Source organism: Erythrolamprus reginae, chromosome 3 (assembly GCF_031021105.1).
Source record: "Erythrolamprus reginae isolate rEryReg1 chromosome 3, rEryReg1.hap1, whole genome shotgun sequence".
Classification (NCBI taxonomy): domain Eukaryota; kingdom Metazoa; phylum Chordata; class Lepidosauria; order Squamata; family Dipsadidae; genus Erythrolamprus; species Erythrolamprus reginae.
The window spans coordinates 166,598,356-167,175,071 of NC_091952.1; the positions used below are offsets into that span (position 1 = coordinate 166,598,356).

At 40.8% G+C, this 576,716-nt stretch overlaps 1 protein-coding gene across 1 annotated transcript; it reads left to right on the top strand.

Annotated features, from left to right (window-relative positions):
- The first annotated feature begins 199,088 nt into the window (after positions 1-199,088).
- Positions 199,089-204,970, top strand: LOC139165851 (uncharacterized). Its single transcript, XM_070749089.1, has 2 exons — positions 199,089-199,531; positions 202,997-204,970. Exons 1-2 carry the CDS (start codon positions 199,159-199,161, stop codon positions 203,617-203,619), a joined length of 996 nt encoding a protein of 331 aa, XP_070605190.1. The 5' UTR covers positions 199,089-199,158; the 3' UTR covers positions 203,620-204,970.
- Positions 204,971-576,716: the final 371,746 nt, after the last annotated feature.

Below are 576,716 nucleotides of genomic sequence, written 5' to 3' on the forward strand. Positions count from 1 at the left end.
CTTAAAAATGTCCAGAATGTTATGGACTCATGTTATGAGTTGGGCAGCCATACAAAATGAATAACTAGATAAATACTGTGATTTTCAAATATTAAATGTATTTACTGTTTTATTTTATATAACTTTGTTTTATTTATTTATTTATTTATTTATTTATTTATTTACTTACTGACTGACTGACTGACTGACTGACTGACTGACTGACTGACTGACTGACTGACTGACTTACTTACTTACTTACTTACTTACTTACTTACTTACTTACTTACTTACTTACTTACTTATTTGTATGCCGCCCCTCTCCGGAGACTCGGGGCGGCTAACAGTGACAATAAAACAGTGTACAATAGTAATTTGGTATTAGAAATGATAAAAGTTATAAAAGTTCCATAGCTGGAACAACGAAATGAAAATAATTAATTGACAGAAGTTGACAGAAAACCCTCAGTGCAGTGGTTAGAGTGCAGTACTGCAAACTACTGTACTTCTGCTGATCACCAGCTTTGGCAGACAGAATTTCAGTAGACTCAAGGTTGACTCAGCCTTCCATCCTTCCAGGGTTGGTAAAATGAGACCCCAGATTGTTGGGGGCAATATACTTACTTTCTGTAAACTGCTTAGAGAGGGCTGTGAAGAACTGTGAAGCGGTATATAAGTCTAAATGCTAAAAGTTTGCATTAAATTATTTATTGGCCAAGAGTTATTTACCCCAACACGAGGATAGAGCAGAAATGTGAGAAACTAGCCTTATTTATTTTTATTGCCATTTAGACATTTATTTATCTATTTTATTTGATCATCTATTCCATTATAATCTATTTTTTCCTTGGGTGCCAAAATAGCATGGGTGCGCACTATCGCACATATTGAGTGCCCAAAATCATAATTCAATGCCTGGGGAGGGCGAAAACAGCTTTCCCGCCACCCAGAGGCCTTCTCAAAGCTGGAAACAGCCTGTTTCCCAACTTCTGGTGGGTTCAGTAGGCTCATGTTTCACCCTCCCCAGGTTCCAAAGGCTTCCCTGGAGCCTGAAGAGGGTAAAAACACCATCCCCCGGAGGCTCCCTGGAAGCAAAAACACCCTTCCAGAACCTCATGCATGTTGGAGCTGAGCTAGGGCAATGACTTGCATGTCAGCAGATATGCCTCCATGTGCCACCAGTGGCACCCATGCCATAAGTTTGCCATCACTGATCTATTCCATTAAATCGGTATGGGTGAGAAGTCCCATATTGTTTTAAATAAGTTCATTGTTTATTTACTTGAAAGGGGGGAATATATTATATCATTGCAACAGCCAGATTTGTAGGCAATTATCAACAAATAATAATTTAAAACTCTTTAAATTGTTAATTCATTTTAAACCAACTTTTTTTATCCAATCTTCAACAAAAAATGGTTTGCTGGAATTCAGAATAGATAATGAGATACATATTAGGAAAGGTGAAAGCATACAATTAAAGCATCCCTCTCTTAACATATTTCTGGTATCGCAGAAATTCTGAGTCCAACATCTGTGGGAGACAAAAGAGCATCATACAAAAGAGAGATTATGTTTAGTTTCCATGAGAATATTTAAGAGAAAGATTCCCAAGATTTTCCATCAATATTCCTCAGTTTTGCCTGATAAAATTTTAATTTTATTCATTTGTTGGTTACTTTGGGAGAGAAAAAGTAAAAGGAATATCTGTAGGCTATCAAAATTCAATGAATCTGCAATGAAGGATAGAAAAATAACAATTGTCTAGTTATACATAGGAAGTAAAGAAGGCTACAGAGAATATTCACATTGAATACCACTGTTTTTAAACACAGAAGTGTTTCCCTATCTACTATGTATGTGATCTATAACCTTATCTATAATGGGTTTATAGTCATTATGGACCCTCTGTGGCATACATACCTGACTTCATAAATCAGTTTGAAACAATAGCAATAATTACAATCATAAAATATAAAGCAATACCATAAAATATCTATTATACAGCAGGGAGCACTTACATTAAGTAAAAAGTTCCTAACTCCCCCCCCCATCCCCAGAATGAAATATAATTCTTTTCTTCCTTCTTCTTTCTTTGATCCTTGCAGATTTGTTCTTTTGGTGACAAAATGCTTAGGAATAGTATGAAATATGAAGTTGAGGCAGCTAGGGAAATTGCATCCATATTACATGACTGAAGAAGCAAGATCATTAGGAACGAAATGAATATAAGACTCTGCTTGCACTCTCCAAAAAGGATGCTGGACCTCTCCAACAAAGATAAATGTGACTTTATTGAAGGGAAGTTGGCTTGCTGTCATAATAGTGCCTGGAGAAGGGATGCTATTAGATTATTTGCAGGCTATTTGGTAAGTGAAGCAGCTAGCTATAAGTGCTGGTGGAGGCCATAGAAAGAGGTGGGAGAAAGGCAGTGGAAGAGCTTTCCTTCAAAATGTTAGAGCAGCGACAACAACATTAACGGGTTTTAGTATACCCATAGGTTTGCTATCCCCTTTAGTATAACTATAGATTGTATTGTTGTGTTGTTATTTTCTATCTTTTTATATATTTTTTTCAACATTTTTATACATATATTTCAGTATTATTTCATTTATTTAATATTATTTTTTAACTGCAGTGAGCTGCCCAAATACATATTTTTGACAGGGGCAACAGTATAAATTGAAATATTAAACACATAAATAAATAAATAAATAAATAAATAAATAAATAAATAAATAAATAAATAAATAAATAAATAAATAAATAAATAAATAAATAAATAAATAAATAAATAAATAAATAAATAAATAAATAAATAAATAAATAAATAAATAAATAAATAAATAAATAAATAAATAAATAAATAAATAAATAAATAAATAAATAGCAACAAGGGGTCTATAATATAATGTTGGCTGAGCCGAGATGGAAAAGAATTTTGTCACCTATGCAGAAAACAGAGATTCATGACATTCAAATTAGCATTCATTAAGTAATTTTAGCAAACGGGTGTGCAACATTTACTCAGTAAGACTAATAAGTATGAAATATAAGAAAATACTTAGGAAGGAATAAAGTAAGAGATGGAGGTGCAGTCTAGAAACACAAAATATAAATAAAGTAAAAACATTAGTTTTACTCTTATGCTAGTGGATTCCTATCCATAAAATCCACATTTTCTACATTGTTGTAGAAAATCTTCAACATGGGAGATTTTGTATTGGGTGTACCTGCATACTGATGTGGGGTATGTATGTATGTGATAATTGACTGTGTTTTATTCCAGTTTCTGAGGATAAATGAACATTATTTTTTGAAAGTCGATTTCTTATTTTTCAAAATATTGTAGTCTCAGAATTATTTTGGAATTATATATGCTTCCAGAGGAAAGAGTACCAATGTTGGAAATTTCAGTGGCTATTATATCTCCTGACATCAGGAGAAAAATACTTTACCGGGGGCATAGTTTTCTACTGCCTATTCCCCCAAAATTTTTATTTTATATATCATGGTGCAGATATGGGCCCAGTGGGTTAAATTATTTAGATATGGGTCCAGTGGTTAGTCATGTTCACTGAATGCCTGTGTAGATATATTTTGCAAACACATCTTATAGATGTTTTTTTTTTCCTGAAAAGGACCAGGCTTAATTTTTTTTATTTTTTTTATTTTAGTAACCATTCTCTGGATTGTATGGCACTGCATTAAAAGGTGTTTCTCCACAAAATTATGAAGTTCTGGCCTTGTAGAGAAATTAGATCGTTATAATGAGATTCTAATGCAAGCAGTGGAAGTTTCTAATTCTCCCTCTTGCAGGATATTAGCTCAGGCACATGCCAAGTGTTTGAGAATGTAAATGTTCAAGTAGTCTAGTTCCAAGAAATTAGTCACTGGGGGGAATCATTGAAACAACCTCATGAGCCTGAAACATTGATACTGCCACCAATTAGGCTTCCTCCCCCTAGGAGCTCTGTAAATTTAAGGGAATTGCATTAACAATTCCAAAGTGTTTGTCAATTTTGCGAAATGCTCAGAGAGGACTAGACCTCATTGTGTTTGGATTGCAATATACAAAGGCCTCTGAGGATTGAACATTGTGGAAAATAGTTGGGAGCCCCAAATGTGGTGCTTTGTACCAGGCCCAGACACTTTGTTGAGTTGCTTTGCAGCAGCTCAGTACTCTTCAGACTTGTCCAATAGCAGGAAGAAATTATGGGTTTTGTTTTCTTTTTGTATGTTTCAGTAAAGAACTACCGTGTTTCCCCGAAAGTAAGACAGCGTCTTACTTTCTTTTTACCCCCAAAAGCCCCCCTACATCTTACTTTCGGGGTATGTCTGATATTGGAGGCGACCGGGGAGGCGACTGGCGGCGAACGGGAGAAGCCGGCGCTGCTGCTGCTTCGGAGCCGCTCGCGGACAAAGAGCAAACAAGAAACTTTCCCCGGATCTTTTTTCCCAGTGACGCGATCTGGAGGAGGAGAGATCCTGCAGCCGCCGGGTAGGGGGGGAGGTGGGAAAAAAAGCGCCGCAGCAATAGCGCTTGGGGGAGACGCTTTGAAGCAGGGGGTTGGTGTCAGTCAGTCATGGCAGCGGGAGAAGCTCGGACCGAGGAGAAGCCCCCGGTTCCCGTGCCCCATTTGGCCATGCCAAACTGTAAAAATAATACCGTAATAATAATGGAGCGGGGAGCAAAATCCCGGCCGGAGCGTTGCAGCAGCTTCCTTTCGTTCAGCGATGGTCTCGGCCGCAGCTTTGGCGCCTCTGCAAAGATCCTGCACCTGCCGGGGGGGGAGGTGGGGAAAAAAGTGCCGCAGCGATAGCGCTTGGGGGGAGATGCTTCGAAGCGGGGGGTTGGTGTCAGTCTGGGGAGGCGACCGGCGGCGAACGGGAGAAGCCGGCACTGCTGCTGCTTCAGAGCCGCTCGCGGGCAAAGAGCAAAGAGCATCGCTGGGAAAAAAGATCCGGGGAAAGTTTCTTGTTCGCTCTTTGCCCGCGAGCGGCTCTGAAGCAGCAGCAGTGCCGGCTTCTCCCATTTGCCGCCGGTCGCCTCCCCAGACTGACACCAAGCCCCCGCTTCAAAGCATGTGTGGGGGGAGACCTGCTCCCAGATCGGCAAGCCGGACCCATCGCCTTCTTCCAAGCTCTCCAGCGGCGGGAACGGCGGCAAAGCGGCAGGGTCCAGGCCTCTAGCCGGTGCCTCGCCTCCGGCTTTGCTGGGGTCAAGCGCCATGCCCGGCAGCAGGAACTGGACCCCGCTAGAGGGCTGGACCCCGCCGCTTTGCCACCGCTCCCGCCGCCGGCTTTGCTGGGGTCGAGCACCACGCCCGGTGGAAGGAACTGCGGGGGGTAACGGCGTACACCCCTGCTAACGAGCACAGGTAGCTCATGCCGGCCAGCGGCGGCAGCGGGGAAAATGGTCTGGCCCGGCTTGTAAGGGGAGACGGGTGCCACCAAGCCATCAGAGCCCCGCCTTGGAGCCCTCGTGGCTTTGGCTCAGCTCGGTGGAGAGTCCGCTAGAAGAAGCCAAGCGGGACGCGTCGTCGGATGTGCCCTTGCCGCAGCTATCTGCCACTTCTTTCTGCTCCGCCTTGCCTCTCCTACTCCTGCCGCCACCTTTGCTCTCCCCGCCAGGCAAGAGGCCGGGCGAGCAGGCCGAGGCGCTGGAACTGGGGCTGCCTGTCCTTGGCGTGAACGGCGGGCAGGTGGCGCTCGGCACCCAGAATCCTGTCTTCTCGCCACTGCCCGAGCTCCCTCCAAACCCTGCCGCCGCCGCGCTTCCTCCGCCGGCCGAGGAGTCCTTCTTATCTGCGCCGGGTTTGAAGTAAGGCTTGAAGCTGGCCTTGTCCTCGGCGCCGATGTCACTGAGCTTCAAGGGTCCGCCTTTGGACGTCTCTTTGTCGGCGCTGCTGGAGAGCTTGGAAGAAGGCGACGGGTCCGGCTTGCCGATCTGGGAGCAGGTCTGCGCGAGGAGAGCCAGCGGGCTCTTCTTGGCGTCCAGCTGCACGGGGCCGTAAGGGGAGAGGAGAGGAAAGAGAAAGCTGGCACCAGGCTGCGTAAGGGAGACTCTCCTGGGCGCGAAGCTCCCTCGCCAATGCCGTGAACTGCTCCGACGCCTCCGACACGTTGGGCTTGCGCAGGAAGCGCAGTCGGAGCTACCACTCGTGCCGCAGCCAGAGCTGCGCCGCTTCGGCCAGGGCCGCCGCCTCACCCGCTGGGTGGCCCAAGCTCTGGGTGCAGCGCACCACCGCCAGCTGGCACCAGGCTGCGTAAGGGAGACTCTCCTGGGCGTGCAGCTCCCTCGCTTTTAGTACCGTGTTTCCCCAAAAGTAAGACATATGTCTTACTTTCGGGGTATGGCTTATATTAGCAGACCCCCCCTGAAACCCCCGATGCGTCTTACAATCGGGGGTGTCTTACTATCGGGGAAACACGGTATCCTGAAATGGAAGGACAGCTAAAACATCAAGAATATAAAGTGTTGTGGTTCAGCTTGAGCCAGATCAAAGACCAGCTGCGTCTCTGCTGGCTCCATGCCCGGGGGAGGCTGAGAGCGGAGAGGAGAGTTCTTTGCAGTCAGACAGTACAGACAGCAGTCACGAAAGTGAAGGTGATGCAAGGCCTGGGAGCCCTGGGGAAGGGCTATCTCAAGCAAGTAGCTGTGATTCCCTGGAGTCTCTGGATGATGACGCACAAGCTATCATTAATATGCAGCAGAGACGCATAGCTCAATGGAGAAATCAACTGCGTAGATATTATCAGTGTTGAATGAGGAACACCAGGGGGTTGGGTGTGGTCCTCATTAGCAGGGAAGGGTTTATAAGGCATGAGAACCATTCCGGCAGCGTGGAGTGTTATCAAAGGGGAGTTGGTGTTATCTGCATTTTCTCTCAGCATTTTTGTTCCTGGCTCGTGGCCCAGCAGCCTTGAAGATTGATGGGAGGTGTGTGTCTGTTGGCTCAACAGCCTCGTCTGGCATTAAGGATCCTGTGTTTCTGTATGAACAATTGCCTTCGTGTATCTATTTGGAGTTCCAGTGCTTTCCTGACTTGTAAGGACATTTTCTGTTGGCTTCTTTTCTCTTTACCATTATAAAACTGTGTTTGGTTTCAACCGGTGTGTCTGACTTATCTTTTTGGGTTGGTCATAGCTTCCGGAATGACCCAGACAGAACATAAAGTAAGCATAAACTGTTGTGGTCCAATAGGCTCCAAGTACAAATACATACATACAGTGGACCTCTACTTACGAACTTAATTCATTCCATGACCAGGTTCTTAAGTAGAAATGTTTTATAAGAAGAAGCAATTTTTACAACAGGAATCAATGTAAAAACATGTGATTGGGGAAACCACAGGGAGGGTGGAGGCCCTGTTTCCTCCCAGGAAATTCCTAGAGAGGACCCACGGAGGCTTCTCCCTGCCTTTTCCGGTTACAGTTTCGGAGGCTCACATTTGTAAGTGGAAAATGGTTCTTTAAAAGAGCGCAAAAAATCTTGAACACCCAGTTCTTATCTAGAAAAGTTTGTAATATAGGTGTTTTTAGGTAGAGGTAACACTGTACATACATACTGTTCTGCCTGGCCCCAGGCCACGCAGACACGAAGTAATTAATCAAACAAACACACGTGCAAGCCTGTAAAAATAAAGCAAAGAGGTGTTCTTTATATGCAGAAGGCTGAAAGTCATGGAGTTTCAGAGCAATGTTAGCTTAAGAGCCCAGCAGGTCGGAGTTAATTCACTCAAGTCAGTACAGAAGCCTTTCTGGCTTACATTAGCCAAAACTCATGGCTTAAATGTCAGAATGTCAAAAGATATCCACAGCAAACAAGAAACCACAATTCATCAAAGTCGCTCCAAGAACTGAACTGATAAACTCCCACATTGTCATCTGAAAAACTCCCCTTTTTCAAGGCTGTGGCAGTATCATTAATTCTTAACACTTATGACCTGGAATCTGTTTCTCTTTTTGCGCAGCTGTTCTTGGCGTCTCATCATTCTCCTAACCAGTGTTCCCTCTAATTTTTTTTGGGGGTGGGCGGAAAAGTATAGTGTCTGAGCGGCAGTCCCTTCGGGACTGGGCAGCACAGAAATAATAAATAAATATATAAATAAGTAAATAAGTAAGTAAATAAATAAATAAATAAACAAACAAATAAATAAATAAAAAACCCACCCTGTTTTGCCTCAGAGAATTTCAAAATAAAATAGTGTACTGTGTGTCTATAACAGTGAGCTCATAATAGGGCAACTCTATCAATATCAAAATGCCACTTAAATAGTTGAGCTAGTTTCAAACTAGATTTTGATTTTCTTTCTCTCTTCCTTACTCCCATTCTTTTTCTTACTCTTTTCCTTCCTCTCTTTTTTCTATCTGTTTCTCTCTCTTCCTCTCTTCCTCTCTCTCTCCTTCCCTCTCACTCTTTCCCTCTCGGCTTCTGGGCAGGTTTGGAAAACTCTGAGTTGATGATGATTTTTAAGTGAGCGATTGCTCACTGCTCAGCTTAGAGGGAACTATGCTCCTAACCCAAGCATTGAGAATAGGTTTATTCATGATGTCCTCCCTTTCTGATTCAGAGGAAACCCTGTCTGGAGATCTGACTGAGTCCATTTCCCTCTCTGTGTCTATAACCCCTTCCCCACTCCTGTCTCCTTCTGGTTCACTGTCTGATTCCTCCTCCAGCCAGCTGGGTCTTCTGTGATTAGACAGTTCCCACTCTTCTGAGTCAAAATCAGCAGCCATAGGAGCTGGTCTGAAGCTAACCACAACACATGCATACAGTAATGGGCAGCCAAATTTTTTACTGCCATACTGTGGGTGTGGCTTATTTTGGGGTGTGTGGCTTAATTGTCATGTGACTGGGTAGGAGTGGCTTGACAGCCATGTAACCGGGTGGGAGTGGCTTGAACGATCATCATCGTTCAAGTGAACTGTTAAGTCCTTGATTTACAACCTTAGCAGTGTCGCCCACTGAGGTGACAATTTGCTTCACATTTCCTGCACTCTCCTTCCTGGGTTGCCCCCCAGCCTCAGGCTGGGTAGCTAGGTGAACGGGTGCTGCCAGAAGCATAAATGCTGCCAGTGCCACTTCCAGCCACACCTTCTACTTGCACCTCAGGCGGGAGGTGGATGAGTGAGGCTGGAGGGAAGCCAGGCAGAAGAGAGGGAAGCTCATCCGAGGCCAGGAAGGAGGAAAGAAGAAAAAATCAAGGAGTGCAGATGCAGCAGCAGAAGCAGAGAAAAAAAGGAGAGCCGAGCCGAGACCAGTAATCCAGGAAATGACAGCAGCTGATCAGCTAGAGCTGCACACACATCTTCATTTACATCCTGTCCTTCCTGCTGCCTACCCCTGCATATTATTATTATTATTATTATTATTATTATTATTATTATTATTATTATTATCATCATCATTATTATTTATTACATTTGTATGCCGCCACTCTCCGAAAACGTAGAGTGGCTCACAACAGCATACATACATACATACATACATACATACATACATACATACATACATACATACATGTGTCTTCAAGGCAGATTCAGTTCCCAATAACTTTCTAGACTAGTTCTAGCAGTTTTCATGCCAAGGTTTTCAAAGTGGTTTGCCCTTGCTAGTCCAAGAAGCTGGCTTTATATCTAAGGCAGGCCTTGTTTTAAAATCAAACTGGCCAAATCAAAGCAACTGATCATGATTTTGGTATCCTCTAGTAAAATGCTGAATAGAATTGCAGGTTGTATTTTGTTTATTTAAAATATTAAATAAATTAAATAAATTAAATAAATAAATAAATAAATTAAATAAACCTTAAAACCCATTCTAACTCTGGTTTTATATGTTTGAAGCAAGTTATATCAGTACAAACAGCAAAGAAAAGCAAATCCTTTGCTTCTAGTTGCTTTTGCTTAAATCTGCTCCCTTGGCAATGTCTCATATTCTGTCATATCACTATGAGAGGAAATTAGCATGTCTTCAATATGACTTTCTGTCACTGAAAATTATATATACCTTTCCAAATCACAGCCAAGATATTCAGAGATACAAGCTCTTATCAGTGCCTCTGATGGACGTAAGGTCAAAATGCTATTTTTGAAAGGGTAATAGAGTAATCATGTCTAGGACTTAATTTTACAGTCATATTTTTTTTAAAAAAATTAAGAGTTCCACGATAGGCAAAACCAATAAATTATTCTCACTGCTCTAAAAATAGTCCCCAGAGAGGGGCGTCATATAAATCTAATAAATTATTATTATTATTATTATTATTATTATTATTATTATTATTATTATTATTATTATTATTATTTGTACCCATTGGATTTATTTATCATGATGAAAGGAATTTTAATTTTTTAAAAAATGTGTGGAAAAAGGATATAGAAGATTGCTATCATTTTTCATTGCATGTCTAATTACAATTTAAAAACAATCCAAAGGAAAATAATGACTATTATTTTCTAAGAGAGCTTTCATCTTTCTTTACTTCAGCAGCTCAATCTCTTTCTCCACTCACCTGCAGGTCAGTCATTCAAAGCATCATTCATACAAAGTTAACTTGAAAAGTTTGGAAGGTGCGATGAAAAATGTCCTTTGACAAAGATGAAAATAGCAACAACCATGGTATACGGATGCAGTTTGTTAGGCACATGTTATTGGTCCGCTGAGAGCCAGTTCTGTGACATGATAATATATGATTCCAAGGATAATGGGTAGAAAGTGTTTTTCACAAAGGTTAAAAAATTGCCATTGCTTATGATTGCCTGAATTATTTCAGAACAAAGTCAGTCCAGGATATTTACAGGAAATATGTTCCATCAACACTATTCAGTATTTCCATCTCTCTTGGGTTTTGAGTCTGAATGAAAATACGATTCTGTCTTATATTAAACAAAAGTTACAATAGTGTTTATCAGACATAATATAAATTGTCAATATATGACAAGAAAAAGGGCCGTGAACCCTTCAACTTGCATATATAGGCCCATTGACCTAATATATATTTATTCAATATGTGTGCATTTTATACTGTAATACCAAAGTTTTGTCCTCCCCACCACCATTTAAAGACCTAATTTATTTCTGAATGTTGTTTCTCCTTTCACTGAAAGCCATTTTCCACTTTTAAAAATGTCTCTTGACTTTTTCACATTTAAAAAGAGTTTTGTTTTGTATTTTAAATTGCTATTGGTATACACTGGTGGTTTGGTTTCAAAATTTCTTCATTTGGGAAATCTGTGCTCCATCTGTGTGAGTATTATGTGTGAACTGGACCAATTTGTATTTGGGCAGATTCATATTTTTCAGTATTGACCAAAGGCCATGACCTCAGATTTGCTTTCTGATAGCTCCTCTTTTTTAATACCACATCAGAGACATGGTGCTGTAAATAACAGCATATGTTGAATTTGAGTGATCTAGATTAACATTTTGATCAATGTAGGAAAACAAACATGAGATTTAAATAATTTGAAGAATTAGATCTAGAATACGTGTATCCCTTTTTAGAGGTTGGCTACATTAAAAAATTGAGTGATGTCCTTTCTTGATCAATCTCCAGGGAACTATATTTCCAACAAGGTCAATTCTTCACTGCACCAGAGAATTTTCCCGCATTTTATCTCTGCCAATTATCATTCAGTTTTATAAAACAGAATGCACTTTAGAATTTATGTTAAGAAAAAAAATGTGAAAATCTTATTTTTTTTATCTTGAAGATGATCAAGAACTCTGTATCAGTATTTTATTTCATATTAAACAATCATCTTTGCAGTCACCTATGGCTGCAATCTAACTGACCCTTATTCTTCCTGAATTTCCTCATCAAAATCTTACAGAAAGGTATTACAATAAAATGACACCATTGGGTTTTTATGCTACTGTCATTGCTAAGAAGGAATCCTGTCTTTTACAATATTTTAGAGAACATAACTTTCTCTCAGAGACATTTTATGTCCACCCATGATGAGAAAACTCTATGTTAATGACTGAGATCTAACTTACAGTAAATGAATTCATGCCTATAGGGCCAGGTAAATTACACCCTAGATACTGAAGAAACTGACAATACTAATAAAAATAATCTCTGTGAACTTCTGGAAAACTGTCAAGATCCCCAAAAACAGGATGAAAAGAAACATCCCTATCTTGGAAAAAAGGAATATGGGGAACTCAGGAAGTTACAACCTTGCCAACCTAATATCTATCTGCTCAAAATACTTTGACCTACTTCTGAAGTAAGCCCTGGGTTGAACTTTAGACCCTCTGAGGTCACTTCCAATTTTTCAATTTTATGAAAAAAGTATGAAAAAATTTAAAGGATATTTTGTGCACAATTATATTTCAAGCAAAGCCAATTGGAATTACTAATTTTCCCATAAGTAATATAAATCCTACAAGTTCACCTGTCTCTATGTAAATTAGGATAATTAACTCTTAGCATTGTGACACAGGTGAGTAAACACATACTTTGAAATTTGGAAGAATTTGCCAATCTAAGAAATATCTTAAATACATCTTAGGCTGAAAGGAATAAATTGGCAGGTTGATGTATGCAGGCCACATATGTACATGTACAAATTACTAGGAATTAAAGATAGTGCTATTACACAGGTTCAGCAAAAGTCATAATAAAAATAATGCAGGGTGCTATAATTATAAATTGAAATCAACAACCACAATCAACAACTGTTCTTTCTTTCTTCAGACATGAAATTCTGAATAGATGTAGCACATTACTAACAAGTAAACAAAAGGTGCAATCTAAATCTCATCATTTTAATGAATAAATGATCCTTACCCTGGCTTCTTGAAGTATTATGCAAAAAGTTTGGAAGCTTCATGCCAAATATTCAAGGCTACTACAGGAGCCAGATAATTACAGTTTTGATACTCAATGCATTATGTGATCCCTTAACCCAACTCCATGACCAGCATCATTCTCCAGGTTTCGCCCAGGTCTTTTTGAATAACAAGGATATTAATTCTTAAATGTAAAATAATCCCCCTCTTTTTAAGCCTTTTGCAATAAAACTACTTTAGCTGAAAGCATTAATTTTTAAACTTCATTTATATGTAGAAAAAGTGTGTGTGTGTGTGTATGTGCGTAAGAGAGAGGGGGGGAGGGAGAGAGAGAAACAAAGGGAGGAGGAGAGAAAGAGAGACCTAAAATCGTTATCACTTTTCAACAGGAATTATCAAATAATCTTTATTGAAGCTTTGGAAAGGAATTTAGGTGACAACTTGCAGTGCTGGAAGTCTAGAGAATAAGATTTGACTTCCTAAAGTGGCACTGGAAGCAAATAGATTTTTAAAATGAAACACACACTCAGACACAAAGGTTAAGAGTCCATAGAGAGGGGTGGCATATAAGTCAAATAAATAAATGAATGAATGGATAGATAGATAGATAGATAGATAGATAGATAGATAGATAGATAGATAGATAGATAGATAAATACTGTTTGCCAACTTATAAAGCAAATTCAATCACTCTCCTTCCCTTAAACAAGCACTAGCTCGACTTTATTCTGGACAATGTTCATTTCAATGAATATGATTCTAATTACATGAAAAATGACCAAATTTATTCCTTTACCGATCCAATGAGCCTGTACTGAAGTTGTATTGAACACCTAAAAGGTGTTTAGTAGATGTGGATGTCACCTAAGTAGATGGCAATAGCCAGCATTAAAGAAGAAGGCTGAAAACATACTTTCTCCATAGTGATGCCAAGTCAAGTGAGAAGGCCACTCTTTCAAAAAGAAGTTTCTTACTTTGGCAAAGTCATGTTGGCTGCTTTCTATAGCCCAAATCTCTATATCAAAGTGAAGCTTAGTTGCATTGTACAAGAATACTAGCTATTAGTTGAGCATTCAGTTTACATTTCCCAGCCAAGTTTTTCAAACATAATTTACAATGAGAATTCTGCATTTAATTACTCTACTCTTCTGATGCCCATTTTGTGATAAGAGCAGCCACTTGACATTCTAATCTTCATATATGACTTCCCCTACTCTATTTAATATTATGTAGTACTTATTTTCTACTTGTATACACAGAAAGCTAGTTTAATGTATACAGTGTTCCCTCGATTTTCGCGGGTTCGAACTTCGCGAAAAGTCTATACCACGGTTTTTCAAAAATATTAATTAAAAAATACTTCACGGGTTTTTTCCCTATACCACTGTTTTTCCCATCCGATGACGTCATATGTTATTGCCAAACTTTCGTCTGCCTTTAATAAATATTTTTTTAATATAAACTTTAATAAATAAACATGGTGAGTAATAATCTCAATAGTTGCTAAGGGAATGGAAAATTGCAATTTAGGGGTTTAAAGTGTTAAGGGAAGGCTTGTGATACTGTTCATAGCCAAAAATAGTGTATTTACTTCTGCATCTCTACTTCGCGGAAATTCGACTTTTGCGGGCGGTCTCGGAACGCATCCCCCGCGAAAAGCGAGGGAACACTGTATATGCATTGCTCAATTTCTATACCACACATGTCCTAATTTAGAGTTTAAAAGTGGCTTACAGGTACTTTCCCTTCACCACCAGCCAATTCTGCTTCTGCCACCACCATCTCTTCCTTCTGCCACTGCGTCCGACTCTGCAGTCACCCCTGCCACCAACTTCTGCCCCCTGCCACCATGGCCAACTCTACAGACGCCATCGCCACTGCTTTCCCACAGCCCTCCTGCTGTTTGTGCCTGGCCGAGGGTGGCCCAGACTTCAGCAGCACCTCACCTGTCTCCTCCCCAGACTCCTGCAGCTCTTTGATGGGTGAGCCACTTCATCAACCAAACTGCTCGGCCAGGAAATGCGCTGCTTGGAGAGGTGGCCAACGTAGCGGCCTGGCTGTCAAGGAGCTGCAGGAGTCCAGGGAAGAGACCGGTGAGGCGCTGCTGAAGCCCAGGCTGCTCTCGGACAGGCACAAGCATCAGGAGGGCTGCGGGAAAGTGGAGCCGAGGTCCAGAAAGGGGCAGCCGCTGTGGGTGCCATGGGCCATGACTAGGATGCTTCTAAGGGTGGGGTGGCTGGAGCAGGCAGGGCAGCAAGTGCGTCTCCTGGCTGAGCAGCTCAGAGAAGTGACTGAGGAAGCTGCCCACTGCCAACCGAGCCCGCCTGCACGTCTCACCCTGGAGGATTTCTTCCTGCAGGCTGGTGGCTCCCAGACAAGACTGACCACCACCGCACCTCACAGGACCCAGCTGCCCTATGCCCACCAGATGAGAGCTACACTCTCTGGGCCCATCTAGCAGTGGGCACTGTCGCTGCTGGCTGGGGCAGTGAGATTCGGCTTCTGCACATGCACAGAGCCAATTCTTGTGTGCACGGTGGGTGGCCATGGAGATGCGCACGCAACTCCATTTCCGCTAATGGAATGACGTTCCATGCCTTCCCGCCTGGAGCCCACCCCTTCATGTAGGTATGTTCCTACAACCTGCCTAGCTTTTAAAAAACACTACCTTTAAAATATATATTCTAATTGCTCAGTTCCTGTCATTCTCAGCTACCATACAGTACTTGGAGAACAATATGGAAACTATTATTCAGTGCAACTTAAGATTGAAGAGATGTCATTTTATTCAAGCTCAGTCCAATAATAAGTATAGTCAAATTTGCCAGCAACCATTGTCTCTCAAAATCATAAAACATAATTTTTCCCCCTCTCTTTGTCTTCTTTTTTCTTCTTCATTTGGTTGGCTTAAGTATAATGCAAATGATTTTCTTTACGAAAGAAAAAAGTGGATAGGTAAATATTTTAAAGTTGGCGGATACTTTCCTTCACTCTAAAAATGGTGCAGTCCAGCAAAGTGGGGAGGGGGAAACAAAACTGAAAGTCAAGGTTTGTAATTGCTCAGAATTGATATCTGACTATATCTTTATTCAATGGTGTTCTTATGAGATGCATTAAAGAATAATCAAGATTCTACGAGCATTGTCATTATTGAGCTGTTGTCTCCTGTTCCAGACATTCCACACAGATGCTTCAAATACTTACTTCTTTTTGGAGGTGCACTATGCTGATACACTAAAATCCGTACAGCAGAATAAACTGCTATGACATAATCTGGTAAGCACTTTGGCAACTTCCAGGTTTCAACCTGGATGATTGTTTCATGGGTAAAATTACATTAAGCAACAACAGAAATGGAAGCAAAAACTGTACATAATTGATATAAACACCTATAAGAAAAGGTTTACTGCATTGTTAGGATTTCTCATTATTGTTGGTTATTATACAGTGATGTGTTAAATGGTTCACATTTGTAATTTGAAATTTGACAGCTTTCTGAAGTGTACAGGGATGAAGCTCTAAGTTGTCAAATAAAACTTAATTCTAAGGTATAAATTACATAATTGAAATATGTTATGATTGGACTGAAAAAAACCCACCTCTTCCTTTTAAACCTCCCTCTAATGAAGGAAACACATACTGTTTTCTATTTCATCATGAGTTTGGTGCTAAAACAGTTGTCTTTATTATCAGATTTTCAATTCTATAATCATAAATAGATCAGTTGGCAGATTGGATATGTACTGAGCTGATTCTTCTGTAAAAGGTCTACAAACTGCTGTATGATTAAGGCTCCTTTAAAGAACTCAGTCTTGGTCAGTCTGAACTGATCAATATCACCAGACCCAAAGTGTGGAAAAGAAGGCAGTTAGTTAACCTGCAGTTTTTGTGATCCCTGAAATTTCCAATACAGTCCTCCAGGCACACAAACTATCTAATACCTCCGGAACCGCCTTCTACCGCACGAATCCCAGTGGCCGATAAGGTCCCACAGAGTTGGCTTTCTTCGGGTCCCGTCGACCAAACAATGTCATTTGGCGGGCCCCAGGGGAAGAGCCTTCTCTGTGGTGGCCCCGGCCCTTTGGAATCAACTGCCCCCAGAGATTAGAACAGCCCCCACCCTCCTTGTCTTTCACAAATTACTCAAGACCTACCTTTATTGCCAGGCATGGGGGAATTGAGACATCCTCCCCCAGGCTTCTATATTTTATGTTTGGTATGTATGTGTTGTATGGTTTTAATTGCTGGGGTTTTAGATATGTTTTATTTTTTAATATTAGATTTGTTTCACTGTTATATTGTTTCTATTATTTATTAGATTTGTGAACCGCCCTGAGTCTTCGGAGAGGGGCGGCATACAAATCTAAATAATAATAATAATAATAATAATAATAATAATAATAATAATAATAATAATAATAATTCTCCATCCAAACAAACTGTTCTTCACTGAACTAAAATATAATAACAAAGTGGCCTTTTGCCACTCTTATTTCCCTAATTGGACTAATTTACTTTGCATATTGGTTGGACCAAGAATGCTGGTAGGCTGCCTTTGTCTTGTTGGTTGTCACATTGTACAGCCCTGAGCCTGAATCAATGTTCCTGTCATGAATCAGTTCTGATAAGAGCAGTATTTTTTTTTATGTTTCATTCTGGCACCTTGGTTTAATATTTCTTGTTCTGTCTTCCCTTCAAATAATCAGAATGAATGAAACAGCACAGTAAAAAAGCTCTGGTGGAGGAAAACAGATAACAGGTTGCTCTCAAACAGAACAATTACAAATGTAGTCTTGTAAGGAAGAATATATTTTAAGAGTTGGTTGGAATTTTCTCATTTGAACTGACAGGAACTAATATCCTGGTGCATTTCAAAGATCTCTGAAGCATAGCATGGACTTAAGGCTCGTCTTTATGGCTAAGATTAAATGGAGTCCACTAATACTTCAGCTTTGACAAAAATATGTTAATACCAACTGAACTAGCCCCATTAGTGATACATATTCTCCGGTGAAGTGGGGAGGTGTTGCCCTTACTTTCCTATTGCAGGTGAAATTAAGAAAAGAGAATAGTCATTTTACCCATCTTCGTTGCCTCCCCTCACATGAGTGTTACAGATGTCCTGGAACTAAATAAAAAATGCATTGCTTTACCTGGAAAAATATATATTTGCTTTAACAATTCAGAAAAACATGCTGTATGTACACTTTCAAACTTTCTAAAGTACTTTTTTTGAAAGATGTAGATGTAGAGTACATAAGATGTAGATGTAGAGTACATAACTCAAGTGCATAATAACCCATGTGAACATTCATTAGTAAATCAACTCATTACTCATTCAGCTATTTAAATTCATTCAAAAAGTCATGGTGGCCGATATAACACATTCTCCAATTTTTCCCTATATTATATCTCTGTAAGGTAGTTTGAAAGATTTCATGGCTGATAGTATACTAGAATCTTGGTTTCTTCATTTGCAGACCAACCGTAACCAATTGTAACCCAATCTTATCAAATACATCACACTCTCCTGACAATACATAATTAATATGCAGAAATCCTAGATGTAGATGTAGATTTTTGTAGGTACCTCATATGTTTCAAGGTGGAAACTTGAGTTACCTGCTTATTTGATATAATTTTGTCTGGAGACTTAGATATGCTACATGAAAATCAAATAGAAGAAAGGAGGAAAATAGCTTCTCACTTTAATGACTATAGTAGCATCATTTGTGAGATTTACTGTTGTAGAATGAAAAAAGTGATAGGTTGTAATGTTAATTTTCACTATTATAGTGGTCTCCCAAAATTATCAAGGTTAGCATTCCACAGAGATTTAAAGGATGGATTCTCAGGATGGAAACTCAGACATTATTGCTTTTCCATGACAATTTACAAGACCAAACACATTATTTTTCTCCATGTAGACTAAATTGACAACAATGAAAAACTGATAGATTTGATATAAAAATATGTATGAGTAGGGAACGAATAGACACAATTTCAAACATAATTCTGTTCTTCTCTTTCGGCCCAAAATCTACTTGCCCAAATAGAGAGGTGGAAAACTCATCAACTCTGCAGCTACTATTGACTGAAAGCTTCTGCACATTCATCCACAATGTCATATCAAAAGTCTATCAATCATAGCCAGTGACATGAAACAGTTGTAAAGAAATAAATAAGAAGTCCGGTACAATCCCCCAAGATTGTCCCTTAGGAAATATTTACTGCTGGCTTTAGAGTACAGTAAAATAAAGTCAGTGATAGATCACTGGATAAAATATTAACATCCCATGAATTACGATGGACCATTTTTGTCACTTTGCCATGATTCTGTGACAGCCATTCGCATTAATGAGTTGTTGCAGATATTTTTTGTGTGACAGCAAGTTTTGTGTAAACATGAAATGCAACAGTCAGTCCATGAGCTAGGTTTCCAAAGACCAGTTACTCTCTTGGAGCCCTAGCAAAAAGGCAATGGTAAACTCTTTTAAAAAGAGTTGCCAAGAAAATTGTATGGACTTATCCAGATACAGTGGTACCTCGACATACAAGTTTAATTCATTCCAGACCTGAGCTCGTAAGTTGATCAACTCGCATCTCGAACGAATGCCTTTAGACTTTGTTTTTTGCGCCGAGATAACCGGAAGCAAGGAGATTCTTGCGCCACCTAGCGGAAGCTCGGTTCGTATCCCGAATTTGAGCTCAAATGTCGAACAGAAATTTCGCTCGCATCACGGCTCGTAACTTGGAATACTCGCATGTGGAGCAGCTCGTATCTAGAGGTACCACTGTATTTGCAAGGATATGAGACCAGTTTAAAGGTAGAATATAACATAAAACATAATGTAACAAAATAATTGCATGCCATTAAGTGTGAATTAAGTGCACAACAAGATAGCATATGTCTATGTATGTGTAGTCCAGGGTGTCAAACTCAAGGCCTGGGAGCTGCATGTAGCCTGTAGGGTACTTAGATCTGCCCCACAGGACTGCCCTGGAAAGTGAAGGACTGCCCTGCGATGCTTCTGTCAGCGAAAATCAGCCCCTGAGTTACATTTTCACTTGCAGAGGGTTGCAGAAAGCTGTGGCAGCTGAAACGGAGCTCGAGAGCCTCTTTTTGTTGGCAGAGTTCTTGGGCCACCACAGGCACCCCTGATATCAAGCTGGCCCCACCCACCTTGGTCCCACGCACCCTGGCCACTCAACGTCAAACACAACCCGGATTCAGCCCTCAATGATATCACGTTTGACATCCCTGGCGTAGACCATCTCTCCAACAACAACAATAACAAAAGGTGCTGCAACTTCATGACAACTCCCATGACTCTCATCAGAGCGTTATGTAAACATTTTCTGGAATCCCAAAGAGGAACACTTTAAATATACAAGAACATTAACATCAGACAACTTTCTATTTTCTTGCTATCCCTCTTAAAGAAATACATAGATTCAGAGGCAACTGGAAAGCCATTGTATAAGAGTTTCTATGCTTCCTATTTCCCTTTTCTTCCACTTCAGTATATCATGGAAGAGAGAGGAAATATTTGTTTCTGATCTTAATGAATCACATTTCTTTATGGCATTCCCAGCAGAGCTATGTTTTTGGTTTTATTTTACTATTATTATAAATAAGAATAATTTTCATTCTGTTTTGTCCTGAGACCATATTGTAAATCAAGAACTGAAATGAATACAACTAATGTTCTACTTTAGTGGGAAGAATCAGAAGCAAACGCATGTAGTCTAACTTGGACATTTCTTTTATGTCTCACAGAACCATAAAAGATACTTTGCCAGAGAATTTTCCCTCCTCTCATTCCAATTCTAGTCAATGTGTTCTTCAAATAGATGCATATGTACATCTTTGTGGATGAGAGGTAATGACCCTAATTGGAACTGGAATGTATGTGGCTAAGTGAAGAAGTCATTAGGCAAAACATCACATGACCATATTATTTAGTGACAGCAGTTCCAGTTGAGGCAATTAGGTGAGAAAATCAAACAATCCTCTCCTATTGCCTCTGCTTCAGCTCCCATCTGCCTATGTCCCATCCCTGCCTTTTTAGTCACCCTACATTCTACCATTGTCTGCCTCTGCTACACCCTTCCATTTAAAGCAGAGGCGGAGTAACGACACGGACACAGAGAGCTGGATTTAAAATGGGTCATTTTTATTAATTAAATTTGCATAATTTATTCATTAAATTAGCATAAATTTAACTAAACCCTAACAAGGGTCAAACAATTACTTCCGAGGCGGAAAATGACATCAGAAAACCTCCGGGGCAACTTATGGGCATAGCTCCATGCTGATCCAGGTGAAGGGCCCCACCCTCACCTGGATCCCAGCCATGCACCTGCATGTGGGAGGTCTTGCCATCTAACCCCTAAAAGGGGATAGAGATGGACGGGACCCAAAGACGGGTTCCCCCCAATTGGTCAGATCGAGCTAAAGGCACCATGACCTTTGGAGAGAACCTGTCAATCATCCCCAAAGATGCCCAACGGAGAACACGCAGTTGCTAAACACCACCCAGTTTTCTGCCCCTAACCTGCCTACCCAAATGACCAAAGGTAAGCCAATTAGCCTAAACAGGGAGCGAAGCACCCCCTATCCACCTATCCATCACCACAGTGTGGAATAGGTGAAAAAACGGTTGCAGATAATACCGAGACCGCCAAAAATTCCTATTCGGTCCCCCTAAGGGCGACCCACAGTGGCACACTGGAAGATAGGGAGGGCGGGTGGGTGTTCGCTGCTCGTCATCGTCGGTGCGAAAAGGAGGCCCCAAGCCTGCACAGTCCCTTTTATAGGGCTGGCAGGCTCCACCCCTGACAACGTCATCGACCTCGGCCGATGATCCAAAATGGCTGGTATCTCGCGAAATCTCACGAGATCCTGGCATTCAAAATGGCGGCTGCACCGAGGGCCTTGTCTCCCTGGCCCTGCAGCAAATCCGGGCCAGGGGGTAAGTCACCGACCGTGCATTCTAGATGACTTTGCTTGTCTTTTCCTTCCATTGCTGATCAGGCAGATCCAGCTGAGGCATTCTGTGGGCCCTCATACATCATCATATATGAACCATATATATGCCTTGTTTTAACTTTCCTTTTTGAATAATGCTACTGTAAATTCTATATAAGAATATTGAAGCTTTTAGGAAATAACACTATGAGTTGATTCAACATCCATAACTCCTTAACATTTGCAATGACATATTTGTAACTATATTTTTTAATGAGATTTAGGTTCTTAAATTTTAGAGTCACATGATTTACATCACCAGATGAATATGCATGAATTGCTCAGGGCTTCACTGTGTTTTTATTATATACTTTTGGATTTGGGAACTTGTTCTCTGCCAGGCTAATATAAAGCATTATTGCAAACTAGTAGTAGATGCAGGTTTTGCCAATCCAGAGGCCATCAAAATGATAAACTTTGATCAGCTTAAAAGACCATGTCATCTGATGTATTTATGGAAATAATGTGCACTCAGTTTCCTATTTTCCTTGAACTGTGCTGATAGGTTTAGTATTTACAATTTCTGATGAAATATAGAACTATTTTGCAAATAAATCTGTATCTGCAGTTGAGGCCTAAATGTCGGGTTACCAAATATCTAAATAGGCAAAGGAGAGTTCAGACAATAGGAAAAGATATGAATGTTGAAAATGGGAAGGTTAAAATGTATTAAATTTATGGTTATGTAGAAGATGTGACCTGGTCAATACTCTTTGTAAAAATATGTATGATGAAAGAAAAATATGTTATGAAACTTGTTCTTTTTAAAAAATGCATATTTAAAATTGTGATATGAATTTTATTTAGTGGGAAAAAATTAAATCAGCAGGGCCATGAAGGCCTCTTAACTTTTTTTGTCAATTTACTTACATTATACATTCATTAAATACTTTATAAATAATGACAGGGTTTTGAATAAGTCTCCCACTCCTATGTTGGTACTTCAGTTCAAATGGGTTTATAATGGGTCTAAAGAGGCCTGGTCAATCCATTACTATGTTAGAATGCCTAGAGGATAGCTGATCTGAAAGGCAAACAAATCACTCCATTAATCTTAGCCACTATTAATTACTATTATTCCATTATTGATTTTCTTAAGAGGCTGGATCTGAAAGGTCTGCATTATAGAGTGAAGCCTAGAGAACTTGGGATAGGATATAATTATAAATATTGTATTTAATCAAAGAAGTGTTCTTAACTTTTCAAGATATGGAAGACCTCCTGTGTCTTTTCTGTCAATCAAATTCTACATTCTGTGGGTTTCGCTGTCTCAGCTGTGCCTAACACATAAAAGTTGAGCATGGCTGTGGGAAGAAGCTCTGCAACCTCAAAGCTGACATGTCCCTCAACCCCTTTTCATATTGTGATGCTGCTTCACATGAATAATACATTGGGAGAGGGAATTTTGGGAGTAGCTGGAGCAATAACATGCTTGTTTAAATGAATCATAAGAAAAGGTACATTTGATTTCTCAAAGACCTATACATAAATATTCCAGCTGTCCAGCAAGAAACTTACAGAAACCCATAAGCAAGGCATACAGGCAATATTTCTCAAAGTTATATTAGTGTTTGGCTCTGTGTGTGATCCTATTCATCTAACTGTTATGACTGATAGGCCATCAGGAACATTTTTCTCCATGATTTTGTCCAATGCTTCAAAAATGTTGGTTGAAACTCAGTCCTTCTCAATGCTGGCCAATTAGAATAAAATATAATTTTTTTGTTGGCCAGGTATGATTAGACCCACAAGGAATTTGTCTTCGGTACATAAGCCCTCAATGTATATACCGGCAACATGTGATCAATCATAAACATAATCATTAAATATTAGCATCATAAATCATAAGATACAATACTCAGTGGTAGTCATAAGGTATTAAATAAAGGCAATCAACATAAATCATAAGATAAAAACAACAAAGGTAATAGTCATAAGATGCTAAAAGTAGGTTCTCTGTGGCTTTTTAAAATTGTGTGACCTGACCAACGGATGAAATGTTTTCCAATATCAGAGTTATATAACTGGTAAACATTTGGAGGCCAGAAGATCAACCACATGTTCAATCATTTTATAGTAGCATATGAATTCCAGTGACTATATCTTTTCCAATTTTATAAGATCCATTATATGTTTCTTCTAGGAAGTGTGAACTTTCATTCTTTATGCCTTAATTCTTGAAGCCAAAATGTTGCTGCTCAAGTGACAGAAAATTATCACCTTGCAATTTCAGATTAGTAAATTAAAAATTAGTCAGGGCATATGGTTATATGGACCCAAAAGAGCTACAAAGACACATACCAGAATTGAACAAAGTAGGAGAAACTTAGAAAGACTAACTTTGAGACTAAAAAGCCACATGCTTTTAAGAAGAGAATGGACAAAATTTTGTCTCAAATGGTATAGGGTTTTCTGCCTGAGAACAGGGTTGAACTAGAAGAACTCAAAGATCCCTTCTAATTCTGTTATTATTATAATCCAATATATCATTGTCATCTAATATGGTCATCTAATGCCATCATCATTGTTATCATCATCTAATTTTCTCCTATTAATTTGGGGTAAATCTCTTCCCCATAATATGTTTTTCATAGAGATACTGTTTTGTTATGAATAACATTATGATCAGTATTTTCCAATTGTCTAGTTTAATCTAGAGCTCTGACTTACATTTCACCATAAAAAATAAGACTGCAATTTAAATGTACCCCTCCTCCAATCTGTACATATATTGTACTTATAAAAATAATCTCCATCAAAGGCATCTCACTGTGATCAGAACATCATTGACCTGTGTGACTGCTCAGTTTGTTGGATTAACTGTAGAAAGGCAAAAACCATTTACATATCTAAATGATCAAATAATTCTAAAGAACAAATAAGTTTCTACTACTTCACCAAGTTGAACTTCTTGCTCTATAAATGCAAAAGCCAAGATATTTCTGCCATGATTTGAATGTATATCTTTGTACATGACAAAAGATGCTTCCTCTCATGCACCCACTTACTTTGATAATAAATTGGCATTATTCTCAGGAATTGCGTTTATACACAATCTTAGTGATTACTGTATGCCAGTGATGGCAAACCTATGGCATGGGTGCCACAGGTCGCATGCAGAGCCATTTCTGCTGGAATGCAAACCATTGCCCTAGCTCAGCTCCAACGTGCTGGCCAGCTGGTTTTTGGCTCACACAGAGGTTCTTGGAGGGTGTTTTTGATTTCCAGAGAACCTCTGGGGGGGATGGGGGAGGGTGTTTTACCCTCCCCCAGTCCAGGCAAGCCTTTGGAGCCTGGGGAGGGAGAAATACGAGCCTACCAGAAATTGAGAAACAGGCTGTTTCTACCCTCCAAGGGGGTGGGGGGAGGTATTTTTTTGTCCTCCCCAGGCATTGAATTATGGGTGTGGGCACTTGCACATGTGTGATAGGATGTATGCACACTTTTTCAGCACTCGAGGTTCATCATCACTGCTCTATGCAGTGGTTATTAATGCTGGTGAGTCAATATAGGAAGCATCAGAGAGGACCACATCAACCCACTATAGAGTGACTTTGAGCTTCAGCCATATTTTCCTGGGTTATTGTAGAGAAAAATGGAAGGAAAAAAAAGTGTCCTTTATATACTGTACAAACTTGAATTTGTACACTGTGAATTCAAGCAAATAGATCAACAGAGATTTAAACTGGAACATAACTGTAAACAGCTTAGTTTTTGCTGTATTTGTATATGAATGCTTTCCTCTTCTAAAGCAAAATGTAAAACTGGCTAGTAATACAGACTAGAGGAGGAAGAGCCAGATCCAGAGGTTTTAGCACTAACTTTATTGTACAAATTTTTATTTTTATTTTCCAAATCTGAAAGTTTATCTCTGCCTTTTCCATATCCAGTCTAGGAAACTAGGAAAGACCCTTTGAAGTTGTTTGACACAACCCCATTTTTTCTGCAGTCTCAGTTGCCTCTTATCCAACTACAACCAGTCTGTGGCTCTTCCTCCTGTCTTCCAAGTCCATTTGAATCTACTTTTGCAATGACAGTGGGAAGGAAAAGGTCACAAGGAGCCAGGAAATGAAGAAATCTGGCCAATCAATCTTGAGAAAGTGGGAAGAAGAAGAAGGAAACTCAAAATAACTTCCACCTTGACTTTGGGATAAAATAGAGCAGACAGAATTTTTTGAGAAGATGTTCAAGATTCTATTATTCAGCTCTACAACAGCCAAGAGCATTTGGGAATCTCTGCTTTGCTCAGAAAGAGAAAATCATGTTGGGAGAAAAAAATAAATTGTCTACTATGTAGTAGCAAATGCTGTGTTATGAGAAGCAAAGTCTTTGTTTTCATCCATTTGCTAGCTTTGTTGTTAAAGAAAAGAAAATGCAATGTTTGTATGCTTGCCATTAGTAAATTTACTGAGCACAATGGATTATTCAATTAATAATGGACCTGGTTTAGGCATTTTAGTGAGATAATTAAAGCGCCATGACACATAATCAATTCATTGATTGATCATCTCAACTATTTTCCCCCTGATGGCAATAATTTAATTTACATCCTTTCACAAATTCTTCAAAGCAACTTTCTCATTTGTATAATATAGATAGGATCTTTTCCTAAGAATTCCTCCATCACCCTAAGCAGACATTTCTTATACATAGGAAGGCTGAATTGCTTTCTCAAATGTATTGATCTAAGGACAAATAAATTATTAAACCATGTCAAAATAGGTAGAATTGGTAGTGATTAACTTGTCTCTAATTGCATTCATGTAATTGATATGCATGTCTTTCCCCCCTATTCTTAATGGCATTTTGTTTTACTTGTTTGTTTTTGTTATCAAAATAGTCTTTGGTTTGGGGAGGAGCAGAGAAAGAATTTAACTTTATCCTCTACTACAAAAAATGAGCATCGGCAATTTGATCTTGAGAATCCTAATGACTACGATATGGTTGGATACGGAAGTGGGGATCTCATTCTTGGAGTTGTGCCCTGTTGAGTTTCTAATGCAGCATCAACTGAAGTTCAGAATAAGGGCAGAATATGGGTATTATTATCAGCAGAATCTTGTGGCTTTCAGTGGCATTGTATCATGGATCACTGGATCACCCTCAATGTGAAATTTAGGCTCCAGGAATTATTTGGGATTGCTCTACTGTATCAATGGCCCTGTTGTATAGCAGCATCCCTGCTGGAGTTGCTTGATAGTTGGCTGGATTGACAATAACATTTCCTAGGAATGATCTTGGGAGAGTTTGATATGTCTTCCCAAGATGCAACATTGGAGAAAGCTCCTGGCTAACATGGTCCTGACCCAGGTCTCTAAGGACCTGACCTGTGGCTATAGTCATCTGTTGGAACATCCCCTCTCCTGGAGCAATCATGAAGTGGTCTGGATATAGTTAACATATGTTATCTATAGTTAACATATAGTTAACATTCTGTTCCAGCCAGTAGTATGAATGATTGATGGTTGTATGTTGGTTTAATATTGGGTTTTAACTCTGTATCATTTTATTGTTGAATGCTATGCTAGGGTTTTGTCAATAAAGAGTATGATTTTTACTCTGAAATAAGGGACTTTTGAGTTGGTGGGTTCACTCTGAGGATCGTGCACAGAACAGAGTGCATACACATATGCTCACTGAAATGGTGATATATGTACATCAGTTTCCGCAGCATGGTTGCAAACAACCCATGCTGCGGTAGTGGAGCTTGGAGGTTGGAGACCCCTGTGCTAGGCACCTATTGGATAAAGTCACTTGTGGAGCACACACTGTGATTAGTCAGGAAGTGATTAAGTCTTAAGTGATTGTGAGCAAGACACAATTGGTGCACAATATAATTTCCACCCATTTCTTTAGCAAGAACTGAGAATTTAGGAAGATCCTAAACTGATACCAGTTCTTTGTTGTTGTTAGCAACCCAGAGATGCATGTCCATTGGGTGGCCTAATACAAAAACTAGTATATAAATAACACATTTATTAGATAGTTTTCCACTTAGGTTTGGGATTTTGGGTTTGACATAAAATGATCAGCTATATGACTATTTTAAATTTATTTATAACTATATAAAATTTTGACATCCATTCCTATTGAAAATCATTTCACATCAGAACTATGAAACCCATGATGGACACTAGATGGCGGCAAAGATTTGGTAAATAATTTTTTCTGTTTCTTTACTACCATCTAGCGCAGAGATGGCTAACCTTTTCCTGACCAGTGCCCAAAACACATGCACTTTCCTGAAACCTCAAAATGCAACACATGGCCCCTGTGCATGCGCACATGCCCCATGCATGCCCGCTTCTGGCACATGCACATGTATCCCCTCGCATGTGCCCCATCCCCATGCATGCATGGCAGAGACCCAAAGATCAGTTGCCCCGCGGGAGCTGCGAGCTGAACTGGGACAACGGTTCACATGCCATCAGAGAGGGCACTGCGTGCCACCATTGGCATGCGTGCCATGGGTTCATCATCATGGATCTAGTGTTTGAATTTTGGCAGCTGAGATATGGCATGCCTAGTTATTTTTGCAAGCAGGTTTCCTTATCATAAATTAATTAAATTAATTCAGAAGATCAACTTCTATAAAACAGGGAGAAAAGCAAGTAATTAAAAAAGTTTTCTTTGCTTACTTTTGTCTAATATATGCATTTGGTTCAATATACTAAAATTTGAGTGTTTCCTCTCCAAATATGAAAATTTGAAGAATGGCTGCCTTTGAATTCAATCTGAAACATCAATCTAAATGTTAGAAATTAGGGAAGCTCATATTTAAGTGCAAAATCTACTGTTACTAGACAAAACTGAGAGCATATAACATTAAATCAGCAAGAGAGTAAATAAGGCCAACATAAGTGAATAAATAAAACTTTTAAAGAATTACTGTCAAATCATTCTGCTAAAAATGTCAAAAGTCAGTAGTTTGGATTCAGCTATGCATAAGTTTTGCATACATATTTCAAGCACAATTTTTCTACTTTTCCTTTGTTTTTTAATTAATGTAGATCATATTGGTGACATTGGGTCTATTACATGGGAAATAGGAATAGCTTAATGAGTTGCTCAATATGAATTGGTTTGATGTTTGGTTATCTATCTATTGCTGAAATGTTGGTAGTGCCACATTCAAATTACCTAAGGTACTTGCGTTCAAAAAATGGATTTTAAAACCATGTGATTTGGATGTAGCATATAAGCTGATTCCAGTTGTTTACATAAAGTGTTACATCAGTGGGCTAAGTGCTACTGATGTAACACTTTAGATCCATAATGGTGAACCTATGGCATGACTGCTCGAAGTGGCACACAGAGCCATGTCACCTGGCATACACGGCTCTGCTGTTCCTCTTCTGAGTTTCTGGCATGCATGCAGATGTGATGATCAGCTGGCCTTCATGCATGCAGCAGTGCTGGAAACTGGAAAAGTTGGCTTTCTCAGGGTCCCGTCAACTAAACAATGTTGGTTGGCCAGGTGAGAGCCTTCTCTATGGCGGTTCCAGCTCTTTGGAACCAACTACCCCACGAGGTCTGTACTGCCCCTACCCTACTGGCCTTCCCAAAAGCCTTGAAGACCTGGCCCTGCCGACAGTCATAGGGGCCAAGAGAATTAACAGATTACTTCCAGCCAATACCTCTTTTGACTGGTATGTGTGAATGTATGATTGCATTGTCAGGATCAGGGTTTTTTATTATTAATCATTAGGGGTGTTTATTGTTTATAACGGAGATTATATTAATGGGGTTTTTCATGTTTTAACATTTGACTTTGACTTTTTTTTACTGTATTGTTTCATTGTGGTGAGTCCTGCAGGAGAGGGCGGCATATAAGTCAAATTAAATAGATGGATGGATGAATGGATGGGTGGATTGGGGGGTGGGTTTGGGGGGTATGTAGGTAGGTAGGTAGGTAGACAGACAGACAGACAGACAGAGAGATAGAGATAGAGATAGAGATAGAGATAGAGATAGAGATAGAGATAGAGATAGAGATAGATAGATAGATAGATAGATAGATAGATAGATAGATAGATAGATAGATAGATAGATAGATAACAGTTACTCTTCCATTTTCCTCTGTGAGCATGCATGCCAGCCAGCTGATCATTGCCAGTAACAAGGAGTCTAGCTGGCCATTACACATGTGCTCACCAGAACATGGAAGTTCCTTTTCAGGCATGCTCATGCACAGTAGGCAGCTCCTATTCTGGGTTGAGGCCCAGATGAGCATGCACATGTACCGAAAAGGTTCCCCATCACTGCTTTAGACAATGGTATCTTCTTACAGTCATCTAACCACAATCCAGCATTCCTTCAAATCTGCTACAGAAGGTTTCTCTGCTGTCCAGGCCATTTAAGATCTGGAGGGAAATTTTTCTTGCAACTCATTAATTCTGTTAATGATAAGAATTAGACAAGAAAAAAAAGCTTACAAGTAATATATGGAACACTTTCAGAACAATGAAAGATTTTTTATGTAGATAATGTTGCCCTAAGATTGAGGAATTAATCAAAGAAAAAGTTCAATATTTTAAATGCATTCAGAAAACTGGTGTGCCTAATGTTCTATTGTTAAGAAATAAATGTGAATATTTGATCCAGGATGAAACAATGTTAATTCTTGGGATGATTTGGGATAGTTAAGAAGCCAAGGTAAATTTTCTATGTATTGATTACAATAAAACCTTTTGGAAGAGGCTTTTGAAATTTTAATCTTGTCTTTTATTATTATTGTTGTTCTATCCTGCTAGCTATCATACCGTTAATATAGTATGTAGATGACAGATGTATATAGTATATAGATGTCAAATAGAATTAGTAGCTTAGTAGTTTAAAATTCTTTGAGGCTGTTTTGCAAGGCATGGGAAACTAATATTGTTACTGTGTTTCCCCCAAAATAAGATCCTTTCTTATATTTTTTTGAACCCTGAAATAAGTGCTTGGCCTTATTGCCATACAATTGGCTTATTATCAGGAGATGCCTTATTTTGGGGGAAACGGGGTATAATATATTAATCAGTGTTCAACAAGTGGGGTGGAGTCGATTTTGTATGTGTTAGATTTTAATAAACTTTTTCAATGTTTTGTTTGTTTTGTTTTTTCTTTGTTTTTTTTTAAAAAAATTGTGTTTTGTACTTTAACTTTGTTTGAATAAAATATAAACAGATTAAAAACATCAATGCAGACAAAACATTTTGGACTTCAAATTAATATATTTCACCAGTCAGAACTGACTCAAGAATATATGGTATATCTGGGCCACATTAACTAAAGACACCACTACCTGCTAATGTATAGAACTATACTGCTAAAAAAAAATAAAGGGAACACTCAAATAACACATCCTAGATCTGAATGAATGAAATATCCTCATTGAATACTGTTCTGTACAAAGTTGAATGTGCACAACAGCATGTGAAATTGATTGTCAATCAGTGTTGCTTCCTAAGTGGACAGTTTGATTTCACAGAAGTTTGGTTTACTTGGAGTTATATTGTGTTGTTTAAGTGTTCCCTTAATTTTTTCGAGCAGTGTATATTTTAGAAGGAGAGTATAACTGGCATCTAACATATTAATAAAATTTGAAGAGACCTTGGAGGTCTTCTAGTCCAACCCCCTCCCCTGCTCAAGCAAGAAATCCTATAATAATAATAATAATAATAATAATAATAATAATAATAATAATAATAATAATAATTATTATTATTATTATTATTATTATTATTATTATTATTATTATTAGATTTGTATGCCGCCCTTCTCCGAAGACTCAGGGCAGCTCACAACAGCGATAAAAAAAATATTATAATGGCATATAATACCATTTCAGAAAAGAAGCCTCCTAACGTTTACTGCCCTATGCCATTTTTATTCAGTTTTAACCTAAAGGCAGCTATGCCTCTTATTCTATAATGAGTTTAGATCGCTGTTTATCTTCTTTTCCATTGCAAAATACAGGTGTTTCCCATCTGGCCCTTAATGCTCAATAAAAGCAATTCTGAACAGCTAGGGTCCCAAGGTCCTATAGGTAAGGAAGCTGCCTCAAATTATTTTTGCATAATATTGGAATAGTCAGGAGTGTAACAGTTTGGATCACTCTTCATTTGCATATATTATGAAGTCATGAATATAAAATCTTTGGAGAAAAGCAGTTTGCGATTATTTTTCTTCATCAACATTTTATTAATGAGATGGTTTATTTATTGTTTCTAAATGTTGCATAAATATTAGCGCAGCTAAAAAAAACAATCTATCCCCCATCAAGGAAAGGGGATGTTGGGAACTACAATATTTTTTAGACAATAAGACATACTGGACTATAAGACACACCTAAATTTGCAGCAGGAAAATGTTGGTTTTGGCCTCTACGCGTTGCATTTTTGCCATCCCCGGCTCCTGAAAGCACTTTGCAGTGCTCTGCATGGCCCAATTTTGCAAAATATGAGACTGTTTTTGCAAAAAATGCCCCTGTTTTTGGCCTGCAGAGTGCTTCTGGCGGCCTAGGAGGGCAAAACCATGATGTGTAAAGGACTTGGGAGCCCAAAAACAGGCTTGTTTTTTTTAGTGAAAACAGGCCATGCAGAGCTCTGTAGAGTGCTTCTGGTGGCCAGAGAGGGTGAAAATACAATAGATGATGGGTTTAGGAGGCTAAAACATCCATATTCGGTCTATAAAATGTACCTATTTTTTCACCCACTTTTAGCAGAGAAAAGGTGCATCTTATACTCTGAAAAATACAGTAAATCCACTGGCAATTTATTCATCTTTATTTTTATTTATTCAGCAAAAAATGTTTGTGAATAATTATAAATTGGAGAGGAAAAGAACAACTGAAAGTCCTTTCCCAATCTGATTATTTCATTAGTCTTTCTGCTTCCAATTGGTAATGAAAAATTGCATTTTAATTATATTTTTTCCTGGCTGATGATTTATGCTACTCACTACAATCCATGTGAAACAGTGAAGGTACAAGAGAGTGTAGGTAGCTGTAAATGAATAAGTAATATATATATACATATAGCTGCTGGGAACATTAACATCAGTTGAATGCAATCACCAAGAATACACACTCAGGTAAGTAATTTTGTAGTTTCCTTGTCGTTCCAAATATAATTAACATGAAATGGGCATTCTGGATGTTGAGTTCCTCTTGTGGTTTAATGCATTTTTCATTTACTCAAAGAGCTCAGTTGATTCAATCTCTTTTCCTTCAAGAAAACTGCATTAATATATCAAATTAAATGTTTCTTTTAGAAAATAGAGAATCAGAGATCAGATGTTTTTATATACAGCTTTAAAATGAGAGCCATTTGGTGTAGGGAGGCCATCTTAGGCACAAAACAATCTGGGGTGGGCTTGGGCCAATCATTCTCTCTTAGCCCTAAAAAGAGGGCAATGGCAAATCACTTCTGAAAATCATTGTCAAGCAACAACAACAACAACAACCCTGCAGGGACTTGTTCAGGCACTCTAGTTAATTGGAAGGGGAAAATGATTTAGAATAATATTTCAAGAGAAATGAGGAACCAATGTCTTTGGGAATTTCTCAGAGGAAATTAAAAGAAAATATATATATGATCAACCAAGCTTCTGCTGCTAAATGCAATTTATGTTTTTATTTTGATTGGCTATATTTATAAAATTGGTTAATGTAAAATGTATTATCTACTAGAGGTCATCCATCAGACACCATCAAATAAGGAGTGATATTGTATCATAAATCCACATCATTTCTATGTCTGGCATGGATAAAATGTGTGACTATTGTGTAATAGAGGCCACAGTTAACTCAGAAGTTTATTACAGAACTCATGCCAGGCCTGGCAGGTACAGACTTAAGCAATAATATACACACAGGCTTATATATAACAAGCTGCCTGAGGCAGCACCCAATCCCGCAGAGAGAAACTTCCCGCTTACATTGTAACTACGGCTGGCGGCCAATCAGCACCCTGGATAGGGACGCCTATCGCCTGGCTCTAATCTGCGGCTGTAACTGAGCAGATACAACACTCCTATCCCTTTCGTTAGCACATACGTAATCTTTCAAATATTCCGGTCTCTTACAAAGACGTCCCGATCTCCGTGGCTCTATTTCTTGTTCCTCCCTGGTCTCCGGACTCGCCTCTCTGCTTCCCTCGCTTTCAAACGGCGAGGCTTCTTCCGAGCTGTCAGTTCCCCCATTACTTCCGCCACGGTTTAGGGTTTCCTCCCTAACGATTCCGGGGTGGCCTTGCCCTCTTTCCTCGCCAGTATCCATTCCCTTGTCTACCCGAATTTGGTCCAAATGTCTCCTCCACACTCGGCCATCCCTTAACATGACCTCAAATGACCTGGGACCCAGCTCCCTGCTTATTTCTCCTTCAGCCCAATTCTGCTCTCCAGAATATGAGCGCGCAAACACCCGGTCACCTACTTTCACCTTCCTGGCCGGGGTTTCTGGCCAGGGCACCGACTGTGAATACCACGGATGAAGCCTATCTAAAACTATTCGAAGTTTGCGACCCATTAATAGTTCTGCAGGGGTCTTGCCAGTGGCCACACAGGGTGTCGTGTGCTGTGCTAATAACAAATCTGCCAACCTTTTCTGCCATGAACCCCCAGACATCTTCTTTAAAGACTCCTTGACTGACCTAACTGCCCGTTCCGCCTGGCCATTACTGGCCGGGTGCCAAGGCGAGGTCAGCACATGGCGAATGCCCACCGATGCCAAGAACGACTCGAACAGTACAGATGTGAATTGCGGGCCGTTGTCCGAAACCAGGAGGTCTGGGAACCCCTGTGTGGCAAATACTGTCATCAGTGCCTCTATAATCGTTTGTGACTGTGTGGATTTAAGGTGCACCACCTCCACCCACTTAGAGTGTGCGTCCACCATTACCAGGAAAGACTGCCCCATGAAGGGGCCGGCCAAATCTATATGTATCCGAGCCCAGGGGCCCGCAGGCGGCTCCCAGGCCAATGGCTCCCCCCAGGGAGGGAAAGGCCGGTGCTCTTGGCATGTCCTACAATCTGCCACTCTTTGTTCTATCCCCTTATCCAGCCCCGGCCACCACACATAATCCCTCGCCAGGCTTTTCATGCGCACAATGCCTGGATGGCCATCATGCAAGAGAGCTAATACCTGGCTGCGCTGCCTACTCGGAATTACCACCCTGCACCCTCTCAGCAGAATTCCTCTTTCCACGGAGAACTCGGTTCGACACCTGAAGAAGGGCACATACTCCTCGGCAGGGGCTGAGACAGGCCACCCCCTTAACACCCATTGCCTCACTTGGGACAAGATGAAATCCCGCCCAGTTTCCCAGGCTACTTCGGCTGCAGATAAAATATGACCTCCTTCTGACAGCGCAAAGACAGAACATGCAGGTGCGGGGTCCACTAATACTTCGGCCAGGGGGCATCTGCTAAGGGCATCTGCATGAGATATATGGCGCCCAGGTTTGTATGATAAAGTGTAACTATAGTTAGCAAGGAAAACTATCCATCGTGACATCCTGGGGGAGATAACTACAGGGCTTTGACGGGACCCAGACAATAATCCCAATAACGGCTGGTGGTCTGTTACCAGTTCGAAGTGATGGCCATACAGGTACTCGTGGAATCTTCGGACTCCAGCAATCAGGGCCAGCGCCTCCTTGTCGATGTGGCCGTAATTACGTTCCGCTTTAGCCAGCGTGCGGGAGAAGAAAGCCAGGGGAGCTTCTGTACCATTTGGCAGTCTGTGGCTTAAGACTGCGCCCACCCCATATTGAGAAGCGTCGCAGGTGAGTACCAGGGGCAGTCCAGGTGAGTATTGAGCCAGGATGTTATTAGAAGTGAGTAACTCCTTAACCCCCAAGAACGCGGCTTCCTCCCTCTTTCCCCAATGCCAAGGGGACCGTTTGTCCAGAAGCCTGTGCAGAGGCTCAGCCACCGAAGCTTTATGCGGGATGAAGACCGCATAAAAATTTAGTAAACCCAGGAACGCCTGGAGCTCCCCCTTGGATTGTGGCCTGGGGGCATCCCTGATGGCACGAACCTTTTCAGGGGTGGGGTGTATTCCCTGCCCATCCACCGTGAAACCTAGGAACTCGACCCTGGGCACCCCAAACACGCATTTCTTAGCTTTCAGTTTAAGCCCAGCTTCCTTAAATTTAGCCAAAACCCTCCTTACTCATGCCATTAATTCGTCTGTGGAACTCCCCGACACCAGAACATCGTCGAAATACGGCACAGTTCCTTCCAGTCCATATAACAGGCGCTCCATCAAACCTTGGAAGATTCCTGGGGCGATGGAAACCCCGAATTGCAGTCTGTGGCACTTAAATACCCCCCTATGGGTGATGATCGCCTGGGCCTCGGCTGTCAGGGGGTCTACGGGGAGCTGCTGGTAAGCTTGGGATAGATCGAGCTTGGCAAACACCCGACCCTCCCCCAGAGTATGTAGCAGCTGTTGCACCACTGGCAAGGGGTATGAATGGTGGGCCAATGCACGATTCACAGAGCACTTATAATCCCCACACAATCTGATTCCCCCATCCCCCTTGAAAGCAATCACCACAGGGGTCTCCCATGCATCCTGATCAACCGGCTCTAAAACCCCCTGGGCAATTAATCTGTCTAACTCTGCATCTACCTTAGGACGGAGGGGAATAGGGACACGGCGGGCCTTTAAACGAACTGCTGGAACCTTAGGATCTAAATTGAACGAGATGGGGGTGCCAGTATACCGACCCAAATTGCTGTCAAAAACGGCAGGGAACTCCCGTGCCAGCTGTTCAAATCCCGACTCCCCCACAATAGCATTAACCCCCTCCACGGAGAGTCCCAGAGAAGAGAACCAGTCCAGTCCGAGCAGGCTGGCAAAGGGTCCATCCACCACTACGAGAGGCAGTCTACCAGCGAAAGTCTTGAAGCGGACTGCAAAACGGCCTTCTCCAATGATAGGAATTGCAGCTCCTTGGTAATCCCTCAGGCTCAAAGCGCAGGGCAGCAGGCGACTCTTCCTCCATGCAGGGAAACAGCGCTTGAGGGTGGCCCACGAAATTAAAGAATGAGCAGATCCGGTGTCTACTTGCATGTTACAACGAGAACCCCCCAATTGAACCACCACAGAAATTTTCTCAGCCGAGCCGGCGGTCCTCCTGACATAAGACGAAACCGGACGAGAGCAGCTGTACACCGCGTTGCAGTCATCTCTTCTAGGGGGGGGGAAATCGTCTTTGACCCCGAGAATTGAAGCCAGAAAACTCACGCTGCTCCCGGAACGGGGCAGCCGGGGATCTACGAGACCGGCAAACTCTGGCGATGTGACCTTTGGCACCACACCGCCAACATGCCACATCTCGGGACGGGCAATTTGAACGATAATGACCCCCCCCCACAGCCACGGCACAGCGACAAAGGAGGACGAGGACGTCCCGTAGGTGCTTCCCTAGCCCGATTAGTAGCCAATCTGCAGACCTCTTCATCTTCTTCGCCCCCTAAATCGCCCACCTCCTCCGGGGCCAGCTTGGGTTTATCCGAGACAGTGGCTGCCTTTTGCGTGGCATTAACTGAGCTGTCCATAGAAGCCAAAGATTGTGTAGATAACTCGAAAGCACGAGCCTCCGCCACCGCAGCTTGAAAGGTTAAATCCCGGATTGCCAGGAGACGCCGCTTGAGGCGACCGTCTCTGACTCCGAAAACTAGTCTATCCAAAAGGTAGTCATTAAGGTCCCCAAACTCACAATATAATGCCGCTCTACGGAGAGCAGCCAGAAAGTCATTAATAGACTCCCCTTCGGCTTGATTTCGCTGATAAAAAGTGTAGCGACGAGCACACCTCGAAGGGGCAGGGGCATAATGATCTTGCAATGTTTTCAAGAAATCCTCCCAAGTCACATCATGGATGGAAACTGGGGCAAACAGGGCACGAGCTGTTTCAAACATATCGGGTCCACAAAACCCCAAAAAATAGGACCTCTTTCTATCCCCAGAAATGTCCTGGTATCCATTTGAGATCAGGAAACAATCAAAACGGGCGACATAGGAGTCCCACGTCTCCCCTTGAGGATCAAAGGGGGGGAATGTTAAATGCACAGACATCCTGACTTACTGTCTCCACTGTCAATCTTCAGCATAGGCTCGCTACTTCGTCGCCAATGTAATAGAGGCCACAGTTAACTCAGAAGTTTATTACAGAACTCATGCCAGGCCTGGCAGGTACAGACTTAAGCAATAATATACACACAGGCTTATATATAACAAGCTGCCTGAGGCAGCACCCAATCCCGCAGAGAGAAACTTCCCGCTTACATTGTAACTACGGCTGGCGGCCAATCAGCACCCTGGATAGGGACGCCTATCGCCCGGCTCTAATCTGCGGCTGTAACTGAGCAGATACAACATATTGCAAGAAACCTTTGAGTATAATCTGGCTTATACATGATTCATGATGTGTTTTTACCAATTAACAATAATAATTGTCAATGTGTACTAGCAGTAATGGGCAGCCAAAATTTTTGGCTTATTTAGTAGATGTGGCTTGATGGTCATGTCACTGGGTAGGAGTGGCTTGCTGTCAATATGACCAGGTGGGAGTGGCTTGAACGATCATCATCGTTCAAGTGAACTGTTAAGTCCTCGACTTACAACCTCACTAGTGTCGCTCTCTGGGGTGACAATTTGCTTTGCATTTCCTGCACTCTCCTTTCTGGGTTGACCACCCACCTAAGCCTGGGTAGCTAGGCAAACAGGTGCCGATCAGCTGCTGAGAAAAGAGGAGGGAAGAAAAGGGCCTCCTACAACTCCTGCTGGTGCTGGTCTCTCTGCCGCTTTCCGAGGAGGAAGATGAGAGGGGGGATTTAAAAATATTTGAAAGCCAAGGGAGAGTTACAAGGTTATTATTGCCACACAACACCTCAGCTGTGGGCGGAGTGAGGGCTTTGTGAGGGGAAAAAGACCGCAGCCCAGACAGCTTTGGCATGGCGCGGTGCAGCTCCGCTTTCCTTTTTCCCCCTGCTGCTGCTGCTGTGTGCTCCTCGCTTTTTTCCTCTTTCCTCCTTCCTGGCCTCAGGAAGTGGCTGCATGAGGCTGGAGGGGAGCTGGGGAGGAGAGAGGGAAGCTTGTCCAAGCCAAGGAAGGAAGAAAGAGGAAAAAAGTGAGGAGCGTAGATGCAGCAGCAGCAGCAACAGCAGGGGAAAAAAGGAGAGCTGAGCTGAGACTAATAATCCAGGAAATAACTGCCACCAGTCAGCTGGAGCTGCACACCCAGCTTCATTTCCATGTTCCACCCCATCCTGCCTACTGCCTCTGTACTAGTAACCCTCAATGTTTATTATGTAAGGTTATATTAGTTAAAAAAAGGTACTCCCTGGAATGCTGTATTATGCTTTGAATAGACAGAGACTAACTTACTATAATTTTGCTAAGGTATATATTATGGTATTATACTTGTATTAACAATTAATAGTATTAATAATTTTTTTTTAAAAAAAATTCCCTTCTGAGAATGTACAGAAGCCAAGTTCTGGTACTGTGCATGTAGTTGCCTTTTTTTTTCAGCTTTGGCTTTTTCTTCCCTGGATTTTTTGTTACTGTGCATGCTGGCAGGCCAAAACTTCCAAGCATTCTGGCTTTGGCTTGACACATGTGGGCACGTGCGAAGTGCATGTGCGCCCATGAGGCAGACCCAAACAGTGCAGGAGGTAGCAAACCAACAGCAAGGTAAGTTGGAACCCATCCCTGCTGAACAATGATCCAATCAGCTAGTAAATAGAAAGTGAAAGTAGTGAACATTTAGAAATCGTGAGACACGGAAACACATGAATAAATTATTTTTTCCGTCAAAAACTTATTTTGGAGAAATAATATTTTTTTCTCAGAATGCAAATTAACAGACACACATATTCATGAAAAAAAAAAATCCCTCAAGGTGTTCTGTCTGGGTCACTCTGGAAGCTATGACCAACCCCAAAAGATAAGCCAGACACACCGGTTCAATCCAAACACAGTTTTATAATGGTAAATAGAAAAGAAGCCAACAGAAAATGTCCTTACAGATCAGGAAAACACTGGAACTCCAAATGGATACACGAAGGCAATTGTTCATACAGAAACACAGGATCCTTAATGCCAGATGAGGCTGTTGCGCTAACAGACACACACCTCCCACCAGTCTTCAAGGCTGCTGGGCCACAAAAACGCTAAGTGGAACAAAAACACTGAGAGAAAATGCAGATAACACCAACTCCCCTTTGATAACACTCCATGCTGCCGGAATGGTTCTCATACCTTATAAACCCTTCCCCTGGTGTCCCTCATTCAATGCTGATAATATCTACACAGTTGATTTCTCCTTTGAGCTATGTGTCTCTGCCGCATACTAATGATAGCTTGTGCGTCATCATCCAGGGACTCCAGGGAATCACAGCTGCTTGCTTGAGATAGCCCTTACCCAGGGCTCCCAGGCCTTCATCCTCTTCACTTTTGTGACTGCTGTCTGCACTGTCTGACTGCAAAGAACTCTCCTCTCTGCTCTCAGCCTCCCCCGGGCATGGAGCTAGCAGAGATGCAGCTGGTCTTTGATCTGGCTCAGGCTGAACCACAACACAAGGGAAGGATCAGCATCCATTCTGTAATAAAGTCCCTCCAAAAAATTCTGCAGGAACAGATTTGGGTAATCAACTGAAATCAATTACAGTAATCCCTTGCTACTTTACGGTTCATCTTTCATGGATTCGCTATTTCACGGGTTTTCAAAGGGGGCTTAAATCCATTAAAAATTTAAATCCATTAAAAATTCATAAAATTCTTCTGCAGTACTACTGTACTCTATTAAAGAAACTGGTAGGATATCACATGTAGTTCCAGCTGATAAACATTATATAATTACTGTTTAATGCAAAGGGTGGGTTTTAAAAGTCAAAATACTCGATAAATACATAAAAAAGTATCTTTCCTCTACTTCACTGAAATTTGTTTTTCACAGGTGGTCTTGGAATGCATCCCCAGCGAAAAACGAGGGATCACTGTATACATTGTTATATGTTTCTCCATTCTTCGTATATTACATGTCATCTATATTGCAAAATATTTACTGTGACCCCACACTATGTCTGAGAGTCAATTATTAATACTATTAATTGTTAATTTTACTGCATGGAATTTGCCAGATGTTGACTACCACTGGTCTGTAACTACTGCAGACTATTAAGTATTATAGCTGTACAAAATCATTTGGAGGGTTGCCTGGCTTCTGGCAACAGCCCCTGCTGAATGCACTGTAGGGACTTGTTTCCTGAAGATTTGGCCCTACCAATTAAAGGGCTGCCTGAGGCCATTTGTACAGCAGACAGATTGACTGCTGACTCTATTTTTCCTTTCTTAAAAATAAAAGTATTAAAGATATCATTGCAATTGTAAAAGAAGAAAGAAAGAAATTAAAAGAAAGATTACAGAGTAAAAAAGTGTAAACGGGAAGAGAAAAGGAACCAGTTTGGTCTAGTGGTTAAGGCAGCAGGCTCAAAACTGGGAGATCATGTGTTCTGGTCCTAACTTATGCAAGAAAGTTGGCTCGATGCCTTGGGAAAATCACTTAGCTCAGTTGTTGTATAGGGTTGTTATTTGAAAAATAGGAGGAAGAAGAAGAATTAGGTATTTTCACCATCTTATGTTTAAAAATAATAACGGCGGGATAATAAATAAATACATTCCCACACAAACATACATGCAGTGGTGGGTTGCTACCAGTACGTTAAGGGACAGCGCACTGGTAGCAGCCACCAGATTGCGAAATTTGCATGTGGCTGCTACAGTGCTGGTCCTATGGGCACTGCCATCTTTTTTCTGTATTTTTGCTCTGTGTGCAAGCGCAGGAGCAGAATCTCGTGAGGGGATGCCCAGGCATATGAGATTTCAGCATTATTTTGCTTCTGCGCGTGCGGGGAAGCAAAAAATTGCCAAATTCTCTCACGCATGCGCAGCCCTCGTGAGATTTTGCTTCCCGTGCATGCATAGAAGCAAAAACATACTGGGACACACGTGCACAGTGTGTGTGTGCATGCAACACAACCAAAGGTGCACACACAGGACACCGGTAGTGGCAGTAATGGCAATCCGCCCCTGCATATATGCATTCATTCATTCATTCATTCATTCATTCATTCATTCATACATACATACATACATACATACATACATACATACATACATACATGCATACTTGACAGAGGGAACAAGGAAATAATAAAACAATAGAAATAGAAAGAAGCGACTCCTAACATTCATCCCAACAAGTATAAACAATTGTAGCAACATTTACTTCCTCTTAATTTACAACCAATGATCTTTTAATCTTATGATCCTTCTCATAAATAATCCATAAAGCATTATCGTATCAATCTTGGTATCAGCAAAACTCCATTAAGTGTTGCCAGAAATAACAACGTATATATCTTAATCTTGATCTAATACATCAATTTTATATTCCTTTCCTTTACTTCTAACAACTTTAAAAATTAATCCATTCAAGTAAGGCCATAGAACTTGATTTCTTTTCATCAACTACTAGATAACAAGGCAAATTATAGACAAACCAGGAACTAAGCGATGAAGGAATAATTATAGATTAATGGCCATATTTACAGCTACAAACTAGTTTTTAAAAAGACACGGAGGAATTTGGTATTGATAGGGAGCAGAAGTCGATAGACAGAATCTTCTGCGCATGCACAGAAGCAAAATCATGCTGTGCATGCAACACACTGGTAGCAGCAGGTAAGAGCAATCTGCCCCAATTGTGCAGAAATGGTAAAACTGACTTTAGAGTTGCAAGAACATGGTGTAGGAAAAACTGTATGACTGGTTGAAAATTAAGAAAAATACGGTAAGTAGAAACATATTATCAGTATATGTAGATGTAAGTGTGGGTATCATGCACAATGTAAATGAGGACAAATGTATGTAAATAACCAAATATATGTTGATGTCTTAGAATTATAGAATATGAATATTTATGTTTTTTAAAAGTTTAAATTCAATAAACATATTTTTTTTAAAGTACTTGATTTATTTTCATATTTTTCCCCTTGACACAAGAATTATCTCAGCTTTAATAAACTGTTGGCCTTCTCAGATAAACCAGACAGGAAATATGACTAGATGGCTAAATCTACTTTATTGTAAGGCTGCAGTAACAGAATCTTGAAAGTCTGAAAGTACAAACTTCTTCCTGCCCTTTTAACTGCTAAATCCATTAGATTAGGTCCTTTCTAATTTTCTTTAGAATGATTGTGGGTCCCTGTCTCTTTGTTCTGATGGTTTGCTAGGCAGCATCTTCTTTTCCTTTTCTCAAGGGCATTCATGCATTTCATTACATCACTCTGCCCTTCAGTTTCATACTCCTTCCCAAATTTCCAAGGGTAATAGAAACACATAAGGAATATGTGTCATGCTTTCAATTGTAATACAGAGAGTTATTATTTTATTATTTTTTCACCACCTTCCTATGCCATTTAACCAGATTGTCATGGATTGCAAAAAGGAATTGTTCCTCAAATACATTGTGGGATCTAACACAGCATCAGAATATCTGGAAATATCTCATTATCATTGTTTTTTTTATCTGGGCATTAGACCATATGATTTGCTTAAATTGTACCTTGGTAAAATATGCCAACAGGATTGGATCTTTTTAATGAAATCTATATACTACACATCTGACCAATCAACATTTTTTCTCATCTTATTGAAATTGCCCTCTATTGCTGGATCAAGAAAGAAATTCTGAATTAGAAAAAAATAAAAAGGTAGGATTTTGTGTAATCATCCTTGAAGGCTACTATATCATATTTTGCTGGCATGGCAAAATGGTATTGATTGAGTAGCATAATCATGACTCTCACAATCTTTTTCCTCTTTCCTGTGTAAAAGTGAGAAAAAAGAGAATAAAAATATTTTGCTTATGTTTTCAAATTCTTCCACTAAACGTTTTTTTTAAAAAAAAAATACAGATTTTGGATTAAACTGGTCATATTAGTTGCAGAAAACCAAAATCTTGGATTCACACTAAATGTTCTTGCCACTGAAAAGGGCCATGAAAATATCTATAATTCCCTCACAACCTGGACACAAATGGTTTCAACTTCTACCATCAAAAGGACACTATAGGGAACTGCACACCAGAACAACTAAACACAAAGACAGTTTTTTCTCCGAATGACATCATGCTTTTAACAACTTTCATTTTCATTTATTTAGATTTGTATGCCGCCCCTCTCCGCAGACTCGGGGCGGCATACAAACTAATTCCCACAACACTGTAAAATAATTTACTGTATTACTATTATTCTTCTCTCCCGTATTACTATCTATCTCTTCCAACTTCTCACTTATTACTACAACCATGTTGCTTGTATCTTTCAATTTACATTTTTTTAATTTATCTCCTAGCATGATTTGATAGCTTATAAGTAACTTTGGCTATCACTATGTATTGTTTCTTTTTAGTCTTGATGAATGTTTTTTTATTCTACTTATGTACACTGAGAGCATATACACCAAAGACAAATTCTTTGTATGTCCAATCACTTGACCAATAAAAATTCTGTTCTGTTTTGTTCTATTCTCAATTGGAAAATGTGCATGGAGTCATTATAAATATTATAAAAATGGAATGAGTGTTATAGTATCATGGAATATTCTACTCTCAGTGATCTTATTAACAGAATTTGAACATTGAAATGCCAACAAACACAGTTCTTAACAGCTGGAAGTACTCAATATGAGATATTTCTGTCACTTGGATTTTAGATAGTTCAAATGGATGGTAGCTTGTTTCTGTCATTCTCCCTTCACCACTCTCCGCAGAGGTTTCACTTCATGTAAGCTTGACAATTGACTTGAAACTCAAACAGATGAAGTCAATTTGGTATGTGTAGCCTATTAGTATAATTATCATTGCCACTATTTGTTTTCTCCCAGTGAGTGAGCATTACTTATTTAAGACTTGTCATACAAAACAACTCAAAATCTGATATCAGCTATACTTCAGTGTTTCATGAATGATTTCCATCCAAAATGCACACACGTTGCTGAATTAACAAATATAGATTATATGCTTTGCTCAGAAGATAAATAAGCATGAAAGGCCACAAGGATGGGGGCAGGGAAAGCGGTTACAATACTGTGGCAATTGTTAATGCACAAAGGCATTTTATACATTGTTACCTATGGTATTTGGCCCATTTGATAAAAAAGAAGTTTCTTCTATAAGTAGTCATATCTAAAATGATGTGGTGGGATTTCAATCATGTATAGATTTAATTCACAGTAATCCCGGCGATTTACATAGTGGGATGCTTTTATTTAGTTAGGCATGTATTTAGGTTGAAATGGGAATGTGTGTGTGTGTGTGTGTATGAGTGAGTGTGTGTGTAATTGATTTTGCAGAAGAGGTGGAGTAACGACACGGACACAAGAGCTGGATTTAAAACTGGGTCATTTTTATTAATTAAATTTGCATAATTTATTCAAATAAATTAGCAAAAATTAGCATAATTAACTATAACTCTAACAAGGACCCGCAGGGTCAAACAATTGCTTCTGGGGTGGAAAATGACATCAGAAAAACTTCCGGGGCAACTTATGGGCATAGCTCCATGCTGATGCAGGTGAGGGGCCACACCCTCACCTGAGTCACTGCCATGCACTTGCATGTGGGAAGTCCTGCCTTCTAACCCCTACAAGGGGAAGGAAATGGGTGGGACCCAAAGACAGGTTCCCCCCAATTGATCAGGTCGCTTAAACCATGAGCCTTTGGAGAGAACCTGTCAATCATCCCCAAAGATGCCCAACGGAGAACACGCAGTTGCTAAACCACCACCCAGGTTTCCGCCCCTAACTTGCCTACCCAAATGACCAAAGGTAAGCCAATTAGCCTAACAGGGGTGAAGCACCCCCTAAACGCCTATCTGTTGCCGCAGTGTGGAATAGGCGAAAAAACAGTCGCCGAAAATGCCGAGACCGCCAAAAATTCCTATTCAGCCCCCAAAGGGCGACCCTCATTAGCACACTGAAAGATAGGGACGGTGGGTGGGTGTTTGCTTTGGAAGTTGTCCAGGGTGAAAAGGAAGCCCTGGAGCCTGCTCAGCCCTTTTATAGGGCTGGCAGGCTCCACCCTGGACAATGTCATCGGGTAGGCTGAAGCCACCCGAAATTGGCTGAGATCTCGCAAAATCTCACGAGATCTTGGCCTACAAATATGGCGGCGGTGCCGAGGGCCGTGTCTCCCTGGCCCTGCTGCAAAATGGGCTGGGGATAAAGTCACCGGCCAGGTATTCTCTCAAAATCACCCTGGTATTCCAAAATATGGGAGGAAGCAATTTTGCTTTCCTTTTGCCTCTTGACCCCATGCAGGGACCATTACAAGGCAGATAAATTGTTTTATTATCAACAAACTATAATTTACATGGTTACATATTTTTGCTGATAAGTGAAAAGGAAGGGAGCCTGTTATAGATCTATTTTGACTATTCCAAAGAGGGGCTAAGGCAAGAGACAGAACAGTTTGGAAGTAGATCATGGAAATAGAAGAGACTGAGGATAGCGACTCAATCAGGATACATTCCAGAATGTATCCATTGATGAAATTGGGGGATGAGCCATTGCTGTTAACATCAGGTTATGCTGTATCCATTAGGTTAGGGTAGGTTTAGTCCACCAAAATTCTGTCTATATCACCTAAGCAAATACAGAACTGAACTTTGGCTGAATTATGTTATGTTATTCTTGGGCTAGACCTAGGCCTAAAATTGCAGCTCACTTTATCAGGTGCATAGATTAATATAGGATTTATACTGGAATAAGATGAGCAGATTAATTGAAAGATAGAATAAAAATAATTTGTTTGTTTGTTTGTTTGTATATGCTGCCCAATGCAAAAGTACTCAGGGCAGCTAATAATAGTCATAAATACTAAAATAGTAAAAATACAACAATAATGAACAACAATGCAATGGTAACACACACACACACACACACATTTTAGGGTGTTATATAAACACCCTAAAATGTGTGTGTTTGTGTGTATTACCATATGTTTCAGAGTATAAAATTCACCTTAGTTTTTGGGGAGGCAAATAGGGAAAATAATCTGCCTACCGAATATTCATCTAGCTAGCATCCTTAGTCTGGTCAGCTTCAGCACATTATTTTATCCCTGGTTAGGGCTTAAAAAAACCTTATTCGGAGAGAGTAACAATGAAAGAGCTTGCAAGCCAGCAAGAGCTGGGAGCATCGTTATCACCTCGTTAGGGCTGGAAAGAAACATTGGGAGTAAATAGTGCAATAAAAAAAAAAGCCTACAAAGACTTAGGGTTTGCAAAAGGGCTTGTGGGACTTAGGGCTTGTGACTCTCTTCGCAGAGAGACACAATGAAAGAGCCTGCAAAGTAAGAGCTGGGAAGATCCTTAGTAGCTAGTTAGGGCTGAAAGAAAAAGCTTCATTCAGAGTAGAAGACACACCCAAATTTTCAGCCTCTTTTAAGGAGGAAAAAGGTGTGTCTTATAATCTGAAAAATACGGTAACACCTGTAATTGTTTTTTTTTTTTTAAAAACACTGTATTTGTCAAGACCTTCTGAATTGGCCTGTAACCTTTTGATTTGCTGAATGTGACTTCAATAACCTATTAGTGGTAAAATCCATTTTTTCCAAAATAGTCATTTTTGAGAGTATTTGGGAGGCTGAATACTGATAATGTTTTTCCTTGTTTTGATTTCTAAGGTCAAATTTGGTCCACTAATTATTTTGTGGAAAATTTGTTTCATTTGTAAATGTCTATGAAGATTCTTAGAAATCCAGGTCATGGTTGTCCCAAAGGTGCTTTTTTCCAATAGGCAACTGGACTTCCGGGTTTTTCTTTTTTTCTTTCCAGAACATTTTCTTTGTTTCATTTGTCTTATATAGAATCTAGAGGAGCATCACTGACAGAAGATGAAATATGTCACATTAGATGAATAACATAATGAAGATGCCTCTGTTGTGTATGTGTGTTTTTGGGGACCTGGGATAGTGCTATTGGTGTACAGTATGAGGGAAAAGTAGACATCTGCATTGTTGAAGGATCTGGTTCTGATGTTAGCATGTCAATATTCTATTATTTCTTGTTGCTTCTGAGATAGTGCTGAAGGTTAGGTGATTGAGTGTAAGAACTTGCTACCTGAGACATTGTCATTTTCCAAGATACACTGTAGTTTATTGATAATGAATTTAAGTAGTTTGATTAGTGAACTGGGTGATAACTTGTGGTGTTCTGTAGTCTGCCTTATATCACATCAACTCTGGAGACTCGTCTAAATATTCATGGATTTCTTCAATAAATTGTTTGGCATATAAATCTAGCACACAAAAAATAGTTTTTGGGGAGATCAATGCTGCTCTAAAGACTGGGATTTTGTTTCTCACCTTTTCAGCACATAACATTGCACCAAAAATAAATAATAACTGTAATTTTCCTACACATGCTTTTTAGATAAAGAGAGAAGTGGATATATAAAACAGTATTTAATGCACTTGAACTTTCATGCAAAATCCGGTCAAATGTAGCTCGACTCTCCTGAATGCCAACTTTCAGTGTATCTGCTAAAATTTAGATTACAGAAGGAAGTTGAACACATTGAGAGTTCACAGTTGGTGATAGGTAAGTTGTTGAATAGATATGCTAAATTTTGTCCAGTTATGATTTTGAATAAAAAAAGGAAATAGAGACCAGCATTTTAAAAATTATTTTGCACTGTTAATATTAATATTTATTCCCCAAAATAATAACAGTTCAAAACAATACATCTCATAATTCAAATATAGTTTACATCTAACCTGGACATAAACTATTCTGTCACAATTTATAGAAGAAGACTTATATAAATTGTCAAAAGATGGCTTAAAATATTGACTCTCTCTCTCCTTCCCTCCCTCATAGCCCCCCCTTCACACACACGTACTATACTAAAGCAGAAAAAAAGGAAGATATATAAATGTGTACAAAAAGGGGTTTTGTAGCTAATTTTAGATGCTTAGAACCAAGAGACACTTGCAAATGAATACTGTTCACATTTCCCTTTAAAGCAAAGCAGCAGTCATAAATATTGTTTTTTGTTTTAAAGTTTACCTGGGATTATTTGACTGAGCAAATGACAAACAGTAGGCAGGAGAAAAAAAGGAACAATCTGTTCCTCCAAGGTAAATAAAATCAATTATACCTTGTCCTGCTCAGTTTGGTAAGCCGTTTTAAGTAGGCCATGTTTTTCCATGCAGCTATTGCATGAACAATTGACTTTGAGTAAAGCATACTGATTTCCAATATGTTTTTACTTTGATTAATTAAATAGAGTCATTATCAAGTCTGAGACAAGGGTAGGAAAGTTCATGGAAGTCTTGCCTAGAATAAGATGACCAGATTTTAACATTGCTAAAGAGGGACACCATTGATGGGGTGGGGGTGGGGAGATGGGTACAGGGGAGGGGAGGCGGCTTGATTAAAAATTTGATGTACTGTATTTTTCAGTGTATAACACGCTCCTAGATTTTAAAGGAGGAAAACAAGGAAAAAGTATTCTAAACCAAATGGTGTAGTATTAAATAGTAGTAGTAGAATAGAACAGAACTGGACAGAACAGAACAGAATAGAATAGAATAGAATAGAATAGAATAGAATAGAATAGAATTCTTTATTGGCCAAGTGTGATTGGACACACAAGGAGTTTGTCTTGGTGCATATGCTATCAGTGTACATAATATCGCCGGCTGACTTACCGGCCCCACGGCGCTGTTGCGGAAGGGCCGGGCAGACTCGGACCCTTCCGATGGCGGCCGCCATCTTGTTTTCGGCCGAAATCTCGCGAGGCGAGATTTCGGCCGAGAATGCCCTGCCCACGTGGCCGGGCATGACGTCGGGTCCGGGCGGGGCCTGCTGGCCCTATTTAAGGGACAGCAGGCCGGGAAGAAAGCCTTTTCGCCCGGACCTGGTGATCAGAGCAGACACTTGCTGGTGCTGCTCGGTCGCCATTTTGGTTCCCCCTCGTGTCGCGGCCGCCATTTTGTGGCCTACCGAGGAGGCGAAAAGTGCTGTTCGCTTCGGAGGATCTTTGCACTGTGGAGCTGCTTTCTGCAATCCCCCTCGGGCCCGAGGGGGACTGGTAACCTCCTCCCGGCTGGGAGGAGGGCGCGGTGGGGGCGTTGGTCTGGGGCCCTGGTCTTGGGAGGTTTGGGAGGCCTGGTTGCGGGCACTCTAAGGCCTACCTGTAGTGAGGCTTGCTGCTAGCGCCCGAGCATAATAACAACATAAAGGGGCCCGGGGGTCTAGCGGGGTTTTTTCCCCTTTACAGCACCAGGCCCTAGGTAGGGCCCAGCGGGTGGGTCCTTTGCCTCACTCAGGCAGTGGGTTCGGTCCTAGTTCGTTTGGGGGTTGCTCCCTGCACACTTGGGAAAAGTGGGATGGCTCCAAAAAAGAGGCCTGCCACTGCCCCTATGGCTCCGCCGGCTGCGCGCCCCAGGAGGGCCCTTAGGCCTTCTGCCCGGGCTCGGGCCAGTAGGGAGGGGACTGCGGGGGTGGTCCCTGAGCAAGGGGGGGTGGTCTCGTTGCCTCCTGCCCCTCAACCTGATCTTTCTCCTGCCATGTCTTGGGCCAGGGTGTTGGAGAGGCTCGACGAGCTCGAGCAGTGGAGGAGCGGTGCGGTCCCCGGAGCGGCCATCGATCAAGTTCCCGCGGCGTTGGGGAGAGATCCGGCGGCGGCCCAGGCTGGGCAGATGACTCCGTTTGGACGACAGGCCCCGGCAGGGCCGATGGCAGCTTTCCCGGGCCCTGCAACATTGGGCCCCCCGTGGATGTCATCGACCCCGTACGGGGCAGGTGAGGCTGCACCACACACTACACCACTGTCCTTTCTTCCTCCCCCCGCCCCGGGTTTTCCCCCGGCGGGGGTCGGGAGTGGGTCCAGTTTTTTGGGGTCCTCCGCGGGCACCTGCGGGCAGGTATGGGCACAGCCGGTTCCTCCTCCGGTGCCGCCGGCGGCCGGCACGGCTCCGCTGCCCGGGACGGGTCCTGCGGGGATACCTGCGGTGCCAGGTGCAGGGGGGTGGGTTCCCCCGGCCCCTGCTGTCATGCCCCCGCTCCCCGTGTTGCCCTACCCCCACGGTGCGGGAGTTTTTGGCGTAGCGGCCAACTCGGTATGGGACCCGTTCGCTTGTATTAAAGCGGGGGCTATACCATGCGGGCTGCCGTCCACCCCTCTAGGATGCCACCTTCACCCGTCGGTCAAGGAGGCTATTTGGCGGGGTGAATACGTGGATCTTTTTTCGCTTTTGAACCGTGAGGTTCCCAAGCAGGAGAAAGAGATTGTCCCGGGGGAGAAAGCGAAGAAGACCAAGGTAACGAAATGCTTCAGCTCCTGGCTGTATGCTTTTCTTACTTATGGGTCGGTGGTGATCCAACGGCAGCCGGCTATGGCCTCTGCCATGTTTAAGTATATAGACTTGATTGCTAGGGCCCACTTCGAATATAAGGGCACCATATGGCGCCATTATGATAAGGGTTTCTGTATGAGGATGGCGGTTGAGCCTAACTTGCCATGGGATATGGTGGTCCCGGACCTGTGGTTCCGGGCCACGCATATGTCTGGAAAGGAAGGGTGTGAGCGTACGGATAGTGGGCACTTCATGGAGGAGGAGCCTGGCGCGGCTTCACCGGCCAAGGTGACTCCGGGTGTGGCTGGCAAGGGGGCCTCGCCCGCTTGTCATGAGTTTGCTGCAAAAGGGGCGTGTTTTCGTCCCTTTTGTAAGTACAAGCATGCCTGCGGGAATTGTGGGGGGTCCCATGCAGCTTCAGTCTGTCCCCGCCCCAAGAAAGGGGCGGAGAAGAAGGGCGGGGGTCCAGGAAAACCTCCCCCACCAGCTGGGGGAAAAGGGGCCCAGCCCAATTAATGTATCTGTGCTTGAGGGTTGGTTGTTCGACTACCACCCTCGCCCGAGAGCCGAGTTGCTCTTGAGGGGCTTCTCCGAGGGATTTCGGATCCCTTATGTGGGCGTTAGGAAGGCTTTCATGTCCGACAACCTCAGGTCGGTTGTCGGACATGAGGACATTGTGCGGGCTAAGATTCGAAAGGAGGTGGCTGAGGGTAGGGTCCTTGGGCCTTTCCCGGAGCCGCCCTTTTCGAATCTTAGAGTGTCCCCCCTGGGGGTGGTCCCCAAAAAGGCGAGTGGTGAATTTAGGTTGATTCACCATTTGTCTTTTCCAAAAGGGGAGTCAGTGAATGACTTCATTCCTGACGAGCTTTGTTCTGTCCGGTACGCATCCTTTGATGCGGCCGTGGCCATGGTTAGGGAGTGTGGGGTCGGAGCCCTTATGGGAAAATGCGATATTAAGTCGGCATTTCGGCTCCTCCCCATTCACCCAGGCGACTTCGAGCTGCTGGGCTTCCATTTCGAAGGTGGGTTTTATGTGGACAGGGCATTGCCTATGGGCTGCTCTGTTTCCTGCTCCCTTTTTGAGAGCTTTAGTACCTTCCTGGAGTGGGTGCTCAGGAGGCGTAGTGGCCTGGGTTCCGTCGTTCATTACCTTGATGATTTCTTGATGGCCGGGCCTGCGCAATCGGAGCAATGCTTTGCTTTGATGCGGGACTTCGAAGCCCTTTGTGCTCAATTGGGGGTGCCATTAGCCCCCGAGAAGACCGAAGGCCCTGCCACCAGGATTACCTTCCTTGGTATTGAATTGGATTCAGTGGAGCAATTTTCCAGATTGCCCCTGGATAAGCTGATTAAAATCAGGTCCAAGCTTGAGGCGGTCTTGGGCTGCAGGAAGGTTACTCTTCGGCAGCTCCAGGAGTTGGCCGGGATTCTTAATTTTGCCTGTCGGGTAGTGGTGCCCGGTAGGGCCTTCTCTCGACGGTTGTATGATGCGATGAAAGGGCTAAGTTTGCCCCACCATCGTACCCGCTTATGTGCAGGGGTCAGGGCTGACCTCTGCGTGTGGCGGGAGTTTTTGGAACGCTTTAACGGGTTGTCTTTCTGGCGGCAGGAGCTTCTTTTGGAAGCGGAGCTGCAGCTGTGTTCTGACGTCGCAGGGACTTGCGGTTTTGGGGTAGTTTTAGGTGACCAGTGGTGCTGGTCGGCATGGCCTCCGGAATGGAGTGCCTGTTCATTGGTTAAGGACTTGACCTTTTTGGAGCTTTTCCCCTTAATAGTGGCCTTAGAGCTCTGGGGAGAGCAGTTCAGGGATAAGACTGTGCATTTTTGGTGTGACAATCTAGCGGTTGTCCATGTTGTGAACGCCCTGTCCTCTAAGAGTGACAGGGTGATGCGGCTTGTCCGCCATTTTGTGCACAGGTCCTTGTCTTTGAACGCCTTGTTTTTGGCTAGGCACGTCCCTGGTTTAGATAACGGGGTGGCTGACGCCTTGTCCCGTGGTCAGTTGTCCAGGTTTCAGACCCTGGCCCCGTGGGCCCGAGAGTCGCCAGAGGTGTTTCCAGCCCACCTGTGGAGCCTGGGCGGGCTCTAGAGAGCTGGAGAGACGAGGCCTCCAGGGCGATCGCCTTATCGGTAGCTCCTAGCACCCTGCGAGCTTATCAGCGTGCAGGTAAGGAGTTTGGGGATTTCAGGCTGGGTAGGGGTTACCCCCATTGCTGGCCTGCCCCGGTTGAGCACCTAGCTGAATTTTGTGTCCTGCTGAAGGGGCGTGGCCTTTCAGTTAGGACTATCAGGTCTAGGTTAGCCAGCCTCGCCTTTCTGTCCAAGGCGGGGGGGTTTGGTGATTTTTCGGGTGATTTTCGCATCCGGAGGATGCTGGAAGGCTGGGTGAGGGAGCGACAGGGGTTCCCCTCCGACACTCGTCAGGCCCTGACGGTTCAGCAGCTGTCTCTGATTAATCAGACGTTTGGCAGTCTGTGTGCCTCTCTTTACGAGGCTCGGCTGTTCAGGGCAGCGACTTGTGTTATGTTTTTTGGGGCCCTCAGGGTCAGCGAGGCAATGGCCTCCTCGCAGTCTGACTTGTCGCTCCGCGCTTTCCAGCTCGCTGATACCTTTTTCTACACCAGGATGGCACCCCCCTGACCCGGTATCAATTCTGGGCGATAGTGTCTAAGGCAATGTCTCAGGTAGGCATGGATCCCGCCGGCTATGGAACGCATTCGTTCCGTATCGGCGCCGCCACTAGCGCGGCACTTTCTGGTTTCCCGGCCCAACGGATTCAGGAGATCGGCCGCTGGCGGTCAGCGGCATATTTGGGTTATGTTAGGCCCGCTGAGGATTCTGGGCAGGGTTTAGGCTAGGTAACCTCTCTGTGTGTGTCCTCTTCCAGGTTCCCAGTCCAGGCAGAAACCGACGGCGCTGCTGTGTGGCCACAGCATGGTCTTCTGGGCCGGCCGCTCCGCAGCCAGAAGCGCCGTCGGGACTCAGCTGTCGTTGGGACGGTGGGTCAATGTTGTTTGGATGGGCCGGAGGGGTATGCGGTGGGAGGGGCTCCTACCGACGTTGCTGGGTACTCAGCATCTCAGGGCAGTACCCGGCGCTGCTGGGCGGGCGGCTACCCAGGGTCGCGCCCAGATGGGACTGGGTGGTCGGCAGCCCATAGCCGCACCCAGATGGCTGGTCTTGCACCTCGGTGGCAATGACCTATGCCTGCTTGGCGGTCTACCGTTGATCGTCCAGGCGCGCGAAGACCTGCGGCGGCTTCGCACGGTATGGCCCACCACGCAAGTGGTGTGGTGAGAGATCCTTCCAAGGATCATGTGGAGGGACGCCATTTCCCTTAGGGCCATCCACCGGGTTAGACGCAGGGTGAATAAGGCCGTGGGAAAAACTGTCAAAGAATTAGGTGGGGTTGTAGTGGCCCATCCCCTCATCACTGTAGATCGGCCGTGGCTTTACCGGGCCGATGGCGTTCACCTGTCAGAACAGGGGAACGCCATTTTCTTACAGGACCTGCAGAGGTCTCTGCGTGAGCTGGCGCAGATAGAGGGGGGAGTCGGGGGGCCAAGATAGAGATCTGACCCCCGCTCCGTGGCAGGTTAGGGGCGGAAATCTGGGTGGTTTCAGCAACTGCGCGTTCTCCCTTGGGCATCTTTGGGGATGATTGACAGGTTCTCTCCAAGCCCATGGTGGGTGCTACCTGCGCACTTGGGGGGAACCTGTCTTTGGGTCCCGCTATTGAAGTCCCAGGGTAGGGGTGAGCCGGCGGGACCCCCCTCATGCGAGTGTATGGCAGGGTCTCAGGTGAGGGAGAGGTCCCTCACCTGGACCAGCATCGACTACGCCCATAGTTGCCCAGGAATGTTGACCTTTTACGTCATTTCCGCCCCGGAAGTGTTTGTTTGACCCTGCAGGTCCACTGTTTCCGGGTCATAGTTGAATATGTTGATTTATGCAAATTTATGCTAATTCATGCTAATTTAATTAATAAATTATGCAAATTTATTATAATAAAAATGACCCAAGTTTAAATCCAGCTCTGGTGTCCGAGTCGTTACTCCGTCTCTTCTGCAATATCGCCGGCTGACTTACCGGCCCCACGGCGCTGTTGCGGAAGGGCCGGGCAGACTCGGACCCTTCCGATGGCGGCCGCCATCTTGTTTTCGGCCGAAATCTCGCGAGGCGAGATTTCGGCCGAGAATGCCCTGCCCACGTGGCCGGGCATGACGTCGGGTCCGGGCGGGGCCTGCTGGCCCTATTTAAGGGACAGCAGGCCGGGAAGAAAGCCTTTTCGCTCGGACCTGGTGATCAGAGCAGACACCCACCCGCCCTTCCCTATTTTGCAGTGTGCCTAGTGGGTCGCCTTCGGGGGCCGAATGGGAATTTTTTGCAGCCTCGCCCATTAGGCCAGGCTGTTTTTTCGCCCATTCCACACTGGGGAGATGGATGTGCGGTTAGGGGGTGTTTGCATTTAATTAGGTTAATTGGCTTACCTCTGGTCATTGGGTAGGCAGGTTAGGGGCGGAAATCTGGGTGGTTTCAGCAACTGCGCGTTCTCCCTTGGGCATCTTTGGGGATGATTGACAGGTTCTCTCCAAGCCCATGGTGGGTGCTACCTGCGCACTTGGGGGGAACCTGTCTTTGGGTCCCGCTATTGAAGTCCCAGGGTAGGGGTGAGCCGGCGGGACCCCCCTCATGCGAGTGTATGGCAGGGTCTCAGGTGAGGGAGAGGTCCCTCACCTGGACCAGCATCGACTACGCCCATAGTTGCCCAGGAATGTTGACCTTTTACGTCATTTCCGCCCCGGAAGTGTTTGTTTGACCCTGCAGGTCCACTGTTTCCGGGTCATAGTTGAATATGTTGATTTATGCAAATTTATGCTAATTCATGCTAATTTAATTAATAAATTATGCAAATTTATTATAATAAAAATGACCCAAGTTTAAATCCAGCTCTGGTGTCCGAGTCGTTACTCCGTCTCTTCTGCAAAAGAAAAAGATACATTTGTCAAGAATCATGTGGTACAACACTTAATGATTGTCATAGGGGTCAAATAAGCAATGAAGAAACAATCAATATTAATAAAAATGTTAGGATACAAGCAACAAGTTACAGTCATACAGTCCTAAGTGGAAGGAAATGGGTTAGCGGAATGATGAGAAAAAACTAGTAGAAATAGAAGTGCAGACTTAGTAAAAAGTTTGACAGTGTTGAGGGAATTATTTGTTTGGTAAAGTGATGGCGTTTGGGGGAAAATGTTTATGTGTCTAGTTGTCTTAGTAAGCAATGCTCTGTAGCAACATTTTGAGAGTAGGAGTTGAAAAAGTTTATGTCCAGGATGTGGGGTTCAGTAAATATTTTCACAGCCCTCTTCAGTTATGCTAAAAAAAATCAAGTGGCAAACATGATGATATGATTTGAGTGGAGTTTAAATTGCACCATCATGGCCACCACCTTGACATATTCTACAAACAACCTTACATTCTGTCCCTATTATAAGTGCGCTATAGGTAGAAATATTTCTCAACTTATGACTGTAATTGAATACAGCATTATAAGTGATGGAGATTATTTAGTGAGTCAACAGATGATGTGCCCAATTTTATAACTTTTTTGAGCTGGACATTAAGTGAATACTGTGGTTATTAAATAAAAAAAACTGTGGCTATTAAGAGAATATTTAAATAAACTCATTTCCTTCAATGATTCTCTTTTTGCTGGAAACCTGAAATAAACACTGAAAACCAGGAAAAAAACAGCAACAACAAAAACAAAACCCCCCCAAACCCTGAAAATTGTGGTCACGTGGCTATAGGATGCTGCAAATGGCCATAATGGCCAAATACCAAAATGCAGCTGTGGGTTTTGTGTGTGTGCGGGGAGAGACGGGGATGCTGGAACTTTGGAACTGGAACATAAATACCCCCTCTCCATTATAACTTTGAATTGTTGCTAAGCGATTGGTTATTACCAATAAATGCAATTAATTTCTGTGTACATGGGTATTCTACATCCACCCAAAATTTTTTTATCTGTTTCTCAGTGACATGTCAGGAATTGTTGACCAATGTTCACTGAATTTGGACATTGTATCTTTTCAATGAAGAATAGGCTAGATTGTAGCTAAGAGGGCCATTGGCTCCTCCCAGCCAGAAAATGTATAGGAGACTTTTCTGTTTAATTTAATTTAATTTAATTTTATGTCACCCAATTCTATAGGACTGTTTCAGTTAAAGCAATAAATTTTGGTATTCCATGTCCCTGGTTGTAGTCATCTGTATGGCTCTTTGTTGTCTTTTCTTGTTATTTGATTTGCCCTTTGGGTCATACTGTCCATTACCATCTGACTATTTCCGATGGATCTAAGTTTGTTGTATTTTTAGACCTGTCAGACAGTTTTCCATTAGTAGGGAAAATCCAAAATAAGTACCATTATACACAGTAAAGCCATGCTATGTTTTAACTTAGATTAGCAATTGGAGTGAAATTTTATTGGGGCTTTGGAATCCCATTCTGCATTTTCTGTTTGGGAGGGAGAAAGGATAGAATTGTAATTACAATCTGTTCAAAGGAAGCAAGTCAACAGTGAGGTCAAATGATTAATTTTCGCTTCCTGAGGACATCCTGAGGCAAACAACAGGCAGAATTCTAATCATCCTCTGTTATCTTGCTGAAAAATTAGAAATAACCCAAACCTTGACGTGCCAACATAATCTGCTGTTTTTTAGAAGAATATATTGAAGCAATGCTCACTGAGCTCTGAATGTGCTGTACCAAAAGGCTGGGCATTTTTCAAAGCAATTGTAAGAAATACTTCTCCTTGATGTATTGATCATCTTCCAGATCCAAAGAGTCAGGTAGGTATTGGCCAATCAACCAAAAATTTTGGTAGTAGATAAGGAGGAGAAAATAGAGCTAATGACAGATGTAGGGTGCCACATGACACCAATGTCAGGAAGGAGTATGAGAAGATGAGAAGTTCTGGGGCCTGAAGGAAGGGCTGAAGATGATGTGGAAGATTAAAGGCCAAAATAGTACCAATTGTGGATGGACCAGAAGAGGACAATATTAGGAATAGCTAAGATAGTGTGCAGAACTCAAATTTCCAGTCTTCTGACAGAAGAACCAAGATTGAGGAACACACATATCACTCATATGGAATTTTATATATCCCTCCCTCACACTATCACCAAAAATATACAAAAACACACACACACACACACACCAATGAAAATAAAGCATAAAGAGAAGGAACGGTACAGGAAAATAACTAATTTCTAAATCTTGTACATTCAATCAATGCAATTCATCACTTGATCAAACTTAGAACTATCCTTATATATTGCAATATTGTTTCATTGAATTTCTCTTTAGTAAAATCCAACTTTCTCTCTGTTAGTCAACGCTGATCACAATCTATTTACTTGGTCAACAGTAATGTATGTCCTGATTAGGTTTTCACACTCAAAAGTCCATTTTTATTGTTACCTATTAGAAGTTGAGATACTTTTTTTGGACTGTGACAACTCTATTTTGCGGTGTCTCATGATATGGAAATGGGTGAGAATGAGGAAAAAAAGCTATGGGAAAGTAATGGGAAAGTGGACAGGTAATAGAAAAAAAGGTAAGAATTAATACTTAAGAAATGGCACCGGACCAGAATATCTCTGGGACCGCCTTCTGCCGCATGAATCCCAGCGACCAGTTAGGTCCCACAGAGTTGGCCTTCTCCGGGTCTCGTCAACTAAACAATGTCGTTTGGAGGGACCCAGGGTAAGAGCCTTCTCTGTGGCAGCCCCAACCCTTTGGAACCAACTCCCCCCAGATATCAGAGTTGCCCCCACCCTCCTAGCCTTTCGTAAGCTCCTTAAAACCCACCTCTGTCGTCAGACATGGGGGAATTGACATTTTCCCTCCCCCTAGGCTTATAAAATTTATGTATGGTATGCTAGTATGTATGATTGGTTTCTAAATTGGGGTTTTTTAAATTAACTTAAATATTAGATTTGTTTACATTGTATTATTATTGCTGTGAGCCGCCCCGAGTCTGCGGAGAGGGGCGGCATACAAATCTGATAAATAAATAAATAAATAAATAAATAAATAAATAAATAAATAAATAAATAAAGATAGATAGATAGATAGATAGATAGATAGATAGATAGATAGATAAATAAATAAATAAATAAATAATAAATTCTCAATGAAATAAATAAAACCAGAAAGTATACAAGATTTAACAGAGCAGATCGATACCATAACTATCCTACTCTTTTTTCCATTTTAAAACTGAAAATACATTTACTTCTCTTAGTGGGTGAGAATGCAGAATGAGATCAAACATCCCCCCCCCCATTTAATGAAAGGATAGCTTTTGTAAGTTAAACAAATTAACTTGATATGTTGTTGAAATTTAACCTCATATAAAATTCAACTAAATCTTAAATACACAGCATCTTGAATATTTCACATATCAAAAACTTTATTTTAACTGATACTTAAAAACTGTTTTCAGGTCATTTGCTACTGGAAGTTAGTAATACACCCTAGTTTTTAAATTTGGATGTCAAATTTTTAGGTTTATGAAAAGAGGGCACTCTGAAAATTTTAGCACATATTTGGATGGGACTGTACATGGTCTGTAGATTGAAACTTACCCATTCATTTAATATAGGCATTATACTTTTACAAGGATGACGACAAAATGGAAGGCAATCAGGGAAGAACAGTAAAGAAAATCAAAAGAAGCTGAAGAAAATGTGACAGAAAACATATTGGATTATATTTTTCTATATCATGAACAAAGAAGGATTCCTAGTGGTTTGGACTGGTTTGCCAGAAGTGACAAGTTGATGATGTCACAATGATGTCACAGAACTGGCTCAGTTGGTGCTGGTCCATGGGCACTGCCATCTTTTTTGATTTTTTTTCTTCTGAGCATGGGCAGAATGTGCACGTGCTCACAAATGTGCATTGTGCATTCATTACTATCTTGTCTTCAGCTCTTTTTGGATTTTTTTTTAAAAAAATCACTGTACATGGCCACGTGGTGTGGGAAGAAGCGAATTGGCAATGAAGTAAGTTAGAACTCACTCCAGATCATGAAGGTTGTCACATTTTTACATCACATGACAATGCCATGACAATGTGAGTTTGACACCCATGTGTTAAGGACATATAGAATAATGGATTTAACTTATTGTGGATTTCAGTTGAACATTAAGGGGAAAAAAATCTTGGGTTTTTGAGAAATTCTACTATTGCCCTGGGATATGGTAGTCTCCCTTTCATTGGTATTAAAATCAAAAGCTGGGCAGTTAGCTGTTAAGGATGCTTTAATTTGAGTTTTTGCATGGAATAATATCTTGCATTTAATAGCCCAAATTTTATGATTCTACATGATTTGTAGAATATAATTTCACTTTGAAATATAATGTGAAGCATTTGTTGGAATCTTATTGTTTATAGGTAATTTGAAAATTAGACCACTGGTTTCTGCCCCATATTTAAAATGATTCCTATTTATCTCAGTTTGTTTTATTGGAAAATGATAAGAGCAAACCAATGTCTCATACCGAGCTTTGGAACATGGTACTAATTCAGTTCGAATACTTTACCTAATTCTAGTATTATTTATTTTATTTATTTATTTAATTGGATTTGTATGCTGCCCCTCTCCGAGGACTCTGTAATGCTCTAACTCATTATATAATAGTCTTCTTCAATTTATATGTGAACTTGAATTCCCAGAATTCTCCAGCAAGCTTATTCAATGCTGAGAATTCTGTTTGAAAGTGGTATAAGACATATATTTCTATATGAATATACAACATATTATCATGATCAAGGTTCCAGGTTCCTTATAATATTGAAATGAGACTTTTCTCCTTTCCCCTTTATTCCAATGGTTGCAGGTGGTGTCAGTTCTAAAATTACACCAAATGACAGCAAGGTTACTATGTGAAAGTAGCTTATATTTCTTCCTGTCCAATTGTTGATTGATATTCCTGAAGGCAATCTGCATCCTACCCAAAAGAAGAAATCAACAAAAATAAAATCTTCCTTTTCTTTGTGAGTAGGCAAGAGAATGTTAGTAAGTTACAGGAGGCAAGAAAAAAAATAGCAGGATACCTGAGATTCTCAGATTTGTAATTTTTGGCTATGTGGCCTTGACAATTACACAAATTTGCCAATCGTTGTGGCAAGAAATAGGAAATCTTTTCTATTAAAAAAGGGAATATATCAGAAAAGAAGAAAGGCAACAAGTATAATATAAGAGGGAAGTTGAAGGAAAAAAAGAGAAAAAAGATACAATGAAGTTATTTCAGATATTCTTCAGTCATTATAAGTTCAAGTATATTTTAACTCTCTCTTGAAAGTTACAACATGTTATATAATATATTGATTATAGATACAGTGGTACCTCTTCTTACGAACTTAATTCATTCCGTGACCAGGTTCTTAAGTAGAAAATTTGTAAGAAGAAGCAATTTTCCCCATAGGAATTAATATAAAAGCAAATAATGTGTGCAATTGGGGGAACCACAGGGAGGGTAGAGGCCCTGTTTCTTCCCAGGAGATTCCTAAAGAGGCTCCACGGAAGCTTCTCTCCACCTTTTCTGGCCCTATTTCCTCCCAGGAGATTCCATGGAGGCTTCTCCCTGCCTTTTCTGGTTACAGTTTCAGAGGCTCGGGTTTGTAAGAGGAAAATGGTTCTTGAGAAGAGGCAAAGAAATCTTGAACACCCAGTTCTTACATAGAAAAGTTCATAAGTAGAGGTATTTGTAGGTAGAGGTACCACTGTACAGTGATACCTTGTCTTACAAACACCTCGTCATAGAAACTTTTCGAGATACAAACCCGGGGTTTAAGATTTTTTTGCCTCTTCTTCCAAACTATTTTCACCTTACAAACCCAAGCCACCACCACTGGGATGCCCCGCCTCCGGACTTCTGTTGCCAGTGAAGGGCCCATTTTTGCACTGCTGGGATTTCCCTGAGGCTCACCTCTATGGGAAACACCACCTCCGGACTTCCGTATTTTTGCGATGCTGCAGGGGAATCCCAGAAGCGTAAAAATGGGTGCTTTGCTGGCAACAGAAGTCCAGAGGTGGGGTTTCCCAGCAAGGGGAGCCTCAGCAAAATTGCAGCATCACAAAAACACGGAAATCCAGAGGTGGGGCTTTGAGGACTTCCGTGTTTTTGTGATGCTGCAATTTTGCTGAGGCTCCCCTTGCTGGGAAATCCCACCTCCAGACTTTTGCCAGCGAAGCACCCATTTTTGCACTGCTGGGATTTCCCTGCAGCATCACAAAAACACGAAAGTCTGGAGGTGGGGTTTCCCACGGAGGGGAGACTCAGGGGAATCCCAGCAGTGCAAAAATGGGTGCTTCGGCTGGCAAAAGGGGTGAGTTTTGGGCTTGCATGCATTAATCACTTTTCCATTGATTCCTATGGGAAACATTGCTTCGTCTTACAAACTGTTCACCTTACAAACCTCGTCGCAGAACCAATTAAGTTCGTAAGACGAGGTATCACTGTATTTTATCATCTCCCCATGCAGTTGTCAAAGCCATAAATCACAAGTTGTTTTTTTTTTTCATTTTTATGTGAAAGGCCCATAAGAATCTTCCAATTACAAGTAATTGGTCTTCGGAGAGGGGCGGCATATAAATCTAATAAATTATTTATTATTATTATTATTATTATTATTATTATTATTATTATTATTATTATTACTATTATTATTAGACAATGTTTTTTTCTTTAATCAAAGAAGTAAGTTTATCCATTACAGCAAATTCTGTCAACTTCACCAATCATTTTTCCACCTTTGTTCATATAGTAAACTTGCTATATATATAGTTAGTTAGTTAGTTTAGTTTAGTTTATCTATTAGTCCTAAAAGGAAAAGGTTTTTCCTCAATGAAAACTGATCTTTAAAATCTTCTGAATTATAGTATGTATTAGAATCCAAAATTTTTAGGCTACTTTTACGTATGAAAATGCTAGTCTTGACAGCAGCCTTAATGATGCATGCATCTGAGAAGAAAATATGCTTTATATCTTCACTTGAAATATTTAGAATATATACAAAATTTAACAAATCATTAATCAATTACAAGCTATCTGATCCACAGGATTGTCACATCTCAAAATAGAACCAGCTTTCATTTTTGCCTGTTTCTCAGAATCACCATTAGGCATCACTAGTCATTTTAATATCTGCAGCCTCATAGACAGTGCAACTACATAATTGCCTGGTTACTTAATTTGCTGCCCAGCAAAAACAATCCAATAGGATGACATCTCTGGTCATACATCGTTACACTACATGGGATCTTCCCAAGGTGTTGCAGTTCCTGATGGATTCATCCCACAAACTGCTTTGGGAGGCTACTTTGTGCATAAGCAAAGTATAGGCATAAGCATAAGCGTGCATAAGCACACCAGCACATCCTAATGTTCCCTCTTATCAGTACCCATCTTATGTATATAAACTATATTATATCTATGCATATTACCAATATGTACTTGACAAATGAATGAATGAATAAACAAACAAACGAACAAACAAACAAAAAACTTTACTTGTAAGGTGGAGTTTTGGTGGCCATTACATCATCCAGGTATGTGTCCAAGTTGGCAGCATTATTTATGAGGTCTGATTTGTGTATTTTCCATTTGGACAAGGTGATCCTTAGATTGGATCTCACCTTCCTGAACTTTTGTCCACATCCTGTTTTCCCTGCAGAGAAACGCTGGCATACGCTAGACATGTGGCGTCTGCTGCATATCTATATCAAACAGACAGCTGGGTTCCACAAGTCGGAATCACTATTTTTATCATTTCAGACTGCTTCAATGGGCCATAAGGTGACGCTGTGCATGGTTGGTTGCTGGATAAGTTCTAGTATATGAACTTCAGTCGCACCAGTTGCCATCTCACATCACTGGCCACTCTATGAGGAGTGCCATCATTTCGGCAGCTTGGGCTACCCAGCTATCCCTTGAGGAAGTTGTCACGTGGCTACTTGGTCGTCACCTTCTTCATTTGTGTGGCCCAATAAAATTAATGTCTTTGCTTTGGTCAAAGCTTCCTTTGGCAGGAGAGTGTTGCAACAGGTCATTAAGGACTAGGGCCTCAGCAAGAGTCTAGCAACCATTGTCACCTTCCCATTTGGACAGCCAGCTTTGGTATGTCCCATTCCTGGATGTTATATTCACCATGAGGTAGAAGGGGTATTGGTCTTACCTGATACACCTGTTCTAGGAATGGTGGATATAATATCCAGCTTCGCCCTATTTTGTCAACGGAGACTATTGGCTTTGATTCTACTGGAGGAAAGTATTTAGTTGACTATGGCACAACAGAGTCTGTAGCTTCACTTTTTTGTTTCAAGCTGATTAGCATAGCAACAAGGGAGGCACCTAAACAGCTTTGACACACTCAGTCCAGTCAGGGAGCAGGCGGATTTAACCCTTTCCTGGATTCTATATTCATCATTCCAAGAAGAGGTTTATCAGGTAAGACCAATGCCTTCATTCATTCATTCATTCACTCACTCATTCATTCGTTCGTTCGTTCGTTCATTCATTCATTCATTCATTCATTCATTCATTTAGACTTCTATGCCGCCCAATCCCAAAGGACTTAATTTTTCTGCTCTCATTACTATTCTATCCCACAATTTTATATATAATTCAAGAGAGGCAAACATGTCTAATATGTCCAGCCACCTTTGTACTTTCCTGCAATTTCATGGAATGAGTAAATGTTTAAAAAAATAGTTCATCAATCTGAATTCAGAATTTTATAGTTGGGGGGTTTTTTTTCATTAATGTGGACAAATCAATGTGCATTCATGATTTGATTTGGTTTTTTTTTAGGAAAGACAGAGAAATAATAATTTTATTTGTGCATATATTTTATGGTGACGATATGCAGGTTGCAATGAATGAAAAGGAGGGAGAAATGAAAAGGTGTTCAGAAACTGCCTTCCAGAATGAAATACCATATGTTATATTCTTGTTCAATGTACTTTCAGATGAGTTATAATTATAATCCCCTGAAAAACAGGGTTCGTCATGAAAATGCTGACAGCTAACATAATGAAATGACACTTACAATGAAATAATGAAAATGCTGCTGCAGAAACATGTAAAAATAAGACAAGTGAATGAAAATCCATCATTTCTGTATTTTGCAGTAAAATTGAACCAAGCCAAGAATATGGCCACCTGAAACTAATAAATTAGATATTGTTCAGTTCCCGTGTCAAGTAGAAAATAGAAGCAGCATCTTTAAATATGTATCTTTCTCTCTGAAATAAAATCAGAGTCATAAAGTTAGAAAGGGTCACTCAGACCAATACTCTGCTCAATGCAAGAATTCTGATTAAAGCATCTTTGACAAATGCCTCTCTGCTTTGCTCAGCAGGGGAATTCTGGGAGTTGAAGTCCATATACCTTAAAGTTGTCAAGATTGAGAAGCATTGCTATAATCTATGGGCAGTGAAAGAGAGAACTAAGGGCTTTTCTGTTGAGAAATTTCAATGTGAATTATTCTTGCTCTTTATTTGCTAATTGATTTCCTTCTTGTAGTCAGGTCTTCTTGGATGTGTGTATATATATGTGTGTGTTTGTATGTCCCAGACATATTATTATTTATGTGCCAAGCACCTCCCAGACATGCAGACACATGCAGGCACATGTATGTGCACAGTTTATGTTGCCAGATTTTATGCAGCAATGATTAGAATTCAGATGATGACGTATTTATTTATTTATTTATTTAATTTTTATGCCGCCCTTCTCCTTAGACTCAGGGCGGCTTACAACATGTTAGCAATAGCACTTTTTAACAGAGCTAGGCTATTGCCCCCACAATCCGGGTCCTCATTTTACCCACCTCGGAAGGATGGAAGGCTGAGTCAACCTTGAACCAGTGATGAGATCTGAACCGCTGACCTTCAGATCTACGGTCAGCTTCAGTGGCCTTCAGTACAGCACTCCACCTGCTGCGCCACCCCGGCTCTTGGGATGCTTTAAACCAGCTTAAAACAGTTATCACAATTGGGCAACATGGCATCATGTATAAGCATTATTTTCCCCTAAAATCAAGAATTATAACATATCTTATATGTTTTCCCCAGTAGTTTTATTTCACTCATTTCCTTATAAACTTTTCTTTATCTGTTGCAAGACAGGAATAGCTGATATTGTTTTCCTTCATCCATGCTGCCCCGAGTCCATTCCATTCCAATCAATCAATCAATCAATCAATCAATCAATCAATAAATAAATAAATAAATAAATAAATAAATAAATAAATAAATAAATAAATAAATAAATAAATAAATAAATAAATAAATATTATGAAACAGAAAAGAAAATTGTCAGCAAGAGAGGTATTTCTTAGGAGGGCTACGCTTGGCAGAGATCTAAATATATTCCATAATGCTGGAGGGTTGCAGCCTGAATAACTTTGATATGTGTGCTTTACAAATCAATAAATACCAGTCAACATAACTCCCAGGGATTTACTGTTTTTGGTGGTATTTAATTTTTTTTTTAAAAAAAACCCTTACTTACAAAAAAATGATTCATCAAGATAGCAATAGTCTAGAAACCTGAAATCAGTGATATCAATAATTGTGATTAAAGTCTATAGACTTTATAATACATGTTCCAACTTTAAAGATTCTCACGACTTAAGATTTCTTCATGTCCCCAGTTTCATTGATTAATTCCCCACTGTTTGCAGACTTCAGAAATATATAGTTTACTTCTTGCTGAGTTAATATGTAGAGTTGCATGGAGATGCTGAACAGAGCTTAATGAACATCTAAATAGCCATAAAGAGATGAACTGAGAGCATGCGTATATTGTATATGCATCCCTGGCATTTGCAGGGAGTCAAAATTGGCTGACATAATCCAAGATTCGGGCATGTGTGTAATGCTTGTCTATGACTGTAATAAAGATTTGATCAGTGGGGGGGGGAAATCCACCCTCTTTTCTCCTATAACGAATACTAGGAATTACTTTAAGGAAAATTATATTTGTATCAATTGTCAGTCTTACATTAAAATTATACTACAAAACTTTATCCCTTATCTTCTTCTGGACAAAGTATACCATAAAATCCCTGGAAAAGGGGGGACATGATCTAAACATTTAAATATGTTAAAGGGTTAAATAAGGTTCAGGAGGGAAGTGTTTTTAATAGGAAAGTGAACACAAGAACAAGGGACACAATCTGAAGTTAGTTGGGGGAAAGATCAAAAGCAACATGAGAAAACATTATTTCACTGAAAGAGTAGTAGATCCTTGGAACAAACTTCCAGCAGACGTGGTTGGTAAATCCACAGTAACTGAATTTAAACATGCCTGGGATAAACATATATCCATTGTAAGATAAAATACAGGAAATGGTATAAGGGCAGACTAGATGGACCATGAGTCTTCTATGTTTCGGCCGTCAGTCTTCTATGTTTCTATTCTTTTTTTCTTTTCAGAAATTTTGAATTTATTCAATAACATTAACATTTCCTTCCTCAATAGCCTCTTTTTCCCAATCCAAGGTTTTTTTCCCCAGAACTTTAATAATCTTTTCTCCAATTTCCTCCGAGATTGCTTTAAATCTCAAACAAAATGTTTTGACCTAGGCATTCCCAAACCACAAAGCAGACTCCTTGTGCTGAGAACCCCCCCCTCCTTTTTTATTAAGTTACTATGAATTTCTCTCATTCACATCCAACAAAGAGAGCATTTCAAGAGAGCATTTATTTCACAGACCTTATCTGGCTTGGAAAGTTACCAGGCTGATATCTTCAAAACTTGGCAAGATGTCTCTGAGAGTCATGAACTAATTAAGTGAACTAATTGTCTCCTGCCAACTCCCTCCCCTTTTGCTCCTCTTTTATTCCCTATGGGAGGGTCCAGTCATCATCCACCTATGGCCTTACTCCCAAGTCCACCTTTGTTCCTCAGCTGTTCCCTTTGTCTGGCAACTCTGCCCATGTGCACACTGGGAACTCGCTCCAGCTGTTCATCTGCCTCACTGATGTGTGATTCCAAAGGCAATTGATAACTGTCAGATTGCCCTGGCCCCATCTCTGCCTCCAATGCAGAGCACTCATCACCAGACTCTAGGATTGGTCCATGTTCCTCCCCAACCTCCTCATTGTCAAAATCTGCTGATGGCTCCACTGGCTACTGGAGGGCCACAACACAACATTTCTTTCTCTCAATTTCTACACAGCCAGATTATCTAGTTATCTTTCCAATTCCTATGATTTTTGTATTAGTCTCTAAAATTTCCATTTTGTCATTAATTTGTTTTACCTCTTCAAGACATTTGTTTTACAGAGCTTTTTACCTTTTAACTTCTTTCATATTTACAAGTCTTTTGTTCATTATTTTTCAAAAGCTATCAATATAGCCTCAAGTGATTTAAACTTATTGCCCAGTAACTCAAATTATTTCTAAAGCAAATCTGGTGTATTTCCTCTCTATGCTGTTCTATAAATTGTCTTTTTCCATGGTTGCCACTTTTCTAATGGCTGCCATTATGATATTATAAACCAAAAATGAAAGTGTCTCAGGCAAGAGAAAAAGAAGGAGAAGCTTCTTTCCATTTCAAATCCATTTAAAATATCCTTAATCTTCCTATACTTTTAATACTTTCTTCTCTAATGGCACTCTGTACTTGTAATCAGTGTCACAACCCAAATCTCCAATCAGTATGGCAATTTGCCTCATGTGTGTGTGTGTGTGTGTGTGTGTTTAACCCACCAACTCCCTACACTTTTTAATAATAAACAAAAAAGATTCCCACAAGATATTTGGTTTGTTCATCTTGCTTAATTCAATTATTTTTAAAAAATTCTTACAAAAAACCCCTTTTCAAAATAACTGCCCCTTCATTCATTTTAAACTTTTTTGTATCAACTGCTAAGTGAACATAAAAAATTGCTAAGCTTCTTAAGGTTTTAGTCTTTAAGTCCTGGACAAACAATAACTCACCAAATAAAATATTATGCTGCCATTCAGAAAATCTCTCTTTAACTGCAGTAGAATAGAGTAGAGTAGAATGGAATGGAGTGGAGTGGAGTGGAGTGGAGTGGAATGGAGTGGAGTGGAGTGGAGTGGAATGGAATAGAATTCTTTATTGGCCAACTGTGATTGGACAAACAAGGAATTTGTCTTGGTACATATGTTCTCAGTGTACATATAAAAAAAAATAAGTTCATCAAGAGTCGTAAAGTACAACACTTAATGATAGTCCAGGTACAAATAAGCAATCAAATCATATTAGGAACCAGTCAATATAAAATGTAAGGATACAAGCAACAAAGATAGTCATATAGTCATTTGTAGGAAGAGATGGGTGATGGGAATGATGAGAACATTAAATGTAGTGCAGACTTAGTAAATAGCTTAACAGTGTTGAAAGAACTATTTGTTTAGCAGAATGATGGCTTTCAGGGAAAAACTGTTCATGTTTCTAGTTGTTCAATTGTGCAGTGCTCTATGGTGTCATTTTGAGGGTAGGAGTTGAAGCAGTTTGTGTCCAAGATCTGAGGTGTCTGTAAATACTTTCACAGACCTCTTTTTGACTTGTGGAAGGCATTCGGTAGCAATTATTTTTTATGCAGTTCTAATTATCCTCTGAAGCCTGTGTCTCTCTAGTTGGGTTGTAGAACCAAACCAGATAGTTATAGAGGTGTAGATGACAAACTCAATTATTCCTCTGTAGAAATGTATCAGCAGCTCCTTGGACAGTTTGAGCATTCTGAGTTTGTGCAGAATGAACATTCTTTGTTGTGCTTTTTTGATGTCCAAAAATGGTTAAGAAATGACCCTCGTGTGAACTTTATATCCATGTAGGCTTTTTTATGATTGTGATATGGATTGAAATATCTCTAGTACCTGCTGCTCAGCTAATGAGATGATTACAAAATATTCAGTTCCTACAGTCTACTCATGAGGAGCAAATGTTCAGAGTGCAAGTGGGCAATCTCACAATCTATCCTTTTTCTGGAGCAACTCCACAGCCAGAATTCAATGTGTAGCTTCCGATCTTCACTGCAATGCCATTCCTGTTTCTTTAGGGAAATCACATTTGTCATGAATTCTCACTGGCAGCCAACTGTTCTTGTAAATATTCATTAATGCCATTAGTATATAGCCTATTAATATGAGTATATGTATGTGTATAGTATCCCTCCAAGATGTCAAGGTCCCTTCAAAAACAATGGATGACCACCATTATCATTAGTATGTACTTTGAAAAATTCCATCAGTGGCATATTAATCAAATAGCCGTGTTGACTTCTAATTGTATTCCCTTGCGCTTTGGCTTGAAACTCTGGCTTCTAAAAGAGAAATCCTTGAGATGGGGAAGTGTAAGCAATCTCAGAGAAAATGATGCTGATGAGCTGAATGCTTTTACAGTGCAAACATCCACCTGCCAAACAAAACTTGAAGCAGAATTGGACATTTATGATTAATGGATGTAGCCCTGAATCCTTTCAATAATTCTGGGCCTTCAGGGTGATGTGGTCATTTGAGATTTATTTATTCTCGCTGTTATGACAGCAAAGTACAAACTAGAATTATAACTAAAATGCCAATGCTTTAGAAACGCATCTCATAAATAGATATTAAATCATCTCCCCATCATCTTTCTAAAAATCAAACATTAAAATGTAATTCTAAAAATCTGTGTTAATAGCATGATTGTAGAACCATTAGAATGGAATGGAATGGGATGGTATTGAATGGAATGGAATGTGGAACAGAATAGGATAGGATAGGATAGGATAGGATAGGATAGGATAGGATAGGACAGGACAGGACAGGAGAGGACAGAATAGAATAGAATCAAATAACAGAGTTGTAAGGGACCTTGGAGGTGTTCTGGCCCAGGCAAGAAGGTAAGAAACCCTATACAACTTCAGAAAAATGGTTATCTAATCTCTTCTTCAAAACTTCCAGTGTTGGAGCATTTACACATTTTGAAGCAAGTTGTTCTGCTGATTAATTGTTCTAAGTATGAGGAAATTTAATATAATATATAGTTTTATATTTAATATAATATATAGTTTGTATTAGTTACTGTCTTTTAATTGTAATTTTAATGAACTTATTTTTTAATTTTGAGTTAATCTTTTGGTTGACATTGTTGAATCCTATGTAAATAGTTGGTTCCATGAGAAACGCTGTCTGAGCTGGAAACAGGAAGTCGCGCCTGATTGGCTCAGACGCTGGCTGCTCTCTTTTGGCGGGAGCCGCAAATGTATAAAAGAGCGGCTTCTCTCCAGGTTCAGCCAGACGTGTTCCCACTGATTGTCACTTCCCTTTTAAGAGCTGAATAAAGGAACTGTCTTTACTTAAGCCTGTCTCTGGACATTTCACTGGCGACGACGGACGGAAGAACCACGCGTGCAAGATGAACAACCTTCAAATCGGCCGGGCTCCTGAGTTCTTCGATCTGGAGAAATCCTCCTGGGACGCCTACATGGCCAAGTTCAAGATCTTCCTCGAAGCTGCCGGAATAAGGGACGCCGATGCCGAACGAAAGCGGGCAATCTTCCTGAATTACTGCGGCCCAGAAATATTCGATCTCACCCAGACTCTCACCGATCCACTTCCAGCCAAATCCGTCGCTTGGGACGTCCTGCAAACCAAGTTCGCGAGCCATTTCAAGCCTACGAAACCAGCCGTCGTTTTCCGGCACCAGTTTTCAAGAATGGCCCAGCTCGAATCCGAATCCATTAATCAATTCGCTACGCGTCTTCGAACGGTGCTTTCAAAATGTAAGTTTGATAGCCCGGAAGCTCGCCTCACTGACACCCTAATCTTCGGCATGAGAAATGCCATGGTCCGAAACAAGCTCCTCACCGAAGACGAGCCGTCTCTCCAGGCAGTAATCAAGCTGGCACAAACCGCAGAGGTCGCCGACGCTGCTGCCAAGGAGCTGAAGGAGCACGACAAGCGGGAAGTCATCGCCAAGATCGACTCCACGTTTTCCCGCGCAGAAGCCCCAGACGACCTCAGCCCACCAGCCCTCAACGAGGACAGCTGTTTTCTGCTGCAACAGGACCAGCCGAGACAACCCAGATACCCTCGCCCCGTCGCCCCCTGCGCCGGCTGCCGAGGAAACCATCCGCGCCAACGCTGCCCTTTCCGGGACGCCATTTGCCGCCGCTGCAACCGACGCGGCCATATCGCTGAAGCCTGCAGAGCACCCTTGCCTGAGGAATCTTTCTTCACTCCTCGTCCTCCTCGTTTCCAGACCCAAACACCTCAACCGCGCGAAAACCTGTTTCCCCGGTTTTCCGGCCGCAAGAACTACTCAACCGCTAACCACGACTACTCAAGAGGTAACAATCAATTTTCCGTAAATAGCACGGCAACAAAAAATGGGGGCAAGATTGTAATCTCACTGCTCCTAAACAACAAGCCATGCTCTATGGAACTTGATACGGGGTCTAAATACACCATTATGCCGTGGGAAAAGCTTATAATGTACATGCCTAACCTCTCAAAGTCTGACCTTTTACAAACCTCATTGGTAATTAGAGATTTTCAAGGGGGAATAATACCTGTTCTAGGCCAAGTGAATGTACCTATTATGTTTAAGACTGTTAAATGTACCCTTCCTATGATTGTTGTTGCAGGGGCTAGACACTCTCTTCTGGGTTTGGCTTGGATGGAACCATTGGGAATTGAAATTTCTGGTATCTGTACTGTTAACTCTGATAGCATGCCTAACTTCTTACAGGAATTCCCAGAAGTGTTTAGCCCCACCTTGGGATCATATAAAGGGCCCCCTATCTCCTTTTCTATTGACCCCAAGGTCCCTCCTGTCCAGCTCAAACCACGCAGGGTACCCCTCCCGCTCCTTCCCAAGCTTGACCTACAGCTAGATAAGCTCATAAGCCAGGGCATTTTAGTTCCTGTAGAGCAGGGGCCATGGGAAACACCCATAGTCACGCCTCTTAAACTGGATGGCTCTTTGAGGGTTTGCGCTGACTATAAGTCAACGCTCAACAAAGCCCTCCAACATCACCCTTACCCCATTCCAGTGGTACAACAGCTCCTTCACTCCCTGGGGGAAGGGAAAGTGTTCGCAAAAATCGATTTAGCCCAAGCTTACCAGCAACTCCCTGTCGATGAACCGACAGCACTCGCACAGACAATTGTCACCCACAGGGGTGCGTTTAAATGTACCAGATTACAATTTGGAGTAAGCATAGGTCCCGGGATTTTTCAAAGCACAATGGAACATTTGTTGTCAGGAATTAAAGGGACCATTCTCTATTTTGATGACATTTTAATTTCAGGAGAAAACCAAAATCAACTCAACAAAAGAATAAGAGAAGTATTACATAGACTACAAGATAAAGGGTTAAGGATCAAACCTGACAAATGTGTGTGGGGAACCAGCAGTGTAGAATTCTTAGGATATAGAATCGATGGGGAAGGCATCCACCCCACTACTGAAAAATTAAAAGCCATCAGGGAAGCCCCAGAGCCACAGAATAAAACAGAATTGCAGGCATTCTTAGGCCTTCTAAACTTTTACTCTGTCTTTTTAAAACAGAAGGCAACAGCAGCAGAGCCTCTACACCAGCTACTTCAGAAAGGAACCCTTAGGACATGGGGGAGAACTGAGCACGAAGCCTTTTTGCAAATAAAGCAGTTGTTAACTTCCGCAAGTGTAGTAGTCCAGTATAGCACTTTACTACCCATCAGGCTTACGTGCGATGCGTCCCCATATGGCGTGGGAGGGGTCTTGGCACATGTGTTGCCAAATAATACAGAGGCCCCAATTGCTTTCTTTTCCAGAACAATGACCAATACTGAGAGAAATTACAGCCAACTAGATAAGGAGGCTCTAGCATTAGTGGCTGGGGTGAAGAAGTTCCATAATTATCTCTTTGGCAGGAGTTTTGAATTGGTTACCAACCACAAGCCTTTACTAGGCCTCTTAGCCCCCAACAAACCAACTCCCCCATTTATGTCTCCAAGATTAATTAGGTGGGCCTTGTTTCTCTCAGGATACCAGTACGGGCTCATTCACAAAGGGGGTAAAACCATCAACCACGCAGATGGTCTTAGTAGGTGCCCAATGGCAGAGTTAGTAGAGGACCCTGCCCCATCTGCTGATGTTTTAATGATAGAACTCGAAGATAACCCACTAACAACAGCAAGGGAGGTGGCTGCGCACACGCAGCAAGACCCAATTTTGAAAAAGGTGGTAAACTGTGTACTCAAGGGGTGGCAGAATGACTCTGTAGAAACTAACTTAAGTGATTTTAAAACCAAAAGATTGGAATTGTCATATGTTAAAGGTTGCCTGTTGTGGGGTGATAGAGTAATCATTCCTGAAAGTCTAAAGACCAAACTACTCACAATGTTACATGTGGGCCACCCTGGTATTGTCAAGATGAAGGGTCCAGCTAGGGGGCACTTATGGTGGCCATGTCTGGATACTGATATTGAAAAGTGGGTAGCCAAGTGTGATCCATGCCAAGAGTCTCGGCCAAACCCCCCCAAAACAACTCCAGCAGAGTGGGAACAACCTGCAGGGCCTTGGTCCAGGGTCCATATTGATTTTGCAGGGCCAGTGGGGTCACAATATTTCTTAATAGTGGTAGATGCATTTTCCAAGTGGGTGGAAATCATTGCAATGAATAATATAACCACTAGTGCCACAATTAAGGTTCTGCGCCATTTGTTTGCCACCCATGGCTGTCCTGACATCTTAGTGTCAGACAACGGACTCCAATTGACAGCCAGGCAATTTGAATTATTTTTAGATAACTTGGGGGTCAGACATGCTCTCATCTCGCCTTACTCGCCCTGGGCTAACGGGTTGGCAGAATGATACGTCCGGGTTGCAAAAGAAGCATTGTGCAGGTCAGGCCCTGGAGATGTACAACAGCATCTGGACCAATTTTTATTAACACAACATATTACACCAAATTCCCACACACACATAAGCCCTGCTGAAATACTAATGGGAAGGAAACTTAGATCCCCACTGGATAGATTATACCCAAGGTATTGTACTCCTAATCCTATGTATGTAAATCCTGAAAGACAATTGTACTTGGGTCAAAGTGTTTTTGCAAAGAATTTTGATGGGGGTTTGAATTGGATGAAGGGAACAATTGTACAACAAACTGCTCCTAAAACATATATTGTAAAATTGGAAGATGGTCGAATGTGGAAGCGGCACATTGACCATGTACGAAAGCGCATTGAAACCTCCCCTGAGCAAACCGCTAAAACAGACTCTCCCACTCTAATAGACTGTAACGCGCAACCCGCCTTAATGGACATTCAAATGGACTTATCGAGCCAGGAAGGGTCCTCCAGTGACACCGAGCCATCATCGTCCTCAGAGGTCGGTGTTGTGCCTGCCCAATCGACTCAGTGGGCCGGAGTCCAAACTAGGCCTCAGCCGCACTGGGGAAGTACAGGCGAACCGACCTCCACCGTTGGAAGCGAGGACTCAAATGAACTGCGCAGGTCGGAGCGAGCCCTGCATAGACCGAGCAGATTGGAGGATTTCGTCACGTGGCTTACTTGATTGATGTATTCTGACTAAGGAGGGAGGGGTGTTGAATCCTATGTAAATAGTTGGTTCCATGAGAAACGCTGTCTGAGCTGGAAACAGGAAGTCGCGCCTGATTGGCTCAGACGCTGGCTGCTCTTTTTTGGCGGGAGCCGCAAATGTATAAAAGAGCGGCTTCTCTCCAGGTTCAGCCAGACGTGTTCCCGCTGATTGTCACTTCCCTTTTAAAAGCTGAATAAAGGAACCGTCTTTACTTAAGCCTGTCTCTGGACATTTCAGACATGTTTTTCAATTTTCCCTAAATAATAATTAATCTTTCTTGCATGCATTTTCTACAATTATTTTGCTAATTGTCTCTCCCATAATTAACCCTTTTGAAACTTAAATATTTCATTTACTACAGGAAATGTTTCATTTTGCATTGATTAATATTAATTTTGAATACAAGGGGAGAGAATTGCGGTCTTTACAAGAGTAATTTAGTAGAATAATAATTGCTAGGTAGTAGGATGTATCTTACATAGCAATAAAGGCCCTGAATCTCTGCTTTAAGAAGGTAATGTGAAGTGATCAATCACACCATATTACTGAATAGATGTTGGCCTTTCTGTTTGAGCTTCTTTGGACATGCTAATTGATTCCTTAATTTTAAACATGGCAGAAACCCCCCCTGAAAAACAGGAAGTATGAACCCTGCTGTTCTGTTCGAAAAAACTTCCTAATGTTATGTTCGGGTCACATACGACCCGGACCGAAAACTCTTCATTTGAAGTGCTTATGTTTGGTCAATTTGAAAACTTTTTTCACTTGGAAAGTAGTCTGAACATTTCTGCACACAATGATATGAAAATTGAAATGAAAAAAGTAAATCTTATTGGTTTATTTTGCGGATATATTGCATGCCCCCCCCGTTTTTGTGAATTTCTTTCAATTTATGGATAGTTTTGCTTGCAAAATCCATTCTATTTTACTAAAGTTGGCGTGGGATTGGTAGCTTGAACATTTCTGAACATAATGATATGAAAATTGAACTGGAAAAATTGATGCATATTGGTTTATTTTGTTGATGAAATGCATGCCCCCCCCCGTTTTTTTGAAATAGTCTTCACTTTATGGATAGTTTTGCTAGCAAAATACATTCTATTTTACTAAAGTTGGTGTGGGATTTGTAGCTTGAACATTTCTGAACATAATGATATGAAAATTGAACTGGAAAAATTGATGCATATTGGTTTATTTTGCACATAAATTGGCCCTCATGCTTATACTCAAATAGGCTTATACTCGAGTAGGCTTATACTCGAGTATAAAACAATATGGTCTTATATTCAAAAATAAACCAATAAGAATCATTTTTTTTTCAGTTCATTTCTATTTTTCTTATGTTCAGGACTGTTCAATTTAGTATATCAAACCTTTTGGGGGAAAATTCCTTAGGGATTTGTAGCCTTAAAAAATAGAAATTGACACAAAATTCAGAAAGGATGGGGGGAGGGGCTTTTTGATCAAAATAAAAATATAAGTCTCAATTTTTCCAGTTCAATTTTCATATCATTATGTTCATAAATGTTCAAACTAGTTTTCCAGTTGAAAAAGTTTTCAAAAAGATCAAATTCAAGTACCTAAAAAAATCATTTTGGTCCGGGTCTATGTGACCCGAACAGAGTAAACGTGACTTTTTTTTTGCCCAGAAAAAACATTTTCTCCCCACCCCCACAAATATTTTTTTGATGATCAGAATTGTTAAATTGAGTAAATGAATGCCTAAGATTTTAAAGAATATTTCGGATTTGGAGCATAAAAAAATAAAAAGTGAAAATGGATGCAAGCAGCCGAGGGGGGGGGAGGTCTTATTTCTGATGTTAAAAAACCAATAAGAATCATTTTTTTCAGTTCCTTTATATTTTTCTTATATTCAGAAATGTTCAAGCTACCAATCCCACACCAACTTTAGTAAAATAGAATGCATTTTGCAAGCAAAACTATCCATAAATTGAAAAAAATTCACAAAAACGGGGGGGGCATGCATTATATCCGCAAAATAAACCAATAAGATTTACTTTTTTCATTTCAATTTTCAAATCATTGTGTGCAGAAATGTTCAGACTACTTTCCAAGTGAAAAAAGTTTTCAAATTGACCAAACATAAGCACTTCAAATGAAGAGTTTTCGGTCCAGGTCATATGTGACCCAAACATAACATTAGGAAGTTTTTTTGCCCAGCAAAAACTAAGCCCCCCAGCCCCCCCAAAAAAATCTCATAGAGAGAACCCCTGAAATGATGAAAAGTCATGAAATTTCAAGTTTCAGATATGCAGGGAAAATGTTTTACAGGGGACTCAAACTTGGTTTTGGGTCACATACGACCCGAACAGAACAGCAGGGTTAATCACTTTTCCTGTTCTTCACTTACCAAGATACCTAGAGTATTTTGAGCAGCTTCCTCATGGAAGATGTTTGGGAATATTCTCTGCAGCATTCACGTTCTTCATTTCTGCATAGTGGTGGTGAAGATGATTAATACCTATGCCATAACAAAGGAGTACTTTGGTTCATTGGCCAACAAATCAGAAGCTTCCCATTTCTGAACCCATCCCAAAGGTTAACTGGTCAGCATCACTTTCTATGCACATTCTTACCTATCCTAAATTTGGATTTATTTAAATCTTTGTTTGGATTTATATGGAAGAATAATTGGGTTAGTTTTTCTTTATAGTTAATCATGATTTTTACAGTGTTTTTCATTCGTAATCCAATCGTTTTATTTGAGATTTGCGCAGGAACTATTCAAAAGGAGATTACATGCATCCACAACATATCTGCTTATTTTCTTTAGTCTGGCTATATCATATTTCATAAAACATAGCCACACATTCAAGGGGGCTGAATAAGAACTCCAAGTATCTGTCTGTGACTTGTATGTGTATGTCAAAAATGTCAAGAGGGTAGTAGCAGTTATTGTGCAGTTAAAGCCTGGACTATTATACATATGAGGCATATCAAAAGAAATCTTGATCACATAGTTGTGGCTGCTATCTTGATTGTTTTCATCCCTTTACCCTGGTAACAGCATTGGACTACTCTGAATGGCAATAGATAATTCAATTCCTTCCCAACGGACATAATATTTTCAGGTAGGATTGCTTTTTGCAAGACATAGACAGGAAAATAAGCTCTACCTGCAAGATGACCAGAACAATTCCCAATTTTAAAATTAGAGGTTTAGTTTAGTTTAGTTTAGTTTTTAGTTTAGTTTAGTTTGTTAGAAATATTGCAAACTCTTATCTTTATTGTCATGGTTTATTTTTGGTTCCCTCCCCAAAATCAGTAGCTAATTACATATGAAATGATGATCATTTTCCAACATGAAAAAATAAAAATAGAAGAATACAGTGATTAAGATGTCACACTAAGGCTGGACTTATGCCCATGTTGTATAATTTTGTTCTACTAAGCTTCAATTTTATATCGCCTTATTTAAGAAGAAACAGACATTCCAAAGGAATCTTGACTTACAGAATTGAACCAAAATTTACAGCAAAAATTTCCACCAATTTTACACACACACACACACACACACACACACACACACACACCACTAACAGCAGCAGCAGCAGCAGAAGCAGCAGCAACAAGAACAACAACTCCCAGGAACTCATATATCACATCTAGGAAAATATTAGAGTGTGCCGAAACCAACAGGACCTAATAATCCCAATATAATACTCATGTTTTGTCCGGGTTTTGTTCTATTTTATTCTATCAAAACCAGTTTTGGTTCAGAAATTGCAATGGCTTAGAAATTATTTGTTTGTTTGTTTGTTTGTTTGTTTGTTTGTTTGTTTGTTTGTTTGCCTGCCTGCCTGCCTGCCTGCCTGCCTGCCTGTTTGTTTGTTTGTTTGTTTGTTTGTTTGTTTGTTTGTTTGTTTATTAGATTTGTATGCCGCCCCACTCCGTAGACTTGGAGATAATGTAATGTTAAGTAATGGAATTATGTTTTGCCATTTAATTTTTGGCAACACATGCAACTGTTGGGCAAAAGTATATTTATAATTTTCAGTTCAAATTAAGCCACAGAGAGAATAAATGGCTGTGAATCTGAAAAAGCAAATAGTGTAAGCAAATATTGATATTTATATTCTGTAGACTGCATCATTATTAGATCAAAGCATCAATTACTTGGAAAGTATTTTTAAAAGCTGAAGTGTCCATTACCAAAAACTGTAAATATTTGAGAAATGCAATATAAAAGGAACAGATTTACACAGTTTTGGCTAGTACAGCAGTGTGCCTTGTTAAATGCAGTGAAATTGTTTGATTCATGGATAACATCGATCCATGTGATTGCTAAGAGCTGATACCACCTTGAAAACACATAATCAATAATTCAATATTAGGAGACATATATTAAATATAAATATGGAGGGACCTTTATATCTAGAAATGTGTATTCCAATACTTAGAAAGCTGGACATATTATATTATAAATGCAGTATTGCTTTAACCCAAATCTCCCTTTCCTGGAAATTGTATAGATTTGTGGAGATATAATGTTCACACTGTGTGTGTGTGTGTGTGTGTGAAAGAGAAAAAGGGAGAGATAGAAAGAGAAAGAAGGAGAAAAAGAAAGAGAGAATATATATCACTTATCTCTATGAATGATATTTTTGCTACTTATGTTAATAACACCATTATAAGTAATGGACTTTCCCCACATGAAAGCAGATTATACTGGATTCTCAATATTATAAATATATTTAAATGTAACAAAGTCATGATATTGCTGGTGCAGAAAGAAGGAGACTATTATTAATTATTAATAATTATTTACAACTCATTAATAAATGTGGCTGATGCAGAAATCATCAATGTGTTCTTTAAAACAGTAATTAAGAAGACTATCAGAAAACCTAGTTCTAGACTTGAAATTTGGGGCTTAGATAGCTTAGAACTATTTCGCCTTCGATTTGATCTAAATGTAGTTCATAAAATCATCTCTACAATGTCCTATCTGTCAATGTATACTTCAGCTTCAACCACAACAATACATGGGCACATAGTACATTCAAACGTAATGTAAACCACACCAAATGTGACTGCAGAAAATAAGACTTCAGCACAGAGTAATCAATGCCTGAAATGCATTACCTGACTCTGTGGTTTCTTCCCCAAACCCCAAAATTTTAACTTTAGATGGTCTACAGTCATTATCGCCCCATTTCTAAGAGGTGTATAAGGGGAGTGCCTAAGCAAACCATTGTGCCTACCATCCCTTTCTTACTGTGCTATTGTTCTAATTTACCTGTATCTACTTTGCTTATATGTGTTTGTATCAATACCTGCTATCTTGTACAAACAAACAAATAATACAATAAAGACAATGGTAGTTACGCAGTATGGTCATGATGATTGATAAAATACAACTAATTCTAACAGCTTTGTAAGAATCAAATTCAAGACCTTTCAAACCAATGGGAAATCTAGGCTTTTCAGACTTTGGCCCCAATTCAAAAGAATCCTAGTGTCTACTGAATAACAAAATAACTGTTTCAATCACATAATGAGATACATACAGAGTATACTACCTACAATTGTGGCAAAGCAGATGAGACTTCCAGTTTATAATCATTATAATAATTTAAACTGTTTCAATTTATGCCACACTATGTTCCAAAAGAACAAGGCAGTTTATAGTACAATAACCCTTCTTCAATCTTGTCACATTTCTTTGCTAAGCTTTTCTCCAGGGATTCCTTCCAGCCTTAGACAGTTGAAACATACCAACAAAAACACTGAAAGCAAATTGATAGTCAATCTTAATGTCCAATGTCTTTCAAACTAATCCATTCCAGCTGCTATTTGCAAATGACCATCTTACAAAAGCATCCCCTAAAAACTAAGAGAGCGAAGGGGGGGGGGAGGCAAAACACATCAACAACCACACTGGCAAAGTTGAACATGGCAATATCTAATTAACGGTAATGTTACATTTGTGTAATTGCTTCTTCCGGCATCAACCAGTAAAGCAAAGCAGATGTGAAAAAAGTAAGTCAGTTATTTAACAAGTCATCCAATTGCCTACATCTCTTCTTAATGTGTATAATTGGAAGTTGTGTCAGCCAAATTTAGTTTTGTGAAAAATAATTCATTTTATAAATATATCTTGATCACCCTCATATCTCGAGATATTATGTCATCCTCTTTATGTCATTCTAATACAGTATTGCTATTTTTAAAAAGTATTTTTCTTTCATATATCTTCCCTTTTCACTGCAACCTTTTAATACATAAAAAGTTTTATTCACATAGCTTTAGAGATTGTAATAAGTTATAGGGAGTAATAGTCCAAATGCTAAAACCAACCCATAATTAATATCAAAATATATATTTAAGTTCTCATTTACTTTTGCTGTATAGCATTTTATTATTATTATATTATTATTATTATTATTATTATTATTATTATTATTATTATTATTATTATTATTATTATTATTATTTTATTAGACTTGTATGCCGCCCTTCTCCGAGGGTGACATACAAGTATATATAACAAAGAAAAGAAATTGCAAAATTAAAAGAGAGTGCCCAAAATAAAATATAATTAGTAATAAACCAAAAATAATTGGGGGGGGGGGAAGGAAGCATCTTTTCTGGCTAAGAGCAAGTGTAGAAAAGTAAAATGTTCAAAAACAAATGTGTATGCAACAGAACTCAGAAATTAAATATTGACCATGTGAAATTGTATTGATCAGACTTCTCACCATGTCAATAATAGATTAGTTTGAATATAGAAAGTCTTCCATCCAGAATATGGAAAGTTTTTTTCCTGCTGCTCCCCAGTGCCATAAATCTAATTGCTTTATGTTTGAATATGTTCAAAATTTTCAGAATACAATTTAACATCTCATTCACATTTCTGACTTGTATTTGTTTTGTCAACACCCTGTTTTTCTTTAAGGAAGCAACTATTTGTTTAGCCCATGACTGTCTTATAACTCTACCGAATTTCCATATAACCATGTTATTCAGATCTCAATCTGGAATACCTCCTCGAATAGAAGATTGTAGAATTGTCATATTTATTTTTCTAAATGATAGGAGCTCATCTTGATTAAAAAGCACTCATGTCATCATGTCACCCATCTCTTCCAATTCATGACTATATGCCCCATCAGCTAGGAGAGGCATGATATGGGTCCCATTTATTTAAAAAAATGCCACCCGTCAGAACACAGAATGAAAACATTTTCTGTTGTAGTGCCTGCCCAGCAAAATTTCATCCTCCCAGAAAGTATATTGACCCAGATCCTGTTAGTATTTCATAAGACCCTAAAGACATTTTTATGTTCTCTTGCCTGGGGAAGCAGAATGTCTGCTGGAGCCTGTGAAATAGTTTTATTGAAATATTTGTATTGTATTGGTATTGATGCTTGATGCTTTGTTGTTATTGTTATCTTGGCTAAAATATCCAATACTCTATTTATTATTTTATGTTTCTTTGCTTTCCTCCTTTAATGTTCTTAGCTGATTACAGTAATTTGCCTGACATTATGATTTATTTAAAATATTCTATTGCATTATATACTAAATTTCATTGTGTTTGATCTTGGACTATGAATAAAATTTGATTAATTGATTATGTTCCATCAAGTCAATGTAGATTCTTAGCAATCACATAGATTTTTCTCTATGATGATATGTTCCTAATTTGTTCTTTTAAGTCATCCAATCATGCACACATCAACATCATCACTATAACTGAATCCATCTTTGCTGTTGGTTGTTTGCTTCTTCTGTTTCCTTCTACCCTTCCCAGCATTTACCAGACAGCAAAGTTGTGTCTCAAATATAATTTCTTTCATTATTTATTCTTCAAGTGAGAATTCAGGGTTATTCAATTATCCATTTTTTTCTTGACTGCTCTTGGTATTGTAATGGATCTTCTGAGAATAACATGACTAACCAAGGGGGGGGGGGGAGATTAACACCAAAATCTAAACCAAAATCTGGAACACCAAAATCTGAAAGCACCAATATTATTACTATCTTGTTTTATCCTTCCTGTCAATAGCTACTTCAGCTTCAACCACAACAATACACGAACACACAACAGATACAAACTCAAAGTGAACTGCTCTAAACTTGATTGTAGAAAATATGACTTTGGCAACAGAGTGGTTAAAGCCTGGAACTCACTATTGGATTCTGCAATTTCCTCACTAAATTCCCCAAACTAGATTGTCCACTATTGATCTCACCCAATTCCTAAGAGGTCAATAAGGACCGTGCATATTTGCACCAACTTGCCTACCATCCCTGTCCTAAAGTTTCCTCTTATCAGTACCCATCTTATGGAAATAAACTATGTTGTATATATGTATATTACCAATACGTACTTGACAAAATATAAATAAATAAGTGAGTAAATAAGTAAGTAAGTAAGTAAGTAAGTAAGTAAGTAAGTAAGTAAGTAAGTAAGTAAGTAAGTAAGTAAGTGTTCTGTCGGGCTCTCTGGTACACTCCTCCCCAAAATTCACAGGTACAAATTTCAGACACACACACGTTTGAAAATTCAAAACAATGTTCCTTATAATGAAAATTCACTTAAACCAAGCCCTCTTTTGGTATAGCAAAGAGCGCTGGTCTCCAAACAAACTGGTAATTTGTACAAGTCCCTTATCAGTTCTGTGATACTTAGCTTGCAGCTGTGAGGCAATTCGCAGTCCTTCTTCTTTCACAAAGTGAAACACACTTTGCTCTGGTTTAGTTTCAAAGCGGGGAAAAATCAGCACACAAAAAGTCAAAGTCAGTAAAGCAGTCACGAAACACAACGATCAGATAATCCTCTAAAATGGCCAAACACACAGGCTGCTATTTATAGCAGCCTCACTAATTACCACAGCCCCACCCAACCACAGGTGGCCTCATTTTCTTTGATAATAATCTCTCAGTTGTTGCTGCCTATGCATCGCTCTCTGCATGCATGGCTGTATCATTAACTCTTGTTCTGAATCCAAGGAGGAGCTAGATAATTGATCTCCTTCTGAGCTGTCTGCCACACTCTCCTCCTCCCTGTCACTCATGTCTTCTTGGTCAGAGGAGCCTTCATCAGCAGATTCCACCGGGGGCAAAACAGGCCTGCAGCATGTGGATGTCTCCCCCACATCCATAGTCCTTGGGGCAGGAGCTGGGCCAAAGCTAACCACAAAAGTAAGTAAGTAAGTAAGTAAGTAAGTAAGTAAGTAAGTAAGTAAGTAAGTAAGTAAGTAATATCTTTCAAAATTTCATTACTGCTCTACCAAGAGTTAACCAGCAGTGTATTTATTGATTGTTTGTCCCTTTACTCTTGACCTTAAAAGATAGGTGTTACGTTCCATTTCAATGCCTTATCATTTCTAAGATTGGTTGGTGTACCCATTGCCATTAATTTGATCTTCTTTATATTTAATTTTAATCCTATTTTTCTCTGGACTCCTTAACTTTTATTACTGCATCTTGCAGGTCCATTTGAGATGGACAGCCCTATGGACTGAATAAACAAATAAAATAATATGTAGATCCTTACATATTTATTTATTTATTCAACTTCTATGCCATCCAATCCCGATGGACTCAGGATATTTTGTGCTTTTCTGGTCAAGTACTAAACCTTTTTTTAAAATTCACAATTAACACTGACCGGTGCTCTGGTCAATTTAAACTGAGGAAGAAAATTGAGTTTTGCCTGGTGTGTGTTTCTGCTTCTGTCCTAAGCAATATATTATAGGTTTTCTGCTGTTTTTTGTTAATAAGAGACTCAATGTGGCCATACTTTTTACAGCTTTCATTATTGGCGGGTGGTAGTGCCATTTTGCTATTCCAATAGTTTCACCTGCTCCATCAGTTACTTCTTAGTGCTGACAACTATAAAATTCTCTGCCAGCACTGTTCTTTTGTCTTTTACATCAATTTGAAGTATATGGGAGCTGCAATAACATGGCAAGAGTTCTGTTTATTTCCCCTTATAGCTCAGCCATAGGTCCAAAGTAAAGTAGAGTAGGGGTGGGTTCTAACTTACCTCATTGCTGGTTCGCTTCCTCCTGCGCCGTGTGGCCATGCCTTGTGCAGAAGCAAAAAATCATTTAAAAATCCTGCAAAACTCAGCTTCTGCATGTGTGCAGAAGGAAACAAAAAGAAAAATATTAAAAAATTCAAAAGAACAAATTTTAAAACATGGTGGCCTCCACAGACCTGTACTGGTGACGTCATTGTGACGTCACCATCTGGTTGCTACCGGTTCAAGTGTACCAGTCCAAACCGGAAGGAACCCACCTCTGAAGTAGAGGTTGTGGAATAAAGTGTGAGTGTGATTACCCAATGTGCTGGGTCACTTTTAAGTTGGCTGACTTCATGCGGCACTCATCCACCCTTTGTTTTACAGTCTGTCAGCCAGGTTAATTTTGGACATATGATTAATGGTCTTCCAGAAGATTGTACAACTATGTTGAGAAATAAGGCAGATCATAGATCTCTACCACTGATAACTGCCCCAGTGACGTATCAGTTAGGCAAGTGACTATGGTCTATTGCCCAGGAATTATAGTAGCCTAAACATGTCCTGTCACACATTAAAGACAACGATTTACATTTACTTTCTCCTGCCAACAGGCTTGCAGAATAGTAAGGGCAAGACTGCCATTAACCAATCCCACATTAAAATGATAAAGAGAGCCTTATCACTGAGACTGAATGGAGCTGAGCTGAGTGGGCAGTACAAATTATGTTGGCTAGTATTAGTTTTTAAAACCCTTTACTACCGGTTCATGCACACACTTGCATGTGTGATGCTTCAAGCATCCCGAGCAGGTGGGTAGAACCGCCACTGCTACTGGTTCTTAGAGCCCGGCTGAACTGGGAGCAACCCACTGCTAATGCTGGTGTACTTCTTCTTCAAAGAATAGCGTCGGCGGACTTACCCACCAGCAGCGTTTGCGGGAGGGCCGGGAAGACACCGGACCCCTGGCGGCCACCATCTTGGTGCTCGGGTGAAGTCTCGCGAGGCGAGACTTCGCCCGAGAGTCAGGCCAGCAAGGCCTGACTGCTGATAGGTCCTGGCGGGGCTTGCCGGCCCTATTTAAGGGCGTGCAGGCCCGGGCTCAGCCTTCTCGCCCGGACCATTGCCCTGAGCAGACACTCGGCTGAGTTCTGCTCGCGTCGGCCATTTTGGAGCGGCCTCCTGGTGCAGCCGCCATTTTGTGGCCTGGTTTTGAGTACGGCGAGAAGGCCTTGTCGATCCTTGTCTTTCGGCAGAGCGGCGGAGAGCGTTGGAGCGCGGCGGCGCTGGTGGTCGCTTGGTTGCCCTCAGGCTCGAGGGGGAGTGGTGAACGTGGGCTGTCCCTGCTGGGGGGGCTTTGTAGGGCCATGACCAGGGGGGAGGGGGCATTCGGCCTCTGGTGCCAGCTGTAGCTGTTGGGGCCCCGTATTAGGGGGGTTCTTCTGCCTCTGGGGGGCGTTGCTCGCCCAGTTTGACCACTTGGGCCTCTCCCTGATAGGGCTTTGGGCCTTAGTGCTGGGGATTGGGGTTGGATTGTTTAACTTTCTCATTCCTGAATTTAGCAGTGGGTAAGGATGGCCCCAAAGAAGAGGCAAGCCAGGGCCCCTCCAGCCCAACCAGCGGTGCGGCTTAGGAGGGCTCTAAGGCCTTCGGCCCGGGCTCGGGCCAGAATGGAAGGGCCCCCTGGGGTGGTCTCACCAGAGGGGGTGGTGGGGTTTATGCCCACAGCCCCTCACCCCGATGTTTCTCCCTCTCTTTCTTGGGCCAGGGTCCTGGAGAGGTTGGACGAATTGGAGTGTTGGTGGTCCGGATCGGGCCCGGGCAGGCTCCCCCTGGCTGCATCGGCGGCCTGGGGAAGGGATCTGGAAGAGGAGGTAGCCCAGGCCGGGCAGATGGCCCAGGCCGGGCAGATGGCCCAGACTGGGCAGATGGCCCAGTCGGGGCAGATGGCCCAGTCAGGGCAGATGGCGGCAGTACAGGGCCCCTGCCGGATGGGCCCCCCATGGATGTCTTCAACCCCGTATGGGGCAGGTGAGGCTGCACCACACTTGTCCGCCACATCGCTCCTCCCCTTGCAGGGTCCGGGGTTTAACCCGCCTGGTTTGGGGAGTGGCGCTAGTTTTCTGGGGTCCCCTTCAGGCACATGCGGTCAGGTTTGGTCCCCGCCGGCCCTGCCGGCAGTGGCGCCGGGGGTGGTTTTCCCACCGGGGGCCGGGGTTGGGGGTTGGACCCCTCCAGCGCCCGCTATTATGCCCCCACCCCATTTGGTGTATCCACCAGGGCTAGGGGTGCTGGGAATGGGGGCCTCCACCGTGTGGGACCCGTTCGCCAGCATCAAGGCTGGGGCCATCCCATGTGGGTTACCTGCCACTCCTTTAGGGTACCACCTCCACCCGTCGGTGAAGGAGGCGATTTGGAGGGGGGAGTATGTGGACCTCTTCTCCCTATTGAACAGGGAGGTCCCCAAGCAGGAAAAGGGCGTAGTGCCCAGGGAGAAGCCTAAAAAGACTAAAGTCACCAAGTGTTTCAGCTCATGGCTGTACGCTTTTCTGACTTACGCATCAGTTGTAATTCAAAGGCAGCCGGCTAGGGCCGCTTCCATGCTCAAATACATTGACCTAATTGCTAGGGCTCATTTTGAGTATAAAGGTACTATCTGGCGTCATTACGACAAAGGCTTTAGGATGCGGATAACTCACGACCCCTCCCTCCCCTGGGATATGGTGCTGCCGGATCTATGGTTCCAGGCCACGTATATGTCCGGCAAGGAACGGTGCGACAGGACCGATAGCGGTCATTTTATGGAGGAGGAGCCCGCGGCTTCCACACCAGCCAAGGCGCCTATGGGGGGAGCGGGGAAGGGAGCCTCCCCTGCACGTCATGAGTTTGCTGCAAAGGGGGCGTGTTTTCATCCCGTTTGCAAATATAAACATGTATGCGGGAATTGTGGGGGGACCCATGCCTCTTCAGTGTGCCCCCGCCCCAAGAAGGGGGCGGAAAAGAAGGGTGGGGGTCCAGGGAAACCTCCCCCACCTGCTGGGGGAAAAGGGGCCCAGCCCAATTAATCTAAAAGCACTGGAGGGTTGGTTGATTGACTACTACCCTCGCTCGAGAGCGGCCGCTCTCTTGCTAGGTTCCTCCAAGGGATTCAGGATCCCTTACTTGGGGGTTAGGCAGGCCTTCATGTCCGACAACCTTAGATCGGTTGTGGGACATGAAGACATTGTCCGAGAAAAGATTAGGAGGGAGGTGGCCGAGGGCAGGGTCCTCGGGCCTTTCCCAGAGCCGCCCTTCCTGAACCTTAGGGTATCCCCATTGGGGGTGGTCCCCAAAAAGACGAGCGGTGAATTTAGGTTGATTCACCACTTGTCTTTTCCTAAAGGGGAGTCAGTGAATGATTTCATTCCTGACGAGCTTTGTTCAGTCCGGTACACATCCTTTGATGCGGCCGTGGCCATGGTGAGGAAGTGTGGGGTTTGAGCCCTTATGGGTAAATGCGACATTAAGTCAGCATTCCAGCTCCTCCCCATACACCCAGACGACTTCAAGCTGTTGGGCTTCCATTTCGAAGGTGGTTTTTATGTGGACAGGGCTTTACCCATGGGTTGCTCTGTCTCATGCTCTCTTTTCAAGAGCTTTAGCACCTTTTTGGAGTGGGTGCTCAGGAGGCGCAGTGGTCTGGGTTCGGTCGTTCACTACCTTGATGATTTCTTGGTGGCGGGGCCTGCATGTTCGGAGCAATGTTTTGCTCTAATGCGGGACTTTGAAGCCCTTTGCACTCAGTTGGGGGTGCCTTTAGCCTCTGAGAAGACCGAAGGCCCCGCCACCAAGATTACCTTCCTCGGTATTGAATTGGACTCGGAGGAGCAATCTTCTAGATTGCCCCTGGATAAATTGACTAAAATCAGGGATAAGCTCGATACGGTTCTGGGCTGCAGGAAGGTCACTCTGCGGCAGCTCCAGGAACTAGCTGGGATACTTAATTTTGCCTGCCGGGTTGTGGTGCCAGGCAGGGCCTTTTCTAGGAGGTTGTATACTGCAATGAAGGGGCTTCGTTTGCCCCATCATCGTACCCGCTTATGTGCAGGGGTCAGGGCTGACCTCTGCGTGTGGCGGGAGTTCTTAGACCAATTTAATGGGTTGTCTTTTTGGAGGCACGAGCTTCTTTTGGAAGCTGAGTTGCAGCTCTGCTCCGATGCTGCGGGGACTTGTGGTTTTGGGGTAGTGTTAGGTGACCAGTGGTGCTGGTCGGTTTGGCCTCCGGAATGGAGTGCCTCTTCATTGGTTAAGGATTTGACTTTTTTGGAACTCTTCCCCTTGATAGTGGCCTTAGAGCTTTGGGGTGAGCAGTTTAGGGACAAGACTGTGCATTTTTGGTGTGACAACCTAGCGGTTGTCCATGTTGTGAACGCCCTGTCCTCTAAAAGTGACAGGGTCATGCGGCTTGTCCGCCATTTCGTGCACAGGTCCTTGTCCCTAAACACATTGTTTTTGGCTAGGCATGTCCCCGGGTTAGATAATGGGGTCGCTGATGCCTTGTCCTGTGGTCAGTTGTCCAGGTTTCGGACCCTGGCCCCATGGGCCCGAGAGTCGGCAGAGGCATTCCCAGACCACCTTTGGAGCCTGGGCGGGCTCCCGAGCGGTGGAGAGATGAGGCCTCCAGGGCTATCGCCCTCTCGGTAGCACCGGGCACCCTGCGGGCTTACCAGCGTGCAGGTAAGGAGTTTGGGGATTTCAGACAGGATAGGGGTTACCCCCGTAGTTGCCCTGCCCCAGTTGAGCACTTGGCAGAATTTTGTGTCCAGCTTAGGCAGCGTGGCCTTTCAGTTAGGACTATTAGGTCCAGGTTAGCCGGCCTCACCTTTCTGTCCAAGGCGGGGGGGTTTAGAGATTTTTCTGGTGACTTCCGCATTCAGAAGATGCTGGAAGGCTGGGCAAGGGAGCGACTGGGAGCCCCTTGTGACACTCGTCAGGCCCTGACGGTTCAGCAGCTGTCCCTGATAAATCAGGCTTTAGACAGTCTGTGTGCCTCCTTGTACGAGGCCCGTCTTTTTAGGGCAGCGACTTGTATCATGTTTTTTGGGTCCCTCAGGGTCAGTGAGGCCATGGCCTCCTCTCAAGCTGACACGTCTCTCCGTGCCTTCCAGTATGCTGATCTAGCCTTCAGGCAGGGGGGGGGGTATCCCTTGTTGTAAGGCATTCTAAGACAGATCAGCTGCACAGAGGGGTTTGCATTGAGCTAAGTGCGGCCACCGACCAGTCTGTGTGTCCGGTGGCCGCCTTACAGCATTACTGTAGTTTATGTGGGTCGGGGCAAGGTTACCTTTTTAAGCATCTGGACGGTACCCCTCTGACACGTTATCAATTTTGGGTGTTAGTGTCCAGGGCAATGGCTCAGGTAGGCATGGATCCCGCCGGCTATGGAACGCACTCGTTCCGTATCGGCGCTGCCACTAGTGCGGCACTTTCGGGTTTCCCAGCCCAGCGGATTCGGGAGATCGGCCGCTGGTGGTCAGCGGCATATTTGGGTTATGTTAGGCCCGCTGAGGATTCTAGGCAGGGCTTAGGCTAGATAACCTCTCTGTGTGTCCTCTTCCAGGTCCCCATGCCAACACGAAACCGACGGCGCTGCTCTGTGGCCACAGCATGATATTTTGGGCCGGCCGCTCAGCAGCCAGAAGCGCCATCGGGACCCAGTTGTCATTGGGACGGTGGGTCAAGGTCGTTTGGATGGGCCGAAGAGGTATGTGGTGGGAGGGACTCCTGCCGGCTTTGCTGAGGGGGCAGCATCCCACGGCTGCACCCAGCGGTACTGGGCGGGCGGCTTCCCAGGGTCGTGCCCAGGTTGGACTGGGAGGGCGGCATTCCATTGCTGCGCCCAGATGGCTGGTCTTGCACCTTGGTGGCAATGACCTGTGCCTGCTTGGGGGTCTACCATTGATCATCCAGGCGAGCGAAGACCTGCGGCGGCTTCACTCTGTGTGGCCCAACACGCAAGTGGTGTGGTCAGAGATCCTCCCGAGGATCGTGTGGAGGGACGCCATTTCCCTTAGGGCCATTCACCGGGTCAGGCGTAGAGTAAATAAGGCCCTGGGCAGAATAGTCAAGGAATTAGGTGGGGTTGTAGTGGCCTATCCCCTCATCACCGTAGATCGGCCGTGGCTTTACCGGGCCAACGGCATTCACCTGTCAGAACAGGGGAACACCATTTTCTTACAGGACCTGCAGCGGTCTCTGCGTGAGCTGGCGCAGTTAGAGGGGGGAATCGGGGGGCCAAGATAGAGATCTGACCCCCGCTCCGTGGCAGGTTAGGGGCGGAAAATTGGGTGGTGGTTTAGCAACTGCGTGTTCTCCCTTGGGCATCTTTGGGGATGATTGACAGGTTCTCTCCAAGCTTGTGGTGGAAGCGACCTGAGCAGTTGGGGGGAACCTGTCTTTGGGTCCCGCACCTTTAAGTCCCCTGTTAGGGGTTAGCCGGCTGGACCCCCCTCATGCAAGTGCATGGCATGGTCTCAGGTGAGGGAGAGGTCCCTCACCTGGACTAGCATCGAGCTATGCCCATAAGTTGCCCAGGAAGTTTATCTGACGTCATTTTTCACCCCGGAAGTATTTGTTTGACCCTAAAGGTCCATTGTTTGGGTCATAGTTTGGTATGTTAATTTATGCTAATTTAATTAAATAAATTATGCTAATTTATTATTAATAAAAATGACCCAGTTTAAATCCAGCTCTTGTGTCCGTGTCGTTACTCCGTCTCTCCTGCAAAAGACACTAAATTAGTTCTGAGGAATATTCACAGCTCTTGATTTAACTTTGCTTAACTGCCAATCTTCCTTTCGATGGAGGTCTTTAATCAAATATGCAGCCAAAAAGAAAAGGGAAAAAAAAAATCCCAGTCAGTTACCTCCTTCAAAAATCACACAGTCTTGAATTGGCATGTTAACCGTAAGTTTGCTTTGCTTCAATCATTTGGTCTCTATATGAGCTAAGAAGAAAAAACATACTTGTTAACTGATAAGGACTGTGCTCTTCCATCATGTAAAAAGGCAACCCAGCTGTTAATCTCTAACAATCCATAACTGTTTCCATTAAAAAGGTTTATAGTACTCACAATTGTCCTGGCCCTAGTTTTATTCCAACAACAGCAACCTCAAAAATCTTTGGTGCAAAATTGCTATTTAGCCTTGATTAGCTACAACCTTTTCCTCTCTCACAAAATCACCTAGGATCACAATAGTGCTGTATTATATTTCACACTGCTTCAGCATAGATCCAGGCTACTTTATTGTTGTTTTCTTAGAGTCTTTACATTCACATGCACCCCCATCCCAAAGGTTGAGGTGGAGGTCAATCAATAGTTCTCTGATCACAAAGATTATTTTGAACTGAAGACAGACTTATTGATTGCTGAATCCAATACTTCATTTCTGTCCCTTCCCTATCAAGACACTTCCCATAAGCATATGATGAAAATAATTTCTAAGATACCTTTTTTTGCAACATTTGGTGCCAGATGGCTTCAGAGGCATCACTATCATATGTGCTGAAAAGCTTGAGTTTTACAGATATTTAAAAATTGGGATAGCTGTCTGTCCTGAGTCAAAACCAGTTCTGAAATGCTTTCATTCAGACTAAGTCCCAAATCAGATTATAGATCCTCTCCACATGTAGCATTGATTCTACAGAAATGGGGGAGCTATGGGACACAGGAAAACCACTATAATTTGTTTAACCTTTTCTCTGGTCATTTTAAAAAAAGATGCATCAGATCAATGCTGTCTGCAGGTGACTCCAAAATTGGCAGAAGTGTTGGAGATAAACTTTTAAAATGTTTTGATTGAAATTCCAAGTCAGGGACAGTTATTTTCTAGAATTACAAGGAACCAACATAAAAAACCCCCACAAGTTTATAAAATACAGGCATTCGCAGACGATTTGGTCTTCTTTTTAGAAGACCCAATTAATTCAACGAGACATTTATTAAAAGAATTGGAATTATATGGAAGGGTAGCTGGTCTTAAAATAAATAGGAATAAAACCAAGATACTAACTAAAAACTGCAACCAAGACCAAACCATGACATTAATGGAGAAAACTGGATTTCAAATAGAAAAAAAATTAAGTATTTAGGACTTTGGCTCTCATCTAGATATTCATCTTTAAGAGAATTAAATTATATCAAACTTTTATATAGAACCAAAGAAGACTTAGAAAAATGGTCCAAATTAAATCTATCTTTAATGGGAAGGATTAACACTATAAAATGTAATATACTTCTGAAATGGTTCTCCTCTTTCAAATGGCACCAATCCAATTGGATTAATTTTTTTTCTCAAACGTAAACAGAATAATCGCTAAATTTATTTGGAATAACAAAAAACCAAGAATAAGTATAAAAGCACTGCAGGATTCCAGACTGAAAGGAGGATTTGGTCTTCCGAATTTAGAATTATATTATCAGGCAACAATATTATTGTGGATTAAAGAATGGATTAAATTGGACAATAATAGAATCTTAGCAATAGGGGGACATAATATTAGTGAGGGATGGCACGCACACCTGTGGGAAAAAGAGCACATCAAACATTCACAATTTAGACAACACCAGATATGGATTATTTTACTTGAACATTGGAGAAAAGTAAGGAAAAAACATTATAGAGAAGTGCCTAGATGTTTATCTACAAGCCCAAATACATCCGAATATAATTAATAAAAACCAAATTAAAACATACAAAGAACTCTTAGACTCCAAGGGATCCTTAAAATCTAGAGAAAAACTCAAAAGTGAAGGCCTGGAGTTAGATTGGTTACCATATTTTCAGGTACAAAGTAGATATAAAAAAGACCTAATTTAATTTGGAATATGTAAAAAACCTAGTGGCAAAGATAAAATCTTAACAGGACCAGATAAAAAATGTATTACCAAAATGTACACTTATTTACAAAATTATGAAAATGCAGAGGAAGTAATTAATCATAATAGCATGGATAACAAATTTTAGTTATTCTATCGAGTTAAACAATTGGGGAAAAATATGGAAAATTAATTATAAGATGACATTGTCGGTATCGTATAAAGAAAATTTACATAAGATTTTTTTATCGGTGGCTCTGGCACGTTTAGCCAAAATTCATCCAAACATAAGTAATAAGTGCTGGAAATGCAAATCTGCCATAGGTACATATTACCATATTTGGTGGTTATGTCCAGAAGCAAAAAAAATTTGGTCTAGGATTCAAAATTGGTTGAAAGAAATGTTAAACTATCAATTGGAAATGAAACCTGAAATATACCTTTTGGGAATAATTAGAGTACAGCAAAATGCAAATTGTGCTAAATTAAGTAAATTAACAAATGAATTACAGAATAAACAAAATAAAGACTACTACACAGTTTGGGGGAAATTATATAGTTGGGTAGAAAAGAAAAAAGAATTGAACTAACGTCTAAGAAAAAGAATGAATCGATGGAAACAGAATTGTAACATTAAGCTAATTCATTTTGTGGTTCTTTTATATTTGAAAGTTTGTCTGTATGTCTTGTTTTGTTTGTTCATTATTTTTAAAAAACCACCTTTTCCTTAGTCAAGATTGATTCCTCCTCATTGTAGCCTAACAATTTTCTTGGCAGTCTTATGAAAATGCTTGCCATTGTATTCCTCTGGGATTTATTTATTTATTTATTTCAAATTTCTACTCCAGCTCCAAATCCTGGAATTACCAGATGGTTTTCCACGAAAGTACTAAGACCAACTCTGCATAGCTTCGGAGATGATAACCAGGCTTTGCTAACTGCTGAAGCTTTACAGAACTTGGCAACATCTGTTGGTTCTTTCTGTTACTATGTATTTATAGAACTGATAAGTATAATAGTTATTGCAGAGGCACTGAATTGTATCGAAGCATGGAGAAAAAGTAGAAATCTATGCCTGCAATGTATGATTGCCTACCAACATGAGACAAAAGAGGATGAATTCTTTAAATAGTGGATGGAGATTCGTTTGCACAAGCTGATTTACTATTTGGATTGGATTGGATTGGATTGGATTGGATTGGGTTGGGTTGGGTTGAATAATCTAGTTTTTGTGTTTTTTGAAACTCTAGATGGGCAATCTTTGCCCCATTTGCTAAATATGTTCCTAATAAACTTTATTGATGAAAACATACTTCATAAAGGTAATGATAGCTTAAACAAAGAGTCTGCATGGTTCCAAGGACAAGGGGAGTGCTCTGGCTTAAGATGACCTTACACAATCTGAAAAAAAATTAACCATTGCTGAAATGCATTCTTTAAATTAATATGTATTGTGTGTGTATGCATGGGTGTATGTTTTACTTTAAAACTGGTAAATATAGATTTTAATAGCTACTGATGGGACCAATGAAATAATAATTTCATTCTAAAAATGCTGTTCTATGTTACTTTCACTTTAATATAGATTTATTTCAACAGGATAGCTACTGGGGTCAAGTGGGTGAGACATTATTTCAACAGGATAGCTCCTGGGGTCAAGTGGGTGAGACATTTAATTTAATTAAAGTATAAGATTCTTTTTGTGGGTAGGGTTTTTTTTCCCTAAAATATATACAGAATAATTTGTGACTTAATGTCCATAACTGCCAGGATACTTTAGGAAATTAGTGAATCTCTCTTCCTTTTTATGGAGCACTGATATTTATGCTTGCTTTATTAAGTGCAAAACTAAGTCTGATGAGAATGAAATATATTAACCCATCATTATCCTTCTTAACTGCGAGTTAATGTGCATGCCACTTATTTTGTTTTATTTTAAATCTGATATTCCATCTGTGGGGGAAATCAAATTAATTAAGAAGTACTGTATATAGCAGAAAACAGCATAATAAGAATAGCAAGATGCAGAAAATGGAGCTGAAAAATTGAACTATTCAACCAGGAAACCATTAAAACAAATGACCCATTTGAAAGCAAAAATAAACACTAGAAATCAAATAGCAATAAAGGACAAGAATATCAGGAAAACTTGGCTAAACAAGAGTTTCCCAAAATGGGAATCCATTTTGAGGATTTGGAGGATTTTTCTAGCAATGTTATATCCTTCTTGCATTTATGTCAGAGGCAGAAAATGAGATGTCATGTTATTATTATTATTATTATTATTATTATTATTATTATTATTATTATTATTATTATTATTATTAATTGCATTTGTATGCCGCCCCTCTCCGCAGACTCGGGGCGGCTAACAACAGTGGTAAAACAACATGAACAATCAAATTAATAAAAACAACTAAAAAACCCTTATTATAAAAAAAACCCAAACATACAGACAAACATACCATGCATAACTTGTAGTAGCCTAGGGGGAAAGGATAACTTAACTCCCCCATGCCTGGCGACAAAGGTGGGTCTTAAGTAATTTGCGAAAGACAAGGAGGGTGGGGGCCGTTCTAATCTCTGGGGGGAGTTGGTTCCAGAGGGCTGGGGCCGCCACAGAGAAGGCTCTTCCCCTGGGGCCTGCCAAATGACATTGTTTGGTCGATGGGACCCGGAGAAGGCCAACTCTGTGTGACCTTATCGGCCGCTGTGATTCGTGCGGTAGAAGGCGGTTCCGGATGTATTCTGGCCCAATGCCATGTAGGGATTTAAAGGTCATTACCAACACTTTGAATTGTGACCGGAAACCGATCGGCAGCCAGTGCAGGTCGCGGACTGTTGCAGAAACGTGGGCGAATCTAGGAAGCCCCACGATGGCTCTCACAGTCGCATTCTGCACGATCTGAAGTTTCTGAACACTTTTCAAAGGTAGCCCAATGTAGAGAGCATTGCAGTAATCGAACCTTGAGGTGATGAGGGCATGAGTGAGTGTGAGCAGTGACTCCCTGTCCAAATAGGGCCGCAACTGGTGCACCAGGCGAACCTGGGCAAACGCCCCCCTCGCCACAGCCAAAAGAATACGTTCCAATGTCAGCTGTGGATCGAGGAGGACGCCCAAGTTGCGGACCCTCTCTGAGGGGGTTAATAGTTCCCCCCCCCAGGGTAATGGACGGACAGATGGAATTGTCCTTGGGAGGCAAAACCCACAGCCACTCCGTCTTGTCTGGGTTGAGTTATGTTATCATCATTGATGTGCTCCAAAATACCCAATTTGCGCTCATCAAGTTTCCTTTAGTATTTTACTAAATCTTTAAATACAGCAAAGTCAACCACCATCTTGTGCCACATATTTACTTGCAGGAATATCTTCTGCCTGAGAAACAACCCAATGAAAGATTGGAAAACATTCTGGAAACTTAATTCATCTACTGATAAAAAAGTGCTTTTGATTGGCGAGGTTCACTGGGTAGCCATTTTCTTTACAATCAACTTTCTTTTTTCCCCCTGAAAGAAATGCATATACTTTGCATTTCTTGCATACCTTGAATAGGGACAATATCAATGTTCCTATGACAGGAAGGGGGAAAAAAGGTGAGTGTTGGTGATAGCAGATTCAATTCTCAGGGGAATGGAATCAGCAGTCTGTAGACCAGACAATCAATCTAGGGACGTATGTTGTTTCCCTGGAGCAAAAATCAAAAATGTAGCTTAAAGTTACAATTGCCAAACATCTTAGGGACATATTTATGTGAGCGAAATTTGAACAAATAGATACAATGGTCAGATATGGGAGATTCCATTCTATACCATATAATTGATGTTTCTGCATTTTCGGAGCAGCAGAGGTAGAAGACTTGGATCACTGATTATTTGACTGTTGTTCATTTAAGAGGATGTGAGACAAATACCTTGGTTCATATATTAAATGAATGACCCACTGGGAATCCCATATTAGAGCAACACACCTTATGTGTGGCCAGAATTTGCAAACAACGGCTCAATACTTGAGTAAAATGGTTCAGTTGAGATCACCATTGTAGGGGTGATAGCTGAATTTATAATTTTATCTTATTTTACTTATCTATATATTAAATTATTATATTTTATTCCTAGTCATTTTAAACTGTTTTTATAGGATGTTATTAATAATTTGTGTTTAGAACTCTGTATTTTGATATGGCCTACTGGCTAATCAATAAATTAACCTAACTAAAAGATGTGGCTGATAGCCTTACTAAAATAATCAAACCCACAGATCCCTTTCTTTTCTTTCATGTGGGGAATAATGATACTACAATGAACCTGAACACAACATCAAGAGACTATAAACAGCCTGGCCAGAAAGTTAAGGAGTTATGAGCACAGGTGGTATTTTCATCTGTACTTCCAACAAAAGGTTAACATCCAACAAGAGAACAAAGGATTTTAGAAATAAACCACTGGCTTAAGGTATGGTGCCACCAAGAGAACTTTGGATTCCTAGACCATGGTCTACATTACATACATGAAGTATTTCTGGCAAGGTGTGGGCTGCACCTCACAAGAACTGGGAAGAATGTATTCTGAAAATGACTGACTCATCTGAAGAGTTGTAAACCTAATCCCAAGCATAAACCCCAAGACAACCAATCAAAAAAGGAGGTAGGGAGTGATGAGAAAGAAGAAAAATACATTGCTCAAAAAAATAAAGGGAACACTCAAATAACACATCCTAGATCTGAACAAATGAAATATTATCATTGAATACTTTGTTCTGTACAAAGTTGAATGTGCTGACAACAAAATGAAATTGATTGTCAATCAGTGTTGCTTCCTAAGTGGACAGTTTAATTTAATAGAAATTTGATTTACTTGGAGTTATATTCTGTTGTTTAAGTGTTCCCCTTACTTTTTTTGAGCAGTATATAAAGATATAAAGCCAGAAATGTAGGAAGCATATACAGGATCGGCCATAAAGGACTTAGATGCCCATTAATGCTGAAAGTTTGGGAAACAAATAGGGTGAACATGAAGTTTATTTCTGGTCTAGGTTATAAATGTAGGCACATTTTGTTACTGGGAATCCTAGCATAAACAGCTACCCATTCTGCGTCAAGTGTGGTGCCATCAGAATAGAACAATCTATTGGAAGTTGTATTTCACCCATACAGTTTTGGGTTCCCAAAAATCACCCTGACTGTTCATTGGTGATAACAAACAAAATATACCAATGAAGTGACCTCAAAAATGAAATGAAAGCAAAAAAATGGCCAACATTTCAAAAATTTCAATATCTACAGATTCTTGCAAGATCTCTGCCATTTTGTTTTGTATTATTTTATTTTATTTTTATTTTCCAGTGTCTGGAAATTTGTGTAATTGCACAAAGATGCTAACTACCTGAAGAGATTGCTGAACCTTATACAAATCTACATACAGAGAAATAAAATATGTGGGATAAAGTGAAAACCTCAAAATATGTTCCCAACAGACATAATCTACAGGTAATTGCCATGAAGTTACAGAAGGAAATACAGGAAATAATTAAGATCTGCATTCTAGGTGAGAAATAAGTTGTTCACTTGAAATAGTTTGAAAAGGTTCTTCGGGTAATTATGTGTTTCCAAGGTGATATCCATGCAAACAAGAATCCATTGTGATTATCTATCAATGCTTCCAGAGATAAGCTTGGGCGTTGCCTAGGTGGCAAACCACCATCATTATTTTCATGGTTGTCCCATCCATGAGAATGAGCCTTGTGGGGAACCAGAAGAACCAAGCCAGATATAGTAGCGTGCCCTGCAAAAGATAGTGATGCTGACTACTATTTTTGCTGCAGCAACAATTTTATCAATTTGGTATATTTTTATCAAATCAAGCTCCTGATGCATGGACTCACCTTTCTGAGGTAACTTACATACAGTGGTACGTCTACATAAGAATTTGATTTATTCCATGACCAGGTTCTTAAGTAGAAAAGTTTGTAAGTAGAAGCAATTTTTCCCATAGGAATCAATGTAAAAGCAAATAATGCATGCAGACCTATTAGGAAAGAAATAAAAGCTTGGAATTTGGGTGGGAGGTGGAGGAAGAAGAAGAGGAGGTGTTGTGGTTACCTCTGGCCCAGCTCCTGCCCCAAGGACTGTGGAGGTGGAGGTGGAGGAAACATCAAAATGTCACAGGCCTGTTTTGCTGCCGACAGAGTCAGCCAGTGAATTATCCTCTGAAGAAGGAAGTGTTGGTGAGATGGAAGAGGGGGGCTTGGCAGACAGCCCAGGAAGAAGCCAATCTTCATTATCTTCCTTAGATTTTGATGAGGAGACAATGATAGACCCACGCATGCATAGAGTTATGCATACGAGAGAACAGCTTCAAAAGTATTACAGGCGATAAGGGAGTTCACCTGTGGTTGGGTGGGGTTCAAGTAATTAGGGCTGCTGTTAAATGGGCAGCATGCCGGCCTCGCAGTGTGGAAGATTATCTGATCGTACTTGTTGGACCTTGACTTGCCATTTCAGGATTTGTTCTTAGGACTCTGTTTGGATTTCATGACTCTGTTTGGATTCCAGGACTTTGGCCATAAAACATTATGAGTTTTACAACGTCTGAAGAATTGTGGCTGTGACGCATTTCACAGTTACGAGTTAATTGACTGGAGTTTTTCTTGTCTTTATTATCTTACTGCATTCAAGTGTGCGTTGTTTTACAAGAAATCCCTTTGAATGTAAAAAGGGAGTTTTGCTTCTATTATGTTTCAGATAAAGATATTCTTATTACATATTCCTGTGTGTGTGTGTGTCTGTTTTGGCTATTTTTGCCTTTAATTGAAGGCTTGTGTCATAAGCCGGCAGAACAAAGAGGAGGACAGTCGCTGCCCAGAACGAAGGGAGCATTTCTTTTCTCTGGGTGCTGGCAGAGGTTTATTCCTTCTCCAAGCGCCCAGAGAAAGGAAAATGCTTTGTTCACTCTGAACTGCCAAAGACTCCGAAGCGCCACTGAAAGGCTCCTCTGGCAGCCCAGAAAGTCAGAAATGGTAGGGATTAAAGGGGGGATGGCAATAAACTGGCCGGGCCCTAGTGCTGCTCTCAAATTTCCTGGGAAATTTTTCTGGGCTCTGGTTCTTAATTAGAAAATGGTTCTTAAGAAGGGGCAAAAAAATCTTGAGCACCCGGTTCTTATCTAGAAAAGCTGTTAAGTAGAGACGTTCTTAAGTAGAGATACCACTGTATTTGGGTTATTCAGTTATTGTAGTCTGCTAGATTTTTAAAATGTCAACTAATGCACTGACCTAGCAACATGAATCTTTGGTCGTCAGATGAGGTAGCTCAATTACATCTTGGTATTCAAAAGCTAACTAGTGCTCCTTGCTCCTGTTCTCTTGTCTCTAGTAGTAGCCTTAACTAGACAATTTGCAGAAACTTCAGAAGAAGGCCACAGGGTTCCTTGTGGAGTCATCCATCTCCTGTCAGCCTATTCCAGCTTCTGGCAATTTGAAGAACATCTTGAAAATGAAGTGCCATGAAAATGAGCTAAGTTGGGTAAAGGGCACACAAATCAGAGAAGCAAAAATGAAATACTAAATCTTCCAGACGGGAATCTCTTTTAGATAAGAAATGTGGGGCCAATGTACCAACATGGGGAGAAGAATTGTCCCAATAGATTTCTTTCTTACTTACTTAGGTGTTATGAAGCTGGTCTAGAGTTGAATAGATTTTTTTTTAAATAGTCAAGCAATATAGCTTAACAGTTTGCATCCATTTCCACCACCAGCAAAGCATGAATGTAGCAAGAAACAGAAAGGAATTCTTTTTCACTTAAAATCTATCTCTTTTATTTCTCAAGTACGATAGCTTGTTTAGTAGACCTATTATCTATTATCAGTTAATCCTGAATATACCACTGTGACATTAATGTATTAATATATCATTGAATGAGACCATTTGAAAGGGGGAAATCTTTTCTATGGAAAATAATATTTATGTTCATACAAGCTTTTTTGTGCCTGCTGTTCAACCTGCTTTTACATATTTGTCAGAAATATTTGCTATATTGTTATGCAGCGGTAAAGCTATGGAAAAGTTCCATCTTTCAGCTCAGCATTTGGCAAACTCTAAAACAGGCATTTTGGGACCCCTGCACATACAAACTAATATATTTGCCATTGACAAAGAGAAAATTCCAATTTCTATAGTCAGTGTTTTCTGAAGAAACCATATTTGCATCGATGTTAGAAAAGGTGAATCACAGTAAATATCCATTAATTAATGCAAAGAATAGCTGAACATTATAGCATAAAAGTATAAGGGCAAAACTTGGTTTTGAATATAGACATTTGAAAGAAAAAGAAAAAGTGAAAGTTGCAGCACATGTTACAGCAAAGATTATTTCAGTCCAGTGTTTGGTATCCCATTCTATTCAATTTCTTTCTTGTTTTGTCCATCCCCCCCTACATTTACCGAGTGTTAAATAGCCACTGAATGTGTTCAGTTTTTATTTGTCTTTTGCCCCCAAAGTTGTTCCATTTATTTATTGACATTTAAATGATCTCCATAATTCACCCAAGTTGAGGAATGTCTCTTATTTGTAATGTTGTTAAGACTTCATAAACTACAGAACTTCAGACTGAACATTAGAAAGAAAAAATATTTATAGTGTTGTGCAGATATAATTTATTTCAAGGTATGTTCTTTTTCATGATTACTGAAAAACATCCTGAACTGTCATTGACAGAGTTTCACCTAGCTTTGATGATCTACATCAGTATTTCTCATCTGGCAACTTGGCAACTTTAAGATGTGTGTATTTCAAGCTGGTTGGGGAATTCTGGTCTACATCACCAATTCCAATGTCCCTGCACTACAACTTCCTGATTATTTCTTAGCACCTTTCATCTTCTTTTTATTTGTATTTGCTTATTATTTATATATCAAATTTAGAAACTGTCCATCTCTCTCAGAGGGATTCAAGATGACATACAAATAAAAATGAAATGAAATTCTTCCATATTACACTCATAGCCTACAGTGCCATTATATCTAATATAGCAACAATCTCATGGAGACTGAGAAACAAAACTATCAGCTATGATAATTGATGAGACAGTAGTGGGTTTTAGATTGCAACTTGATCACAATTTTACTTAATTGATGGTTATAGCTGCATAGAAACTCTTGACAAACTCTTGACAAAGGGGAAAGAGCATTTTGGTGTACTAGTCACATTTATCCTGGAATTCCTTTCTTTAATGTAGTTGTTCCTTATTAGATATTTTCAGATGATATAAGAATAGTTTCACTGAAGCACTGGTCAGGAGTGAGGGTTCAAAAGTTTATATGGTACCCCCAACCACTGTTCACTGTAAGCTGCGTGTGTGCGCATGAGTGTGCTCCCCATGCACCCTTTTCCAAGGACGCGCGCTCCCCATCCCCCTGCCAGCCTGGGGGGGGGCAGGGAGGTGCCAGCAGTAGACATCGGTGGAAGGAAAGGGAGCCGCGACTTCTCCCGCGGCGGTGGCTGCAGCGATGGTAGCGGCTGCGGCTTCTCCTCCTCCACTTCTGCGCTCCCAGCCAGGGGTCTGTGAGAGGGTTTTCTCCATGCGCTTCGGGAATGCCCGCCCCACCCCTCTCGCAGCCCCTTCACTGGGAGCGCTTTCATCCCGAGCTTTCAGCAAGGGTGCTGCAGTAGAGGCAGGGCAGGCATTCCCTAAGCACTCGGAGAAAGCGCTCTCGCAGCCCCCTCGCTAACAGAGAGAGAGCAACAGACAGAGCAAGATGGAAAGAGAGAGGGAGAAAGAAAGTAAGTGAGAAAGGGAGAGAGAGAGAAAAAGGGGGGGAGAGAGAGATAGCAAGAGAAAGAATAAGAGAAAGAAAGCAAGAGAGATAGATAGAAAGAAAGAAAGAATGAGAGAGAAAGAAAGCAATATATATATAGAGAGAGAAAGAAAACAAGAGAGAGAGAGAACAAGAGAGAGCAACAGACAGAGCAAGATGGAAAGAGAGGAGAAAGTGTGAAAAAGAGAGAGAGAGCAAGAGGGGGGGGAAGAGAGAAATGACTCTTGATTTAAAGCATATGGTAAAAAGCACCCAAATAACAGAGAAAAAAAAAACCCAGCGGTGTGTGTGTGTGTGTGTGTGTGTGTGTGTGAACTCTTGAACCATTTCCAATAGCCCTCACCTGTTATTGGAAATGGTTCAAGAGTTCACACACACACACACACACACACAAGGGGAGAGGAGACAGGGATGGAAAAAGAGGAGAAGATAGTAATAATAGTAATAGATTTTGGTTTTGTTTTATTATTAATTTCTTTTAATAAAAAAGAAGGGAATTTTTTTCTTATTTGTTTATTTGTTTATCTATCTATCTATCTATCTATCTATCTATCTATCTATCTATCTATCTATCTATCATCTATCTATCTATTTATTTATATTTCTATGCCACCCAGTCCCAAAGGGACTGCCGCTCAGACACTATACTTTTCCGCCCACACCTAAAAAAATTTAGAGGGAACATTGCCCCCAACTGTATCATTAAAGTCTAACCCCTAACCTTTACCCAGCACATTTTTACATGCATTGTGCCCACAATATAAAAAGGTGTGACTTCAACTGCTTGGTCATTGATAAAATCTTGACCAAAACCTCACTTGTAGACAATTATAGTTATTAGGTGGACTGTTATTAAACTTTTACCCATGAGCCTTGACTTTCTTTTTATTTACTCAAGTGTCTCTTTGTTTAACAACAGAAAGTGCTCAAGGTAATTAACTGAAAACAAACAAGGAATGACAACATAAATACAAAACAGTTAAAAACATACTTAAAATTTCAGAAATCCTGGCTTCACCTAAATTTGATTACACATGAAATGTAATCACATGAAATGTCTACCTAAAAAATGTTTGACCAGTAAAAGATAAATAACAGGGAATACTTTTCATTAATTTGATTTATGGTGCACTGGAATTTATTTTGCTGGAACATACAAATTTATTCCTCTAGGGGGAAAAAAGAGATCTCTTTACCTGTCTAATTTAGTAATGTCAAGCTAGATGCATAACATTGTAAAATATACATTATATTGATTCATAGTTAAGAATGGATTGCCTATGTAACTGAATATATGACAATTTCATATGCATTCTTGTTTTTTTCTCATAATACTCTGTGATTTTTAAAAAAGGCATTACACTCCAAACTTTGGTTTTAAATATTTATTCTTTATTTACAAAAATATTTTTATAGAAAGATTCACATGTATAGATTTCATTTAAAAATAAACTGTGAATTCAGTTTGATACATTTTTGAGCCAAGACTTTCATTTCATTAGAGACAGACTAATTTGCAGAATATATGTACTCTTCTCTGTACATAACTAGCAGATCAAATATGTTTATTCACAAAACTCAGATAGTATCCCTTTATCCATGTTAGATGTTAATGCACACAATAATCCCTGTATTCTGTCAAACATGTACCTGTTTCTCCCCATAATTTTAATTTGGATATCCATATGAATTCCATTATGCTTGTCTCACATATTGTCCATATTTGACTGTTGTGTATTCCTTACTCCACACTGAAGCTATCTGATGATCTTATAAACCGTAAACTAGTTCTGCAAAATTATTTACAGATTAAATCCACAGCTGATCTCTATGTTATTGTGTTAGCACATTTCCCCTAGCACAGCACATGATAATTTGAAAACAACATTGTTTAAATTATATTTCTTATTATGCACCATTAACATATGTCCAGGTAAAATGACTAACCAATACCAGATGTGTATAAATTACAGCAGTTTGTTCAGATGAATATTTTCTTGATAAAATAAGGCATCAAAGGTGTCTTCCACCTGCTGTGATTGTTATGGAGAACTGATTTGTTAGTGAGAAAGTTGACTTCAAACATTTTCTAGAAGAATCCAAAAGAACAGCAGGGCCAAATCCTTCAACAGAAATCAAGAAAAATGTGTAGCAACAGTACTTACACTTTACAACTCTCTCCGTGTGAGTTATAATGTCAGCATATTACCCTCATTTTACTGATTACAGATAAATAGAATGCTGTGTCAATCTTTAGCTGGTCAGGATCGAACTCCAAGTTGAGGACAGAGTTAGTTTGCAATATTGCATTATAATTACTTCACTACCAGTGTTGATCATTTTAGAGGCAAAAATATGAATCATATTGGGGAATGTAATTGTTCTAATAATAACACGTGCATTTCAAGGCTGCTGCTATTTGGAGAATTCTACAAAATGTATGAGCAAAATGTATAACCCAAAGTTAAAATATTAACAACCCCCATCAAATTCAGCTTCATACAGTATATTAAAGTACTTGGCTATTGAAATCTATCAAAGTAAAATGTCTATTGTTCCTTGTAATTTAGGTTTTCATTCATCTCTGAAGGGCTTCAGATTGCTTGGAATGGAAGACTGTTAAAACGACATATTATTAAAAAAACCATTCTTCATCCAGAAAAAGAAAAAACAATAAAGCAATTGTTTACAAAGCTTTTTAAAAGATCTTTTTAAAACATTCTTTAAAAGAAAAGAAACAAACTAATAACAATGATCTCGCTTAAATTTACTTTTCCTGAAATATGAAAAGATTACTGTTAACTATAGACAGTGATGAATGTTATGGGAATCCATTTTCCTTATTTTTCTCAGGTCTCAGATAATTCCACCTAGCCAGTGAATGGCGGTATAAGGTCCCTGTCTCAACAACAAGTTATGGCAATAGGCACCTGAGCATCTTTACTTTCTAAAGCATGGAATGACATCTGTGAGCATAACAATTCCAAAGGGAAAATAAAGTTACAGAGGAAGTTACAATGCTGTGTGTAGTCCAGCAGAAAGAAACACCTATGCAGCATTTTTTTGAAATGGCATTATTTTTATTAGGCTGTTTGGTATTTGTGATGCAGTTTTCTAGGCAGCTAGCAAAACTGCAATCAATAAGAAAACATTATTTTTAAAGGAAATGCTCTCAATTCAGCACAATTAAATTTTTGCTGATTAATAACTTTATGGAAATAAGATTGGCTAATTTAGATATGACTACCAAAACTGAGCGATTTTCTAAGTCCTGCCTAGACTTTGTTCCTTATCCTTAATTGAATAAATTATTGAAAATACATTGCTTTTTCAAATGTTCAAATAGTGACAGAATAGAATAGGATAGGATAGGATAGGATAGGATAGAAACGCGATTGGATACATGCAACTGGATTCTGCACTTCTAGTGGAGAAGTTCCTAGAATACAAACAACAACAAAGTAATATAATCATAGGATGCCAATATGAGAAGGTAGTTGGAAAGATGAGAAGGATAATAGTGATACAGTCATGTTACATGGGTAAATAATGATAGAAAAGTACATAAAAAGTACATACACCAAACCTGCTAAGTTCAAATATACCATCCACAACAAAAGACATTCTAAGAAATTCTAAAGCATACTGAAAATGAAATAAGAGAAAGAATGAGGGAGGAATAAAGTTTTATCTAGTTTACTTTGGCCAATCTTAAAAAAAAAAGTTTGAGTTGGATCTGGTTAATACTTGGAAAGGAAACTTGTCAGGAAATTCCAAGACATTAAGCTACAGTATTTCTGTTTGTCTAATCTATCTATCTATCTGTCTGTCTGTCTGTCTGTCTGTCTGTCTGTCTGTCTGTCTGTCTGTCTGTCCGTCCATTCATCCATCTGTCTTTCCATCCGTCCAATCCATCCATCCATCCATCCATCCATCCATCCATACATACATACATCCATACATACATACATACATACATACATTGGCTGATATGTTTTTCTTTTAATTGTTTTTAAATGTAGCATTAATTTGATTTATATTATTGTTCTGTTTTTTATACATGCTGTGAGCAGCCCCGAGTCCTCGGAGAGGGGTGGCAGACAAATCCAATAAAATAAATAAAATAAAATAAATACATACATACATCCCAGAAGATAATGACCAATTACTGTACTTTCATACTTTTGCTGTGAAAGCCACTTACAATTACTAGTTTAGTCTAACTCACAATGGCTTTACTTTATGTTAGGAAAATAAACTTTTACAGAAGTTGGAGAACAGATTTCATCATCAGAATATCAGAAATAGCTTAATTTGAAATTGGGGGACTTTCCATTTCTTGCTACTTATTTTTAGGCATCTGTATCACTTACAAAGACCTCTGTGGTTTCTGACCCATGAAGTCAGGCACAGCCACTAGTCATCTATATCAGCCACCCAAGGACTTCATAACTTTTCTTACTTTTCTTCCTGTCTGGTGTTCAAAGAAGACACAGTTACATGGCTGGTTGATTATGTTCAGCATGAGAGTTACAAATTGGGTCACAACTATTCACCCCAATCTAAGCACAAGATTTACATCATGTTAAGATGGTGATGCATTTCAACAACCTTATTTGACCAAAACTTATCTATCTCAAGAACATGAGATGAGAAGGCATTTTGCAAAGTAAACTAAGATTCTCTATGCAAATGATAAAAATGAGGGATGTTTTTCTTTACATTAGGACTAACTGAATCATTACAGTTTATAGCTGGACAGGAATTGTTTTAGGAAGTAATGTGATTTTGTTTACCGTAAATTGCCTACAGATGCAACCATTGGCAATGAAAGTATTGTATTTGCATTAACAAGTCATAATATACCTCTGTTATGAAGGAGGCAATTTCCTGGGACTATCAGTGAAAACCCAGTGGAATCTGTGGAAAGCAATAGACAAAGGATAGGCAAAAATGCATCCTCTCACATTTGTCACAGTGTCCATTTGTAAAAAGGAAAAATGATTTTGTACAGCCAGAAGAGTGCTGAACTTGATATTCTTTTTCCAACAGCTTGTTTAGAAAGATGCCTCCAGCTCAGCCTGGGAATTCAGCACAGTGTAGAACTCAGTGGCAAGTTGGCTGAACACAGAAATGTTCAATAGGGAGTCCTGAATATGAGCAACAATCGTGTTATGAACTCCTTATAAATATTGTCATTGGGGCTGGAGTACAAGGCAATCAAATTTAATGGTGCACAAATTGCATGCATGCATGAATGAATATCACCAAAGGTCTTGTCCTGTCCCTCCTCCTTTTTCTCCTTAAACCATTTTGGAATATTCCAGGGTGAAGGAGGGAAAGAGAATGTGTCATTCAGAGATGAGCAGAAGAAAAGCCCACTGAAGGAGTGACAGAGTGCCAATAATCTGCACCAGCTTTCAGGGTAGTCCCTTAATAAAAAACGTATCTTTGACATATTAAAGAAATGGAAGAGAAGCAGGGAAAGAAAAAGAATAATGACTATCCTAGCCAGGGGAGGGAAAGTAGTGATACAGCTGCCTCTTAAAGATCAGATATAGGATTAGACTCTCTTACAGAAGGTTGCAGTTTATCAAGACTGCAGCAAACAGGAATTTACAGATCCTTATGGAATTTGATCTATTGCTGCATGGGTAAGAACATAACTAACCATCTGCTTTTCCAACATTCTTATTCAAAAATAATTGAGACCACTGAACAATTAAAAATTAATTTTACATACTTTAACGCTGTCTCTGCTTTCTGCCACTGTTCTCCATTTGAAACAAGTTACAGCCACAACAACAACAACAACAACAAAAAGTCCTACCAGTCCTTCCCTCATTGAGTTCCCCCACTGGAACTCAAGACTCACCCCAGATAGGTGTATGTATGTTGGTTTATTTATTTATTTTACTATTTATGAATTGGATTTATATGCCATCCCTCTCCGAGGACTTGGGGCGTTTAGTGCACCCTTGCCTGATCTGAATCGAGAGCAATTTTAGGAATGTGGAAAGATATTGAGATTTAAGGAAAAAACATATTACAAAGGGATGAAGTTCAATTCACACAATGCCCTGTTACCTTTAATTCAGTGGAGGCTTCTGAAAAACCTCTATCTTCTTTGTGGATTATATAAATAGGCTGGGAGTAAGTATGTTTTGTCCACTAAGAAAAGCTGGCCTTGCATGAATCAAAGAGGTTCTCTGGAACAAAAAAATGGCTTTTAAGGAAGAGTGAAACTAGGCAACTGAGTGATTTCTGCAAGCTTCCATTTGACTGACAATCTAGAGATAAAGAAATTATGTCAAAATGAATGTTAGTAATCACTTGCCTAGCTGGTTACCACCTTCCTAGAACACCACAGAGAGATTGAGGATGAACATTTTTCTTAACTTCCATTATTTCAGCGAAAGCCTGGTAGAGTTTTAAATGCTAAAATAAAAAAGCTTCAAACAGATACTACAGCATTAAATGGCTCCATATTTATATTTAAATATGACGAGTAGAAATGGAAGTGCAATTTTTTTTAAATAACTGCATATTCCTGATGAAAAAGGATGGAATAAATGTAAAAATAAATAAAAATTCACTGACAATCTAGAGATAAAGAAATCATGTCAAAATGAATGTTAGTAATCACTTGCCTAGCTGGTTACCACCTCCCTGGAACACCACAGAGAGATTGAGGATGAACATTTTTCTTAACGTCCATTCTTTCAGGGAAAGCCTGGTAGAGTTTTAAATGCTAAAATAAAAAAGCTTCAAACAGATACTACAGCATTAAATTAATTCATTTAATGAATTAAAGGGGAGGGATAAAATGGCAGGAGCGAGCACCGAGTGGACTGTATTAAAAAAGGCCATCTTAAAAGCCACAGGACTGTATGTAAGGCAAATAACTAAAAGTAAAAGGAAGAAGAAACCGCTATGGTTTAGCAATGATTTAAGAGCTATAGTCAATGATAAAAAGGCTGCCTATAGGAGGTATAAAGAGTCTGGAAGTATAGCTGTTAGAGAGGTGTATAAAATGAGACAGAAGGAGGCGAAACAGATAACATATGCTGCTAAAGCCTCAAAAGAGGAAGAAATTGCAAAATCTGTAAAGAAGGGGGATAAAACCTTCTTCAGATATATTAGTGATAGGAAGAAGAAAAACTGCAGCATCACGAAGCTTAGTACCGGGAATAATACATGCATTGATGGGAATAAGGATAGCTACTTCTTTTCAATAGCTACTTCTGTTCAGTTTTCTCAAAAGACACCTTGCAAAAAATACTATAGAGGGATATAGCATTGCTTCCAGCTGTACGGATTCAGCTCCAGTTATCTTAGAAGCCGATGTCTTAGAAGAACTTCAACTTAAAGATAAATAAGGCAATGGGTCCAGATGGCATCCACCCCAGAGTTCTTAAAGAACTCAGATCTGTCATTGCTACCCCCCCCCCGACTGATTTGTTTAACCAATTCCTGTTAACAGGAGATGTTCCTGAGGATTGGAGAATGGCCAGTGTTGTGCCTATCCACAAGAAGGGCAGTAGAGAAGAAGTTGGTAACTACATGCCAGTTAGCTTGACATCAGTTATAGTTAAAATGATGGAGACTCTACTCAAAAAGAGGATAAATCAGCACCTAAAAAACAATAACTTATTGGACCCAAATCATTTTACTGAAGGCAAATCATGTTAGACTAATCTCATTGATTTCTTTGACTATGTCACAAAGGTGTTGGATCAAGGTGGTGCCATGGATATTGCCTATCTGGACTTCAGCAAAGCCTTTGATACGGTTGCACATAAAGAGCTGATAGATAAATTAGTGAAGATTGGACTTAATCCCTGGATAGTTCAGTGGATTTCAAGCTGGCTGAAGCATAGACATCAGAGAGTTATTGTTAATGGCGAGTATTCTGAGCAGAGACAGGTTACAAGCGGTGTGCCACAAGGGTCTGTTCTGGGTCCGATTCTTTTTAATATGTTTGTGAGTGACATAGGGGAAGGTTTGGTAGGGAAGGTTTGCCTATTTGCCGATGACTCTAAAGTGTGCAATAGGGTTGATATTCCTGGAGGGGTCTGTAGTATGGTAAATGATTTAGCTTTACTAGATAAATGGTCAAAGCAATGGAAACTGCAGTTTAATGTTTCCAAATGTAAAATAATGCACTTGGGGAAAAGGAATCCTCAATCTGAGTAGTGCATTGGCAGTTCAGTGTTAGCAAAAACTTCAGAAGAGAAGGATTTAGGGGTAGTGATTTCTGACAGTCTCAAAATGGGTGAGCAGTGTGGTCGGCAGTAGGAAAAAGCAAGTAGGATGCTTGGCTGCATAGCTAGAGGTATAACTAGCAGGAAGAGGGAGATTGTGATCCCCTTATATAGAGTGCTGGTGAGACCACATTTGGAGTACTGTGTTCAGTTCTGGAGACCTCACCTACAAAAAGATATTGACAAAATTGAATGGGTCCAAAGACGGGCTACAAGAATGGTGGAAGGTCTTAAGCATAAAACGTATCAGGAAAGACTTAATGAACTCAATCTGTATAGTCTGGAGGACAGAAGGAAAAGGGGGGACATGATTGAAACATTTAAATATGTTAAAGAGTTAAATAAGGTTCAGGAGGGAAGTGTTTTTAATAGGAAAGTGAACACAAGAACAAGGGGACACAATCTGAAGTTAGTTGGGGGAAAGATCAAAAGCAACATTAAAAAATATTATTTTACTGAAAGAGTAGTAGATCCTTGGAACAAACTTCCAGCAGACGTGGTTGGTAAATCCACAGTAACTGAATTTAAACATGCCTGGGATAAACATATATCAAGTGTAAGATAAAATACAGGAAATAGTATAAGAGCAGACTAGATGGACCATGAGGTCTTTTTCTGCCATCAGTCTTCTATGTTTCTATTTTTCCATGTTTCTAAAATAAAAGTGATGTAGACCAAAAATAAGCCAGTTGCCAATGAAAGTTGATTGGATTTAATTAAAGATGGGTAAATTTATCTTTTCCATCTCTATGTTATTTCTCCCATATCAGCCTTAGCTTTATATATGACTTGAGTTGTTATATTTCTCTAAATTGGTATTTGGAGAGTATTTGTTTTCCAGTGTCCACATTTAAAAGGTTTTGAGTATATCTTTTGAGTTAAAAACCTCATAAGAAACCTTAGGAAGACTCTTTTCCCCCTCCCTCTCCCTCCCCCCCTCTCTCTCCTTCCCTGCCTCCCCCCCTTCCTGCAAAGAACTTTGATCATTTGGCATTCTTAGAGCTCCACTGTTGATTAGCTTAGTCTGGATAAGGATAGCTAACAGCACTTCCAATGAGTTCTCAACTCAAGCTCAGTGCACAAGGGGATCCCAACAGTGAGGATTTCTCTCTTTCTTTCTCCTTTGAAGGCCCTCCCTGCACCCATTTTGGGCATAGCAAGCCTCTCTACTGCCCAGTGGAGCCAAAAGGGGTGTGGGAGGACCCTGGAAGCAACAGTGGGTTCTAACTTACTTCATTGATGGTTTGCTTTCTCCCATTTATATTTTATAAAAATATATATTTTTATATTTTATAAAAATATATATTTTTATATTTTATAAAAATATATATTTTTATATTTTATAAAAATATATATTTTTGTATTTTATGAAAATATATATTTTTGTATTTTATGAAAATATATATTTTTGTATTTTATGAAAATATATATTTTTGTATTTTATAAAAATATATATTTTTATAAAATATAAATATATATATATTTATATTTTATAAATATATATATTTTTATATTTTATAAAATATATATTTTTATATTTTATAAAAATATATTTTTTATATTTTATAAAAATATATATTTTTATATTATATATATATATGTATATATATATTATAAAAATATAATTTTTTTTATTTTATAAATATATATATATATATATTTGTTTGTTTTTGTAGATTTTATATTTTATAAAATATTTTTTTTTATATTTTATAAATATATATTTTTTATATTTTATTATATATATATATATATATATATATATATATATATATATATATATTATAAAAATATATATAGAAACATAGAAACATAGAAACATATTATAAAAATATAAATATATATATTTTAAAAATTAATAAAAAGATGGCACTGCCCACAGACTGGCACCGACCAATCTGTTTCTATGATGTCATCATGATGTCACCAGAGGGTCGCTACTGGCTCGGCTGAACTGGTCCAAACCAGGAGGAACCCACTCCTGTTTCAAACAATAGCAATAAACTTGAAACTTTAGCTCACTGTGTTTAAACATGCTTCAAACTAACTTGGCAACGACCTCCATGAAAACACTGCAATTCTCTTCACATGCATTAGTGTGAGAAATAAGATGTAGGTAGATCCTGAGATTTCTGTTTCTCTTCACTGTCCATTAGCTGGCATTCACGAGGACTTTGCACCTAGAAAAGAAGGGCAAAATAATAGGATGATGGCTCCCTAAGCTGACTTACTTCGGCAGAGCTTAACTAATTAAAAAAAAAGTTAGATTAAAAGTGGAGGAATGTTAGAGCCACCTACTGTGGCTTTAGGGGATGTTAAAGAATAATGATGAGTGCTCACTTTCCTCCACATTAAGTAAAGCTACTCAGTAATGGCTTTAAAAATGTTTTAGCAGTGGTGCATTGACAAAATTCTGCATGTTACAACAGAGCAAGTAAGCTCAGACAAGACCTGCAGGGGAGAGTAAGCTGCTGAAAACATTAGATATCTCACTCCCCACTGTTATGTGTGCACACATTCACATACAAACTATGGATGGGGAAGATCAACTCTACAATATTAGGATACCCTTCAGTAATAGAGACAAGGGAGGAAAATAAGGAATGGCCATTTGGCAACTATTAAATATTTTTATTTGGCAATATCCCCCCCCTTTCTGATACCCACTCCCCTTTGTTTGACATCCCTGTGTTTCTGTCTTAGCAGCGGGCTATAAAGGAAAGAACAGATGGCTCTAATTGGAAATCTGAACAGATCCCTTGCAGAGTGTTTTCAAAATTTTGCCATAGGCCACATAAAATTAGCCCTAAATCCTTCTATGACCATAGGCTGCTCTTCCCTATTCCAAAAGACAGCAAGTACCTAACTAACACTAACACTCTATAATCCATAGGGAAAAGAAGAATGGCACATCACACAAAACAGTCTGATCTGAAGCTCCTTTTATTCCTTGTTATTCCTGATCTCTCTGGGTGCTTGGTCTGGCAAGCCAAGAATCTGTTCTAAACTTTCCATTACAGTATTTCCGTATATATCGTACCTCAGGCCCACATATTTGGCTTCAGATCAATAGCATCATTCTACCCAAAGTTCCTATCTTTTGTCTTTGAGGTAGCTCATGCATCGAAGTCTGCCAACTCGTTATTGTCCTGCACTGCACTTTAAAAGTTCATGGTGTGTACTTAATGGAATGCATGTACTCATATGTCATTTCATCTTTTAAGTTAGCAATAGCGAGTTGCATTTTTAGATAACCGTATGGCACCTTTTGAATTTTCATAATATAATGCATATATTCATATATGACAGTTTGGTGCACTGCCTTGATTACTGGACTAGAATAGACTGTGCAAATTGTTTGGGGCCAAGAGCCATGTTTGTCATTTGAAAGCAATGCTATGGCTGCGTGTCAAAAAAACAAACAAAACAAAACAGGACAAAATTAGGCTTGGACAAAACTAAATATAGCTTAATTTCAATTTAATTAAAAACAAGCTAATATCATTATTCCCCATGTAATTTCATAGTTTGGTCTTTCCATCCTGCTACAATTAGAATTCCACTTAAAGTTTGGTAGTTTCTGTGTACTTTGGGAGGTTGGCATATTGTGCACCCGTACATGAGAAGGAAGGAAGTATGAATTGAAATATCTAGTCAGCATTGTAAATATATATAGCACTGGGCTAGTTATTATGCCTTAATCTAGTCTATTTTACAAGGTTATTATAAAATTAACATGATTGTCTGGAAAACCATTTATTAATCATTTATTTATAATTATTTATAATTAACCCCTATTAACCCCGAGAAGAAAAAAATTGGATATAACTAGAATAATCACAGAAAAAATTGGATATAACTACAATAATAACAGAAAAATTGGATATAACTACAATAATAACAGAAAAAAATGGATATAACTAGAATAATCATAGAATTGTCAGAAAGAATCATAAAATGTTAAAAGGAATCAAAAGGTAGTAAAAATAATCAAACTAACTAGAACTGCCAGCCCAGCCTCTTGTCATAAATCTCCAGAAATGGAGAACCTTCAACTTCCATACACAGTTAGTTATATTGATCTTATTATCAGAATTTTTTCTTTATATTTCAATGTAACCTAGATACCTACAGCTGATTCCTTTAATTATTTCTGGTCTTAATTTATGGGGTAATGGAACACAGTTACTTATCATTTTCCATATAGCACCATTTTATGAATATGAATAGCATATCTTCTCTTAGACTTCTTTTATCCAAATTGAATATTCCTTCATCCTACAATTGAGGCCAGAGGTGGGTTCCTCCCAGTTTGGATCAATTCACCCAAACTGGTAGTGATCCGCTAGTGATATCACAATGATATCAGAGAACCAGTTTGGTTGGTGCCGATTCATGGGAACCACCATCTTTTTAATATTTTATTTTATTTTATTTTTTGGGGTGCAATTTTTTAATTTTTTTTCTTCTGAGCATGCATAGAAACTGAGTTTCCAGCACTGTACATGCATCATCTTGTTTTTGCCTTTTTAAAAACATTTTTTTTCACACTTTGCATGCATATATGCATGAAGTGCACGCACACCCATGTGTCACACCTATGTGGTACAGGAGGAAACAAACCAGCAACAAGTAAGTTAGAACCAGTGAAGCGCTACCAAACTTTTTACTACCACACTGTGGGCGTGGCTTATGCAGGAGTCTCTGAGTCTTCATAGAGGGGCGGCATACAAATCTTATTATTATTATTATTATTATTATTATTATTATTATTATTATTATTATTATTATTATTATTATTATTATTTCAATGCAACACAGCAAACAAGACCACTATGCTGGATTTCGTATTTCATCACCAGTCGGGCGCTTCCCAAGCACCTAGGACTGCGTGATGTAGCGGCAAATTATGTTTGCCGATCCCAGTAAAGCAGCCTTTTGCAATTGACAGGTGGAGATTTTGTCAATTCCGCTGATTTTCAAATGTCTGCTGAGATCCTTTGGCACTGGGCTTAGCGTGCCAAGTACCACTGGGACCACTTTCACTGGCTTATGCTAGAGTCGTTGCAGCTTGATTTTTAGATCTTCATATTTCACTATTTTCTCTAGCTAAAAAATAATAAAAATAAAAATAAAAATAAAAATAATAAAAATAAAAATAAAAATAATAAAAATAAAAATAAAAATAGAAATAAAAATAGAAATAAAAATAAAAATAAAAATAAAAATAAAAATAAAAATAAAAATAAAAATAAAAATAAAAATAAAAATAAAAATAAAAATAAAAATAAAAATAAAAATATTATTATTATTATTATTATTATTATTATTATTATTATTATTATTATTATTATTATTCCCTGCATTTTAATTGGGTGCTCTGGGATGGAACTCTATTTTTGCTACCCCACTGCATTACACACGCACCCCAGCCAGGCAGCAGCCCATCCCCTGGTTAGAACCCACCCCTGATTAGGCCCTGTAACATCTTTGTAACATTCCTCTGAAACTGTTCTGTCAATATTTTTTTTTTGAAAGTGGGATATCCAGAATTGTGTCCCATACACAATTGAACTTGAACTTACAATAATTCATTTAGTGACTGTTCAAAGTTACATCACTTTTAAAAATGATGTTTTCACACTTATGACCATTGCAGCATCTCCATGGTCACATGATTTGCATTCAGCTGTTCGACAACTGGTTCAAAGTTCATAGTTACAATGGTTTCAGTGTCCCAGGATCATATTTTTCTGCCTTCTGATAAAAAAAGTCAATGGGGAAACCAAATTCACTTAACAACTGTGTTACTAATTTTACAACTGCAGTGATTCTTTTAACAAACGTGCCAAAAGAAAAAGGTCTTAAAATGCGGCAAACCCCATTTTAACAAATTTAAGAAATTTCTCACTTAGAAACATAAATTCTGGGCTTAACTGTGGTCTTAAGTCAAGGACTGCCTGGTCTCAACTCTAAAAAGAAGCTAGGAATATATAGAGTTTTATATGTCTTTAATAAAGTGCTTCTTTAGATGCAATCCAGAATTGTGTTGATTCTTCTGACAGTTGCCTCACACTGCTGCTTCACATTTAGCTTCTTGTTTATAATCACAACCAGGAGGTTTTCCGATACAGTTTACAAACTTTGAATAACTCTTCTCATATTTTGTTTATTTGTTCGTTCATTTTAGGTTGTCAATCATGTATGAGATAACAGGCATTAGTATGAACATGGACATGAGCACATGAAATGAGTATAAATAAATGGGGACAGTGGGGTAGGGACGATAGGCTTGCTGGTGCACTTATGCACAGCCCCATACATATAGTGTATATGCCCTATATTTCTCTTCCTAAATCATTGTAGCTTACATTCCATCCATCCATCCATCCATTTATCCATTCATTGATCTATTGTATCTGTCTACTGTATCTATCTACTGTATCTATTCAGTTGATATAGCCACTCATCTCACATTTGTGATGTTTGATAGCTTACAATTCAAGCACAAAGAGTAAGGAAACCCCCCCCCCCACAGAGAACAATAATGCTCATACAAACCATTCAAAACAAATAAAGCTTGTGATAAGGTCCTTTGACATAATAATAATAATATTAATAATAATAATAATAATAATAATAATATTAATAATAATAATAATAATAATAATAATAATAATAATAATAATAATAATACTATTATTTATGCTACCATCATTGTTTTTGAAGTCAGACTTTATCTGACCTTGATGGGCCTTCCAAAAAACTTGGCTTTGCCATCTAGCCTGGGGATCAGAGATTGGTGTAGAGCAGATCTGTCAAACTGGCGGTCCTGGGTTGAATACATTATGCATGGCAATGACCACTCCAGCTCCACAAAGGCAAAAAACTCAGGATATGTCACATCTGGCCCGTGAAATGATTGAGTTTGGTACCCATGGTGTAATAGAGCTTAAAAAATGACACTATTGCTCACTAATAATAATAATAATAATAATAATAATAATAATAATAATAAATGACACTGTTGCTCACTAATAATAATAATAATAATAATAATAATAATAATAATAATAATAATAATAATAATAATAATAATAATAATAATAATAATAATAATAATAATAATAGTTTTTTGCCTTTGTGGAGCTGAGTTTTTTGCCTTTGTGGAGCTGGAGTGGCCATTGCCATGCATAATGTATCCAGCCCAGGACCGCCAGTTTGACAGATCTGCTCTACATCAATCTCTAATCACAAGGCTAGATGGCAAAGCCAAGTTTTTGGGAAGGCCCATCAATGTCAGATCAAGTCTGACTTCAAAAACAATGATGGTAGCAGAAAAACTCGTTCTTCTAAGTGCTGCCAAATGATATTCTCTTATGTAGTAGTACATATTAACTTTTTAGCATCTGGGATTATTGTGTCAACACAATTTTTTCATGGACTAGGTGGTCATGGTTATTTCGGTTTTTCTGGCTTGCCCACCGTTCACCTCCAACTGTGAAAGCAGGTTCTTAAAAAGCCACAGATCGGTACCGGTCTATGGCCTGGGGTTTGGAGATCCACAACAAGCCTCTTTTGCTGGATCTGCTTTCAAGCCAGTCTTCAAATCTGTCCAGATTAATTACAATCTTGTTCTGTTTCTCTGGGTTTTGGCCAGGCCTCTCAATTATCTAAGCTTCCCATCAATCCCATTATTCAGATTGTTCATTAAAATGTCAAATAATACTAGCTGCAAGATAGTTTTCTCAAGGACCACTGACGAATGCTCTCTAATTCAATGTAATACCATTAATACTAACTCTTTGAAAACAGCCAGTAAGTCAATTGTGGATCCACCTTATTATAGTGCCATTCAAAGCACATTTTAACAACTTGTCAATGAGAAAAGCATGGGGAAGCTTATCAAATGCTTTGCTGTAATTGAGGTAGATTATATCCACAGCATTCCTTTTGTCTACTAGAATAATTGCTTTATCAAAAGTGGAGATACGACTTATCACACATGACATATTTTTGATACAGCAGTGATGATTCTTGGCAATCACAGCATTATCTTCAAGAGGTTTAGAAACACCCTGCTTTTTATCTACTAATATCTTTCCAGGTATTGATCTAAGGCTTACTGCTCAATAAATAAACAACCCTTGCCCTTTGGAGTACCATTCACCCAAATCACCTACAGCTCTCTCACAATTCAAATATTCTGGAAGTCTCTTAAGTGTCTGTCCACATTTTTCTCATTAAGATATTTTGGGATACCTTTGACTGTAGTTTTTAAAAATTGTGTATTCTAAAATTTATAAACTGTTAAAAGAATTTTTGAGAGTTGGACACCTTTATACCATTTCATTTGGATGTACAAAAAGAGGTGGGAAAGAATTGGGGATTATGTATTAAGATCTGTTAATTTTTTTATAAATAAATAATATTTATAAATATTATAAATATTTATATAATAGAAGGTTAGATTAGAAGTTGGAACTGTTGCCAAAATCTAGAAGAATGGTTTTGCTTTGTGTTCAAAAGGGCCCACTTTGCTTCTAATTATGATCTGTGGCTAATTACTTTCATTCTTATCTTCTGAACTTGTAAGGTACATATTCCCAAATTCTATCAAGTCAGGATATCAACGAAGTATTTATCTAAATAGTAATAGTACCTAGACTTAGATACTACTAGCACCTAGACTTAGATACTACTACTACTTGCTAAGCAGTTTACAGAGTCAGCATATTGTCCCCAACAATCTGGGTCCTCATTTTACCAATCTTGGAAAGATGGAAATTGAGTCAACATTGAGTCACTCAGCATCAAACTCCTGGAGTGAGCTGTGAGTTAGCCTGCCTAACTCAATGAATGTCTAGTTAATTTAGTAAATTTAATTAAGTTAATTTAATAATAAAAAAGAAGGACTAGGGGAGACATGATAACAGTGTTCCAATATCTCAGGGGTTGCCAAAAAGAAGAAGGAGTCAAACTATTCTCCAATGCACCTGAGGGTAGGACAAGAAGCAATGGGTGGAAATTAATCAAGGAGAGAAGCAACTTAGAAATCAGGAGCAAATTTGGGGACTTTGACAGCAACTGCCTCCAGATCAGTCACTTAAGGGCTCGCAGTTTAGAAAGTCCTTTCAAGGGGCCGGTGGTCACCCCTTCTGCTGGAACAAGTAAATTAGATCCAAAGCCTCCCATTTGAGGTCGACTGGTATTCTTTGCCAGTTGGTGGGAAGAAATCATGGGTCTAGGAAATCATGGCAACTGGTCTTTCACTTGAATTCCTCTCCACCCCCAAGGTTTTTCTTCTGCTGTCCCTTGCCTTAAAATGCCACCAAAAGAGTCCTCATGAGGGAAGCCATTCAGTACATGCTGGATATTAGAGCCATCCAGCAAGTGTCTGAGGACCAGCAGGGGCAAGGGTTTTATTCCATATAATTTGTAGTGCCAAAATCCTCAGGAGGGTGGAGAGCGATTCTCGATCTGAAATGCCTCAAAGGGTATATTATATATTTAAAAATTCAAGATGCATACCCTGCAAACTATTCTAGTGGGGGAATCTACTCACATCTATAGAGGCTTATTTCCACATTAAGGAATCCCATCATCAATACCTGTGATTCTGTTATGCAATAGTACATTACCAATACCGGGCTCTACCATTTGGCTTATCCACAGTGCCTGGGTATTTACAAAACTTTTGGCCTTCCTGTTGGCCCATTTACGGTCCATTCCAGTCAGGTTCCAGTGTTACCTGGATGACATCCTCATCCAATCATCCTCACCATCCCAGGCAGAATGGGAAATACAGGTAACACTCAATCAACATGGGTTTCTGGTCAACAGGGATAAAAGCCAATTATCCCCTTCCACCTGGCTGATGCATTTGGGGGCCATTATCTGCTCTCTGAAGTGCAGGGTATACCTGTCCCAGAAGTGGAGAGACAACCTATTGGACATGATCCATCAGGTTCTGGATAAAAACATGGTTTTCCTAAACCTGTTGTCCCCCCACCTGGAAAAAGTGATCTCCACCATCCACATTATACCCTAGGCTCACCTGCATTCCAAAAAACCTCCAATGGTTTCTTCTCCCATTTAAACGGTTGGGCCGCAGTGCCTCTCCAGCCAAGGTCCAGGTCCCAACTGCTGTCCAGGATTCTCTCCGATGGTGGACATCGCTGGCCATAAACAAGGGATCCTGCTTTCTGGAGCCTCACAGAGTAATGGTGACCACTAATGTGAGCACCCTGCATTGGAGCAGCCCACATGTTGTTGGAGATGGCACAGAGAACATGGTTGCCAGCAGAGACTGGACTCAACATCAATCTGTTGGAACTTTGAGCCATGTACCTGACTCTTCAACAGTTCCTACCCCTCCTGTCAGGTCAGCATGCAATGGTCTTAACAGACAATATCACCACAAAAGCACACATAAACAGGGGGGAACTATGTCCCAGCGCTTGATGGCCAAAGCGATGGCCAAATTTCTGGAGTAAGAAATGTGACAGCAGACTGGCTTAGCCACTACAAAATCAACCACATATCTTACAGCAATGGTGGAGCACTTCAGGTTGCCAGTCACCAACCTCTTTGCTACCCCAGGAAATGCAAAATTGCCCAGGTAGCACTCAGGGGGCAGAGGAAACAGACACTATGTATTCCCCCAACATCACCATCAATCCCCAAGGTGATCAGGAAGGTTCTGCAGGAAAGGGCCAAGTGGTTCTCCTGGCCCCTCATTGTCCCAGGAGATCCTGGTTTACAGACCTTATGTCCATCTCCATGTCACCCCCTTGGAGGATCTCTCTGACAGAGTGGTCACTTGCCCAGGGTTCAATTCAGCATCCAGATCTGCACTGGTTACAACTGACTGGATGGCGATTGAGTGGCTCACTCTGATGAACCGTCAGGTTCCCAAAGATATTGTGCAGGTTATGTTGGCTTCCAGAAATGATATATTTGGCCACATGGAGGGCCTTTTGCCACTGGTGTTAGCAGGTGGGGTACTCCTCAGTCAACCTATCCATTATTAATGTTCTCCAGTTCTTGGAGGTCAAGGTCTCGCCAAGGGTCTCTCCCCAAACACACTTCATGTGTGTTCCTGGATGTTCTGTCTGCTCATCCCTTACTTTGCAGGTTCCTTAAAGGGGCGATCAACTTGTGTCCACCCACAATTCATAGATATCCTACTTGGGACCTGCCCAAAGTACTACAGGCTCTGTTGGGGGATCCATTTGAACCATTGACAACCATGTCCCTGAGACATTTGACTTACAAGATGGTGTTTCTCATAGCTGTGACATTGGCCGGCCAAATCTCTGAATTGGCTGTCCTGTCAACAAGGTGGGGGGACTTGTGCATCTTCCACCCAAACACAGTGGTCTTCAAACTAGACCCTACCTTTGTCTCAAAGGTGAATTCCTACTTTCACAGAGCACAGAAAATCATTCTACCCACTTTTTACCCATCACCATCCACAGCCGCTGAAGTGTACTGGCATCTGCTGGATGTGCATAGGGCCCTAGATACTTATGTACAGTGTACCACCTTCTTTTGTAGGACAGAGTCCCTCTTTGTGTCATTTCAACCAGCCTCTCTGGGTCTTCAATGCATCATCTTCAATGGTGGGTCATTGGATTTGTGTTGTTATTGCCATATCTTATGACTGTCTTTCTTTACCATGGCCTTTCACGGTGACAGCCCATTCTACCACAGCACCATGACCATTGCTGCTTGGTCAACACAGGAATCAATTGAGATCTCCTGTGTGGCCATCTGGTCATCCCTGACACCATTTGCCCATCACTCTAAACTGGACATGCTTGCCTCGGAGGAGGCATCCTTTGGGCGATGGGTATTGCACCAGGTGGTTCAGTGCAGTGGCGATTCCAGCAAGGATTAGCCTACCCTCCCAGGGAAAACAGGTTTTGGTGTGTCCCATCCTTGGAGGCTAGCTCCACCCACTATGGAGAATGGGCGTTGGACCTACCTGATACATCCCTTCCCGTAGGATGGAGCTAGCCAAGTCCCTCCCTGACTCAACCTGACTGTGTAGTATCTTGGCTCTTGTGTGGAAAGGCACATTATGACTGGTATGGGAGATACATTTGAGGTCTGACTGTCATCCCTCATCAAAAGAGGGTTGCTTTTATACTTCAGACTCAGTCCTGATTGGCTAAAGGGCAGTATCTTCCTATCCTTGCAGGCTAGCTGCACCCTATGAGAAGGGGCATATCAGGTAGGCCCATAGCCCATTTTTTGGTTTCTGTTGAAAAATGAACATCTTAAACTACCTGAACAGTTTATCATATTTTTCCCAACATATCTCAAACCCCACAATCAAGACAATCTTTGATTGCATTATTATACTTCTCACATAGTCTTTCCAGTGTGACAGATCAGCGTAGATGAAGGTGTTCAATCATATCTGGACAGCAATCCTGTGAATTGCAAGATCTAAAGGTTGAATTTCATTGGTGTTTTAATTGCAGAATACTGTGTGTTGATGCTGGTGTATATGCCTGCCAATTCTGTCATTAACTCCAGGATATCTGAGCTGCATTCAAAGCAACACTGAAAGCTGCAGTTGATGTAAGATCCACTTTAGTGCTAACAGGTTGCTAGTTAAGTAATTATTTCCAGTGGCACAATTTCAATTTTTAACAATAGATCAAATCAGATCTCAAATAATAATTATCTGTCCCTTACCTGAAAGGTGCTGCTTGTTGGAGAAAGAAAAAAAAGACAATGATGAAAGAAGTATCTATCAGGAAAAAAAATGGGGTACCATTCCAACAGATGATTCTGGTGATCTGTCAACAGAAGAAAATTTACCAAATCCAGCTTGACATACTACTTGCTGAGTGCAAGAGTGAACAAGGGTGGTGATGCTATTTGTTCAATCATATCCCACATTTAATTTTACAAAATATATTTTTTTCCCTCAAAAAGTTAAAAGAATTTGAATTTTTCTCAAAGAGGTTAAAGTAAAAAAATTCTCAAATAGATAAAGTTACCTCTTCATGTCTCTAGAAAGTCTTCTAAGCTTCCCTAAGGTATATGACATTCCACTATATGGCAAGGAATAATGGATAAACTTTGACCTAATACAACAGGGAACATTTGATTCTAGAGCATTAAAGCATTATATGTATGCAGTGAAGGGCTACCAAAATTTTTACTACCACACTGTAAGCTTGGCTTATGCAGGATGCCCTGCATTTTCTTTCAACATCTTTCAGTGCAAATTGGGTGCTCTGGGGTGCAGCTCCATTTTTGCTACCCCACTGCGTTGTTGTCCCCCTCCCCCCTTGTATATATGGAACCTGGAGTGACAGAGAAGTACCATCATGGTTAATTTTAGCCTCCACTCAATAATCTTAGGAAGGAGCCTTTTATGATAACATCACATATACCATCCAAGATATTGCCCTGATATATTTGAGGTTGCCTTGCTTCATTTTATGAAAAAGCCTCTGTGCTTCTCCTTGAACAGCACTACTTTCTTAAAGTGGTTTCCCCCAGGTTCCGCAGTGTCAATTTTAAATTTTTTTCAAAGACATATTGCATGCCTAAATATAGCTGTGAAACCTTAGTCTTAGATTTCACACCTGAGTATATAAGTATGTGGGAGCATTGCATGTTTAATTATCAGTCCATATCTTCTTGCTTGCTATTTCTGTGTGATCTTTTCTAAACAAAGTGATGATGATTCAGGTATCTGCCTGGTTCCTTAAATACAAAAAAATGTATTTTTGGTTGTTACTGGATGTTGCAGCAATCACCCAGCATTCTCTCCATGGAATTCTTTCTGCATGCAGACAATGCCTTATGACTATTTCCCAACTTTCCCAGAAGTTCTGGCCAATTGATCCAGGAATCATTAATGGTAATTGATAAACTCATAAGAACTGAAAACATAGCACTTAATCTATGGAAACAACACATCTTAAACACATATGGAAACTGTCAGCATTTTTCCCATATCATTGTGCATCGTGTCATCTAAAATTAGATATAGCCTTCAGTACACAAATACTCTATCACACTTAAGGCATGAAGACTGACAAATGCTAAGAGATGTATGTGCTCTTGTGCTCCATGTAACAGTACTTTGTCCAACAGCAGTATTATTATTATTATTGATGGAAATATTACTTCAAGATGAAAATACAACAAATCCTCAATGTAACAGACTTAGATTTAGTGGACCACATATTATGGGCAGGAATTCAAGTCCCAGCCAAGGAGGAAGAGACAGCATGAGCTGCAATTATTCAAGCTCCAGCACTGAGATTAAAGGAGACCCAGCAACAATTGTGATACATCAGCAAACAGTAGACAGTGTGCTGCAGAGAGGCCATATGGAAGCTCAGGATCAGAGCCTAGGAGCACTGGCATCAGCTTAACCTGTGGTTGCTTGATTCCTCTTTATCCAATCAGTGGAATTATATCAGTTCTTGAATATGTTTGCGTCTCTACTTTCTTTGAGCACAACAAATAGGCTACGGCTAAGGGAAAACACATATAAATGAATTATCAGTTCAGTATTAAAGGTTTTTGAATAAGTAAACGAATTGCCATACTTAATTCTGACAATCTGTGAGAGTGTGAGGCAGCTGGCTAAGTAACAGGAGGAACACTGGGCAATAAACCATCAACATTTGGGAGAGAAATTTGTTAGTGGCTTAGAACATAAATGGCAGCTCATCATAGAATACAAAAAATTCAGAGAGAGTTTGGGGCTGGATATCTGTCACTTTTCCTAGCAAGTGAGTTCAGCTTCCTGGACATGAGTTATATTAAAATGCTTGGAAGCCAAACTGTACAAGCTGGTTCACCCAGGAATGTGAAGTTTTTCCATATAATATATGTATGAGTAGTTCATTGGTACATCATCTTTGTTTCGATGGAATCTGTTCCATGTTATGGTTGGCACATAGCCAGATATTTAGACTTAATTTGACATTCTTATCCACCTATCAAATCTTTCCAAGGCCCTGAGATAGGCAGGTATTGTTTTCTGATGGTGTTAAAGATGGACCCGGATTGTGGGGGCAATATGCTGGCTCTGTTTTAAAAAGTGCTATTGCTAACATGTTGTAAGCCGCCCTGAGTCTAAGGAGAAGGGCGGCATAAAAATTGAAAAAATTGAATAAATAAATAAAATATATAAATAAATAAATAAAGATACTGTTGCAGAATGTAAGCTATTTCAAGTAAAGTTGTCTTTTGTAATTGATTTGTGATTTTTTTCAATTCTGATGGTGTTCAAGAATTGCTCAGTTGTTTTGGGATTGCACCCAAGGTGCCTATGTCTTTTGGTATTATCTTAGTTTCTTTTGGCACAACTGTTCTACCTCTATTTCTGCCTCCAGTTCTCTCTATTCAGTCCACTGTCTCCAGGTATCACTCCAAGCCTTCTGTAGTCAGACGTGGGGTATTGTAATTATTATTATTAATTATTAATTATTAATGATGTTGTTTTTTGCTGCACAGACATTTAGATTGTATTTGACATTTTTATGTACCTAGATAAACATCAAGCACACTGAAGTCAAAAAGAAGATTGAAAATTATTATAATATTTTTATCTCACATTTTATATATAACTGAAACCAAAAAACACTCTAATAAATAACTGAATGCATACTAATAAACACCAGAAAATCAAAAGATGCTGGTCACATATGAATAGCTCTACTCAAAACTTTGGTTTCCAAAAGAAAAGGTATTTTCCTCTCTCTTTAAATTGATGAATAAATTTATCATGAGTAAATATCTGCAAGTATACTTTATGGCACAATGAAGAATTCCTAGTTTGAAGCTCTATACAATCAGTAAAATACTTCTTTATTTTTCACAGTTCCTTGATTATTATGACAAATTGCTATTGTAAATCTATCTATCTATCTATCTATCTATCTATCTATCTATCTATCTATCTATCTATCTATCTATCTATCTATCTATTAGATTTGTATGCCACTCCTCTCCGTAGACTCGGGGCGGCTAACAACAATAATAAAAACAGCATATAACAAATCTAATATTTAAAATAACTAAAAAAACCTTATTAAAAACCAAACAAGCACACACACAAACATGTATAAATTGTATAGGCCTAGGGGGAAAAGATATCTCAGTTCCCCCATGCCTGACGACAGAGGTGGGTTTTAAGGAGCTTATGAAAGGCGAGGAGGGTGGAGGCAATTCTGATCTCTGGGGGAGCTGGTTCCAGAGGGCCAAGGCTGCCACAGAGAAGGCTTTTCCCCTGGGTCCCGCCAATCAACATTGTTTTGTCGACAGGAACCGGAGAAGGCCAACTCTATGGGACCTAACTGGTCGCTGGAATTCGTGCGTTAGAAGGCGGTCCCGGAGATATTCTGGTCCGATGCCATGAAGGGCTTTATAGGTCATAACCAACACTTTGAATTGTGACCGGAAACTGATTGGCAACCAATGCAGACTGCAGAGTGTTGGTGCAACATGGGCATATGTAGGCAAGCCCATGGTTGCTCTCGCAGCTGCATTCTGCACGATCTGTAGTTTCGAAAACACTTTTCAAAGGTAGCCCCATGTAGAGAGCATTACAGTAGTCAAACCTCGAGGTGATGAGGGCATGAGTGTGAGCAGTAACTCCCGGTTCAAATAGGGCTGCAACTGGTGCTCCAGGCGAACCTGGGCAAACGTCCCCCTCTCCACAGCTGAAAAAATGTTTCTCTAATGTGAGCTGTGTACCCAAGTTGTGGACCCTCTCTGAGGGGGTCAATGATTCCCCCTTCAGGGTGATGGATAGACAGATGGAATTGTCCCTGGGAGGCAAAACCTACAGCCACTCCATCTTATCATGGTTGAGTTTGAGTCTGTTGACACCCATCCAGACCCTAACAGCCTCCAGGCACTGGCACATCACTTCCACTGCTTCGTTGACTGGACATGTGGTGGAGATGTACAACTGGGTATCATCCACGTACTGATGATATCTCACCCCATGCCCTTGGATGATCTCACCCAACGGTTTCATGTAGATATTAAATAGCAGGGGGGAGAGGACCAACCCCTGAGGCACTCCTAGAGGTCGACCTCTGACCCCCCACTAACACCGACTGTGACCGACTGGAGAGGTAGGAGGAGAACTACTGAAGGACAGTGCCTCCCATTCCCAACCCCTCCAGACGGCGCAGAAGGATACCATAGTCAATGGTATCGAAAGCCACTGAGAGGTCAAGAAACACCAGGACAGAGGATAAACCCATGTCCCGGGCCCGCCAGAGATCATCCATCAATGCGACAAAAGCAGTTTCCATGCTGTAGCTGGGCCTGAATCCTGATTGCTGAGGACCTAGATAATTGGCTTCTTCCAAGGACCGCTGGAGCTGGAGTGCCACCACATTCTCAACAACCTTCCCCATGAAGGGAAGGTTGGAGACTGGCCGGTAGTTGTTAAGAATTTAGAAAATATTTCAATAACAGATCATCTTTTTTCCACAACAGAGATGATATCATCCATTAGAAAAAATACTAGATAAGTTACCTGTAGTAACACTTGTTTGCCCCTTGAATTTCAGAGAAATGTCACCATTTTGGTGAAAAAGATTGCTTTCAAGTATAAAATGTCATTTTTGTGGACATTTTGAGGGAAGGAAAAGAAATTCAGCTTGTCTTTTATTACACACAGATAATAGAGACTGTAGATAAATGGACTTCAGATAGATAGATAGATAGATAGATAGATAGATAGATAGATAGATAGATAGGTAGGTAGGTAGGTAGGTAGGTAGGTAGGAAGGTAGGTAGACAGACAGACAGACAGACAGACAGACAGACAGACAGACAGACAGACAGACAGACATAGATTGACATATATAGACTGATAGATGTAGATATGAAATATTTCTTCTGTTTTCTCAATGGTTTTGTATGATCATAAAATGAAGGGGGGAAAAGAAACATACCATTTGAAACCTTATTTTATTTCTATAGCTATCTATTATTTAGATATAGGTACAGATATTCCAGTGCCAACTATGGAACTGCTATAGAAATTGGAAATGTGTAAACTGAGTTATGAGCTATTCGTCAAAACACATTTCCTTTGTTTTGCTTATTTTCTTATTCAAATGTAGAATAGGCCAACATAACTGAATTGGACTTAATCCTGGTTAATTTAAATTCCAGTTCTTACAGTGGTTTCTTCTTACTATGATAACTCTGTATTCAGTGGCAATGTCTATGGAGATTCTCAGTCATCCAGTTCAAGGTTGTCCCAAAGGTGCGTTTCCAAGGTCAAGTGGACTATCTATTTTTTCTTTGAAGACATTTTGCTTCTCATCCAAGACACCTCTTCAGTTCTGAAGAAGCTTCTTGGATGAGAAGCGAAACATCTTCAGAGAAAAAAACAGAAAGCTAGTTATTTCTTAAACTGGACCTCTATGGGACATTCAATGGTAATATGTTCCCAGGGTCCATGACCAATTTCTTGGGCTCTCTAGATATAACTGCCATTTTTATTGCCATGTTGGAAGATATTTCTAGCTGCTATTGGTCAATGAAATTTCTTCCCACTGCATGGCATTTCCTACTACATGGCACTAGAGTTCTTAGGTACCTAACTACAATTTCCAAAGGTTTCAAAAGAGACAAGAAATGACACGTTAATAGATTAATCAGTTTGAGAAAGTGTGTATTACATTGAACTACTGCATTGCTTAAGATCTTTATCTGTAGTTTAATTCTATCTCTTCTCTCTTTTTTTCTTTCTCTCCCCCAAAACAGATACAGGAATACATATCATGAATTTGATGCAATGAACCTATGAGGCTTAAGCAGTTATACATTTGTTAATGATTAGAGTTCCTTTTCTCATTGCTTGAAACTAGTACATCAAATTTAAGAACATAAAGTACAAAGTAATGAGAGAAATATCAAAAGCAAACTAACAGCTTGAGTGTAAATGCTTAAATTCATAAGTAACATTAAGGAAACATACCTAACATTTTCACATCTGTACTCAAACATAATTTATATGAAAGTAATCTATGAAAAATTAGTTTGCATGCCATAAAAATGCCCATGTAACACCAACACTCCGCAGTCTGCATTGGTTGCCGATCTATTTCCGGTCACAATTCAAAGTGTTGGTCATTACCTATAAAGCCCTTCATGGGTCCCGTCAACAAAACAATGTTGTTTGGTGGGGCCCAGGGGATGAGCCTTCTCTGTGGCAGCCCTGGCCCTCTAGAACCAACTCCCCCCGGAGATTAGAATTGCCCCCACCCTCCTCGCCTTTCGTAAGCTCCTTAAAACCCACCTCTGCCATCAGGTATGGGGGAACTGAGATATTCTTTCCCCCTAGGCCTTTACAATTTATGCATGGTATGCATGTTTGTATGCATGTTTGGTTTTACAAATAAGGGTTTTTTAGCTGTTTTAGTATTGGATTTACATGCTGTTTTTATTACTGTTGTGAGCCGCCTCGAGTTTGCGGAGAGGGGCAGCATACAAATCCAATAAATAAATAAATAATAAATAAATAAATAAAAACCAAAATAAGGTTCCAGGCAAACAATATTTCAAAATACTTGTTATGGGGTGGGGGTGGGGGATTGGCCAATTTAATTTACCATAATTTTTACAATTTTGTTTTACAAAATAATGTTCTCATAAGCATTTGCAGCAAACTGAGATTATGTCTAATAGGTGACATACACAACCCTGGTACTTTCTTGCAAGTGAGTATCAGATGCAAGAATGAAAACTATGCTATTTGCATTGCATCATGATGCATGTCCATCATTTCTCCTCACCTACCAATGTCTGAACTTCTTGATAAGGTTTTTGCCATTTTGGACACTCCAAAACTATTTTGTATCTTCTATGGGATACTTCTGCTTTTGGGGTCTTCTTGGAAATTCCCTCGCAGCCCCTATTAATGTTGAATACATGGGAGCTTGGATTAAATTGATAAGAGCTCTGCATTACCCATAATCAACCAACTGGTCCAACTTTGCACCCCTATCCACCTTTCACTAACATTTCCATTCTCCCAGTCTGATGTTCTTTATGTTGTTGAAATTAACAGCCATTTCATCACCCTAGCACAGGGGTAGGGAACGTTGGCTCTTCTATGACTTGTGGACTTCAACTCCCAGAATTCCTGAGCCAATCATGCTAGCTCAGGAATTCTGGGAGTTGAAGTCCACAAGTCACAGAAGAGCCAACGTTCCCTACCCCTGCCCTAGCAGAACATCTGAATACCAATGCTGATCAGTTTGCCTCATAATAGGGTTGTGTCTATCTCATAAATCTTTTAATTTTCATGGGAAAAGACAATGGAACTCAGGCTGCATAAAAATATGGTGTTTACATGATGCTCAGAAGATTGAGATGAGAGAAATTTTAAAGAACAAAGCAATTATTTTATATCTCTCTTCTGCTATGTAACTTTGTATGGTAAGATATTGCAAAAGTGTTGTGATAAGATGATTTATTTAAAGAAAGATGCTAATAGACAGGCAACTTGCCATCTTGTGACATATATAACAACTGGACTAACATAAATATTATTTAAAAAGAAAGAAAGGAAAGCATCATTTTACCATCAGTTTATTTAAAAAAAATTACCCCCCCCCCCTTTTTTCTCTCTTATTTAAACTCTATTGAACATTTGAGTTACAGTTAAAGGCCAAAGGTTATTAGAACATGTTACATTTTTTTTAATGATACAGCTTTTCAGAATGTCAGAATAGTAAGGCAGATAAAAAGTTAACCATGGGTATTTTCAAACAAAAATTTGAAGTGTGTTGCTGTCACACTGGTTTTCAAGGATTTGCTACAATCTGCTACAAAATCAAACTGCTATGAAGACATTAAACATCCCTTCTTCCATTTACAAAGTCATTTTCCTTGACACAGAAAATGTTTCTTGATCAAATACCCTGCTGTAGAAATGTAATGTGGATAGAAAGGTGGTGATATCTCCCACTTCTTTATTTGAAAGGCTGCCAAGTGACAAAACTTTGAAAGAATTCTGCATTTGAATAGCTATTCATTCCATGTCTCTTTTGTAGATTAAAAAATTGTAATAGGGAAGACCTTCACACTGTCCATTAGCAACTATCTATTAGTACCTAACAGGTCACCTGACCAGTTTTTCCCACAAAAGGTGCATTCCAGCTCAATTTAAATTATATTAGTTCCTAATTTGCATCTGAATAAATTAATTAGCATGCCTCATTTATACACATGTATAACTCTTCTTTGAGTAATGCATAAATAGCCATTCTTTATACACAGGGAAATTTATAGGACAGACACTACTTTAGTGTTTAGGTGACATGAAGTTGATGTTTTCATCACTTTGTTGTTGTTAGTTATGAAGTCATGTCTGACCCATCATGACTCCAGACAACATTCCTCCAAGCCTTTCTGTTCTCTACCATCCTCTGGAGTCCATTTAAATTCATACCTACTCCTTCAGTGACTCCATCCACCCACCTCATTTTCTATCTCCCCATTCTTCTTTTACCCTCAACCTTTCCCAGCAGTAGTCAGGGTTGATCTCTTCTAGGACTGACCAGTTTGATTGCCTTGCAGGAATCTTCTCCAACACCATAATTCAAACCTCAATTCCTTGGTGCTCAGCCTTTCTTATGGTCCAAATTTCACAACCCTACATTGCAAATGGGAAAACCATAGTCTTGAATATACACACTTTTGTTGGCAAGGTGATGTCTCTGCTTTTTAATATGCTCTCATAATCGAAAACAAGTAAAACAAGCAAAAGAACTCAGATCAGTCATTGCTACCCCCCTGACTGATTTGTTTAACCAATCCCTGTTAACAGGAGATGTTCCTGAGGATTGGAGAATGGCCAGTGTTGTGCCTGTCCACAAGAAGGACAGTAGAGAAGAAGCTGGTAACTAAAGGCCAGTTAGCTTGACATCAGTTATAGTTAAAATGATGGAGACTCTACTCAAAAAGAGGATAAATCAGCACCTAAAAAACAATAACTTATGGGACCCAAATCAGCATGGCTTTACTGAAGGCAAATCATGAAAGACTAATCTCATTGATTTCTTTGACTATGTCACAAAAGTGTTGGATGAAGGTGGTGCCATGGATATTGCCTATCTAGACTTCAGCAAAGCCTTTGGTACGGTTCCACATAAAGAGCTAATAGATAAATTAGTGAAGATTGGACTTAATCCCTGGATAGTTCAGTGGATTTCAAGCTGGCTGAAGCGTAGACATCAGAGAGTTATTGTTAATGGCGAGTATTCTGAGCAGAGACAGGTTACAAGCGGTGTGCCACAAGGGTCTGTTCTGGGTCCGATTCTTTTTTTGTGAGTGACATAGGGGAAGGTTTGGTAGGGAAGGTTTGCCTATTTGCCGATGACTCTAAAGTGTGTAATAGGGTTGATATTCCTGGAGGGGTCTGTAATATGGTAAATAATTTAGCTTTACTAGATAAATGGTCAAAGCAATGGAAACTGTAGTTTAATGTTTCCAAATGTAAAATAATGCACTTGGGGAAAAGGAATCCTCAATCTGAATATTGCATTGGCAGTTCTGTGTTAGCAAAAACTTCAGAAGAGAAGGATTTAGGGGTAGTGATTTCTGACAGTCTCAAAATGGGTGAGCAGTGTGGTCGGCAGTAGGAAAAAGCAAGTAGGATGCTTGGCTGCATAGCTAGAGGTATAACAAGCAAGAAGAGGGAGATTGTGATCCCCTTATATAGAGTGCTGGTGAGACCACATTTGGAATACTGTGTTCAGTTCTGGAGACCTCACCTACAAAAAGATATTGACAAAATTGAATGGGTCCAAAGACGGGCTACAAGAATGGTGGAAGGTCTTAAGCATAAAACGTATCAGGAAAGACTTAATGAACTCAATCTGTATAGTCTGGAGGACAGAAGGAAAAGGGGGGACATGATCGAAACATTTAAATATGTTAAAGGGTTAAATAAGGTTCAGGAGCGAAGTGTTTTTAATAGGAAACTGAACACAAGAACAAGGGGACACAATCTGAAGTTAGTTGGGGGAAAGATCAAAAGCAACATGAGAAAATATTATTTTACTGAAAGAGTAGTAGATCCTTGGAACAAACTTCCAGCAGATGTGGTTGGTAAATCCACAGTAACTGAATTTAAACATGCCTGGGATAAACATATATGCATCCTAAGATAAAATACAGTAAATAGTATAAGGGCATACTAGATGGACCATGAGGTCTTTTTCTGCCATCAGTATTCTATGTTTCTATGTTTCTAAAACTACTAGGTACAGGATATTAGAATTCTCATATCCATAATAATAATAAATATCTATCAGAATGCTAGGTGACATATTTGAACTATCTTGCACTATTAGAGTTCTTGGAACTTAATTTTTAGACATTTCATTATTCTGCTAAGTAACTTTCTATGTGTGAAGTTATGGAGGAGTGAAATTCATTGGCTGTCAGTATTTATTTATACAGGTCTCTTTTTTTGTACACGTGTAGATAGAATGGACCACTCGACCACCTTCCTTATGGTATAAAACTGCAAAATTTTAGGATTTGACAAAGAATGACACTACTATAGAATTTTACAAGTTAGATATCCTCCTTTTGCTGAATATAAAAGGTAGTACACAATATTTGTTAAGCTAGTGCAGACGTTGGATAATAGTAATAGTAATAATAATAGTAATAATAATAATAATAATAATAATAACAATAACAACAACAACAACAACAATAATAATAATATTAATAATATTAAAATATATAGCATATGTGTTATAATATATAATATACAGCATCTAATATAAAACAGTAAATACAAAGACAAATCTAATTAATGAAAAACTACATAAGCTAAAAACCTGATACATTAAATCAATGATTTGCCACACTATTTGTAGAAGGCCTGGTATTTATGGGAATGTGAGAGGGGTGAATTCATGAGGGAGCAGATGCAGACACAAAGCATACTTTTGAGAAGTTCAAGGCCATCATATGTCCACCACTGGAACAGAAGCAGCAGAAAGAGTTGTCATGCTGCCACACTGGCACAACCTGAATGGGCAACATGACAAGTTTGTAGGTGGGGGGCAAGGCATGTGAACTTTCAACTGGTGGGAAGCTCAGGTTCGGGTTCCCCAGTGTAAGTGTCAGGATGGCTCCAGAATTAAATTGGAATTTTAAGCAATGCCTTGAATTGGACTCTGATTTAGATTTGGATGTTACCTGAAACCCTGACATTATTTCTCATACATTAAAAGCAGAATATTTGTTATTATGCTAACACACCTGCATTTTCATTCATTGATTCATTCTCCATTCATTCATTGGTTCATTTATTAGTTCATTCATTCATTCATTCATTTCATGTTTGTGTAGCTGGACTCTGTCTTTGTTACTGTTGTCTGAATAATTCATTATTCCAGAGTTCTATTAAGTTAGTTGCAAAATCAGGGTGATAAATCAGGGAAGTAAGGAAATGAACTGATCTTCAGATTTCAGTAAACCAATCCTCATTTTTTTTAAAGTTCTTATGTCATCATTAAAGCTGTGGGTATAATACAAGAACTTTAATGGTTTCTTCTGAGCATTCTATTAAAATGTATCTAAAGATACATAGATGGGAAGGTCTCATTCTACTTTCCTGTTCTATGATGTACTACTTCAGTAAATAAATTATAAGAAATAATCATAGAAGTTAGGATATCAAATTTGAAAAGCTATACTTGATAGAGCTGAGTGAAAAACTTGGAACTCCAAGACCATAAGATTCCCCAAGACTTTACCATATCCTTGGGATCTGTCTAAATAAAAATATTGACTGCATTTAATTAATTAAATGTTTCTTACTGCTCATACATGGGTCTTGACATCATCTAAATTAGATCATTTGGATTACTTTTGGGAAAGAAAAAAAATGCAAGCATTGTACTTAAAATATATTGAAAGTAATCCTCGGTGGTGGAGACCTTATTGCCCACCAGGTATTGTAAAATTAGAACATCCAGCAGAAGTTCCTAGCATAGCCAAAAGAGACATATGCAGGGAGTTAATAATGTGAAACATCTGGACAGCCCCAGTGTTAAATATATTATTTTATTATATAACTATTTTTTGAAATAGGCACTTACATGAACTAAAATATTATATCAAGTGCAAAACATGTTTTGTGGAAAAGGCCTACTATTCTAATATACTGGCAAATAACACATTTGTAGGACTCATTCATTTTTAGAAATTTCACACACAAAAATAACTTTTGAGATTCCAGACATTGGTTACAGCAATGGTCAGAATCTTAGTTTGATTTCCATTAATGTCCACATTTTCAGTCATTTAAAACAAAGATTTTCAAGCTATATATTATTGGCTTTATGCTGGACTTTCCTCTATCCATGAAGTGGAAGTAGAGGAAAAAAAGAAGAAAAGAAGAGGATCATTTGTTGGTGTTAAGTCTATCTTGAGAAGTTTAATTTCAGTTTCATTAACTTTGCCATCTGTTTTATCTCAGAAGCACAGGACAGTAGCAGCTGGAGATCATACCATTTTAGGCCATGTTGTTAAAGGTATACTTGTTATCTAATAAAATTAACATCATTTAATTAAGGATAGGGTCTTTGACTTTGTGGATTTGAATGGGAATCTGATGACCTTCCTCAACTGCACAGTTCTGTACACAATATAACAGGACCAGAACCGTGACACAATTAGGTTTTCATATGTTTTTGTGTCTTGAGGGAGGAGGAGAATCTGCTGGGTGTTGAAGCTTGGTGTTTCCTCTTTCACTACATCTGATTCTTTGAAAAACAATGTGTAAGTTATCCTAATTTTTATTAAGAACTCCCCTTTACGTCATTTGATGTTGTCCTTCAAGGAAGGAATAGAATTATACTTTCAGTTGATGAGAAGTCCTGAGAAGCAGCTGTAATGGGAATCATAGTTTTTTGGAGAAAAATATCTGGACATACAGCAAAATGTGTTTTTCATTAAATTTAGATTATGTCGATATTGAAATAGCAAGTAGTAGTGCTTTGTCATGATACCATGTTTTCTTAAAAGTGTATTCTACTATGTTCAGTGGAGCTGAAAAGTACATTCTACTATGAATTGTGTATTCTACTGTGAATATAATGAAAAGTGTATTCTGCTATGTTCCATGAAATTTCTACCAGAAAGTTTAAGTGTTTAAGTTTAGTTTAAGTATTTTTCTTCATTTTCTTCTATATAAATTAAATGACATCTTACTTTGTCATCATTATGTTATAATATTATTATACATGGTGCTCCAACAGTGCTTTAACAATGACCATCCAAATGTCCAGAAAAAAGTCTACAAGTAGACTACAGTATGTATGTAATTCTTTTTAAACTTAAGTTTCTCTCAAAATCTGAGGTAATAGAAGGAATACACATCATTAGACTTGGTCTCTGTGAGTTAGTCTAATTCCCTTTCAAAGATATCTACATTGCCATCATTATACCTTATGACACCCATTGTATAATTATTCATTTTCTTATTCTAAACTTTACACAGATTTTTAGTTCAGCTTTGACACCTTCTTGACATCTAGAAAGAGGTTTAGAAAGATTTTCTGTTCCATTTTATCTTTAAAAATATTCATCCATCTTAGAAAAATCTGATGTTAACTTAAAAAGCTAAAAGGTTCAGGGGTTTCATTCTGTAGATTCATGGAGATTACTATGATAGACATTATATTAATTTTAGAGATTCTTGCTGGTTGCTTCAGTTGACCCTTTTTCTTTTCTAAATGTAGTGAACTGTGTATGAACATCTCTCATGAAGTGAAAAATCAAAGAAAACATTTTTTTTTAAAAAAATGACTTAGTGCATGTTGGGCTGCTGCTGTTTTGAAAATCTGAACGAATTCCAAGTGAAGCAGAATAAAGGTAAATCACACCAGTACTACTTTTACTCCCCAATGTCATAAAAGTATTTGGAAGATGTGGTTCTTCTTTAAATCTGCTAATCTTTCAAATCATTTTTCCATGCTGAGCTGCCACAGCTTTTACAATAACTCACCCTCCAAATTAATAATCCTAATAATTACTATAATCTTACAGAGAAACTGAAGAGGCACCAAACTATTTTTCCTCCTTCAAAACCTAAAATCTAGGAAGTTTGAAGGATGGGTTGGTAGGAGTTTTTGCAAAGAAGAAAACAAAATATCCACAAATTCCACAGATCTATAGTGCTAGGGAGGGAGGAAGAACTTTGTTTACTCTGTTTTCAAATATACTTCGATTGAGTCAGAAAGAGAACTTAATCAATGTTGTGATATCAGTATAGTCTGAAGCTGCTGTCGAAATGGTGTAGAGTCCTCATTTATACTTCATTTCAATCAGTTTGATTCTCAGGAGCTAATGTAGTAGAAAACAAATGTAAAATATATATGCTAAGGATTAAAAATTTAAAACTAACTTGAATACTCTCAGGAGCACCAAGCAGAGTAAAATGCTCTCCAGAACATCTTCAACATTTCCCTTGTATGCACTTGGATTTGTACAGGAGGGCTGTTCCAGAGAATTAGTGCCAATGAAAGGCACTATTTCCTTGCTTTAGTTCCTTTTATTTCCCAGTGGTGGACCATTAAGGCAGTTCCATGTAAAAATGCATTGCAGAAATCTAAACAGGAGACATGAAGGCATGAAGTACTGTTGCACCTGGTAGGGTTGAAGCCACTATTTAACCAATGGAACAGCTTGCCTTCAGAAGTTGTGGGAGTTTCTTCGCTTTCAAGAAGAGACTGGATTGCCATCTGTCAGAAATGGTGTAAGGGCTGCTGCTTGAAAAGAGGTTGGACTAGATGACTTATAAGATCCCTTCCAATTTTGCCAGATGCAGAATAAGAATGCAGACACAGAGAGCTGGAAGTAACGGGTCAATTTATTAATTGTCATATCAACATTAACTGAATATTAACAAATAATCAGGACCTGCAGAGACCGATCATAAAAACGGGGTGGAAATTCCTGATTGTAAACCTTTCTGGGCAACTATGGATGTAGCTCCTTGCCAATCAAGGTGACGGGTCAAACCCATCACCATGTTCTAAGCCACACCCACAAAGTGTGTAGGAAGGGCTCACCATCCAATCCCCATCTGAGAATAGAGTTAGGTGAGTCCTAAGGGCATCCCCCCTCCAATTGTCCAGGCAGGTTGCCGCCTGGAGTTCCTGGCGAGGGGCTGCCCATCACCTCCCAAAAGATGCCCTAAAGGAGAACGTGCAGTTGCTACTGCTACCCATTTCCACCCCTTAACTGCCAAACCCCAGTGACCAAAGGTATAAGCCAATTGTAACCAGATTGAAACTAATGTGTGCCACACCCCCTAACCTGTCCATCCTCATTCTCCAGTGTGAAGTAGGTGAAAAAACAGCCGCAATAAAGGTTAAAACCATAAAAAATTCCTACTTGGCTCCTATAAGGTGACCCCTAGAAGCACACTGCAAAATAGAGGAGGGTGGGTGGATGTTCACTCTTGCTGTGACAGCTGGGATGGAAAGGAGGAGCCCCGCTGCGCAGCCCTATTTATAGGGCTGTCAACTGGCCCTGGCCAGTTGCCAAGGCAACAGGGAGCCAGGTCAGAACGAGAGCCTCACCATGCAGCTCCTAGTAACAGGGCATATGGCCACGCCCCCAGCTGAAGAACAGGGGAACTCGTGCATTATCTCGCATGATCTCCCCCCCCCATATTGGTGACAGCACTGGGAGCCATGTTACTGCTGGCTCCAGTGCAATTTTGGCGGGCCATTTAGGAGTAATGCCTGCTTATTCAGAAATAATGCTGACATCAGTGGAAAATCTCAAAGAATAAACAGTAGCACAGTCTGTTATGTCTCAGTTTCAACCTGTTCTGTCCCATCTGAATTCTAACTCTTCAGGCACCATGATAAGACTTCAATAGTATCTTCTCTACAGCCTGCAAGAGTGATGTAAAGTTGAATATTATTAACATACTAATAATACCATGTGCAAGTTATTGAATGAGTGAATTCACTGACTTTGAACAGTTCTCATGTGTAAATAATATAATTTAACTAATGTTTTGAACCCTTTTTAGCCTGTGGAACTTTTTCTCTATCAGGGAGAAGTTTATCATTCTTATCTAACTAGAAATAGTGCAAAATATTCAATTTAGCTTATTATTATAATTTCACTTAGAAAGGTTCTTATTTATATAAATAAAATGATTAATAGTAGACTTCATTGATTTATCTTTCAATGATTTGAGCTCATGTAGAGAAGTGTAGAAAAAGAGAAAAACACCTCTTTTTTCATAAATCTGAGGCTATTCTGAAATGAAAGAATAGATGATTCAGAACATATGAAAAAAAGTAGGTCCTTGTGCAATGCTTCAATAAATAAAGGATTCAATTTCCATACTGATGGATGCAAAGTTGAATGATTTGACAAGGGAATGAAACATGTTAACTGAGGATAAATCCAGCGATGGCTACTAATGATGATGGTCAAGGTTGGCTGCAGTGAAAAAGCCAGTAAAAGATGTTTATAAGATAAGCAAAAGGTTATCAGTTGCTTTTTACTGTTGGACTCTCCATAGGTTGTTAATTGGCCATTGTGGGAACTAGATAGGACTGATCTAGCATTACTTTTTATACTTGTTGCTACAAGATTCCCAGGATAATTTTGATTTTTACTTAAAGGACCATGAAATTAGCTGCCTGAAATTATAACAGCAACAACAATGTTGCCAACAGAAGGGAGATTAACTAAAAACGTTTGTGTAAATGTACTCTTGCATTAGGAAATTTCAGGATGCAGTACTGCAAATACACAATATATTATTACAACAAGTTTTGCTATATGCTTTTCATAATTTTGCTCTCTTGGAACTGGAAGGGGGTGTTGGCAAGCATGTGTTTCTTGGCCTCTTGTTTACATTAACCATAGGAAATATTATTCTGATGCGTGTATGATGCCATTATAATGTGAATAAATACATTACAAAGTCATCTTGCATTAATATTGTATCTCTCATATATTATACAAGTACCTTCTCACTATATTTCATTGGGAGTGTTTGACTATTTACAAACATGTAATTCTGATTTAAATCTAATGTGTTCTAAAACTGTGTTTCTATTAAGAATCTTAAATCTTTTGAATGTATTTTACAGACTACTGATTGAAACTGGTTTGTCTAAGTTTGTGTATTCCTGTCATAATGACTCGAGCTTATTATTTATAGCATGTAAAAGAATAATTGGTGAACTGACCAAGTCAGGAATTTCTTATTTTTGATCTAGCCTCTGCTGTGAAACTTGATAAATGAATCTTGATAAATGAATCTGAATAAACTACATTCTGTCAGCCAGTTGAATGGTGTGGGGAAAGGGAAGACAGTGATACCAACCTTATTCAATAAATAATGGATTCAACTTCCACACTGATGGATACAAAGTTGAATGATTTGACAAGGGAACAAAACATGTTAACTGAGGATAAATCTAGTGACAACTATTAGTGATGATGGTCAAGGTTAGCTGCAATGTAAAAGGCAGTACCAAAAGTTTGTTGAACTAACAGTTGTTTGTTGAATGGATTATAATTGGGCAGAAGTAGAGCAGATCAGAGTATTTATCAATTTAGTCCAATATTATCTACTCTGAATAGATTTTTGACAACCAATGTCTAGACTGAGGCAAAGAAACATCTGTTATTGAAACCCTTTTAGTTGGAGATTGAGTTTGAATACTTTTCCATGAAAGCCAGGCATCCTCCAATTAAACAATAACCCAACATCTGAAAACAATACCTATTTTTCTTTATTCATAATATTTTTTCTCCTATGCTGTCCCACAATACAAAAAGGACCTAATTACAGTACTTTTATTGAGGCCTTCATTATCATGAAGGTTACTGAGAGGTAGTGTTCTCTTGCACAATCATACCCCATAATTTGGGTGGTTATATCAATGTTGCCACTCCTGAGCAGCAGCCATCAGATGCTAGAATAACAACTCATTTCTATTCCTGGTAAGAGTTCAAATCTCACAAGCCAACATTGTGTTACCCTTCTAATAAGGTATGAATCTACATACAGCAGAATACAAAATATCTAATTTTTCATTTGTTGATTCATAGAATTTTTATTAGGTCTTGGCTCCCAGGATTTGTTTATATTGGTGAATAGTTTGGCAGGCAAGTGCTGATTGCTCTTTGGTAAATGCTTGTAAAAACCTTGAAGATAGGCCCAACTTTTTATTCTTTATGATCTGACAGAAAGCAGAGGTTCAAAATCTATAGTTCAGAATCTCCCAAAATGTTAAGGAACTCTTTCAAATGTTGTCCCTACAGTTTATTTCTTCAGTACCAATTAAATGGAAAGTTCTTATATTTTTAAAATACAACATTAAATAAATGTACATTTAACTTCAATTTACACTGGATTAAATTCAAAGTTCTCATATGACCTTATCCACTTTATAAAGTATGTGTTCCATTGATTAATTGTTCTAACTGTCAGGAAATTTCTCCTTAGTTCTAAGTTGCTTCTCTCCTTGATTAGTTTCCAAAGATTGCTCTTTGTCCCACTCTCATGTGTTTCGGAACATACCTTCACTTGCCCTTGTTTGTAGTGGCCCCTGAGATATTGGAACACTGCTATCATGTCTCCCCGGTCCTTCTTTTCATTAAATTAGACATACCCAGTTCCTGCAACTGTTCTTCATATGTTTTAGCCTCCAATCCCCTAATCATCTTTGTTGCTCTTCTCTGCACTCTTTCTAGAATCTCAATGTCTTTTCTACATCATGGCAACCAAACTCAATGCAATATTCCAAGTGTGGTCTTACCAAGGAATTATAAAGTGGTACTAACACTTCACATGATCGTGATTATATCCCTCTGTTAATGCAGCCTAGAATTGTGTTGGCATTTTTGGCAGCTATTCTACACTGCTGACTCATATTTAAATGGTTGTCCATTAGGACTCCAAGATTCCTCTCACATTTGCACAAGGCACCTCTAGGAGACAGCTATACCATAGATGTAAGAAAGGACAATTTGGCTAAAGATTGCCATGGCGAAAACTAGTCCCTTCTGGATTAATTGGGATATTTAACTGGATTTTTTTCCCTGTATGTTTACCATGTTAACTATTCACTATTCCAGTTAACCAAGCTGTATGAAGAGGGTCATTGACTGAAAATATGTCTAAGCGAATCAAAGTATTTTCTTCTAATATAGCAAAACATAGCAAAAATATAACATAATCTAATATTTGGCAGTCTAATAGTTATACTGCTAAATTCGTTGATGAAGTACAATAGTTTTTTTTTTAAAAAAAGTAACACTGAAAAGAGAAATGCACACAGTTCACTTCAAGGACAATGAGACAACAATACTTTCTGCTAAAGATCCCATTGGACCAATAAGGAGGGTAGCTTCAGAACTGAGATGGCTTGGTTCCAGGTCACAAAATAATTAAAATGTTTAAAATAAAATTATCACATCATTTTAATGTTTTTGGATAGCTTTTCCTGTTCCTTACCGGCTAGGTTCCTGCTACTATAATTTCCTTTTGTATTATGTGTTTAAAAATGTTCAATGTTATATCATAGCTGTTCCAATTATCCCTATAAGTGAGAGAATTTTTTTTCTCTTTCCTGTAACTTCAACTAGAGGATTTTCATTAATAAGCAAACTAAAATTGAAGTCTTTATACATTTCATCCCATTCTTCCTCTTTGGTCATAATGGTGGCCTGATTCCACACAAAAACCTAAGAACATTTAACATGTTTCTAATTAATGGATTTGCTCATCCTGGATCAGTTAAAAAGGAAAAAAAAAGAAAAAGAAAACATCAGCTTTACCAATGTTTCCATCCTTGGATTAAAAAAAAGAAAAGAAAAGCCACAGATTTCTTTTCACCTAATTTTTCCAAAAAAAAAAGAAAAAAAAAGTCAAAGTCTTTGAGATTCCATTGTTTCCTCAATAAACTGATAAGAAGGAGAAGGAGGGTTTCCCACAGTTTAGTGAACAAGCTTTAAAGAGCTCACTTTTTAACTTCTTAACAAAAATGCTGTGAAAAGCAAGGAACAATGACTGGAGGAAAGGCGATATTTCTGTCCCACCATATACTAATATTTACCTGAAATAAAGTGAAGCATAGCAGGTAAAACACGCAGCATCACTGCATGGTTAGTATAAGCCAAAAGCCATGTTTCTTTGGGTGTGTATCAGAAAAAGACTGTCAGAGGTTGTTGCCTTTCTGATGAACTAGGGCAGTTTGAGGAGAACCTCATGCATTTTTATTGTTGAGAATTGGCCTGAAGCCAATACTTATAGTGGTAATGAAGTTAAACCAAAAATACATGGCCCTTTGGAGCAGGGGAAAGCAATAGCCATATTCAAGAAAAGTAGGAACATTTCTTATTGTATTAGCACCACAAAAGCATCTTCAGACTTTCTTCCACTTGACTTATAAATTCTCTGGATTTTTTAATAAAGAGTTTTAAAAAGTACCATGATAAAATCAATCTTACTCCTACACTTACTATTTGCTTTCAAATAGTACAAATGCAAATTTGCTTTTGTATTTGGTTATTCTATTGTTTGTTCTCTGTCCAGAGTTGTCTGCTGAGTAAGCAGCCATACCAATTTTCTAAATAAATAAATAAATAAATAAAATTATTTCCAATAATGCACAAAGATTTTCCTGCTATCATATTATAGCACTTCCTATCATCATTTTCAAAGTTCTACAGCTTTAGATGGAAACAATTTAATGTCTGTTTGAATATTTCACATAGTAATAACACTTTATGCCACTTACTGCAAACATCTTATAAATCACATGCTTTTGTTTTAAAAGGATTAATGTGGTTGGGAAATCAAATAAGCATCCAACATATGGAGGAGTATCTACCAGTGTTATAAAGAGATATTGACAAAGAATATGTCTAGACTGTTGTATGGAGGATGTGCTTAACACTTAATTAGAATATTAACCCAGTGACCTAGTAACGGAGATAAACTCCCTTTAATAAGTCATTTTCAAGCATGTTGAACAAATGGTCTGCTGTTAAAAAAAGTAGCATATGTTATATCAAAATGTTTATATCTTATAGATTATTATTTATTGAATTTGTGAATACTGAATGTCACTAAACCAGTGGCTTTTATGTGGGTCATACTTCCTTTCTTTGAAGAAAGGGGCATCAGAGATGCTTGGCAGTGTTACATTTTTAATAACATTTCTTTATATATAATAGTGACTTGAACATTGGCCACAATGCTGTCTCTAAATTAGTCACATCCTAAAAATCTTTCCAATGCTGCAATATCAGTATTTTGGCCATAGGAAGAGGATAGAGACTTTATTTTTGTTACTCAGTTGTCAAATTTAACATAGAAGGTATATAGTTTAAATAAATAATATCCTTTGAAAATTTTAGGTTTTGTTACACAATCACAGTTATGTAATCCACCATTTTCTTCCAAAATGTAAGTATAGAAACATGTTCTAAAGAAGCATTAGTCTTATTTACATCTCCAGCTAAATTCTATTTTTGGCAGTTCTTTTCTACACAAATGGAGCACAATAAATTCTAAATACAGTATTACTTTTTGTTCTATAAGTTGTAATTCTATTTTTTTGACACCTTTAGAAGTTAAGACACCCTCTCATTTTCCAGACAATATAGGAATCCACGATTCTTTCTTCCACTTATTATTATTATTGTTGTTGTTGTTGTTGTTGTTGTTATTATTATTATTATTATTATTATTATTATTATTATTATTATTATTTATTAGATTTGTATGCCGCCCCTCTCCGAAGACTCATTTTTAAATATCTGCATATCAACTCGATCTATTGATAACTAATATCCTTAGGGATTTGGATTTGTTTTAAGGGATTTGACAAGTTGTTCTAGTACCTCAGGTGTATCAGAATTTGAAATGCTGCTGGTCCAAATAATGTTGCCATTGGGTTATATCTGATAAATGATATTTATCTCTTAACAAAGAGTATGTTAAACATCAATCTTCATAACTGTCAGTTGGTCCAAAATCAATATCTCTGTTTCCATCCATTTTTTCTATATCAACATTCTCTCTTTCTCCCCCATATTTGAGTTTTCCATAAAATCAATTTAGCATAGAAAAAAAAAGGATTTAATCATTTTAAATTCTATTTCTTAACTTTCTAACTGGCATCATTTCCCCCCCAAAGATATCAGAGTTCTATTATATTTATATCCTAACACTGCCCATCTGAAAACCAAATCATTCATCATTAGTTGATAATTGCACCCCACACACACACTTTTAAAATATGCTTGTAATTGAAGAAACCATATTTACCATACAAGGAACTCATTTTCTGTAAATTTAACTACTTTTCTATCACATAGGTAGAGATGTATAACTGGGTATGTAATTGGCCTATCCAGAATGGCCAATCATGCATATACTGGACCCCACAAATATAGCATCAGTACACTAATTCCTTTCTATTCATATTCCATGATAGAAACATAGAAACATAGAAGACTGACGGCAGAAAAAGACCTCATGGTCCACCTAGTCTGCCCCTATACTATTTCCTATATTCTATCTTACAATGGATATATGTTTATCCCAGGTATGTTTAAATTCAGTTACTGTGGATTTACCAACCACGTCTGCTGGAAGTTTGTTCCAAGGATCTACTACTCTTTCAGTGAAATAATATTTTCTCACGTTGCTTTTGATCTTTCTTGGTGATTCTTAATGGTAATACATAGACAATATATTATTTCTGTCAGAGCTGCACTTTCAGAAGATAGCCAGCCCAAGCAGCTAACCAACCCAGCCAGCCAGCCAAAGACCAGTAGATACAGAGTTGAAGTCTTCAATGAAACACAGCAGCAGCAGGAAGTCTTGCAAAAATATATTTACTTCTTATTTACACTATTAACTGTATTCTATATTACTATACAGCACTAGTATCTCACTGCAGCTATCTCAATTACAGTAACTCATAGGAACCAACAGATCAATACTTCAATACAGCAACAGGAACTTCAGATCAGAGCACGGAGAACAGAGCACACATCACACAGAGCAGAGATCAGCGAATCAGATAGAACTATACTAAAGCTCTTACATATTTAAATACTTATCACCCAATCAGGTTGCTGCATGCTTAATTAACTCAAAATGACTAAGCATTATCTTCATATTCCTTACTTCTGCATTGAGATATTACCTCAGGATATGCTTATTAATCCTGACAATTTCCACTGTTGATATCAACATTTTCTATTCAAAGTCACATCCTTTATAAAAGTTTTCATAGGAAGCAATGCTTTTGTTTAGATCTTATTTCCTAGAGCAGTGAAATAATAGGATTCCATAGTCATGACCTTCAATTCTCTCTATGCTGCTCATTTAGAAATGGCACCTTTTGCATTATTGCCCAGAAGCATGCCTGAGCTTGGAAAAAAAACACCTTTTACTAATAATTGATCCCACTTGTAAATAGAAATACTTAAATGCTCTGTAAGTAAATTGAATTCATTAGAATGTTATGCTGGAAACATTACAATTCAGGGATAGGATTGGAGTAAGAATTAGGAGTACAGTGTTCCCTCGATTTCCGCGGGGGATGCGTTCCGAGACCGCCCACGAAAGTTGAATTTCTGTGAAGTAGAGATGCAGAAGTAAATACACTATTTTTGGCTATGAAAAGTATCACAAGCCATCCCTTAACACTTTAAACCTCTAAATTGCAATTTCCCATTCCCTTAGCAACCATTTAGATTATTACTCACCATGTTTTTTATTAAAGTTTATTTAAAAAAATATTTATTAAAGATGGACAAAAGTTTGGTGATGACATATGACGTCATCGAGCAGGAAAAACCGTGGTATAGAGGAAAAAACCGCAAAGTATTTTTTAATTAATATTTTTTAAAAACCGTGGTATAGACCTTTCGCGAAGTTCAAACCCTCGAAAATCGGGGGAACACTGTAGTCCACTTTTCTCTTAGTAGAGGTAGAAGAAATGGAGAAAACATGTAAACTTGAACAATTAGAATATGAAGACAGAGAGAGGGAAATCAGAAAGAGTAGCACATGAAATGGCAATGAATAACTAGGTATCATTTGCACATTAGTGATACCTCATCCTATGCTGACTGGTGACTTCACCAAGTTTTTTTTCCCCATATAATTATTCAACAATAGAAAAAGTGGCTGACTTGATGGAAACTTACTTGGGGAAACTTTCTTGGGGAAAAACAGGCTGAATATTAGCAAAATTCAATGAGTGACTATTTGGAGGTCTAACAAATCTGGAAATATCCCATCTATAACTCTGGGCAGGGCCATGCTCCCTTATGTGTAGCTGGCTCTCATTCAGAGACTTGCAGCATATTGAGGGTACAGCCAAAAGAGCTTTTACACAATTGCACTTTGTTACCAAATCTTGATCAGGAAGCTTTTTGTGTAGTCAACAAGCTGATGCCCTCATAACCTCATGGCTGAATGAGTGCCGCTTGTTTTACATTAAGTTGCCTTGTCGTTTATTCAGCTGGTACAGCATACACCTGCCAATGTAATTAACCCCAAGCTTCACCATGCAATATTGTTACCTTGGTAAGTAGACTGACTGCCAATTAGATTCTGGATTCAATTCAAGGTGCTGCTTGTTATCCTTTGTGGCTTGGAATACCTAGGGGATTGCCTTTCTGGATTGAATCTGCCACTCAGTGAAATCAAGAAAAACAGGTTTGCTGAGAGTCTTTTCATTGAAGAAATGACACCCACAGTGACCCTGAGGTGAGTCTTCTCTGTGCTAAAGCCCCCCATTTTTTGGAACAGTTTACTTGTAAATATGCAATCCCTCAAGGCTGCAAACACTTGGGACTTCAGAACTGCATTTAGAGATGTTGTGGTTTAGTCTACCATAAGGGATAGTAATCATGTCATTGTACATTGATTGATTGGCATACGTTTATTAGATATTTTTATCTTAATCTTTTAGCATTTGAGGGAGATATTTTACATTATATTTAGTGTAAAAACCTTGGTAAGCATGCAGGAAAAGAGATGAAGAGACAGATAAATAATCACGGATAGTGGTTATTACACTGGTCTTCCTTAATAATTGTCCAATTTAACAAGTATTACAGTTTAATCAAATATCAAGAAAAGAAAAGACAAAAGATAAAAGGGAGGAGGAGGAGGAGGAGGAGGAGGGGGGGTCCACTGTTACAACATGACGAGGACAGGAATAGAGATAGACTCTTCTACTGATTTGGGTTTCTCCATCTCAAATGAACTATATTTATGTGGACATAAACAAAGATCTGAGAAGAGAAGAGAATGACTAACAGATATATGGGAAGAGTATCTGGCTATTGTGAGTAAGCTACATTTCTCAACATAGGTCAGTTACATTCAAGAGTCTTGATTTGACTTTGTGAATGCCACCTGGAGGTATTCTAGCACTAGTGTATCTCAAAGATGGGAATCTTTGAGATACACTAGTGCTGGAGTACTAGAGAAAGACAAACAATGGAGCCTGGTAATTATAAATGGATCAGCTTATTCACTTATTTATTCTGTTTTACTTGATGTACATTAACTCAGATTGACTCTGAATAGCACACAAGTCATCAAACAATATAAAAACTATGTATCAAAAAAGACATGTAATCAGACATGAAAAAGAATGGTTAGCCTAACAAATTCCAATACAACCAAAACTTCCTGCATGCGCAGGAAGGTAGACGGCGCGCCACCACTGGACGTTTCAGTAGGGGCGTGAATGGCTGCCCTTTACTGGATGGGAGCTATACTAGGACACAGTACATGTTAAAAGGATTTGAATAGCTTAGTAGAGCACAAGCTGAGCATGAACCATCAGACTGATGCAGCTATAAGAGAAAAGAAAATCCATACCTAGGTTGAAGCAACAGAAATTAAGATAAAGAGAAGTCATTGCTTCTGTCTGTTCTGTGTTGAAAAAGCAATGTTACAATATTGTGTCCAATTCTGGGTACTACATTTTAGGAAGGACATTGACAAATGGGAAAATATCCAGAGAAAAGCAACTATGATGATAAAGGATTTAGGAAAAGGGAAAGGATAGGGACAAAAAAAGAGAGAAGATAATAAGCCATTGGAGGCATCGGGTATGTTTACCTTGGAGAAAAGACTACTATGTTCACATTCTCCCTATCATCACAGAGGGATTGAGTAGTACTGGATGGTTGAAAGATGGCTATGGATGGTTGAAGGAAGGGCAGAACCTATGCTTCAAAGGAAGAAGGCCAGAACTGAGGGTCTGGGAGGGTCGCTTAGGGCAGGGGTAGGCAAAGTTGGTTCTCCTATGACATGTGGGCTTCAACTCCCAGAATTCCTAAGCTAGCATGATTGGCTCAGGAATTCTGGGAGTAGGCATGCACAAGCCCATGTGCAAACCAGTAGTAAAGGGTTTTATAATCCACTACTGCCATGGCCATGTGATTTACTTTCGGATACTTGACAGCTGGTTTATATTTATGACTTAGCAAATGTGGCAAGAAGAGTAATAAAATTGGGACAAAATTCACTTAACAAATTTCTCACTTAGGAACAGAAATGTTGGGCTCAATCTTGGCTATAAGTCGAGGACTACCTGTGTTTTCAACGTATCCTCTGATTCTTACCTTCTATTATTATACAATTAGCAAGATTCATTGCCCTGAAAGGTGGTACAGTAATCAGTTGTAGCAATTTATTACATAGTAAAATTCTAATTACATAGAAAAAGAGCTCCAAATTTTACCCTTAATAGTCTCCGACAGTAATATAAGTTTCCACTTAATATTAAAGTTAGGTTGATGCCATCACCAATATAAAGATGCAGCATAAAGTGAAAAAATGATTGATAGCTTAGATCATCAATTAGCTATTGTTTGTTTATGTCAATTTATGTGATCTCACAAAAGTGATCTGGGCAGCTGACAAAGGTTTAAAAATACAATATAAAGTAGAATATAAAAAGGTACATTTCTTGAGCAGCTGAAACACAAAATCGCTGTCAAAATACCATACATCAATAATTTGGACTCAATTATTCTTCTAGCTCCTTGCCTGGGAAAGCAGCCAACTCTTCAAGGCTTTCTGAAAGGTGAGCAGAGATGGGGCCAACCTAATATCAGGCAGCATGGTGTTCCAGAAAGTGGTCCTCCCTTTAGCCTGGAAACTAACTGAGTGACCTTGGTCTATCTTGGGCTAGTTACTTCTTCTCAGCAGTAGAAATCTTTGAAAAGCCGGTTGAAGAACTTTAACCAGTCTGAAGAACTTTTGTATTAGCATCCTTCAGTCTTGAAAGACCATGATATCATTCTCTGGATTCCACAGAGCATGAAGCCTAAGTCGGTTAGTGTGGGGAATAGACTGAAGAACTACATACTCTGTATTTCCCCCCTTTAGGAAAATAAACCAATCTCAAAAGAGGCAAATAAAATCAAATTTTAAAAGGAAAAAAAAGGCTTCATGAAACCTTTACTTAGTACTTATTTACTATTAAACATAATACTTAATATACTTCTAAACATTGATCAAAAAGGTTTGGTAGATTACACAATAAAAGGTACATGGTAAAACATTCACAATAAAAATTAAAGTAGCCATTAAAAACAATACAGGGGATATTGTATTAGTGAAGAGAAGTCTGAGTATCAATATGCCAATCCATAAAAGGCTTAAATTGTATACAGAAACAATTGACAGCCAATGCTGTATCCACAAACTGATGTAATATGCTCTCAATCTCAAGAGTCTGATTCAAGCTGCTGCATTTTGGATCGTGTGCACCCCAAAGAGAATACATATTCTCTTTAAACACGTAGTTTAAAGTGCAGCAATAAGGACATGAATCCTGTTGTCCTAGGTAAGAATATAGCTGGTATACCATCCAATGCTAGGCCTTTTGATCCAGTAAGAGCCACCAGTAAAGAAGGATTTCTAAGTCATAAATCTACAATTCATGGTATAATTGTAGCAATGATCCATGGGTAATGGATCAACAGCAACTGTGACCTGCCAGGGTTCAACTTCAGTCTGTTGTCTCCCATCCAGATACTGATAATTTCCAAGCACCAAGTAAGGTATTGATACCCTTATCACAGCCAGGATTGTGTGTTACCAGCATTTTTATAGTATTACATGCCAGCTGCCAAAAGAGTAATCCAAAAGACTTTCTAGAGATATTGAAAAGCAAGGGAGATAGGACTGATCCTACAAGTCAGGGACCATGAGTCCAATTTCTCCTTCCCAACCAATACAGAGCTAAGGAAGGAATGAAAACACTGCAAAACAAAGCCTCTTAGCCTCAATCTTAACAGGTGATCCAAAATAATATAATTGTTGATCAAAACAACTGAAAGCAAATTAGTATAATATGTGCAATGATACATGCTGACCACAAGATGGGGCTGGTCTGCTACAAGTAATGCACTTGCCTTTAGAATCTACTCAATGGTTCTCAACCTTGCTAATGCCATGGCCTTTTAATACAACTCCTCATGTTGTGGTTACCCACAACCATAAAATTATTTTTGTTTTTACTTCATAACATTTACCCAGTAATTATAATTCATGAAGTATCATTTTACCTCCAATACTATTAGTACTATGTAAAAAACAGTTGTGTTTGCAATATATAAACAAGTTAACAATGAATGTTCGTATGTATTGAAGTAATATAGCTTTAAGAGGTAGTGTTGCAAATTGCCATAAGAGGATGCCAGAAAGTATGATTCTCTATCTCTGCTCTCTCTGTTCTTTCTGCTGATTCAATGTGATTGATGTAGTAAACTCTGGACGTTCTATGATAGTTTGATATATTTGTAAGCTGTAATGTATGTCTGATACAGACTTCTAATATTATTATTGTATTGAGAGATATTGACTGATTTTAATGTGTATGACCAGACTGTTTAACTTGACTGTGCTAAAGTAAACACTAATTGAACTTTAATGTATCTTTTTTGTATGACTGAATCATTACTCATATCTCCTGGATATATGCTAGAATTCCATATTTACTCTGTGCATGTCCTTGATAACTCAAGGGTCGTTCTGCATGCTCCTTAACAAATACTGCTGTTTTCAATACAGTAGCTGCTCTCTACACATGTGTGACTTGTCTGCATAAGTACATTATGTCACCAACTCTATCAGATATGCTTTTATTTTTACAGGGTTGGTGTGATAATATCATCACGCTGGGTACTTGTTTATGGGCATATCTGCATGTGGATGGACCCACCTGGAGACTGATAGAGGAGCGGTGTCTCAGTTTGTAAGACCATTAGAAATATATGTTTTCCTATAGTCTTAGGTGACCCCTGTGGGGTCATGGCTCACAGGTTGAGAAATGCTTCTCTAGATTCCACAAGAGTATATGGTGGGCTTCCTTTAGGACTGGTAACCTGAGACCAGCAACTTGTTAAGGAGTGTGCAGAACCCTTGAGTTATCAAGCACATGCACAGAGGAAAATGAGGGATTCCAGCAAACATCCAGGAGATATGAGTAATTATTCAGTCACACAAGACAGATACATTAAAGTGTATAAAATAGTGTTTACTTAGAAATAGCAGAGTCAGGTTAAACAGTCCAGTAATACACATTCAAATCAGTCAATATTTCTCAATACAACAATAATATTACAAGCCTGTCTTTGTCTTACACATCAGGCATACATTATAACTTACAAATACATCAAATTAACACAGAGCTTACTACAGCAGTCAAAGTGAATCAGCAGAAAGAACAGAGAGGGAGAATCATGCTCTCTGGCTCCCTCTTATGGCAATTTGCAACACTACCTCTTAAAGCTATAGTATTTCAACACATACAGACATTCATTATTACTTGTTTATATATTGCAAACCCAACTGTTTTGTACATAGTACTAACACAACCTAGTCATTATGTGAAGTGTTTGCTAAGTGAAGCCACTAATGTGACATTTCTCTTACTTCAGCTTTCCTTTGCATTAAAGATCTGCAAATCTTTGAATGTGAGAATTCGTCATAAAGTCATCACCATTATAACTGTGAATGCTTACTGAACAAGGCTTTATTTCAACTTAAAGGGCAGATGAAATGTACTGGGGCAGTTTGACATAGGAATAAAGAAAAAGGCTGACGTTACAAAGAATTCTCTACTTGCGAAGAGAAAACAAGCACATGAGATTTATTTATTTATTTATTTATTATTTATTGGATTTGTATGCCGCCCCTCTCCGTGGATTCGGGGCGGAGATCATAAAGTTAGATTTGAGCACAAATAAAGATCCACATTCTAATGCAGCTTCTTGGCTAAATATGTTTACCCATTCCTTAGAGGAAACAGATTCCTCAAGTAAAAGTTCTTTGCTTGCTTTCCTGATTTTTCCAGTTTGCTTGTTCTAAACATTAATCAGAAGCTCAAGAAAACTATGTTCATTCTATCCTATTCCTACCTCTGGGATTCAGATTCTCCCCCATCTCCTTCTCCAGTTCTTTCTCAAGATTTTAAAAATTCAGTTTTTCTTAGCAGATAAGCAGAAGCTATTAATCTATCTTAGCAGATAAGTAGAACAGTGTTTCCCAACCTTGGCAACTTGAAGATATCTGGATTTCAACTCCCAGAATTCCCCAGCCAGCATTTGCTGTCTGGGGAATTCTGGGAGTTGAAGTCCAAATATCTTCATGTTGCCAAGGTTGGGAAACACTGAGGTAGAAGATAGGGTCTGACTCCCCATATATGCAAACAAGGGTAGATGCAAAACATACATTAGGAAAAGAATTGTAGGTGTGTGTGTGTGTGTATCTTAATGCATTTGGTTGTATAAGATGAATGCAAAGATCCATTAACATGTACATATTGGGGAAACAGCCCCAAATTTCATACTACAACCCAAGTTTTTTGTTTGCTTTATTAGTTTGAATTTGATTCTTCTGGAGATGTGAGGGATAATAGAATAATTAATAAATGAATAATAATTAGTGAGCTCATGTGAAATGGATGGAATTCAAATTTAAACAGACTCGCATATTCCTGTGGTCAGCTCCTAGTAATAACAGGCTTAGAAGGCTCAAGGACACCACACTGTTGTCTCAACTATCAGCTAAATAATCAAGTTTTGTTGATAATATCTAAGTAATGGAGTATCAGCATTGCTCACACTGTATATTGCTCTTCACATTGCTCTGGTCTTGAAAAATGGATCTCATTTTTCTGTCTTTTTCCACCATTCCCACTCATTACTTTTGGATTTTTTCTTCTTCAACTTGGGAACCAGAGTCTTCTCATCTCTCTATGCTGTGTCACATGCAAAGTTATGGAATCAATCATATAGACTTCTGCAAAGCCTTCGACTCAGTGGTTCATGATAAACTGCTTCTGAAACTGAAATCCTATGGCATCTCTGGACCCTTACATGACTGGATAACTGTGTTCCTGTCAAACAGACAACAAATGGTCAACCTAGGGAGCACCCTATCTAATCCTATGCCTGTTAACAGCTGTGTACCTCAAGGCAGCGTACTAGGAACAAAACTCTTTGTACTCTATATAAATGACTTTTGTGCTCACATTAGAAGTTAATGTGTTCTCTTCGCCAATAATGTAAAACTCTTCAACACCACCGACAACACTCCTATCTTCCAATAAGACCTTGACTCTATGTCGGAATGGTCAAACATCTGGCAACTCCAAATGTCAACCAACAAATGTTCTGTTCTGCACATTGGCAAAAAGAATCAGAACACCAAATACAAGCTGAATAAACAAGACCTTGCAGATGACCCTCCCTCTGTCAAAGATCTTGGAATACTCATATCAAATGACCTAAGTGTCAAAATCCATGCAACAACCACCAAAAAGGCTTCAAAAGTTGACTTAATCTTACATAGCTTCTTCTCTGGTATCACACTACAAACCAGAGTATACAAAACATTCGGCAGACTAATCCTTGAATACAGCTCATCTATCTGGAATCCACACAGCATATCAGACATAAATATATTAGAAAGTATCCAGAGATACTTTACTAGAAGAGCCATTCACTCAGAACAGAATACCCTACACAACTAGACTTACAATCCTAGGTTTAGAAAGTTTAGAACTATGTTGCCTTCGGCATGACCTAAGCATAGCTGATAAAATCATCTGCTACAATATCCTATCTGTCAATGATTGCTTCAGTTTCAACCACAACAATACATGAGCACCCAACAGATACAAACTCAAAGTGAACCTCCCCAAACCTGACTGTAGAAAATATGACTTTAGCAGCAGAGTGGTTAATGCCTGGAACTCACTATCTGACTCTGTAGTTTTGTCACCAAACCCTCAAAGCTTTACCCTTAGACTGTCCACTGTTGACCTCACCCGATTCCTAAGAGGTCAGTAAGGGGCATGTATAAGTGCATCAGCATGCCTACTGTCCCTGTCCAATTGTTCCCTCTTATCATTAGCCATCTAATGTATATAAACAATATTATATCTATGTACACTACAAATAAGTACTTGACTGACTAAACAAACAAACAACCCAAGAGGGAGATATACAGGTAAGACAGTAAAGCTCCATGCGGAAATGTCTGCACCAAAATCTTTATATAGTTTGTTAAATTAAAGCCACTGCTTATTAGAAATTAGCACATGCAATTCCCTTTCTTCTGCATCAGGATTAAGGCATAAATTTCCACAATCATACTATTAAAGACATAATCATATAAAGTCTGCAAAGTCTGATTTGGTCACTGACTTCACTGTACCCAGGTACTGTCCTTGCTGACAGCCTTCCTGACTTTCAAAACAACCCTTCTTTGTTTTTTATGTCCTAAATAATAAACAGTGTGATTTTCTGACTGCAAATGTCCAATTCCAGTCCATTTCAATTTGCTTATGCCTAGGTTGTCAATGTGTAGTCGAGTCATTTCGTCTTTCACTGTGTTAAGCTTTCCCATTTTTATGCTTCTTGTGTTCCAAGCTCCCAGTGGTAATTCTACAGATTTTCTCTTTCTGCATGGTAACATCAGCAACTAAATGTCCTTAAAGCTTTAATCCAACCATATCATAAAGTTTATTAGTATTGCAAAATATCCCAGTTCTTCCTCAGGACTGTGTTGACTGCTATCTGACTGGAAATATCTATCTAACATTGTGGTGAAGAATCAAAAAACCAGCTACTGTTCTTTTAGAGCAGTGGTTCTCAACCTGGGGGTCGGGACCCCATTGGGGGTCAAATGACCATTTCACAGGGGTCGCCTGAGACCCTGGGAAAAGACAAATTTCCCCTGGTATTAGGAACTAAAGCTTCTATTCTGGCGTCTTGGAACATATTTTTACAATCCGACCAATCAGGCATTTACAGTGGGAGTGTCTCTCTGACCTTCCTGCCAATCAGCTCAAAGCTCTGTTGGGAGAATTGGTGCTAGACTTATGGCTCGGGGTCACCACAACACGACGAACTGCATTAAGGGGTCATGGCCTTAGAAAGGTTGAGAGCCACTGTTTTAGAGGGTTGTTGTTTTTTTTAGAGTTCCTTAACTCTAGGTTTTCCAGGACTGTGGATCTACTTCAGTTGTAGCTCATGGAAATTCCCTGTATTTCATGGGCCTCAGCATGAAAGTAACTTAGCCATTTCCTCAACTATTAGTGTAGAATTAATATAAAATTAGTGTGGCAAAGTAGAGAAATGATGGCTTACTCAAAAGTCCAAAATATTGTTGCAAACTCATTCAGACCTATTTTTTCAGCCACATTGCTGTTTGTATGAACAAACAACCGAGACAATCTTTTCAGAAACATGATATGCCTTAAGAAAGCAACAAAACACAAGAGAGTCTTTTATAAGTGGAAAGACTTTTTAGAAACAACTAAGGTTGAAGGCCATCATAGTTGATCAGCATCAAGAGAAGATTGTACTGCATCAGAGTTATAGTATTGGCAAAATGTTCTAAAACATCACACTGTCATTGTTAAAATGCTTCCAATCTAAAACCTAGCACTAGCTGGTTTCACGTGCCAAGATCCGTTGTATCTGTCAAGCAATCAAAAGTTCCTTAAAGCTATAAATGACTATGCTCTATGCTGTACTTAATGCATATATGTGACAAATCACCCCCAATAAATATGCACATGCCATTACCTTGGAAAAACTATTCAAAATGAGATCATTCAGTTACCAGCAGCAAAACCAAAGACTGTGGCAGTTATAAAGTCAGCAAAACACTAGTTTGATATTCTGAACTGCAGATCTGACCTCAGCCATATTGAATGAATAACTTTAATGGTGCATTTTGTATCCACAATAGAATGTAGTGAAAATGTCCCTGCAATAGTGGCTGTCAAGAGTATTTTTCTGGAATTTAGTGACATCAATGATACAGGAGTTTGTATGATAAATGTGCTTCTTAAAAAGCTGAAAGATACAGGAATTGCAATTGTTGACATAAGAGGTCGGGAATATAGTAACACAAAAGTAAAGAACAAAGCAGTATAGGCATGAATCCTAGAATTAAGCCCACAGATTTTCCCCTCCTTTGGCAATATTACTTATTTAGCTTGATAGGCAGTGATATTGTACCACCTAACGAGATTCCTAAATTTTTAAATGCAATTCAAAGTATGTGTGTGTCTAGTCATCAATGACAAATGTGGAAGCAACACTTGGGAAGATCATTTCTGACACTAAAACCATTGAGTGATGCCCAGTGGGAAAGCTGGGTAGAGATAATAAAGCTTATGAAGTGATGTCATTTCATGGATGGATAATGCCGTAGTTGCGGCTGTGAAAGATAAATGTTTGATAGGAACTTCTCATGGGAGAACAATAGCAGAAGGAAACGGAATCATCAAAAACTATGCATAGGTTAAAATAACTGTAGGGCCTAATATGGTGGCAATCACTGCAATTCATATAAACAAAAAGACTCTAAAAGTGTTGACTTTTATAAATCTGGAAAGTGTAACATCTAGCCAGTACAAATTCATAGCTAAAAATTACCAATCAGATGAGGGAGTTATAAGTGCAAGGGTTCCCAACCCCAGGCCACAGCTGACTACCAGGCCTTGAGCTTTATGGAATTGGACCACAGAAGTGATAGCCAAATGGTCAAGGGCGCATACTCCCACTTGTGTGAGCAGCGGCTGAGCATGCCTGCCATAAAACCAACTCCTCTCCCTCCCAAGATGGACCACAAACTGAAAAGATTGAGGAACTCTGTTTTAAAGTAAGCACAGGAGTTAGCGGAAGAATTTCACAATGAAACTATTTTCATACTATTCATGATTACATGATTCATCACAGAAGACATGTTGATTACGAGGTATAAAGTAATTCCATTAGAGACCTCAGGTTGAATTTTCTAGCCAGGTGCTAAATTGTAGAATACACTGAATTGAAGACAGCTTCATATAGTTTATGAAATCTAGTGGCATATTAGGATAATGTCTATAATATTCCAAAACCAAGAAGAGCTATATCAGAAATGAAGGCGAGAGAATGCTGACACATGATGTATGTGCTTTTGTTTCTACGGATTGAGTTATAAACTGAAACTTTTAAAAGGTATATTTGGATAAGATCAATTCCAAAAACTAGACTGAAATACACTGCTCAAAAAAATAAAGAGAACACTCAAATAACACATCATAGATCTTGTTCTGTCTGGGTCACTCTGGAAGCTATGACCAACCCAAAGAGATAAGCCAGACACACCGGTTGAATCCAAACACAGTTTTATAATGGTAAAGAGAAAAGAAGCCAACAGAAAATGTTCTTAAAGATCAGGAAAACACTGGAACTCCAAATAGATACATGAAGGCAATTGTTCATACAGAAACACAGGATCCTTAATGCCAGACGAGGCTGTGGAGATAACAGACATACACCTCCCATGGGTCTTCAAGACTGCTGGGCCACGAGCCAGGAACAAAAATGCTGAGAGAAAATGCAGATAACAGCAACTCCACTCTGATAATACTCCACGCTGCCGAAAGGGTTCGCATGCCTTATAAACCCTTCCCTGCTAATGAGGACCACACCCAACCCCCAGGTGTTCCTCATTCAGCACTGATAATATCTACACAATTGATTTCTCCTTTGATCTATGCATCTCTGTTGCATACTAATGATAGCTTGTGCTTCGTCATCCAATGACTCCAGGGACTCCAGAGAATCCAAGCTACTTGCTCGAGATAGCCCTTCCCCAGTGCTCTCAGGCCTCTTCCTTGTCACTTTCCTGACTGCTATCTCCCCTGTCTGACTGCCAAGAACTCTCCTCTCCGCTCTCAGCCTCCCCCGGGCATGGAGCCAGCAAAGACGCAGCTGATCTTTGATCTTGCTCAGGCTGAACCACAACAGATCTGAATGAATGAAATATTCTCATTGAATATTTTGTTCTGTACAAAGTTGAATGTGCTGACAACAAATGAAATTGATTGTCAATCAGTGTTGCTTCCTAAGTGGACAGTTTGATTTCACACTAGTTTGATTTACTTGGAATTATATTCTGTTGTTTAAGTGTTCCCTTTATTTTTTGAGCAGTATATTTGCGCTGGAAGCGGAATAACAACAGGGAGACAAGAGCTGGAATTTAAATTGGGTCACTTTATTTAAATTAGCATAAATTTAAATAATGTAAATGTAAACGTTATAAACAAATGTAACCAAAGGACCTGCAGAGGCCAAACTAACTAATGGGGCAGAATTACCTATCAAAACATACATTGGCAACTATGGGGCATAACTCCTTGCTGAACCAGGTGAAGGTAGCCACCATCACCTGGATCCGAGCCACGCCCATAAAGCGTGTGGGAGGTGCTCACCCTCCAATCCCCTTTGGGAAATTGTATAAGGTGAGTCCCATGAGCATCCCCCCTCCAATCCCCGAAGTTGCACCAACCTATAGTTCCTGGGGAAAGGTGGCCCATCATCTTTGAAAAGATGCCCGAAAGGAGAACGCGCAGTTGCTCCTACTGCCCATTTCCACCCCTAACCTGCCAAACCCCAGTGACCACAGGGAAAGCCAAATTGATCAATTGTGTCACTACATCGCGTCCCACCCCCTAACCAGTCCATCCTTAACATCAGTGTGGAATAGGCAAAAAAACAGCAGCACCCATAAGAGAGACCGCAAAAAATTCCTATTCGGCCCTGAGACCCCCCCCCCCATTCAGATAGAGGAGGGAGGCGGGTGTTCGCATTCAGGATGCCAAGGGCAAAAGGCGGAGGTCCTGGCATGCCACCCTTAAATAGGGTGCATCCAGGACCTCCCTGGAGCCCCAGGAGGCAGCGCGCCATGTTGGTGCATTGCTAGAAGCTGACATTCCATTGGCTGACAGAGTCAGAGAGCGTGCATGCGCGGAGCCGCGTCTTTCCGGCTCCAACACAATTTTGGCCGGCATTTCTGTTGCTTGTTGCATAAATTTAATCCCTGCTATAGATGTTGCCAGTGGAGAACCCATCTTCTCCAAGCTAAGGTATATCCATGCTCCACAATTCATGTGGAACAAAATTTCCATAGGTCACATAAGGGAGAAGCTGGTCAGCCTTGTAATTGTCTCAGTAGACTGTGGCCCTTTAAGAAAGCAACTCAATTTTTCTTTAACAAAGGAAAGCATGAAAAGAACGAGTTTGATTATTCAATCAGATAAAAAATGTTCATGTCTTCTATGCAAATCAGAAAAATTACTTTTGCTGTTTAAGTACATGGAAATTACTTTTAGTGTTCTTTGTTCTCCTTTACTGAGGTAGGTAGCAGAGCAGTAACACGAGAGGAGTATCAAAGAAAGAAGATACAACTGAATGATTTCAAAATTTCTGTTCAAATAAAGGACTATGAAAGGGATATCTTTTGAGTTTATTGCTTCAGATAAGAAAATGTACCCCAACATCCAGAGAGAACTACAAAAAAAAAAAAAAGACTGAGAGATACAGTATATACCAACTGTAATTTAGGCAATCAAAATAGTGGAACCACGATTTACTAACAAATTTACCTCCTGTGATATTTCCTTCATTTATTACTATAGTTAATAACTAATTATTACTTATATAATGTTAAATTCTCATGTTTCTCCAGAAAAGAGACCTTAAATTGTGGGACACATTTGGTTTTTGGCAGGCATGCCAGTTTACGTAGACTAAAAGGATAAAAGAGGAGGAGAGTCAGATAAAAGTTAAATTTGATTTAAATGTGATTAATTTAAAAGGTTGATAAAATTAATTTCTATATCTTTCTAGATAATTATGTTTAGGAGCAATATTAAAAAGGCCCCAGATCTTTGGGAGACTCAGTGTAGCCATCCAGCCTAAAGAACTGTCCATTCCATCCAATGTTCACTAAGTGGGGATCTGCTCAATTGAGAGTTATTGTGCATTTTGTCTTAAAGTCAAAACTAAAAGCTCTGAATATCTAAGGATGCTTACACAGTCTTCATATCTAGGTCTCTTAACCCTTTCTGGGGGGAAAAGGGAGGTCGTAATTCCACTACCCAATTCCACTGGATTGGTATTCAATTACAAAAATGCCTTTCTGACTTTTATTCTTAATTAATCCTTGTTCATTTCCTTTTGTGTTTCCTCGTGGATGTGATCTGAAGGATGCAATACCAATTAACCCTGTAACTTAATGAAAATAATATTAACCATGATTTTCTTGATCAGAACACATAAGTTTAAGAACATATTAACTCAAGTTCTTTATTCAAATCTATCAAAAATTCCCATAACAGCTCTTTTTCTGACTTAAACAATCCCCCCACCCGCCCAGTGGCATCTTGAGTCTGCAAACTATATGATGTTTATTCCTTCTATGAAATAGTAAGAGTGGCCCAGTAAATATTTTTTTTTAAAAAAAGTGTTCTCATCTTCTGGAATCTGTCCCATTTATTTATTTATTTATTTATTTATTTATTTATTTATTCATTCATTCATTCATTCATTCATTCATTTATTTATTTATTTCAATACACAATGAGGGTTTTAGTGGGTATATATCTATATACACATAGTAAAATACATGATGAAGGTTATAAAGGAGATACTCATAGTAAAATATATCTAAGAAATAATAGAAAAGAAGGTATAGTAATAGAACATATCGATGAAAGAATAGAAGAAGAGATATAGGAATAGAAGAAAGGTATAGGAGATATAGGAGAGCAATAGGACAGAGGACGGAAGGCACTCTAGTGCACTTGTACTCGCCCCTTACTGACCTCTTAGGAATCTGGATAGGTCAACCGTAGATAATCTAAGGGTAAAGTGTTGGGGGGTTGGGGATGACACTATGGAGTCTGGTAATGAGTTCCACGCTTCGACAACTCGGTTACTGAAGTCATATTTTTTACAGTCAAGTTTGGAGCGGTTAATATTAAGTTTAAATCTGTTGTGTGGTCTTGTGTTGTTGTGGTTGAAGCTGAAGTAGTCACCAACAGGCAGGACGTTGCAGCATATGATCTTGTGGGTAATACTTAGATCTTGTTTAAGGCGTCATAGTTCTAAACTTTCTAGGCCCAGGATTGAAAGTCTAGTCTCGTAGGGTATTTTGTTTCGAGTGGAGGAGTGAAGGGCTCTTCTGGTGAAGTATCTTTGGACATTTTCAAGGGTGTTAATGTCTGAGATGCGATATGGGTTCCAAACAGATGAGCTGTATTCGAGGATGGGTCTGGCAAACGTTTTGTAAACTCTGGTAAGTTGTGTGAGATTGCCAGAGCAGAAGCTACATAGGATTAGGTTGTTTATTATTATTATTATTATTATTATTATTATTATTATTAATTAGTAGGATTATTGTAGTTTCTTGTACTGAAGGCATTTGTAGACCATGGAGGGTGGGGGAGAATGAACTGGAGACATTTGCAGTTTGGTGGTGTACAAAACAGGATAAAGACTAATAAACAAGTTTCTGAAAACTGTGGGAATTAAAGCAAGTTTCAAAGGCAAAAGATAAAAGTGAAGCTGTGCCAAAGGAAATAAGACTCCCATTGCTCTACTATTGCCCCAAGAAAACATGATGCACAGGTGTATATTTAGAAGAAAATGTGGATGTCAGATGGTTGGATCCCTCAGGCTCCTCAGTAACCTGTATTATTATTAAAGGAGAGGCAACAGCTGTTTAGTATAAAACTGCAAGATGAGGGTAGATTAAACTCCAAAGAGCTGCATGGATCTCAAAGGGACAAATGTAGGGAAAGGCATCCTGTGCCTGAGGAAATGGCTTAGATGTGCTATTGAGTATGTTCCAGTAATATATAAAAATAAAGGAAAATGCTGCAGGGGAGAAAAGTGAGTGAGAAAAAAGAATTCATATATTGTCAGGTATCATATATAAGGGAGAACCAATATAGTAGGAAAGTACAAGGCAACTAACCTGTAGACCCTGAATTCTAGTCTCATTTAAGACATGACACTAGTTGGGCCAATCACTTCCTCTCAGCATCGTGCAGAATGCAGCTGTGAGAGCAATCATGGGCTTTTCCAAATATGCCCATATTACACCAACACTCCGCAGTCTGCATTGGTTGCCGATCAGTTTCCGGTCACAATTCAAAGTGTTGGTTATGACCTATAAAGCCCTTCATGGCACCAGATTATCTCCGGGACCGCCTTCTGCTGCATGAAGCCCAGCGACCAGTTAGGTCCCACAGAGTGGGTGTTCCCCGGGTCCTGTCAACTAAACAATGCCGCTTGGTGGGACCCAGGGGAAGAGCCTTCTCTAGGGTGGCCCCGGCCCTCTGGAACCAACTCCCCCCAGAAATTAGAATTGCCCCCACCCTCCTTGCCTTTCGTAAGCTACTTAAAACTTACCTCTGCCGCCAGGCATGGGGGAACTGAGATACTCTTTCCCCCTAGGCCCTTACAATTTTATGCATGGTATGTCTGTATGTCTGTTTGGTTTTTATTATAATGGGTTTTTAATTGTTTTTAGTATTGGATTATTATTATATGCGGTTTTATTATTGCTGTTAGCTGCGCTGAGTCTTCGGAGAGGGGCGGCATACAAATCCAATAAATGAATGAATGAATGAATGAATGAATGAATGAATGAATGAATGAATGAATGAATGAATGAATAAATAAATAAATAAATAAATAAATAAATAAATAAATAAATAAATAAATAAATAAATAAATAAATAAATAAATAAATAAATTTGAGAAGAAGGCAATAACAAGCGAAAATGGACTGGTCTAAATGTTTTCCAGGAGTGATGAGTGACTCAAAGAGTGACTCAAATTGCTATTAAGGACTACAGGTATAATAGTTAATGTATTACACTAAGCTTATTAGGTGTCTCTGACTCAATCATTCTCCACCTGTAGCACTTATATTGTTGGATTGTTATTGTGGTGATAAACTGAAGAAATAAACTGAAGGGTCTTGAGTGCATAGAACTCCAAATGATATTGGGCAGTTGGATAGGTCTTGAAGAAATTAGTAACTTACTTAGATTGTGAATGTCAACACTCATAAACTTAAGCAAGATGACAAGGCTGAGCCACAGAAGAGGGCTGAAGCAAGCTCATGGTGGGACCAGAGCTGTTTGTGGATAAGGATTTCAATGCAAATCTGTGTGTCATTGAGAGATACCATAGCTTTCATTAGTGATGTCAACCGTTCTCTTACTCAAGATGTCTAAAATTAGGCCAAGGATCATATTGAATTAATTGAAAATTCCTCAAAGCAAGTGATTACCGGGTTGTAATCTGAACAGCTGTAGGGTACCAAATTGTCTGATTGAGATAATGCCAACTCTCTTAAAATGCTGGCAACTGTACTACTGGACCCCCCCCCCCCCCCCGAGCTGCCTCCAAAACTCCAAATGCTTAACATACTTAAGGAGGTACATATAAATCTTTAATATTCTGGCTCAATTCAGTAGTTATCTAGTCCAATACAGTAGTACCTCTACTTAACAACTTTTCTAGATAAGAACCGGGTGTTCAATTTTTTTTTTTGCCGCTTCTTAAGAACCATTTTCTACGTAAGAACCCGAGCTCAGAAAAATTTCCCAGGATATTTGAGAGCGGCACAAAGGCCCGGCCAGTTTCCTGCCATCCCCCCTTTAATCCAAGCCATCTCCGGCTTTTCAGGGCTGCCAGAGGAGCCTTTCGGTGGCGCTTAAGGAGGCTTTGGCAGTCCAGAGCGAACAAAGCATTTTCCTTTCTCTGGGCGCTTGGACAGGGAATAAACCTCTGCCAGCACCCAGAGAAAAGAAATGCTCCCTTTGCTCTGGTTAGCGATTGTCCTCCTCCTCTTCTTTTTCTTCCTCCTCCCACCCAAATTCCAATCTTTTACTTCTTTCCTAATGGGTTTGCACGCATTATTTGCTTTTACATTGAATCCTATGGGAAAATTGCTTCTTCTTACAAACTTTTCTACTTAAGAACCTGGTCACAGAACAAATTAAGTTCTTAAGTAGAGGTACCATTGTATTTCTAGACAGAGCTGCAGTGCAGGAATGTTCTGAGAACAACTTTTTGGTGCTCAAAACTAAATTTATACCAAATGTGGATTTTGTCACTAAGCTACCGTCCTTCCCTGAAAAAGGAAAACAGTGTGATGCAAATCCAAGTATTGGATTTCAGTTTTAGAGGTCTATATTCAAAGATCCAATAACTGGGCAAATTTGGATCATCCACAATAGACAAAATTGCACTGGGGATGGTTTAAAATGTCCATGTTAATCTTTCAATAAGATAAATACATAACAACCTTGTTCCCACCTCTGGAATGCACAAATTTCACATTCAGGACACACAATATTACAAAACAAAGTTGCTTTTATTACGAAGTTCTAATTACACGACATGATGCGAAGCTGTTTCTCCTGAAACATATAATCAAATGCACCATAAAAAGTCTGTTCCTAGCAGATTGCCAGCATCAATAAGGGGATGGAGGCAGGGGGAGGGGGATAACAGGACACAGTGAAAGGTATGTAATACAATCTGCAGGTACAAATGTAGGCACTTCAACTTAAAAAAAATACAAAAGATGTTGGAAAGGCTATAGATTTCAGACCAAATCTGATTAAAGAAAGTGCAGAATACCAGAAAACAAAAACAATAAGAATGTTGCATTAACATGAGTGCTTCCTTTGAACAAATGACAAAGAAAAAATAAAATTTCTGGAAGCTGCTGTTTGGTGTCTATGGGTTGATTTTTTTTCTTTACAACTGAATTGATGGGTAATGTTAACGAAATCCAAACAGTTTGGAAAGGAAACAAATACCCGGCCAACGGTTTTAACCATCGGCCGAAATTGCCTTAGGGGCGGGGGCGACGGTGAATCAGCTCTTTCGAGCTGCGAACTTCCGGGTTCTTTGGAAACAGGAAGTTCGGCTTCTGGCAGCGCGGCAATGAGAGCGCGCTGCCGGCTTGCTGAGGCGGGTCCACAGATCGCCCTATTTAAGGGCGATCTGCATTGGAACCGCATTGTTGTCTTTTAAAGGGAACAGCCTGCTTTTGGGTACAGGCTGTTCCAGGACGGCGACCACCAGCAGCGGATCGCTTCTTCTTGGAGGAATGGGGCCTACCGAGGCCTCGTCAGGCTTGCTGGGTCAGGGGCTTGCGGGCCTCTGACTCGTTTCTTTATTTACTTGCTCTTTCCAACAGAGAGTAGGGCAGCCTACTCTCCAGGGGGGTGGGGGTAGATCGCAGCGGGGCCCGGAGGCCTCGCCCGGTAGGCAGTTTTGCTGAGTCTTAGCTAGCAATTTTGTTTTTATTGAGGTTAATTTTGGGTTTAATTTGTTTTGAAAGGTTGGTGCCCGGGGTACAGGGTTTTTAGGGTAGGCCACCCCAGCCTCGAACCCTCCCCCTGATACACCCCCTTTCCCCCCCATTGGGACTTTTTGGCAAGGGAGGGGTAGGGTGTTAAGGGGTAGACAACTCCCCCCTTTTTAATTGAGGGCATAGGGGTTTGGGTACTGTGAGGCCTGGTGGGCCTTGTTCGGGGTTGGTGGGATTAGGTAGTGTGACCTAGTGGTTCACTACGGTCCCAAGGGCCCCCATTAAGTGGCTACACCTAGGTAGGCTTTGGGGCTTCCCTTTGGTGGGTTTGCCCAGGGTTTTTAGGACCTCAGGACCTCCTATCCGGGTGGCTGAGGGGGAGTAGGCCCAATTTTGGGCTTATTATTTGCATTTAGCTGGAGTTGGGTGGCCTGTTTGGTATGGGCCCCAGGAAGCGCGTAGCTACTCAGGCCCCGCAGGGCCCTCGCCCTCGGAGGGCCAGGGTCCCATCTTTACGGGCTAGGGAGGCAGGGGTTATAGTTCCCACCCCCAGGTGCAACCCCCTCCTGCCGCCCAGGCCCCTCAAGGCCCGGAACCTGTTGTCTCAGCTCAATCGTTTTCTGCTCTATTAGATCACCTGGACCGTATGGACGCCCGCTGGGAAGCCGCCTTCGGGGCACACAGAGGATCCAGGCCCTCAGCGGCATTAGGAGCCCCTCCTGTCGCCGGGCATGCGCAAGAAGCTCCTGATCAGAGCGACCCTGTGGCACGGGATGCCAGTTCTGCGGCCGGGGCCCTCGGGGCCCCATTGGATGGCAGGGGTGAGTCTCTCTCCATCGCACCCACACCGGTTGTTCAGGGGTTACCCACCTTAACCCCCCCGGCAGGACCGGCCGGCTTGGGCCCTTCTTTGGGGTCCGGCACGCCCATGGTATGCTCCCAGGTTTGGGGTACAACCGCGCAGCCGGCTTCGGTTCCAGCCGGGGCACCAGTGGTGAACACGGGGTCTTTGCTTGGCACGACTGGGGTAGCAGGGATCCAGGTAGCCCCCCCGGGGGTGGGTGGATCTGTGGCTTTGCCGGGATTGGCCAGCCTTACGGCGGCCGTGTCTTCTGTGGGGTTGACCAATAACAGCGTGGCCACCTCCACCGACCCCATGGCAGCCACCATGGGGGCGGTGCCTGTGGGCCTTCCCTCGACTCCTTTAGGGTACCATTTGCACCCCTCAATTAGAGATAAGATTTGGAGGGGAGAATATATTGACCTCTACACCCTATTAAATAGGGAAGTTCCCAAAAAGGAGAGGGACGAGGAGGCCCGTACCGATCGGGCCAAAAAGGTCTTTCAAGTCTTGGCTTTATGCCTTCCTGACCTATGCCACCGTTATCATACAGAAGGAGCCGGGTAGGGCCACGGCGCTCCTTAAGTACATTGACCTCATTGCCATGGCGCACTTTGAGGTCAAAGGGTATGCCTGGCAGAACTACGACGAGGCTTTCCGGATGAGGCTGGCGTACGAACCTTCTCTGCCCTGGGATTGGGAGGTGCCCGATCTATGGTTTCAGGCGACCCGCAAGAGCGGGTTGGGTCAAAGGACCGATAGTGGTCATTTAATGGAGGAGGAGCCGGCTGCGCCCCGCACAGTTGCGGGGCAGGGTGTTCGAACCACCCAGCTTTGTTTTGAGTACAGCGCCAAGGGCTCTTGCGCTCGCTCCTCCTGTAAGTTCCGAAATGCCTGCGGGAAGTGCGGGGGTTCCCACGCCACGCACATGTGCCCGCGTCCCGGTAAAAACAGGAACAACAGGGACAAGAACAGGCCCGCCGTTCCTGCGACTCAAGGGCCCCAGTCCGGTCAGGCTTGAGCGCTTGACTGAACTCTTGCGAGGATATCGCCCACCCAAGAGGGCAGCTGCTATCCTGTGAGGTTTTAGTGAAGGCTTTAGAATTCTGTATCAGGGTCCCCGTAGGGCCTTTATGTCAAAGAATTTGAGGTCACTTCAAGGTAATGAGGATTTAGTTAGGATCAAGATTAAGAAAGAGGTAGATGAAGGGAGGGTCCTGGGCCCCTTTCCCTCCCCTCCCATCCCGAATTTGAGGGTATCCCCCCTTGGGGTGGTACCCAAGAAAGCCCAAGGTGAATACCGGTTGATTCACCATCTTTCTTTCCCCCGGGGGCAGTCGGTGAACGACTTCATACTGGAAGACCTGTGTTCAGTCCGCTACGCCTCATTCGACGCGGCAGTAGCTATGGTCCGGGCTTGCGGGGTCGGGGCGCTAATGGGCAAGAGCGACATTAAGTCTGCTTTTAGGCTCCTGCCCATACACCCCGACGATTTCGATCTCCTGGGTTTCTGCTTTGAGGGAAGTTTTTACCTTGATCGGACTCTCCCCATGGGGTGTTCGATTCCATGTGCTCTCTTTGAGAGCTTTAGCACTTTCCTCGAGTGGGCACTCAGGAGTCGAACTGGATCCAGGTCGGTCATCCACTATTTGGATGACTTTCTGGTGGCAGGCCTGACGAGCACGCCTCAATGCCAAGCCCTAATGGCGGCATTTGAGGGGCTATGTGCTTATTTAGGGGTGCCCCTAGCGCCAGAGAAAACGGAAGGGCCGTCCTCTAGGATGTCCTTCTTGGGTATAGAGCTAGACTCCTCCACGCAGTCTTGTAGACTGCCGGAGGACAAGCTGTTGAAGATAAGGCTCAAACTGGAGGAGGTATCCAGCCTTAAGAAGGTGACCCTCAAGCAACTCCAGGAGCTTACAGGGCTGCTTAACTTTGCTTGCCGGGTAATTGCTCCCGGTAGGGTGTTTTTACACAGACTGTATTCCGCCATGCAGGGTTTGAGCTCACCCCATCACCATGTGCAGCTCGATGTTGGGGCCAGAGAAGACTTGCGGGTATTGCAGACTTTCCTGGCCCACTTTAATGGGATTTCCTTTTGGCGGCAAGATTTGCTTCTCCAAGCAGACTTGCAATTGCACTCTGACGCCTCGGGTTCCCTTGGCTTCGGGGTGATGCTAGGAGGGAAGTGGTGCCACTCAACATGGCCGACCGAGTGGGCAGTGGCCGGTATGGGTAGGGATCTCACATTCCTAGAATTTTTTCCCTTAGTGGTGGCGGTTGAACTGTGGGGAAGTCAGCTCGCCAATCGTGTGGTTCATTTCTGGTATGACAACTTGGCGGTTGTCCACGTGGTAAATTCTTTGTCTTCAAAGAATGAGAGGGTAATGCACCTGGTCCGTTTTTTCATCAGTAAAGCCTTGGCTCTGAACGCACTGTTCTTGGCATGCCATGTGCCGGGGTTAGAGAACGGTGCGGCTGACGCTTTATCCCGTGGACAGCTTGCCTGGTTCCGGGCATTGGCGCCCTGGGCGCAGCGCACACCAGAACAGATGCCAGGACACTTATGGAGCCTGGCGGGGTTGCAGAAACATGGAGGCAAGAGGCAAATTGGGCCATTGGGCTGTCGATAGCCCCAAGCACCCGGGCTGCGTACCTCCGGTCAGGTAAGGAGTTCATGGAGTTCAGGGTTAGTAAGGGCTATAGGCAGATGTGGCCCATACCAATCGACCAGTTGTTGTAGCACTGCGTGCTGTTACACCAACGTGGTCTGAACGTGAAAACCATTAGGGGCAAGTTGGTAGGCCTGGTGTTCATCGCCAAAGCTCAAGGGTTCCCTGACACGTGTAGTGACTTTCAGGTTAGGAGAATGTTAGAAGGGTGGTCCCGGGAATGGCCGCCACCAGCGGCTGATGCCCGGCAGCCCTTATCCATATTGCAGCTGTCGGCCTTAAGCCACACGTGGATCAGGTTGTGCACTTCACACTATGAGGCCTGCCGTTTCCATGCGACAGCGACTACGCTCTTTTTCGGGGCTTTTCGGGTTAGCGAAGTTTTAGCCAATTCTGTTTGGGACAATAGCATGCGCGCGCTCCAGTGGAGCGACGTGCAGCTACGACCTAGTGGGGTCTCCATATGCCTGCGACAGTCCAAGGCGGACCAGCATGGTCGCGGTGTGGAGATTGCTTTAGCACCAACGACTGATGGTGCCGTTTGCCCGGTGGCGGCTTTAACCGCTTTTTGCGCTTGTCGTGGGGAAACCCCGGGATTTTTATTTTTTTATTATTATTATTATTATTATTATTATTACTTAGATTTGTATGCCGCCCCTCTCCGAAGACTCGGGGCGGCTCACAACACGTGGAAACAAATCATAAATAATCTAAACAGATTTAAAATATTTAACGATTTAAAAAAGACCCCATATACTAACAGACATACACTCAGGCATACCATATATAAATTAAACATGCCCAGGGGAAGTTGTTTCAGTTCCCCCATGCCTGACGGCAAAGGTGGGTTTTAAGGAGTTTTCGGAAGGCAGGAAGAGTAGGAGCAGTCCTAATCTCCGGGGGGAGTTGGTTCCAGAGGGCCGGTGCCACCACAGAGAAGGCTCTTCCCCTGGGGCCCGCCAACCGACATTGTTTAGTTGACGGGACCCGGATGGGGCCCCCTTGTAATGGGGGCCCCTTGACTAAGTACCAATTCTGGGCCGTTACTAGGCGGGCCCTTGAACAAGTGGGCGCGGACCCCTCCAGGTTTGGCACACATTCGTTTCGTATAGGCGCGGCTACCGCAGCCGCCACTGCTGGTTTTGCGGATCGCCACATTATGGCCATTGGCCGTTGGAGGTCTGCAGCCTTTCGTTCATACGTCAGGCCCCCCCGATAGGGACCCGGTTTTGGCCGTTTTAATTTTCTGTTTGTTGTTTCAGCTGTTGCTGGTTCCCAGCCCGCAGTTTGGCTTTTGGGCCACAGTTTCGTTTTTTGGGCCGGCTGTTTTGCTTCAAGGTCTCCTGTCGGATCGCAGCTTTCCCTGGGGTCGAAGACGGACGTTGTATGGATGGGCCGCAGGGGAATGCGCTGGGAGGGGCTTCGCCCCCTGTTTTTTGAACGGTGTCGATCCGAGGGAGCCCCCAAGTTGTTGGTGATCCACCTCGGGGGCAACGATCTCGGTGTTTTGAGCGGCTTGTCGGGGAGCATCCAGGCTCGCGAAGACCTTTGGGCCATCGCAGCCGCATATCCAGGCACATGTATTGTGTGGTCTGAGATCCTTCCCAGACTTGTCTGGCGGGATGCTGTTTCACCCAAAGCCGTTAACAAGGCCAGGTTGAGGGTCAACCAGGCCATTGGGAAGGTGGTTAGGGAGTTAGGGGTGTGTGTAGTGAAGCATCCCCTTATAAAATTTGGAACCCCCTGGCTCTACCGAGCCGACGGCGTTCACCTCTCAGAGAAGGGGAACGCCATTTTCCTGTCGGACCTGCAGTGGTGCTTCCAGGAATTGGTTTAGGAGGCTGGGTGGGGGTCGGGGGGCCAAGATTGAGATCTGACCCCCCCTCCGTGGAAGGTTTGGGGCGGAAATGGGCAATTAGAAACAACTGCGCATGCTCCTTTCGGGCATCATTAAAGGGTGATGGACCGCCTCTCTCCAGGAACTAGAGGTTCGAGCAACGTCGGGGATTGGAGAGAGGATGTCCATGGGAATCACCGGATCCAATGTCCCACGGGGATTGGAGGGTGATCTCCTCCCACACGCAGGGGCGTGGCTAGGATCCAGGTGAAGGTGGTACCTTCACCTGGTTCAGCAAGGAGTTATTGCCCAATGTTGCCAAAGAATGTTATGGTAGGAATTTCCACCCCGTTAGTTTTGGCTCTGCAGGTCCTTAGTTTGTTTTGAATTAAATATTCAAATTTATTTATTCAAATTTATTTAAAGTTATTTAAAGTTATTTAAATATGTTAATTAATAAATGACTCTTAATTAATCCACAATCCATGTCTCAGCGTCTTTACTCCGCCTCCGGGGGCAATTCTAGTACAATCTATCACTGATTTTCTGATTAGCTTAATTTCTAGTTCCTTTGCTTGAGCTTTTGGGTGCAAGGGAAGAGTTACAAGAAAAGGAAGATAAGGCATACTTACATTAAGTATATAAACTCATGTGGATGTTACTCTAGAATCAAAGATAACCATTTAGATCTTCTGCATAAGGGAATCTGGGAATATCACCTTAATTTTACATTTTGTGCTTAGTGTCATCAATATGATGATGAATTCAAATGATCATTGTTTTGTCTTAAAGGAAATATTTGAAAGGAGTTTTTAAAATTAATTTTTAAATTTTAAATTAAACTTTGGAGTGAATGCTCTGCGCATTTTAAGCAATAATGATAGAAAATGTCTACTGGAATGAAATGTACTCTTATTTATGGGTAAGGGGAAAAAAAGTTACCCAAATTCAATAGAGACTAAATTTGCTCAACCACACTCTGTAGGCTTTGACATTCAAATTAAATTGAGATCATGGAGCTTCATTTTTCTCCAATCAAAATTTTGAAAAAGAACGAACATTTCTGAAAAATAAAAATAAAGAACAATAGGTGTATTTTTACAAAAGAGGAAAATTGTGTAAGGAACATAAAAAATAGATTGAATTGATGTATTATAAAGGTCTCATAACTTAGGTGATTATTTGAAAGAAATTGCAATTGAAGCAAAAAATAAATTAGGTTTGCTTCATTCAGTATCATATTTAACTATAATTTATTAGAAATGTGTAACTACATTATAAGAACACTGAAAGATTAAAAATTGTTTGGAAAATGTCATGGGAATATTGCTGGCCATTGTTGAAGACAGAAAATTTGGTGTGGTCTAGTATGACAACAGTAAGATTTAGTAAATAACACATATGCACAAATATATAATTAATAATAATAAATAAAAAGGAAACTGAATAAATATACACACATAGACATGCACATGTCATGGTTCCTAACTTATTTCTTGTATCTTTCTAATTACTGTATATCAAATTGCAGAATGAAGTCTCCTTCATTGAAGGCTATGGCCTATCATCTACTGCATTGATCCTGTGAGGTTAGTATAGATTTAACACTTATTTTGAACTGCAATATTTTTGATGTCTACCATTACCAGTCCATTTTCTGCCTATAGAAGTATAGGTAAACTCTTCCTGGTTTGACTAAGATTTGGTGTGGGTTTTTTGAGAATGGTATCATAAGCTAATAAGGTTTTCAGCTATGCATATGATGTTCCTGAATAAGGTATATTGGATGTAATATACTGTAAGTCTTCCAGCTTATGTGGGCAATGGAGCTGGGCAAGTCTAGAGTTTCTAAAATCCTGACCTTTTGAGTCAAATGTAGGAAAGTAACTTTGCTGGAGAGACGGAGTAACGACACGGACACCAGAGCTGGATTTAAAATTGGGTCATTTTTATTAACATAAATTTGCATAATTTATTCAAATACTTTGCATAAATTAGCATAAACAACTATGACCCGGAAATGGACCTGCACGGTCAAACAAATACTTCCGGGGCGGAAATGACGTTATGCCAGCAAACATTCCTGGGCAACTCATGGGCGTATCTCGATGAAAGGTCCAGGTGAGGGCCAGGCCGTCACCTGTGACCTTTTCTGCCATGCTGTGCATGAGGGGGGTCCCACCGGCTAACCCGAATTGGGGAATTAAAGGTGCAGGACCCAAAGACAGGTTCCCCCCAGCTGCTCAGGCAGAAACTCCCTCCATGAGCTTGCGGAGAACCTGTCAATCATCCCCAAAGATGCCCAAGGGAGAACGCGCGGTTGCTAAACCACCCAATTTTCCGCCCCTAACCTGCCTACCCAAATGACCAAAGGTAAGCCAATTAACCTAATTAATGCAAGCACCCCCTAACCGCACATCCGTCACCCCAGTGTGGAATGGGCGAAAAAACAGCTCAGCTAAGAGGCAGAACTGCAAAAAATTCCCATTCGGCCCCCTAAGGGCGACCCCGAAGCACACTGCAAAATAGTGGAGGGCGGGCGGGTGTCTGCTCAGGAGCTCAGTCCAGGCGAAAAGGGAGAGCCCCGGGCCTGCTCGCCCTTATATAGGGCAAGCAGGCCCCACCCGGACCAATCAGGGCCTGGCCAATCAGGCCCTGATCTCCCGAGCGAAGTCTCGCATCGCGAGACTTCGCCCGGGATCCAAAATGGCGGCCGCCATGAGGGACCGTGTCTCCCGGTCCCTCCAGCAAAGCCTGCCTGCCGGGTAAGTCCGGCGCTGCCCTTTTATTTATTGTGGGTCTTCCTAATTCATGCAATAAATTTAATGTCTGCTTCTTCTAATCTCAAATGCTTACTAGTTATAAGATTATTTTGTGATTATTTTCTTTTTAAGCATGGACCCCAAACTGCAAGGATGGTGTTGGAGGAAGTTATATTTGTGCCTATGATCTAGCACTTAAAATACATCCCAAGGACCACCAAGGCAAAGTAGTATATCTTTTCTGAAGTGAGAATAAAATTTAAATGAAAACCTAGGGAATGAAAATATGTGGACGATACAGGTCATTTAATCTTCCTCACTCGCTTTATGATAAATCAGGGATGTCAAATTGGCAGCCTGCAGGCTGGGTGTGTCACATGCAGGCCACACCCACCCCAGCTCCGCGAAGAGAAAAAAATGTGAAAATATGTCATATGAAGGAAAACACACACACACACACACACACACACACACACATTTAATAGAGTCCTTAGTACAGATACTAATCATAATGAAAGTCTTATTTAAAAGGATTGGTCATCCATACCCTAATACAATTTTCTTAGCTAACCTAATTTGATCTTATTTCACTTTATTCCACCCTGTAAAGAGTGCATTTGGTGGTGAAGTATTGAAGGTGACTGCCCTAGAGAATCCCTTTGACCCCAAAACAATGCAAATCTTTGTTGCTCTTGACCTTTGCTTGTAGTTTAGAGCAGGGGTCTCCAACGTTGGTAACTTTAAGACTTGTAGACTTCAACTTCCAGTGCTTTGCTGGCTGAAGAATTCTGGGAATTGAAGCCCACAAGTCTTGAAGTTGCCAAGGTTGGAGACCCTTGGTTTGGAGTGAGGGTTCCTGAAAGCTTCCTGCCATGCCTCCTTTCAACCAGCTAGCATGGAAATGTTCTGATTCCTCTAGATAATATCCATGATAATAAACAAATTGGCATCACTTCCCCCGGGGACAGTCTGCATCTTCTATAAGTTGTTCCCAAACATGCCTCATTGTCTCTTGAAGGCTGGTAGATGTCATCTTTGAAATGCTCATGGGCTTTCAGTCCAGAGATATGCCTGGCAGGCTACCCATTATCTGTACATGGCTGGCTGCTCAACAGATGAGTTGCCTGCTGTGCATATTTCTGGATTAACTGTACATGCCTAGTTGCCTTAATAGCACCAATCACCCATGCAATAGGATGATTTAGACCTTTTTAAAGTCAAGGACCCAATTTCCTTCCTCTAAAATCGGTGTGATACGCAGTATAAATACAAGTGAATAAATTCTCAATTTTATCATGAAAAGGTGGATCCTGCAGAGAATTATTACAAAGGCAAGCCAGATTGTAATGACATAAACACTTCCATGCTGACTTTCGTTGAGACGAGATATATTTTAAAATTTCTGTTCCATTAATAAAAGATTAGTTTAATATGCCAATTATCTCTATGGTGTAAAATTTCTTCCACCCCCTCCCCACCATTCAGCAATGCTAGAACCTGGGGGACTATTTTAACAGTTTGCTGCTTTTCAATATTTTATAGGCAAGAGAAAACTTGACACAAAGGCAAGGCTGCATTTGCTTGAAAATAAGTCATTCTTTTTTGGGTTTAATTTATCTCTCCATTACATTTGGACAAGATGCACATTAAACTTCTCATTAAAAAAAAAACAAGATGTAGACTAAGCCATCTTCAAAAAGATCATTCATTTGGTCCCATCTTTTTCTATCAAGCATTGCATATTTCATACTGAATGAATGGGCTGTCTTTTTAAAAAAAAACCAGATTAAATACATTATTTTGAATCCATGTAAGCAAAATTCTCAACCTTTTCCAAGGGACTGGGGTTTTTAAAAACATATGTTGCAGCTAACTGACATACAAAATCAATATTTGGTTATTTGTGTTAAATTGTGAGTCATTCAATAGTAACCAGATTCTGGGCATACTATATTTTATAGAGATACTTATGTGAAGAACATGCCATTGCTAACTCCTTCTCCATAGTGCTGATATTGAAAATATTAGCAAAAGGGTAGAAAAAAACCATGAAGTAAGTGTGGCTTGAACATTCATCAGTTTTTAATGTTGGCGGATATGTGTCATTTCAACAATGGCTTAGCAAGATTTCACGTAGCTCTGCCTGAAACTTTCCATCATCTCAGATCAGTTTTTCTCAGCCTTGGCAATTTGAAGATATGTGGACTTCAAACTGCCAAGTTTAAGAAACACTGTCTCGGATGTTGTGAAATATTTGCATACTTTACAAATGTTGAAATAGTTGCTGATAGCACAAACTTCACCATATAAGGGGACATACAAAAAGCAGTTTGCTTAATGGTTCTCTTAAATCCTGAGCCACTGTGACACCAGGACAAGGGGAAATAAATTGAAGAGATTTTGCTAAGATTCTAAAATGCAAAAAAAATAAAAAACCACACTTTTCCAAACCTCATAAAGTATCCTAGATTAGTTCTGGTTGACTTCTCCAAAGACATTTAACATGATTTCAGAGTTAGAATGTCCTGTTATAACTTTTAAACTTTCATTCGATAAGGATTTTCATGAGAATTGGCTCAGGACTTAACCCCATAGCAAAAAAAGAAACAGGAAGAGGAAGCAAGGGAGTTAACTCTTACTTCAAATTGTTTCTAGTATTGCTGATGTTACCTAGTTTGGTAATGAAGCATCTGCAACAAAGCGACCAAGCTCAGAGAACACCAAGGATCCCATAGTTGAGAATGTGCAAGTCAAACTTTGAAAAATTTCTTCTTAGGAGTTTGCTCTAGAACCAAGCACTTTTTGTTTTAGTAATTGTCATTGTTGGCCAATTTTTTAAGAGGCAGCGCTCTAATGCAACATAATAAAATAGAAGGTAACTATACCAGGCAGGGGTGGGCTACAAGCCAGATTGTGCTTGCCGCCGCGGCTTGTAAGTTCTTGCAGGACCAGTGCAATTTTGCTGCTGCACCTGTGGAGGTAGCAGAATCGTGCATAGAGCCGCAGGTAAAACCTCGCCAAAACATGGGCACTCCGTGTGCAATTTTGCTACCTCCACAGGTGCAGCAGCAAAATCACACTGGTCCCGCAAGAACTTACAAGCCGCGGCAGTGAGCGCAATTTAGCGTTCCAGCTCATAGCCCATCCCTGATACCAGGAGAAGAACCTATAGTAAGAATTTGATTCCTCACCTCTCCTTATAACATCGGCTTGCATTTGCATAGCCCAAGTTACTTTCTATCCTTCCTTTACTTCTATTATACAGTAGATATGTAACTCAGAAATAACATGAATATAACATATGAAGGTTAACATGAGAAGGTTCACTCCTCCACTCGAAACAGAATATCCTACGAAAATAGACTAACAATCCTGGGTCTAGAAAGCCTAGAACTACGGCGCCTAAAACATGATTTGAGTATTGCCCACAAGATCATATGCTGCAACGTCCTACCAGTCAATGACTACTTCAGCTTCAACCGCAACAACACAAGAGCACGCAACAGATTCAAACTTAATACGAACCGCTCCAAACTTGACTGAAAAAAATATGATTTCAACAATCGAGTTATCGAAGCATGCAACTCATTGCCAGACTCAATTGTGTCAATCCCTAACCCCCAACATTTCTCCCTTAGACTCTCCACGATTGACCTCTCCAGGTTCCTAAGAGGCCAGTAAGGGGCGTACATAAGTGCACTGGTGTGCCTTTCGTCCCCTGTCCAATTGTCTTTCCTTTCTCTCATTTATCATATATATTTTCTTTCTTTCATATATCCTCTCCTCTAAGTTCACTTTACCCTTATATATATTACTACATGTCTATTTTTCTTCCTATGTATTTGTGTATTGGACAAATGAATAAAATAAAAATAAAATAAATTAAAGGACGGAGATGAAGTGAAGACTGAATGACAGAGTGACTTCAAAAATACTTTATTCTTATATAGTGGAAGAGCAAGACTGAACAACTATCTGTACTAATTGTTAATAATGTAACTGACTTTTCTTTCACTTTGCCAATCTCTCTCTCTCTCACACACACACACACACAAATTTTATTTTCACATATACTATTTGTTAAGTATTGAGACTGTATAATTTACTCCAAGGTCCCCAATTCAAACGGGAAAATGGAGACAGTTGATTGGTTGAGCCATCTGACAGTTCCCTATAAAAGGGAGAGCTGTCAGCCTGGCTAATTACTGAATCTTACTCATTGTTATAATAAAGAGCTGTTGTTCAAAGTTTGTCTCAAGCCTCTTCAGTCCCTGGATATAACACTATTAATGATAAAGATAGATGTTGAATGTTACTAAGATATAAACTTAATTGTAAGATTAACACTACTTCTATATCACTGCAAAAACATAAATTTAATCCAACACAAAGCAATAAAAACTTATTCTTATCTATCTCTCTTCCCCCACCCCTTCAACTTTAATCAAAAAGACTGCCACAAAATGAAGAGGATGCAGCCTTTGGCTTTACTTACTGAAAGGAGCTTAGTTCAGTTAACCATCTTATCTTGTAAAGGTGATAGCTTTTATCTGGAAGTATAAACATCAAAACGAAGCTATAATCCCACCCTAGTCCTTTAGATGATCTCCAGCTGCTTCTGAGATATGAAAGGACTTCTCTGCTTCAAGACAGATATATTGCTGTTAGTTCTACATGAATTAACCAATGGATTTGATTTTATGTTACACAAGGGTCTGAAAATTTATAGAGGGTGAATATAAATAACAATTTAGCAAAGAATGAGCAATCCTTTTAGCTCCAATATCCACATCTGGTGCTGCATTGTAAGTGGGAGATATTGCCCATTATTTTACAAATCCATTGTCATCAGATTTGGGGAGTGAGTTGGAATATACTTCATTCTTCTCCCAAATAACTGCTTTACACTGCCATTAGCAAAGGTGTATCAATGATCACCTGCAAGGCAGATTGCACTGAGGATCTGAATGGTGGAAATGTTTGGATTACTCCCGGGATGCTTCCTAGATTGCAGACTATAATTGCTCTCATTTGATGTAGCCAAGCAATCAGATATAAAACACATTCATTTGCGTGTTTGGATGGAAAAATAAACGTATAATCGCTAATAATACTGAAATAAATTAATAAAGAAGGCAACACAAGCCATTTATTCAGGAAAAAGAAACAATACTAGAAAATTGGTGTGACAAAATGGCTCAGGGAATGAAGTATGAAACAAGTCATCACAGTTTTGAATTTTTCTCCAAATGTATAGAGTATTTAAAGTTCATTGAGCTTAGTCATACATTCCCATAAACATTGTCCATTGGTACAGAGCCCCTAACCCTGTAAAAGCAATGCCTACTTGTGTAATAGACATATTAACTGTGTTGTAGTGATCAAAGTATTGGACTAGGTCCATGATCAAGACCATGTTTGGTTTCAATCTGGAAAGCTTCTGAGTGTCCGCAGGGTTAGGGTTACAGTGCGACGGGATGGATTCAGCTGGTTCGGACAGGTTCAGGTGAACTAGATATTAATTTTAATCTGGTTCACCAAATTGGTTGTTCCAAGGACTGGCTGACCCACTCACCCTGCCCCACCCCTCCCAGGAGTCTCCATGCAGCCCATTTTGGATGCGAGCTAAGTACAGGGCCCATGTGGAGGTTCTGGGAGGGTGAAAAATGGGGCTACTGGAAGTCTGGAAACTGGCCCATTTCTAGCCTCTGGAGGGCCTCTGAATCCTGGGGAGGGCAAAAAAACAAGCCTACTGAAAGTAACGGAAGTCCAGAATTGGGCCTATTTCTGGCCTTCAAAGGGCCTCCGGAGGCAGCTGTTTTTGTCTTCCTGGAGGCTCACACCTCTGGAGTTTGGGGAGGTGAAAATGCCCCCCCCTGCTATGATGCAGGAGGCTGAATAGGCCACACCCACAAGGCCACACCCACAAGGCCACACCCATCCAGCAACTGGCAGTGATCCAGTTGCTAATTTTTATTAGGCACACCACTGCAATAGGCTATTTTTCTTATTCCATTTTGCTGCATAGAATTGCTGTAATTGGAAGAAGGAAAGCTAAGTATATCATTCTGAGAATGATACATCAGGAAATAAAGACATAAAATAATAAATCAAACATAAACTTCCAAAAGCCTGGAACAGAGAGAAAAGTTGTTTATACTCTGGAAAGCTTGCAGAGAAGCTGGGAATTGAATGGGAGAGAGATGTTTAATCTCTTTTCTTGCCCATAAATGTCTGTATTCCAATCATCTTTCAAGCTATGTTCCCATGCAGGGAAGGAGAGAAAGGGAAAACAGATTGTTTAATCTCCTATTATTTATTTTTGCCTAAATTGCCCAATATTTAACATTTTGTGGAGTGAGGAGAAGGAGTCCAGGGATTTTTAATGAGGAAACAGTTAAATCCTGCTTTCCTATCATTTCTCTTCAGACTAAACTCTTCTATCCAAGCATTCCCCCATCCTATTCTCTTAAAATGGCCATGAGGGTATCTGAGTTTTCAAGTAACATTTAATTATGCCCTCAGAGACTGGTATCTGCCATATTCTGTTCCAGCTGAACTTTCTGGACACCCTTCAACAGCATCCCCACGTGGATGGCACAGTGTAGCAGCCCAAGCCTTGCTAGGTAATTTCAGCTGCCACTTACCTAGAGACGTGGTATATATTTAAATTAAAACCAAGATTCGGAAGAATATGAACTCTGAACCAAATATCAGAATTGGTGAGGCATGCTGCGCATGGTGATTTGCGTAAAATGAACAGCCTTTTCTAATTGCAAAGAGAGAGAAAGAGGACAGAAAGTTCCATATTTGCTCAATATAAAAGAAATATGCCTGCAATCAAGACATACCTGCAATAGAAAAGGGCATAAACCAGAAGAATTCTATTAAAACAACTAATAGAAAATAGAATACAGAATAGAATGAGTGAAAAAAAAAATCAGTTGATCCAGATAAGAAAGTCTTTGCTTCAATTATTCAGCAACAAGCAGCTGCTTAATAGCTTCAGGCCAGGGTTTTTATGCTGATTTCTGAAGAATAAAATGAGTGTCCCTAATACATTTTTCAAACCAACACACAAAGTCAGCTGGAGAGAGGTAGTAGCAGTTAGAAACCAATCTGAAGATACATTTTATTTTTCAGTAGACTATGGTCTAACTTGGCTACTATACAAATAGTCATACTGGGCTACTACATAAATACAAGCTTTGAAGACGGTAATTAATTGCCTGAATTCAAATATGGGTAAGACTCCAATGACATCATGCATTATTCAGTATTCACTGTTTCAGTTAGCAATTGTAAAAGTCCAGCCTAACTTTTATTTATTTATTTATTTATTTATTGGATTTGTATGCCGCCCTCTCCAAAGACTCGGGGCAGCTAACAGCAATAATAAGACAGCATATAATAATAATCCAATACTAAAAACAATTAAAAAACCATTATAATAAAAACCAAACAGACATACAGACATGCCATGCATAAAATTGTAATGGCCTAGGGGGAAAGAGTATCTCAGTTCCCCCATGCCTGGCGGCAGAGGTGGGTTTTAAGTAGCTTACGAAAGGCAAGGAGGGTGGGGGCAATTCTAATCTCTGGGGGGAGTTGGTTCCAGAGGGCCGGGGCCACCACAGAGAAGGCTCTTCCCCTGGGTCCCGCCAAGCGGCATTGTTTAGTTGACAGGACCCGGAGAAGACCCACTCTGTGGGACCGAACCGGTCGCTGGGATTCGTCCAGCAGAAGGCGGTCCCAGAGATAATCTGGTCCAGTGCCATGAAGGGCTTTATAGGTCATAACCAACACTTTGAATTGTAACCGGAAACTGATTGGCAACCAATGCAGACTGCGGAATGTTGGTGTTACATGGGCATATTTGGAAAAGCCCATGATAGCTCTCGCAGCTGCATTCTGCACGATCTGAAGTTTTCGAACATTTTTCAAAGGTAGCCCCATGTAGAGAGCGTTGAGAACTTGAAAGATTTACTTGCATAGGAAAGTAAGGGTGAAAAGTATATAAACAAGCACTCATCAAGGTAAGAGGAAATTCCAGTTTTCAAAGAATATGATGCTGCATGACAGATGGAAAGATCTGACAGTCGTGTCATAATTCTGAATACAATTTTCATGTGATCGAGAACTGTCAAGTACTGCAGCTACTGTTTCCTGGAATTCAATATAGATATAGTTTGTTCTAGTTGACCCTTTTCATTCAAGGCAAAAAAAAAAAAAAGCAATTAAAATTATTCCCCAATTAATTGCAATATAGTACTTTATGTTTTGTCATTTACAGACCATTTATTTCAGTGGGTGGGTGGGTGGGGGAACCCCAATGGATTAAAATGGTCATGATTAGGAGTGTAACTTCCAAGACAATAGACAAGGAGAATAGATAAGGCGAAAATCTGGTACAGAGCAGGCAACTATAGCTTACAAGAGACACCTGTTTTACTAGGAGAAATGTTCAACTTTAGTGTTTGACATTTTCAAAACATATTGACTGGAAAAGTCTTTGCCTGAAATGTTATAGAAAATTAAGGTACACAGTATTAGGATGAAAAGTAAAGATTCTTTCAAGTCAAGCTGATGTCTTAAAATGATGTAAACCTATCCATAATTTCCCCAGCAGCCACCACCTTCCTCCAAGATTTTTAAGTTGCTTGATTTCCGGTCCCATCTACAACGCTAGGATATTCTGGAATCCTCCCACCTAAATATCAACAAAATCTGATAATATTTAATACTTTTCTAGATGAACCAAGTCATCTATGTGTGGCCGTCTTCTGCAGATGGATATATAATTTAATTTGTTACAACACCATGAGTTTTGATCTTCAGTACAGAACCCAGAAGATGTCCAAGGATAGAAATAAAGCCAGAGTTTTGTTTTTTATTAAGAAGTGTAAGAGCATAACCAAACCTTTTTACTTTGCATAGATTGAAATAAATCTGTCTGTTTGTGTCTGTCTGTCTGCAGAAAGTCAGGACCCACTCTTCTAGAATGAAATATTCTGAGAAATATTTAAAAGGCAGAATATTCTATTTCTCTGCATGAGAAATGGAGAGACATGTTTTTTTAGAAGGAGAAATCAGTCCCCACCTTTTCTTAATAGCCAACAGCAGATGTCAGCACTTAAGAGATAAAGAGATAGATAGCTCTATTCATAGGCAAAGCAAATACTGAAGGCAGAAATGCATTCAAGAGAAGAGATTTTGAAATTCCCTGCAGCAAAGTCTGAACAAAAGCAGAGTGATAGGATTCATCTTCACTCAAGATCCAAACCAGGACAAAGCTGATAAGCCATAATAGGAACTGCCCAACACCTACCTATCTACCTACCTGCCTGCCTGCCTACCTGCCTACCTACCTATCTGTCTTTGTGATCTCACTACAAGCAACTGTGTTCTCTTCGCAGATTATGGAAAACTCTTCAACACCGCCGTTAACACAACTACTCTCCAAAAAGACCTAGACTCTGTTTCTGATTGGTCCAACACATGGCAACTCCAAATCTCAAACAGCAAATGCTCTGTCCTACACATCAGCAAAAAGAATCAGAACTCCAAATACAAACTGAATAATCAAATTATCACAGATAACCCCCATTTGGTTAATGATCTCGGAGTACTAATTACAAAAGACCTAAGTGCCAAAGCCCACCGCAACAACATCGCCAAGAAGGCTTCAAGAGTAGTTAATCTAATCCTATATAGCTTCTGCTCTGGAAATCTCACACTACTTACCAGAGCATACAAAATTTTTGCCAGACCCATCCTAGAATACAGCTCATCTGTTTGGAACCCATACCGCATCTCAGACATTAACATCCTCGAAAATGTCCAGAGATACTTCACCAGAAGAGCCCTGCATTCCTCCTCCTGTAACAGAATACCATATGAAACTAGACTTACAATCCTGGGCCTAGAAAGCTTAGAACTAAGATGCCTTAAACATGATCTAAGCATTGCCCACAAGATTATATCCTGGAATGTCCTGCCTGTCAACGACTACTTCAGCTTCAACCACAACAACACAAGAGCACATAACAGATTCAAGCTCAATATTAACCGCTCCAAACTTGACTGTAAAAAATACGACTTTAGCAATAGAGTTGTTGAAGCGTGGAACTTATTATAAGACTCCGTAGTATCATCCCCTAACCCCCAATATTTTACCCTTAGACTGTCCACGGTTGACTTCTCCAGATTCCTAAGAGGTCAGTAAGGGGCGTGCATAAGTGCACTAGAGTGCCTTCCGACCCCTGTCCTATTGTCTCTTCTATATCCCATTTATCTTCTCTTCTATCCCTATATCTTTCTCCTATTCTGTCATTGATTATTTTATCCTATACTCTCTCTTCTATTTTTCTCTAATTCCATTTCCTCGAAGGTTTCCTCTATTACCTTCATTGTGTATTATAGTGTATTGGACTAACTAACTAACTAACTAACTAAACAAACAAACAAACAAACAAACAAACAAACAAACAAACAAACAAACAAACAAACAAACAAACAAACAAACAAACAAACAAACATTTCCCAGTTAGACCTTTTTCTCTTGATGGTTGGCAAGCTATACCATCATACAATCAGCAGAATCAGACTATGTGTTTATACATCACCTTGCAGCTTGCCTCAGTTAGTCAATTGAAACCCAGGGAATATTTTTACCTATTCATGCTCATGACCCACTTGAGGTGCACTAAATTCAGTGCAGCTTGGCTGGCTGAATAACAAATGGACAGGCTGTAAGTTGAGGCCACAGAGGCTTGCAGTTGTCAGCACAGTGATAAGCTAGTGCTTTATCATCAGAAACTAAAGAGCACTTAAATGACATTGGCTATAGTTGTGGTCATAATTTATTGGTCTCTGAGGACTACTTGCATCACATACACTTGCCTTTCTCTCTTTCCTCTTCCTTATTTCGGTTTTGTTGTAGTTGCGGTTCAAAACCTTCTCCGGTCCTTTTATGCAATTCTTTCTTTTCTATAGACTAAATGAAGGAAGCTGAGAAGACAGAATAAAGTATTGGACACAGTACAGTGGTACTTCTACTTAAGAACTTAATTCATTCCAGGACCAGGTTCTCTAGTAGAAAAGTTTGTAAGAAGAAGCAATGTAAAAGCAAATAATGTGTGCAATTGGGGAAACCACAGGGAGGGTGGAGGCCCTGTTTCCTCCCAGATTCCTAGAGAGGCCCCACAGAAGCTTCTCCCTGCCTTTCCTGGTTACAGTTTTGGAGGCTCAGGTTTGTAAATGGAAAACGGTTCTTGAGAAGAGGCAAAAAAATCTTGAACACCCGGTTCTTATCTAGAAAGGTTCGTAAGTAGAGGCATTTGTAGGTAGATATATCACTGTATATTTATTTAGACTTGCAATTCAGGTTAATTCAGACTTCTTCTGGATTAAGAATATCCACTTTTCCCATTTATTCCTATCAGTGACTATCAAAAAGCCACAGACTCTGTATGAAGCAAATTTGGGCACCAGAGGTTATAGTCGAATGGCTTTTGGGATCAGTGGCTAAGATTAATACTTTGAAGCAAAAGTTGGGAGGGGGCAGTGAGAGCAGCTAAAACTAGAGGAAAATTCAATGAAGGCACACACAGCTGAAAACATTGAACAATTCTTGCTTTTTATTAAAACAACATGCAGCATATATTGGGGAAAATATTTTAAAGAAGTATGTATTGGAGAAATGTGTCAAAGAATGAAAGCAAGGCAATTTTCTCTAAAACGTAAAATTCAGGCAAATTAACAGCTGCTTATGTTTGAGTAGAATTTAAACCAAGGCTCTGTAGTATAGGTATAAACAGTGCTGTAGTAGGAATACTATCTTACTGATGCAGGCTGTCAAACTGACTATATATTTTTTTCCCTGAGCAGCACAGCCCTGGTCCAAAATAATTGGGAAATTCATTAATAGCCCTCTTTTCTAATTATTTGCATCCTCTTCTAGGTTCCTATTCTGATTGAGTCTGCTAAAAGTGTCTCGAAACTCTTCTTAAAAAGATTAAAAGGATTAGATTAGATGCTAGATATCTCATTAAAAAAAACTAGGAAAGTTTCATCCCTAGCGCCTACAGTATCCATTCTTAGTAGACATTTTGTCCCTATGTGAACTGTTTCTGAGCATGTAGGCTTCCTATTTGTAAAATGAGTATTTAAAGCAGAAAGAGGACTGCAGCAAATATTTCATCATTGTCAATTAGCAGAGTTCCTGTTCACCTTGAACAGCGGAAAGAAAGAAAGAAAGAAAGAAGGAAGGAAAGAAAGAAAGAAAGAAAGAAAGAAAGAAACGTTCTCCTTCATTTCCCAAGCATTATAAGTATTTTATTTTTATTTATTTATTATTTTATTAATCGGATTTATATGCCATCCCTCTTTGAGGACTCTTATGCAATAGTGACAAAGAGTAGTAACAAAGAGCCATACCAAATAATCCATCATAATTATTGATAGGAAATTCAGGGGACTATTTAGCTAAATTTCTTTGGGATGGAATGAGAAAGACCTTCAAAATTTTATTTCTTTTTTGTATGATTTGGATATTTTGTAGCATCCCGTTTTTCTGCTAGAGAAGGGTTCTTGATTGGCTCTTTATATTCTTAACATTGTTATGAGTTTGGCTAGTATGAAGACAATCAAAAAGTTGAATTCAAATCATGTCACGAAGGATTATGGAGTGGAAACAATATCCTGTGGAAGAATACAAAGTCTGCTATCAAAAAATGAATAAATAAAAATAAATATTCAGCAGAAACTCCGCAGTGGCATTTTCATAAGGTGAAGGAGGAAGAGAGAAAAAAAGAAAAACATTTTTATCACTTGCATAGTTGTTTCCCCATTTCTTCTGCATACTTCATTTTAATTGCAGACTTTGTGAAAAGAACAACAGTGGTTAATGCATTTTATTATGTAGTGTATATCTGGAAATGTGTTTTCTCCAAATGCATATGAATGCAGTTTATAAATATGTGCCTTTTTTACAACTAATATCAAGAAAGTTCTTTAGTTAAGGTGTTATAAGTATAAGTTGTAAATGTTTCTATTACAACATGAAAGGTTTAGGGGCAACAAGAAAAAAAATGCCAATATATCTTGCTTGGTTCTTCTCCAACTATCAGAGTTTAATGTTTTTTATCTGGGTATTTTATAACTAGATAACTGAGGCCATTCATAGTTATTCATTATAGTGAGATATTGTAAAATATAGAATTCCTAATGTCAGAATTGTGGAACCTACATAAATTAGTTTTAGGATTGGGAGATGGTGGGAAAATCAAAGTCCAAAGCTCTTCAGTGTAGATAATGACTGGAAGGTAGTGATAAGACCAAGGAAAGGATGGATTAAAACAACTGTATCCTTTACCTTCCTTGAACATATATGTACAGTATATTCCATATCCTTGTGCCTTTCAGAAGTCTTCATCTTTCATAATTTATACAAATTATGGTCTTTGAAAATTGAAATCCAACACTTTGAAAAGATATTAATTTATGGAAATGTGCCACTTTGCTTTTTAAATGTCTGAAGTCAACTATAGATTACACTTTGATTAACAACTACATTGTGATAAAGTTTTCATGATGCCAAAATAATTCAAGGACCATCCAAAATCTGCACCATTTTGGATTTCAAGCATTGACACTTTCTCAATTATTTATTTTTCTTGGCAGCACTTTTACTAAATTTTCAGTGAAAAAGGTAAAAGCTAATACAAAAATTAAATTAAAAAAATTAAAAAGTGAAAAGCATAGAAAAGAAGAAAAAATAGAAAGAAATAAAGAAAATGAAATTAGGAATATGGTAAAGAAAAAGAAAGGAAATTTTTAAACTATGGACCTTGGGGGCTGCGATATCATCACAGGGAATCCATGAAAGAGTGAAGAAATGTTATGATTGCATTGAGTCTTGTTGCTCTATGGCCATAGTCAGTGGCAACAAAAGGCAACAATTTAAAGAGAATCTGTGGTGAAGAAAAGGTTGAGAACCACTGGAATAGCTTGTCAACCCTAACATAGCCCATATGATTTTATTTTTTATTTATTCATTTGTCCAATACACAATACATATGGAAGAGAATAGACATGAAGTAATATATATAAAGATAATATGTAAAAATAGAGGAGAAGATATATGAAAGGAAGAAAATATATATGATTATGAGATAAAGGAAAGACAATTGGACAGGGGACGAAAGGCACACTAGTGCACTTATGTACGCCCCTTACTGACCTCTTAGGAACCTGGAGAGGTCAATCGTGGATAGTCTAAGGGAGAAATGTTGGGGGTTGGGGTTGACACTATTGAGTCCGGTAATGAGTTCCACGCTTTGACAACTCGATTGTTAAAGTCATATTTTTTACAGTCAAGTTTGGAGCTGTTAATATTAAGTTTGAATCTGTTGCATGCTCTTGTGTTGTTGCGGTTGAAGCTGAAGTAGTCATTGACCAGTAGGATGTTGCAGCATATGATCTTATGAGTAATACTTAAATCGTGTTTTAGGCACCATAGTTCTAAGCTTTCTAGACCCAGGATTGTTAGTCTATTTTCGTAGGGTATTCTGTTTCGAATGGAGGAGTGAAGGGCTCTTCTGGTGAAATATCTTTGGACGTTTTCAAGGGTGCTGATGTTCGAGATGTGGTATGGGTTCCAGACAGATGAGCTGTATTCAAGGATGGGTCTGGCAAAAGTTTTGTAGGCTCTTGTGAGTAATGTGAGATTGCCGGAACAGAAGCTACGTTGGATCAGGTTAATGATGTTCATTCCAAGGATGGCTACAGTGCAGGCAGATAGATGCTGCCCACAAACTTTCTGTAGGGTCCAGGAAATGAAAAAAAAAATACTTGAAAACTAGAAGTGTTGTTTTTATTATATTAATGATACCCAAGTAAAGTTATGATGGAAAAAAGGCATATCTCATCATTGTATACACAACATTCATATTGAAGAATAACTTTTATTAACAGCAGAGGCAATGAGTGCCCCATTGGAAAACCTGACAGACTAGATTAGGGACAGATTGTCTTGGAGAAAATCTATCTATGTGGTTTACGAAGAATCAGCTATGACTTGATGGCATATAATCAATCAATCAATGCAATGACAACAGAGGGGATTAATTTGTGGCAGAGTCACAACTCTCATGAGCCCAGATGGTAAAAGATACTATAAATTCTAGCCTGGGTTTTTTGTTTTTTGTTTACTATCTATAGAGTAGTAAATTTTCCCCAACTCTGCTCAATGTCTGCTAGTTCACATAATCATATGAATTAATGTAGGGGACAGAAAAGCTGTGATTTAAGATTAAAAAGGGACTCCTTCGCCAGAGCTATGTAACAATCCAATTTTGTGTTGTGCCAAACAGTTCCATCCTCTGGCATTTGTGATGAGAAGATAATTAAAATGGAAGAAACAGAAATGGGGTAATAAATGAGTATGACAAATTTAGTTTCTGGTAGTTAAAACAACTTTATTTTTTCTGTTCATGTAACAATCCAAATTTCTAATAGTGATAGAGGTACTATCCATCCTGTATTACCTTCAGAGAAGTGTTAGCTAACTGTACAGCATTGGCTTGGTGAGCATATCCTGTTGCATTGTCTAAAGAGGCAGGAATATGCAGTGCATCAAATCTCCTATATACAAGCAAATGGCTGAAAAAGGCACTACAGTAGTACCCCTAGATACGAGCATAATTCGTTCCATAAGGGAGCTTGTATCTCGAGGCAACTTGTATCTGGAACAAGTTGTTTTTCCCCTCCGAGATAACCAAAAGCAAAGATTCTTGCGCCACCTAGTGGACGCTTGGCTCATATCCCGAATTTGAGCTCGGGAATAAAACAGAAATGTCTCTCCCCTCGTGGCTCGTATCTTGAAATACTTGCATGTAGAGCAGCTCATATCTAGAGGCACTACTGTATTCAACATAGTGTAAATTAACGTTATGGTTAAAAAGGTACAGTTTCCCCTTGCACATATATGCTAGTTGTTCCTGACTCTAGGGGGAGTGCTCATTTCCATTTCTAAACCGGGGTGCCAGTGCTATTCGAAGATGTTCCATGCCCATGTGGCTGACCTCACTAAATGCCAAAAGAACCCTGTTATCTTTCCACCAAAGATGGTCCCTATTTTTCCATTTGCATTTTTTTTACATGCTTTCGAATTGCTAAGTTGGCAGAAGCTGGGATGAGTAATAGTAGCTCACTCCGTTACGTGGCACTAGACGAGATTTGAACTGATGAACTGCCAACCTTTTGATCAGTGTCTTAGCCACTGAGCCACCACATCCCTTTTAATATTATAGTTATGCTCCATAGTAAAAAATAACTTCGCCTTCCTACCCCAGTATACATTTATGTTTAAATAACTAACTGTAAATGTGGAAGGAAAAGCCATGTCTTTTTGGAAGGGAGTTAAGACTTATGCACATGTTGAGGGGAGAAGAGAAAGAGAGAAAGAAGGAAATTTAGTCTGACTTTACTTCTAACAGTTATCTTGCATGAGTCAAATTTTGGATCAATAGCCTCCACAGGGTTTCTTCTCCCAAGGTCACCTCTTCTCATGGGTGTCCACAGCAAGCCAGCATGATGGAGAAATGATGACAGGTTTGCAGTGACCTCACAGTGCAAAGCCTGACCTTATGTGCTTGAGTCCCACTGTTTAACACAAGTTTAGGAAATATATCATGATACAATTATACGTGTTGCCATTTGCCTCCCCTTACTCCCCTGCAGTCACCCACGAATTGACTTCTTTTTCACAATCCAAGTTTATGATCATTTTAGAATAGCAGAAATGCAATTTTTAAAAAAACACTTGACTTCCTTATGCTTCAGACTGCTTGTTGTTATTACTTTTTAAGAGCAAATATATTGCCAGTTATTTTTATCAAAGATATTAAAGCCTCCTTTATGGTATCTTCTAATGAGTGACTGCTCTGAAAGGTGGTCAAAGGCATCATTTGAAAATAAGACATTTTAACATTTGTACTCCAAATAAATGTTGCTAACTTGCTAACTTGCTAGGCAAACAGTACAACTAAAACTTGGTATTTGCATAGGCAAAGATTAGCATTTGGTTGAACTTTCAAAGGTCAAGCTATGTGAACATTATGTTTTTTTACCAAACCAAAGAACTAGTAATTAGCATTTTAGATATCCTAGTTTTCTACTCTGAAAGGTAGGAAAATATTGCCTTCCCACTAAAAAGAAAACAATCACCACCTAGCCATTTTTTTAAAAAAATCTTCATAAATCTAGTTGACTATACTTGAAATAATTTCTTGTAAAGACAATTTTCTATTTTACACTTGTCCAACTCAGTACTTCTGATGGTCCAGTATCCAACACAATTCCTAGACAAGAGGCAGAACAACAGGAGACAAAATTGTTTTCAGATATCTTCAGTTTTATTAATCATGTATGCTTTAGGTCAGTATTTTAAGGCAATTGTAACACCTCTTTGGAAAAATGCAATTGTGTTGGATTTGGGCTGTTTTGTTCTTGTTTCATTCTTTGTTTCTTGTTTTTCTAAATACCAGTAACTACTAGAGTGGTTTGAAGTCAAGTCCGTAAAATTGTGTTTCATTGCCCCACTGTTTTGTGCAGTTTCTGACACCAAAGAATAGGCATAGAGAAATAAAAGAAAGGAATGCAAATAACCTTGATTATTTGTTCCTGGAATTACCTGCTGTGTAGAACTCTTAAGCCCTACCTTGAAGTGTCCAGGAATACATCCTTTAATTTCCTGCTTATAAATCGGTGCACTTGCTCCATTCCCTGTTGCAAAGAGTGAAAAATCTGCTAAACAACCTACTTATTGGATGACATATTTCTCACTGACAGGGATCCTGCGGGATACACAATACATATATATTAAATGTTTGGAATTTTATATTCACTCCACCAGCCCATGAGAATGGTAGGTATTTTTCTAGTATGCAACCCCAGAAGTCAAATATTTTTATGCTTGTTTTTGCTCCTCTCAGGCATATGCACTCTGAAGGAGTAAATGTACAGCTGGTTATTATTACAACTGATTGATGAACAGAGTATCATTTCTCTTGCCACCAATAAACAGCTTTGTATTTGCCTATTGGAAATGATTGCCACATTAATTGGAAATAATTTAAGAGGCTGCTTTATAAGACAATTTGCTGTTGATAAAAAGTAGGAGACAGATAATAACATTTCATTTATTTGATTTACTGGCCTGTTGTCAAGTTTTCTCATTCATGGTATATAATGTAGCCAGAAAGAGGAGAAATATGAGCAGAGCTATCAGGACATGAAGATTAGGAAGAAAATGTAAATCTCTTATCATATGGACATTTCCCCTTCCATTTTCTACACAGATTAAAGTCATTCATTGAAAAATGTCTCCTTTGCCATTTTTAATTTAGGGCTCTTTACACTATGGTGGTATTCTATATTTGCTCTGTCCTCTCACATCTACTGATGGGGCTCTCATTTTCCACCTGTGCTTATTAAAGGAGTGTTTTAGATACTGTTCATATGGTGTGATAAAGAACCTAAGGTCATCTTTTGTTTTATAAAATGGGTCATGTTGCCCAATCTAACTACCATTTACTAATTAATTGGTTCTAAATCAGGGGTGCCAAACTTAATTTAATTAAGGGCCACACCAGGGGTTGTATTTGGCTTGGGGGGGGAGAGGAGTGGACATGGCCACCTCGATGTCCCTCATCAAGGCTCCACTTTTGGATGTGGTGGCCTCCTGCAACCCTCGGGCAATGAAAACAGAGCTTGGGGAGGCTGGGCCGACCTGGGCTTTGTATTATCTGGCAGAAGGCTGCAGAGGCTGTCACAGCTGAAAACACAGCATGGGTGGGTGGTGTGCAGCTCCTCAAACTCCAATTTGGTGACAGAGAACTGCAGGGGGCCATCACTGCCAAAAACGGATCCCAGACAGGCCGTGCATGGCCCACCTGAGCTCTGTTTTTGCTGGCAGAGGCACTGTAGGCCGTTCTTCACTGTCTCCGGGGCAGGCTCACAGGTCAGATCAAAGCACCCTGCAGGCCGGATCCAGCCCCTAGGCCTTGAGTTTGACATCTCTGTTCTAAATAATGAAGAACATTGAAGCAAAAGAGGTGCCCAAGTAGAAGTGTGCGCCTTTATGCAAATACATGCAAAAATGACTTTATGAATCACAATGTTCATTTGTTTTTCTTTCTTTTTTTCATTCACACATATAGTACATACTCATCCACACTAACCCTTCTCAACTAGGTTACCAGGCACAAGCCAAAGGGATGGTAGCTGCCTTGTCTGGATCCAAAGACAAGTCAAAGAATGGGAAGGCTTCAGGACTTCCTTTTCCCCCAAATGTCCTTTGTTGATTCACATGACTAGCAGCTATTCTATCTCTGTTGATTTTCAAACCTGGTAGTTGTTGATGGGACTTGATGGATGGGAGCTTCTATGTACTCAGGCCCAACTTATTTTATCTATTAAGTTGTCATTTTTTTATTTAGTCCCTTGATTACTAGGGACTACCTTAATTACTTCTCCAAGTTCCCTAACTTTCAATCATTCAACTTTATATGTCTGCTTCATCTTTAGATATGGTGTTTTCATCCTAGTCTTACATGAGGAAACCTGGAAAATAAAACTGGAATCTTTCATAAATGTCAGAGAGGTGCTAAACTCTCTGTGTAAAAGGATGAGATACATTTAAAATGACTTTTAAAAGTCTTTGACTTCTATCTGTGCTACTATGTACCTGGGATATTCCCCATGATATTCTACAGTACCCTGTAAAATGTAGAGGATTATAAGAGGCTCAACTAGTGACAAAATGTGGACAGAGAAGAACTTGATATCAGTAAGATGACTTGCCTTCAGAAACTGAACAGTAAAAATATCACTGGATTTTTTTTTTCTCAGAAGATTAAGAGGCCAGGCGATTTTGCCCGGCCGATAGTTGCGCCGGCGGGGAGGGGCGAGAACACCGCCTCCCAGCTGGGCGCACCTGCGCAGAGCGCACGCACGCCCACGCGCTGCTGTCTGCAGCAAAGTAGCTTGCCCGGCCGGCCAAGGGAAGAATCGCCCTGGCCGGAAGTCCGTCGCAGCTGGGAGGGGGCGGGACGCCACCTCCCAGCTGATTGGCGGGGCGGCAAGCATCGGAGCTACCACGAGTCATGGTTGGCTCACAGGGGCCGCCGGGAGCGAGGGGAGGGGTATTTCAGGGTCTGCATCCCTCACCCTCGCCCCTTTGCTCCCTGCTCGCCCTCCAGATCGGTCTTATTGTCCTCGGAGCTCCGGAGTCGCCTTTGGCCTTTTTCGCGGGAAAGAGGAAGCCAGGATCATCGGAGGACGTCTTGCCACCATTGCTTGTGACCGCAAGTAGCTGGGGGGTGTTGGGCTCTTGGTTTTCTTTTACTTTTCTTTTACAGTTTAATTAAGTCAAGCTACTGGGTTAACACTTGTGTTTGGGTTGGTAAAATTTACCTTGTGGTCCTTTAAGAAGTTTAATTGTGGTTATTAGCAGGATTAGCCTTTTAACCCAGATTGCCCTCGGAAGCTCCGGAATTGCCTGCAGCCTTTCGGATCAAAAAAGAGGAAGTCAGGATCACCGGAGGACGGCTCGTCGCCATCGCTCGTGGCTGCAAGTAGCTGGGGGGGTGTTTGGCTCTCTGGTTTCTGTTTTGCAGCTAAGTTAATTTTGTAGTTAATTATTCAGTACAAGCTAATTTGATTAGCCTTGTTTTTCTGGTGTTGGAGTCTGTCTGGTGTTTTGTTTCGTTGGTGGAATTTGCATCTTTTGTGCTTTGTTACAAATACCCCTCTTTCCCCTAGAATTTGATTTGTGATTATTAGCAGGTTTAGCCTGTTTATAATTTTTAATTTTTATACGTTTTATTTTCTGGAAGGGTCTTTTTACAAACCAAGATGAAGTTACCTTTTGGAATTTGCATAATCTTAAGAATTATTAAACTAAGTGAACTTTAAATTTATTATATATATATTTAAACAATTATACTTTGATTGCTTAATTGAGGCAATAGTCTCCTCTGTGGGGCTAATTTAACCAAGGATAAGGCAAGTTTAAACCAGTGCCAATTAGGCCAGATTACTAGCACATTACTAGCTGAGCCATAGCCTTTTATTACCGGCATTGTTAATTTTTACAGTAATTCAACAGTTTGTTGCTTTCATTTGGGTGTTGCCTTGCATTACTTTCTCATTTATAGTGGACCACATCGTTTTGGGTGCGTAAAGGGCAATTTCCTGGTGGTTAGATATATACATTTAATTAAAAAAAAAGAAAAGAAGGGGGGGGTTACCTGCCTAAGGCTTTGTTTTCTTTGATTTAGTATTGAGGCATTGTTACTTAAGCTAAGTTGATTTATTACCTATTCAGAGCCATTGGCTTTATGGTCACGGGTTACTGTATTATAGGATACATTTTCAATTTAAGTAAGTGTTGATAGTATTGGCATTCATGGCTCCACGAAAGGATAAGAGAAAGAATGTGGAGCCTCAGGCCATATCCCGCCCCAAACGTAGAGCGGTTCCTACACAAAAGGCTATAGAAGCCAATGTAGCCAGAACGGCTCCGGGTAGCAATAGTGGGAGAAACGAAGGAGAAGGTCTCAACAATAATTTACTTTCTAAGATATTAGACCGCATGGAGGTGATGGAAAATTGGATGCGAGCCGGGGGCAACCAAACATCAGGAGGAGGTGCTGGGCCTACATCCCAGAATGTAGCCGGGACATCAGCAGGCACCAGTGGAACTTCAGAGCCTCCTAGGGCGTCAGGTGGGCTCCCAGGGAACCAGCAGGGGGAACAAGGCAGAGTGGCACCACCTGTGGGTGAGTATAGCATCACCACACCGATCTCGAACACTGACTTGGTCTGCAACAGGGTTTGGTCTGGTGGGCAAGGCACAGGGTCAAAGCCTGCAGGCATTTTTACTGGGGAGACAAACTTGGGGCCCCCCCAAGGAATCAGTACGCCAGCCCCAACCCCGATCATGGCAATTCAGAGCGGGGCACAAGCAAACACCCAGTCAGGGGGGGGGGAGGCAGAAACTTCACCCACCTCCTGGAACTACTCTCCCACGATGCTCAGGTTTCATCTTCACCCCACTGTGAAGGAGAGAATTTGGAGGGGGGAATACGTGGATGTTTTCTCTTTACTGAATAGGGAGGTCCCCAAAAAGGAAAAGGAGGAAGAGGGGGGCACAGAGAAACGAAACAAGATAAAGGTGGACAGAAGCATTAGCTCCTGGCTATATGGGTTCATGACCTATTTTTATGTTAAATTAGAGAAAGAACCTAACCAGGCCAAAGCCATGCTTAAATACATGGACACGATTGTGAAGACCCACTACGAGTATGATGGCCCGGCCTGGCTTCAATATGATGAAATGTTTCGTATGCAGGCCGCAATAGACAAAAGACTATCATGGGATGGGATGGTCAATGATTTATGGACTCATGTAACGCATTCATGCCCCCCCCCCCCGCAGAGGCGAGCGCACGGAGAGTGGGCATCTTATGCTGGCAAAGAATAACATACCGGCAACACCCCGCCACTGGGCGGGGCAGGGGTTTCGGACACCCCTGCTTTGTTATGAATTCAGCGCCAAAGGCATTTGCAGCCGGAAACAGTGCAAATACCGCCACACGTGCTCCAACTGCGGGGGAAGGCATGCAACGCATGCATGTTCCAGACATAAGTCAGGGAAATTTAATCAGGACGGGTCAGCGGGGAACAGAGCCCACCCGCAAAATCATGGAAAAGGGACCCAGCCCAATTAAATTGTCTCGCCTTGCACTCTGGCTGCGGGGGTACGGTTTGGCGGATCACGCAAATGAGTTAATTTTGGGTTTTAAAGAGGGGTTCAGGATACCATACCAGGGCCCCAGGAAAGTATTTGTGGCAAACAATTTAAGGTCTGTTAGAGGTTTGGAACATGCGCAATAAAATACGCAAGGAAGTAAAAGAGGGTCGGGTAATTGGCCCATTCCTGTCTCCCCCATTGAAGAATCTCAGAGTGTCCCCACTAGGGGTAGTGCCCAAGAAAGCCAAAGGCGAGTTCAGGCTGATTCATCATTTGTCATTCCCCCCAGGTGAGTCAGTAAATGACTTCATTCCGGAAGCAATGTCTTCGGTAAAATACACCTCGTTTGACGAGGCCATAAGAATGGTCCGTCGTTGTGGGAGGGGTGCTTTGATGGGCAAATGTGATATCAAATCCGCTTTTCGGCTGTTACCCATCCACCCCGATGATTTTGATCTTCTGGGGTTTCGCTTCGAAGGTGGATACTATATTGACAGGGCCCTCCCCATGGGCTGTTCAATCTCATGTTCCCTCTTCGAGCGTTTCAGTTCATTTCTTGAATGGGCGCACAAGCAGTGGACGGGCTCTGATTCCATTGTCCACTACCTAGATGACTTTATGATGGCCGGCCTGGCTGAGAGCACCCAATGTAAATGGTTAATGGATGCTTTTAAGGCTCTGTGCGCTGATCTGGGCGTATCCCTCGCGGACGAAAAGACGGAGGGGCCCTCTCCTGTTATTACTTTCCTTGGTATTGAAATAGACTCTGTGGCCCAAACTTGTAGGCTTCCCCAAGATAAATTGATTAAGCTCAAGGATAGGATATCTGGAGTATTGACAGCTAGAAAAGTGACGTTGAAACAATTACAGGAGATCTCTGGCTTGTTGAATTTTGCGTGTAGGGTGGTAGCCCCGGGCAGGGCCTTTGCCAGGAGAATTTTTTCAGCAGCCAAGGGGCTTAAGAAGCCACACCATAGGACCAGAATCAGCCTGGGGGCCAAGAGAGATCTGTGAGTGTGGGAACAATTCCTTGACCAGCACAATGGGGTTTCCTTTTGGAGAGAGGAACGCAGGTTGGAAGCTGAATTACAGGTCCATTCAGATGCTGCAGGAGGGGTCGGTTTTGGGGCTGTCCTGTCAAACCAATGGTGCCAATCCCCCTGGCCTCTGGAATGGCGGAAAAAAGGCATTTGCAGGGATCTGACATTCCTAGAATTTTTCCCCATTGTAGTGGCTGTTGAGATCTGGGGGGAAGAGTTTAGGAATAAAATTGTCTTGTTCTGGTGTGACAACCTAGCCGTAGTACACGTCATTAACTCATTGTCATCCAAGAGCGAATGCGTGATGCGTCTAGTTCGCCACTTTGTTAGCAGGTGCCTCGAAATCAATGTTTTATTCACGGCCCGTCACATCCCGGGCGTGGAGAATGGCCTAGCTGATGCTCTATCACGGGGACAGCTGGCCAGGTTTCGGGAGATGGCGCCGGATGCGCAGCAGTCTTCACACAATGTCCCACCTCACCTGTGGCAACTTGGGAACTCGAGGTCAACAGAGCGGTAAGCATGTCGGTGGCTCCTGGCACCAGACAAGCATACTTCAAAGCAGGTGAGGAGTTCTGGGCTTTCAGGCAGGGCAGAGGACACACGCAGAGCTGGCCCATTCCGGTAGAACACCTGCTGGAATTCTGTGTTGAGAAGCACCAAGCAGGGTGCGCACCCAGGACAATACGTGGCAAATTGGCTGTTTTGGCATTTCTAGCAAAAGCTAATGGCTTCCTAGATACAACCAGGGAGTTCAGAGTTAGAAAGATGCTGGAGGGATGGTCCAGGGAGCAGGTGCCAAGAAAGGTTGACCAAAGGAATCAACTTTCTGTTGCCCAGTTAATGAGGATCTCTCGGCAGTGGGAGTTGTTATGTTCCTCAGGTTACGAAACACACCTGTTTCGGGCGGTAGCTTCCATACTGTTTTTTGGGGCTTTTAGAGTCAGCGAGGCCCTCGCCTCTTCCCGCAATGATGCATCCTTAAGAGCATTTCAGACCAAAGACCTGTCTATTGCCAACGATATGGTATCGCTACACTTAAGATTCTCCAAGACAGACCAATTGGGTAAAGGCAAGGTGGTCCACCTCTCGGCAGCCGGAGTTAAGGATATATGTCCTGTCTCAACTTTAATAAGCTTTTTAGAAGCAAGAGAAGACATGGAAGGTTACCCTTTTTGTCACCAGAATATGGCACCTTTAATGATATATCAGTTCTGGACCATCACCAAAAAGGCCCTATCAGGTATTGGTTTGGACCCACAGCTATTTGGGACACACTCATTCCGGATTGGGGCAGCATCAACAGCGGCTAGGTTGGGGCTCCCGGCAAGCCAGATCCAGGACATAGGCAGGTGGAAATCTTCGGCTTTCAAAGAATACATAAGGACAGCAGTGGAAACATCCGCTTTGCCTGGTAATTAAACCTGCTTTGTTTTTTCTCATTGTTCTAGGTCCTGGCCCAGCTCCACGGTGTGTTGTACGACGGGTGAAGGAAATGCCCATGAGGCCTCCCACAATACTGTTGTGTGGACACAGTATGATTTTATGGGCTGGCAGAAGAGCTGCAACATCCCATTGGGGAACACAGTTGGCGTTAAGTCGCCATGCGAAGGTGGAGTGGCTGGGACGAAGAGGGCTGCGTTGGGATGGACTCCTCCCACTGCTGAGTGGCTCGAGCCGTGGAAGGGCTGAGCCTGGTGTTTTGGTGTTGCACTTGGGTGGCAACGACCTTGGACTGCTGAAGGGCTTGGCACTGGTGGCCCAAGCTGGTGAAGACCTTAAGGTCTTAAGGAAGTGGTGGACGAGCACGGGGCTGGTGTGGTCTTGGATCCTGCCTCGCAAGGTTTGGAGGTTTGCACAGCATCCAAGAGTGATTGACAAACAAAGGATTCAAGTTAATAAGGAAATTGGGAAACTAATTTTGGCCGAAGGGGGATTTATAATTAGGCACCCGGACATTCACATTCATATTCCCGATCTTTACAGACCAGATGGGGTACACTTGACAGATGTTGGCAACGACATCTTCTTGACAGACCTGCAGAGGGGCCTGCTGGAGCTGGTGCAGGCTTAAGGAGGGAGCTGGGGGCCAAGATAGAGATCTGACCCCCAGCTGTGGCAAAAACGGGGTGGAAAGGGTGTCAGTTGCAACCGTGTGTTCTCCCTTGGGCATCTGTTAAAAGGTGATGGGCTCCTTCGTCTCACAACTCATGCCTCCTCCACGGACGGAGTGGTGGGAGGGAGGAGCACTTGGGGCTCATCTACATCACTTCCGGTTCCGGGTCATGGAAGGGAGCCCTCCCACACGCTGGACGTGGTTTTCAATTTGGGTGAAGGCGGGGCTCGCTTCACCCTTACCAATCAAGGAGTTCGCCCATTGGTTGCCCAAGTATGTTTTGTTCAGGATTTTTCACCCCATTTAGTACTCTCTACAGGTCTATTACTGTAATCAATAAAGTGACCCATTTTTCATCCAGCTCTTGTGTTCGAGTTTCATTCCCTGTCCGGCGCAATTAAGAGGCCAGGCGATTTTGCCCGGCCGATAGTTGCGCCGGCGGGGAGGGGTGAGAACACCGCCTCCCAGCTGGGCGTGCCTGCGCAGAGCACAGGCACGCCCACGCGCTGCTGTCTGCAGCAAAGTAGCTTGCCCGGCCGGCCAAGGGAAGAATCGCCCCGGCCGGAAGTCCGTCGCAGCTGGGAGGGGGCGGGACGCCGCCTCCCAGCTGATTGGCGGGGCACCAAGCGTCGGAGCCACCACAAGTCGTGGTTGGCTCGCAGGGGCCGCCGGGAGCGAGGGGAGGGGTATTTCAGGGTCTGCATCCCTCGCCCTCGCCCCTTTGCTCCCTGCTCGCCCTCCAGATCAGTCACCCACCCACCCTCCGCTCTATCCAGGGTGTCTGGCAGAGGTCACCCTTTGGGGCCGAGAAGGAATTTTTGGCAGTCTGGAAGCTTTATTTCAGATTGTTTTTTCGCCTTCTCCATCCTGGTCAGGTGTGAGGTTTTTATTTGGGTTAGGGGGTGTATCGTTGTAAATAGGTTGATTGAATTTTCTTTATTTGGTCATTATTGGCAAAAACGGGGTGGAAAGGGTGTCAGTTGCAACCGTGTGTTCTCCCTTGGGCATCTGTTAAAAGGTGATGGGCTCCTTTGTCTCACAACTCATGCCTCCTCCACGGACGGAGTGGTGGGAGGGAGGAGCACTTGGGGCTCATCTACGTCACTTCCGGTTCCGGGTGATGGAGGGGAGCCCTCCCACACGCTGGGCGTGGTTTTCAATTTGGGTGAAGGCGGGGCTCGCTTCACCCTTACCAAGCAAGGAGTTCGCCCATTGGTTGCCCAAGTATGTTTTGTTCAGGATTTTTCACCCCATTTAGTACCCTCTACAGGTCTATTACTGTAATCAATAAAGTGACCCATTTTTCATCCAGCTCTTGTGTTCGAGTTTCATTCCCTGTCCGGCGCAATATCAGACAAGCATATATCTGAAATGGTATTGAGTCTCTTGTTTGAACAGGGGATTGGACTAGAAGACCTCTAAGTTCCCTTCTGCTCGATGATTCTATGATCTCTCTCAATAACTCAGGACAAATCTAGTACTTTCGATATATTTTGTAACATTGTGCAGGCTCAGAGTGTATGGCCAATATGCCAGTGGGCTTTGGCTGTTTGTTATAGTAAAAACATTTACAAGATGGGGCATTACCTGTATTTGATCTGGCATTTTTCAGGAACCACTCCTTTTTGTAACAGTTTATGCCTCATAATATCCAACTGTCTTCTGAAATTCCTCCCAGGCTGGAATCATCTATAATGGAGCAAAAGAGCTTTGTTTTAAGAAGTTCAACTTTTTGGTTTATCTCATCTCCTCGTAGTATACTATAGTAACTACAGTATAAGTAAAGATTATACAGTTTTGACTGCTGTCACAGATGGATGCCAAGAAACTGTTTTCTGCAGCCTAAACAATTCAAGAGGCTGTGAGTCAAAACAAAAGCCCACCAGTGCTTCAGGGTATTTTATCACAGTTTTTGGCAGAAACAGAAACCAGAGACTAGACCTGGGACAGATCAGTAATTGGAGAAATATAGCTTGGAAGGAAAGGTAAATTGCAACAGGGGAAGAGAGTAGTTGAAATTAAAGATTGTCAGATTAAAAAAATTAAACCCTTCCCTACGATCCCCTTCTTTTTATGCTATTATGTGAAATGAAATCTTTATTTATGAAGGGTATATTCCTGCCTGTGCTTGTCTTTGTTCTATTATGTTTAGCCACAGTTCTGTCTCACAATGGAGGACACTCACTAAACACAGTGAGTATGGTGTTGCTATACAGTCTATAGGGTTTCAAAGCTAAGGCTTGTGCATGGTTTCAGAAGATATTTAGTAAATATATCACTCATATTCATCTTGCATCACCTGGGAGTTCTGTGAACAGAGTAACCAGGGTATAGGGAAGGTTGCTGAGAAGGTGGTGGCACTCCAACTCCAGCGGTCCTTGGAAGAAGCCGATTATCTAGGCCCTCAACAGTCAGGATTCAGGCCTGGCTACAGCATGGAAACTGCTTTGGTCACGTTGATGGATGATCTCTGGTGGGCCCAGGACAGGGGCTTGCCTCTGTCCTGGTGCTTCTCGATCTCTCAGCGGCTTTCAATACCATCGACCATGGTATCCTTCTGTGCCTTCTGGAGGGGTTGGCAGTGGGAGGCACTGTTCTCCAGTGGTTCTCCTCCTACCTCTCCAGTCAGTCACAGTCGGTGTTAGTGGGGGGTCAGGGGTCGACCTCTAGGCTTCTCCCTTGTGGGGTGCCTCAGGGGTCGGTCCTCTCCCCCCTGCTATTCAATATCTACATGAAACCGCTGGGTGAGATCATCCAAGGGCATGGGGTGAGGTATCATCAGTACCCAGTTGTACATCTCCACCCCATGTCCAGTCAACGAAGCAGTGGAAGTGATGTGCCGGTGTCTGGAGGTTGTTGGGGTCTGGATGGGTGTCAACAGACTCAAACTCAACCCTGATAAGACGGAGTGGCTGTGGGTCTTGCCTCCCAAGGACAATTCCATCTGTCCATCCATTACCCTGAGAGGGGAATCACTGACCCTCTCAGAGAGGGTCCACAACTTGGGCATCCTCCTCGATCCACAGCTTACATTAGAGAACCATCTTTCAGCTATAGTGAGGAGGGCGTTTGCCCAGGTTCGCCTGGTGCACCAGTTTCGGCCCTATCTGGACTGGGAGTCACTGGTCACAGTCACTCATGCCCTCATCACCTCGAGGTTCGACTACTGTAACACTCTCTACATGGGGCTACCATTGAAAAGTGTTCGGAAACTTTACATCATGCAGAATGCAGCTGCCAGAGCAATCATGGGCTTCCCTAAGTATGCCCATGTTACACCAACACTCTGCAGTCTCCATTGGTTACTGATCAGTTTCCGGTCACAATTCAAAGTGTTGGTTATGACCCATAAAGCCCTTCATGTTATCGGACCAGAATATTTCCTGGACCGCCTTCTGTCACACGAATCCCATTATTATTTGTGTGAGCTGCCCCGAGTCTACGGAGAGGGGCGGCATACAAATCTAAATAATAATAATAATAATAATAATAATAATAATAATAATAATAATAATAATAATAATATGAAGTTATACACTTATCAGAAGGACCCTTTCTATTCAACAATACTCAACCAAAGAATCACTGTAATATGGTAAATGATTTAGCGTTACTAGATAAATGGTCAAAGCAATGGAAACTGCAGTTTATAAAATAAAGTTTATTGAGTATATATACAAAACTATATACAAAAACAATACAAACAGTATAGACAGGACAGGGTGTTCTTATCATATGTATCTAATTGTTATTCTCATTAAGGTCGAACAAACCATATCTAACACTAACAAACAACAAAAAAAAACAAAAACAAAAACAAAAAACAAACGTAGGACGCCCCTTCCCCCCCCCCCTCTGCCAACCTGCAGTTATATTTATATTTCATTTTTCCGGTTATATTTTCAGTGGTATCCTATTTCTTAAAATTTGCTTGATCTATTAGTCTAGTATTTCCTTTTCTAGGTGTTGCGTTTCAAATTCTAATTGTTATGTTTCTGGTATATTCCTTCATATTGAATAAATAAATAAAAGAGTAGAATATCGGCGAGCAATCAAATAAGTTGTTTTGTCTTGTTCTTCTCCTCCTTTCTCTTCATTCCTGGTCTCTTTGTAATTTGTTCTAGTTTCTTCTCGTTTTTGTCTCTCTCTCTCTCTCCTCAATCCAGTTATAGAATTTATCCCATGTGGTTATATTTTCTGTTTCTTTATTATCTTTCAGTTTTTGTGTTAGGGAATCATATTCGGCGCAGTCAAATATTTTTTTAATTATTTCTCTGTCTGATGGTACCTCCTCCCTTTTCCAGTTTTGAGCTATTGATATTCTGCTTGCTGTTATAATATGTTGAATTATATGATAATCTGTTTTCCTTATTTTTATGCCTATTATTCCCAATAGGAAGATCTCTGGCTTGAGAGGTAGGTTTGTGCCCGTAATCTCGAATATCCAATGTTTTATTTTAGACCATAATTTTTTTATCTTTGGACAGCTCCACCAAATATGGAAAAAGGTTCCCGACGGATTTGAACACCTCCAGCAATTTGGTCTGGTTTTTGGAAAGATCTGTGCTAGTCTTGATGGCGACATATGCCACCTGTAAAACATTTTTATGGTGTTTTCTTTGAATGATACTGACTTCGTAATTTTATAATTTTTATTCCAAATTGTCTCCCATTGATCTATATGGATGTTATAGCCAAAGTTCTTTGCCCAGCTGGTCATTGGGTCTTTAGATATTTCCGTTTCCATTTCATACATTATTAAATAACTATATATTCTTGTAATAAAATGTTTATCACTTCCTAATATAAGTTTATCCAGGGAAGTGTTGTGTGTTGCTATTCCTTCTTCTTTAGAGTCTTTTTGCCATTTTGAAAATATTAGCCTATATGGCCACCAGTTCAAGATTATATTCTGCTCTGCTAACTCTTCTTTCGTTTTTATATTTCCTTCTGTATTTAATAAGTGGTTATAAGTTATCATATTTTTTAATTCAATAGTGTTCGGGTGAGTAAGAGCTTCCAGACTGGAATACCATCTAGGTATTTTTGTATAATGGTCCTTTTTTAATTTAAGCCATGTTGTTATTAAAACATCTCTGATCATGTGGTTTTTAAAGTAAGTTGGAATCTTTTGGTGCTGATTCCATAGCATATTGTGCCAACCAGAGAGTAAGTCATGGCCTTCTAGAGCTAATGTTCTCTCTGCTCTAAGCTCTATCCAGTCCTTTATCCATAGCAAATTACAAGATAAGTGGTAGATCTTAAAGTCCGGTAATCCTAGACCCCCTTGTTTAGTTCTATCTTGTAGCCATTTTAATCTGATCCTGGGCCTTTTGTTGTTCCATATGAATTTAGAAGTGATTTTATTCAATCTGTTGAAGAAGTCGTTGTTTAGTTTTGTTGGGATTGTTTGAAAGAGGTACAAGAATTTCGGCAGTACTGACATTTTAATTGTCGCTATTCTACCTAGTAATGAGATTTGCAACTTGTCCCAGTCTTTTAATTGTTTCTCAGTTGTCTTTAATAATTTTTCGTAGTTATCTTCTTTAATGGTACTACATTTTTTTGTAAGTAAAATCCCCAAGTATTTAACTGTTTTGACTATTTTAATTTTCAAAATTTCTTCCAGATCATTTTCCTGCTCCTTTGTCATATTTTTGGTTATAATTTTGGTTTTTTGCATATTTATTTTTAAACCTGCTACCTCGCCGAAATCCTCCACCTCTTTCATAGTAAATTTCCCCGATTCCAGTGGGTTTTCTATTATCAGGGCCAGATCATCCGCATATGCCTGTAATTTAAACTCTTGTCTTTTAGTTTTTAATCCTCTTATTTTAGAGTTGGCTCTAATTTGTCTTAGCATAGTTTCTGTAGTGAGAATATATAGTAATGGGGAAAGTGGGCAGCCTTGCCGAACTCCTTTTTCAATTTGAATTCTATCGGTTAAATCTCCATTTATTGCTATTCTTGTGTGTTGTTTGTGGTAGATTGTCTCAATCATTCTTATAAATTTGGCACCAAATTTCATATGTTTTATTACTTCTATCATAAATCCCCAATTTAGATTGTCGAAAGCCTTCTGGGCATCTAGGAAAATAAGAGCTAATTGTTTGTCTGAGTGTTTTTCATAAAATTCTAATACGTCTAATATTATCCTCGTGTTATTCCTTATATGCCTGCCAGGTAGAAAGCCGTTTTGGTCAGAATGTATCTTATTATTTAAAACTGTTTTTAGTCTGTTTGCCATTAAACACATAAAAATTTTATAATCCACATTTAGCAGGGAGATAGGTCTATAGTTTTGGATTTTATGCTTCTCTTCTTCATTTTTAGGAATCAGACTTGTGAATGCCTCCATCCATGAGTTGGGCATTAGGCCTTTTTCTAGAACTTCATTATAGAGTGTTAGTAGGAGATCTCCTAACTCAATGGAGAATTCTTTATAGAATTCAGAAATAATGCCATCTGGGCCTGGGGCTTTATTGTTTTTTAGATTTTTAATTGTTTCCTCCAATTCCGTTATCGTAATTTCTTTGTTTAATCTTTCCCTTTCGTTGTCCGTCAATTCTCCCGGTTCCGATTTTGTTATATACAACTTTTGTTTCTCTGGGGTTTTTATTTCCCTTTTATATAATTCTATATAATAATCAGTAGCAATTTGTTTTTTCCTTTCTAGAGTGAATTGTCTTTCTCCCCTATTATCTTCTAACGACTGAATATATCGTTCCTTTTCTTCTTTTTTTAGTTTGTGGGCAAGCCATCTGCCCGGCTTGTTTGCATTTTCGAAGTAGTCTAATTTAGCTCTTTTTATTTTCCCTGCTAACTCCTCCTGAGCCATTAGATTAATTTGGTGGGTTAATTTATCCTTTTCCTCTGTAAGTTTCTCATTCAAGAGATCTTGTTGTATTGCCATTTCTAATTGTTTAATTCTAACTAGATAATCTTTAATCTTTTGATTTTTAATTTTCTTTACTCTAGAGGAGTATGATATAGTAATTCCTCTTAGATATGCCTTTAAGGTGTCCCATAGATTTTGTACAGAAGTATCATCATTCCAGTTATCTTTTAGAAATAGAATTAGTTCTTTTTTAACCCGGTCAGTGTAATTTTTTTCTTTAAGTAATAATTGGTTCAAAGACCACTTCTGAAAGTTTTTCCTTGGTTCTTTTATCATGATTGTGATTGGGTGGTGATCTGCCCAAATATTGGGACCAATCTCCACTTGTTCTGTATATTTATCCATGTTCAGGTCACCCCAGGCCATATCTATTCTTGACCAGGATTGATGTGGGTTAGAAAAAAAGGTGTATTCACTATTCCCCTGGTGTCTTTCTCTCCATAGATCCATAAGATTAAATTCTCTTGTTAGTTCAAAAAATTTGTTAGGTAGGATTTTCCTATCCTGAATTTTTTTTTTAGATGTTTTGTAGTCTTTTTTTTTATCAGTGATCGCGTTGAAGTCTCCTAATATACACACATTCTTCGCTTCTAATTGTATTAATTGATCTTTTATTTTTTGGTAAAATTCTGATTGGTTTGAGTTTGGGGCATATATCACCATCAAGACTACAAGACTTTGACCAATTTTGATTTTCAAGTTGAGTATTCTTCCGTCGGGATCAGCAAAAATTAGCTCTGGTTGTAGCCTCTCTTTTACATACACTGCTATGCCTCTTTTCTTTGTTTCTGCTAGCGCCGTAAACAGTTTCCCTAATTTTTTATTCTTAAGTAGGTTTTGATCTTGCGATCTAATGTGCGTTTCTTGTAAGCAGATTATGTCTGCTTCTTCCTTCTTCAATTTAATCATCGTTTGTTTTCTTTTTATAATTGAGTTTAGTCCGTTTATATTAACTGAGAAAATTTTTAATAATTTCATATTTATTTATAAAGGATACGGGGAGTGAGAGAGAGAGAGAAAAAGAAAGAGGGAGGGAGTAAAAATAATTTGCTTGCTCGCCGATGGGCTCCCCTGTTGTGTATTATTTATCTAAATGTATGGTCTGTTATGGTTGATATTGTGTATTTTCCTTTCTACTTCCTCTTTGCTGTTGCTCTTGTTGTTACTCTGTTTTCTTCTCTAAAACTAAGATCCTTCTCGCTTTCTGCACTTTGTTGTCCTTGCTCGTTTTCTTCTGGTCTGGTCTGAGGGATTCCTTCAGGGCCAAGTGTGTTTTCTCCTTCTAGGTTTTGTATAATAAAGTTGTCTGCTTTTTCGAAAGAATCGATCTTATATTTTCTTCCTTTCCATGTCACCAACAAGCCTTCTGGGATCAGCCATCTATATGAGATTCCCCTTCTCATCAGTTTAGCGGTCAAGAAGTGAAACTCCCTTCGTCCCTCTCTAATTCTCTTGGGTACCTGCTTTAGTATAGTTATTTCTCTGTCGTTAAACAGAATTTGCTCGTTTCTTGTGTTTTTATAGATCGCATCCCTTGCGGTTTTTTTTGTGAAACGGATATGTACCTCTCTTGGGACTTTGTTTTTTTTGGCATAGTTTGTCTGGATCCTGAAGACCTCGTCTATATGATTTTTTACTTCTTCTTCGTCTATCTGCAGATTTTCTGATAAGATTTTTACCATTTTAGAAGTCAGATCTTCGTCCGCTTGCTCGGGGACGTTTTGAAAACGGAGATAATAGGAGGCTTTCTCCATCTCTAGGACCGCCACAGCCCCTTCCAACTCCTTATTTTCCGCCCTTAGTCTTCCCTCAACAAGAACGGTGTTTTTGTCTGCTTTTATTATGTTTTCTTCCATGTTTCTGATTTTCAACTCATGGTTATTGACCGTTTCTTGGATTGATCCCATTTTTGCCTCTAGGCCTTCGATTTTATCAGCCATCTTCTCAAAATTTTTATTGATTTCTTCTTGGTTTTTGGCCATTGTTTCTTGTGTTGCAATAGAGGTCTCTTGGCTTCTAGCCATAAATTCTTGGATCAAATCCAGAGAGGCTTGGATTGACTGTAATGTTGGTAATTGATTTTGTTTTTCTGTCAAGGCCATCTCTGTAGTCTGTTTCAAGTTGAGGGTGTTCGGGCTTCCTGTAATGTTTGTTTTCTTGGCTGTTTTGGTAAAGGTGGTTGACATATTTGGAGGGAGATTACTTATAAAATTAATAGTACAAGGTTTGTTGTTAAATAATGCCGTTTTCTAACAGTGTTTAGTTGATAGTTAGTCTGCTTCTTTTTCTCATAAGCGGGTTTACAAATTTGAGCCACTTCTTCTTTTGCCCTCAGACCATCTACCTAAGCTTTTTTTTTTTTTATTTCATCGTAAATTGTCTAAAATGTTTAAATATCTTACTGCTAAAAAAAAACCTAAATCCGTTTCTTATTGAATTTTCTAAATGAATGATTTTGTGTGTAGTGTGTCTTAACACTGTTTAAATGTTTTGGTTCAGTCAATAAATAAGTCTTCCTCTGTTTTCCACTAGGCCACAATTCCCAGTCACTTCTATCTTTTCAAGTCTTTTCGTTATACAACGTATATTATAAACAGGTTGATTATATAAAAACAATTAATTAGATTTCAACTGAAGTACCAAATATCATAGATTGTAAAAGACTTGTATATCACTTTGTATGGCCCTTTTTAGCGTTAAAGATAATTTTGTAGAGTTAAAAATTCTCTTAGTGCTAATATATTTAGTGTACTTATGTTAATATATTTAATAAACTTATATAATTGATCTTCAATAAATATTAAATATTAAATATTAAATATTAAATACTATGTTTTAAATATTTAAATATTAACTTTTAAATATCAACCATTAAATGCTAAACATAAAATTCTACCAAATACCAATACAATTCATTGAGTCTCTCAGGTCTCTTAAGTCTGTTTAGTCCACCAATAAGTAATAATCAATATTAAATAGTCAATAGTAATCACAGTTAAATCACAGTTAATGGTATGGGGATAGGGTTCAGAAGTTTTATACTCTACAATATTTGAAATATATTTAAACTATGAAACAGATGCATGCAAATTAGATAGGTTATTTAAAATGTACTATGAAATAATTAATTAGGCAAATTTATTATATGTAGATTTTGATAGTAATTAAGGGATAGGAACAACAAAAGGGAGAAAAAGGATGATAGGAGAGGAGGAAAAGAAAAGTTACTGACTAAAGAAAAAAAAAACTAGTTTGGAGTAAAGGTTACAAACTAAAAAGCTAGCTTAAAGTAATCTAAGGTAATTTAAAATAGTTTACAAAAGTCCACTTTCCGGGTTGCGTTAAGGTGTTAGCCTTCCTTTTTCCGTGTCTTCGTCTCACTTTGTTCTTCGGCGTCTGGTGTCGGCTCTCGTTCCCTCTGCGTCACTTCTAACTTCTTTCGCTGCACAACCAGTTTACCACCCCCCGAATGCTCTCCCAACCTCAAACGAGGCAGAATAACAACTCAAGTAAATCAGCAAATCGGCAAACCGGCAGGTCTTCTTCTGCTTTATCCACACCGCTCCTCTCTCCTTTCTCCTTCTGTCTCACGCTGTCTCACGCTACCGTTCGACCACCTCTCCGCCACTCCGCTACTCCGCCGCTCCGCCGCAATGACTCTTTCGTTTTTCTCCTTCCACCACGCCTTTCTCCTCTTCTGTGTAGCTTTGTTTCGCCGCTCTTTCTTCCAAGCCTACGTTACAAACAATACTCCTCCGTTCTGTTCTTCGGCTTGTTGAATCAGTTCTCAGTTCTCAGTTGTCAGCAAAATGCACAGAAGTCAAGTCTGGCCGTATCTTCTCTCTCTTCCTCACTTCCTTCACTTCCGTTCCTCCGCCATTCACTTCCTTCCCCACACTCCGACTTACTTTGCTTTCTTAAACTTATGCTCCGCACACAACGATTGCCGCTATATCGCACTCCAGGAGACACACAACTTTTGAAGTAAAGGTAAACTCAACACCTGATTAACTATTAGAAATTAACTAAATTCTCACTGAATAAACCGCCTGTAGTTTCGACTCCCTGGTGGTAATCTGCCGCGGGCCCTTCGGCCTTTGGGATGAGGTAAACCACAACTTTTTTTTCCGCCCACTCACGGGGATTTGTCTCTATTTCCAGGGGGTTTTGCGAGACCCCCTTTCTCTAGGACTTCCCCTTTCTTTAGCACCCTCGACCGTGAGAGACTATCTCCGTTATCACGGCTAATGAGCGAAAACTTCGACTACAAACCTGGAGCCCCAAGTTTGCACGTCGCACCGGCCCGGCCCCGCCCCGGAAGTCTTCGAAACTGCAGTTTAATGTTTCCAAATGTAAAATAATGCACTTGGGGAAAAGGAATCCTAAATCTGAGTATTGCATTGGCAGTTCTGTGTTAGCAAAAACTTTAGAAGAGAAGGATTTAGGGGTAGTGATTTCTGATAGTCTCAAAATGGGTGAGCAGTGTGGTCGGGCAGTAGGAAAGGCAAGTAGGATGCTTGGCTGCATAGCTAGAGGTATAACAAGCAGGAAGAGGGAGATTGTGATCCCCTTATATAGAGCGCTGGTGAGACCACATTTGGAGTACTGTGTTCAGTTCTGGAGACCTCACCTACAAAAAGATATTGACAAAATTGAACGGGTCCAAAGACGGGCTACAAGAATGGTGGAAGGTCTGAAGTATAAAACGTATCAGGAAAGACTTAATGAACTCAATCTGTATAGTCTGGAAGACAGAAGGAAAAGGGGGGACATGATCGAAACATTTAAATATGTTAAAGGGTTAAATAGGGTTCAGGAGGGAAGTGTTTTTAACAGGAAAGTGAACACAAGAACAAGGGGACACAATCTGAAGTTAGTTGGGGGAAAGATCAAAGGCAACATGAGAAAGTATTATTTTACTGAAAGAGTAGTAGATCCTTGGAACAAACTTCCAGCAGACGTGGTTGGTAAATCCACAGTAACCGAATTTAAACATGCCTGGGATAAACATATATCCATTGTAAGATAAAATACAGGAAATAGTAAAAGGGCAGACTAGATGGACCATGGGGTCTTTTTCTGCCGTCAGTCTTCTATGTTTCTATGTTTCTATGTTTCTATCACCATTTAAATTAGTAAGATGACTTTTTAAATTGATGATTCCAGAGAGAAGAAAGTTTACCTGCATCTTACTTCAGGCAACAATGGTCAAATTAGTGCATTAATGGCTTGCATAGTTTATACATTGGAAGGGCAGTTGTAATAAAGAGCTCTGGCCTGAAGCAATTATGTTGTATTATCAGTAGCTTTGCAGAAATATTTATTTACTTGTCTACTCTATTTAAAACATGTTCTAGGTGAGTTACACTTAAAGGCAAAACATAAATGATAGCAATAGAAGCTAGAACAAAACAAAAATATTTAAAATATGAAATATAGTACTTGATAAAAGGAATTGTGCTGTATTAAAAAGGAAACTTTTGAAAATTTGAGCTGCAGTGATCTAAACCACATTCCAAAATAAGCATATAAAGTCCAATCTATGTAAAAAGTGGGGAGCACTTAGAGTCCATGATCATTATATAGTGACATTGGCATCCTTCAGTCTTGAAAAACCATGGTATCATGATCTGGACTCCCAAGAGCTTGAAGCCTGGGTAGGTTAGTATGGAGGATAGACTGTTACACAAGTTGCAGGTCGCCCCTCTCCATGTCACTGAAATAATCCAATGGAATGTCAAAAGCCAATACGATTGGTTTCAGGTAAGTCGCAGGAGTTATCAGAACATGGCTGTGCTATAATTTTTCTCACCGACTGCTGAGTTTTGAATTTTTGGGCTGAAGGAGAATGGGTGTGGCAACACTACACTGACTGACGCTTCATCTCCCATCACTATACAGTTGAGAAAAATCTTGCCTTCAATCTTGAAATGATGAAGAAATTTTTGGGCACTGACTCTGGCAATTTTGTGCACTTCAGTAAGCATCTTGGGCACCCATCGAAGCAGTGTTCATTGAGGGTGCTGCAAAGTCCCTGAGGGGAATGATGTCTTTAGAGGGACTTAGAGCATCCCCAGCCATTCACTCACGAACGTGAATCCTAGAAAGAAAACTTGGACACATTTCTCTCCGGGTGAAATGACACAGTATTGAGCACCTCCTTTTATTGGGGGGAATATGCAAATGGGATTGATTACACGTACATGTCAAGTGATATACAAACATCCAATAACATAACTCTGAGATATGACACAACTTCCGAGTCCTTCCTATCTCCATATGGCACGTAACTACATATGGCATGTTTCTACTGAACAAATGTCTCTCATGGCCAATTTCCTGGGACCTTTTGTTGTTAATACAGCTATCTCCTGTTTACCACAAAGCAAGGTCTTTTATCACAGCCTTCGTCCTGTTTATATTCTTGTTATTCGAGGAGAGTTACTTTGAACTGCTTTATGGCCAGTCACTTCCTAAGCAGATTTTACCAGAAATGCAGACTCACTATGTGACCTTTATGTACAGTCCTCTTCTGGCTAATGTATGAGGCATTTATGTCAGAAGTCCAGATATCAAATCCTATCCTAACATTATGCTATGGCAGCTACAGTTCATGCCCTAGCATTCAGGTAAGGCATTACAGCATGCACTTTGCACTTGGAGGGAAACGGAATGAGGATGCTCACTCTCACCTTCACCACAATGCCAGTTGATGATCTACTGACCACTGGCACTACTTGTTCTCTTCCACTGGTTTTCCGCTACACAATATTAATACCAACTTCCCCTGCGAACATTCCCTGTGAGATCTACTGTATGTGCCTTCAGATAACCCTCGTATATAGCATATATTCCCTATACTATAAAGTAAGGCAGTTCAAAATCACCAAAAGAACAGAGTTTCAAAAGAAATTTTAAAATGCCCTGCAAACAAAGAAGACCCAAACAATACTTTTTTTTTACAGGGAAGGAAAGCAATTAGGAATTGAAGGACAACTATCAGTACTACATTATTGTAAGAAGGCATCTCCACACTAATCTGTAACAATGGAACAATAGTTTTTATGGGTCAGGAAAACTGAAATTAGATGCAATTATTTATATATAAAGTGATTAAAAACCCAGAAAAATAAATCAAATAATGAAATATTTAAATGCAGTGAAGAGGGGGCTATTTTCCAAAAGCAAATTTCAAATCCACTCACTAGGTTTCCATCAGGTATTATTCTCATGTTATCTTTTCTTCCTCCCTGAGATCAAATATGTCTGGGATCATATATATAAACTTGAATTTTACCCTTGAATTTATTCAAACAGAGGAGAAACAACTGCAAAAAATATTATCTGTTATTGCTGCCCAACAGATCAGGAGTTAGTAATCTTTCTATTTTGTTTGTATTATGGCTTCCAAAAGTACCATCTGCTTACATCTCAAATGATCAATGACTAGATTTATATCACACTTCTAGTCACTACAAAAGGCTTTATATACTTACAAAGACAATTAGGAGTTGCAATATAAAAACATACTATCCCAGGCAGGATATTAATTAATACTACAGATCAGCAGTAGATTGCTCCCAGTTCAGACTGGATCTTAGAACCGGTAGAGCTGGTGGTGGCAGGCTCCACTCAACCATCTGGAATGATGCATGAACCAGTGGCAAAATTATTTATAATCCACCACTTCTACAGATCTGCTGTCTGTCTGTGTAAACAAGTATTATTATTATTTTTTACTATTTATTGGATTTGTATGCCGCCCCTCTCCACAGACTCGGGGCGGCTAACAATGATAAAAAAACAGCATGTAACAATCCAATTAATAAAACAACTAAAAACCCTTATAGTAAAACCAAACATACACACAAACATACCATGCATAACTTGTAATGGCCTAAGGGGAAAGAATATCTTAACTCCCCCATGCTTGGCGATAAAATGGGTCTTGAGTAATTTGTGAAAGACAAGGAGGGTGGGGGCCATTCTAATCTATGGGGGGAGTTGATTCCAGAGGGAAGGGGCCGCCACAGAGAAGGCTCTTCCCCTGGGGCCCGCCAAATGACATTGTTTGGTCGACGGGACCCGGAGAAGGCCAACTCTGTGGGACCTTATCGGCCGCTGGGATTCATGCGGTAGAAGGCAGTTCCAGATGTATTCTAGCCCAATGCCGTGTAGGGCTTTAAAGTATGTATATATGAGAGAGAGAAAGACATTATATTAAACATTTTTAAAAAATTATAGGAATATTTCTACAACCTAGTCATAAAAATATCAGACTAGTTGATACCTGAAATATTTCTACCTTTACATAAAGAGAAGTGTTTTCTTTTTCCATTCCAATACAAACCAATGTAGTGAGGGAATTCTTTAGAACTGGACAAATAAAACACAGAGCACAAATCCTTTGCAGTGGAAGCGGAGTAACAACGCAGACACAGAGCTGGATTTAAACTGGGTCATTTTTATTAATTAAATAAACTTATTTTAATTCAAACTAAAATGGGACCCACAGAGGTCAACTAAGAAACATTTGGCGGGGAAATGATGTAACAAAAACTTTCTGGGCAACTCGGGGCGTAGCTCCATGCTGATCCAGGTGAAGGGGACCTTGCCCTCACCTGCATCCCAGCCATGCAACGCATGTGGGAGGTCTCGCTGTCCAATCCCTGAAAGGCAATTGAAATGGGCGAGACCCAGAGGCAACTTCTCCCCAATTGCTCAGGCCGGTTTAAAAGACACCATGAGCCCTTGGAGATAATCTGCCAATCATCCCCAAAATGCCCAACGGAGAACACGCAGTTGCTAGCACCTCCCAATTTCTGCCCATAACCTGCCAAGGAGGGGGCCAGATCTCTATCTTGGCCCCATGACTCCCCCCCTCCCTGCACCAGCTCATGCAGGGACCTCTGCAGGTCCTGTAAAAAGATGGTGTTCCCCTGTTCTGACAGGAGAACGTCGTCGGCATGATAAAGCCATGGCTGATCAATTGTAATATTGGGGTGGGAAACAACTACCCCACCCAACTCTCTAACCAACTTGCCAATGGCCATATTGACCTTTCGCCTTGTGGATGGCCCTAGGGGAGATGGCATCCCTCCAGAAAATCCGGGGAAGGATTTCGGACCAGACCACTTGCGTGGCTGGCCAAGCTAGACGAAGAACCTGCAGGTCCTCACGGGCCTGACAAATAAATGCCAGGCCACCTAAAACCCAAAGGTCATTGCCCCCAAGGTGCAAGACCAACCATCTGGGTGCAACCACATTGTGGCGCCCACCCAGGAGCAAAGGGAGGAGCCCCTCCCACCACAGGCCTCTTTGTCTGAGCCAAGCGATGTTGACCCAATGGCTCAAAGACAGCTGGGTCTCCACAGCAGATTTTGCTGCAGAGCAGCCAGCCCAAAACATCATACTGTGGCCGCACAGCAATGCCGTCGCTTTCTCCCCATGAGGGCTATCTAGAAGAGGGCAGAGAAAGGTTAAACGTGCGTGGAGTCCTGCTCATCAGAACCAGCAGGCCAAACATAAGTCAAATAGGCCGCGGATCTCCAGTGACCAATCTCCCAGATTCGAGAACCCGGGAAGTCAGAAACTGCTGCGCTAGTGGCAGCCCCTATACAGAACGAGTGCATCCCGTACCAGGCAGGGTCAAGGCCAATCACAACCAACGCCCTGGTCATAATCACAGCCCTTTATAAAGGGCTGGCTGGCCATGGCCTGACGACATCATCGGCTGGCACCGATGACAGGCATGGCCGGGATCTCGTGAAATCTCACGAGATCCTGGCGAAACAAGATGGTGGCTATGCCAGGGACCACGTTTCCTTGGCCCCGCAGTAAATCCAGCTGGCGGTGAGTCACCAGCTTGGCATTCTTGTTAATCAGTTGACTTCTTAAAAAATTATAACATTTAAAAGATAGAAAATATTTCTTTTCTCTTTCAGCCATGGATGAACATTCAGTTAAAAAAGCTAAGTCCCTCTCCTTCCTGCTTCTGGCTTCAGAAGACTGTGGAGTTGATTTATGACCTAATTGCCTTCTCCTTTGGAGATTAACTATTTGCTTGCCTGTGCCATGCTTCAGCTGCTTTATCAGTATTTCTACCTTAAGCTATTGCTGTGTAATTATTACTAAATTCGACAAAGAGTTAATCAAGGGCTTAAATTAAAATTTTAGCTAGCAAATTTTCACAGCTAACAAAACTTTGATCTTCTACTTGGGTCTTTCCAACTTCTTCTGACTCTCTGGGGAATGCACCATGCCTATTAATCCCAAACCTTATTCCCTGCATAATAACAGCTATGCCAAATCCTCTACAATCATTTTTAAACCATGGCCTAATTTGACTTCTGCTTTCTAGCCATTTTTCTCTACCCTCCTTTCTCTGAATCTAACATCCACAATAGCTCCTCTTCATTTCAGTAGTTCTTGGCCATCAGATATCACATAACAGAACAAATAACCGTATCACCCTCTGCATTTTGTTTTCAATAAAAAAGGAATTATCACTAGTCCTCAATTTATGACCACAATTGAGCCCAACATTTCTGTTGCTAAATGAGACAGTTGTTAAGTGAGCTTTACCCCATTTTACAACCTTTCTTGCCACAGGAAATGCTTTTCTCAGTCAGATAAAACTCCATGCAAATGGTTAAATCATACAGATTACATTTATTGTCTGGTATCTCCAAATCATAGACTTACTAAGAGATGAAATTCCTCAGATTGTATGTCCATAATCTGTCCCATTACATGTAGGTGAAAAGAGACTCATTTGTCCTATCTGCAGGCTGTTGCATGGTTGTTTGTAAGACTTTAAAATGGCAGAATTACCCAGCAGCCTAGGTATAGCTTGATGGCCAATAACAACACACAGATGGGGTCACATGTAATGGACTACATTATTCAGAGTGCAATCTCCAGATACATTCCCCTAATGCAGGGGTAGGCAAAGTTGGCTCTTCTATGACATGTGGACTTCAACTCCCAGAATTTCTAACCTAGCATATTTGGCTCAGGAATTCTGGGAGTTGAAGTCCACAAATCATAGAGTAGCCAACTTTGCTTACCCCTACCCTAATGCAATCTCTTAAAGTAACCATTGATAAACTGAGCTAAACATCCCTTTAGTCTGTCAGCACAACGGTTGTTAAATGAATCTGGTTTCCCCATTGAGTTTGTTTGTCAGGAGGTGGCAAGAAGGATCACATGACCACAAGATACCACAACTGACATAAATATCATCTAAATCATCTAAATTTTTATCATGTGACCATGAGGATGCTGCAATGGTTGTGAGTGTAAAAAAATGATAAATCATTTGACAAATGACAATCCATTCTTCTCTTGAAAGCTTCCAGGGATGAAGCTCCCACAACTTCAGTTGCAAACTGTTCCACTGTTTCATTGTTCTAACAGTCTGAAAATTTCTCATTAATGGTTTAATCTCTCCTTGATCAGTTTCCATCCATTATTCCTTGTCTGGCCATCAGGTACTTTGGAAAATAGTTTGATTCCCCCTCTTCTCTGTGGCAGCCCTTCAATATTGGAACACTCTCAAGTCTCCCCTGGTCTTTCTCTTCATTACACTAGTTTTCTTTTAATAGGTAAGACCGTGGAATCTGATCCAATTATGTGATTGGGGAATGGCAATTTTCAAAATGATGTCCATGATTGGGTTTGCATATAATTTACCAGGCTCCTATAGTAGCAGAATCCTGCAATTCCAAACTTTAAGTGCAGCTTACGCATCTGAATGAAGCTATTGCTACATTCATGCTACTGAGCAGTGAAGGCCTACCAAAAATTTTACTATCACACTGTGGGTATGGCTTATGTAGGATGCCCTGCATATATAAATGCATATAAATCATCCCCACATATAAATACATACATACATACATACATACATACATACATACATACATACATACATACATACTATTTGAGGGGTTACTTCTGTTAGCACAGTAAAAGTTCTGCTTAGTGGGAGGTGAAAAGTACAAAGAGGCATAAATATAGTTTTAAGACAAAAAAAATCTATTCTACTCACATGTCAGTAAATCTGGGTCCACACTTGAAAAGGATTTGCGGCGCAGGCGGAGTAATAGTCGGACACAAGGTGTGGGTATAACGGGGTCACTTTTATTCAACAACTTAATTCTTAACTTATTAACTTATTTAAACCATTAACCCCACATGACCTGCAGGGTGCAAAATCAAATGGGGGCGGAATAACATGCCCAATTCAGACAGCAACCCTGGGGCGAAAACTCCTTGAAACTGGGTGCGGGTCATGTTAAACTACACCTACCCCCTGCACCCTTACTACGCCACACCTGGCGTGTGGGATGGCTCGCTACTGGTCTACGTTAAACTCCAGCCAGCGAGCCACAGGAGCGACTCACTCCCCGGACCCAGGCCGGTTGAGCCCTGTAATCCGAGAAGGAGCTCGCCCCTCACCTCAGTAGAGGTGCCCCAAAAGGAGCTCACCAGTTGCTATTTATTTTATTTTCCGCCCCCTATCGGCCACCCCTCCCCCCCCCAGTGACCCTAAGGGGGGGGCACTAGATGGTGGGGCCACCCCCTAACCACACTCCCACGCACAGAGTGGAGTAGGCGAAAAAACAATCGCAGCTCGTCCAATTCTGCTGCGACTGCAAAAAATTCCTACTCGGCCCCCCGGAGGGCGACCCATCATATGCACCCTGTAACAGAGGGAGGGTGGGTGGGTGCCTCACGATGCTCCGGGCGAGACTGCTGCGCCACAAGGCAGCCCCCTCTTATAGGGCTGCCTCGACTCGCCCGGCCAATCGGTGCCTACGCACCGCACCACGTGGTCACGGCACCCGACGTGGGTGCCGTGACTCCGCCCCCCAACATGGCGGCCTCCATCCCCCGCCGATCGCCGCAAACCCCACCGGCCGGTAAGTCGGCTGTGGGAATTGCGGCGCAGGCGGAGTAATAGTCGGACACAAGGTGTGGGTATAACGGGGTCACTTTTATTCAACAACTTAATTCTTAACTTATTAACTTATTTAAACCATTAACCCCACATGACCTGCAGGGTGCAAAATCAAATGGGGGCGGAATAACATGCCCAATTCAGACAGCAACCCTGGGGCGAAAACTCCTTGAAACTGGGTGCGGGTCATGTTAAACTACACCTACCCCCTGCACCCTTACTACGCCACACCTGGCGTGTGGGATGGCTCGCTACTGGTCTACGTTAAACTCCAGCCAGCGAGCCACAGGAGCGACTCACTCCCCGGACCCAGGCCGGTCGAGCCCTGTAATCCGAGAAGGAGCTCGCCCCTCACCTCAGTAGAGGTGCCCCAAAAGGAGCTCACCAGTTGCTATTTATTTTATTTTCCGCCCCCTATCGGCCACAGCAGGGGGTGAAATTTTAATTTATTCCCCCTGCTCCCCCCCCCTGCACATACATGTGCAGGCACCTCTGCAGGTCGGCTATAAATTTATCGTTCCCACTATCGGTCAAGTGTACACCGTCCTGCCTGTACAAGTCTATGAGGGATGCCCTGATGTCTGGATGGTCTATCACTCCACCCCCAGCCTGAATCACCCACTTCTTAACCGCTCTGTTTACCCTCTTTCTAGCCTTATCCACTGCGCTAGGGCTTCTAGCCTGCCGCCAACTCCTCCTGGGCAGGATGTTGGACCACCACACACACGTATCTGGCCACCGCTCCCAGATCACCTGCAAACTCTCCCAAATGTGCCACAGCAGCTCTACACCTGTCATCGCTCCCAGATCGTTCCCACCAACGTGCAATACCAAACAGCCCGGCACCCCTCGCACCCTTCCACTGTCGAACAACAGTGGAAGAACTTCCCGCCAACGTAGGCCTCGTCGGCCCAGCCACTGAACCACCACTCGATCGATCTCCAAACTCGTGCCGGGCGTCGTCTCACGGGCCCTCCGCTCGGCCCAGTACACCATGCTGTGGCCACATATCAGGATTCTGCGGCGCCAGTCAAGTCGTCGGGCTAGAGAAAGGGAGGAAGCAGAGCAGCATCAGACTGGCGGCCCGGCGCCTCCCCCCCCCGCCCCGCCCCACTCACCTAGGGGCGGATGTACGTCCGGAAGGCCCCAGATCTCCAGCGGCCCACTGTCTTTATATCCAGCCTGCTGAAACCTTCGACTGCTGCCAACGACGCTGCACCTATTCTGAATGAGTGAGTCCCGTAACGTCTGGGGTCCAAGCCCAGCCTTGCCAGCGCCTTGGACGTGACAGCCCAGAACTGGTACCTGGTCAGGGGTTCCCCGGACACATGACAAAACAAAAAACCCGGCTCTACACCCCTGTGGGCCCAATACGCCCCCAGCGCGGCCACCGGGCATACCCGCCGGTTATTGGCCCGGGAAAGTTGGACCGTCACACCTCTACCCCTCTGGTCGGTCTTGGACCGTCGCAACCTCAAGGACACCGAGCTACGACCTAACTTGATATCCCTAGTGGTGAACGCCTGGCCGGAGCTATCGGCTCTGGAAGCTGCTAGAACCTCGCTAACCCGAAAAGCCCCGAAAAACAAGGTCACAGCCGCGGCGTGGTACAGTGACGCCTCATAAGCAGAGCGGCAGAGCCGACCCCACAGCTCGTAAAGCCCCATCAAGTGGGTGAGCTTTAGGGGACGCCTGCTGTCACCCTGGGCCTGACCTTTCTCCCTGATCCAACCCTCTAATGTCTTTCTAATCCTGAAATCCCCTGTGGTGTCCGCAAAGCCCCGAGACTTGGCTACGAAGGCCAGGCCTGCCAACTTGCCCCTAATCGTCCGGGCAGACAACCCACGGCGGCGGTCAAGCGCGCAAAATTCAAGCAGGTGTTCGACCGGGGCCGGCCAGAGCTGATCGTATCTCCTATCATGACGAAAAGCCCAAAATTCCCTACCTGCCCGCTGGTACGCTCTCCTGGTGCTGGGAGCTATGGACAAATCCATGGCCTTGCTTACGTCGGCCCTCCAATCAGCCACAGATGCTGTGGGGCTGCTTCCGGGTACTCCTCGGCCTGTGGGGCAAGCAGCCGGAACCTAGCCAACTGCCCCCTGGACAGAGCGTCAGCCACCCCGTTTCTCACCCCTGGAACATGATGTGCCCGGAAAAGCATATTGTTGGCAAGGCATCTCCTAACCATATGCCGGACCAAACCCATAACCCGCTCGTTCCTAGATGAAAGAGTATTCACTACGTGTACAACCGCCATATTGTCGCACCAAAAGTGGACTGTCCTACCGGCAAAACTGGATGCCCACAACTCGATGGCCACGACTATTGGGAATAGCTCCAAAAATGTCAAATCCCTACAGATGGCCCCACCGCGCCACTCCTGCGGCCAGTCAGCCCGGAACCATTTGCTTTGCCACACCACTCCAAAGCCGGTCGTGCCCGCCGCATCGGACTTCACTTGGAAGTCCGCTTTCAGCAGCATATCCTGCCTCCACAATGACACACCGTTGTACCCGTCCAGAAACCCTTGCCACACCACGAGGTCCTCCCTAACACTCCTCGATAACCTGATCCTGTGGTGCGGTTTTGACACGCCAACCGTTGCCCTGTACAGTCTAAACATAAAGGCCCTTCCTGGCGCAATCACCCGACAAGCAAAATTCAACAGGCCAGCCAGCTCCTGCACCTGTTTCAAAGTCACCTTCTTTGCGGCTCGTGCGACCCTCACCGCTTCCTTGAGTCTAGTCAGTTTGTCAACGGGTAGCCTACACGTTTGTGCAACGGAGTCCACCTCGATGCCTAAAAATGTCAGTTTGGTCGAAGGTCCCTCGGTCTTTTCGTGAGCCAAAGGTACACCTAAATCCGCGCATAAAGCCTGGAAACCCAACATTCCCTGCTGACAATCGACGGCGCCAGCCGGCCCCGCGAATAGAAAATCATCCAAATAATGTACTACAGACGCAAAGCCCGTACTTTTAACATGTGCCCACTCCAAAAATGAACTAAACTTCTCAAACAACGAGCAGGATATAGAACAACCCATTGGCAAGGCTCTATCAACAAAGAACCCGCCCTCGAACTGGAAACCCAACAAGTCGAAATCCCCCGGGTGAATGGGCAAAAGCCGGAAGGCAGATTTGATATCACACTTCCCCATCAGCGCCCCCACTCCGCACGCCCGGACCATCGCGACAGCCGTCTTGAATGGTGTGTAGCGCACCGAGCAGAGCTCCTCGGGAATGTGGTCGTTCACCGATTCACCAGGGGGGAACGACAGGTGATGTATAAGCCTAAACTCACCCGCGGCCCTCTTGGGCACCACACCGAGTGGGGACACCTGCAGGAAGGGCAGGGGGGGCTCCGAAAAGGGGCCCAAAACCCGGCCCTCGCGCACCTCCTTCATAATTTTGTCCCGCACAACGTGGCCCATTCCTGCCACAGACCGCAAATTGTCCGCCATGCAGGCCCTGCGCGGCCCCCCATACGGGATCCTGAAACCCGCGGTAAACCCCGCGAGCAGGAAATCTGCACCCTTCTTGGGGCGGTAGCCGGTGAGCCAATGCTGCAACCTGTCCAATCTAACGGGGGTTGGGCCCCTTACCTTGAGCTCCCCCAGGCTGGGGTTTGGCGGGGGTCCCAGCGTCCTTGGAGCCGGCCCCACCGCGCCCCCTGTAACAAGCGGAGGTCGGGTGTCTGCCACTACACAAGGCGCAGGCGTGGCGAAAATGACAATATGCCCTGGAACAGGCCCCTCTAGCGCCGTACTCATAACAGTACGTCTGGCCTCGAAAGGACGACCCAGCCGTGCTGCGTTGGCCAGAGGCCGGGGTCCCCGTCCCCACCGCCGGGCGGGGAAGAGTAGCCTCCTTGCCCGTTGTTAAGAGCAAATGACCTGTGGGTGTTCGCCCACTGGCCGGAGTTGACGCTTGCTGCGTGGCCTGAAGCCACAAATCGTTATGCCGCATATCCCACGGCCAGTGCCTGTTGTGGGCGGCGAACCTGCGAAAATCCTCGTCATATCGCTTCCAAGCCTCCCCCCCAAACTCCTGATACGCTCTCAGAATCATGTTCATGTACAAGATGAGCTCATGTGTCTTATGGACATCATCTTCTACCACCACAGAGTGGTAGGCCAAAAATGCGTACGCCCACGACAGAATTCCCTTGTCCATTTTGGTGCCTTTTGGGTCCTCCGACCCCTTCTTGCCCTCTTTATCCTTCTCCTTCTTGGACTTAGTCGGTAGCAAAATCTGAAACATGTCCACGTAAGCGCCCCGCCAAATTTTACGCTTGAGGGACTGGGACATGTGCATACTGAGCGGAGTGTCTGGTAGGCCCGGCGCGAAAGGATTATTGCTGTCAAAAGAAGTACTGGTAGACCCAGAGGTAGTTGACCCTGAGCTGTCCCTCGAGGTATCCCTCTTCCGTTTGTGCCTCCTAGCCACTGCCCTTCTACGCCCCCTCCTCCAGACTTGCGCAGCTGTGCGGGAGCGCCAGGTCCTCTGACCCCCCTGTGTCGTGCGTTTTGAAGCCCGTAGCCTGCCACGAGGCCCTCTTGGGAGGGACCACCGGTGCCTAGGCACAGGGCACTCACCCCAGTGAGAGGAGTCGAACAACCAAAGGGTAACCGTTTCCTCACCGTCGGCACCTCACTGGCCGATTCCGGGCAGCCTCGAACCCGTGAGCTCAAGCTATCCACGCCAGTCTCAGCCTCCACAGCACGCTGGATTACAGGCCCGCGCTACCCAAGCCCGGCTCCAAACCCTGTGGGGGGTGTCGCCGAAGCGAACTAAGGCTCCAGCCGCCGCTCGCGGCTCTTCTGGCCTCGAAGGCCTGACGCTCCGGCGAAGATCGGCTGCGCACCAGGCCTTCAGGCCTGTGACGCAGCTCGCTGGGGGGAAAGACAGCAGCAGCCTCGCCTCACGATGCTCCGGGCGAGACTGCTGCGCCACAAGGCAGCCCCCTCTTATAGGGCTGCCTCGACTCGCCCGGCCAATCGGTGCCTACGCACCGCACCACGTGGTCATGGCACCCGACGTGGGTGCCGTGACTCCGCCCCCCAACATGGCGGCCTCCATCCCCCGCCGATCGCCGCAAACCCCACCGGCCGGTAAGTCGGCTGTGGGAATTCTTGGAATTATTCCTTGGATCTACTTTTTACAGAAGAGGAAGCTGAGGGGTTTGTATAAGTTACTTCTTCTGTAGTACACCACTATCACGAATACAATATTCATTAATCTGCAAGACTTAATCACCTGTGATAATGTTTCTATTACTTAGTTTTTATTATCTTCTTTATTAAAACTGTAAAAGTGATATATCTTGAAATCTGATCTTTCACTTTAAAATCGAAGAACATGTACTTCAGCTTTTCTACAAAGGATTCAGGGAGTGCAGAACTCTTATTTCTTGTCTATCAGGCAGTGAAGGGCTACCAAAAAATTTACTACCGCACTATGGGCATGGTTTATGCATTTTCTTTCAACATCTTTCAGTGCAAATTGGGTGCTCTGGGGTGGAGCTTCATTTTTACTACCCCACCGCATTTCCCCTCTGTCCGGGCAACAGCCCACCCCTGCTAACAGGTTTTCTTTTTATCTATAGAAAAATTATAATTTTGTTGGGAACTACAATTAGAATAAATATTCTGGACAGGACAGTTTGATTGAAATATTTTGTGGCCATATTGCTTGATCTTTTATTTTTCTCACTCAGTAGTACATGGAGTATATATAAAAAAATCTTTTTGTATGCATTATTAGTTAATGTGATGCTTTGCTGATATTTATACTGATAACACTAATCATAGTGGTATGCTTGATTTAAGTTTTTGTGCTTTAAAAATAAGCTGAAATGGAAATGAACGGTTATTGAATTTGAACTGTAGGCTGCTTTGAAGACATCTATAGGAAACACAGTACACAAATAAATTGACATTGATGAAAAGAGAAACCTCCTCTATTCACACTTTTTTCAGACAAAGTCTCTGCAAAGTGCTCTGGAACCCTAACCCCTTAAGAACACCTGCATGCATGGACACGCACAAACACATTTTTTTCAGATTTCCCATAAAATTTGGATTCATGACTAATATCAAATTTGTGAGATTTAATTAATGACTCTAATTAAATCTCTTGATGAAAGAAGCACAGATACTTTTGTCTGCAGGCTTGCAGAATTACACACAAAAAATAGTATTAAAAATGATACCTAAAGATTTAGGAATATCTTGGGGGGGTGTTGTGGTGGTGGGAGAATACACAAGTTAGAGAAATAGCAGCTTTTAATAATGACTTGTTTTTGTTTATTGAGAAACTTATTTCATGGAAAATAAAACACCTGGCTATTCAACAAATAAGGATGATTAATATATTTATATCAATTATGTCATTTAAAAACTCATTTGAATCATATAGTTTCTTGGCAGAAATAGATGCTTGGCATTATCTTCTTTTATTTATTTTAAATATGCCAGGTTTGTCCACAGCGTGGGATGTTTGATGCTATGCTATCCAGATTGGATAGGAAGAATTAATTAGCCATGTTGGAAAGACAGCTGTATCCAGTGTGCTCCACATCTAGAAATGCTTGGAAAATCTTCCAACTTAAACTTCCTGCACTAGTGGGCACACTGTGTGTTAAAAATATTCATCAAATTATATTTAAAATGTGCAATTTGGTTAAAAGTAAACTGAATCTGTTTTAAAACCAGCATTTAAATGCAAACCCAGGTTTTTTTTTTAAATAAATAGCAATAACATTTAGCAATAGCATTTAGACTTACCGTATATACTGCTTCACAGTAAGCGGTTTACAGAGATTAAACATATTTTCCCCAACAATCTGGGTCCTCATTTACCAACCTTGAAAGGATGGAAGGCTAAGTCAACTTAAGCCTATTAAAATTTGATCTGCCAAACTGCTGGCACCCAGTGATCAGCATAAGTAGCTTGCACTACTGCACTCTAACCACTGCTTCATCGAGGCTCTTAAAATACATCACAAATTAATGCATATATAAGAAAACCATTATTCAGAGAAAAACAAGTGCAAATATTTATTAGATTTGCTTAAATCTAGTCCAAATATTGCTTTATATTCTAAGTACATTTTGCTAGCGTGCTTAAAATCAAGTAGAAAGAATCTGAAATGTATAAAGTACAAGAAACATGTATGATGTATCCAGGACCTTGATAGTGTTGTATTTAAATGTCTGGATTTGAATTAGGGATTTTGTTCTACTTCCCACATCTTTTCTGACAAGCGTTTCATTTTTAATTGCAGTATGGTATATAGGAGATGGAGACAATGTGTTCTTCTCTGTATTATAAATTGTTGTAAAGATAGATGAAAATTTATTTTGGTTGGAGATATATAGACATTTATGATAACATTTATCTTATATGTTTATATATAAAATAAATACAAAAAAATTGGAGACCACCTATATCCCTCCCAGAATGACCTGGAAAACTTGTAAAGACTTGCAAGATTCTCATGTCCCTTTCATCACATGGGATTTAATTAGACATGAGATTTAATTAGAGTCATTAGTTTTTTTAAAAAAATGATGCTAGTCATGGATTTCACATAGCAAATATATTCAACAAATACAATGGATTACTTTTTTAAAAGGAAGGAAAAAAATGAAATGTTGTCAAGGAACAAAAACTGAAAGAAAATGAAAATAAAATAATTTTATCTATTCCTGTTCCTAGCATTCATTAAAATTGTGTTCAAATTTAGAAAATTGGGCCAAATGACTTTGTTTTGAAATCAGTAGTGCCATGTTCCCCATCTCTCTCTTTTCCTGCCTCCCATAACAGTGAAGAATGAATGTATGTGTGTTTGGTGTGTGTGTGTGTTTGGTATGTTTGTGTGTGTGTGTGTGTGTGTGTGTGTGTGTGTGTGTGTTTAAAATCCTGTTCATATACCAAGCAGCTTGAAGTGAGAGAGACAGAGAAAAAGTTTCTGTGATAATTTCTATGCATAACAGGGAAATTATTCAACTATATATATGTGACACATATAGATAGAATTGTCGGCTATCAATAAAATTAACTGCCTTGGAAATGGCCCTGGGTGTTGGGCGGAGAGGCAAATAAGGAGCTGTGATGTTCCTTCAATACACCAGAGTGATTTGACACAAAAATATGTAACCCTTCCCTGGTGCAGAGCTGAAGGGATTGGATACTGTAGCCTAGAAGTTAATTCTCTGCCTTACAAGGCAAAGGTTGCAAGTTCAAGTCCCAGTGAGGGTATGGCTAGCTGATGAGGCCAAAATAAGGCCCGAAATAGATCTATCCTAGTCTTCCTTAATTTTCAAATTCAGCAAAAAAAACATGTGACATATATATATATATATATATATATATATAATTCTTTAGTACAATAGAGACTGTGAAAATTGTACTTTACATGATATCTTTAAAATGTCTACAGTAAATGCTTCAAATTGTCTCCAGGAACACTGTGGTTTTAACTGCTTTTTAAATGTATGAACGTCTAAGCAATTAAAGAACAATTACAAAGAAATGAAAGTGCCAGTGCAATTAAAATGCATATAAATGCATAAGTCTGTCAACAACCTCAATTTCCCTGTCCCTTGCACTTTCTTGTGTGGGTTCTGTAATTTCTATTTGTGGGATGCTGAGTAGAAGGAAAATTCTCATAGCTATTGTGAAAATTTGATCTCTTTTGAAAGGCAATTACATTAACATTATTTGCAAGACTAAATTATATTTAACAAGGAAAACAATTATATTTAATAGGAAACAAAAAAATATCCTTCAAACTAGTAATCATGGTATCCAGTATTCAATTATAAAATGATCAGCCTCAATTTCTGTTACATTCTGTGGGCCAAATAGCTAATGTGAATTCTGATTAAAATCTTATGAGATGAAATTTATTTAATGTACCTGGGAAATAATAAGAGATAATAAAGGTTTACAAATAGATATAGCAAAGCTTTTTGTATATAATAGTGCTTCACTCTATAATGTTAAGATGACTAGATGAATAGAATAACTTTAGTTTTTGTTCTGAGTTTTCAATTTGCTTTTTTAATCATTTCTTGTTTTTCTGAATGCAACACCAACTTGATATCCTGGTGCTGATGTCAAATTCCTCATGACAGGACATAAACAAGGAATCCAGAATTGCATAAATTTCAAAGTGCAATTTCTAGAGCAGTAGATAGTCTTGAAGAAAGCATGTGACAACCATTAATAAAACGGCTTAGTTCAGGAAAGAAACTCAAGATTGTCCCATTTTGGTTCTATTCAATATAAAAGAGAAAAAGAAGAAATGCTATCAGGGTTTCAAGATTCTGTTATAAAATCTGCATCAATAGAGTCATAGTGTTTGTTGTGTCTGTTTCTTGACCTAGTCTACCTCAAATATGCTGACAGTATTTTAATGCAAATACTACAGGTAAAATGCAGACTCTTGTGAAATTAAATAGGAACTTTCAACCTTCATGTATTTCTGAGTTGCTCATGGTAAAGCCTCTGACTTTTTTTATTTGGTACATATTTATTGATAAGTATAATAACTAGAATATCTCTTCGAATGTTTTGAATTTCTTCTTCCCAATCTTTGGAAACTTAAATTAAGCTGCTGTTTAAGAAATAAGCTTGTTGTTTAATTAGTAATATTCCTACTCTAATTAACAGAATGTTTATCTGCATTCACACCACTGTCGTGAATAGAATAAGCCAGATTAGGCTTTCAGTCTGATTTTTCTCTTTTTTTTATATAAATTTTATTAATTTTCATAAAATAGACAAAACTGACAAACATACATTTAACATAGAAATGGGGTTGCATCTTCCCCGCTTATTCTAGAAGTAAAATTTCAATACAGAAAAAAGAATACATTAAAAACACTTTAAATCAACTCATTGCTTTAAATGAAAAGAAGAAATTTGTTTTATCTTATGTAGTAAGTCTTCATATATAAACTACTTCTAACATAACTTTTAAATCATATCCCTACTTGTACAATTCTCCTATTCTTTTTACTTTTGATGGTTAAAAGACCAAGAGGAAACAGAATTTTATGAGATATGGAACAAAGTGTATATATGGATAAATAAGAAGAAAAACTAAAAAAAAGTAAAAAAAAGTCGGTCTGATTTTTCTCATGCATTCATGACACAATTCTGTCTTCATTTCCTTCATCTGTGCTCAGACAGTGGAACAAACTCTTCTGCCTCGTTTTTCCCTACTGCTACTACAGATAGTCCTCTCATAACTTCTACTTCTTCAGTGACCATTCAAAATTACGATGGCATTGAATGAGGGAGAATTCTGATGGGTCTGCCAAATTAGGCTGTCACAGCCTCCCTATTGTCACATGATGGTGATCTGGGTGCTTGGCAATTATATCACAACATCTTATGGTCAAATGATCACCATTTGCAACCTTTTGCGGCACGTTTCCAACAAACAAAATCAATGGGGAAGCTGGCAGGAGATTACAAATGTGATCACATGACCATAGGACACTGTGATCACATGGGATTCACCTAATGATAGCAAGTGGGACTGCCATAACAGCCATCATAATTTGACATGTTCATATGATGTCATTCATTACAACCACGTTGCTTAAAAGATGAGTTCCTGGTTCAGATTACTATTGGCAAACAATGACTACTTTACTTCCATCACTATCAAGGTTTCTATAATGTGCTGTGGTAAACAGTAAGGCTTTAAGCAAATGGAGTAATTTTTAGATATTTTTTTTTCATCTGGGAATATGAATTATTATAGGTATCTTTAGACTAAAATCAATATCCCTAATAATTGACAAAGACAAAAACATGGAATGATATGCTATTTCAGAGATGACTAATCATGGCAACTTTGGCTGCCAAGTTTAATCTTTAGTTAAGTTTGGTCTAGTGGTTAAGAAACCAGGCTTGGAAGTGGGAGGCTGTGAATTCAAATCCCACCCTAGCCATAAAAGGCTTCTGGTTAAGATGGCAACCGAGGCAGACAAGTAATAGATAAAAGACCCCAAATCTTGAGTTATAGACAGGATTAGAAGCAACCAAACACACAACTAACTGGTATTTAGAGAAGAGATCCAAAGAAGAAATGACAATAAAGAAACTGGCAATACTGATGGATTTGGATGGATCACTACCAGAGCCAGCAATAGCCAGAGAAATGTAATAGTTGAAGAAATGAGCAAGCAGCATAAGAGAATCCCCAACAGAGACAAATACCAATCAAGAGACCAAGAGACACAAGATTTGACCAAAGGCAGACACCTAGGAAGTCCAGCTAAATGTTCTACTGTGAATCCAGGATTTCTGAATGCTGATCCTGACAAATTTCTGAACAGATGTGAGATCCAAGAGATTCCTTGGAATTCCCTGTGAGGTTATTCCAAGCTTTTCCCTGAGAAGCTATTCCCTGATGATGTAAAACTATTCAATACCACCGACAATGCTGTTATCCTTCAAAAAGACCTTGAATATGTATCAGAATGATCAAACAAATGGCAACTTCAAATCTCAATCAGCTAATGCTCAGTCTCACACATTGCCAAAAATAATCAGAACGTAAAATACAAGCTAGATGGTCATGACCTTGTTAATGATCCTCACTCAGTTAGACCAATTCTTGAATACGTCTCATTTGCCTGGAACCATTAATACAATAAAGAATGTCCAGAAATATTTCACAAGAAGAGTCCTCCGCTCCTCTGTTTGCAACAGAATACTTTATGCCACTAGACTTGAAATTTGGGGCTTAGATCATTTAAAACTACATTGCCTTGGATCTGACCTAAGTGCAGCACATAAAATTATCTGCTGCAATGTCCTACCTGTCCATGTCCTACCACAGAACATACACAACAGACAAATCTTCTGCTGCTATGCCTACGGCATTTTACAATAAATTTTGCAGAAGAGACGGAGTAACGACACGGACACAAGAGCTGGATTTAAACTGGATCATTTTTATTAATAATAAATTAGCATAATTTATTTAATTAAATTAGCATAAATTAGCATAAATCAACATGCTTAACTATGACCTGCAGGTCCAAACAGTGGACCTGCAGGGTCAAACAAATACTTCCGGGGCGGAAATGACGTTGCAATAAACATTCCTGGGCAACTATGGGCGTAGCTCGATGCTAGTCCAGGTGAGGGACCTCTCCCTCACCTGAGACCCTGCCATGCATTTGCATGAGGGGGGTCCCGCCGGCTCACCCCTACCCGGGGACTTCAATGTGCGGGACCCAAAGACAGGTTCCCCCCAGCTGCTCAGGTAGCCCCCCACCATGAGCTTGGAGAGAACCTGTCAATCATCCCCAAAGATGCCCAAGGGAGAACGCGCAGTTGCTAAACCACCACCCAGATTTCCGCCCCTAACCTGCCACAGAGCGGGGGTCAGATCTCTAACTTGGCCCCCCGACTGCCCCCTCTAACTGCGCCAGCTCACGCAGAGACCACTGCAGGTCCTGTAAGAAAATGGTGTTCCTCTGTTCTGACAGAGGAAGACCAGCAGCCAGGTAAAGCCACAGCTGATCTATGGTGATGCGGGGACGGGCCACTACCACCCCGCCCCACTCTCTGACTACCGTACCCAGGGCCTTAGTAACTCCCCGCCTAACCTGGTGAAGGGCCCTAAGGGAAATGGCGTCCCACCAAGCGATCCCCGGGAGGATCTCGACCACACCACTTGCGTGGAGGGCCGCACAGTGCAAAGCCACCGCAGGCCCCCAGGCCCATACAGGTCCTTGCCACCGAGGTGCAAGACCCACAACCTGGGCGCAGCAATGGGATGCCGCCCTCCCAGCACCAACTGGGCGCAGCAATTGGATGCCGCCCTCCCAGCACACATCCAGGTGCAGCAATGGGATGCCGCCCCCGGCACCAACTGGGCGCAGCAATAGGATGCCGCCCTCCCAGCACCAACTGGGCACAGCAATGGGATGCCGCCCTCCCAGCACACCTCTAAGCGCAGCCATGGAATGCCGCCCCTGGCACCGACTGGGCGCAGCAATGGGATGCCACCCTCCCAGCATCAACTGGACGCAGCAATGGGATGCCGCCTTCCCAACACCACCTGGGCGCAGCAATGGGATGCCGCCTTCCCAGGACCAACTGGGCGCAGCAATGGGATGCCGCCCTCCCAGCACCGCCTGGGCGCAGCAATGGGATGCCGCCCTCCCAGCACCGCCTGGGCGCAGCAATGGGATGCCGCTCTCCCAGGACCACCTGGGCGCAGCAATGGGATGCCGCCCTCCCAGCAATAGTGGTAGAAACGCCCGTCCCACCGCACACCCCGTCTCCCCGCCAGACAACAAGGACCCAGTCGCCACGACGGCAGGGTCCCCACCCCCGACGGTACCTTGTTGCTGAGTGGTCTCGGAGCGCTCATGACCCAAAGCAACACCGTCGGTCGCGTCCTGGCGGGGTTGAATAGAAGGGGACCAAAGGGGAACCTGGCCTAAGATCTTACCCCGGACCCTCAACAGACCGTTCGTACCCTAAAACAGGCCGTTGACCGCCAGCGGTCAACTTCCCCAAATCCTCCGTATCGAGAAAGCCGTTACCGCACTAGTGGCAGCGCCTCTTGAGAACGAGCGTTCCCTAATGGCGGGATCCATACTTGGCCTGGCCAAACCCTATACCCTAGCACCAACCCAACTGAGGTAGTGAGATGGAAGGCACAAAATGACCGGACGGCCTGCGATAAGGCCCTGGCCCCACCTTCCTGCACTGTCACAATGCGGAAGTCACCATAAATCAATAACCCCGCCCCCGCCATAGACAAAAGGCGAAGCCGGCCAACCTGGCCTAATAGTCCTAACTGAAAGGCCACGCTGCCTAAGCTGGACACAAGTATGGCCAGGTACACAACTGGGGCAGGCCAGCTATAGGGGTAACCCGTATACTGCCTACAATCCCCAAACTCTCCGCCTGCCTGCTGCTAAGCCGCCCAGAGTGCCAGACACTCCCGAGAGTGCCATAGCCCGGCAAGCCTCTACTCTCCACTGCCGAGGAGCCCACCCAGGCTCCAAAGGTGGACAGGAAAAGCCCCTGGCGACACACGTGCCCACAGGGCCAGGGTCCGAAAACCGGGACAACTGACCACGGGACAAGGCATCAGCAACCCCGTTATCTAACCCGGGGACATGCCTAGCCAAAAAAACAATGTGTTCCGGGACAAGGACCTGTGCACAAAAATGGCAGACAAGCCGCATGACCCTGTCACTCTTAGAGGACAGGGCGTTCACAACATGGACAACCACAAGGCTGTCACACCAAAAAGCACAGTCTTGCCCCTAAGCTGCTCACCCCAAAGCTCTAGGGCAACTATCAAGGGGAAGAGCTCCAAAAAGTTAAAGACTTAACCAATGAAGAGGCACTCCATTCCGGAGGCCAAACCGACCAGCACCACTGGTCACCTAACACTACACCAAAACCACAAGTCCCCGCAGCATCGGAGCAGAGCTGCCACTCAGCTTCCAAAAGAAGCTCGTGCCTCCAAAAAGGCAGCCCATTAAATCTGTCTAAGAACTCCCGCCACACGCAGAGGTCAGCCCGGACCCCTGCACCTAAGCGGGTACGATGATGGGGCAAACGAAGCCCCTTCATCGCAGTATATAACCTCCTAGAAAAGGCCCTGCCCGGCACCACAACCCGGCAGGCAAAATTAAGTATCCCTGCAAGTTCCTGGAGCTGCCGAAGAGTGACCTTCCTGCAGCCCAGAACCGTATCGAGCTTATCCCTAATTTTAGTCAATTTATCCAGGGGCAATCTAGAAGATTGCTCCTCCAAGTCCAATTCACTACCGAGGAAGGTAATCTTGGTGGCGGGGCCTTCGGTCTTCTCATAGGCTAAAGGCACCCCCAACTGAGCGCAAAGGGCTTCGAAGTCACGCATTAGAGCAAAACATTGCTCCGAACACGCAGGCCCCGCCACCAAGAAATCATCAAGGCAGCGAACGACCGAACCCAGACCACTGCGCCTCCTGAGCGCCCACTCCAAAAATGGAAGCCCAACAGCCCGAAGCCATCTGGGTGTATGGGGAGGAGCCAGAATGCAGACTTAAAGTCGCATTTACCCATAAGGGCTCCAACCTCACACTCCCTTACCATGGCCACGGCCGCATCAAAAGATGCGTGCCGGACTGAACAAAGTTCGTCAGGAACGAAACCATTCACTGACTTCCTTCTAGGAAAAGACAAGTGGGGAATCAACCTAAATTCACCACTCGCCTTCCAGGGGACCACCCCTAATAGGGACACCCCAAAATTCGGGAAGGGCGGCTCCGGGAAGGGCTCAAGGCCCCTCCCCTCGGTCACCTCCTCCGCTATTCAGGACCGAACAATGCCTTCATGTCCTACAACCGACCTGAGGTTGTCGGACCTGAAGTCTCGCCCAAACCCCCATGTAAGGGATCGTGAATCCCTTCGAGAAACACAGCAAGAGAGCAGCCGCTCCCGAGCGAGGGTGGTAGTCCCTCAACCAACCCTCGAGTGTTTAAATCAATTGGGCTGGGCCCATTTTCCCCCAGTAGGTGGGGTTTGTTCCCTGGACCCCCTCCCCTCTTAACCGCCCCCTTTTAGGGGCAGGGGCACACCGAAGCGGCATGGGAACCCCGCCTTCCTGCACGCATGGCTGTACATACAAAAGGGGCGAAAACAAGCCCCCCCCTGCAGCAAACCCATGACATGCAGCGAACGGGTCCCACACTGTGGTGGCCCCCATACCTAATGCCCCTTGCCCCGATGGGTAAGCCATCAAAAAAGGGGCGGAAGCACTACTGCCTGCGTTGGCGGGTCCAAACCCCCCGCCCCCGACCCACCAGGCCCTAGCAAAAAAGCTGCCCCAGGGGCCTGTGTCCCCTCATTACGAGCCGGCGGGGGGAGGGGCAAACCTGGTTACAGGCGCCCCCCCGAAAAAACCCCCAAGAAACTGGGACCGGGTGGCACCAACCGCATTCCCCCACAGCAGGACCCACCGGGGGGCCCTCCCTGGCTGGCCCTGGCCGAGGGCCTCATCACCCTCCTAGGCACAGCTACCGTGGGGCTACCAAAATATTGCAATAATCAATGTTTGACTATAACTTTACTGAAATTTGACCATGACTCCACTAAAAGAGTAGTAGATCCTTGGAACAAACTTCCAGCAGGCTTGGTAGATAAATCCACAGTAACTGAATTTAAACATGCCTGGGATAAACATATATCCATTGTAAGATAAAATACAGGAAATAGTATAAGGGCAGACTAGATGGACCATGAGGCCTTTTTCTGCCGTCAGTCTTCTGTTTCTATATTTCAAATGGTTGGGTTGGTAATATATAAACAAGCCAATAATGAATGGTTGTATGGATTGCAGTAACTGAATTTAAACATGCCTGGGATAAACATATATCCATAGTAAGATAAAATACAGGAAATAGTATAAGGGCAGACTAGAGGGACCAAGAGTTCTCTTCCTGCCGTCAGACATTTATGTTCCTATATAAATATATTAAATAATTTTAACCCTAAATATCAGGCTCATTATTATTAGTGTTTTATGTTTTGTTTTACATCATGGTTCTTATTTTACACAGGAATGAAACTGGGGCCGCCCAGGCCCCAAAAGAGGGCAGCAAAGGCCTCTGCCCAAACAGGCAGTGCAGCAGCAGGAAGCTGCCACCAAGGGCCCAACTGCCCCCGTACAGGAGCCACAAACCGGGGGGGCGCACCCGCGAGCCCTCCACCCGAGCCCCCACGTCCCCGAGGGGGCTACCATAATGATCCCCCCACCCCGACGAAATAGAGGGGCAACAGCCGAAAACAGTACAAGGCCCCGCCTCGCCGCCGGACCCGAAGCCCCCAGACCGTTCCACGAACCTCCGATGAGGCTCCCAAAATGGCGACCGCAACACGCGGCCACTGGTTACTAAGCGGTGGGGGGGGCTCACGCTGGACTCCGGCCCAAAGCCTCCCGAGGGCTCCAAGTGGAAGAGGGGCAGACCACAGGCCTCGGACGGGCTGAAGAGGGTAGTTACCGGCTGCCCGCACCGAGCTGCAGCCTCCCCAAGCCTCCAACGAGGCTTCCGCAGAGACGGCTGATCACGCGGCCGCCGAAAGAGACTCGAAGAGCAGACATCCACGCCTGCTCTTGCTGCGAGTCCGGGCGAAAAGGCTTGGCCCAGGGCCTGCAAGCCCTTAAATAGGGCCAGCAAGCCCCGCCCAGCCCTCGCAGCATGTCAGGCCACGTAGGCCTGACTCTCGGCCAAAATCTCGTCTCACGAGATTTCGGCCGAAAACAAAATGGCAGCCGCCATGGGGAGTCCGGTGTCTCCCCGACCCATCTGCAAAAGGCTGCCGGCTGGTAAGTCTGCCGGCGCTATTCTTTTCACACTTTATTTCCATTGGTTATCTGCTTTTCTTCTCTGCTTTGTTGTCCAATTCTGCTGTTTTGAGGGCTTTAATTAACTATTTTTCTCTTCCTTGAACAATTATTATCATTTTAAAATTCTGCTCCAGCTGTCTCCTCCACACTTATATCCTATGTTGAAGTTTGGCAAGGAATGATTTCTGTCCTCAGCCAATCACACTTGTTTCTGTTTCCTGACTCTCCTTTGACCCCAGTGACCAGGACTGTATTTCTAATAAGCTGCACTTTTAAACTTCTTAAATTGCTCCTTTAACCTTCTTAAATTGCATTCTTAACCTCCCTAAAATGGGGGGTTGACCTTAACTGAAACTAAAACTAGTTGAAGTTTTCACCTCTGCCCTTTTGGCCTTACCGGCCATTTAGAGTGTTCAATAAAATCCCCAAAATGTAGGAATATTTGACAGACTTTCAGCTTCTTAATAAGCAATCATTCTTTATGGGCACTGGAATCAAGTAATAATCACATATATTGAGATACATTCAAAATGAAACCCCTTTAAGAATTAGTACATTCTGTTGGTTACTGGTTACTTTTGCCCTCTTATTTCTCCTTTCTTATACTTCAATACTTCCCTGGCCATGACCTTTGCTCATCCCTTTTTGCTGTTTTTTTAATTGACTGAAGTTTTTCTCCTCTTTCAAAGAGATCTGCCAATTATCTTCTTTACAATCTGGATTATAACAGCTCCATGCAAACTGATAATATTGATTCTAAAGAAACACATTTGTTTTTGTGTTACTTAAAAATAAAATCGTCATAAGATTAGATTTTTATCATTTGCCAGCCTAAAGGATGAAACTCAAACGTTTGGATTTTTATTTTGTGGCCTTTAAAAAAACCCACACATTTTTGATCACTTTCCATAGCATTGTGTCTAATATGAACAACAGAATAAAATATCAAAAGGAAAGAAACATGACCTTGTTTTTTTTCCTTTTAAAAAAAAGTGCTCTCGTATCAAGTTATAGTTTTTATTCTTTGCTAAATTGTAATAAGTGGAAAAGGAGTCAGAAAAGTGCTACCCCTACACACACACACACACACACACAGGGAGAGGGAGAGAGAGAGAGTTTTTAATGGCTTTATTTAAACACGACCAGCCCCTAAAGTCATTCCCTCAAGACCTTTGCACTCAAAGTGCCTGCAAACCAGAGGTGGGCTCCTAAAGTGGAACGGTGACATGTGCTCGTCCTTGTGGCTCTGAGTGAAAGTGGAGTCCAGTGTGATTTTGTTACTGCACATGTGCAGGTAGCAAAATTGCATGCGGAGACGCAGGTGCTCCCGTGTTTCGGCACATTTTTTTTGCTTCCCACAGTAGCAAAAACCTGTGCTGGTTTGCAGTAGCAAAATCGTGCTGGACTCCACTACCACTCAGAGCCACGGGGACAAGCACACATCACCATTCCACCTTATCAGCCCACCTCCACTGCAAACAGCCTCCCCTCAAAATTCCAATAAAGCAAAGTTCAGCAAGAAGTCAACCAGCCAAAATACCAAATCCAGAATCTAGGCACATGTCCAAAGGCACAATATCCAAATCCAAATTACCAATCCAGAATCCATTCATGAGTCCAAAGTCTAAGCCCAGAGTCATGAAACAAGGCAGCCAAAACAAAGACACAGCAGTAAATTGAACTGTTGTTTCTAGCATCAGGTTACTTAACTGGTTGGGCTAAGTAGGCCTGGGCCAGTGGAACTCATTACTAGCTGCAACGCTTCCTCTTTGCGAGTAGCCTGACTGACCTGATCAATTGTTATTTGTATTAATAATTATATTAGCTAAGTCAGGAATAGAAAAATGCTTAAAAGACTTTTTGGAGCTATCACCATAGCCAAGAAATTGCCCAGAATCTGCAGACATGCTTAAACAAGGTGCTAACAAGATAAGTAAAAGTATTAACCCCAAAGAATGCTGCTGCAAGGTGTTTAATACATGAGAAAGAATTAAAATAGCTACCACTGGAAATCAAGGTTTTCAAGGGAAAAAAGAAAAGAAAATACAGTGGTACCTCTACTTACGAACTTAATTCGTTCCATGATCAGGTTCTTAAGTAGAAAAGTTTGTAAGAAGCAGCTATTTTTCCCATATGAATCAATATAAAAGCAAATAATGTATGTGATTGGGGAAATCACAAGGAGGGTGGAGGCCCTGTTTCCTCCCAGGAGATTCCTAGAGAGGCCCCACAGCGGCTTCTTCCCACCTTCTCTGGTTACAGTTTCGGAGGCTTGGGTTTGTAAGTGGAAAATAGTTCATGAGAAGAGGCAAAAAAATCTTGAACACCTGGTTCTTATCTAGAAAACTTTGTAAGTAGAAGCGTTCTTAGGTAGAGGTACCACTGTATCAGAATGGAAATAAGTATGAAACATGAAAGTTCTTTGCATTGGAGAAAACCAAATTTTTCATGATATGGTTTCATTTAATTTGTAACTTACAAGCTGTTTATAAAATCTAATTAGTAATCATATATGCTAGTTGCTAGAGGAATTAGCCAATCACCCAATTTTTGTTGACTCCTTATAATTGTAATGTATTCAGTCAATTGATGAGAGAGAGAAAGAGAGAGAAATATATATAGATAGGCAGGCACATACACACACACTCCATTGATTGGATACATTACAATTACAACGAGTCAACAAAAATTGGCTAATATATGCCTGTAAACCACCACTACCCTCATATACCCCATTTAAGTGATCCTGGACGCTTCCGATAACTGAAATAGTCAATAAATGAATTGATGCTTCAAGAGAAATTGGTTTTGGTTTCTGGTACAAATGAACTTCTTTGAGATATTTTTTTTACTAAACAAGTAGAAAACGGATAAGTCTATTTCTGATCTTTTAATTTTTTCAGTTATTTATTCATAAGCCTTTTTCATTCTGTTTCTATATTAATTAGCATTGAAATTCCATATATATTAATATTCATATATAAATAAAATTGTTCAAGTGCATACTTTTCAAGATTAACAGCCAAAATTGCCCATTTAGAAAAATAAACACATTAATAAGATAAATTGTATACTCCCCATTCTTGCCATGTTTCTCTATTCAGCAATTTATTTATAGAATAAGAACACAGAGTGCAAACTGACATGAGATGTCAAAACACTGAGCAGAATTTTAGTTCCTATAAAGCCCCAGTGCTCAATATTATCCCTATTAATGTGCTAGCCTAAAGTGGCCAGAAAAATATATTTTAAAAATGACATTTAATAACTGGAATAAAATGACCTTTAATAATTCGATTATGCATAATTTGCTTTATATTTTAGGTACAGCCATAAATACTTGTATTAATATTTTCCTTTCCCAGAGTTATCCAGCTTCTGAATTATAATAGTCACCATGGGAAACTGTCTTTTTGACTTATGATTGGCATTTTTCTGCTTTCCTGTGTTCATGCTGATCTGACTAGGAAATGAGATGAGTAATATTTTTCCCCAAATCAGAAATAATTCCAAATCATTTAGTCTGGAAGTTGGCCAAGTCCCTACTGTTTTGCCAGTCCACTGGCTTCTATTGATAGTCCACCCCAATCTCATTGAATATAAAAATTTAAAGTCTACCCAATCACCTACGTTACCTAAACTTCTATTAGGCCCAATGAACCAAGGATGATATGAGTAGTTACTTTAGAATAGTTTATTGTTGCAGAATAATTTATTGTCATGCAACTTATAAGAAATACCATGTGAACTTTTTGGAGGGAGAGCGTAGCAAAGATTTCAACCTTTTGGGGTGATTGAGGCAGAGAGACAAAGACAGAGACAGAGAAAGAAAAAGAGAGAGGGAGGGGGAGAGAGAGAGATAAAGAACAAGGGAGAAGGAGAGGGGAGAGAGAGAGACTGTTATTTTGCTTTTGTCTTATAAGAAAGAGTGTTTGGTGTAGTGATTAAAAATTAGGGACAAGATCATCTTGAGTTTTATAAAATAAATATGGGATATAACTCTTATAATAAATATAAAGGTATATTCGAAAGAATAGAAATCTGGGAAAATGGGAAAACTGAGATAGGTCACCATCCAAGGTATTACATATTTACCAGCCGGATTTGCTCTTTGAGTTCTAAAGAGACATGAGCCGTTTCCAGTATTTGGGTCTATGGAACTATATAAAAATAATATCATAAGGGAAAATTTGAATACTTAATTTTTTATTAAAAAATAAAAAAGTTCTATATACTCAAAGTCCCTTTGAGTATATGGGCCAGACCGGGGTGGGCAAACTTCCCTCTTCTATGACATGTGGACTTCAACTCCCAGAATTCCTGAGCCAATCATGCTAGTTCAGGAATTCTGGAAGTTGAAGTCCATACGTCATAAAAGAGCCAACTTTGCCTACCCATGGGCCAGACCAACTTTTCGGCCATGTTACAACAATCTTCCACTCATGCATGAAAGTTGTCATTTGGTTACAAAAGGGAGTCACACTCTTCAATGTTATTTTCCTCATTAGAGTATAAGATTTGTAATATTAATTTTGAACTCAGTCTGATATGAATACCAGCAAAATTTTATGGTTTTAATATATTTTCAGAATAGATATTGGAAGGAATACTAATTTTTACAACCTGCAGCCCACCTAGTTACCAGGTTTAAAACATCTTCTCAAAACAGGAAGAAAAATTAGGATTCTTACAAGCTCTTTGGAAATTATTCATCTTGAAATACTTATCCAATTAAATTGGCAAGCATTTTCATCACTCTACATTCAACCAGTTCCAAATGTCATTAGGAATCATGACCAGCTGGGATTTACCAGTCTGTCAAGACTGAAATGATTTGCAGCTCAGAAAGAATCTACTTTATACCTACTATATATTGAAGGCAATGTGTGCTTGACAGAATAGATGCCCTGTGCATTGTTCATATTAGAGGGAGGGAGGTAAGGAAGGAAGAAAGGAAGGATCAATTACTTAGAAGGTTGCCAACTCCTTCATTACAACTTGTTGTTGTTGTTGTTGTTGTTGTTATTGTTATTGTTATTGTCATTGTCATTGTCATCGTCATCGTCATCGTCATCGTCATCGTCATCGTCATCGTCATCGTTATCGTTATGGTTATGGTTATTGTTATTGTTATTGTTATTGTTTGTTTATCTGATTTATATACCGCCCAACTCCCGAAGGACGCGGGGCATTTTCCATATCCACAGAGTATGTAGTGAAGTCCTTTGGGATTGGGCGGCATAGAAGTCGAATAAATACAACAAGAATATCATCTAAAAAACAATGTAAAAATCATATAAAACCTCTTTATCAAAATATTCACACTTTTTGTGGTCAGATCTGGGAGATGTATTATTTACTCAATGGCTCCAGGCTAGCTAGCAGAGCTAGCTCTTTAAGGCTTTTCAGAAGGCCAGTAGGGTGGGTGCAGTATGGGTCTCAGGAGGTAGTTGGTTCCAGAGAGCTGGTGCTGCCCTCCCCCAACAGGCACTGCCTAGCTGACAGAACCTGGAGAAGACCAACTCTGTGGGCCCTTATCGGTCACTGGGAGCTATGTGGTAGAAGACGGTTTCACAGATAGTCTGGCCCTCCCTATTATCTCCAAGGCACATGACTCAGGACGCAGCTATTATTAACATATTATTATTAAGATATTATTAAGATAAACCCATTATTTACATACTTCCCCAGCCTTGCTAGAAATGTTCCTTGAGTTAACAACAGCATGAGAATCTTTGTTTAAATGCTGTTGCTTCCATGTTGCTTATTGAATGATCGTATAATGCTGTGACAGAAAAAAATACCTCTGCAGAAATATACAAGATCCTCATCCATCTTGTGCATCCAAGAAAGCAAGCCATTGTTTTTAATGCAAATGAGCACTTGCCATATTTAATTGCAACTGAAGTCCATCTTGACCTGCTCCCAGTGTCTTCTATTATTATTAGAACAATGGGGTGATCGCTGAACTGGCTTACTTTCTTACAGAAATCCAATGAACTTAAATTAGCTTGCATTCTTTCCTTCACTTCATCTTAATAGTTATGAATCAGACTGGATTATTTACATTAATGGGTTTTATGGCAAATCACCATCCTTTTCCTTTCCTCTTTTTTCTGATTGCAACTTTGCCAAATATCACCTTCTTGGTTTGTGCTCTGGCTTCAGAGAAGCATGTATTTCTGAAAAAGGAGAGATTCTAGATTGCCAAGTCATTTAAGATGTAAAATAATGAAAATGATTGTGAATATCAGCCAAATTTTCCCACGGCATTAACCAAGACAGACTATTTTTTTGACTGTTTAGTAATATAAATATCTGTAATAATATTTAAATATTTTTAACACTGCCTTTATTTCTCAGGGTAAACTGAGATCAAATTTCAGATTGAAGTTTTCAAATGGTTACTCATTCTGATGATGCAAATGGATGGCAACTAGTGACATAAAATGCAATTTAAGCCAGCATGGCCAAAAGTAATTGGTGGCAGGATTCCAGAAATAATTAAATTGGATGAATAAGTGTTAATAAGGTTTTTACTCAGTGATTCAGATCCCTCACTTCTTCTCCCATCTTGGTTAGCAACAAAATTCTCCCCAATGAATTAGTGCAATGAACAAGATAAAACAATATAAATGGAAACAGAAAGATTTCTATTAAGTGATATGAAACCAAAGATGTATCCAGGAATCTTATTCCTTTTGCCAATGCATTTTAAACAGAGCACCCCTCACCATGGTCTTTAACTCAGTTAAGCCAGGAAAGGAGGAAGAGGAGCTGCATCTATCCACAACAATATTTTATTAGAGGAGCTACACTGAAGATAATAATAGTGGTATTTCTAATAATTTATTTAAAAGGGGAAAGAAAATAGGTGATGCAGAATGATATATAAAAGTATGAAAGATGAACCAAATCAGATTCAAACTGATCTCCACATCTCTATTTCTGAGATTAAAGCAGACAAGAGGGACAGTGGAATAATAGGGGGTGGGGATGACTAAATTCAGATATATTGCAAATGTTTGTGATTTTTCCTCCTCCCAAAAGTCACTTGTTTGTTTGTACAGTTGCCATTTTCTTCAATTGCTGTTATCATGAGACTGTCAAAATGGTGGCAAATTATGAACTGTGATATGAATCATTCATTATATGAAAGTCTCATCAATGAGGAAGAAAAACAGCAACAACAATGCCAAAGATGTCACAAAGTAAGTTATGACTGATTTAAACAAAGTATTTCTTTCTGAATTTCATTTTGACAATGCAAAAGACCAGTGACAGAATGAATGCATTTTGCCTGGGCAAGATCCTAATATAATTTCATAATTTAATCAAATAAAATGGAGAAAAAAATCAGTATTAAGCAAATATAGAATAGCTACTGATTATGTATTCAAATTAAGTACATTAGGTATCCTCTATGATACAATATGAATTCCTACAATATGAGTTAAAATGGTTCCAGCAATGTAACTGATTCTGATTAATGAAAATCAGTAGATCAATTAATTTTTATTAACAAAAACTACCAGGTAACTCAAGTACAGTTTCATTCATAAAACAGTTTTTCCCGCTTCTACTTTTTAAATTTACAGACAAGCCTTATATTAATGTTAATTCTTTTTGGCTGAACTATGGGCTCTACCTTCTGGTTTTGTTTATCTCTTTACCTTAAACTAGTCAGTAATACTGGACTGAAATCCAATGAGAATCTCAATATAAAGTAAACAGCTATTTAGTCTACAGTAAAGTACTTCTTAGTAAATCAAACAAACACATATCTGTCTTAATCCTTAACTATGCAGAAATAAAGCCACAAACCTAACTATTGGTGATCTGAATCTACAAATTCCCTCATCTATTTTTCCTTCTTAAAATGTATTGACTGTCTTCTGTGAAAACAGGGTATTTTGATGTAGGATGTAGGAGAATCAAGTATCTGTCAGGCAAGATTTTCAGCTAAAAAGCTATTTTAGTAAAGTAAAAGATTGAAGAAAACAAATAAGCTAATGGGTGACAGTTCATGCCAGCTGAGCAAGCAGGAGCTCCATGTTCAGATTCCTAGGTGGGCTTCTGCCCTCAGGCTAAGCTACCTGAGGTTTGTTTTCTTTTGCAGATAAAAGAGAAACAAACAACAGTCTATCCACCCTATTTGAATGAAATGCGTCATTTCTGTTTTGATCCACTTGTTTCCAAGAAGTTCCCACCAAGGTGAGAAATATTTTTTTTCCTTTTGCTTTGAAAGTGTTTGACAAAAGAAAAACAAAACTCAATCAATTTTTTTGTATAGTAAAGAAAGAGCATTTGTAGTGTTTCATCGTATTCAATTGTCTATTGCAAGATTTTGAGGTTCTGCCCATCTTTCAGTGGATCTTGTAAAGTTCCTCTGGGGACCAAATACAATATATATTTGACATGGCAAATCCAAAGAAAAGTATCCAGTAACATGATTTTAAAATTAGAAAGGAAGATTCTGTTATAATATAAGCTGAGGGAATAGTTATCTCATGACTAAATTATCTCATTGCCACATGGAAAAGATACCGTATTTATTTTTCTTATCAATGCAATCTGCAGAATAAAGAAAGAAGCTTGTTCCTTTGGATGAATCACACAGATTTTACTTGTTATCTGGCTGTTCATCTTTGAAAACTTCAACATTTCTTCAATAACAAACATCCTTAAAAAGTACAAAATTACTTGGTCTCCCAGGCCAGGAGTAGGCAAAGTTGGCTATTATATGACATGTGGACTTCAATTGCCAGAATTAATGAGCTAGCATGATTGGCTCAGGATTTCTGGGACTTGAAGTCCATTAGTCATAGAAAAGCCAACTTTGACTATCCTTGTCCCAGACCTTTGTTTCTTAATAATTTCTTCTCCAGAAAGTAGGGAAATATTAAACAGCAAGGAATAGAAGAGCGGGGAATCTGTGTAGAAAAGTACTACTTTGTCGTAATAGAAATAGCAACCCAAAGCAGAATGCTATAAATCTATTCTGACCTTGAAATATAACCAATTTCAAGGGAAAACAACATTGAGCAAATGTTCTGTTAAGGATGGAGAGATTGTACTTGCTTTAGACAAAATTATTTCCATATGTTCTTATTCCTAAATCCATAATATGTGTTTTCTTTTAATATGTACATGTGTTGATGCATTTTAAAAGCCAAACATTACTGTTGTGGGCCACCAGTGGACAGCAGAGCTGGCAGCAGAGTTGGACAATGAGGAGGTTGGGGATGGGCCAGTCCTGGAGGTTGGAGAAGGCTCTGATGAGTGCTCTGAGGCAGAAATGGAGCCAGGGCAGTGTAACAGTGATCATCTGCCTCCAGAGCTAGATAGCAGTGAGGCAGAAGAACAGTTGGAGCCTGTTCCTAATGTGTGCATGCACAGAATTGCTAGAAGAAAGAACAGCTAAGAAATCAAGGTCAGCTTGGGAGTAAAGCCACAGATGGATGATGAATGGCCCCTCCCATAGGAAATATAAGAGAAGCAAAAGAGGAGTGGGCTTTTGCAGAAAACAATTTGTTCAGTTGGTCATTCAGTTCAGGAATGTGAAGTTCTGACCATGAATCTCAGAGACTCTATCCCAAGGCTTTTCTTGCACAGCACTGCATTTTGAAAATATGTGGTAGCTGACCATCCCGGATAAGGTCTCTAAATTCACCTTTGAAACATTGTTTGCCAGGCTTTTGCTGAATGTGAATGAGTGGAATTCATATTCGTTTAATAAAAGGGGTTTTGTTGGGAGCAGGATTCTGCTTCATGTTTTTTGGGGAAGCCTAGGTCAGAAAAATTGCATAACAGAATATATAAACAGGAAACATAGCTGTAGTCTGATTCTCAGTAAGCCAGTTTATTATTACATGCATGACCCTCAGTATATTATTATTATTATTATTATTATTATTATTATTATTATTATTATTATTATTATTATTATTATTATATTAATATAATAATAATTAATTAATTAATTATTAGATTAATTATTAATAATTAATTATTAGATTTGTATGCCACCGTTCTCCGAAAACTCGGGGCGGCTCACAGAATAAATATAGAAACAAAGCGTAGAAAACAAATCTAATACATTAAAAACCTACAGCTAAAAACCCTATATATTACTCAATCAGACAATCCAATCACACCATGCATCACATTTATTGGTCAGGGGGGCAGGATGCAATTGCCCCAGGCCTGGAGACATAGGTGAGTCTTAAGACTTTTGCGGAAGGCAAGGAGGGTGGGGGCAGTGCAAATCTCTGGTGGGAGCTGATTCCAGAGGGCCACGCCCCCCACAGAGAAGGCTCTTTCCCTAGGCCCCACCAAACAACACTGTCTGATTGATGGGACCTGGACAAGGCCAACTCTGTGGGACATAACCAGCTGCTGGGATTTATGCGGCAGATACATGACACCTATCTGATCATTAATTTATACCCAATGGAAATATACACAAGGTAAACAGCTCAGAATAAAGCTGGGTTGCTAAGCTTTTGAAAGGTTTGAGACCCAGATTCTGTAGGTTGGAACAAAATGACGTGACAGAGACTATCCTCGTAATTGATTTAGAATATTTTCAAATGTCATCCAACTGTCTAACCTCTTCATTATATAGGTAGTATTCAACTTACAACCACAATTGAATTTCTGTAGCTAAGTGAAACATTTGTTAAGTGAATTTTCCCTGATTTTACAACCTTGCTTGCTAGAATTGTTACATGAATCACTGCAAGTGTTAAGTTAGCAACATGGCTGTCAAATGAATCTGGTTTCTCCATTGACTTTATTTGTCAGAAGGTCACAAAAGGTGATCACAAGACCCCAGGACATAAATATGAATCAGTTGCCAAATTTTTGAATTTTGATCAAATCGCCCTCTGTAGCCATCATAAGTGTGAAAAATGGTCATAAGTATCTTTTTTCAGTGCCATTGTAACTTCAGCTGGTCACTAAACAAACTGTTGTAAATCAAGGGCTACCTATAATCTAGAAAATTAAATGGTGAAACCTAATAGATGAGGTTCTCTCCATGTATCATTCTTTTTTTGTCCTTATAAAGCAGAGTTTCTCCATGAAAGGCGTATCTTGATTGATCTTGAGTTTCCTTTTAAAGAATGAATTATTTACATGTAGGTTCACTTCCTGTGCACATTAGATGCATGACTACTGGGAGATATGACTGACATCATATCAGTCTACTTTTCTAAAATTCAATAATCAATCCATTTGAATATTCTTCATTTCAAACTTAACAGCCATTTAAACATGTTCATCCTAATCCATGTAGCAACGTTTTCAGGTATGAACAAACAATATTCTTTCCAATATATTAATTTGAAATGGAAGTGTTTAATTTAAATTGAATTATTATATTTCAACTGAAATAATGAAAACAATCTGATTCTACCTATCCACATATTTCTACCCAAGATATTTTAATTTTGAATCTACTGTAAATGCAAAATGCTGCCAAAGGAAGACACATATATTTAAATATTCCAATAGTTGAATTTTGGCATATTCTCACTTAGAAAGAAAGAGTAAAAACCTCAAATGAGCTGACACAGGTTTTAAATCCCATCCAATGAAACTATGCCATTGTATTTTCTATAGGTAATTATCAGCAAACATTTTTTTAAAAATTGTGTGCTGTTCTATTAATAAGTGGTTTTCTTCTAACCATGTGCTCTTTTGCTCTCATCACTCCATGAGTCAAAATGACATATACTATGTATGGGTGTCATTTAAATGACATATACTATATATGGGTGTCATTTAAAAAATAGAGAGAGAGACAATATGCGCATACACACAAACCGCATGTCTTTTTGACTGAACATCAAGCTAAAAGCATCTATTGACTCAGGGATTCAAGCATTTTATAGGGTGCCAAGTACATCTACAACTGGGATTAGGCAATCACTTACAATATCTGTGCAGTCATGGATGGAAATGTCAAGATAAATAACAAATGAATGAGACCCTACAGTTTATAACATCCCCAAGAAATGTTGTGCATGGCAACTAAGTAAGCCTCTACTACTTGGTCTAATAATGGCTTGTTTCCAGTATAAAATTGCCACCTGCTGTTCTCAGTGAGAGTGAAGGGAAGGGGTCAAGGGGAGACTTCCAGAGGGAAAGCAGAAAAGAAGCAGCCAGCATTGCCTTTTGCTCTGCATGTTTTCAGCTGGGCAGTGGATGGTACAAGTTTTAGAGAAACACCTCTTAAGCAGGGAACACACATATTTGGCAAATTTGATTCTTTATCAAAGAATGGTATAATACAAGTTTTGCAACTGTGCTTTTTAAAATTGCAGGTTTGATAGCTTTTTCTGTCATATATTATTTGTATTTGCAATGATAGGTTTTAGCAAATTCATATAAAATAGAGGTACAATATTGTGCAAGGGGGAAAACATCCTCCCATTTCACAGACTCACACCTTTAGACAAACAAGGATGCGAGTCTTTGTTCCATTTTTATAGGATAGCTATAGTTCAACTAGGTCCAGAATAGAAATAACAATCATTCAGCTTTAACATAAATGTTTATGATATCTCTGCAACATAATTATATTTCTGAAAATAAGAATTTAATAATTTTTTGCCGTCAGTGGCATTTGATTTAAATAAGCTAGGATTCCACCCAAAATGGCAGATTTGACTCCAGGTAGGATTTTGTCTAACATTTTCAGTTCAACTTTGTGATTGAGTTGAATCAGTAACTGCAATATGTAAGACAGATGAATAAACCCATTCAGGATATCTCCAGGTTTCCAGATTTTTTTTTTTAAGGAGGAAATAAAGCTGTAGAGAACAGCCTGATAGGACAGAGCATGCCAAGTGTCTCACTGAGCGTTGAGATGAAAAGAAATGAAAATTGATAGCACTTCAATTTCCAGTATTGCTTCCACTCCCCAGTCCTTTACAAAACAATTTGAAATCAATTTACAATCCATTTCATTTCTGCCAAACTCAGTACACAGAGAACAAGAAACCCCATGACCCAATCAACGCTCATCCTCCAACTGACTAATAGAAAAATAAAAATAAAAATGCCATCCAATTAGTGTCCTCACGGTAAAGCAATTCAAAATGCTAGAAGAGCAAACAGCTCAGCCACTCTTCCACCCAGAGCTTCCTACACGGAGCAGAACATCTGTCTGCTGGTGTTCAAAAAACCTGTGCAGTTGCTATTAAGGACCACCTTCCTGGCTGCCGAATCAGCATGTTTCTGTGGCCTTTAAAAGTCCATCTGAATTGCAATATAATTTGAATGATACGATATTTATACTCTTCCCAATAGTTTTACCCACAATTTTATGGTGCTAAGATGGATCTGGGTGGGTGAGTGGAACACAAATTTTAAACAATACAAAGTGACATGTTTTAGTATATTATATCTCTATATCTGGGATAAGAGACTGACATGGGTGACTTGGAGGAGCCAAAAGATGAAATAAATAATGGAAGGTACAGTAAAGCAGCTCATTCACAAACTCTGCAGAGCTGCACCAAATCCAAGCAAAAGATCATTTTTAGTGAAAATTCATGCATCATCAAAATATAGCCAAAAATAATTTGACTCAGCTGCCAGATGTAGCCAAAATTGGGAGATCGTATAGTTACCTATTAATACATTGAATATAAAGTATGTTAATATCTTAATATATAATTTTATGCCACATAAAGAGTTGGGATTTGAAAGTGTGAATATGTCAACCATGAAAGATGGAGTATTTGAGTATTTGACTCAAAGTAGGTAATAAAAGAAAAAGGATTTGTTCTGGCAGATGTTGCATTATGTGGAAAAGTACCATAAGAAAGATTTGCAAATTACAGGTAGTCCTCAGCCATTCATTTAGTGAGTGTTTGTAGTTACAGCAGCACTGGAAAATGTAACTAATAACCATTTTTCACACTTACAATTTTTGCAGCATGTGATCAAAATTTGGATACAGTGATACCTTGTCTTACGAACTTAATTGGTTCCAGGACAAGGTTCATAAGGTGAAAAGTTCATAAGACGAAACAATGTTTCCCATAGGAATCAATGTAAAAGCAAATAATGCGTGCAAATCCTTCAGGAAAATCCCAAACTTTAGAAGGGAGGCGAACAGAGGGCAAGGAAGAGCAGCTAAAGGGGGCGGGTGGAAGAAGCAAGGCTAGGCTAAAGGGTGAGTGGGAAGGAGGAGAGGCAAGTGGGGCGCCCCTCCCTTTTCTTTCTTCAAAAGACACCCTTTCAGTGCCTCTGCAAGCACGCTGTTCTCTGCAAACTCTTTCCCCCTCTAAGCCGCCCCTCCCTTTTCTTTCTTCAAAAGACACCCTTTCAGTGCCTTTGCAAGCACGCTGTTCTCCTACTTTTGTTAATGCAATGTCTTTCCCCCTCCAAGCCGTCCCTCCCTTTTCTTTCTTCAAAAAAGGGGGGGAAAAGAAACCCCTTCATTCCAGCAGCAGTGGCTTGGGTTCGTAAGGTGAAAATAGTTCAGAAGAAGAGGCAAAAAAATCTTAAACACCGGGTTCGTATCTCAAAAAGTTCGTTAGAAGAGGCATACTTTGGAAACTCATATTTATGACATTTGCAATGTTCTGGGATTATATGGTCACCTTTTATGACTTTTTGACAAGCGAAGTCAATGGCAAAGCCAGATTCACTTAGCAACAAAGTATCTAATTCAACCACTGCCATGGTTCACTTAACAGCTGTGGCAAGAAAGGTCATAAAATGGGACAAAATTCACTTAACAACTGTTGTGTTTAGCAACAAAAATGTGTAGCTCAGTTGTCATCCGTAAGACACGGACTACCTATAAATAAATTCCAAATGGGTGAAATTCAAAATTTTTCCTACCAGTTCTGTGGGCGTGGATTGATGGGCATGGCAGGGGAAGGATACTGCAAAATCTCCATCCCCATCCTCATTCCTTCCTCACTCCTGGGAGAGGGATATTGCATAATCTCCATTCCCACTCCACTCTGAGGCTAGCTGGTATTTGGTGGGTTTCCAAATTATTCAAAATTGCCACTCCAGAACCTATCAGAACCTGCTGGATTTCACCCTTTATTCCAAAACAAAAAAATATTCTTATGAAAACTGAGTGGAGTAATGGCATGTTTATATGGAATGGAAAAATTGGAATAGAAGGACTATTTCAGATTTAGTGAGAAATTACAACAATCATGGATTGGAACTGTAGTCATCAAATTCATCATGTAGTGTGAAATAATCCTTGTATTATCTCACTTGCCAGCAGTGAAGGGCTACCAAAATTTTTACTACCATACTGTGGGCGTGGCTTATGCAGGACACCCTGCATTTTCTTTCAATATCTTTCAGTGCAAATCAGGTGCTTTAGGGTGGAGCTCCATTTTTGCTACCCCACTGTGTTCCCTCCCATCTGGGCAGTAGCCCACCCCTGCTTGCCAGACTGAAAAAGCATGCAGATATAAACAAATCTCAGGAGTAAGTTCAAGTAGAATTTGAACTTAGCTGTCCCAGGTTGACTTTGGCCTAGGTTAGTCAGTAAATATGTCTGTGAATTGTACTTTTAGTTCAGAAAGTGAATATGTTCAGTTGTTAATTTGCATGTATCTTTATATGTCCAGAGTAAAAATAAATAAATAACACTAGAGATGTGAAAGGACATGCTCAGAGCCCGGTACAAAGTGCAGAAAAACCCTGGCAAACAGGACTACATAGGACTATAGTAGGGTGGGGTGGAAAAGACTATAGAATTGTAAGCTGCAATCAAATTTGTTGAATACAGAAAAGTTCATTTGACTTTTCACAACACCTGTATTATCTTATCTCTCAATTTTTCATTCAGTACAACTGTGTTGTGCACAATTGGAAATGTAATTGGTGCCTCTGGAAAATTAAGGTTAGATTTCTCTCTGGGAGTTTCTTGCTAAAAGCAAGGTGTCTGCTGTTCATACAACATGGCTTGTGATGGCTTGACATTTGTCCCTGTCATTTATGTGGAAGTATGGAAGAACAGTGTGGACAGAAGCCCATAGACTCTATATATGTGCAGTGCTGCAATTTGTCTTCCACAGTGCCAAGTGACATAAAATGATTCTGACCTGAGAAACTTTCTAGCTGATTAAGAAAAATTGTCTTTTCCAGAAGCTTACTCCTGAGATTTGTTTGCATCTGTATACTTTTCAGTCTGGCAAATATTGTAAAACAATCTCTTATACTGGGGAAATAAAAATTAAGATATTTGATTAAAATACTATCCTTAAATTCAAATTATCTTGAAAACTGCTTCTTCTGAAATCAGGTTGGAAATATCAGAGGGTGCCCTATAACTTCCCCCAAATATTTCTTTTGTTTTATAGTTTGTTGGGTGTGTTACTTATTAATTTTTTTTGTCCATTTTTATTCACTAAGGTCACTTTGGATATTCTGCTCCCCCTATCTTTGTTTGGGAAATCATTTGAAAAATGCACACCCCACAAACATGTGCTTAGACAAAGAAGTGAAATATAATGAAACCACAGGATATCTGGAGACTAGGGATAGCAGCAAAGGATTTTTGATGAATAAAAGACAATGTAAAGCTTGCCTTTTCAGTGTCATTTTAAACGAATGCCAAAGTCAAATGATACTGGGCAAGAATAGATAATAGATGAGACGCAAATGCTGTCAGAAAGTTTAAAAAAACTTGAATGCCTAACATTTGAAAAAATAAATTAGATAATACCTGATCAAATTAAAATTGTAGGTATTTGGGATCAATTGAATTGAGTCCCTTTTTAGTTGCAATCATGATTGTGTTTGATCACCATTTTATATTTTGTATTTCATATGTATGTATTGCGTAATGTTACAAAGATTTGTTTTTGGTTACCCCTACTCGCAGTCATATGCTACATAGAGTTGTACTGTTTGAGTTTGTTATAAAGTGTTTTTTTACAATTGGTATAGTTTGCCTCCACTATCCATTGAGAAGTATTCATTACATTAATCTGACTTTGTATTTAAATGTTTATCATTAAACTTGCTTCTGATGGGTATTTAGAGAATTGATTTTTTGCTTTTTGTTTCTTTTCTAGTTGACTCATTAGATTGATGTGTAAATGACAATTATAGAAACTTTTTCAAAAGTATAAAAGAGAAAGAGCTCTTTTTATTTTCTGACAACAAAGCTTATCATTGAGAGGGTGACATTTATGATGCAGAACCTATCTGGGACTAGAGATAAAATTATGGGGATTAGTTAACAACTTATCTATATTTCAATAGCACCTGGTTAGGGCTGGAAAGAAATATCTGGAGCAAGTAAAGCAATGAAAAACCCTACAAAGACAGGTTTTGGCAAACATTCTTGGCAGTGATTAACAATGAAAGAGCTTGCAAGCGGTAAAAGCTGGGAACATCATTAGCACCTGGTTAGGGCTAGAAAGAAATATTTGGGCCAAATAGAGAATGAAAAAAAAAATCAAAGGCAGGGTTTGGAATACATTCTTGGCAGAGATTAACAATGAAAGAGCTTGCAAGTGGTAAGAGCTGGGAACATCATTAGCACCTGGTTAGGGCTAGAAAGAAACGTACTCAGAGCAAGTTAGAGTAATGAAACAAACCCTGCAAAGACGTAGGGCTTGGAAAACATTCTTCACAGAAAGAAACAATGAAAGAGCCTGCAAGATAAGAGCTGGGAAGATCATTAGCAACTAGTTAGGGCTGGGAAAAAAGCTACATTCAGTGTATAAGATGTACCATAATTATCAGCTTATTTTAGGGAGGAAAAAGGTGCACCAAAAAATATGGTATGTAAGGTACAGAGTTGGCATCTCACTGCTTCCAAAATCTATTTCTTAGATTATACAAATAGCTCTGCAAAGCGGCCAAACAGAGAGACCAACTCTTGTCAGTGGAATTAGTGATATTAGTGAGAAAACCCACTCCCTTTTAGCAAACTAGGTAATATAGTTTGATAATGAAACATTTGTAAGAAAACAACCAAGTTCTAAGTCTTCCAAAGACTTCACACACACACACTCACTCACACACACACACACACACACACACACACACACCAAAAAAGGACTTAATTATTGAAAACTCCAGTACCAGTACATGAAACGTATAGCAGAAGCCAATGATTTGTCACCCTAACACATGAACTTCAAAATGCCAAATACCCTCATATATCTCACAGCCACTGACTGTGTTGTGCAACTGACAAAAATTGATGGATAAAATATATATTGAATATTTTTCTGTACCACATCACAAATTTAGGAGGAAGATGGCCCTTAGATAGAAAAATGACAATTTGTTTATTAAAGACACAATAAACTTTTAATAATAATTATTATAATAATTTATTCGATTTGTATGCCGCCCCTCTCCGAATACTCGGAGCAGCTCACAACGTCAATACAAAATACAAATCCAATTATTAAAAAGAAAAACAGTTAAAAACCCTTGATTTAAAACAATTTATATATAACAAATGCATCTAAAAGACAGACACTAGCACATTTGTGGTATCCTGTTGTCCCTAGATGCCCCAGAGTGGGCTTTCTGGAGATCATTTGTTCTAAGCTGCAGAGAAGAGGGAATGAAAGCAAATTACCAAAGAATGTTATGGTGACAATGAATATTTTGGCAGGAATTACGATAGTGAAACAGTTCCTTTAGCTGCCCTAGTTTAATAGGATCAGACATTTTATATGTTGGTAATTAAAAAAAAGAGATATATTTAAGCAATTTGGTATGGAGATATGCATTAATAAACATAAACACGACCTCATTAAAAAGATGCTAGGACCCAAGTTAAATCTTTAACCGACATAGTATCTAGTTGCAATAGCTTAACTTAATTCATAGCAAATAATTCACTTGGAATTCTTCCTTTCCTAGAGATGGCTCAGCTGCAGTGAATGAGTCATCTGGATTTGTTGCTATCAACATAGCTCTTGCAATTTATATACATCTATTCTGTTAATATATTGGGGTTGTGATCATTTTAGGGATTATATATCACTTTGGCAGGAGTGGAGTCAGACTAGTCTTTCAATGTAGATTCATTGCTACTGCATGCCCTGCCATTTTATAAACATTTTACTACAGTGATACCTCGTCTTACGAACTTAATTTGTTCCATGACCAGGTTTATAAGATGAAAAGTTCGTAAGACGAAGCAATTTTTCCCATAGGAATCAATATAAAAGCAAATAATGCATTCAACCCCATCTCCAAAGTCACCCCTTTTGCCTTGCGCCACTGGGAATCTCTGCCTCTGGACTTCCATTGTCAGCCAAAGCGTGGTGAATCCCCTGAGGCTCCCCTCGCTGGGAAACCCCACTTCCGGACTTCCGTTGTCAGTTGAAGCACGGGGATTCCCCTGAGGCTCCCCTCGCTGGGATTCAAAGCAGCACCAGCAAAAATGAAGGGATGCAACGGAAGTCCAGAGACGGGGCATCCCAGTGGCAGCGGCTCAGGTTTGTAAGGTGAAAATAGTTTGGAAGAAGAGGAAAAAAATCTTAAGCACTGTGTTCATATCACGAAAAGTTTATATGAAGAGGGGGAAATATATGAGACAATGAATTCAATCAGTAATTTGAAGATATGGTACCATAATCTTTGATCTACCTTTTCCCCTGTAATTATGGACCTTCGTTCCTTCTTTCCTTCCTTCCTCCCTCCCTCTCTCCTTCCCCCCCTCTCACACACATACATGGATTTAATTTGCAGCAGAAAACTGGCTCAAAAGTAAAACTTATTTGGACCTTAAAGGTCTATGAAGTCTCAGGAGTTTACATAATTTTAGATAGGTTTATTCAGTAATGACAGTGTCTATGAGAAAATTTTAATTAAATTAGTGGGATCACACTGTGCTCTGGCAGCACAGTATAATATTTGAAGCCAAATGTTTTTCTCCCTACTTGAAGCAAGAACGCCTTTCATGAGCTGCATGTAAATAAAAGTGAAAAGTATCAAAACTGAAGTCACACAAATGACTTGCTCTAAGAAGTTGACAGCAGTGGTAATATCTTACTGAAAATATGGGATAATATATTACATAGCATGCATAAAATAGTACATTTCTAATATACAACTTCAGATGCTTTATATATCATCATGTTCCTGCATCTACTACAAACAAACATATATAAAAGCTAACGGTAGTGCTGCTGACAAAGCTCATAATATTGGCTCATAACACTTTTATTTTTTTTAGTACAAAATGAGCACTTATTCTGAAAATCTTATTACATTAATAATTATTAATTAGACATAGTTTAAATGACGAATCCATTTCTGTGCCTGGGTATTCAGCATTTATCAATCAAGCAACAATAAATTATGAACATTTACTATGACTTGGTTTCTATAATTTAGGACATAGGAATCTGTAATGTCAAAGCGGCAGCTACAACCATCCAATCAACCCTCCCTTTTATTGCATCTCGCAATGCAACTACAAAGGATGGAGTTTTAATCTTAACATTTTTACCCTTCTGCATCCACTCCTAACGTGGGAACCCTATTTAGTAATAAACTGTAATTTAGTATAAAACATGGGGGCTGTTTCACCTCTGCTTCTGAGTGGTATTTGGTTTTTTGCAAGAATAAATATATAGGTCTTATAATGATATAAGTGCTGGTTAATGCAAGTAAGTTTTGTTTTGTTTACTTGGGGATTAAACCATATAAACATGAATGCTATTTAAATTAAGATCTATAATTAGATTTTTGTTCCATATGCTTCATATGGCTTTGTTTTTGTTTTGCTGCCTTTCTTTTATCTGAGAAGGCAAGCACTTTGTTGTATTTTATTTTACCTGAAGGCATAAACAGATTGAAGACACTTTTTTTGTCTTGCAGCGAGATAAAAAAAATCAAGCTCTTCTTCATTCTGGACTACATAAAAAGGAAGTAAAAAAAAAGAAAACATGATTTTTTATCTTGCCCTGTTTTGTAAACTGAAAACTGATCTCAAAAAATGGTCATAAATAGTTATCATTACATTCATAAAGAATGGTAAAAACTGCATATGATGTTACTAGGACTTTGTCTTTTATATATAGCAGTGATGGTGAAAGAGCCATATCTGAGGGCACGCATGGCATCGCCCTATGTCAGCTCTAGTTGATTTTCAGCCTTCTTTTTAGCCATTTTCACTCTCCACAGGCTTCAACCCTGGGGAGAGCAAAAAAATGGCCTAATGGGCTTACTGGAAGTCCGGAGGCTTCAGTGAGGCCTGTGCACTTGTGCAGGGTAGAAAGCATGTGGGGGTTGTGCATATTATGAGTATGGGCATACGCACAATTGGCACCTGAGCCAAAAAAGGTTCACCATCACTGATATATAGTATGTGCATGCAAATAACTATCTTGTGATTTCATATCTACTTGCATGCAAATGCCTTTCATGTAGGCAGACTGATATTTATATATTTTTATTTTTCCTCAAAAAACAGTGCAGCAAGTAGGATTCTTGGCTGCATAGCTAGAGGTATAACAAGCAGGAAGAGGGAGATTATGATCCCGCTATATAGAGTGCTGTTGAGACCACATTTGGAATACTGTGTTCAGTTCTGGAGACCTCACCTACAAAAAGATATTGACAAAATTGAACGGGTCCAAAGACTGGCTACAAGAATGGTGGAAGGTCTTAAGCATAAAACGTATCAGGAAAGACTTAATGAACTCAATCTGTATAGTCTGGAGGACAGAAGGAAAAGGGGGGACATGATCGAAACATTTAAATATGTTAAGGGGTTAAATAAGGTCCAGGAGGGAAGTGTTTTTAATAGGAAAGTGAACACAAGAACAAGGGGACAAAACCTGAAGTTAGTTGGGGGAAAGATCAAAAGCAACATGAGAAAATATTATTTTACTGAAAGAGTAGTAGATCCTTGGAACAAACTTCCAGCAGACGTGGTTGATAAATCCACAGTAACTGAATTTAAACATGCCTGGGATAAACATATATCCATCCTAAGATAAAATACAGAAAATAGTATAAGGGCAGACTAGATGGATCATGAGGTCTTTTTCTGCCGTCAGTCTTCTATGTTTCTATGTTTCTAAGCCAGAATAATGTACAAAAATAGAATAATATTTTTTAAAGTATGTCATAGTGTCAACACCCCACCCCCACCCTCAAAAGTAATTTGTCATTATTTCCTTCCTAGGGAGAGAGAAAGGGAGAGAGAGAGAGAGAGAGAGAGAGAGAGAGTAATTGGTCCAAGCCTTAACCACTAGGCTAACCATTGACATACTGGATGTCAATTTTATGAAATAATTGGATAAAAAAATAAAAAAATAAAAAAGTCTTCCATATAAAAAAAGAGAACTATTCAATATAAAGTGGCTCGCGGCCTGTTGAACAAGCGCAAATCAGGTGATTATCCTGCAGTCCACCATGTCTTGATTGTTAGATAATTTGCAACGAAAATTGTTCACATCCACTCCATATCCCATGAGCAGAATCAGATGAGATGGTGGGAAGAAGGCAGGTGAGATTCATTTCTACCTGTGGAATCAAAGAAAGGTAGATATCTCAAAAGAATATGCTCTGCTACATGCATCTAAGACAATTCACACTTGCTGACTCAACCTGGCTAACTTTTCTGAATAACTCTCTGACGGTTTTGCTTTGGGCAAGTCAAATATCTACAGACAAATTGTGATAAGACAATTCAATGCAGGATAACTCAAAAGTGGGACAAGTGAATTGCAGTGGGCATTGTCTTGCTTTAGGTCTGAATCTTCTTAAATTTCACTATGCTGCGTCCCATGCAAAGTCATGGAATCAATTATAAACAAATCAATTACTCTCCATCTAGAAACTAATAATTTGCTCTCTAACAAACAATTTGGTTTCCGAAAAAAACTATCCTGCAACCTGCAGCTCCTCCACTGCAAAAATATATGGACAACTCATCTAGATCAAGGGAAATCTACAGATGCAATTTATATTGACTTCTGCAAAGCCTTTGATTCAGTGGTCCACGACAAACTACTCCTAAAACTCAAATCCTATGGCATCTCACAACAGATTTAAACTTAATTTTAACTGCTCCAAACTTGACTGTAAAAAATATGACTTCAGTAACCGAGTTGTCGAAGCGTGGAACTCATTACAGGACTCCATAGTGTCATCCCCAAACCCCCAATACTTTACCCTTAGATTATCTACGGTTGACCTATCCAGATTCCTAAGAGGTCAGTAAGGGGCGAGTACAAGTGCACTAGAGTGCCTTCCGTCCCCTGTCCCATTGCTCTCCTGTATCTCCTATACCTTTCTTCTATTCCTATATCTCTTCTTCTATTCTTTCATTGATATGTTATATTACTTTATCTTCTTTTCTATTATTTCTTAAATATATTTTACTATTGAGTATCTCTTCTATAACCTTCATCATGTATTTTACTATGTGTATATAGATATATACCCACTAAAACCCTCATTGTGTATTGGACAAAATAAATAAATAAATAAACAAACAAACAAACAAACAAACAAACAAACAAATAAATAAATAAATAAATAAATAAAATAATAAATTAGAATCTTCGAGGCTATGGGGAGCCAGAGTGTGGAGTCCCAGTGGCCAAGCTGTGGAGCAAGTGTGGCACGCCCAGGTGGTCCCTGCATAGATCCAAGCTGAGAGCACTGTACATCTGCAAGAGACCTGTCACCACAACTGCTTCATCCTAATGCACCCACTGCAAGAACCAGTCTCTCTGCTAAAATCCAGGTACCAGTCCTATGCTTTAAACCTCATCAAATGCACAGGCCGGTAATGAGACGCTGTGTGGACTCAGAGGTCTTTTGTGACATTATTAGAGCAAGAATGATAGAATGTTAACTATTTGGTCAAGGTAAGATTATGGCTTGCACACTAGTCAAGGTGGAGTACAATTCTTCCTAGACAATGAAAACACTTATCCATCTAGTGATCTTTTGGAATCATGAGCACTACCCTATTCAACACAAGTATGGATCTACTGTTACTTCAACAGTAATAAATCTCTTCCAAATGAGGTCCATTTCTAATTTGCAAGCCTGAAAGGCTTATATCCTTGGCATTTTCTTTTTACCTTGATTCATCTTTATTTCTCCTTTTCTAGATTGGCACTACTTCCAGACAACTGTATACTATTTCCTGACTGAGATGAAAAAGAAAGAAGGGGGGAGGGAGTGTGATCCAATACAGATCACAAGGCATCTCAGCCCCCCAGATGATCTCATCCATGTTGATACTAAACAGCAGTGAAGACAGTAATTTGCAACTGCCATTCCATGGAAGAGCTTCTGTAGATAAATGTGTACCTCCTGAAATCCCAGGGCTCCTAATTCCATGCCCATTGACCCAAGTAACGTCTCATGATCAATAATTAGATAATCCATGGAGAGATTTAAGAAGATCAGCCTGGTAGCATTACACTCCCATAATTCAGAGCAAATATCTAACATTCCATAAATGAACAGGAAAAAAACAATCCCTTTTGTTCCTTTGTTTTTTCCCCTAGTGATAATCTTTTTTTCAATAGCTGAAAGTAATGCTGAAATTGGAAGAAATATCTAACCCAGCTTTGGGTTCTTCCTGTTAATTTGCATTAATTTCCCTTCTTTGCCTTATGCTAACAATCATTAATGCAACATCTGTCCTGAAGTGCTTATATCTGAATGCATCCAGATGTTTTATGCAGTGTTTTTGTCCATTCCTGCATTTCACAAGAATATTACACCAACTCCTCTCAAAATAATGAATATAGTTTATAAAACAAAAGTCTCCCTTTTAAACAATTATTCTATAGTTATGCCTTCAGTAAGACATTTTACTGTATACTTTACCACAGTATTGTATCAAAGGCTGTAAGTGGTTTTCTGTCAAAAATCAGCAGATAGGTTTGAGATGAGGCATTATTGGGGAATACACATTCTCCTTGCCTCTGATAGATGCTCCAAAACAATTAATTATTTTTCTGAAATTACGCTAAAAGCCTATTTTGGATTGGAATTCTTATTTCTCCATAGCAAGTTCATATGTCTTGCTATATTCCTTCTTTTGTGATACTAGGGATCTAGATAGCCTAAGGAGCAATGGCACAGGTGGGTTCCTCCCAGTCTGCACCAATTCTTTAGAACTGGTAGCAAACCACTGGTGATGTCATAGAGCACGTTCTGTTGGTGCTGGTCTGTGGATGCCATAATAATAATAATAATAATAATAATAATAATAATAATAATGATGATGATGATGATGATGATGATGATGATGATGATGATAATAATAATAATAATAATAATAATTATTATTATTATATAATATTTATTATTATTATTATTATTATATAATATTTATTATTATTATTATTATTATTATTATTATTATTATTACTATTATTATTTTATTAGATTTGTATGCCACCCCTCTCCAAAGACTCGGGGTGGCTCACAACAACATGAACAGTGTACAAATCCAATTTTTAAAAATACAATTTAAAACCCTTATAATAAAATAATCACACAATCCAATCAAACCATATACCAACCTTGACAATTGGGGTGTGTGTTAATTTCCCCTTGCCTGGTGGCAAAAATGAGTTTTTAATAACGTACGAAAGGCGAGGAGGGTGGGGGCAGTCCTAATCTCTGGGGAGAGTTGGTTCCAGAGGGCAGGAGCCGCCACAGGGAAGGCTCTTCCCCTGGGTCCCGCCAGATGACATTGTTTAGTCGACAGGATCCGGAGAAGGCCAATTCTGTGGGACCTAATCGGCCACTGGGATTCATGCAGCCGAAGGCGGTATCTTTTTTTTTAATTATTATTTTTTGTTTGAAATTTTTGCTGATTTATTTTTTTTCTGCATATGCACAGAAGCAGAGTTTCTAGTACTGGGAATGTGCAGCCATTTTCGACTGTTTCTGCAATTAGGGGGGAGAGAGAGAGATAAGCAGCTCCTCTTTCCCTCCCTCCCTCCTTCTCAAAATACTGCAACTTTGTCCCTCACACTTTCCTGAATATCCGGTGATAATCTTTGTGGCTCTTTGTAAATAGAGCAAAAAAGTTTAAAGAGCAAAGTAGCCACAGTTAGAGGAGGACTAGCTCAGGAAGTTTGAATACCCTTGCAGTGTACCTTAATCCCTATCCCAGGGTATTCAAACTTGACAGTTTTAAGACTAATAAACTCCAACTCCCATTCCTCAGCTAGCATGACTGGAGGATTATGGGAATTGAAGTCCACAAGTCTTAAAGTTGCCAAATTTGAAAAATCCCTGGGTTAGGGATTAAGGGTGCAAAGGTCTCCAAACCTGGCAATTTTAAGATTTGTGGACTTCAACTCCCATTCCTGAGCTAGTACGACTGGAGGAGGAATTCTGGGAGTTGGTCCACAAATCTTAAAGCTGTCAAATTTGAAGTTTGTAAAAATTGTCCATGGTTGTAAAAAGTATACATGTTTGTAAAAAGTATTCCACTACACTGGTATTATATTAAATAGTATATTACTGCACCATTTGGTTCAGAATACTTATATATAAGATATATAAGATATATAAGTTATAAAGATAACTTGATAAAGATAACTTTTTATATAGAGTAGCTTTGAAGACAATCTAGAAACTGGTGAAAAACGTAGTTCCAATATGCTGATAATTAGTTTAACAGGATAATATAAAAAGGTAACCATTCTGAAAGTGTCTTGATTGTTTTTAGCTTTGGCCTAAGTTATAGGGGATAGCACCATTTATCGTTTGTAATATAAACCTTCAGGTTTAAAGCTTTTTTGAGACACTTTATAACCATTAGTTAATCTGAATGCATTACAATTAATATGTAGAAGGGGAAAAACATGGAATGATTAATGAGATTGATCCAATAATTTATAAGGAATGAGGTTTGGCAAAGTTGAGGTATAAATTTCAATAAGAGATGAGTATTTCTAGAAGTCTAACCCTTCTTTACTTGCAGGCCAATGAATATTTGACCTGTGGTACAACATTTTACAAGCTTTAAATAAATACAAAAAAAGTTAGCAACTTTTTAGTACTTTTTATCTACTTTGGAGAATGCTCAAGACTCAGTTCTACTGAGAAATTATCCTGAATATTACAGTTCACACATTCCTTTGTTCAAATATGTAATCTATGATACCATGTGGCAGAAGGTGGTATTTTAAAATAGCATTTAGCTTTTTAATTTGATTGTAGACAATTAGAAATTTATCTCCACCATCTTCTTCCATCAGATAAACTGGCATGGCTAAAATTGACTCAATTCCAAGTTTCTGCAGAAGTGATTGGCCAGTGAATATACATTTGTCTACATTTGAAACAGTCATTCTTCCCAAGAAATCAATTGGTGGGCAGATAGAGAAGGCATTAAAGAAAAATTGTACATGCAGTCACATTATTTTATGAAATAAAACCTTGTTAAAATATCAATTGTTGCCTTAAGATCTGTCACAATTCAGGACTAAGGGACCAATCTCTGAATTAAAGATGACTAATCAGATGTCCTCCAATTTGGAGGTCATGTCTGACAATTACTACATACAGACAAAATAGATTATAATTCTGTTTCAAATCTCTTTTATAAAGCAAGCACTTCCATGCCCAAATTCTTCAAAGGGAGTTTGAAAATAATCCTCCTTCTTTAAACCTGTTCACTAAAAAAATAAAAAAAAGATCTTTCCTCTTGATTTAAGTTGTCTGGTTGATTATTTTTTTAAAAAATCCCAACAGTATCTCTGAGGATTAGCTGAAAAGATGTCAAGCCACAATTCCTATTGAAAAATTTGAAGCCCATTCAATGAGGCAGACATTTCTGCAAGTGAGGACATGGCCAACAGACAGGCTCCCCTGAACTGCACCATAAAACAAAGATGTAAATATGACCAATTTCAATTGGATTTCAAATTCCCAGCCAGAAATAAATTAGTTTAGCTTTCTGCAGCTGCTGTCATAAGATAATAGAGCTCTGAAGCTATTTTCCCAATGGAACAGAACACTTCTATGCCTTCCATTTCAAGATAATCATTGTATCTAATTTTATATTTAAAAAATCTACAGTATTTGCTGTTATGAAAGTTGCCTCTTATAATCTCTTCTATTATCTCATTTAAGAAATGGAGAGCATAACACCACAGTAAAGATAAAGTCCTCTACCATTTTGTATAAACTCAATCCTAGCTAATGTATTGAACTTGTGTTGTTGCTGAGTAACTTAACAGTAAATCAAACAAAAATAAATACTCAATCTATACTGTTATGCTGGGCTTCACATTACGAGCCCCAATTAAGTCAGAAATATAAATTCAAACACACACGCTGTTGTAAACAGTAAAGCCGTTTATCCAAAACAAAGCTGTGCACACACTTTAAACTGAGCAAATTACAGATAATAGTCCTTGAAAGTTGCAAGAACAAAAACAAGCAAAGCAGATAAGAGCAGCTGTGGAAGCGTCACAGACAGACCTCTTCCAGTCAGGTCACAAGTTTTTACTTAGCTGTGAAATATCCCCAAGAGTCTGTGAAAAACCAGGAACAAAATGCAAACATGACTTTTTCTTCTCCAAATGGATAATCTCCCACACGCGCTCTCTGTAACACTGGCAATTTATCAGCAGCCCCATTAGCCTAATTGCCCCAGCCACAGATGTTCTCCCTTATCTCCGATGATACCTATGTAGTTGGTCCCTTCTAGCCATGAGCCTGCGCATTCTGGAACCTATCCACCGATCCTCCTCCTCCGAGTCCAATGACCCACTAATGGGGTCATTAACTAATGGGCTGGCTGCATCGATCTCTCACTATCTGAAGCTGATGGCAGTAAGACAAGTCTCTGGGAACCTGAAGACTCTCCTAAGCCAACATCTAAAATCCCCGTTGCAGGAGCTGGCCCAGAGCCAACCACAACATATACTAACCATAAAAGAATCATTTTACTGTTTTGTTCTTATAATACTCTTTGCGGCGCAGGCGGAGTAATAGTCGGACACAAGGTGTGGGTATAACGGGGTCACTTTTATTCAACAACTTAATTCTTAACTTATTAACTTATTTAAAACCTTAACCCCACATGACCTGCAGGGTGCAAGATCAAATGGGGGCGGAATAACATGCCCAATTCAGACAGCAACCCTGGGGCGAAAACTCCTTGAAACTGGGTGCGGGTCATGTTGAACTACACCTACCCCCTGCACCCTTACTACGCCACACCTGGCGTGTGGGATGGCTCGCTACAGGTCTACGTTAAACTCCCGCCAGCGAGCCACAGGAGCGACTCACTCCCCGGACCCAAGCCGGTCGAGCCCTGTAATCCAAGAAGGAGCTCGCCCCTCACCTCAGTAGAGGTGCCCCAAAAGGAGCTCACCAGTTGCTTATTTATTTTATTTTCCGCCCCCTATCGGCCCCCCCTCCCCCCCCAGTGACCCTAAGGGGGGGGGCACTAGATGGTGGGGCCACCCCCTAACCACACTCCCACGCACAGAGTGGAGTAGGCGAAAAAACAATCGCAGCTCGTCCAATTCTGCTGCGACTGCAAAAAATTCCTACTCGGCCCCCCGGAGGGCGACCCATCATATGCACCCTGTAACAGAGGGAGGGTGGGTGGGTGCCTCACGATGCTCCGGGCGAGACTGCTGCGCCACAAGGCAGCCCCCTCTTATAGGGCTGCCTGCCCTCGCCCGGCCAATCGGTGCCCACGCACCGTACCACGTGGTCACGGCACCCGACGTGGGTGCCGTGACTCCGCCCCCCAACATGGCGGCCTCCATCCCCCGCCGATCGCCGCAACCCCCACCGGCCGGTAAGTCGGCTGTGGGAATTGCGGCGCAGGCGGAGTAATAGTCGGACACAAGGTGTGGGTATAACGGGGTCACTTTTATTCAACAACTTAATTCTTAACTTATTAACTTATTTAAAACCTTAACCCCACATGACCTGCAGGGTGCAAGATCAAATGGGGGCGGAATAACATGCCCAATTCAGACAGCAACCCTGGGGCGAAAACTCCTTGAAACTGGGTGCGGGTCATGTTGAACTACACCTACCCCCTGCACCCTTACTACGCCACACCTGGCGTGTGGGATGGCTCGCTACAGGTCTACGTTAAACTCCCGCCAGCGAGCCACAGGAGCGACTCACTCCCCGGACCCAAGCCGGTCGAGCCCTGTAATCCAAGAAGGAGCTCGCCCCTCACCTCAGTAGAGGTGCCCCAAAAGGAGCTCACCAGTTGCTTATTTATTTTATTTTCCGCCCCCTATCGGCCACAGCAGGGGGTGAAATTTTAATTTATTCCCCCTGCTCCCCCCCCTGCACATAAATGTGCAGGCACCTCTGCAGGTCGGCTATAAATTTATCGTTCCCACTATCGGTCAAATGAACCCCGTCCTGCCTGTACAAATCTGTGAGGGATGCCCTGATGTCTGGATGGTCTATCACTCCACCCTCAGCCTGAACCACCCACTTCCTAACCGCTCTGTTTACCCTCTTTCTAGCCTTGTCCACTGCGCTAGGACTTCTAGCCTGCCGCCAACTCCTCCTGGGCAGGATGTTGGACCACCACACACACGTATCTGGCCACCGCTCCCAGATCACCTGCAAACTCTCCCAGATGTGCCACAGCAGCTCTACACCTGTCATCGCCCCTAGATCATTCCCACCAACGTGCAATACCAAACAGCCCGGCACCCCTCGCACCCTTCCACTGTCGAACAACAGCGGAAGAACTTCCCGCCAACGTAGGCCTCGTCGGCCCAACCACTGCACCACCGCTCGATCGATCTCCAAACTCGTGCCGGGCATCATCTCACGGGCCCTCCGCTCGGCCCAGTACACCATGCTGTGGCCACATATCAGGATCCTGCGGCGCCGGTCAAGTCGTCGGGCTGGAGAAAGGAAGGAAGCAGGCAGCATCAGACTGGCGGCCCGACGCCTCCCCCCCCGCCCCGCCCCACTCACCTAGGGGCGGATGTACGTCCGGAAGGCCCCAGATTTCCAGCGGCCCACTGTCTTTATATCCAGCCTGCTGAAGCCTTCGACTGCTGCCAACGACGCGGCACCTATTCTGAATGAGTGAGTCCCGTAACGTCTGGGATCCAAGCCCAGCCTAGCAAGCGCCTTGGACGTGACAGCCCAAAACTGGTACCTGGTCAGGGGTTCACCGGACACGTGACAAAACAAAAAACCCGGCTCTACACCCCTGTGGGCCCAATACGCCACCAGAGCGGCCACCGGGCACACCCGCCGGTTGGCAGCCCGGGAAAGTTGGACCGTCACACCTCTACCCCTCTGATCGGTCTTGGACCGCCGAAGCCTCAAGGACACCGAGCTACGACCTAACTTGATATCCCTAGTGGTGAACGCCTGGCCGGAACTATCGGCTCTAGAAGCTGCTAGGACCTCGCTGACCCGAAAGGCCCCGAAAAACAAGGTCACCGCCGCGGCGTGGTACAATGACGCCTCATAAGCAGAGCGGCAGAGCCGACCCCACAGCTCGTAAAGCCCCATCAAGTGGGTGAGCTTGAGGGGACGCCTGCTGTCACCCCGGGCCTGACCTTTCTCCCTGATCCAACCCTCTAATGTCTTTCTAATCCTGAAATCCCCTGTGGTGTCCGCAAAGCCCCGAGACTTGGCGACGAAGGCCAGGCCTGCCAACTTGCCCCTAATCGTCCGGGCAGACAACCCACGGCGGCGGTCAAGTGCGCAAAATTCAAGGAGGTGTTCGACCGGGGCCGGCCAGAGCTGATCGTATCTCCTATCATGACGAAAAGCCCAAAATTCCCTACCTGCCCGCTGGTACGCTCTCCTGGTGCTGGGAGCTATGGACAAATCCATGGCCTTGCTTACGTCGGCCCTCCAATCAGCCACAGATGCTGTGGGGCTGCTTCCGGGTACTCCTCGGCCTGTGGGGCAAGCAGCCGGAACCTAGCCAACTGCCCCCTGGACAGAGCGTCAGCCACCCCGTTTCTCACCCCCGGAATATGATGTGCCCGGAAAAGCATATTGTTGGCAAGGCATCTCCTAACCATATGCCGGACCAAACCCATAACCCGCTCGTTCCTAGATGAAAGCGTATTCACTACATGCACCACCGCCATATTGTCGCACCAGAAGTGGACAGTCCTACCGGCAAAACTGGATGCCCACAACTCAATGGCCACGACTATTGGGAATAACTCCAAAAATGTCAAATCCCTACAGATAGCCCCACCGAGCCACTCCTGCGGCCAGTCAGCCCGAAACCATTTGCTTTGCCACACCACTCCAAAGCCGGTCGTGCCCGCCGCATCGGACTTCACTTGGAAGTCCGCTTTCAGCAGCATATCCTGCCTCCACAATGACACACCGTTGTATCCGTCCAGAAACCCTTGCCACACCACGAGGTCCTCCCTAACACTCTTTGATAACCTGATCCTGTGGTGCGGTTTTGACACTCCAACCGTTGCCCTGTACAGTCTAAACATAAAGGCCCTTCCTGGCGCGATCACCCGACAGGCAAAATTTAACAGGCCGGCCAGCTCCTGCACCTGTTTCAAAGTCACCTTCCGTGCGGCTCGTGTGGCCCTCACCGCTTCCTTGAGTCTAGTCAGTTTGTCATCGGGTAGCCTACACGTTTGTGCAACGGAGTCCACCTCGATGCCTAAAAATGTCAGTTTGGTTGAAGGCCCCTCGGTCTTTTCGTGAGCCAAAGGTACACCTAAATCCGCGCATAAAGCCTGGAAACCCATCATTCCCTGCTGACAATCAACGGCGCCAGCCGGCCCCGCGAATAAAAAATCATCCAAATAATGTACGACAGACGCAAAGCCCGTACTCTTAACATGTGCCCACTCCAAAAATGAACTAAACTTCTCAAACAACGAGCAGGATATAGAACAACCCATTGGCAAGGCTCTATCAACAAAGAACCCGCCCTCGAACTGGAAACCCAACAAGTCGAAATCCCCCGGGTGAATGGGCAAAAGCCGGAAGGCCGATTTGATATCGCACTTCCCCATCAGCGCCCCCACTCCGCACGCCCGGACCATCGCGACCGCCGTCTCGAATGGCGTGTAGCGCACCGAGCAGAGCTCCTCGGGAATGTGGTCGTTCACCGATTCACCAGGGGGGAACGACAGGTGATGTATAAGCCTAAACTCACCCGCGGCCCTCTTGGGCACCACACCGAGTGGGGACACCTGCAGGAAGGGCAGGGGTGGCTCCGCAAAGGGGCCCAAAACCCGGCCCTCGCGCACCTCCTTCATAATTTTGTCCCGCACAACGTGGCCCATTCCTGCCACAGACCTTAAATTGTCCGCCATGCATGCCCTGCGCGGCCCCCCGTACGGGATCCTGAAACCCGCGGTAAACCCTGCGAGCAGGAAATCTGCGCCCTTCTTGGGGCGGTAGCCGGTGAGCCAATGCTGCAACCTGTCCAATCTAACGGGGGTTGGGCCCCTTACCTTGAGCCCCCCCAGGCTGGGGTTTGGCGGGGGTCCCAGCGTCCTTGGAGCCGGCCCCGCCGCGCCCCCTGTAACAAGCGGAGGTCGGGTGTCTGCCACTACACAAGGAGCAGGCGTGGCGAAAACGACAATATGCCCTGGAACAGGCCCCTCTAGCGCCGTACTCGTAACAGTACGGCTGACCTCGAAAGGACGACCCAGCCGTGCTGCGTTGACCGGAGGCCGGGGTCGCCGTCCCCACCGCCGGGCGGGGAAGAGTAGCCTCCTTGCCCGTGGTTAAAAGCAAATGACCTGTGGGTGTTCGCCCACTGGCCGGAGTTGACGCCTGCTGCGTGGCCTGAAGCCACAAATCGTTATGCCGCATATCCCACGGCCAGTGCCTGTTGTGGGCGGCGAACCTGCGAAAATCCTCGTCATATCGCTTCCAAGCCTCGCCCCCAAACTCCTGATACGCTCTCAGAATCATGTTCATGTACAAGATGAGCTCGTGTGTCTTATGGACATCATCTTCTACCACCACAGAGTGGTAGGCCAAAAATGCATACGCCCACGACAGAATTCCCTTGTCCATTTTGGTGCCTTTTGGGTCCTCCGACCCCTTCTTGCCCTCCTTATCCTTCTCCTTCTTTGACTTAGGCGGTAGCAAAATCTGAAACATGTCCACGTAAGCACCCCGCCAAATTTTACGTTTGAGGGACTGGGACATGTGCATACTGAGCGGAGTGTCTGGTAGGCCCGGCGCGAAAGGATTATCGCTGTCAAAAGAAGTACTGGTAGACCCCGAGGTGGTTGACCCCGAGCTGTCCCTAGAGGTATCCCTCTTCCGTTTGTGCTTCCTAGCCACTGTCTTTCTACGCCCCCTCCTCCAGACCTGCGCAGCTGTGCGGGAGCGCCAGGTCCTGTGACCCCCCTGTGTCGTGCGTTTTGAAGCCCGTAGCCGGCCACGAGGCCCTCTTGGGAGGGACCACCGGTGCCTAGGCACGGGGCACTCACCCCAGTGAGAGGAGTCGTCATCCGCCTCCTCAGAGCCGGATACCATCCTGCTGGCCTTCCTCCGCTTGGTCTTTGACTGCGCATGCCGGTCCTCGTGGGATCTCTGCGGGCTCCCAGCCGACTCCGAGGAGCTCCGAGCCCCATCCGCGCCGGCGGCTGGCGTGGTCCGGCCCCGACGAGACCTGCCCCGCTTCTTTGGCCTCTCTTCCAGTTTCTCGAGTAATGAAGACAGTATACGTGAGGAAACAGAAAGCGAATCCCTCTCCCCCTGCCCCCTTCTGGCAGGCCGTGAAGCAGAAGCCTCTGCTTCAGAGAAACCCGATTCCCTACCACTGAGAGGCCCCTCTTCAGCGCTGGAAAACTCCTCTGGGGCCACCAGTGGGTCCACGGGCGGGGCCCGGCCCGGGCGGGGCCCCCTCGCCCCCACTGCCGCTCCCCTACGGCCCCTCGAGCACCCCCTGGGGGTCGCCACCCCCCTGGGGCCTTCCTCGCAATCCTGCCCCCTGGCAGGCCCTGCCCTTGGGGCCTCACTCCACGCCCGCTTGGGCGCCCTCCTTCTTCCAGTGCGGCGGGGCTCCGTGGGAGGGGCCCCCGGCCCTCCGGCCTGCCCCCCCGAGGCCCGCCGCCGTGCCCCCGAGCGACCACGTCCGCCCCCCGCCATGCCTCCCTGTTCAAATGCGCCTCCAAACCCTGTGGGGGGTGTCGCCGAAGCGAGCTAAGGCTCCAGCCGCCGCTCGCGGCTCTTCTGGCCTCGAAGGCCTGACGCTCCGGCGCTCCTCGGCTGCGCACGCGGCCTTCAGGCCTGTGACGCAGCTCGCTGGGGGGAAAGGCAGCAGCAGCCTCGCCTCACGATGCTCCGGGCGAGACTGCTGCGCCACAAGGCAGCCCCCTCTTATAGGGCTGCCTGCCCTCGCCCGGCCAATCGGTGCCCACGCACCGTACCACGTGGTCACGGCACCCGACGTGGGTGCCTTGACTCCGCCCCCCAACATGGCGGCCTCCATCCCCCGCCGATCGCCGCAACCCCCACCGGCCGGTAAGTCGGCTGTGGGAATTCTTTTTAAAAAACTATTAAGCCAGCTGTCAGAAAAATATTAATCTCAGAAGTCACAACCCTGTACCTGTGATTGTGTCTGTCAAATATTTCTTATTGAATATCTATAGTTATTCCTCTACCCTTAATGATTAAGAGAAGAGATGAACTGGATTGGTTTATATTACTGATTGCTGCTATCCATACAATATTTTCTATCCTTTATTTTGTATTTCCAAAGCTTTTTATTGTGCATTTTTCCAAGTGGTCCTAACATAACATTATGCTACTATTTCTTCTGTATTTTCTGCATGGAGCTAGGGAGAGCAATCTCTTTGGCACTCAAATATATGCTGAAAAATCTTGCTTTCTAATTGCTTTAAAATATACTACAGGAGGCACAATATGTTCCACTTGGCTCTGAATGTTTTAAAATCAGGAGAAAAGACATCTAGTTGACTGTCTTTTTCTTGTTAGAGGAAACTAACATGTGATCTGGTAAACTTAAATCAAAATATTTTTCCTTTTTAATTGCAACCTCATTTTTCTGGAGGGGTTTTTTGCACTATAAGCAGTATGGCAAGTGAAACCTAATTTATCAAGAAACTCAATTAATATGAGCTTAAGCTGCATTTAAGATCTATTCTATACATCCATGACTTCATTTTTTTTCAGAAGAAATTGTTGCTATTGAACCTTGAGAACGGTTGCTAAAAGACTACCAAGTGCAAAAGGCCAAACTTATAGCTCACCATTGATTTTCATGAATTTTTTAAAATGTTCTGTAATTGCTGAGGTTTTTTTTAACTTCTACCTGCTTTCCCTAGAACTATATGTGGCAGGTAACAATGAGATTAATGGCATATCATTTGAAATCAGATGTCAGAATTAATGCCATTTGAAAGTTACTGTTGAATAGTTTTTTTGTGCTCTTCCACATATATATCCATTCACTGAAGTTTGTACAATTTTCCCTTGTCTAGGAAACCCTTAGGGGAGTGAAAGAATGTTAGCTCCTTTGAATGCAAAACTTTCCCTCCAATCAATCTCTCCTTCACCACCTGCATTCCAAGTATTCAGGTTGTATTTGATGCCTTGGTTACAATTATATCATGCAGAGAGACCACCTGAGAATGTACATTTTGTTGTATTCTGATCAGGTTAAAACACATTATCAAATCTTTCCTTCCTGCCTATAGGACAATGTGAAGATGCTAATCACTGACCTTGGTAACAATGTGATATCTACAACTTCTTGAAATGTTGTTAACCACAACTTTGTGGGGTGACCCATATTACTGCATGGTCTCAGTGAAAATCACCCAACTCTGTTCTAATTCAACTAACATAAGAATGACATTCCTGAGAAAGAAAGAACAGAAGATCTTATGTTTCAGTAGCTTAGTGCTAGCTAAAAGAGAATGACCTGGTTACCCTCAAGAAGAATTTCTTTGGGCCTTCTAACCTAATATTCTAAGGATTTCTTTGTTTGTAGCGATTTGAGTAACCTCCTGCTCATTTCTCATTTGGGAAAGTCATTATACAAGTTTTAGTTCCCAGTCAAAGCTGTCCTCTTTTACAAACATACCTCCCACATTATGTAGACTTTAGAATATAAATTGTGCTATGAAATATTTCATACAAGTCAAAATGTATATGTTTGAAGAAGATGTATATGACATTGTAGAGAAATGTAAGTATATAAGGAGGATGAATCAATGCCTTATATGGTGAGAAAGAATGGGAACAAAATATAAAGGTTAGTGAGATTTCTACTATGGAAACATTCAAAGAAAAGCATAATACAGTATGACATTATGATATGATAAGATGCATGATATGACATGAGTGTGTTATTCTAAATAAGACGGGCTACAAGAATGGTGGAAGGTCTTAAGCATAAAACGTATCAGGAAAGACTTATTGAACTCAATCTGTATAGTCTGGAGGACAGAAGGAAAAGGGGGGACATGATCTAAACATTTAAATATGTTAAAGGGTTAAATAAGGTTCAGGAGGGAAGTGTTTTTAATAGGAAAGTGAACACAAGAACAAGGGGACACAATCTGAAGTTAGTTGGGGGAAAGATCAAAAGCAATGTGAGAAAATATTATTTCACTGAAAGAGTAGTAGATCCTTGGAACAAACTTCCAGCAGACGTGTTTGGTAAATCCACAGTAACTGAATTTAAACATGCCTGGGATAAACATATATCCATTGTAAGATAAAATACAGGAAATAGTATAAGGGCAGACTAGATGGACCATGAGGTCTTTTTCTGCCATCAGACTTCTATGTTTCTATGTTTCTATCAAGTTAATGTTTAAAATCTCAGACCAAAGTATAAAGAAGATGCACCCACCTTTTAAAATAAAGTTCTTTATTAGCCAAGTGTGATTGGACACACAAGAAATTTGTCTTGGTGCATATACTCTCAGTATACATAAAAGAAAAGATACATTTTGTACATAACATTTGGAGATTTGAGAGGACTTTTTGACATTATCGCTTTAGATGTTCAACTCCCATGCCCAAACTGACTGGAAATAACGATGGTTTAGGAAATTTGTTTTCACATTTCAATCCGTTCCTCCATTTTGATAACCTAATAGTCTGTCCAAACCACATTTACCATGGCCATCATTGGTAGATCCTGTCAGTACCATGTACTGTATTGGTTGGGTTTTCAATATATGAAGATAAACCAGCATTGTACGTTAGAGAAAATAGTAGTATTACTTTAAGAGCTAGGTAGTAATTATGAGCTAGGCTGCAATTTAGCCATATAAGGGAATCAGATGTGCTGCTCTCTGTTGCCTTCTGTTGAGCTGTTGTTGCATTGTGTTTGTTCTGCTGTATGCCTTACATTGTATTGTTGGTTATATATGCTGGTTAGTATTGCTAGGTCTTTGCTGTGTGCAGATAAGATAATATGTTATATGGCTGTTTGCTAAATTTTGCTGCTTGCTATTATATAAGAGAATAAGCTGTGTGCTAATACTAAATTGTATATGTATTTGCTGTGTGCAATATACTGTGTAGAATATACTATAAGCTGTGTGCTAAGTTGTAAAGCTATATGCTTTGTGCTAATAATAGAATATACTATATCACGGTGTGCTAATGGTATATGTATGTGCTGTGTGTGAATAAGAGATTATATTACTTATATAATCGCACTTCTGTGTGAAATAGGATATGTACCTGCTGTGTGCGAATAAGGGAACATATTATACTGCCATGTGCTAATTGGACTAATGTACTTGCTGTATGCTGATATAGCCACGTGCTAAATGGTATGGAACTGTGTGTATTCTGTATTATGGATTGAATTATGATTAGTATGTAATATTGATGATATTATATAATTTGTAAATAATACCTTTATTATATGTTAGTCTGTATTATTGACTGAACAACCACCACTGCCACATATACTCTTTTACAAATACAGTATTTCTATCGTTGGCTGTTAGACCAGTGGCTACATTGCCACCTAGCTCATAAGTAGTACCTAGCTCTTAAAGTAATACTACTTTTCGTAAACTACTCAAGACTCATTTATACCGCCAGGCAGGGGGGAATTGAGATAGCCCTTCCCCCTAGGCCATTACAAGTTATGCATGGTATGTTTGTGTGTATGTTTGGTTTTATAATAGGGGTTTTTAGTTGTTTTTATTATTGGATTCTACATGTTGTGTTTATTATTGTTGTTAGCCGCCCCGAGTCTACGGAGAGGGGCGGCATACAAATCCAATAAATTATTATTATTAATTATTATTTTCTCCTAAAATACAATGCTAGTTTATCTTCATATATAGAAAACCCAACCAATATAATACTTGGTACTGACAATCTCCCCTATGGGTTTTCCAATATGTACCTCTCTCATAACTAACTACATCCTTCCTCTCTTTCTTACTCTCTTCTCAGTAAACTATCTTTAGCTTTCCTCAAACTAGTCATCCTCCTTCCTCTCTTACTCCTCGTGGTAAACTATCTTTACCTTTTTTCAAACAAATAATCTATAGAAACTTTTCTCCCCTAACAATCTACCTTCTACCTCATCGTCTAACTATTTTGGTAACCTCCACCTTTCCTTTTAAGCTTTACATTAGCAATCCATTTTCATCCCCTAAAGGAGCTACATAACTAAAGTATATTTGGTAAACTCCACCTTTCCTATAAGTTTTACATTACCAATCCATTTTCCTCCCCTAAAGATTTATTATCACCATACTTAGGGATTTTCACCCTCAAAGCTTCTCTTACTATTCTATAATTATTACACTCTAGTCTCTTTCTATTACATTCTTTGCCTCTTACAACACATGTCATTTGTCCTCTAAATACACACATCTCTTACTACTACACTCCTCATATTAGGGTCTCTATAGTATTTAATGCTGCTGCAATACATTCACTTCAAAATCGTCAAAAACATTATAGCATAACATACATAGTTAACATAATTTCAGATACCATTGCTTCTTTACTACTCTTGGAGAATCTAAAAATCAAACAAACACAGTGGGTGTTGAATATTCATTAGCATGATATAAATAGTTGAGTCATAGATTGTTGAATAGTGATTGGTTTAAAATGCCCGGGAAATTCAAATACGCCTCAGTTATTTTGAGCGGAAAGAAACAATGTATAAAAAGCCGGGAAGCCGATACTGTTACAGTTCGCTCCTGGGTTACAACTCGTGTAGCAACTCTGTTTCTGCTATGCGGAGAATAAATGTTACTTTAAACTGACTCCAGCTTCAGTATTTTTCATTGGCGATGAAGGAAGTCTTACCTACGGCGTGGCAGGGGAAGTTCCACTTACCTTCACCACTGGTTCCCATCACAACATTTTGCACGTGCACCCCCACTCTGTTTGCATACATACACACATTCCCATTTTAACTTGGCTTCTGTGCATGCCCACAGCTAAGAAGCTGAGAAGCTGTGCTTCGGATGAAGGACTAAAGGTCAGTTTAAAACCATGGGTAGGTGGGAGGGCCCTTTTTCAAGCAGCAGCAGCAGGTGTTGGCCTACAGCAGGACTGTACCATGTGTGGTCCACCGAGCTGCTTTGTTATTTTTAAAGAGAACCAATCCACTGCCACTAAATGTTACTGCTTCCATAAAGGATCTACTGTCTAGGTTTTTGCAGCCACTCCTGTTTTAAAACAGCTGAATGCCTCCAATGCCTCACATTCACTGTTGGCTCCCTCACTGATGCCATACTGCTTGCCACAAAACAGTTGATGGGCACACTGGGTGTTCCTTTGTGACCAATGATACCTTTTGAGGTATTAATGTAACTCTTTACTTTCTATGAGTTTTACAGGCCTGGCCTACAATGAGATAAGGTGCAGCAGATAAACCAAATATTTTTGCTTCATTTTGCAGAAGAAACTGGGTTTTGTTTTTTTGTTTTGTTTTGGGGTTGGTTTTTTTGTTTTGTTTTGTTTTTTGCTGCAGAAGTGGAATAGATTACAGAGTTTGTCTTTCTAATAGACTGGGTGAAGATTGATGTCATCTATTCCTGTCCTCAAGAAAAGGTCAGTGGTTCCTTTTTGCACAGAGACAAGTTGGCTAAAAGATGTAAGAATGGATTGAGACTTTCTGTTTTTAAAAGTAGTGAGAGGGATTTATCACATTGTGGGGCTTGCAAATTGACTAAAGCCCTTAAATTAAAACTCTGCAACAAATAATGATTTGTCTTTCCAAACCGTTTTAGCATTCTGGCTCTCCCAAAGACAGTTAGAATTTGCTTCTAGTCCAACAAATCAGATGTATAATAATTATTAATATAACTGATATCAAAATAAAACAGTGTTGGAATGTGGAATTCCTATTAGTATATCATTATTATGTACCTCTTAATCAGATTAGCATTAGGAAGCTCTTAGCAAACAATTTAAAAATACAATTTATTTATTTATTTGTTTGTTTGTTTGTTTATTTATTTGTTTATTTATGTATTGATTGATTGATTTGTTTATTTGTTTGCTTTGTTTGTTTATTTATTTATTTATTTATTTATTTATGTTTGTTTGTTTGTTTATTTACCTATTTGTTCGTTTGTCTGAGTTGAAAGGGACTCCAACCCCCACTGCTCAAGCAGGAAACCCTATACCTCCTCAGCAAGATGGCAGTCCAATGTCCTCTTGAATATGTCAAGAGTTGGGGTGTTCACAACCTCCACTGGCAGGCCGTTCCATTGGTTGATTTCTCTAATTGTCAGGAAGTTCTTCCTTATTTCCTTATTTCCAGGTTGGATCTCTCCCCGGGCAGCTTCCATCTGTTGTTCCTCGTCTGGCCCAATGGTGCCCTGGAAAACTGTGTGACCCACTCCTCTCTGTGGCAACCCCTCAAGTATTTGTATACTGCTATCATGTCACCCCTGGCCCTCCTTTTCACTAGACTATCCATGCCCATTTCCAGCAACCACTCTTCGTATGTCTTGTTTTCTAGTCCCCTTATCATTTTGGTTGCTCTTTTCTGTACCCTTTCCAGAGTTTCTATGTCTCTTTTGATGTGTGGTGACCAGAACTGAATGCAATACTCCAAGTGTGGTCTGACCAGGGCATTATAGAGTGGTATTGATACCTCCCTAGTTTTGGAGTGTATCCCCCTGTTGATGCAGCTGAAGATTGTGTTGGCTTTTTTAGCCGCTGCTGCACATTGCTGGCTCATATTTAATTGGTTATCCACCAAGACTCAAAAATCTCTTTCACAGTCACTACTGCTAAGTGAGGTTCCTCCCAGTTTGTATGCATGTCTAGGGTTTTTTCTACCTAGGTCAGTGATGGGCAACCTTTTGAGCTTGGTGTGTCAAAATTCGCCAAAAAACTGAGCATAACTCGGGTGGTGTGTCACCTTGAGAAAAAAACTGGGCGGCATAGAAGTATATATATATATATATATATATAGGTAGGTAGGTAGGTAGGTAGGTAGGTAGACAGATAAACAAACAAAAAATAAATATAAATATAAATAAATAATAAATCCCTTCTTTTTTATTAAAAGAAATTAATAATAAAACAAAACCAAACTCTATTACTATTAAAACTAAAACAACCAGCAAATTCAAAAACATAACTATTAATAAAAACAGGTGAGGGTTGGGGTTTTTCTTTCTCTGTTATTATTTAAGTGCTTTTACCATATGCTTTAAATCAGTGATTTTCAACCTTTTTTGAGCCGCGGCACATTTTTTACATTTACAAAATCCTGGGGCACACCACCAACCAAAATGACACAAATCTAATAAATAAATAAATAAATAAATAAATAAATAAATACATACATACATACATACATACATACATACATACATACATACATACATACATAAATAACCGCCTCATATATACAATTCCATGTAACATCCCCTTATAAATACAGTCAATCATCAATCATCCCTCCTGAAATTTATACCACTGTCTCATTTCTGGGTACTTCTCCTGTCTTTCCCCCTTTTCTCTCTCATGTTTCTCATTTCTCTCTCTTCCCCCCTTTTCCCCTCATTCCTTCTCCCTCTCACTTCTCCTCTTTTTCCATCCCTGTCTCTCTCCCCCCCTTATGTGTGCGTGTGTATACACTCGAACCATTTCCAAAACCAGTTGAGGGCTGGTTTTTTTTAATCTTTTATTCTTTTCAAAAACAGGTGTGGGCTGGGGGGGGGTTCTTATTATTTGGATGCTTTTTACCATATGCTTCAAGAATCACCTCTCTCTCTCTTTTGTTTCTCTCTCCTCTCATTCTCTGCCTCAATCATTTTCTCATTTCTCCTTTTTTCTCCCCTTTTTGTTCTCATTTCTCTCGCTCTCCTTTCTTCTCCCTATCTGTCTTGCTTTCTCTCTCTTGCTATCTTTTTTCTCTCTTGCTTTCCTTCTCTCTCTCGTTCTCTCTTATTTTCTTTCTCTCTCTCTCTTGTTCTTTCTCTCTCTCTGTTCCTCTCTCTCGTTCTCTCTCTTATTTTCTCTCACTCTCTCTCATGCTTTCTCTTGTTCTTTTAAAAAATTTTAAAAAGTGGGTGCACGCTACTACGCATGCGTGAGTTCTGACATCCATAATTCGCTACCCCTCCTCTCTCTCTTTCTCTCTCCTCCTTCCTCTCTCATCTCTCTTTCCTTTCTCTCATTCCCTCTTTCTATCTATCCTTTCTATCTCTCACTCTTTCTTTCTCTCCCTCCCTTTCTCTCTTTCCTTTCTCTCATTCCCTCTTTCTCTCTATCCTTTCTATCTCTCACTCTTTTCTTCTCTCCCTCCCTTTCTCTCTCTTTCCTTTCTCTCATTCCCTTTCTCTCTATCCTTTCTATCTCTCAATCTTTCCTTCTCTCCCTCCCTTTCTCTCTTTCCTTTCTCTCATTCCCTCTGTCTCCTGGGGTTGACTGCGCCTGCCATGCAGCCCCAACCGTGGAGGGAAAGCATTAGCCTTTCGGCACCGCCAACCCCCCCTCCACCAGCAGCAAAAGCCTGAACGACGGAGCCGAAAGGCAAACGGTGCATCCCTCCAGAAGCAGCAAAAGCCGCCCTAAGCGGCGGGGCGTGCCGTTTGCCTTTCGGCTCCATCGTTCAGGCTTTTGCTGCTGGTGGAGGGGGGGTTGGCGGTGCCGAAAGGCAAACGGCGCGCCCCGCCGCTTAGGGCGGCTTTTGCTGCTTCTGGAGGGGTGAGCGCCGATGCAGCAAAAGCCTAAGTGGCGGGGTGCACCGTTTGCCTTTCGGCACCGCCAACCCCCCCTCCACCAGCAGCAAAAGCCTGAATGACGGAGCCGAAATGCAAACGGTGCATCCCTCCAGAAGCAGCAAAAGCCTAAGCGGCGGGGCGCGCCATTTGCCTTTGGCGCCTTCCCCTCCACCAGCAGCAAAAGCCTGAACGACGGAGCCGAAAGGCAAATGGCGCGCCCCGCCGCTTAGGGCGGCTTTTGCTGCTTCTGGAGGGGTGGGCGCCGATGCAGCAAAAGCCTAAGCGTCAGGGTGCACCGTTTGCCTTTCGCCAACCCCCCTCCCTCCACCAGCAGCAAAAGCCTGAACGACGGAGCCGAAAGGCAAATGGCGCGCCCCACCGCTTAGGCTTTTGCTGCTTCTGGGGGGGGCACCGTTTGCCTTTTGGCTCCGTCGTTCAGGCTTTTGCTGCTCATGGAGGGGGGGTGTTTGGCGGTGCCGATGCCAAATGCTTTCCCTCCGCGGTGGGGGGTGCAAATGGCGCGACATCTATGCAGGGTTTTTTTTTCAGACTCTCTTTTTTGCGAGCCCAACATGATTTTTTTTAATTACAAATTAATAATAACCCCTCATCCTTCTCCTCTTCCCCTCCCTCTTTCTCTCCCTCTCTCCCTTTATATTTAACCTTTCCTTCCTCTCTTCTTCTCTCCCTCTCTCCCTCTCTTTCACTTTTCTCTTTGGTGAACCCCCCAAACTGTTCAAACTCAAGAAAAAGCTTATCAAGGGGGGTGGGGGGGTTGTGAAAATCTAGTTATGAGCCGCCAAAGGAGGAAGAAAATGGCGCGACGTCCACACAGGGGTTTTTTTTCACTCTCTTTTTTGCGAGCCCGGCATGATTTTTTTAAATTACAAATTAATAACCCGGTAAGGGTTTACCTGTAACAGCTATAAGAGAAACGGCAATTAAGTTATTCAGCCCTCCCCGATGCAATCGACCCAAGGTGAGGAGACACCATGCGCTGCTCGTGGAGGGAAAGAAGCGAAGGAGGGGAGGGGAGGTTGGAATAGATTTCCTGGCGGAGCGATATGGGATGAGCAGTTTAATGTAAGCAAAGTAGGACCCCGGGTAAATAGCCCTGGGAGTGAAATTAAAATTGCAACCGGCACAATTTTTTTAAAAATTGGTGCAAAACAAAATTAAGGGGAGAGGAAAAGTAATAATAATAATGGCAGTTGCTGTACTTGCAGTCGGTGGGAAATTGGAAAGCGGGGAGATTTGCATCTTCACCACTCTAAGCTCCCTGTTTCTCCGGCGGCCGCGTGTCACCTAAAATGGCTCCGCGTGTCAGTGCTGACACGCGTGTCATAGGTTCGCCATCACTGACCTAGCTGAAGGACTTTACCTTTCTCAACATTGAACATCATTTTGTTAGTTTGGGCTCATAATGTTAATCTATCTAGGTCCTTCTGTATTCTGGGCTATCCTCTAGGGTGTTGGCTACCCCCGCCAGCTTGGTATCATCTGCAAATTTGATTAGTTCCCCCATTAGTTACCAATGTTTTTGGTAACTGCTCTGTTCTTGACATTTGCACTTCAAAACAAAAAACCGGGTTAAAACATCATATATTTAAACACTATAACCATAATTATGCCTAAAATTTATGTTGTTAGGCAAGACAGTTGTAAGTGAGTTTTGCACCACTTTAACAACTTTGGCAAGAAAGGCATGACCTTTGTTGCTATAGATCAGTGATGGTGAACCTTTTATTCCTTGGGTACTGAAAGAGTGTTTGTGTGTGCTATCGTACATGCACGAGTGCCCACACCCATAATTCAAGCCTGGGGAGGGCAAAAATGAGCCGGGGTGGTGCAGCAGGTAGAGTGCTGTACTGCAGGCCACTGAAGCTGACTTGTAAATCTAAAGGTTAGCGGTTCAAATCTCATCACCGGCTCAAGGTTGACTCAGCCTTCCATCCTTCCGAGGTGGGTAAAATGAGGATCCGGATTGTGGGGGCAATAGCCTAGCTCTGTTAAAAAAGTGCTATTGCTAATATGTTGTAAGCCACCCTGAGTCTAAGGAGAAAGGTGGCATAAAAATAAATAAATAAATAAATAATAAATAAATAAATAATAAATAAATAAATAAATAAATAAATAAATAAATAAATAAATAAATAAATAAATAAATAAATAAATAAATAAATAAATAAATAAATAAATAAATAAATAAATAAATAAATAAATAAATAAATAAATAAACAAACAAACAGCTTCCCCCTCCCGGAGGCCCTCAGGAGGCTGGAAATGGCCTATTTTGCAACTTCTGGTGGGCCCATTAGGCTCATGTTTCTTCCTCCCCAGGCTCCAAAAGCTTCCCTGGAGCTGCTGGAGAGTAAAAATGCCCTCCCCAATCCCTCTGGAGGCTCTCTGGGAGCCAAAAATGCCCTCCCAGAACCTCTGTGCAAGCCAAAAATCATCTGGCTGGCACACACATTCATGTTGGCACTAACCTAGGGCAACAGCTTGTGTGCCAGCAGATATGGATCACTGCTATAGATGTTAAGTTAGAAACATGGTTGTTAAGTGAAACTGACCTCCCCATTGACTTTGCTTATCAGAAAAGAAAAAAAGTGATCACATGACCCTAGAATACTACAATCATAGTAAATACATGCCAAGTGCCAAGTGTCCAAATTTTGAACATATGACCACTAGAATGTTGCAACACTGTAAATGTAAAAAATGTTCATAACACACTTTTTTCATTGCTGTGGTAACTTCAAAAAGCCACTAAATGAATGGTTGTAAGTCAAGGGCTACCTATATTTCAACACAAGAATTCTATACCAGTTCAAAATATTCCCCCTTCCTTTTTGCTTCCCTTCTTCCCTTTTGATGAAACAGTAAACAAAAATGGTTGCGTTATGGAAATGTCATTTTCTAGTAAGAGCAAACTTTCCAGAGGGTGCAGTACTTTCGGGCTGAATCTTTCGACTTGCTTAGAATGATACCCCTGTGTAAATTACTATAATATATTCTATGACTTCCTTGTCAACCAAGAACATTGCAATGTTTATTATTATAATACAGCTCCCTCCAGTATATTACAACTGCTAGATCCTTGATTATTTCTCAATGGCTTTCAGTTGAAAGAGTAACATATTGTTTGGAACATGAATGAGATAGTATAATGAAACCTGAATTTGGATTTTGTTGCTGTGCTTATTTTAGAAATGGCATGGTTGCAGCTATTTGACTGGAAAATATTAACGGAGGGTTCATTTTTCATGAAATGAAATATGGTACTTAATATGTGGAAATATAAACTCTTCATAGACAGAGGTACTTCCAAAATTTGATTTGAAAACCTGAATACAATTTTCATGGGAGATTAATATTTGCTCTCACTTTTCAGTTACAACTTTAGACATTCAGAATCTGAAAAATTACTTGTGATTTAAATGAGAAAATAGAACAAGAAAATCAGTTGGCTTATTTGCAGATTTCTCAACTTTAGGAGACTATAAAACTGTAACTAATTCCCAGTGATGGGCTCCTATGGGTACAGTCAGGTACGCAGTACTGGTAGCAAAATTTTGGTCAGGTGCTGGTAGCAAAACATTGATTTTTTTTTCTTTTTTTCCCTTCTGGGCTCTGGGTATGTTTTTCCTATTGCAGTAAATGAGGTTGAATGTGTATAATTTTAGGAGACCTGTTTGTGTACATACCCTTTATATGGTTGATAATCAGGGGTGATCTACTCTCCGGACGGGGGGGGGGGGGGATGCAGTGGGGTAGCCAAAAGGGAGCTTCACCCCAGAGCACCCAATTTGCATTGAAAGATGTTGAAATAAAATGCATAAGCCTTGCCCACAGTATGGTAGTAAAACATTTGGTACCCCATCACTGCTAATTCCCCACCCCTTTCATAGATCGGTCACTCTGAGTGCACTAAAAGCAGTGAAGGGTTACCAAAATATTTGCTACCACACTGTGGGCATAGCTTATGCAGGATGCCCTGTATTTTCTTTCAACATCTTTCAATGCAAATTGGGTGCTCTAGGGTGGAGCTCCATTTTCACTACCCCACTACATCTCCCCCCCAAATCCGGATAGATGAATGCATGCATGCATGCATGTATTTACAAGGCTTTTACTTTCCAAATGAAACTTATTCCAAGTGGTGTATATATTTCTCCTTTATTATTTATTATTATTTATTAGATTTATATGTGTTGTAGTTGGCTCTGGGCCAGCTCCTGCAACGGGGAATGTGGACATTGGTTTAGGAGAATCCTCAGGTTCTCAGAGACTTGTCTTATTGCCAGCAGCTTCTGACAGTGAAGAGTCATTGTCAAGGTCAGATGCTGGGGGAGAAGAAGAATGGAATGGAGAGGTGGAGGCAGTCAGCCCATTAGCTAATGACCCCATTAGTGAGTCATCAGACTCAGAGAAGGATCGGTTAATAGATGCTCGTAGGTGCAGGTTTATGACAAGAAGGGAACTTGTTGTGAGCCGCCCCGAGTCTTCGGAGAGGGGCGGCATACAAATCCAAATAATAATAATAATAATAATAATAATAATAATAATAATAATAACAACAACTGTGCAGGTATCATAGAAGATAAGGGAGAACACCTGTGATTGAGGCAATTAGGCTGATGGGGTTGCTGATAAATTACCAGCATTGCAGAGAGCGCATGTGGGAGTTTATCCGTTTGGAGAAGGATACCTCGTGTTTGCATTGTTCCAGGACTTTCACAGACTTTTTAGATATTTCACAGCTAACTAAATCTTGTGGACTCACTTGAAGAGGTTTGGCTATGACACTCTCACAGCTGCTCTGCTCTGCTCTATTTGTTTTTGTCTCTCGCAGCTTGCAAGGACTATTATCTGTGTGTGAGCTAACTTGCTCAGTTTAAAGTGCATGTGCACAGCTTTATTTTGGATAAACTGCTTTTCTGTTTACTCTGCAACAGTGTGTGTGTTTGAATTTACGTTCCTGACTTAATTGGGGCTCATAACGTGAAGTCCGTCATAACAATATGCCACCCCTGTTTTCCCCTTCATTTCTCTCTTCCTATGGAATATTTCCCCAATCTCAATTCATGCTAATATAGCATTGTCTTCATGGTTTTTGGATAGCTTCTTCAAAGCTATCTCCATGAACCTCTATAACTTTGTCCCTATTGTCTAAATTCATAGTAAAAGATAAGGATTATACTTAATGATGGAAGATCATATTTATAGTATTGCAAGTTTATGTTTTCCCCTTCATTCCTCTCTTCCTATGGAATATTTCCCCAATCTCAATGCATGCTAATATAGCATTGTTTTCATGGTTTTTGGATAGCTTCTTCAAAGCTATCCCCATGAACCGCTATAACTTTGTCCCTATTGTCTAAATGGCTTGACCAACAACCACAATAAAAATCCACTGATATGCATGAATTTAGCCACTGATTAAATTAGACATTCCAGAAAGATACTTTTCTCCTATAAAATCTTGATTAGGCCTGTAATCATGGTATTATGTAGAAGAGAATTATGAGAGAATATAAGAGTGGCTTAGAAAAGCTTTTCCATAGATAATATAAAACCTCATCCTGAAAGTAGTAAAAAGGGCACAGGAAGTGGCCTTTCTTGCGGTATTAGGTTCTGTGCAATGTTGGCCTTGAATAATAAGCTATATCACCTTTTGGCAAATAATTCAGCATTAAATAAACCACAAAGCTTTAGTGTCAGTAATAATATGATCCCATGCGATTGTACTCACTGACATTCCGGCAGCCACATTCTGCATTAATTGAAACCTATAGATTATCTTTGAGAGCAGCCCTATGTTCAATACTCCAGCAAGGGAGTTATAAAAGTATGGCAGGAAGATTTGTAGCTAGGCTGTAACTTCAGTTAGTTACAATTCTTCTGTTTTTTGCATTTTCCTTCAGTTTTTCACAATTAACCAACACAATTTATCCAATCCCTCACCTCTATGTTATCGATATTAATGTTAAAATTAAGGATTAAAATCAAGTTCTAAAATCAGGATGAATTTACCCATTAGGGAAACTATCAATTGTGCCTAGGGCCCATAAAAATGATTTTTTTAAAAAAATTATAAAGTAAAAAAGATGAAATTAAATTATTTATCTTCTTTAGTTTTTAATTTAAAAAGGCAATAAACACAAACAGAGGTTATATTTTCTTACCAATAACATACCGTGCAGTGGTGGGTTGCTCCCAGTTTGGCATGGATCGAAGAACTGGTAGCACTGGTGATGGGAGACTCTACCCACTCCTCCCAGATGCTTCTGTTCTATGCATGCATAGAAGCATCGCGTGTATGTGTGCAAGCATGCATAAACTGGTAGTAAAGGGTTTTATAACCCATTACTGATACCCTGTTAGTGTTAGCAGAGGTTTATTTCATTTATATCATTGATTCTGACCTATGAAATAAATCCATGCAATATATACTGTGTTTCCCCCCAAAATAAGACCCTCATTTACATTTTTTGACCTTGGCCTTATTATCTGGGGGTGTTATTATTTTTGGGGGGCAGGGCGGGCCACAAGACAACCTGTCAATTTCCAGATAGCAGCTAGGAAAGGAAAGCTTGACCACATTAGAATGCAGAAGAAAATATGTAATTCTTGGCCTCCAGCACTACTAACGATTATTCAGTATTTATACAGAAAGAGAAATTGTCAGCATCAAATGCCTGTTGCATCCGCCACCTATTTAACGCTACTGGACACCCCACCCTGCATCTCCACCCCTCCACCCATGTCACTCATTGTAAGTCAGGTTTCCTATGACAGAAAAATTTTCTGCACAAGCCACGCATGAGCCTCCAAAGTTTGAAGCCATTGTGTGAATGTAATCCCTGTTGCCTGTCAGTCTGGTGGCAGTAGCATGACTGGCAAGCTTCCCAAGCATCACAATGCTTCAGAGACAGGGCAGCACATCCGGTGGCTTCCGACAGCATCTCAGCGAATTCTGGGCAAGTCAGCAAACCCCGAAGCCGCCATACATGCTTCTGGACATATGAACAAACCTTTGAGCCTCCACGTTTGCTTCTGGACATGCTGACTTTTTCTCCCAGTAGCTTACATCCTAAATGCGATGAGTGCTTCCCCCCACTGCGTGAATGACAGTCTGGCAGTAGCTGACAGGAACCCTTTGGCTGCATACAAGAATTCTTTCTATCCCCAAAACTCCACAAGAAATGAGTCTTCATGAGACTCATTGCACCTGCACAACCTCATGGAGCACAAGAGAAGAAAGATTTCTTGCATGTAGCCTGCAGTCCTGGTGTTGTATCTTACATGTACTCTTTCCCCCACCCGCCTGAAAGGTTTGCTAACTGGTTGCTTCTGCTGCTGCACAGCTCAGCTTCCTCGGGCAGTTCCGAGAGAGTTTCCTCCCCCTCCCTCTTCCCTCGAGAGGTGGGGGTGGAAGCAGAGAAGACACTGCTACCAGCTTTGTTTCCTTGCAGCTTCTGAACAGCTGGTGAGTCCTGACAGACCCCCAACAGTGCTGCTTGAACCTCCACTGCAGCATGCTCAAAATCACCATGCCATCGTCCTCATCTCCATCACCTACCTCTGGCTCCGCCACTCCCAGCACCACTGGCATTCTCACCTTCACCTCTGCCCCTTACCCTACCCTACTCAGGGCTGGGTCACTACCCCCACCACTACCGACTCTACCCTCTACCATTTTCATCAAGTGTGTGTATGTGACAGAGAGAGAGAGTGAGAAAGAGAAAGAGCAGAGAGGAAACTTTCAAACAGCATTGCCTGCAATTCTTGTTACTCCCCTCCATCATTTCTCCTCCCTCCTCTCTCCCCCCTCTCTCTCCCTCCCTCCTCTCTCTCTCTCTCTCACACACACACACATACACACACACATACACGCATACAGAAAGAGAGAGAGAGAGAGATTTGATCACTTGAAAGGGACAGGCTGCACTTTGCTTTTATCGTAAGCACATACTATCCACAATTGCCTGTCCTTTTTTCAAACATCAGCAGTTGGGTAAGGGTGGGGGTGACGATTCCGACAGATCATATAGCTTTCTGCCTCATTGTGGTAGGAGCCGAAGCAACATCTGCAGAGCACAAACTGTGATCCCCATTTACTCCGTAACCACAAGGTGAACTGTGGAACAGAGGGGCCCTTGGCTGCAAGGTTGCCTAATGATGTGGGCAGAGCTAGGGCTAGCAAAAGTGTGCTGGAAATATCTCCACCTGGAGAAAGAAAATTCCCAGCCCTCGCTCAATCAACTGATCAGCGCACCTTGATGTGACCAGGAAAGGGAAGGGCTATCTTCTGTGCTGGCCATGGGTGCCCCTTCACTAGAGCTTATTTTCAGGGGAGGACATATATTTATGCCCACTCCAAAAATCAGGCTTGGACTTATTTTCAGGTCATGTCCTATTTTTTTTTCGGGGGGGGGGGGGGGTGGACGACACGGTAGCATTCTTATATTTGAAAACTTTCAGCAGTCAAACAATAGAAGGTGCAGATAGACTCTTCATGGTCCAACATGTACAGGAACTGTATTACACATTAGTGTAGAATTAGTACAATGCTAAATATCCTGAAAAACTGAAATAATGAATACGCCATGCAGTAACATTTTACTATTAGCATGTATTTTTAATTCTTAATATTTCTATCAGTGTAATCAAAGATGAAAGAATGTTTTAAAAAATATTTTCTTCTTTTGGTTTCTCTAGATAGATGGACATTTATTAAGGAAGTGTTGCAGCTGACTACATATTGAATACACATACATACTCTGCAATGTTTATATATTGAATATACAGTTTTATGAAGACAGAGAAGCAATAAGATGTAAAGTCTTCCTGATTGCCTGCCTGATTGTCCATCCATCCATCCATCCATCCATTCATCCATCCATCCATCATCAATGTCATTATCCCATTTTTACTTGCCTGATTTGGGATTTTTGCCTGGTCAATAAAAATGCTGCTACTTATTTATAATTAAAAATCTAATTTGCACTTATTTTACGTGAAGTATTAATAAACTTTGTCTGATACTCAGTATTTATTTAGACTCTCTGGCAGGTTTACTTTGTGAGGCTCCACTAACCAAGCACTTAAACATCATTTTTCACATCTTTTATTTAAAAAAACCCTCATAAAACAGCCATATTCTTTGAATCTATCTAGTTGTCTCTTGAGCCATTTAAAATAATATACAGTAATAGTTGAAGTAGTAAAGCATTATAATTCTCTTGTTACTTGCTCAGATTATGTTTTGCTAGAGTACCTGTAAGAAGGACAATTCTTACATTGATAGGTAAAAACCTGTGCATGGTAGTCAGGTAGTTTTCATTATTAATGGATGAACATAGTCACAGTCATTCATGCCCTCATCACCTTGAGGCTCGACTATTGTAACACTCTCTACATGGGGCTACCTTTGAAGAGTGTTCAGAAACTCCAGATCATGCAGAATGCATCTGCGAGAGCAATCATGGGCTTCCCTAGGTATGCCCATGTTACACCAACACTCCGCAGTCTGCATTGGTTGCCGATCAGTTTCTGGTCACAATTCAAAGTGTTGGTTATGACCTCTAAAGCCCTTCATGGCACTGGACCACAATATCTGCGAGACCGCCTTCTGCCACACAAATCCCAGCGACCGGTTAGGTCTCACAGAGTTGGCCTTCTCTGAGTCCCATCGACTAAACAATGTCAGTTGGCGGGACCCAGTGGAAGAGCCTTCTCTGTGGCGGCCCCGACCCTCTGGAACCAGCTCTCCCCAGAGATTAGGACTGCCCCCACCCTCCTTGCCTTCCGTAAACTTCTTAAAACTCACCTCTGCCATCAGGCATGGGGGAGCTGAGACATCTCCCCTTGTCTATGTAGCTTTATGTATGGTATGTTTGTCTGTATGCTTTTTATATAATGGGTTTTTTTTTTAGCTTTTTAATGTAAATTGTTATTTTATACTTCAATATTAGATTTGTTATGGTATATTGTTTTATCACTGCTGTGAACCGTCCCGAGTCTGCGGAGAAGGGCGGCATACAAATCTAATAAATAAATAAGTAAGTAAGTAAGTAAGTAAGTAAGTAAGTAAGTAAGTAAGTAAGTAAGTAAATAAATAAATAAATAAATAAACGAATGAATGAATAAACGAATGAATGAATAAACATAGATAATTTTGAAACTTCAAGTAATGTGACATTTGTTTGTTCATTGTTTGTTTGTTTATCCAAGGTTGTGGATTTACTATCATGCTAATTGCCCATAGCTACTGAAGTTGCAAAATACAGTAATGTAAAATATCATAAAAATACAGAAAGATGCTCCAAGCTGTTTTATGCTATGTGGCTTCTGAAAAAATTAACAGTGAAGGATTTAGTTGTCAAATCCAACACCATCAATTTAGCACCTTGATGGCATTCTGCTATGAACAGGTGAAGGAAGGAGGGAACAAATGGGTAATCAAGCTGTATACCTCTATGATGGGAAATTGAGACAGGGGTTGACAGTTAAGGAAGAGCATTTTGGAATCCAGTTCGTGCTGGCATCTTCAAGGCCATTTACCAACCCAAACACCTCAGTAATTACCAAAACATCTCAGCAGTGCCAGATTAGCTGCACACAGATTGTGGGCTGGGGGCAGTGATGGGATCCTGTCCCCACAGAGGGGGGGACGCAGTGAGGATAGTAAGTTTATGCACTATTTATTGAATACTTAATAGTTTTTTTATTGTCCTCTAGTACCTTAGTATGATCCTTAATTACTTTTAAAATAGGAAATAATTAAATAGTATATTTTTACCCATAAATGCTTTAATCATTTTAATCATTATCTAGAACTGAACTTTTATAGCAATTAAAGAAAACTGAGCTACTTGCCTAATCTGTTATCATACTGGACCTTGTGGATTCAGTACAAAATCTTAAAATGTTACTGTACTCCTCAACAAAAAATGCTGTCTATCATTTGTCCTTTTTGTGGCTATTCAAATAATGTGACTTAATCAACTGTAAAAGAATCCGAGCACCTATATGAACACTTATCTTGGTCAGTAAACCACTCCCACCTAGTCACATGACCTTTAATCTGCCCCAGTCACATGATTCTCAAGCCACTCCTACCTGGTCACATGACCATCAAGCCACACCCATGCCCACAGTGTGGTAGTAAAAAAAAATTCAGCCCTTCACTGGCTGGCTTGGACCAAGAGGTTCTGTATTGATGCACGGGAACTTTAGATTTTGCCTGGCTCTACTGCAATTAGCATCTCTTAGTAAAATTGCCTTTTCCCTTCAACCAAATGAAGTCAAGAGTTTTATTTTCCTAGGAGTTCAGATTGGGGTAGATCTGACACTTGTCCTATTACTCAAGTTTCCACCTGTTCTGTCGGGCTCTCTGGTAGAATCCTCCCCAAAATTCACAGGTACAAATTTCAGATGCACACACATTTGAAAATTCAAAACAATGTTCTTTATAATGAAAATTCACTTAAACTAAGCCCTCTTTTGGTATAGCAAAGAGCACTCAACTCCAAACAAACTGGTAATTTATACAAGTCCCTTATCAGTTCTGTCATACTTAGCTTGCAGCTGTGAGGCAATTCACAGTCCTTCTTTCACAAAGTGAAACACACTTTGGTTTAGTTTCAAAGCAGGGAAAAATCAGCACACAAAAAGTCAAAGTCAGTAAAGCAGTCACGAAACACAATGATCAGATAATCCTCCACAATGGCCAAACCCACAGGCTGCTATTTATAGCAGCCTCACTAATTACCACAGCCCCACCCAACCACAGGTGGCCTCAGTTGTTGTTGCCTATGCATCGCTCTCCGCATGCCTGGCTGTATCATTAACTCTTGTTCTGAATCCAAGGAGGAGCTAAATAATTGATCTCCTTCTGAGCTGTCCGCCACATTCTCCTCCTCCCTGTCACTCATGTCTTCTTGGTCAGAGGAGCCTTCATCAGCAGATTCCACCGGAGGCAAAACAGGCCTGCAGCATGTGGATTTCTCCCCCACATCCACAGTCCTTGGGGCAGGAGCTGGGCCAGAGCTAACCACAACACCACCCAAATTATAAATGTTTAAATGCCATAAAGAAGGAGGTTAGCCTTTAGTCCTTTGGAGTCCTTTGGGGTCTTTGGCTCCAAACAGCAAAAAAATTTGAGATAGCTTGTGTGTCTACATTTGTTTTTGAATAGAATACTGAAAAATGTTGCAAGGTAAAGATTAAGAAACTAACACTCTTAATTCAAATAATTTCTTTGAATTTACTTGGTGAACCACATCAAATGATTCTTTTAGACTCACTTCCCATCTACAGCAAAGTATAATCGGTACTGATGTACTTCATTTGCTAAGCGGATGAAATGGTTAAACTGATGAACAAAATGTGTGTGTGTAATGTTTGGAACACTCCAAAACAGAGCTTTAAAAGTGAGAAACCTGTGGTCAGATGTTACTTGCGTTACTTGACTAGTATAATCTCTTGCTGTCTTGGATTGCATGGTCAAAATTCAGGAAGGCTGAAAATTTGTATTCGCAATCATGGAATGACAAGCTTTAGTTACATTGTTACGTGAGCTAATAATTACTGTCATACTTATGGGGAAGGAGAAACCTGTCATGGCCACTAGTAATGATTTATAGTGCTGAAGAGAGTAAAGCATAGGCTACATGAGTAGAAAGAAAAGTCAGCTGTAAAGGAATGTGAAGCTTACATTTATCTAATCATTAAGCTCTATTTATGCTGTATATCCATATTAACTCTGTATTGGGATGGGTGCATCTTCCATACTTGCTGTCATTGCTAGCTTTCTCCAGCCCAGCCCAACTCCTCTGGTTGGATGCTGTTCATTTCCCTGGTATTATTTTCTTTCCCTTTCTGATCAGAACATAAACTCTCCATTTGCTCCATAACACAGTTATAGTATATAATATTGTTAAGCCACTTAATTGAACCACATCTGGCTACCTTTAGAACTGAAATATGGTTCCTTAGAAAATGCAGAGGAATGTAGAGCAACAGCATTTTCAAGGAACAGAACAAGGAACTGCAGAAATAAAAGAGACGGTTTTTAGAATTCTGGAAAGCCCTATATTTTTATACCTTTTGGTGACAATTGGGCCCTTGTCTTCAGTGCCAGTGGTGGCATATTCTGTCATATAGGCCTTTGCCTTTTGTTCAACAGGCGTAAGTATGGCTGCCATATGTATGGTTTCAGTCAGGAGAAAATGCAGAACCTTTTGAGAAACAACTCCTCTTTTACGAGGAGCCTTCTTTTTCCTGCTCAATTACAGAACCTAAGATTTATTTTTAATAGGCTATATCTATTTACAGTACAATGATCATTTTGCTAAGAAATAAACAGTTGGTTGGAGTTGAAATTACACTGCTAATGAGCCCTCGGAGACTGCTTGCACTGTACATTCACATTTGATGGATACAGCCCCAAAATGTATAGCTTCAAGCCTCTGCAGATGCGAGATCCTTGAAGCTATTCATTGCTATAGAAATGCCACATGCCTGAAACTTTCCTAGCTAAGCCAAAGATCATAAACTACGTTAGATGAATTAAAAAGAAGATTATCTGACATTTTATGTCTCATCACCTCATCTTTTCTATCTTGGAAGACATTTGAGGCCAGGGTTTTGTTTTTGTTTTTGTTTTCCCATCTACTATTCTGTCTCTCTCAGTGTCTTTGTCTGTCTTAAAAAACCTTGATAGTATAGATGATAAAAATATTAGACATTGGACTTTATAACTCAGGGAGCGTAAAGAAGAAAGAGCACTGTAACATTTGTGAGCTGCAAACTTGTCAAATGACAAATAGCTTCATTAGATTTGTACACAAACCAGAAAGAAGTTCAGCTGGAGGGACTATGCAGTGGGATAAACACAATTTTCTTTGTTGAAAAGAGTCCAGATTGACTTGTGAATCCTTATTTAGCATATGCTTCTATGCTACAAGCTGATTTGCTGTTTTTCAAATGTTTTCCCCTTATATGCATAAGTACCTAAGTGCAGAATGTAATGAGAAGTAGAAATTTGAGCCACGGTGTTGTGGCCATGTTCATTTTCTGGAAATGTGAATGATTAATAATTAATTATATCCTGGAAATTTATTTTCATTTTTACATAAATTAGATTCTCTGTAATCATTTTTGTGGAAGAGGTCTATAGCTCATCCATCCTTTTCAGACAGGCAGAATGTGATTTCTTTATATCTAGCTTGGTTTTAGAAATAAGCATATAACATTTTGATTATTCATAAGGATTTTATTGAACTTTTTAATATCTGGAAAGTGCTACTTATTTATTGCAAATGTTTAATATTATTGTGTGAAAAAATAGAGTGTACAATGTTGGTAGAAACAGCATTTGTATAGGGAACTTTTCTAGGTAGAAAAAATCCCCAAAGCCCTGTAGTGAGCTAATAAGAAAAATAATACAGAACTTTGCTCTCCTATCGCCTCTCTGATCCTCTCCTATCTGATGAAGGAAGTGCCAGAACAGGAACAGGAACAGATTGAAGCAGGAACTATCCATAAGGAGGAGAGTCAAGCAAAGGAGAAAACATAGGGGACAGGAATGACAACTAAAAGGAAGAGGCACTGAAAGTAATATCTTCTGCTAAGATATATCAGCTTGTGGACTGTGTGGTTTGAATGGACCAATGACCAGGATTATGACTTAGAAACTTTATGAAGTACACTGACAATTTTCTTACCCATCTATGAAGCAAATGACACTAAGAAAAAGCAAATACAGTGATACCTCGTCTTACAAATGCCTCGTCATACAAACTTTTCGAGATACAAACCCGGGGTTTAAGATTTTTTTGCCTCTTCTTACAAACTATTTTCACCTTACAAACCCGCCGCCGCCACTGGGATGCCCCTCCTCCGGACTTCCGTTGCCAGCGAAGCATCTGTTTTTGTCCAGAGGTGGGGTTTCCCAGCGAGGGGAGCATCAATGAAATCGCAGCATCGCAAAAACACAGAGGTCAGAGGTGGGGTTTCAAGGACTTCGGTGTTTTTGCAATGCTGCGAATTCACTGATGCTCCCTTCGCTGGGAAACCCCACCTCCAGACTTCCGTTGCCAATGAAGTACTCGTTTTTGCAATGCTGGGATTCCCCTGCAGCATCGCAAAAACACAGAAGTCCGGAGGTGGGGTTTCCCATGGGTTTCTCAGGGGAATCTCAGCAGCACAAAAACGGCTGACAAAAGGGGTGAATTTTGGCCTTGCACACATTAATCGTTTTTCCATTGATTCCTATGGGAAACATTGTTTCATCTTACAAACTTTTCACCTTAAGAACCTCGTCCCGGAACCAATTAAGTTTGTAAGACGAGGTATTACTGTACAACCATATGATGAAGGACTTTGAAGATGTAAAAAGGAACTTTAAGATAGTGGAAGCTTGGTGATCTTCTTGTCCATACCTCTAGTCCGTGAAAGACCATAGGGAAAAAAAAGAAATCTGCAGACAAATGATTAGCAACACGAATTATGTAATCTGGAGAGGTATTTTAAAAATAGTGTGGAATGGACAAGGACTGGTAGAAATGTGTTTAGGTGAAATATAGTATGTGTTTAGGTGAAATATAGTAAAGTATATCTTTAAATGGAATCCTGACGAGGTTGGAAATGAATGTCCCATCCTGTTTTGATGAGAAAGATTGCTAACTTGGTATGTAAGCTAAAAGAGTACATAATTGACTAAAAATTGTACATAAAATTCCTTTCAGTGCTTCTTTATGAAAATGATGTGAAGTATAAAATAAATTTCACTCCTAGATCTTTGTTAGTAAGATAAATAACACCATGGAAGACAGAAATAAAATTCTAATTAAAAATGGGCTGAAAAAAACAAAACTATATTTAATAAAGAAAAATGCAAAGTCTTTCACAAGGAAGCAGAATCAGATAAGCAATATCATATCACTGCAAAAATATTACACACAAATTTAGTCTGCATCCTAATGCAATTATAGGAAATAACAGTCACCATTCCATATTGCTCAAATACTGTGCACACATTGAAGCTAGTTCTGTGGGTCCCTCCCACAGTTAGAAAATAAATGAATCCCAAGCAACGTTAGCCTTACCATTCCAGAAAGAAATCTGGATAGGTAGAGCTTAACTTTATTTTCACAGAGGGGGTTGGAGGGGCAATAAAAAATCCTTATTGCCACCGAGCAAAGAGGATAACAAAGTCTTCATTCAATATAGCAGAGAAACATTTGTATCTTGTCACCTTGCAAGAAAATGCAAGTTCTAGGTGATTGGACCAAAGGTGTGGAGTGTATCTTTGATTCCCCCTAAAAAACCCTCTTCTGCCTCATGGAGATACAGATATGGGGACAGTCTGGACTGCTTCAGTTATATATGAACAGAAACTATTTGTTAGACTAGTTCATAAACTGCTTTAGAAAACACTTTTCCATGAAGAATGTTCTGCCGGGCTCTATGGTATGAGTCTCCCAAAAATTCAAGGGTACAAATTTCAGACACACACACACACACTTGAAAGTTCAAAAACAATGTTCTTTATCACAAAAATTCAAAAGATACAAAGCACCCTTTTTGTATTGCAAAGAGCACTCGTCCCAAAACAACCTGGTAGTTTGTACAATCCCCTTAATCAGTCCTTAATTACTTAGCTAGCAGCTGTGAAGAAACATCATAGCCCTCCTTCTTCCATGAAGTGAAACACACACACTTTGCTCCGCTTTGGTTTTAAAGTCATGAAAAATCAACAAAAAACGTCCGGAAACAGCAAGGCACAGTCCTGAAGAACAATGATCAGATAATCTTCCACAACGGCCCCAGCCAGCACACTGCTATTTATATCAGCAGCTCTAATTACTGGAGCCCCACCCAAACACAGGTGGCCTCTCTTATCTCCTGTAATATTTCCTCAATTGGTCTCTTCTATGCATAAGTCTGCGCCTAACACTTCTTCATCCGAATCAACCAAAGATAATGAAGATTGGCTCCCTGGACTGTGTGCCAAGCCCCCCTCTTCCAAGTCACCCCCACCTTCTTCTTCGTCTGAGGAAACTGCACTACCTGACTCTGTCGGCAATAAAACAGGCCTATGACATGTTGATGTTTCCCCTGCATCCACCTCCACATTCCTTGGGGCAGGAGCTGGGCCAGAGCCAACCACAACACCGGAGAGCTTCTGCTATCTGAAAAGCAGAAAAATGACGTTGCTATTTAAATGTATAACTTCAGAGGAAGATGAATCGAGGGGGAGGAATAGCTTTGAATGAACATGTCAGAGCTTGAATGAAAACTTCTGAAATTGAATGTATATGCATTTAATCGTTTTCTGTAAATGTTTTGAAAATAGCATATAACCAAAAATGCATAGTTGTCTATTATTTCTGTTTTTTTCCTATGTATTGTTTTCTTTTTGTATACTTCAAAAGCATTGGCTTTTTTAAAAAAATATTTCAATAAAAATCTTTTTAAAAAAATATAAAATAAGTTTGTTATGAGTGTAAAGAACTAATTCAGCAAATCAGTTATTTCACATGTAAAACAAAAATGTTTTAAAAAGGTAAACTGGTCAAATATTTTATGTGGGAAAATAAATGATAAAAGGGACATATATTATACCAAAAAAGAGAGAGAAGACACTGGGAATAATTCCACAAAGAATTCTAACTGTTTTGACATTGTGTTATTATAGTCTCAATAATGTGTTGCTTACAAAAGCAGGTGGGTGTAGTTGTTTATAGTGTAGCTTCATAAGTCACATTCTAATTAAAAGCATGCAGGCAGAGCAAAGAATATATAAGTTGCTGAAGCATATGAGAGAAAATACAAATGAATACTGATTTAGACTATAAAATATAATGATTATAAGTGCTCCATGAGTATATTTTATAAAGAGAAATGATGCATGTTCCCTTTATTGAAAGAAAGGTATTCAAAAACATCCATGATAACAGTTGCTAACTGAACAAGCTGTTGGAGATTATTAAAAGTATGTGTGAGAGTATATGTTTGTGTGTGTGTAGAGACAAACTATTGAGGATGATATTAATTCATTAAAATATTTTTTAAAAAAATTGCATGCATTTAAAGATAAATCTAGTAATAGGGAGATCGACTTGAAGAATTTCTAAACATAAAGATAATCGTAAGTTCAAAATTCTTCTAAAAAGAATGCTAAAAGAAAAATGGAAAGAAGAATGGATAAACATAGATAATTTTGAAACTTCAAACAAATTTTTAATTAATATCTGTCAGTTTTGAGTCATACAGCACCCACAATTACTGTCAAACTTACCAGATATTCAATTTTAAAATTAATCATATCTAATATCTAACCAGGTTCAGAATATATCCAGAGTAAAGGAAAGTACGGGGGTGGGGGATGAAAACGTCTTGCTATTTACACAAGGCTTCACTTTTTTCATTATGGTCCAAAATAAATTATAAAAAAGGAAGAAATTTTAAATACTTATAAAATATTGATTGCCATGATCAATTGTTAGAAGACAATATGAAGATTTATAATGTCTGTGTATGGATGACCTGATTTGTACTTAGATTGAGAAAAGCTGTAGAAAACATTTTTTCCTGTATTTGGCAACTCAGAAATTGGAAGAAATATGGGCTACCTTGCTGACCTTAAATAAATACTATTTCGATTTCACTGATATCTGAAAATGCAAATAATGTGCATGTTCTAGTAATAAAAGTCAAAGAGCAAAATAAAAAATGTGACCATGATTAAATGTAAAGAAGACCAAATTAACAGGGATAGCAACCAACTTAGAATGAACAATGAATGGGTGAATAACTTCCGAATTTTAAGAACTGACTGCTAACAGCAAATGAAATATATCATGGACTTGTACAAAGATATTTAGAAGTCCTGATGGGCCTATACCTACTCTACAAATACAAGAATCATGCAGACAATGATTTTTCCCTGTGGTCTGTGGATGCAAAAATTGAACTTTGAAGAAGCAGGGTAGAGAGAGTATTGATGTTTTTTGAACTTTGGGTATTAAGGAAGACTCTTGGGAATACCATGGAAGACAAGCAAAAGGATCATAGACCAAATCAATTAGAAATCTCACTTGAGGCAAAAGTCATCAGGCTCCAACTCTCATATTTTAAAAATATATAAATCCTCAGGTCTTTTGAGAAGTCCATAATGCTAAGAAAAGTGGAAGGAAGGAGAATAAGATGAGTAGCAAGAAAAGGGGTGTTGTTCTTATCTGATACGCCATTTCTCGTAAGTGTAGAGCTATCATCCATCATGGCACTTCTCTCCTCTACCAACTTACCAGGTGATTCTGCAGAACTGCTACATCCTGAGGAGAGATGAATGGAACAACCACTCCAAAAGAATCATCAAGCAGCAGGCTGGACAGTGCGGGCTTCCACCTCTGCTTCCTTTTTTACCCAGACGTATCTTGTCTGGCTCCGGGATCTCCAGGATCGCCTGCCTGCTTCTGATATGAGGGTACACCAGGACATTAGCAAACTGCTGCTGCCCACTACACATCTGAGGCCACCCTGCACTCAACTCAGTTTCCCTCCAAAGCCAAGGGCTCATACATTGAGGCTTGCAGACTACACTGGCTATGCTCCTGGCAGGCCAATGTGTCTTGCTACTGCCCACTTTGATGAGAGCCAGTTATTTGGCACTGCCCTGGATCCAACCTTGGTGGAGTCCAGGGATAAAGGAAAAGTCATCCCTTCAACTACTTGATGGAGTTCCTTTCATCAGGGCCCTTACCCCAGGTGGCCTTTCTGCATTCCAGTCCCAGCCCCCATCTACCTCAGGGTGCAAGGTCAGTACAGGGCTAGACAAAGGTTTCCCCAAGACAAGTCTAGCAGGAGTAAGCAATCCAAGTGGCCCTTTCAAGGTGGAGGAGGTCGCGTCTTCTATCGAACCAAGTGAATCCTCGGATGAGTCTCCCATCAGCAGTGCTTGGCACTCTTTATTGATCAGTGGGAGGTGATAATGTCCAAGACATGGGTCAGGGAGATGGTAAAATTGGGCCTATCCTTGGAATTGCTCTCCACTCCTCTGAGGTTCTTTATCCAATGCCTGTTGTCTAATAAGCCCAACAAATGTGTCCACATGAGAGCTGCCATCAACCACCTGCTATCCAGTGGGTTCCTGAGGATCAAATTGGGCAGGGGTTCTACTCAATTTTGTTTGTGGTTCCCAAATCTTTAGGAGGTTGTTGAGCAAATCTTGACCTAAAAAGGCTGAACCATTATATCAGATATGGATGGTTCACTTCAGTCCATCTTGCTGTGTGTTTGCAGGGGGGATCTCCTTGCTTCCATCAATTTAATGGAGGTCTACCTCCACATTCCTATCCTTTTCTTACACCAACAGTACCTCTGGTTCTACTGGTACCTCTGGTTCTACTAGGAGGACATCCATTACCAATATCAGGCTCTGTCCTTTGGCTACTCCTCTGTCCCCAGAGTTTTCAGCAAGGTTTTAATGGCCTCAGCATCCCACCTCATAGGCCTTCCCATGAGTGTCCACTGTTACCTGGATGATATCCTTATTTTAGCTTCCTCTAGGCAGCAAGACTTGCATGACATCCAGGTAACCATTTCTACCCTTAGACACCACAGGTTCTCCCTTAACTTAGATAAAAGCCACCTCTCCCCCTGTAACTGCCTTACCCACCTGGGTATCATTGTCAATTCTCTATGGTGTAGGGTGTTCCTTTTTCAGGATCGTCAGCCAGTGTCCTTCATTCTACAGCAGCACAGGGTCCCTCTGTGCCTGCTTTCTATATTCCTAGGTAAATTAATTTCATGTATTAATACTCCCTGGGCACACCTACACTCCAGAGACTTGCAGTGGTTTCTCTTACCTTTCCAGAAATTGGGCCAAGGTTCTTCTTCAAACAGGGTTATCCAGTTCCTCTGGAGGTGTGTCATTACCTCAGATGGTGGAAGTTTCCAGCCATTGTGGAGGGCAGTTTGATCCATGAGCCTTACAGACTTGTCCTGATGAAAGACACTAGACTGTCAAGGTTGGGGGGCTCACACCTCAATGGCGGTGGCCCAAGGCCATTGGTCACCACTGGAGACAATGCTCAGTATCAACCAAGTGGATCTGCACATCTTGTATCATGCCCTCTGGGAATTGTTGGCACTGACAATGGGAACACATGTCTCAACCAGCAAATGTTCTGACCTTCGCATCGGCAAAAAGAATCAAAACTCCAAATACAAACTGAATCAACAAATTATCACAGATAATCCCCACTCGATCAAGGACCTTGGAGTACTAATAACTAAAGACTTAAGTGCCAAAGCCTATTGCAACAACATCGCCAAGAAGACTTTAAGAGTTGGTAATCTAACCCTACATAGCTTCCGCTTTGGCAATCTCACACTACTTACCAGAGCTTACAAAACTTTCGCCAGACCCATCCTAGAATATAGCTCATCTGTTTGGAACCCATACCATATTTCTGATATTAATACCCTCAAAAATGTCCAGAAATACTTCACCAGAAGAGCTCTTCACTCCTCCACCCGTAACAGAACACCCTACAAAACTATACTTACAATCCTGGGTCTAGAAAGCTTAGAACTAAGACATCTCAAACATGATCTAAGTATTGCCCACAAGATCATATGCTGCAACGTCCTACCTGTCAAAGACTACTTCAGCTTCAACCACAACAACACAAGAGCCCACAACAGATACAAGCTTAATATTAACCACTCCGAACTTGACTGTAAAAAATACAACTTTAGTAATTGAGTTGTCGAAGCATGGAATTCACTACCGTACTCTGTAGTATCATCCCCTAACCCCCCAACACTTTACCCTTAGACTATCCACGGTTGACCTCACCAAGTTCCTAAGAGGTCAGTAAGGGGCATACATAAGTGCACCAGAGTGCTTACCATCCCCTGTCCTATTGTCTCTCCTATATCTGCTATATCTTCTCTTCTATACCTATATCTTTTTCTGGTATTCTCTCATAGTTATATTTCACTCCTTTATTTTCTCCTACTTTAATACATTCTACCTGATTATATCCTCTATAACCATCATTGCATATTATTGTGTATTGGACAAAACAAACAAATAAATAAAATAAAATAAAATAGTCCTTACAGACAACATCATGGCCAAGGACTATATCAAATGGCAGGGGGGGGCACAAGGTCGTGTGTCCTGATGGAAAAGGACAGGATTCTATGAACTTGGGCTGAATGACATCTCCTCTTGATAATGGCAGAGCACATCTCAGGGTCGGTCAATGCCCAGGCAGATTGGCTCAGCTGCTCAACTCTATATCAAACAGAGTGGCCAGACATCTTCCTTCAACTGTCCTTCTGCTGCCCATTGGTCGATCTCTTCACTACTAGGGATAACATCTGCCCCAGTTCTTCTTCATTGACAAGTCCATAATGCTAAGAAAAGTGGAAGGAAAGAGAATAAAATGAGTAGCAAGAAAATGCATGGACTTGATTGAATAACATTTAAGATAATTGAGAGGCCTCATTGATCAGACTGAGGACAGATCTTGGAGAAAACCTATTGATGTAGTCATTAAATATTTATTCAATCAGTGGGGAAATGAGCTTTGTTTGTGGAAATGTAAGTGTACAATATAAGACAATCTGGAATTGGTAAATGGTCTTTTATGAATAGAAAATTGCATAATTACTTCCCCTGTGTTGCCAAACATAATAAGCGAGCAATAAGTTTGCATTCCAGGTTTTATTTTTGATGAAGCATTGCTACAAGATCCACAACCTGAATAATATCATGTCACCTAGTCCAAAAGTGCATATCTGGTCCAAAGGTGCACTTCTGGTCACAGGCAATTCCATTGCCCCCATTATACCTAAGTAATTAGGACTATGCCTTTATAAGGCTTTCCAAACATTTTAATGATGCATACCAAAATCTTTGAAACAGGTATTTACATGTAAATAGTAAGTCAATTAACTTTTAAAAAGTACAAGTGACATTACTTAATATCCAGATTTAGAGACAGCCCTTGTAAACACATATTTATTCATGCACTTTGAGGTATGTTCCTGCAAGCCTTGATTTATTGTTCTCAATGGAAGCACAGCTTTTCAAATAAATTCTTCAGTTTAAGGAGAGCGGGGTTGAAATAGCAAAGTAGACATGACACAGCTATAATAGTGAAAATTTCTAATCTGATATAGAAGCATCCCTCTCATATAGTCTTGCTTTGCCTCCATATCAGCTGCATCTTGCCATGACTGGTTTCATTCTGTCAGTTCCAATTGAAAAAGGATGTTCCAGATCATATGTAATAAAGCAATATTAGGTCTTCAATACGTGAGCCTGCACTCATGTATTGAGTGCAGTGAACTCGTTTTTTCTTGATGGTCAGGTTTGATTACAGGCTGAAGAAACCAATTTTGGTCCACTTTCCTTTCCTGTGTTTCTCATTGTTTATTTTATTAGCATGGTGTCTAGCTTTGAGACTCTGGTGCTGCCTCACAAGGTAATACAAGTGGCTCATCCCTTAAGTGATTGATTACACTAGCTGTAAAGCAGCATTGAATCCAATTCTGGTAAAGAGTCAGATTTATCAGGCCTGGGTGGAGAAAAAAAATCCTGTTTTCCTAGGAATGCAAGTAAAGACATTATTTTGAAAAGCTTCAGAACATTATAGGAAGCATGCCAGCTTTCGCTTGAGGATGCTGGAAATTGATACTATCAAATTCTATATGCAAAACCTTAGCAATGCTGACATACCAAATGTGAATTTTGTAGAAACAAAAGGAAGCTTGGGTGTATTCAAAAATCCTCACAGTGGTTCTCAAATTCTCCCATGCCCTGACCTTTTATTTATTTTTTAATATATATTTATTAAATTTTTCCATTTTTTTAAAGTACATAATCATATTTACAGATGAATCTACATCATATATACATTCCTATCGACATTGTCTTCTAATTACTTTTAGATTTCTTGATATTTTATTTCGATGTTTCTTTTGAGTTTCTTTTTTTTTGTCCATTGGTACCATTTTGTCTAAGTTTCATAATAGTTCGATTCTTTTCTATTATTAAGTTCCATTGTCAATCTGTCCATCTCTGCACAGTCGTATATTTTCTTGATGATCTCATTGTCTTCAGGTATTTGCGGATTTTTCCAGTTCTGTGCAAATACAATCCTTGCAGCTGTTATAATATGCAAGCTTAAATGTTTTACATTTTTAGAATAGGTACCTCTCATAATACCCAGTAGAAAAAACTCTGGCGTATATTCTATTTTTGTATTTGTTATTTGACACAACCAATTATTTATTTTTTTCCAATATTTTCTTGTCTCTGGACATAACCACCATAGATGAAAGAAGGTGCCTTGAGTGTTTTTACATTTCCAACACATTGGACTATAAGTTTTGTGCATTTTAGCTAGTCTTTTGGGTGGAAGATGCCAACGGTATAGCATTTTATATTGGTTTTCTTTGTATATTGTGGATTTTGTTAATTTGATATTTCTTTTCCAAATCTGTTCCCATTCCTCTATATATATATTATGGCCAACATTTTTCACCCAGACAATCATTGTACCTTTAACTATCTCCTTAACAATGCCCTGACCTTTTAATACAGTTCCTCATGTTGTGGTGACCCCCAACCATAAAATAATAAAATTATTAGGAACTCAGGGGTGGGTTCTAACTTACCACGCTGCCAGTTTGCTTTCTCCTGCACTTGCATAGCTGAGCCTTATGAGAGCCCATGCACCTAAGAGCAGTGTTGACATTTTTTTAAAAAAAAAATTTCCCCAAAAAAGTCAAAACGAGATGGCAATGCATGCACAGTGCTGGAAATTCAGCTTTTGAGCATGCTCAGAAGTTCCCATGGTACAGGGTTTTTTTCTTTCAGTAGTCTATTTGCATGTGGGTGGACCCACCTGGAAATGAATAGAGGAGTGGTGTCTCAGTGTCACGCTGTAGATTGACAGCCTCCAAAGACATTAAGAAACATCCAGTAATTAGATAGTTAACTCTGTTTATTAATGTAGCTCCTCCTCTATGATGTAACTGCTTTGCTCACATCCTCCTTCTTCAAGGAAGAGAAGAAAACGCCATCTTTCGATCTATGTTCTTTAGGAATGTAGTCGCACATTTTATGTCTCCTAAGACAAACTTTATTTTTCTACTTTTTCTAATAAAAGTTTAGTTCATTCGAACATGCTTTGTTTGTACTTTAATAGCCATCTCCTCTGGAAGGTCCTACCTCAGTCATAACAGGCTGAGCACTCTGTTCCGGTAGGACCCTCTGATCCAACATGGTAGCAGAGGATGGTTGACTATTAAAGAAACAGATGCTTACATTCCGTAAGCACACTGGCTGTTCTCCCGATGCCAGCCAAAAGAAAGAAAAATCCCCTCACACAAAGCTACATCGATGCGATCTCCGAGCAGCAGTTAGCTGAGCTCAAAGATATCATCCGTGCCACGGAGGATAAAAGGAAATTCATCATGTCACAGCAACGTGAGTCGGAACTTTCTGAAGCTGGCGAATCTCAAGAAATCGTAAGTCACTCTTATCTGATTGAAGATACGATTGGGAGTCGGGAAGAAGAAATTAAATCTGTCCCAGGGGTTCCCACAGACAGTATTTCAAATCAGCCCAGTGACGAGGAGATAGAAGAAGAAACTCTAACTCCCTCTCAATCTCAAAGTCTCCAGACATCAGCTTTGCCCTCTAAGGCTTTTGCCAAGACAAAGCACTCTGATGATCCGGTCTCTCTCACTTCTGCTAGAATAAAGGGGACCACCTTGAATCTACAAAAAATTGAGGAAATAATTGGCAAACTTGAGAAAGAAATTCACGGTTTAGAGTCATTCTGTCTCCACCTTGATAATTTACCAACTATTAAAAATAATGAGCAGCGAGAATCTTACTTTAGTTACTTAGAGAAAGCAACTGAGGTAAGAACAGAATTAAGGGCATTGAAGAAACTCCAATTAAAGTTAATAACTGAAAAGATGGAGTCTGTGTCTCTGGCAAATGCCACGTATGCCCAGTCCCAGAAAGCTGATAGCGATTGAATGTATTTGTCCTATCCAGCCGAAGACAGTCATGCGCAAAAGAGTCACGCTTCAGTGATCTCCCATTTCTATCCTGCTGCATTGTCTCAAATAGAAGCCTTTCCAAAGGGAGAAGGGGGGGTAGAATTACCCACACACACAAAAAGGGAAGATCTGCCTTTTGCAGTTGCAAGCCACGGGGAGGGGGTGGTCATTTTACCCACCGCAGCAACTTACGCAACAGCGGCCACTAGTGGATGGTATGCTCAGAAAGCAAAAGTTTCTCCTGAAGCTAGTATGCATGAAGTGATTCATTATGATGCCAAACCTAATGTCTCTCGAGCTTCTCAAGCCGCACAAATGCAAAAGGATCCAACTCCTCAACTTCCAGGAACCTCTGTTTCACCACAGAGACCACCAGTCCTAACTCCACAGATGCCTACACAGCGTCCCCAGATGATTCAACCTCCAAGTTTGCCAACGGGTGTTGGGGCCCAACCCCAACAGCTGCAAGCAGTTCAGCTGACTGCATCTACAAGGCAAGCTATCATCTCTTCTGCATTGAAAGGTGAGTTCGTGTTAATGTCAAATGGGCACAACTATAAGAAGTGGCTTCACAGGATCAATTTGGAACAAGAAAGAGAAGCTGACATAAAAGCAAAGCTCCTCATTCTTATGAGTATAAACTCACAATTGTCAATGAGGTACACACCTGACATCACTTCTGCTGAGTTGTTAGAGTCACTTGATGGCATGTTTAGGCCAATCTCAGATGAAGGCAACTTCATTCTGTTATCCAAATTTCATAACATTAAACTTGCTACTGGGAATGAACTTGCTCCACACTTATCCAAGATCCTAACAATGCATAGAGATCTGGAGGAGAGAGGATATCACATGGACAATAACCAAGTCAATGCTGCTATCGCAAATTCCCTTGGCCCCAAATGGAGGGATGTCATTTACAAGTTTAATTTACACCCATTGGCCCAAAAGACCACACAGAGACTCTGTAACATGCTAACTGAAGAAGAAGAGTTGCTGCACACCAATTTTAGACCAGCGTCAGCAACGCACAAACCTAGCTTGGCTAAGAGTGGTCAACAGAAAACCAGTACACCAAAGTACCCACGCCAGAAACAATCTAAGAAGGATGACACTCGTAAGCCTGCTGATTTGCAAAGTGTCCAATCTGGCGAATCTGATCCTCCACCATATCCAACTCAACCAAAGGGGGCACAGAACAAAGGATCCCGAGGAAAGAGTTCTGGGAATGCAAAGTCAACTCCCAAAGACTCTAAAGGTGAGAAACCTACTTATGTTAGCACTCTCCTCCTCAAAACTGTTCCTGAGAAGAGTCCACTCTATGACATACGTCAATTATGGACCCTAGACAGCAGAGCAGCGGTGCACGTTGCATACTGGAAGGAATCCTTCACTGAGCTACACCAGACAGATGTCAAAGAGGTGTTTGGATTTGCAGAGCAACTCTCCAAAGTGGAAGGAAAAGGAAAAGTCTACGTCAAAGAACTGGACTGCCATATCTCAAATGTTTTCTACATTCCAACTGCCAAGAACAACATTCTTAGTGTGTATTGCCTGAGAGAAGAATTAGGGACTGTAGTAACCCATGAACTCACAGAGACTCACATTACCAAGGATGGCAAAATTCTCGCTACTGCCATTCCCATCAGAGGTGTTTTTTATTTAAAACCTAAACCTCCAAGTAAAGGTGGTGTAAGTATAAACGTTCCAATGGGCGAAAGCACAGGTCCAGAGAGAAAACCTGGTGCAACTACTAGTTCAGAGGCTTCTAAAGCCAATGAAATCCCTGAGGTTCCTAATACTGTTACAAATGTTAAATATGTATTAACAAACAAATCTTTTCATTCCAGGTGCATTCACAGATGGCATCGTCGCTTGGGGCATGTTTCTTACCCCGTATTAGCAAAGATGTCTGAATATGTTGATGGTTTCAAAATTGATGGGACTTGCAAAGTTCATTTAGACTGTAAAGTTTGTAACACAGCCAAGTCCAAAACTTCACCCATACTTAAGGTTGCTCTTTGATTGTCTTCACGCATTTTTGAATTGGTCCACACCGACGTTGTCGGTCCATTTCGGCCTACTGTTGGTAAACGTAAGTATTTCTTAACTGTAGTTGACAGTTACTCACGATTTGGCTATGTTTTTCTATTAAAGCAAAAATCTGAGGCGTTTGAGGTCTTGGCGAATTCATGTCGCAACAGTTCCAAGGATGGATGGCCAGGAATGGAATCGGCCAGCAGACCTCATCCCCTGCGACTCCTGCCCACAATGGGATTTGTGAACGCCGTAACGGGATCCTGCAGACAATGTTTCGTTGTCTCCTTGAGGATGCAGACTTGGATTTTTCATACTGGGGCGAAGCAGTAAGATGATGAACAGCCTTCGACAGTCGCAGAGGAAATCCCTGACGATGAACTTGAAGGCGGAGATGATGATGAAGGATGGACCAGCGTTCCAAGACGTTCAAAGAGAACCACTAAAGGAACTCCTCCAAAGAGATTTGCACAGCAAGTATCTGAATCTCCTTTTCTTTTCATGTGTAATAATCTTACACTTCCACCTGATCATTTTCATCAGATCAAACTTTTGCCTGAATCTGAACAAGAAAAATGGTATGAGGCTATGGAACGCGAACTGGACTGTTTAAAGAAACTTAAGGTGTTCCAACAGGTGGAGCCTCCCAAGAACAAGAAAGTCATTGGCACACGCTGGGTGTATATAGTCAAACAAAAACCTAATGAAGGAAAGCTGTACAAAGCTAGACTTGTAGCTCAAGGATTCTCTCAAGTTTATCCAGATGACTACACTGACACATTTTCACCCACAGTCAAAAATGAGAGTGTCAAGATTGCTCTAATCACTACTACTGCTTTGGACTTAGAGGTTTTTCAGTTCGATGTAGAGACTGCCTATTTGAACGCTGATCTGAATGAAGAGATCTACGTCAAGGGTGCTCCCGGGTTCCAGGACCGAGAAGGTGATGTCTGGTCTCTGAGCAAGTCTTTATACGGCCTCAAACAGAGTGCCCTTATGTGGTACAAGCTCTTAACCCAAAAGCTAAATTCAATGGGCTTTATTAAGTCCGTCCCTGATGAATGCGTGTTTACAAAAGGGCAAGGTAAGACTTATGAAATTGTTCTTGTTTATGTTGATGATATTGTTTACATCGGTCCAAATGAAAGCATGAGTCAAACTTTTGCTAAGGGTCTTGAGAAACATTTCACCTTAAAAAGCCAAAGGCATATTAATGATTATCTAGGTGTTCAGTTTGAGAAAACTGAGAAGGGGTTCTCTCTTTCACAAGAAAGTAAGGTTGACCAGCTTTTGCAAAATTGTAACATGTCTGATGCGCACACTTGTCGTTCTCCTATGCAGACTGATTTTTACAGGTTAACCCGAGAAGAACATCCTGATTTTCAGAACAAAATGCTGTACCGGTCAGTGATTGGATCGCTATTGTACATCAGCAGTTGGACAAGACCTGACATCTCACTGAGTGTGAATCTACTGTCCAGATACATTGGCAACGCAACCACGTTCCACTGGTCTTGCATAAAGAGACTGTTGATATACATGAAGCTTACTAAGGACAAGAAGTTGTTCCTTGAGCCGAAACATGTTGAGTACCCTGAAGTGATTTGTTATGCAGATGCTGACTGGGCAAGTGACACAGAAAAACAAAAAAGTACTTCTGGTTATATACTGTTTTTAAATGGTTGTCCTTTCTTTTGGAAAGTTAGGCAGCAGAAGTTTATTTCTTGCTCTTCAACTGAGGCTGAATATGCATGTGTTTCTGATTGCTGTAATGCGTTAACTTCTCCTTTTCATCTCATTGATAGTATTTGGGAAAGTCCAAAGAAACCAATTGTTATTATGGAGGATAATATTTCAGTCACATATATTGCTGAAGCTGAATTTGTTGGAGCTCGTTCACGGCACATTGACATCCGGTATCAAAATACCAGAGAGTGTGTGAAAGAAGGATTCGTGAAACTTCAGTATGTGTCTACTGCTGAGCAGATCGCTGACTTGCTGAATAAGCCGTTGCCAGCTGATCAACATGAATACCTTTCCAACAAAATGTGCCTTAAGTGAATTGATGCCTTGATGTCCTGATGTCCCTTATGTCTGTGATGACTGCCAAAGAAGGGGTGTCACGCTGTAGATTGACAGCCTCCAAAGACATTAAGAAACATCCAGTAGTTAGATAGTTAACTCTGTTTATTAATGTAGCTCCTCCTCTATGATGTAACTGCTTTGCTCACATCCTCCTTCTTCAAGGAAGAGAAGAAAACGCCATCTTTCGATCTATGTTCTTTAGGAATGTAGTCGCACATTTTATGTCTCCTAAGACAAACTTTATTTTTCTACTTTTTCTAATAAAAGTTTAGTTCATTCGAACATGCTTTGTTTGTACTTTAATAGCCATCTCCTCCGGAAGGTCCTACCTCAGTCCTAACAGGCTGAGCACTCTGTTCCAGTAGGACCCTCTGATCCAGCACTCAGTTCTTAAAACCATTGGAAAAATGTATTTTCCGATGGTCTTAGGTGACCCATGTGAAAGAGTCGTTCGACCTCCAAAGTGGTCACAACATACAGGTTGAGAACCATTGCTCTAAAGTGTCATCATTTTCACTTGGCTGTTTGTATGCACAATGTTTTTTATTTTATTTTATTTATTTATTTATTTTGTCAAACAATTATAGATTAATAATTTGTACAAATAAAACATTAGATAAGTAATGATAAAAAGTAACAAAAGAAGACAATAGGACAGGGACGGTAGGCACAGTAGTGCGCTTATGCACGCCCCTTACAGACCTCTTAGAAAGGGGGAGAAGTCAATTGTAGATAGTCTAAGGCTAAAGGTTTTGGGATTAGGAGTAGAAACCACAGAATCAGGTAGTGCATTCTAGGTGTTGATTACTCTGTTGCTTAAGTCGTATTTTTTGCAGTCAAGTTTGGAGCGGTTGACATTTAGTTTAAATAGATTTCGTGCTCATGTGTTGTTGCGGATGAAGGTGAAGTGGATTGACAGATTGAGGGTTATCAATAAGTTCAATTCCTCCAAGTTTATATTTAGTATTCTGATTCTTTTTACCAATGTGTAAGACAGAGCATTTAGTGGTAGAGATTTGAAGTTGCCAGGTTTTAAAAAATTCTGCTACGTGGTCAAGGTCTTTTTGAAGGGTAGCAGCATTGTCGGTGATATTAAATAGTTTGACATTATCTGCAAAGAGAACGCAATTGCTAGTGATGCAATTGGTAGTGATGATGTTACCTGTTTCTTTGTCACATTACATTTCACATTATTAATGGGAGATTCTAAACAATCAAGAAAAGTTCTGGGGACTTTCTACCATGTATGATGGATCTGTGAAAAAGGAAATAAATTTTTGATTGAAATCAATACAATTGAAAACAATATTGAGGAGTAACACTTTGATGAAATCAGTACCGTTTTTAGTTAGGTTTTATGAACTAAAACTAGAGCATAATTCAATGAGAAATTAATTGTGTATATGCTAACTTTGCAAGATTATTGTATGCACAATGATGGAAAAAAATATACACAGTGGAAGATTTGATTATAAAATGGGCAAAATGTGAGGACTATTTTGATCAGGAAAAAAGTGATAAAAGCATGGAATTTGAAACAGTATATGGATTTTTTGTTGAAAGAAGAAAAGATTGAATTGATAATTTATGTCTTGAGGACTAAAATGGTTAAAGGATGGGGAACAGAATTACAAATGAAAAGAAAAAATGGGGGAACGAGAAAGAAAACTATTTGATTGAAAGGAGGACAGTAGTCATATTCTTTTCTTCTGTTTCTTTTATTTCTTATCTTTCTTTAAATGTTTATACTTTTATTATATAACAAAATACATTTTTTTTTAAAATTAATACTAGGAAATCACAACTATCTAGATTACAACTCTAGATAGCCAAAATATTACAAATGAGCAAAATACAACTAATGCAGTAATAAAAGCAAGTGGATAAGTCCTAGGAAGAATATAATGCAAGTTATCACAATACTGTTAACTTTGGGGATGAATTTCCTAGCATTGGTCAGGAACACTTCCTCTCCTCAGAACAAACCTCTGTCACATACAATAGGCCACCATCTCCTCAAGTTGTGGTTATGGATAAATCATCATGGATATTATCTATGTGGTTGCTAAGAGCTGACATTGATTTGATGACACATAATCAATCCATCACCGGTTAAAAGCACAATCTCCCTCCTTTCTCTCTTGGCAAATGTACTCACTGAAGAAAGTCTTAGGAAACTACTCCCCTGAATGTTACAACCTTCTGCCTCAATGCAATCTCCAATCCATCTGGCCCATTTACACTTGGCCTCTTTTTTTTCTTCCGTCTGATTCTTCAAACCTTAATTTTCCACAACATTGGACAATTTCCTCACAGATTAAACTCCTGGCCTCATTTCTCTACTTCCCCACCCCTACACAGGGTGCATTGCTTCAAATTCTTTGCCTCCCCATCCAGGTTTCCACCTTGCCTGCTAGCATTAGCCCTACTTAAACAAAGGGCTGCAGGAAGATTTGTATGCCGCCCCGAGTCTTCGGAGAGGGGCGGCATACAAATCTAAGTAATAAATAATAAGTAATAAATAAAAGAATAGTCCCATGCTTTCTTCTTTGGCCTGTTATTCACAAGTAATCCTTCGGCCAGCAGAAGGATTCCTTTCTTCCTTTTTGCTCTCTTCTTCTTCTGTTTTACCACACTCCAATACTGGAATTTTTAAACTCACCAACTGCCTATTTTGAAACCTAACTTCTTTTTCTTGACTTCACCAGCCCTTCCTTCTGAAAGTCCTGATTTCATGCCGTCTGTAAGTACAGAGAGTTCTTTACATACAACCACAATTGGGACAAGCATTCCTGTTGCAAAGTAAGTTGCTTGTTAAGTGAATCACACCTAATTTTATGGCTTTTCCCCACAGTTTTTTAAGCAACTCATTGCAGTTAAAGTCAATTGTGAGATTGAGTGGGATTTGAGGGTTCTCTGAACTACATAGAATCTTAGCTAGAGGTTCTCCTGAACACCTGATAACTTCCATAAGCCCACCCCTGGTTATATGTCTAGGGTGAAGAGGCAAAAAAGGAGCTGTGATGTTCCTTCAATATACATGGTGACTCGACAAAAACATAACTCATAACCCTTCCCTGGTACAAACTGATACAGGAATTGAGCCTGTAGCCTAATGGCTAATACCCACATGTGTGTGTGTGTGAGAGAGAGAGAGTGTGTGTGTGTGCTGGTCTACTTTTGAACAGAATCTGCTATCAGCTGCATGGGCCACTGGTGGCCAAAACACAGAGTCCTTTTTACTCTGCAACTGTTGTTTTCTAGGTAGAACATACTCAGAAAATACAATTCTTTTCTGAGTGTTATCGCTATTAAGTGCCTGAGATTTAAGTCAAGAATTCCATATTCGTTTAACTCAAACACCCTATTGCAATTATGGCAACTCTTTTCTCCCTCCGGTGCCGAAAGTGGACACGCATGCATCACCATGTGCATGTGTGTGCCCACACTCATAATTCAATGCCTCCCACGCACATTGCCTCTCTGTGCATGCACCCATGATCACCTCCTTCATTTCCTAACTTCTGATGGGCCTGGTAGGCCTCCTTTTTACCACACCCCCTTAGGATCCAGAGGCTTTCTTGGAGCCTAGGGAGGGTAAACATAGCCTCCTTGTCTCCTGACTTCTGGTGGGCCCGGTAGGACTCTTTTTCACCCTCCCCAGGCTCCAGAACCTTTCTCAGAGCCTGGGGAGGGTGAAAATACCCTCCCCTGCCCCTTGAAGGCCCTCTGAAGGCCAAAAAAAGGCCTTCTTGGACCCTCCGCATGAACCAAAAATCAACTGGCCGGCATGTACATGCAGGCTGGAGCTGAACTCGGGTAATGGCTCATTGCCAGTAGATATACCTCCATGTGCCACCTGTGGCAAGCATGTCATAGGACGCCATCATAGCTCTATTGTTTGTCCCAAGAAATTGTTTATCCAACCAGACAGAAAATTTAATTCTGGTCAAAGTTTGTGTTAGTAGGAACTCTAGGTATAAAAAGATGTGTTAGAATAAATCAATTTTATAATATAAAATCACAATGATAAAACACCAATAGTTAGTTTTCAAGTAGTCTTCAAGGGCAGGTAAAACAAAGTATAATTTATGTAAACATAATCAGCTCATGAATGATTGTCCTCATAGTAATCTCTTCATGTTAGAATGACAACTTTACACTAATTAGAAATGAGCAAAGAATTTTGTCCCTCCTGCCACCATCTGATCTTCCAGTAGTAGCCATGAGTACAGCATGAACTCCTGATTATATGCCTGATCTCTTCAGGGAAGCATAATCCTGTTGAGAGTCAAAATTAGTAATGTTTTGAAATCATAAGATTTCTGGATAAAGAGCCACTTAATGTTGTTGAATATGGACTTGTAATTCACTAACCAGTTTCTAACCATTGGATTAGCAATAGCAATGGCACTTAAATGTATGTACTGCTGTACAGTACTTTACAGCCCTCTCTAAGTAGTTTACAGAATCAGCATATTTCCCCAACAATTTGAGAGCTCATTTTACCCACTTTGGAAGGATGGAAGGCTGAATCAACTTTGAGCCTAGTGAGATTTGAACTGCCAAATTGCTGGCAGTCAGCAGAAATAACCTGCAGTACAGCACTCTAGTACTGCACTCTAAGTACTGCACCACCATAGCTCTTATAATTTTTGTTGAATCACCATTTGGCTTGGGATAGATATTTCATCACACTGATGATACCTCACCCCAAACTGATGGGTGGCCTCTTCCAATAACTTCATGTAGATAAAGAACAGGAGAAAGGTCTGAGCTCCGAAATATACAATACAGTAGTACCCCTAGATACGAGTACAATTGGTTCCAGAAGGGAGCTTGTATGTCGAGCAACTCGTATCTGGAACAAATGGCTTTAGACTTTGTTTTTCCCCCTGCGAGATAACCAAAAGCAAGCATTCTTGCGCCACCCGAATTTGAGCTCGGGTCTGGAACAGAAATTTCTCTCCCTCGTGGCTCGTATCTTGAAATACTCGCATGTGGAGCAGCTCGTATCTAGAGGTACTACTGTAATTGAACACACAAAAACTCTTCACCTGCAATGTCTTATTGGACAATATGATGTCCTCATTTCTCAATCTCAAAAAATGGTACAGAAGAGTACTTATTGACAGTATCAAAGATAGCAACAAGGTCCAGCAGGATGAAAATGTTCATGTACCTACCACTAGATGTCCTATTAGATGCTATAAATGAGAAACACCAATATGGTTTATATTCTATATCAAGGACAGAATTCAGATTACTATGGCTCCAGATAATCCTAATCCCACAGAGCTGTTACAATTTTATAGGGAACTATATCGCATATATGAATGTCATTTTTAGATCACAATTTTAGATCGTTTTTAAATTCAAAACATTTTGGAAAGCTTCTACCAAAGATCTTAAACCATTCTTGTTCTAAATTAGTTTTGCTCAATGTATCATATACGTCATTTGGTCTCCCAATTTCTTAATAGAAGCAGAAGATGTTCCAAAACCACAAGTAACTATTTGTAAATCACAATATTTTAGCTGTTCCTGAAGTGCTAGAAACTTGATAGTAGCAAAATATTTTTGGACCATCTGTGACAAATTCAAAATAAGACATCAGGATGTAAAAAAAGACAGTCTTTTTCTAATCTTAGCACATCATAATGACCCAATACTTTTCCAATTAAAGTTCTGAGTATGTGTATGTATTTTTAAAAACTGATGCAGAAAAAATTGTACTGAGTCAATCCAAAAGCTGCACCAAGGATTTAATTCAAATTTTACACACAGAAAGAATAATGCAGTATGCAGTTTGGGTTACCCTGTGATTAGATCTTCACATTTGTTCTTTTAAGGGAAGAATTTGATATTTGCAAATCTGTGCTGGATATACCATGGAAGATGCTATATATCTTGAGCCAATCCAATAAAAGGAAGGGAAACAAAGCTAAAGATGAAAAATCAATCTGCTTCTGGGCTGACTACTTTATTTAAAGTACTTAGTTCAGCTTAAATTCTTCCCCTAATATAATAAGCTTCGGTCATATTTCAGACACCTGTCTCAATCCACTTAAGGCAATCTTTATCTGATGGACACTAAATAGGTTATTAGCTGCAGTGCTTTTGCTGACAATAACAGCTACGGACAGCAGCATCCTTTATGAAGGTAAGATTGAAATTTTGCTCCCACCAGATTTGTGATGGATGTTTGCCACAGCTCAGATTCCACCATTGCTATTAACGGAGATTTTAGCAGCCAGATGGTTGGCAAGAGTATTGAGTTTCATATGCATTTCTACTTAAAGATGAGTGATGTGTGGAAAGGAATCGGGCTAGCAACACATGATATGTGAAGGTAATGCTCAGAGATACAAGGCCAAAACATGTCTTTGTTTGATTGATACTGTCATGATCACTACCTTAGTTGTCCCATTAAGGTTTACACGTTCATTTCCAGAGCTATTGCCGCATTTGTATTTTGCTGCAATCCACAATTATTGGTGTATTATATTTTTATCCCACCATTATTGTTTGAGAAGTATCTCAAGAGAGCAAATATACAGTACCTAATATTCCTTATTCCTCCTATTTTTTTTCCCACAGCAACAACCCTGTGAGGTGGGTTCGTCTGAAAGGGAGAGAGACTGGTCCAAAGGCACCTAGGCAGTTTTCTAGTCTAAGGTAGGATTAGAACTCATAGCCTCCTAGTTTCTAGATTAGGATCTTAAACACTAAGACACATTATCTACAGTATGTGAGAGAAGAGAGATTATAAATTACTCTTCTCTCCTTTGAGATATAGATATAGGCTGAAGAACCCTTTAAAAATAAAACTACTGTATTTTTCGGAGTATAAGACACACTGGAATATAAGACACAGTTTTATAGTTTTAGGGGAGAAAATTGGTGGGGATCTACCTACGAGATATTCATCTGGCTAACTTCCTTAATCTGGTCAGCTTCAGCACATTATTTTATCCCCTGGTTAGGGCTGGGGGAAAAAACTTCTTCAAAGGGAGTAGGAAGGAAAAAATCCTGAAAGGTAGGAAGATTGTTAGCACTTTATTAGGGCTGAAAGAAACCTTCTCTGGAGGGAGTAGCAATGAAAACAAGCCTGCAAGCCAGGAAGAGCCAGGAAGATCATTAGCACCTCGTTAGGGTGGGAAAAAAGCTTTGAAAAAGCTACATTCAGAGTATAAGATGCACCCAAATTTTCAGCCTCTTTTAGGGGTAAAAAAATGGTGTGTCTTATACTTCAAAAAATATGGTACATGGACAGATTAAGAAGTAAAAGCAAACATGTTAATATCTATTTCCACAGCCATTCATCTAAATAACTATTTCCTAATTTTCTCCATCCTTGGCTAGTGCTCTGAGAAATTACTAGTACTAGCAGTGATGTCTTGAGTGCAGCTGCTGGAAGTACTCTGTGTAGTAAACCAATCATGTACAAATAGGTGAAATGGCAATAATAAAAGCAGCAGGAAGAGAGGCAAGCTCTTGAAACAACTCAGCAGAAGCTTTTGAAAAGCTGAAGTTCATCCATTGGTGAAATAGCTAGAACACCTAGCTGGTTTAAATTGATTCTCTCTCTTTAAAAATGCTAGTTGGACATTATATGGAATGCAACTGTTAAGTCTCTGCTGCAGCCCAACTCAAAATAACCTTGAAGGACAGCATCTGTGATTGGAGAGGAGGGATGATGTCTACAACAGGGTAAAGTGACCGATAGGTACTGAGAAGATTCCAACTACTGATGAAAGTTGCATAACTGATGAAGAATCTTGGATCATATCCATGGTCCCCTCCTCCCTAAAAAAACCCCATAAGGAGAAAACAGAAAGCATTACTTTAAAACTGAAACAGCTAAAGACTTTTTTTAAAAAAAGTTCTCAACTGTTGGCTGGGGATAAGAGGTAGGCAGTATTATGATATGATTTAAAAGAATATTTACTATGGCATATTCACACCTTGGCTAGAGAGAATAAAGAAAAGTAATTTCTCCAGAGTGGCCATTGGGCTTCAGGAATCGGAGCAACCATTTGATGATAGCAAAGAGATACATAACCTCTCTTAATTCACTATTAGTTATCCATATTTTGGATCAGATCAGATAGCACTAATAATCAGTCTTAGTACCCAAGAATTATGTCTCTGCATAGTAAAATAAGTACAGTGGTACCTCTACTTAAGAACGCCTCTTCTTAAGAACTTTTCTAGATAAGAACTGGGTGTTCAAGATTTTTTTCCCTCTTCTTAAAAACCACTTTTTACTTAAGAACCCGAGCCCAGAAAAAATTCCCAGAAAATTTGAGAAGTGAAGGCCCAGACAGTTTCCTGCCATTCCCCCTTTAATCCCGGCCATCTTGAGCTTTTCTGGGCTGCCAGAGGAGCCTTTCGGTGGTGCTTAAGGAGGCCTTGACAGTTTAGAGTGAAGCATTTTCCTTTTGCAGCAGAGGCGGAGTAACGACACGGACACAAAGAGCTGGATTTAAAATGGGTCATTTTTATTAATTAAATTTGCATAATTTATTCATTAAATTAGCATAAATTTAACTATAACCCTAACAAGGACCCGCAGGGTCAAACAATTGCTTCCGGGGCGGAAAATGACATCAGAAAAACTTCCGGGGCAACTTATGGGCGTAGCTCCATGCTGACCCAGGTGAAGGGCCCCACCCTCACCTGGATCTCTGCCATGCACCTGCATGTGGGAGGTCTCGCTGTCTAACCCCTAAAAGGGGGAAGAAATGGGCGGGACCCAAAGACAGGTTCCCCCCAATTGCTCAGGTCGGCTAGCCACCATGAGCCTTTGGAGAGAACCTGTCAATCATCCCCAAAGATGCCCAACGGAGAACACACAGTTGCTAAACACCACCCAGTTTTCCGCCCCTAACTTGCCTACCCAAATGACCAAAGGTAAGCCAATTAGCCTAAGCAGGGTGTGAAGCACCCCCTAACCGCATGTCCGTCACCGCAGTGTGGAATAGGTGAAAAAACGGTCGCAGAAAATACTGAAACTGCCAAAAGTTCCTATTCAGCCCCCTAAGGGCGACCCACAGTGGCACACTGAAAGATAGGGAGGGCGGGTGGGTGTTCGCTCTGTCATCGTGGGGTGAAAAGGAGGCCCCAAGCCTGCACAGCCCTGCACAGCTGGCAGGCTTCGTCCCCGACGACGTCATCGGCCATGGCCGATGCATCACGAAATGGCCGAGATCTTGCGAAATCTCGCAAGATCTCAGCCCCCAAGATGGCGTCTATGCCAGAGGGCCATGTCTTCCTGGCCCTGAAGCAAAACGGGCTGGGGAGTGAAGCACCGGCCAGGTATTCTGGGCGCTTGGACAGGGAATAAACCTCTGCCAGCGCCCAGAGAAAAGAAATGTTCCCTTCGCTCTGGGCAGCCGAGGAGTCACCACAGCGAAGGAAAGGCACCGGCTACAAAGCGAGTGAGCGAGAGGAGAGGGGAGCCCTTCAGCATGGGAAGGAAGAGACAGCAGGTAGTAGCAGCAGCAGCCAGTATATGGGAGGCTGCCTTGCGCCAGGTGTATGGGAGGTGCGTGCTCTTTCTCTCTGCCTCAGAGTTCCTCTTTTTTTTTAAGCCTTAAAGTTTTGAACTTTTTTCATTTCCCTCACCTCACCTTCTTCCTTTGGCAGTGACTCTCCTCCTCCTCCTCTTCCTCTTCCTCCTCCAACCCAAATTCTGAGCTTTTATTTCTTTCCTAATGGGTTTGCACACATTATTTGCTTTTACATTGATTCCTATGGGAAAATTGCTTCTTCTTAAGAACGTTTCTACTTAAGAACCTGGTCACGGAATGAATTAAGTTCTTAGGTAGAGGTATAGAGAACCACATTTAAAATATTACTGAATGCCATAGGGCAGATTTTTTTCCTAATAATAGATTTGATGCCTTGAACCCCCAATTTGGCAGACATTCCTTTGAATGCAAATGTTTTTGCTCTTGGATAAAGAGCATATAGGATTCCAGCTTCCTAGGATTGTGTGATGGCACATCAGCACACCAACAAGTTACTTAACACTTGTTTAACAGAATGTTTGTTATCTTTAATCATATTTGCTCCATTATCCCCAGTTACTTTGGCTGCAACTGTAGTGGAAAGAGGATGGGGAGCACTAATCAAAGTTGTTTGTTCATTTTTGGAACAAAAGAACAAAGGAATACAGATCCTCTTCATAATCATGAGTCTTGCAAGCTGCATTGTTATTTGTGAAAGATAAGCAAAAAGAATCAATCAAGCAAAGACAAGATATTTCTTTGGTTTGTTTAAATTACAGCTACAATTGTGGGCAATGACCTGAGTTTTCCATATATCTGTCCAGCCATCTAATGATTATCCAGATTTTCATAGCCCCAATGTAGCAGCCCTAGATCAAATGGTGTTCTTAGTCAAGTGAGTAGCTTCAATAGGAATATGTTATCAGTGGTTGACTGATTACAGCTATCCTTGACAGCCTAACTTGGAGATTTTCATTAATAGTATTTCTAATTTTACCACAGCCTCTGATTATGGTTTTTGTCTTCAGCCACTTGACCTTGAATCTTAACCTTGTTTGCTATGTTATGAAATTTACAATATATATTTCTGAAAGGAAGCTCAGGGCAAAAAGCAATGTAAAAGAATAATTAAAAATACAATAAATCAACTGTTTGAAAAGTGTCACCACTTTTGAAAAGTGTAAGAATATCCCAAGAGCTTTGTTTAAATCAGACCAAGGCACAGCTAGTTCATCCAGGGCCGCCGATAGACGGGTATTACTGGGAGGGGCGTACCGGGCCCGGGGAAATTGAATAATGGGGGGGGCGGCGCTTCTCCTGCTGAGCCCAGCTGCTGCGGCTGGAGGCGCGCCCGCTCTAGCGTTCCTTTCGGCCGGCTGCAAACTCGGAAGTGCCATCCCGCCGGCTGGCTGGCTAGCTGCTGCCTGGCCCCCTCCCTCCCGGAGGAGGGTCTCCCTCCGCACCACCAGCGGCGCTCCCCCCGCCAGCCAGCCAGCCAAGCCCCGCGCCCACCGGAGCCGGCTCCTCGCTCTCCCCCCGCCGCCCGCTGCGTTTGCAGGAGGTGGGGAGGGTCGGGCGGCCCGCCAAGGCCAGGAGGGACGCCGCTGCCCCCCCTTCCCTCTCTCCGCCCGCCGCTGCGCCTCCTTGACGCCGAGAGGAAATGCCCCAGGCAGGGGAGGCCAGGGGGGCTCGGACCCGCCACGGAACCAGGCCCCCTCTGCCCGAAAAGCCGCCGCAGAAGACTGCGGAGAAGGCAGGCTAACTGAGGAGGGGGCTGGGGCGGGGGCGCCTCGGTGCAGCAACCTGAGCAGGCAAGAGGGAGCGGAAAGTAGGGGCTGGGCGGGGTCTGACCCGTGGGCGCTGGGGGGGGGACATGAAGGTCACCCCACCTGGAACACTTCCTCGCCTGAAATGGCCCCAGACGCAGCAAAGGGAAATCGGGCTAGGTAGCCAATTGGGGAGGGGGCCTCACCTCTCTTCGGGGGATGCCTCCTCTTTGCCCATCAGAGAGAAAGGTGGGGTCTGCAGACTCACCTTCCAAAGCCCTTTTTCACAGGAATCCCCTCCACTCCCCATGAAATTCATCATGACATAGCCTCAAAGTTAACCCAGAAGGAAAGCAGGCTGCACTGAAGTTTCCCTTGCTCTAAATTTTGCTCCCCAATTCATCCCACAAGCCTCAAATCGGAGATCTTTGGAAACTCAGTGCCATAGAGAAGCTCCCAGAATTCCAAGGCAGCAGCATGGAATCCTGGGATCTGCATTTAATAATAATAACAACATCTCTTGCTTTCTCTCCTTCCTTCCCTCTTTCCATTTCTTTCATTCCCCCTCTCTTTTTATTTCTCTTTCATTCTCTTTCTTTCCTCTTTCTTTCTTTCTTTCTTTTCTTTCTTTTTCTTTCTTTCTCTCTTTCTCTCTTGCTCTTTCATTCTTTTTTTCTTTCTCTTGCTTTCTTTCTTCCTCTTTCTTTCTCTCCCTCCTTCCTTCCCTCCTTCCATTTCTTTCATTCCCCCTCTCTCTTTTTATTTCTCTTTCATTCTCTTTCTTTCTTTCTTTCTTTCTCTTTCTTGCTCTTTTTCTTTCTCTCTTTTACCTTCCCTTCCTCTATTTCTTCTTTTCTTTCTTCTTCCTACCTTCTTCCCTCCCTCCCTTCCTTCAGTCCTTCTTCTCTTACTCTCCCCTTTCATAAGTTTCCTTCCTTCCTCTGTTCCTGTCCCTTCCCCCTTTCTTTCTTTCTTTCCTTTCCTTCCCTCCCTCCATTTCTTGCTTTCCTTCTCCTTCCTCCCTTCTTTCCTCCCTCACTCCCTTCTTTCACTCCTTCCTCTCTTACTCTCCCCTTTCACATCTTTCCTTGCTTCCTTTGCACCCTTCCTCTGTTCCTGTCCCTTCCCTCTTTCTTTCCTTCCTTCCTTCCCACCCTCCGTCCATTCATTCACCCATTCCTCTCTTGATCGCCCCTTTTACCATTACTTCCTTCCTTCCTTCCTTCCTTCCTTCCTTCATAGCTCGCCCTCGCCTTTCTTCCCTTCCTTCCAGATGGGAGTGCCCCCTCAAGACACCCGCCTGACTGCTGGTACCCTGCTTTTTCTCTCCCCTCGTCCTTTCCAGCTCCTCTCTGGTGGCTGCCGGTTGTGGGATCCCCCTCCCCTCTCCCCTCACTAGAAAGCACATGGTTTTGTCAACAAGAAGGGAGAAGTGCCAAGGAGCCGTAAATAAGCCTCGCTCCGCCTGACCGATGCCAGGATCTTTCTTTCCCTTGTCACTCCCGCTTCTTTCTTTCTCCTGGATGAGTCCACACAATCGGCTTAACCCAGTTCCTGAAATAGCCTATGGCAGTGCTTCCCAACCTTGACAACTTGAAGATATCTGGACTTCAACTCCCAGAATTCCCCAGCCAGCATTTGCTGGCTGCGGAATTCTGGGAGTTAAAGTCCAGATATCTTCAAGTTGCCAAGGTTGGGAAACACTGGCCTATGGGACCGCCTCGCTTGGCGTGAAGCGGGAAATGATCCCCGGGGGATGGAGTGGCTTGGCGACTTAAAATAGTTTTAAAATGGCAGGGGGCCCAGACACTTAGGCTGTATGGGGCCCCAAAATTCCTGATGGTGGCCCTGAGTTCATCAGTCTTTTCTTCAATGGCTTTAAGCAAGGTATTTCAAAAAGCTCCTAAACAGGGTATGAAGCTTCATCTAGCAACTAGAATTTAGATGGAAACATAGTCTCTGTTCTTCACACCTTGCTACACACACCTTGGGTGTCAACAGACTCAAACTCAACCCGGATAAGACGGAGTGGCTGTGGGTTTTGCCTCCCAAGGACAATTCCATCTGTCCGTCCATTACCCTGGGGGGGGAATCATTGACCCCCTCGGAGAGGGTCCGCAACTTGGGCGTCCTCCTCGATCCACAGCTCACATTAGAGAACCATCTTTCAGCTGTGGCGAGGGGGGCGTTTGCCCAGGTTCGCCTGGTGCACCAGTTGCGGCCCTATCTGGACCGGGACTCATTGCTCACAGTCACTCATGCCCTCATCACCTCGAGGTTCGACTACTGTAATGCTCTCTACATGGGGCTACCTTTGAAAAGTGTTCGGAAACTTCAGATCGTGCAGAATGCAGCTGCGAGAGCAGTCATGGGCCTACCTAGGTATGCCCATGTTTCAACATCACTCCGCAGCTTGCATTGGCTGCCGATCAATTTCCGGTCACAATTCAAAGTGTTGGTCATGATCTTTAAAGCCCTTCATGGCATTGGACCAGAATATCTCCGAGACCGCCTTCTACCGCACGAATCCCAGCGACCAATTAGGTCCCACAGAGTGGGCCTTCTCCGGGTCCCGTCAACTAAACAATGTCGGTTGGCGGGCCCCAGGGGAAGAGCCTTCTCTGTGGCGGCCCCGACCCTCTGGAACCAACTCCCCCCGGAGATTAGAACTGCCCCTACTCTCCCTGCCTTCCGTAAACTTCTTAAAACCCACCTCTGTCGTCAGGCATGGGGGAACTGAAACACCTCCCCCGGGCATGCACATTTTATGTATGGGATGTTTGAGTGTATGCTTGTTAACAAAATGGGGTTCTTTTAAATGTTTTAAATTATATTTGGATTTGTTACAAACTGTTGTGTTGTGCTGTGAGCCGCCCCGAGTCTGCGGAGAGGGGCGGCATACAAATCTAAATAAATAAATAAATAAATAAATAAATAAATAAATAAATAAATAAATAAATAAATAAATAATATGAACCCAGCTAGAGGAGGCCAAGGGTTGTTTACTCAACTATTTGATTCTCACAATAGTCAATTAGAATAATCACTAGAAAGAAGAACAGAAAAAAATGCTTGTTTACAATCTGATTCTGATGATGGGAGGCAACATGGAGTACCTGTGTTCAGAAACAATTTGTCAGGGTTCCAAGTAGCATCCCCAAGTTGTTCAGCCATTGTCTGCTCTTCCTCCCCAGCTATGGTGGAAGTCAAAAAGGCTGCAGAAACCGCATGCTATTACTATTTTTCATGTATTGATCTGTTCCTCTTTTAAAGACATCCAAGCTAGTGGTTATGTCTAGATGTTGTTTAAGGATACTTTTTGTGTTTCATGTGAATTATTTGGCTTACTGCCCTCATTTTCCAGGCTATACGTTACACAGCTACATACTTCAACATCACTGTGTAATATAATACAGATACAGTTTGAGTTCATATCACAGTACATCTCAATGCCATAATAGCTGACTTATGGTATTCCAGCAAGATTAAATGTCATTATATGTATGCAAATATTAAACAGGAAATTCTTCAAGTCTTGTCCCATATATGAACTTGTTGAGAGAAAGTACATGATTTACATATCCTTTGAAATACTGTATATGTACATTTCATTTTTATAAACTTTTTCCAATTCTTTATACTAATGGTGCAGTCTGGTATTAGTCTGTTGAGATGTGTTTAGTGAGGATTTGCAGCCGTATATTTTACAATTAGATGAAGATAAATACATAGTGATATTTTTCACTATCCCAATGCAACATTACAATTAAAATACAATTTTAATCACCAAAATGCATTCAGATTTCCTTTAAAGGACACAGAAAATTCTTCCATCCATTTGATGGGAACAGTGCACAGAATCATAATATGAAGACTTATCAGCAGGTCATTTTCTTGAAACTGTGATTAGAGTAGAGTAGAGTAATAGAATAGAAGAGAATGGAATAGGATAGGATAGAATAGAATAGTTGAAAGGGACCTTGGTGGTCTAATAAAAAAAGACAGTAAATAAGAGAATAAATTATATTTTGGTTTTTATTATCTTTCTTAACAGGCATTGGTAATTTTTTACATGCTGAAAACTGAAGCCTATATTGTTTATATTACAGAAATCCAGATAACTGCTAGATGACAGTGAATTAAACCGAAAAGTGATTATTCTGTTTGTGCTTCGTAGAAAGAAAAATAGTCTTGGGTAGAAACCTTATCTTCCTGTATTTTTCCTTATTTTTTAAAGTATATTTTGTATCATCCTTCCAGGAACCCAGGATATTGAGCAGAGCCTTTCCTTTCACCATCTATTTTATTCTCATGATAACCATTTAAATGAGGTTAAATGGGAGATAATAATATAATGAACTGAGCTGGCTAAATTGACTGAGCATTTCAGAGAGCGACTTATCTAACGTATCTAATTTGTGCTTTTAACAGTGTTTTAAAATACCGTGTGCTTTTTTTTAAAGGCCATTCTGGGATCATTCTTCCAAACTTCCATTGTCCATTTCCAATCACACTGCTCCATTATGGACATCAATATTTTTTCTGGATTTTTAACTAGTGCGATGTCTGTATTTATGTTGTTATTCTAGCCTCCTAAGTTCTATCTCTATTTTGCTTTAATTCTGCCCCTTTTCAGACACATGCCTGCTTCATTATATTACTCATGATAAAACTAATTTGGCAGGGCACCAATAACAGTGTATGTCACAAGTTCCAATGGAGATTTCTCTAAAGGGCTTTAATTAAGCATTTATGATAACGCATCGTTGATTAGACACTGAGAATTGTCATCTTACCCACAAGCAGCTGAGATATCACTATTCCAGTTTTAGGTGAGCAGAATCTTTTTCAAGGATTTATTGCTGCCGTCTGGCAAGATCCAAGAACGGGTTCATTCATTTCATATCATTTTTCATCATTTAATTACTTATCAGCTCTCAATAATGTGGAACTCAGTCTGTGAAACAGCTTCTACTGAAAGTCCTTGTATTTGATCTGATGGGAAATCTTCTGGAAATGCTGCCTCAGGGGTTTGATCTGCCATAACTCATTTGCGTATACAATTGGCATTTTGCGCTCCAATCTGTGGTGGAAAACTCATCCAACAAAAGGCAGAAGCTGGAGAGGATTCAAGGATCATTTTATTATTTGAAAGCTAGCAGGTTATAGTGAAGAATAGCCTCCTTGCACCGAGATGAACCAAGAACAAGAGCCCCAAGAATTACATAGGTCTTGTACACCAGTAATTGTCAGTTTTATATCATTCTGAATCTAATACCATATTGTGGGTATGCATTGTTTCCCTAATGCTATCTCCAATTAAAAGATCTAGTTTTGTCATCTGGGAACACCATTTATTAATTTCAGATTATTATACCAAATTAAGCACTGTAGCTTAACTTCTCAGCCAATTATGTTTCACCCACTTCTTAAGTTCAAGCCATAATGCTTCCTCCAATCCCTTGAATTCTTACTTGTCCTTCATTTTTTAACCCCTATTTTTTTTATCATAACTAAATGCCCCATAGAAAATCCACATTCAGTTACATAATTTGATAAGAAAAAGCAGTAATTATTTACTTCAATTTTCAAATTAAGTGTTCATTTAACTAATTATATCAAACAATTAGATGTTTAAATATATCTTATTCACTATCAATAGTAATTTATCATAGTCAAATATAAAGAATCATACAAAATTAGTAAAGGTTCTATTTCTTCCCATATTAATTATCGAAATCAAATGTTGTATAATAAAGAAAAATTCATATGTGTGAGTTATAATAAATGTTTAAATATCTAAATACCTGTACATCTTCATTATCTAAATTAATTATCCTTATAACTTGTATTCATAGACATGCTGCATTATTTTAAAAAATCCTATTTCTCTCTATCCACTTTTCACTGCTATGTAATGATCAAATCACAACCATCCATTTTCTGTAAATTTCCATTCTCTTTTTCTTGACTTCCTAATTTTTTTCTTTCTTGTCCCTTTATAGCCCCAATTTTGTCCCTTTATAGTCCCAAATACTGTTGTGAGCCACTCTGAGTCTTCTGAGAGGGGCAGAAGACAAATCTAAAAGATAAATAAATAAATTTCTTTTCCTCTCTTCTTTTTTCCTCCTTATGTATATAATTATGTAATTTCTCCAGTCCTTTACAACAGTCTACTAAAATGTCTTCTTTTCAGTAAAATTAATTACAAATGTTTCAATCCAAACAGATGGTAATACTATCTCTAATATAAATAACCTGCTGTTCAAATCTTATACTCTCTCAGGTTTTCAAGGTGGTTCTCAGTTCAAGGCCAACAGATGCCAAAATATCAATTCACTATTAAAATAATAAAATAAATAAAAATAAACACCACAAGGAGAGGGGTGGCATATAAATCCAATAGATAGATAGATAGATAGATAGATAGATATATAGATGGATGGATGGATGGATGGATGGATGGATGGATGGATGGACGGACGGACAGACAGATAGATAGTGGCTCTTTTCAATCCTCCCATAAGTCTTTTCCTTATTCACCATATACTTATATTTTAAATCAACTCAAACAATTCAAAATATTTTCTTTTCTGTTTTCCCAGCCACTTTAAAAGAATCCATTGGGTCTTTGGTTCTATAATTCAAAGTTTAGAATTCTCACAATTGGGCTTTAGTTACCACTTTTTACAGATTAGTTTGTCTAAGGTTTTTTGTGTGCTAGATAGCCGCTTAATCAATTTTTAGTCCTTTTGTTTCCCATTAAAATTTTAAAAAAATCCAAAAGCTTCTTCCATCAATGTGCCTCACCAGTTCAAATTTCCACTCTTCTCTCCAGCACAATATCTTAAATCCTCCTACCCAGATGGCATCCACTCTTTTGCAAAAAAAAAATGCTCAGTTCATTTGTGGTTGCTGTGGCTTGGATGACTGTGGCAAGTCATTTTCCAGTGCTTCCAGTTGAAGGCTCTATGCTGGCTTCATAGGGTGGTTGCCATCCCTCCCAAGCCACTGACAGCATCCCACTTTTTCACCACCCTTCCAGGGTGGTCCTGGTCTGGCTCCTACAAACAAGATCCCCAAGGCAACAAGGATATCGGGATTGACCTGTGGAACATGGGGAACTCCATGTCTCCATGGTGTGTGGCCATGCCCCTCTTCAGCAATTTTCAATTTATTTTTTATTTTAATTTTTCCCCCAATAAATTTTATTAATTTTCTTAAAATGGACAAAATCGACAAACATACATTTAACATAGAAGTCCCCACTTATTCTAGAAGTAAAATTTCAATACAGAAAAAAGAATACATTTAAAAAAGCTTAAAATCAACTTATTACTTTAAATGAAAATAAGAAATTTGTTTAACTTTTTATAATAAATCTTCATACATAAACTAATTCTAACATAACTCTTAAATCATATCCCTACTCATTCTAACATAACACTTAAATCGTATCTCTACTAATACAATTTTCTTATTTATTTGTTTGTTTATTTTTACTTTTAATATTTCTTCTTGTTTATCCATATATACACTTTGTTCCAAATTCTGTTTCTTCTTGATCTTTTAACTGTCTTGTCATCATATCCATTTTCAATTTATAATGGTTCATTTAGAGAGGGTTCAAAGTTGCAACAGCATGGGGAAAAAAAGTGACTTATGACCTGTTTTTCACAGTTTCAATCTTTGTAGCATCTCCATAATCATGTGATCAAAATTTATATGCTTGGTAACAAGTTCATATTTTTTACTGTTGCTGTGTTCCAAGATCATGTAATTCCCTTTTATGTCCTTCTGACAAGCAAAGTCCATGGGGAAGCTAGATTCACTTAACTGGATTACTAAACTTATCAACCACAGTGATTCATTTAACAATTGAGGCAAGAAAGAGCAGAAGATCAGGCTAAACTCACCTATGTCTTACTTAGCAAAAAAAAAAAAATGTTGGGCTCAATAGTGGTTGTAAGTCAAGGGCTACCTGTACAGAAGGTTGTTCAAAGAACCCTTAAGCATGTGCACTTCTATAGAAAACTCAGTTGCAAGGAAGAATTTTTTTAAAATCATCAACAAAGGCTGTAAGGATAGCAAGAGTAGAAACATACATGTCTTTCAAAATGTAAACAAACTACACTAACATTCTTTGAAATTCAACATAGCAATTCTGATACTCAAGAGATGCAAAGATTCTGTTATTCTAACGAACTGGCCTTGTCTTAACAATGAAAAGAAGAGTGAGAACAAAACAGATCCCACACATCCTTCAATTTGTTGCATTTCACTAAAGATATAAATTCTATAGGTACACGGGGTCATTGACAGAACACTTCTAGGATTTTTTTTAATTTATTTATTTACTTACTTACTTACTTACTTACTTACTTACTTACTTACTTACTTACTTACTTACTTACTTATTTATTTATATGCTGCCCCTCTCCGCAGACTCGGGGCGGCTAACAACAATAATAAAAACAGCATGTAATAATCCAATACTAAAACAACTAAAAAAAACCCCCTTATTATAAAACCAGACATACATACAAACATACCATGCATAAAATTGTAAAGGCCTAGGGGGAAAGAATATCTCAGTTCCCCCATGACTGGTGGCAGAGGTGGGTTTTAAGAAGGTTATGAAAGGCAAGGAGAGTGGGGGCAATTCTAATCTCTGGGGGGAGTTGGTTCCAGAGGCCCGGGGCCACCACAGAGAAGACTCTTCCCCTGGGTCCCGCCAGCCAACATTGTTTGGTTGACGGGACCCGGAGAAGGCTCACTCTGTGGGACCTAACTGGTCGCTGGGATTCATGCAGCAGAAGGTGGTCCCTGAGATAATCTGGTCTGGTGCCATGAAGGGCTTTATAGGTCATAACCAACACTTTGAATTGTGACCAGAAACTGATCGGCAACCAATGCAGACTGCGGAGTGTTGGTGTAACATGGACATATTTGGGAAAGCCCATGATTGCTCTCACAGCTGCATTCTGCACAATCTGAAGTTTACGAACACTTTTCAAAGGTAACCCCATGTAGAGAGCATTACAGTAGTTGAGCCTCGAGGTGATGAGGGCATGAGTGACTGTGAGCAGTGACTCCTGGTCCAAATAGGGCCGCAACTGGTGCACCGGGCAATCCTGACTGTTGAGGGCCTACATAATCAGCTTCTTCCAAGGACCGCTGGAATGCCACCACCTTCTCAACAACCTTCCCTATAAAGGGAAGGTTGGAGACTGGGCGATAGTTGTTGAGAATGGCTGGGTCCAGGGAAGGCTTCTTGAGGAGGGGGCACACAAGTGCCTCCTTGTAAGGATCCGGAAAGGACCCCCTCCCCACAATTAAATGAACAATAAGAGGACATGATACTTCGGTTACATACTGCAAAGGACATTATGTATTATACAGTAAACTACTAAAGCATGCATAACTATTTTTTTTTCTTACAGATTTTATTTCAACCTTCTACATTATCAAAATATTGATATTATTTTGAATGAATAAGACAACTGGGTGATGGTCTTTATATGTTTAATGATCTCCCAACAATGGGTAAGACAATATCTTGTAATTCTTTCAATCTGCAGAAGTAGACATTACTTCTCTAAAGAACGTTCTTCTCATTGCTTTTATAATCCTGTCATCCCCTCCTTCTATTTCAGCTTCTGATATGGGCAGCAAATCTCCAAAAGGGAGGACCAAGAATATGGACAAAAATATGAAGGAAGCCATAGTTAATTTTTCCTCTTTCTTGATGCTAAACAGATAACGTCATTGCTTCAGGGGCAGCCATATTGATTCATTTTATTTTGTACACAGTACACATTTAATAAGAACTATCCCACTTTAAATTATTCCTCAACCATTGGAGATGTGCATTAGATGATGTTTGTAACGATTAGTCAGGCCAACAGTTGAATAAAAATTAGGAAGTACTGCTTGAGGTTTGTTGTGAAGACTGCTGAGAATACAATTCATGGAGGAGAGGCCTTCTGAGCAGTTTTAAATGTTATTTTGCCAGACAATAATAAATGTGCAGAATTTTAAAAAGGGTATTATGCTTGGGGGTCATAAGGGATTTCACTGCTAACTGCTGAAAAGTATTGGCTTTTCTATTTTAGATAAGTCAATTAAAAAAGAAGGAGGGGCACTATTACCTTAAATTGAGAATACTAAATTAATTTTTCAGGAGAATACTTTTGTATAATAATTTAACTTTTTATAAGCTTCTTAGGTGCACAGAATGGCTTTGGTACATAAATGAAAGGATTTATCTTTTTATTTGTTATAGTTAAACAATCCTTTATTTATTTACTAATAGACTATGTAATGGCCTGGGGAAGCCTTTTAACTCTTTATAGAAGATTTTTAAGGGAGCAGAGGAGAAAAAAAATCAATATAAAATAAATCCAAATATTCAAAGTTATATTGCCAGTTAAATTAGTGGGATCGAATAGATCTTTACTCTTAAAGATTTTTCTGCATACACTCAGTAAGCAAATCATTGCATTCATAAACCAGCAGCACCATCACTATACAGGAAGCTATGAAAATGATATTTTGGGGCAGAGGCCACATTCTAATGGATATATTGCATTTGATTTTATGTTTTTATTGATAAATTAAATATGGATGATACAGTTGACTGTCATAGACTTAAACATACTTGTCATTTTTCACTTTAAAATAGTGGCAATTTATCAAGTGGCAGAAAGAGATACTGAGCTTGATCTGTTTCCTGGCCTACCAAAGACATTATCTAATGGAACTGGACATATTATGCAAATTGAATCCATTAAACATTGTCATCTAATGGACCAAGGAAGTTGCTTTCTCTGCTCCATTTTCTGGAAAAACAATCCCCTGAGGTAAGGGTGGCACACTTTCTTCTAGGATTTTGGAAAGGTTTGAAAACTTACTTTTGATCTATTTTTGATAAACCCATGCTGGGTTTTGGTTATGATTTTGTTTGCCTCTAGGTCATGGGGGCAAATTCGCATCATCATGACATTGTCACTTGATATAAGGGACTTCCACCCTTTGCTAAACTGAGCAGGGGTGTGGCTTGCATATGATACATTTGGCCCACAGCCCATGAGTTTGACAACCCTGCTCTTGGTGTCCCCTGATTCATTGCTGGAAAAAATAATCAAGCAACGAATCAGCAAACAAAGTCATAACTAAAAGCTAGCACGGGTTTGTCAAAAACAGATCATACCATAAACATCTTATTGCACAAAGTGGTAAAATTAGTGGACCAGAGGAATGATGTGAATATAATTTACTTAGATTTCAGGAAGGCATTTGATAAAGTAGACCACAATATACCACTTGATAAGATAGAAAAAATGTGTGTTAGACAACACCAGATGGATTCATAACTGGCTGACCACATGCACTCAATGTGTGGTTAATGGAACTGCATCTATATGGAGGAAAGTTTACAGTGGGATATCCCAAGGCTCCGTTTTAGGCCAGTACTCTTCAACATCTTCATCAATGATTGGCATGAGGGGATAGATGGGGAACTCATCAATGCCAAACTATCAGGAATCATCAGCACTTCAGAAAGTTCTTGACAGACTTGAACATTAGGCGTTATCTAAAAATGAAATTCAATGGTGAAAAAAGTAAGGTTCTACATTTAGGCAAGAAAAATCAAATGCACAGTAATAGTATAGGTGGTGCCTGACTCAATAGTAGTAATTGTGAGAGGGATCTTGGAAGCCTAGTGAACAATCGCTTAAATATGAGTCAACAGTGCTCTGCAACTGCCAGAAAAGCAAATATAATTCTAGGCTACAAAAACCACTTTATAATGTCTTGGCTACTTTATAATTCTAGGCTACTTAAAACCACTTTGTAATGTCTTGGTAAGACCATACTTGGAATACCGCCTTCAGTTTTAGTCACCATGATATATATATAAAAATATTAATACACTGGAAAGAGTGCAGCGAACACCAACATAGATGATTAGGTAACTGGAGGCTAAAACATATGAAGAAAGGTTGCAGGAATTCAATATGTCTAGTTTAATGAAAAGAAGGATTAGGGGACATATGATGGCAGTATTCCATTATGTCAGGAGTTGGCACAAAGAAGATGGAGGCAAGCTATTCTTCAAAGCACCTGAAGGCAGGATGGATGGAAAGTAATCAAGGAGAAGTACAACCTAGAACTAAGGAGAAATTTCCTGACCGAACAATTAATCAATGTTAAATGACTTGTCTCCAGAAGTTGCGGATGCTCCAACACTGGAAGAAGAGATTGGACAACCTTTTGTCTGAAATGGTATAGAGTTTTCTGGCTAAACAGGGCGTGAAACTAGAAGACCTCCAAGGACCCTTCCAATTCTGTTGTTCTGTTCTGTTCAGATCCCAGGCCTGGCATTTATATTTATTATGTATCTAATCCCCCCCCCCCTTTTTACTGATTTCCCTGTTATTAGTTTATTCATATTTTAGCCTCTTTTTAAAAAAATTTCCCTAGTTTTGTATGCTGCTCAGAGTTGTTCAACTCAATATAAATATTGATTTGCATTAAATGACCTTGAACATAAGAACATAAGAAGAGCCATGCTGAATCAGGCCAAACATTCTGTGTCACATAGTGGCCCACCAATTGTCCATAGGGATCTTGAGCAGAAAGAGAAGGCAAGACCCTTCCTTTCTCCTGACCCCCAACAAATGGTACTCAAGGGAATCCTGCCTGCCTCAACCAACATAGAGGCTGCACATGGACATCCTTTTCAATAACCACCGATACACTTGGCATCCATGAATCTGTCTAATCCTGCCTTGAAGCTATCAAGGCTGACAGCTGTCACAACTTCTTCTGGAAGTGAATTCCATAAACCTTGATATTTCTTCTCTACTGCATTTGGATGCAAAATTGTGTATGACTGTGAGATGATGGCAAAGAGTAAGAATTGTCTGCACCTTTTTGCTGTCAACTACTGGTCACTCAAAGAACAGAAATGACTACACTATACTTCTTTATGCATGTTTTCTTTTAAAAGTATCCAAGCCTTGCTACCAATATGTTTATCCCAATTTTCTGTTTAATGTGTCTACAGTTTTTACTCTCTTCTCTTTTTTGTTTCCCTTTTTATATTAAGGACAATTTCACTGAGAGTAATGGAGCAGTGGAAATTAAATGAGTACGCATGTAAGCCAGTGAACTTGAGGTACTACTCATCTTGCAACTCTGCCTAATCTAAATAACCTTTTTTATGCTTTTCTGGAATGGCATTTTCAAAAGGCTATCTACAAGTAAATGAGCATATATGTCAGTTTGGATTTGCTAGACAAATCAAATCTGTCCGACAAAGTACAGCGATTCATTACTATTTACTGCACATTTCAGTCTGAAGGACAGGTTTTGTGATAGGGCCATTAACAGTGACTGTCATTTTAGCAACATTCTACTGAATTTTCTTTCTTGTTTCTGCCTCTCTGGCATCTAGCAGATTCCCTACATATCATATATGTTGCCTTTCAGCTCTCACTTGAAAGACAAGCTTACAAAGCAGGATATGCTGTTCGTGGTTGGCAGATTGCTTTTGTTATTGTTGCGTGCTTTAAACAGCCTTTAGGCATCTTCTATATTTATATGAAATGAAGATGTCCCTTCCCTGAAAAAGAGGAAAATAGACATACCTAAAGCCTGTGCAACGCACAGCTTCTCACTTTATCAATCTTGGATTGCCAGTAGATACTAAAGCTTAAAAAAATCAACTTTATGTTGATAAGTATTACCTAGCTAATAAATTATATGCTGATTAAAATCATTAGAGCAAAACTACAGTATCTGTGCTAGTCTTCTTAAACATAATATCCACAAGTTTTATTGACCTTCAACTTCCATAATTGCCAGCTACAATTAAGAGGATTAGAATCCAAACCATTTGAAGGATACTAGTTTGGAAAAGTCTGTTTTGCACTAATGGATACTTTCTTTTCAAGGTTTTCCAACTTACCTGGAAAAATGTATGTTCTTTAATCAAAAGTCATTGTGTGAGTCACTCAGCTATCCCTCTAGTTGGTCTATCACCTTGTAAACCATCACATTGTTACCCCATCTTTTTCCCTTGACTATCTGATATAAAAGATTTATTTCATATGTATTTAGAAGGCTTTGATTACTAGGTTATAGAAGGCCCCTTGGCAATAACATATTTGATATCTGTCTCAGCTAAATCCAGAATATTGGGAAGAAAGGAAGATTGCTGATATTATAACTGTCTTCATTGTGCCAATAATGAATCCATTGCAATTTATATGGAATAGGTTTTGAAGGAAAGGGTTGGCAGAGACTGTGTTATATCTATCACAGTTCTCTGACATTTGCAATGGACTATGTTAAAACTTAAGATCCAATTCTTGTTTCCACCCACACATATTCAAAGTAAATTCTGACAAGCATCAATGATTCCTGAGTATTTTAAATCAAAAAATATTGATCCCCAAAGTAATGACCTTGCAATGGATTTGCCACAAACCTTATCCCAAATCACAGAGGTATGGTAAATTTTCACAATGATAGGGCCATAAATTTACTATGTTTCCAGATTTCATTGCACATATTTATTCCAAGTCCAAAAGTATTACTTAAAATGTTCAAGAGTTTAGTTTGAAAACAAAAATCTGTTCAAAAGTACAAGTTGGTATGTTGTGCAAAGTTCTGGTAACAACCAATATTTGGACATAATTAATTTACGGTAATTGGAAAATCTGTGGAATTAGGCCCATTTTACTAGAAGAAAACACTAGCATTAAAACGGCAACCAAAACTGAATTCTGACTTCTGCTAGCCTCTGCAGGTCTGAATTATATTGCCCACCAAAGAAAGGCACCAAATTTACATAATTACAGTGTTTGTCAAATATCACAATGTTGTTTACAGTCCAAAAATGTATATCAAATATATACATTAGGGGAAAGTGCATGTAAAGTACATCTATTTTAGAGAGAAAGTAGAAAAATGCAGAGAGAACAAACACACTAAAATGTGTCATTGGCAACTGATCTGGATTATACTTGTATTAGGTAGGGAATATACTCCCCTGCTGGATATCTTCAAACAGAGGCTGGCTAGATAATAGTCATGAATGTTTTAATGTAAATTCTTGAACTGAGCAGGAGGCTTGATATGATGGCCTAAATAATACTTTCTAATTCTGTAATTTTACAAATGAAATTGTTGTAATTGTCAGATATTTGTACAGCTGGTCCACAATTGCAAATCTTCTTTACACAATGTACTCTCTCCCCAAAGTTAAGTTCATGTGGAGAGCTTTATCTATGATCCCCGTATTGAATTGACTTCTAGAGAGAGGGGAATGTTTTCTACATTATCTTCCTACATTTATTTGCTATTGTGGGGAAACTGAAACATCTCCCCCTGCCTATGTAGTTTGTGTGTGTGTGTGTGTGTGTGTGTGTGTGATATGACTGTATGTATGTTTTTTATATATTGGGGTTTCTTGTTTTTTAGACTTTTAAAAATGTATTATTGTTATTTTAGATTCTAACTATAAGATTTGTCATTGTATATTGTTTTTATCATTGCTGTGAGCCTCCCCGAGTCTATGGAGAGGGGTGGCATACAAATCTAATAAATAATAATAATAATAATAATAATAATAATAATAATAATAATAATAATAATAATAATAATAATAATAAAAAACTATTGCCATCCTGTATTTTACTCATAGACTAACAAAAGTTAACAGTTACATTGCAGATACATTGTTATATGTTGTTAATGTGTAACAACAACTGAAAGAGTTTGGTAGCAAAAGCCCAAGGCAAACCATCACAGCCTCAAGCAGAAGGCAGAGATTTGACCTTCCATATTCCTATCAGTATAGACTACACAGTTTCAACATAGTACCCTTGTCCCTGTCACATCCAGTTTATCCTTCCCTCCACAATGTAAATGATATACTGTAAACCTGTATTAGATATCTTGATTTGAATTGCTTATTTATATTATTTGTGTGATGATATCATGACTCACAGGCTTTCATTTTGATACCAAAACCATAGTGGCACAGTGGTTAGAATGCAGTACTGCAGGCTGCTTCTGCTGACTGCCAGCTGACTGCAATTTGGCAGTTGTAATCTCACCAGACTCAAGGTTTGATTCAGTCTCCCATCCTTCTGAGTTTGGTAAAACGAGGACCCAGTTCTTCACGCCAGGTCAAAGTTGACACATAAAAATATCAGAAAAGAACTTTTTCTGAATAGAAGTTCCAGGGAAAGATGTATTCATTTCCCATACCTCCCCTCCATCTCAGCCTCTGTTTTACTTGCTCCAACATTGCTTTTTCATAGAAAAAAATTACCAGTAGACTATTTGCTTGGGTATAGTATTATCTGCTGTAATAGTGATAGGATCTACAGGCAATTTATTGCAAATTTTGGCTATTTTTTTCCTGCTCCCTTCACCACAAAGTTATGGCAGGATGTTAATTGAGAAACAGGAGAATGAATTAAGAAACATTAGTAGAAGTTGTAAACAACAACTTCAGAGCTTTCTAAATTATCATTCATAGTGTGAAAAGACTGTCAGATTTGTTGGGAGACAGCAGTAAAAAAAATGCACAAACTGAAAAGGGATTAAATACAGTGGTACCTCTACTTAAGAACTTAATTTGTTCCGTGACCAGGTTCTTAAGTAGAAACATTCTTAAGTAAAACAGTTTTTCCCATATGAATCAAAGTAAAAGCAAATAATGAGTGCAAACCCATTGGGAAAGAAATAAATGCTCGGAATTTGGGTGGGAAAAGGAGGAGGAAGAAGAGGAGGAGGACAGTCACTGCTGAAGAAAGAAGGTAAGGTGAGAAGAATTTAAAAAAATCAAAACTTTAAGGCTTAAAAAAAAAGAGGAACTCTGAGGCGGAGAGGAGGAGCACACGCCTCCCATACACCTGGCACGAGGCAGCCTCCCATACACTGGCTGCTGCTGCTGCTACCTTCTGCCCCTTCCTTCCCATGCTGAAGGGCTCCCCTCTTCTCCTGCTTGCTCGCTCACTTTGTAGCCGGTGCCTTTCCTTCGCTGTGGTGACTCCTCAGCTGCCCAGAGCGAAGGAAGCATTTGTTTTCTCTGGGCACTGGCAAAGTTTTATGTCCTGTCCAAGCACCCAGAGAAAGGAAAATGCTTCGTTCACTCTGGACTGCCAAAACCTCCTTAAGCGCCACCAAAAAGGCTCCTCTGGCAGCCCAGATGGCCGGGATTAAAGGGGGAATGGCAGAAAACTGGCCGGGTCTTCGTGCAGCTCTCAAATTTCCTGGGATTTTTTTTCCAGGCTTGGGTTCTTAAGTAGAAAATAGTTCATAAGTAGAGGCAAAAAAATCTTGAACACCCGGTTCTTATCTAGAAAAGTTCTTAAGTAGAGGGGTTCTTAAGTAGAGGTACGACTGTATGTAAAAAGAAAAAAGAAAGATAACAAGGTGTTGCTATGAACAAGATTTTGAATCAGTGATGCAGGAAGACAAAGAGCAAAATATTTCTATTTCTTTTGGTTCTTGCATACAACCTTAGATATTAATGTTGAGATGTTACTAGGTAATGTTCCTTAAGTACAACCAAGGGATGAGAAATTGATGAGCCATATGCAGCCATCTCACCTTGTTTCCCGGAAAATAAGCCCTCCCCCAAAATAAGCCCTCCCCCCAAAATACCATTTCCTCTGGTTAAAGTTAGGGTGACAGAGCTAGAAATCAGGTAAGACAATATAAATACGAGCCCTGTCTTGCCTCACACACCCCAAAATAATAAGACCTCCCTGAAAATAAGGCCAAACACTTATTCCAGGGTTCAAAAAAATATAAGACAGGGCCTTATTTTCACGGAAATTCGTTATTACTACAGCCCATCGAAATTGTGCAATGTTTGTGACACTGCGTTATTGACATCATAATATAAATAAACATAAATATAATTCCTTCAAAATGCATATTAAACATGTGTATTTCATCAAAACAACCAAAAATGGTCACAAAAGATTAATCCCACTTTCCCTATATTACTATTGCATTGCTAACCTAATTCATCTGGCCTTTCAAGGCTGTTTTGCTGAATATTTATTTATTATTTATTAATTGGATTTGTATGCCGCCCCTCTCCAAGGACGATGGTACAGGACAGAGAATAATAGATTGAATAATAAAATTAAAATTGAAATGTAACTTAGGTTATTTTATTACTGTTTTTTAAGTGATAATATGTGCATATTATGATATATGTGGTGTTATGTATGTTTTTGATGTGGAGAAAAATAAAATATTTTTACACCCCCCCCCCCCCAAAAGAAAAGGTATGGTGCAGGTTATGGAAGGTACACAAGGATGCCAAGAGTTACTGTGGAAAGGCTTGGGGAAACTTATTCATACTTATACAACTTATACATACTTCTGTATGTGGGGGCGGGGGAATTATGTGAGTTGGGAAGGCTCAAAGATCGGGGAGGCGGCATGGGGTGCACAGGTGTCAAGTATGCACAGGTGTGTAAAAGGTGCTATGCAAATTTGGAAGAATGTAGGGTGTGCAAAAGTTGCACCATGGGTTGGAAGTCAGCATGGAAATCCAAAGGGGTGCACAAGGGGTGACTTAATCTTGCTATTCAGTTTGGGTCGTATGTGACCCGAAGCCAAGTTTGAGTCCCTGTAAAAAATTTTCCCTGCATATCTGAAACTTGAAATTTCATGACTTTTCAACATTTCAGGGGTTCTCTCTATGAGAAATTTTTTTTGGGGGTGGGGGATTTCTTTCTCGCTGAAAAACAAAAAGTTACACTAGTTGTGTTCCCGGGTCACCCTGACCTGGACCGAAAACTCTTCATTTGAAGTGCTTATGTTTGGTCAATTTGAATACTTTTTTCACTTGGAAAGTAGTACGAACATATCTGCACATAATGATATGAAAATTGAAATGAAAAAAGTAATTCTTATTGGTTTATTTTGCTGATAGAATGCGTGCCCCCCCCCGTTTTGTGAAATATTTTTCAATTTATGGATAGTTTTGCTTGCAAAATGTGTTCAATTTTACTAAAGTTGGTGTGGGATTGGTAGTTTGAACATTTATGAATATAAGAAAAATATAAATGAACTGAAAGAAATGTTTCTTATTGGTTGTTTACAATCATAAATAAGCCCTCCCCCCCCCTTTGGCTGCTTGCAAACATTTTCACTTTATATTTACGCAGGCTTCAAATCCGAAATATTTTTAATATCTTATGCATTCATTTACTCAATTTAACATTGCTGATCATCAAAACAATATTTTTTGGGGGGTGGCTAATTCTTTTCTGGGCAAAAAACCCCCCATCACTTCCAGTCTGTTTCTGCTCGTATATGACCGGACCAAAAAGAATTTTTTTAGGTACTTGAATTTGATCTTCTTGAAAACTTTTTCAACTGGAAAACTAGTTTGAACATTTATTAACGTAATGATATGAAAATTGAATTGAAAAAATTGAGGCTTATATTTTTATCAAAAAGCCCCTCCCTCCATGTTTTCTGAATTTTTTTTCAATTTATACTTTTTTAGGCTACAAATATCTAAGGAATATTCCCCTAAAAGTTTTGATATACTAAATTGAACAATCCTGAACATAAGAAAAATAGAAATGAACTGAAAAAAATTATTCTTATTGGTTTATTTTTGCCACAAAAGGGCCACCACCACCCCGGCCTTATAAACCTAAAAAAAATCCACAAACACGAGGGGGGGGGGAGGCAAATTTATGTGCAAAATAAACCGATAAGGATTAATTATTTTCAGTTCAATTTTCATTCCATTGTGTGCAGAAATGTTCAAACTTGTTTCCAGGTGAAAAAAGCTTTCAAAAAGACCAAATATAAGTACCTAAAATGATCAATTTGCAGTCCGGGTCAAATAGACCCGGGAACATAAGATTAGGGTGTTTTCTTGAACTGAACAGCAAGGTTAAGGTGGGAGAGGATTCAGAGAATGGCACTGGTTAGAGAGGGTGCGGGGATGGCATGAGATGGAAGGATACACAGTGGGTCATACAGGTTATAGACAATTATAGGGGTTCTGGAGGGATTTGTGGGGTATCAGTACAGTTTGAGAATAATGTATCTAAGTGCAAGTGAGGTACTGTATTGGTTAGTGAGGTGTGGAAGATGGCAGAGAACAGAGAATAGTGCATGGGGATGGCACAGTTTGGCAGTGCATAGCATCTCAATTGGCCAGCATGGAAGAAATAGGCTATAATTTTAAATCTGTCCTTTTGAAGCATGTTGGGTCAACAGTTGTTACCCTAGTCATTCCAGTTGAAGGTTGCAAACAAGAATTAGAATTTTAGTAGTATATAGAATAGATAGATTTATTCCTTGTTATTTTATTGCCCTTTGACTGGTGAAGTGGCATGGAAGTGGAGGTGAAAGGTCAAAGATCTGGGATGGGGCATGGGGTGCACAGGTGTCAATCAGGAGGCTGGGAGTTTGATTCTAGGTTGCAGCAGGTATTTATCTCTTTGGGCACAATGAGTGAATATCAGTTGCAAAGTCTGCACTGGCGACAGGAAGGGCATTGGGCCAGTAAACACTCAGCTCCATTCAGTTGCCCCAGCTCCACCCCAATGCATAGGATTATGGGGTCATTAAAAGACAAAAAATATTGTTGCACTTTGGTCTAAGAGGCTGCTAAACTCAGGTGACTTCTGCCTTTTTTCTTAAGTCCATACACACAGAGCACATGGCCTTTCACTCTCTTTGTGGTAGGATGTAGTTAGTGAAGTGCTGAGCTTCACCTATCTTTATTTATTTATTTATTTATTTGTTTGTTTGTTTGTTTACTTATTTACTTGTTTACTTGTTTGTTTGTTTGTTTGTTTGTTTGTTTACTTACTTACTTACTTACTTACTTACTTACTTACTTACTTACTTACTTACTTACTTACTTACTTACTTATTTGGTCCAATACACAATGAGGGTTTTAGTGGGTATATATCTATATACACATAGTAAAATACATGATGAAGGTTATAGAGGAGATACTCATAGTAAAATATATCTAAGAAATAATAGAAAAGAAGATATAGTAATAGAACATATCAATGAATGAATAGAAGAAGAGATATAGAAATAGAAGAAAAGTATAGGAGATATAGGAGAGCAATAGGACAAGGGACGGAAGGCACTCTAGTGCACTTGTACTCGCCATCTTTATAACACATTTCTTTAAAAAGCTCCTTTCTCTTCTAATGATAAAACTCAGTTCATTGCTTATTGTTCATTCCAGCAGTCAGAAAGTCTTTTAGACATAATACTTCTACCCCCAATAGAATTGTGATGAAGAGGGGGGGGGATGTACAGTTGATGGTACTGTTTGCCCCTTTCTTGGGTGTGCGGGAACCGAAATCCATTTCTGATAGAGTTCTTTGCATCTTTTCTAATGATCGAACAACCAAAGCAAAATAAACTAGAAGCAGAGGCTTCCTATTTCTTGCTTTGTGAAAACATCTAGTGAGTCTGTGAGAATTACAACATAAGCAGGCGTCCCAAGATAATTGAGCAGCAATACAAAGAGCACAGGCATGCTTTATCAACAACCAATGACAAAAATAACTGAAGCGAATACGGAATTGTCTTACAAGGAGGGCAAAGTAGACTTTTTATTAGTAGTAAAAATAAAAAGGGAAAGGAGCACCTGTTGGTTCTCATCTTCGTGATTGCCACCTGCTAATTCACCCCTGCCACCCTCACCTACAGAAAAGAGAAACAAATGAATCACAGTGGAAAGGTGAAGGAACAGCTGCTAATTCACTTGCTTGCTTATTCTCTCTCTGGCAAAGGTAGAAATTGCTGCTGAGAGGAGCTGCAGCAGCTGACATCACAAAGGGGGTGTCCTCCAAAACCTGGAGTCGGTGGGTTCACACGTTTTCCCCTCTGGATGCTAGCAAGCCTTACTGCCAGTAGGCAGCGAGCCAACTTTTAATGGAATGAGCAGCCAACCTCCAGCTGAGATTTATGTACTAGAACAGAGTAATATTAACAAAAGAAATATTTCTTTGAAAGGTAGGAAATGAAGGCATCAATACTAAGGAAGATGCTTCCAAAGAGTACAGTATAGGTAGAGGATTGTCTTCATAGCAGGAAAGGTTTAAATAGGCCCCAGGTGGCTGTTAATTCTTATGAAAAAAAAATAATGTAAGTGCCAGAAGCATAGATTTAGATTTATTGAGAATGCAATTTGTCCCAATGATCTTAGCCTGCTTTTAAATACACAGGCTCATAAGATCAGAAATATCTTGGTCCAGAGTTATTCTTACACTTACAGGTGGAGATACAGATAGCCTTTGCTTAACAATTTGGGACCAGAACCTCCATTGTTAAGCAATGTAAGTTGAAAAACTATGTGACCATGACTTCAGAAGAGAAGGATTTAGGGGTAGTGATTTCTGACAGTCTCAAAATGGGTGAACAGTGCAGTCAGGCGGTAGGGAGAGCAAGTAGGATGCTTGGCTGCACAGCTAGAGGTATAACAAGCAGGAAGAGGGAGATTATGATCCCGCTATAACTCAATCTGTATAGTCTGGAGGACAGAATGAAAAGGGGGACAAGATTGAAACATTTAAATATGTTAAAGGGTTAAATAAGGTCCAGGAGGGAAGATTTTTAATAGGAAAGTGAACACAAGAACAAGGGGACACAATCTGAAGTTAGTTGGGAGAAAGATCAAAGGCAACATGAGAAAATATTATTTTACTGAAAGAGTAGTAGATCCTTGGAACAAACTTCCAGCAGACGTGGTTGGTAAATCCACAGTAACTGAATTTAAACATACCTGGGATAAACATAGATCCATCCTAAGATAAAATACAGAAAATAGTATAAGGGCAGACTAGATGGATCATGAGGTCTTTTTCTGGCGTCAGCCTTCTATGTTTCTATGACTCTTAATGATGGCTGTTTCAGCAGTCCATAATTAAAGGTAAAGGTTTCCCTTGTCCAATCATGTCTGACTCTAAAAGGAAGTGCTCATCTCTGTATCTTGGCCAAGGGAGCCAGCATTGTCTAAAGATATTTCCATGGTGATGTGGCCAATGTGACTATATGCTGAGGTCAGAGAAGGCCTGCCATCTACTGCGCTACCGGTGTGCCCCATTGGTGCAAGATTTGGCTGCTTCGAATGTGCAGCATGTGAAATCTCACACGAGAACATTTATGCGAGTGAGATTTTGGTGATTTTCACTGATATGTTTGCTTCCGCGAATGCACAGAAGCAAAAAAAAAAAGGTGAAAATCACCAAAATCTTGCTCACGTGAGTGTCTTCATTTAAGTTTCTGCTTGCTGGGGGTACATGTGCATGCATCGGTGGTGCACAGTTGCACACACATCTCCAAAATTGCTACCAGAATGTAGCACCTTACCATTCCAGTAGCAGACCTTCACTGGCTGAGGCGCATGGAACATTGTTATCTTCCCACCAAAGGGATACCTATTTATCTACTTGCATTTGCATGCTTTCGAGTTGCTAGGTTGTCAGGAGCTAGGGAAAGTAACAGGAACTCATCCCATTATGTAGTATTCCAGTCTCAAAACTGGGCTGTCAGCTTTCCAGATGACCATTGACCTATCATGCTTCTCACAGGTTATCATCACTGCAAGATTCATTAAGTAAGGACTTCACATGATGGTGACTTCTGATTTTCTGCTGGTTTCCCCATTGGATTTTCTTGTGGGGAAGGTTGCAAATTATCATCACATGTCATCAGCTGAAGAAAGAGTTAGGATTGCTTTAGACAAAAAAAAAATTAAATAGCCGAATTCACTGAAATAATGTGATGGTAGAAGGAGGAAGGAATTAAGTTGTAGGTAGAAAGAACAAACAATTGAGAGCCACATAAAAGGAAAATTTAGTTACATGGTCACCAGTGTTCCCTCTAATTTTTTTTTTTGGGGGGGGGGCGGAAAAGTATAGTGTCTGAGCGGCAGTCCCTTCGGGACTGGGCGGCACATAAATAAATAGATAGATAGATAGATAGATAGATAGATAGATAGATAGATAGATAGATAGATAGATAGATAGATAGATAGATAGATAGATAGATAGATAGACAAACAAACAAACAAACAAACAAACAAACAAAAAACCCACCCTGTTTTGCCTCAGATAATTTAAAAATAAAATACTGTACTGTGTGTCTATAACAGTGAGCTCATAATAGGGCAACTCTATCAATATCAAAATGCCACTTAAATAGTTGAGATAGTTTCAAACTAGATTTTGATTTTCTTTCTCTCTTCCTTACTCCCATTCTTTTTCTTTCTCTTTTCCTTCCTCTCTTTTTTCTATCTGTTTCTCTCTCTTCCTCTCTTCCTCTTTCCCTCTCGGCTTCTGGGCAGGTTTGGAAAACTCTGAGTTGATGATGATTTTTAAGTGAGCAATTGCTCACTGCTCAGCTTAGAGGGAACTATGATGGTCACAGCTGCCATTTTTACTTTTAAAGCTCCATTGTAGATGCCCTGCTGCGGGTGGACAGAACAAAAATGAGCTTTAGGAGGGAAATATTAATTGAATGAGGATGGGGGGAAATGTCCTTTCTTTTCTTGCATTCCTTGGATAGAATTTGCACTTTTTCATTATATCTCCAAAAGGAAAATAATTTGAGTTATTTTAATAAACAACGCAAGCGACACATATTGGAAAGAGTACGGTATATATGACAATTAAACATCCACAGCTTATCCCATAACCCCCACTTGATTTCATGTGAGTTTTTTACATTTTAAATTTATATTTTTTAAAAACCCACAACTTTATTGAACTTTTGCAAGCTTTTTTCTAATTATATGCCTCATGTAATAAATTCTCAGCATCTTAGAATATTTTAGCTTACTTGCCTCCAGAATCCAGAGATATTTATAATTAGACTGTAAGCTACTTAAGGCAGGGACTCATCTTTTGTTTACCAGCTGTGTAAAGCTTCATGAACACCAATGGCAGCATAATAATATACACAAGAATGAATGAATGAATGAATAAATAAACTAATATATTGAGGACAGTAATGCTGTACTGTAACTCTTTTGATACATTTTCTTCCCATTTTAGTTATTGTTTATTTGTTCTTAAAAGGTTATAGTGTTTGGCTGAAAAGTTAATATTTCTTTGTACATAGAATGGTTTATCAGTGTCCAAAAGGGGGGGGGGGGAGTGATTTGCATGTTCTTTCCACAGGGATTTTATGGCAGAGCTGGTTTAAGCAGCTTTAAAGCACCATTTATCAGGTTCTTCATTGTGAGATCTAGCGTGGTTTCTGCAGCAACAATATAACATAACAGAATGAAGCTCTGATAAAAGAGTAGCTGTAACACGAAAACCCACTGCTCCCAATGAGCTCATTCATCTAGCCAACACCACTACATAAAGCTAATGCATTTGCTGATGAAGACTATGCATTTCAATAAGTTGAATATATTATGATTCCCAATCAAAAGGATCTTTTGTTAAAGGTCCCTTTTTGCTCAGTTTTAGCCTGTTTGATTTTCTGTTGTCTGCCCTTTTCATAAACTTTGGCATGTCAGAATTGTGGAAATTCTACTTTATTTAATTATATGTTTGGCAGTAATAAGGTGCTGTAGAGAAGATTAAATTAGCTTTATAAATGAAGAGAATGGTCTGGAAGGAAAAAAATAGAGAGAGTCTGAGAAGGGTGGGCAAACAAATTTGTAAGTTAAATTTTCTGCTGTGGCTTGACTTCATAGCTCCAATCCTCCCCTGCAGGGAGGTGGAACCAACTAGGTGGTTCCGCCCCAGACGCCTGATGGATCCAGAAGGCTTTCAGAGGGTGCTTGGGGTTTTACAGGATTCACTCATACACAGCTCGGTGGAGTCTCTTGCTGTGGCCTGGAACAGGGCTGCGATGGAGGCTCTTGATCAAATTGTTCCACTGCGATCTCTCTGTGACACTAAACCCTGTAGAGCTCCATGGTTCACCGAGAAGCTCTGGGTGTTGAAACATCAGAACAGATGTCTAGAGAAGCGGTGGAGGAAGAGTAAATCCGAATCTGACCGAGCACTTGTAAGGCTGCGGCGGAGGCTCTTGACCGGATTGCGCCTTTGCGACCTCTCCGTGGCGCTAGACCCCATAGAGCCCCATGGTTCAACGAGGAGCTCCGGGAGTTGAAACGCCATAAGAGACGTCTAGAGAAGCGATGGAGGAAGAGTAGGTCTGAATCTGATTGAACACTTGTAAGAGCTTTTATTAAGACTTACAAAGTGGCGCTCAAGGCGGCAAGATCTGCGTACTATGCCGCCTTGATCGCATCAGCTGAATCCCGCCCGGCTGCTCTGTTTAGGGTGACCCGCTCCCTTCTTAATTGGGGGGGGGGCTGGGGAACCCTTACAGAGCAATGCCGAGGACTTTAACTCTTTTTTCACTGATAAAGTCACTCAGATCCAGACAGACTTCAACTCCAATTTGATAGCAGTGTCGACTGACAACGAGTCAGTTGAGGTGACTGGGGCCTGTCCTTGTCCAGCTGTCTGGGTGGAGTTTGACCTGGTGACACCTGATGAAGTGGACAAGGCCATTGGTGCTGTGAGTTCCACCACCTGTTTGCTGGATCCGTATCCCTCTTGGCTGGTTTCGGCCAGCAGAGAGGTGACATAGAGCTGGGTCCAGGAGATTGTCAATGCCTCCTTGAGGGGGAGTCCTTTCCGGCTCCTTATAAGGAGGCACTCATATGCCCCCTCCTCAAGAAGCCTTCCTTGGACCCAGCCGTACTTAATAACTATCATCCAGTCTCCAAACTTCCCTTTATGGGGAAGATTGTCGAGAAGGTGGTGTCGCTCCAGCTCCAGTGGTCCTTGGAAGAAGCCAATTATCTAGGCCCTCAACAGTCAGAATTCAGGCCTAGCTACAGCATGGAAACTGCTTTTGTCGTGCTGATGGATGATTTCTGGCGGACCTGGGACAGGGGTTTATCCTCTGTCCTGGTGCTTCTTGACCTCTCAAAGGCTTTCGATACCATCGACCATGGTATCCTTCTGCACCGTCTGGAGGGGTTAGGAGTGGTAGGCACTGTTTTGCAGTGGTTCTCCTGCTACCTCTACGGTCAGTTGCAGTCGGTGTTAGTGGGCGGTCAGAGGTTGACCTCGAGTCTTCTCCCTTGTGGGGTGCCTCAGGGGTCGGTCCTCTCCTCCCTGCTATTTAATATCTACATGAAACCGCTGGGTTAGATCATCCAAAGGCATGGAGTGAGGTATCATCAGTATGTGGATGATACCCAGTTATACATCTCCACCCTATGTCCAGTCGGTGAAGCAATGGAAGTGATGTGCTGGTACCTGGAGGCTGTGAAGGTCTGGATGGGTGTCAACAGGTTCAAACTCAACCCTGACAAGACGGAGTGGCTGTGGGTTTTGCCTCCCAAGGACCATTCCATCAGTCCATCCATTACCCGGGGGGGGATTATTGATCCCATCAGAGAGGGTTCACAACTTGGGCGTCCTCCTTGATCTACTGCTAACATTAGAGCACAATCTTTCAGCTGTGGTGAGGAGGGTGTTTACCCAGGTTCGCCTGGTGTACCAGTTGTGGCCCTATTTGGACCGGGAGTCACTGCTCACAGTGACTCATGCCCTCATCACCTCGAGGTTCAACTACTGCAATGCTCTCTATATGGAAGAGTGTTTGGAAACTTCAGATCATGCAGAACGTGGCCGCGAGAGTCATCGTGGGGCTTCCAAGATCTGCTCACATTTCACCAAAACTTCTGTGGCCTGCACTGGCTGCCGATCAGTTTCTGGTCAAAATTCAAAGTGTTGGTTATGACCTATAAAGCCCTATATGGCATCGGACCAGAACATCTCCGAGACCGCCACCTGCCGCATGAATCCCAGTGGCCAATTAGGTCCCACAGAGTTGGCCTTCTCTGGGTCCCGTCGACCAAACAATGTCGGCTGGCAGGACCCAGAGGAAGATCCTTCTCTGTGGCGGCCCTGGCCCTCTGGAATCAACTCCCTCCAGAGATTTCAATACCCCCACCCTCCTCGTCTTCCGTAAAATGCTGAATACCCACTTTTGTCACCAGGCGTGGGGATAATTACCATCTTTCCCCCTTTTTTATTATGTTTTTGGCCTTACTGTAGGATAGATTAGGTTGAATGTGTATGACTGCATAGTTAGGGGTTTTATTATGTTATTAATGCCTTCTTAAATTAATTTAATTTTTTATTATTAGATTTGTAATGTTATTACTGTTATGCTGTGAGCCACCCTGAGTCTTCGGAGAGAGGCGGCATACAAATCTAATAAACTATAACTATAAACTATAACTATAAGTGTGCATATAGCTGTCAAAAGATAAAATCGCTGCTTAGTAGCGATCCCTTCTTCAGGCTCCATGAGCTTAACTCAAGGCACTGGTGATGAGTGTAATTCTGGCCCTGGGCTCAAGTTGTTGCTACTCAATGCCAGGTCGGTGGTAAATAAAGCTCTCCTCATCCGGGATCTGATCCTGGATGAGGAGGCCGACCTGGCTTGTGTGACCGAAACCTGGCTGGGCCCGGAGGGAGGAGTTCCTCTCTCTGAAATTTGCCCAACTGGGTTTCGGGTATGGCACCAACCTCGACCCCAGGGAAGTGGCTATTATAGCCAGGGAGAGTCTTGGCCTGCGTAGGCTCATTGCTCCAGAGGTTGCGGGTTGCGAGTCCCTCCTGGTGAAGTTGGACTTAGGGGTTCAGGTGGGCTTGTTACTCACGTACCTGCCTCCCAGCTGCGTGTCAACAGCCCTGCCTGTGCTACTCGAGGAGGTGGCCGGGCTGGCGGTGGAGTTCCCCGGACTTATCGTCCTGGGGGACTTCAATCTGCCGTCGCTCGGCGGTTCCTCTGGACTGGCACAGGAGTTCATGGCCACCATGACAGCCATGGACCTGACTCAAGTAGTTCAGGGTCCGACTCACGAGGGTGGGCACGCACCCGATATGATATTCCTCTCTGAGCAACTGAGTAATGATCTGAGATTAAGGGGCTTAGAAGTGTTGCCTTTGTCGTGGTCAGATCATTTCCTACTGCGGCTTAACTTCCTGGCTCCAATCCTTCCCCGCAGGGAGGTGGAACCAATTATGAGGTTCTGCCCCAGACGCCTGATGGATCCAAAAGGCTTCCAGATGGCGCTTGGGGTTATTCCAGATACACTTGTCCACAGTTCGGCAGAGTCTCTTGCTGAGGCCTGGAACAAGGCTGCAGGGGAGGCTCTTGACAGGATTGCGCCGTTGCGACGTCTCCGCGGCACTAGACCCCGTAGAGCTCCATGGTTCAACGAGGAGATCCGGGTGTTGAAGCGCCAGAAGAGACGTCTGGAGAAGCGATGGAGGAAGAGTAAGTCCGAATCCGATCAAACACTTGTAAGAGCTCATATTAAGACTTACAAAGTGGCGCTCAAGGCGGCAAGATGCGCATATCATGCCACCTTGATTGCATCAGCGGAATCCCGCCCGGCCGCTCTGTTTAGGGTAACCCACTCCCTTCTTAATCAAAGGGGAGTTGGGGAGCCCTTGCAGAGTAGTGCCGAGGATTTTAACACGTTTTTCGCTGATAAAATCGCCCGGATCCGAGCGGACCTCGACTCCAATTGTGAAACAGAGTTGACTGACAATGAGTCAGTCGAGGTGACTGGGGCTAAACGTCTTTGTCCATCTGTCTGGGAGGAGTTTGACTTGGTGACACCTGATGAAGTGGACAAGGCCATTGGAGCTGTGAGTTCCGCCACCTGTTTACTGGATCCGTGTCCCTCTTGGCTGGTTTCGGCCAGTTGAGGAGTGACATGGAGCTGGGTCCAGGAGATTGTCAACGCCTCCTTGGGGAGGGGGTCCTTTCCGCCCCTTTATAAGGAAGCGGTTGTGCGCCCCCTCCTCAAGAAGCCTTCCCTGGACCCAGCCGTGCTTAATAACTACCGTCCAGTCTCCAACCTTCCCTTCATGGGGAAGGTTGTCGAGAAGGTGGTGGCACTTCAACTCCAGCGGTCCTTGGATGAAGCCGATTATCTAGGTCCTCAGCAGTCTGGATTCAGGCCCGGCTACAGCACGGAAACTGCTTTGGTTGCGTTGATGGATGATCTCTGGCGGGCCCGGGACAGGGGCTTGTCCTCTGTCCTGGTGCTCCTTGACCTCTCAGCGGCTTTCGATACCATCGACCATGGTATCCTTCTGCGCCGGCTGGAGGGGTTGGGAGTGGGAGGCACTGTTCTTCAGTGGTTCTCCTCCTACCTCTCCGGTCGGTCGCAGTCGGTGTTAGTGGGGGGTCAGAGGTCGACCCCGAGGTTTCTCCCTTGTGGGGTGCCTCAGGGGTCGGTCCTCTCCCCCCTGCTATTTAATATCTACATGAAACCGCTGGGTGAGATCATCCAAGGGCATGGGGTGAGGTATCATCAATATGCTGATGATACCCAGTTGTACATCTCCACCCCATGTCCAGTCAATGAAGCAGTGGAAGTGATGTGCCAGTGCCTGGAGGCTGTTGGGGCCTGGATGGGTGTCAACAAACTCAAACTCAACCCAGACAAGACGGAGTGGCTGTGGGTTTTGCCTCCCAAGGACAATTCTATCTGTCCGTCCATTACCCTGGGGGGGAAATTATTGACCCCCTCAGAGAGGGTCCGCAACTTGGGCATCCTCCTCGATCCACAGCTCACATTAGAAAAACACCTTTCAGCTGTGGCGAGGGGGGCGTTTGCCCAGGTTCGCCTGGTGCGCCAGTTGCGGCCCTATTTGGACCGGGAGTCATTGCTCACAGTCACTCATGCCCTCATCACCTCGAGGCTCGACTACTGTAACGCTCTCTACATGGGGCTACCTTTGAAAAGTGTTCGGAAACTTCAGATCGTGCAGAATGCAGCTGCAAGAGCAATTATGGGCTTCTCTAAGTATGCCCATATCACTCCAACACTCCGCAGTCTGCATTGGCTGCCGATCAGTTTCCGGTCACAATTCAAAGTGTTGGTTGTGACCTATAAAGCCCTTCATGGCACCGGACCAGAATATCTTCGGGACCGCCTCCTGCCGCACGAATCCCAGCAACCGGTTAGGTCCCACAGAGTTGGCCTTCTCCGGGTCCCGTCGACTAAACAATGTCGTCTGGCGGGACCCAGGGGAAGAGCCTTCTCTGTGGGGGCCCCGACCCTCTGGAACCAGCTCCCCCCTGAGATTAGGATTGCCCCCACCCTCCCTGCCTTTCGTAAACTCCTTAAGACCCACCTTTGCCATCAGGCATGGGGGAACTAAAACACCTCCCCCTTGCCCATGTTGTTCTGTTGATTGATTGACTGTGTGCCTGTTTTTTATATATACTGTTTTTATGAGATTATTAATTTAAATTGTAACTGGATGGGTGGGCATTGGATTTGGTATTGTGTACTGTACTGTTTTTTATTATTGTTGTGAGCCACCCCGAGTTTGTGGAGAGGGGCGGCATATAAATCCAATAAACCTAAACCTAAACCTAAAATAAGTGATACAAGGGGAAAATAGTGGTCTGGGAATAACTAACATATGTTTGTACAGGATCTGACTGTGAAAGGAGCCAAGATGAAGAACAAAAGGTGAGACAAACAGCCGAAGAGGCAAGTGGGCAAAGGGTGGGGGAATCAGAACAAACCATGAACACTCTTGTTGAATAAATGGTATTTGTACCTTAGATAGAAAACAATTTATGGTCAGGTTTTTACCACATTTAAGTACTTCCAACAAAGTACTTCCTTTTGTTTCCAAAGTGTGAGCTTTCAAATGCTCAGGACATAAGTGAACTAACCTAGGTATTTTTGATAATAGACACTTCCACACAAGAGCACTCTGCTATTTTGAATGCTCTGTGATTTTACAAAACCTAAACTCCTTTGTTGCTGGTTCAATTGCAGTGTATTTGAAACCACAAGAGATGATAGCAGCATCTGAGAAATGCTTCATTTCCATGGAAATTCGGCCATAATCAGAAATCCCTGCCTCTGTTCCAGCTTCTGGATTTTAACAATCTTAGCAAGTTTTCTGGTGAAGAACTGCCTCCTTGGTACCTTTAAGAATCTCCTTGAGTGTATCTAACTGTCTGTCTGTCTGTCTGTCTGTCTGTCTGTCTGTCTGTCTGTCTGTCTGTCTGTCTATTTGGCAGACAGCAAGACAAGCCATCCAATGCAAAAGAAGGGTTTCAGATTCAGATTTTCCCAGGTGTGACAATATGACATCCCTAATAAAGTGGAAATTTGAGGAACTTCTAGCCTCAGAGTCTTTTTTCATTGGGGGTGGTATTACTTGGAACCCTGACACAAAATTCTGGTTCAAAATGTGGTTGTAAGTTGAAAACTGCCTATACAACCAACCTTATCTCATGTTCTGCTCACTTATCTACAAGAGCAGAACGTCCTATTTTTCCCCCCAAAATAAGACCGGGTCATATTTTATTTTGGGCTTCAGAAATAAGCAGTAGGACTTATTTTCAGGGGGTGTCTAATTTTTTTCATGTATATGAGGCTCACTTCTTCTGCTTACTCACCAGGAAGAGGTGTGGGGAGGGCAGAAGGCTGCACGGCAACCAGCTTCTGCTGTGCAGCAGAGGGATGGAACTGCCCTATGTGCCCTGCAATGGCTCACTTCAAGGCCCCCGCAGCTAGGCCAACCGTGCCCTGATAGCTGCCTCGAGTAAGCAGAAGTAGACTGGCGGCCACATAGGTTCCGGCTCATATGGCTGCTGGTTCTGCTACCGCAAGGCAGTTATCAAGGCATGATATGTTTAATATTCTTTAACTATGTCACTGAGTACAAACCACACACCATAGAAACATTTTAACTTTGTCGCCATCAGCTATGCAGAAATGTTGGTTTCAAACTTGCAGCCAACCTCCAAACTTTTCACATACTTTTGTCTGCATGAAACTAACCTCCCTTTAAAAAAATACCCCAAAACCTGGTGTCCTCCAGCTACAACACAACATAGCAGTTTCAGGAGGAGTCAAAACATTGGGAGTAAACATTTTGAGAAAGTGCACGTCTACGAATTAATCTAGAAAGCAAAACAAATCAAAACACTGCTGAAATTGAGATTCATTGAAGCCAGTTTTTGGAGAGGGGCGGCATATAAATCCAATAAACTTGAAACTTCATGGGGATGGCAGGAAGTGAGTTGGGAGTGTTGACTATGGAATAAGAAACCAAGTCATTGTGCTGTGTAGTCCAGTGCAAGAATTTTGATTTTTTTCCCAAAGTGCTCTGGAGGAGAGTTATGATGAGACTCTGTAGGAAATTGAAAAGGGTTATCACATATCAGCAAGTATTGGGGGGGGGGGGGGGGGAAAGAAACCTCAGGACCATATTGGTTGGAAACAGGTGGAAGAATCTTTCATCCTACTGTGAACAGACAATGGCTAAATTGATATTCTCTGTCTCTCTCCCTGTCATCATCATCTCTATTACCTCTATCTCTGTCTGTCTGTCTATCTGTCTCTCTGTCATCTCTCTGTCTCCCTCTCTTTGTCTCTATCTATCTATCTATCTATCTATCTATCTATCTATCTATCTATCATCTATCTATCTATCTATCTATCTATCTACCTACCTATCTATCTATCATCTACCTACCTACCTACCTACCTACCTATCTCTATATCTGTCTATCTGTCTATCTATCTGTCTGTCTGTCAGTCTGTCTATTTATAGATCTATCTGTCTGTCTGTCTGTCTGTCTAATGCAGGGCACCTGGGGTCCACCACTACCCCACCTCACCTTTTGGCCATGGAACCGCAAGCAACCAGACAAAATGGGCAGCCATCAGGCTGCACAGGTATTTAACTAGGGTTTATTTGGAAGGGAAGGGCTTATATTAGGCACACACATAAAAACACACTAAGGCTTATTTTCAGGACAGATCTTATTTTGGGGAAAACAGGGAAGTCCTTGTAAAATGGCATTGCTGCTGGGTTGTTTTATATATATATATCTTTAAATATTATTTCAATATTATTGAAAGCATATAAAGAAAATATTCCAACAATAGAGTGACAGTATATTTCAAAGTATGTTTTGCAATCATACATTTTAACCATAGCAATAAATCAATAGTTCTTATCTAAATGGTTAAATTGTGCGACAGATTCCTTCTTAAAAACATAAGTAGCATGCATTAATACAAATTTGAATCATTGCTACTTATCATATATATCATAGATATAACAGTGCAACAGCTTGCAGAATTAAGGCATTATGCTTCCTCTTTCCACCACCCCCATATACATATATACATGTATGTATGTATGTATGTATGTATGTATGTATCTATCTATCTATCTATCTATCTATCTATCTATCTATCTATCTATCTATCTATCTATCTATCTGTCCATCCGTCCATCCGTCCATCCGTCCATCCGTCCATCCGTCCATCCGTCTATCCGTCTATCCGTCTATCTGTCTATCTGTCTATCTGTCTATCTATGTGTGTGTGTATGTAACATATTTTTGCTGATAATGAAAAGGAAGGAAGACTACTATAGATCTATTTGAAGCTTAATTGCTCTCATCAGCCAGTCATATCATAACTGGGATATTTTCATTCCAAATTTCAATTTTGGAATGAAAATGAGAGCTATTCATTGCAACCTAGTCACAATTGTCCACATTTCAATCACTTCTAGAAGATTAGTCATTCATGGCAGGGTGTTCATATCTACAAAGTGGGGTGAAGACATTTCCAAATAAAAGATTAGTTATAGCTGAGTTACAAGAATGATCAAATAGGGCAGAGGAGCAACTGCACATGTTGCATATGAATGACCCTTTCAGTCCCCAAATATGACAATTGGTGTTAAAGGTAATATCAAGCTATTGAATTCTCAGCATGGAAAAAAAAAGAAGATGGGGTAAAGACATTACTAGTGAAAAATGATTCATAAGGACAGATCTTTTAAGATGTCATAAAAACACAATGTGTTTAGCCATTGAGGCAGGCTCATCACCTGCCTGCTATGTTTAATCATGAAAAGTGATTCTTAGTAAGGCAACTAGAAATCTGAATTAGAATATTTCAGAGCTTTTATTTCAATATAACATTAATTTTACTCCACCAAAGAATAGCTACTGAGAAATGCATTCAATATGCTACAAGGCAAAATTCCTGTAGATTAAGGAAGAAAAAATTATGAGGAAAAACTACATCAGAACTAACTCTTTTTAAAACAAAATGCTTACCACTGCACATCTCACACTAAAGTTACCAAAAATCTGGCCAGGAGGACTTTAAGAATAATCCTGCAACTTCCTTTTTGGTCAAAATATACAAGACATATTAGATATCCAATATTCCAGGGGTGAAATGCTCTCGGTTCGCTGGTGCCTATCAGTTGTCAGAAAGCGGGTCATGAAGTGAACATGGGGCTCCGCCCGCCCACCTGGATAACGCCATTTGGGGGCTTTTACCCTCTGCGCATGCATAGAACACTTTGTGCATGCACAGAGGATAAAAGAACCCAAATAGTGGCGTCCAGGAAGATGGGCAGAGCCTCACACTCCCTTCATGACCGGCTTTCCAATGGTCAAAGGCATGAGACAAATGGGAACATTTCACCCCTGCAATATTCATAAAATATTGAGCATTTTTTTTAAAAAAACACCCTGTCCTAGATTGGTCATACTGTTTGCTCTCAAGCAGACACAATCATCTCAGTTACAAAGAAGGAAGCAGTACTTGTCTTTTATTGTAATGGTAAAAAAAATATAGAATCTCACCAAGAAGATGCAAATTAAGGATTCATTTCTCTATTGGCTTTAAAAGTATATAAAAAAGTAAGCTGCATGATTCCATGATTCCAAACTCAAATGTGAATAGGATTGTGGATGTTAAAAGTGTTATTTTAAAAAAATGATTATGCCCTCTGTGGCAGCTATTTTTTGATGGAAATATTCTTAGTTGGGGAAAAGATCAAAAGCAACATGAGAAAATATTATTTCACTGAAAGAGTAGTAGATCCTTGAAACAAACTTCCAGCAGACATGGTTGGTAAATCCACAGTAACTGAATTTAAACATGCCTGGGATAAACATATATCCATCCTAAGATAAAATACAGAAAATAGTATAAGGGCAGACTAGATGGACCATGAGGTCTTTTTCTGCCGTCAGTCTTCTATGTTTCTATGTTTCTCACAATCAAAATTTAGAAAGAATGTGCTATAATAATCCTTGTTTAGTGACTGTCTTGTTTAGCAACTGTTCACAGTTATGACAGTGATGAAAAATTAATTTTATTACTTTTTTTCATTTATGACCTCATTAGGTCTGCAAAATAAAGGAAAGGTAAAGTAGCATCATAAACTCAGCCATCTTTTCACTTGGTGACTGCTTCACTTAATCACTACGTTATAGGTCCAATTTTGGTAGTTAAATGAAGTTTATCTGAAATTGGTTGCAAAGGATTCTGATACCAACTCTACCAAAACAAAATAATGCTTACTTGGAATAAACACATCACTTCTTTTCATAACATATATGATTTACATGAAATAATCCAAGGTTTCAAAGATCACCAAGAATCTCTCGCCACCTTAAGCTGGAAATGAAACACCCCCAAAATGTACTAAAAATAATAGATTTTTCTTTCTTATGCAACTCCAGAAAATATGTATTCTTTATTACTTGGCTGCTACTATTCTATAAACCGGTCACTTTAACCTGGGATGTGAATTCCTGGCAGTAAGACAATGAGTTCATTGGAAATAACATACTTTTCTGTGATTAATTTAGATTATTAATGTGCTTGCACTAAGATATTAATAACTTTTTATCCACAGTGGTCCCATACCACTGTGAAAGAAAGGTCAACTACATCAGGAAAGGAGGGGATAGAGATGATTGCAAGAATTTTTTTTAAAAAAACGAATCAACCTACTATCATAAAACTTACAGCATAAGGATAAGTTAGCATTTAACCTTTTTAATGCATAGCACTCCATTCTAATTCTTCATATTTCAGATGTGGATGTTAGTAGCTGACAATTAGCAGGGATGGGAGGAAAACCAATAGATCAAACAGTGTTAATTTTCGATCAGTTAGTGGTAGGAGATGCTCTACCTGACTGGACAGGAACAGCAGAAATGTCAAAAATATATTCTTATCATCACCTTCAGTGAATGAAATTTGGGAACATCTAAAAAAGACTATCACTTTTCTGCACAAGTGGAAATATAGAAAAATTGCATCTGGGTTTGAAGTTGGACAAGGTATAAATTCTGCTATCACCTTTTCCACTTGCTTAGAAACTGTCAACTGTCTTTTATAACTGTAGTTCTAGAATTAACATAAAGATTTAGTTTCTGGTTATGTTCATCCAGTCTTTGGAAAATTACAACTTGATTCATGCCTCTCTTGGAGGTGCGTGATAGTTAAGGGGTTGAGTTCAGTACAAAGATATAAGTCAAATTTCTTTATCACTGAGTGAAATTTCATGTTCCTCTTTGGAAATAATTTTATTGGTAGAACCAACTGCCAACTGAGGATGTGCACAATTAGTCCAAGTCTTATTTATTAGTTTAAAAAGTCCTCTTTCATACTGACTGTTATGACATTCTGTGCTTATAAGTTATAGTTTAAAAGACACGATATTCAAAAGGGAAAAAAATGGAAAACGAGAAGGTCTCTGAGAGTTAGAATTCTTCACTGAATACCATAGCTGCTGTCTGAATACAATAGCTGTTCAGAGTCTGAGATGCTGATGACTCTGAGTTCTTACAAACACAACCTCTGCAGTTCCTTTGGAATTTACTTTAAACCCAGAATCAAGCTTGCGTCCAAAAGGGAGGGCCCGGAGGAGTAATTACCCTTTTCTCCTTCGTTGCAAAATCAATAAAACTGTTATGAAGACCCAAGAACAGCTTCACTACTTGCATTTGAAGGTACAACAACCATACCAACATAAAAATAGAATTGCACAGCTAAAAGAGTAATTTTAAACAACACTAAGCTATTGACCTCATTGGAAGCCTGCAGAGAGGGCTTGCTGAAAAAGTAGTCTTCCTTTTCCTCGCTCTCTTTTTCTCTCACTTAAAACCTCAGACTTTTTAAAGATCTATTTTAGAGGCACACACATCCCACTCAGGGGTGGGTTCTAACTTACCTCCCTGATGGTTAGTTTCCTCCTGTTAGTTTCCTCCTGAGTGCATGCACGCATGCATAGTCCTGAAAAATACATTTTTTTTAAAAAAGCCAAAAATAAGATGGTGATTTCATGCACCCTGCTGGCAAACATGGCTTCTGCGCATGCTCAGAATCTTTTAAAAAAAGATGGTAGTGCTCACAGACCAGTTTGGTCGGTGTCATCATCATGATGTCACCAGCGGATTGCTACCGGTTTAGGTGAACTTGTTCAAATTGGGAGGAACCCACCCTTCATCCCACTCACAAAATGATTGAATTAACAACTAGAATCTGTAGCATTTTCATCATGCTCCTCTTATTGGCTGCTTGATCTTTCTTGATCAAATCTCTCCATCCTGGCCTATGTGATCAGTCAACCCTTGGTTCTTCAATCCCCAGTCCTTCCCCATTTGATCTATTGGGCATTTTCTTCAGTGCTGAAGATGTCCCACTTCTCCCCATCCTCAGTATTTATCTCCTTTGCACTCAGCTCCATACTTTCAAATATTTTAACTCTTAGGTTTGTTTGGGTTTTTTCTTTCTTTCTGCAGACCAGTCTTCCTTGCCTTCTAATTTCCTCTCTGATTCAAGTTGCCTAAGATCCTCCCCCTTTTATGTTCCATTTGCTTTTTCTAGAAGCTTTTATACCCCCCACTCCAAATTCTAACTTCCTTCAATTACAGGCTTTTGCAGATTTTACACTGTTATGTATGGTAGTGTCTAGCAAACCTCCACCAGTTTCCACCAGTTTGCATTAAACTTTAATTCCAAGACAGCCCAATTGGCCCAATTGCACTACCATTGAGAAAATAGATGGAAATGCTGCCATAAGATGATGGTTGAAGGAAAACTTAATTCTCCTTTTGCTTAAATTGGCATCCTATGATTATTGAAGACAATAAACCACTCTTAGAATTATTAGTTTCCTTGATACAGTAAATGTCCTTGGGAAGTATATAAAGGTTAGAATTAAATAAGTTATGCAGGCAAGTTAAAAAAAGAACTCCGTATAAGTCCCTTATACTTGATAAACCTGGCACACACTTAGATAATGAATCTTCCTTTCTGTTTCCCCATTAACTATTCAAGTAAACTTTAAATTTTAACTCTTCTCACTGGAGTGTTAATCACTGGATGAACAGAAGAGAACAGATGTGTTAAGTGTCACATTAAGAACCTTTTCCCATTGCTGAGTTCAAAAGCTATCCACAAATCTTTGATCTGGTAGAAAAGTATGCCAGTACTACCATTCACAGTAGATGTTAACTTGATATTGTTCTTGAATAGTGTCCAAATGAGAGGGGTTGGAAATAACGAATCTCAATACCCATTTGCTTACATCAATACAGCTATGTATGACTCGGCTGAAAATAAAATCATTTCAAGGGGACAGCACCAAGGACAGATATCACTAAATCTAAATAGTGATTAGTGTTTCATAGTGACTACATTAAACAGTGGTTCTCGAAGTGTGATATGGGGCTGTTGGGGGGGAGTTTCCCAAAAATCAGTATATTTTTTAAGTTTAAAAGTTTAAAACTTCTGATATTGGTATGAAATGCTCTTTGCCCATCCCACAGAAGCTAATGTCCATTGCTATTGCCAACCTTATAACATTTGAGTTTGCAGTGGTACAGTAGTTAAAGTGCAGTACTGCAGGCTACTTCTGCTGCCTACTGTCTGCCTGCAATTTGGCAGTTCAAATCTGATCAGGTTCAAGGTTTCCATCCTTCCAGGGTGGGTAAAATGGGGATCCAAATTGTTGGGGGCAATACGTGACTCTGTAAACCACTTAGAGAAGGCTGTAAAACACTGGGTAGGGATATGTAAGTCTAAATGCTATTTCTATTTGTCCCTCCTAAAAAAAGCATTTTCCAATGGGAAGCTTAATTATATTCTTAGCTTTTATTATCATCTAACTAACACAAAATATTTGTTTGGGTCTTTGTGTGAATATATGAACAACTAGCAAGTAACTATGGCTGAATGCAAGCTGTCTCAAGTATAGTTTTATGTCAGCTCAAGGACAAAATCATAGATTAGAAGGGGCCAAAAAGGTCATTAAATCCAACTTCCTGCACTCTATAGGATTCACTACACCATCCTCAATAGAGGACCATGCAGTCTCTTAAAACCTTCAGTGAAGGAGAAGAAACCCCTTCATGCAGTAATCTATTCCCATGATTGACAGCTGTTACTGTCAAGAAGTTCTTGTTAATGTCTAATTTGTATCTGTGTCCTTGAAGTTTCATCCCATTACTTCTAGTCTCCCTAGAGCAAATGAAAGTAAGTCTAAACCCTCAATAGTGTGACTGTCCTTCAAATGTATAAAGGCAGCTATTATTCCCTCTCAACTTTCTGTTCTTCAAACTAAACATATGTCTTTTAACTGGTCTTCATAGGACTTGGTATCCATCCCTTTCAACATCTTAGTAGCCCTTCTCTAGTATCACCTGTAAAAAGACTATAAAAAGTGATTATTAACAGGGAATTCTTAGTACGGGTGTGTATTCCTCTGAAACAGTACCATATAGATACTTTCAAAATTCAAGTCCTAATTTCTTTGGAAAACAAATTGAATTTCAAACACTTTTTTGGGTACCTGCTATGCCATTTTTATTGAAGTCCTCATTTTACCTATTATGCTGTAACTCATTGTTGTAATCTTCTGAAATGCCCTGAGAATCAAGGACCTAGTTTAGGTGAAAAGATAAGCTAGAACTTAATAAATAAACAATCTGTCAAGGAAGTAAAATGCATGGCTTTCTGTGAGAAGATTTCTACCTATTAATCTACTTTATTCAGGAAAAAGGTTTGTGGTGTGTGTGTATTTGTGTGTGTGTAACAGTAGTGGGTTCTAAAACCTTTTCGCATGCAACACTTCTGTGCATCTGCAGGAGCATCCCAGGTGGATGGGCAGAGCCTTCCACCACAGGCGCTATCGGTTCAGAGAATGGGGAAGAACCAGGAGGAATCCAGCATGTAAGCATCTCTCTCTCACACACACTTTCTTTCTCTCTCTGTAACTGTCTAACTGATAACTTTACTCATGAAGCCTTCTTCCCTGGACCCAGCCAGGCTTAATAACTACCGTCCAGTCTCCAACCTCCCCTTTATGGGGAGGGTTGTTGAGAAGGTGGTGGCGCTCCAACTCCAGTGGTCCTTGGAAGAAGCCAATTATCTAGGCCCTCAACAGTCAGGATTCAGACCCAACTACAGCATGGAAGCTGCTTTGGTCGCGCTGTTTGATGATCTCTGGTGGGCCCGGGACAGGGGCTTGTCCTCTATCTTGCTGCTTCTTGGCCTCTCAGTGGCGTTCAGTACCATTGACCATGGTATCCTTCTGCACCGGCTGGAGGGGTTGGGAGTGTTCTTCAGTGGTTCTCCTCCTACCTCTCCAGTCGGTCGCAGTTGGTGTTAGTGGGGGGGGGCAGAGGTTGACCTCTAGGTCTCTCCCTTGTGTGGTGCCTCAGGGGTCGGTCCTCTCCCCCCTGCTATTTAATATGTACATGAAACCGCTGGGTAAGATCATCCAAGGGCAAGGGGTGAGGTATCATCAATATGCTGATGATACCCAGTTATACATCTCCAACCCATGTCCAGTGAGTGAAGCAGTGGAAGTGATGTGCTGGTACCTGGAGGCTGTTTGGGGTCTGGATGGGTGTCAACAGGCTCAAACTCAACCCCGACAAGACAGAGTGACTGTGGGTTTTGCCCCCAAAGGAAAATTCCATCTGTCCGTTCATTACCCTGGGGGGGGGGGTTATTGCCCCCTCGGAGAAGGTTCGCAACCAGGGCATCCTCCTCGATCCACAGCTAACATTGGAACATCATCTTTTGGCTATGGCGAGAAGGGCATTTGCACAGGTTCACCTGGTGCACCAGTTGCAGCCCTATTTGGACAGGGAGTCATTGCTCACAGTCGCTCATGCCCTCATCACCTCGAGGTTCAATTACTGCAATGCTCTCTACATGGGGCTGCCTTTGAAAAGTGTTCGGAAACTTCAGATCGTGCAGAATGCAGCCGCGAGAGCTATTGTAGGATTACCTAGGTTCGCCCACGTCTCTCCAACACTACGTGGCTTGCATTGGCTGCCGATCAGTTTCCGGTCACAATTCAAAGTGTTGGTAATGACCTATAAAGCCCTCATCAGACATCGGACCAGAATACCTCCGGGATCATCTTCTGCTGCATAAATCACAGCGGCCAATAAAGTCCCACAGAGTTGGCCTTCTCTGGGTCCCGTCGACTAAACAATGTCATCTGACAGGACCCAGGGGAAGAGCCTGTCGCGCTGGAAATTGCCAGCCCCCAACGACATTGAGAAACATCCAGTAGTTAGAGAGTTAATTCTGTCTAGTAAGATAGCTCCTCCTGTGTGATGTAACCTGTTTGCTCACATCCTGTCTCTTCTTGAAGAAGAAGGGCGGTCCTTAATTAGGAGACATCTTTTCTCCGTACATCCTTAGCCAGAGGATGTGCTTTTTATGTCTCTTCAGACTTTTATTGTTTTTATACTTTTCTAATAAAAACTAATTGTTCATTCGAACATGATTTGTCTGTACTTCAATATCCATCACCTCCGGAAGCTCCCGGCTCACTCCTCACGGGCTGAGTGCCTTGTCTAAGGTAAGGGGGTCACTCCATCCCGACATGGTAGCCAGAGGACGGCTCTTATTGAAGTAATAGACCCCGCTTACACCCCGTAAGCTTCCTAGGAATTTTCCCGAATGCCAGCGAAAAAGAAACGTAATCCTCTCACGCAATCCTACGTGGATTCCCTCACGAGTGACCAGTTGGCCCAACTCAAGGAGACAATTCGTGTAACCGATTGTAAAAGGAATCCTACAATGTCTTTGCACGGTGAGAAGGGAGTTCTTCCAGCTGACGCCTGCATTCATCAAACCGTAAGTGAATCTTACTTCATTGATGATGTAGAAACCAGGGAACAGGATTGTAAAACTACCCAAGGTGAGCCCTCCGGCAGTCTTTCCATTAATCCTAGCGAAGATGAGGAGGAGGAAACTTTAACTCTCTTCCCCTCACAATCATCTGGTACGCATGTTAAAGCACAAGCCAAGACAAGGCACCTAGATGATTTCAGCTCTCTCGCTTCTGCTAATATAAAAGGAACTTCCCTAAACTTGCAGACAATTGAGCAGCTCATTGAGAAGGATGAGAAGGAGATTCACGCTTTGGAATCAGTCTGTCTCCATTTTGATAACCTTCCTACAATGAAAAATATAGAGCAGCAAGAAATCTATTTCAGTTATTTAAAAAAGGCTGATAATGCCAGGACTGAATTACGATCTCTGAAAAAACTTCAGCTTAAACTTATTACAGAAAAGATGGAGGTTATGTCCCTGAGAGGTAGTTCACGTGCTCATTCTCCAAAGGGAGAGATAGAAGGAATCCATTCCTCCCACTCACCCCAAGATACGCATGTGCACATCGTAAATCCTCCCGTGGTCACACACTTTTTTCCGCCAAGCTCTAACATAGAACACATTCCTTTCCAAGAAGGGAGGGCTACCCAGCCCGAAGAAAAAAAAATGGTCCCTTTGCAATTTGAAACTGTTGATTACAGAGAAAGGGGGAGGCTTTCCCCCACTGCTACAAGTTACGCAACAGCGGCCACTAGTGGATGGAACGTCCGAAAGGAAAAACCATTGCCAGAAGCCAGACAGGGACTTTCCCAGGCAGATATGGCTGCTGAAATGCAAAGAAAAGTTCCATTTGTTTCAGGTACTTCTGTTTCATCGCAGAGACCTCCAGTTTTTATTCCGCAGATGCCTGCACAACTTCCCCAGGTGGTACAGCCACAAGGTTTGTCAGGAGGGGTTGGGGCTCAACCCCAGCAACTCCAAGCGGTCCAGCTGACTGCATCAACAAGGCAGACCATCACCTCCTCTGTTCAGAAAGGTGAGTTTGTACTGTTACCTAATGGACACAATTATCGGAAGTGGCTTCACAGAATAAATTTGCACCTACTGGCTCATGACATAGATGGGATCGCTCATAATCCCCCAGTAAGGCGCTGGACTGCAGAAGAAAGGGAAGCTGACATAAAAGCCAAGCTACTCATTCTTATGAGCATGGACTCACAGTTGTCACAGAGATATGACACACATGACATTACTTCTGCTCAGATATTGCAGTCAATAGATGGCATGTTTAGGCCAATATCAGATGAAGGCAATTACATACTGATAGCCAAGTTTAATAACACTAAACTTCCAACAGGGGGCGAACTTGCACCTCACCTTTCTAAAATCCTTATAATGCATAAAGATTTAGAAGAAAGAGGATACCGTTATGATGATAATCAAGTAAATGCGGCTATTATAACTTCCCTTGGTCCTGAATGGAAGGAAGTTATTTACAAGTTCAGTATACTCCCAATGGCCCAGAAATCTACTCAGAGACTCTGTAACATGCTAACTGAAGAAGCAGAGTTGCTGAACACTGGCCTTAGACCTATGTCAGCAGCATTTAAATCTAACTTGGCCAAGGGCGGTCAGCAGAAAACAAGTACTCCAAAGTACTCACGCCAGAAACCTTTTAAGAAGGATGACACTCGCAAATCTCCTGATGTGCAAAGTGTGAAGTCTGGCGAGACTGATCATCCACCTTATCCAACCCAGCCTAAAGGCGCACACAAGAAAGGATCCAGAGGAAAGAGTTCTGGAGCTGCAAAGTCAACTCCCAAAGACTCAAAAGATGACAAACCTACTTATGTTGGTACCATCCACCTCAGCATTGTTCCTGACAAGAGTCCACTCTACGACATTCGTGAGTTATGGACCCTAGACAGCGGAGCAGCGGCACACATCGCGTACCGGAAGGAATCCTTCAGTGAGCTACACCCGACAGATGTCAAAGAAGTGTTTGGAGTTGGTGATCTACATTCCAAGGTGGAAGGAAAAGGAAAAGTCTTCGTCAAAGAACTGGACTCCCTTATCTCAAATGTTTTCTACGTTCCAACTGCCAAGAACAACATCCTTAGTGGATATTGCCTGAGAGAAGAATTGAAGGTTGTAATAAACTATGAACTTGTTGACACCAACATTATCAAGGATGGCAAACTTCTTGCTACTGCCATCCCCATCAAAGGTGTCTTTTATTTGCAACCCAAACCTGCCAGCAAAGGTAGTGTAAGTATAAGCGTTCCAAAGGGCGTATGCACAGGTCCAGAGAGAAACCCTGGTGCCACCGCTAGTTCAAAGGTTCCTAAAACCAATGAAACCCCTGAGGTTCCTAATGCTGTTAAAAATGTTAAACATATGTTAACAAACAAATCTTTTCATTCCAGGTGCATTCACAGATGGCATCGTCGCTTGGGGCATGCTTCTTACCCCGTCTTAGCAAAGATGTCTGAATATGTTGATGGTTTCACAATTGATGGGGCTTGCAAGGTTTACCTAGATTGTAAAATTTGTAATTCTGCAAAATCCCGGCACTCCCCAGTTCCAAAAATTGCTGTCCGGCTGTGTACACGCATCTTTGAATTGGTCCATACCGACGTTGTCGGTCCATTTCGGCCTACTGTTGGTAAACGTAAGTATTTCTTAACTGTAGTTGACAGTTACTCACGATTTGGCTATGTTTTTCTTTTAAAACAAAAATCAGAGGCGTTTGAGGCTTTTAAAGGCTTTGCTGCAGAGATACTTACCCAACACGACGTCTGGATCAAGCGAATTCAAAGTGATCGTGGAGGCGAATTTATGTCGCAACAGTTCCAAGGATGGATGGCCAGGAATGGAATCCGCCAGCAGACCTCATCACCCGGGACGCCGCAGCAGAATGGTGTGTGCGAACGCAGGAACGGGATTCTGCAGACAATGTTTTGTTGTCTCATTGAGGATGCAAACGTGGACTTTTCATACTGGGGCGAAGCATTAAGGTATGCTAATTACATTGTTAACAGAACATGGAGTAGCGTCATTCAAAACACTCCTTATTACTTGCTCCATGGCAAGAAACCTGACATTCAAAATATTTACATTTTTGGTTGTTATGCCACTGTTAACATTCCAGTTGAACAAAGAAGAAAAGGAGGTCCTGTGTCAGAAAGAATGAGATTCATCGGCTTTGATGAAGTCTCCAAGTACCACAAATTTGCTGACTCTCATCACAGAGTTTACATTTCTAATTCAGCCAAATTTGAGGAAGACACAAATTGGTCCAGTATACATAGTAATGATACTTCAGTTTATTTTCCTAAGGAAAGTGTGCAGAGTCCTGATGCCCAGGGATCTGTGCCAGATATTCCTGATGTTCCAGATAATGAACAGCCTTCGACAGTTGCCGAGGAAACCTCTGGTGATGAACTTGAAGGCGGAGATGATGATGAAGGATGGACCAGCGTTCCAAGACGTTCCAAGAGAACTACCAAAGGAACTCCTCCAAAGAGATTTGCACAGCAAGTATCTGACTCTCCTTATCTTTTCATGTGTAACAATCTTACACTTCCACCTGATCATTTTCACCAGATCAAACTTTTGCCTGACTCTGAACAAGAAAAATGGCATGAGGCTATGGAACACGAGCTGGACTGTTTAAAGAAACTTAATGTGTTCCAGAAGGTGGAGCCTCCTAACAAGAAGAAAGTCATTGGCACACGCTGGGTGTATAAGGTCAAACAAAAGCCTAATGAAGAAAAGCTGTATAAAGCTAGACTCGTAGCTCAAGGATTTTCTCAAGTTTATCCAGAAGACTACACAGATACATACTCACCCACAGTCAGAAATGAAAGTGTCAAGATTGCCCTAATCACTGCTGTTGCTTTGGGTTTAGAGGTTTTTCAGTTCGATGTAGAGACTGCCTATTTGAACACTGATCTGAATGAGGAGATCTACGTCAAGGGTGCTCCTGGATTCCAGAACCGAGAAGGAGAGGTTTGGTCTCTGAGCAAGTCTTTATACGGCCTCAAGCAGAGCGCCCTCTGCTGGTACAAATTATTATCCCAAAAGCTAAATTCAATGGGCTTTATTAAGTCCGAATCTGATGGATGCGTGTTCACAAAAGGGCAAGGTAAGACTTATGAAATTGTTCTTGTTTATGTTGATGATATTGTTTATGTAGGTCTCAATGAAAGCACTAGTCAAACTTTTGCTAAGGGCCTTGAGAAACATTTCACCTTGAAAAGCCTAGGGCATATCAATGATTATCTAGGTGTTCAGTTTGAGAAAACTGAGAAGGGGTTCTCTCTTTCACAAGAAAGTAAGGTTGACCAGCTTTTGCAAAATTGTAACATGTCTGATGCGCATACTTGTCGTTCTCCTATGCAAACTGACTTTTACAGGTTAACCCGAGAAGAGTATCCTGATTTTGAGAACAAAACATTGTACCGGTCAGTGATTGGATCGCTATTGTACATCAGCAGCTGGACGAGACCTGACATTTCACTGAGTGTGAATCTACTGTCCAGATACGTTGGAAAGGCTACCACGTTTCATTGGTCTTGCATAAAGAAGCTGCTCAAATACATGAAGCTCACGAAAGGCAAGAAGCTGTACCTTGAGCCAGATCATGTTGGGTACCCTGAAGTGATTTGTTATGCTGATGCTGACTGGGCAAGTGACACAGAAACACGAAAAAGTACTTCTGGTTATATCATGTTTTTAAATGGTTGTCCTTTCTTTTGGAAAGTTAGGCAGCAGAAGTTTATTTCTTGCTCTTCAACTGAATCTGAATATGCATGTGTTTCTGATTGCTGTAATGCATTAATGTCTCTTTTTCCTCTCATTGATAGTATTTGGAAAGGTCCTATGACACCAATTGTTATTATGGAGGATAATATTTCAGTTGCATTCATTGCTGAAGCTGAATTTGTTGGAGCTCGTTCACGGCACATTCACATCCGGTATCAAAATATCCGAGAGAAGGTGAAAGATGGTTTCGTGAAATTTCAGTATGTGGATACTACTGAGCAGATCGCTGACTTGCTGAATAAGCCATTGCCAGCTGATCAACATGAATACCTCACCAACAAATTGTGCCTTAAGTGAATTGATGTCTTGATGTCCTGATGTCCCTCTTGTCTCTGATGACTGACAAAGAAGGGGTGTCGCGCTGGAAATTGCCAGCCCCCAACGACATTGAGAAACATCCAGTAGTTAGAGAGTTAATTCTGTCTAGTAAGATAGCTCCTCCTGTGTGATGTAACCTGTTTGCTCACATCCTGTCTCTTCTTGAAGAAGAAGGGCGGTCCTTAATTAGGAGACATCTTTTCTCCGTACATCCTTAGCCAGAGGATGTGCTTTTTATGTCTCTTCAGACTTTTATTGTTTTTATACTTTTCTAATAAAAACTAATTGTTCATTCGAACATGATTTGTCTGTACTTCAATATCCATCACCTCCGGAAGCTCCCGGCTCACTCCTCACGGGCTGAGCGCCTTGTCTAAGGTAAGGGGGTCACTCCATCCCGACAGAGCCTTCTCTGTGGAGGCCCCGGCCCTTTGGAATCAACTCCCCCCAGAGATCAGAACTGCCCTCACCCTCCTTGTCTTTCATAAATTGCTTAAGACCCACCTATATCGCTAGACATGGGGGAATTGAGACATCTCCCCCAGGCTTATATAGTTTTATGTATGGTATGCTTGTGTTGTATGGTTTTTTAAATGATGGGGTTTTAGATGTTTTCTTTTAAATATTAGATTTGTTACATTATCACATTGTTATTATTGTTGTTGTGAGCCACCCCGAGTCTGCAGAGAGGGGTGGCATACAAATCTAATAAATTATTATTATTATAATTATTATTACCTTGAATGTTATCCTCAATGGAATTTGCTATACTATTCAATATTTCTTATTTCTTGTTTTATCAGTACTCACTAAAGATAGTATTGCTAAAGTTTATGTCTATCTTCTGGAGCAAATGGCAAATGTAAGATTAAGATAGACATATTTCACTGTGACTATTTAGGACTCTCTTGACCTTTGCTGCTATTTCAAGAATATCTATAATATTATGAATCTGTATGCCACTAGCCCTAGGCTCCATTAAATTACACTTTCTGGAAGAGAACTGCAGCAGAACTGAAAAACACATGCACACAGAGACACCAGCATTGCTAGATACATTAAAATAGCAGGGGTCCAATAAAGCAGCCATTATTAATCTTTTATCCTTTTGTCCTTAGGGAAATGCCTTGACTCTTAAACAATTTTAATACCCTTGGGAAGCATGATCTTAGGACCTGAAATCTGTTTCTTTTCTCTTCTTGTGATTACACTTCTCTAATGGCACCAGTATTTGCATTTATTGAGAAACTCCTGTATAAAAAAAATCGAGCTGATGCACAGTTAAAATATTTTTATAATCATTGATCAAGAAAAAACTAACACTTATCTTCAAATATACACTATCATACAAAAAGTCTTCTTCTTAACTCAACTAAAGTATTGCTCTTAGTAAGCATGCAGTAAAAAATTTAAAATAAAAATATTTCTCTGTATGTTGATTTCCAATACTGAAGACACAGGAGACGGGTGGAGTGACTTCAGCTCTTTATTAGATTATATGGAGTAACTTCCAATCCCATATACTAAAGGCAGGGGGTTTAAATAAGGAGCCAATTTGTCAGGGAACCAATCAGAATTTTCCTACTTTATTTCCCTGTTGGACTGGAGTGAAAACTTCTCAACTTCTTCAGGACATAACACTGTACAAGGCATCTTTACTACAGTATGAATGACTTGACCTCAGGATTTTCTAGTGAATTGGAACTGTGTAAATATGTAAGCAATTCACGGGACCAGAGATCACTTCTGTTACTGAGTTCTGAAACATTACCACCTTATTTTAATATTTTCTTTTTTAAAAAGAGAATTTTTAAAAGATAGAAGCATCTGGATGCACTGGTTTAATGAAGGGGTAGTAGTATTTGAGGGGCTACCACAAAGATGATGGAGTCAACCTTTTCTCCAAAGCACTTGAAGCCAGGACAAGAAGCAATGGATGGAAACTAATCAAGAAAAAAAGCAACCTAGAAATAAGGAGAAATTTCCTGACAGTTAGAACAATTAATCAGTGGAACAACTTGCCACCAGAAGTTGAGGGTGTTCCAACACTGAAAGTTTTTCAGAAGTGTTTGAAATTGTGTCAGGTTTCCTGCCTGAGAAGAGCATAGGACTAGAAGATTTCCAAGGTCCCCTCCAACTCTGTTTTTCTGTTATATTGTTATTCAGAGTCGATTTCAAGATGCAAAACAGCAGTGGTTTGTCACTAGTTCGCCTCGGTTCGGGAGAATCAGTAATAGCGGTAGGGGGATGTTCCACTCATCCACCTGGACATCATTACAGATTATCTGTGCATGCACAGGAGGTTCTGCGCATACTCGGAAGCTCCCTGTGCTCACACTTTCACAGTTTTGAAACAGTAGCAAAGATAAGTGAAACCCACTACTGATATAAAACATCTCTGATTTGTAGGAAGAGACACTTATACTAAAAGGCAATTCAGCTTCTAGTCATTTTGATGTTGTCCAATGTAATGATATATGTTGTGGTTAGCTCTGGCCCAGCTCCTGCCCCAAGGACTGTGGATGTGGGGGAGACATCCACATGCTGCAGGCCTGTTTTGCTCCCAGTGGAATTTGCTGATGAAGGCTCCTCTGACCAAGAAGACATGAGTGACAGGGAGGAAGAGAGTGTGGCAGACAGCTCAGAAGGAGATAAATTATCTAGCTCCTCCTTGGATTCAGAACCTGAGTTAATGATACAGCCACGCATGCGGAGAGCGATGCATAGGCAACAACAACTGAGAGATTATTATCAAAGAAAATGAGGCCACCTGTGGTTGGGTGGGGCTGTGATAATTAGTGAGGCTTCTATAAATAGCAGCCTGTGGGTTTGGCCATTGTGGAGGATTATCTGATCGTTGTGTTTCATGACTGCTTTACTGACTTTGACCTTTTGTGTGCTGATTTTTCCCAGCTTTGAAACTAAACCAGAGCAAAGTGTGTTTCACTTTGTGAAAGAAGAAGGACTGTGAATTGCCTCACAGCTGCAAGCTAAGTATCACAGAACTGATAAGGGACTTGTACAAATTACCAGTTTGTTTGGAGACGAGTGCTCTTTGCTATACCAAAAGAGGGCTTAGTTTAAGTGAATTTTCATTATAAGGAACATTGTTTTGAATTTTCAAACGTGTGAGTGTCTGAAATTTGTACCTGTGAATTTTTGGGAGGAGTCTACCAGAGAGCCCAACAGAACAATATATAGCTTAATGGTGAAACTGTGGCACGCAGAACCCTCTCTCCAGGCATGTAACCCATTGACCAGCTCAGCTCCAATGCACATGTCTGAGTGCCTCCCATTGGCCTGATGATTTTTCGAGTCAGACAAATTCATGCTTTACCCTCACTTTCTGCAGCCTGGGCTCAGATCTCTGGAGATTCCACCCCAGTGCTGTTTTGGCATGCAAGGCTTTTCTCCCCTCCCAGCTCTGTTTGGAGAAAGAGGCTTTCACCCACTCCCCGCTGTTTTGGGATGTGAGGTCCAAACGGGGTGGGGTGTTGTGCATGCATGCACAGTGGATTACATGCACATGTGCAAGGGTGGGACACATGGGAGGGGCATTGCATTATATGTATGGGCACTCACACACATGCGACAGTGCGTGCGTGCACACTTTCGGCACCCGAGGGAAAAATGTTTTGACATAACTGATATATAGCCTCATTATCCGACATCATGATGTATATAGGTTCACAAACAGATTTCATAAGGAATGTCTAGCTGGATGAAGATTTCCTTCTGTGAGAAAAGAATTGTACATATAATTGGCATCTGGAGCATATATTTTTCCTGCCACTCCCTCCTTTTAGCAAAATACCATCCATAATTTAAGCATGCATCTAAAATGCAAACTGTGGATACAGTCAACTGATATATGTAAATAATCTCTTGTGGCTGAATAAAAAGTGAGTCATATCTGGGCAGAACAAAGGGAATGAGTATGATTCAAAACTCCTGCAGGATTTCACCAGCACAATAGATGTGAAGGTGAAAAGAAACCTTGCAAATGAAGCACAGTGGCAAAAAAGATGTCTCTGAGATCTTAGCTTCCTTTGTGAGGACAGAGATCTATCTCCATCTTTGATACCGGGACACCATCCTAATGATCATTTGTTGACATTTGGTGGCAAACTGAGTTATACATGTATAATGGAATAGTGGAAAATAATCTAACAGGAAACCAGCTCTTGAAAGCATTTCTGGATGCAGTTTAAAATCTTGGAGGCATTCTAATATCTATGATTGCAATGATTAAAAATTTGGGAGGAGGGTAATTCAGCATGATTAACATTCTATATTTTAAGACATAAAACTTTTGGTACAGTTTGTTTTACAAGGTAAAAACCTTGGGGTTTTTTTTAAACTCCAAGTAATATCTTTAGATAAAATATGCTATTGTAGTTCGTGAGCAAAAACTCATTCAGAGCTACTATTAGACATGTATGAATAATGAAAAACAAATTGAACCATTTATTATAAAACATGAAATCCATCAAATTATTTCAGTAATATATTCATAAATTATCCTCATATTCCCATAACTGGGTGAATAATATAGTCATTTAATAATTTATTTCAAATATCTAATGGAATTAATCAAGTTAATTACTCATAGATCTCTAATAGAACATGTACTTTCCCTAGAATAACACATTATAATGGCTTATATGAAAGATATTACTATGTAGGTTTATAGATACTGTGATACATACAGATATAGTTATATACACAGATATGAAAATTGCTGTCACTATCAGTCAAAAGAAATAAATGAATACTTTTGGATATTGCCTCGTCTTACTTTTCTTGACTGACAGTGACAAGAATTTGTCCAAAACAGTCAGTGTATATTTTTGTGTGTATATAATCAGAATTTTTCAATAAGTAAAAGAATATAAAATAGAAGATATTTATCAAAAGATAAAAGGCAAGAAAAAGAACAAAAAGAAGGAAATGAAAAAAATAAAAATAAAATTCAGTTATGATATTTATCCTTCATTCTTCTTAATATTTATTAATTATAATCCTAATGTTTCCCCTATTCTCTTCATCCCCCGTTAACCCCAAAATCCATAAGACATCAGTTTGCTTTTTGCTTCTATCAAAGATGAAAGCTTATAAAAATTATGAATGCGAAAAAAAGATAAGGTTACTAATTTTTCAAAAAGAATCATTATTGTTTTTCTCTGACCAAACTGCCCACCTTCAGCATTTTTTCAAAGTTCATTGATTTTATGGTCCAATCTTCCATTGTAGAATTTCATAACTTTTCTAACTGTTTGCCAACAATAATCTTGCTGCGGTTGCCATATGCAATACAAACTTTCCATTTTTCTTTTTTTTAAATTTTTTGTCCGTAATAGCAAAAATAACTGGTTTCCTTGTGATGTTAGTCTGCAGTACCTTTTGCATCAGTGTATAGATTTTCACTCAAAACGTGTTTCTTAAAAACTTAGATTTATTTACAAGCCCATCATGCATGCTAATAAGTCCCCTCTTCCTTTTTAAACCACTTAACATTATTTTGATGCTACTTTATACATGTTAGCCAAGTTAGCCAATATCACATATCATTGTACATCATTCTGTAAAAAGAATCAAGCTTTTTCCTCTTTCATGATGCCTTTTCACTGAGACTTGGTTAATACTGATATTTAATGCTTTGTTGTTATTATTTATGGTATCTTATTAACTACATGAGTACACCTTTTAAGTAGAACTAGGGAATACAAATCAAATCAAATGAATCAGTAATATGAATCTTAGTGTCAAATTCTCAAGTGGAGACAAGAAGAAGGGAAAGAAGAAGTGGAGTAGCCATTTATGTTAAAGAAAGTCTAAAAACAATACTAATTCAAAATACATGTAAAGATCTGGAGACCCTCTGGATTTGCATGCAAAATAAAGACGGTTCTGTCATTAGAATTGGGGTGATCTATAGGCCTCCAGGGCAATCTGAGGAACATGACAACAAGATGGTGGATGAGATTACCCTAATGGCAGTAAAGGGAGATATTGTGGTTATGGGTGATTTCAACATGCCTGATGTTGACTGGAATATCCCCAGTGCCCTTACATGCAAAAGTAAGAATATAGTAGAGGCCTTTACAGGAGCAGCTATGGCACAGCTAGTTAAGACACCAACTAGAGGGGAGAATATTCTAGATTTAGTTTTTACAAATGGGAATCGGGTTTCAGAGGTCAAGGTGGGAGAAAATTTAGGTTGCAGCGACCATCTATGTTTGTGGTTTGATGTAAAAACTGATTGTGAGCAATCCTATACTGCAACCAAAGTATTGGATTTCAGAAAAACAAATTTTAATGCAATGGGGGAATATTTAAATAATGAATTAAAGGGGAGGGATAAAATGGCAGGAGCGAGCACCCAGTGGACTGTATTAAAAAAGGCCATCTTAAAAGCCACAAGACTTTATGTAAAGCAAGTAACTAAAGGTAAAAGGAAGAAGAAACCGCTATGGTTTAGCAATGATGTAAGGGCTATAGTCAATGAAAAAAAGGCTGCCTATAGGAGGTATAAAGAGTCTGGAAGTATAGCTGATAGAGAGGTGTATAAAATGAGACAGAAGGAGGCGAAACAGATAATATATGCTGCTAAAGCCTCAAAAGAGGAAGAAATAGCAAAATCTGTAAAGAAGGGGGATAAAACCTTCTTCAGATATATTAGTGATAGGAAGAAGAAAAACTGCAGCATCACAAAGCTTAGTACCGGGAATAATACATGCATTAATGGGAATAAGGAGATCGCTGACCATTTCAATAGCTACTTCTGTTCAGTTTTCTCAAAGGACACCTTACAAAATAATACTATAGAGGGATATAGCATTGCTTCCAGCTGTACGGATTCAGCTCCAGTGATCTTAGAAGCCGATGTCTTAGAAGAACTTGAAAGATTAAAGATAAATAAGGCAATGGGTCCAGATGGCATCCATCCCAGAGTTCTTAAAGAACTCAGATCTGTCATTGCTACCCCCCTGACTGATTTGTTTAACCAATCCCTGTTAACAGGAGATGTTCCTGAGGATTGGAGAATGGCCAGTGTTGTGCCTATCCACAAGAAGGGCAGTAGAGAAGAAGCTGGAAACTACAGGCCAGTTAGCTTGACATCAGTTGTAGTTAAAATGATGGAGACTCTACTCAAAAAGAGGATAAATCAGCATCTAAAAAACAATAACTTATTGGACCCAAATCAGCATGGCTTTACTGAAGGCAAATCGTGTCAGACTAATCTCATTGAGTTCTTTGACTATGTCACAAAGGTGTTGGATCAAGGTGGTGCCGTGGATATTGCCTATCTGGACTTCAGCAAAGCCTTTGATACGGTTCCACATAAAGAGCTGATAGATAAATTAGTGAAGATTGGACTTAATCCCTGGATAGTTCAGTGGATTTCAAGCTGGCTGAAGCATAGACATCAGAGAGTTATTGTTAATGGCGAGTATTCTGAGCAGAGACAGGTTACAAGCGGTGTGCCACAAGGGTCTGTTCTGGGTCCTATTCTTTTTAATATGTTTGTGAGTGACATAGGGGAAGGTTTGGTAGGGAAGGTTTGCCTATTTGCCGATGACTCTAAAGTGTGCAATAGGGTTGATATTCCTGGAGGGGTCTGTAATATGGTAAATGATTTAGCGTTACTAGATAAATGGTCAAAGCAATGGAAACTGCAGTTTAATGTTTCCAAATGTAAAATAATGCACTTGGGGAAAAGGAATCCTAAATCTGAGTATTGCATTGGCAGTTCTGTGTTAGCAAAAACTTCAGAAGAGAAGGATTTAGGGGTAGTGATTTCTGACAGTCTCAAAATGGGTGAGCAGTGTGGTCGGGCAGTAGGAAAGGCAAGTAGGATGCTTGGCTGCATAGCTAGAGGTATAACAAGCAGGAAGAGGGAGATTGTGATCCCCTTATATAGAGCGCTGGTGAGACCACATTTGGAGTACTGTGTTCAGTTCTGGAGACCTCACCTACAAAAAGATATTGACAAAATTGAACGGGTCCAAAGACGGGCTACAAGAATGGTGGAAGGTCTGAAGTATAAAACGTATCAGGAAAGACTTAATGAACTCAATCTGTATAGTCTGGAAGACAGAAGGAAAAGGGGGGACATGATCGAAACATTTAAATATGTTAAAGGGTTAAATAGGGCTCAGGAGGGAAGTGTTTTTAACAGGAAAGTGAACACAAGAACAAGGGGACACAATCTGAAGTTAGTTGGGGGAAAGATCAAAGGCAACATGAGAAAGTATTATTTTACTGAAAGAGTAGTAGATCCTTGGAACAAACTTCCAGCAGACGTGGTTGGTAAATCCACAGTAACCGAATTTAAACATGCCTGGGATAAGCATATATCCATTGTAAGATAAAATACAGGAAATAGTAAAAGGGCAGACTAGATGGACCATGGGGTCTTTTTCTGCCGTCAGTCTTCTATGTTTCTATGTTTCTAAATCTCTTTTTTCTTTTTTTTCCCAAGAGAAAAAAATATGACTGGGGAAGTTTGAGAGTTGAAATCCATGCACCTCAAAGTTGCCAAAGATGATAATCACTGTGGTAAAATATGCTATTAACTGACAAGCATAGTGGCACCAACTAACTGTTGAGGTGGCTGACCAAGGGAGAACTGAGAAATCTTAATTTTACTCTATGAAAAACACAAGTTTCCAAAAGCGATAGATGGCTGTCCATGATATATCAATGATGCTGCCAAAATGTTTTGATTGTATGATGACATACTCCATACGTTTGAAACTATGCTAACTACTGTTGAACTGATCTATGACATAAACAACAGACTAAAACAGTTTAAAATATTGGATGAAAGCCTATCTAGAAACATCAGATTAGTGTAAATTTTCTATAGAACTTGTACAGTAAGTCCATAAAGACAATATTGAAAGGAATCTCAATATTGACTTTAAATCAAAGTGGAGCATTAAGTTATACTCCAATGAAGTTTTTTTAGGGTAAAAGTGGCTTTCTGAATTGGATACTTTTATTGGACAGTGAAGCCATGCACTTGACTGGTTGATCACTTAAATCTCCTCCAACCATTACATTTTATGATTCTTACATTATTAACTTGATTTTTATGAGAGTGGCACCAAACCTACATTTCTGTAAGATTTTTCTTTATGTAACTTCATTGTCTTGCATTCTTCCTTTTTCCTCATTTCTTTCTATCAGGACTAATATTGTTTTGTCAATAAGAAGCAATAGTAAACATTTTCAAGAGACTATTTCATTAGTTCTGACAGGAGTAGATAATATATTATGAGGGAATATATAGCAAGGGCAGAAAGGGAAACTAATTGTCCTAATAGATTTTCTTCTCAGTCTTTAAACTCTGTATAGCAGTGAATAATTACAGCGGCAATAAAATATTCCTGGGTAACTGCAATACACATTACTACTCTGGAAATGATTACATATACTAATTAATGAGTTTCAATGGACTAAGCTTGTTGGCATTTGGGCATCCATCCATACAAATAAGCTGAAAGACACATATTGTTTTCATAGTTAATTTACTGACAGGTTAGATTAAAAAGAAAACCATTCTCTTCAAGGTTTAGGAAAGCATGGTAGCCCAAATTTGTAATCCGCAGGAATACATGTGGTAACTCTTTCACTCTGGTTCTGCCTAGTTGTAAGTGTCCAGGAAAGCCAAACCAAGAACTAAATTTAGGCTTAGACAGACCTACAGACCAGGGCTGCAATTTTCTTTTATACCACATTGTGGGTGTGGCTTAATTTGTGGGTGTGGCTTGTGGACCATATGACCAGGTGGGAGTGGTTTGACAATCATGTGAAAGGGGGTGGCTTAAAGGTCATGTGACTGGCTTAAAGGTGGCCAACTTGACATCACTCACATCAAGGATTCCTCTATTTACTATTACTGAACATCCCGAATATACTATTTAATTCTATGTATATATGCCATATGTGTACATACCTATTACATACAGGAACACAAAAATATACATTATATAAACTGTATGTATATGCACACACACACACACACACACACACACACATAGCTCTTCTAAAATTATACACATTGAACTCATTTACTGCAATAAGATAAACATACCCAGAGCCCAGAAGGGAAAAAAAGAAAATAATTCAAAAACTTTCTACCGGTTCTGCATACCTGACCATACCCATAGGAGACCATTCAGACAGACAGACAGAGACAGAGACAAACAGGCAGGCAGGCAGACAGGCAGGCAGACAGACTAAAAGGAGGCATTAACAATCAATAGCTTTGTTATGGTGATGTGCTACAGATATAGTAGGCTGAGGTAGAATTCAATCAAGACCATATGACATGAGAAATAAGTAGATTTTCAAATCTCTCAATTTTAGCGGTTCTTTAGACTCTACATTCCACATCTGTATAACTGCATAATCTGTCTGAATGCAGTAAGATTTATTTTTATTTTATTTTATTACATTTATTTTATCGGGAGACTTAGTTCTTATTTCTCCAGTGCTGTATATCACCATCATAGAACAGGCCTCTGGACAAATGTGGATTTATTAAAGTATTAATAAGTACCATTCTCTTGCTTGAAATTACAGTTAGTGGGTTTGGATTTTAGACTTTTGCTGTTTAGAACATTCAATGACAAGTCACAAAATTGACAAGTCAAGGCCATGTCTAATTCTAAGGAGTGTGGGCAGACCTAGTAGGTTACATCAGATGACTCTGAATTGGCAGCTTATCAGAAAGCAACAGAGAAATACCTGAGGCTGATTTGACTGCGAAGGATCCAGGAGAGCTGTAAGCAGCAGTGGATAATGTGCCTGATCTGGGATTTCTTCTTAATCCTAAACCATGTAGTGTTAAGTAAAGGGCAGAATGGAGATGGTCTGCATTGTTCTTCATGAGGCAAAGTTATTTCCACCAGTGGTTGCTTCTATCTGGTGGGAGCTATATTTTAGTTCTAGCAAACAACCCCTTAGTGGGAACGACCATGTTATCTGGAACCTTGTTTTTTCACCTTTTGAAAACCTGCCTCTCTTGTCCTTCTACACCTTGACTGGACCAAACTATGACTCATCCTGCACCTTTGGCCCACAACTCTGCCCAATGTTTTAGGCAACTGCCCCTCAAGAAGAGGCTGTGTTCAAGAAGATTGTGATGTGCATCTGAGGGTATGTGGATCACTGTACATTATTTCTGTCAATTTCACATCCCAGTAAAACTATAGCTTTATCTGCACACACACATATATATGTTAGGAAGATCATATCCTTAATTTATGCAAGTAAAGCTTTGATAAAGGGAACAAAAATAACTTGTTATTAGGTGTTATTCAATCTGATCTTGAAAATGCTTTCTTAAAGAGAAGTGCCAAAGGCAGGTGCTGTTCTTACCTTTCAGGAAAGATTAAATGACTTTCATTAAGATAACATTTTTTGAAAGAATGTATTGATTCACTCATTTATGCAGCTCAATAAATATTTTAGCATAATACATTCAATTAAAGTCTTATATTTCCCCTATCTACTAAGGCAGGTTAAATGGAGGGTTTGGACTGCTAAAGATCAGTGTTTTTTTTTTAAAAAAGATAAGTTTTTTCACCAGCAGTGATGTCCATGGGGAGAGTAATTGGCTCCCAACTGGTGGGCATAACCAGATGATCAAAACCCCATCTCTTTTTAATATGTGTGGTATACTTAATGGAACAAAGGTAAAATGAATTTCGTTTGCCTGATCATAGTCTCGATTTTGAAGCCACTCACTATGTTATGGATGTACGTGAAGATATGCATTGGTAGAACAATATTTATTTATTTATTTATTTATTTATTTATTTATTTATTTATTTATTTATTTATTTATTTATTTATTTATTTATTTATTTATTTATTTATTTATTTATTTATTTATTTATTTATTTATTTATATATTTATTTATTTATTTATTTATTTATTTATTCATTCATTCATTCATTCAATTTTTTATGCCGCCCTTCTCCTTAGACTCAGGGCGGCTTACAATATATTAACAATAGAACTACTTTTTAACAGAGCCAGCATATCGCCTCCAAAATCCGGGTCCTCATTTTACCCACCTCGGAAGGATGGAAGGCTGAGTCAACCTTGAGCCGGTGATGAGATTTGAACCGCTGACTCACAGATCTACAGTCAGCTTCAGTGGCCTGCAGTACAGCACTCTACCTGCTGCCCTGTTATACTCCCAAATTCTTAATACTATGTTGGCAAGCATGATTCTGGTATTTATGTAAAATGATTAATATTGATTTAATTTATTAATCTGGTTTTATTTATCTCGAGCATATACATTGCACTGTACTTTTGGTGTTAAAGTGTGGATATCCTTTCAAATGTTATTGCAAGCTTTTTGTTCCTGGGTGGCATGTAAAACACTGTAAATTAATCAGTAAACTAAGTTAATTTGAAGAGAAGACTGTGATGGGTGATGGTGATGGGAGACTCCTACTGAGAGGGATCAAAGCAGCAATCTTGTCCAGACTGTCTATCAAGAGAAACTTAATGCCATCCTGGGGCACTCATTTAGGGTGTGATGGAAAGACTACCAAGACTCCTTAAATGCATTGACAGATATCTGTTTCTACTAATCCGCACAGAATAAATGACACATCCAAACATGGCCTTAAGAACTGAAAGGGATTAAAAAGCATAGGGCAGGAAAGTGAAAAAGCTGCAGGCAGGGGTGATGTTTTGTTCAGGTCTTCCTGCCAAAGATAATGACTCAGAAAGAGAGAGAATAATAGTGTAAGTGAACAACTGTCTATCCAAATTACACTTATAGGAATGGTTTATATTCTTTACTAATGGCACACATTTTCAAGATCGTCTGTGGGGGGGTGGGTAAGGGAGGATTGCTGTTACCGGCTGTTACTGGCATGCAGCATGTGTAGCTTGGGTCATCTCGCATGTCCCCCGCATGATTTTGCTTCTCCGCATGCACAAAAAGTAAATACACACTGAAATCATGTGAGGGGACATGCGTGAGAGATTTTGCTTCCTCACATATGCACAAAGTAAATACACACTGAAATCATGTGAGGGGACACATGTGAGAGATTTTGGTGATTTTTTGCTTCCACACATGCGCGGAAGCAAAAAATCACTGAAAACTCATGCACACAAGCATCCCCTTGTGATATTTTGCTTCTGAGCATGTGCACAAAACAAAAAATAAGAAAGAAGACAAAAATGGCGGGTGGCTGAAGAACTGGTACTGGAGTGGTTGTGTGCAAATTGCACAATCTGGTGGCCACTACCAGTGCCTACTGCACCGATAGCCACCCATCCTTATGGTGGGGGCTATACCTCACAAAAAGTGGTAAGAATTATTTGGAATGTGTATGTCATGGCCCCATCAGATCCCGGTTCGCAGAGGGAGGAGTTGGAACCAGGGCCATATGACAGAGATGGTGCATCTCCCCTGGAATGTCTGAAGAGTCCAGGGACTGAGGACAATGCTATCCCAGGTGTCTCTGGCATTTGGGAAGGTAGTCAACTCCATAGCTAGATGCTTACCCTCAAAAGTACAGGGCATTTTTGGCTTCAGACAGGCAGTGTTGATGAAAGGCAGCAGATCCCCTCTGTTTAGGAAAAGCTGCCTCATTTTGGGGGCATGTAGAGTGGAGTGGAGGGAATCTCAAAGGAGGTCTGTGAGATTATTGGTTAGGAGGCCCTCCTGCCCCTCCTTACAAGGAACACCGGGCTTGAGTTGATTTAAGCAGAGGCCAGAGGAGGGTGTCTCTGTAGGGAACAATTGTTTTGATTCTGCATGCACTTCCCTAGCCTTGAAAAAACTGTTTTGAAGTATGTTTCTGCCTTGTGGACTCTGAACCACATTTGTGGATTCTGGTTCATGCCTTGCAGACCTTGAACCTTGTCTATGACTTATAGACCTTGCCTTATGGACTTGCACCTTGTTTTGGGACTTCTTTGCTACCTTTATGAATCAGATTCACTTTTTTTCGTGGGGGACTGTGTTGACTGTGAGTAGTTGTCTTGGGGGATATTTGGATTGGAGCTTTATCAGCCATTTTAGGATCATTTTTTCATGAAACAGCAGAGGACTTTATCAAAGCCTATCTCTTCCTAGGAAACATGGGTCATAACATGCCTTGCAAAACAGATTTAGTGAGCTTTAAACTGAATCTCATAGAGGAAATAATTGTTCTTTATTTTACTTGGTCAGACTATATTGACTAATTGAATAAACCAACAAAAATTTATGAGCCCTGGAAGGAAACTTTCAAATCATGTTTGTAGATATTGTGTATGTTCAGATTGGAGAAAAGAAGATAGAAGTCATAATAGGTGTTCCTGAGTATTTGAGGAGCTTTATGAAAAGGATGGGGCAGAACTATTCAGAGTTGTTCCAGAAGACAGGAATAAAATAATAGATTAAAGCTAAAGCAAATTTGGTTGCATAACAAAACAAAAATTGCCTAGCAGTAAGAGCTGTTCAGCAATGGAGCAAACTGTCTCTGGGGGTCAGTGGATTAACTTTTAGTGGAGGTTTTTAAACAGAAGCTGAATGGTTGTAGCATCTTTTGGGGAAGCTATAGTAGTGAATATCTGTACCAGGTTAGATAGTCTTTGAAGTACCTTCCTTATATTCCAAGCTTCTATGAATCTAGACCTAAGAAGATATTCTCTAAAGTCTTTTTTAAAACTTTCTATTTCTTTCTCTCCCTTTTTCAGCAGTACTGAAAAATAAATCACAAGTTGCAAACTTTTCTCCAACCTAATCTCTGTGGGAATATAAAATAATGGTCAAGTCGATGCTTCATACAGAAAAGTAGAAAAGATACTATTAGTACTAATGGTGAGCTCCAAACACGAGGAATTTGAAGAGTTTGTTAGATTCATTTCTTTAGTTCCCTCCATTGTGATCCATGAAAAGCAAGTAAAATTTTTGTGAAGTCATTTCTGTACAGGTGAAACTCGAACAATTAGAATATTGTGCAAACGTTCATTTATTTCAGTAATGTAACTTAAAAGGTGAAGCTTAATATATGAAAAATATTTATAACATGAAAGGCAAGATAGTTCAAGCCGTGATTTGTCATAATTGTGATGATTATGGTATACAACTCATGAAAACCCCAAATCCCCTATCTCAGAAAATTAGAATATTATGCAACCAATTAAAAAAAGGATTGTACTTAGAACAATATCGGACTTCTGAAAAGTATAAGCATGCATATGTACTCAGTACTTTGTTTGGACCCCTTTTGCAGAAATACTGCCTCAATGCGGTGTGGCATGGATGCTATTAGCCTGTGGCACTGCTGAGGTGTTATGGTAGACCTTCAATAGAGGCTTTCAGCTTTTCTGCATTTTTCCATGTATGTTTCTCATCTTTCTCCTGGCAATTCAACATAGATTCTCTATGGGGTTCAGGTCAGGTGAGTTTGATGGCCAATCAAGGACAGTAATCCCACAGCCACAGTCATTGAAGCAGGTTTTGGTGCTTTGGGCAGTGTGGGCAGGTGCCAAGCCTTGCTGTAAAGTTTAAGTCACCATCCCGATAAAGCTCGTATTCAGATGGAAGCATGGAATACTCCAAAATCTCCAGACAGATGGCTGCATTGATCCTGGACTTAATGAAGCACAGTGGACCAACACCAGCAGATGACATGGCTCCCCAAATCAACACAGACTGTGGAAATGTTACACTGGACCTCAAGCATCTTGCAGTGTGTGCCTCTCCATTCTTCCTCCATACTCTAGATCCCTTGTTGCCAAAAGAGATGCAACGGTTTCCACAGTCTGTGTTGATTTCTGGCATTAACACCCTCAAAAATGTCCAAAGATACTTCAGCAGAAGAGCCCTTCATTCCTCTACCCGAAACAGAATTCCCTACGAAACTAGACTTACAATCCTGGGTCTTGAAAGCTTAGAACTACGATGCCTTAAACATGATCTAAGTATTGTCCACAAGATAATATGCTTCAATGTCCTGCCTATCAAAGACTACTTCAGCTTCAACCACAACGACACAAGAGTACACAACAGATTCAAGCTTAATATTAACCGCTCCAAACTTGACTGTAAAAAATACGACTTCAGTAATTGAGTTGTTGAAGCATGGAACTCATTACCAGACTCTGTAGTGTCATCCCCTAACCCCCAACATTTTACCCTTAGACTATCCACGGTTGACCTCTCCAGATTCCTAAGAGGTCAGTAAGTGGCGTACATAAGCGCCTTCCGTCCCGTCTTATAGTCTCTCCTATATCTCCTATATCTTCTCTACTATATCTTTATAAGCTTCATTGTATATTATTGTATATTGGACTGACTGACTGACTGACTGACTGACTGACTGACTGACTGACTGACTGACTGAATAAATAAATAAATAAACAAACAAACAAACAAACAAACAAACAAACAAAAACAAACAAACAAACAAACAAACAAACAAACAAACAAGATTTGGGGAACCATGCCATCTGCTGATATTCATCCACTGTGCTTCATTAATTTGAAAAACAGATAAAATCCTGAGTGGTATTCATTACACCAATCGGTTTTGCTTTATTTTATTTTATCTTTGTGAGGTCATGTCTCATAATAGTACTGGCAGATGCATAACCTTACAAAAGAGAAATAAATATAACTGGTTGGTTGATTGCAAGAAAGCTATTCACTCACAGTTTTTTCTCTATGTAGGCTCTGAGTAAGGGTGCTCTTTACTCATCAAGTACTGGAAGCTTTGATTTGGCTTTGCTTTTATTTAACTGCATTTACATACCTTAGGTTTAGTTTGCAGTATTTATTTGTTTGTTTGTTTATTTAGTATCACACCTGTTTACTTAGTTTATTTTATTTTACACATACTATTTATTGGTTCTTTATCATATTTAACATGTTTGCTTAATTTACTTGAATTGAGTTGAATATATTGAGTTAATCATGAAGACATTTTTACGCAGGGAAAGAGATTTCATGTATTTAATTACTTGTCATCATGCATGTCTGACTTACCTCAGAAAGGTAATAATAATGAAATAAAACAGGAATCAAACGAATCTAGGCACAAGCAAAATGTTTTGGAATAATTTTTAAAATAACTTTTGAACCGGGATATTTTAAAACTATTTGCACATCTTTTTAAAGATGTTTTTTAGGGGGAATTGTATTAATATCTTCAATTTATACATATTCACAGAAACAGCCTTTCAGAAAGACTGGGGAACATGGCTCTGTGGCTTTGCTTGGCATGCATAGAAAATCACAGAGTCATGGAGCTGTGTAGAGCCCTCAAATCCCTGTTCCTAATCAATTTTTAATATTGCTTGCCTCTTTTTAATTTTATATATGGTGCTTATGTTTTTACAATTTCATTTGTGCAGTTCCATTAGTGCCTTTGGGAGGGCAGTTCTTAGATATGATAAGTAAACAGATAAATAGTGTGTGTTCTACTCTCATGATATGCTAAAATGCATTAATCATTAGTTGTGGTTTAGGGGCATAGGGATAAGCACCTAGCAGACAGTAATAGTGACATTGTTGCTCCACTATCCCATGTCCCTTTTTAGCACTGGAGAAAGTACAGTGTCCTTTTCCAATTCACCAGTTAGATTGCCCAAAGTAGTGTCACATACAATACCTATGCTTGGATGCTATTCCCTCCATCATATACCTGCTTCCATGACAAAAAAAAAAACATTTGTTTACATCGCTTGAGTACTGCACAAAAGTTTGCATCCCCCTCAGCACGAGAAGAAAACACCTGAAAAGAAAAAGCAACTTTCAGAAAGGCAGTCTCTCAGTCCAGAAGAATTGAATATGGATTGGAAAAGGGCTTTTGAATTAGGAAAGAAAATGGCAGAATCAAATATTAGCATGTAGAAGTTTGGTGTTGATCCCCATGGCCCTGGTGATGCAGCACAGCAAAGAGTCAAGGAGAAATGATTGAGAAAGGGTGTTATTATGTTATGTGCTTATGAGCACATTGTATCAATTTTATCACATGTAGGCAGGGGTGGGTTACTGCCTGGACAGGGGGGAATGCAGTAGGATACTGAAAATGGAGCTCCACCCCAGAGCACCCAATTTGCACTAAAAGATGTTGAAAGAAAACGCACAAGCCACGCCCACAGTGTAGTAGTAAAAATTTTGGTAGCCCTTTGCTGCATGTACTGCATGTAGCCCTTTACTGCATGGAGTAACGTTTTGCAGAAGCTATCCCACCCAGATAGCCAAAGCAGCTAATCAGCCTGCCTCAGACCAGGATATCAGGAATTTTTTTATCTTAAAGATAATTAAAGTATAATTATAATTATAAAAGTATATACTATATTTACAGCAGCACGAAGCTTACAACTTCAGCCTGATGATAGACATGCAAAATATTACACAGGTATATATAAACTGTGAAGGAACTGTGAAGGAACTGTGAAGGAACTGTGACGTTTCTTCAGTATACCAGGGTGACCCGACATAAAAAACATATAGCCCCTTGCTGGTACAGAGCTGAAAGGGATCAGATCTGGTGGCCTACAGGTTAATTCTCTGCCGGACAAGGCAGAAGCTGCTGGATCAAATCCCAGTAAGGGTGTGACTAGCTGATGAGGCCAGAACAAGGCCGAAATGGTGCCATCCTAGTCTCCCTTAATTTTAAAAATTCAGCAAAAAAAATATGTGATACATACAAAAATATAGTTTGTCGGCTATGAATAAATTAACTGCCTTAAAATGGCTCTGGGTTGGGCCTAGAGGCAAAAAGGAACTGTGACTTTCCTTCAATATATCAGGGTGATCCGATATAAAAGACATACAGCCTCTCCCTGGTACAGAGCTGAAAGGAATCAGATCTGGTGGCCTAGAGGTTAAGTGAACAAATAAATAAATAAAATCCCAAGCCAATTCAGCTTCAACTGCTATCATATCAGCCTGATTTAACTTTACAGAAAACAGTTTATTGCTGCTAGCTGCAAAGAGAGAAGATAACAGTGAATCATGTTTACTAACATATATCCAAGAGGCAATTTTTAACCTGCCCTATGATTATTTCCAAGCAGCAACATTTCCAGAAATTTGTATATACATACAGAAACTATGTTGCCTCCAAAAAGCTCCGTTTCAAGTTTTTTTAAAAAATCAATTGGCTGCTGATCAGCTCAAGCATCTTCAGACAGCTGTCCAGAGTGGGGATGGGGGGAGGTAATTTACTGAATGATTGCAGTTGCTTAAAAAACCCACATCACTTGCCACCTAGCTGAACAGTCTCCAGCCAGTTAGCAGCAGATGGCGGAGGGGTTTTACAGAACACTTGGCTTGCAATAGGAACAGAGATGGAAGGGACCTTGAGGTCATCTAATCCAACCTACTGCTAGAGGATTAAAGTTTTATTCCTGAGAGAATTTTACAAGTAAGTGCAAAATAATTATTTCCAGCAGCTTCATTTGTAATCAGCATGTTTTAAAGATTGCTGCTAAAAATCTAAATTCACCATACTTTGTCCCAACTACAAATATCAACATTTTGCTTAGAGAAAGGATATGTAAATTACTAAAATATCAACATGTTACAAGATTGATAATAGATTAATGTAGTTACTTTCCTTTTCAAAATGTGGTTTTATTGCCCAAGCATTTTGCCAGAACTACTGCACAGTGCTTTAGAACAAAGCAGCTAAAGCATATTGCAGCTGGATATGACTCCAACTAAAAATAAAGTTCTCTTCATTATGATCAATCTCTGCAAAATTCAATGAGGAAGCATTAAAAGTTGGATACACATAGCTTTGGAAAGGATTAAGGAAAGACAGGACAGCATTCTGGGCCTTGTAGTTCTTTCTTTAATAGCACTTTGATCTATGCTTCAAGAATGAGCCTACCAGTAATTAACCTCTTTGTCTTCTTTTGGCAACATTGACGCCAGAAATACAAGCAATATCAAAGAGACAAATGTGAGTAACCAACCTAGCAATAGGTTGCTCCCAATGTGGTCTGGTTCTAAGAACCAGTAGCGCTGGCAGTGAGAGGCTCTGCACATCTGCCCAGGACAGCACAGTTGTCCAAGCATACAATAGTAAAGGATTTTAAAATAAGTTACTGAACCAACCGTATTGTCTATGTGAGAAGCTTTAGCAGGAATAGGGAGAGAAGGGCAGTCATTTTTCTGCACCAACAGAAGAAATCAACACTTCATTCAGAATTACTGTCTTTGGGAGAGTTTCTGAAATCTCTTTATCTTAAATTTATTTATTTTATTTATTTATTAGATTTGTACGCCGCCCCTCTCCATAGACTCGGGGCAGCTAACAACAGTAATAAACAGCATGTAACAAATCTAATGTTTAAAATAATTAAAAAACCCTTATTAAAACCAAACGTACACACATAAATGGGGAAAATATGCAAAAATATCTGTTTCCCTGCACTAACAACACACCCTAACATTGCATTTCAAATGGACGGTGCCATTTGTAAAGGGTATCTTGAATTTCATTGTGATTGGTGGCTTAATATGTAATGGCTTTCATGAATATTGTGTAATAGGACAAGTGTTTTTCTATAAAAATACAGAAAAGAGGAAATGAAAGAAATTACACAGAAGCAGCCAGAGAAGATGGCTAAGAAAAATGCCACGATAAGAAATGTAAGTAATTCATTTTCCTTACAATCCTATTTTAAGTTTCTCTTTTTGTCGGCTTATTTATATTATATGATTGATGAATGCTTGTTGAAATTGCTGTATCTTAGTTGGAAGAAAAAATGAATTCTTAGCCAGTGAACTCGCAAAGACTTGCGAAGGAAAACAAATCCTTGAAGAACAAACTTAGGGAAAGTCAATGAAGTGAGTATAATTTTAACTTTAAAACATTTTAATTATTTTTATTTTTAAATGAAAGTAATTTATTTCTTCTTAAGTTTAACTTTACAAGTAGTAGCTATTTTGTAATTTTTTTTTGCCAAGACATTCTGGGTAAGAAACAGCCAGCTGGAAAAAGAACAAGACAATCACAGGTACAATATAAATAAGGTGGTATGGTTAAATTGGTGACTTAATTAGTGGATTAAATTAGTGAATCAAGAAAATGCTGTAAATATAGCATATATGTAGATTTCAATGAGGCATTTGACAAAGTAGACTACAGTCTACATCTTGATGAGATAAAACAATGTGAGATAGACAATAGCACTCTCACATGGATTCACAATTGGCTGAACAATGGTGCTCAGTATATAGCCCTCAATGAAACTACAACTACCTGGAGAGAAGCATTTGTTGAGTGCCTTAAGGTTCTGTCTTGGTCTCTTCAACTCTTTATCAGCAAGCTAGATAATGACATCAAAGGGGCTTCATCAAATTTGCTGGGGAAAAAACAAATACACAGGGGTAGAATAGGCACTAACTAGTTGATAGCAGCAACTGTATGAGATATCTAGGTATCCAACATTTAACTATTAGCCAGCTGTGAGCTACAGCTGGCAAAAAAGCCAATGCAGTTCTAGGCTGCATCAAGAGGGGGACGTTTGGTTTCAAATACAGCTAAAATCACTGGGAACACCAAGTTGACAATGTTCTTGAAAATTAACAGGTCAAGATCCTGTGGAACTTTCAGATCCAAACAGACAGACATCTGGCCCACAACACACGTAACATCACTACTGTAGAAAAGAAAAGAAAAAGTCAGGTTAATTGATATTACAATACTAGGACATCCACAATTTGAAGAGAAAAAAAACCAGCTAGAAAAAGCTAGAAAAAAGTAACAAAATATTGTGATTTGCAAATCAAAGGTGAACAATTGTGGAGGAAGAAATCAATTGTTGTACCAATAGTGACAGAGAGATTTACCCAACTAATCAAAACCATTATCCCTGTCTTCTCTTTTATGTTGGGATCAACAAAAAGCCCCCCCCCAAATAAAAATATCCAGCCTCAAGTCTTCCTCTGTCTGCCAAGGTTACTCTTATAGCCCATTACAGAGATTCAAAGCCAGTCTCGTCAGGACTAAAATTGAATGTAAAAGTATGAAAGCCATTATTGCAACATAGCAGAGATGCTTACCACATCTAAGGCTGAGGATGGAATGAACAGACAAAATTTAAAGCTGTTATAAGTAAATGACTTTATTACTTGCTTTTTGCAATCAAGATGGTCTTAATTATGAAGCATTTTCATATGTGTAATGTATCTCTCTAAGATTTGTCCTTGACTCTTTGCTGATAATTTCCAAATGAGGCTTTGAATTTCTGGAGAAGAGATTTATTATTGAGCCCAGGGTGAAGCTCTGACAAATATGAAGAAGTGGTCTTGGCATATAAAAGGAAGCCCTTGGCTAGGAAATAGGGAGGTGGTGATTGTAGGTCCACTTGATCAATCTCTCTTCTCAACATGCATATGAAACTTCCCTTCTGGAGCAAAACAACAGGGGCCTCCAATCTTATGAAAAATTGCAGAACAGCTTGTCCCCCCTTAAAACCCTCAAAACATCAACTGTCATGTTTCCCCCCCCCTCTTGAGAGATTGTTTTATCTTTTCCTCACCTGCTAACATAAAAATTCTTTCCCATGAGAAAATACTGCTGTGCTTCATGTTAGAAAAGTACAAGTGTACCGTATTTTTCGGAGTATAAAACGCACCAGAGTATAAAACCGCCGTAGTTTTGGGGGAGGAAAATAGGGGAAAAAATCTGCTTACCAGATATTCATCCAGCTAGAATGTTTAGTCTGGTCAGTTTCAGCACATTATTTTATCCCCAGGTTAGGGCTTTAAAAAAAAAAAACTTATTTGGAGAGACTAACAATGAAAGAGCTTGCAAGACAGTGAGAGCTGGGAACATTGTTAGAACCTGATTAGGGCTGGAAAGAAAAATTCTGAGCAAGTAGCAATGAAAAAAACCTGCAAAGACTTAAAGCTTGGAAAACATTCTTCACAGAGAATAACAATGAAAGAGCTTGCAAGCCGGTAAGAGATGGGAACATTGTTTGAACCTGGTTAGGGCTGGAAAGAAATATATTTGGAGCAAGTAGAACAATTTAAAAAACCTTATAAAGAGAGGGTTTGGAAAACATTATACATAGAGAGTAACAGTGAAAGAGCTTGCAAACAGGTAAGAGCTGGGAACATCGTTAGCACTTGGTTAGGACTGGAAAGAAACCTATTTGGAGCAAGTTAGAGCAATTTAAAAAAAAACTGTGCAAAGACTTGGGGCTTGGAAAACATTCTTCACAGACAGTAACAATGAAATAACCTGCAAGGTAAGAGCTGGGAAGATTCTTAGCACCTAGTTAGGGCTGGGGGAAAAAAGCTTCGAAAAAGCTGCATTCAGAGTATAAGACGCATCTGAATTTTCAGCCTCTTTTAGGGAGGAAAAAGGTGTGTCTTATACTCTGAAAAATATGGTAATCTATGTAAAGAAAGAAGAGAAAGAAGTTACTGAAGGATATTTCATTTATGGAAGTCAGTAAGCTAATCAAGCTCATCAAAGAAGTAAGGAAAAAGTGGGAAAAGGAAGAATGAAGAAAGTTAAAAGCACCCAAGAAAAATATGCATAGTTCTGAAAAAAATGTAAATTTTATTTTTCACCTATCTTACTTTCAGAAATATTGTGCAGTGTACTAATTGTCATCATCCCATTTTGTCCTTACAATGTTTTGGTAAAATAGATTAGAAAAAAAAATTGAAGATAGAATGAAGGAGCATTCCTTGTGAAACATTTATTCTCTGCCTCTTTCATGGGCAAAATTCAATAGATATAAAAATTACATTAGCTTGGAATAGAAGACAAAAGTGTTCCCAGGTATTCAAGAGGTTATCATCTTTTAGTTTTTAAAATCCCCATACAGTCTCAAAGCAATAACCACGTAACTACACTAGTGGTGTCCCAAAGGTGCTTTTTTCAAGAGGAAACTGGACATTCTAGTTTTAAAAATAGAATAATAGAATAATAACAGAGTTGGAAGGGACCTTGGAGGTCTTCTAGACCAACCCCCTGCTTAGACAGGAAAACCTGCACCACTTCAGACAAGTGGTTATCCAACCTGCTACCATCTCAGACAAAAAGTCCAATCTCTTCTGAAAAACTTCCAGTGTTGAAACATTCACAACTTCTAGAGGCAAGTTGTTCCATTGATTAAGTGTTCTAAACTGTCAGGAAAGTTCTCCTTAGTTCTAAGTTGCTTCTCTCCTTGATTAGTTTCCACCCATTGCTTCTTGTTTGACCATCAGGTGCTTTGGAGAATAGGTTGATTCCCTCTTCTTTGTGGCAGCACCTTAGATATTGGGACACTGCTATCATGTTTCCCCTAGTCCTTCTTTTTACTAAACAAGACATACTTTCTTTGAAGACATTTTGCTTTTCATCCAAGAAGCTTCTTCAGCTCTGACTGAATGGTGGCGAATTGAAGTATTTATACTCCTTGCAGACAGTTATTCATTTGCATTCTTTTAGCAGGTCATTAAAGTCCCTTGGAGGTTTATCTGTGTCATCAGGGTCATCTGAGTTGTGCAAATTGGTGTGGAACCTTCTTGGAACTCTTGAAAGAACTGTGTTGTAGATTGGAGATCGATGATGTCACATCCCTTCCCTTCTGTTGAGAGTGGGCTGTTCAGTTTTAACATAGGTGGCCTCTTTAACCCCTCTTTCTAACCAGCGACTCTCTCTGTCCAAAATATGGACTTTATTGTTTTCAAAAGAGTTCCCTGTGCTTTTTAAATGCTGAATCTAGTCCTGATGTTCAGCATAAACTGGATGACTAATAATCTCCATAGACAAGGCCTTAGATCTTTTAAAAGGAAGAGAGGGAGGGAGGGAGAAAGAGAGAGAGAAAAAAAAGAGAGAGAGAGAATGAAGGAATGAACTCCTCTCCTTGATAACTTGTAAGGCAAGCCTCCATTCCTCACTTACAATGTGACATTTCTTCCAAATCTCTTCCTTTTTTCATCTTTTTTTTTTGCTGGACTTTTAATTTTTCTCCATCCCACATTTGACAGAACAAGAAGGAGGAGAAAGGTTCAGTTCAGCGTGAATTGCAATTACATTATTTCATATTTAGTACCACAGAAATAAGGAATCACAGAAGTGTAGCTCAGGCTATTCAAGAGGCACAGTTTTCAATGACAATGGGAGATGAGCCTGCCTAAGGATGAAAGATGAATTCATAAATCTCTGCATCTGGGTTGCACAATCTAAGACGTGAAATAGGAAGATGATGTGGTTGAATGCTTCCCCCATGTTGGAAAGGATAAATGCATATATCAAACTACAATATCAGAGGAAAAATAATAAATTAATTCAATGTATGCTTTATTATGTAGAAATATTCAGAAAATTCTACTGGGTAATATTGTAGTCCGCTTGACACCAGGGATTATTTTAAAAGGATATTAAAATCCCCAATTTAATAAATTATTATTATTATTATTATTATTATTATTATTATTATTACGATTACGATTACGATTACAATTACTATTATTATTATTATTATTATTATTATTATTATTATTATTATTATTATTATGTTAAAACAACACAGCAAACAAGATCACTATGCTGGATTTCGTATTTCATCACCAAGCACCTAGGACTGTGTGATGTAGTGATGAATTATGTTTGCCGATCCCAGTAAAGCGGCCTTTTGCAATTGACAGATGGAGATTTTGTCAATTCTGATGGTTTTCAAATGTCCGCTGAGATCCTTTGGCACTGCGCCCAGTGTGCCAAGTACCACTGGGATCACTTTAACTGGCTTATGCCAGAGTCGTTGCAGCTCAATTTTTAGATCTTCGTATTTCACTAATTTCTCTAGCTGCTTCTCCACAATTCTGCTGTCCCCTGGGATTGTGATGTCGATGATCCATACTTTCTTTTTCTCCACAATCAGGATGTCTGGTGTGTTATGCTTCAGAATTCAGTCAGTCTGAAGTTGGAAGTCCCACAGTAGTTTTGCTTGCTCATTTTTGGCCACTTTTTCAGGCTTATGATCCCACCAGTTCTTTGCCACTGGTAAATGGTAGTTCCGGCACAAGTTCCAGTGAATCATCTGTGCCATAGCATCATGTCTGTGCTTGTAGTCAGTCTGTGCGATCTTTTTGCAGCAGCTGAGTATGTGATTGATTGTTTCATCTGTTTCTTTACAGAGTCTGCACTTTGGATCGTCTGTTGATTTTTCAATTGGCCTGTTCTTATGCCGCCAGTATTAGTTCTTCTGTTACCTTTTTGAGTGTTCCACTTATAAGCCATGACCAGGTCTTTTCTTTATCCACTTTGCCTTCAATCTTCTCCAAGAACTGCCATGCAATGCTTTGTTCCGCCAACTGTCCATACGACATTGAGTTACAGTTTTTCTATACTGGTCCTTGGTTTTCTTCACCTTGAGAAGCTTCCTATTGTTGACCTCCATCAATGCTGACTCTTTGCTCTCCTTCACATAGTCAGCTAATGCATGCTTCGCCTCTTCCACTGTCTGCTTCACTTGCAAATTATCATCATTATTATTATTATTATTATTATTATTATTATTATTATTAGTAGTAGTAGTAGTAGTGTTAGTGTTAGTGTTAGTGTTAGTGTTAGTATTATATAAGTGATATAAAATAGCAGCCATGAAAATATTTTTTTAAAGAATTCTGGGTTACAATAAGTTTAACCAAAAAAAGCCAAAATTCCTTCTGAGTGTATGCTGTTCATTTTTGGTGAAGTCTATATTTTAATCAAATCATGCATCTTTTGAAAAGTTTGCTGCCAATATGTGGCTCTTCATTCTTCATGCCAATTTCCTATTATGCTGTCAGAAAGCTAAAAACTCTACTGAAAAGTTTGAACTAATAAATTGCAGAAATGTTCCCATCTTCTGAGGAATGGTAGATCAAACATTATTTCAATTTCCTCCTGCTATTGAGTTTGTTTTTGTAAATATTACATAAGGGAAAACAAGCTCTTCAGTGTAACAGTGTGGTCATTGTGTTAAAATAACCAACCTTGCAAGATGTCCCTAGTGAGTCACACATGCAGAAGGGAATAGAGTGAGAAATCCCTAATTCCCATGTATAATCCCTAAAAAGTAAAGTTCATCTGAACAATGTATATACATTTCAATTGTGCAAGCTACCAAGGCATATTAACTCCAACAACCATATTCTAGGGAGAAATTAATTCTTCCTTCCAGTTAGCCAATGGTACAAAGGTATTTAATCAGTACCCTTCTTTTTTTTAAATTTATTTAAAGATTTCTATGGCCACCCATAAAATAACTATGAGTAGGTGACAATAAATAGATAACAAAATGCCAAATACCCCATATCCTCACCTATCAATTAACCAGAGATTGCTATCACTAAACCACAAATGCACAGCCGGTGACTTAACGCCGGCCAGGATTTGTGGCAGGGCCAGGGAAAACGCGGCCCCTGGCCTCTGCCGCCATCTTGAATGGCCAGGATCTCGCGAGATTTCGCGAGATCCCGGACATGCCTGGTCATCAGCCATGGCCAATGATGTTGCCAGGGGCGGAGCCTGCCAGCCCTATAAAAAGGGCTGCGCAGGCTCCGGGCCTCCTTTTTGCCCTTGACAATGAGCAGGCAAACACCTGCCCGCCTTCCATATCTTTCAGTATGACATTATTTCCGCCCCGGAAGTATTTCAGTTGACCTCTGCGGGTCCATGTTAGGTTGAATTAAATTAATTTTAATTTAATTAATAAAAATGACCCAGTTTTAAATCCAGCTCTGTGTCCGCGTTGTCATTCCGCCTCTGCTGCAATGTTGTATTCACCTTCCCTCCTAACTGAGCACCTCAGGGAAAAGCCAGCCTTTGTGGCCATCCACAAGGCAAGGAGGACCTCACCTCTTCTAGTAGGCGGCAGATCTATGGAAAAGGCTTGATTTCTGGGTTCCACCAGAAGATATTTAATAGAGGGAATCTGGAGGAAATCCATCCTATCCAATCTATAGGGATGAATAAATAACATCAGAGAGTTGTGGCCCCGTAGATAACCTGACCCCCACATCATGCAGAGCTTTTAAAGTGTTAACTATTACTTTGAATTTCACCTGGAAAGAAACAGGGACCCAGTGTAGCTCACAAATCTTTGATCTAACATAGGTTAATTGTGGGGTGTCCAGAACTGTATATGCTACCACAGTCTGGACCAATTTTCCAAGTGGTCTCTAAGGACAGCCCCACGTAGAAGTGCACTGCATGAGTGACAGTAAGCAGGATCTTCCAATCCAAGGAGTGGTTGCTATTTAGGAAGAGGAGATACAAAGTTATGATGAAGGAGACACAACACTGTCAAGGCACTACAGCAGCTGAACATCTGCAGGATGGAAGGAGATACTGGTTTGTACTCAAAAGCCAGAAACTAATTGGGTCAAGAATCTATCTTGCAAAATGTCTCATTCACATGTCCCAAAGCTTCAGAATTGCAAATAGAAACATCGGATATTATTATGATTGTTGTTGTTGTTGTTGTTGTTGCATGTTAAGACATGTTGCAACCGAATCAGAAAAACAAATAAATAAACAAATAAACAATCAACTTTAGTGCTGAACACAGACAATAGCACAAGGTCATACATACCAACTACTGTATTGTAAAATTCCCTTAGTATAATGGGAATAAGTCAAATCAATCCACTTCTTTTTTCTTCTGATGAGGCTATGAAAAGCAGGTGAAAGTTGCTTTCAAGTTTCTGTCAGCTATAGCTGAGTGCTAATCAGACTGTCAAGTGTAGTTAAAACAAATTAGTGATAAACATGACAGTTTTGTAATCCATAGTTTGAAATCAGCTTCTTTCAAACAAACTACCAATAACAAAGATCTATTTAGACAAAAAAAAGTATGTTCCAAACCACCCAGACTCTTTTTGGAGATGGACAGCCTTAACAAAGCTAATAAATTATATATATGCTATATGTCTCTCTCTCTATATATAGACATATAGCATTCTAGATAGAATATGCCATTGGCACAGTGTGGCATGATGGGGGAGGTTTAAGTTGAGAAAACATAGATCCAAATTTTTAAATTTAAATTTAAATTTTTTCCTGTTTTGCAAGTGAAATGCTACAATGGCAGGGCAGTGTTGTATTTATGTCAAGAATATGGGCAGAGCTACAGCGGTTGGATTTGTTTTTCTAGCAGAAAGCCAAATTCACATGTGGGAGGAGATAAGCCTAAGTAACAGCTTACAGTACTTATTACATCTCCTAATACAAGGGAGCTAGGTTCTGGAGGCTGCAAGAGTTATTTGGAAGCTTGTACCCATGCTTAGCCATAAGCTTCCTTTTTACATTTCTAGTTAACATATTTTATCGGAGATTTGTAAAAGGATTCTTTCCCCCTCCTGTTTGAGCGCTTGTAGCATCCCTGCTGGAGACTAAACATAATTATTAAAATGTTGTCCTCTGGCAACTGCGTAAACTCTTAATCAGATTGTTCTTTTCCTTCTTCTATTTTTTTTCTCGAGGTACAGCTTTCAACGACATGGAAATTATGAAGGCTGCTATCCTGAAGGCAGCAATTAGTAACTGAAATCTTTTTCTTTTTCCCCAGCATGGAAGTCTTGGAATAATGCTACATACATTTTTCTCTAAGAGACGTGCATGTATCTGTGTTAGTTACAGAAGTGTTTGTAAAAGGCAATCATATAATCATGGATTCTGTAGCTAGGTTCTAAAAATGGATTCCTGCAAGGGCCTAAGAGAGTTAGGTCAGCTCAGCCTTATTGAATTTCAGAATGTAAGCAATTGGAAACAGAAAACTGTAGTCTATTAAGTGGTCCTCCAGGCTTCAGTGTAGGTGCTCTTCACATATATTTATCCTAGTTAAGTCCTTTGACAGTGAAATGCTTTATATTGCTTTGTTCCACTAGGAAGGCAAAGGAAAGATTCTCTTACTGTTTAAAGGAAACAATTAAGAGGATGAAGGAAGAAATTAGATGGAACTTGATCCATATCAATCTAAACAAAAAGAAAAAAGAAAGAAAAAAAGGAAAGGAAATGTATCACACATTTTGAATCATAGGAGGCTTTTATTTGGAAAATTCCCCCATTTAGCCAGACAGCTTGCTCCCTCATACTTACTTAAAGGCATCAATTTTTATAGTTGCCCAAGTTACATTCATGAGGCTGGGTGGATTACATAGTTAAAAGCAAACATATAATATAACCAATAAACAAAACACCCAAAAAGCACAGTAATCTTCAAAAACATTTTTTTAAAAAAATGTAAACCAACATTAAAAACCAAAACATAAAAACATACAAATGCATGCCATGGATCAATCATTATCTACCAATCTCTAAACCATAACCAGATGCCCAAACCCATTGACACAACCATTCTTTAAAGCAGTGTTTTTCAAATTTGGCAACTGTTAAGATGTGTGGACTTCAACTCTCAAAATTCCTCAGCCAGCTGGCTGGGAGTTGAAGTCCACACATCTTAAAGTTGCCAAGTTTGAATAACAGTGCTTTAGTGCCTTTTGAAAGGCAAGAATCGTAAGGGACGAGTGACATAGGGCTCCCTCAGCAGCTATTGGGCCTTGGCGGCTGCCCAATTATATCTATCCCTGGAATCAGCCCTGAAGCTTCCAGAAGTGAGACAATATTCAGTTGATTAAAAGAATAAAGCAGTTTAAGTTAGTCCCTTTGAAGCCCTTCCTCCATGTCCTATTGTCCTCCAGTAATATATTTCCTTTGCAGCCAATATGGGTATTTGCAAATATCTGAATGACCACTTGTTGACAGCAAACAGAGTGTGCTGTTTCTAGAATAGCAAGAACATAGATGTTATTAGAATACCTACTATGTTTCTCCGAAATAAGATAGGATCTTATATTAATTTTTGCTCCCAAAGTCACATCTTCTCCTGAAAGTCTTATTTTTGCCAAAAAGGTTTCCCTGGAAGTCTTATTTTCAGAGAAATATGACACTAAATGCATACCTCTGGTTCACTATCATAACTGGGGCTTATTTTGAGGGGTAGGGCTTATAGGGTTTATATTACAAGCATCCTGAAAAATCATGCTAGGGATGATGACTAAGACTTCCAGTTGGGTCTTATTTTCAAGTAAACACGGTACTTTATTAAAAATGCTTAGGGTTGTCTCCTAAAGACACAAAGAGAGTGCTAAAAAGCTATAAAGTACAGTCCTAGAAGTTATGTACCATGCATAGGTGTGCATTAGCAAACGCACGCACACCCAAGAGATTAAGTAACACAAATTATAAATCATTTTTCAAACCACAATCAAAAGCATTTCTGACTTTCTTAGAAAAGTAAGATGGCTACATTCAATTTCTCTACGACTTTGGTAGAGGAGGTCGAAAATAATAGAGTATTTTTATTTCCTCCTACAACGGGAGGAAGGAGGTTCAAATGAATTAAGGGCTTAAAGCTTTTCAAAATAAAGTTATTACTATTTGAAGAAAGTCACAGGGTGAAGAAAATCTGTATACAACTTTTTAAAAAAATACCCAGCGTTTTTAAAGAAAGTGAACAGAATGTTTGAATGCTCCTCATGCTATCCAGTTATATTGGACTAGAAAAAGCAGTTAATAACCTTCTAGTTTTTGACATCAGTGAAGGATGCTGGGTTGTGTAAGTAAGTAAAATGTGGATGGCCAAATCCTCTCCACTCTTAGTAGTACTCCATACTTATCACAGTTCAATCCTGCAGAGAATACAGGCAGTACTCAACTTAGAAAAATTGAGTACTACCTGTAATCAATCATTCAAAGCTATAATGGCAGTGAAAAAAATGACTCATGACTGTTTTTCACAATTACTACTTTTGAAGCATCCCCATGGTCTTGTGATCAAAATTTAGATGCTTGGCAACTGGTTCATACTTATGACTGTTGCTTGTCCCAAGGTCATGGGCTCACCTTTTGCGATCTTCTAACAAGCAAAATCCATGGGGAAGCGAGATTCACTTAACAACCAAGTTACTAACTTATCAAACTGCGATGATTCACTTAACAACTGTGGCAAGGATGGTCGTAAAATGGAGCAAAACACATTTAGCAAATGTCTCTTAACAGAAAATTTTGCCACAATGGAAAATTTTACAATTGTGGTTGTAAGTCCAAGTCTACCTGAACTGGCTATAGTTTGAATCCAAGAAAACTTAGAAAGCTTGCATCTTCTTTTTCTTTATTAAATTGTTCTTTATTAAAATGTCCATAAAAAAGAAGAAAAAACAGTAAACAGTGATCCAAGATGATAGGAGTCATCAGATATTACTAATTGAGACATTCAACCCTTTCCTACATCTTTCTATAACTAGACAACAAAAACAATTAGAAAATAAAAAGTAGAAACTTCCATTTTAGAACATCATGTCCCTGTTTAATTATTTCCAAGCATAGAAGATGGGGATGCAACCATTTGATATCTAAATCCCATTAATTTGGAGACAGTTGCCATTTATCTTTTGATAGAAACCAGAAGGTTCAAATGAAATACTGTAAAAATGATCAAAGGAGGTCTTGCCAATTCTTTTTGGAGATTTTAAAAGAAAAGGGAGGCTATAGTTCATCATACACCAGTTGGTAGGCTAACAAATGAAATATGAAAAATGCAGAGAGCTGTAGAGGGAATTAGCTGTATAATCGTGGCTATTGTCAAAGGGAACTGGAAAAAAAGAACTTAAAATCCTCTTGAAGTTTGTTAAATATTTATCATTTATGCAGGAACTGAAGAGCATCAGTCAGGGAATACTGAAATCTGCATGAGAAGAAATAATATCAGATGTAAACATGGAGAGTTCATCTTGTTTTTGCCACTGGGACACAATTACCTGGTTCTAATAGAGACTTCTCCATTATGTAGTTTTGCAGAAGAAGGTCACTTCGTCTCTTCAGTTTATATTGCTAATGTCAGTTGGATGTATTCAACTGTGATATTAAGACTGAAAAGTTTTAAGGATAAAGAAAAGAGGTTCTACTTCTATCCAATGGTGAAATCCAATTTTTTTTTACTACCAGTTCTGTGGACGTTGCTTGGATGTGGTATGATTTTGTGGATGTGGTTTGGTGGGTGTGGCAGTGGAAGGATACTGGCAGGGGAAGGATACCTCCACTTCTCCATTCGCAACAGAATATCCTACACACCTAGACTTATAATCCTAGGTTTAGAAAGCTTAGAACTACGTCACCTTAAACACAACCTAAGCTTAGCCGATAAAATCATCTGTCAACGACTACTTCACCTTCAACCACAACAACACACAAGCACACAACAGATACAAACGTAAAGTAAACCGCTCCAAACTTGACTGCAGAAAATGCAACTTTAGTAACCAAATAGTTAATGCGTGGAACTCACTACCTGACTTTGTAGTATCATCACCTAACCCCCAAAACTTTACTCTTAGACTTTACCCTTGACCTCACCTGATTCCTATGAGGTCAGTAAGGGGTGTGCATAAGTGCACCAGCATGCCTAGCATCCCGTCCTTATGTTTCTCTCTTACTAGTATCATATATATAAACATTGTTATATCTTGGTATACTACCAATATATACATGAATGAATGAATGAATGAATGAATGAATGAATGAATGAATCCCCATTACCACCCCACTCCTGGGGAAAGGATATTGCAAAATCTCCATTCCCACCCTATTCTGGGCCCAGACAGAGGTGATATTTGCCAGTTCTCCAAACCACTCAAAATTTCTCTAGAACTTGTTAGAACCGGCTGGATTTCATCCATGATTCCATCTTGGGCAATGAATTTCGAAAACCAAATCAAGAAATCCTTTCTTGTTTAATGAGAAATTAAACATCCCCGAAGGAGTAGAGACAGCATTACAATGGATGTGAACGGCTTGGTGATGAATTTGGATTGACAAAGTCTCTCTGGAAAAAGAAGAGATCACGGGATTGGTTGTTACATTCAATACATATAGAAATGATTGCAAATAAAGCTTTTATTAGAGATTATTATGTACAATGTAATAGTGAACTTAAAAAGAAAAGTCAAGAGAAAACATAATTTCAAATTAAACAAAGAGAAAAGAAAAAGAATGAAAGATGTTTTAAGAGTAGTTATGTATTTTTTAATAAATTAAGCTTTTACAATGAGAATGATCTAGGTTAACATAAGAGCTCTGATAACTATGAAAAAACACATGTAATTATTTCTGAACAGTTTCCTTTATTCTTCCTCATCTATAGACAAAAGTCTTGCCAAACTAAAAACTAGTGATATGCGTCACTATAGATACACTCTAAGAATTGCTACAAATCTTCTTAACTCTTTCCTAACCAAACTATTTAAGGTTCACTGCCATTTTGCCCTTTAGAATGCAGCCCCTTCCTACTGAGATTCTAGGCTATCCCACCACAGAAATAGAAATAAAAAGGAAATAATGATAACGATAATGATAATGATAATGATAATGATTATTTTTTTTATTTGTTTGTTTGTTTGTTTGTTTGTTTGTTTGTTTGTTTGTTTGTTTATTTATTTATTTATTTATTTATTTATTTATTTATTTATTTATTTATTTATTTATTTATTTATTTATTTATTTATTTATTTATTTATTTATTTATTTATTTATTTATTTATTTATTTATTTATTTATTTATTTATTTATTTATTTGTATGCTGCCCCTCTCTGAAGACTCAGGGAGGCTAACAACAATAAAAAGACAATGTAAACAAATCTAATATAAAAAATAATCTAAAAACCCCCAATTTAAAGAACCACTCATACATACAAGCATACCATGTATAAACTCTATAAGCCTAGGGGGAAGTGAAATTTCAGTTCCCCCATGCCTGACAACAGAGGTGGGTTTTAAGGAACTTGCGAAAGGCAAGGAGGGTGGGGGCAACTCTGATATCTGGGGGGAGCTGGTTCCAGAGGGTCGGGGCCATCACAGAGAAGGCTCTTCTCCTGGGTCCCGCCAAATGACATTGCTTAGTCAATGGGACCCGGAGAAGGCCAACTCTGTGGGACCTAACCGGTCGCTGGGATTCGTGCGGCAGAAGGCGGTCTCGGAGATATTCTGGTCCGATGCCATGAAGGGCTTTATAGGTCATAACCAACACTTTGAATTGTGACCGGAAATTGATCGGCAACCAATGCAGACTGCGGAGTGTTGGTGTAACATGGGCATACCTTGGGAAGCCCATGATTGCTGTCGCAGCTGCATTCTGCACGATCTGAAGTTTCCAAACACTTTTCAAAGGTAGTCCCATGTAGAGAGCATTACAGTAGTTGAACCTCGAGGTGATGAGGGCATGAGTGACTGTGAGCAATGAGTCCCGGTCCAGATAGGGCCACAACTGGTACACCAGGCGAACCTGGGCAAACGCCCCCCTCGCCACAGCTGAAAGATGTTTCCCTAATGTGAGCTGTGGATGTGATAATGATAATGATAATGATAATGATAATGATAATGAGAATGAGAATGAGAATGAGAATGAGAATGAGAATGAGAATGAGAATGAGAATGAGAATGATGATGATGATGGACAGACAGACCCCAAGGAAAGGGAGGGACTTGGAGGCTAGCTCCACCCTACAATAAAGGGCATATCAGGTAATTTCCAAAGCCCCTTCTCCATAGTAGGTGGAGCTAGCCTCCAAAAACGGGACATGCCAAAGTAGTCCACCCTTGCGAGGATAGCCTAAGTTTGCCTGGAACACCCACTTTCTGGCCACCTGTTCTAACACCCTTCGTCCAAAAGCCGCCTCCTCAGAGGCAAAAACATCCAGTTTGTAATGCCGGATGAACAGCATAGGTGAAAACCATATTGCTGAATGGCAAACCTCCTCAATCATCCCCTGTGTATTCCAACATGCAGCGGTGATGGCCATCTTCTGCATAGAATGTGCAGTCACACTGGGAGGATGTGGATGGGACCACTGATCATAAGACAGAGAAATAACAGAATGGATCCAACACCCTACTGTCATGGAGGATATTTTCTGATCCTTGGAAGAGTCTTTAAAGCATCTCTATCTTACAAAAGTTTGATGTGTGCTGAGTATAAATGACTGGTGTGCATCTCACGTCCAAGAGGTGAAACTATCATTCTGTGTTAGTAGCAGGAAAAGGATAAAAGGTAGGCAAAACAATTTATTGAGCCTTCTGTGACTGGTGCTCACAAGTAGGGTGCTCCCCATTATATTTGACTATCATTACCATTCTCAAATCTCTATGACAGAGATTAGCTAACACTCTTCATCACCAGGTGGCAGCCTTACCAACAGTGCTGTCCTGTGGACCACTGGACTCACTTTCTGTGCATCCTCTAATCACGTTTCTCAGGGGGGTGGTTAATGTGTCTCCACCTGTGGTTCACAGGTACCTGACCTGAGATTTGGCCAAGGTGCTCACCATCCTTATCCTTATTGGGAGAGGTGGTCTTTCAAACCTTTACAATCTGTTTCATTGTGTTCAAGGTGTTTTTTCTGGTAGCAATGACATCTGCACATAGAATATCTGGGTTAGCCACTCTTTCTGTCGGGGTGACCTTTGTGTGTTCCACCCAAACAGGGTTGTACTTAGACTGGATCCCACCTTTGTCCCAAAGATTAACTCAAATATAACGGGGAGCACCCTGCTTGGGAACACCACTCACAGAAGGCTCGTCAGGTGGCAGAATATATATGTTCCTTAGATGGCCTCCAGGAGGCCAACATGGTGTCAGTAATATACCCCAGAACATTATGATGTTTCAAAATGAGCTGCTCAAGCACTAGGTAATCAATTGCAACCAGCATGGATCTGGATGCTGAACTGACCCTTGGGCAAGCGATCACTCTTTCAGAAGGATTCTCCAAGGAGGGGACACTGAGAGGGCTACCAAGTCCACAAACCAGGTTCTCCTGGAACAATGGGTGGCCAACAGAACTACCTCAAATCTCTTCTGTAGTATTCTTTGAACTACTTTGGGAATCAAAGGTAGAGAAGGGAATGCATACAAGAGCCCTGGAGGCCAGGCGCAACACAGGGTGTCTGTTCCCTCTGCCCCTGGAGTGTTGTACCAGGACTAGGTGGCTTGGCATTCCCCAGGGTGACGAATAGGTCTATGACCGGCAGTCCAAAATAGCTCACCAGCTTCTGGAATAACTGTGGGTACAGGCTTCATTCTGCTGGGTCGATGTGGTGTCAGCTGAGCCAGTCTGCCATTGTATTACTCACCCTGGAGATATGCTCTTCTGGGATGGAAAATAGATTCCTTTCAGCCCAAAGCCCCAGTGTCATGGCCTCCTTCATCAGGAGGCAGAACATGGTCCTCCTCCCATTGATTTATGCACAGAAGCAAAATAAACCTCACTGAAACATGAAGCATTCTGCCTCATAGCCCATTGCTGGAGATATCCAACCTGAGTCACAGAAAAGGAGAAATGTAACTGAATATATCAGCTTGCTTAATGACAATCAGCTTCAAATCTGAGCAATCCTTCTGGCAAACTAATACATAAGTTAAATAGAATAGGAGACAAGGATGTTCCTGTAAAACCCTGCAAAAATAGACTGAGTAGAGGTTTCCCAACATTCCAATTATTCCTCGAGAAAAGTAAGCAAACCATTGCAAAGGGGTGCCTCAAACTTTCAGCTTTTCTAAGTGCTACAGTCCAAAACTTGATCAGTAATATTAAGTGCAACTAAGATTCTTGGGGGGGGGGGAGGTTGGAATATCTTATACATCCAGGTAGCTCCATCATCTCTATGTCAAATCTAGGTATAAATTGGAAAGGTTTGGGAAACTCAATATCATATATATTGCACTTAATAAATATAGTAGTTAAAAACAATGAAATCCTATGATGGCTTTTCAAACTCGGACTTTATTGTTGTCTCCTCTTGTAGGGGATTCAATTTGCACTAGTGAAGAATGAATGATCTCATTGATTATTGACAAAATAAATCTTTAGAACTTTTTATAAACTAAACCAGGAAGGGAGTACAGAGATGAACAGTTCCAGAACTGTTTGTTTTGTTCAGAGATCAAACAAAAAGTAATTGATTCAGACAAATGGGTTATGGACAAACTGGATACAGAAATGCTGAACACCCAGGTTGGTGCATTGTCAGCAGACTGGATAGACTGGAGTGTCCAGACCATTTACAGAAAATACTAAAGTAGTTTGGAGTTAAGGAGCCAGCAGGAACTGCTGAAATTTGCACAATTCTGAAAGGATACATTCTGGGATAAAAATCCATTAATTGTTCTCCCACTTGATTGACATGGCATCGGCTTTTGATGATTGCTCCATTCCTCAGTCCCTTGTCATAGTTGCACAGGAAATCTATCCTCGTGGTCATTACCCAGAATCTCTCTCTTTGTACTCCAGTGTATCACAGGATATTATTAGGAACCATCCTATTAAACATCCAGGAGATTTGATTAAGCTGTAAACCCAGTAACATATGAAGCACTTAAAACATATGTGAGTGGGGTGGAAGCAAATGATTGTTTTTAATAGTGACAGTAAAAGCACAACATTTACTAGCCATGCCAAAAGTCTCCATACTTCATCTCCAAAATATTTCTTGGAGAGGGCAAATGAGGTATTACAGAAATGATTCATATACTTGTCACGTGCAGCTACCATTTTTCTTGGAATAATCCACACTGGGTTCAATATCAAGGGCATTTTTTCTGTAAACTAATGTGCAACTACTGTAAATAGTATAGCCTAGCTCTTTGGCTTCATTTCAAAGCAAGACCATTCTTTCTCTAGCAGATTGCTATGTAGGAATGTTAGGATAAAATAGTGTAAGAAAAAAAGGGGGGAGATGTGAGAATGAGAATAGGTATTGTGGTTCAACACATCTTTGCATTGTGGCTCTCAACAAATAACAAAACAAAAGTTTTCTGTGACCCATTCCTGCTCAAAGTACCTGCTAACACCTGGTGAGGGGACAAATACAACCTCAGCTTTTTGCACAATCACTCATTGTGATTTAAAATTATGCATGTACTTCTCTGTAATTACCCTCTGTCCAATTACTCTGTTGGGCTATCCGATGGTACAATCCTCTGGATTGTAATTCCACATGCCATAAGACTTGAAATACACAATAACATCACAATAACCTAACAATCAATCATCAGAACAAACCCCTGGAGAGAAGAGGTGCAGCTCATTTGTTAAGTAAATTGTTATTAAAATCACTTATGTAAATGGAGCCCCTTTCCCCTAAATTTATCACATCTTAATTTTTAATCCTGCAAATAGCATAAATCTTCAAGAAGAAAATTACAGAATAGAGGCCATAAGCTATAATAAGTAACACTGAGAAATCATATTTTCAGGGCAGAAGTAGATATGACAATCTTTATTATGGCATTACAGCATAAAGCTAGACAGTGTTTCTTTAAAAGGACACTTGGAGGACTATAGCAGTTCATAACCTCAATCCAAAGATCTTTGAGAGCAGTGCTTCATCATGGGACTTTGTCACAACCCAGAGATGGATGCTTTGTAGAACACTGACAGAGCCAGGTCAATGCCCTGAAATTAGTGTGATGAGATTTTCAAAAATCTTGGCTAAGGCATTGGTGGGGAAGAGAAGCATCTGAGTTCTGCATTAGACCGCAAAACATTTGGGATCAGCACTACAAAGATGGCAGGGCTGCAAAAACCTTTACTTTTTATGTTGGAAAGCTCCCAGAGCTCAAAGCAGTATCATTAATTGACCAGAAAAAAATAGATAACATAACTCTTTTTGCCTTTGCTTCTGGACTATGTGCCAGAAAACAGTGCATTTATTTAACCCATTTTTAAAATCCACTTCACCCTCCACACTTGAACCTCATAACAATGCTGTAGAATAATTTTAGCTTTAAAAAATGTGAACTCCTAGTGAATGTCGTGATCAAATAGTGTTGGGAGATTCAAGGACTACATATAATTTGCTCAGGATAAGTTCTTTAGGTTGGAAAGTAGTGCAATTAGTGCTTGCTAACTCTGAGCCTGAGCTGACATGATCTACACAAACACAAAAATTGGTTTTGGGGATGGTTTAATGACCTGTACTGGGGATTCAGATTTGTGTAGCCCAGATATGGTGGCCTAAAAATAATCCATTTTGTTTTATATTAGGGTCAAGTGGAAATATTTGAGTCTCCTGATTGTTGACATATTGAAGCAATATTTAGAAAATATAGCAATCCACCCTCCCATGACTTTTTCTAAAATCAGAAAAATATTAATGCAATCTGTAATGTCCTTTTGGTGCTTCTGAAGTGCCAGAATCTTTTCATTTTGTAATAGTAGAATCACATTTGCACCAAACAGGGATTACAAATTTTGGACAGATATGTGGAAAGAATGTGAATTATAGAATACCAAAAAATAAATCTACTGGTAACAGAAAACTTCTTCATTCAGTCTTTATTCATATCCTTCATCCACATTTATTCCATGATATCAAACCAGCATAGAATTTTCCCCACATAATCAAACTTGTGAGTTAGGGTGGGTTGAGAGAAAGACTATACAATCCAAATTCACCTAGTGAGGTTCATTAGGGTAAATTTGAACCTGGGTCTCCCGGGTTATAACCCAATACTTCAATTAACCATTATGCCACAAAGCTTTCTGTTTTCTTTGCTGCCATCTAGGTAACATTTCTTCACTTTAAGGCTGTGATTATATAGAAGTCAGGAGATAGGTAGTCTTTGTTTAGAAACCCAATTGGTTGTATAAGCAAGTATGCCATTAGGAATACGTATAAAGAATAATGTATTAGCATAGCACTTGTGGCTTTGACAAAAAATAGAACTTCAATATTCTAGAATATTGTCAATTACAGGCAGCAACTTAAGTGGCTAGAGGTTCTAATTATTATTATTATTATTATTATTATTATTATTATTATTATTATTATTATTTATTAGATTTGTATGCCGCCCCTCTCCGCAGACTCGGGGCGGCTCACATCAACAATAAAACAATGTACAACAAATCTAATAATTTAAAAAGCACTAAAAAACCCTTATTAAAAGCAAACATACACACAAACATACCATGCAAAACTGTATAGGCCTGGGGGAGATGTCTCAATTCCCCCATGCCTGACATCACAGGTGGGTTTTAAGGAGTTTACGAAAGGCAAGGAGGGTGGGGGCAGTTCTAATCTCCAGGGGGAGCTGGTTCCAGAGGGTCAGGGCAGCCACAGAGAAGGCTCTTCCCCTGGGTTCCACCAAACGACATTGTTTAGTCAACGGGACCTGGAGAAGACCAATTCTGTGGGACCTAACCGGTAGCTGGGATTCGTGCGGCAGAAGGTGGTCCCAGAGATATTCTGGTCCGATGCCATGAAGGGTTTTATAAGTCATAACCAACACTTTGAATTGTGATGGGAAACTGATCGGCAACCAATGCAGACTGTGGAGTGTTGGTATAACATGCACATACCTAGGGAAGCCCATGATTGCTCTTGCAGCTGCATTCTGCACGATCTGAAGTTTCCGAACACTTTTCAAAGGTAGCCCCATGTAGAGAGCATTACAGTAGTCAAACCTCGAGGTGATGAGGGCATGAGTGACTGTGAGCAGTGAGTCCTGGTCCAGACTGGTACACCAGGAGAACCTGGGCAAACACCCCCTCGCCACAGCTGAAAGATGGTTCTCTAATGTGAGCTGTGGATCGAGGAGGATACTCAAGTTGCAGACCCTCTCTGAGGGGGTCAATAATTCCTCCCCAGGGTTATGATCAGACAGATGGAATTGTCCCTGGAAGGCAGAACCCACAGCCACTCTGTCTTATCAGGGTTGAGTTTGAGTCTGTTGACACCCATCCAGAACCTAACAGCCTCCAGGCACCGGCATATCACTTCCACTGCTTTGTTGACTGGACATGGGGTGGAGATGTACAGCTGGGTATTATCATATAATATAACTAATTAAACAAAGTCATAGAACTGAACTTCCTGATTTGCAGTTAACATAACTTTGCGGGGGAGAAAAGCAGTTCAGAATACGGTAGCCATCCTGTCTGCTGTGTAAAGGGTGGGAGAAGAAAAAATGGATGAGGAACAGAACAATGCATACTAACTGATCATAAGAATGAATGTGTGACTGAGAAATTCTGCAAAGATCATAAATGCAGATCTTGATCACACAGTAACTTTTTATTAGTATTATAACTGTAAATGGTCACTGTCCAAGGCAGTCACTAAAAGAGGAGTACACCTCTACATAAGAATGGCTCTACTTATCAACTTTTCTAGAGTTCTAGAGTTTTCTAGAGTTAAAGATTTTTTTGCCTCTTCTCAAGAACCATTTTCCACTTACAAACCCAAGCCTCTGTAACCGGAAAAGACAGGGAGAAGCCTCCGTGGGGCCTCTCTGGGAATCTTCTGGGAGGAAACAGGGCCAGAAAAGATGGGGAGAAGCCTCCGTGGGGCCTCTCTAGGAATCTCCTGGGAGGAAACAGGGCCTCTACCTTCCCTGTGGTTTTCCCAATCACACACATTATTTGCTTTTGCATTGATTCCTATGGGAAAAATTGTTTCTTCTTCCAAACTTTTCTACTTAAGAACCTGGTCACAGAACAAATTAAGTTCATAAGTAGAGGTACCACTGTACTTGTAAATTCTCAACTATGATTATCTATCTGAGTCACTGTGGGAACTTTAATACTTCAGCAATAGAGATGTACAAGGAAATGTTGAACTTTTCTGGTGTTATGTTGTAATGTTTTATTCTGGAGAGCCTCTGATAGTTAATTATTTGTTGCTATATTAACTGATATTGTTCAGAATAAATTTGAGAAGGATTCTATCATAGTGCTTTTCCTGACCTGTTAATTTCCTGCAAGTAGTTTTTCTTTTGAGAAAAACAGGATGTAATCTTGAAAGCTTTTTTTTTTCGCCCTCTCACTTAAAATGGGATAGTTTAATATTTTGATACTGTCTTACTTTAGAAAGCTACTTCTGCAAACACAACCAGATTATGTTTGCCAAGCTGTACTTGATGGGGTAAACAGAGCACTCTCAAACAGTAGGGCTGAAATAAAAGTGAACAGAGGAAAGAATGCAACTTCGGGTGGGTATATATATAAATCAAAGCCCTTGCAGTGACAGAGAAGTGATTGAACTCCAGCAAAAAACAAACAAAAAATGATTCTGGGGAACTCAGAGAAGCTCTGATCAATTTGGTTTTTAAAATGTTTAAATTAGCAACCAAGCCTGCAATTAAAAGAAAATGCTGGGAAGCTAACTGCTAGCACAGCAACTACTACCCCTGTGACTCAGACATTGTCTGGAAAGTACCGCATTGCCTTCTGCTTTGCTGCAGCCACCACATTCCACCCTCTGGTAATTGATTACTTAGCAACAATTCCCACAGCCGACTTACCGGCCGGTGGGGTTTGCGGCGATCGGCGGAACAGGAGGCCGCCATGTTGGGGGCGGAGCCACGGCACCCACGTTGGGGTGCCGTGATGACGTGGTGCGGTGCGTGGGCACCGATTGGCCGGGCGAGCCAGGCAGCCCTATAAAAGGGGGCTGCCTCGTGGCGCAGCAGTCTCGCCCGGAGCATCGTGAGGCGAGGCTGCTGCTGCTGTTGCCGGCCCGGGTTACTGCGTCACAGGCCCGAAGGCCGGCGGAGCAGCCGATCGTCGCTGGAGCTTCGGCCTTCGAGGCCAGAAGAGCCGCGAGCGGCGGCTGGAGGCTCAGTTCGCTTCGGCGACACCCCCCACAGGGTTTGGAGGCGCATTTGGGCAAGGATACATGGTGGGGGGTGGGCGGAGTCGTTCGGGGGCATGGCGGCGGGCCACGGGGGGGCAGACCAGAGGGCTAGGGCCCCCCCCCCATTGAGCCACACCGCACTGGGAGGAAGCGGGCCCCCAAACGAACTTGGAATGAGGCCCCGGGGGCACGGCTGGCAAGGAGGCCAGTTGAAGAGGGCAGCCCCAGCGGGGAGGTGAGCCCCCGGGGGCGCGCAGTGGGCCGCAGGGGGGCCTCCTCAGGGGCGAGGGGTCGCCGCCAGGGCCGGGCACTGCCGGTGGAAGCACCGGGGGGAGCAGGTGAGGCCACTGGGGCAGAGGAGGTGACCTTCAGCGGATCAGAAACGGGGCTGTCTGGGGTTGAGGCCCCTGCTGCAGGGCATGCCAGGAGGGAGCAGGGGGAGGGGGATTCCCTTTCGGTTTCCTCACATCTACTGTCTTCCTTGCTTGAGAAACTTGATGAGAGGCCAAGGAAGCGGGGCAGGTCCCGGCGGGGCCGCGCCACGTGCGTTGCCAATGCAGAGGGGTCTCGGAGCTCATCAGAGTCTGCAGACAGCCCGCGGAGGGCGCGCGGGACTCGGCGCGCGAAACAGAAAAGCAGGCGGAGGAAGGCCAGGAGAACGGTGTCCGGCTCCGAGGACGCAGACGACGACTCTTCTCATTGGGGTGAGTGCCCTGTGCCTAGGCACCGGTGGTCCCTCCCAAGGGGGCCTCGTGGCAGGCTACGGGCTACTAAACGCACAACACATGGGGCTCATAGGACCTGGCGCTCCCGCACAGCTGCTCAAGTTTGGAGGAGGGGGCGTAGAAGGGTAGTGGCCAGGAGGCACAAGGGGAAGAGGGATACCTCGAGGGATAGCTCAGGGTCGACCACCTCTGGGTCCACCAGCACCTCTTTTGACAGCGATAATCCTTTCGCACCTGGCCTCCCGGACACTCCGCTTAGTATGCACATGTCCCAGGCCCTCAAGCGTAAAATTTGGCGTGGCGCTTATGTTGACATTTTTCAGATTTTGCTACCTGAGAAGTCTAAAAAGGATAGGGATAAAGAGGGTAAGAAGGGGTTGGATGACCCGAAAGACACCAAAATGGACAAGGGAATTCTGTCATGGGCGTATGCATTTTTGGCCTACCACTCTGTGGTTGTGGAAGATGACGTCCATAAGACCCATGAGCTCATCTTGTACATGAACATGGTTCTGAGAGCTTATCAGGAGTTTGGGGGCGAGGCTTGGAAGCGTTATGACGAGGACTTCCGTAGGTTCGCCGCCCACAATAGACACTGGCCTTGGGATATGAGGCATAATGATTTGTGGCTTCAGGCCACGCAGCAAGCGTCGACCCTGGCCAGTGGGCGAACGCCCACGGGTCATTTGCTTTTGACGACGGGCAAGGAGGCTACTCTTCCCCGCCCGGCGGTGGGTACGGGGACCCCGGCCTCCAGCCAGCGTAGCGCGGCTGGGTCGTCCTTTCGAGGCCCGCCGTACTGTTATGAGTACGGCGCCAGGGGGGCCTGTTCCAGGTCATATTGTCGTTTTCGCCACGCCTGCGCCTTGTGTAATGGCAGGCACCCGACCTCCGCTTGTTACAGGGGAAGGGGAGGGGCCGGCTCCAAGGACGCCGGGGCCCCTGCCAAACCCCAACCGGGAGGAGCTCAAGGTAAGGGGCCCAACCCCCGTTAGATTGGACAGGTTGCAGTACTGGCTCACCGGCTACCGCCCCAAGAAAGGTGCTGATTTTCTGCTCGCGGGGTTCTCCGCGGGCTTCAGGATCCCGTACGGGGGGCCGCGTAGGGCCTGCATGGCGGATAATTTGAGGTCTGTGGCAGGTATGGGCCACGTAGTGCGGGACAAAATTATGAGGGAGGTGCGCGAGGGCCGGGTTTTGGGCCCCTTTGCGGAGCCCCCCCTGCCCTTCCTGCAGGTGTCCCCACTCGGGGTGGTGCCCAAGAGGGCCGCGGGAGAGTTCAGGCTCATACATCACCTGTCGTTCCCCCCTGGTGAATCGGTGAATGATCACATTCCCGAGGAGCTTTGCTCGGTGCGCTACACACCATTCGAGACAGCTGTCGCGATGGTCCGGGCGTGCGGAGTGGGGGCGCTGATGGGAAAATGTGATATCAAATCGGCCTTTCGGCTTTTGCCTATTCACCCGGGGGATTTCGACCTGTTAGGTTTTCAGTTTGATGGCGGGTTCTTTGTTGATAGGGCCCTGCCAATGGGTTGTTCAGTATCCTGCTCGCTGTTCGAGAAGTTTAGTTCATTTTTGGAGTGGGCACATGTTAAAAGTACAGGCATTGCGTCCGTCGTGCACTATTTGGATGATTTTCTTTTCGCGGGGCCGGCGGGCTCCGACGACTGTCAGCGGGGTATGACAGGTTTCTAGGATTTATGCTTGGATTTGGGCGTACCTTTGGCTCACGAAAAAACCGAGGGGCCTTCGACCAGACTGACCTTTTTAGGCATCGAGGTGGACTCCGTTGCGCAAACGTGTAGGCTACCCGATGATAAACTGACTAGACTCAAGGATGCGGTGAGGGTTGCCCGAGCCGCTAAGAAGGTGACTCTTAGGCAGGTTCAGGAGCTGGCTGGCCTGTTAAATTTTGCTTGTCGAGTGATAGCGCCAGGTAGGGCTTTTATGTTTAGACTGTATAGGGCAACGGTCGGCTTGACGAAGCCGCACCACAGGATCAGGTTGTCGAAGAGCGTTAGGGAGGACCTCATGGTGTGGCAAGGGTTTCTGGACGGGTACAACGGTGTGTCATTATGGAGACAGGATATGCTGCTGAAAGCAGACTTTCAGGTGAAGTCCGATGCGGCGGGCACGACCGGTTTTGGTGTGGTGTGGCAGGACAAATGGTTTCGAGCTGACTGGCCGCAAGAGTGGCGCGGTGAGGCCATCTGTAGGGATTTGACGTTTTTGGAGCTATTCCCAATTGTCGTGGCCATCGAGCTGTGGGCCACCAGTTTTGCCGGTAAGACAGTCCACTTCTGGTGCGACAATATGGCGGTAGTACACGTAGTGAATACACTCTCCTCTAGGAATGAACGGGTTATGGGTTTGGTCCGGTATATGGTAGCGAGATGCCTTGCCAATAATATGCTCTTCCGGGCCCACCATGTTCCAGGGGTAAGAAACGGGGTGGCTGATGCACTGTCAAGGGGGCAGTTGGCTAGGTTCCGGCTGCTTGCCCCACAGGCCGAGGAGCACCCGGAAGCAGCCCCACAGCATCTGTGGCTGATTGGAGGGCCGACGTAAGCAGGGCCATGGATTTGTCCATAGCCCCCAGCACCAGGAGATCATACCAGCGGGCAGGTAGGGAATTTGGGGCTTTTCGTCATGATAGGAGATACGATCAGCTTTGGCCTGCCCCGGTCGAACACCTGCTCGAATTCTGCGCGCTTAACCGTCGCCGTGGGTTGTCTGCCCGGACGATTAGGGGCAAGCTGGCTGGCTTGGCCTTCGTAGCCAAGTCTCGGGGCTTTTTGGACACCACAGGGGATTTCAGGATCAGGAAGACATTGGAGGGGTGGATTAGGGAGAAAGGTCGGGCCCAGGGTGACAGCAGGCGTCCCCTAAAGCTCGCCCACTTGATGGGGCTTTATGAGCTGTGGGGTCGGCTCTGCCGCTCTGAGTATGAGGCATCACTGTACCACGCGGTTGCGGTGACCTTGTTCTTCGGGGCGTTTCGGGTTAGTGAGGTTCTTGCAGCTTCCCGAGCCGATAGCTCCGGCCAGGCATTCACCACAAGGGATATCAAGTTACGTCGTAGCTCGGTGTCCCTGAGGCTTAGACGGTCCAAGACCGACCAGAGGGGTCGAGGTGTGACGGTCCAACTTTCCCGGGCTAACAACCGGAGGGTGTGCCCGGTGGCGGCTCTGGTGGCGTATTGGGCCCATAGGGGTGAAGAGCCGGGTTTTTTGTTTTGTCATGTGTCCGGCGAACCCCTTACCAGGTACCAATTCTGGGCTGTCACGTCCAAGGCGCTGGCAAGGCTGGGCTTGGACCCCAGACGTTACAGGACTCACTCATTCAGGATAGGTGCAGCGTCGTTGGCAGCAGTCGAAGGTTTCAGCAGGCTGGATATAAAGACAGTGGGCCGCTGGAGATCTGGGGCCTTCCGGACGTACATCCGCCCCTAGGTGAGTGGGGCGGGGCGGGGGTTTTTGCCGGGCCGCCACGTCTTATGCTGCTCTGCTTCCTCCCTTTCTCTAGAACGAATACCTGACTGGCGCCGCAGAATCCTGATATGTGGCCACAGCATGGTGTACTGGGCCGAGAAGAGGGCCCGTGAGACGACGCCCGGCACGCAGTTGGAGATGGATCGAGCGGTTGTTCAGTGGCTGGGCCGTCATGGCCTACGGTGGCGCGAGGTTCTTCCCCTGTTATTCAACAGTGGGAAGGTGCAAGGGGTGCCGGGCTGTTTGGTTTTGCACGTTGGTGGGAACGATCTGGGAGCGATGACAGGTGTAGATCTGCTGTGGCACATTTGGGAGAGTTTGCAAGTGATCTGGGAGCGGTGGCCAGATACGTGTGTGTGGTGGTCCAACATCCTGCCTAGGAGGAGTTGGCGGCAGGCTAGAAGCCCTATTGCAGTGGATAAGGCCAGGAAGAGGGTAAACAGAGCGGTTAAGAAGTGGGTGATTCAGGCCGGGGGTGGAGTGATAGACCATCCAGACATCAGGGCATCCCTAATAGACTTGTATAGACAGGACGGGGTACACTTGACCGACAGGGGGAACGATAAATTTATATCAGACCTGCAGAGGTGCCTGCACATATATGTGCAGGGGGGGAGCAGGGGGAATAAATTAAAATTTCACCCCCTGCTGTGGCCGATAGGGGGCAGAAAATAAAGTAAATAGCAACTGGTGATCTCCTTTAGGGGCACCTCTACTGAGGTGAGGGGCGAGCTCCTTCTCGGATTACAGGGCTCGACCGGCCTGGGTTCGGGGAGTGGGTCGCTCCTGTGGCTTGCTTGCTGGAGTTTAACATAGACCAGTAGCGAGCCATCCCACACGCCAGGGGTGGCATAGTAACGGTGCAGGGGGCAGGTGTAGTTTACCATGACCCGCACCCAGTTTCAATGAGTTTTCGCCCAAGGGTTGCTCTGTTGAATTGGCTTAAGTTAATTCCGCCCCCATTTGATTTATGCACCCTGCAGGTCATGTGGGGTTAATGGTTTAAATAAGTTAATCGGTTAAGAAGTTAAGTTGTTTGAATAAAAAGTGACCCCGTTATACCCACACCTTGTGTCCGACTATTACTCCGCCTGCGCCGCAATTCCCACAGCCGACTTACCGGCCGGTGGGGTTTGCGGCGATCGGCGGGGATGGAGGCCGCCATGTTGGGGGCGGAGCCACGGCACCCACGTTGGGGTGCCGTGATGACGTGGTGCGGTGCGTGGGCACCGATTGGCCGGGCGAGCCAGGCAGCCCTATAAAAGGGGGCTGCCTCGTGGCGCAGCAGTCTCGCCCGGAGCATCGTGAGGCACCCACCCACCCTCCCTCTGTTACAGGGTGCATATGATGGGTCGCCCTCCGGGGGGCCGAGTAGGAATTTTTTGCAGTCGCAGCAGAATTGGACGAGCTGCGATTGTTTTTTCGCCTACTCCACTCTGTGCGTGGGAGTGTGGTTAGGGGGTGGCCCCACCATCTAGTGCCCCCCCTTAGGGTCACTGGGGGGGAGGGGTGGCCGATAGGGGGCGGAAAATAAAGTAAATAGCAACTGGTGATCTCCTTTAGGGGCACCTCTACTGAGGTGAGGGGCGAGCTCCTTCTCGGATTACAGGGCTCGACCGGCCTGGGTTCGGGGAGTGGGTCACTCCTGTGGCTTCCTTGCTGGAGTTTAACATAGACCAGTAGCGAGCCATCCCACACGCCAGGGGTGGCGTAGTAACGGTGCAGGGGGCAGGTGTAGTTTACCATGACCCGCACCCAGTTTCAAGGAGTTTTCGCCCGAGGGTTGCTCTGTTGAATTGGCTTAAGTTAATTCCGCCCCCATTTAATTTATGCACCCTGCAGGTCATGTGGGGTTAATGGTTTAAATAAGTTAATCGGTTAAGAAGTTAAGTTGTTTGAATAAAAAGTGACCCCGTTATACCCACACCTTGTGTCCGACTATTACTCCGCCTGCGCCACAAACGTGAGAAGTTCTAAAGCAGAGACCAAGCACCAAGCCATCCCAATTTAGAGCTACACAAAGCATCTACTGATGTGATGCACAGATCAAAGAGGCTCACAGACTGAGGGTGACAGGTTTCTTATGATCTTCTCCAGATTCCAAAGCAGTTTACAGTGCTGTCAGGTGTGAGAAGAAGATACGTTCCTTCTGATTTTTCTTCACAGTTGTAATGCACCATATCTTTCCATACCTTAGGCCTTCTTGTATTGGAACTATACCACCCCAATTCCCAGCCATGGATTATCAATAAATCCAAAGGGCATCAGTTTGGGAAGGAATATCCTCCTAGTCCTTAATTTTGCAAGAGCTTGCCTCCCAAATAAAGCAGAAATTCTATGCTCATATGTGAAAGTAAGCCATCCTCTAAGTAAAAATACAGCAGATGCTAGACAGGAAGTATTTCCCATTAACAACATTAACAGTAAATAAATGTTCCTCAAATGTTAGAATCCATGTATTTCCTTCGTTTTCACTGCTTGTACAGTGAAAAGTCCATTTTTATCAATCATTATTTTAATTTTTTGTCTGTACAGCCACCCACTATAGAGACTGTGAAAATAAGAATAAAATCCTGAACAGCAGCATTGCTCTTGTTTTTGCATCAGGTCAAATTTACTTATTAAGTGGCATATCAGTTTGATTTGTTTGCTTTTCTGCTTTTAGGTCTGTCTTAGTCTTTGAATTTTGAAATGAATTTTACTTAATTGTATTATGATAAATTATAGATTATTTACGCCTACTGGGAGACATCATAATATCTCTAGAAGAAGTACAGGTTTAGAAATCTCTCTCTCTCCCCCTCTCCCTTCCTCCCTCCCTCCCCCTCTCCTCCCCCCTCTCCTCCCTCCCCTTCTCCTCCCTTCCCTCCCCACCTCCCCAGCCTCCCCCTCCCCTTCCCATTCTCTCTCATTTCATCCATGTCAAGAAATAAGAGATATGTGGAAATTCAAGGTCAAAATGGTGCCAGTAGAGGTAGGAGTACTTGAGGCTGTGACTCCTAAACTGAGAGGGTAGCTCCAATGGATCCCATGAATAACATCAGAGCGCCCTCTTCAGAAGAGCAAAGGATAGATCAGCTAAGGTACTGTGCATCATCCTCAAACTCTTAGGCTTCTGATAGAGGCCCTAAGATTGAGGAAGACAATATCATCCATGAGGAGGGAGGGAAAGAGAGAGACTTTATTATTAAAAAAAAAACCTTGCCCCCCAGAGGCGGAGTAAAGACGCTGAGACATATTGTGGATTAAATAAGGGTCATTTATTAAATTAACATAAATTAACATAAATTTGAATATGTAAAATTTAAATATTTAAATTCAAAACGAACTAAGGACCTGCAGAGGCCAAAACTAACGGGGCGGAAATTCCTATCAGAAAATTCCTTGGCAACATTGGGCAAAAACTCCTTGCTGAACCAGGTGAAGGTACCACCTTCACCTGGATCCAAGCCACGCCCCTTTGTCATGTGGGAGGAGTTCACCCTCCAATCCCCGTGGAAATTGGATCCAGTGATTCCCATGGACATCCTCTCTCCAATCCCCGACGTTGCTCCAACCTTTAGTTCCTGGAGAGAGGCGGTCCATCACCCTTTTAAGGATGCCCAAAGGAGCATGCACAGTCGCTTCTAATTGCCCATTTCCGCCCCTAACCTGCCAAACCCCAGTGACCAAAGGGAGGCCTATTAATATCTAAGTGTGCCGCACCCCCTAACCAATCCAGTCCGCATCATCAGTGTGGAATAGGTGAAAAAAACGGCCGCCTCTAAATGGGAGGCCGCAAAAAATTCCTATTCAGCCCCAAGGCGACCTCCTTAGGACACACTGTTAATAGCGGAGGGCGGGCGGGTGTTCGCTTCTGGCCCAAAGGGAAGCAAGGAAGAGGTCCTATCCGGATCGCCCTTAAATAGGGCGATCTAGGACCTCCCCCGACCAGCAGGCAGCGCGCTTTCCTGGCGTGCTGCCAGAAGCCAAACTTCCGGGTTCCAAACGAATCCGGAAGTTTGGAGCTCTAAAAGAGCTTCGTCAGCATCCCCCCGCCCGTAGGCAATTTTGGCTGGCGGTTTTAAGGCCGCCGGTCGGGCATTTATGACAGAAATCATACTAATACTTCATCTTCCTCCTTCCTTCCTTTTCTCACAACAACAATAGCCCTTTGAGATAAGTTGAGCTGACAAAAAGTAACTGACCCAAAGTCACCCAGATGCAGTAGTAGTTTCTCCTGGTTTGGCCCAATTCTTAGAACTGGTAGCACCAGTGGCAGGAAGCTCTGCCCACCCACCCACCCACGTGGAACTCTTTTGTGCATGCACAGAAGAGGCACATGCGAACCGACAGTAAAAGGTTTTTAGAGCCCACTACTGCCAGATGGCTTTCATGCCTAAGGCAGGACTAGAATTCACAATCTCCTAGTAACTAGCCTGGTGCTTTAATCACTGCATAAAACTCACTCTCATCTCATCTTATTCCAAATAAATGATAACAAATCATTTTCTTAAAGTAATAAAGCCAAATTAAACCAATTATTTCTCCTGAAGTACTATTTTGCTCTTTGACTTTCTTCTGAGTTATCAAGTATAACACTATCGTTAGCTTTTCCTGCACATAATTGGTTTTCTAAATATTCTTCTATTTTGTCCTTTGTATTTAGTTTGATCTGAACAAAATATACCTTTTTTTAAGAAATATACCTGTGCAGACACATTTTTAAAGCTTTAAAGGAGTAGAACTTTACTTCTTTACAAATGCATATTATCATTTCTAGGATATAGTTTATATATAATGTCTAGTCAGTGAAGGACTGCAAAAAATTTTAATACCACACTGTGGGCATGGCTTATTTCGTGGGTGTGACTTGCTGGCCATGTGACCAGGTGGGAGTGCCTTGATGATCATGTGACCAGGGGGTGGCTTAAAAGTCATGTGAGTAGCTTAAAGGTGGCCAACTTGATGTCACTTACGTCAAGGGTTTGGGTTAGAGTGCCTGGCCTCTCCTTGCCTCAAAGAGATACAATTTCCCTTTCTATTTACTATTACTGAACATCCAAAATACACAATTTAATTCTATGCATATAAGTCATATGTGTGCATACATATTATGCACAGGCACAAAAAATATATGTTATCTCCTATTTAAACTGTATGCGTACGTACACACACATGTACACATACGCACGCACAGCTCTTCTAAAATTATACACATTCAATCTCATTTACTGCAATAGGAAAAACATACCAAGAAGCCAGAAGGGAAAAACTGTGCAACCTTCATAAATTCAAAATTTTTCTACCAGTTCTGCATACCTAACCAAAATTTTTCTGCCGGTTCTGCATACCTGATCGTACCCATAAGAGCCCATCACTGTGTCTAGTTATCTGAAAGGAACATAGAAGTTGTATTCCATCATACCAGCTTGATTAGCCAGTCAACAGAATGCTCTTTGGGGATCTTTTATATGAAGACCACATATAGAATTAGTGAGCTATATATACAGTAGTTATCTCCTTTGAATAATCTTTTCAATCTGATTTCAATTCCAAATTACCATATTTTTCAGAGTATAAGACACACCAGAGTACAAGATGTACCTTAGTTTGGGGGGAAGAAAATAGGGAAAAGAATCTACTTACCAGATATTCATCTGGGTAGCATCCTTAGTCTGATCAGTTTCAGCATATTATTTTATCCCCTGGTTAGGGCTTTAAAAAAACCTTATTTGGACAGAGTAACAATGAAAGAGCTTGCAAGCCAGTAAGAGCTGGGAACATTGTTAGAACCTGGTTAGGAAGGAAAGAAAAATTCTGAGCAAATAGAGCAATGAAAAAACTGCAAAGACTTAGGACCTGAAACATAGTTAGCACCTGGTTAGGGCTGGAAAGAAACTTACTTGGAACAAATTAAAGGAATGAGAAAAAAAACCTCTGCAAAGACTTAGAGCTTGGCAAACATTCTTTGCAGACAGTAACAATGAAAGAACCTGCAAGATAAGAGCTGGGAAGATCGTTAGCACCTAGTTACGGCTGGGGGAAAAAAGCTTTAAAAAAAGATTCATTCAGAGTATAAGATGCACCTGAATTTTTAGCCTCTTTTATGGAGGAAAAAGGTGTGTCTTATACTTCAGAAAATACAGTAGATTTTACCTCCTTATTGTGAATGGAGAAATATTGGGTTAAATAATACTAAGCTTCACAATTTTGGAAGAAAGTAAAAATATACACTATTTTTTATGGTACATTAATCTGGGGGCCTTTACTGACATCTCAGATTCTGATAATTAAAAAGAACCAGTAGAATTTTTCATAAATCAAAAAAAGAGCGGTGAAAATATTTATTGACTCCACGCATCCTGGACACACATTATTTCAACTCATTCAAGACAACGAGGAAACCGCATACAGATGGGAGGTTGAAAAACTAGCCTCATGGTACAACTAGAACAATCTAGAACTGAACACACTCAAAACTGCAGAAATGTTGATAGAAATGCACCCATCCTACCACCTCTCACAATACTAGACAACACAGTATCAACGGTAGAGACCTTCAAATTTCTAGGTTCTATCATATCTCAAGACCTAAAATGGTCACCTAACATCAAAAACATCATCAAAAAGTACAAGAAAGAATGTTCTTTCTGCGCCAACTCAGGAAGTCAAACTGCCCAAGGAGCTGCTGATACAGTTCTACAGAAGAATAATTGAGTCTCTTATTCACACATCTATAACTGTCTGGTTTGGTTCTGCAACCCAACAAGACCGACACAGACTTCAGAGGATAATCAGAACTGCAGAAAAAACAATTGCTGCCAACCTGCTTTCAATTGAGGACCTGTATACTGCATGAGTCAAAAAGAGGGCAGTGAAAATATTTTCCGACCCTTCGCATCCTGAACATAAACTGTTTCAACACCAGTCCTAAAAACGTTGCTACAGAGCACTGCACACCAAGACAAATAGACACAACAGTTTTTCCCAAACGCCATCACTCTGCTAAACAAATAATTCCCTCAACACTGTCAAACTATTTACTTAGCCTGCACTACTATTACTACTAGTTTTTTTCTCATCATTCCTATTACCCATTTCCTCCCACTTATGACTGTATGGCAGTAACTTGTTGCTTGTATCCTTAAGATTTTTTATTAATATTGATTGTTTCCTCATTGCTTATTTGACCCTTATGACTATTAAGTGTTGTACCTTATGATTCTTGACAAATGTATCTTTTTCTTTTATGTACACTGAGAGCATATGCACCAAAGACAAATTCCTTGTGTGTCCAATCACATTTGGCCAATAAAGAATTCTATTCTATTCTATTCTATTCTATTCTATTCTATGCCATGCCATGCCATGCCATGCCATGCCATTTTATTCTATTCTATTCTATTAATGTCTTACTTTAATTGGAAAGAAAGAGAAGGAAGGGTAAGGTAGAGAAAAGTAAAAAAAATTTATCTAACTTTACAATGCACAATCACATTGGGAGCTCCAGCACTGGCTTAATGGTTAACATTAAACATTGTTAATAATCAGTTGCATAAAATTCAAGGACCAGTTTAGGCCTGTCAAAGTTGCATCAGTTCAGGGTCTTCATATCTGCCCTCCCTTCACTCCCCTCCTCTACTTTCCCAATTAATAATTCTGCTTAGGTTCTGACAGCTGCCACTGTTCTTACCCTGTGTGTACAATCAATAAGAAGACAGATAAAAATTAAATCTTTGAATGGATTTCTGCTTGAGATGATTTTAGTCCCAGGGTTGTCCAGCCACTTTCAACTGCCAAGAAGATTTCAAATTTCTGCTTTTTGTAACAACAAAAAAACACATTTTCCACTTGGCTGATAGACAGCAGCCTGTCAAAGGTGACTGTGCTAGCTTATTGTGTCGTTAGCATGAAGTGAAAAAGGTGAAATAAAAAGTTTGCAATAACTGTGGACACAGAGAATGGTCACTTCTTTATTTCTCATTGCATCTGTCCATTTTTATATAAATCCTGTATTTTCCGGAGTATAAGACGCACCTTAGTTTTGGTGCAGGAAAATAGAGGGGGGGGGGGAGGGAATCTACCTACCAGGAATTCATCTGGCTACCATCCTTAGTCTCGTTAGCTTCAGCACATCATTTTATTCCCTGGTTAGGACTGGGGGGGGGGACTTTTTAAGAGAGAATAGCAATGAAAACAAGCCTGCAAAGACTTAGGGCTAGAAAACATCTTTAGAGTAGCAATGGTCTTTATTTTTAATTCTAGAAAGAAGTTGTAACTCTCAATAGTATCATCCTACAGGGTATTTACTTCAATGCACTATAAATTCCAAGATGAATTTTCCAGCAAGACAAATAACAAGATCAATTTGGATCAGGGGACCAGCACTGTTCCAGTGAGATACAAGATAATTATTTCTTTTTCACCCATCCAGCTGATATTTGCATGTCTACATTTAACATGAATTTGACTCCAAGAAATCAGATTTTGATGCCAACGCTAATGTACAAGCATGGGTTTGGATAGTAATAGTAGTATGTACTGGATGGTAAAGAATGAACATTTGTTTAAGAATGAATTAGATTTTCTTTCCCTTTATTTCATGCTTTTTTTGGGGGGGGGGGTCATTTAAAATATTTTTACAAACAGATATACAGTATTCCAATGCTAATTTGCTTATACATATTCTCTTCATTTAATATTAAATAATCAAAATCATTTTAAATGTTAGTGCTAATGCAATTATTTTCAACCCAAACTGCTTTAGTTCTATTAAGCAATTAAAATACTGACTTGAGCCATAACAGATTTATGAAATTAATTTTAATATAAATTCACTATAATTTGTCAGAATTATGCACTATTTTAAGGGCTTTAGTTTTGTTCAAAGTGCTGTAGCCAATAAATAACATATCCACAAAATGAACAGTAAAGTGTCCTATCTTCTTTCACAATCAGATTCTTTATTTAAATTTTAATCAGGTCAGCAATATTTATTTGGCAATATGGCAGTCCTTTAAAAATGAAATATGATTCCCCAGCTATCAAATCACTCTACTAAGGAAGAATGAATAAGTACCAAGACGATCTATCAGCTGCTAAAAATATCAGACTGGTGAGACAGTTGCTCAACTGTTTGTTGCTATTAATAAATGTAACCTTGTTTTCAAATAATAAACCATTCATAATCTTAACAATTATGTCAGCATTTTAAGGAGACAAATAAGGCACTATTTTCCCCAGTTAGATAATTAGAAGCTCCTAGGCTTCAGAATACCAGCCTGAAAAGGGCAAGACAGGTCTTCTGTAATAGTTCTCCAGTGGTCTAATGCCAGCAACATGTTTGCTAAATTGTAAGATCTGTGGTTAAAGTGGCAGCTTTGTGATCATTCCCATCTTAAACTACTCCAGTAGTTTCTGTTCCCAAGAGCTCTTTGTGGGGAGTGTTGGCATTCTGAGTGATGGCTGCAAGATGATATGGACTCTTCCCAAGTGAACTGGGTAGCACTCCAGCCTGTAGCTTCTGAACAACTAGAACCTTTTAGAGCATCTATTTAGAGATTTCCAGGGAGCCATATCAAATTCACATTTTCTACAAAGCAAGGTGCAAAATAAATCTCTGATAATCACAAAGTTCCCAATTTTGTGAAATGGTCCCGTCTGTCTGTCTGTCTGTCTGTCTGACTGTCTGTCTGTCTGTCTGTCTGATTTTCATACACATCTCCATTAGTGGTGGATTGCTACCGGCTTTATAACTGGTTCGGTAATGGTGCGCTTTGCTGTGTGCGCATGCGTACTTTAGATGAAATAGAACTTCTACAGTACAAACTAGGAAAGGATCAAGGAAAACAGCTGCAGAGTGGCAATTCAATTTTCCGCCCCTGATCAGCTTGGCTTCAGAAGCAGAGATAAAAGTCAGTATAATTCAGGGCAGATGAGCCCACTTTCACACATACAGAGAACTGGTTCACCGGTAGCAACACACCACTGAACTCCATCTCTATATTCTATCTTCAACCAAGTATTAGAAAAATGTGCAATATATGTGCATATACATATATATGTATAGAAAAAATATACTAGGGATTATTGACTGCAGAAATATCTATTTTTATAAAGATTATTAAGTGCAAACAGAAATATATATATTATTCCCACAGCAAGAAAGAAAGAACAGGAATGGTTAAATTGATGGCTTTTTTTTTTTTAAAAAAAGAAGAGAATATATATCATTATGGGTTTTTTTTAAAAAAAATGGAAATCACTTCTGGATTTTGTGCTTATGATGAAAGAAAAATTGAAAAATTGACTTTGGTTTTCCCAGTTAGATAGATTTGTTGTTAAAGGAATGGCTAATATATACTCTGCTTTCTCTTCCGATTGTATAAATCTTTTGCCAAATATGTAAAAGTAATGTCATTTTCTACTGTGCTAAAAGCACTTAGAAGTCATTTTTTTTCTTTTTTTTTTAAACCCATATTTTATTTTCAACTTTGTTTTTTCCTGCCCCTAATTTCCTATTCATATTTTCCTTTGTATTTTATATTTGGAAAAAACAATAAAAGTTGAAAGCAAAAAGAAATATCAATATTAGGCAAAATAGCATAAAAATTTGGATGCGTGCACAAAGTGAACCTGATAGACAATCAATTGTCCCTGGCTGATATGAATGATTGAATTGGATATATGTGGATGATTGCGTAAGGGGTTTTAGATTTTTACTGACTTTGTATATGTCTTTCAAAATAATTAGATTTCTCATGTATATTATGTCTATTTACAATGTTGTACGCTGCCCTGAGTTGCTTCGAGAAGGATGGCATAGAAATCTAACTAACTAACTAACTAACTAACTAACTAACTAACTAACTAACTAACTAACTAACTAACTAACTAATAAATTATAAACTTACAAACATTCATTTAGCAACTGTTCAAAGTTGCAATAGTACTGAAGAAAAGGGACTTACAACCAGTCCTTACACTTACAACCTTCACAGCCTCTCTCCGTGATCATGTGATCAAAATTTGGACACTTGACAACCTGCATATATGGTATCTATTAGGTTGCAGCATCTCAGGGTCATGTAACCACCATTTGTGGACCTTATCAGCTGGCTGCTGACAAGCAAAGCCATTGGTTAAACTTGAATTCATTTAACAACTGTATAATTCACTCACTGCAGGGATTAGTTTAGCCATCATGGCAAAAGAAAAGTCATAAAAGAGACTCACTTTAACCACCACCTTCCTTAGCACAGAAATTCTCATCCTAATTGTGATCATCAGTCTAGGACAGTGATGGCGAACCTATGGCACGGGTGCCACAGGTGGCACACAGAACCATATCTGCTGGCACACAAATTGTTGCTCTAGTTCAGCTCCAACATGCATGTGTGTGCCAGCCAGCTGATTTTTGGCTCACACAGAGGCTCTGGGAGGGCGTTTTTGGCTTCCAGAGAGCCTCAGTAGAGATGGGAGAAGGTGTTTGGAGCCTGGGGAGAGCTAAACACAAGCCTACTGGGCCCACTAGAAGTTGGGAAACAGCCCATTTCTGGCCTATGGGGTGTTCTGGTTTCTGGTAGAACTTTAGCTATTACAAATAACTCATACTAAATATAGTATTTCATAAACAAAGAAACTCCATCGTTATTTCTCTTCCCTTCCATATTCAAAATACAGTTCATACTAGTACATTCCTCTTCCTCCCGTTACCTTTCTTAATTGCATTCCTCATACATTCCTCCCAGCCTTCTCCGTTTAACAAGATTTATGTACTCACAGAATGATTCAAAAACAGCAGAAATGACTGTAAAATAACACAGAATGCATTTGCTTGCTTGGGAGCTGAGCGGAAATACCTTTCATTTTAGCCCTACAACATTGAAACTCCACCCTTCTTCCCCACTGACCCCCTGACATACCAAATACATCACTCCAGTATTTAACCCATTCCTCCCCTTAATATCTTCTTCCAAACACCTGTTCTTTACGTTTTTGGACCTTTCTGAATTTAGGATTGATCCAGTGAACGTCTGATTCTTCCTCGCTAGATTCTGGACTCATAGCCACATCCTGTGGCTGGCCTCCCACCTGTTCTACTACCTGTAACCCCGGGCCCACCACTAATTCATAAACACTATCTGTATCAGAGTTCTCAATTTCTTCATTATCCTCCAACTGACCAGGAGTATGTACAACATGGAGGAGGGGCAGGAGAAGCTGTTTTCACCCTCTCCAGACACTGAATTATGGGTGTAGGCACTCGTGCATGCATGATAACATGCCCCTACGCTCTTTCGGCACCCAAGGAAAAAAAGTTCACCATCACTGGTCTAAGACTACCAGTAAATTGGGAATAAAATCAATTAAAGTGGGCAAAAAATACAAATGCATTGGAATAGAGCCGGGGTGGCGCAACAGGTAGAGTGCTGTACTGCAGGCCACTGAAGCTGACTGTAGATATGAAGGTCAGTGGTTCAAATGTCATCACCGGCTCAAGGTTGACTCAGCCTTCCATCCTTCCGAGGTGGGTAAAATGAGGACCCGGATTGTGGGGGCAATATGCTGTCTCTGTTAAAAAGTGCTATTGCTAACATGTTGTAAGCCGCCCTGAGTCTAAGGAGAAGGGCGGCATAAAAATTGAATAAATAAATAAATAAATAAATAAATAAATAAATAAATAAATAAATAAATAAATAAATAAATAAATAAATAAATAAATAAATAAATAAATAAATAAATAAATAAATAAATAAATAAATAAATAAATAAATAAATAAATAAATAAATAAATAAATAAATAAATAAATAAATAAATAAATAAATAAATAAATAAATAAACAAACAGATTGTTCTATTCCTAATTAGGATACTTCTCCTCTCAATCCTTTGAACGCTGTTTTGTGTAATGTGCAAGCTAAAAATGAGTTTTCTGAGAATTTGGTAATATATTTTTATATATTCCTCTGTTGCAATGATTAAATCATATTTCTTATTGCAACAAAACTGCAGCCACTAAAACACCTTGTGGTCAGGTGCCCGTTCGGTGTCTGCTCAGTCTGCCCTTTTTACCTTGGTTGCATAATTTCAGTACTTTGTTGTGTTACAACATGGGTATCGAACTCACAGCATCATGTTGCCATCACATGATGTTTCATGACCTTTTCTCATTTGCGGAGTTGAGAGGAGCGTGATTTGTGCATGATGCATCTAGCCTGTGAGCTGCCAGTTTGACACCCCTATTTTATGATATTGTACTTCACAAGTGGATTTGGCCTGGACAGTCATACAAGTACTGGGCAACAGGGAGAACAACAATACCAATATTTCCAATATCAGATTACAGTATCTTCTTCTCATATGTAGATGGGAGACAGAGGAAGGGGGGACGGAAATGAACCTGGGGAAGGGAGCTTTGGAGCCGTTGCACCTCAAACAACAAATTGGAAGACCTAGTGCAAGAACATAGGCTCTTAGAAAATAGTCCCATACGAAACTCTTCTATGAAAATAAAATGTTTATAAATCACAGTTCTATAATATCATTAGCTGAATGTTTGGGATACTAATTTTGTATTATACTTGTTGCATTGTGCTTTGCAATAAATTGGAGAACACAGACAAATGTTACACCACTCCACTGCCACTCTTGAAACAGCTGTATTTTCACCCAGAACAGCCCTGCAGTCTGCTGCTGCATGGTGACCCTCATTTAAGAAGCTGCAGGTTGTGAGAAGGAATAAATATTTGGTAGGGGTGATTGGTCAGATAAAGATGGAATGCCATCAAAATCCCCTTGTCTTTTTGCCTGGACAGGTTTGCTTTATAGTTACTTGTTTCATGTATGTATGTTGGGAACATGACAAAATGCTAAAAGTCACTCCGTAACTCCATAATAAAAAGGTGATTTCCACTGGGCACCTTATCAGTTGGCAGGATGATTCTTGAGAGCAACATTCATTCTGTATAGAAACAGGAGATGAGAGAAGGGAAAAAAAGAAAGCAGATGAAGCAACCCTTCTTAAAGTCCATCACACTTCAAAAAAGATTCAGAGCAAGAAAACAAGGTAGAACACACTAAATCAAAAAGCTGCTGAAAAGCTTGTTAGGTAAAGTGAAGAGTGAAGCCCCAATTAGTTAAACTTGTGGAAAAATGGATGAGAGTTTGTCAATGTTTTCATTTTACTGTTCAAATCTCCAGCAAATATGCCTGGGTGAAACAAATCATTTATAAAAAATGTTAAGGCATTGTATTATTGTACTGTGGTGTTTCTTCTTTTATTATTTGATTAATATTGGGGGGTGGGGTTCTGTTACTTTGATGGTCTAAAAAGTTTGGATTCTTCCTTGCAGCCAGGAAGTCTAGAAATATAACCCACCAACAGCCACAACTGTGGAATTTGTTATGTACTTATTATTTAGTATTGTTCATTGAACAGTTATAGAAAATCATCTATCATTTTAGATGGCAGTGGTATTGAAAAATTTGAGAACTCCTGATTTAAGTTGTCATCAACTGGGGCTATTTACAATATATGTCCAATATGATCTATAACAAATTTTGAATCAAAAGTTGTTACAGCTCTAAACAAGGCATAGAGGTTTATACTATATGAAAAGAGAAGTATTTATATCAGTTCTGCTGAATATGCATGCATGGAAGTGTGCATGAGCACTTAGTACACAGTCTAGAGACAATGATACAGAAACATGAAATTGGAAACATAGAGAATATACTACGCATCTATTTTTATTTTTAGCATGTTTAGTTTGCCGTATATGAATAACCATCTAAATATATTTTTAATTGGCACTCTATTTTAAACTGAGATAAATTAATAAACCCTTATTAAAGTATAACATATTAAGTCAGAAAAAAGCATTTATCATCTATTTTTATTTAATAAAAATAAAACATATCTGTGAACATTTAGAAACAAAGTAGCCATCATGAGTTTATTAGAAACAGATTATGCAAAACCAAGCTCACTTCATTCTTTAACAAAGTTACTAAATTACTAGGCCAGCAGAATGTCATAGTATACTTAGACTTCAGCAAAACATTCAACAAAATAGACCACAACCTACCTCTTGGTAAACTAGAAAAATGTGGGATATACAGCATTGGTACCAGATGGATTTGTAACTGGCTAACCAGCCATATTCAATGAGTAGTCCTTAATGGTACTACATCTACTTGGAGGGAAATAAACAGTAGGATACAGCAAGGTTCCATCTTAGGCCCTGTACTCTTCGATATCTTCATAAATGACTTAGATGAGGGAATAGAAGGGGAATTCATCAAGTTTGCAGAAGACACTGAGTGACAGAAATAGCCAGCACCCCAGAACATAAGCTCAGGATCCCAAAAGATCTTGACAGACTTGAACAATGGGCCCTATCCAACAATATGAAACTTAATGTGGAAAAAAAAGCAAGATTTTACACAGGCAAGAAAACAAAAGCAAGTACAGATTAGGCAAAAGCTGGCTTGAAAACAGTATCTGTCAGTTGGACCTTGGAATCCAGTTTTGGTCACCACATTACAAAAAAGATGTTAAAACTTTGGAAAAAGTGAAAAGGAGAGTGATAAGATGGTTAAGGGCCTGGAGACAAAAACATATGAAGAATAGTTGCAGGAATAGGATAGAGCCGGTCCAGAGCAAAAAAGGGGTGATATAGCAATATTCCAGTATTTGAAGGGCTGCCAGAAAGAAGAGAGGGTCAATTTTTTCCCAAAGCACTGGAAGCAGGACAAGAAACTAATGGATGGTATAATAACTGAGGCCTTTTACCAGAACATGTGAGTTTAATCAGAACATGCCAACAGGGCAGGTACAGGCTTAAGAAAATACACAAGAGAACACAGACTTATATACAGGACGCCTTCTGAGGCAACTACCAATCACATACAAAGGAGGGTTCCCGCTTTAACAGTAACTATGCTTATGCGGCCAATCAGGACCCTGGAGAGGGATACGCGAGCTCGAATCTGACAGCCGGCTTATTGCTATGCAGACACAGCACTCCTGCCCCTTCGGCTGACACAGACATAATCTTTTAAATACCCAGGTCTGCGACAGATTCTCTCGGAGCGCCGGGGCTCTGTGGGATGTTCTGACCTCTCGATCTCGGCCGGATGGATTGGATTGGGGGCCTGGCCCACTTCTTCTTCCCTGTGAAACGCTGAGGGAAAGTTTCCTGTAGTTCCTGCAGCTGTGGGTGGGTCCTGAAGACACACCCCCTGGAACTCATTGGCTTCCCGATCTTCCTGCCGATCCTCCCTATTAAGTCTAATCTGATCCAGGTGTCTTTTCCAAATTCGTCCGTCTCTTAGTTCTACTTCGAACGAACGAGGCCCCAGTTCCCTGCAAACTATACCTTTCTCCCAATTCTTATGTCCTGAAAAGGCACGGGCAAATACCGCGTCTCCTACAGACACCTCACGTCTGGCGGCTTCTGGCCATTGTACTGTTCCCGCATACCCTGGGTGCAACCTGTCAAGTATGATTCGCAATTTGCGACCCATTAAAAGCTCTGCTGGCGTCTTCCCCGTGGTTACACATGGGGTGGTATGTTGAGCCATGAGCACATCAGCCAATCTAGCCTTCCAAGAGTTCTGGGGCAGCCGCTTGAGGGACTCTTTAACTGACCTAACTGCCCGTTCCGCCTGGCCATTACTGGCCGGATGCCAAGGCGAGGTCAAGGCATGTCTAATGCCAGCTGTGGCCAAAAAAGATTCAAAGAGGACTGATGTGAACTGCGGGCCGTTATCCGAGACCAGTAGATCCGGGAACCCATGCGTGGCAAATAGGGTCATTAAGGATTCTATGATGGCCTGCGACTGAGTGGACTGCATCTGGGCCACCTCTACCCACTTGGAGTATGCATCCACTGTGATTAAAAATGTTTGCCCCATGAAGGGACCGGCCAAATCTATGTGCAAGCGTGTCCAGGGGCTAGCTGGTGGTTCCCATGTTAAAGGTTCCGCTCGTGGGGGTAAAGACCTGCTCTCCTGGCAAACAGCACAGTTAGCCACACATTGCTCCACTTCCTTATCTAATGCTGGCCACCACACGTAATCCCTGGCCAGACCCTTCATTCTAACTATTCCAGGGTGCCCCTTGTGCAGCAGGGACAACACCTGGTTCCTCAGCTTGCCTGGTATAACCACTCTGCCCCCCCTTAATAGAACTCCTTTCTCTACGGAGAACTCCGTGCGACAGCGGAAAAACGGAATGAACTGGTCAGCTGGGGTAGAGAGTGGCCACCCCCTCAAAACCCATTGCCTTACCTGGGCCAGAATGCGGTCTTTCCCTGTCTCTCTAGATACCTCGGGGGCAGCCAGTACAACTGGCCCGTCTGTCAAAGCAAAAACGGAGCTGGCCGGTGCAGGGTCTGTTACTTCTTCATGTACTGGGCACCTGCTGAGTGCGTCTGCATGTGCAATGTGACGACCCGGTTTGTATGTTAACGTGTAAGTGTAATTGGCCATAAAGACAATCCAGCGTGTCATTCGTGGAGACAAGACAGCTGGGCTCTGGCGGTTACCTGAGAGTAACCCTAGCAAGGGCTGGTGGTCCGTCACTAACTCGAACCTTCTGCCATACAAATACTCGTGGAAACGGCGAACTCCCGCCACTAGGGCCAATGCCTCCTTATCTATTTGGCCATAGTTTCTTTCTGCTGCGGCCAAAGTCCGGGAAAAAAACGCCAAAGGGGCTTCCGAGCCGTTTGGCAATCTGTGGCTGAGGACAGCACCCACTCCGTACCTGGAAGCGTCACAGGTGAGAACTAATGGCAGACTAGGGGAATACTGAGCCAGGACACTGTTTGAGGTGAGTATCCCTTTGACCCCTCTGAAAGAAGCTTCCTCCCGCTCCCCCCAGTGCCAAACTGACCGCTTGTCCAGAAGCCTATGCAACGGCTCTGCCACCGAAGCCTTGTGCGGGATAAACACCGCATAAAAATTCAAGAGACCCAGGAAAGCCTGCAGCTCCTCCTTCGACTGGGGTCTGGGGGCATCCCAAATGGCCCTAGTCTTTTCAGGGGTGGGATGGATTCCCTTTCCATCCACCCTGAATCCCAGGAAATCAACCTCTGGAACCCCAAAGACACACTTTTTTGATTTGAGCTTCAGTCCCGCTTCTTGGAATTTGAGCAATACCTGCTTAACCCTGCGAAGAAGTTCGTCCTCGGAACTCCCCGAGACCAGCACGTCGTCAAAGTAGGGCACCGTGCCTTCCAGCCCATACAGCAACCGTTCCATCAACCCCTGGAACAACCCCGGTGCAATAGAGACCCCAAATTGCAGCCTGTGGCACCTGAACACCCCCCTATGCGTTATGATCGCCTGGGCTTCTGCTGTCAAGGGGTCTACGGGGAGCTGTTGGTAAGCCTGGGATAAATCAAGCTTGGCAAAGATCTTACCATTACCCAGAGTGTGAAGTAACTGCTGCACCACTGGAAGCGGGTATGAGTGGTGAGCCAGGGCCTTATTAACAGTGCACTTATAATCCCCGCACAGTCTCAATCCCCCATCCCCTTTGAAAGCGATGACCAGTGGGGTCTCCCAGACAGCCTGGTCAACCGGCTCCAACACCCCTTGTGCAATCAGACGGTCCAATTCGGCATCAACTTTTGGCCGGAGGGGAATGGGCACCCTGCGGGGCTTCAGCCTTACAGCTGGCACTTTGGGATCAAGGCTAAAAGTAATCGGGGTTCCCGTGTAGCAACCCAGCTTGTCATCGAAGACGGAGGGGAATTCCTTAGTAAGCCCTTGAAATACTGATTCCCCTCTCACAGCGTTCACCCCCGCAACAGAAAAGCCCAAAGCCTTAAACCAGTCTAAACCCAGGAGGCTGGAGAATGGCCCGTCCACCACCATCAGAGGCAACCTGCCCATGAAAGATTTGAACATGACAGGGAATCTCCCTTCCCCCAACACCGGAATGGGCGCCCCTTGGTAGTCCCGTAGAGTCACAGTACATGGCTGCAACCGACTCCTGCTCAATCCGGGCATGCATTTCTTGATGGTGGCCCAGGAAACCAATGAATGCGCGGAGCCCGTGTCCACTTGCATGGAGCAATTCACGCCTCCCAAACGAACTGTCACGGAGATCTTGTCAGAAGAGCCTGAGGTTTTCCTCACGAACGTAGAAGCTGGGCGCGGGCAGCTATAGATGGCATTGCAGTCATCCCTCTTAGTGGAAGAAAATCTCCTCTGCCAACGGGGATTGGAACCTTGGAACTCCCTCTGCTCTCTAGGGGCGGCTGGAGGGGACCTCCGGGAACGGCAGACTCTTGCAATGTGGCCCCTGGCCCCGCAACGCCGGCAAGCCGCTTCTCTAAACGAGCAATTTGACCTATAGTGGTTTCCCCCGCAACCCCTGCAAGGGGACAGAGGGGCCCGGGGGCGGCTGGCAGGAGGCTCACGACCCCTGGAAGCACCCAGCCGGCATACCTCCTCCTCCTCAACTTCGCTGCCGCCCTCCTTTTCTGTAGCGGCTTTCGGGTTCTCTGGCACCGCTGGCACTTTAGCTGTTGCGTTCACCGAGCTGTCCATGGCCGCCAGGGATAGCGTGGAAAGCTCAAAAGCACGAGCTTCAGCTAAAGCTGTCTGAAAGGTCAAATCCCGGGTGGCCAGCAAACGGCGTTTAAGGCGGCCATCCCGGACTCCGAACACTAGCCTGTCCAGCAAGTAATCATTTAAATCTGTAAACTCGCAATATAATGCAGCCCGGCGGAGAGCGGCCACAAACTCATTAATGGATTCACCCTCTGCCTGGTTTCTCTGATAAAAAACGTAGCGCCGGGCACACCGTGACGGGGCAGGGGCATAGTGATCTTGGAGAGTTGATAGGAAAGTCTCCCAAGGCACATCATGGATAGAGACGGGAGCGAATAAAGCTCTGGCAGTCTCGAACATCTCGGGGCCGCAGAAACCGAGAAAATAAGATCTTTTGCGGTCCCCAGAAATCTCGGTATACCCATTTGAAATTAGAAAACAGTCGAAGCGGGCAACGTAGGAATCCCAGGTCTCCCCTTGTGGGTTGAAAGGGGGAAAAGTAAGCTGTACAGACATTGTCACTTACTGCAGACACAGATGCTGGATGGAAATGCAGGGCTGAAATCTCGTCGCCAGTATAATAACTGAGGCCTTTTACCAGAACATGTGAGTTTAATCAGAACATGCCAACAGGGCAGGTACAGGCTTAAGAAAATACACAAGAGAACACAGACTTATATACAGGACGCCTTCTGAGGCAACTACCAATCACATACAAAGGAGGGTTCCCGCTTTAACAGTAACTATGCTTATGCGGCCAATCAGGACCCTGGAGAGGGATACGCGAGCTCGAATCTGACAGCCGGCTTATTGCTATGCAGACACAGCAGATGGAAACTAATCAAGGAAAGAAAAAACCTGGAATTTAGGAGAAAGTTCCTAACAGTAAGGACAATTAACCTGTAGAACAACTTGCATTCAGAAATTGTAAGTGTTTCGTCACAGGAAGTTGTTAAGAAAAGACTGGATAACTACCTATCTGAAATGGTTAGAGTCTCCTGTTTGAACAAGGGGTTGAACCAGAAGACCTCCAAAGTTCTTTCCACTCTATTCTGATTGAAATACATAATGCATAAATAAAAGTCATATTAAAACTATAAAACTAAACTGGGCCCAGAAAGGCAAAAGAGGGCGCTTCACCCCAGCCAGATCAACTCAGCTTCAGCCAAACTGAGGAGTCACCACAGTGAAGGAAAGGCATCGGCTACAAAGCGAGGCAGCCTTGCGCCGGGTGTATGGGAGGTACATGCTCCTCCTCGCCGCCTCAGAGTCCCTCTTTTTTTTTAAGCCTTAAAGTTTTGGATTTTTTTTATTCCCCTCACTTCACCTGTCCTCCTCCTCTTCTTCCTCCTCCTCCTCCTCCCACCCAAATTCTGAGCTTTTATTTCTTTCCTAATGGGTCTGCATGCATTATTTGCTTTCACATAGATTCCTATGGTAAAAATTGCTTCTACTTACAAACTTTTCTAATTAAGATCCTGGTCATGGAACGCATTAAATTCTTAAGCAGAGGTACCACTGTATATATACATACATACTCATACCTGGTTTCCCTTCCCCTCCCAAACATATATTTGGGAGTGGGAGGGAAATCAGATCTGCAAAGCTTTATGGAAGATTAGGATAATAAATGCATGCTGGCCTTCCAGGGGAAGAGTGGTCTGAAGAGTAGGATCTGCCATGGAAACGCATGCTTCCTAGCTCCCATCAGATGACAATATTTAGGGGGAAAGGATTAGAAGTGTGCCTTGTTCTTGTGTTCACTTTCCAATCCAATCCAAGCAATGATGAAATTCAGCAGGTTCTGGAGAACCGGTAGTGGAAATTTTGACCAGTTTGGAGAACTAAAATATACCATCTCTGGATGGCCCCAGAGTGGGGTGGGAATGGAGATTTTTCAATATACTTCTCCCAGGAGTGGGGAGGGAATGGAGATTTTGAAATATACTTCCCCGCTATGCCCAACAAGCCACACCACACCCACCAAGCTATGTCCACAGAAATGGTAGTAAAAAAATGGATTTCACCACTGAATCAAAGCCATACTTTATTCACAGTTTTTTTTAATTGTGCATATTTAATCCAGAATCTAGAGCTATAGTTATGAAGAAAAACAACTACTCCAAGCAAACAATATAGTGGCCATGATAGAAGAATTCATTTAAAGCAGACAGGCAATGCCTTGCCAGCAGCCATCACATGAGACTTATGAATGAAAATTTTAATATGAGCTTCATTTTTGAATCTCTTCTATCTAAACTAAATGGTCTTTATCAACCATATTATCTGTTTCTGAACTCTACTAGCAATTAACAGAAGCCTTAGAGTTCTTTTTCAGGCAAGATTTTGCAGCAGTTTTCTTTTATCAAAACCCAAGACCCTAATGGCAATAGCCTTTGAAATATTAAAAAGGAGCAGAAGAGGAACAAATCAAGCAAAACCCTTCATCGGTTTTCACAAGAGCTTGCTTTCAGCAGTACTGATGATTTTTCCTTTCCTTCACTACACATAGACCATGACCTTGCTGGGCTTGTTTCTATTGTTACCATTCTTTCAAATTAAAAGAAAGGAGAGAAAACAAGTCTGTGTGATAAACACCTGATTTGATGTGAGCTCTGGCATTGATTGATTCTTTTAAATATGCTGCCTTCAGAAAGAGTGTGTGTGTGAGAGAGAGAAAGAAACAGCACATGCCTTATATTAAGAATTCAAAGTGCAGCTGTCTTTGGAAGCATAGCCCCTTTGCATCTGGAGTTTGAGAGCTGCTGAATCAACAGAGGCAAATTAGAGAGGAAACTTTCCAATCAGCTGGAGACCTGGAAAGGATATTGGAGTGAAGGAGAAAGGACTTAATCTCTGCTGAGCTAAGATCAAGTATTTAGATCATGATTTGTGACCTCATCTGTTTCCCGCTGCTGCATTAGCTCCTTCATAAGCCACTACTAAAAAGAGAGAGAATGAGAAAGAGAAAGAGATTCTGCCCCATCTAATCTTTAAGAATGTATGTGTGTAGTTCGCAACAGATTTTGGTACCATTTCCCACTGAACAATAAACCAGTGGAACAAGTTGCCTCCATCACTGGAGGCTTTTAAAAAGAGATTGAACAGCCAATTTTCAGAAATATCACAGGCCTTCTCTCCTGTGTGAATAAGATGACCTCCAAGGTCCCTTCCAACTCTGTTACTGTTGCTATTTGGGGGAGATTTAGGGTTATGGACCAGAGGTGAGTGCCTCTTTGTTCAGACTGGTAGTAACTTGGCAGCCTGAGTCACTACAACTGGCAGTGACCCAGGTCTGCCATACCCCAAAGCTGGTTCTTGTTTTTTGCTTCTGCACATGTGTACTGCCACCCTGCCTAGTCACTTCCTTTTCCTCCTCACCTATTGGGCAGCTTGCCTGCTTAAGCTGCGTTCCCATGTAATGCCTGCCTGTACCCCAACTGAGCTGCCTTCTCCTGCCTACAGGTAAGTCATGCTAAGGCTCCCCTTAGAGCTTATTGTGCCCCTACCCTACCATCCCCACCTGGCTTGTGACCTTCCCTTACCCTGCCTCTTCCAGGAATCCCCATGTGCACTGATGTGGCAGGGATGCAGGGAGGCTTAGTGGGCCCAAAGGGGGTGCAGGGGTGCTGTGAGCCACCTATGTCACAATGGGCTGCAGGGAGACTTCTAGGCCCAAAAGGGGGAGGATTCTTAGCAAGTCTTCCTGCAGCCCTCTGGAAGCAAAAAGGGTTGCAAGGGGGGGGACTTCGAGAGTGAGAGAGAGGGGGGAGAAAGAGAAAGAAAGAAAGAAAGAGAGAGAAAGAAAGAAAGAAAGAAAGAAAGAAAGAAAGAAAGAAACCCTCACTATTTGGGGGATCTTTATGTGCACTGAGCTTGAACTGAGAACATTGTAAGTGCTGCTAAGTAATCCTTGCTCTATCTAAGCTAATCAACAGTGGAACTCTAAACATGCCATATGACCAATGGGCATGTTCAAAGTTTCAAAACATCTGGCTTTATTTCCACCTCCCATAGAGGAGAAAGGAGTAGGGAAAGGGCATAAGGGTGAAAGAAGAAAGAAAGAGAGAGAGAGAGAGAAGGAGGGAGGAAGAAAGGGAGAAGGGAAGGGATGAAGGAAGGGATGAAGGAAGGGATGGAAGGGAATAGTAAATTATTTTAATCACACTTCATCCTCACTATTTGGGGATCCCCATGTGCACTGAGTTTGGATTGAGAACTTATTGTAAATGACTGCTAACTATCTTTGCTCAGGCTAAGCTAATAAAAAGTGGAGCTGTAAGAATATCAGATGATCAATGGCATGTTCTCAGTGTCAAAATGTCTGGCTTTTATTTATTTATTTATTTTATTTATTAGATTTGTATGCTGCCCCTCTCTGAAGACTTCCTCCTACCAAAGACATTCTGGGGTTTTTCACAGGAAGAGAGAAAGGAGAAAGAGGGAGAAAAAAAGAAAGTGTGAGAGAGAAGAGAGAGCGAAAGAAAAAAGAAAGAGAAAGAAGAAAGAAAGAGAGAGGGGGAGAGAGAGAAAGAGAAGAAAAGGAAAGGAAAGGGAGAAGAGAAAGGAAGATGAAAGACGAAGGAACAGGGGAAAGAAAAAAACTCTATACCATTATTTTTAATTGTTTTATTATTTATCATGTGTTAATATTTTATACTGTCCCTACACCTGGAGTGATTTTACTGCCTCTTTTGCCGACATACTTTTCAGGGATTTACATATATATTCAATGGTTATAGTCCAGAGCATAACTATGTGTGTGCTTATTTTTTTTACATTAGGTTTCATAAATGCAGCTTAATATGCTATTCCTGGTATGTGATGTTTTGTATACAGAGAATGAAGCACTTTTGTGATCTTTGACTTTTATGCTTGCTGTCAAACATCAGCCATAATACTAATTACTTGTTTTGAACAATATGCAAGTTATATTACATTAATGGCTATTTTATATGTGAAATTGTGATTAAAATATTTCTGCACCTATATTAGTTCTCACTGTCAGAAAGTTTCTCCTTAGTTTTACATTGCTTCTCTCTTTGTTCAATTTCCATCCATTGCTTCTTGTTTTGCCTTCTGGTGCATTGGAAAATACATTGTATTTAGGATTGCTACTATGTTTTGTTTAAGAGAAACATTAAAGACAAACTCTTCTCTGCTGAGCCCATTGTCAATATATCAAACAGAGAGGAAACTGCCCCACTGTATATCAAGGGGGCTTTGTTGCGAGGGTTCATTTTTTAACTTATTGGGAGTGCTTTCAAGATGTCACCTGAAAAAACAATTGGCAAGGCCCAACAGAGATTTCATTCCTTTGAGTCCTGCAAAAAAATATATTAAAAAAATCACGTGGAACAACAGCTGATGGTGTCTTTCTATCGGTCTATGATAGAAAGTGTACCCACATATTGCATTACAGTATGGTACACTGGTTTAACTGCTGCTGACAGGAAGGCACTACAGAGAGTGATCAATTAGGCACAAGAAACCTTTGGTTGCCCTCTAACCCCACTGGAAGACATTGCCAAATCTCACTGCTTTAGCACAATAAGAAAGATTGCGGCGCAGGGGGAGTAACAGTCGGACACAAGGTATGGGTATAATGGGGTCACTTTTATTCAACCAAACTCAAATTAACTATTTAACCAAATAAGCCCACGTGACCTGCAGGGGTGCATAACTCAAATGGGTGCGGAGTTAAATTTTCAAACAACCTCAACTGAGCAACTCTCGGGCGAAAGCTCCTTGCCTGGGTGCAGGGTCATGGTAAAATTACACCTGCCCCCTGCCCCATTACCACGCCCCCCATGGCGTGTGGGATGGCTCGCTACTGGTCTCTGTTAATCCCCAGCCAGCGAGCCACAGGAGCGACCCCCTCCCCGAACCCAAGCCGGTCGAGCCCTGTAATCCGAGAAGGAGATCGCCCCTCACCTCAGTAGAGGTGCCCTAAAGGAGATCACACAGTTGCTGCTTATGCCCATTTCCGCCCCCTATCGGCCACAGCAGGGGGTGAAATTATAATTTATTCCCCCTGCTCCCCCCCCCTGCACATGAATGTGCAGGCACCTCTGCAGGTCCGCTATAAATTTGTCGTTCCCCTTGTCTGTCAAATGTACCCCGTCCTGTCTATACAAATCTATCTGGGATGCTCTAATGTTGGGGTGGTCTATCACTCCACCCCATGCCTGGAGTACCCACTTCTTAACTGCTCTGTTGACTCTCTTCCTGGCCCCATCTACCGCCTTAGGGATTGTGGCATGCCTCCAGCACCTTCGTGGCAAGATATTGGACCACAACACGCGTGTGTCCGGCCACCGCTCCCAAATCACCTGTAAACCATCCCAAATGTGCCACAGCAAGTCAACCCCTGTCATTGATCCCAGGTCGTTACCTCCCACATGTAAAACCAACCATCCCAGCACCCCTTGCACCTTCCCGCTGTTAAATAACAGGGGAAGCAAATCAAACCACCGTACTCCTCTACGGCCCAACCATTGGACAATCACATGCTGGTCCAGCTTCAACTGCGTGCCGGGCGTCGTCTCGTGGGCCCTCCTCTCGGCCCAGTATGCCATGCTGTGGCCACAGATCAGAATTCTGTGGCGCGCACCCTGTACTTTATCTAAAGGAAGGGAGGAAACAAAGCAACGTCAGAAGTGGCGGCGCAGACCGCACCCTTTCCCGCCCTACTCACCTAAGTGCGGATGTATGTCTGGAAGGCTGCAGATCTCCAACGGCCCACTGCACGTGTGTCTGGTGTGCTGAAACCCTCTTCAGCTGCAAAGGAAGCTGCACCAATCCTAAAAGAGTGAGTCCCATAACGCTTGGGGTCTAAGCCCAGCCGGGACAAGGCCTTAGACGTTACTGCCCAAAACTGGTACCTGGTGAGAGGTTCCCCAGAGGCATGACAGAAAAGAGGGCCCGGCTCTCTGCCCCTAAGGGCCCAGTATGCTGAGATTGCCCCCACGGGGCACACCCTCTTGTTGCTAGTCCGGGAAAGCTTAACTGTAACGCCCCAACCCCTTTGGTCAGTCTTGGATCGTCTCAGCCGCAGGAAAACTGAGCCACGGCTAAACCTAATATCCCTTGCCGTCAGGGCACGGCCAGAGCTATCGGACCTGGATGCCGCAAGAACCTCACTGACACGAAAAGCCCCAAAAAACAAGGTAACCGCAGCCGCGTGGTAAAGTGCCGCCTCGTAATCAGAGCGGCAAAGCCCGTCCCACAAGTCACACATCCCCATTAGGTGGGCTAACTTGAGGGGACGCCTGCTGTCACCCTGGACCTGACCCTTCTCCCTGATCCAGCCCTCCAGTGTTTTCCTAACCCTGAAGTCCCCCGTGGTGTCTGAGAAACCCCTCGACTTGGCTATAAAGGCCAAGCCTGCCAGTTTGCCCCGTATTGTTCGGGCTGTCAACCCCCGGTGTTTGCTAAGCGCACAAAACTCAAGCAGGTGTTCCACCGGGGCCGGCCATAGCTGATCGTATCTCCTGAGGTGACGAAAAGCCCAAAATTCCCTACCTGCCCGCTGGTATGACCTCCTGGTGCTTGCGGCTATGGACATATCCATTGCCCTGTTTACGTCGGCCCTCCAATCAGCCACAGGTGATGGGGGGCTGCCTCCGGGTGCTCCTCGGCCTGTGGGGCAAGCAGCCGGAACTTAGCCAACTGCCCCCTTGATAATGTGTCAGCCACCCCGTTTCTAATCCCAGGGACACGGTGTGCTCGGAAGAGCATGTTATGGGCCAGGCACTTCACTACCATATGCCGAAGCAACCCCATCACCCGCTCATTCTTGGAGGAGAGTGTGTTGACCACATGTACCACTGCCATGTTATCGCACCAGAAGTGTACCATCTTCCCGGTGAAACTAGGGGACCAAAGCTCAATGGCCACAACAATCGGGAATAGTTCCAGGAATGTCAAATCCCTGCAAACCGCGGTACCGCGCCACTCCTGTGGCCAGTCCGCCCGAAACCATCTATCCTTCCATATGACGCCAAAACCAGCCGTCCCGGCCACGTCAGACTTCACCTGCAAATCCCCTTTCAGCAGCATGTCCTGTCTCCAAAAAGATACCCCATTGTATGTGTCTAAAAACCGTTGCCACACCCCTAGATCCTTCCTAACGCTAGCCGTCAAGCGAATCCCGTGGTGCGGCTTACTCAGGCCGACCGTTGCCTGGTAAAGTCTAAACATAAATGCCCTTCCCGGCGCTATCACTTGACAAGTGAAATTCAACAGTCCAGCTAGCTCCTGGACCTGCCTGAGAGTCACCTTCCTGGCGGCTCGAACAACCCTCACCGTGTCCTTAAGTCTGGTCAGCTTATCCTCGGGTAGCCTACACGTTTGCACAACTGAGTCTACCTCGATGCCTAGAAATGTGAGCCTGGTGGTAGGCCCCTCTGTTTTTTCATGGGCCAGAGGCACACCCAGATCAATGCATAAGTCCTGAAATCCTGCCATCCCCCGCTGACATTCGTCAGAGCCAGCTGGCCCAGCAAAGAGAAAGTCATCTAAATAGTGGACCACTGACTGAATCCCTGTGCCCTTCACATGGGCCCACTCGAGAAACGAACTAAACTTCTCAAACAAAGAGCATGACACCGAACAACCCATCGGTAGGGCCCTGTCCACGAAGAATCCCCCCTCGAACTGAAAACCCAGGAGGTCAAAATCCTCAGGGTGAATCGGTAAAAGCCAAAAGGCTGACTTAATATCACATTTGCCCATCAGGGCCCCCACTCCACACCCTCGAACCATCGAGACGGCCGTCTCAAAGGGTGTGTAGCGTACTGAGCACAGTTCCTCAGGGATGTGATCGTTTACCGATTCACCCGGAGGGAAAGACAGATGGTGGATGAGCCTGAACTCCCCAGCTGCTCTCCTGGGCACCACCCCCAGGGGGGACACTTGCAAGGAGGGGCAGGGGCGGCTCCGTAAAGGGGCCCAACACCCGGCCCTCTCGCACCTCCTTCATAATCTTTTTGTGTACCACATGCCCCATGCCAGCCACTGACCTCAGATTATCTGCAAGGCAGGCCTTCCTAGGCCCCTCATATGGTATCCTAAAGCCCTCGGAAAAACCCGCGATCAAAAACTCAGCACCTTTCCTGGGTCGATAGCCGGTAAGTCTGTCCCTCAACCTGTCCAACCTAACGGGGGTTGGGCCCCTTACTCTGAGCTCCTCCTGGCTGGGGTTCGGAGGGGGCCCCAGCTTCCTTGCTGCCGCCTCCTCCCCTGCCCCTGTAACATGCTGAGGTTGGGTGCCTACCGTTGCACAAAGCGCAGGCGTGGCGAAAACGGCAAACTGGCCTGGAACAGGCCCCCTAGCGCCGTACTCGTAACAGTATGGCGGGATCCGAAAGGACGAACCCGACCCACTACGCTGGCTGGAGCCCTGGGTCCCCGAACCCACTGCAGGGCGGGGGAGGGTGGCCTCCTTTCCCTGTGTCAGCAGCAAGTGGCCAGTGGGAGTCCGCCCGCTAGCCGGGGTAGCTGCTTGCTGTGTAGCCTGAAGCCACAGATCGTTATGTCTCATGTCCCAAGGCCAATGCCTATTGTGTATGGCGAATCTACGAAATGTCTCATCGTACTGTTTCCATGCCTCACCCCCAAACTCCTGGTACGCCTTCAAAATCATGTTCATGTATAAGATAAGCTCGTGGGTCTTGTGAACATCATCCTCTACTACCACGGAATGGTAGGCCAAAAAGGCATATGACCACGCTAATATCCCCTTATCCATCTTAGTGTCTTTCGGGTCGTCAGACCCCTTCTTACCATCCTTATCCTTGTCCTTCTTGGACTTCTCGGGTAATAAAATACTAAAGATGTCCACATAAGCCCCGCGCCAAATTTTTCGCTTAATTAAGGGCCTGCGACATGTGCCTGCTCAGCGGGGTGTCAGGGAGGCCAGGGGCGAAAGGGTTGTCACTGTCGCCCTCGTAAGGGTCAGTGGACTCTGTCGTGGTCGATTCGGAGCCATCCCTCAATGTGTCCCTTCTCCTCTTGCCCCGTCTCTCCACCTCCTTTCTGCGCCCCCTCCCCCAAACCTGGGCAGCCGTGCGCAAACGCCATGTCCTGTGTGCCCTACATGTTGTGCATTTAGCTGCCTGTAGCCTGCCCCGTGGCCCCCTTGGACAGGACCACCGATGCTTAGGTACAGGGCACTCACCCCAATGGGAAGAGTCGTCATCAGCATCTTCAGAGCAGGAAGCTGTCCTGCTGACCCGCTTTCCCTTGTGCTTCTTTTTTGCGTGCCGCTCCGTTCGGCCCTTCTGGGGCCTCTCCGCAGATTCTGAGGAGCTCCGTGTCCCCTCCGCGCTTGTGGCGCCCGTGGCTCCCTCATGCCGGTGCCTGCCCCTCATCCTCAGCCTCCTGTCCAGTTTCTCGAGCAAGGCAGATAATAAATGTGAGGAAACAGAAAGTGAATCATCCCCTGCGCCCTCCTTCCTGGCTGACCTCACAGCAGGGGCCCCATCCTCAGACATGCTAATTTCTGAGCCGCTGGGTTCCCCTTCCTCAGGTCCAGAGACCTCAGCCAAATTACCACGTGGCCCCCTGGACGGGGCCTACCCCTGGCGGTGGCCTCTTGCCCCGGAGGTTGGCCCCCGGCAGCTTGCCGCCCGCCCCCTGTGTCTATTTTCCCCCCTGGTGCTGCCTTCACCCTCAGGCCCTCCGGCCTGCCTCACCCCAGGGGCCTCCATCCATGCCCTCTTGGGGGCCCTTTTCCTCCCAGTGCACTGGGGCTCGATGGGGGGGGGTGCCCTGCTCGCCGGCCTGCCCCCCCGCTGCCCGCCCCTGGGCCCCCGCCTTGGTTTTGCTGCCCCTCGCCATCGCAGCAGCCTCCCTTATTTATTCCCCCCACAAATAGCCTCCAAACCACTGTGCCGGCCCGAGCGCCGAAGCAAAATGCCGCTCCAAGCCGTTCACTGGCTTCTTTGGCCTTCGGGCCTTGTCGCACGATGCCGCGGAGCCGACAGGAGCTGCTGCTTTTGTCCCACGACGATCTGGGCGAGAGGAACTGCGCCACGAGGCAGCCCCTTTTATAGGGCTGCCTCCCTCCTGCCCTGGCCAATCGGTGTCCAGCGCACCCAAACTTCGTCACTGCGGCCCCCTGATGACGTGGGGCCGCAGGCTCTGCCCCCACAATGGCGGCCTCCTTCTCCCGACCGACGCCGCAATGACCGCCGGCCGGTGAGTCGGCCTCGGGCATACTCAGAGATGATTCATACCAGGCATGGGTTCTACTTACTGGCTGTTACTGGTATGCTTTCCAGGACCATCGCAGGTGCATGAGCATATCCAGGCAGCCCAGTCATAGCGACTCAATCTTGGTAGAATTGACCTGAAGACAGTTCCTCACCATCCAAAAAATAGTTGATACAGAAATATAATATCCATGTGGACAAAATGATAACAACTTGTCTGAAGTGGTGTAGGGTTTCCTGCATAAGCAGGGGGGGTTGACTAAATTAGAAGACCTCCAAGGTCCCTTCCCACTCTGTTCTTCTGTTCTGTTCTATTCTATTCTAAAGATATTAAGATTGCACAGTTAATGAGCAATATATTATTGATGAGAAAGCAACCTTTGAAAACAAGGTACATTATTTTAACAAAGTGATAAGGAATTTGAATCTCTGAGCTGATAGGTATTGATTTCCAGCTTTCCCTTTATTGTACTCTGAGTGATGCACAATGCTTATAGGCATTTAATTTTTTATATTTCTGATTTTAGTTCTTTAGTCAGTTTATTTTCCCCTTTAAAAACCCATAGTCTAAATATTTTTGCCAGACCCATCCTCGAATACAGCTCATCTGTTTGGAACCCATATCGCATCTCAGACATTAACACCCTTGAAAATGTCCAAAGATACTTCACCAGAAGAGCCCTTCACTCCTCCACTCGAAATAGAATACCCTACAAGACTAGACTTTCAATCCTGGGCCTAGAAAGTTTAGAACTAAGACGCCTTAAACAAGATCTAAGTATTGCCCACAAGATCATATGCTGCAACGTCCTGCCTGTTGGTGACTACTTCAGCTTCAACCACAACAACACAAGAGCACACAACAGATTTAAACTTAATATTAAGCGCTCCAAACTTGACTGTAAAAAATATGACTTCAGTAACCGAGTTGTGGAAGCGTGGAACCCATTACCGGACTCCATAGTGTCATCCCCAAAGCCCCAACACTTTACCCTTAGATTATCTACGGTTGACCTATCCAGATTCCTAAGAGGTCAGTAAGGGGCGAGTACAAGTGCACTAGAGTGCCTTCTGTCCCCTGTCCTATTGCTCTCCTATATCTCCTATACCTTTCTTCTATTCCTATATCTCTTCTTCTATTCTTTCATTGATATGTTCTATTACTATACCTTCTTTTCTATTATTTCTTAGATATATTTTACTATGAGTATCTTCTCTATAACCTTCACCATGTATTTTACTATGTGCATATAGATATATACGCATTAAAACCCTCATTGTGTATTGGGCAAAATAAATAAATAAAATAAATAAATAAATAAATATAAAATCCTAAATTTAACTCACAATCCAAGCATGAAAAAAGATACCTCAGAGTTGCCCAATGTCTGTGATATTATTTGTGATTGCACCAATACTATCAGATCATGAAATGCAGAAAGAAACTGAAGTTCTGCTGGACCTTGAGAAATTTCCAAAATGGTTTGAAGGCCTTATTCATTCTAACACCTTCATGGATAGTCCCATGCTTTCTTGACTATACTTTACAAACAGAGAAGCAATATACAAGTTATTCCTCAAGTGACTGAGGCATCTGCCTCAGGCAGCAGGTGCCAGAAGGCAGAAATAGCTGTGCCAGTCCTAGTCATTTTCTTTGTTTGGCAGATACTGTTAGATTTACACATAAATTAAGAGGCGAGTCACAGGAACCGTTCATCACCTTTATTGTCTATTAGCTAGAACTAATACAGACTGCCAGCAGGCTGCAGGGAAGCCGCTTTTAACAGCTTCCCTGAACCCTGCTAGCCACTGACAGGAGTTTATTTCTCCCACCACTAGATTAGCCAATAAGCGGCAGCTATGCAAATAACCACTACATCTGTAACAGATACAACTTTGTGTGTTAGAATGGCCTCTCCTTCTATACTAGCCTGACATCATTTCAAATAGATTGCTGTTCCTCAGTTTAGTACTAAGGTAAGCCTCAATAAAGCCAAATCTTTGTATAAGGAATCGTGAATGCTGGTGAAGCCATATTTATTTTCAGGCTGATATATGGCCTTAAATGCAGTACATGCCTTCCAGACCACATATGAAATAGATTGCAAGATCCATTTTGGATTTCATGAACCCCCATCAATCACCTTCTATTTCACCAATGCCGAGAAATCATTAAAAGATTTCAGGCGGTATATCAGCTGCTTCATTACAACCATAACTTTTTTCCCCATGTGTTTATATTCCAAGCTCACATTATTGGAGCTGCAGTAAATTCTACCAGTTTGAGGCTCATTATATCTTTAAAAGTATAGTGAATAAAATGTTCATAAAAGAGCAGGTTGTTATTGGGTTAGAGCCTTTGGGAGAGGGCAGGGGTTTGCTAATAGTTATGCTATAAACGCAGACACACACACACACACATACAGAAAGAGAAAGAAAGAGGGAGGGAGAACTTTGAAAGAAATAACACACCATGAATATAAATTAACCTTTTGTCCAGTGCCAATTTACTGATCTGTAGTCTAGGACAACAAATTAATTGCTGGCCTCTGCTGAGAGGAACAAGAAATATAAGCATATCTGATATATGATGTTCACTTGTTCAACTGCAGTGCAAGAAATCCAGAAAAGTAGTCAAACAAAAGGTTAAAGACAATCAAACAAAAGGTTAAAAAGAAACAGGAACCCGAGGTCACCTGGCTTTTTAAGTTACTGTGAATTCCTTTGGGAAAACTTCTGATAGAATGATATTACTGTAAGTTTTTTTTTCTTGCAATATTCTTCTCAGATCTAACATTTTTTGCAACATAGTAAATGTTCAGATGAATGGACTGCCAAGACACATTTCTGTGGAACAGCATATGTTGTGCTTATGATGCTTTCATTTTAGAAATAAACTTATGTTACCTAAGAATTTAAGACTGCAGATTAGAATATTACTCTGAGTATCAGAGTATCAGTATTAATCTTGCTGGATCAGCAATCTGATTACATATTTTTTGGTGTATAAGATGCACTTTTTTACTTCAAAAAAGTGCTTTAAAACTTGGGTGTGTCTTATACACTGTTTCCAAGGTCACCTGGCAGTCCCCAGCGGGAGGCCAGGGCTCGACCCCTGGGAAGGGCAGGGTGCCGGGTGTTGGCCGAGGAGCCCTCCCAGCAGGCTGAAAAGCAGCTCTGGTGAGTAGCTCCGCCCTGTGCTTTCTCATTTGGGGTGCACCTTCAGAGGATCTGACCCCTTCTTCTTTGTGGCAACCCCTGAGATATTGGAACACTGGTATTATGCCTCGGTCCTTCTTTTAATTAAATTAGCCATGCCCAGTTCCTGCAACCATTCTTCATATGATTTAGCCTCCTCTAATCACCTTTGTTGCTCTTCTCTGCACTCTTTCTAGAGTCTTGACATCCTTTTTGCATTGTGGTGACCAAAACTGGATGCAGTATTCCAAGTGTGGCCTTACCAGGCTTGTGTGTTTAAACTTTGGGAATCTGAGTGACGATGGCTGTTGCTTGTTCACTTTTCTTGTACTTTACAATTTTTACCTTGCTTTTGTTCCTGCTTGATTCAATATGGTAAATGATGACGATGTCAAAGCAGCACTTGGTTATGTCATAGATGGGAATACCGTTCAAATTGATTTTGTTAGATCATAAATTAAATGTAGTTAATTTATAATTTTTAAACTGTGTAATTAGTTATCACAAATTAATAAATTTTTCGGCCTCTGGTGGTTTCACTAAGCAGTGAAACCATCATTTTATAAATGTTTGGTAGGCATATTTATTTTATGTCCAAATTAAAATGTAAAATAATCATTTTTCAGTTGGCTTTATTATTTCCCTTTAATTATTCTATACAACAGGAAGAAAAATAACAACATTATTTTGAAACCTGCTTCTGAAATTATAAGAATTTTTTAAGGAGCAATTATACACTTTTCTATTCTTATACATTTTTTCCACATTCATGGCTTATACTCACTTTTGCTTTTAGATATTTTATTTTAGATATCTAATGGAGAAAAAGTCTTTGATTTATTCTAAACAGTTTTTAATGGTGTCGCTCCTTCAATATTAAAAAAATCAGACAATAATAAAGAGGCTTGTAGAAAGACTGATAATTTATTTCCACCAATCATTAAACAAATACAGCAGTTCTCTACTAAGAACTATATTTGTTTTTTGTATCTTTTTATCTGTCTGACCTGAAGCTGACCTTAAGTCTATCTGAGGTTAAAATATGCAAGGGGTTTAATGCACAAAGATTAAAACCCCAATGTTTAAGACTTATCTGGTCAACTAGATGGATCAATCATCTTCATTTTATTGATCAATTTTTAAAAAGGAATCTCATTTATTTTTCAGGGAGTACTGTATGTATGTGTATGCCCATATATTGGAATATTTCTATCTACCTTTTACTCAAACTTAATTATCTTTTCTTAATTATTTAGAACTGCAGAAAAAGCTATTGATACCAACCAGCCTTCCATTTAGGATCTGTGCAGTAGCACAAGTCAAAAAGAGCGCTGCGAAAATATTTACAGACACCTCACATCCTGGACACCAACTGCTACAACTCCTACCCACAAAATGATGCTATAGAGCACTGCATACCTGAAAAACTGGACACAGGAACAGTTTTCCCCCCAAAAATCACCACTCAGCTAACAGTACCTGAACACACTTATAAGTGGATCACAAGCTTCCTAATAGACAGGAAGCAATGGGTGAAGCTAGGCAAAATCACATCAGATACTTGGACAATTAGCACAGGGGACCACCACTTCTCTTCTCTGCATCTCAAATGATCCATCTGTTAAACTACTGAAGTTTACAGATGATACAACAGTGATTGGTCTCATTTGAGACAACAATGAAACCACATACAGACGGGAGGTTGAACAACTAGCTTCATGGTGTGACTGGAACAATCTAGAACTGAACACACTTAAAACCATAGAAATGGTGATAGACTTTAGGAGAAACCCTCCCATCCTACCATCTCTCCCACCACTCAGAACACAGTATCAACAATATAGAGCTTCAAATTTCTAGGTTCTATCGTATCTCAAGACCTAAAATGATCACCTAACACCAAAAAAGGTCATCGGAAAAGCACAACAAAGAGTGTTCTTTCTGTGCCAGCTCAGGAAACTCAAACTGCCCAAGGAGTTGCTGATACAATTCTACAGAGGAATCATTGAGTCTGTCATCTGTACCTCTATAACTGTCTGGTTTGGTTCTGAAACCCAACAAGACCAACACAGACTTCAGAGGATAATCAGAACTGCAGAAAAAACAATTGCTGCCAACTTGCCTTCCATTGAGGACCTGTATACTGCACGAGTCAAAAAGAGGGCGGGGAAAATATTTACTGACCCCTCACATCCTGGACACAAACTGTTTCAACTCCTACCCTCATAACGTTGCTATAGAGCACTGCACACCAAGTCAACTAGACACAAGAACAGTTTTTTCCCGAACGCCATCACTCTACTAAACAAATAATTCCCTCATCACTGTCAGACTTTTTACTAAACCTGCACTTCTATTTCTACTAGTTTTTCTAATCATTCTTATCATCCTTTCCCCCCCACTTAGGACTGTATGACTGTAACTTGTTGCTTGTATCCTAAGATTTTTATTAATATTGATTGTTTCTTCATTGCTTATTTGGCCCCTATGACAATCATTAAGTGTTGCACAGCATGATTCTTGACAAATGTATCTTTTTATTTTATGTACGCTGAGAGCATATGCTCCAAGACAAATTCCTTCTGTGTCCAATCACACTTGGCCAATAAAAAACAAATCTATTCTATTTATATAGTTCTGCGCCCTTTTAACATTTTGCAACGTCTGCATATCACGGTCAATGAATATTATCAGAGCTGCATGTGAGTCCTTCAGCTAGACTCTGAATTCACAAACACATATTTTATATGTTTCATAAGCAAAGTCATCCGGACAATCAACGTTGGATGCGAGAAAAAGTACTTGCCTCTCAGCTTAATCACCTCCTAAGCATCAATTGTATCAGCATGAAACAATCAGGGTTCATTTGGGTCAGTCTTAGACAAATCTCATGTGGTTTGGCTCCCTCATCACAGTGAGCTTGTTACCACACAGATTACAGAGGTACACAGTGGAAGAACAACCTTGTAGTGATCAAAGTGAGATTTTTTTCCCCTTGCCCAGGCCTCTGGCTTTAAAGCAGCTGGAGCAGCTGGATTACATCTTGAACGGAGCACCAGAGCCCAGCAGCCATGCCAACTTCTCTAGAAATGCCAATTTTTCCACTCTCGGACTGAAAAGACAAAGATACTAAAGTCCTGAACACACTTTATCCTACAGTTAATCCTCGACTTACAACAGTTCATTTAGTAACCATTCAAAATTACAACAGCAGGGGGAAAAAGTGACTTATGACTATTTTTCATACTTATGACCACTGATAAAAAAATTCTACATGTTTGGCAACTGACTCATATTGTGGTAGTGTCCAGGGGTCATGTGAGAGAGAAACCGGATTCACTTAAAACAACCATGTTACCAATTTAGCAATTACAATGATTCACTTAATAATGATGGCAAAGGTGATAATAAAGTAGGACAAAATGTACTTAACAATTGTCTCACTTAGCAAAAGAAATGTGAGACTAAATTTTGGTCATAAATCAACTTGAATGTCTGTCCCACCCCCCAATAAAATAGGTTTGCTGTGTGCATGTTTGGGTTAGGGTTGCATGTATGTATGTTTGTTTGTATTTATTTATTTGTCAAATATGTATAGGATAATAGTTTGTATAAACATAACATATGTAAAAAGTAATGATTAAAAAGGACAATAGGACAGGGACGGTAGACACAATGATGTGCTTATGTATGCCCTTGATGTATGCTATTGCTGAAGTTGTATTTTCTACAGTTGAGCTTAGAGCAGTTTACATTTAGTTTGAATCTCTTATGTACTAGTGTATTGCTGTGGTTGAAGAAATCATTAACAGAAAGGACATTTTGGTGTATGATTTTATGAACTACAGTTAGATCAGATCGGAGGCAACGTAGTTGTAAATTATCTAGTTACAGTACAGTGTTCCCTCGATTTTCGCGGGTTCGAACTTCGCGAATAGCCTATATCACGGTTTTTCAAAAAATATTAATTAAAAAATATTTTGCGGTTTTTTCCCTATACCACGGTTTTTCCCACCCAATGATGTCATATGTCATCGCCAAAATAATAATTTTTGCAAATAAATAACAAAAAAAAATGATTATTGTTAATAAATAATTATGTTTATAAATGTCAGGATCACTAAGTGTCTTATTCAATGGTGAGTACCAGTAATAATGGTGAGTAAATGGTTGTTAAGGGAATGGGAAATGGTAATTTAGTGGTTTAAAGTGTTAAGGGAAGGCTTGTGATACTGTCCATAGCCAAAAATGTTGTATTTACTTCCGCATCTCTACTTCGCGGAAATTCGACTTTCGCGGGCAGTCTCGGAACGCATCCCCAGCGGAAATCGAGGGAACACTGTATTTCAAGCCTGGTGGAATAAGGTACTCCGTTGCGACCAGAGGAGTGAAGGACTCTTCTTGTTAAATATTTCTGGACTCTCTCGGTTGTACTAATGTCTGATATGCAATGTGGGTTCCAGACTGGTGAGCTGTATTCTAGAATTGGTCTGACAAATGTTTTGCATGCTCTGGTTAGCAGTGCAATGTTGCCAGGTAAATATAATGCCAAATTTAGTAGTCTTTAGTAAGAGAAGGAGTTCAAGTATTTTGTTAACAATGCTTTTTAAATTCATTAGTTTGCATTTAAGATTAGCAGTGGTTGATATTGAGGAAGTAAGGGGTATGCATTGAGGAAGTAAGGGGTGTCCATTGGTTTAGGGGGGGTTGGTTTTGGATGAAGGTGGATTGGAAGTTAGTATGGTTTCATTGCAAGTTAGGGTGATTTCATAATGATATCATTAGAACCTTGCTCTGGCAACCATCAGTGGCACAGAGTCACACATTCAAAACATTTGAAATGGGGCAGACACTTTTTCAAAGAAGAACACATACAGTACAGACCCCACTAGTGCAGTTGAGAATGGTTCTCAGTTGCAAGAACGCAGTGCATCTGTACCATTCTCCAGACAGCATTTAACTTGACACCACAGGCAACTCTAGGCATGTAAATGTTCTTGCATATAAATGAGTGTTTATTCTCCTCCTCCTCTTGAAAAACACTCAGAATAGGTTAATTGTGTGAATCACATTGGACCATAATCTGCAGAGCCCAGAATGTTAAGGCTCTTTAAATCAGTGGGCCTTTGTGTGCTGAATTCCACATTGGCTGAATTGCAAACAAACAAACAAACAAAGCTTATTGACAGTTAAAAAATGTAGGATAGTCCTGTACATGGCATTGTAACCTTATGAATATTAAAATCTGAATCTTTATTCAAGCATGTAGTGAATTTTCCTTGTCATCCTTTGCATTTTCTGGAAGTCAGATATTCTTAGGGAATTAGATAGATGTAAATGAAAGCTATAAATTATGTATTTCTAACAAAGCAAAAGAGAAAATAGATTTCAAGTAGGTAGGTAAGGAAGCAGATAAGGACACAGATAATATTGTGACGAGACTGTTGTTTGTGAAAGCAAGCTCATTTAACTAAAGAGCGAGGTTTTGTGGGTTTTTAAAAAATCTTATACATCCCAGAATGAATATACAACTTTAAAAGATTGGATTTTATTGAGGGAGACGAAAAGGAAATTATGTCAAAAGGAAATGGAAGTGAAGGAGAAGGTAACAGTCACTGATGAAAGAGTATTTAATGGAGGAACAGCATTTAGGGAGTCCGGAGAGAATAGCAAAGAACAATCTCTGGGACTTGTGTGAAAGTTCAGTTTTTGGAACAGGATGTGAGTGTAGTGTGTCTTCTGAATATACTTCTTTTTGCTAACAACAGGTGGGTGGAGAGAAAGAGATCATGAATTTTGAAGCAGCAGAAGAAACAAGATGGGCATATGTTTTATGGTATGTGTAATTTTCATGAAAAATAATAATAATTATTTATTATTGGATAATAATAATAATTAATAATAATAATAATAATAATTATTATTATTATTATTATTAATAATAATTAATAATAATAATTAATAATAATAATTAATAATAATAATTAATAATAATAATTAATAATAATAATTAATAATAATAATTAATAATAATAATAATAATAACAACAACAACAACTATAACAATAATAATACAGTGATCCCTCGATTAGCACGGTCTCGATTAGTGCGAAATGCTGCAACGCGGTTTTTCAAAAAATATTAATTAAAAAATACTCCACGGTTTTTTTGCTATACCACGGTTTTTCCCACCCGATGACGTCATACGTCATCACCAAGAGTCACTTCTCTGTCTCTTTCTCTTTCTTTCCTGTCACTATGCTTCAATCATTTTCTCATTTCTCTTTTTTCTCCCCTTTTTTCTATCATTTCTCTCTCTCTTTCTTCCTCTCTCACACTCTCTTCCTCCCTTCTCTCTCCCCCCCTCCACTTGCCCACGAGAAGAAAAAAAGCAACCTCTGCCGGGCAGCTCCCCTTGTGCCCCCGCTTTGTGCCTGCCTCTTTTGGGGATTTCTTTTTCTTTTCTTTTTTGCGCTGGCAGCGGGAGCTGTTGGGGAGGGCTCTGCCGGGAAGGCCTCTCAGCTGCAGAGCCGAATGGGGGCGGAGGCAACAGCGGAGCCCGGCGCTGGGGCCATGCGAGGCTGTTCATCCAGGGGGGCGTGGACTGGCAAGTCGCCCTCCTTTCTCTCTCTTTCTCAAGATCGCTTGCCGCTTGCCGCTTGCCTATTGCAGCGAAGGAGGCGAAGCAAGGCTCCAAGCTGCAAAGCGGCAAGCGGCAAGCGATCTTGGAGTTTCCCCTTTGCCTGGGTGGCAGGAAGACCAAGGGAAGGTTCCTTCAGCCGCCCAACACCTGATCCGCTCTGCAGCGCGGCAGCAGCGAGGAGCCGAAGATGGGGTTTCCCCTTTGCCTTTACCCCATCTTCGGCTCCTCGCTGCTTCCGCGCTGCGGAGCAGATCAGCTGTTGGGCGGCTGAAGGAACCTTCCCTTGGTCTTCCCCGCCGCCCACACGCAAACTCCACCATCTGCGCATGTGCGGCCATGAAAAAAATGGCGCACATGCGCAGATGGTGGTTTTTACTTCCGCATCCAGTATAATGCGGAAATCGGTTAGCGCGGGAGGTCTTGGAACGTAACCCCCGCGCTAACCGAGAGATCACTGTAATTTATTAGATTTGTATGCCGGCCCTCTCCGAAGACTCGGAGAAACCAGCCTTTATGTCATAAACAGGGATGGACAGGGGGACAAGTTATGAAAGAAAAGGGAAAGAGGTAGTGAAAAGCTAGCCTGTACATAAAACAGTCGGTGTTAGTGGGAGGACAGAGGTCGACTTCCAAGGCCCCCCCTTTGTGGGGTGCCTCAGGGGTCAGTCCTCTCTCCTCTGCTATTCAATATCTACATGAAACCGCTGGGTGAGATAATCCAACGACATGGGGTGAGCTACCAATAATACGCTGATGATACTCAGTTGTATATCTCCACCCCATGTCAGTTCAGTGAAGTGGTGGAAGTTATGTGTCGGTGTCTTGAAGCCGTAAGGATCTGGATGTGGATTAACAGGTTAAAACTCAACTTGGACAAGACTGAGTGGCTGTGGATCCTTCCTCCTAAAGACAACTCCATATATTAGTCTTTGGTCCTGGAAGGAAAAGAAATCCCTCCCTCAGATAGGATTCACAACTTGAGTGTCCTCCTAGATCCACAGCTGAGGCTAGAACAACATCTCTCGTCTGTGGCTAGGAGGGCTTTCACGCAGGTTCAACTTGTTTACCAACTGTGGTCCTACCTTGACCAGGAGGCGCTCCGCACAGTCACTCACACCCTAATCACCTCTTGTCTTGACTATTACACTGTACTCAACGTGGAGCTACCCTTGAAGAGAATTTGGAGACTTCAGCTGGTGCAAAATGAAGCAGCGCATGCAATTATGGGTGTACCTAGGTATGCTCGTACTTCTCCATCTCTACGCAAGCTGCATTGGTTGCCAGTTGGTCTCTGAAAATAATTCAAGGTGTTGGTTATCACATTTAAAGCCCTAAATGGCTCAGGGCCAGACTATTTATGGGACCGCCTCCTCCCTCATACCTCATTGTGGCCAGGAAGGGCCCACAGAGTCGGCCTTCACCAGGTCTCATACGCCAAACAATGTCAGTTGGCAGGACCTTGGGGAAGAGCCTTCTCTGTGGCCGCTTCGACACTATGGAATCAACTGCCCCCACACACTCTCTCCCTCTCTTCCCCCTCTTTCTTTCTCTCTCTTCCTTTCTTCCCCTCTCTCCTGCCAGGTTGCCCAGCTGCACTCATTCTTGGTGATGACCAGGGCAGGAGAAAGAAGGCATTCACTCTCTGACATTCGTTCTAATGAATCAGATGTGGTGGCCAGTCTCAGGAGCCAAGTTGGCCCAGTTGCCCGCCAGAGGGAATGGGGTGCAACCTCACTTCGGGACCCAAGGCCTGCAGGCACATCGGCCACCACCTGTCTCAATCATAGTGCCTTGGGAGAGGCGCCAGCTCACAGGAAGCCCAATGTCTGGTGGGGAATGACAGCTAGAGGGGCAACATTCATGGCGGGGACTTGGGAGCAGACGGAGGGTGGGAGAGTGACCAGGGATGAGGAAAATGTCGAAAAAGAGGAGGCCGAGCTGAGGTGGGAGCGATGAAAGAGCTGAGCAGTGAATGGGAACAGGCTGCTCACCTCCGGCAGCACAAATATTTGGAACAAGTATACGGACTTGGAGGAAGAGGACAAAGTTGTGGCTACCCAGCAGGTGCTAAAGGAGGAGTCCCTTACTCACCACTATGCCTGCAGGAAGAATTTTTGTAAATCAGCCAGCCCTTTCTCCGTTTACAGAGGTGTTGTAGCCGGCGATGGCTTGGTGGAGGTGGGTCAAGGGCAAGGTTCTGTGGTTGGCGGTAGTTTGGCGGGGAATGTCATGGCCACCGGCAGTAGTAAAAACACCAAAAGAGCAGACAAGGGAGAGGACGATGAAGAGGAAGAAGAAGAAATACTATCAGCCAGAGGAGATGGAGATTATCTGAGCTTGAATCCACTTATCCCCCGTTACCGCAGCAGTTCTTGCAAGAAAGCCCATTAGCTGAGAAGCAAGCGAGCGAGCAATTCAGGAGTGAGCGGCTTTGCATGGGTTCAAAAACTTCTGTGTGGAACTTCTGTGTGGAACTTCTGCGTGCCTGCGTGCCCACATGCCTGTGCAGGTTAGCAGGAACAGTGCATGTGACCAGGTGGGAGTGGCATGCATGATCATCATCGTTCAAGTGAACTGTTATTGCCGCACAATGCCTTTTCATCTCAGCTGTGGGCAGAGTGATGGCTTCGCAAGGGGAAAAAGACCGCAGCCCAGACTGCTTTGTCGTGGCGCAACTCTCCTGGCGTTGGGAGGTGGCCGGGTGAGCCTGGAGGGGAGCCGAACAGGAGAGAGGGAAGCTTGTCTGAAGCCAGGAAAAATAAAAAAAGTGAGAAGCACATAGCAGAAGCAGCACGGAAAAAAAGGAGAGCCTAATCCAGGAAGTTACTGCCACCGGTCAGATGGAGCTGTGCATGCAGCTTCATTTCCGCCGGTGGAAGTGGGTTCCACCCCATCCTGCCTGCTGCCCACCCCTGGTAGGGGTGTAGATTATCAGAGACTCTCTCTCTCTCTTTAAGAAATAGATAAAGACCTCATGAGTCAACTTCTTTTTTAACATGTTGATACTGCTGAGATTGTATTTCAAGTTGGAAAGTACCTTGGAGGGGAAAAGGAATACCTGTATGTCAGGTGCAATTATTCTTGAGAGCTAAAGGGCCAAAGAAAACATTATCTGTATTTTCTTATGCAAAAGACAGAATCAGTGATAAATACACTAAGTCTTTTATTCACCATACTTTTCCTATAGTTACTGTCATGTCATAAAATTGTCTGCTTTTCCGTAAAATAAGGTTTCTGGAGCAATTCAGACAAGAAGATATAATCCACCACACTATTCCTCTTAAATCATACATCTCTTAAAAATGGGTTTGTTGTTGTTGTTTTTTAAATGAAATATTAAAAAGCAAGATTCTCAGTGACATAGTGTACAAATGGATTTATACTTCCAAATAGAAGAAAACAGCCATATTCAGATTGACTTGATTCTCTAAAAAAAAGAAAAGGCAAGAATATCTTCTGCAATGTTTTCAATTTCGTTCTCTAAGTTACAGAATTGCTTAGCAATTTGCTATCTTACCTGGCTAGTTTTCTTGTGGTGATGGTATCTAGTTAAATTTAACAAATTCCATTGAGTTTAATGGGATTTAAACTGGAATGTTATTAAGGAATATTCGTACTGCATATTACGCATGTCCGATAAATGCGAGCAAAATGATAAGATTAAATATATGCAAACATTGCTTACAATATTGATCCTTTCTAGCAAAGGAGAGTGGGAGAATCATTTAGGTGCTCTCCCATCTCTTTATTCTTCCCTGAAAGATAAAACTCAGAGCAATGTTTGCTGCCAGATTACTGCAGAAGGTTTCTCCAACTTAGACCTTTACCTGTTTAACTTTATTAGTTTGCAAACTCAATAGCCTTAACTCAAAATTCATTCTTGGATGACAAGAGATTGGAAAAGCTTGTGTTGCATAGGATCCTTTGTCTCAAATTTGGAATTTCATTGTATTGGTGAAAATACTTCAATAAGATCCTCAATGTTATTACTATAATTCTTATTTTTATTATTTTATTTATTCATTCATTTTATTCTTTGTCTTTCTGTTTAAGCCAATGCCTAAAATAAGCTACAGCAATAAAAAATATAGACAATAAAACAAATATAAAGCAACCAAAATCAAAATAAATCATTAAGCAATTAGAAAGTAAGTGTTAATTATTTAAGCTTCCCCCCCAGGAATAATAACAAAAGTAAGTTATTAAACTTACAGTATATACCAGCTGACTCCCAGTAACTTTAAATGACAACAATCCTGTTTTATCTATCTCATTTTATCCATTTTCAAATTAGGTTTCTTGCTATTAGGTTTTGATGACTGGCTTAAACTCAGGGTTCCATCCATCCACCCTGCAAAACTTGTTTCCTTCCTAATTCCATCTTCATTATTCATTACATGAAGTTTAAGTTTGATGGATGTTTTCTAACCACCTGGTGGTACTTGGCTGAAGGGGAGAGAATGGTTAAAAATCAATAATGTGGATAGTAAACGTTATCTCATAATATTTTTGTTTGCTGAGCCATGGATGGATGCCTACAGGGGTGGGCTGCTGCCCAGATGGGGGAGAACGCAGTGGGGTAGCAAAAATGAAACTCTACCCTAGAGCACACAATTTGCACTGAAAGATATTGAAAGAAAATGCAGGGCGTCCTGCATAAATCATACCCACAGTGTGGTAGTAAAAATTTTGGTAGCCCTTCAACTGGATGCATAGCACTTTAATTCAACATGAGTCTATCAGTTTTATAGCTCAAGAGAACATGAATTTGTAATAGTGGTTTAATGTATTGGCTATAGGTATGAAGACTCTGATTTACCTGAATAGGTGTAAAATACCCAAGACCGTTTATCTGACCTTTTGCAGTATAAAATCTCTAACCAGAAACAAACATTCAGCTGTTGAATGTGTACAACAGCATGTTAAATTGATTGTCAATCAGTGTTGCTTTCTAAGTGGACAGTTTGATTTCACAGAAGTTTTATTTACTTGGAGTTATATTTTGTTGTTTAAGTGTTCCCTTTATTTTTTGAGCAGTGTATATTCCTAAAAAACTTCATTAATCATTGTTTATACTTAGAAAAACATTTTAGCAATAACTATATAGAGCCAGCTAGACTTCTGTTTACAGTATTTCTCAGTATTCACTGGCTAAGCTATCAATGCTATAATGTTGTCTCTTGGCATTGGAGAGGTAGAGTTGTGCTAGCACATGGGTATCAAACTCAAGGCCTGTGGCTGGATGCGGCCCCCAGGATGCTTAGATCTGGCCCATGGAGTGCCTCTGCCAGCAAAAATAGATCTCCATTTTCACTGGCATAGAGTTGCAGAAGGCCGTTGCAGCAAAAGACGGAGTTTGGGAAGGTCATGAGTGGTCCTTTTGAATTCTGTTTTCACTGGCAAAGGGTTGCAGGAGGCCATCACAGCCAAAACCAAACTTGGGAGCCCATTTTCACTGGCAGAGCACTTGGGCCACCACAGGCACACTCAACACAGGTGACATCAAGCTGGCCTCGAGGTCAAACACAACTCTGATGTGTCCCTCAATGAAATTGAGTTTGACACTCCTGTGCTAGCAGAAATGGACCTTCTTCAGAGGTCCTGAAAGTTCTTGATTTGGTTTGGCTGATGAGTTTTTGTTATTCTGTTATTTTGTTATTCTAATTCTTGTAGGATTCCTTGTAAAAAAAATATCTATTTTTGTACTATTTCTACTATTAAGTCTATTTAATTAATCTATGGACCAAATTATTATTAAACATATATTGACATAAAAAATATTCCAGATCTTCCTTATAAGAGTGTCAAAATATTGAATCTAAAGGTTTCACAACATTTAACTGTGAGTCTTTTTAAAATATCACAGTCACAGAAACTAATTACAGGTAGCAGCTCACTCAGATACCTGAATGATTCTATGATTTCATAAGGATCTAGGAGTAGAGGTTGAATTACAGTACCTAAGGCACTGATAAAGGGTTACTGGATACACACATTAGTTAGTATTAAAAGCAAGATATATAGATAACAAAAATGAAATTTTAAAAAAACAGGGTAAAATAAAACAGAATTCAATGGCACAATCTTCCTGCTGGTATGGGAACTTCCATTTTAAAAGTTATATTAGAAAGGAGCTTGAACATTTTCTTTGCCCTTGTTTCAATAACAGCAACTATCTCTTCCTCCACAGGCAAGAGAATTTATTCCCATCTTAATTTATATATGCCCTAGTGCAACCCTCCCCCACACATACATTTTAGCAAAACTTAGAAGATACAAAAATGTTGAAGATTTGAATTCCACCAAGATGATGAGATTTATTCTCAGAACCTTAAACTTGAAAGGGATCATTCAGACTGCAGACCTACTAGTTCTTTGACTATGTTGACTATCAATCTGATATATCTAAAGATATTTGTGATGGCCTTACTGTCTATTTACATAACACTACTGTAAAGTCTATCCTAATTTGCTTTAAGCATGCTCTTCGATTTTTTTTTTTTTGTTATTTTGGAGATCTATTTCACTCCACAATCATTAATTTAATTTATTTTTATTATTTATGATATTTAACTTAGTTTAAATATGATAGCCAACCACTTCCCCCATCAGATAAGAATAAAATTAATGGCAGAGGCACTCACACAAAACCATGATAATGCAAATAAAACAATATTTGTCTGACTTGTAATGAAAAAAGTTATGGTTTTGTATCCTGTGCTGTCTGTCTCAAATACATAAATAGGACATTTTCTTAATGACATTATCCTGCATATTTTATTATGGTCTTCTAAGCTCACCAATGGTCACAGGTGTGTAATTTTTTTCTCAAGAAAACTAAACCAGAATCCACGTTATTACAGGCAATATTTCTAATGATCTGACAAGCACATCATGGATGCCATTACATCATACTTGTTCTGGAGACTGACAATATAGTCTCTTGCTTAAAATGTCTCCTTATATATTATTTTACAATTTCATAACTCTTGACCACAAATTGTGACTATATCATCAATATTTGTCAATATTACCATTTCAAGTGCCTCCCCAACTGAAGCAACATTTATGTACATTTTAGGGCAAATAGAAGAAAAGGAGGTGTGCCTAGTAAAGGCATGGCTAAAATTGACAAAGTCGGAGTAGTACATTGCTTACAATGTAGAGTAGTACCTGTCTTCTGTGGACATCTGAGAAGGTTCCCTGCCTCCAAATTAAGTCTGCTGTCCTAGAAATTAGGCCAATTGCAAAATCTCTAATAAATATGCTTTCTGTGGTCAATCCTCTAAATATGGCACTATTTCAGGCAGCAAAGGCAACAGTTCCTTTTCTGGTCCATGAAGGTTGTAAACAGAGGCTTAAATCTATTTATGCTACCAAGCTTGGGGTCACTGGACCCTAGCCTCTGGCCAATGAATGTGTGGTATGTCTGTGGTTCTGGAAGAATGATTTTTAATGTTTTAGCTTTTTTAGAATCAGGTTTTTTTAGATTAATTATTTATAGTGATGGGCGAACCCAGACAATTCGGGTCCGTACCGAATTTTGTGGTGTTTGGTATGCCGAACACGAACCCAAAAGTTTTTGAAACTTCGGGCAAAGTACAGCATCGCATTCGGTGTTTGGAGCTTTGACATCACTGGCAGGTTGCTAAGGATGCCAAGGTGATCACTTCCTGGATTCCATGGAATCCAGGAAGTGATCACCTTGGCGTCCTTAGCAACCTGCCAGTGATGTCAAGGCTCCGCCCCCAGAATCTCTTCATGGGAGGGATTCCCCAGCTCCTTCAAAGGGAGGTCTTCACATAAAAATAAACATTGCTATTTTTACAAAAAAGGACACTGCAGTGGCGCTGCAAGCAAAGGGCGGTCCTTTCACGTAAAAATAAACATGGTTATTCCGTGGAATTCAGGAAGTGATTACCTTGGCATGCTTAGCAACCTGCCGGTTGATGTCAAAGCTCCGCCCCCGGAATCTCTTGGTGGGATTCCCCATTCGGGTTCAGGTTCAGTTCGGGTTCGGCCGAATTTTGCGTAAAGTTCATCCAAACTTGCCGAACCTGAACACCATTGGGTTCGCCCATCACTAATTATTTATAATAATTGGATCAGATATGTTATTGTATATTGTTTTTATTGATGTGTTGTGAGCCGCCTCAAGTCCATGGAGAGGGGTGGCATACAAGTCCAATTAATAAATAAAATAAAATCAATCAATCAATCAGGTGGATGCATCACATGGTAAGGCCTGAGGAAAATGGAAGCACAGCCATTTTGAAGTCTAGTTATATCAAAGATGAGTGGGGGGAAATGTGATTTTCTGTTTCACACTTGTAAAAGGGATTTAAACTGCAAAAATTCCCCTTCTAGTGGCAGAAAAATAATAGTAATGTTTCTTTTCAAAGTTTGGTAGCGAGAGGAAGGAGGGTTCAGTAGTTTTTGTTTTTATCACTTTGAAGGAGCTCAAAACTGTAGCGGTTGCAGTGAGAATGCAATACTCACCCTCCCCCATTTTTAGGGATAAATGGGAAGTCACATGGCATTATTTTCCTCCCCAATTAATTGGGGGAAAGCCAGAGGTGGGATTAACATAATTTACCTACCACTTTGCCCAGCACCAAAAATGTGAGTGCTGTGCATGCGCACAACCTCCTGCACATATTCTTTGCTCGCATGCATGGCTTGCACACATGTGCGCAGCTTGAAAGCATGACTAAATAGGGTGGCATAGTCCTTGGGCATCTGCAGGCTGCTACTACTGGTTCTCCTGAACCGGGATGAACCGGCTGAATACCACCTCTGGGGAAAGTATATATTATAATTGATTTTCTTTACAAGGGAAGAAAATAAGAATCACCTTTCTTCATACTAGGAACTAAAAACAATCCCCATTTGTATAAAATCATATCATTTCTAGCACCGAGTAAGGAGTCATTCATTGCCCTTACCAAAAGAGAAACTATTTTATTATGTATGACTATATCGATATGAAGGATGAGTTGTTTAAAAGTACATTTCAGTCTTTCTCACCATGGGCAATTGTCAGATGTATATATTTCAACACCCAGAAGTCAATTTTTGAAGTTCAAAACTACACATCTAGAAGGAATCTGACTGTACATTATTAGGAAACTTTGTATGTGTGGATGGTTGAATGGCCTTTTCCAATGTAGTCCACTATCACATTTGAATATGACTGCGGCCAAGTGCCCATCCATTCAACCTGGTAATGAAATCTATCTAAATTTTCTATGCTTGTATTTTTTTTTCTTTCATATTCACTTTGTGAATTTTGATCTGCAATGCCATTCCAGTTTATACTGAGATGTATTCATATTTCCCAGTTCCTTGTCATGACATCAACTACTTTATCAATATCTCTTTGAAACATGCAGATTGTCTCTATTGAAAAAACATTGTTTGAAGTGATATAAGGTGGTTCAAAACTTTGGCCTGTGGTGTTGCTAACACTTTGAAATATGTGCTAGCAGTTCTATTAATATTGTATACTATCATCTTAGGCAAGTTATCTCAGAAGAAAGGAGTGAAGCATTCCTTTTAGCAAGTGTTTAAGGATACAAATAGTCAATTGACAGTTCAGGTAAAAGCAAGAATATTTCAGTAAATGGGGAAAAAACCTCTAAAATTGTTTATTCTTTTTAACAATAGAAAAAATACAAATAAATTGGATAAATAAAGATTCTCTGCCCATTAATTGTGTCTAATTTCTCCTATCTGAGATCACTTCCATTGTACATAATAATAGAAAAAGAATTGCCATTACCTTAACCAGCGGTGGGTTGCGCCTGGTTTGGCTTGGTTCTGCGAACTGGTATCGCCGGGGATCAGAGGCTCTGCCCATCCACACATCTGCCCATTTATGGACATTTAGAGCCCACTAGGGTTTTAGAACCTAAACTGAAGAACATTTTGAAACAATTTTTCTGTGTACCAAAGCTCAAAGAATTCTACTGAAAACCTGACCTATTTAAAAAAAAAAATAACAAGTTGCTAATTTCTTAAATTGGACCTTAAAAATATAATAATAATGAAGCAATTATATATACATTTCAAAACAAATAAGTCAGTGTGAGAGTTTTTTTTAAATTGGCTTTAGAACACAACAGTAGGAGATATTAGAAATGTAAGCATTTGTTTCATCTTCAGGAATGTCCCACTTGAAAGTGACCCAATGCCCACATCCATAAATTGCTGATTAGTCATTCATTCATTCATATTAACTCTTATGGAACTGTTTTATAAAGCTTGGGGACAATCTGGGGGTGGGGGGAGTGCCATTCTTGTTAAAATACATTAATGAACTCCCTAGGTTTCTCTCTTAAGTATATCCCCTCCCACAGCGATTTAGAAATCTGCATAAAATCACATAACCAACCAAAGCAACCTTCAGCTAGTGCAATCGCTTCTCAGCAGGAGAACTCTCTTCCAAGAACAATTCTGTAATGAGAAAGTAATAGCTTGATTTTTAAACAATATTGATCTTTTAAATCTCATAATTGCTGAGCATTTAGCAGTGTCTGAACAATGTGATTGCTCAGTCAAGCCTGATAGCAGGGAAAAATTTAATTTTAGAAGGATGTCCTCACAATTTTAATGCCTTCTCAAGGGTGAGCAAACCAGCTAATTGCCATAAGATACAATAAGCATGTGTTCTATGTGTACGTTATTAGTTTAAACTATTGATTGTGATGGTTGGAAGGAACAACATCATGTTTAGGCATGAAAGCAGGGGAAGCTGACATGCCACTTGGTATGATTTTGCATCAGATTCAGTCAAAGCCTGATTCTAATAAGAGAATGACATTAGAATATAAGAATATAGCATAATGCTTATACCCAGATTTGAGCATACGGTTCTAATCTGCCCTGTTCCAGGTGTATGAAACCCCATTCCTGATTTGTTTTATTTTGTTTTTATTTTTTTGGAGCTGCAATGTGGTGTAAATGGCTACACCATACATAAGAAGAACTTTGCAGAGGGGAGAAGGCAGGCCTGCCCTAAGATAAGTAACTTCTTTTTATCAGTCTAATGATAATGTCTAGAGCCGTGATGGCAAACCTATGGCAAGAATGCCAGAGGGAGCTTACAGCACCTTCTCTGTGGGCATGTGAGCCATTACCCCAGTTCAGCTCTGCCGTCCATGCACACAGACCTCCTGGTAACCAGATGGTCTTCAGACCTCTGCTGCGTATGCATGGGGGACCAGAGTATATGTGGGGTGTGTGCGTGCATATGCATGTGCAGGGAGCATGGGCTATATTATGTGACTGCATCACTTAGCAGTGGCAATCCCACAGTCTTTATTATCATTGTAACCCCAGAACTGTATAGGTCATTAAGCAGGAAGAGGAACGAGACCCAGGTAACCAGTGATGGGCTCCTATGGGTATGGTCAGGTATGCAGTACCAGTAGAAAAAAAAATGATTTTTTTCTTTTTTTCCCTTCTGGGCTCTGGGTGTGTTTTTCCTATCATAGTAAATGAGGTTGAATGTGTATAATTTTAGAAGAGCTGTGTACATACACATACAGTTTATATAGTAGATAATGTATATTTGTGTGTGCCTGTATGTATATATGCGATATGTACACATATGGCACATATACATAGAATTAAATAATATATTTTGGATGTTCAGTAATAGTAAATAGAGAAATTGTATCTCTGAAGCGAGGAGAGGCCTGGCACCCTAACCTAAACCATTGACATGAGTGATGTCAAGTTGGCCACCTTTAAGCCAATCACATGACCTTTAAGCCAACCCCCGGTCACATGATCATCAAGCCACTCCCACTTGGTCACATGGCCACAAAATAAGCCACACCCACTGTGATAGTAAAAAAAATGTAGCCCTTCACTGCAGCTAACAGACTGGTGGGTGCTATGGAGGTCCAAGAGATAGCACAGGCAGGCACTCTGGAGTATGGGCAGGTGGATAGTTGAGTGGGTACTATGAGGGGCAAAGGAATCACACAGACAGGTGTTCCAGGGCACAAGCATGTGCATAGGGGCTGCAGGGTGTGGGTGGCATGGGAAAATTCTGTGGAGTATGAGCAAACAAAAAAATGATGGGAGCAATGTCAACCTCTGGCTTGAATTTTCTCTGAAAAAATGGTTGTAACTCGAAGACTACATTACCTATTGAGCAAATAGGAACCTAGCCTGCCTGAAAGATGATAAGAGATTATGGTAGCAATAGCAGGGGTAGGTTCCTCCCAGTTCCGACCGGATCACCCAAAATGGTAGTAACATGCTGGTGATATCATGAGGTCTCACAGGCAGTGTTCCCTCTAATTTTTTTTTGGGGGGGGGGGCGGAAAAGTATAGTGTCTGAGCGGCAGTCCCTTCGGGACTGGGCGGCACAGAAACAATAAATAAATAAATAAATAAATAAATAAACAAGCAAACAAACAAATAAAAAACCCACCCTGTTTTGCCTCAGAGAATTTCAAAATAAAATACTGTACTGTGTGTCTATAACAGTGAGCTCATAATAGGGCAACTCTATCAATATCAAAATGCCACTTAAATAGTTGAGCTAGTTTCAAACTAAATTTTGATTTTCTTTCTCTCTTCCTTACTCCCATTCTTTTTCTTTTACTTCCTCTCTTTTTTCTATCTGTTTCTCTCTCTTCCTCTCTTCCTCTCTCTCTCCTTCCCTCTCACTCTTTCCCTCTCGGCTTCTGGGCAGGTTTGGAAAACTCTGAGTTGATGATGATTTTTAAGTGAGCGATTGCTCACTGCTCAGCTTAGAGGAAACTATTGTCACGGGTCCGGTTCAGTTGGTGCTAGCCATCTTTTTTTAAAAAATATCCTGAATTTTTTACTTTTTTGAAGTTTTTTCCTCTGCTACTGCTTGAAAAAGGGCCCTTCCACCAGCCCTCAGCTGTGTTTCAGGCTGATTATAGCTACTGAACATGTGCAGAAACAGAATTGCATGAGGGCACATGTGTGAAACATCGTGATGTGAACTGGTGATGAAGGTAAGTGGAACCCACCCCTGAGAAGTTATGTATGTATGTATGTATGTATGTATGTATGTATGTATGTATGTATGATTTATTTACTTATTTATCTATCTATCTATCTATCTATCTATCTATCTATCTATCTATCTATCTATTTATTGGATTTGTATGCCGCCCCTCTCCGCAGACTCGGCTAACAACAGTGATAAAAAACAGTATGCAACAATCCAATATTAACAACTAAAAAACCCCTTATTATAAAACCAAACATACGTACAAACATACCATGCGTAAATTGTAAGGCCTAGGGGGAAAGAATATCTCAGTTCCCCCATGCCTGATGGCAGAGGTGGGTTTTAAGAAGCTTATGAAAGGGAAGGAGGGTGGGGGCAATTCTAATCTCTGGGGGGAGTTGGTTCCAAAGGGCCGGGGCCACCACAGAGAAGGCTCTTCCCCTGGGTCCCAGCAAACGACATTGTTTAGTTGACGGGACCCGGAGAAGGCCCACTCTGTGGGACCTAACTGGTCACTGGGATTTGGGCAGCAGAAGGCGGTCCCTGAGATAATCTGGTCCGGTGCCATGAAGGGCTGTATAGATCATAACCAACACTTTGAATTGTGACTGGAAACTGATCGGTAACCAATGCAGACTGCAGAGTGTTGGTCTAACATGGGCATATTTGGGAAAGCCCATGACTACTCTCACAGCTGCATTCTGCACGATCTGAAGTTTCCAAAAACTTTTCAAAGGTAGCCCCATGTAGAGAGCATAAATAACATTAGAACCTGATTTTAATAGCATTATTAAATAGCATTTAATAGCATAAGGGAGCGGTTTTAGTCAACTATTTGCACTGAATAGGATATAACAAAAATTTTGTTATAGAAATCTATCTTCTATAACTTTAAGAAATATTAATCAATTTGCTATAAATTCTTGTAAAATGAAGGCTTCTAATTCTGTACTTGGTTAGTTAGCAATTCTCTGGGGTCAGATTCCAATATGAGATTATTGTAAGGAAGCTAAACATTTTGCACATTTACAAATTGTACATCAATTTGTACAAAAGATTTTATCAGAAATTCACCATAAAACGAAGTGCTTGCACTTTGCTCCTTGCACTTTGCTTTTGTTCTATTTGTATAACCTGGGTTATTTTAAATCAGCTTGTGATCTATTTGTCCAATTCTTTAATGCTTACATGCTGGGGTGTGGGAAGACAGAATGTTTGAACTAATGTCAAGATGGAAGCAAAAAAAAAAGAATTTTAAAATATTGCTGATATGGAATTTTATTGCATAATTTACTAGGAAGAAAACTCTAGCAGAAAAGAGATAATCAAAACACTTTGCACCTTTTTAAGGTGCAGATAATTATTAGCACACTCTTGACAAGCCCCTTGCTATGTATGAGAGGCAAAGTAAGGCTTCTAAGAAAATTTTTAGGTCTTTGATTCACCAAGCATCTTAAAGGTTCACAGGCTGGAAAGTCATTTTCCTTGTGAATAAACTGTGAAATGTCTTTGAAAATTACTTTTTTAATTACAGTTGACATTTCTGAACCTCCTGCTGATGGTATCTCTCTCGAAAATAAGACAAAGATGACAAAAAAAAAGCATGATTTGCCACAATGGGAATGCAAATGGCAAATGTGGGATAGACTGCAAAACAATTTGAAACCATCTATTTCTGTATGGCTATGCTATTACTCAGTGTATTACCTTTCATACACTACTAAGTTTAGCTTTCCCCAATAAAGAGAACAAAAGCAGACATATAAAATAAGTTTCAGTATCTAATGGCAAGGGGTAGTTTTAGCTACTAGGAAGGAATAAAAAAAGTAAGATTTTTTTTAAAAAAAGGCAAACACAACCTTTCAGTTAAAGTCATGGAAAACTTTTATTACATGATAGTGGTCTCCATCTTGACTTTTTTTAACCTTTCTTGGGGGCAATCATGTGTGATGGTGATGATGATGTTGATGATGATGATGATGATTATTATTTAGATTTGTATGCCGCCCCTCTCCAAGGACTTGGGGTTGCTCACAACAAGCAATACAAAATATATTATGGTAAGATTTCACTGGCATCCTTTGCAAGGACATAGAATGAACTACAAGATATAAAATGGTTCAGAAAAATTTTAACTCGCCCTCTAATCAGAAAGCAGTCAAGATTTTGTGAAATTCCAGAATGATAGATGGTAAAACATCTCAGTATAATTGTGACATTTAACTCAGCATCCCCTGTTCTTATTCCATGAATCTATGGCTTTGTTGCCATTATGTGCATGTAAATGGATTAAGTCCATTTTATAGTCTCTCTCTCTCTCTTTCCCCTCTCCCTCCCTCCCTTCCTCCCTTCATTTTTATTTATAATATTTTTATGCACCAAAAACAAATTCCTTGTGTGTCCCATCACTTGGCCAATAAAGATTTCTAGTCTAGTCTAGTCTAGTCTAGTCTAGTCTAGTCTAGTCTAGTCTAGTCTTTTGTGCCACTCATCTCACTGTCAGGCAATTCTAGACAGCTTACAACATCATAAAAACAAAAATGCAAAAGATTAAATGTTAATATTATCAGACATTAGTGAAATTATCAGACTGCAATGGGATGGAAGTGGGATATTCTTTCTAATCCATTAACCATGTTCAGTGTGGAACATCTCCATTGGAGTCTCAGGTCAGTCAACAGTACACAGCCAGGTCTTGAGTCTTCTTTAGAAAGCCAAAAGTTGAGGGGAAGATTTCACATCAAAAGGCACAAAGTCCCAGAGAACTGGAGGAACTGCGCCAAAGGTCCTGATCCTGTAATATTGGTTAAACCTGAAAGATAGAGGCAGATTATCTGCAAGCTGTGAAACACTATGATATCAGGCATTTATTCACAAACTTTTAGGTTTATTCCTGCTTGACTTACATCTTGGGCAGCTGCAAAAATTTCTTCCTAGCTAGGCTGATCTAAATATCATTTATATATATGTTGTGGTTGGCTCTGGCCCAGCTCCTGCCCCAGGGAATGTGGAGGTGGATACAGGGGAAACTTCAACATGTCATAGGACTGTGTTATTGCCTACAGAGTCAGTTCAGAGTTTAGTTTCCTTGGATGAAGAAGGTGGGAGTGACTCGGCAGAGGGGGGCTTGGCACACAGCCAAGGCAGTCAATCTCCCTTATCTTCCATTGATTCGGATGAAGATGTTTTGGATCCACGCAAGCGCAGAATTATGCATAGAAGAGACCAAGTAAGGACATATTACAGGAGATAAGAGCGGCCACCTATGTTTGGGTGGGGCTCCAGTAATTAGGGCTGCTGCTATAAATAGCAACATGTGGGTTTGGCCATTGTGGAAGCGTATGTGATCGCAGTTCGTCAAGAATCCTGTGTTGCTGGTTTCTGGTTCACACCTTTGAAAACAAAGCAGAACAACGTGTGTGTGTGTGTGTGTGTGTGTGTGTGGGTCTCACTTCTTTGGAAGAAGAAGGGGTGTGAAGTTTCTTCACAGCTGCTAGCTAAGTACTTAATGACTGCTTAAGGTTAATTGTACAGACTACCTGGTTGTGGGACGAGTGCTCTTTGCAATACAAAAAGAGTGCTTAGTTTATTTTGAATTTTGGGATAAATAACATTGTTTTGAATTTTCAAACATGTGTATGTCTGCAATTTGTACCCTTGAATTTTTGGGAGGCTCCTACCAGAGAGCCCGGTGAGATGATAAAGCAATGATGTGAGGCAAAGTTGGAAAACTGTTCCCAACTATATGGAAAGGATGAAAACATTGTATGAAATTGTATATTGGAGCAATATTTAACTTGCTTTCCATGTTCATTGTTATGTGGTATTCCCAGTTTTGTGGTTTGATATACAGTGGTTAAGGCACAAAGTTAGAAATCAGGAGATCATGAATTCTTATTCTGTCTTAAGTATGAAAACTAACTCTAAGACAGTCAGTACTTAATAGTACTTAATAAAACAGTACTTAATAAAAGGGGGAAAACTGAGACTTCATTTGGGGCGAGTACAAGTGCACTAGAATGCCTTCCGTCCCCTGTCCTATTGCTCTCCTATATCTCCTATACCTTTCTTCTATTCCTATATCTCTTCTTCTATTCTTTCATTGATATGTTCTATTACTTTATCTTATTTTCTATTATTTCTTAGATATATTTTACTATGAGTATCTCTATAACCTTCATCATGTATTTTGCTATGTGTATATAGATATATACCCACTAAAACTCTCATTGTGTATTGGATAAAATAAATAAGTAAGTAAGTAAGTAAGTAAGTAAGTAAGTAAGTAAGTAAGTAAGTAAGTAAGTAAGTAAGTAAATAAATAAATAAATAAATAAATAAATAAATAAATAAATAAATAAATAAATAAATGGTTCCCCCAAGAAATTGAGGTTTATGCTAAATTCATGTCCTCAGAAGAAACACTACTAAAACTGGAAGGCCTATTTTACCTTAGTACCAGCTTTTATGCTTCTATTCATATGAGCAATCTATCATAATAAAGATTATAATCTATCAAGAACTTTGGCTGCCCATTTGGCTTTTTTCATCTGAGTTTCTTCCAGGTGTTTTCCTGAATAATCTAGGCAATCAAAAGGAAGGATTCATTTCCCAGGACTCATTAGTTAATGACCTAAATTTTCTTTTCTTACCAACGCCTACTTATTCCAATCCGGACTATCAAAAACATGTGCTTACCACCATTTTAGCAAGAGAGTTAATGTTTCAAATGTATAGTCTGGAATGAGTTTCACTAGTATTATAGTGGGATTCTGCCGCACGAATCCCAGCAACCGGTTAGGTCCCACAGAGTGGGCCTTCTCTGGGTCCCGTCGACTAAACAATGTCATCTGGCAGGACCCAGGGGAAGAGCCTTCTCTGTGGTGGCTCCAACCCTCTGGAACCAGCTCCCCCCAGAGATTAGGATTTCCCCACCCTCCTTGCCTTTCGGAAACTCCTTAAAACCTACCTCTGCTGTCAGGAATGGGGGAATTGAAACATCTCCCCCTTGCCCATGTAGTTTCTGTGTATGATTCGACTGTGTGCTTGTCTTTTATATATTGGGGTTTCTTTTGGATTTTTTAACCTAAAACTGTAATTTAGATTGCTAAATATTAGATTTGTTACTATGTATTGTTTTTTACCATTGTTGTGAGCCATCCCGAGTCTACGGAGAGGGGCGGCATATAAATCCAATAAATCTAATCTAATCTAATAACAGCCATTATCACCATAGCAAAATAAGAGTCCCCCCCAATACATTTTATATGCATATTAGTTACTGGCAAGAATAAATGATGTAGCTTCTGTGTTAGGATATAACAAAAAAGATATGAATACCAAAACAGACATAGCACAATTAAAAAAATAAAAATTAAAAAGCATAAACTCTCAATAATATCATTTCCAAGTTAAAATTGTGGCCTTATGCATGATATACCACTCCCCTTATGTTTCCTGTCCCATTTTAAATGAGGGTTCTAGTTTCCAAAATATCAATTCTTGCAGAAAAACCTGACTGGAATTTAGTTCTTCATTTTAAGAAATATTTCATTATCATTTTCACATGTTAAGTTTAAAAATTCAAGCTGGAAACCTATTGAAACACTCATTAAATATACACTTTAAGTGAAACATGATATTAAAGATAGCATTAATTGCAACTCTGAACAAACCAGCACCCACCTAAAAGCATACCTCTTAGAAAATTTAAAGTAATAGTATTACGAGCAGTTGTGGACAAAACATAATGGGATGTATATAAAGAAAAAGCACAATAAACCAATAACAGTGAGGAAAATCAATTGCAATTCCATTTGTAACTTACAATAGAAGAGCATTGATGTATTAACACAAGAAAGTTACAGTCTGAAGCACTCAAAAAAAAAAACAACCCCTACACACAATGACTTATCCCTTGTCACTGTATCTGTCTTCACAATCTAAAATTAATCTCTAGCTTTTCTAATATAAAAGCTGCCATGTGTCTCATTACTTCTGTTCTCTGCCTAATAGTAAACCTGTGTGTTTCACTTAGGGAACAACTCCTAGATGCTATATTTTCAAAAATGAGGGGTCAGCCAATAACATTTTCTTTGTCCCAGTCTCTCAACAAACTGGGATGAAATCTGAAACTTGCATAGTTCTTAAAATCTAATCTATTTGCTGTCATTTCCTTCATTCTTTATGAGTGTGACTTAATACTGAGGTGGTTTCTTTTTCATACAAGCATTTTCAAATTCCTCTACCTGGTTTCTTTTAATAACTTTAAGTTGTCAAAGAATTTTGGTGTGATAGTTGGGTTCAAATTAACAAAACTTTTGCTAGCTTGGATTTGAAATTTTGAAAATATTTCAAAACTTAGGAGAAACTATGTTCTGTACTGACTTGTCCATGGACACCTGTAGTAAAACTGATGAACAGGCTACAATATGTTCTGCCGGGTAATTAGTCTAGGAAGACACACACCACATGATAAAAGGAAAACCCAAAAGTTTTTATAAACAGAAAAACAGAAACAGCTCCCTTTTTAAATGTCAAAGGGATTTTCTGGTACACACAAGGCGCAGGTTAAATGCAGTCCAATTGGTCACCCAATAACTGGGAAATTGAGTCCAGAGAGTCCACACACACAATCCTGAACAGCAAAAACCACAATCTTGATGAAACAATGAATCAGATAAACTTCCATGAGGCTAAAACACCAGGCTGCACTTTTATCTGTAGCACTAATTACAGCAGCCCCACCCAACCACAGGTGGCCTCATTTTCTCTTGTAATAATCCTTCAATTGTTGTCTCCTATGCATCACTCTACGCATGCGTGGATGTGTCATTAATTCTTGTTCAGAATCCAGGGATGATACAGATGACTGATCTCCTCCTGGGTTGTCTGCCAAACTCCCCTCTTCCCTGTCACTCACGCTTCCTTGGTCAGAGGAGACTTCGTCGGCAGATTCTACTGGGAGCAAAACAGGCCTGCGGCATGTGGATGTCTCCCCCATATCCACCTCCACATTCCTTGAGGCAGGAGCTGGGCCAGAGCTAACCACAACACAATCAGAGTTTTTTTTGGGGGGAAGGAAAATATAACCCATGAAGATTAAGATCAGTCCCCCAATACCCAAAAGCCAGAAATAAATTATCATATTCTCTTTTTAGCAAAACTGTCAGCCTACATATTTATCAACAAATCAATCTGAAATGCAATAGGTAATTATACTAAGATGATTTTGAAATAGGCTACTGCTGATAAATAATACATTACAGAGATATTATTTAAAAGCAGATAATTAAAATGAAAGAGTAAAAATGTTTATCATGCTAAAAATTAGTTTTGCTGGTGTAGAAGAGTTGTATTAATCCTACAAGAGACTTGATCATTCCAATATTATTGAGTTGATTTCAACAATGCACTCTATGTAATTCAATCTTCTTATCTACTTTCTCCATATTATGCATTACTTTATATACCACAATCATATCCCCCCCTTCCATCTATTTTTAAATGAAAGAATCCACAATATTCTAAGCTTTAAGACTATGATGGTGAACCTATGGCATGGGTGCCACAAGTGGCACGCGGAGCCATATCTGCTGGCACATGAGCTGTTGCCCTAGCTCAGCTCCAATGTGCATACATGTGCCGGCCAGCTGATTTTTTGCTTGCACAAAGGCTCTATGAAGGCATTTTTCACTTCCAGAGAGCCTCTGGGGAGATGGGGGAGGATGTTTTTAACCTCCCCAAACTCCAGGGAAGCCTTTGTAGCCTAGAGAGGTTGAAACACGAGCCTACTGGGCCCACCAGAAGTTGGGAAACAGGCCTTTAGAGCCTAAGGAGGGTGAAACACAAGCCTACTGGGCCCACCAGAAGTAGGGAAATAGACCATTTCCGGCCTTCAGAGCCAAAAATAGAGGAAGTGGTTTTCACCCTTCCCAGGGATTGAATTATGGATGTGGGCACTCACGAATGCACATTACCATGTGTGCATGCTCTTTCAGCACCCAAGGAAAAAAAGGTTTGCCAGCACTGCTGTAGGATTTAGCATACAATGTAGTCTGGGTCATCTATTAATGGCACACTATGGAAATGTAATTTCTTTGATGATCAAAACTGGTGCAACTTCTCTGCTTCAAATGCTGTATATATGTTGACAATTGATGTGATAATTATTGTCCTTCAACATAGACCATAGCTTCTGGTTTTCTTTGCTGCCACTTCGCTCCTTGTTGCACCATGTGGGCATGCTTACATTGCATGCCATGCTTTTAGTGCTTAAAAAAACAGCTTTGGTGCATGGGCAAAAGCAAAAAACCCCAGCTTCTGCACATGCATAGAAGCAAAAAACGAGATGGTGGTGCCAATAGCATTGTTGAGACAGCCAATTGGAAGGTATGGCAGGCCTACGTCGCTGCTGGTTCTAGCAACTGAGGCTGCCAAGTTACTACCAATTCCATAGAACTGTCCCGAACCAGGAGGAACCCACCTCTGAGATAGACTAGATGAAAAAACTGACTCCACAGGAAGACAATTATACTTCATTGAAATAAAATATAGCAACAGAATGTCTGCCTACTGGCTTCAAACAGAAAAAGAGAAGTTCCTTTTTTACAGCAGAGAATGAAACAGCTTTATCTTTCCCTCTTATATATCACTGAGACAGGGAGGAGCCAGGCTGAAAATCTTTCTAATATTTTCTCCTTTCCCAGGGCTTAAGGAATGCTTCTACTCTTGTTTCTGTAGCAGTTTTCCCTCTTCAAGAAGATCCTCTCCATGGTTTTCTACAGAGACAGAGCACATGTTCCTATATAACGGCAGCAAAGAATCTGACTGACTTAACTCTGAATACTTAACTAATTTATGGATCAAACTACAAGATTACATTTTCGCTATGAATTTATATAAGCTTTATGCTTGTTTAACTGTCATGGCTTACCCTGGAGAATCCTGATAATTATAGCAAAGCTGACAAAGGTACCAGATTACAACGTAGGCTTTTTGAACTACCCTAGCCTTTAGTAAAGTTTCTTTGTCATTTTAAGGCAACAAATCAACACTGGGAATTTGTTCAGGATATTGAAAATTCTGCTACGCTTCCCTTATTGTTCAGAATTCCTTGTACAGGTGTTGTAAATTATGTTTCACAATTGTTTACAATCTGTGTATGTATGTGAATAATATACCTGATTGTGTATAGAATAACAGCTCAAACTGATACACAAAGATAGTCAGAAAACGTGGCTAAAGTTCTAAAATAGTAAGTACACTGAGTAATTTAGGGCTATGATATACATTTTTCTAGGAAGAATTTGGAGACAGATATAATACTCATATCTAGAAAGCCACAAGACACACCAATTGATTCTTTGTTAAAGACAAGGCTTCACAACATCTTGAAGTTGATGAGGCATAAAATTGTATTTTCCCAGCTATGATGGAATCTCACCCTGCCACACACACACATACTAGGTTGTGCACCAGTTGTTCCCATTTCTGCACCAAGAAGCTCTTCTTACAGTCATTCATATCCTAGATATTTCTGGAATAGAGTCCTGTAACCTGCTGTACACGGGGTTGGCCTTGAAAGATATTGGGAAGCTGCAACTGGTACAAAATTCAATGACACAAGCACATGCGCTCCTCAATCAGCATATATTATCTCTACTCTGCAAGTTGCATTGGTTGCCAGTGTGCTTCCAGATGAAATTCAAGGAGTTGATAATGACCAATAAAGTCATACATAGCATGGGACCAGATTTGGGTGACCATCTGTCCTTCCCAACAAGATCATCAGGTTTGGCCATGACAGAGTGCCATCTAGTGGGACCCAAAACGAAAGCATGTTTGCTATGGTACCTTGGAATGCCATCCTAGATTGGCCTTGAACCTACTAGCCTTTAGGAGAGCCCTCAGGACACGACTTTGCTAGCAGGCTTGGAAGTGAAACAATAGGGGGGGGAATTTTCACTGACTTTGTTGAGCTAGATGCAAGGATGAACTTTGGCCACTGACCATGTTTTTTTCTACATGATTTCTTCTGCCCAACACTATTTGGTTGAGATGGATGGTTGTCCTGTACAAATCAAATCAAACTAAAGAAAGAAAAAAGAAAATGTGCTGGATTTCATTATTCCTGCCTATAATGGGAACTATTCCTAAATATACACAATTTCTAGATGTGTTTTTCTAGGTCTTAGGGGAACATATCTACCGTATTTTTCGCTCTATAAGACGCACCTGCTGAAAGACGCACCTAGATTTTAGAGGAGGAAAATAGAAAAAAAATATTTTGAGCCAAAAAGGGGAGAGGAAGAGAGGAAGGAGTGAAAGAAGGGAGTGAGGGAGGGAAGAAGGGAGGAAGGAAAAGGAAAGCAAGAAATGGAGGGAGGAAAGGAAGGAAAGAAAGAAAGAAAGAAAGAAAGAAAGAAAGAAAGGGGGAAGGGACAGGAACAGAGGAAGGAAGCAAGGAAACATATGAAAGGGGAGAGTAAGAGAGGAAGGACTGAAGGGAGGGAGGGAAGAAGGTAGGAAGGAGAAAGAAAAGAAGAAATAGAGGAAGGGAAGGTAAAAGAGAGAAAGAAAAAGAGCAAGAAAGAAAGAAAGAAAGAGAGAAAGAAAGAAAATGAAAGAGAAATAAAAATAGAGAGGGGGAATGAAAGAAATGGAATGAGGGAAGGAAGGAGAGAAAGAAAGCAAGAGAAAGAAAAAAGAATGAAAGAGCAAGAGAGCAAGAGAGAAAAAGAAAGAAGGAAAGAAAGAAAGGCAACTTCAAAGAAAGGCTCACTGAGCATCTCTCACTCTATCTCTTTCTATCCCTCTTTCTTTCTTTCTCTTCCTTTCTCTCTCTCCTCTTTCTTTATCTCCTCTCTCTCCCTCCCTCTCTCTTTCTCTCCCCCCTCTCTCCCCCTTTCCCTCTCTCTTTCTCCCTCTCCCTCTCTTTCTCTCTCTCCCCCTCTCTCTTTCTCTCTCTCTCCCACTCTTTCTCTCTCTTCTCACTTTCTCTCTCTTGTTTCCTTTCTGTCTGGGCAGATGGCTGCCTTCTGCCTTGGGGCGCGATTCGCCCCCTCTCCTCCGCCGCCGCCGCCTTCTGCCTTGGGGCGCGATCCGCCCCCTCTCCTCCTCCGCCGCTTCCTGCCTTGGGCGAGCAATCCCGGAGTCCGGGACTGTGTGGCTTTGCGCCATGAAGAGGAAACGGCTCCGGCAGCAGGGAAAAGTCGGCCGTTTTCTCTTCATGGCGTAAAGCCACCCTGTCCCAGACTCCCGGATTGCTCACCCAAGGCAGGGGGCGGCGGAGGAGGAGAGGGGGCGAATCGCGCCCCAAGGCAGAAGGCAGCGGCGGAGGAGGAGAGGGGGCGAATCGCGCCCCAAGGCAGAAGGCAGCGACGTTGGAGAGGGGGCAGATCGCGCCCCAAGGCAGGAGGAGGCAGCGGAGGAGAGGAGGCAGATCGCGCCCCAACGCAGGAGGTGGCAGAGGAGGCGGATCGGGCGGGCAATAGGGCAGCGTGGAGAAGCCAGGGGCGCATTTGGCCGGAGGCACCGTGGGGAGGCAGGGGCGGCCGCGGCTCCCTTTACTCCTATTGCCACACCTCCCCGCCCCCGCCCACCTCCCCGCGGGCTGGCAGGGGGATGGGGAGCACGCGCCCGTGGAAAAGGGCGCTCGGGTGTATTTGGGGGTGCACGCCTGCTCACGGGCGTAGCTTACGGGGAACGGTGGGCCAGGCAGCAGCTAGCCAGCCAGCCGGCGGGATGGCGCTTCCGAATTCGCAGCCTCCCCCCCCTCCCTGCCTGCATCTTCGCTCCATAAGACGAGGCTGATTTTTCATCCTACTTTGGGAGGAAAAAAACTGCGTCTTATGGAGCGAAAAATACGGTAGTTGCAGTCTTACATGTGCAAAGACACTGAAATCTTGTCACATCTCATGCAGGAATGTCATACTCTTGCAAGAGATCCCAGCAATTTCATTCAAGAAGGATGAGGAGGTTATATTATTGGGTGTAATTTTTATTTATCTATCTATCAATCTATCTATCTATCTATCTATCTATCTATCTATCTATCTATCTATCTATCTATTTAATTTGTATGCCTCCCCTCTCTGTAGACTCGGGGTGGCTCACAACAGTAATAGAAAAACAATGTACAATACAAATCTAATAATTAAAACTAAAAACCCATAATTTAAGAAAACGTGCACACAACATACCATACATAAACAGTATAGGCCTGGGGAAGTTATGTCAGTTCCCCCATGCCTGAGAGCAGAGGTGGGTTTTAAGGAGCTTATGAAAGGCCAGGAGGATGGGGCAGTTCTAATCTCAGGGGGGAGCTGGTTCCAGAGGGTCGGGGCCACCACAGAGAAGGCTCTCCCCCTGGGCCCCGCCAAACAACATTGTTTAGTCGACGGGACCTGGAGAAGGCCAACTCTGTGGGACCTAATCGGTCGCTGGGATTCGTGCGGCAGAAGGCGGTCCCGGAGATATTCTGGTCCGATGCCATGAAGGGCTTTATAGGTCATAACCAACACTTTGAATTGTGACTGGAAGTTGATCGGCAACCAATGCAGACTGCGGAGTGTTGGTGTAACATGGGCATACCTTGGGAAGCCCATGATTGCTCTCGCAGCTGCATTCTGCACGATCTGAAGTAGCCTCACAACCCTTGGATAGAAGATGTATATTGAAACTGTGTGTGTGTGTGTGTGTGTGTGTGTGTGACCAGCTTTGTGAAGCTCAAGGCTTTTTATTACCTATAGTAGCAACCAATTTTAAAATACTTCTAATAACATTAAGCTGATTCCAATATTGTTTAAAGCGGCATTGAAGCCAACATTTGTCATTTAGAGAAAAATCATAACTTCAAAGTAAGATGGAAAGAGAAGCTATGTATCACCAAAGATTTCTATTGGAAAACTGGAGTAATGGGCTTTAATTACCTCCTTATGTTAAGTTTCTCTAGAGGGAGATGTAATAGCAGCTGAGCAGAAAGATTAGGTGTTATATGCTGAGCTTTTTCTTAGATTCATTAAGAACATTTATTTGCAAGTACAGGTAATAATGCATGCTTTGTTAATGCAGTAGTGTAATATCTTCATAACGAAATCTGAAAGTCCTAAATTGGGCCATATTTAAATTTTTGTCAGAACTTCCAGATATTGTCTTAGGATAGGATACATTATTGAGAAGCACATTTGGTGCAAGTAGTGATGCCTGGTTATGACAGGATTTGTCAACTTCCAAAACCATTCAGAATAGGTGAAAGCTGAGTGAAGCTAACTTCCAACTGAGCTGCTGTTTCAATTGATTCACTTGACTTGTTAGACTCTTATCTTTCACAGCAGGGAAGGGAGGGACTAAGTAAAGTCAATTCTTTTGGAGACCATCATTTCAAGATACTGGAAACCCCTTCAGGGAATGTTTCTAGTGCATTTAATAACCACAGTGGAAAAATTTATAATGCATTCTTCTTCATATGTATGAGAATGAGCCTATTCGTATATATGGAAAAAAGAGTTGGGTGGCCTGGCATTGTATTCCTCTGTAAAGAGTCATTTTGAGATTAGGAGAATGAGCATAATGAGAAATGGGGGGAAGATGCACATCAAAGAGTGGTATCAAACCTCTTTTTTTTTTACCCTAACAAATCAATCAAAATATCATACAACCAGCATCTGGTGCACTGCTATTTCCATGGGATGAATCCAGCGGTGGGCTATGAGCCGGAACGCTAAACTGTTTATTTTTATGTGAAAGGACTGCCCTTTGCTTGCAGCGCTGCTGTGGCGTCCTTTTTCATAAAAATAACAATGTTTATTTTTACATGAAGACCTCCCTTTGAAGGAGCTGGGGAATCCCTCCCAAGAAGAGATTCCGGGGGCAGAGCCTTGACCTCACCGGCAGGTTGCTAAGGATGCCAAGGTGATCACTTCCTGGATTCCATGGAATCCAGGAAGTGATCACCTTGGTGTCCTTAGCAACCTGCCGGTATACATGACATCAAAGCTCTGCCCCTGGAATCTCTTGGTGGGATTCCCCGTTAGGGTTTGGGATTGGGTTCGGTTCAGGTTCAGCCGAATTTTGCATAAAGTTCGTCCGAACATGCCAAACCCGAACACCGTTGTGTTCGCTCATCACTAATTATTACTGAAAAAGAATGGGGTTTGACCATGACCAGTTCAGCATTATGATTTGGTTTGGTTTGGTTTGGTTGATTTGATTTGGTTTGGTTTGGTTTGGTTTGGTTTGGTTTGGTTTGGTTTGGTTTGGTTTGGTTTGATTTGGTTTGGTTTGATTTGGTTTGATTTCCGCCTCCCTCCGCAGACTCGGGGCGGCTCACAACAATAATAAAACAATATACAGTACAGAGAACAAATCTAATATTTAAAATCTAAAACCCCATTATTTAAAAGAACATACAACACAAGCATACCATACATAAAACTATATAGGCCTGGGGGGGGAAATGTCTCAATTCCCCCATGCCTGACCGCAGAGGTGGGTTTTAAGGAGTTTGCAAAAGGCAAGGAGGGTGGGGGCAATCCTAATCTCTGGGGGGATCTGGTTCCAGAGAGTCGGGGCCGCCACAGGGTCCCACCAGATGACATTGTTTAGTCGATGGGACCCGGAGAAGGCCAACTCTGGGATTCATGCGGCAGAAGGCGGTCTCGGAGATATTCCAGCCCGATGCCATGAAGGGCTTTATAGGTCATAACCAACACTTTGAACTGTGACCGGAAACTGATCAGCAACCAATGCAGACTGTGGAGTGTTGGTGTTATGCTAGCATTCTGCTATGTTGCTCAGGTTCTAGATCAGGGATTTCAAGCTCACATCATCGATCATCATGTGAAATATCGTGACGTTTTTCACCTTCATTAAATCAGGCATGGGCATGGCCAGTATGTGACGCAACTGGATCGTGGGCTGTTAGTTTGACACCCCTGTTCTAGATGATAGCATAAACACAGCCACAGGATTCTTGAAATTCCCTTGAAAGTTAAGTCCTGATCCAACCTATTTTTGCAATATAGTTCTTGACATGCCTCACAAAGACTGGCAGTGTGTGCATCTGTGAGTGACAGAATGTATATGTGTGTGTGTCAGTGGGGGTTGCTACCGATATCGTCCAACTCTATGAACTGGTAGCGGTGGTGGTGGAAGGCTCTGCCCACCCACCCCAGACTCTTCTGCACATGTGCAGAAGCAGCATGCACATGAGTGAGAACCAGTAGCAATAGGATTTAGAACCCATCACTGGTGTGTGTGTGTGTGTGTGTATGAAATGGAGCTCAGCTATAAACAATTTATATGAATAGTTTCCATATGCTATATTACAAAGAAGCTGAAAGTGTCTAATAGTCACAGAGCAAAGTAACAGCAAGATCAGGCAGAGGAACAACCAACTGCCTCTCCAAAGCAGCATCCAAAGTCCAGTGCCAAGCCCCCAGCACTAAGAGACAGACAAGCACTGTGATTGCATCTGCTGTGTGTAAGCTAGCCACCATAAATATAGTTTATGCGTTTCTTGCTGGTTTGTGCTAGATGTCCTGCTGATGTCATCTGTGCATACAGTCTGCGCTGCTATGTGGCTGCACCATTATCCTTCTGTTTTATTATTCTTCCCCTGTGGATCATGTTATTCACTGTTGCATTCTGCTTCTGGCCTTCTCCTTGAACAGTTATTCATAACTGTTGGCACTTTCCTTGGGCACATTGAGAAGGATGAGCTTGGATGCCATGAGCCAGATGGTGAATTTTATCTGTGGGCCTAAGACCTTGATTAGAGGGAAGGGCTTGGATAGTTTCTAAAGCATGCTGTTTTCTTGGAGTAGAAGCCTGTAGCACTATTTGCCAAGGGTTCTAAAAGCAACTGTAATAGGAAAGTATCTTGATATAGACAGATTGAGCTGTCATTTGCACCATTTTCTGGAGCACCCTCAAAATGATAGTTTCTAATCAAGAGAGATATGACCCTGGTTTTTAAACAAGTTCTTAAAATGCCCTCAGATTCTATAGGAGCCAATTAGACTCATTTTAAATGGAAAATCACATGCATCTGTCCCAATTCAGCTGCTATCATATTTAGAGATGCCTTATCCTATTTATAATCCCGGAACCACCTTCCCTCCCTCCCTCCCTTCCTTCCTCAGAAATATATATGATGCATTTGCATTGTTGAAATATATTCAGATATTTTAAATATTAAATGCAAAAATAGATGTTTTTAGAGCTATGCTCTAATGTTTCTCCTATCCACAAAGATGGACTTATACCAGAAGTATGGCATTTAATGCAAGAGCACTTTGAATCAAAGAAGCATTTTCCCTAGCTTACTCCCCCTGTTCCTGTCCCCATTAACTTATTGATAAAGATTTAATCATTTAAAAAGTTTTTTATTTCTTGCTCATGAATTGTAAAAACAAATGCATGATTGCTTGTAAGAGAGAGAGAGGGAGGGATGATATAGATACAGATACAGATACAGATGCACACAGGAGTGGGCAGCAGGCAGAATGGAATGGAATGCAGTTCCACCAGTGGAAATGAACCTCTGTGCGCAGCTCCAGCTGATCAGCGACAGTCACTTCCTGGATTACGAGCCTTGGCTCAACTCTCCTTTTTTTCCCTGCTGCTGTGTCTGAGCTCCTTGCTTTTTTCCTCTTTCCTTCTTCCTGGCCTCAGATGAGCTTCCCTCTCTCCTGCCCAGCTCCTCTCCAGCCTCACACGGCCACCTCCCAACTGATGTGCAAGCAGAAGGCATAGGTGGAAGCGGCTCTGGCAGCATTTATGCTTCTGGCAGCACCCGTTCGCCTAGCTACCCAGCCTGAGGCAGGGGGTGACCCAGGAAGGAGAGCATGGGAATCACGAAGCAAATTGTCACCTCAGCGAGTGACACTGGTAAGGTTGTAAGTCAAGGACTTAACAGTTCACTTGAACAGTTCACTTGATGATCGTTAAAGCCCCTCCGACCTGGTCACATGGCTGAAAAGCCACTCCTACCCACTCACATGACAATTAAGCCACACCCACAAAATAAGCCACACCCACAAAATAAGCCACACCCACAGTGTGGCAGTAAAAATTTTCACTGCCCATTACTGGATACACATACACATATGCATATACATATGAATAAATTCACTGAAAAACATCTTCTGTGTTTTGTTTTTATTCATGTGCTAAGCCATTCTCAGTAAAATTTCTCCATTATGATCGGGGGCATTCCATTGTACTAGGCTTTCAATCAGGTTTTGGCACTGTATGAAATCCAGCCTGACTGACAAAGGTATGTCTGTGTTTCCAGAATTCTATTTCTTTCTGAGTCAAGTCTCTGTAATCAAAACATTGGGATGGTGAAGTACTTAAGGTAATGTTGCTCTGAGCAAGAATGAGTGGAAGCATATGGAGATCAATTGAGTTATTCATAAGGAGCCACTGCACTGACTAGATAGGCTGCCTGCAGTTTCACTGTCTCTGGATGTTCTTCTCTCCAATTCATTTTAAAATAAGTTGCTAGTCAGAGTCAGACAAGAAATAAATTCCGATGAAAAAGCAATGCTAAATAAATAACTGTTATTCCTATGTGGGTGCAAGAAGACTTAAACATTTTTCCATGCATTTTACTATTTTAAGTGTGGATATGCACTAAATATATGTATTAAATATATACTATCTGTCATAATATATTTAATACTTATATTTAGTATATATGCATGCATATACACGCATACTTGTGTGTGTGTGTGTGTGTGTGTTTTATTATACCACAAGTGGAAAGCCTTTTGCTCTCCAGAGTGCAATACATTCCAGTTCTCATTACTCCCAGGAAATGTGGTTGGGGATGATGACTGCACAATTATAAAAAATGTATTTGTCCCTTCAGGTGAGTTTTGACTCTAGGCAACTACCTGGACCAATCTCTGCAGTTTTCTTGTCAATATCGCAAAACCATTAGGGAATTCCTGGAAGCTTGGTATTCAGATAAATCAGCTATGTGTAGACACATAGAGATAATATGTTTATATATACTGTACATGTGTATATATGTACATGCATACATATAATATTTACGTACATAATTATAAATAATCAAAATACATCTTCCTTAATAGCCAATACTCAGATAAGCAGGAAACAACACCAGACAAATAGACAGAAAGCACTAATTTAATTCATGTAACTACTAGGAAGAAAAGCAAGTGACCACCCAAACTGGCAGGGCATGTTTGTTATACATAAACAGCGAGGAAAACCTGCATTTGCATTGATAATAATGTTACATAATTGGATAATAAAATGTCTCTAAGCAAAAAAACAAAAAAACAAGTTCAGATTCCACTGTTTAGTCGTGGGGTACATATAATCTCTTCTATGGATAATAATTGTTGTGGTTAGCTCTGGCCCAGCTCCTGCCCCAAGGACTGTGGGTGTGGGAGAGACATCCACATGCTGCAGGCCTGTTTTGCCCCCCCCCCCCGGTGGAATCTGCTGATGAAGGTTCTTCTGACCAAGAAGACATGAGTGACAGGGAGGAGGAGAGTGTGGCAGACAGTTCAGAAGGAGATCAATTATCTAGCTCCTCCTTGGATTCAGAACAAGAGTTAATAATACAGCCACGCATGTGGAGATCGATGCATAGGCAACAACAACTGAGAGATTATTATCAAAGAAAATGAGGCCACCTGTGGTTGGGTGGGGCTGTGGTAATTAGTGAGGCTGCTATAAATAGCAGCCTGTGGGTTTGGCCATTGTGGAGGATTATCTGATCGTTGTGTTTCGTGACTGATTTACTGACTTTGACTTTTTGTGTGCTGATGTTTCCCCGCTTTGAAACTAAACCAGAGCAAAGTGTGTTTCACTTTGTGAAAGAAGAAGGACTGTGAATTACCTCACAGCTGCAAGCTAAGTATCACAGAACTGATAAGGGACTTGTACAAATTACCAGTTTGTTTGGAGACGAGTGCTCTTTGCTATACCAAAAGAGGGCTTGGTTTAAGTGAATTTTCATTATAAAGAACATTGTTTTGAATTTTCAAATGTGTGTGTGTGTGTGAAATTTGTACCTGTGAATTGTTGGGAGGAGTCAACCAGAGAGCCCAACAGAACAATAATGTTGCTCTTTTAATACTGCTTGTGAAAAATTGATTTTCACTGATTTGGTTTTAATGATGTTGTTTCAATCACCCTGCTTGTGTTGCTTAGAATCATATGACTGAAATGTTTTAAAAGCATGTAATAAATTAACTACAAACACAGTCACTCCCCATAAAGTCACTCGGCCTAGTTTCATTTGGACTCTGTTTCTTTTCTAGCGTGTTGTGTGATACCTTTGTTATTACAGCAATTAAAACTGTACACAACAAAATTCAGCCTGAAACTTTGTTTCACATAATTCCTGTTTATTTTGCCTCTTTTACAAAACAGTTTTAGCAATTGATTAAAAACAAACAAACACATACATGAATCCCACCCATCAGCCATAATCTGGTGCAGGAGAAAGAAAAAGAAAAAGAAAGTAGCATTCCTGTTCCCCGCTCTTTCCAAAACACTTTTGTTTCTGCCAAGAATTTTTTTTTAAAGTGCTCCTTAGCCTGAAACTTTTTAATCCATAGTTTATCATGAATTTACCATTTAGTCAGCTGACAAACACCGAATCAGATTTTGCTAATGGATTGGCCAGCATTAATAATAGCGAAACAGCTTTGCCAGGGTCTATCAGTCAAAAAGTTACAATTGCAACTAAATAAGAGTGAGAAAAAATACAAAGAAATTATGGATAAAGAAGAACCTTGAATTATTCAAGCAAAGGTTGAAAGATTCATAAGAGATAGTGAAAACTTCATTGCAGTTGTAGCAAAGGCCCAAGACGGGAATTTGTCCACAATTTTCCATGGAAGTACAACTGGTTGAATTAATAAGACTTACTTTCAAGTGAAGCACACACAAAATTGGACTGTGGGGGATTAAGCCAAGGGATGCAACGTTAGTATGGAGGAGAAATTTGAGAAAAAGAAGAGTTAGAAGGGGTCAAATTAAGAATTCTGAAGAGGGAAATGTCCAACTATAAATGCAGTATATACCCCATTAGTTCTCTAGGTCATAGTTCGTATCACAAAGCTTTGGGAGCTGCAATCTTAATTATCAACTTTCATCAAGATTAAAAGAGAAGAGAAGAGAAAAGAGAGAGGGAGGGGGAGTGAGAGCAAGAGACAGAGAGAGAGAGAGAGAGTGAGCACAACACTTCTTTGGCTAATAAATTATTCATGGCTTTTAACTATCAGATATAATTAAAATTACCTGCTTTCAGTAGATATGTCATTAGCTACAATTTCCTCCTTGTAAAAATAGGACTGTTTCACGCTATCATTTTCTAACAGCTGGCTCCTCTATGAATGTGAATCACACATCCAAACTTTTATCCAGACATGTTGTATTCTTCTGGCACTGTGTGTCTCCCTTCCCCAACCTCTTTTATTATCTTTTTTTTTTTTTTTGCTGGTCAGTAGAGCAAGAGGATACCTTTTTCATAAGGAACGATATTCAATTAAATAAAAAGTTGTTGCTCATTTCAAAATCATAGCTGAGATATCAAATGAACAAATGCATTTTACAGTGGTAATTTTCTACCTGTCTAGCCTGGAATATTAATCATTCCATAAAACCACAGGGTATTTTAAGCAGTAGGTTTTTTTGTCTTTTTTAAAACGTTTCTTGACTTTGATTTACTTCTGTTTGTTTTTATGTTTTTTCTTACTGCTTTTTTTTCCCTCTTAAAGAGAATTTCAGGACCTGTTCTGTAAATTGATATTTTTGAAAAGTGATTATATTTAAGGAAATTAAATAAAGGAAAATAAACTAGACAGATCAAAATTTTGAGGAAACATGTCATGTTTCTTTCAATATAGGATTCAGCTCACCACTTTCATGCTACATGAAAGGCTCTAATTACAACTCTATGTTCTTCTATCCAGAGGGAGGAAAGGAAGAAAGGCAAATATCCAAAGCAGTGTCACAGAAACAAAAGTAGAAGGGCATTTTATTTATTTTATTTATTTATTTATTGGATTTGTATGCCGCCCCTCTCCGAAGACTCGGGGCAGCTAATAGCAATAACAAGACAGCATACAATAATAATCCAATACTAAGAACAATTAAAAACCCATTAATATAAAAACCATTCATACATACAGACATACCATGCATAAAATTGTAAGGGCCTAGGGGGAAAGAGTATCTCAATTCCCCCATGCCTGGCGGCAGAGGTGGGTTTTAAGTAGCTTACGAAAGGCAAGGAGGGTGGGGGCAATTCTAATCTCTGGGGAGTTGGTTCCAGAGGGCCATAGAGAAGGCTCTTCCCCTGGGTCCCGCCAAGCGGCATTGTTTGGTTGACGGGACCCAGAGAAGACCCACTCTGTGGGACCTAACTAGTCACTGGGATTCATGCAGCAGAAGGCGGTCCCTGAGATAATGTCAGTTTGTTAAATAAATGCTCCAGAACCATATCTTAAAAAAACCAAGCAAAATATGTAGTCACAGTGCAAACCAGGGTTAAGAAATCCAAGCCCCTAACAAAAGTTTGGGTTTTTGAGTATAAGGCACTAAGGCAGGCAGATGTCAAGGTTGTTTCAAATGATTAGCTAGCTTCATGTGTCTTATCAGCAGTGGCTTGCTCCTGACTTGACCCAACTGGTAGCGCTGACGCCCTGCCCACCTGCCTGAGATGCTTCTCTGGATGCGCAGGAGCAAGGCACATGTGCATAAGCATGCACACAAACCAGTAGCAAAGGGTTTTAGAATCATCTACTACTACTACTACTACTACTACTACTACTACTACTACTACTACTAATCTACTACTACTGGTCTGTATGCATCAGGATAGTTAACAATTTCTTCTCATTCTGGTGTTAGGCTGTAAATATATAAGAATTTTCATTTATAATATTTGTAAATGTCCTAGTCATTATATTAATGGTTCCAATAAGTATCAGGATCTTCTATTAACTCTCAAGATAGGCTTCCTTGTATTTAGGATACATTATCCCTTGTAAATTTCTCCCTATGCACATTTAATAATTGTGTGGATTATTATGAATAAACTTTCAAACATCAGTAGTCCATGATACATTTCTATTATATATGTTAATCAGCTGTTGTTAAAATTTTGGTGCCATTATGAACTTGAGACCATGCCTATAATAGTACAGTAATGCTCATATATCTGAACCAAAACTCCAAAGCACTACTGGGCAGCATATTAAAGGTCAGTAGTGATGGTTTTAGCTGGTCAAATTATCTGGAGCACATAACACTTAGGTAGGAAATAAAGACTATAAACTGGAAACAAACCATATACTTTCACAATCTCTAGAAGGATTAGGATTTTCATCCCGGAAGATTGCAGAGCTTCTAAAAGTTAAGAAATAAATCAAGCAAGTTTAAATTAAATTGCCTAAAATAACCTCCTCTTCCCTCAACTCATACATCTGAATAAGGCAATTATAAAAGGAGAAAGTGAAACAATACAATGTGCACAATGTGGACCCAGCTAATGGTTTCAGAAATATAGAAGTAATGAAATATTTCTAGGTTGAAATTACCTATTTGTATTATGTATGTCATTCTCTAAATTGCCATCTAAAGCTGCCCATCAAAAAGTCAGCCTTCCCTCTGCCCACCCTTCCTTATTAAGGACTTTTCAATTGTCAACCATTATTTTAAGCTAGCTCTTTTATGAGATTTAGTACTGTGATGTGCCACTTCTAGGAAAGAACAAAACATTTCTTTATCTCAACAGATATTTCTTGGAACAGAGAAAATTATAATCAAACAAATATTGGGAAATGATTGCTGTTTTTAACACAGCTCCTGGTGTGTTTCATCAAGTTTTTTGCTTTGCATATAGTGGATTCATTTAAATTTTGCTTAGCACTGTAAGAATAGAATGAAGCTATATCAAAGGAGACTCAAATTATAATTTAAAAAGTCACTTGTCATGTAAGTCCAGCACAACTTTGCCACTACCTTATTTATTTATTTGTTTATCATCTATCTATCTATCTATCTATCTATCTATCTTTTGACCAGTTATGAAGAATGCTGGAAGTAGTAATGCAGCAGTATCTGAAATGATGCAAGACTTTTTAAAAAATTATTTATTTGCATTCTGCCTCAATGGTGAGTTGCTCCTAGTTCGACCCAGTTCTGCGAGCCAGTAACAATGGCAGGAGGCTCCACCCACCTGGCTGGGACACTTCTGTGTATGCGACCATATGTGGAAATCAGTAGCTGTTGCTAACATGTTGTAAGCCGCCCTGAGTCTAATGAGAAGGGCGGCATAAAAATCAAATCAAATCAAATCAAATCAAATCAAATCAAATCAAATCAAATCAAACCAAACCAAACCAAACCAAACCAAACCAAACCAAACCAAATCAAATCAAATCAAATCAAATCAAATCAAATCAAATGGTTTTAGAATCCACTACTGTCCTGGCTTTATTACAGTAGAGTCTCGAATATCCGTCCTTCAGTCACCCAACGTTCTGGATCATCCAATGTTGTGGCTTCTTGGGGGCATGGCTGTAGGCATTTCCGTGCCCCAAGACTCGCCCTCAAACATGGCAACCGTGGTGGGGAAGCAGTCCCCAAGGATTGACCAGTGAAGGGCTACCAAAAGTTTTACTATCACACTTTGGGCGTGGCTTATGCATTTTCTTTCAACATCTTTTAATACAAATTGGGTACTCTGGGGTGGAGCTCCATTTTTGCTATCCCCACTGTATTCCCCCTCGTTCCAGCAATAGCCCACCCCTGGGATTGACTTCTCTCTGCAAAACCTCAATTGGGGGGAAGGAGATGGAGATATTGGGGAGGATTTAAAGCCACTTATTGCCTCTCCTCCACACACAGCTGCCTTGTAGGCACTGGCTGCCCAGCCAGGAGGAATGCACTACTTAACCTTCCAAATGTCCCATTCCTCAGATGCCTTTCCACCCCTTCTCACCCTGCCTCTTCTCCGGATCTATCTGTCCAACATCCAACACTTCATTTCCAGACACACTAACCTGGCCACCCAAGGCCATCTTCCAGGCAGAAGGGTAACACCGAGAAAAACCAGGGTGGGGGAGGCGTAGGCTGCTGCAGTGCCCAGGTGGGTGGGCGACCTGAGAGGAATGAAGCAGGGGGCAGTGGGGGCCCTGTCAGCAGGAAATGTTCATCCTGGTGGCAGCAGTGGCTTGGGGCAAGTGGAGGAGGGAAGGAAGGAGCGCAAAGGAAAACCCTGTTGGTTTTTAGTACTGTAGTTTGCAGGAGCCGTGGGAGGCGCAGGCTGCTGTGGTGCCCTGGTGGGTGGGCGGGGAAGCTGGGAGGAGTGAAGTAGAGGGCAGAAGGGGACCCACTGGCAGGAAATGTTCATGGTGGCAGCAGCTTGGGGCCAGCGGAGGAGGGGAGGAAAGAACGTATGAGTTTAGAGAGGGGCCTTATTCCCTCTTTATCCTAGGACCTCTGGAGACCTATTTATATTTCTCCTGCCTTAATTTTGAGTTAGGTCAAGATCACGTACAGTAGAGTCTGGATTATCTGACATTTTTGATTATCCAACTATCAGCCCACCTGTTTATGTCAGATAATCAAGATTCTACAGTATTTTCATAAATATCTCAAAGCAGCAAATCCATCCAGCATACCTTCTTCCTATTTTCCCCAAACAATAACCTTGTGAGATTCTTTCATCTGAGAGAGAATGATTGGTTCAAGGTCACCCAGCTGGCTTTCAGGTCTACTCAGTGTTCACCTCTGGGCTAAAAAAAAAGGTTAGGAGGGTTAATAAAATAGCTAAGAACAAAAAGGAGCGTAGGAAAAAAATAATGAGGAGAAGAGAGTTTAAGCAAAAACAATTGTAATCGGGAGACAAGCTGGAGGGGAAAAAAGAAGTGACTTGGGCATAAATAAATGAACAAGAAAGAGGAAACAGTTTTCTTCTTGCAGCAAGTTTACTCAGCTGAGATTTTTCTTTCTACCTATACAGTGCAGGCAGGAACAAGAATTTGGGCCAATGAAGAAAGCTTCTTGCACACTTGATGGAGATAAAATTGCTTAGATAAAAGGAGCCTGAGAAGTTCGGAACAAAAAAGGAGAAAGGGAATCTAAGACACATGGTCAAAGATTGCAGAGATCATCCAGAGAAAGTGTATACCAAGTTTGAAAAAGAAATTGGGGGCGGGGGGGCGGGCAGAGGAGAGATCCTCTTCATTACAAGCAAGCAAATCACAATTTTTGCCAATGCAGTTCTCTAATCTCTAATGTAGAACAGTAATGTTAGAATTAAGAATATATTACAAGATCAAGAAGTCATAAGTCAAGATCCCTGCTCTCTTGGGTGCTTCCAAGCAATTTTCAGTGGATTCAAATTATAGGCCACATCATTAAGGTCTCTGACTGATTCAATCTTGCTATTAATAAATAACTCATCTCGAAGATTTTCTGCAAGCTCTATGTATTATCTTAATTCATGAAGTCCTCAACATTTCAGTGCTGGAATGTATGGCTTAAGAAACAGTAAGGAGCTGAGGTTTATTAGAACAGGATGAGTCCTTTTTTTCATTAGATTGCTTTCCCGCATTGTCCATCTTAAAATCAAATCTTTTATTTCTCTCCGACTGAGGGGAGAAAATGTCTTAGAAATGACAGCATGATTTCACTATATTAAAGAAATTTGGTGCCAATTTTCTGTATTATTTGAAGAAGTGATAGAAATTGCATATAGTTTTCATCCTCAAACTTTAAAACTTCAGGCAATAAGTTTGTGAAGTGTGATTTATAACTCAATGTGAACAAATACAAATCTTCTGATGAATAAATATACTATGTTTCCCTCTGAATTATTTAACTTCTTGATTGTAAGTGCTGTTTGCTTCTACTATTTACAAATTTCCAGAAAATTGTCTGCAAAATATTTGTAGTTGTGGTTGTCTTCTACTAATGTAACCCTAATTTTGGTTGAAATCAATCCAGGTAAAACACTTTTTGTGAACAATTGTTCCACAAGAAAATCTATTTTCATGTATGACTTTTTCTAATGTTTTCAGTGTTTATATACTCTTGTGTTTATTTTGAAATGTAAACAGTACCCCATATTCTGAATATGAAATTTAAATTATTAGATTAATTCCCTTAACAGAAACATGAATATAGGAATGTATTTTCATAAAACTTGGATGTAAAAATTTAGCTTAGCAATAGCACCTAGACTTGCTTCACTGTGCTTCACAGCCTTCTCTAAGCAGTTTACAGAGTTAGCATATTGCCCTCAACACTTTAAGTCCTCATTTCACTAACCTCAGAAGGAGGGAAGGCTGGGTCAACCTTGAGCTGGTCAGGATGAAATTGCTGGCAGTGGGCAGAATTAGCCTACAATACTGTGTTTTAATCACTGTGCCACCACCACTCATTTATTTCGCTCATTTACCAGGTAATTAGTTCCTGCCATTTAAAAGTAGTCCACATCTTTGCGGCACAGTTATGTTGGGACATATGTCATAACCTTGAATATTTCTTGCCTTCTCACTCCTATGTTGTACAGCATTTCAGATAAATCATTTGAAATTATGTTGTAAGCTGTGTAAAATCATTTGATAGTTAGATGGCTGGCATTTTAATTTAACAAATAAATGCATAAAAGTAACATTATTAAATGTATTTCAGGATAACCAATTCTACCAATCTTATATATTAAAAGACATTGACTTTTGCTTCTTGAGAAACAGCTGCAATACTAGGTTTTAAATATATGAATTTCAAAATATCTTTAAATTGTCATGTCCCACCAATTTTTAAAAAGTTTTTTTTTTAAAAAAAGTCCTTTCCTGCATTGGTTTTTTTGCTTCTTTTTTAAAAGACCTCCTCTTTAGTTGCTATATAATTTAATGAAAAACATACTCCTTATTTATTTTAAATTTGAAAACTAACTTTTTTTAAAAAATAGAAGCTTAAAGCTTAATTAGAATAAAAATAATCCACAAACCTAGGCAAGGTCACATTTACAGGACCACAAGATCCCACCAACTCAATATTTACATTTTTCCAGCTCATCCCAGGATTCTGGAAGGCTGATAGGTTTGAATCTTGCCATTTGTAATCATGAGATTTTAAAATTCCTCACCTAGGGAATGCAGGGGGGCATTTGCTTATTATTTTTTTGGCCTCTTTAAAAAAAATGACCTTTGTCTCTCCAAATTTCCAATGTTGACACTCATAAAGTAATTGCAGAGAGTCTCTCTTTTTTTCTTCCTGTATATATGGTCACTAAAAGCCACAGTGACACCTAGTTAAATGAATGTCATTTAATTCCTGGCGCTGCAATAATCAGACGGCCATGTCATGTTAGCCAAGTGATTTTTTAAAAATAAATTGTTTCACTTTACTCAGCCTTTACAAACATCAAACATAGAGAGGAACAAATAGTTTGGCTGAGCACTAAACATAATCATGCTTGTTTGCTCTGAGCCAAATCAAATAATATTTTTACAATAGGTAATTTTAGCAGGAAAATGATTTAAGGTATGAGTAGGAGCTTGACTCTTATGGCCTTATCATCTCTTTTCAGCAGTCCTCCACAATTATTGAAAACTGGCAAAAAGCAAACACTGATGAAGTTCACATAAATAAATTAGCAAACTCTTTCCCAAAGCCTAAAAAAAAAAGTTCTTGTGGGTACATACTTTGTAATTCTACTATACTACCCCAGCCTTGGCTGTCCCCAAAATGTCGAGATATGTTTGGATTTGAAAAGTTGTTCATTCCTAATATAAATGAAAAAGCTAACTCTTCCACATAATGTTTCTAATTAATTTCCAGACAAACTTGCACTGCTTTTTATTATGGTTCATTGCACAGGCATCCAGATGTTGAGACTTGATTTGGCATTTTTATCCATGTATTGAGTTCTTCCCAAGGTTCTAGGATAGTGAGATGGTGTTTGATGACATTAAGCATATCATCATAGGATGTAGGCTGCTCCAATAAAGTTCTCAATGAAATAGTAGGACATAAATGCTGGCACAATAGTCTCTTGGTTGTCCATACAAAGTGCCTAAATCTAATTTTGGGGAAAAGACATAAAAAAGTAAGCAGTCTCCCTGATGACTTAAAAGCAGATGTTGGGAAGACCAGAAAAGGAAGGAGTTACATAATGTTCACTCCCAGCTCCTCCCTAATAATGTATTATTTAGGACAATGGAATTGTATACCAAGCACAGGTAACCCCATTTCACTCACACTAACTAACTATCTAACTATCTAACTCACTCACTCACTCACTCACTCACTCACTCACTCACTCACTCACTCACTCACTCATTCATTCATTCATTCATTCATATTTCTAGGCCACCATTCTCCAGAATTATAAACCCCAACCATAAAACCCAAATGTTTAAATCCCATATATTTAAACCCATTTATCCAAGCACATCCCAATCCCAATCATATTATCAACCGGAGAAGAATGTTAATGGCCAATGGCCCCAGGCCTGCCAGCAAAGGTGTGGTTTTAGGTCCTTTCAAAAGGTCAGAAGGATCGTAGCTGCCACAGAGAAGGCCCTTATCCTAAGCCCCACCAGGTGACATTCCTTGGCTGACCGTACCTGGAGAAGAATGACTCTGTGGGATCTGACTGGCCACTGGGATACATAAAACAGGAGATAGTCCCATAAGTAATTTGGTCCTAAGCCATGTAGGGCTTTAGAAGTAATAACCAGCACTTTAAATTGTGTTTAGAGACCAGTCAGTAGACAATGCAGCTCACAGAGTGATGGTGATATATGCAAGATGGCTCATATGGCTGCCTTTTGGAGTAGCTGCAATCTCCAAAGGTAGCCCCATGTAGAGCGCATTGCAGAAATCAAGCCTCGAGGTAATGAGGGCATGAGTGATTGTGAGAAGAGACTCCCTGTCCAATTAGTCCCGCAACTGGTGCACCAGGCGTACCTGTGCAAACGTCCTCCTCGCCACAGCTGAGATATGTTGTTCTAACCTCAACTGTGGATCGAGGATTCCCAAGTTTCAGACTGAAGGGGTCAAAAGTCCCCCCCCCCAAGAAATGGAGGGGCAGATTCTATTGTCCTTGGGAGGCAAAACCCACAGCCAGTCCCTCAATCCCAACAAGATTGAGCCTGAGCCTGTTGACATCCATCCAGACCCTCACAGCCTCCAGGCACTGGCACATAACTTCCATTGCTTCACTGAGCTGACATGGGGTGGAGATGTACAGCTGATGTACAGTGTAGTGATGGAAACTCACTCTGTTTCATCAGATGATCTCACACAGTGGTTTCGTGTAGATGTCAAAGAGCAGGGGGGAGACAACCGACCCCTGAGGCATCCCACAAAGGAGGGGCCTAGGAGCCGATCTCTGACCCCCTGCCAACACCAACTGTGACCAACTAGAGAGGTAGAAGGAGAACCACTGTAAAATGATGCCACCTACTCCCAACCCCTCCAGTTGGCGTAGAAGGATACCATGGTCGATGGTATTGAAAACTGCTAAGAGGTCAAGGAGCACAAGGATAGAGGAATGACTCCTAGCCTGGGCCTGCCAGAGATCATCCATCAGCGCAACCAAAGCAGTTTCAGTGCTTAGCCAAGCCTGAAACCAGACTGATAAGGTCTGCATGTGCTCACACCCATAATTCTTATCAGTACCAGTCATCAATGGTCAGTATATAAAAGTATATAAAAAGGAAACAAAAACTGAAAAAAAAATCATTCAAAGCTGATGACCTAAATATTTGGCCATTAAGATGTAGGAGCAGAAGATTCTGGGTCAGTGATGGTGAACGTTTTCAGCGATGGTGAACGTTTTCAACATTTTCATGTGCCGAAAAGAAGCACATGTGCATGCACATTGTACCAAGTGCCAAAAAGAAAGCACAGGAAGACCAGGAAGAGGGATTGCCCAGGGGTCATGCGCACACTGGAAAATGTACTTCCAGCAAGTCTTCTGGTTACTGCTGTCCATGCACTGATCAGCTGGCTGGCATACATGCTCACACCAAAAAACAGAAGATCAGCTCTTCTAGTTTCTGACACTGCCATACGCCCATAGGCCAGCTGATCATTGCATGCACATGTGCATCAGAAATCTGGGAGAGAAACTTGTGATGTGCATGCCAGGTGACATGGCTCCGCGTACGATGTTGGGCACCCATGCCATAGGTTCACCTTCACAGGCCTAGGCCTTCAACTCATCTTCCATTGAGCATCTTAGTCAGCATCCAGCTAGGTTTTGCTGCAATATGATTTCTCTTTTGTAGAAAGAAAATTGACCTTTTCAAAATTCCAGCCTTGCTCTCTGGTATCTGTAAAGTCCGAGGATCTGTGGGAAGCACGAATGAACTTGTTTTTGAAGATTTATTCCTTCACTTGATGCATGCATGGTGGGGGTGGGACGGCATACTAAATGCACTGAATCAGGAAATAAGGTTTGTAAAGCCATCCCAGAAAATTTATTTGATGTTTAGTAAGAAAATGTTTTTGCTAGCTATTCACAAAATATCACAATTAGATATATCCTTTTGATTTGAGCAAGTCAAATATCATATTCTGTTGTGGTTAGCTCTGGCCCAGCTCCTGCCCCAAGGACTGTAGATGTGGGAGAGACATCCACATGCTGCAGGCCTGTTTTGCCCCCGGTGGAATCTGATGATAAAGGCTCCTCTGACCAAGAAGACATGAGTGACAGGGAGGAGGAGAGTGGGGCAGACAGTTCAGAAGGAGATTAATTATCTAGCTCCTCCTTGGATTCAGAACAAGAGTTAATGATACAGCCACGCATGCGGAGAGCGATGCATAGGCAACAACTGAGAGATTATTATCAAAGAAAATGAGGCCACCTGTGGTTGGGTGGGGCTGTGGTAATTAATGAGGCTGCTATAAATAGCAGCCTGTGGGTTTGGCCATTGTGGAGGATTATCTGATCGTTGTGTTTCGTGACTGCTTTGCTGACTTTTGTGTGCCGATTTTTCCCTGCTTTGAAACTAAACCAGGGCAAAGTGTGTTTCACTTTGTGAAAGAAGAAGGACTATGAATTGCCTCACAGCTGCAAGCTAAGTATCACAGAACTGATAAGGGACTTGTATAAATTACCAGTTTGTTTGGAGACGAGTGCTCTTTGCTATACCAAAAGACGGCTTGGTTTAAGTGAATTTTCATTATAAAGAACATTGTTTTGAATTTTCAAACTTGTGTGTGTCTGAAATTGCATCTGTGCATTTTTGGGAGGATTCTACCAGAGAGCTCGACAGAACATATACCAGTGATGGCTAACCTTTTTTCCCCTCGGGTGCCAAAAATGTGTATGGGTGCACGATAGCGCATGTGCCCACATCCATAATGTAATGCCCCCATGCATGCCCCAGGGCAGCGTGGGTCTGCACATGCATCTCTCACATGCATGGCAGAGACCTTAAAATCAGCTGGCCGATGGAAGGCACACACACATGTGTGGTGGGGCTGACCTAGGGCATAGGTTCACTATCAAGGTCATATACCAACAAACATCTTTACTGGTGAAGGTAAATATTGCTGCTGATTGGGTATATCATATGCAAATGCTGTTGTCTTGACTCTTCCCTAGCAATACTGGAACAAACAATGAGGACATAGGAAACTAAAAATGGTTCAATATCCAATGGTGACAATGATGATATAAGGCTAGGTCTGTCAAAGTTTCAAAAATGTTTTGGAACTGATGCTTCAGTTTTCAGAAAAACACCCTCCACGGTATTCATTAAAAGACCCAATATTTACTCAGGCTTCCAGGCAAAACTGAAAGAAAAATAATAATGATGATGCTTCAGAGAATCTATTCATTAATTAAAATTAAGGTGACTCTTAAAACAGCAGCAGATTTCCTTTCCAATTCCCTTGGAAGCCTGAAAAACATTAAGTTCCTTTAATGAAGAGCAGAAGGAAAGTGTTGTGCCCAAAGTCCCAAGCAATTCGTCTTAGAATTTGCATTTGCATTTCTTAACACCACTTTTATAAGTTGATGTGAATACTATCCATCCAAAAGGATTTCAGTGTTTTATGCAATCCACCGAGGACCTTTTTTATTCCAAAAATTGGAGTTAAAACAATTAAGTGGGACATCTTTGCTTTAGCATAACAATTGAAGTCTGAACACTTTAACTTTGATCCTAAAAGCTTAGCATTTCAGACCTGATTAAAATTTTGGCTATAAGATTGCCAGCAAATCAGAAACCTGAGACTGGACTGGAAAACTGGAAAACTATTTCAGAAGAAGGCAATAGTAAATCCAGTTTCCCAGAAAACAAAACAAAACAAAACAAAACAAAAGGAATAATTTAGTCAACTAAGCAAATGTTAAAAATAATATAATTAACTAACTTTCACAGACATATGAATGTTTGGATTGGGTGGGGTTACAATAATCATAGAATATTACTTCTCCTGCCTCCTAGGCTGATACCAGTAACCCTCAACTTATTATTTTAATTGAACCTAGAATTATAGTTGTAAGTCATGGCAGTCATTAGGTGTGACACTATGACTGATTTTATGCCCTTTTTTTCAATGATCATTAAGCAATTGTGGTAGTGGCAAACACAGTGGTTGTTAAACAAAGGACCTTGATCATTTAGCAGAATGGCAACTTCAAATCTCAACCAGTAAATGCTCTGTCTTACACATTGGTTAAAAGAATCAGAATACTAAATATATACTTGGAAGAAATGAACTTGTAGATGGCCCTCACTCTGTCAAAGACCTTGGACTACTCATATCCAATGACCCAAGTCCTAGAGCCCACTGTAACAACATTGCCAAAAAAGCATTAAGAGTTGTCAATATAATCTTACATAGCTTCTTCTCTGGTAACATTAAACTGCTAACCAGAGCTTTCAAAACATTTGTCAGACCTATTCTAGAATACAGCTCACCTGCAGTGTTCCCTCTAATTTTTTTTGGGGGTGGGCGGAAATATATAGTGTCTGAGCGGCAGTCACTTCGGGACTGGGCGGCACAGAAATAATAAATAAATAAATAAGTAAGTAAATAAACAAACAAATAAATAAAAAAACCACCCTGTTTTGCCTCAGAGAATTTCAAAATAAAATACTGTACTGTGTGTCTATAACAGTGAGCTCATAATAGGGCAACTCTATCAATATCAAAATGCCACTTAAATAGTTGAGCTAGTTTCAAACTAGATTTTGATTTTCTTTCTCTTTTCCTTACTCCCATTCTTTTTCTTTCTCTTTTCCTTCCTCTCTTTTTTCTATCTGTTTCTCTCTCTTCCCCCCTTCCTCTTTCTCTCCTTCCCTCTCTCTCCTTCCCTCTCGGCTTCTGGGCAGGTTTGGAAAACTCTGAGTTGATGATGATTTTTAAGTGAGCGATTGCTCACTGCTCAGCTTAGAGGGAACTATGCTCACCTGTATGGAACCCACATTGCATTAATACATTAATACAATTAAGACATTAATACAATTGAGAGTGTCCAGAAATATTTCACAAGAAGAGTCCTTTACTCTTCCTCCCGCAGACTTGAAATACTGAAATTAGACAATTTACAACTACACCACCTTTGAACTGATTTAACCATAGTTCACAAAATCATATACCAAAATGTCCTTCCTGTTAATGAGTACTTCACCTTCATTCGCAACAACACACAAGCATGTAATAGATTCAAACTAAATTTAAACCGCTCCAAACTAGACTGCAGAGAATATGACTTCAGCAATAGAGTGATCAACGCCTGGAATTCACTACCTGACTCTGTTATTTCTTCCCCCATCCCAAAATCTTCAACCTTAGATTGTCTACAGTTGACCTCTCCCCTTTTCTAAGGGCTCTCTGTAACGAGCGTTCATAAGCACACCATTGTGCCTACCATTCCTGTCCTATTGTCCTATTGTCTTTTTTTAATCATTACTTTCTATGTTATGTTTATATAAACTACTATCCTATACTTGATTGACAAAAATAAATATTACTCATGATGTGAGAATAATTTTGAGAGATAAGATGAAGATCTGCAGCCTAGACAACTGTCTGATATTTGGTCTGGTCTACATTGGAGGACTGTTGTGAATCTTGAAACCTTGAAATTCAGCAGAACCCCATCCTTTTAGCCACCCCAAAAGCCTTAAAAGACTGGCTTTTCCTCCAGCCTTTGGATAAGGTAAGCTGAAGCACATGTATTAAGAACTGTTTCTTTAGTGTGCCTAGTGTTCTTATTATTATTGTTATTTATTTGAATTTATTAGCTGTCCAACTCCAATGGATTCTTTTTTATTTCCTGTATTTTTTTAGAATGTTAGTTATTGTTTTTACTGCTCAGAATTATGATTCACAAATGGGCAGTCATATATGTCTAATAAATAAATACATAAATAAATAGGGGAATGTGTACATTTAGTATTAAACAAAATGAAAGTACAGTATATCCATTTTAAAATCCAATGGTTTTAAAATCCAACAGACAATATTTCCTCCCTCTTTTTATAAAAACCTAAAAATCCAACTATCATCATGGTGATTAAAATCAGAGTTGTACTAATAATAGATAAGATAGATTTATAACAGGTATATGCGTTGTAATTATTGTTTCTGTGAATTAAAAATGCTGTTGTTAGGTTATTTTGGCTCAGTTCTTTTACTACATAAAGAAATGAATGGAAAAATAGCTGTTTTCTTTTTAGCAAAGAATGATAGTTTTTGTTTATTAAAATCTATGCCATCTCATACATTTTTCATATTTCAAAGTTATTATCACATATATAAATCTCATAATACCGATTCCATTAAATATACTTCCCAAGTAAGTTTTGCATGTGCGTGCACATGCATGCACACACAAACACACACACAAGAAACACAGACACAGAGGCCACAGACATACAGGGGGTGCATTTGCACCCTGCATTAAGTTGAAGTTTATTTAATCATGCTATTGAATAACCCAGGACTGGTTGGTTCATAAAAAACATCAAGTCGTTAACTATTGTTTATATACCATAATAGTTTTATAGCATATATTAAATAAAAAATGAAATAACATTAAGGCTTACTAAGGAAAGTTTTAGTCTTTTTTTACAAATGTAAAAGGGGAGCTCCACATCATTAAACTTCAGCATAATGCTAAAATTATTCAATATGTAAATAGATATTAACAAACACACACATAAACACACATTATAAAATCAGTAAAAATTGTAAGATCTCATTTGATAATTGTTTCTGAAGTGAAAGCACTTCTAATAACACTCTAATTAAAACACAACTATTATCTTCTGCAATTTGCTTTCATAAGATTGTGTGCTGTGAAAGGAATCTGTGCCTCTTACAGCAATCACATACGGTACTATATGCCACGGGTTTGATTTTGCTAGTGTGACAAATTATACCCCAAAGTTAACAAAAGGAACTATGAAATGTATGTAATCTATTTCCTGATAACACAAACTAACAAGTTAAAATGTATGTATGGGAACAGGGTGATGTATAAAACCTATAGATATATAGATTCAAAATCAAATTCAAGTCTGCCAGCCTTGAATAGCTGCAACAGAAAACTCAGTTTTAGTATTTAAAAATTAAATATACTGTAATAGGCAATTCTATTTTCTGGAGGAAAAACCAATGTTCCAAAGGCTATTAAAGAACCAAATACAATCCACAAAACTAATTATCAGGATAAAGGCATAGCTGGATATACCCATTTGTGAGTGAATTTGGCCATTCCACAGAATAAATAAATAAACATACATATCCAGCTTTGTTTTTCCACCAGAATTTTTTTTGATTGAAGCTTCCTTATTGATATGGGCAGATTGGGTTTGTTTTTTGTTTTTTGTTTGGTTATTAGTGGTAGATGTAGTCTGATAGTTCTTTTGAATTCAACCAAGAAAATGTTGTAATGGTCAATGGCAGTGTTATAGTCAGAGAATAGTTTGCCAGTATAGAGATGAAAGGTCAGCATCTATGAGTTCATAGTTGCTTTTTTTGAAGTAGTAATTGGGTATCCCATTTTTAGGTGATTTTTGCAATGGTGTAGATTGAGACAAAAGTCAATTGTGCTGTGGTCATTGTTGGAAAAGGGTTATTTTATTTGTAGTCCATATATTGAGCTTCAGCTGTTGAAGAAGATGAGATCAAGGCAGTTGTTGACTCGAGTGCTGTTAATTACTAGTTATTCTAGTCCAAGATTTGTAACAGCATTGCGTGGAAGGGTTAAGTAGTGCATTCATTTAGGGTCCAGTTAATAAGAGGAAGATTGAGGTCACCTAGAAACATAAAAGGGTATGGGCAGGATGCTGCCCACATTAGCAGTGAGGTTAATTTATTCGCATGTGTGATGTCATAGTCAGGGTCTCTGTAACATAGTAGGAAGTGAAATGTGATATTCAAGGACAGTTTACAGAGGATGGTTTCAGGAAGAGTGAGTTCATTTGTAACTTTGGAATTTTTTAAGAGGCAAGAGGGAAGGAAGGGGAAGATAGCATTTATTGGTCTATACTTGAAAATTCTAGGTCTATCCAATTCAACTTGTCCAATCACACAAAGTAACACAAAATGGAAACACTGTTTTTATCATATATATTGAGAAATCTTACTATAGATTGATCTTTAGACAACTCATCTATTAAGTGAAGCATGCTCAGAGCTTATTCTAATTGTATATATGTGGTATCTATGATTGTGGGTTTCATTTGTTGTAAATGTGCAGCTATCCCCACGTCTAGTTTCCTGAGAACTGGTATCATATCATATGTTTAAATTTAAGCTACTAGATTGGAGAAGTGCCTCTCCATTTTCTTTGCACCTACTTCCACCTCTTTTTCCTTCGTGACATCTTGTAAAAGATGGGATATTATAGCATCATACAACAGGTTTTAATATGCCTGCAAATTTTAGAAATAATTTAAAATGTACAAACAGGAATGAGGTGTAAAATAAACCCTTAAATAGACTGGATTATTGTTTCTATTTTATTGAGATGTAACACCTTCACTATCTTTCCCATCAATTTCTCACCAAGTGCTTGACATAGTGAGAAATCAGATATTTAGTAAACATCTCAGGGAAATGTATCACAAAATTCAGCAAGATGCACAATTTAATTAATATAATTTGTTGGAGAGAATGAATATTAGAGCTCCTTCCCTTTTCGGCTGTTTTTATAGCAACGTTCATCCTTTTTCATTCATTCATGAATACAAACCTAAAACTCAGTCCCTAATATTTTCGTGGGTCTGTAAAGCATGATCTGTCAAACAAAGATCGCATTAGCAACAATCCCAAGTTGAAAGATTCCCACCCACTGCCATCTATGTGTCAGATCTACTTTGCAGAAACAAAGAGTGTCAAATTACAGACAGGTCAAGTGTCAGGCAATTTCATATTCAGATACAGATGAAGTAATAGTAAAACGTGTGCATATTACTTTTTTAAAAATACATTAAGCAATTTCTTATCTCTATTGTGCTACATGCTAAGACGGAGTGGCTGTGGGTTTTGCCTCCCAAGGACAATTCCATCTGTCCATCCATCACCCTGGGGGGGAATTATTGACTCCCTCAGGGAGGGTCTGCAACTTGGGCGTCCTCCTCGATCCACAGCTCACATTAGAGAACCATCTTTCAGCTGTGGCGAGGGGGGCGTTTGCCCAGGTTCACCTGGTGCACCAGTTGCGGCCCTATTTGGACCGGGAGTCATTGCTCACAGTCACTCATGCCCTCATCACCTCGAGGTTCGACTACTGTAACGCTCTCTACATGGGGCTACCTTTGAAAAGTGTTTGGAAACTTCAGATCATGCAGAATGCAGCTGCGAGAGCAGTCATGGGCTTTCCCAAAAATGCCCATGTTACACCAACACTCCGCAGTCTGCATTGGTTGCCGATCAATTTCCAGTCACAATTCAAAGTGTTGGTTATGACCTATAAAGCCCTTCATGGCATCGGACCAGAATATCTCCGAGACCGCCTTCTGCTGCACGAATCCCAGCGACCGATTAGGTCCCACAGAGTCGGCCTTCTCTGGGTCCCGTCAACTAAACAATGTCGGTTGGTGGGCCCCAGGGGAAGAGCCTTCTCTATGGCGGCCCCGACTCTCTGGAACCAGCTCCCCCCAGAGATTAGAACTGCCCCTACCCTCCTTGCCTTTCGTAAACTCCTCAAAACTCACCTTTGTCATCAGGCATGGGGGAATTGAGATATCTCCCCCAGGCCTATGTAATTTATGTATGGTATGTTTGTAGGTATGTCTGCTTAAAATGGGGTTTTCTTAATTAACTAATTTAAATTTTAAATTGTAAATTATTAGATTTGTTATGAATTGTTTTATTATGTTGTGAGCCGCCCCGAATCTACGGAAAGAGGTGGCATACAAATCTAATAAATAAATAAATAAATAAATAAATAAATAAACAAATAAACAAACAAACAAACAAACAAACAAACAAACAAATAAATAAATAAATAAATAAATGCCAAGTTGTACTAAGTCTAGCCATGCTATAGCCATAAAAGTACTTTAACCAGTACATGCACTGCCTATCACTGCTTTGTTTTCTATGGAGTGTACAGATCTGTATTCTAATAAAAGGAATGCAACAATATCCATTATTCCCATCAACAGGCATTTAGACAGAACAGAAATTGTGAAATGTTTGATGGTATACCTATATCTTCCCTGAATGACTGCTCAGAAATTTGACCAAAATTTATTTAGGAAAAAATGAGTTGATAACACACAAATGCTGCAGCAGTGTTTGCATCTATATGTTTCATGCTGCATCTAGCACAGTAAGGGAGGGAGGGTGAAAAGAAACATTTCCACAGAAGAGAAAATGGGGAAATTGTTGTTAATGTGGCCTTTGTTTGACAGATCAGGCTTTGCAGACCCATGCAAATATTAGGGACTGAGTTTTAGGTTTGTATTCATGAATGAATGAACAAGGATGAACTTTGCTATAAAAACAGCTGAAAAGGGAAGGAGCTTTAATATTCATTCTCTCCAACAAATTATATTAATTAAATTGTGCATCTTGCTGAATTTTGTGATACTGTAGTTCCAAAAGTTGTAAATTCCATGTATAATTAGGAAGGAGAGTTTTTCTATTTTTAAAAAAATGCAAAAAAAAAAGTTTCACAAACAAAGAATAAAAATGAACTTTCATTTGCTGTGATGAAGAGATTTTACAGTAAACTGTAATGGGGAAAAATGGAATGTATGGCAGGATGGGTTCTAATTTTCTTTGTTGCTGGTTTGCTTCCTGATGTGCTACGCATGTGTGAATGCATGCAGACACAGTGCTAAAAACTCATCTTCTGTGCATTTGCAGAAGCAAAAAACAGCTTCTGTGCATGCCAGAAGCAAAAAAAATAAGATGGTGCCAACTATGGTGCTGCTGAAAAAGCTGGATTTGCAGGTGTGCCAGGCCTGAGCCATTTCTGGTTCAGCGAGCAGGGGGAAATTCCTGCTACCAGTTCTATATAATTGGTCCAAACCAGCCGGAACTCACCTCTGATGTGTGGGAGGGAATGTATTATTTTTATTTTTGTACAAAACCTCTGATAAATGAGAGAAAGAAATTCATTTGGCCATCTATCTGGAATCAAATACTTTGTACATTCACTTATTCTTTATTGCTTACTACCATATAAAGATATATAGGTCACCATATAAAGATATATAAATGTGATTTCTCCAGGGTAAAGTCCTCTTTTCTTTTTTTTTCTTTTCTTACCATATTTTGATAATGAGGAGAATACGTTTTATATATTGGAACCTATTCTCCTCCTGATATTTCAAACAATGAATCTTGAGACTACAAATACTGAAGAATAATTTATTATGCGAATATCTACTCCTACATCTGAAGCAAAATAGTAGAATGAGATAATCCAACATTATGCTGAGAAACTCTATTAAAAAAATGTTTCACCATGAAGAATTCATGTAGTGTGATCTTACTAAGATGTAATAATTAGACCATAATTAAAGAGTCAAGGTAAGAAAAAAGGGTCTTTGGCTAAGTAGATGACTAAAATTGAAACCATTTGTCGCAGAAAAAAATTGGTAAACTGGGCAAAATAGTAATAAATTCAGCATAGAAGAGGTTATTCTAATCCAGTATGAAATTTTGCTTTAGAAAATTTAAGCATTCATTATAACAAGTATTTTGTATATTATAATTATATAAGTTTCCTTGTAGTATCATTTCAGGGCATGAAGCTGTCTTATAATGGATATATTTGTAAATATGATTTCATTGTGCAGATATCTTTTATTATTTGTATAAATTTGCCAGGTATTATCTGCTTTGTATAGCCCTCTCCTGTTTATCTGCTTTTGACTGTATTTTTTTTGTTTATTTGTTTCTTTTTTGCTTAAAAGGAGAAAAGAATTGATCTGTTAAGGAGAAAAGAATTGACTAGGACATAATTTCGTTTGAAAATAATAGGAATGCACTTTGGAAAATGTTTATTGGAAGTGGTAGGAAAATATCTGGCCTGCATTTTCATAAGAACTTGCCTACTCTACATCTAGACATATGTACAAATCAATCAGCACTTCTATTTGATTAATCTATTTGATTAATTATTATCTGCTAATTTTCTCAAGATTTTCTTCCAATTATTTTATATTTTTACTGTATTAATTGCATCTTATATTCATTTGTGTATTTAATATAGTATAATATTTAATACACAAACAATATTAATTTCATAGTATTAAGTAGACTATTTAAGTATTAAGTGATTAAACGAGTGTGTGTTCACTTTGGATTCTATATAAGGTATTTTATATATGATGCATAAGTTAAGTTACATTTTCCTGTCTGACTTTATACTTTTCATGTGTAAAGTATTTCCCTTTCAGACTATAAGAATTTCTTTTGAAATTGTAATTATAGAGATAAAGTAATAGTTATAATATAACAGATATAATATTATATTGTATTATATGATAAACAATAAGGTTGAAGACAAGTAATGGGATAGCTGAAGAGAAGAATTATATGCAATTGTGGAATATTTTTTTAAAGAAAGTAAATATGGCAACATCATCTACTTTGACCAAAACTATTAAAAAAACAATACTTGCAGTGTCATCAGCAGCAGGACAAAACTTATTATTGATATGACTGCCATGGAGAGACAAACACACACCTTACAAACTCTAGAAATGTTTGAAAAGGCTGATCAATTTATAGAGCAATATTTAGAGGAAAAAAAGAGAAAGACGCCTTGAGGTGGAATCACAAAGTCAGGAAGAGAAGGAGATAGTAGAGGAAGATACTGACAAAGAGAAGATAGGAGATAGGAGAAGAAAGACAAGAGCAACTAATAGATAATAGCATGGAAAAACAAATTAAATTATTTTCAGTTAACATAAGTGAAATCAATTCACAGACTAAAAGAAGGCAATTTTTTAATAGACTATACAAACAAATTTCTGATATTACCTGTATGCAAGAGGTACATGTGAAAAAAGAAGAATGTTGGAAAATCCTAGACTAGATAAACCTTTTGTATCCTTAGCAGATACAAAATTGCAACATATATAACAATTAGTTAAACCTGAAACAAATTTATGCAGATAGGGAAGGGAGAATATTTATAATTTAAATCTATAAATAAAAAGAAAATATTGCGTACTGTAACTTATGTCCTGAACAATGGCCAAAAATAATATTATAAAAAAATATGATGAAATCATCAAATAAGAAAGAATTTTTTTTTAGTATAATTGGTGACTTTAATGTGGTGGTTGATATAAAGAAAGACTATAAATTGGGAAGTAAGAAAAATTATGAAAGAAAAAGCTTACCAAATTTGTTCTTGGATATGGCCAGTGAATTTAAATTATAAATACATATTAAAGGAGAGACACCTACAACATGTTCAATTTACATATTTCTCTAACCCACAGAAATAATGGTCCAGACTCGATATGGTATGGACGGATACCAAACTGGATAATAAAATAGAAATAGTTGAAATTGAACTCAGTACGTGGGCAAAATAACTCCATATTACTTACATAAAAGGGGGGGGGGAGGAGAGAGAAAGAAAAATAAATGGATAATGAACCAGAAGATTATAGGGGTAAAGAATTAGCATTCTTCTTAAGAGAAAATTGGAACAAAGACACCTTAATCCAAAATATTTGGGATACAATCAAAGCTTACATTAGGGGGTAGCTATTGCCTATACAGCTAGGAGGAATAGAAGAAAAAAAGAAAATAGCAATAGAATATTTTTGGGATTTATACAGTAGTGATGAGATACAAAAACAGGATATACAGAATTATTTTCTACAAACTAGCATTCCATTAATATCTGAATTGCATAAAGGTGTAATGGATGAAAAAATAACACTGAGTTAGAGAGAGCAATTTAGAAAATAAAATAAAACTAGTGGACCTGATGGAATCCCTTTAGAATGCTACAAAGAATTACAAGAATCTTTTTAAAAAATCTACTTTTAGTGATATATAATAAGGTTTTAATGACAGACAAAGTACCACAATCATGGACATAGTCACTGATCACACCAATTCCAAAGACACCATAATGAAACATAAGATTCAATACTATAGGCCAGTCCTGCTGTTAATGAAACTCATCCAGGGAAATCCACAGCACTCATAATCCTCAATGTACAAAAGGCTTTTGATAATCTAAATTGGGAATTCTTTATAAATCAATTAATTAAGATGAACTTTGGGGGGAAATATATCATAACAATTCTAACAATATATTCCAATCAAACAGCAAAAAATATCATTAACGGGGAAATTACAGACAGTTTTAATATTACAAAAGGAGTTTGACAAGATTGTCCACTTTCCCCCTTACTATTTATCTTAGCACTGGAAATGCTACTGTTACAAATTCATGCAAACAAAGAAATTAAGGGTCTTAGAAACAGAGAAGAAGAATTCAAGCTACAGGCATTTGTGGATGATTTGGTTTTTAATATAGAGGAACCGCTCAAAGTAGGATAACTAGTATTGAAATAAATCAACAAATTCAGAAATTAGCAGGTTTAAAAATAAATAAACTGAAAACTAAAATAATAACCAAAAATTTAACAACTATACAAAATCAATTAGTAGAAGAAAGTTTAGGAATTCAAGTAGTGAGGAAAGTAAAATATTTAGTGATAAATTTAACACTGAAATGTATTTATTTATTTGTTTGTTTGTTTATTGGATTTGTATGCCACCACTCTCCAAGAACTTGGGGTGGCTCACAACATTGCATAAATGTACTACGATTAAAAATAAAAATTATATAGAACTACTCAAACAAATAGAAAATAAATTTAAAAAAATGGAATACCGGTAAATTGCCAATATCTTTAAATGGAAGAATCTCAGCGATTAAAATCTCTATTGTACCACAAATTTTACATTTTTTCAAACAATACCAATTAAATTAGATAAAAAATACTTCGAACAATTAAACAGAGTAATAGTTAAATTTATATGGGCAAGGAAAAGGTCCAGAATCAAATTAAAACATCTATAGGACAATAGGAACTGGGAGCAGGGGATTGGACTTCCAGACTTTGAACTATACTATCAAGCATCAATTTTAACATGGTTAAAAGATTGGATATAAATTCAAAGAAGAAGATTAAGATGGAATGTGCAGAAATGGATATGATGACAATGAAATTAAAAGATATGGAGACTCAGAATATTATGAGATTTGGAAATTGTTTTATGATTGGTTGGAAAGGATGAAATAATGATGATAATAGATAAACAAAATATACAGAATTGTTAATATTCAATTTCTTAATGGAAATGGCACTTTGTATATAATAAGAGACTTTATCCATTGTAGCTGATTTGTAAAGAAAAGATATTCCTGGGGGGAAAGATAGAGAAATATAGCAATAGCAAGAGTATTTAGACTTATATATCAATTCATAGTGCTTTTAATAATTTAGAGAATCAGCATTTTGCCCCAACAATCTAGATCCTCATTTTACCTGCCTCAGAAGATGGAAGGCTGAGTCAACCTTGAGCATGTGGTGAGATTTGAACTGCTAAACTAAAGCTATCAGTTAGCTGAAGTAGCCTGCAGTGCTGCACTCTAACCACTGTGCCACCCCAGCTCTTGTAAGTTACACAAACCGTATTAGTGTAAATTGTTGATATGAACTTTAGAGAGAACTTTAGGGGGTATATAATATAGTTGTTAGTGTGTTGTTTAACGTTGATGTATATGCATTTTCTATTTTCTTTTCCGGGGTTTTTGTGTGTGTGTATATTGTATTTTTTTGTGATTTTTTAATGTACATAACTTAATAAAAATATTTTTTTTTTAAAGAAAGAAAGTGAACATCAAACAGGTGGACTGAAGCTACACATTGCATAATGCCAGGCTTTATTTAAAGACTCTTTACCAACAAAAAAGTTGGAGTTTACTTCATACTTAGTATTAAGCCATGCATCATTATTTCCAAACTTAAAGTGATTAATTTTATTGATTATATTAAATCAAACCAAACCAAACCAACCTGTGTTGGTTTGTAGAATGTTCAAAACTGAGACATGTGTAGTGTTGATGTCACCTACTTTATTATACTGATGGCATATTAACCCTCATGTGTTTGTTCAGAGGCAATTTAGCTCTTGAACTAACACAAGTTTCTCATTCTGTCTGAAAACTAAGTTAATTGAAGCTTTTTTCTCCCAAGCTAATTTTGGTCTGGGGAAGATTTTTGTCAAGATCACAGCAGCAGAGGAATGTTAAATCTCCCTATGCTGCATGCTGTAGATCCAATTCAAAACAAATGTTTTCTAAATGTATATTTTTTTAAAAAAAAATCTCATAGAAAGCCTCTTGTAATTAAGCCTCTAGAGTTCAGATACCAGCATAAATGCATGAGCACAACAATACAAAACAAGAATAAACAAAACTCATCTGCTCAATTTAAATCCGAAAGATGAATAGAGAGCTAAATCCAGGCAGCAATTCAGTGCATGGTTATACATAGGAAAACATTTTAATCAGACAAAATTGGGGCAGCTGTTTGTCTGAAAAGCAGGAGTCTTGAAGGTATATAGAAGCAGTGATGTATCATCATCTAGCATTGGTAAATATCAGTTTAAAAAAATCTAGTTAGCTAAAGTTCAAGAGAATTTAATTTATAAAATACGAAGGAAAGAAAAAAGAGAAAAGAAAAATGTTCTTGTTCTAAAAAAGATCTGCCACAACGCCTCTGATCATTGCTGTGATATGTGCAGTTTATCACTTACAATTGTGAAATATCTGGAGAAAATGTGACTAGGGATGTTTCATAGCACTGTGATAACGTTTAATCATTCTCCCAGGCTGCAAAGATACTGACATGGTGGAAGCGAAGTTACGGATTAAATCACACTAAATTGTTTTAGCATTATATTTTCATGAGTAGAACATTTGTTTTCTGAATCATATAAATAAGGTTAAGCAGTCATCCTCGGTCTCGTGTCTTCCCAATGCATTGGGAGTTCTAATACATTGGGAAATTGAAATATCTTCCCCCGGCCTATACTGTTTATGTATGGTACGTTGTGTGAATGTTTTTTAAATTATGGGTTTTTAGCTTTCTAATTATTGAATTTGTATTTTACACTGTTTTTCTGTTGCTGTTGTGAGCCGCCCAGAGTCTGCGGAAAGGGTCGGCATACAAATTAAATAAATAAACAAACAAACAAACAAACAAACAAACAAACAAACAAATAAATAATACTGTTCAAAAAACCCAACCACCATATGGTCTGTAAATTTTGGGATTTGTAAAGGGAAATAGAATTCATTACATCTGATTTAAATTAATTGATAGCTCAAAAATTGATCTAATTCAGTTAGATAATTTGAATTGATAATTTGATTTGGATCTATGTGAATTAATTTTTATCATGGATCTGATGAGTAAATTATATATTTATGTTATTTAGTAAAGCACACATGCCGTTCCAGTTAGAAACCAATGTCCAGTTTATCAACCTATCTCAGGGTGGGTAGGTATAGGTGCAGTTGTGAATTGGAAATTCCCAGTTCCATTTTCTTTTCTTTTTCACAGATTTTTTTTTAATTTTCTCATCAATCACAGTACAATGTAAAGTACCAACAACATCAAATTGTTTAAATACATCAATAGTTCAATTTTAAAAATTATGGTATCCAAATCCAATGCTACCTCCTTTACTTTTGACATCTGGATAATAAATAGCTGCTCAAATTTCTTATATTGTATTAATAAGCTATTCGCTAATACATCTTTTAAGCTGATCCAAATTTTTAATGCCTCAAGTTAATTAGGCTGTAGTATTTCAAATTTCTCCACATCTCTTCCATTTCAATTTTCATATATTTTCTTTTTTTAATTATTTAAATCATGTTCTCCAGGATAATGTTGTTGAAATTCAACATACAGTGGAACCCCGACATAAGAGCTGCTCTACTTAAGAGCAACTCGAGATAAGAGCTGGGAGGGGAGAGATATTTTTGTTCTACTTACAAGCCCAAATTCGAGATACAAGCGCCAAGGAGCTGTCTCCTGAAGCCAAACGCTAACTTCCGCGTTCGGCTTCAGGAGACAGCTGCGAAGCGGCGCGCGTGTTTTAAAAGGTTGCAGCCGGCCTGGGGGGCTCGGGGGGGTGCTTGCAGCTTTCTTGCTTGCTCTTTTTCTTTCTCTCTTTTACCTTCCCTTCCTCTATTTCTTCTTTTCTTTCTCCTTCCCACCTTCTTCCCTCCCTCCCTCCCTTCACTCATTCCTCTCTTACTCTCCCCTTTCATAAGTTTCCTTGCTTCCTTCCTCTGTTCCTGTCCCTTCCCTCTTTCCTTCCTTCCTTCCCACCCTCCGTCCATTCATTCACCCATTCCTCTCTTGATCGCTTAAAGCCGGTCCCTGGTGCAAAAAGGGTTGGGGACCTCTGTCCTACAGGATTGGGTGGCAGAGAAGTTGAACATATGTAAATTTAAAAGTTTAAGAAAGTTTACAAGTTAAGTGAAAGAAACTTCATTATTCATTTATATGTACATGTACATTTCTTCATTAAAAACATGTCTTTCTGCATAATTTAGACTAACTTTGTGAGTTTTTTGAGGGCTGGAACCAATTAAAATTATTTACATTAATTCCTATGGGGAAAAGTCGTTCGAGATAAGAGCTGCTCGACTTAAGAGCCCAGGTCCGGAACGAATTAAACTCGTATCTCGAGGTACCACTGTAGTAGGTTTCAGTAGGTTTTAAGGCTTAGACAAAAAGACTATAAATTCATGGGCCATGTAAAGTATTACTCACAATTCCTTACATTAAAAATACCTGAAGCATAAAGCGAAGTCTGTTATACCAAAATAGTTTTTGCTAACCAGTCACCTATATATGCTTTGGGCTTTCAGAACCCATGGTTTAAAGTTCTCAGTATAAATTTTAGATTCAACAAGTTCATTAGATAACGGAGGGGGGGGGGCAACTGAAATCTAATATTTTGCTGCCAATTCACTGGTTATTTTTGCAGATCTACCCACATCCCATCCCACCCCAAAAATATCTGTTGCTTTAGTTAGTGCATGTATGAAAGTCTGCATTAGTTTTCCATCTGCTTAGCACTCAGCTTTATGACTTTACTCCAATCTTCATGGTTCAACAGTCCCTTGAGACCAAACAATAGCTATTCATTGTAATTTGCAATTCTCTGTGAATTCAGATGTAATGGCAAAGCACTGTGACTTGCAAATTAACATCCGGACATTGCTTTACTGTATTGCTGGGCAGTCTCTCTATCAGTAACTGCTTTGTTTTCTCTTTCCATGATTTGAAAATTACTGGGAAGCATCCAAATGTATAATTACTCCAACTCTATCCAGAAATGAGCTAGACAAGCTCTTATCCAATAAATGTCCTTGTGCCTAACTTCTGCACTCCCTATGCGACATTGCAAATGTCTGAAAGATAATGGGTTTTGTTGTCCAAACAAAAGTGAAGTGCATTAGTTTATTACACAAGGACAAGGACTTCCTTTTATTATCATGTCCTTTCCCTAGGACATTTCTCAAAGGAAACACCTCAAAAATATCTCCAATTAAAAACATTGGAAATAACTCTTACTTTACACTCGACCAAAGGGCCAAATACGGTACCTATAAAGATATACAGTATATTATTTTTGCTAAAAGAAGATATTCACCTAGGAGATAGCTATCATAGTTTTTTCATATACTGTGAAAATTCTCATGCATATATGTACTGTATGATTGTTTATTTGTTTGTGTGTGTGTGTGTTTGTTTGTTTGGGTGTTTGTTTGTTTGTTTGTTTTTTGTTTGTTGTTTGTTCGTTCATTCGTTCGTTCGTTCGTTCGTTCGTTCGTTCATTCATTCATTCATTCATTCATTCATTCATTCATTCATTCATTCATTTATTTATTTATTTATTTATTTATTTATTTATTTATATGCCGCCCTTCTCCAAGGACTCGGGGCAGCTTACACATATAAAAAGAAACAATATAATACAATAGCCTAAATCCAATTCATTAAAACTAAGTAAATTAGTCTAAAATCTCCCATTTTATTAAAAATCAATCATACCCAGTCAGACAACAGCCATACATAACATTTGCCTTAGTGCCAGAGCAAAATGGCCCTGTAAATGCCTTGATGTAACATTTGTGCTCAAGAAAGTTTCCTGCTGTTTGGGGCTTCTGCTGTTCAGTCAAAGAGTTGTTGGGGGGGGAAAAATGGGACGGGGGGAGAAAGGGGTCAAGGTGATGGCTGGAGCTTTAGTGTAGGAGCAAAGTGTAGGCCACTGAAGCTGACTGTAGATCTGTAGGTCAGCGGTTCAAATCTCATCACTGGCTCAAGGTTGACTCAGCCTTCCATCCTTCGAGGTAGGTAAAATGAGGACCCAGACTGTGGGGGCAATATGCTGGCTCTCTTAAAAAGTGATATTGCTAACATGCTGTAAGCCACCCTGAGTCTAAGGAAAAGGCCAGCATAAAAATCAATCAAACAAACAAACAAACAAATTTGGCCCAAGACAGTCCTCGCCACCCGCCACTTTGGGCTTTGGGACAGGGTCATATTGTGGCTCCATGGTGTAATGGACTCCAGGAGGAGGAGGAGGGGACGCTATCTCCCCCAATGTGGTGTGCTAAAGTTCACTATGCTGTGCAAGGCATAGTGGCCTGCTTGATGCCCCATATCAGAATCAGAGAGGGGGGAGAGACACATACAGAAAATGACAGAGAAAGAGAGAAAGAGCAGAGGGGAGAGAGACATAAACACACAAAGAGAGAAAGATACAGAGAGAGTAGGGCAGAGAGATACACACAGATTGAAATACAGGGGGGAGAGAGATAGAAGTACACAGAGAAAGAGAGAGAGAAAGAAAGTAGAGAGAGAGAGGGTGTCAAAGGGTTTTGTGGCTCCCAGTGTTTTTTAACAACCAGTTGTCTGCCCTAATGACCGGCTGGGTAGGCATGGCTAGAGGGTCATGTGACTGGGTGAGAGTGAATAAGTGACATTGAGTTGGTCATGCCCACCCAGGTTTTGTGGCTCCTGGTGTTTTCTTTTCTGTGGGAAATGGGTCCAAAAGGATTGTTTATGGTTGCAGACCCCTGGTCTAGCCAATGTAATTCAGCCATATTGTGGATGGATGAATGGATGGATGGATGGATGAGAACCAGTTTAGTTTAGTGGTTAAGGCAACAGGCTAGAAAGCAAAAGACTGGACTTCAAGTCATCCATTAGCCATGAAAGTCAGCTATATTGCATTGGGTCAATCACCCTCTCTCAGGCCAACTCACCACACAGGGTTGTTGTTGTAAGGAAAATAGAAGGTGGAAGGAATGCTAGATATGTTTGCCACCTTGAGCCATTTGTAAAAAATAATAAAGGTAGGATATAAATAATCAAATGAATAAAAATGGATAGGCAGATAGTGGGCATAAAAATAAAAAATAAAAATCCTAAAATTATATTTAGTATGTTTTCCTCTGGCACATTCCTTCTGCTAGATCTTTGGTCACATGTGCACATTTTTTCCCCCTTTTTGTCATTTTCTTACAGTTTTCTTATAGTTATTTCATAATAAACGAATTATTCATTCATGCATACTATACTTATACAAACTTTTATTTTATGTGTTAATATTTATTCCATATTCAGTTTTTCCCCATCACTATGCAAGAAGGTGGCAGGCTTTTTTGACTAAGTCATGATTACTAAATCATGATTATATTTGCAAATTTTGTGCCCAAAATTCATCAGTGAATCATCAATAGCAATGTTTAATTTTTCTCTTTTTTCAGTTTCTATGTGGGTGTGTGTTATTACCTATTTTCTGTCACAGTTATGCATATTTGTGCATATAAGAATGTGTGTGTGTGTGTGTGTGTATACGCAGAGGTGCGCTACTGCCCAGACCAGGGGGAGGGGAACGCAGTGGGGTAGGAAAAATGGAGCTCCACCCCAGAGTACTCAATTTGCACTGAAAGATGTTGAAAAAAAATGCAGGGCATCCTGCATAAACCACGGCCACAGTGTGGTAGTAACAATTTTGGTAGCCCTTCACTGTATGTACGGCATATGTGTGTTTGTATAAATATATGTGTTTTAATGTTTGGTATGTGCTGTTGCAGATCTCTCTCCCTCCTTCCCTCTCTCCCTACCTCTCCGCCCCCCTCCAGATTTATATGTATGTGTACATGTTTACTTATCCATATGCATGCCTTTTTTTTTCTTTCTTTCTATGTCCATCTTTCTTACATGCACAAAGTTAAACATGGGTTGTATGGCTCTTGCTTCAAATTAAATCTAGACTGGCTTGCATATTTCCCTTGAGGCTTTCTGTTGCTTTCTGATGAATTACCATGGGGACCTCATTGACAGGTGGCAGCAGAAGCTGAAACTAGAAAACTAGAAAATGGCCAAGAGTTTGCCATCAATTGTTGTTGGCTTGAGCTTCTCCCTGTCACATCATCTGTGGTTATGAGAGAAGGATACCTAATTTTCCACGAGATATTCCCAGTCTTGTTATTTTTAGGGATGCCCATAGCATCCTCTCATTAAAAACCTACTGAGTCCAAAATGAAATGTTTGCTGCTGAGTCAATATGCCAGACAGAGACAGCCCTTTGTCCAATTTGTGACATATTTTCTCTGTAAATATAAGCCAGTTCTCTGCCTAGTGCACCTTCCAAAATAATTTAAATGTATGTAGGATTAGCAAAGGGATTGGTTTCCTTTCCATATCCAATTTGGACTCATAGTACAACAACCACCTCATCCAAAATCCTTGGGTGTACCTCCATAGAATCTCCAAGGCTGACTGCCAACTTGCAGTTTTAATGACAAATTGGTGAAAGCAAGCAAAGTAAATCATATTAACTGTATTTAATGGCTTTGTGTTACATGTAAAAGTACAGTGCATCTTTACCCTATGTGACTAACCCAGTCATTTTCTGCAGCATGGTTTCAACGTGTACATTTTAATATAGTTTGGATCCAGATTAATCCTTAAAACTGACCATTTGGAGCAATGAAAGAGATTTAAAAAATTAATTTGGATTTATTTCTATACATTTCCCCTGAGAGTAATTAAGTTTAGAGTTGCAGACATAATTACTGAGTGTAAAGTTTTGAAATACCTTGGAGATACGCTGAACTAATATTGCCACCATATAATAGTACAGCATGAAATCAGAGTACAACTCAATGTATTTAAAGTGTTGAGAACGTTAAGGGGACTTTGCACATTGTACATTCAATGTATGTTAAAGTATTGAAAAAGCAAAGGGGAGACAGGATAGTGGTCCTCAAAAAATTGAAACATTTTCGTGGGCCAATGCTGGGGATCATGAAGAACTGGGTCGATGCTTTACAGATGGAATACCAAATTCTAACTAAGGAGAAATGTCCTGATTTTAATAATTATTAAGCAGGGCAATAGCCTAATTCCAGGAACTATGAGTACAATGTATTGAACTAGAAGACCTACAAAACTATTATTCTATGATTCAATAATATTTAAATTTATAATTTGATAAATTATAACATTCTATAAACTTTTATTTTTAAATTAAAACTTGAAATTATAAAACTAACAGATCATATATATATATATATATATATATATATATATATATATATATATATACACACACACACACACACACCTAGCTTTTAATGCTAGGTATACAATGACTTAAAAGAAAGCATGATATAAATGCAGGAGTCTGGATGCAAAATTGACACATCATAAAAGAAATTTAAAACTATGAAAAAACTGTATGAGTGCGTAACTTTGTAATTAGAATTCTTCACCTAAAATGTGCACCAAATTATTTTATGTAAAAAAAACCCACCACTGTATAAACTAGAAAAACTCAATTCTGTTCAATAATTTAAACCTTTTCAGCTGTATTGCCTTCTAAATATATGTAGTGTACTTTACAATATTATGTGTGTAAACAAGAAACAGTAAGATAAATGTATCAAGCTGTTTGGCTTGTCTTTCATCCACGAATCTTCAAAGATCCAACCAAGTTGTTGAGTCCAGATACACAGAAAAGAACAGCCTATGTATTTACCCTACCCCTGGCAGCCTGCAACATCTGAACAAGCAAAATATGAATCATGTCCACCCCACACCAAGAACCAGGTTTTGTTTTTTTCTGCACTTTAAACATAGTTGGAATGTGAGATCAGGCATATGTACCACATAATACAGCATTCCCCAGGACCTTTTTCTTGCTGCAGAGAGGAGAAAGTGGACAGAAAGCAAATTAGTTGTGAATGCAATTGAACTTCTTTCTCCCCCAGAGAGCCTGAATAGTTCCCTATTTCTCTATCAATGGAGCAGTTCCACTGGAATGATAAAATATCATAACTCATATCATACAATGTCAGCATTCAGAAACTGGCTTGAGGAAGTCCAGAAGGATCCATGGGAGAAAGCTACAAGGTAACAAGAATTGGGATTGCATTTAATAACTAATAGTATAGTAAAGTTCATTTGCTCTTTTTAGAAATCTATATACAGAAGTTCTCATGGGATCAAAATTCTGTTCTGAGTGGAATTTTGGATCATGTGGTAATGTTCTAGTGTCATGGATCCCAGCGACCGATAAGGTCCCACAGAGTTGGCCTTCTCCGGGTCCCGTCGACGAAACAATGTCATTTGGCGGGCCCCAGGGGAAGAGCCTTCTCTGTGGCGGCCCCGGCCCTCTGGAACCAACTCCCCCCAGAGATTAGAACTGCCCCCACCCTCCCTGTCTTTCGTAAACTACTCAAGACTCATTTATGCCGCCAGGCATGGGGGAATTAAGATATTCCTTCCCCCTAGGCCATTACAAGTTATGCATGGTATGTTTGTGTGTATGTTTGGTTTTATTATAAGGGTTTTTAGTTGTTTTATTAATTGGATTTCTACATGCTGTTTTTATCATTGTTGTTAGCCGCCCCGAGTCTGCGGAGAGGGGCGGCATACAAATCCAATAAATTAAATAAATAAATAAAATAAATATGAAAGGTTGCATTACTGCCAAAGTTGATGACCTCACTAGGTAACAAAGGCAACATCTGAAGGAAAACAACACAGTTCATGCATCCATACCTTGTACTTATAGCAGCCATATACGATTATCTTAAAGAGGGATGGATAATAATATTTAGGTTTAAGAAATAAAAGTGCAGGAGTTTATACTGGCCATATCTTTCATTTCTGAACCTAGTCCAAAAGTGAATATTCTGAACTGAGTCCAAAAAGAAAGCAACCTATTTTAATAGTAGTGATCACTCAGTGACATTCACAAGAACAAAACAAAAGCAAAGGTCAAAAATAAGAATAAAAGATGACACCCAACCTGAACTGGCCCACACTGTAAAAAGAGCTCACTTTTTAACATACTGTTACAAGTTTTGGAGATGAGTTTGTTCTGATCTTCCTTGAAAGACTGTTCCAAAGCATGGGCACTGTCCCTGAAAAAATATACTATGCTATCTCAGTCTGATACCTGGACCTGATCTTTAACTGAACATGGCATAGATAATCTGCTTCTCCTGAAGTGCTGGGTTGGTGATCCACCACAATTGTATCAACTGTATTCCCAGGAAAAGGGAGATTGAAGACCAGCCAATATTTAAAACAGATCAGGAATGGTTTCAGAAATGAATATATCACAGCCTCCTTCAAGGAGGGCCAACCTCCTCCCCATAATGAAGCGTTAAATGTCTTTCAGATCCAAATATTTATGTATTGGGGTTTTTTTATTCATTGGAAGCCACCCAGAGTCGTTCGGGAATTGGGTGGCTTACAAGAACTACAAAGAAAGAAAAAAAGAAAGACAGGAAGGAAGGAAGGAAGGAAGGAAGACAGGAAGGAAGGAAGAAAAAAAGACAGGAAAGAAGGAAGGAAGAAAAAAAGACAGGAAGAAAGAAAGAAAGAAAGAAAGAAAGAAAGAAGAAAGAAAGAAAGAAAGAAAGAAAGAAAGAAAGAAAGAAAGAAAGAAAGAAGGATATGAATCCATTGGGGGAGATTATAACCAAGGCTTCGTTTAAAATTTGTCCAATCAGATTGTGGTTATGAACATAAGTCTGCCATTTTACACATCATCAAGTCATGAATGAAGGCGGTCCTAGTGCAGAACAACCGAGTATTGACCTTAGCACCTTGAGGCCAGATGATCCAGAAATTGGGCCACCTGGCTCCAAAAATTCAGCAAACAGGCCAGAAGTTTCACGATGTGAAAATTCTCAGCAAGGAAAATATTATAGTTCTATAAAAGTGATAATTATCTGCCATTCTCAGATAATGAAGAGATGGTATTTATTGACACGTGCATTTTGAAAGGGTCAGCAAATTTTATTTTCCAAGGGTTTTATATTTAAAAATGTCATGTTGCTCCATTTATTGATTCTCTCTATGGGGGTGGAAAGCAAATGTTAACCTAGTCTTACAAATAACTCTGCAATGTCTGAGATGAAATTTAAGAGTAGATGTTACTGACTGATATCAGGAGTCTGCATAAATAAGGAAGCAAAAATTGTTCTGTGCAGGGAAAGAGAGAAAGAATGTGTATATTTCACACACATACATGTCTCACCATTTGAAAAAGACTCTTATTGCCTTGAGTTCTGAATGCTAAGAAACATATTTTTAAAACATAAAAGGAGAGTAAAAATAAGAACATAGTTCAGGTTCACAGTGATTGTGGTCTGTGAAAATTAACCAGGGATACTAAACTTCAGAAGCATATGCTTGTCTTTGAAGACTTCAAAAGAGACTTTGGCCTACCTGATAGAACCTTTAAAGCTGAAGCTGTTCACTGCCAAAAAAATCTTTTCAACTGAATTTACCCAAGGATAGCCCACTGATAATTAATTAATTGTTTGCCTTTGGCATTTTTAATCAGTTGGTCAAATGAGCAAACTTAAATTATTCTGTGCAAAAGAGAACTATTTTAAACGGGAAAAAATAGTAAGTTCTGAATTACTGAATTATTTATTATGGTCCTTCCTTGACATGCCTCATCAAATCCTATGGAAGATCACATTTCTTTGTTTGTGTACTAGTTTTCCTTTAAGAGGACAATGGAGATCAAGGTTCATTCCCCCTCTCCCCCCATAAAATCTATTGATAGGCTTCACTAAAAGTGAGAAAATTTATGATATAATAAAAACTATTCATTGATTTCAAAAGAAAAAACACCACATGTACATTTTCTATGAATATGTGGACCGCACTAATTGTATGTCTGTTTAGCTGTTTTCATATGCAATAAAAAATGCTTAAAGTTGAGTTCAATTCCTTCAGACATTTCAGATCTATCAATATACTTTTCTTCAAGGACAGAGACAAATGGTTACTTCCCACTCATGTCAACAGATTTATTTCCTAATGGTCTACCAAGCTCAATCCAGATTATCTCCGGGACCGCCTTCTGCTGCATGAATCCCAGCGACCAGTTAGGTCCCACAGAGTGGGTCTTCTCCGGGTCCCATCAACTAAACAATGCCGCTTGGCGGGACCCAGGGGAAGAGCCTTCTCTGTGGCGGCCCCGGCCCTCTGGAACCAACCAGCCGCCCCGAGTTTGCAGAGAGGGGCGGCATATAAATCCAATAAATCTAATCTAATCTAATCTAACTCCCCCAGAGATTAAAATTGCCCCCACCCTCCTTGCCTTTCGTAAGCCACTTAAAACCCACCTCTGCCGCCAGGCATGGGGGAACTGAGATACTCTTTCCCCCTAGGCCGTTACAATTTTATGCATGGTATGTCTGTATGTCTGTTTGGTTTTTATTATAATGGGTTTTTAATTGTTTTTAGTATTGGATTATTATTATATGCTGTCTTATTTTTGCTGTTAGCCACCCCGAGTCTTCGGAGCATACAAATCCAATAAATAAATAAATAAATAAATAAATCCTACTTAGCTTCGAAATCCAGAGACAATCATGCATTCAATGAAAGTTACCATCCTCTCTAGTTATTGTCCAATTTTCTGTCATTATCCATTTATTAGAATGGAGGCTTTGTGGGCTACAGAAATCTCCAAGCACAAGTCTACAAGTGGAGGTTGGCTCAGATACTCTTGCTAATAAATAAACAAGAATAAGGTCAGGATAACTTGGAGAAAGTAAAGATACAGGAATATAGCTCTTCATAGGTTTATCTGTAGGGAGGCTGTACAAAAGTTTAATATGGTCCACAGGTCCATGTAATCATAGCTTTTCTCCCTTTTTTATGTGTGATTAATATGAAAATATTTTAAAGGGATATGACTTCTATTACACAGCTACACTTATTAACTTGACTTTTTTGACTACTGTGAATGTGTGTTTGGCCAATATATTTAAAAGCAACATTTTATACTATTGCTTTTATATAAAAGTCATATATAATGTATAAAAGTCAATATAATGTATGCAAGAAGGAGTAAACAAAAAGATAAAAGGTTGTTTGGGGATTTAAAAATGAGGAGACTTTATTTACCCTGACAATGGACTCTTCCTCATTGCCAATTTAGCGCCTCTGAAGTTAAAATTAGCTATGCTTAAATTTGGGATCATTGTGACTTGGAATCAAATGCACTGACAGGATTAAAATGTTTTCAAATTTTTCTTCAAAAGCCTTGTTTTCAAAGGTCTAGGCATTTTTTTCCTCAAGGGAAAAAGTAATAAAAACAAATATAAAAAGCAGAGAAATGCCCTAGCACAACAGACATCTTGTTTTTTTAAAAAAATAATGCTTACTTCTTTGTCCAGATAAAACATTATATCTATAAATTTATTTGTTTATGTATCTCCTAGTCTTTTAAGGGCCATATAGGAAATCTAGAGTTAAAATATGAGCACATAAACCAAAAGGTAAAAGATAATGAAATCCCTTAGATGTTACATTTATAAATATCCATAACATTACTGAAATCCTTTGCTTTTTTTTCACTAAAGTTCTCTCAGGACATTATTTAGAAAATGGATGCTATTCTGCCCCTGTAGAAGGAGAAACATAAAAAGTACTTTAATTTCATCTCTTTAACTAAAAAACATTTGCTAGTAGAAATTAAACACACTTTTGGGCTTGTATCTTCTGTTGGGAAAAATGGCCAAATATAAAATTAGGTCAAATAACTTCCCTCTCATTTCACAAAAATATATGTTCTACAATGGTCATAAAAGGACTCAAGTCTGTATGCTGTAGTTATACACGACTTCATATTTTGAATGGCAGTTCTGATTTATATCATCTGGAGAAATTAAAGCTGAACAAACATTGTTTGGGTAAGAAATCTTAGGTTTCAAATACGAGAGAAAAACGTTCTTAATTCATCCCAGAAAATCTCAGCTCCAGGTGCCTCCCTAGACTATATCATACTGTTGAAAGAGGAAAATATATGGTTGCTTTAGATATTGTCTGGAATGCTGCCTTTCACACAACTTACTCTCTGCTATCAGAGTGTTTTAGAAGATGTCAGTCACTACTGTTTCCTTTCCTCCATTACTACATTTCCAAGATTGCTACTGTTATGGCCATTCAAATGTACTGGGTATCTCCAGCCTTCAGCAAACCTGTAGGGATCATGAAGTCAGAGCAATGCAGGAAAGTGCAAAAATAGATACGGTGCAGAATGGTGAGGAAATAAGAGGTTAGTTGAATTGCTCTTCATCCATATCTGATGGCTCCAAATGATAGGTTTACCTATGCTAAGTAGGTGAGATACAAGAGGTGGAATAGAAAGGATGAAAGCTAAATTAGTTCTGTGAATAGGCACAGAGTTAGCTGAGTAGCCAGCGGTGGGTTGCTCCTGTTTCATCCTGGTTCTGCAAACAATAGACAGGATGCTCCACTGGCCCACCAAGGACTCTGCGCCCACCTATCCAGGATGCTTCTATGCATGCAACAGGTTTTAGAACCTACTACTGTGAGTAGCATATGAAAGCCTTACATTTTGGTGTGAGTGGCAAGAAAGAAGAGGATGCAAAAGGACATTTGAAATTAGCAGTATCCTTTCTACTGTTAGAAAATATAATTTGGGGTAAATACAGACTAAAGGTGTGGTGGTCTAGCAGTTGACAATCAACTGGAAAGTTGGCAGTTCCAAATCTAAGTACTAGGGGTGGGCTGCTGCCCGAACCGGGGCGGGGGGAACGCATTGGGGTAGTGAAAAGGGAGTTCAACACCAAAGCACCCAATTTGCACTGAAAGATGTTGAAAGAAAATGCAGGGCATCCTGCATAAGCCACGCCCACAGTGTGGTAGTAAAAATTTTAGTAGCCCTTTACTGCTAAGTACCATATCTTATTCTTGTCCCAGCTGCTAGCAACCTAACAGTTCAAAAGCATGCACATGCAAATAGTTAAATAAGTATACTTTTTGGTGTAAAGATAACAGCATTCTGTGCCCCTTGGCATATAGTTTTGCTAGACACCTGACAACTGAAGCATCTTTGGACAATGCTGCCTCCCTTGGTTAGGAAACAGAGATGAACACCAGCCCCTAGTGTTGGACATGAGTGGTCAGGGGAATCCTTTACTTTTTTTTTTTAAAAGCAAATATTAGTTAGGAAAGGTTTGTGCTGTTGTTGGGTTTTTTTTTTAGGGCATGGGCTGATAGTTCAGTGCAAAACATAACAAGCTGAAAGTTGTATCCATGAGATCACAATGGATTGCCAGCAGTGAATCAAAATTTGGAGAACAAAGAAAAGGATTTGCTGGAGAGACGGAGTAACGACACGGACACCAGAGCTGGATTTAAATTGGGTCATTTTTATTAACATAAATTTGCATAATTTATTCAAATACTTTGCATAAATTAGCATAAACAACTATGACCCGGAAATGGACCTGCAGGGTCAAACAACTACTTCCGGGGCGGAAATGACGTTATGCCAACAAACATTCCTGGGCAACTCATGGGCGTATCTCGATGCAAGGTCCAGGTGAGGGCCAGGCCGTCACCTGCGACCTTTTTCTGCCATGCTGTGCATGAGGGGGGTCCCACCGGCTAACCCGAATCGGGGAATTAAAGGTGCAGGACCCAAAGACAGGTTCCCCCCAGCTGCTCAGGCAGAAACTCCCTCCATGAGCTTGCGGAGAACCTGTCAATCATCCCCAAAGATGCCCAAGGGAGAACGCGCGGTTGCTAAACCACCCCAGTTTTCCGCCCCTAACCTGCCTACCCAATGACCAAAGGTAAGCCAATTAACCTAATTAATGCAAGCACCCCCTAACCGCACATCCATCACCTCAGTGTGGAATGGGCGAAAAAACAGCTCAGCTAAGAGGCAGAACTGCAAAAAATTCCCATTCGGCCCCCTAAGGGCGACCCCTAAGCACACTGCAAAATAGTGGAGGGCGGGCAGGTGTCTGCTCTTCTCTGCAGTCCGGGCGAAAAGGGAGAGCCCCGGGCCTGCTCGCCCTTATATAGGGCAAGCAGGCCCCGCCCGGACCAATCAGGAGCCTGGCCAATCAGGCCCTGATCTCCCGAGCGAAGTCTCGCAATGCGAGACTTCGCCCGGGATCCAAGATGGCGGCCGCCATGAGGGACCGTGTCTCCCGGTCCCTCCAGCAAAGCCTGCCAGCCGGGTAAGTCCAGCGCTGCCCTTGCTGGAGAGACGGAGTAACGACACGGACACCAGAGCTGGATTTAAATTGGGTCATTTTTATTAACATAAATTTGCATAATTTATTCAAATACTTTGCATAAATTAGCATAAACAACTATGACCCGGAAATGGACCTGCAGGGTCAAACAACTACTTCCGGGGCGGAAATGACGTTATGCCAACAAACATTCCTGGGCAACTCATGGGCGTATCTCGATGCAAGGTCCAGGTGAGGGCCAGGCCGTCACCTGCGACCTTTTTCTGCCATGCTGTGCATGAGGGGGGTCCCACCGGCTAACCCGAATCGGGGAATTAAAGGTGCAGGACCCAAAGACAGGTTCCCCCCAGCTGCTCAGGCAGAAACTCCCTCCATGAGCTTGCGGAGAACCTGTCAATCATCCCCAAAGATGCCCAAGGGAGAACGCGCGGTTGCTAAACCACCCCAGTTTTCCGCCCCTAACCTGCCACAGGAGTGGGGGTCAGATCTCTATCTTGGCCCCCCGACTCCCCCCTCTAGCTGCGCCAGCTCACGCAGAGACCGCTGCAGGTCCTGTAAGAAGATGGCGTTCCCCCACTCAGACAGGTGAACGCCATCATCCCGGTAAAGCCATGGCCGGTCTATTGAGATAAGGGGATGGAGTACTACCACTCCACCCAATTCCCTAACCGTTTTACCCATAGCCCTATTCACCCGTCGCCTAGCCCGGTGAATGGCCCTAAGGGAAGAGGCGTCCCTCCACACAAGCCTAGGTAATATTTCTGACCACACCACTTGCGTGGTGGGCCATACCTCACGAAGCCTTCGCAGGTCTTCGCGTGCCTGGATGATCAGCGCCAGGCCTCCCAGTATGCACAGGTCATTGCCACCTAAGTGCAATACCAGCCACCTGGGTGCGGCCACAGGACGCTGCCCACCCAGACCCCTTTGGGCACGACTCCAGGAGCCGCCCCCCATATTGCCGGGCGCAGCCACAGAATGCTGACCGCCCAGCAACGCCGGTAGGAGACCCTCCCACCGCATACCTCTCTGGCCCATCCAGGTAGCATTGACCCACTGCCCCAGGGACAGGTGGGTCCCGATGGCGCTCCTGGCTGCCGCGCGGCCGGCCCAGAAAATCATGCTGTGGCCACACAGCAGCGCCGTCGGTTTCGTGTTAGCCTGGGGACCTGCAAGAGGACACACACACAGAGAGGTTACCTAACCTAAGCCCTGCCTAGGATCCTCAGCGGGCCTAACATAACCCAAATATGCCGCTGACCGCCAGCGGCCGATCTCCCGAATCCGATGGGCCGGGAAACCAGAAATAGCCGCGCTAGTGGCGGCGCCGATACGGAACGAATGCGTTCCATAACCGGCGGGATCCATGCCCACCTGGGCCATCGCCCTGGATACTAAAGCCCAAAACTGGAAACGGGTCAGAGGGGTACCATCCCAATGTCTAAACAGGTACCCCGGGCCCGACCCCCGAAGACCACAATAAAGCTGTAGCGCGGCCACCGGACACACCGACTGGTCGGTGGCCGCACTAAGTTGGATCGTAACCCCTCTGTGCAGCTGATCTGTCTTGGACCGCCTTACTACAAGGGAAACCCCCCCTTGTCTAAAGGCCAGATCAGCATACTGGAAGGCTCGGAGCGAGGTGTCAGCCTGAGACGAAGCCATGGCCTCGCTGACCCAAAGGGCCCCAAAGAACATGACACAGGCCGCTGCCCTAAAAAGACGGGCCTCGTACAATGACTGTCAAAACCACGTTGATTAAAGACAGCTGCTCCACCGTCAGAGCCTGACGAGTGTCACCTGGGGCCCCCGCTTGCTCCCTAAGCCAGCCTTCCAGCATCTTCCGGATGCGAAAGTCACCCGAAAGATCTGCAAACCCCCCCGCCTTGGCCAAGAAGGCGAGGCCGGCTAACCGGGACCGGATCGTCCTAACTGACAGGCCACGCTGCCTAAGCTGGACGCAAAACTCGGCCAAGTGTTCTACAGGGACAGGCCAAATAAGCTGGTAACCCCTGCCCTGCCTGAACTCCCCAAACTCCTTACCTGCACGCTGGTATGCCCTGAGGGTGCCGGGCGCTACAGACAAGGAGATTGCCCGGGATGCCTCGCCTCTCCACCACTCTGGATCCCCCCCAGACTCCAGAGGTGGCTGGGGAACGCTTCTGGCAACTCTCGGACCCACGGGGCCAGGGTCCGAAACCTGGACAACTGACCACGGGACAAGGCATCAGCAACCCCGTTCTCCAACCCGGGGACATGCTTAGCCAAAAACAATGCGTTTAGGGACAAGGACCTGTGCACAAAATGGCGGACAAGCCGCATGACCCTGTCGCTCTTCGAGGACAGGGCATTCACCACATGGACAACCGCTAGGTTGTCACACCAAAAGTGCACGGTCTTGTCCCTAAACTGCTCCCCCCAAAGCTCTAAGGCCACTATTAAGGGGAAGAGCTCCAGGAACGTCAGGTCCTTAACCAACGAAGAGGCACTCCATTCCGGAGGCCATGCCGACCAGCACCACTGGTCACCTAACACCACCCCGAAACCACAAGTCCCCGCGGCGTCAGAGCAGAGCTGCAACTCAGCTTCCAAGAGAAGCTCGTGCCTCCAGAAAGACAAACCATTAAACCTGACCAAAAAATCCCGCCACACGCCGAGGTCAGCCCTGACCCCAGCGCAAAGGCGGGTACGATGATGGGGCAAACGGAGCCCCTTCATCGCATCATACAACCTCCTGGAAAAAGCCCTTCCAGGAACAACTACCCGACAGGCAAAATTAAGAATGCCTGCCAATTCCTGGAGCTGCCGTAGGGTCACCTTCCGGCAGCCCAGGACCTCATCAAGCTTCCGCTTAATCTTTACCAACTTCTCTAGGGGCAATCTAGAGGATTGCTCCTCTGAGTCCAATTCAATACCCAGAAAGGTAATCCTAGTGGCGGGGCCTTCGGTCTTCTCAGAGGCTAAAGGCACCCCTAATTGAGCACAAAGGGCTTCGAAGTCCCGCATCAAAGCAAAACATTGCTCTGAATGCGCAGGCCCCGCCAACAGGAAATCATCAAGGTAGTGAACGACCGTACCCAGACCACTTTGCCTCCTGAGCGCCCACTCCAAGAAGGTGCTAAAACTCTCGAAAAGCGAGCACGAGACAGAGCACCCCATGGGCAAAGCTCTGTCCACGTAATAACCCCCCTCAAAATGGAAGCCCAACAGCTCAAAGTCGTCTGGGTGTATGGGGAGGAGCCGGAATGCCGACTTAATGTCGCATTTACCCATAAGGGCTCCCACCCCACACTTCCTAACCATAGTCACGGCTGCATCAAAGGATGCATACCGGACTGAACACAGCTCGTCAGGAATGAAGTCATTCACTGACTCCCCTTTTGGAAAAGACAAATGGTGAATCAACCTAAATTCACCACTCGCCTTTTTGGGGACCACACCTAAGGGAGACACACGAAGATTCGGGAAGGGCGGTTCCGGGAAGGGCCCGAGGACCCTACCCTCGGCCACCTCCTTCCGAATCTTCTCCCTAACAATGTCTTCATGTCCAACAACTGATCTAAGGTTGTCAGACATGAAAGCCTTCCTAACACCCATGTAAGGGATCCTAAATCCCTCCGAAAAACCTAGCAAGAGAGCGGCCGCTCTCGAGCGAGGGTGGTAGTCACCCAACCAACCCTCAAGCACCATTAAATTAATTGGGCTGGGCCCCTTTTCCCCCAGCAGGCGGGGGGGCTTTGGGAGACCCGAGCCTTTCTTTTCAACCCCCTTCTTGGGGCGGGGGCACACTGCTGCGGAATGGTTCCCCCCACAACTTCCGCAGGCGTGACGAAACCTGCAAATGGGACGGAAACACGCCCCTTTTGCAGCGAACTCGTGACACACCAAAGAGGCCCCTTTTCCAACGGCACCCGCCACGACCTTGGCCGGCGCGGGCGTCGCGGGCTCCTCTTCCATAAAGTGACCGCTATCGGTCCTATCGCAGCCCTCCTTCCCTGACATATGCATGGCCTGGAACCACAGGTCCGGAACCACCATATCCCAAGGCAAGTAGGGGTCATGGGCAATACGCATCCTGAACCCCTTGTCGTAATGCCTCCATATGGTGCCCCCATATTCAAAATGGGCCCTCGCTATAAGGTCGATGTACTTCAGCAAGGCAGCGGCCCTACCCGGCTGCCTCTGAATTACCACCGACGCAAAGGTCAGAAAGGCGTACAGCCACGAGCTGAAGCATTTCGTGACCTTTGTCTTTTTAACCTTCTCCCCAGGGACCACCTCCTTGTCCTGTTTAGGGACCTCCCTGTTCAAAATGGAGAAAAGATCAACATACTCCCCCCGCCAGATTGCCTCCTTAACTGACGGGTGAAGATGGTACCCTAAAGGCGTCGCGGGCAACCCACAAGGGATGGCCCCAGGCTTGATGCTGGCGAACGGGTCCCACACCGTGGTGGCCCCCGAACCCAGCACCCCAAGCCCAGGTGGATACATGAACGGGACCGGTGGCATGATGGCCGGTGGAGGAGGGATCCAACCCCCCACCCCCGCCCCGGGTGGGACAGGCACCCCCACCGCCCCCACCGGCGGAGCCGGCGGGGACCAGACCTGTCCACAGGTGCCTGCAGCAGTCCCCACAAAGCTGTTGCCACCCCCCAAAGCGGGCGGGATGAACCCGGGACCCTGGACGGGCAAGAGCGGTGATGTGCCTACATGTGGTGCAACCTCACCTGTCCCGTAAGGGGTAGAAGCCATCCATGGTGGGCCCATCCTGGTTGGGCCCTGGAACGATGCCCACTGCCCCGACTGGGCCATCTGCCCAGTGTGGGCCGTCTGCCCGGCGTGGCCCGTCTGCCCGGTGCCCGCCATCTGCACGTTGTGGGCCACTTGCCCTTCTGGGGTCGACTCCTCTTCGGGGTCTGCGCCCCATGCTGCGGTGGCAGTCGAGGAAAGCCCCTCCGGGCCTGCCCCCGACCGCCACCTCTCCAAGTCGTCAAGCCGCTCCAAGACCCTGGCCCAGGAGAGAGAAGGGGACATCTCGGGTTGAGGGACTGTGGGCATAAACCCTACCACCACCCCCGCCGGGATCCCCCCCGGGGGGCCCTCTGCCGCAGCCCGAGCCCGGGCAGACGGCCTGGCAGCCCTCCTAGGCCGCACCACTGGTTGGGCCGGGAGGGCCTTAGCTTGCCGCTTTTTAGGGGCCATAACAGCAACTACGAATCTAATGTTAAACAAGAAGAAAGGGATAGGGCGGGACCAAGCCCTCCCCCCAACGGACCCTGGACCACTTGGGCAAGGCCTGCCTGAAGCAGCAGGCCACAGCAGTGCAAAACCCGCTCAGGAGGCCAATCCCCCCTCCCAATGGGCAACAAGGCCCAACACCAGGCCTTTATGCCCAGGCCACAAGCCACCCAGCGACCCCCACGTGTCCGCGAGGCCACCAGAAGGCAGCACCTCCCACCACCCAAAACGGGCAATGAGGCTCCAAACCGGAGCGAAGCCCAGCCGATGCTGGCTCCGCTGATATCAGGAAAGGCTTTTTGCTCAACTACAGGCCACAAAATGGCACCTCGCACGAGGTCGCCAAACAAAATGGCCGCCGGAGCAGACGAACGAACGTCTGCTCTTCTCTGCAGTCCGGGCGAAAAGGGAGAGCCCCGGGCCTGCTCGCCCTTATATAGGGCAAGCAGGCCCCGCCCGGACCAATCAGGAGTCTGGCCAATCAGGCCCTGATCTCCCGAGCGAAGTCTCGCAACGCGAGACTTCGCCCGGGATCCAAGATGGCGGCCGCCATGAGGGACCGTGTCTCCCGGTCCCTCCAGCAAAGCCTGCCAGCCGGGTAAGTCCGGCGCTGCCCTTTCAGGATTCAGGAGAGCCTGATTAAAGATGGGTCAAATATACTAGCAAATGAGAAAAAAACAGTTACTTGTCTTTCTATGGGTCTTTGCAAATAAATAAATTCCATGTCTAAAACTCCTAGTTTTCCTTCTCCTGCAAAACCAACAAAACTTTGATTAGTACTAGATATTTACGCTTTGGCTGGTGTATATCAAGAGATTAAATTCTGGTAATAATTTGTTCTGTGTTTTCCCTCCTTTTCAATAAAAGAGAGAGGAAAATTGTAAAACATCAAAGTATCCAAATCAAGTGGGAAATAATCATATCAACAGAACTTCACAAAAATTCATTTTGATTACTTAAAAGCCCAATTCTTTGCCCCTTTAACAAACAAATGAAGTTAATCTAATTCAAATGTTGACAGACCAAATATATCAGTGACTTAAATTGCAAGACAGGAACAGTTTTATCCTTTCAATGAAGTATAATTATTCTTTTGATCAACCCTTATGCTTAGCTAACCACAGTACTTCTTGATTTAGGAATGTTAAATAATATACTGTACATAAAGCAATGGGCCAACTTAATGGATTTGCATCCGATAGTTTGGACTTTGAACTTGCTTGTAAGTAACAACCAGTATTTGAGATTCTGCTTTTCTAAGCATAAATTTGTTTTCAATATTTTAATAAGTTATATAGAATAATAAAATGACAGATGAAGTGTGCCAAAATAAATGTATTTTTTAAAAAGTTATACAATATAATTAGTCACTGATTAACTTGTCAACAGTAAAGAGGTGAAAAAAATACCTAATACATATTCATTTGAAAATTTAGAAATAATTGCATGTCATTCAACCTGTTTTTATCAAATACAAGTCTTACCTACAATGTCTGGTTTGCCTCCTATTGAAAGAATGATCAGAAGAATGAAGACAATTAGATTAACTACTTCAACCTCTGCAGATTTCTTCCTTAATAACTTAAGAAAGACATTGATAGGCATTTAAAGTTTAACATTAACATTGTCCAAGATTTTCTTGGACTAAAACCATTTAAAATCTAATTAAATCTAATTCTGTATACACATTAGATAATTATCTAAGCTAGAACTGCAGGAGTCAGTCAGTCTGTCTATTTATCTATTTTATTTCTATCCTCCTCAAAATAACCAGAAGAATGAAGATTGTGAAACAAAACCTAATAATCTCTAAATTTATCTCTTTTCAGAAGCTTGATTTTTATATATTAGTTTTCATTTTCCAGGTTTTGCCATAAATTCAATGGCTCTTCTGCTCATTCCAAATCAAAAATACATCCAGGTCTACAGCTAATATGATAAAGCGATTGCTTGAATAGATTAATGGAACACATTTTAAGCCTCTACCCCACTCCTGAGCCATAGAAGCTCATTAGATTATTTTGGACCAATCACTGTTTCTCTTCTCAGTTTACTTTGTAGGATTGTTGTTCTGAGATTGTTCTTCCTCTAATTAGTGGAGGAAGTATTAAGTACAGCACCCTTAACTACAATTTAAAAATGTAGTATATAAACCTAACAGTTAACAATAATGGTGGCAATTTGTGATTTATGGAAGACATCATATCTACCCAGGTTATTGTGCAGATTAAAATTTCTCTCAGAGAAAAGAGATGAGATAATATCACTGTGCCTATTACAAAAGAATTCCCAGGAGTCCAACCAGCAAATATCAGGGGCATCTGATAATAAAATGTAGTATAGTCCATGTGTCAATCTTTAATTACAATCTTAATTTGATTCTGAACCAGTTTCAAAGAACCTGATTCAGCATTACAATAATATTTAACCAATGAGAAATTACACACATAATCTATGTATTATTGTTCCTTCAAATTTATCAACGATGAGAGTCAACAATTTAAAAATATTCCCTGAGGGCTCTAATAATCCTAAAAAAGTGTTTGTTGTATTACCTAGATTTTACATCCTTAGGAACAAATTTTCAGTTGTCTTAAAACCTGAGGCTATTTACTATGTTCTATAGAATACTACAATTTTCCATTCCAAATTTCTTGTACATTGTGCACATTTATTGTTATTCTTTTTAAATGTCAGTAGTAATAAACTGTCAGTTTAGTTAATAGAATAGAATAGAATAGAATAGAATAGAATAGAATAGAATAGAATAGAATAGAATAGAATAGAATAGAATAGAATAGAATTCTTTGTTGGCCAAGTGTGATTGGACACACAAGGAATTTGTCTTGGTGAATATGCTCTCAGTGTACATAAAAGAAAAAATATATATTTGTCAAGAATGATGTGGTACGACACTTAATGATTGTCATAGGGGTTAAATAAGCAATGAAGAAACAATCAATATTAATAAAAAATTTAGGATACAAGCAGCAAGTTACAGTCATACAATCCTAAGTGGGAAGAAAATGATGATAGGAATGATGAGAAAAAACTAGTAGAAATTGAAGTGCAGACTTAGTAAAAAGTTGACAGTGTTGAGGGAATTATTTGTTTAGTAGAGTGATGGCATTCAGGAAAAAACTGTTCTTGTGTCTAGTTGTCTTGGTGTGCAGTGCTCTGTAGTGACGTTTTGAGGGTAGGAGTTGAAACAATTTGTGTCCAGGATGTGAGGGGTCAGTAAATATTTTCATCGCCCTCTTTTTGACTCGTGCAGTATACAGGAAAGCAGGTTGGCAGAAATTGTTTTTTCTGCAGTTCTGATTATCCTCTGAAGTCTGTGTCAGTCTTGTTGGGTTGCAGAACCAAACCAGACAGTTATAGAGGTGCAGATGACAGACTCAATGATTCCTCTGTAGAACCATCTCTAGAAAACATAATGCCTCTGGCACTTAAGAGGCTGCAAGGGCATCAGGACCAAACATGTAAATAACAACTGTTTTAACTGGATATATTGTGGTTGAACCTTTTTAGATAAATTATGTTCCTTTTGTAGAATCTCAAAGGTTTTAAGTAGCATTACTTTATGGAGAATAATTATTCTATTATAAGCTCTTGTTTTCTCTAAGAAAAAAAAGGTTGTTTATGAACCCTTGCATCCTGGTTCTCAAATCTTGAAGCATAATTAATTGAGACAGCATAGCACATGTTTAAAAAGGAGAGCTTCTATAGATCCTTTCTCAAAATGCTTTTGAAGTTCAGCATTATTAACATATCTGTTCTTCCTGTGGCATTGCCCTATCTTACCAGTTACATATTAACACCCATAGCCATGTATTTTACACTTCTTAATTTTCCCAACCAAAGACGGTCTTTCATCTTAGCCCTATGTAATGCATTACCTTCAGCACACCTAGCTGGAAGTATGCCTTTGTGACCCAGGACATGTAGAAACAACTGAACATGTTATTTTGTAATGCCAGTTTTACACAGCATCCTGGAATGTTCCAATTTCTCACTCCTGGCTAGTAAACAGGAAAAAGTGACCAGCAAGACAAATAATTCTTACTTTCTGATATTAATCTTTAAATAATATGTAAGATCGCCAGGTTCTTGCATTGACATACAAAATTACACAAAGAATAATTAAGAACAATTGAACTTATTTCAGCAGGGAGTGGCTTTGACTCAGCGTATAACCAATAGCCCATTGGTCATACTGTATTTTAATGTCAGATACTACCCTGTTTCCCCGAAAATAAGACGTACCCCAAAAGTAAGGCATGTCAGAGGTTTTGCAGAATTTGCTAATATAAGGCACCCCCCGAAAATAAGGCATAGTCAAGTTTACATACGGTACGGTGGAAAAACATACGGTACCATTCAAAGCTGTTCATAGCGGTACCGTAATAATGTGGCATCCCCTGCTGGCCCCTTCCATCGCTTTGTACCGTCCAGTACAGCAGACACAGTCTGCTGCTGTCTCACCGCCATTACAGTCTCCACTACAGTGCCTAGACAATAGTTCCTCTGGTGGCCGGAAGCTGCAATAGTGGGCGTATACTGTTGTACCATATAAGTGCCGTCGTTTGTGTGTGTGGGTGCCATACTGACAGGTACCGTACCATAATCAGTGTACCGTACAGTACACTTTCTTTGGGGGTGTCATCTTTTTTGCCTGTGAATTTGTCTTATTTGAGAAATATAAGGCACCCCCCCCCCAAAAAATAAGACGTAGCACAACTTTTGGAGCAAAAATTAATATAAGACAGTGTCTTATTTTCGGGGTAACATGGTATGCAGCTGGTCATTCTAGCCCAGAATGGATATTAAAGTCCCAAAACTATAAGAGAATTTTCAGTTATTATCCCATAAAATAGAATCATCTTATGTATTTACTGACTTGTTCTATGCATCTTGCAGAATTTTGTAGAAATAGGAGAGAATTAATTAAAAATTAACACAAAGAGAAGTGGAAAAACTGTAGAACTATCAGTTCTGGGTTGGAAAATCTAGATGTCTACTAAATGGAAGGAATGCAGGGGTGGGTTGCTGCATGGACGGGGGGGGGGGGAGACACAGTGGGGTAGCAAAAATGAAGCTCCACCCCAGAAAACCCAAATTGCATTGAAAGACGTTGAAAGAAAATCCAGGGCATCCTGCATAAGCCACGCCCACAGTGTGGTAGTAAATTTTTTTGGTAGCCCTTCACTGCAGGAATTCATTCAGTTTGCTGCTGTCTAATGACTGTGAAGTACTGAACTGCAACTCCAATAAGATAGCCCTACTATGGAATAAAATTTAACAACCGTTGTTCTACTTTTTAATGTGTTGCAAGCTGCCAAGAGTCTTCAGAGAGGGGCAGCATATAAATCCAATTAAATAAACAAACAAACAAACAAACAAACAAATAAACAAATAAATAAATTTTGCTTCCCTTTCCTTGAAATTGTGGTGATATTTCTTTTAGTTGTGACATACAGTATGTGTATATCAAGATATCCTTAACCTGCTTTTTCCCTGTCTACTTGTCTGATCTCATGTATCTTTTTGTTTTCCTTTGTGTATTGCAGGAGAGACGGAGTAACGACACGGACACAAGAGCTGGATTTAAACTGGGTCATTTTTATTAATAATAAATTAGCATAATTTATTTAATTAAATTAGCATAAATTAACATACCAAACTATGACCCAAACAATGGACCTGCAGGGTCAAACAAATACTTCCGGGGCGGAAAATGACGTCAGATAAACTTCCTGGGCAACTTATGGGCGTAGCTCGATGCTAGTCCAGGTGAGGGACCCCTCCCTCACCTGAGACCATGCCATGCACTTGCATGAGGGGGGTCCAGCCGGCTAACCCCTAACAGGGGACTTAAAGGTGCGGGACCCAAAGACAGTTTCCCCCAACTGCTCAGGTCGCTTCCACCATAAGCTTGGAGAGAACCTGTCAATCATCCCCAAAGATGCCCAAGGGAGAACGCGCAGTTGCTAAACCACCACCCAGTTTTCCGCCCCTAACCTGCCACGGAGCGGGGGTCAGATCTCTATCTTGGCCCCCCGACTCCCCCCTCTAGCTGCGCCAGCTCACGCAGAGACCACTGCAGGTCCTGTAAGAAAATGGCGTTCCCCTGTTCTGACAGGTGAACGCCATCGGCCCGGTAAAGCCACGGCCAATCTACAGTGATGAGGGGATGGGCCACTACAACCCCACCTAATTCCCTGACTATTCTGCCCAGGGCCTTATTTTCTCTACGCCTGACCCGGTGAATGGCCCTAAGGGAAATGGCGTCCCTCCACACGATCCTCGGGAGGATCTCTGACCACACCACTTGCGTGTTGGGCCACACAGAGCAAAGTCGCCGCAGGTCTTTGCTCGCCTGGATGATCAATGGTAGACCCCCAAGCAGGCACAGGTCATTGCCACCGAGGTGCAAGACCAGCCATCTGGGCGCAGCAATGGGATGCCGCCCTCTCAGTCCAACCTGGGCGCGACCCTGGGAAGCCGCCCGCCCAGTACCGCTGGGTGCAGCCGTGGGATGCTGCCCCCCCAGCATCGCCGGCAGGAGTCCCTCCCACCGCATACCTCTTCGGCCCATCCAAACGACCTTGACCCACCGTCCCAATGACAACTGGGTCCCGATGGCGCTTCTGGCTGCTGAGCGGCCGGCCCAAAATATCATGCTGTGGCCACACAGCAGCGCCGTCGGTTTCGTGTTGGCATGGGGACCTGGAAGAGGACACACAGAGAGGTTACCTAGCCTAAGCCCTGCCTAGAATCCTCAGCGGGCCTAACATAATCCAAATATGCCGCTGACAGCCAGCGGCCGATCTCCTGAATCCACTGGGCCGGGAAACCAGAAAGTGCTGCGCTAGTGGCGCCGCCGATACGGAACAAATGCATTCCATAGCCGGTGGGATCCATGCCTACCTGAGCCATTGCCCTGGACACTAACGCCCAAAATTGATAACGGGTCAAAGGGGTACCGTCCAGATGCTTAAAAAGGTACCCTTGCCCTGACCCACGTAAACTACACTAATGCTGCAAGGCGGCCACCAGACACACAGACTGGTCGGCGGCCGCGCTTAGCTCAATACAAACCCCTCTGTGCAGCTGATCTGTCTTAGAATGCCTTACTACAAGGGATACCCCCCCCCCCGCCTGAAGGCCAGATCAGCATACTGGAAGGGACGGAGCGACGTGTCAGCTTTAGAAGAGGCCATGGCCTCACTGACCCTGAGGGCCCCAAAAAACATGACACAAGTTGCTGCCCTAAAAAGACGGGCCTCGTACAAGGAGGCACACAGACTGTCTAAAGCCTGATTTATCAGGGACAGCTGCTGAACCGTCAGGGCCTGATGAGTGTCACAAGGGGATCCCAGTCGCTCCCTCACCCAGTTTTCCAGCATCTTCCGAATGCGGAAGTCACCAGAAAAATCCCTAACCACCCCCCCCCCCCCCCGCCTTGGACAGAAAGGCGAGGCCGGCTAACCTGGACCTAATAGTCCTAACTGAAAGGCCACGCTGCCTAAGCTGGACACAAAATTCTGCCAGGTGCTCAACAGGGGCAGGCCAACTACGGGGGTAACCCCTATCCTGCCTGAAATCCCCAAACTCCTTACCTGCATGCTGGTAAGTCCACAGGGTGCCTAGTGCTACCGAGAAGGTGATAGCCCTGGAGGCCTCATCTCTCCACCGCTCGGGAGCCCACCCTGGCTCCAAAGGTGGTCTGGGAATGCCTCTGGCGATTCTCTGGCCCACAGGGCCAGGGTCCAAAACCTGGACAACTGACCACGGGACAAGACATCAGCAACCCCGTTATCTAGCCCGGGGACATGCCTAGGCAAAAACAACGTGTTTAGGGACAAGGACCTGTGCACAAAATGGCGGACAAGCCGCATGACCCTGTCGCTCTTAGAGGACAGGGCATTCACAACATGGACAACCGCTCACACCAAAAATGCACAGTCTTGTCCCTAAACTGCTCCCCCCAAAGCTCTAGGGCCACTATCAAGGGGAAGAGCTCCAAAAAAGTCAAATCCTTAACCAGTGAAGAGGCACTCCATTCCGGAGGCCAGACCGACCAGCACCACTGGTCACCTAACACTACCGCAAAACCACAAGTTCCCGCAGCATCGGAACAGAGCTGCAACTCAGCTTCCAAAAGAAGCTCGTGCCTCCAAAAAGACAGCCCATTAAATTGGTCTAAAAACTCCCGCCACACGCAGAGGTCAGCCCTGACCCCTGCACATAAGCGGGTACGATGATGGGGCAAACGAAGCCCCTTCATCGCAGTATATAACCTCCTAGAAAAGGCCCTGCCCGGCACCACAACCCGGCAGGCAAAATTAAGTATACCAGCTAGTTCCTGGAGCTGCCGAAGAGTGACCTTCCTGCAGCCCAGAACCGTATCGAGCTTATCCCTGATTTTGATCAATTTGTCCAGGGGCAATCTGGAAGATTGCTCCTCTGAGTCCAATTCAATACCGAGGAAGGTAATCTTGGTGGCGGGGCCTTCGGTCTTCTCAGAGGCTAAAGGTACCCCCAACTGAGCACAAAGGGCTTCGAAGTCCCGCATTAGAGCAAAGCATTGCTCCGAACACGCAGGCCCCGCCACCAAGAAATCATCAAGGTAGTGAATGACCGAACTCAGACCACTGCGCCTCCTGAGCGCCCACTCCAGAAAGGTGCTGAAGCTCTCGAAAAGGGAACATGAGACAGAGCAACCCATGGGTAAAGCCCTGTCTACATAAAAACCACCTTCGAAATGGAAGCCCAACAGCTCGAAGTCGTCTGGGTGTATGGGGAGGAGCCGGAATGCCGACTTAATGTCGCATTTACCCATAAGGGCTCCAACCCCACACTTCCTAACCATGGCCACGGCCGCATCAAAGGATGTGTACCCGACTGAACAAAGTTCGTCAGGAATGAAATCATTCACTGACTCCCCTTTAGGAAAAGACAAGTGGTGAATCAACCTAAATTCACCACTCGCCTTTTTGGGGACCACCCCCAATGGGGATACTCTAAGATTCGGGAAGGGCGGCTCCGGGAAAGGCCCGAGGACCCTGCCCTCGGCCACCTCCCTCCTAATCTTATCCCTAACAATGTCTTCATGTCCCACAACCGATCTAAGGTTGTCGGACATGAAGGCCTGCCTAGCCCCCACGTAAGGGATCCTGAATCCCTTGGAGAAACCTAGCAAGAGAGCAGCCGCTCTCGAGCGAGGGTGGTAGTCAATCAACCAACCCTCAAGTGCTTTTAAATTAATTGGGCTGGGCCCCTTTTCCCCCAGTAGGTGGGGGAGGTTTCCCTGGACCCCCACCCTTCTTTTCCGCCCCCTTCTTGGGGCGGGGGCACACAGAAGAGGCATGGGTCCCCCCACAATTCCCGCATGCATGTTTATTATTTATTATTTATTTATTTATTACTTAGATTTGTATGCCGCCCCTCTCCGAAGACTCGGGGTGGCTCACAACACGTGGAAACAAATCATAAATAATCTAAACAGATTTAAAATATTTAACGATTTAAAAAAGACCCCATATACTAACAGACATACACTCAGGCATACCATATATAAATTAAACATGCCCAGGGGAAGATGTTTCAGTTCCCCCATGCCTGACGGCAAAGGTGGGTTTTAAGGAGTTTTCGGAAGGCAGGAAGAGTAGGGGCAGACCTAATCTCCGGGGGGAGTTGGTTCCAGAGGGCCAGTGCCCCCACAGAGAAGGCTCTTCCCCTGGGGCCCGCCAACCGACATTGTTTAGTTGACGGGACCCGGAGAAGGCCCACTCTGTGGGACCTAATCGGTCGCTGGGATTCGTGCGGCAGCAGGCGGTCTCGGAGATATTCTGGTCCAATGCCATGAAGGGCTTTAACCCTGCTGTTCTGTTCGGGTCGTATGTGACCCGAAACCAAGTTTGAGTCCCTGTAAAACATTTTCCCTGCATATCTGAAACTTGAAATTCCATGAGTTTTCATCATTTCAGGGGTTCTCTCTATGAGAATTTTTTTTGGGGGGTGGGGGGTTTCTTTCTTGCTGAAAAAAAAAACTCCCTAATGTTATGTTCCCGGGTCTATTTGACCCGGACTGCAAATTGATCATTTTAGGTACTTATATTTGGTCTTTTTGAAAGCTTTTTTCACCTGGAAACAGGTTTGAACATTTCTACACACAATGATATGAAAATTGAAATGAAAAAAGTAAATTTTATTGGTTTATTTCGTGGATATAATGCATGCCCCCCCCTTTTTTGTGAATTTTTGTCAATTTTTCCAGTTCAATTTTCATATCATTATGTTCAGAAATGTTCAAGCTACCAATCCCACACCAACTTTAGTAAAATAGAATGGATTTTGCTAGCAAAACTATCCATAAAGTGAAGACTATTTCAAAAAAACGGAGGGGCATGCATTTCATCAACAAAATAAACCAATATGCATCAATTTTTCCAGTTCAATTTTCATATCATTATGTTCAGAAATGTTCAAGCTACCAATCCCACACCAACTTTAATAAAATAGATTGGATTTTGCAAGCAAAACTATCCATAAATTGAAAAAATTCACAAAAACGGGGGGGGGGCATGCAATATATCCGCAAAATAAACCAATAAGATTTACTTTTTTCATTTCAATTTTCATATCATTGTGTGCAGAAATGTTCAGACTACTTTCCAAGTGAAAAAAGTTTTCAAATTGACCAAACATAAGCACTTCAAATGAAGAGTTTTTGGTCCGGGTCGTATGTGACCCGAACATAACATTAGGAAGTTTTTCCGAACAGAACAGCAGGTTTAAAGGTCATAACCAACACTTTGAATTGTGACCGGAAACTGATCGGCAGCCAATGCAGACTGCGGAGTGATGGTGAAACATGGGCATACCTAGGTAAGCCCATGACTGCTCTCGCAGCTGCATTCTGCACGATCTGAAGTTTCCGTACACTTTTCAAAGGTAGCCCCATGTAGAGAGCATTACAGTAGTCGAACCTCGAGGTGATGAGGGCATGAGTGACTGTGAGTAATGAGTCCCGGTCCAGATAGGGCCGCAACTGGTGCACCAGGCGAACCTGGGCAAACGCCCCCCTCGCCACAGCTGAGAGATGTTTTTCTAATGTGAGCTGTGGATCGAGGAGGACGCCCAAGTTGCGGACCCTCTCTGAGGGGGTCAATAATTCCCCCCCCCCAGGGTGATGGACGGACAGATGGGATTGTCCTTGGGAGGCAAAACCCACAGCCACTCCGTCTTATCCGGGTTGAGCTTGAGTCTGTTGACACCCATCCAGGCCCCAACAGCCTCCAGGCACCGGCACATCACTTCCGCCGCTTCGTTGACTGGGCATGGGGTGGAGATGTAAAGCTGGGTATCATCTGCATATTGATGATACCTCACCCCATGTCCTTGGATGATCTCGCCCAGCAGTTTCATGTAGATGTTAAATAGCAGGGGGGAGAGGACCGACCCCTGAGGCACCCCACAAGGGAGAAACCTAGGCGTCGACCTCTGACCCCCCACTAACTATCCGCATCCTAAAGCCTTTGTCGTAATGACGCCAGATAGTACCTTTATACTCAAAATGAGCCCTAGCGATTAGGTCAATATATTTGAGCATAGAAGCGGCCCTAGCCGGCTGCCTTTGAATTACCACTGATGCATAAGTCAGGAAAGCGTACAGCCATGAGCTGAAACACTTGGTGACTTTGGTCTTTTTAGGCTTTTCCCCGGGCACTACATCCTTTTCCTGCTTGGGGACCTCTCTGTTCAATAGGGAGAAGAGGTCCACATACTCCCCCCTCCGCCTCCTTCACCGAAGGGTGGAGGTGGTACCCCAGGGGAGTGGCCGGCAGCCCACATGGGATGGCCCCAGCCTTGATGCTGGCGAACAGGTCCCACACGGTGGAGGCCCCCGTTCCCAGCACCCCTAGCCCCGGTGGATACACCAAAGGGGGCGGGGGCATAATAGCGGGCGCCGGAGGGGTCCAACCCCCTGCCCCAGGCCCCGGTGGGGAAAACTACCCCCGGCGCCACTGCTGGCAGAGCCGGCGGGGACCAAACCTGACCGCATGTGCCTGAAGGGGACCCCAGAAAACTAGCGCCACTCTCCAAACCAGGCGGGTTAAACCCCAGACCCTGCAAGGGGAGGAGCGATGTGGCGGACAAGTGTGGTGCAGCCTCACCTGCCCCATACGGGGTTGAAGACATCCACGGGGGGCCCATCCGAGTGGGGCCCTGCAACGCCGTCATCTGCCCCGACTGGGCCATCTGCCCGGTCTGGGCCATCTGCCCGGTCTGGGCCATCTGCCCGGCCTGGGCCACCTCCTCTTCCAGATCCCTTCCCCAGGCCGCCGATGCAGCCGGGGGGGCCCGCCCGGGCCCAATCCGGACCGCCAATGCTCCAATTCGTCCAACCTCTCCAGGACCCTGGCCCAAGAAAGAGAGGGAGAAACATCAAGGTGAGGGGCTGTGGGCATAAACCCCACCACCCCCTCAGGTGGGCCCACCGCAGGGGCCCCCTCCATGCTGGCCCGAGCCCGGGCAGAAGGCCTCAGAGCTGGCCTCTTCTTTGGGGCCATGAAGAAAAAAGGGGAAGGCCGACCAACGAGCCCACAGGCCCTACCAAGGGGAGGCCCGACGACAGGCAAACCCTCAAAGCGGTGAAGTGAAAACCCCACCGCCCTGTCCACCCTACTGGGCCAAAGTGAAGGCCCCACCCGGGGCGAATGAAATGAGGGAAACTCGGCTGAATGTGGCTTTATCCCAGCCCCAAACCCCTCGCCAAGGAGAGCCCACACACTGCTCCCTGAAATGGGTGCCCCGCCCCCATGACCCCCGGTCCCGGGGGACAACCGGAGCAAGCAAACCGCAGCGGAGACCAGCCGATGCTGACTCCGCAGAGAATAAGCGGCTCCCGCCGCACTGCAAAGGCCTTTTCGCCGCAATTCAGGAGGCCACAAAATGGCGGACGCGACACGAGGCCATCCAAAATGGCCACCGAAAGAGCAGGCACCCAGCCGAGTGTCTGCTCAGGGCAATAGTCCGGGCGAAAAGGCTGAGCCCGGGCCTGCACGCCCTTAAATAGGGCCGGCAAGCCCCGCCCGGACCTATCAGCAGTCAGGCCTTGTTGGCCTGACTCTCGGGCGAAGTCTCGCCTTGCAAGACTTCGCCCGAGCACCAAGATGGCGGCCGCCAGGGGTCCGGTGTCTTCCCGGCCCTCCCGCAAACGCTGCCGGCGGGTAAGTCCGCCGGCGCTATTTGTTTAGCCTTCATGATCATTTGATAACTAAAGGTGTCTTAATAAACTTGACATATACAGCAAAGTGAATCCCATCTTATTGGTAGGAAATATAGCATTTTTAACTATGTCTAGTAATAGCTCTGCTTTAAGATTTCTTGTTCCAACTGCTAGACACCTCTGTTAAAGAAATCTAGCACTTTATATTGACTTCCAACCTAATCCTATACTTAAATTGTCTGTAATTTCCACTAAGATCAATTTTAATTGTTCCAAGGTAAGTATTCAGAGAATTAGTATACCTACATTAATGACACAGACTAAATGTATTCTGTGGTCCTGCATGCAGCTAGAATGAAATTAAGATCTCAAATTACACATTGTGATTTTTTAAAAAAGGACTGTAGTTTTTAGGATATAAAAAATCTTGAGAGACAATTTCTCCTGCAACCTATCTCCAGTATTTTTATGCAGTAGTTGTTTGTTTTTTTTAAAAAATCACTTTTTGTGTGCCAAAACTAATGCTGGGGTTTGAAGGGATGAAGTACCAGTAGGTACCTCAACTGGGGAGCTGAACATCTCCCCCTGGGCACGTTTAATTTATGCATGGTATGTCTGTGTGTGTGTCTGTTAGCATATGGGGTTTTTAAATATTTAAATATTTTAAATTTGTCTGATTGCTTATGATTTGTTTTTACATGTTGTGAGTCGCCCCGAGTCTTCGGAGAGGGGCGGCATACAAATCTAAGTAATAAATAAATAAATAAATAAAGATTTAAAACATTCCTAAAATGAAAAAAAAGGCCCAAATTGAGTTCATCAATTCTGTGGCCCTGTGAGCCACAGAAATGGCTACCTATAATCTGGGTCACATTTTTTGCCCTCCTAATAACATATGTATTATCCAGGACAGTATCCTAGATGGAAGTTCTGAAGCAACTTATATCACAGGGATTTGAGTAAGAGAAGGGTTTTTTTTATTTTGTATTTGTAGAGAGAAATGATGAAGAACTATGTAAACAAAAATATGAAAATTCATAATATATATATAGGTGTGTATGTGTGCGTGCGTACACACACACATACACACACACACACACACACATTTTGAGTGAACGCTGCTGTATTTAGATTGCCAGGACAGTATAGGAATAATATTATGTTTTTTAAAATAGCAATTCGTAGTGAAATGTTAAAAGTACAAGGATAAAAAACCAATAAAAAATATATACATAATATTTTTAAAAGGTAACATGCAGAGAGGAAAAGAAAGAAGGAGGAATATTTCTGTACTTGTTACCAATTTTGATACATTTTGAATGTATGTATGTATGTATGTATGTATATATGTATGTTTTTGTAGATTTTTGTTTTCGTCGATTTTCACGGGTACAGGTATGAAGGTTTTGGCATATTCGGGTTTCCTCCCATGTAAGTTTCAGAGATTTCTGGCTATAGATCTATTTCGGGCTTATTTGCCTTCATCAGGTAGCCACACCCTTACTGAGATTTGAACCTGGGGCTCTGCCTTGTAAGGCAGTGGCCTTAGCCTCTAGGTTACAGGCTCATCTCCTGCATCAGGCTTTTCTCCTGTATCATATATATATCCTGTATATACACATCTCCTGTATCCTGTATCATATATATATAATTTTATCAGTTTTCTATCTTTGTACTTTTAAAATTTCAATACAATTTTTTTTAAAAAAGTATTCCTTTACTGTCCTGGTAATCTAAACACAGCAGCATTCACTCAAAATTGGCAGAGTCTGTGATGAAGCATCTGGTCAATGAGATGGAATTTCTATAGATCACAGCAATTGACCTTACCATCCTTCAGTCTTAGTTTGTTCTCATTATGGAAGAAGTTGAGAAATAGAGCTGGGAGTTACACTCTACCCTTTCTCCCCATATCTTATCTCTAAATAAGTCTTTAAAACCTCATCAAACTTCATAAAAAAATCCATTAACAGCCACCCGAAACAACATATTAAAACTTTTAATCTTTAATCTCTTCAAATGATGTTCCATAAATTAATTTCTTATCATCCCCTCTTTAATTTTAATGCTATCATACTTTAATACCAAAGCTTATGACTTTCTTTAAAAATGCATCAAAACCTCTCTTCTTCCCATATTTTATCCCCCTGTTCAGGTCAAGAAAAATCCTGTGAAAGCTACTAGAAGAAAGATTCATTTATATTTTAATCTTGGTCATATAAGCCAACTTTTTAAACCTTTCCAGTTGTAATGGTCTTAATATCAATCTCTTTGAAATAATATCCCAAAAGTTTATTTTCTTCTTTCTTGATTTTTCTCTGAAAAATTCTTTTATAAGCACATTGCATCTTTATTATTGATCCAAAGTAAGAAAACTGCCCAAGTCACTTTTCTGAACCAAAAACTACTATATATCTGTTGTGGTTAGCTCTGGCCCAGCTCCTGCCCCAAGGATTGTGGATGGGGGGGAGACATCCACATGCTACAGGCCTGTTTTGCCCCTGGTGGAATCTGATGATGAAGGCTCCTCTGACCAAGAAGACATGAGTGACAGGGAGGAGGAGAGTGGGGCAGACAGCTCAGAAGGAGATCAAGTATCTAGCTCCTCCTTGAATTCAGAACAAGAGTTCATGATACAGCCACGCATGCGGAGAGCAATGCATAGGCAACAATAACTGAGAGATTATTATCAAAGAAAATGAGGCCACCTGTGGTTGGGTGGGGCTGTGGTAATTAGTGAGGCTGCTATAAATAGCAGCCTGTGGGTTTGGCCATTGTGGAGGATTATCTAATTGTTGTGTTTTGTGACTGCTTTACTGACTTTGACCTTTTGTGTGCTGATTTTTCACCGCTTTGAAACTAAACCAGGGCAAAGTGTGTTTCACTTTGTAAAAGAAGAAGGACTGTGAATTGCCTCACAGCTGCAAGCTAAGTATAATAAAACTGATAAGGGACTTCTATAAATTACCAGTTTGTTTGGAGACAAGTGCTCTTTGCTATACCAAAAGAGGACTTGGTTTAAGTGAATTTTCATTATAAAGAACATTGTTTTGAATTTTCAAACGTGTGTGTGTCTGAAATTTGTACCTGTGAATTTTTGGGAGGAGTCTACCAGAGAGCCCGACAGAACAATATCCAAGTCACTCTTTCTCATTTGTATGTCTCTTATAACTATTAAAACTTCAAGTGGTTTCATTCATTGTTCCAGCATATATATATATATATTATCTTGTCAAACTGCCTAAAGTTTTATTGTATCATCTTCTGTCTCTTCTTGCTATTTCTATAGTATCAGACAGACTAAGGCAGTAGTTCTCAACCTGGGGGTTGGGACCCCTTTGCATGTCAAACAACCATTTCACACAGGTTGCCTAAGACCATGGGAAAAGACAAATTTCCCATGGTGTTAGGAACTAAAGCTTCTATCGTGGCGCCTTGGAACACATTTTCACAATCTGATCAATCAGGGGTTTATAGTTGGGTTGTCCCTTTGACCTTCCTGCCAATCATCTTAAAGCTCTGTTGAGAGAATTGGGTGAGACTTATGGTTGGAGGTCATCACAACACGAAGAACTGCATTAAGGGGCCGTGGCATTAGAAAGCTTGAGAACTGGTCTAAGGAGAAGGTTCCGTGTACCTTGTTGCCAAATATGATTAATTTTTTCTATAGATGGAACACTCCCCCCTCGCCCATTCTGTATTACTGGATCTTCTGTTTTTAAGTTATTCTTATGGATTGTCCATAATAGCAAACCTTCAACATGTCTCTTGTTTTCATATTTTTCTCTCATCCAAAAAACATTTGCCATTTCTTACATCTAAGCTCAAAATATTCATATATTTTAAATAAAATTTTAAACAAGGTAGAGGTAATATTCTTATTTCAAAATATTATTATCAGTCAATCTGGTATCTCAGTTGGTTAAAAATTATCCCAAAATTTAGGGTATTCCAAACACCCTTTTGCTACTTTTTTCCCAAATAAAAAAGCGGATTTTTTAAAAGTTTAAAACATACATACATTTTATGCTACTACTGGTAGAAGGAAAATCACACAGTATAGTAAAACCAGCCCTTCTAAGGGTTCTTAGTATCCTAAAAGTAATCCACAATAATTAAGAAAGAAAATGGGCAAATCCAGTATCCCTTTGAAGGCTCTGAACTGTGGCTCTGGCAAAACTGACTCTCCAGACTCCCAGATCTCTGAAAACCAGTGGAGAGTGCTATGTTTATGATCTTATCATCAATGTTCCCTCTAATTTTTTTTCGGTATGGGTGGAAAAGTATAGTGTCTGAGCGACAGTCCCTTTGGGACTGGGCGGCATAGAAGTATAAATAAATAAATAAATAAATAAATGAATGAATGAATGAATGAATGAATGAATGAACGAACGAACGAATGAACGAACAAACAAACAAGAAAAAATTTCCCTTCTTTTTTATTAAAAGAAATTAATAATAAAACAAACCCAAAATCTATTACTATTATTATCTTCTCTTTTTCCATCCCTGTCTCCTCCCCTCTTGTGTGTGTTTGTGTGTGTGGACTCTTGAACCATTTCCAATTAGAGGTGAGCTACTGGAAATGGTTCAAGAGTTCACACACAAACACACACACACACACACACACAAACGGCTGGGTTTTTTTTTCTCTGTTATTATTTGGGTGTTTTTTACCATATGCTTTAAATCAAGAGTCATTTCTCTCTCTTTCTCTCTCCCCCTCTCGCCCTCTCTCTCTCTCTCTCTCTCTCTTTCTCTCTCTCTCATTTTCTTTCTCTCTCTCTATTTCTTTCTTTCTCTCTCACTCTTTCTTTCTATTTCTCTTGCTTTCTTTCTCTTCTCTCTCTTGCTATCTCTCTCTCCCCCCTTTCATCTCTCTCTCTCTCTTTCTCTCTTGTTTTCTTTCTCTCTCTCTATTGCTTTCTTTCTCTTCTCTCTCTTGCTATCTCTCTCCCCCCTTTCTCTCTTTCTCTCAGCAGCGGCATTGGGCAGTAGCCGTGGGGCGGCAGCAGGGTGATCAGCTGTGAGGCGGAGCTCGGGAACGGAGGCACTGACGGTGAGGGGGCTGTGAGAGCGCTTTCTCCGAGCACTTCGGGAACACCTGCCCTGCCTCTACTGCAGCCCCCTTGCTGGAAGTCTGGCACGAAAGTGCTCCCAGCAAAGGAGCTGTGAGAGGGGCGGGCATTCCCGAAGCGCACAGAGAAATCCCTCTCTCTCACAGCCCCCTGGCTGGCAGCACTTTCGTCCTGCAGCCGCCACCGCCGCGGGAGAAGTCGCGCCCCAAGGCAGGAGGCGGCGGAGGTGGATCGGGCAGGCGGGGGGGCAGGGCCGAGAAGCCAGGGGCACGTTTGGCCAGAGGCACTGTGGGGAGGCAGGGGCGGCCGAGGCTCCCTTTCCTCCTATTGCCGCACCTCCCCGCCCCTGCTCCCCCCCCACGAGCTGGCAGGGGGATGGGGAGCGCGCACCCATGGAAAAGGGTGCACGGGGGGGGTATTTTGGGGCGCGCACGCACACAGCTTACAGGGAATGCTGCTTATCATTGAGGAGTATCTGTGTACAGCCCTGCAGGTAATCTCAAGTCCTCACCTTCTGCAGTGGTGCAGTGCTGAGAGTGCAGTTCTGCAGGCTATTTCTGCTGACTTCTGGCTGCCTGCAAGTTGGCAGTTCAAATCTCACCAGGTTCAAGGTTGATTCAGCCTTCCATCCTTCCAAGATGGATAAAACAAGGACACAAATTACTGGTGGCAATATGCTGATTCTGTAATCTTCTTAGAGAAGACTGTAAAGCACTGTAAAGCAGTATATAAGTCTAAGGGCTATTGCTCTCTTCTGGACAAGAGTTCAAGGAGTCTGTTCAGTCAATGACTCCTTTCTCCAACGTGATTATCAACTCCACTCTTTATGAAGCTTTCTTTAGTTTGCCATTGCTTCCCTGAAGGCAGGACAAGGTGCAGAAATACTGTTATAGCTTTTACCAAAACTGTAATTTGAATGAATAAAATGTTTTGATGCCAATCTCTTGATCTACTCTTAGCTAGCTACTATGAAATGCTTTTACTTTGCCTGATCAATAAACAAGACCTATATTCTTATAGGTATCACACAACATACTAAAGAAGACTTAGTGTTTAAACATAGTTTCTCAATATTAAGCAACAATACCAAGCAATTATCTTGTTACAGACAACTTTCCTTGCTAATGCCCTAGTCTCTTAATGGAGCATTTTGGTCTAAGGTGAGCAGAACACTTATGGGTTATCTTAATGGTTTATGTGAACCAGACAATACATTTCAGACAACGCAGTCTCTGTGTGATAATATGAACAGACAGCCAACATTACCAAATGATATTAGATCATGAGAGAAAGAGGGGAGGGGAGAAAAATGTCACCTCACTCTCCTTGATACGTTTATCCCATTTGCCAGCAAGTAACATTTCTTCAGTAATATTAAAGTTATTTCTTGTTTGATGGAGGTCAGGGAGCTGTCAGGCCTGTAAAATGCCACATTTTGTTTCCATTCTTGGCAAAGATTGGAGGGGAAGAGAAATGCCGCTGAGACCCAACTCTGGGACACTGAAGCCAGTCATTTCTGCAACTTAATTAGATTCTCATTTTGTCTGTTAAAATTGGGCAATGTTTCCTGTTTGTTTTCATTAAATGGATTCATTTCTCCAGCAGTGTCTACCAGATTATTGTAAATTGCATTTTGAATATCTACATTCAGAATTGGCCTCTGCTTGCCCCCTCCATGAATTGATGGTAACATGAACAGAATGGCAAATATTAAGCAGTCCCAGATTTAATCAGATAAAGTAGTATTTCCACCTAAGAAAAAAACCCCTTTATTTTAGTTTTCCTCAATCTGGCATCTAATGTATAATACTGCAAAACTAATCCCATCATTTATAGAGTAACAGTACTGTCTCAGGGGTTAGGAATGAGGGGAACAATTGCTTGACATTTCTGGAAGCTATTGTTTTGTGAAACAAAGTTCAGGAAAGAATTTATTTTTAAGACGTACTTCCCTGAAGATATGACAGAGACCAAGTTCAACTTCTCTATGTCCATTATCCCATCATATTTTAGGAATATGTTCCTTTTCAGAAGAGAGAGACAGAGACATGAGTCCACAAACTTTCTCTTGTTAAAATATTGCTTATCTTCATAAAGGCAGAATCAAATTGACTAAAGATGACCAAAGTCAGATTCTGCAATTGCCAAGGTAAATTTAATAAGGAGGATGCAGCAACGTAACTGAGCAGACATCCCATAGTTAATTAAAGGTAAGAGACAATATTATTTCCAGCACTGCTGATGCCTTTAAAAACCAATAAAATGGATTTGCTAACATGATCAAACTTTATTTTTATTTATTTTGTCAATATATAAGATTTATATGTAAGATTACAGAAAAAGTATAAACATGATTGTGAATACATAAAATGTATAAACATGGTTATGAATACATGAGATGGTTATGAATACATGGGAACATTAGGACAGGGATGGGTAGGCACATTGGTGCACTTATGCATGCCCCTTAAAGACCTCTTAGGAATGGGTTGAGGTCAACAATAAACTTATCTGCTTTTCCCTCTATGATCCCAAAATTCTGGCAGCAAATGAGAGCAATGGAATTTTCACTGCTTCAATTGAAATAAAGGTTTTATTTTTCAATTGTTCTCTGTTCCGTGTCTTTATTATATCCCCTTTGTTGCATTTCACACAACAGGGCCAGGAAGGATAGAGCATTCAGTGCCAAATTTACCCCTAGAGTTTTGGCCTGGTTTTTGATCACAGAATGGGAAATTGGAATCAGTCTGCGGCCCCTGTGGATGATTATTTAATAGGAATCATTTGAATTCCATAATGGCCAATTGGAATTGGGAACTAATTAACCATAGGAATCTTCTGGAGAGATTCTGTTTATTTGTTTCTTGTTTTGTAGTAACAAGGGAAAACGTTAAACATAACGGCTCAAAAACTCTCTTTTTAAACTTAAGTAAGAGGCTGTGGGGGGAAATTGAAGAAAAGAATGCTACGTATTTGAGTAGTACGAAATAAGTGGGATATATATTAATGAATAAATATACTTATGTTTAATGTGAATAAAATATGATGCTTTATTTCACATTTTGGCAAGCTTGAGATTTAGATAGTACAAAATGGATTTTAAATGGATCTGAATTGACTTAACAAAGAAAAAAAGCAAATTATTACTTTATTTCAGCACATTAGTTCACTGTTTGTGAGTACTTTGGGGCTGCTAAGCAACTTCAGCTGATCATTAGAGAAGAAGCTTGTAACTACTGTACATGGCAGTAGAGAAGAAGCTGGTAACTACAGGCCAGTTAGTTTGACATCAGTTATAGTTAAAATGATGGAGACTCTACTCAAAAAGAGGATAAATCAGCACCTAAAAAACAATAACTTATTGGACCCAAATCAGCATGGCTTTACTGAAGGCAAATCACGTCAGACTAATCTCATTGATTTCTTTGACTATGTCACAAAGATGTTGGATGAAGGTGGTGTCGTGAATATTGCCTATCTAGACTTCAGCAAAGCCTTTGATACGGTTCCACATAAAGAGCTGACAGATAAATTAGTGAAGATTGGACTTAATCCCTGGATAGTTCAGTGGATTTGCAGCTGGCTGTAGCATAGACATCAGAGCATTATTGTTAATGGCAAGTATTCTGAGCAGAGACAGGTTACAAGCGGTGTGCCACAAGGGTCTGTTCTGAGTCCTATTCTTTTTAATATGTTTGTGAGTGACATAGGGGAAGGTTTGGTAGGGAAGGTTTGCCTATTTGCCGATGACTCTAAAGTGTGCAATAGGGTTGATATTCCTGGAGGCGTCTGTAATATGGTAAATGATTTAGCTTTACTAGATAAATGGTCAAAGCAATGGAAACTGCAGTTTAATGTTTCCAAATGTAAAATAATGCACTTGGGGGGAAGGAATCCTCAATTTGAGTATTGTATTGGCAGTTCTGTGTTAGCAAAAACTTCAGAAGAGAAGGGTTTAGGGGTAGTGATTTCTGACAGTCTCAAAATGGGTGAGCAGAGTCGTCGGGCGGTAGGAAAATCAGGTAGGATGCTTGGCTGCATAGCTAGAGGTATAACAAGCAGGAAGAGGGAGATTGTGATCCCGCTATATAGAGCACTGGTGAGACCACATTTGGAATACTGTGTTCAGTTCTAGAGACCTCACCTAGAAAAAGATATTGACAAAATTGAATGGGTCCAAAGGCGGGCTACAAGAATGGTGGAAGGTGTTAAGCATAAAACGTATCAGGAAAGACTTAATGAACTCAATCTGCATAGTCTGGAGGACAGAAGGAAAAGGGGGGACATGATTGAAACATTTAAATATGTCAAAGGGTTAAATAAGGTTCAGGAGGGAAGTATTTTTAATAGGGAAGTGAACAGAAGAACAAGGGGACACAATCTGAAGTTAGTTGGGGGAAAGATCAAAAGCAACATGAGAAAATATTATTTTACTGAAAGAGTAGTAGATCCTTGGAACAAATTTCCAGCAGACATGGTTGGTAAATCCACAGTAACTGAACATGCCTTGGATAAACATATATCCATCCTAAGATAAAATACAAAAAATAGTATAAGGGCAGACTAGATGGACCATGAGGTCTTTTTCTGCCGGTCAGTCTTCTATGTTTCTATGTTTCTATCATCAGAGGGAGCTCCAGTGAGTAAAGCAGGTGGAGCACGGAAGCAGTAAGGCAAGGCAGCAGCTGTTCTGGGTTGCCATTTTGGACTACGATCTTGTGTTTTCACCATCCGAAGACTACATTTGAGAGCAGTTCAAGTCTGGGGGTTCACCAAAACATCGCCACCAGTTGCCACCTGAAAACAAGACGTGACAGAGGCCCAAAACAGGGCATGCAGAGGCCTAAAGCATGATGTGCAAAGGCTAAAAATGTGATGCATGGAGGTGGTGATTGGAGGTAATGTGGTTTTGTGTTTCCCACAGCCTTGAACAGCTCTCTCACAGAAGGTTTGGATGCTGAAAATGCAAAGCATGGAGCCAGAAAATGCAAGCCGCTGCCTTTGGGAATTTTTACAGCCAGAAAGAGGATGCATGGAGACTGGTGGGTGGGTGGGGCTATATTCAGAGTATAAGATGTGTTGGCTTGTCTCGGTTAGCTAAGCTATGAAACCTTCAACAATACCAAGCAGAGAATTTTAACAGAGCGTGGATGTGTAATAAAGCCAAGACACAGACTTAGTTAAATAAGTATTATTTACATATAAACAAAATATAAACAATCCAGAATAAGCACGAAGCAAATACAGAATACGCACTGAGCAATTACAAGATTAGAGCACAAAGCAAAACACAATATAGATAAAAGCACAAAGCTTATACAAGCACAAAGCTTAAACACAATATAGATAAAGCACCAAGCTAATACAATAAAAGCACAAAGCTTATACAAGCACGGAGCTTGGACACAACTCCCCTGTCTCAGGCAAAAGTAAAGGAAAGGAAAGGAAATGACCAAGCAAAATAATGAGCTTTTATAGCTTCAATGAGGAAGTGATGAAACAGCCTTGAAGATTAACTCTTCAAGTACAAGTTAACCCTTTAAGTGCACATTCACTCTTTAAGTACAAGTTTAGTACAGTTTACAATGGCAATCCCCTAACACACATGTACTCCTGTACTAACAAGATGAACACAAATTTTCAGCCTCTTTTAAGGAGGGAAGTGTGTCTTATACTCGAAAAATACAATACATCTCTATCTTATTCCTAATCCAACTACACACATATTGTTAGACATTTGAAGGAAATAAAAATTAGAAATCAAGTAAAAAGCCTCTTCAGGATTTTAATAGCTATGCTTGCATAGCAATCCCTGCATAAGGATGTAATAAATGAAAATATTTTGAAAAAAAGCAAAAAGAAAATATGAAATGTCTGTTTATTGTTTTAACAACAATCCCATATAAACCATGCACAGGCAAAGGAGATTGAAATAGTGAGTTGTTCAAATCACAGATAGACTCTCCAGCAGAAAAAATAGATAGGGCAAGATAAGTTCCTAAGCAGATCAGTGTCACTGATATAAAGAGTTGCCAAATTGCATAATGCTCAATTTACTCAACATGTATGAAGTACACAAGTTAGATTTAAATAAACAATTGAAATAAAAATTAATTTTGTACAATTATTTCTAAACTAAACTAATTCCCTAAACTGACTTCCTAAATTTGTAAGAGGTTCAATACTTGGTTTTGGTTAAAGGCTTTAACCTAGTTTGTGTGAGCTTTTGCCTAGATTTTTATATGTCTTTTTTTTAATGAGCAGTTCAAGAGATTTCTCATTTCTTCCCAAGGTAAACACTCATATTGGTGGAAACTGCAGGAGGTAGATTTTAGGATTAGGCGAGGAAGGCACAGTTTATCTTGATGAAGAATAGCAGTTATATGATTGATTGTGTCAGAATGGTTTGGATCATTTTGGGAATCTCGTCTTACACATCCAGCAGCCAGAAATGATTTCAATGCATTCAAGATCTTGCTTTGAAAAAAAAAAGTTGGATGAAATAATTTTCATAATCCCCCTTAAAGCCATAATGCCATTATTTCATTTTCAAATAACAAGCATTGCAATATATGAATGAATTTAATTTTGTCATTTACAGTTTTTCAGAAATAATGGCAAATTAAAAATAAAATAAAATATTGAATCACCTGACATCTACTTCTGTGCTTGTTCCCTTTCTTTTGCTTTGCAGTTCCCTGCTCTTGCTCAAAACAGCAGGGAAACAAAATTCTCCATCCTGTTTTTCAAATTTTTCAATTGGTTAGAGATGCCAATCAGTTATCACATTGTAGAGAAATGCAGTGTTTAATAGTCTCCTCCATGTGTCTCTCTGGAGACCAGGTACCTTCTAGGTAGCTACTGTAATAGTATCTTTTAAAACTTGTTTTAATAGGCAAATTGACAAACTATCAAAGTCTTTGAAAAAAAACAACATATCTTCTTTTAAGATATATGACAACGTATAATTGAGTTATGCCTTAACTCAATTAAAATAAGAATGTTTGCAGAGTTAAGTGCTTCCCCGGACAGACTTCAAAACAATCTAATGTGCTTAATACTTGGTTTCATTAGCTGTAATGAGTGTTTGTGCAAACGTTGATTTCATTTTTTCACAGACTTCTAAACAGCCTATGCTTTTAAAGTAAGCAGCATTTGGCTTTATTACTTTTCATTCTTGCACCGGTCATAATTAACAATGTTTTTATTGTTGCTAACCTCATTTAGATCAATATTAGAAGCATGTTTTTTAAAAGAGTATGGAATGATTTCAGTGTCAAAAGACCATTTGATTCAATGGTAGGCAACTACTTTGAACGTTTAGTACATAGATTTACTTCAGACAACTAATTATTCTGTTGACATAGTAATGTTTAGGGCAGTGATAGCAAACTTTTTTTTCCATTGGGTGCTGAAAGAGTGTGCGCATGTACCCATATTGCAATATCCGGGGAGGGCAAAAACAGCTTTTCCCGCCTCCCTGGAGGCCCTCTAGAGGCCAGAAAAGGTGTGTTTCTCAACTTCTGGTGGGCCGGATAGACTCATGTTTTGCCATCCTCAGGCTCATGTTTTGCCATCCTCAGGCTAAAAACACCCTCTCCCATCCCCCAGTGGCTCTCTGGAAACCAAAAACGCCCTTCCAGAGCCTCTGTGTGAGCCAAAAATCAGCTGGCTGGCACACACATACAAATTGCAGCTGAGCTAGGGCAATGGCTCACGTGCCAGCAGATATGGTTCCGCGTGCCACCTGTGGCATCCGTGCCATAGGTTCGCCATCACTGGTTTAGGGACTTTTTAATTCAAGACTGTGGCTGAACCAAACTTTGTATTTTCCACTTGTTGTTATTGATGAATGTTCAAAATCCTTGCAGGATTTATCAGTAAAAATTAATACTAAATACAAGATTTGTTTAAAATCTCTTTTTCCTTCCTCTTCACTATTCTTAGTTTTCTTTAAACTGAGGTATAATCAACATTAAATTAGATGAAGTGCTTGATAGTGACACTGCTTGAATAAGTGGATTTTTTTAAACCAGGTGAACCAAATGTTAAAATGCTTGTCATAATATCTCCTGAAGTACTATATTATTTTTATTTATTTATTTATTTATTTATTTATTTATTTATTTATTTATTTATTTATTCATTCATTCATTCATTCATTCATTCATTCATTTATTTAGTCCAATACACAATGAGAGTTTTAGTGGGTGTATATATATATATATGTAGATTGTTCTGAGTTCGAGTTTTGCCCCGTGTAATATTTTGAGTGTCTATGCGACGTTTCAGTGAAATCACATTCACCATCATCAGGCTGAAGTTTCAAGCTTCGTGCTGTTGTAAATATGGAATGTTTGCAACTGCCATTTCTTCCTTGTATATAGTGTTAGGGGTGGAGATTTGGTTTGAATGTAGCAAATAGATTGGGTGACTATGTTTTAGTGATTTGATTGGTTGGTGGAATCACAATTACTTGAAGGATTGACATGGTGATTATTATGAAATGTTTTTTTGTTTAAGGCTGGTTTCCAAATCTCTGGTAGGCGGGATGTATCATTCCTTTTGTCCATGCAGAGGGGGTGTTTCTCAATCTCTATAGCTTCCATAGTAATTCTTCTATATAAATTTTCTGTTTTGGAAAGTAATTTAGTTTTTTCAAAGTCAATTTCGTGCCTTGTTTTTTTAATGTGCTGGACAAGGGAGGAAGTCTTTTCTTCTTTTTTAACTGCATTCTTATGTTCTGGTTTGTCCAATGTATGTGGCTGCACATGTTTTGCAAGGGATTTCATAGATTCCTTGGTGTTCTAGTCAGATTTTATCTTTTTACCCATGAAAATCTATGAAAACAAATATATATACAGTGATCCCTCTATTATCGCGAGGGTTCCGTTCCAAGACCCCTCGCGATAATCGATTTTTCGCGATGTAGGGTTGCGGAAGTAAAAACACCATCTGCGCATGTGCACCCTTTTTTTCTATGGCCGCGCATGCATAGATGGTGGAGTTTGCGTTCCCCGCCGCCCACGCAAAGGGGAAACCCCGATTCGGCTCCTCGCTGCTGCTGCGCTACCGAGCAGATCAGCTGCTGGGCGGCCGAAGGAACCTTCCCTGGGTCTTCCCCCTCTTGCTGGCGGGCGGGCGAGCGGCGGGCATCAGCGAGGAGCCGGGGTTTCCCCTTTGCGTGGGCGGCCGGGAAGACCCAGGGAAGGTTCATTCGGCCGCCCAGCAGCTGATCTGCTCGGCGCAGCAGCAGCGAGCAGACGAAGATCGGGGTTTCCCAGCCGCCCACGCAAAGGGGAAACCCCGGCTCCTCGCTGATGCCCACCGCCCACCGCCCACCGCCTGCCGCCCGCCAGCAAGAGGGGGAGAGATAGAGAAGGAAAGAAAGAGATGAGAGAGGGAGGAAGAGAGTGTGAGAGAGGAAGAAGCAAGAGAGAGAAAGAGAGAGAAAAAGAAAGATGAGAAAGGAAGGAAGAGAGTGATGTCATCGGGTGGAAAAATCGCGATATAGCGTTTTGCGAAGATCGAGATCGCGAAAATCGAGGGATCACTGTATATATATATGTGTGTGTGTGTGTGTGTGTGTGTATATATATATATATATATATATATATATATATATATATATATATATGTAGATTGTTCTGAGTTCGGGTTTTGCCCTGTGTAATGTTTTGCATGTCTATGCGTCGTTTCGGCGAAATCACATTCACCATCATCAGGCTGAAGTTCCAATCTTTGTGTTGTTGTAAATGTCCAAAACTCTATGGCCTTCCAAAAATACACAAAGAAGGAATACCTCTCAGGCCAATAGTCAGTTCTATAGGCTCCTCTCTACAAAACCTTGCCAAATTTTTAGCCAAATACCTTCAACCATATACAGAAACTATTACCTCATATGTTCAAAAGTCATTCCACTTTATACAAATAATTAAAAAACAAAACCTACAACCCGATGACCTACTTGTAAGTTTCGATGTCGTGTCCCTGTTCACACAAATACCTATTAAAGAAGCCTTGACAGCTATCCAGGACAAACACAAACCCCCCAAATATATCCTAGACCTTACCAACCACTGCCTGACCAATACATACTTCATCTATAATGAACAAAGATATAAACAGATAGAGGGAGCCCCCATGGGATCACCTCTATCACCTGTCATAGCCAACCTCTATATGGAATATTTCGAAAATAATGCTTTAAAGCAAGCCAAATACAAACCCAAACTTTGGCTGAGATATGTTGATGATACCTTTGTAATTTGGCCACATGGTAAAGAAAAACTAGACAATTTCCTCACACATCTCAACAGCCTACACCCCAAAATACAGTTTACTATGGAAACAGAAATCAATGATCAACTTCCCTTTCTAGATGTACTGGTCTATAAAAAACCCAATGGCAGCCTAGGACATACTATCTACCAAAAGAAAACCCATACCAACCGTTATCTAAATGCACACTCACACCACCACCCCGCACAAATCACCTCAGTGGCCAAAACTCTCATCACCAGAACCAAACGCTTAGCTGACCATGAGCACTTAAAAACTGAATTGAACAAACTCAAAGATGTACTAATTTCTAATGGATTCAAAGAGAAAACAATAACAAACCTAATCAATAAAGAGACACCCCCAAAAAAACAAGATCAAGAACAGGACAATGGCACCACCATCCTTCCTTACATCAAAGGCACCACGGATAAAATTAGTAAAATTCTGCACAAACATAACATCAAAACTTCATTTTGCACTAACCAAAAAATATCTAATATCCTAAGGAGCCCCAAAGATAAAATCCAATTGGAATACCAAGGAATCTATGAAATCCCTTGCAAAACATGTGCAGCCACATACATTGGACAAACTAACCGAAGAGTGAGCCAACGCATAGCAGAACATGTGAATGCAGTCAAAAAAGAAGAAAAGACCTCCTCCCTTGTCCAGCACATTAAAAAAACAGGGCACGAAATTGACTTTGAAAAAACTAAATTACTCCACAAAACAGAGAATTTATATAGAAGAATTTCTCTAGAAGCTATAGAATTTGAGAGGAGACCCCTTTGTATAAATAAAAGAGATGATACCTCCCGCCTGCCAGAGATTTGGAAACCAGCCTTAAACAAAATAAACACTTCATAATAATCAGCATGTCAATCCTTCTAATAATTATGATTTTAGAATTTTATATTTGGAAATCAGCCTTAAACAAAACACTCCATAAAAATCTCCATGTCATTCCTTCTAATAACTATGATTACACCAACCAATCAGATCACTGAAACATAATCACCCAATCTATTTGCTACATTCAAAACAAATCTCCACCCCCACACTATATACTAGGAAGAAATGACAGTTGCTAACATTCCATTTACAACAACACAAAGATTGGAACTTCAGCCTGATGATGGTGAATGTGATTTCGCCGAAACGTCGCATAGACATGCAAAACATTACACAGGGCAAAACCCGAACTCAGAACAATCTACATACATATACCCGTGAAAATTTACGAAAACATATATATATATATATGACGGTCTTGGTATATTCGGGTTTCTTCCCGTGTAGGATTTGGAAATTTCTGGCGACGTTTCGATGAGGTCCCACTCGTCATCTTTAGGCTAGTGTTTCTGTCCTTGTTCTAGGGCGAACACAGCGAGACCTGAGCTGCCTTCCTTCTATAAATACTGGTGGCTCGGTGTGGTTTGATGGCTCAGCAAATGCCTGCTGTGTAGAAACTTCCTGGTGAGTCAGTGGGGTAACACCTGGGGTCGTTGATGTTACCCCACTGTTACCCCACTGACTCACCAGGGACCTCGTCGAAACGTCGCCAGAAATTTCCAAATCCTACACGGGAAGAAACCCGAATATACCAAGACCATCATACCTGTACCCATGAAAATCTAAGAAAACACACATACACACACACACATATATATATATATATATATACACACATAATAAAATACATGATGAAGGTTATATACTCAGATTTTATACTCAGAATCAGAAGAAGAATGGCAAAGATGAATAGGAAAGGTTTCTTTGTGTGGATAAGGAAACAGGGTCAGGAAAGGAATCCTCAATCTGAGTATTGTATTGGCAGTTCTGTGTTAGCAAAAACTTCAGAAGAGAAGGATTTAGGGATAGTGATTTCTGACAGTCTCAAAATGGGTGAGCAGAGTCGTCGGGCGGTAGGAAAAGCAAGTAGGATGCTTGGCTGCATGGCTAGAGGTATAACAAGCAGGAAGAGGGAGATTGTGATCCCGCTATATAGAGCACTGGTGAGACCACATTTGGAATACTGTGTTCAGTTCTAGAGACCTCACCTAGAAAAAGATATTGACAAAATTGAATGGGTCCAAAGGCGGGCTACAAGAATGGTGGAAGGTCTTAAGCATAAAACGTATCAGGAAAGACTTAATGAACTCAATCTGCATAGTCTGGAGGACAGAAGGAAAAGGGGGGACATGATTGAAACATTTAAATATGTCAAAGGGTTGAATAAGGTTCAGGAGGGAAGTATTTTTAATAGGGAAGTGAACAGAAGAACAAGGGGACACAATCTGAAGTTAGTTGGGGGAAAGATCAAAAGCAACATGAGAAAATATTATTTTACTGAAAGAGTAGTAGATCCTTGGAACAAATTTCCAGCAGACATGGTTGGTAAATCCACAGTAACTGAACATGCCTTGGATAAACATATATCCATCCTAAGATAAAATACAAAAAATAATATAAGGGCAGACTAGATGGACCATGAGGTCTTTTTCTGCCGGTCAGTCTTCTATGTTTCTATGTTTCTATCATCAGAGGGAGCTCCAGTGAGTAAAGCAGGTGGAACACGGAAGCAGTAAGGCAAGGCAGCAGCTGTTCTGGGTTGCCATTTTGGACTACGATCTTGTGTTTTCACCATCCAAAGACTACATTTGAGAGCAGTTCAAGTCTGGGGGTTCACCAAAACATCGCCACCAGTTGCCACCCGAAAACAAGACGTGACAGAGGCCCAAAACAGGGCATGCAGAGGCCTAAAGCATGATGTGCAAAGGCTAAAAATGTGATGCATGGAGGTGGTGATTGGAGGCAATGTGGTTTTGTGTTTCCCACAGCCTTGAACAGCTCTCACACAGAAGGTTTGGATGCTGAAAATGCAAAGCATGGAGCCAGAAAATGCAAGCCGCTGTCTTTGGGAATTTTTACAGCTAGAAAGAGGATGCATGGAGACTGGTGGGTGGGTGGGGCTATATTCAGAGTATAAGATGTGTTGGCTTGTCTCGGTTAGCTAAGCTATGAAACCTTCAACAATACCAAGCAGAGAATTTTAACAGAGTGTGGATGTGTAATAAAGCCAAGACACAGACTTAGTTAAATAAGTATTATTTACATATAAACAAAATATAAACAATCCAGAATAAGCACGAAGCAAATACAGAATAATACGCACTGAGCAATTACAAGATTAGAGCACAAAGCAAAACACAATATAGATAAAAGCACAAAGCTTATACAAGCACAAAGCTTAAACACAATATAGATAAAGCACGAAGCTAATACAATAAAAGCACAAAGCTTATACAAGCACGGAGCTTGGACACAACTCCCCTGTCTCAGGCAAAAGGAAAGGAAAGGAAAGGAAATGACCAAGCAAAATAATGAGCTTTTATAGCTTCAATGAGGAAGTGACGAAACAGCCTTGAAGATTAACTCTTCAAGTACAAGTTAACCCTTTAAGTGCACATTCATTCTTTAAGTACAAGTTTAGTACAGTTTACAATGGCAATCCCCTAACACACATGTACTCCTGTACTAACAAGATGAACACAAATTTTCAGCCTCTTTTAAGGAGGGAAGTGTGTCTTATACTCGAAAAATACAATACATCTCTATCTTATTCCTAATCCAACTACACACATATATTTAGACATTTGAAGGAAATAAAAATTAGAAATCAAGATCGGGGTTTCCCAGCCGCCCACGCAAAGGGGAAACCCCGGCTCCTCGCTGATGCCCCCGCTCGCCCGCCCGCCGCCTGCCGCCCGCCAGCAAGAGGGGGAGAGATAGAGAAGGAAAGAAAGAGATGAGAGAGGGAGGAAGAGAGTGTTAGAGAGGAAGAAGCAAGAGAGAGAAAGAGAGAGAGAAAGAAAGATGAGAAAGGAAGGAAGAGAGTGATGTCAGCGGGTGGAAAAATCGCGATATAGCGTTTTGCGAAGATCGAGATCGCAAAAATCGAGGGATCACTGTATATTTATGTGTGTGTGTGTGTGTGTATATATATATATATATATATATTCGGGTTTCTTCCCGTGTAGGATTTGGAAATTTCTGGCGACGTTTCGATGAGGTCCCACTCGTCATCTTTAGGCTAGTGTTTCTGTCCTTGTTCTAGGGCGAACACAGCGAGACCTGAGTTGCCTTCCTTCTATAAATACTGGTGGCTTGGTGTGGTTTGATGGCTCAGCAAATGCCTGCTGTGTAGAAACTTCCTGGTGAGTCAGTGGGGTAACACCTGGGGTCGTTGATGTTACCCCACTGTTACCCCACTGACTCACCAGGGACCTCGTCGAAACGTCGCCAGAAATTTCCAAATCCTACACGGGAAGAAACCCGAATATACCAAGACCATCATACCTGTACCCATGAAAATCTAAGAAAACACACACACACACACACACACACACACACACACACACACATATATATATATACACACATAATAAAATACATGATGAAGGTTATATACTCAGATTTTATACTCAGAATCAGAAGAAGAATGGCAAAGATGAATAGGAAAGGTTTCTTTGTGTGGATAAGGAAACAGGGTCAGGAAGTATGAGTATGAATATTCCTTGGGAAAAGAACAGAACGAAGAAATGGCCTATTCTTTACAATCTGTATTTGTGGTGATTTTGTCTGAGCTATTTCCTCCCTTGAGTTGGGTTCCTATCTTGAAAGAAAATACTAGGAAGGATTCATATAGCTATCTGAGGAATTTCCTCCGATGAGTTTATTTTAGGGAACAAACAGAAGATTGATACATCTTTCATATGGTTTGTCTTTCTGGCCAGACTCAAATAGGTTTTTGTATTTGCTGTGTTTTCTGATTGTGGATAGATTCATTTATTGCCAACTTAGTCCAACTTTGTAAATATTGAGCCACTAATCTCTCGCATCCTATTTTGTTTTGTTTGAAAACAGACAAATCTGTATATTTGTGCATTAATGTATTTCCCCATAAAATAAATATTTTTGGATTATATTGATTTACCTGACCTATTTTTCTATGCTCTTTCATGAAATGCATTTATGGATAGAGTTTTGTACGGCACATTAACTTTAATGCATTCTGATATTTCTTTTAGATGATAAAACATATTCAGAGGTATAAAACCCAAACAATGACTTTATACTGATCCACAAATTAAATGCAGGACATCAGAATGAGGTTAAACAAGATGACCAAATAAAAGCCTTTATCATTCCTAAAGTTTACAATAGTCTACTCAAAAACCTGCATGGGTGAATAAAGAGTCTCTAATTATCTAGCAGCTCTTTATTGTGCATTCACTTCATCACTGATTAAACATTGAGCTGTGACAGATTTGAAGTAAATGGAAAGAGTATTTAAGGACAACCCAATAGAATTAACAAATCTGCTTGAAAAGAATTTTGGATAGGATGTTGAATAATTGGCTACTAACCAAAATAATTCAAAATATATGTCGATTTTTTTCCATAGTTATTCAATCTTCATAGATTAAAATAATGCAGCTTGGAACAATATTTCTTTTCTAAATGCCCTTAATTAAATTTTATTAAGAGATACGGAACTACTTACTGAAAACTGCTTAGATGAAACAAAAAGGTCATGGTGGAATTTTGAAAACCCAACCATTTCTATTGTAGAGGGATAATTTGTATGATGTACAGTGTTAGATGCTTGCTTTGTAAGGAAATTCTTTTTATTTGGCTTTTGATGTTTATATTTACAAGGGTGGACATTTCAGCAATGAAAATAACAATTTTTTAAAGTTCAAGAAAGCAAGAGTTTATATGTAGGTTAATGTTCATGTTATTAAAGTAAAGATTTAGCTTACTTCAGTATTCATGCAAGTAATGAATATTTATGTGCAACAAAGTCAACAATTAACATAAACAAAATGCATTTTAGATCAAAAGACAGTAAGAGTTTACAACTAGTAAACAAAAACTACTAGTATATATTGGGGGAAAGCCCATTAATAACTAAAATGTCTGTAACAAAATGTCTCCTTGTTAAAGATTCCAGGATCATCTTAAATGTTTGCTTTTGCCTCTAAAAATATTTCAGTAAGTACCTTACAAAAAACAATAAAGATGTTAACAAATGGATAGCTGGCACAAAACAACAAAAGCAAAAAATAATAACCAGCAAAAATAAAATATTGTGGGATTTCTGAATACAGGAATAAAGTGTAAGCTCATGACACTACAGATATGACTGTAGTTGAAAGGTAAAAAGTGTGAATACTTGATGTGACAATACCAGGGAATAGTAGAATAGAAGACAAAACAAAACAGAGATCACAAAGTATCAGTTTTGAAATTCAAAGCTGAAAGATTGTGGGATAAACTGGCTATGGTGGTCCCAGTGCTTATCAGCATACTGAGTGCCATACCAAAAAAATTTGGGTGACATTTAGGAAATCTATATCTTGACTAAAATGTCTACTTGTCAATTGTAAAAGACCACAATGCTGAATCAACAGTGATGCATTGCAACATTATAAGTTCT

What these genes read in the sequence shown, in the direction of transcription:
- LOC139165851 (XM_070749089.1), top strand. Translation starts at nt 199,159, where the DNA reads ATGGCTCCACGAAAGGATAAGAGAAAGAATGTGGAGCCTCAGGCCATA. An exon ending in CAGAGTGGCACCACCTGTGG is followed by an intron (nt 199,532 to 202,996) that starts GTGAGTATAGCA and finishes TCATTGTTCTAG; the next exon opens with GTCCTGGCCCAGCTCCACGG.